Here is a 523,846-nt window from a genome sequence, read left to right on the forward strand (position 1 = left end):
TGCTCTCGTTATTAGATCTGCTTTGATATTAAGAAGAGTATAAGCTATTTAAAGCATGGGGTCAGACACTACAGCAATAAATGATGATCTCTAGCTTCAAATGTATCATAAACCTTGTCATATGTGCACTACACTGATGCATTCATATTGATACACACAGGAATTGTACAGACAATTACTATGTTTTTGAACCTTTTATTTTTGATCTGACTACAAAGGTACCGTGCTGTCAATGAGACAACTGAAGAATGAAGAAACCACATGTTCTATCACTCGGTCCAAACCTGAGAAATTTAACTTCCTTAATGTTTTTCATTGATCATTTTAATTTATACTTTGGTTCTAATTTTTGCCTTAATCCAAGCAAAATTTCATTTAAAACCAGTTGGTACTCCAGAGAAGTATAACTGAATTCTTAGCTTATACCTAAAAGAAAACGTAAGGTCTGCTGTTCAATACCTACTACAATGACTTTCCAGATTTTCAGGATGTTTAATTCAAGTCGTTCCTTCATTGAAAAAGTCCCTTTTAAAAACATGAATCACAATGAATAGTTTTCCTCTTTTGCAATAAACTCATTTTTATCAATATTTTGACTAAAGATGCGTGACCAATCTATATAAAATCTATCTAAAATCACAGATTAATTTTAAGCAGTTTAACTGTGTCAACCAAGCTATTACTTGTATACTTACAGAATTAGCACTTAGAGCTAAACAATGCTGTTGAAAGTCTGTAAAGTTATGAGTATTTTCTGCAGGAAGTGGGGAACACACAGATTTCCACTGGGACATATGGTCTCTGCTAGAGAAGTTTTTGCTGTGCATAGCCTTTGGCCAAAGCCCACCATCTGTAGCTTCAACTTTTCTTCCAGCTGCTGATAAAGGTGAAGTATAGAACATATGCCGCAGAAAGAGCAACCTTTACATTAGGGTTTGTTTTTTTTCTTTGGGGGTTTTTAGTTTGGTTGTTTTCTTTTTTAATATTTAAAGACGCTTTTTAACAAAATGTTTGTTGATATAAAACTTGGAAAAATAAAACTCAAATTCAGAACTCGAAAAATTAGGGATACAACTAACAGCTCCAGTGGCGCATAGATTAGTTATTTGTGTAAAGAATTTGCTTCCTTGATTCTGGAAAAAATGGGATGAAAAACAGTAACACTACAGGCATTCCCTTCTTATATTTCAGAGATTTGCATGGAAGAAATGAAATCCGCAGTCTCTCGCTGTGAACTGAGAATCAGTATCATTGACATATCATTTAAACAAAAATGCTTGACATACTGTCAGTTTTATCCTTGAATGATCCCAATGAGCTTGAAAATGGTTATATGTAAGTAATAGAGGATTCTAATATTACTTGGCACAACATAATTACTGAACACACTACTTTATTCACCTAAATATCATTGTTTTCATCTAGCTTAAGTCGTAGGGGAAACCAACTGCATAGCAGTTGTGCGCAGCATAAAGTTTCCACATCATTTCCAAAAACTTGGCAGTGTTCACAGCATCTGCTCCCAGGAAGCCCAGGAAAGAAGCAGCAGGTAGTGCTGCAGGACAGGAATGAAGTGAATTAGCTACAGGTATGCCAACAAACTTACATAATAGCTTCTGCCTAGTCTAGGCATGGTTACATGTAGAGAAAGCAGTCTACGAGTACCAAAATTCATTACTGCCAGATAAAAATGATTATAGCAATATAATCTAATACACTCTAATGGTTGAATCAACATGGCTGCACACCTCAAGCATTTCTATTTGTTTTTGACCCTGAAGAAAGGGAAAGTTGTGGCACTAAAACATTTCTATATTTTTAAACACTAAATAGCTGACAAATACCATAATAACAAATGGAGGAACAGCATTCCAAACATATGCCTGAAATGCTGATGGAAGACAGAGCAGAACAGGAGAACATAACACATGTAAAAAATAGGTATGTTCTTTCATACACGGAGAAATATTCAGAATTACACATCTGATGTGTTGTTGAACCAAAGTCCTGTTTAAAAAAGCCTATTCCTTAAATGACTTACAGACAGCAAAGAATAGCAATTACTTTTAAAGAACTCCTTTATATGGTAAATAGAAGATGATTATGAAGAAACCAGATAAATACATTTTTACTACCAAGATGCACATCATAGGTAAATTTGAAAACAACAAAAAAACCCCTCCAAAACCATTTTAATCTCCAATTTCAACAATTACTTTTAATTTCCTTTCATAATATTTTTTCTTGTTGCAAGACTATAAACACCTTCATTTCCTTAAAACATGAAGAGGGAATACGCTAAATATCCTCCCTCTCTCATTACTCTCTTCAGAGCACTTATATTTATATATTTCTTCCAGGAAATGTATTTGACAAAACATCAGTAACACTTTTATTTTCATAGCACTTCCAAAAATGATACTCCAAGCCATAAACAGCATTTTAAGAACTAAGTCCTCATCTTAGAACTCAGTCGAAAAAAATATATAACACCCTTCCCTCTCAAAAAAATGAACTAACCCCCCCAAATAAATAACAGATAGTGATCAGGCCAAAAGAAGAAGAACACCCAGCTGAGCTTATTTCCAACACAAGTCAACTGAGTTTGCCCTCATCATTACTCAATACTTTTTAATCTCTTAAATGGATTTTTGAAGGTTAAAAGGATATCTTTTTGTCTCTTAATGATAAAAGTTAGCCTGAAAGCATATTTTCTGGTTTATAGGAGCATTTTGGGCACATACCATGCAGTTTACTATTCCTTACAAAGTTGTTCATTTCGACAACAGCTCCAGTGAATTCTGAAGTAGTAAACTGGTCACATGTGCAGTGTCACATCACTGTCTACACTTTTTTGTCATGGTTGCTTTGTATCATGTCATTGCAGGCAGTTATTTAAAGGGTTTAAAAAGTGTATTTAGGTACCTTCTGTTTGAGAAGTATTTTATGAGAATGGTTTTGTACGATGATCTAGAACAGATCATATAATGTAAGTTACCACAAGAAGTGCTTTCAGATAATGCAAGAGGTGCCTTAAAATGAGGTGGGATCATTTCCAAAGTGAACACCTCCCTAATGAAGCATTCACTCACACAATTCCAGGTTTTATCTGACAGGCATTCTGGGAAATACTAATATTCTAATTGTGCCCTCAACAGCAAAGTGTTGGGATTCATTGTGAAAACTAGACTGCACTAAATATCATCTTGAACTGGGAATACTCACTGATGTTCCCTATACAGCCTCATTTATAACTTGAATTGAAGCTATAGAAGGGGCAACATAGGAAGTTTTTTTGCCGTGAAAGACAATGTTGGAGCATATCGACATGCACAGGTATTTGTTTCTGAAGTCCTAATGAGATGTTCAACTGTACACCAGCCTGGTTTAATCAATGGCCTTTTTATTGTGATGCAACAACAAATTCCAAACCAAAATTCCTACATTAAACATCGGCGCTACACTTAACGTCAGCTTGACTGAGTAGCTCCTTGTATCCATCCACTGTGCCATTATTTTGGACACAACACTCACCCAAACAAGTCTTACCTGACTGACCAGGCGGGGGAACTCCTGATGGTCCTCTGGGAAGACACAAAAACACTGTCAGGACTGCGGCTCTGTTTCCTGAACATGGCTCAATGGCAATCGGTTTAGGAGCACCCTGAAAAAGGAACGTACTTCTGTAACATCTGAGATTTCCATTCCATTTTTACTTGTACATCTTTAATTTATTTTAAGTTTCACTGTAACAGTAGAAAGATATTTTTCCCAATTAGTTTGTTGCATTTAAACAGATTGTCCTAACCCTGTTAATTGACTTAAAAATGGGCTTTAACAGCCCACGCTACAGACCTAAGCAAACAGAAAAAAATTAAAAGATCATAAAGACAACAAAATTATACTGATTTTTATAGTTCACTAAATGTAGTAATATCAACTTAAAGCTTAGAAAACAGCAAAACCTTTTGATATCTGAGAGGAGCACAGTTTCCCCTGTTCTGTTAAGAAGTATCCATGTGAAAGAATTGTGCTTCAACAGCATCCATTACTGCCTTATACCAAAACTATAAAATGAGAGCAAATCTATGTTATATACTGATAGCTAGACATAGCCAATACCTCTTGAGATTTCCAGACCAGTAATTCTGCCTTCTCTCTGCCCGTCCCAGTAAACAAATGATTTCTTGAAGGCGGGACCTTCCTGATTTTTTTTTTTTTTTTTGCATATGCAGAAAATAGGTGCAGTGTTACTATATTTACATATAAACTCTCTGAAAATGTTGCCTGTGTGATTATCACCTTATTTTATCTCATACAAAGCTATGATAGTAGTCTCTTGCTGGCAGGGGGTTTGTGCTGTTTCCCAACTCTCATTAACTATATAGATCGTTTAATTTGCAGATAGCTTTCAACTGAATGGGTTCTGCCATATTGTTCTCAATTTACCAAGACTGAGGATAGTAGGAACTGAAAAAGAAACAAAGCAGTCTACAAAGCTATAGAATAATAAATTTCTAATATGACCATTTACAATGTTTCCATATTTACATGCTTCCATCTTTTGTGCTCATTAAGAGATAGGCATTTCACTTTTGAGAGCTTAAACGCTTAGTCAAGCACTGAAGATATTTCTAAAAACATTGCGTCAAAATCAGTATAAGCATTTCTTTCTTTTTTTGTTTGTAAATGTTTTAAATGTCTGTCATGCACCAAGGCAAAATAGGAGTTTGACGTTTTGATTCAAAATTCAAAGCCATAAAACTTTCTATTTACATACAAAATGCAATGTATACATAAATGTCAACAGATTCAAGTATTCTAAGAAAAAAATGATAGCTTAGCCAAGCTAAATACACTGCAAAGTACTAGATATAAGGAAAACAAAGACACTTCCATCATGTAAAGCGATTATCATTTTCTGTTTTTCTACCTCCAAGTAACCAACATTTATTACTGCTCAGTGAAGATAAGGAAACAGAGAATAAATGGAAAAATAGACAAATATACAAATTTTTTTTACTTCATGGTCATATTTAAAAGGCATTTCTATAGATTGATTTGAGGCCATAGCATTAAAATAACTTGGGTGAGGAATGTCATCTAATTTAGAATTGCCATGACATAATGACTGACAACTTACATTCACTAAAACCTTTACCAAATGATGAAATGGAAAAGTAAAACCCCAAAAGCTTCAGCTGAAAAAACCCAACCCAGTTTTTAAAAAATCAACATAAGGAATATGTTGTAAACTGAGTGTACTGTATTTGTACCATTTAATGACAACTTTTTTTGTAACTTATTGGCTCAATGCGAGCCAAAGGAACAGACATGGAGAACAGATTCTGAACTTGTGTAAGCTGTTATGTATCTTTTGACTTCCACAGACTTATTATCAGCAAAACATCTAGACAGGCACTGCTGGATGATATGATTCTAAAAGCAATGCAGAAATGGGAGGAAACAGGTTAAGAACCTTACTAATATTAGCAGCATTGATTTCACATGCACGAAAGTAGTACCAGTGGATTATTGGAAAAGAAAAGCCCTCTTCCACTATACACATCTGAATCCTTATACAGCATTTACAATTAAAATAGTTGGTATTACTAATGCAAGCAATAGAGCATTTAAGTCATCTTTCCTGATTTGTCACAACAGAAAATCAAATAACATGATTCCTTTCTATTTGAAAGGGCAGAGAAAATGAAATCTTCATTTTAAAATGTAATTCAGAAGAGAATTTATGCAAACACACAACTGAAAGGAACAAATTTATCATTATGCCTTTTAATTTTGTGAATAATTACTTTATTATAAATCCAAATGATGATATTTTCTTTTGCTGTGTAATATAAAACCTTTGATTAACAAGCCCTGTCCTTTTCTGTTTGAAGTTTATTTTAATGCTTTTCAAAACACAATTGGAGGAAATGATTTCTGATAAATATTTTTCAGAGGACTTCATCCAACTATAAAATACAGTAACAACATTGTGCTTATTTGTTCTTTATAGAACATTATGATTGAAAAAGCAAATGTCTTATCTTACCTCACATCATTCAGGTTTGCTAGCAGAAAACCACAATAGCATAGAGCACATGATAATAATTTAGATACCCTAAGGTTTGTCAGTTGTTTAAAGATAAATACATAATCATGAATCAAAGTTATTTCACAGTGACATAACATGTTCTCTGAAATGTGCCATTTATCATGCATTTTCCACGGGTTTTCTGGAAGAGATAAGGCACAAGTTTGTTTGCCCAAAGCACTAAGCTACCATGATTTACTTGCTAGAATTATCTTTTTTTTCCCCTTGTACAGAAAGTGACTTATGTGTTTTGCCAAGAAGCTCAAATGACAATCACAAACTTTTATTCCTATATTCCCTTTCTTACAGAAAGAGGTATGTCGGTTGGGAAGGTGAAAAAGACTGGAAGAAAACTATGAAGAAATAAAAGGGTGAAAGAACATATATTAGTGTTGATAGTGAGAAAATAAGAGTAACTCAGTGGATATAGAAAGAAGAAATAAATAGAGAGGGTAGGGATTAAAACAGAGAATAATTAAAAAAGAAAGAGAATAGGTTTTATCCACAGTTTAAGTGTGTAGCCATGCATTACTTTGCAGAAAATAAGTGTCAGGAGTAATCTTCCTGGGGTCCTAGATTTTTATCAGCGAAAAGGTTCTACATTCTTCAAATCTTTTTCTGAAAATCCTGAAAAGACCCAGACAAAGTCCAGCTAGGTGATTTTATGAGGAAATACTGAGCTTTGGGAAGAATCCTTTGGATCTGTGTCTATAAGAAACAAATTTGGGCTATTTTTTCCCTACACAAAGGACAGATGACAACATTACCATTACTGGCATAAAAACACATTACAGTGTATGCCACATTCATACCTGTATCATAAACCCCCAGCAAATCTTGCATTATTGCATTTGGCTGTTTATAAATAACAGAATTGAGCAGCTTAAGAGTGTAGATCAAGAAGAAGCTGAAAATTCTGTTGCCCTTGGCAGGTAGGACAGGCAACAGAAAGCAGTGGCCTGAAGAGGTGAGAAGAGCAGCAGAACACAACAATGACTCAGGAGATATTCATGGAGCTGCTGTAAGTGTTCAGCATCTCCTTGGGCAAAATGCACTGAATCTTTAGCATCAATTTGTATCTATGAAAATATTTCATACTGTGAATACGGGAAGATGAAAAGCGTAAAGTGTTTTGGCTCTATCTGTATTCCAAGAAGTAGTGTCTCTCAGAAGTGCCATAAAACTTCTGATTTTCAGTACTAAGTAATATCCCTGTATATATTTTTTTCAACATTCAAGTTAGGTGCATCCAATTTTTAAAAGTGCATTATAATACTGTAAGACAAATAGTTCACATAAGACTCAATGGCTCCAAACTCATGCCAAAAAAGCAATTAGAAAATTGAATTGAGGAATTAAGGATTAATGTGAGCATGTTACACCTGTCAGAAGTAATAAGTATTTTGACAGGAACAGAACAAAGTTTGACAGTGTGCACAAATATAGATCTGATACATAAATCAAGTATTAAAATGCAAATAACTATGCATTAATCACTGTAGTGTTTCCTAACTAAAATGGTCTTAGTACTACTTACAAGAATTCATTATAAATAAAACTGCATCTCTTCTTCTTAAAAAAACAGCTCAACTTATACTTTTTTGTTTTAATAATAAATCATGTCTATTTAAACTTGGTTTTTAATCATGTTATTAAAACAGCATTAATCTCATGAATTCCACATAAACTAAGCTAGATGACTTGGCAAATAAACAATCAAATCTGTTGTTGTGCCAGGATTAGTACAAGACTCAGAATGTAAACAGCTGCTTTCTGGAGTTCAATGAGCAACACTTCAGAGGGAGGAAAAAGGAAAAGAAACAAGACTGTGGCCTCTGAAGACGTAAGAGATACAGAAAAGAAGGAAACATAAAATTTAGACTGTTATATTACAAGTATTCACACCTTGAGTGTCTAAGTTGGATTTTGGTCAAATGTAGATGCCTCTGTCTTGCATCTCCAGATGCAAACTCAAAAGCCTCAAAACCCTGTTAATCTTACTATCAGTACTAAAAACTTCCCAACAGGTGAAGGTCTCCTTTACCTGCCAGGCACATCCCGATCTCTCCTACATCCACTCAGGATTCACTGGCAGCTGCCCCGGAGGTGGAGCTCAGTCTAGGTAGTAAGGATGTTGTTTTCAAAACATCCTTATCAAATTAGGTTTTTACAATACAGTTGTGGCCACTTTCTTTTAAAACACAGTTGAAAGCAGAGATTAACTCTGTTCTCTGTGGTAAGAGGACAAATCCTTGTTGTCCTATTCTGCTTTTACTAAATGTGTGTCTGTGGTGCAACATTCTGACCTCTAATTAAAGATGAAGGATCAAATGTTGTGATTGCTCTGACCATTTTCAGATTTTTCCCACGGTCATTTGCCGACAGAGTCAAACACAGCAGTAACATCAGGGGAAAGAAGAAATGCTGTCTGCCTCTCCCAGCACCTGCTGCTGCCCTAAGGAGAACCTGGAACTTCCAGTGTGCTGAAACTGAGGCAAAGCCTCAGACAGAAACAAAGACTGCCATCAGTACTGCTGTTTTCATAGACTATCGGTGCTCTACTATTCTAAGGGTTGGGTGAACTAATGAATTAATGCTCATTAACATACTTTTGAGTATGAGCTTCCCACCCACCCAGAAGTTTTGACAATTTTCTCCATAGATTTATTCAATGAGTAATGAGTCTTAATGACTGCAACATGAAAAAAAAACTTTCTCAAAACATCTTTTGTGTGCCAGGAGAAATACAATACAGGAAACACTGCAACAGAATAAATAAGCAAGGCTGGACTACTGAACATTGCTTTGTGGCTGGCATAGGAAACACAAGTTCTTCATATGACCCTAGGGTTTTACTGAAATTCTAAGCATCTACTGAAGATTTTCATTTAATACATCCCATAAAGTTCCTCTCTTGCAATTAGTGAGAGGAAAGCTTCACCTCATTTAAACCTGCAAAAAATGGTGCTCAGCAGTTTCTACAGGGTTTCTACACTGCACCTTCTTTTGCCTGAGGATTTCTCAGTGATTTCTAACTTTGGTTAATGAGGTCCCATTAACCTGTGTGAGGTACACAACCACATCACCTACAGCAGTAAAAGCTGGTGAACATTTAGGCATATCTCTTAATTTTTCAGCTATACTGAAAGAGACTTGATGTAACTGCCTTGCTTCTGTGACCAGGACATCCAGCTGCGCCGATTTACCTGGAGGACTCTACCAACTCTATTTAACAAGGAATAAGTTTTCCTGGAAGTTTTCTATCATGTCTAATTGAGCTGAGATCAACAGGGTTATTGATAATAAAATGCAACTTGACCAAAATTATACTAACAGTTCTTATTAGATAGTTTTTTAACAGTGAATTATCTTTCCATTGTTCTTCTGCCCCATTGTTTTTGCATAATATAAATCATTAATTTCCTTGTTTCAAAATGGAAATGGAAATCTTACAATATATTAGAACAGTATTTTTCATAAGAGAAACAGTGGAAATGAACAATAAATAGAATACATTATGATTACTAAGCTGTGATTATGGCCCCAGTGCACAAACCACATTGTTATCCTTCCACTTATTGTCTTGCTTCTCTATAGCAGCTATAACAATGATAGGACGCATTCTCTTTAGCAGTCTTTTCTGAGTAGAATGTGGTTGCTAGTTTTGTACTTATGTTAAATTTATGTATTACTCTTAAAGTGTTTATGCTCAGAAGAGTGATATTTTTACTATAAGAACTATATTTGCAACAGAGTTACTCTCAGTTAATCTAGTAAGCGACTTCATTTCAAAACCTAATACTATGTCATAGAGCATTTCATTAGCAAGAAGTTATGAATTGACATTTTGATTAAAACTGATTTATTAAGACAAAGTTATCTGCAACTGCAGATGCATTTATTTTCAGTGGAGTTTCCAGAAGGAACTCCTATTCAGGTTTCCTATTCAGCTTTTATCCTCCTCCCTAGAGGTTGCTTTTTCTGAACTGTGACATCAGTGTGAACCATCGTGGAATTTTCCTGATTTTTCACGTTGGCTGAACAGACCACAAGACATTGAAGTTAAGTCAAAACATTAGGTGGCTGCAAGGCACATTACATTTCTTTATCTGTGTGTCCATGTATGCAGTTTCCTATCTCTTCATACTGTTAAATAAACTTGGTTTTACTTTACTATTACCTCTTGCTTACTAATGGGGGTAATTTCAGGTTAATAGCAAAAATATTGAACGCAACTTACAGTGGACAGTGTGTGTAGCAGTTGTACTGGATTACTGCCAGAGATATCCCCTAGAGCCTTCAGAGAATTCCCCTATTAAGCTGCAGGAGTCTGATTAAAGGCTGGCAATGCCAGTGTCCAGTTTGTGAAAGAAAATTTATTTTGGCAGCAGCTAGGTAGGTCCTGTTGGGAAAAGCACCTGAGACTCTGTGTCTGTGGCATTTACCAAGCATCATGTATCCCCAGGTACTTTCCTGTAAATTCTTCCGACTACCATTCTATTAGTCAAAGTGGGGCTGTGCAGTGAAGTGATGCTAATGGGCATTTGTTTCCCAGATGGGTATATCTGTTGGATCTCCAAGCTTTAGAAACAAGAAGTAGAAAATTCTGTTATTCCTTCAGAACTTAACTGTAATGGCTCATCTATGAAAACTCATATTTCACTGGGGTCAAATGACTGACAGTCCATCACAGTTTGAGCTTGGGCTGATCACTTAAGACCAGATGATCACTCCCATATATCACAGTAAGTTAACTTTTCCCCCACCTGCCTGACAGAAGAGGACACGGTCCCTCCAGAGCCACTACTAATTTTCCAGGGTTAGGAAAGTTGAAGCACAAGGCACAGTTTAAATCCTGCCTCACTTACCGGCTAACAATGTGGCCACGGTGGCAGGCAGAGTAATGCTGAGGTAAGGGTGAGCACAGTGCAGTTTGTTTTCACTGCAAGTTTGTTTTCACTGCAGTTTGTTTTCACAAGCAAACTGAGTCAGCTGCAGACTTGAAATTTCCATGAGGAGCCCAAAAGGGCTGTCCTTCACTTGGGGTGGATCACACAGTTTCAATCTGTCATTGCGACAATGAAACTCAGAAGTTCTCACTAACAGTTACCTTTTGTGACCCCGAGATCTTATTCCTGTAGCTCTGCAGCACCCTAGGGTCATAAAAGGTAAAGTTTGTTCATCATTTAGTAGATCTATGCCAGACTTGAGGGTTATGAGAGGCAAGTGTCCTGAAATTATTATGCTGCATTTTGCATTTCTTGCAAAATTGGAAAGAAAATATAGTACACCATATGTCATCCAAAATACACTTTTAGTGAACTTTTCTTCAGCAATGCCTTTTCAAGTTCTTTTTTAACCTCTTGGCCACATGCAAGATGCTAGTGAATGATATATTAAAACATTTATATTTGGAATTGTAATAATAAAAAGAGAACTAAATCAAGACACATTGTGAAAACTAGCTGTCAGCAGAAGGGTTTAAAGTGCAAACTTGGCAATATTCTTAATGCAGGAAAAAACGTTAATGGCACCAGAATAACAAATTACTTTCTATCATGACACCTTAGACAGATCACAGCCTGCTGAATGTAGGGAGGACACTAAATGCATCTGAAAGCATGACATAACTTTTATTTTCATTGTCCTTGCCATGGTCCAAGGAGAGCTGTAAAGTGTGTACACCAGAGCCAAAAACATTCTGAAACAAATGATCCCTCATTTAAGATTTGCAAATATACAGAAGTTTTTATCTTAGTGTGTGAGTATTGTGGATAAGATCATAGCTGCTCCAGTAGCAGGAGGAAATAATAAAGGACTTCTCTTACCTAAGGAAAAGGTATGAGATGGCAGCAAAAGGGGACCTAGTTTTGCTGTGTTATATAGTGGTAGCAGCAACATGTGTTAAACTGTTTTGGCAGCAGTTGCTGCCAATGAGGTAGAAAGGGAGAGGGCAGGTTGGCAGGCCTGTGAAAGCACAAACCAGACCTTTTTTGGGTGGGTGTTGCAAGACATGCCTCACACTCTCCTCTCTTGAGGACCTCCATCACCTACTCTGCCCATTCACCAATTTGAAAGCGTAATTGAGTACAGTTTTTCACTTGAATCTTAAGAATTAATTCAAATCTTTAATATCATCTGCTTAAATCAGCACCTGAGTAGCACCAGAACTATGTTGATTTATACCAGCTGCAAATCTGACACTATATTATTAATTTCTTAATGGTGTCCTTGAAAAATTCCGCAAATAAACTCAAGCTCGAGTATTATCACTTAATGTTGCTTTCTAAGATGCTCCCCATTAAGACTGTTAGCACTTACAGTGCTTATATTAGGAACATCACTGAAAATCCACAAAAATGGAAGTTACAGGATCTAATCTGACAAATAATTAGACACATGAGAATTAGTGCTTGGAGAAACTTCGCATTAAAGCAAACAGGATTACTTGCATGAATGAAACTATTTATTCTTGTTACTCACGTTAGCTAAACATATCATGATGGAATATTTTGTTTTAGAGACAGGTTTTTTAATTAAAAAAAAATGGAAAACCCCTGTTCTTTTAAAATATTACAAAACCTGCATCATTTTTATTAAATCAGCATAGATCTACAGAATAAAGTATTTGTTGAGCCCCACTTACATGGAAAGTAAGTGTTATTTATTTTTTTTAGAACTATATATATGAGCTTGCTTAGCCTCTTGAGCATTGCTCACTGAAAAATGAGTGGTACAGAAACCTAGTCCAGGTCAGCCTACACTTCAGTTCCACATGTATTTTCTGTGGCATAGTAGAACTTCTAATTATGTCATATTTTTATTATTCTCTTCAGTAAGATAGTACTCAGTCACCACCACCAAAAATCATTATTCACATTGAATTCTACAGTTCCCATCCTTATTGCATGAAAGTACTTGTGATTTTGCTTCAGGAAATGTTCTCACTTTAAATTTTACATTATAAAATTTAGCAGCAGTGATGACACTTATAACATCTTTTCTTTGAGAGACATACCATTTTCACAGTTGACTGACCACATTTTTTAAAGTTTCCTTGAAAATTCACAGATTTGTGAACTTTTCATTGGAGTTTGATTCAAATCCCTGCATTCCATAAAGATTTCTACTCCATCTCATATATTTTTTGATATCTAACCAAATGATTTCTCTTCCTCTAATTTTATGCATAAAGATTAAAGCAGAGTCATGTTCGTCCTGTGCTTCAGTCAACAGAATGGTATAACACATTTACTTTTGCACTATTTGTAAACTCCAATTTATTTTCGTGACTAAAGATTAAAGCGTCAAATAACACATTTTACCATTATTTTCTGATTCCTCTTCCCTTTTCCATCCCTTCCCAACATCTTTCCCAGTCTTGGGGTGCTCTTTCTATGGAAATAAATGCCCTGTATCAAGCACCACTGACTGACACAATAAGCAGAAGGAGCAGGATCTTATTTACTTCAACAAGGGTTGAGATTTGAGATCAGTCACCAAGCAGATGTTATTTCTGAAGCTGAAAGTATTCGTGATGATTGTTACTATAGAAACCAAGCTTTGTAAAATATTCCAAACAAACACTCTTTATTACCCTGGGCTGTAACTACAGCGCTCCGCATTAACACCGCCTCCCACGGTAAGTTATCAACTGCGCACATTTTCTTTCTGGTTATTTGCTTTCAATAGTAACTACAAGGCAGGATTTCTATAGGTCTTGGAAGAGACTGTATCACAGTACCAGCCATCCATAAAATGACACACACTGTACTCATTCAGCGCTAAACTCCTGGCTCTTTCATTTCCCCCCTCCTGTGGGCAGCCACTCAAATCAGTGTTTCCCTGTTCAGCGACAGTGAAAAACAGGAACCCACTGCTAATTCCTGTGGTTAGATCATCAGCACAAAACCAGCAGTGGTTACTAAATGCCAACCCCAGCCTCTTTAGCAATTAAACCATTCTTCATTCTTAGTAGACTTTGTGAAGCCCATGCGTCACTCAGAAAGCATCTTTCAGTGGCCTGTCATATCCTAACCAGAAGTTTCAGACTTGCTGCTTTCTTTGTTAATCATACTAGAAGAGTAAAAATTTGAATCCCAGTTCCAGTGAAGATGGTGGGACTTCAGCAGTGTAGGATCCCTGAGCCTGAGTGCACCCCCAGGGCAGAGGGTTGGAGCAGGTCACAGCCATCACTGCTGGGTGACTGGGTAGCACCACAGCCTGTGCCAGTGGGAAGGAGCAGGTAAAGTCCTGTTAGCTCAACCTGTGCCTGGGATTTTAACCAACCCTCCCTCTTGCTACAATTAAACTACCCATAGACAGGTAACAGGGAAAACTTCAAACAGAAGTTAAGCAAGTGATAGCTGGCTTGTTTTAACATATGGAAAAGAAAATTTTATTTAAGACTATTTAAGGAAATTAGAAGGAATTTTATTACAGAATGAATGCACTGTGTGAATACTGGAAATATTCTTTGTCTGAGGCTTTCTGTCTCAGTTTATAGAGAAGTCCTCCTAAAGGATAAAATGATACTAATATTTTAAAATATAGTTATGTTCAAGACACCTATGCTCACAACTTCTGATTATTACAATTAAAATTCCAAAGCTCTTTTCATTCTTAACTTACTGTCATGTTCTCATAATCTTTAATTTTTTATACTGTCTTTCTGTTAAAATAGGGCAATTTTTCTCAAATCTTTTAGAAACTTCTCAGCTATCTTTGGGATGTGGGAAAATTACAATTTTTTCCTAATACCAGTTCCATCCAGGGCTTACAATTTTATTTAAAACTTGGCCTTGACTCAGGTAACATTAAGGATTCCTGCCTTTCATTATTGTAAAACAAATCTGTTTCAAAATACGGCGATGTAATCAGAGCACAATCAGATTTCCATAAGAATAACAGAAGTATGGAACTGCATGTGCTACTGCCATCTATTATAACACACAATACCACCACAGTGAGCAAAGCATTAAGCAAAAGAGCGCAACTAAAGAGTCAGTTAAAAGTTTTAGTTGTGGTGATTTGTGCTCTCTGCAATGGTATGCTGAATATAATAATAAATTTAAAGTATCTATAAAAGATTTTAAGTGTGAGAAATGTGTGGCATAAGATATTCTAGAAAAAGGTAACAGACAAAGCAGGTATGTTTTATGAAGATAGAGCTACAATTTGGAAGTGATTGTGTGGGACTGAACACAGAGAATGCAATTAAATCATGGCACATGTCCTGGTGGACCAATGTCCAGAGGAAAGTGCTGTGGTTAAACACAGTAGTTACAGGAGAGTTAAGGGTCCAGACAACACACAACCTGTGTTTTAAATGGCAGTTATCTATGGATACTCAAAACATCTTAACAGATTTGGTGTGTCTGTGAAGTAGGTCATGCTTTCTCCATGGAGGAGTAGTTACAGATAGCTGGGCCTAACCTGGCCAAAGCATGGCAAATCCGCTGGATAGGGGCACTCCAGGGATTACACCAGCTAGCAAGAAATCCAACTGTCTCCTACTTCCCAGCTTAATTGAACAAGTTCCATTTAAAGCCACGTTGACTTAAGGTGACTTTCAGCAGCTGCAACTTAGCTTTTCTAACGTTTTTTGTTTAGTTTGTTTTTTAAAAATTTTTCTTAGCTTTTTCTTGCTATATTCCATGTAGAGAGGACACATAGAATCACAGAATCAGTCGGGTTGGAAAAGACCTCTGAGATCATCAAGTCCAACCCTTGATCCGCTACCACCGTGGTTACTAGACCATGGCACTGATGCCACATCCAGTCTCATCTTAAAAACCTCCAGGAATGGAGAATCCACCATTTCCCTGGGTAGCCCATTCCAATGCCTTATTACCCTCTCTGTAAAGAATTTCTTCCTAATATCTAACCTAAACCTCCCCTGGTAGAGCTTAAAATCATAAGACATAATGTAAAGAAAAATAATTATGCAATTATACGTATATGCAGATAGACTACAAACACAAAAACCATGTCATTGTTTCCAATTGCGCTATGAGCAATCTCTGGAATATTATGTTGGAGCAAAAATTAAAGCATAATAAAAGCTACATCAAAGATCTTGAAAGAGAAATCTTCTTGAAACTTCCTCATCCCCAGACACAGCAATTTTTCATAATTCCCCAAATGTCTATTGAAATGAATTGCACTAAAAGGTTCTAGAGCCATCAATATATTTAAGAATTTAATAGATGTCTTTTAGTTCTCTTTGATCATAAATTGCCAAAATGGTTTCTACTCTCTCCAGTTCCCTTGTCTCTGATTCTTCTGCTGTGACACTTCTGGATGACTTCCAGTTCTGATTGCCGTAAAGTCCTTGTTTTTGCAGAATCACCTAGTGTAGAAATTTGCAATTCCAAACACTGTCTTTTTTGGTCTGTTTATCAGCTAACGCTCTTTACTCAAGCAATCTTTGCCCTTCACATTCCAATTGGTTTTGTCCTTATTCAAACTTCTATGAATTTAACATAAGTAATGTAACTTAAAACACGGATGAATATTTCTCTTAATTAAAGAAAAAATTTATCTTTCTGTAATCTTCAGTTACAGGAAGGATCTGAACACATACATAAAGACAAACTTATTTTGGATCATTAATATTTCACCCATTTAATCTTTATGTCATTGAGGTTTATTTTTACATTTTCTTTACATATTTAAATTTTTTTTATTTACAATTTTTTTATGTCCACATTAAAGGCCTCTTTGTATAGTTGTCATTTGCCTGTAGTTTGCCTGGTTTTGATCCCTAGAGTTTCCTAATTTTCAGTGAACTGCTGAGCAAGCCGAAGATTTTAATTAGATATATCACTTTATTTTTTCTTGTAAGAGCTTCTTATTAGAGGTTACTCATGTAGATGATACAGATATTAATCAATTTGCATCTGTCCTTCTAAAAGATTCAGTTAGGTCCCTAATTAACCATCTGTAAACAAACCCTTGTTCAGTAACAGGTCACAGGCATTTGTTGTGAAGTAACAAAGGCTGGTAAGGGTCTCATGCTACCACTCTGCTCTGCTGTAAATATTTGACTTCTCTCAATATACAGAAAGTAATCAGACAAAGTGACTCACAGTCTAGATTGTGGATCACTGGATTCTCTCTAATCAAGTCATTGTTATGAGAAAGCTTTAAAAATTGCAGGTGCTTCCATGAGGTGCCAGGTGCTTCAGCAACACTAAGAGTTGTGTATTCCATGGCTATATGAAGCAAGGATAGTGAAGACATACATTCCTATGATGAAAGTAATAGAGAGCCAGTCTTTAAAAATAAACTTCCATAGATAAAAAAGATAAGTTCCCCCTCCCACCCCCCAAAAAAAAGTCAGATTATTTTGTGAATTTGCATATATTCTGGTCTTCCAGAACACCAATGGTCTCCCACTAGAAAATTCTTTCACGTTTTTGATTTTTAATCAATAAGTTTATTAGTTAGTTTCCTTTAACATTGTTTACAACCTGATTCTATACTGTAGCACTTTGTACACTCTACAGTGACCACAGGAGTTTCTCAACAGCTTCAAGAAGGGTAACTAACCTCCCTAATAAACCTGATCTCTCACCCACTCTTGGGGAGAATGCTCATTTCAGCATGCCAATGCAACAAGGTATCTTTTTTTTTTTACAGCATACGTGGCATTATATACTAAGGCACTCTATATTTATATATGTTTCCCATTCCCAGCATGCTGTTATGGACCACGTAGGCTCAGTAAAACTTGATGTACACCCTCTAGCTCTTTTGTTATGGGCTGCTCACAGCCATGACAGAGACAGACACTGCTATTGTCCATGCTTAAGAGCAATTTCTAGCACAGAAGGAAACCATCTTCTCTGTTCTTACAAACAGATAATTTACTGACATGTGTCAGTAGGCATTATTCATTTTTACCACAGAGAAGCAGATCAAGGGTGCCACTCAATCACATGGAAGGGATTACAGCTACTGTGAGGCACTTCCAGTTCTGCCATCATATCTATTTCTCATTCTTCCCTCTTCTGTTCAGTACTGTACCACAACTATTGAAAATTACAGGTATTACTTACATTCCTGTTAATCCACACCTAAAAAGATTTTCTGTGATGACCGTACTGGACCACCTGCACAAAATACGTATGTGGAAGTGATTGCTTTTCAATAGCATGTCATGTGAGCAAAAAGCATGACAGAATCCACATAACCTGATTTTAAAGGCAGATACTCATTTTGATTTAGTACTAATATTTTGGTGGTACTATTCTATGCTCTCCACCAGTATATCAGCAATGGATCATTGTCACTCATGTTCAAAACACTTTATTTTGTCTTTAGTTCTCCAATTGTTAGAACTGTTTTCTGGGCAGCACTTGTATGTAATTAGATCCTACTATATAGTCTTTAGGAGCTGAGCAGGATCATTAGGAGTTGAAAATAAAATAAAATAAAGATGCAAAATGAACTTGCTAATCACCAAAGTTTGAAAAAGAAATCTATGAAGGGAGAAAGCAGAGCCACAAATCAGAGATCTAAGTTTCTTCTGCAGTTCTACTTTTCTCTGACTCAGTGATTTCCTTCAAGATCCAGTTTTGTTAGAGCACATCCATTTCATACTGATTGCAACAGATTGTATAACATGAGACATCTTGTCTTTGCATTTTCCAGATTCTTCTGAAAGTAAACTCATCAAATCATCTAAAAACTTGTTACCAGAGCTTCAATATGGCATCTATCACTGTCTTTCCTTCCCATTACCATGTACATGCAAATTATCAAATTAATGTTCTCCTGTATCCCACACAGACCATTATCACAGCTGTTGTGTCAGATATAATACATTGCACACCTCTGTTCACCTGTTCCATACTTAAGAGACAAAAAAGAAGCCTCTTTGGGAGACAGTCTTATTTTAAAAATACCTAATACATTTTGTAACAGCTTTTCCGAGATCTAAATGCCAAGGAAATTTTCTGTTCTCGAGATCTGGAATTTATCTAAAAGCTCATGATATACACGCTTGATATTTCACTGAGCGCCAGTGAGCACTTTTGGGCCTGCTAACTAAAGATCCGAGGAGCTGGGAATTAAAGGGTTGGATAGCCTGAATTGGGAGATTCACAGCATTCCACTGGGATACACAGCCCCTGCTTTGAGTCTTCATATTTAGACTGATACAAATGAAGGAATTACCTCTATAATCTAAGGATATGAGAACTAAACCCATACTACAGTTTTTAATTTCTGTTTTTTCTGCTGTGAAACATGTGGCATATGCATAATGTATGGGAATGTGATCTACAGAGCTTTTATTGATGGTTGTTTGGTGTGATCTATAACTCATATATTGCTCATTTATGAGTAATGCAGTCCTCCCAAACTCTCGCTCACACACATATAAAAGATGAAAACATTCAATAAATATCACTTTAGGAAGGCCACATTATTCCTGAATGTCACAGCTTATGCAAGTCATGCTGAAGAAAACATAACACTAACTGACAGCACAAAATTACGCACTCTAAGTACATTATGCATTTTAGAAAAAGAAGTAATTTAGAAATGTGAAATGTTTCCTCTCAGACAAGTTTTTTTTAATCTCTGGATCTAAAGACAGTGGCTTAGTTTCTGTTAATTCAAGTGCATAATCACAGAATGGGTAAGATTGGAAGGGACCACAGTGGGTCATCTGGTCCAACCTCCCTGCGCAATCAGGGTCATCCCAGAGCACATTCCACAGGATTGTGCTGAAATATAGAAAATGGTAAAATTCTTATAGTTTATAATTTCATCTAGCAGGAATCATTTTACTGTCTGGGTTGCATTTGATAAATAAGAGGGATTTCTAATAGCATGTCCTTTTTCCTGATGGTACCAAGGTTCTACAATTTTCAGTATGCACAGGCATCCAATGCCTTCACCATCAACACCTCCACAGCACATAATGATTAGGGGAAGATCTTTACATGATCAGGTTTTCTAAATTTTGAAGAATTAAGGCTAAAAGGTTGTATGACTTTCTTTGTCTATAGATGGTCACTACAATTACTCTAAAAATTTCAAATATCCAAAATTTTAAGAAGTTGTATTACATGGCCCAAAACTTTGGGAGGAAAGGTTGTTCTTCCACTAGTCCAGATTAAATGCAGAACACAAAATCAAAGAATATATGTAAAAAAATAGAGTTAGGCCTTTAGAACCAAGCAAAATTAAATTTAAACCAACACTATTATACTGCATCCTTGACAAAGACCAAAATGATAGAATGTTGCTTTTCTTTCAACGCCCATGTTCCACATGAAGTAGAGATAGCACTTTAATATCATTTAAAAATATATGTTAGCTATTATAACATCATTTGTTTCAGTCACTCATTGCTAATACCTAAATATGAAGTAAAAGTTCAAGTTGACAGCATCATAAATTACAAGAAACCAAATGAGTACAACATACTACACTTGCCATCACACAAGCAGGGAGATTGCAAAAATAACAGAAATCTTTAATTAACTCAGGAAATTAAAAGGTGACTTTATTAAAGAAGCTTAATAACAAGACACACTCAGATGAACTCACGAGCACATGTTAATCAAGAACAAGGAATAATTTCAGGTACCTGACTAGGTGCTTATACACAGCTTAAATTAAACAAAAATTAAATGTTTTAAACTGGTACCCACATGAATGATGAATCTATGATATTAAAGACTATAAACACAGGCAGTGACCATAGGTGTCTAATAACCCAAAACGTGAAGCAGAGATGATTCCTTAATGAGCACAAATTAAATGACAAACTACATTGAGACTCATTGTGTGGTTTACCCCAGAGAAGATACTATGGATTCGGAGCTTATTGCCCTATGTTTACATGTAGGTAATAAAAACTCTTACGTGGGTGGGGTTTTTCAGATGAGAAATGCACTAACATTCAGTTAACTACTGCAGCGAAGGTGAGATCAGTATGTTCCTCAGTTTTATTTCTGATAGCTGCCTAACTGTAAATCCTTTGGTTTCAATAATCATATTTACTGAATGTGCACTATAAACATAGACAATAAGTAGTATTTGTGGAAAACTCACTCCATACATTCAATGGGCATTTATGTAGGGTTCTTTCCTATTCAAATATACCTACAAATATCAATATCAGGAATAAATATATGTCCTACAATATTTAATTTGAGAAAACAGAAAATTTTACAGTGTGTCTACCAACACACAACATTGCTGCTTCAGTGATATTCTTAATGGATAACAATCGAAAACAAGATATTTCAATTAAGAGTTCTACAATTAATTTAATGACTTCACTACAAAACCTCCCTATAAATAAGTGATAGCCTCCTGAAACTAGAGCATTTAAAACACAGGTTGAAAATATAAGTATCCTGAATTTAACGGGTACAACTATGACTGAGTTATTCATTAAATAGCACCAAATATAAGGATTGCTCTTCTTTACTCATGTGTCAAATATTTGGAAAGATTCAGTCTTCCTAGTTCTAATACAGCTTTCAGCAAATAGCCACAGGCTTCAGCGTTTACACTTCCATGGTAGATTTTCAGTCTCAAACAAAGGTAACTCTTGTCTAGTCCAAGCCTCACAAAATTGTTATCAGCTGGAGCATTCCAAATGCTGCTTTCAGCGGCAAAACACAAACTCAATGCAAACAACAGTTTACATTGAAAAAACTGAATTGTATTTGAAATATGTCTCAACATTGTATGTACACGTGGCTTTGATAGTGATAAACTAGCAAGTGAATTTTTATACTAGAATAGCCTTTTAATGAACATTTGGAAATAATCTCTTGGTTTTTCTAATCTCGGTCCTTATTCATCTTAAAAATTCTGATTTCATTCTTCCTACAAAAATGTGTTGCATGAGTTACAGATTTAAAGTTACTTAATTTATAAACCATATTTTTTTAACTCATTCAAATGAATTTGGCCATATACAGTGCTACCACATTTATTCTCAGCAGCCATGCCTCCCTACCCCCTCCTCAGTTTATTAATTTCCTAAAGGAAATTGCAAGTTAATAGAAAAAGCAGCACTGGAACTGCCTCACATCCTATAGTTATTAATTAAGTAAAGTCTGGTTCAGTAACTCTGGATACTAAAAATACAGAGTTAAACAAAGCCCAGTGCTTTTTGAAATGAAGTTTCAACTTTGTCAGTCATTCTACAAAATTTATGCATTAAGGTCTATATCTTTCCTTTAAGAAATTTTTCACAAAACCTCAGAGTTAAAAAAAAAAAGCTCCTGAGCATTTCTTTTGAAGGAGTTGTGTATGAATAGTGAACCATCAAAGTAAGTTATGTTACTGTCATGTAAGAACCACTGGCTATATAATTCTCCTTTACTCCTATATGCAGATTATTACCCCGCAATTAATAAAACAAGAAGGTGCACTTCTGATTTCATTGACAATATATAGTAGTTACTAAAGCTTAAAATTCACTAATTTGAGAAACTTTTAAGTTCCTGACACCTGAAGTTCTTACAGGATAATTTACAGTTGCATTTGGTATTGAATGTTAAGTCAGTAGGTAGCATGCTGAGAAAAATACACTTAAACTCAGGTTATAACAAGTCTATTCCTTAATGGTGAACCTTTTTTTAAAATTGAACAGACTATTATTGAAGTGATTTTTTAGAATTGAGGACAATAATGGGTTCAACAACTATGTCAAATATCTTTTAAATTCTGAATGGAGCTAAACATATAGAAAAATAATTGCAAGTTTTAAGGTTGGAAACAACTGATGCTATAAAGGCTAGTGGAAGTAAGAAATACTGATAAATTTGATCCGTGAATATGGACCTTACAAAGAATACTTGAAAACAAAACAAATCAGTATTCATCCCATGGAAGAATTGAGTCCCCTCTTCCCTCAGGCAAACTAATGGATGGGAGCCTCTAACTGGAAAGCAATGCCAAGGAAAGAGAAATGCCACAAAAGCCATGATTTTATGGCAGATTAAATGAAATTGCTTATTATAGATGGACTGGCATTCACCTTTGATTAAGTAGTAAATTAGATTATTTTACTCTCATATCTAATACTTGTGTCATGAGAGGAGTTTGCTGTGTTTGTTCGAAGTTAAACAGTAAGTGATGTTTGCTGCAACCTGTCTTCAGAGGCTGAACTGTGCCCTCATTATCACAGCTTACACCTTGGGAAGAGGACAGGGGAGATGCTTATAATATATTCCTCCTGGGAACAAAGAGGAACAGAATTACTGGCAAGGGACTGCAAGGCAGATGCGAGGCAAACCCTCTGCACTTGCCACAGAAGGCACAGGAGCATCCTGGGCAGCGCTGGCACTTCTGCTCAAAAAGAGCTGCCAGCTTGTGCTCCCCATCTTCAGCTAGAGGGCTTTGAGGGCTTTTTGTACGAAGGAAGCAGAACCCCGTCTCCAGCCCTGTCTCCGGCAATTAGCACCTCCATCTGCCAGTGTCTGTAACAACAAAGTGTTTGGTTGCCAGCCCGGGCTGCTGCCAGCCTTACAGGCCTTACAGACCAGTGTTTATAGCAAGAAGAAAAAAACAAAAAAGAGGGGAATTAAAGATCACTCATATCAATAAAGCACAGAAGTTACACAATAGCCAGCATCAAAGTTTTGTTAACTATTAAACGGAAAAAAAAAAAAAAAACCCCAACAGAAAAAACAACCAAAAAACCCCCAACCACAAACCTCAACAATTTCTAAATCATTGAATATAAAACTAAAGGAACAGAAAGTATTGCAGGTTTTTTGTAGAGGTTTAAAATTTATTCCATCAACTTGGTTTCATGTAACACAAGTGAGTTTATGAAAACTGATGAGTACTGGAGGACTGCTTTTCAGATTTGCTGTTGCTTTTCTTGTATTAGGAGATTTAGGCCCCCTTTTTTTCTTTCGCTCAAATGGATGTAAACTTGTTGTGCATCAGTAAATCTTACAATAATTTATATTGCCACCTATGGTAAAGAGTACACAGCAATTATGACGCCTTTTAACTTGTTTACTTCCATGGAAAGGCTCCTATACTGAGCTCCAGATACACTGATTACCTCAAATAGTATGGACTATGGCCATTAACCCAAATTAATTTCAATTTTTTTCATACCTTACAAATGCTTTTGGTCTACTGCACCTGAGCTCCAGTTACCTTCTTTCCTGCTAAACATATTCAGGCCTTAAGGGACTTCAGATACTTTTGAAAATCTTTTAAATGACAGTGTTGAAATCCTAGTTTGAAATCTGAAGGATATATTCCTGTCTGCTGTGTCATCCCATGTCTGCTGGTGGTACTTCAGTGTAAAAATTACCGTAAATTATTTCATATGAAAGAAAACAGACTTAGGACACCAGTTTTAAAGCACAGTAACTCCTTTAAAATTTCATGTGCACTAACTGCTCAGTTCTTGAGTTGGGAATTGGTGTTACCTTTCTCATCTCTGCATCACAGCACACTGTGCTGGATTTCCCAGCACAACTATTCATGTAGTCGTACCCTGAAAGTTGGACAGCTGCAATAATCTACCTTAAAAATAACCCAGAAAAATAAAGGCAAAATGAGGTATTTTTTAAGAGTACAATAATTCCTTCATTCATTTCATAGAATCATTGTTCAAGCATATTGGGGGGCACAAGTGAAAGTGTACATGTGAAAGGTACAAATGATAGAGGCTTGATGCAGAGGACTGAAAATATTGTGAGTCAGTAGTGCCGCTAACTAGCCGAGAACATCAAACTACACATTCTTTAGCTAGCCTGTCTCTTTGCTTACAGGAGCTAGTTTCTCTCAAACCAGCTATTTATGTTATTATACTAATCAAACTTAGTCTAATTTTTTACAACCTGTATTTGACTGGAAGTCTGTAATTTCTTTTTTCAGACTTTTGCCTGAAAGCAGGCCTGTTTTTCATTTCAGAAATACATTAGTTAGTTTAATAAAATATATGGCTTTTCTGGGAAATCTTTCTTTCCCTACTGAGTATGTGATTTACAGGCTGGTGAGTTAAATTTTATGTAAGCAGGATATATATCTTCAACCTCTTAACCATCTTGTCTCAGTTTTCTCTATAAGACTAGGTCTGTTGCAGGAAAAATGGCCACTACTTCCCTCCCAGGGAGACGCTTTTTAATGTATCAGCTCCTTATCTTCCTTGATCTAAAAACCCCCTTAACTTTACCAGTGAAGAAAACCAGAATGTAAAAGTAACTGTTCTCACTCCTTGCTCACAGCAAGGTGAAAGCACTATGTGCTTCCAGAGCTCTGTGGCAATTCTCACTTTTCTGCATTTAGAACTCAGTTCCCAGGTACTGCTGTTTTGGCAATCATTGCATAATGCTGACACATTTGAAAATAAATTAGGCACATCCTGCCATAATAACCTTCACTTATGAGTGACACAATAACTGAAAGTTTTTATTGGCCTGGGACATGCCAGAACAGAAAATGCAGAAATGAAAAGATATCACTTTCCGCGAGGCTTCTGAAATCATAAAATCTTCCTGTCAGGGTGCTAAAGGAAAAGAAAGATGTTACAATAAATTCATTCATATAGATATGATACAAAATTACTAAAACAGCTGCTTACGTACTTGAGTTACTGACTGTTGCTGTGCTAAAATACTAATTAAAAGTAGATAGAGAGAAGATAGTACTGACATTTAGCATTTCCTGCAAAGTCACTTCTAAAAATTATTACTATAATACAGGTAAGATGCACTGCTTAATGCTTTTCTGGCCAGTTTGTTCACATTTTTTTTTTTATTTAGTGACAATACTCAGCCCAGTATTATTTAACTCTTTCCATCAGACATTATATTATATGCCATTTAAAAAATTCTACCATAAATTTCACTTGTAAGAGGATTAAACCCAAAGTAGCTCTATCCAAATTAATTTAGGTAAGTACACTAGATAAATAAATCAACACCCTTCAGCTCTCAGAAAGCACTTCAAGCTATTTCAAGTCATTAAAAATACTTTCAGTTCCAACATTTTGGCTCTTAGAACAGTCTTAATGGTTATATGACAGTATGTTCTACTACTGGCAGTAGGGCTTTTATTACATGCCCTGATCTATTTGATGATCATGGCAGCTTTTGAGAGAACTACAAAAGAAAGCTAAAATAATGAATTATTTTTCAGACAAGACTAATAAAACTGTTAATCAAAAATACCATAAATGTCAGAAGCTCTCATAAATTCTACATTTAATATATTCCTCCTTCTAAACATTCAGCCAATAGAGAAAAATTCCAAAAGGGGATAAAAAAAAAAAAGATCATGTAAGCCAAGAAAGAGAACAAAAGCACCCCATGTGCACTTACAAAACCTCACCATTTTATTTATCTGATCTCATTTACTGATTTATGAACTAGTATTATTGTCCTATGACTTCATTTCTGCCACCTTATAAACATCTCATATAGATTAATAGGATTATGTTTGATTTCTGGTTAGATTATAAGGTATTCCCATATGACAAGATACAGTCAATTATTTCCCCTTGTGCCACTGTTATGAAATATTAGTAGATTTCAATAAACTTTTATCAGAGTAAGAATCACTCCCCAACCCATTTTCCAGTGACTTGCATATCACTGATCCCGAAAAATAGACTTTCAAAGCACAACTTGAAATGTATCTATCCAATTTATGACGACAATTTTCCTATTTTTTTGTGACATTTATCAAGACTAAATGTTATTTGACCCTCTTTTCATCCACTTTTAAATCCTCCTTGAAAAAAAATTCTCATTGGTAACTGAGGAGAATATAACTGCATATATAACATTGTGGATTTGCTAGCAAGAATTCATTTTGCATTTTTATGAGATTCCAAGAATACTATGTTGGAAAGTAAAATTATAGAGCTGTCAGTTATGTCTGTTGGATCATGTACTTATGTTAGTACGATGCTATGAAGTTTCAGTAATTTTTTGTGGGTTTCCATAGAGCTGTGCAGATGCTTTATTCTACCTACAGTGCAAATACCTGCTAATTTGCTTCACTTTCTAACCAAAAGCACTGAATTAAATTAAAAAAAAAAAAAAAACAAAACCAAAAACAACAACAACAAAAAAAAACCACAACAAAAAACCCCCACAAACCCCAACACATAATGCACAGGCAAAAAGATGGAGCTTTGTAACAGAAATCAGAGAGGCTTCCAGATCCCTTGATAACAGTGGTGCAGGAGATGGCCGTTTTCAGCCACAATATATATTTCGCTTTACCATCCACATACATACCTAACTACCTCAAGCAACACCTATAAAAATAAGTAGCCATTAACTTGAGCATTAGCTACTGTTTCTTTCACAGTATAGTCTCATGTGAACAGAGTGTATATAGATAAATAGTTTACACCTTACAGAGATTGCACAAAATTGTTCCATAACCTTCACACCCACAGGAGAGTCCAGTTGCTTAAAATCCATGGTTCTTGGTGTGAAAAGTGAAATCTATCAAAAAATTTCCATGGAGTACTTTTAGGAGTACCAATGAGACCCTTCTGAGAGTGCTGTTCCAACACAAGAGCATCAGAAGATATACACAGTCCCTCTGTTTGCAAACTGTGCTAATGGATCCTTCTCTACAGTTCCCTCTACAGTTCTCCACGTTGATTATTTATAGAATAATCAATGGCAGAAATTGTCACCATATGCTTGATGTTTCATCAAACATCCAATCCAGCTCATTTTATTTATTTGTACTTTTTTAAAAATGTGAAAATTTCTTAATTTTATTCCTTTCCCTATATATTTCCCACAATTAATATAATAAACCAGATAAATGTTACTGGTAAATTTTGCAAGAATATAGAAAAAATAAAACTGAATTATTTTTCCCTTTTTTTTCATCGGTATAGGCTTAATCTTTTAACAGGTGACTCTGATAAGGACAATTTTTAGCTAGTCTTAGGAAAGAAACATAACATTTATTGAACCTCATTTTTTTCCACATTTTGTTGAAACATCATTATGGAAGAATAGGGTATGAGAATTCAGGGAATACTGTCATTTAAATATTGCATTACTTTCTTAATTAGGAGAAATCTGTAGTCATCACCTGAATAGTTACATTCGTACTTTATTAAGGTTTGATGGATTTAGAGTGACCCGATCAATATGTTAGGAGAAATTCGTACAGGAAGGGGCAATTCCAAAAACTGTATGCATTGATTCACTTCAAGCATAAGCGTTATGTTTTTCCCAATGTATGAAATGCTATGACTAACCAGAAAAGCAGTTTGGTTTTGTAGATTGAAGCCTGGGCTCCTGTTAGCTGAGAGATGAAATGCTTTTGGGCAGCACAATCATGTTTACAGGGACTTTTCAACTCAAGCTTCACCTGCTGTATCTGCTACAGCAGCAGTTCCAATGGGATATGATCCTTTCAAGCTGAGATTTATTTCACTTCATTCTAATTAACCTGATCACTATCTAGCCATACACATCTGCTAACATGAGACACCAAAAACCCCACGTTTCTATCGTCATCTGCAGAAAGTGCCATGACACTGTCTAAACATAGCATGCTGTCAGAGATTTGAAATGTCAGAGGAAGATGGTGAATCAGACTGATTAAAAGAGTGACATGAGTTAAGAAAAGGAGATTAATGAATATTGCAGAGTTACTGAATTCTGTTTAGATTATCTGATAGAACCCAGCATTTAAGTTTGAATAATACAGTACAAACAGACAATGGACAAGTTCACACATATTGATTGCAGCATTAGCCCGAAGAGCAAAACACACACTTAAACCCATAAATCATTAGCAAGTTACAATATTGACCACATTACTAGCTGTCAAAATTCAGTTTCAGCTTTCAGTGAAATAAACAAATGAATTGTGTTTATTTTTGGGGTTTTTTTTGTCAGTGTCATTCTTGGAGGAGGAGCACACAAAGAAGTGTGTTATAATATTTCTTGTAGTTTGGGATGAGCTTTTCCAAAAGTACTGGAGAAAAGAACAAGGTAGACTTTTATACTTTCTTATATACTTTTATATTGCACTCATCTTAAAAGAAAAATAAGGTGGCAGTGCTATCATAAGGCTATAACTAATTACTTAAAATTTCAGGAGGTGACAGTCAAGAATTAGAAGCGACCTACCATAATCACTTTGTAACTTTAAATATGAATGGAGCAATTTTATATATGGAAGCAATATGTGAATCTTACAAAGAAAAAGAAAAATGAGGGAACAGAGAAACCAGAGAGGGAATTCACTATTATTTACTTCATATGAATCAGGGTTTTGTTCTGTGCAAACTTATTTTATTTTTTTAGATCTCTACCTAAAGCAGAGGGAGAAATTCCACATTGCTGAGTTCAATTCACCTGATTGGATCAGTCTCAGGAAATCTTGCTGGAAAAAAAATCTCTGCTCTGCCACTTAATTGTTCTGTGACCCTCCTTAAGTAACTTCACCTCTCTCTGTTTCCATTTCCTTGCCCATTCTTTTCAACTATAAAATAAATATGTCTTACCACACACTTGCACTATATGTAATTCATTGGGAATTCTAATTTCACTTGGAATCACAATTGTATAATAACCCAAATAAAGCATAACAGTTCACCAAATTATGCAACAAAAAAGATATGAAAGAGCAGCAAGAGAAAAAATAATAAATTTATCTGATTTTTAAAACCAAAGGAGATTATTTGAATAGTGCCCTGAGAAGTGCTGAATAAATGCATTTTGCTGAAAATCTTATTTATTATGTGATTATTATAAGCAGACACATCAGTTCTTAATGAATGCCTTCTTCTAAAATGACACAGGAAAAACTAGATTTTTCTTTTTTTTTTTTTCAATCCTAGTGACATTAGCCTCACCAGTATCTGTCCCAGATGGAGGTCTGGTAGCAGATGTCTGTCTGTATGCAGAGATCATTGACCTCTGAAATCTGAGCTCCATATTAAAGACTTTGAGGATGACTCTTTCTTTTTTTTTTTTTTTAAGAGAGAAAATCACCCCTCTTTTTTTTCTGAAAGAAAAAAAACACAAAACCAAAAGCAAACAACACTTTATTTTATTGTGACCCTAAATCCTCACTAGAATTTACTTCCACTGACTTCATTTTGATAATAAAAAGTTTCAGTGTCATTCTATAGAGGGTCCAGGCTAATGAGTAAAAATTTGTATCTGAAAATTCAGATTTTTATTTTCATAAACCCATACCCCCAGCTGGATCAGAATTACAGTATTCTGTCTCAGACCCCCTGTGATTTAGAAAATCTAAATGGTCTACTGCTTTAACCAGCAACATTTCTAATTCATCACCTCTTGTTTTGCTCATCCTGCCTTTAAATTTGACAGTGATCAGGCTGCCATGAGATCATGCAAAATGCACCAGTGAAGCTTAATGTGTGCAATGACAGAGGTACAGGAAACAACTAATTTCTCATTTTCTGCCTCTTCCTCTCTTTCCTGTTAAAATTCTAATTGTATTAAAAAAAAGCATTTTTCTGACATTGTGTCAAGTAGTCATAACTATTACCCAGTACAAGTGTTTGATTCTGGCTCCCAAATAATAATGTTAATGAGATAACAGAGAGCAGAGGGAGTGTGGGCTGCCAAGGCTGTGCAGCAAGCTACAGCAACATTTCTAATGCAAATTGTTTCCTCCTGGACACAACTGCATTTGATTTGAAGATTTCTTAGCGTATTCATTTTCAGGCTGTATCATCCAACATGCTGCTTATATCACCATCAGTTTGCACAATCTTGTTTTATGTCAAAAAGAAGTTTTAAAAATAACATGAAGTCACGGTAGAAACTGTATAAACAGGCCACTTTAATGTTCTTTCAACACTGTCTTGCTCCACACTACATATTTTTAACCATAATTTTCAACCTACATCATTCACCTTTTTCCAGCAGCAGTACTTACATTAATTGTGTTGGGAAGTTATTCTACGGTATTGCACCATCATATCCAATATGCATCTTTCCTCCTAAAAAAAGTGTGATTTGCACTTTCAGTGACTTTGGATTTAATTGTAGCACCATCCTCCGTTCTTTCACAGAGAAAAGAACTAAAGTAGATCTTACTGGGCAAAAGTAATCTCTCCTCAGACCTCACTTTTTAAAACAAACAAACAAACAATTTGTATTGCCTCCCATTCTACTTTAATTATATCCACACCAAATGTCTTCCAGTTAACTAGTTTAAGAAGAAAGGCTTTGTAGTAATTGCACACTCAGCTGGGCTCTTTGTAATTCAGTCTCTAATGGCCCTTGGAGGTCCCTTGACTCCTAGAATTCTGTATAGGCACCAGGGATCAGATAAAAGGGATGCAGTCCTGTTGGTGAAAATGCAAAACTGAACAGAATCAGCTACTTGCCATCCTTTTCAGATGCTTTATATGTGCAGGGTCAAAAGAACAGACTACAAGTTGCATACTATTTGCATTCCTTAATGAACTGCTGGAGGCAATTGGGACATCGTAATAATGAAGACAACCTAAACAGAACATAATTAAAAAAACTTTTTTGTTGTATTTTCTAATATTGCAGTTAACCCCAGAGACACACAAAACATGCCTTTCTATTCTGAAAATGCTTTTACAATGACCTTTTCATCCTCAAAGAATGCACACCGTATGCCAGGCAATCTATGTAAGTATCAGTGTTCTCTCTTCTGATTTACAATTAATTTGTTTTCTTTCCAGGTAAGTTAATCTATTTATAACAGACCTTATGATGTTCTATATCCTCTTCTCCTGCTTGCTATCTGCTCCATTTCAACATTCAGTAACCACAGGGATTTTGCAACCACCCTTCCCAGAGATTTTTCCATCTAACTTTTCATTACAGAGGCAGAAATTGTACACCTGCAGTTAGGGTAAAAGTCAGCATTCAAAGCAGAAATTAGATTTTTTTCTTATACATTAATAATAAATAAAAAAATACATGATTAATATCACAGTACCTTTCCTACTACTATGTTTGAATTTCCCCAGAGTGAATTGTCATTATTTCCTCTAAAAAAACCCCCAACTACCCACCCCCCAAGAAAACCCACCAAAAGCCTGCTAAGAAAACCGAAAAACTCACCACAAACACCAAGGTCCACATAAAAAATCCCATGGAACACTCACCAAAGTGAGGATTTATTTTTTTAATGAGTTAAATAAAACAAATCTCCTCCCCCCACCCCTGTATAGTTTAAAATCTTCCAGTATTGTGCCTGTTTCTCTTTAGAATACTGTTCTCTGAAAGTGACAGTGATTTCCCCACACAAGTCTTTACAATTAAATTTTTTTTCCTTCAGTATTGCCAAATAATACTGTTCTGTTCCAGAATATACATGAGGAACCACTCTGGATACTTAGCATCTCTCAGTGCTCTCCCTGGAACTGAAACAAGAGGCTAACTTAGAGAAAGACTTTCACCTCCTACAGTTCTCTGAAGCTGTTCCTCCCTCTCCTCAAAGCTCAGGAGACCCACCAGCTAGAGGCAATGGAAGAAAAATAGAAGGTGATGGCCTTCCTAAATGAGGACAATTCCTCATAAGCTTTTCAGACAGGCAAGATTTTTATATTTTATCCTTTCTTGACATATTTCTGACTCCTCTGTTTAGGACCGACATGGATGCTTAGCACAGGAAGCATTCCTGATGTGCCTATCAGGAACCTGACAACAGAAGGAATTAAAATACAGGATTGAGTAGGGCATAACTGAACTGGTAAAAAAGGGTATGCCACATTGGAAATATTCTGCAAGGCACTAAGAAAATAAATCAAAATTTTACATAGAGATGCAATTTTTTTTTTAATAAGAATGTAATTAAAAATATGAAACTCCCTTTGAAGTTATTAAGAATTCTTTATCAGCTTTCATTTTTAGCAAAGATGACCTCAGAATCTTAATAATTTTTTTTTCTGCAGCTCTATAGTGTAAGCCAAGACAATGGAACCATTTTAGCATCAATGGTAGGTGCTCAGAGAGGAACTCAAGTACTATTATCCCTGATACCATCAAACACTATAGTTTGTGCTGTATATAGCAGTTCAGAAATGTGTCATGGAGATGGAATGATTCATACTTTGTATTTTTGTTGACAATAGATGTTAATATTTTCTGGTATTTAGAGTGTCAGCTTTTTGACAACTTATATTGCATTTTGGGTTTTTTGGGTTTTTTGTGTTATCTGAAAACTAAATTGTGTACGACTTGGTACAAAATGAAGCCTATCACTTCACTACCACTTCTAGCCTCTCTCCTTGTGGATATTTTTTCGCACAGTAAATATTCTTGTGAGAAGGCAATGATATCTTGAGAGGTGAGGTGGGGGTGAGTGGATAAAAAATAAAAATAGGAAAAAATAAGGTTTACAAAAGTGCTTGTATCTCAGTCTGAACAATGACTTTTGAAGATGTTTTTCTTGAGAGGGGAAAAAATCTACTAATTCATGGTCATTAAAACACTTCACATCTTATTGTGATCTTCACATCTATAAAAATCTATAACTAGATATAAGCTAAGTCATAAACCAGCACAAGGTCCTCCTCTGCCATCCCACCTCAGAATATTCAAAAATAATGCTGAAATTGGCAGAGCAATACCTAAAAATTTGGTAGAAACTTCCATGGAAAAGATGGGATAGAATTTATGTGGACACATTCTTTCCCCAAATCTGTACACTAACTTCAGAGTGCCCTCCAAGACCCCATACAAAGCTTCCAGATAATAGTAACTGTACTTACAAAAAAAAAAAAATCACAATATTCAAGTCTGAGATCTACTGTTTTAAAAGCTCTATTTTACCCTTCTTACTTGGAAGCAGCAACATGATATAATTCAGGTGTCGGGCTCTGAAGTACACACCTTTTTTTATCATAGCTAAGAACTTATCATAGAATGTTAAGGGGTTGGAATGGACCTTGGAGGTTTTTGAAGCATTGTTGAAGAGCAACAGAACACAGAAGTTTGTACAAAGGAGGAAATGTTAAAACGTGACATCTCTAATAAAAAGGAGGTAGCTAGGCTTGTTACAAAGCTCAACACACAAAGAAGAAGAATTACAGACTTATTTCAGAACTGCAGCCTAGTCTCATACACCCTAGAAGACTTTGTCTTGAAAGCTGCCTGTGACACGATGTGCATATGTGGGACAACAGAAGAAAGGGACAACGAGACCAGCAGAGTTTCTCCATTTCATACCGGTGTCAAGATCGTTTTACGGTTCATACTTTGCCTGCAGAAAGTATCTAGGAGCAAATTGTCTCTTTCAGTACTGCAATGAAGGAAAATCATTCCCTGACTCCCAAAGGAAAATTATTCCCTGCACATTATTTTTGCTCTCTCCCTCTCTCTCCTTCCTCCCACATCACATAGCAATAGCATCTCATGAAAGCAGAGTGGCTCCTATCAGAAGGAGGAATATTGGACATTTATCAATAAAAGTTAATAATGTGACCACATTTACAGTAAGAGACTTCCACAATAAAATGATACACAAGATAAATAAAAGGTTCCAACTTTTCCAGGAAGAGAGGTGTAGTAGGAGAAAAGATTACCATAAACAAAGTCATCACCTGGTCATTTCTCTGATATCTCCTAGCTAAAAACTAAGGCTGCAAAAGTGAAGCCGAAGAGATGAAAGGCAAGTAACAGCACTGCTTAAAAGACCAATCCACAGATATTCATTAAAAGAGGTCAAAACCATGCTAAGGAAAGGCCTATAACATACTAACTTCATCTCTGAAGCCTCGAAAGGCTTTCTGTCCCAGAAAGACAAAACTGCATTGAGCACTGCAGAATCTTTCCAGTTCCAGTTGTCTCTGCACAAATCAGACACACATACTAAAAAAAAAAAAAAAAAGCAAGATCAGTAAGATCTGGGAGATGAGTGACCATCACAGAGGTCCAGGAATGAAAAAGAAAACCACCCCTAGAACATCTCTGAAATTGGGAAAACAACCAGAAATTATATGAGGATGCCTGTGAAAAACATAAAAATTTGAAAATAGCCTAATTTCTGACAAAGGCAAGTTTTGTATTACTTATATTAAGATTATTTATTAAAGATTTTAATTAACCACATCAATAACAAGAACTATGAAGAATAAGATACTATAATGGGAAGACTATGATAGTACATAAACACTCACAAGACGTCTCAGTTTGCAAAATTAATTGTCTAATTTGGCTAATTTAAAACAAAATCTCCATAATTTCCAAAGGGAGTTTTTCTGTCAGGCATTAAGCTTATGCAGGGCCAAGGCTATAGTGTGTTTGTAATCTAGCAGAGGTAAAGATGAGTCTATGACTTAATACCGTAACATGCATCATGTGATAGCAGAGTTCTACTTAGTGGGAATCCTGTAGACACATCCAATTGAAATCCAGGCAATTTAGCCTTTTTTGGAGCAGGGGTGCCACTGCTTTAGGCCTCAGCTGTCACTTCAGAAAAAGCACGGCACAGGCACTAGCCTGAGGAGCACCATCCACTCCACCAAATAATAAAACCCATACAACATACTTATTTCCATGATAGCTGTGTCCCTCTTCCGACAGTTAGGGTTAAACATTTCAGACTGAAAAGGACCTAAAACCCAAGTCTTTCTTGGTAAGCCACCAAAGAAGAAATTCCACAGTAACATCATCCCTGTACACATTTAGTTCTGACCTGTGAAGCTAAAAGCAGTTACAATTTTTTTTTTTCAAGTCTTCTGCCTACACAAAGGCATCTGTCTGCCTCATCAGACATTACTGAGATTGCATGGACACAAGGTTACTCTTAACAAAGTTAACTATAACATTTCTCACACACATTCTCTGATGCCAGCAGCATGAAATGTAGTTGCTTTAGGCTCTATTTTAATAATTTTCTTCAAGTGCCACTTCTGTAGCAAAAGTCAAATCTCACTGTTCTACAATACTACTGTTTGTGGTATTATGGTACTCATATCTGACTCATCCTGCATAAAGAAAAGGGCAAACTTCCCTCATTCAGTAATTTTTGTATCAGACTTAGCTGCTTGCTCTTGAGACGGTTCCTCTTTTAGAAAGATATGCAGTTTTGATCAAAGACTTCCACTAATGGAAAATCTATCATATTCCCAGAATGATGCATTCCAATAATAAAATACTTTGGCTTCTGAAAATGTGCATCATCTTTCCTGATCAAATTCTCTGACTTTCAGGCTCGGCCTCAGGATCTTGTTATGTTATGTCTTCATGATAAATGAATCCCCAATACCAAGCATCTACTCTGTGTGGAGTAGATATGTCACCTCTTATGCTTTTCTTTGACAAACAAAAGCAAACAGGAGCAAAAAGAAAGCCACCATATAAATTTGCTTAAGGTTGGCTCAGTGTTTCTAAACAAAAGCTGAGTCTCATCTTGTATACAAAGTAGGATTTTTCTACCTCCTAATCAAGAGTCAAACACAGAAGTTCAGATACAATGGAAGTCACAAGGGATTATTATGTACCCCTCCTGAAACAAAAAGATAAAAAAAGAAAAGAAAAAAAAGAAAAAGAAAAGGAAAAAGAAAGAAGACAAGAAGAACACCAAATAAAAGTTTTTTTCCCATATCCTTTCTGTGTGAAGATAGACCTATCAGAGCTGATTGAAGTAAGGAACTTCTCAGCATGTGCTCAAACAGGAAATATATGAGAAATCCTCACACACAGGATTATTTAGAAATTCTCCCTGTAATGTTCCTTTTAAATTATATCATGGATTTATAGTGCTTTGAATTAGGTAGACTATTGGTAAATAAGCATGGGAACTTCTATCAAAGGGAGAGGAAGCTACACAAGTGACTTAGGAGACGAATGCACACCAGATTTTGCCACACAACCACACTACTGATGCTTAAAACAACGTGAAAAAAAAGTGAATAAGGGGAACATCTAGAAAACACATGAAAAAGGAAACATCTTGTGGTCTAATCTGACTATTATTCACCTCTTGGGACCAGCAACAGATCTGTAAAGAACATGGTAGCTCTAGCATCAGAAATAAAAAGCAGTAACCCGGACTGAAAGTCACATATCTAACCAGCAAAGTTTTCTGGTTTGTTGTCTTCAGCAAATTCTTTAGAACAATCACATGGAAAATAACTCCGTAAAAGAAGTAAATATTCCCCTGCTGGCACAGAAATAGGAGTAGACTCAATCTTAGGAGAAGCTCACAGCCACACAAAAACATTGTCTGAAATGAAGAAATTTGTAAAATCAGAAATGTTGCTCAATTATAATGGTGGCCAATAGAGAAGAAAAGTTAAGTTATATAGATATTTAAGTTAACCTATGACTGACTTTACCTGGTTTTGAGCCATGATTACTGTAAAAACATGTTGCTTTGGTCAAGCCAGACATATCTTCTGGTATTTTGTGTCCTATTTGAGAAACACTCTGGACCTCTTTGCCATACACACTACTCAATAGTAAAAAAAAATTGGTAAAGGTTTTTTTTATTAGTTCAGTAACAAAACAGCATCAGTACATTAAGAATCAGTGATAAACAAAGGAGTTTAACTGTCCAGCATCTAGAAATCTTACGTTGTAGCTTGCTTTACGTATACACACATTCCAATGATCTCAATGCATTTTTACAAGTTGGTAGCAGCTTATATTAACAACTTGCACACATGAACACACACATATATACCTCAATAGGAATTATTTCATATTAATCAGGCTGGAAAAGAGACCCTGCAACAGCTGACATTTCCAATAGTCATGCACAATTTTTATGAATAGTTAAGGCCAGAAAACAGGGGGAGAGGAAGAGATACAGAGAGATGCAAAAGACAAGCAAGTAAAACCAATAATGATGATAGGCTCATGTCTCCCAGTCCTTCAGGTCAAAAGCTAAGGCTTGTTAAGAGGCAGTGTCCCTATTATCAAGTCTACTTCTTGGCTCAAAACAGCTTCTAGAACTGTATTTGTAAAGCTAGACCAGGTGGGAGGGCAAGAAAAAACAGAGCTGGTGAAGAAAGACTTTAATTTACAGAGGGCATTTTAGAGAATTAAATTAATATGTCCTCATCTTGGCTCACCTAAGCTACCCTGGAGGAGGATGCATTTTTTGATTAAATAGTTTCTGTTCAGGTCTGTCCTTTGAGACATGTGGTGACTACATAGGCTAGGGGTCACATTTTAGATCAGAGATACTGTAAATTCTTGCAGACCTACTAAGCAAGCCCAGTTGGCACAAAAGGTACTGTGGCATGGGAGTTGGTATGGAAACAGGAGAATTAATAATTCTACCCAAGACAGTGAAAATCACTAAACCTCTCTCCATGTGGATTGATTCAAGGACAGACAAAGGCAAAGCAAGCCCTTTAACTTTGGTACAGTATTTCTCTGTATGTAGTAATTGTTTTTCAACACATTAGCAGAATTACTCAGGTAACTAACATGGTTAGGTGATATGTCTGTATACAGACACATTTTGAAGGTCAACCTTAGCACTCTGTGGTTCAAGTCATTCTAAGATATTAAACATAATTGGTCTAGCAGAGCTATGACTTGTTAAAAGTGAAAATAAGGACACTTCAAGAAGTGAAATAATTAAATGTATAATCAAGTTTCAAGTATCTTGAATATTTAGTAAGGAAATGTACAAAGTCACTAGATATCCTCCTACTGACTTAGTTAAACACATTTGAGTAAGAAATCTGTTCGAATGCCCAGGCAGCCACGGCTGACCATACTGTGAATGTCAGTTCCTTGACTCAGTTAGGGAACTCTTGCCATTTTAAACTTAGGCAAGTCATTAACCATGAAGAAAAGCTAAGATTATTACTTAGCTGCCTATTCAGCTGCAGGTACCAGCATGGTATTGTAATCTGATGAACCAAGCATAATAAGTATTTTCTGCATTTACCTTTTGAACTGAACACGACACACATAAATCCCAGAGGTGCTAACATCACTGCAGAAACTATGCAATTAAAATTTGCTAATCTAATTTGCAAATAGAAAGCAGAAAAACATAAAAATGTGTGTGAGGCTTCTGGGGAGCCATAGGAGACTGGTGAGGCATACAAGCATGTGACATTCCATAATACTGAGGCAGGCTGGCTGCGTGTCAGCCACTGTCACTGCACCCTGCAAGAATTCAGCTGCAAATCTTTGTTTCCTTTATGTCTTTCATATCTTTGCATTTCTCAAGGCAAAAGGCAAAGACAAAGTCTTTCAGCTGGAGTTCTTTCATCCAAGAACATTCTTCATCCAAGGCCAAAGGTTCACCATATCCTAAAAGGCCTTTGGATCTGCATGTTCAGTCATCTTCATCCAAACGTATTTCTTTGGGAGCATTATTCAGTCCTTGTGGTCGATCCTAAAAGAACACCAATAAAAACTATCTTCATTCCTTCAAATACAATCTTCAATGGTTTTATCCCTAGGACCACTGTATGACAGCATTGTGTCAAAGGTGCAAAATGGATTCAGAGATAATTCAATTAAAACCACAGCACATTGAAACAGCTTTCCTATAGTTTTTGACGTTCTAGTTTTGGTCAACTCTATAGATAAAGGTTTCCAAGGTGAAATAGGCTTTCTGGAAAACCACATATAGAAATACAATATTTTTCTCCTGTGCTGACAGCTGTCTAGAAGACTGCCTGTTAGCTTTCCTGGGAAAACATTTCTAAAGTGATAAAAATTGTGATATAAGATCCTATCTGTGTATTGCACTACTACATAGTACTTTCAATACAAGGCTCTAGAATATGAGGAGTTCTTTATCCACTTAAATTGCTTTACTGGAGTAGGGAGAAGCAAAGTTTCCTCTGTATGGAAACAAGACAGTTACTTAATGGTGCACGATAATGTTATAGAACACAAAACAAAAAAACCCTGCAATTGTAACTTGTGATTGCCTTAAAAACCCCCAATGTGTCAGCTAATCTGGATTTCAAAGAAATCCCGTTCTTTAACCTGTCCATCGTTATTCCACATCATCTAGATCACTTAAATTTCTCCATCTCCTTTTTTTTAATATATGTGAAGTTTTCCAATCCTTTCTTTCCTTTTTACTTTTTTTATATTTTCCCTGAGCCATTTATTAATCTCTTCCTTTCTTCCTTCTGTCCAAATATCTTCTTTAGCTTTTCTCTACAGGTAGCCTCTCCCTGCTACCCTTCTTTTTATTCCACGAGCACCTTTATGATTTTCATCTTGGTCTTTCTCCCTCTGCATCATTCACAACTGTTTTAGTCTCCAGAATCTCTCTACCCATTCTGGATCTCCTGCCCCTTTTCAGCCTACTGCCCCACAGTCACCTTGAGTTCTTTGCTTTTATTATTTTTTTATTCTTTTCTTCTCTTCATATCCTTCTTTCACCCAAAGCAAATGTAATTTCAATTTTTTTTTTTATGTTACCAAGCTTCTGCTATTGCAAGACCCTACCAAACAACTGGGTCCCAAACTGTTTCTAGAACACAAACTGTTTTTGTCTTGTCTTAATAGTATAAAAGACTAAATTGGAGTTAAAAAAACCAAATGAAACTAAAACACAAAAACCAAAAAAACCTTCTCCTTAAAAGCAGTGCTGTCAATTTTCATTATTTTATTACAATAATTGAAATAATTAATTTTACTACTACTATATCTGCAGCTTTTGAAGGACATTCTTTAAAAAAACTCACTCTAAAGCAAATTTTAAGTTTTGATGGTTACAAGAAAAGCATGAAACATGTTCCTCTCTTAGCTAAGTGAATCACAAGTGAGAAAGGGTATAATTCAACCCTAATATTTTAAAGTCTTTGATTTTTAAGATAGGTATATTCTGACTCACAGGGCAGACATAAACCTGATGTGAATAGAAGAGCAGACTGTGTAACAACTTAAATCCATACCTGAGTTTGAACTATTTTCAGTTAACAGTACATAATGTATGGTCAGAATATTAAAGGAAAGGAAGAAAAAAAACGAAAGCTGATCTCAAGCAGTGACCACATGAATGCCATTAAAATGTCAGTCATTACACTAAAGTTGTAAAAGCAGGCAAGAAGATTATCTCATAACTTTTATTCAATTTTGAATGGAAATGACCAACAGTGACAAGTGTTTGGTACTTTGCAGATTTCAAACCAGTAGCAAATGGAGAAAAAGCTCAAATTTCTGCATCAGTTTGTGATATTTGTCCCTATCAAAAGTCATTTCTTGATCTCAAATTAGAAACCATTTCCCCTGCAATGGGAAATGAACAGGTCAGATATAGGATATTAATGAGGATTACTTTTTCCTTGAATGGAATGTAATTGATACCCCTCATTAATTACCTCAAAGAAAGATGAGGGGGAAGAAAAAGAAGTTGCTTTTTCTTTTTTTTTTTCCCCCTCAGCCTCCACAAAACCTTTAATTATTGTGTTTTATATCGTTCCGGAACTAATACAGTTAAGTTGCCCTCAGGATTCTTCTTTTATGGTTCTATCTACTTTTTCAGTGTAAGAGTAGAAAGGATTAAAATTTTGATTATAAATTCTTTGAAATCCATCTTCTAACATAAACGATACCCATTATGCTATGTTTACATAACTGGGCTAATTAGTTACAGAAAATACTTCTCTATCGATTCTGTGCTGAGGTGAATTTAAAGACACTGAAAGGTTCAGAAATCAAGTACTTTATAACATTAACTTTTTGAAAGATGATAACAAGTTGTATTAGCTCAAACAGAAGCTTCCTATTCCCTCTCTATTCTGCCTTCAAGGCCTGAACAAAGCAGATATCAGATTTTAAATCTGGTAAAACTCTGATGGGATTTGGTTTGTAGAAAACAACAACCCTAGTTGTCTCAAGTTCATTAATTCTTTAGTGTCCTTTGTTCTTTAGGTTTTCATGTGTAATCTAGTTTTCTGTGCATCAGAGTCAATAAATAACTTTTATCTGAAAGGGGATAGGATATAAGGTACAGTGTATCTTCTTGTAAAAGCAAAAATCATAAGCTTGTTTTAACATCAAGACAAGTGTAAAAGAGAAATTAAAGATAATTGTGTGAGCAGCAGGCTAGAAGAAGACCGAAGACAAAATGAGGGTGCATGCTTTTATGTCATTTTCCCCCCAACAAATTTCAGGCCTATCGGATATTAGACCTAGTATATTACGCAATTAAGGATCATTTTCTGGATGTTGAGGCCTTCCTAAATTTATTTATAAACAGATCTAAGCTATTGCTTTCTGTCCTGGCACTGACAGTAAGTAGTTCTCAGTTTTCCCCAGCTGACTCCTGGAAAATGCAGTACCAAAAAAAAAAAAAAAAAATCCAAAGGTGCCAACAGCAAGCTTGGGGCTGGGTCAATGTTCTCCTTGCAGTGTGAAAACAAACTGTGAAATGCCATGAAGTGCTTGGAAGCACTCACAAACAATTTTCTCAGTGTTCCCCTCTCAGCACTAAAGCCAGCTGTAGGTCAAGCCAGTGCTAAGACAAATCTGAGCTTTCCAGCTGTTGAAACACTTAAGCCACACCAGATTTTAAAGTGATGTCATAGCAGTGCAGTTAGTACTCGCCTGCCACAGGATCTGCTGATGGCAGTTGAAGTTCTTATTCATCAAGGATCCCAAATAATTGAAGCAATCCATCTGCTCTATGTACTGCTTTCTGCCTATACTGTCGTTACTTACTACCTTGTGATATTTGCCAGTGATGTCATACTTAATCAAGCAATTGGCAGCCTGTTAGATCTCTTGAGAACTGGGCTGTCATGGAGCATAGGTAACTAAAATATTCCACCTGTTTCAAGCTTTCCCCTTGCAAAACCTGATGGGACATGTTATTTGGCAGTGAGTGTCATAGCTGATCAAGCAGTTGCCAGACTCGTGCATATTTCCTGAAAGCTGTTGCTGTTTTTCATCATGAATTCCAGATAATTGAAATAATTGACCTGTTATAAGGCCCTGCTTTGACTCGAGCATTTTCAGCATTGGGACATTTGGCTATTGTCATATTTAAGAGCAGCAGGAGGAAGAGGCTTTGATTACTCTTTCACAAGATGTCACAGCACCACAAAGTGACATTATTTGCACAGTTTGTGTTACTGAACTGCCAGACACTACTCTGGTCTCTGCACTCATAACATGACTCACAAGTGCACGTGCTATGCAATATCAATCCAAGTGTTAGAAAGGTATAGGAAGAGGAAATGAAGGAAAGCATGCAAGCTAGCTTTTCAGCCAGGCTGATAATGGGAGTCCTCTTACTGCTCCCATGTGATGAGTAATTTAAACATTCTAGTGCTCTGCTGGTTAAATGAACTTCTATTAAGATTTTTTCACTAGTTGAGGAGCCTACAAATGTTTTACAGAGAATTAGATACCTGAACTTATGCTTTTCACTGCTTATTACATAGTTAAAGGAGACTCTTGCCTGTTGATTGATATACAGATCTTTAGAATAGTCCAATTAACTGTAGTAGCCATAAAAAGCTTTGATGTGTTCTTCTGCTAGGGGGTATAGATCTTACTCATAGTCAGATTATATTGCTCAGTTTTATTTGAGAAGAGCAAAGTACCACATTTCCTCACTAGATCACATCTCCCTCCTGAATTTACTGTATTCATCTCAAGGATGAATGCTCACTTGTGATCATTGCTCTGCTTAGAATCTGAGCAGGTCACAGGCTGACTGACAGTGACTGTAGAAGTCTTTCCAACACTTTCATCAAGATCTAGCGTTTCTGAAGCTGTACTTTAAGGCATTCTACATTTTGGCCTGCACAAACTACACATACAGAATTATTTTTAAAATACCTCTTACAACATAGCATCCACCTCCAGTAATGCCCAACTTTTCTAAAGTCCAAGTTTTTCTTTATCTGTAGCTTTTTCTTTTCAACTCTTTATCTTCAACCAGACAACACTGAAATGACTAAAGAGAAATGTTGTTTTTAAAGGGAAAAAACCTGCCAAATCTTATATAGATGTACAGCTAGGAAGGATGTCAACAACATTAGAGTTACAATTATCTACCAACACATATAAAATTTTGATTTTTTTTTTAAATTGGGTGTAAATGAAACCAACTCAGAAAGACAAGATGATCTGCTAAGAATAACTGCTTACAAGAGACTCTGGTATAAAAAGAAATACTTTTTCCTCATATTACATCAAGCTTTTTAGAATAGAAAGTGTTAGGTGTGTCTGGATTAGACAAGTTTGATGTATATTATTGTAAAGATAAAGTGAAATCTTGACATTCAGAAGAAATTTACATTTCCATCAAAAATTAGAATCAGTACATGCATACAGGGACAGGCAGTCACCATAGGTTTGTGGCCCAGAGAGCAGCCAGGGATTGCTTAGCTTTCCCCATGTTCCTGACCTTCAGAGGATCCCTTCTAACCTTCAGGTAGCAGCACAGCATATGCAACCCATGCACTAAAGCACTACTTGCACGCTTTTCCCCATTGAGAAATATCTTAATTATATGAAGGAACTAACCTAATGATAAATTTCAAATTTCAAATTTGTAAAGTTTATCCAGGAAGCTTGATATCCAGCTCCAGCGAGTCTTTGTCAGTCATTGCTTACTTAAGGGAAAAAATAATGACAGAAAGGACACTGCTGTATTTATGCACACAACTGTGGGGAGAAGGAAAGCCACATGTTGATGAAATAGCTTTTTTTTTTTTAATGTACATTGGTGATGATTGATTGTAGAAAATCAAAAAAGGTGACTTTACAGATAATTGGCCCTGAATAACAAAAGAAAACAACACTGCATCTCTGCAGCTTTTTATCAGTAGTGGGATGCAATTATGCAACATTAATTAAACTGGCATGGCAATGAAAGGTCATGCAATATAAAGGAAGAAGAAGGTAGTCCTATACTCTAGATAATATTACTGCTTGAAAATGTTTGTGCTTATAGAGCACTCTTGGAGTGGGAGGGAAACCATCCTTCATTCAAATCACGTGAAAATTTGCGGTCAGATTCTGATCGGACTTAAGAACATGAAATAAAACAAGGTGATGGAAAGAAAGTGTTGCAAACTTTATTGTGACTGCCTATCCTTTCATCCTGAACAGGCAGGTCTGCTCAGGAAGGGGTATATAACACCAGGGAGCAACATTTTCACTCAGTAGGGGGTCAGTAACAGCTTGCCAGCAGTAGTATAATTTAAAGTAGAAGGCCTAAATTTTCTTATCACTGCATATGTTTTCATTAAGATAATCTACTGCTCTCAATGTTATTTTTATTCATTTCCTCCTCCCAGTCACTAGTCTGACTGCTCCCAGTGCCAACACTCAAAGTAGACTGTGTGCCTCACAAATCTTGACCCAAAGTTAAGAAAAAAAAAAAATTCAGCTTTGTTACCAGTAAATAGTATTGTTTTCCAAAAGAAGTCACTTTTAGTTAGATTCTTCCCTGCCCACCAAGTTGCTTTCCCCCAACTGCTTTATTTGCACAGACTAATTTGCTAGTGAATGAAAAACGGCAGTAAGTTTTGTGGTTTTGAAATAGAATTTCAAATACCCTAATAAATAAAAGACACAATAGCTTATGATGTCATCTTTGCATGCAATATATATGGCTTTTCCTGATTCTTTCAATTTTTCTAAATTGATTAGAAATACATATGTAACCTTGAAGGCCAAGAGCTTCTGAAGTAAAAAGCACGCTGTGTTCTAATGTTTATCACTAATGGAGTCAACTGTGTCTCTTTGCCAGAATGAGAGAGACTTGCAAAGATATTCCAATACTGCTGCTTCCTCTCTCATAGCAGAATTTAGACTTGGCAATGGGTAAAGATGGGCAAAATTGTGCCAGAGAACATCTCAGGGATGTACCTTCTCATTGGCAGGCTGGAATTGGGTTAGGTAACCTACTGGAGGAGGAATATAATGGTCTAAGTTGACAGCATTTGCCTTCTCAAGTTCAGGCTAGAAAGCTTGGGGTTTTGTTCTTCTAAAACAACAATAAAAACAAAACGAAGCAAAAAAAAAACCCAACAAAACCCCAACCAGTTTGTCTCATATGCAGACACATTTCTCTTCCCTTCCAAAAAGAATACAAGATTGAGTTAAATATCGAAGTGATTACTGTGTTAGCAAAGAACAGAAATGGACTGGGGGAAAAATATTTTAATTTTCCTTTTCAGTTCCATAGAGAAATCTTGTTTTCAGCAGTTCCCTTTCACACACAAACCTCTCTTGAAATACTAAATAGCCTCCTTTCTCATATTGTTTTAACTTTTCACAATTACAGAGAAATTGCTAATGGTCACACTGAGCACTTAAATATAACTTATCAACAGGGTAAGCCAAACTTTCTCAGCAAGTAAAGTTACGCAGGATACATATTTCAATACAGCACTATACCACCACAGTAACTGAAAGGCAAGCATTTAAATTGCATGAAAAGTTTTGACAGAGATTGAGGGAAGAGATGTAATGAGATTGTCTTTGAACAAACTTAGTGGAATAAACATTGATAAAAATATCAAAGAATTAATGTTGAAAGTGAAATTAAGCAGAATAAGGAAACTCCCAATTCCTGGATTTTAACTTGATAACAAAATCTAAGCAGAAGTGAACTTGAAAACTAGGTTAACCTCTCTTTCACTTTGCATTTCTTTTTTCATTGAAGTAGTGGATTTTTTAAACCTGTGGTTTTGTCTAACTGCACAGCATTTCAAATAGCAAATACATCTTTCTTTTCAAGTCTCTCCAAGTTGCTAGAGAACACCTTTGATACTGTTCAGTGTACCCAGCCTTTTGCTTAGGCAGCAAACGCTACTCTTAGGCAATGGTTATCTTGAGTAGCTATAGCGTCATTAACTTGTCTCAAATGCCCCATTTTTAGAGATTGTTCTTGTTGGGAACAATTTCAAAAGAGTATAGAAGAGCTGAAAAGGACTGAGTGTTTTAGATTAGGCTATTATAGTAAAATTGAGCATCCCAATCAAGTTCTTTGGTATCTAAACTGATTTATCACATCCTAGCTTTCCTCTGTTAAAAGAAGTCTGAAAAAAGTATGCACCAGAAATTTTGTAGTAGCATTTCACGTTAGCCCTCCTCTATCCCCAGAGGTCAGATTCCATCCTAAATTATATTATCTACTAGAAAAGTAAAAAACCTCCACCTTAATATTATATTAACATATCAGTGAGACATGTCCAACATCTCTCATGTTTTATCTAGTAGACAGTAATTAGTAGATAGTAATTAGTAGACAGTGGAAGTGATTTTGAGAGAATCCTTGATTGTTTTTAAGGTAAGGAAGCAACAAAGAAAAAGATATTTGGGGTGTTCCTTCTGAGATAGCTCAACTACCACACCACCTCTTGCTCAGACACATAGCCAGAGTCCCAGTCTTCCTTCCAGCTTCTCCTCCAGCCAGTTCTACGAGAAAAAAGCAGGCATTTGGATGACTTCTGTGTACCTTATACTTCCTTGAAACTGTGACTCATAAGACCAAAATTATCTTATTTAACTTAACATTCTTGTATTGTACTCAGGTATTTAGTGACCAAATAAAGAGGTACCCTCCACACATCATATATCGTAATATTTGAAAAAGCTTTCAAATACAGACACTCAGTACAAACTGATGAAGAAAACCAGAGGTAACCAGGATTGTACTCAAATGTTACTCGTGGACCTAATTATAACATATAACCCTCCTGACTGCCACCTAGACAACCCCAGTATTATCTTTTAATCCTAGAGCTCTCTCAGAAACAGTAAGTTCCACAAACAAAGTCATCTGTCATCTGACAGGGAACACCCCATGCCTACCCATGCAAATGTATGTTGAGGTGCAAAATTAGTTCCACAGCATTCATTCTACCAAAGAATTAAGGAGATGCTTTCAGTGTCAATCACTGTTACGCTTTCAGACTCGGGCTCTTTCAGAGAGACACACAAATCTTTCCCTTCCAAAAAACATGTGAGATGGAGGTGGGATCAGAACATCCTTATATACAGCCTATTTGCCACAAGATTCACAGAAACTGGACACGCAGATTCAGCTGCTTCTGACAGAGAGTTAATAACCTTTATCTTCCCAAAAGTTGTCAATATCAACTAGATCATGGCCCACTTTGAGAGGACACATTGCCATGAATTTCATTATCCCTCCGCCCCTCAACAATGAGAACAATTTCAACTGAACACACGGACTTCAGGCAAGTCATTGCTTACTGCACTGCAACACCCAGGGTAACCTGCCTGACGCCCAGCTTTGTCCATGAATCTCTGCCAGCCATGGACTGACCAAACACCAGCAGCTACAAAATCCATCAGTGCAGCACACTCCTCTAGGCTCCTTGATGCTCTGCTCCATTGAGTCATTAGAACAGGGGGTAACATGAGGGGATTGAACTCCACCACTCCATTAGTTCTGTTTCCCTTCTCTCCTGTTAATTTCTGCATGAGTTTTCCAACTGTAGGATTAGTTTGTTTTCACTGTAAAAATATTTATAGTGACCTTTTAAAAAAGAAAATGTCCATTACTTTAAATTCTTTCTTTGGATTATTTATTATTGTGTTGATACAATTAATTAATATCTCCAATTATTTTCCTGGGCATGTTAAGAGGTTATTTTTAATAAAGCTGTTCAGATTACCAGGAGGTGATGCTTAGATATGCCTTGTGTCTTGGAAATTTACAGTTAGTAAAGAGGGGTTTTTGACAGTAGTGGTCAAGCACATAGCCTTAATATTGTTAAGATACATGACAAAAGGAAAAAGCTATCTGAACTTAGGTCAGATGGCACACAGAGAAGGGAAGACAAAACGCATTCAATTCAGATTAATTTGCTTCTGATGCTTTTTGTCATTATTGGTTTTGGGTTCCTGAGAACCCAGAAAAAAACACTTCCACATTTTAGTGACTTTGATCCATAGAAGACTCAGAAATTAATTTCTTATTTCTTATTTTCAGCTTCAGGCCAATCCTCAAGGAAAAAAAGTAATCCAAAATATATACAATGACAATCCTGAAGAAAAAGATGCACATAGAGGAAAACAGAGAATTCATTCTTTTAGAAGATGGCCATTGCTACTGATTCAATCCATGCCAAAGGTCTCCTGTCACATCTGTCTCTGGGAGTAGACTCATGAAGGGATTGTCTTTGCTCATAATATTCAATATTTTCTCAACTACTTGAAGAAAAAAAGAAAAATACCTCAATCAAAAAACTTTTAATATCTTTACAAAGCAATAATTATACTTCCTTGATATACTAATGTATCAATGGAAGGTTAATTTATCCTTATTCTATGAAAACTATCACTTGGCAAACAAAATCCAAGACGCACAATGACTGGCTGGTTTTATTCTACCAAGCTACGCTAGAAAATGAAAGACAAGTTTTTCAATGTACAAGTAAAATATAATCTAAATATGCACTTCAAAATATTTTCCTGAGTATATGAGTTGGCAAACAAGTTTGCCAGTATATAACAGATTACTTGGTATTTTGTATATTCTACATCCAGGATTCCCACAATTTATTCAAATAAAGATGATCAAGGTCATTCTCCTAATTTGCCAGAGAAATGCTGCGTTTACATGGGTAAAGTAGGGCTCTGGGCCAGGACTCGTGTTTACTGAGACAAGAGTTCATTTAATGGAATTTTAAGTTTTAATATTATGTAACTAAATTTTTTGTCAGCACAAATCAAAGTACTTAATGTAGGCTCTGTTACTGCAGTCAGAGGCAGACAAGCAGACCCTTGCTCTCCAAGGAAGCCTTTTTGACCCAAACTGATGAATCTTGGCATTCTCTGCACAGCCACTTCAGTCTCGTACTTAGAGCATCTGTCCACAATGACCTGCCAGGAGGATAGAGTCACTCCTTTGCAATTCTGAATTTTAAGAAAGCCTTATTTAAATGCCAGGGAAGATGCAAATATTTATTAGATAGCCTTAGAAAACATGGTTTATGGCGCTTTTCATCATAATACTGCTGATGATCACTCCCTCAAGTCTCTTCAGAAGCAGCTAGGACTTTCCACATGCACCCAAGCAGTTTTTAAGAGGAAATGCAAGACTAAACATTCTGTTTTGAAATACTGCAAAATGATATGTATTATAGAATCAGGTTTTGTTGTGTGTTTTTCAATTTAGCATACATAATTTTCAGTTTTGCTAGTCATTCAGAAAGCTTTAATGCTTAATTAGTCTAAGTTTGGTAATTCAGCCAATGAAAACTGAAATGTTTAAGTTATACTAATTGTAAGCAATGTTAACAGTTAATTTTCTGAATGATGGAGCAACATAAAAACAAACTTGAGTAACACTATGATTAATTAATTGATTAGCTAGTTTCTGTTGAGAATTATATTCAATAAGAGTCTGTCAATACAAATTGCTATCAATTGCCACTTTATGAAGTGCCAAAAATAATGGGTTCAGGTACATACTAGAACTAGTTGTCATGAATGCCAAGGTACCACAGAGAAATGAATTGTTTATCACCTAATTTAATTTCAGACAGTTAACTCACTTGTAATAACTCATTTTAGCATTGAATTTTCAAGAACTCGAGTGTTGTTAAAAGCAGCAGCTTGTTGTACTAAGTTTGCAAATTTAAATTCTTCTGTAAATAATTTAAAGCCGACTGTAACTCAGTTTTGTCATTGATTACTTAGAAAATATTTAGCAACTGTATTCAACATCCTGACACCACCATTCCTCCCACTGGCAGCATGTTTCATCACAAGTGCTTGCCTACTGCTGCAGTTTTAGACTTGAGTCTGTGCTTTCAATAACACTAGGATGGATGCAGTGTCCAAAGTTGCTTCTGGCTGACTCAGCCAAAACACTTTATGGGTTCACTTAGGTCATGCATGTTAGCAGATATATCACATGTGGGGGCATTTAATACAGTTAATTTCAGCATATCTGGACAATTTGATGTCCAGATGCTGAAGAAGAAAATGCAGAGAAGGTTCACAGCAGATTGAATGGACAAAAAGTTCCTCTTGTTTGGGGCAAGTGAGGGGTTCCATTCATCCTATGCTTTCTCCATCCTCTTTCTGAAGTCTTTTAGGTTACTTGATGGCAATTGAGAGCAAGGAAAGTTAAGAAAAAAAACAGTCTACTTGGAGCCTTTGAAAAATTATGCAAAACATCAGTTTCTTAAAGGCTCTGAGGAAGTGGTCAGCTAGAAACAATTTAATACTCTTATGGAAAGACTTCCCCCTTCCAGATTTCCAACAGTCATTGAACTTCAGTTAGCAATGCCCAAGTCAAAATATGCAGTTCCGTTATGAAAACAAATTAAGATGGCATAATTATTTGAGTTTATTAATTTGCATAAAGCTTTACATCTAGGAACCATGTCAGTCCATGCCTACAATTGTACATATATGTTCTTGATGCAGTTTACATTTTCTGGAAATCAATATACTATCAGCCTTTTTTCTTTACTTTGCAAACAAGGCATTGAAACCAATCAATGTTCCAGCACACTTGCAACAGGTATCTGACAGAGTACTCCAAATTGTGTTCATACTTGTCAAATACTAGTGAGCATAAAGGTTACTGCCAGTTCCATTGATTTACTGCAGCTACCTCACACTAGTATGCAGTATACTCGTTAGTTGATGCAGATCGCTTTATATTTCAAAATAACTATAGCATTAATACTCTCCTGTAATCTGTGACTTCAAGTAAGATCAACCATAGTTGAAAACAAGCAGCAATAAACTAAAAGGTTTTGAAAGCCTTTTCAACTTTAGTAACATGAATTGTTATAATAACAATTAAAAAAAAGAAAATCCAACAGCAAAGGCTTTGAAATGTCACCTCAAAAAAATAGATCATACTCTTACTTCCTATCTTCTTTTTTACACCATGAAAGGGTGTCTGGGTTTTGCCTCATGACTCTTCTCCTTATAGGAGCTTCCATAAATCATATCTGTTAACAAAAAGGAATTCATTGACTAAGCCTATCCTAGAGCTAACAGACTGAGCTTCCACTGGGAAGATGCTGCAGGCTGAACATAGATGTTGACCAACCTAGTTAAAAATTTAACAGCAGATAACCAGCACTACACTAGCATCACTATTTATTACATGCCACTCAAAATTTCTTCCTAAGTGAGGAAGTATTTTAGCCTTAGCTTCAAGTCAGACTAATACCAGAACATTTTATCTCAACTCAAAATTCTTTGTTTCTCTAAGACTGATATTTCCTTCCCCAAGAACATTAAATAGATTTTCTGAGATAGTCTTACTCTTAGTGTTCCAGGAACAGCTTAGGATAACCAGCTTCAGGGAGCCACTCTGTTCTTTCCATGACTGATTTGGAACACCCTACACTGCTGTCAGTGTACAGCAGAGCAAGGACAGATTACAGCAGCCCATTTCAGAAGCAGACCATTGCAGGACAGGTGTGCCTTATCACTTTAACTTTGGAGACATACAACTGAAAGCTCTAAAACTTCAATTCAAAAAGCCTGTCAGAGTTATTTTGACCATGTTCAAGGAGCCTTTGGTAAGAAAAGAAATAATCCTTTTCCTGGAGGGTTACTTCTGAAAAAAATTGTTTCAGTGTTTTGCTGTACGGATCCACAGCTACACTAACACAAATGAGGAGGTAATCAGAGATGGGAACTTCTAATTTAATATCATTACCTGAGCTAACACCTCACATATTATAGGTATGCTGTCAGGAATCAAATCCCACCTGTCAGCAAGTGTTTGAGTGCTGAAAGGCAAGGGGAAATAGGGCACTTGACATTTTCCTTTTAGGAGGGAGGATAAATTAGGAGTTTATATATTTATTATAACCACACTTAAAACATTAAAGGAAGATTATCTATATTCACTAAATCAAGATAATAGTTTAGTAGACTTAAAATGCACTCCCCATCCCTCAGTATGTTGTGAACTTAGAAAAAACCACTTAATGCTTCAGTTTTGAAATTTTTTGGAAGAAATCTTCTGTAAAGAAACATGGTCATGCTTCATTAGTTAAATTCCCACAAAATTAGAATGACAAGAATTTGCAATTACATCAGAACAAAAAAAGGTCGTATTCCAAGGTTGCAAGACATCAGCACATGACCGAAAACCCATGAGCAGACCTTACTTTCAGTTCAGCACCAGAATTGACTGATCCAACTAACAGTATACAATAAAATACAGGCAGGTTATAATAAATTGTATTTATGATGAAGTATCAACTAGTAATTCTATTGGTATCCTATAATAACTGATACTTGAGTCCATACAATCCATTACTTTAATCATTACACGGGAATAAAGTCTTTCTAATAGAGCTTTCAGATTATAAATAACATTGATCTGTACGAAATTGTTATTTACCATTGATGGGTACTATGTAGCAAGACAACTTTAAGGAAGATATATGCATCACAATTCACAGTTGAATCCAAGGTCCTACCTAAAGAGAGGATGTCATTCATTCTTAAGGGGTAACTGGGAAAGGGAGTGCAGGGATGTTTTTATACAGCATTTTTAAGATTATGTTCATTTTTGACCAGAACCCTACCAAGCATTAACAAAACCACACCAGTTTCTGATTAGCTCTCAGATTTCATCCTTTGGCACCAGTCCTAGTCCACACAAGGGAGACAAAAAATGGAGAACTACATTGCATTCAGAGAAGAGCTCCAGAACAAACTGTGGTCTGTGAAACATGCTTTGCAGTGATGACAGCTCTGTTTGCTTTAATGAACAACTTCTAAAAGACTATAAATCAAAATCTACAAGTACCGATAAAAGTACAAGACTCTGAGACCACTTTAATAGACAAAGACAAAACAACCTTAAGTGGCTCTTAAATTTATCACAGCTCAAGTTGATGCATTATTTTTAACAGATTCATAAAACTAGGTGAAAAGGATTAACCATTGGAAGACTCCAGATCCATATCCAAAAGTTCAGTTGTTACTGAAGTAGTCTAGAAATGAGAATTGTCTAGAAATGAGAAAACTATTGATCCTTGTTCCTCCCAGCCACCCACCCCCTCAAAAAAATAAAAACAAACCAGGAAATAACTGCTTTTTACTGACACCTAAGTCCAAAACCAAATAAATTCCTGTTGATACACCAAGAAACTTTTACACATGCAAAATTTACTGCAGTCTAAACAGAGTTAATGGCTTCGGTGTTTATGTCTTACATAAATACATGCATGCATACAGAAGTAAACATTCTTCTGCTAAAGTTTCCTATAGAACAGTGAAAATTTCAGGACTAATTACACCGAAACAAAGTAAAATTTTGTAACCTATTTTTATTATATTTCTAGGGAGAGCGACAAAATTTTTTATTCTAACTTGAAGGGCAATTTGTGAACTACACATTACAACGGTACAACTGGATTAAAGGTTTGGACATCACTCAGTGCAGAGATTAGAAAAGCCATCCCCATTTTTTGTCTCCCAGGACAGCAGCTGAGGTCACAGGTCAGTTTTGCACCAAATTTGTTGAGATCAAGAAACCTTTTCTCTACAATAGCAGAGCCACAGCTATGACAGCAAATGACGAGAGCAGCCCACAGTCTTACATTCAGGTCATAGAAATGATTCTCTGACTGCTGGCTGATGATGGCCTGGAACACCCATCTCCTCTATTTTCAGTGACTGAGGCAATGAACTACTGTACAAAGCATAAACACAGCAAGCCTCTATCTGTTCTTTGAGAGCAGAAGCACAAGCACCTAACTTCAGGAGACTATTTTTAGATGTAAATCCTGACTTGACAGAAGTAGATTTCTGCAGCCTGTTTTAGGTACTTTTGAAGAGGCATCCCTTTTCAGTATTCCCTGTTGGCTTTGCTCCACACATGGCTCTGGATTCAGTTCTGAGTCAGGCATCTAAAAATGGATTACTACAGCAATAGGCACTACAATAGCAAAATCTTCTGGGAGAAATTTATCCCAACATTTCATTCTGTGTTTTTAAATTGACAACATATTTCTGAATGAGTTCTAGTTAAGCCTTGTATTTTTAGGAAAACCTGTAGTAATTACTGGGTTATATTTTATGACCTCTGTTATGCTGAAAGCCATATCTAGACTGAAGATGGAAAGGACCAATATAAATCCATTTATGAGTAGGTCACTAGACAGGGAACAAAAAAACCTGGGCTTGCTTCCAATTTTTCCTCTGTCAGTTTTTCTGTGTGTAGAGTGGGATGGATATCTACTAATATATAAGAAGTATTTCTAAATTTAAACATGAAAATAAGCATCATTTACTAAGACTGTTTCAAATAGCTACAAGGTTATTGAAATACTATAATATTTGTTTTCCTTCAAGGGTTCTCATCTGCATTGCTCAGATTTTGCTACTTAAATAATGCAAAACTATAAATCAGCAAAAGGACATTCACATTTCAGGAAGCCTGGCTCTGTACCCCAAACACTAACTCAACTTATTAAAATGACTCTTAGATAATACTGGAGTAAATTCACCTTGTTAGTTGTGACACTTAAGATAATCTGGAGCATTGCCAGTATTTCAGAAACTTTGGAGCCACACCATTAGCACAGTAGTAACTCAGCTTCACATTATAAGGAATGAAACATGAAATACAACAGTGTTAATTTTCTCTGAACATGCAAACACAGCAATGGGAGAGTTCAGGTCATGTTCATACAACAGGAATATTTGTTCTGCTACAAAGAATACCTTTTATTCCTTTGAAATCACTACTCTTAATCTGAATCCATCACATGTAGAAATACCTATGACTCCATTGCAAGTACTGCTGAAGAAAAGTTACGTCTTCTCAAATACATCTCTTTAAACAGTATGGCAATTTATGAGGAAACTACTAAATTTCATGCATTCATTTTCATACAAAATCTTTAATCCTAAAAAGGACTATACAGTTTATCTTTATGCAAAGAGATTGAAAAATACTTTACTAAAAAAAAAAAAAAAAGAAGTTACTTGGGTTTTCTCCTCAAAGTTAGTAACAAAGTCTTATGAATTTTAAGAGATTTCAGAATGCTAGAAGTATTGATATTATTCTCCCTTTACTCTATTCAAGTGTGAGATTCCTAGAAAACAATTGTTAGAGAGTCACATTCAAAAATCATAGGCACAACTGACTGTTTTCACTAAGATGCTATTGAACATAGCCAGGTATGCAGTAATTCTGCATTTTAATCTAGAGTTTCTAGAAATTGAACACAAGAGTCATAAACTGAGAGTTACCTTTTCACACGAGAAATTAAACAGGATTGCACCATGGTTTTCTTATAATAAGCCTACATTCTGTCTTTTAACATCAGAGAGGATGCCTCACTCCTGCACAAAGCAGCATAAACTGGTTTCTGTTCACATATTTCAAGCTGATGGCCCTTTGTAGCAATGAACTGCATCCATACCGTACCTACCTGCGTGCAGGTTCCCAGGACTGTAACAATAGCTCCTCCACAGCCTTCCTATGACCCATCCCCCTCCAAAATGCAACATCTTTCTCACTCACCTGCGTTACATACATTTTGTGATCACACTTATTGCAGGTCACAGCTCTTAATTGCAACTCTCCACCCTTTTATTTATAGCGGGTAAATTGAATCAATTTTATTCACAAGATACACCACATATCCACTGGTTTTAGAGACAATTTTTTGAGATAATTTACCTTCTGGTATTAATCAGCTATTTGATAATGAACCTCAGACCACTGTAACTTTGGAAGGGAAAGATCTGGATCTCCACCCAGTGTGGGAAGCCTCATTCCCATTTCATAGATCATTTCCAAGGTCCACATATCACAAGGTCAGTGATACATACAAGGCTTTATAAGCAGCAAAGAACTTTTAGATACTTGAGAACAATGGTTTCATTTGCAGCCCTTTTAAAAAGACAAAGCTGGTACTGTCTGAATCACTGAGAAAACAACCAGAGGTGAACCAAACTGCCATTATTAGCAGTAGGAAAGACGAGTCAACAAGGATGCATAGGCTTTCTTTAATTCCATGGATATTCCATTAGTCCTTATAAATACTACTGCTGAAGGTTCACTAAAGCAATCAATTTTCAGAAGTTTCCTCCATCTTAAAACTTACTTTACAAGCATCATTTTCATACTATATTCTGTGACAGAAGAGCTTATATAGGAGTGTAACATAAGAGTTCATTTGGCCCTACATCTCTGATAATGGGCACTTTATGAAATATGAACTTCCTTATCTGTGATATATTATCTTTTCCTTGAAATATGGCTAATTACTGTCATTCATTAGAGATGAGACATTTGAGTATCATTTCTCGTGTCACATTGACTTCAAGTTGCTTATGATTGCTTTAAATTAGTGACAGTGAATTTCTGAATACAAATTTTAGAAGATTCACTATGTACCTCATAATTATTAATACACTGCCTTAACTGACATTTCCAACTAAGGAAAAGGGTATCAATACTAAAACTAAATAAATTCATTTTCACATTCATTGTAGATTAAAATATCTATAGAAGCAGATCGGTGTTTGCATTAGTAACTTCAGGTCATAGACAAAGGACAGTTTCTCAATTGGTACCTTAAATAATTAATTACTTTTCCTTAATATTTTTGTATACAACTCTGTAGATTCACTTTCCAAGATAACCACTTTTCCATTTCAAAAGCTATTTTATATCATATACTCAAGAGTTTGCTCCCAAGACAGAAATACAATAATCACACAAGTAGTTCTGTTTGTAAATTCTATCACAGTGCAACCGACTATAAAATTGTTCCTTCTGAATTTAATGCATATCCATAACTGCAGCTGCCTACTTTCTTTTAAGTCAGATGGACTATTTTCCAAAGGACAGGACTTCACGTGAATATGTTTGGAAGATTAGGACATGCATTACATTATCTACACCTACAAGTTAACACACAGCAAATATTGTCACTAAATATGGCTTATCTGTTGAAAGAAATGAAAAAGAAGAGATGGTAGTTAAAAGACAGATTTGAAGGATACTACTAAAAAAGAGCTCAGGCTCTATAACCAGCTCTGTTGTGAAAGCCATTAGAGCTTATTTTTAACACACTGACTCTTTTGTTCATATGGTTTAGTGATCTATCATGCTTAGGAGAAAGGTATTTCAAATGACTTTACAATACCTAAGAGTACACAATTCCATCATGCCTGGTTGATAACCAGAGCCATTACTAAGATACAGTTTATGTTATTCAGATGTTTGTATGTATCAATTATATTTGTTAACTACACCTGTTGACTTAAAATATACAGTCTAGATTCTTAAGGACTGAAATATGTCAATAAATCACGGAAAGAAGATGATGCCTTTGTGATGGGGCTGAGACTCTTTAATTAGTCCAATGAATGCACTATTCCAAAAAGGAGGTACCGTCTATTTAAGTAAAACTTTATTAAAATAAAGAAGAATGGGTAGCCTATTCCAGAGAGGCTTCAGCAAAAAATAGTCACATGCCCTAAAAAGAGATGATTCTTAACAGTAGGCTCTCTTACAGTGCAGCTGGCAAACACAAATAAGAAAACTATGATTCACTTGTTACCAAAAAAAAAAAAAAAAAGAAAAATCAAGCAAACAAAATCAGACATAGAGAGACAAAAAAAAAAAAATCTTTCTCATTTACTAAAAGCACTACTTTCTCTTTTGTTTCTTCTTTAAAATAGCATTACCAATTTGCACAGTATAGAAAGCAGCTTTGATATAGTTCCCCTTAACTTTAAATTGAACTCCAGCCAAGGCATCCTGCATTAAAAAGAGAAAGAAAAGAAACTTTTCCTCCCACAGCTCACCTCATTTCCAGGATGCTTTCCATGGTAAACTATTGCTGTTCACACAAAGTTCTTCCTGGAGCATCTACCAGCAAAACTGGTACCAGCCTTTCTCAGGAGAGCCTGCAAATATGGTGTTTATAGGGCTCTAAGCTTTTACAGCTCTATAATTGGCCACAGCTGAGGACAGGTTAAGGGCCTGTGAGTGGGATCTTCAGCAGTCCTTTCTGGGTTGGTACCCTGTGAACTATGTCTAGTTTATCACAAAGCCTCTAGACCAAAAAAACATTAAAAACCCAGCCCAAACTCATCTGACCATACAGGAGCCACAAACTCATAATGGTGTTTTGTAACTGCACATGCACTGCCAAAATCTAAAGATATCCTTTAAAAAACACTGGGCATAGTGTACAGAGGTACACATTGCAACTACTAAAATATAAGGTCAGGAAAAGAAGAAAGGAATGTAGGGGTGGCATAAGAAGAAAAGCTCAGAAAATATGTCTTACCAAGAAATACCAGCAGAAAAACACTGACCACTCTTACATGAACCTACTGAAGGAAGTGACTTTACAGCAGTTCTTTGATTACACTAACATCAAAGCTTTTCTAGTTGATGCAAGAACTTTATACCCAAGTTTTTTCCAAACATAAAAAAAAAGCCTGAAATCCCGAGAAATATAGATTTTGGGTTTTGCTAATGTTTTACATCTGGTTGAGTCAGTAGAGAGAACATATAGTACTCACAGGAGAGAGATAATGAGCTGGGGAGCCACTTAAGCCAATTGGATTTAGACAGCTCCACAGGACCAGATGGGATACTGGGAAATGATTGATTTAATTGAGAAAATGCTACCATCTTTGACTAGTTGTGGTGATCACCTGATATTCCTGATCTCTATATAAAGGCAAAGGTTACATATATCTTTAAGAAGGAAGATCTGGGAAAATTCAGACTGTTCAACTTAACCTGCTTCCCACCATTGTCAGAAAGACTATGAAGGAAATTCCCCTAAAAGCCCTGTCTGAGCAGGCAAAGGACAAGAATTTTATTAGGAATAGTCATCATGGATCTATGACAAAGTTTGCCTCACTAACCTAGTTAATTTTGGTAATGGTATGACAGGCTCAGTGCAAGACAGCAGTGCATGGTGTTAACCTTGACTTCAGCAAGACTCTCAAAGAAGTCTTCTATTGCGAGTTATAGGTAGCCTAGGCATTAGAAGAAAAGTCTGGCAGCACAGGATTTGTTCAGTGTTAAAAGGAGAAGCCTAAGTTGGGATCTTATTGCTGATTCTGATAATGTCATCCTTTTCTGGCAGGGATAAGACAATGGGCAGTAGAAAGAAGTTTCAAGAAAAGAGATTCTGATGAAATATTAGGAAAAGGCTTTTCACAGTGACAGAAGTCAAACATTTGAACAGGAATAGTGAGTTTGCAGAATTATATTCCTTAATAATATTCAAAACACCATCAAGCAGGGCCCTAAACAATCTCACCAAAGGGGGCTTGACTTTGCTCTGGGATTTGGCTCATCCCCAGTCTCCTTGACTGATGCATGACTACAGCAGCTTCCTTCCAACCTAAATTATCTATGATTCCATTGTGCATGATGAATGCTATTTTTGAAAGATTAGATTTACCGCCTAATTCAAATTCAGTAAGTGAAAATATTGAATTTCAGCTTAACACAGACTCTCCAAACAAGGATCAGTTTCTTGGTCCTATTAATGTAAAGACTCTAAAACAGCTGATGAGAAGATGAGATCTCTAGTTCTGTAAATACTCAGCTAAGAAATAGCTCCATTTGTTTGTCAGAAGTGCTCACCATGTAACAAACCTAGTGATCATAATCTTAGAACAGAACGGCGTTTGGAGAAGATCTGCATACAAGAGAAAAGCTGGCTAGTTAAAAATGGACGAGACAGGTGAGGAGGGGGAAGCATACGGAAGACCCTATAATTACACAGAAAATGTACCAAACAATGATCAATTATAACCCATTGTACAGAAAAGCTTTTGAATTTCTCTTTCAGTCCCAGCTCTCATTAAGCAGCATTTCTGAAAAATGCTTTCTGCCTTTTCCAGTTGATTTAAAATTGTTGCCCCACATTCTGGAAGATAATGAGTTCATTGCACTATTTTCACCTCTTAGGGTGACTTCAGTTTTATGATATATTTGGACTTTTTAAGCCCTTTTGAAAAAGTATCTGAAATAGAGTAACACAGTATACCTTGGCAGCAAAGGCTATTACAGCAATTGCTGTAAAAACATTGGCTATACCCTTTGCTTCCTGTGCTGGCTTTCTAAAGAATATAAATTCAGGGTTTCAGACCTTATCCTCAAGATACTCAGTGGCTGAGATGGCACATCTAAAACACTGCCTGAAGTCTGTAATCAAACCTTTCTCTTTTTCTTTTTCTTTTTTTTTCTCATCTTGCACAATGGAACTTTTCGGAACAAAACCAATTCCAAGTATTACAAGAGATGTAAGGTCCTTTGGATTAGGTCACTTATGTTACTGAAATATTACCTGGTCTTCATACTTTCACAAACTTCCCTATCCTTTACCCCAAATCCTAGGCAAGTTTCTCTGACTTTGCCCTCTCTCATATAAATGCAAACATAAATGAATACATCAAAAAACCCTAAAGCATGACATCACACACTTAATGCACTGGTTTTATGCCATTTCCAGCTGTGAATATTAATGGCTATATGAAGTGCATATGCACATTTTAGCACTATATCAAGGCTTCAGCAAATATGGTTTGGGTTGCATATATATTTTATCAACACGTTACCTAGCGAAGAGGTCATGTTGGGAGACATATAGAAGCAGTCTTGTGTCATTTCATGGGTGTATGTTTTGTGCATTTTAATGTACAGATAATTGTTGCTCACAAAGCATTAAAGTATCCTCTTGTATTACCCCACCTTAATTATGGCTTTCTTTCTGGATCCTGTACTGTTTGAGTACCCCTTTCAGTTCTTTTCTTACTTCCTTTTCACCTTGAGCCATTACATCTTCATAGAATAAAAATCACCAATAAGACAGACATCTGGGTTAGATTATTTAAATACTTCTTTAGCTATTCATTTTGCAAAATAGTGGCAAACTGGTTATAAACAGTTGCTAGATGAAGACACACTGTACTTTGCTCTCATTTCATTGAATATTGTCCAATAAAGTGTCCTAATAGAATAGAAACAAAGGCTGTAACTATTCTGGAGAAAAAGAAAATTTAATATTCAGATTTCCGTACTTCTATCACTTAATTATATTGGGAAAAGTGAAAACGAAAATATTTTCTCATTTTAAAAAAATATATTTCTGCAATTACTCTGCATTTAACCATACACACAAATCCACTGTTCCTCAACATATCCATCAGAGTAAGTATGGTATTTCACTACTCTCATTTTAATGGTATATTGGCAAATATATGTTGTGCTGCATTTGGGCCTGGTGTAACTCTACCTTTCTTGAGTTCAACAAGTGAGTGATGGTAGAATGTAATTCAAATAACAATCATGACTGATCCCTGAAGGTACATAGAAGTACATGGCAGTAAGTTCTGGAGACTATTTTTTATGTTTTTTTGACTTTATTTATAACAAAATGCTAATATTTTCTCTTTTTTTAATATATTTTTTATGAAAAATAAATAGAAAAGAAAGACACATTTTACAGCATCCATATGCCCAGAGGGAGATGATCTCACTGGAGTTCATTGCCAAAGTCATGTCAGTGACTCTTGGTATATTTAGTGCTGATCTTAAAGTGTGTCCTACACTTGTGTGTTTGGTGTTGCAAAACATAAATTATGTTTGTGAGTCATTGGATAATGCTCTTTTCTGCTCATAAAATGATATTTAAATGTGCTCAGAAGGGTATTTGATTCCTTCTGACTCCTATAACTTGAAAATATTCTCAATATAAAATAGATTGCTTGCCTACTTTTCTAATAGCCCAGTGACTTTTCCTTTAATAGCCATTAAGTTGTTTGTAGAAAAGAATAATTTTATTTATTAACTCTGTCTCGCTTATACATCTTTTTTAAAGGCCTAAACAGTTGAGACAAGGAGCTGACAGCAAGTGCCTCTTTAAACTTCCCAGTTTCTTACTGAAAGCTGGATAATAAAGATAAGAAAAAGGTCATCTCGCCAAGGATATAGTACAAAGAACAGCATTTGGAAAGGCAAAACTCTACTTTCAATAAAATTCCAATAAGATGAATATATATATATACCAAAGACAAAAAAAAGAAAGTTTTATTTCTTAGGTATCTCTTAAAAACTTTACTGCTCCACACTAATGAACAATAATGTTTTACAGGCTTTGTTATAGTAAGCTCTAATAGATTTGTAAAGTACATTTATAGCTGGAAGAGATCACATATCACAAATACTGCCCAATTTTTAAAGGAGATAGCTCTGATACAAACCTACTGATCTTTCCAATTTCACTGCAGTCTAACTGGCTTTTTAACTTCTACTTTACTTCAGTGTCTAGTTTACTGCAGTATGCCATTCATAATCTTTTGATTTCCAAAAGAAATTGTACAAGGAGAAGGTTCCTTTCAGGATCATTAAAGAACCATACAATTGGGCCTAAAATCCTGATTAAACCTACTTACTTTTCAAAATCTAATATTTTGCTATTTTCTGTTAGGAAAATTCATGAGATAATTACTGAAAATAACACCTTATACAATGTTTCTACCTCTGCTTTGCTAAAGTCAGTGAATGGAATCCATGCCCTATAACTTACATAACCAGCCTCCTCCTAGCATCTTTTAAATTTGAGTTACTCACACCAAAGTGATCTAGTCTGCCTGTAAGTACTCCCACACCTTCCTGAACAATCGGCGTAAATCTGGAAACTCTCTTTCACAATGTGCAGGGGAAGAAATAGGACTTCTCCTCTTCCTCAGCACGGGAAGTACATGGACCTGTTAGAGTGGGACCTCTGAAGGGCCACAAAAAGTATAGGAGAGACAGCACACCTATCCTATGAGGAAAGGCTGAGAGTTGTGGTTGTTCAGACCAGAGAAGTGATGGCTCTCAAGAGACCTTTAAGAGAGCTTATAAGAACCATGTGGACAAATTTTTAATAGGGCCCATAAGCGAGAGACAGCAGAACAGTGGGGGCTCATGCTCTACCTAAACAGAAACAAGCTCTATCCTTCTTCTTAACATTGAACCACCACACAAACAGAAATTCAAGAGTCACGATGTCTAATGCACAGCAGGCAGAACCAAACAGAATACTCTGCAGCTCTGGATCCTGCCCACAGGGAACATTTTACATCTGCCCCCTTCTAGAGGACTGGCCAGGTAATCCAGGCAGTCAGACTCCCCCTAATCTGTTCTGCTTTCACCATCTGATTAATCCTTCGAGGTGTAAAATTAAGAGCATGCTCCCTGTATAGCTCCCTGGGGCTATACAGGTATAGTACCCCTCAGGCTCAGTGCTTTCCCACCTCATAGACAAATGCTATTCTCACTATATTATTGTGCAAAATCAGTTTCGTTGTAGTCCTGACCAGAGATAATATTTCAGTCTTTTCCATGGACTTAGGCAAAGCTTAGCTAATAATTCTGAAAGCTTAGTCTGTTGAACAAGTAGGAAAGTGCCTGCTCGGTTGAATAGTCATGCAAAGAAAGGAAATTGGACGGCTGCCCGAAGTTTAGGCGAAGGTTTAGTCATCTGCTGTCCTGGGCAGGGGTATTGCCTTCTACACGGTGAATTGATATTCACTTCAGACACAAATTCAGTTTGATAGATGCTATAGAATGATAAAACTTCAGTGAAAAGCGGCATAACCTATATGATTACCTAACAGTACATGCAGATTGTCAACTTTTGTGAAGAAAAGCAAAAGCAGTGCACTTCTGTCTACTGCAGTTTCAATATGTATTGTTAGCAGGTAGATCTTGACTATAGAGCTAGAAAGCAGCATGAATGTAAAGTCTCTGAAGTAAGGCTAAGGATTACAAGTTGCTAAATACAAACAGCACTCTACAGTACCCATTTCCACCTGGAAACATGGGAGATAGCTGATGAAAGATTATACTTCCTGTATCTACTTCTTCTCCTTTCCTTTTTAAGAGAGAAATGTCCTACTTTAAAGGTGAGAAAAACCTTCTGATCTAAAACCAAGAAAAATGCTAAGAAAATATATGTAACTAGAAAGAGCAGCATGTCAGAGAATGGCATGCACAAATCAGGTTAACAGAAAGGTCCAGTGAATTAAACAAAGAAAAAATTCCATCTGTGTGCTTTTTTAGTTATGCAGATAGCACAACTATTTCCATGCTTTGTTATGTTCAGTTTAAATAGTTCTGGAAATATCTCCTTGTCATGGATTTGCTATCCAAAGGCAAGATTCCCATAAGCAAGCCTTGTTCAAAGACAATCCTACAGGTACTTTTATACATATACATACATTTTGCTTTTGTATTCAGTGAACGTTGTACCCATCTACTTTATGAAATAACACTTTCAAAAATTGAATTTATTAAAAGTACAGTGTCATTATTTATAACAGACATATATAAACACTTCTGCTTGAAAACAATCAGAATAATTATTTTGATACTTTGAATTTGCAATTCTGCATCATACAACAATTTAATACTTGTATTCACAGCATGCCAATATGACTGAAACACCTACACTTAGCTGGCAAGCAAAAATTCCTACTAATTGTTCCAATTGAGCACGAAATTTCTTGGCAATTTTATTCAACACAATTTCTGTAGTCATCTGATTATGCAATACATGTGCCAAATAAATTTTGTGAATTGGAAAGATACATTTTATCAAAAAACTTGAACAAAATCAGGTTTTCCAAACTAATTGTGAATAGACAGATCCTACTGCTCATACGCTAATAAGCAAAGGCTTTACTCTCCTGTTAGGATGAAATATTAGGACATCAAACTCCATCTAGACAAATATCCTATACATCACGTTTAAAGTATTCTTACAATGTCTGTTTGCCCATGAAGGTAGATTGACTCAACAGAAATAAACAAGCAAACCAGAGAATACAGGGATTGAAAATATTTTTCCTGTAAATTTAGAGAGTGAATATATTCCAGAACTGATCTAGAATTTTAAAATACTTTCTTTAATTTAAAGACTCATGCAAAACATCAACAGGTTTTAAAGTGTTAGTGTATATCTTAGCAATAACACACACACAAAATTGGTCTATATGAAAAAAACATGCAGCTTATTCCAGGCAACATTTCTCAGACTATTTTTAGATTACCCATATGCCAGAGAAGAAAAATATTACTTAGGAATCTTAAAATACTGTTAATGTGATTCTGTGCAAGGAATTGAACATCGATACACTTTATATTGAGTTAGTATACACAACACATAAAAAATCATAGCTGTGACCCATATGGATGACCAGCCATGTTATTTGTTCCGTGTTTTTTCTGAATTTGTTCTGAATCACAGGCTCAGAACATTCACACATTGCTAGACATAAATTTAAAGAGAAGCAACAAAAATCTCATGCAAATGTAAAGATGCTTAACTGGGCAGAGCTACACTGTTGTATGTAACCACTGAATGAGGAATGAAATAGTATAAAATCTAAAATTCTTATTTCGTGAAAAACAGTTCATATAAGGAAGGAGGTAATGCAAACCAAACAATGCTTCTTTGGGGTAAATGTTTTTCTCTAGTGGAATAACCACTAAATGTGAATTCTGCATACGGTATAACATCCCTTGCACATGGTATCACAAAAAAATACCCAAGATGAATCAATCAATTGGAAAGACTATTTGAAAGTAGGATTTAAAATACAGTGACTCAATAGTTTAGGAGAAAGTTTTCAAGATGAACAGGACTGAAGGAGTGGGCAGAGAAGGCAGTGAGCCATCAAGGTCGAAGTGAAGCACAAGATAATGGAGTTCTTGAGGCAGTGGACAGCAAATTTAACATGATCTTTGAGTAATACAGAAAAGCAGAAAATGTGATCCAATATAGATTCTTCTCCTCATGTCAGGTGTATCATCTACCTACAGTTTTCTGAGATCTAGTAGTCTAGGATGCACGGATTTTGAAAGGCTATAAAAATGGTAATGCACTGGTTAAGACAAAAATAATTACATCATTAATACAGACTTCAAGAAGAATATTGAAGATATTCCAGAATGGATGGAGATCATGTTTGGCAGGCCTACAGTCAGGGAGAGACTGGGGTCAGAGATGACTTAACAGTTTCTGATCTTGCAAAAAAATCGAGGACATAAGTCAATGAATATAACAGCAAAAGTGAAAAGAAGGGTCATAAATATTCAGTAACAGAAAACTAACACTGCAATGAAGGTAATTAAAGTGTTCAAACAACAGAAATGGAATGTTTTCAGAGAATATGAAGAAGGAAGAACTAGGTAGCAATCAGAATAGTAATAAAGACAGAGCTGAAAGGAGGTAGCTAATGCAGCTATGGTACATGGTACCTGAGAAATGTTTGTCCATACTGTTCTAAAAAGCTTCCAATAAAAGAAATTCCATCACCTCCCCAGGCAATTGCTTTCAGTGATTCACTTTAGTATGAGAAGCTTTCCCTGATACCTTCCTAAACCTTCCCTACTACAATTTAAGTCCATTACACCTTTGATGCCTGCAGTGCACGCCAAAGAGATTGTTGCCCTCCTGATTGCCACTAACCTTTTGCATATTTGGGAGTTATTATTCTGACTCCTTTCAATAGTCTACTCCAATTTTCTTGACTTTTCGTTGTAGTTCTATTTTCTAAGTCTGATTGCTCACATTGTTCTCATCTAGATTCTCTCTCCTCTGGTCCTTCTTGAGCTACAGCATATAGCTCAAGGCTCTAGCATGACTTTTAAGTAAGCAAGACATGCAAGTATAATGGTCTTTGATTGTTCCTATTGATAAATACATATTGCTTTTATGGTCACTGGAAACAAGCTGACCATTCTAGGGACAATTGCATCATTATATTAAATAAATTATTACTTTTGTACAAGAGGAGAGAAGTTATCCTCTGATACTGAGACTAAAATTAGGAACTGAGAATATCATGGGGCAATCTGATGACCTGTACCAAAGAGTTGGAAAGAGTCTGTTCCTTGACATGAGACATTATGTCATCAATATAATGCAGGTGCAATCCTGATGAAATATATAAATAGTTTCTTTTTGCACAAAATAATGAAGTATGCTTAGATCGCATTTTCAAAAATTATTCACTTTGGTTTATTCAAATTATTCAAGAAAACAAACCCACCTTAACTGGTTTTATTTGTGAACCAAGCTAAAAAGTCTCTTTATTGGCAGAAGAAGCCAGCAACACAGCTTAATAAATACTTCAATTACTTAAACTCCACAAACTTCTAGTACAGGATTTTAATGTGTTTTGGTAGTCACTCACATTTCCAACAGCCATTCTTTGTATAATGATAGCTGCTGGTGTCAATGCACAGTTTCCAATTTTTTTACTCAAATAAATGAAAAATAATGGCTGATCTTTGCTTCATACATATCAAAAGTGCCTGAAATTCAAAACTTATTTAATGTATCATAAATATTACTTACTAGAGAATATTACTTGCTAGAGAAACAAACCTAGATTGTTTTGAAATTCAAAAATCTTGACATCATCTTACCTTGTCAGAAGCAGAGAAAAGTCTAATAACTGTAACAATTCTAGGGGAAACGCAGTAACTTGATGTGAAAATTATTGAAAGATTTACTGTGTGCTTTTCTGCAGAACTAATTATGAAAGAACATTGATTTGTAAAAAAAAAAAAAAGACATTCAAGTAATACTGTAAAGATATCAAATGGATGATCATCATAAAGTAAATCTGCATTTGGTTCTTCGTTCTTATGCAGGCAATGACACATCCATCTTCACTCAACAGATGTAGAACAGTAGATGCTGCTGTCCAGAGACTCAGCATGACATACATTAGAGTTTACAGCAGTGCCTACCTTATCTTGCAGGCCTAAAGAAATAATCTGTCCCTGTTTTTTAAAAAAAAAAAAAAGCCCATGGGCTCTGAATGAACAGAAAAATACCCAGAAAATTATGCAAAGAGGACAGAAAAAACATTTGTATTACTTTTCACTTAACATATAGATTAACTAGAATGACTGTCAGCAGCACAGTAGAAGGAACTCTTCAAAAGTGATTTACATTTTGAAGAGAAAAAAATTTTGCCTAAAGGAGGCTTAAAATATGAAGATAGCCTAAATGATTTAGCTTTTGGTATATACCGAAAAGTAAAAAGCAACCAGGTCTGAAAAATGGCTTAGATGTCTGGAAAAAAGAAATGAAAGGAATAAAAAACATTTTAACACTGAGGGCACTGAGGGTCAAGAAGCTCAGCAATGAGTATCTATTGATCTATGATGCTATTTTGATTTTTTATGATTCTGGTACTGAAAAAAATTATGGTGGTATTACAAAACAGCAAATATTCTCAGACCCTCTGGACAGGGTGTTTCTGCTGTTTTCTTGTTCTGCCCTTAACAGTCTATATGCTCTGTGCAACTGCTAACAAGGGAATCTCGGGAATTCTTTCTCTTTTATCTTCCCCTGGGACACCGGCAACTTCACTATAGCTGTGCTTGACTGTTCCCCTCTTGGGATCTAGAGGGTCACTGCCTTCCAGAATTCCCTTACCCTCCTCCAGCAGAGGATCCTTTAGACTGTTCTTATTCTTGCCAAGAGGGAGGAGGAAGACTGAGGGGTGGCCTGACTCCAGCCTCACCTTGCATTGTAAGAGCTCACACGGAATTCATCACTTCTAACAAGGGAAATGGCAATCATATTGGAAGCAGATGAAGATGCAAATCAGGGCTAGCATGGGTTAAATATGATAATTTGCACAAGATTAACCTCATGAATATCATGACACAGCGGGAGTGGGTATTGCTTGGTAGATTTAGAATTAAGATACCAACATGGTATCAATATCATTAGCAAGGTAGTGGTTGATGTGATACCAGGAGAGAAGGTGGGCAAAGGAAGAACCAAGTTTGATTTCTTCTCTGTTAAGTTTAAACTGACAATAAGACATTTAATAGTTGTTGTAAAGACAGCACGACAGAATGGATGACAAGATGAGACTTGCTAGTGTCAGAAAGGTGGCCTGAGGAGGTAAAGACTGATGAATGTTATTGTTTAAATAAGTAAAACAAAGGCTATTGAGAATGCCTAAAATCCTACTCAGACAGCAGGAAACAGGAGCAATATTATGCTGATTAAAGTTTTTTTAAAGGTGTTAATATCAAGATACTGTCATTTTGTTGGCAAAACATTAAGAAAGATAGACTGGCTGATAGAGACTCCAAAATTCAATTCTCTTCTGTAGTGTTTTCAGGATTTTATTTTAATCAGTTGCAAATTGCTGCTAACTGGAAATAGACCCAAATATTATCAGTTGTATTCTAAGTATCTAAATTAGGCAACCATTCTAAGTACAGTATGCATACTCTTGGGGTTTTTTTATGTTTTCTGAACAACAGGTAAAAAGTACCTTATAACTGCAAACTAAATCTCTCCAGTGAAAGAGCTGCTATGACTATTTACAAATAAATGCAAAATATAAAATAAAAGTTAACCAAACAGCATACTGGAATTACCAGTCACAGGAATACTGCCATGTACCAGACCACATCAGTATTAACGCAGAACACCAGCTGTACAAAACCACCATCATGCAAGTCAGATGACATTAATGAACAGCAGCCTTATTGTGCAGCTGAATGGGAGACTTGCAGTAATGTCTGGAAGAGTTCAATGACAGTACACTGTGCCTAAAGGACCCACGAATCAATACAATGTCACTGGAAGTGTTGGAGTTATTACAATGTCAATAAAAGTATAACAACAGTGTCCAAAGTATCAGTGAGTAACACACGATGTCAATAAAAGTGTGAGGTGAGGGAATGCAATGCACCATGGCTAAAATTGGAGACCCTGGTGTATATCAGTGCAAGATCTGTGCAATGCCAGCAGACCATTTTGAAGAGATTTACTGTATATTCTCATTTTTACCAAAATATCTCTAACTTTAAACCTCCCAAAAGGTATCAGATATGATAGCATTAAAATTATTTTAACTTAATACAACAAAATGAGGTTTACAGCTATTTGATACTATTCTATTCCTTAAGCACTGCATCCTGGAAATACATGTGTGACCTAAATTCCCCTCAGTCCAAAAGAGCAGAATATGAAGAACAGAATGGCAACTACAACTTTTAGTGTCCTTTCACAAATTGACAATAGACTGGGACCAGAAGCTTTATATAGTTCCTTTTTTTCACAGAATATATACTAAAGGACAATCAATACTCTGAATCCTCAGCACAATGCTTTGTTTGGATATAGATCAGTATATTAGAATTCTGAGAAAACTTTGAATGGACTTCATTCTGTGTCTAACTACATATTAATTAGGAAAAAACCACTATGGATGCTGAATTCTAAACAATTACTGGAAAATGCTAGGCTAGGAAGAAAAAGCTAATAAAAACTGTAAAATATAATTAAAATATTTTAGCATCTACCTCTTTTAGTGCTAAGTAAAAGACATGAGAAAGAAAATATGGCAATTAAATTGTGATGTTTACTTCTAAAGTTTAATTAAATAATCAGTATGTACAGAATTAGAGTTTGGATGCCTCAGCTTCCACTCACTGCCTCCCTTTGAAAAGACAACAGAGAAAATGTTCCCAGATACTAGTTTGTAGAAACAATGAAATCACATTTTAATAAAGTTAACTTTTAACTGCTGTGTAATGTGCCCTCAGCCTGGGGAGCTGGAGAGGTCTTCTCTTTCAAGATAAGAGGAGACAGAAGTATGGTCATATTGGTGAAGAATGTGAGAGTTCTAGTATTTGGTTAGAAAATAAGAAACCTTCTTCAAAGAAATATGTAATTTTTATTCACTAGCTATTCCAAATATTTAAATTATGACAGTAAGAACAACTGTGATTGTTTCCTGCACAGTAGCAGGACAGAGCATATCAGTTTGACAAGTAGTCAAGATCTGATTCTTTCTTTCTGGTATGAATCTGTTTTTCATGTTGCTTTCTTCTCCATGAACCTTAGAGATTTGATAAACTGTATTTAATCTTCCACTGAGATAGGCTATTGAGAAAAGCAAGAGAAACTTTGAATTTAAGAAGAATTGGCAGCAATGAAGAGTACAATCTTAAAAGATTTCAGAGCTATCACACCTCATTCCCAGGTCCGACCATAAATGGGATAAAGTAATAACTGTAAACACAATCTGGTAAAAAAAGTAAAGGAATAGAGGATTATGATCTACCAAAAGCCCAGCCTAGATTAGATATCCATTATTATCCAAAAATTGTAATTTTCCCTCTATTTTCAGGTAAACTTCCAGAATCCATTTCATGCATTATTACACCATTCCAATATCATATTGCTTTGCATATTATTATTTCTTTTCCAATGTACTGCAATTGCAATAAAAGATTGCAGTAATGTAGCCATTACCTACAAACAAAACTATGTGGTATATTCTGTATGCTTTAAACCTGTGCATATAAAACACAGCACTGAAACTCAACTCACAGCTGCTTTATTTATTTATTTGTTTGTTTGCTGTAATGTCTGTTAATTAAGATAGATGCTAACTAGGTGGCACTGTGTGCTTGAAGGGCTGAGCGTGACATTTTTTCCCTCCTTAATGCCTGCATCTTGCATTCCTTCAGCTCACATCCATCAGGAAAGGACTGCCAGGTGAGCTGACTGTCACTCCAGACCAGGCTAATAGATTCTCCAGTGGCTTTTGTTACAGTTCATGTCATGCTATTAAAACTCTGTGCCTTGAAAATGACATAACATACGTAGCTGAGACTTGTCAGCTCCAGGTAATCAGATGCTGCTTGGTTTCAGAAGCAGATGCAGATGAGACTGGCAATATAAATATGCAAATCACAATGGTCCCTTGTCAGCACCACTGTTCCTACCTCTAATGGCCCTCGTAGAAAGTCTGTTTGCTCAGCTCCTACTTCCAGTGCTACATCGACAGAAGCAAAGGGGCGGCTGGCCATCTGCTGTCGCTCCCGCATAAGTTGCTGATGAGGAAAAAATGATGTTTTAACAAAACATTAAAAAACGCACCAGATATTAGTCTGCCCTACTATACCTCCCATTAAAACATAAGAATGCAAATAGCATGCAAATAATCATATTTGTAACATCAAAGTGAGAAAGTTATACTAAATCATCATCATCATCATCATCTATATTTACTTGAGAACGGAGCACAGAAGGCTATGATGGCTACAAATGGTATTTCAGCTTGAACTCTGACAAAATCTCCAAACGAAAGCTTCCCTAACTGACTGTTCTCTCTAAACAACTTTGCTATTCGTGCAAGTGGCAAGCAAATATGGGAAATGGTTGGTAAAAATAGTTGAAATCTAATTCCAATGATAATGCAAGCATTAGAACACCTGCCAAAAACAAGTCCACTTGGCCTTCAAATTTTCATATTTCACAACTAAGCCAGATGGAGTTAATAGTGTCAGGACTCAATTTTACACAGTATCTTTTCTGCAGCTACTTTTATATAAGGAATAACATGTCAGGATTGGGAAGGCTGCATCGGTGTATTAAGAATAAGCTCAGCTATGCTCAGAGAGCTTGTATAATCCCTTCCAATCATACCAGTGTGCACAGAATTCCCTAGCAAAACCACAAAGTTAACTCATATTTCTTCCTCAATCTGTAATTATAATGCTTATTAAAGCATGATGTATAAAAATGATGACCAGCACTAGATATTACAGATCTTACTTCACTGGTTCAGTGCAACTAATAAAAGCATTATTAAATATTTAAGATGAATGATTCGTGCAATTCAAGTTATGTGTTCCTTCAGCTGAACAGGATGTCACAGCATCTTGAAAAGACAAAATGATTGCAAAAATGTTTTATTAGGAAAGATCTAAGTTTCATTTTCTTAGGGTTCTTCTCCCTTTTATATCTCTGGGAAGCTTAAAACATTAGAAGGTGGTATTTGAATGTAAATTACACTATCACTGTGACATACTGTTCATAAAAGCCTTTGAAAGAATAAAAGATATGCAAGCAAATATTTGCTGGCGGCTTACTAATAAACACCCTTGATTTAAGGCCTGTTACAAAGCAAGAAACTGGTTTTGTAATACTTCTCATGCATTTTGCCCTGACTTGCTTTTTAAGATTGTCTATAGTCATCTAAAGACGCACTCATAACGTTAAAATCAAACCAGTACAGTGGTCTCTCAGTGCATACCCAGTACATTCCTAAGGCCTGGTTTTTATAACCAGGCAGTGTGTTTGTCAGCAAGCACCTGCACAAATGCAGTATATCATACCAAGAGGATAATCAATATGTCTGTGGGTGAAACTGCATGTTTTATATTGGGAATAAATAAAAGCCCCGTATGAATACCTAGATGGTTAAGAATTATGTTTCTATCCCTTCACTTTAAAATGAAAACGGTGGTCTCTGTCTAGGATTTACATCAGCACTGATTTTTATCAATACAATATACTAATAGATTTTACAGCCCAAAAAATACTGAGTCACTACATGCTAAAATTACTACATCTAGCTCCTTTTCTTCCTAAAATAACAAAAATTAAAGAAAACAGTGTTATTAGAGCAGTCGTGCCACATGGAACTCATTAGAGTATTGTAAGTGTGCAGAGCTATTGGCAAGTGCTTACTCTTTAATGGGAAACCAAACACTGTTTTAAACAAATAGAACTGCTTGGGGAAAGTACTTAAATGAACAGAATAACCTACAACCCAAATGTGCAAACCATTATTTAAAAGGTTTACTTAATGTGAATCATAAAGATACGTACATTTGATATGTTTTCTGTTTTTTAAGTCTAGTAGGTTTCTTCAACTCTGCTCCTGGTCAGGCATCCAGTAAAACCTTTTCATTCATAAGACAGTCACTGTAATTTTGATGCTTTGTCATTTGAGAAGAGTACCACAAAGATTCTTAATTAGCTCAGTAAACAAGAATGAAAACTTTAAAATGTTCAGCTGCCCATAAAGTGCTGCTGAGTTTGGCAGCTGAGCACTTTCGCATCAAAGATAAGTGCTCTGTTCAAAATAAAGCTGCTTTCTGTTCAGCATTTTAAAACTCCCTGTAAGGTGCAGAACAGGAAAATTGAGACACAATGAAGAGAAATACAGGAAGCTATTATGATGCTTAAAATCAGTTTTGTGTCTGGAAAAGGTCACTACCTCCCACCATCTGCAACAGTCTGTATATCAAGACTGGGAAAAGACAAATTCCAGTTATAGAACATGTTGTGAGACAGATTATTGCGTGGTGAGTGTCATTCAGGTGTGACATCTTATGTGCTGTTTTCATGTAGTCCATATGGTCATGGGGAATTCCCATAATTCACCCATAGGCCAAGAAACATGACAATTCTCTGAACATGGGTACTATGAAAAGAGTGAAAAAGCTCCTCCTTGCCTTTTCAGCAGTCAAAGAGATAAAAAAAACCCAAAATGGAAAGTGGAACTATAATGCTGTTACTTCTACACTCATGTCCAAAAAAATTACTGCATTTAAAAATCATACAAACAAAAAATAAATACATACTTTTTCAGGAATTAGGGATATTTGCTTGGAGACATAATATAGATAGATATTATTAATATGTAATATTTGAATATTTTGTCCCAAATTTAATTTGTAACATTCAGAATATAGGCACACGTCTAAATATTCACTTAAAGGTATGGGAAATTATAAACATTATTTTTTCAGTGCAGGGAGTTTCACAGCGTCAGGACCGGGAAATTAAATAAGCATTTATTTGACTGAGCAGACAACTGATTTCAAGTTCTACCATAATTTTAAATCTCATTAAGTAGAAGATTATTGACAAGATTAATTTTTTAAGCATCTCTATTATTTTGCAGCAATTTCAAGGTATTAATTTCTATCCTATTAAAGAGTTTTTCTTTCAAAGTGTAGAATTCTAGCTGTCATCAGTGAAGAACAGTAAGATGTTAGGATACTACAAATTAGGTCAATTTCTCACTCAACACCCATATAATTTGAAAAAATTCTTAAAACCCAACAATTTCGGCATAACTAGTTCCATATCATGGAAATATATATTTCACCTGTTTCTCTATGCACATGTAGACATCTTAGATTATGGCAATTTTGAGTTTTGGTGAGCTAGTCAAATAAGTACCTTTGAAATAGGACCTACTTTCCCACCTAGAAGTAGATCACAAGAAAGTTTTTGCCTAGGTATGCAATTCAATTTTAGTATTGATCAAAAAAATTCTCATGAGGGATAATACTCCTCAATTCAATTTGGAGTAAATGAAAATGTTCCATAGTATTTTGTATAAGCTTCTATAAGGAAATGTTCTTATTTAAGTAGAAATGTTTTGATTTTTTTTCTTTTGGTTGATAACATTCAGACTTGCTTTCAAAATATTTTAATGCCTGCATTGTATTAATATACAATAAAACACTCAATGTAAAATATATATTACAGTGATTTAACAGTAACAGAATACAATATTCCAGCTGATGTGTTTCAAATGTTTTGTATTTTGCGAATTTCTCTTCTCCTTCCCTTCTCCTTCCCCTTCTCCTTCCCTTTCCTTTCCTTCTCTTCCCTTTTCTTTCCTTCTCTTCCCTTTTCTTTCCTTCTCTTCCCTTTTCTTTTCTTTCTTTCTTTTTTTTTTTTTTTAAGACTTGGTCTCTCAAATTGAATTCAATACTGTTCTTCTGACTAGCACTGCTTTTTCTATGCTATTCTCTTCACCTTCCAGTGGAACTGCCCTGGAAAAGCCCTAATTGGAAAAATCTAATAAAGTGCAAGAGACATTAGGAACTAGACAGGTATACTTTCTCTTTGTTATACAGTAACAGACATTCTTGAGAGACTGATAGATTGGGATAGCTGAAAAGGATGAGGCCATTTTAGTGCCATAATAGGACGAACAGAAAAATCCTTTCAAAGATCTTTCTGTTGCTGTTTGGCACCTCTAATGGGCTACTTTAGCCCACTGGCAAGCAAGGTACATGCTGAAGTGTGCCATGAAGGATGCACAGACAAGAGTGTATGTCCAAGTTCATAGGGAGCTCGATGACTAGGGTGGGGATAAGAAGTGGTAAACACCAGTAAAAATGTTCAGGAGACTTCTGACTGCCAAAAAGAAGAGTTTTCCTTTTGGCTTTTCAGAGCCAGGCAGTCTCAATACATTATCCCAGAAATAAGAAATGATACGGCAGTCGAGAGGTGCCTGTTATTTTAATAAGAGCAACAACTGCCTAGGTTTCCTAGCTTTTCTTCCTTCACATCTTAGATATGCTTGGTTTTTCCCTAGATCAGATCACCATTAATAATGTACCAGGACACATCCATGCATTTGTCAAGGTGAGTATTCAAAACCACGAAGGATAGCAATTCTGCATCTCTCTGGAAACTGCCGTCTAGTCCAGTGTTGCATGACCCTCCTTGTGACAAAGATTTTCCAAATGTCTCATTTGAAATTCCTATTCTGCTTAATCATCCCTGAGTTCTGAATTTTCTGCAGTTGCAAGTTGGTCTCCTCCTTTCCTGTTTCTGTGCTGTCAACTGCTGATGTGAGTAACATCAAAAGGCTACAAGAGAAGCATTAACAACACCATGCACTAAATCTGAGTTTTAGAGGAAAAGTATTGCAACGAGAAAAAATGCCAAAACCTCATGGCATTGACTAATTTCTGATCACACTGTATTTGACAAGCTCCAAAACTTAAAAAAATCAAAAATGTATGTAAGTAGGCAGCCCTGCAAAACCAGAGCCTCCGTAGGAAATGCAATTCAGCCACTCATTGCATATTCTTGAGGGTTCTTACTGCCATATCAAATCAACAGAAGTAACTTATATGGGCTTATATGACTACACAGATCTGAGTGGATCACAGGTATTTTAATTAGAAACACAATTTAATTCCCTTCAAAAATATTAAATTCTCATTTTCAAACTGAATATTGATATTTCAATGAAGCTCTGATTATTCACTTTAATTTGCAGAAGACAAAGCTTGCCTTCTCTGTAACTTTTCTTACTGTAACTCTTGGTGTTACAAATATCTTCAGATTAAATTGTCTATTTACATAGCTGGAAAGGAGAGCAATTTCTCATTTACATGTTGAATAACCTATTTGACTTGGTTAATTCCCAAATCAGCTGCTTTCACTGGAAAGGCATATCATAGTCATTAAACTATTTTATTGGATTTTAGGTGATATAACCTCACCATTCCATGATTGCAGGAGATACAGTGGTTTTAAGAGATGAATAAAAGTTGGCATAGGAAACCAAGCAGCAGGAATAGCCATAGTTATGACAGTAGTCTGACAATCTGGATTCATTCATCCTCTCCGTCATGAACTTCCTAAATAATCATTTCCCTCTGCCTCATTTCCCACTCTGTTAAGTGGAAAGTGCCCCGACACAAGCGTGCATTCAGGTAGGCAATGAGATATTACAATGATAGACATAGTATAACGTGCTATTTGCACTGCAAAACAATCTGTGGAAACTTCCTAAGATATCAGGGCCTATTCCATGTCACTTTCTTTGAAAATTGCCTGAAGAAAAAGTGTGCTCAGGCATGTGCAAAGGTCTGTCAGGGGAAAAAATGAGAGGAGTTATACTTCTTGTCCTAGCTTTATACTGAATAAAATGAAGGGTTATTTAAACTAGACATAGCCCAGCAAACAACAGCTAAGGCATACTTAAAATATAGTGTACACATCCCCCCAAAAATAACAGTTCCAAAAGGTCAAGTTTTTATGTATCCTTTTTGGAAACCAAATACCAGTCGTCTGCAATTTCCCTTGAACAAATCAAAAATGAGAAAAAAAGGTGAGCCCTGAAAAGGTCATTTCGCTGCTAGATCCACGGAACAGATATTTAATGTATTGCACATTAGCAAGAAAAGAACAAAATATGAATCTACGGTGACTTCAGGTTTTGGAACTTTTTGATTCTGGAGTAGAATTCCCATCTCTAATACTCCAAGTATGAAAAGCTGCTTATTACAAGCTGCTATTATTACAAGGGAAATGGCACCCTGGGGGTGATGCTTATTTACAAGTAATTTACGGGGGATCATGTTACAATAAAGTTGTGATTGATCCTTCATATTTTTCCCTAGAGATTAATTTAGCATAGGAAGATTTTTTGGGTGCTAAGAATCAATAATAAGCTCAAAATTCAATTCACTGCTTTAAAATTTAAGAAGCGCTATACAAGACCAAATCCTATTATCTCTTTCACTTAGATCACTGCAAATCCATGTTGCACACCTACACAGTTCTGTAAAGAGGTACTTAAGTCTCTCTGTAGGCCTTGCTAACCCAAGAATTGTACTCTTATTCCTAATCAAGCGGGTTATCCTTTCGGCTGAAACTGTTGAACGTTTTGCTGTTAGCTAGCAGACACATTTTCAGTTGACAGAAAATTTCTAAAAACGCTTGTTCTGCAAAGTCATTCTGTGTACACAGAAAAAGAGAGCCAGATCCACTAATTATAGATGTTGAAATGTTTCCACACAAGACATTCTATCATATTTGCCCAAGGACAGTTATTTATAAGTGAATATAATAAAATATATCTTAAAAATTAATTATTTTAAAATATGAAAGAGTGATTCAAATATCATATTATGCAAACTACTCCTTGGAACTCGGTCATTTACAATGGTGCCACATAAATAATCCTTTCAAAATGTCTTCTAAAGAATTATGAACACTGACAGTGTAGTCTTAAAAAGATAAGTGCCACCTTTAAAAGGGAAACAGAATAGACACAGTGTGAAAGTTCCTTATATTGACAAAATCTCAGTCCATCCTATCAACATTATTAAGCTGCTGCTTTTGATATGAGGCACCATGAATATTATCCATTATTATCACAACTGTTTAAAACCAGTTTTAGTTACTTAGATCTTAGACAACAGATGTCAAGGTGATAATTCCCAGCTCTTCCTAAAGTGATTCAAATTGCTTTAAAGATAGCAAATATGGTCTAATAAAAGAAACTGGATATAAGTGGTACCCCATGAGATCACCTTGCCTACCTCTGTTTGTTGTTCCTACACAAAGGCAGGTTGCAGTGTGATTATGATTCTTCCAGCAGATGTATGTTTCTTAAAAAGGCTGCAGTGGTGGAGGTTCCACAGTCACCGCAGAAGTCCAGAGCACCTGGTGATCCCCATGATGGAAAGATATTTTAAAAATCTAAATTAAATTTTCATACTGACGTTTAAGCCAATTGCTTCCTGTACTGTCTGCAGTGGAGACCATTCTCTGTCTACAAGTGAGAAGAAATCTCCACCAAAACTCTCTTGTCCTTTACAGGAGCTCTTTATAAATCTGAAGTTTTCCTTTAACCTTCTCAACTATAAACAAATGTGGGTATATAAATGTTTCCTCAACACTCCTGCTCCCATTTTCAGTGCTTCCCTCTATCTCTTAAATCAACATCAGAATCAGATCCCAGCAGAAGCCCACTTAATGCACCTTTCCCTTTTCACAATCAGCAACTTATAACTAAACACTCCAAAAATACACTTTTACATTCACTTCCTATTTATCTAAAGGGTCTGCTAGTCTGTTGTATCAAGAAATTAGTTTGGCTTGACACAATTTGTGCTAGAAAAAAACCCCAACATTAAATGTCTCTCATATCTTCACTTTTTTCTACATTCCTATACAGTATGTAAAAATTGTTTATCCCAGTACTTCGCTAAGAATTAAGGATAAATTGGCTGATTTCTAATCGCCCAGTCCTTCCTTTTATCTCTTCTTTTCTAAGATAGGAATTAAAATCCTCCCTGGCTTGAACCTCATTTGTCCTACCTGAAGTCTCAGAACTCTGTCAGCTCTGGGATCACATTGTGCTTAGACAATTCTTCAAACATTCTAAAATATATTTAATCAGGTTTTTCAATTTGAAAATACTTAGCAAGTACTCTCCCACCCATCTTTCTACTTTACTGCTTGATATTGTATCAGTTTTTCATTGTAGGTGTTTACAAACTTTTAAAGAGGCTTTAACTAAAGCACTTTCTAAAACAGACTCTTTCCTAGCACAGAGATAGTCAGAAAGAATGGGTGTATGTACTATTACTTTAAAGAGAAGTTCAAGTTCAGGATGAGTACATTTTAGTTTGCAAACAATGTCAATGCATTTTTTAACCTACAAGACAACAAAAAGGGTAGGCAATGGATTTGTCTTTTAAGTGAACTGATGTGGAAATTTGTAGTACGAATTATAATGACTGAATTGAAGCAATGCCAATTTACAAAAAGCTGAAGTTTCTGAAATATACCTAGACCCTAGACCACATAGTGACTTCAGGCAATCAAAGTCTTCACATCTTTTTTCAGATGATTTGGAATCCAAGGCTTATATTTATTTATTCTCTATTTTTTAAAATTAAATTTTTACATGTACAAAAATTACGAAAGAAGATAAATAATAATTAGCAGAAAAACTGGGCTGTACTTCAACAAAGGTGGAGTTTGCTTTTTTTTATTACCTCTAGTTCTTTAAAACTATCTATTACTGGTACACTGATGAAGTGACAATGTAAATGAAACGTTTTAAGTGCAGCATCATTGCCAATTATACAACTATTCTAAAGTGGTCCTTCAGAAGCTACTTAAAACACAAACGATGTTACCATTAAGGAAGGTAAACTGGTGATGTACCATGACTGACTGATGTCTTTAAATGCTTTCAAGCTTTAATTCTTAGAGTATTAAGCAAAATAATCTTCCTTTTCACTGCCTTCCAAAGGGGACCAAAAAGAGGTGCACTTACTGGTATTCCTGCCTGTCTCAGGATGAAAATGTCCTAATCCCCATGAATCCTCACTGTAAGGAGCTGAATAGCCTTGCTATTACAAGCTGAATGAGCATGCCACAGTACCATGTTGGATGAGTAAAGGTCTTCCTCACAATCCTTACAAAATTTGACTCTGTGTTACTAGGTTATCAACACCCTTTTCATTAAAAAATGAGACTCATCCTGCCACTGATAGCTTTTTTAGCTCAACTGCCACATCCAGGAGCAGAGTTAATACCCAGTAATTTTCACATCAACCATGCAATTACGAATCATTAGTAAAGACATAGTTTTAAGATATAGCCAGGATCAGAAAACGTGAAAAAAAAAAACAAAAAAAAAACTCTGATCATTCAGAATGTACAGAAAATCTTTGTAACGAATCCCGGCATTTTCAGCAAGAAGGGGTTTAGTTAAGCAACATAAAACTAGGATACTGAAATCTTGTCCAAAAAAATATTCCAAACTTCACAGATTTGCTCACCATACGTAGCACATTCAGGTCAGCAAGAATTTGGCACACACTGCTAGTGAGAATGGCATGTGGCCACAGCTCATTTTGTGCAGGGGAGTGAATGGCTCTGAAACAGATGCAGTTCTGCTGTCTGATCAGAGTAATAATGTGCACTAAAGCAGTTCTCCTTTGTTCATGTTGTGTCTAAGTTTGAAACAACAGATTTAGCAGATGTGAGATGTTACACTTTTAGTGGTGGTTGCTCAAGAATTCTTGAACAATAAGTTGATGGTAAAGCTTTCCACTCCTGCTATAGAACTGAGAAAGCAAGGCCATTGTCCATCCCTTACCTTTGAAAGGAACCAAGGAACCAAAACAGTTAGTTCTGAGTTAAAATTTCTTGAACAGGAAAGTATGAAAACCAAGGAACTGCTGATATAAGAAAGTCTGAAGCTTGTAACATTTTAATGGAGAATTATTTTAAAAGTTGAATTCCTACCTAGTAAGCTACAGATACTGAGGGGACTAGAACCATTCTAATCTCCTAAAATATTTAAGCTACATCAGAATTTCAGAAATAGAGGGTTTTCAAGCATTAAATACCCTAATCCTACAGTTTAAAATTCAGTTCTGAAGTAAGAAGCACAACACTAATTCCAAGAGACTACCTTGGCAATATCTGTAGCAGCAGCAGTCAGGTTGCTATTCTATTCATCTTCATAATAATTTTTTGCACAAACCTACTGCAAACAAGGAAACCTGACTTTCCCAGTAGTGTTCCTACAAGGGGTTGCACCAATCTGTGTGTGTGAATACTCCACAGATTAGAAAGAAATACTGTGAAGAAGTTAATCCCTCACTGCTGCCACACTGAGACTTTCAACAGAAAAGTGACAGAGTGTAAATCAAAGTACTCTGGCATTTTGAGCTCCAGTCAGACTGTTTCAAGAGGGAGAAGTGGGACGATTTAGAGTTCATCAATTATATCACATCAAATTAGCCTCCATCACTGGCTTGGCTCGACAGCTTTCATCTATTCTAATTTACAACAGAAAGGACAGCCAAGTACAGGATTGTGGCAAAGACACAGTCAGAGGGAAGCACAGCACTTTTGTGTGGTAGGAATGGAAGGCTTTTCTGGACAGCCGCTTTGGCTGGGTCAAATACTCCAGCCACTTGTAGTTTCTTTCATTTGCTTTGATCCAACAACCCTCATCCTCATCTAAGGAAGCAATGTGCTAAACATATTTTTAGCAGTTCTGCAGTTACTGCCTTTCTACACTGTTCTCTATATATCTGCCTTACTCAGTGATTTACCCTTTCAGTTAAATCCTTAAAATAGATGAGTACACTAGTAGAATGCTATTGTAACTGTATGTGGTTAGGACATAGGTTAGCTATCTTAAAGTAAAATTACTATCAGTAAATTTTTGGAATTTTCCTTCCAACTGACAGAATTTAAATTTGAATTTGCTATGGTTATTTGAAGACATTGACAGTGCAATAACTTAAATCACAGTGAAACACAGGAAAGCATTGAAAAACCTTACACAGATATAACTTCACAAAACATTTTATATTAAGAATTCATCCCTTTGCTATGGATGTGATCGCACTGTGTATCATTTAAATTGCAGTTTAGAGGCTTAGATGGATTGAAATGGAAACTGGGCCTTCTGCATAGTGGGGAATTTGCACAAGGATGAAAAGTCAGCTTTACTGTTTCTATCCACAGTAAATACTAAGAAAGAAACAAAAAGAATAAAAAGTTTTCCACAGAGCATCTGGTTTCCCTCTTCTCATAAAACCCTTTGATTTGTTTTAATACAGGCAAGTGAAAATAGTAATTTTAAAATGCACATATTGCAATGATTACTTCACCAGAATGAGAAGGGACTTCCAAAAGTATATTTCCATACTCTTCCATCAAAGTTTCTGTTCCTACTTGCATTACATGCATATCATTTTTACCTGCTTTCATCTAATATGGCCTGTTTCCAAATCAAATACTGCAAGCTTTAGGCAAGTCAAGGTCATCTTTCCCATTTTTTTACTTTCTCCACAAGCTTGACTTTACTGGTAGGATTTAAAGTAGTGAACTACTAATAGGATTTTTATGGCAGTCTTAAAGGTTTTTTCTTAAAATAATTGTATCAGATTAAAATGCTTAGGGACAAGTAAATTATCAGAATTCCTGACTGTGAGTTTTTAGAGGCCCTCACGTGATATTAGGAGCGATTAGTTCAAGCGAAAACTTAGAGACAGTATTATCTTTTACCTGGAATCTTAATTGGCTCCTTTTTATATGCAGTCTTATACCGTTTGTATAAAGAGCAATTGAATACAACACAAAGTACTCATGACTTTCCTCTTGCAAAACTGAAAACATTAGACATTTTAATATTCTTCTACAATATGCCCCTTTCTGCATAGGAATCTTTTACCTGCATTAGACAGAGCCCTACATTTTTCAAGAATGTGGACTTGTTTTCTTTTATTTGTTCCAGCTGGAGACATATTGGTTTAAAATGTCAGGGAACCTGCCATGTGTTAATGGTTTTTTGTATGGGCATCTCCTAAATGCTTTCAAATCTATGCCACTATAATGTGTGAGACAGCTGGAATTTCATGAATTGAAATTTATTTACCAAGAAAAAATGCAATAACATCCTTAATTGGGAGACAAAAGAAAACAAAGATATTATCTATGAGTCAAAGGTGCCACACATCTCAATGATTTTCTTCAACAGACCTATATTTATCACAGTGCATGCAAAGCAAGGACTTGCCCTCGGGGCTTCTTAAAAAGACCATGACAACTATGATCTGGCTAATTAATTTTCCCTACTTATTTGGAGTTGAGGGAAATATTCTAAAATGTAATGCTCAAACCCTTCAATATAAGTTTTGATTTTCTTACTTGGGGCTGTGGTGGTTGCTTGATTATTAACATGGAAAAAGATATTTCTTGATTACACGAACTTTGTCATTTAAATAGATGCATTTTAAAAACACATATGAATTAAAGATGATATTCACCTCTGCAAGGATACATTTACATCCTCTTTCCCATCTAACTGGGGACCAGCAAACTTCCCATATTTTCATCTGGATAAGAATCACTCTCAGCATTAGCTCTAGAACAGGTTCAATGACAGCTGGTAAGCCCCGCACACTGCAGAGGAGGCAGTTCCTTTGTGTGAAGCAAAGATCAGACTCCTATTTGTAAAGGTGAGCTGAATAACCACAAGGTGTGAAGTACAAGAGCAGTGGTGGGGTGTGATGACCTGAAAGGATTCTCTGATCCTTTTCTGCCACACCTAAATAGAGGTGGACTATAGAAGTCATTAAAGGTACTACAGGAAAAACTTCAGGATAATATCTCCATTGCAGTTTCCCTGCACTGGTGGAGAACTTTCTCCATCAGTGTCCAATGCTTTTGACAGTGCTTAAGACAAACTGGAAATTGAGTACATTGCTAATAGGTCCCAATGGACTCGGCTAATGCCATCAGAAGAGCAAGATATTTTTCCTCATCACGTTAAGAGGGGTTTGCAACTTCTCATCCAGTAGGAAGTCCTGCTTTGGTTGCTCAATATAACTATTCCTTGTGCCCAAAGTACACACTAATGTGGACGACCCAGTTTGCTGTCAGAGACAGGCAGCTTGGCATTGCTGGGCTATGGGTCTGAAAGATGAGCATTAGCTGTGATTTTTCTTATATGCAACCTTAACGTTTGTGTTAGGAGAAGGCAACATGAAAATCTAACAGCAAAGAAAGACACCTTGCTGACAGGCAAAGGGAGACTGAACAGTCACACAAAATGGATTATTTCAAGAACATACACAATCACAGGTTACTCTAATCATATTATGTTCTTTATGTCCTATATGGCCATTTTTGAGGGTCATTTCATAGGAGCTGCTTTTACCTGGTAAGAAGCTCTAAAGAGGTCCCTACAAATAATTCGGTTATTTTTAGCAATTGATAACAATAATTTTTCAAACTGCTACATGGCTCAAAATGCAAAGAATCATATTATTCCCACAGGTTATTTCTTTAACATTTTATGAATGCTCAGGTACAGTAGGAAAAGTTTTAATATTTGTTTTCTGACTATATATATATATATTTAGTATGAAGTTATAATTAGAAATATCCATGATTCAAATACAAAAGTCCACTCTATATAAGTACTCCAAAATGGCTGTTTGACATTTACTGCTTTGTCCATGTTCCAACACGAAAGGTGGGCAAAAAACACTAGTAAATTTGGTTCCATACAGGGATACCCTTGCCCCTACAAACCATGGATTGTAAGACTACAGCCTTATTAGAAAAGAAAAACCAATAATTTGGGAAAAGGATTTGAATATTTGCCTTGCTTTCTAATTTATCAGCATTTTGATTCCCTTCCGTTTGAATTCTGATGAATGAATCTTATGATTTCAACAGTAAAGATTTGCTTGCAGTTATATTTCACTGGCCTTTAAAATAACATGCTTTCATTCCTGTCCTAGAGGCAAAAGTCATTTCTGAGTTTCTCAGTCTTTGATGGAGGGAAATTTTGACCTAATTTTCTGACTCTTTAAAGGCAAAAGATGTCAACAATTTTTAAACATGGCTTTTTAAATGCAAGTGCAATAAACCGGGATCCAATAAAAATAAATAAATTAAAATTCAGGTATATAAAATTATTTTCTTCACAAGTGAAACCAGACACATCCCATAATCTTTCATTTGACTGTACCAATATAGACACACTGTGACTATACTGATTAAAACAATTTCAGAGTATATATGTTTTTCTATATTACATCAGTTGGTATCAGAGTGCTCACGTTTTTTTTTCCTGAGAAATGTAAAAATTTCTAAAATATATACCTTAAATTGTCTTATTATCTGTAGCATCTCTTCCTGCCCTGAAAATAAAATAGGTCCCTTGTTGAGCACCCCATATTTCTGACAATCAGCTTACATATGCTCCAGCATGGATTTAAAAATATGGTTTTATTTTAAAAATTCTGTCTTCTTTGATTACAAAAGTACAGTTTATATGATTTAGTAGTCAACTCAGAAATTAATGGTTTGTATCTGAATTAGTCCAGAGGAAAAAAAGTCATTGGAATTCACAGATGCTGGAGCACAAATTCATGTACACTAAATACTTCAGCTGCTTACTCCTCTTTTCTTCATTTATATTCAATGAGTCAGGGCTTACTGCAGCTGAGTATCTCAATTATTATTATTTTTTTCAAGTCCCTGAATTCTGAATGCACACAGGAGAGATCAGGTCCTTCCCTAATCAGGTTCTGCCCAATTTTCAGAAAACACAAAACCCACACTGGGAACCAGACTGACAGTGAGAGTTAGTGTCACTCAGACTGACATGGTCCAAGATATGCTAAACCAGAATCAAGTACACCAGAAATAGAGTTAATGAGGAAAAGCAGAATAAAGGAAAACAGCCAGCACAAAATATCCCATTTCTTTTTCTCAGATGTTTAGAAGTACATAAAACACAGTTAAATCCCATGGAATAAAAATGTTGCCATTGTGTTTTCATCCACTACATATATTGTGCATCTAGATAGTTTTTATTTGGAATAATTAGAACATTTTAAAAAAATGTATTCAATCTAATGTAAAACATACATTGAATACAGTTGTTTTAGTGGCCACACCACATTATAGCAGCACTTACTGCAACTACAAGTAGGAAAGGATGGCAGAATATTGGCATTATTCTTTCCCACAGTATACAGTTGTTTCAAACACTGAGTTATGCCTAAAGTATACCACATGACTCGTTTTCAGTAAGTCAAAGTGTGGCTTACACAGAATGAATGCAAACAATTTACATAGATATAGGTGTCCAAAATTTCATGTATTCTATTTAATTCCAATGCATATTACGCTTTCACTGTTGAGTGAACAGGACTTTGTAATACAGCTAGAAAGTCAACTGAAGAATCATGTTGGATACAGTCCGCTAGACAACCCAAGACACCTGTAAGCCAGTTTCCTCTTCTGCAAAAAGAAGAGTCAAAATACACAATGGAGAGCAAAAATGGGGGAAAGCTCGGGCTAAACCACAGAACACATTCTCATGTTGTGCATGACAGCGGGCAGTAATGCCAAGCTCTCCAGTCAGCCAGTGTGTGACAGAGAGAAATGCACTCTTTTGGATGCAAGGAATCAATCACATTTGCTATACACAGTACAGAACTGTGGCATCTGATCCAAAGCAAGATACTGTACCAACATGCAACCCAGCTCTGGAGCTGGACACAGATGATAAAGAACAATACTTCATGCTGCCTGGAATTACAAGTTCCAGAAGGTATAGCAGCCTCCTGAACATTTCAGAGATCAATGTTTACCTGGCCCAAAACAAAATAATTCAATTTTTCATCCACTCATTGGAAATTTTCCCTGATATATGTCATTTCTCATTCAAAGCTGACATTTAGATAAAGTAATATTTTTGAAAATAAAAATATTCTATTTAGCTTTAGTAACAAATAATGAGAAACATTAAGTGTAGGGATCACTGCCATTATTTCAAGGATTTTACTCATTCTGTACACAGTTTGGAGTCATTGAGAAATGTTTCTGATCCTAATTTGCATCAAAGAATTACATGAATTGTTATGCAAAAAATAAACAAAACTGACCAGCAAGACATAGCCAAGATGAGAGATTACACCCAGTTTACTGAATTTACTCCGGGATTTTTTTGCTAGTCTTGTATTTCCAGGCAATGTTTTGGCCCTTTAACATACAAACTGCAGACTGGTAGCTGTGACTCAGCTGTACAAAACAGATCTCATATTTTCCTCTCCTGGGGCACCTCTTCTCCAGAAGCAAACTCATTTAATGTCACCTCAGCTGCCACTGGCAAATTCACCAGCAGTGCAGAAGAATCAAGCTGTGATGTGCCATGAAAGAAAAACAGAGGCTGGACCTACAGTTTACTATATGCAAAAAGGACTTCTAACACCACCTGGACATAAATTACATTTACTTTTCAAAGAGTAAATCTCTATCCTTAACCTTAATATGGGCCAGCTGTGGTGTCAGCTGCATTTGTCAAAGTAAATTTACTTGTTTAAAAGAAATGCCATCAGTGATGGAACTATATATATATATGTGGCTCAATATATATATTGAGCTTTGAATGCTTTTTCAACAGTTTCATACAATTTCTAATAAAATGTCCAATTATTTAGCCACGTTAAGAAAGCAACCTTCATACCAAGTTGTCACAAGTTCTTCAAATAACTGGGCAGTATTTGTGGGCATATTGCTATCTCTGCTAAAAACCCCACAAGGCTCTGGTGCAAGGGTTTGCAGACATCAATCAGACTTAGGATATGTGAAAGTCTTCTTCAGTATCTGGATTTCCACAGAGGTGGTTTTGGAGGGCTGTGTTTTAGTTTGATACTGCAAACACTTGTGTGCTGTTAGCCTAAAACTACTAGTGCACAATTCAGAGCCTTGCTGCCGTGTTTCTTAATGCAAAATGACATGGTACATTATTTGCCACATCAGGAAAGGCTGAAACTATGCCCTAAGGCAAAACATCCTGAGTCATAATTATTCAATTATGATGTTTAAGATCATCCACTGTTGTGTGAGTACTGTGAAAATGAGGCATAATGAAATGGGTTACACCAGATCTGGTATTTCACCCTTCTGTCTGATCATGCTGACTTTGGAGATTTAACTCAGTTCTCTTGTATGGTTCTGTGAGGCTTATTATTATTTCCATTTTAATATTAAACTAGAAAATGTCTGAATATGGTATGGAAGTATTTCATGCTATATTAAAAAATATTTACAATCTATACAAAAGAAAAACACACACTTAAAATACTTAGAATTATTTTTAATCTAGGGAGCTAGAGTAATAGAAGAATTATTCATTCATTGTTATTGTCAATAAAACCAGCACATACTGATCTGTACAAGACCGTTCATTTTTTTATCACAACACACTACTGTAAATACAATCATTGTGGAATGCTGTGAAGAAGAAAAATTATAGAAAAACTAAAAAAACCCAGCCACCAAGACAGAGATTATAACCACAAGAATGTCTCAGCAAAACAAAAGCAATAACAAATAAGAAATGAACAAAAAAATTTTTCAAGATTCTTTCTCAGCTGCCCAGCTCTCCTACACCCAATTTAAAATGTATTTAATATTGTATGTAACTGAATTCTTAGGTAGCAACATGGCTCTCAACTAATCACCCTTACAGAGCAGATTGTAGGAAGGAGCCATTTCCAGCCTGGTGCAGCCCAAGTTCAGTGCTGCAGCCACAGAATCATTGAATCATTGAATCAGCTGGGTTGGAAAGGACCTCTATCATCAAGTCCAACCCTTGATCCACTCATCCCCTCAGGAACTCGAGCTGCCCCTCCTGTCCACTGTCATAGGCAGATAAAACAGTACCTTGCTTTTCTGCCATGATGCCCCCTCTCTTTCTCTTCTTGCCCTCAGAAAGGGCAGATTTGGGATGGTTTTGCTCTTCCCTTCAGAAACAGCAGACCCTGCTCAGGGCAGGCTTTCTTTGTCCTCTGACCTCCCAGTTTTTGACAGACAAGAACAGGTGTAGGAACACCACTTTCTGCTCTCCTTCACACCTCCACCTCCTTGATGGCACCCTCACAAGGCAGAACCACAGAATATCCTTTGAGTTGGAAGAGACCCACAAGGATCATCAAGTCCAGTTCCTGGCCCTGCACAGGACAGCCCCAAGAGTCACACCATGTGCCTGAGAGCATTGTCCAAACTTTCGAGCTCTGGCAGGTTTGGGGCTGTGACCACTGCCCTGGGGAGCCTGTTCAGTGCCCAACTACCCTCTGGGTGAAGAATGTTTTCCTAATATCCAACCCAAACATTCTCTGAAACAACTTCATGCCATTAAGGATGGTACAAGGAAATCAATCTGTGCACCTGGTGGTGGTACACTCTTTGGGTTGGTTCAGCAACTATTCCCTCAGCTTAGGAAAAGAGACAACAAGAAGAGCATCCTTTGTTGGATCCCCCTTGGACCTGTTGGACCATGCTGGTAGTTTACTCAGAACAAAACAAAAAATAGGAGATTTAGTCACCCTCATAAGAATGATCTGACTAGCAAAAAGAGAAAAGCTAAAACTTCCCATTATTCTACTACAAATATTGTGAGAAAATAATTATAAAAACCATAATAAATTCATAATAATATTTTCCTTGTCATGGATAGTGCTCAAATAGAAAATAAATACACTGCAAATATACAGAGATTTCTGGAATGACAAGCTTTTCCCAGGATCCATATACAGCAGTAAATATTGCTCAGTGCATACAGATACACACACAGAGCAGTAATTCTCCAAAGAAAATAATGCTTTAGAAAATTTAATCTGGTTTCTTCTTAGCTGTGGGACAGAAACTATGTGGATTTTAATAGAATGCTGAGATAAATTAAGACTACAATAAATATATGTACAGGTAGATGTCTCTATATTAAAGTAGCACATAAAATGTAAAGCCAAAAAAGGGGATAAAAAGCAATTTAGCCAAAGAACAAGGATTTCAAGTATTAATTTACTGCCACTGATACAAGCCTACAAGTAGCACAGGCACAGAAGAATTCCTATGCAAATAAGGAAGACAAGCTAGTCTTATTTTCCCTACATATGTTCAATAAAAGGCAAACATAATATCATGGGATGAGTAAAAATCTACTCACCAATTTTTATGGTGTAATGCTTTAAAAAACTACAAGCATTTAAAATCCAGCACTTCTGGTACAGAGAAACGAACTGGGACATGTTCTTAAACGTGACATGATAGTTGCCTCTGACATTATCCTGTGAAACATTTATTCAGGGTCTGTGGCTTTTGATAACAGCTCAGAATACTGCTGCTGTTCTCCAGTTCATTCTTCAGGTTTTTGATCTGCCTGCTGATTATCTCTGAGCCAGTGATTCAGAATCTGAGTTTTTCCATCCTGTACATTATCACCAGCAAATTCCTAATGGAGAAAGGTCTCAGTATATGATCCCACCTTCTAACAGCATCCTGCGTGTTTTTAGTAAGACCGAGGCTGCTACAACAACACAACAAATGAAAGCTTTTATGTCAGAATTCACTGCTTGCAGGGATGGAAAAATGACTTTGGTTTTATATGCAACAAAGAAATAAGAATCTTCTAATATCCAACAGTGCTTTCAGACGCAGAATTAAACTCAGTGCATGTGTGCTTATCAAGGGACTCTGCTACATCAAATATTACTAGGCAAAAGAGATGCAATCAAATTGCATGCCTCCTTGTTTTGGCATGTGTTACACAAAAGCAGGGGACTGGCTAAACCCCTGACTGAGAAAAAGATTAATTTGTATCTGCCTTCACTTTGGGAATGTGCATGAACTCGGGCACAAAGAAGGTGTGGGTGCCCCCATGTTAATGAGGAATAAGTTGAAAAGGGGGAAATAGTGGAATTAAATTCACATTATGGTGTTGTTTGAAGAACTTTAACAAAAGTAACATGGATGGTGTGCCCTTGTACCATCCATTTTGTGGGACAATCAGTATTTATTTAGGCAGACTCTAGAGTAATTTGTGTTAAATACAGTAATTCGAAAGAAATCAGAACCAGCAAAGGACAATTAAAAATCCACAGAGGCATTCCTCACTCACATATTTGCAAATAAAAAAAAAAAGTGAATATTTATGAAACTAGCACGAAAATCAGCATCAAGACCTCCTGCTTTTGAAAAGCTAGAGTACTAACACAGTGGCAGGCAGCAGAAAAAGGAGTAGACTAAGACTCCAATAATAGTCCAATACTTTTTATTTTGGCAAAGCCAAATGATTACAATTTCTGTTGATCTCCACTGTATATTATCATTTGTTCTTTTTCATTAGCTTTGCCTCAACAGCAGTAGCAGAATGGGAAGCAACATGTGAAGGCAAGAGAAATGTAATTCTTCTAATAAAATGAAAGTAACTACCAATTCACCCAACAAGTCTGCTAACAGAGGCAAAGCCCCTCGTCACGGATGTTGACTGCACATAATCTATTCACTTTAAAGTTGAATTTAATTATATTATTATTTTTATATACAGTATACTGCTTAAAAGCCATGAGCCAGGACTTCTCTGCATTAGCTGCTGTGCAAACAAAGAAAAGAGGGGGTTTATGGTCCAGAGAGTTTATATTACAATTTTTAATTTTTGATGAAGAGTAAAAGATAATCTGAATGAGTTATTCAGGCATTCAAAATAAAGCATTTAGCTACATAATGCAGCTCCTATTAAAATTCTCAGTCTGTGTTCGGAAAACACTATTACCAGATACACTGAACATTGCTACAAACTGACAGAAAAGAGGATAAAATTCTCTTCAGGTGTAAATGCCTAAACTGCTACTAACCTCAATGGAATAATGCCTATTCATAAGAGAATTTTGACCCACTATCAGAAAAAAGTGGCAGAAGGAAAAAAAAATAGAGCCAAACAAAACTCGCACACAGAGACGACAGACTGTAAATTACTAACACCCATTAAAAGAATGTTTTTTCCTATAACTGCAAAACTAATTTTATTTCAAACTAAAACAGAAGTAGTAATTACCATTACTGCTCAACTGCTATTTTCTGGACCCAAAGTCTCCCTGAAGGGTCTAGGTTGGTAAAAGAGAAATCTGGTGGTGTTTACTGTGCTTTTCTAAGAGTAGAAATACTGAATCATGTCCCTTTGTGCTCCCAAGATTCTTGCTTGCTGCCTTTAAAGGACATCTCTAAATTCAAAACACAATAAATTATCCATGTATCAGTAATTCCCTAAGTTACTAAACACATAATCAGGTAAAATACATCATCTCAAGTTCTATATCCTGACACACTACATTTATATAATTTCTTGAAAACACTGAAAACATGAGGTAGACATCTTACATTAAAATGTAGAACACGATAGATATTTATTGTGATAATATAGCTAAACAAGTAGTCATCAATATTTAATTTTAAATATAATACTAGAATTGAACTCTCTTACAAGTCAATAATCAGATTCCCAAGTGAATAACTACTGCAGGAAGGGGAATTGCAACCACTACAGAAACCTTGTGACTGGTGAGATTGTAAAAATTTCAAATATTGATGAAATATTTCTGAAACTGAATCTGAATTTTAAAAGTAACTCCACTATTAAATGAAAATGTTACTGGTCTGATTCTGCTCCCTCATGACAAATAGCAACATTTCTTTAAACTCATTAAAATATATTCTCAAGATGCATTGTAGGATGAGTAAAGGGCTTAGGTCATCACTATTCCCATTAAATAAAGCCTTTGAGCAAAAGAGGAAGACATATCTTCAGAAATTAAAAAAGTAACAGCAACTTTTAAAACTATGGACGATAGAATTGGATGTAATACAAAAAATATTATTTTAATAATAAACCAATCATTTTTTCATCATTTGCATGCAATAGCTTTGAGATTCATCTTTAAAATTACTTTAAGATTTAATAATTATATGTAAGCGAAAATGAACTTGCAGAGTGCTGTGATAACACCACCACTGGGTGATATCATCTCAGTCTATTATTCAGCAGAGAAGAGAAATATCAAGAAATAATTGTCCTGAAGACTCTCATTTTAATTGCTCTGCACAGCTCTGGAAAGCAAGTTTGATGCCTTTAATATTAAGGAACATATCCGATTCTGAAAATGAAGCAAAATGGATCAGGCTGATCATAAAGAAATTCTAAGCACTGTCAGGGTATGCTAAACCAACTTCAAAACAAATGGGAACAATTGTATTATATCAAATAACAACAAAAGAAATATCTCGCATAGGCTTGTTTAGCAGTAAAAGAATATTTAGGTTCAGGAGCAAGATATGGGGAAGTTGTTTGAGGTTGGAATTCAAGGTTGGAGTACATCAGGACAGCTGTGAGATTTAGGGGACACAGCAAGGAATGTGAGAAGACGCTGAAGGCTTTTGGTTTATATAGAAAAGGATCAGTATTCTGTCACTTTCTAAAACACAGGTGTGATTAAAGGTAACAATGTGTTGCTATACACAGATAAATCTTTTCTAGTATCCCCTTCTTCAGCACGTTTTTCTCTACCACCAAACTTTCCACCTTATAAAATCAGCTAGTCAAAAGATGCAAAGTCAATTTACATATACACAGGTTTTATTTTACGTTCTCGAAAACATCCTATGACCTTTCCAAGAAAAAGTTTCAAGTGTCTCCTTAGTCCAAGCTATGGTAAAAAAAAAATTTGTATTTCTCAGCACTAATTTTGTAGATACCATTACTCCTCACCTCTCCCAGGGTCAGACTGATTTAAAAATACACTACCACCTCCCCTCTGAGTGCTCAAGTTTTAAACTTCTTTGTATTGGTTCGATCAAACTTCTCATGAAACATCTAGTCTGTGATAAAAAAGAAGTACTTCACCAATTTTCAGAAGCTCAGTGTCTCTGGGGTAATAAAGAGTTGTTTAAGTCAATCAGTGCTATAATAGAGAACTAGCATCAATGAGAACTTCAGGAGTGACTCTTGTCTCTTCATTATAAATACCAGAACTGTCTAGAGACATAATTTTATTTCATTATATATTGTTTGGCATGTCAGAATAAAAGTACTAGCTGCAGAACAGTAAATCTGGGATGGCGTGGTTAATAAATGTGCTTTAAATTTCACCGTTTGAAAAGTATTGTTGCAATTGCTTTTTCATCTGAGTGTCTGTTGTGTGAAAGCTTGTTTTGTGTGTCTAGAACCACTTGTACAAGACATATTTTTAACAACCACAGTTTCATAAAGGGAAAAAGAGAGAAATAAAGAGATACATTATGCAAAACCCCTTGCGATTTCTTTTTTTTACTACAGAAGACACCACTGTTTCTTCCCTCATTCACTGGATTCTACAGCATGATATAAAGTTGATTTAAGAATTCAATTTTAGACTGGCAATCATTTTACATTCTAAAGGAGGGACAGGTATTTTTTAAGCCCACTGGGTAAAACATATTGGGTTTAGTTCCTTGAAAAAATGATGGGAAAAATGGATCCTGCCAAGATGAACACGTTACACTGGCATGAAAAAAAGGCAGAACAATGCAGTTAATGCTGGATTAACATCTGGGGTTAACTGCCAAAAACAATGCAATGCATATTAGCTGAAAAGCTCATCCTCTGTCCTGGGCCACATTATTCATTTGCTTAAGCCAAACAGGCTCTTCATCAGTTTCTGTCTTGCCTTATGTTCTGATTTCCCTGGAAATGTATGGTAATGAAGGTCCTTCTAACAGATGTTTCTTTAGACTCATTAACTTCTGAATCTTGTTCATTTTATACACCAAAAGTTAGTTTATTAGAACAAACAATTAGGGGAAAATAGAAAATCACAAAGAGCTTTCATCATGATACTTAACTCCGGATACTGATATAGAGTGAATACATGAAGATGCTAATAAAGTGTGATACTTAGAAATTGTCTTAAGTGATGAGGGAGTTCCCCACGTCTCAAGAGACAAAGATATCCTGTGTGACTTCCAGCAAAACATCATAAATCATAGCTTACCAAAGACTCAAATAACAACTGTCCTGGTTACTGATGATAACTAAAGGCACAAAGAACTTTGATCATACTTGCCTGAGGGAAAGTTATTTAGTGAGCTAAAATAACACTACAGGACTATATAAATAGTGCTATAGCAACCAGTTTTTAGGAAAACATTAAGGCCTTGATGATTTAATGAAAAATGCATGAAATAAAACTACAAGAAGAATGAAACACAACTATGCACAGGATTTACTTTATGAGACATAGAACATCATAAATGGCAGACATTATTAAATACATACATGTATGTATCTATATAATTATTTTAATATTTCACTTCTGTGGTAGAAAAATTAATTTTGACTTATATGTTGAATTACTATATGAAATTCTGATACTGAGGGATGCTACAATTTATTTAACAAAAAACAAATCAAAACATCCCTGAAAAGGTATGTCATGACTCTTCATTACCATGTACAGATTTGGAAAAGTTCCATATTGATAAAAACCCTGCAGGTTTTCTAATATTTCAATTAAGGAAATGTAAAATGTCTTCCCTAGCATAAAGACTTTTGAAATCACATTCGTACTCCTATAAGCCCTCAGATTACAAAACTTTTACATGATCTTATCTGAAGACTCACAGCAACGTGAAGCCAAAATCTGCATAGAAAAAAGGTAGCTTTTCCAACAAAGGCATGTGGTAGATTTAAAAAACTAATTATTTTTAAAAATCCCAGCTTTAAAATATAACATGACAACAGGTGAAATGCAGCTACAAAAGCAGTATTTGTAACTTGCTTCACTTCTTCTACTTAAAACAACACTAGTCACAATTTAAGGGTTCTAGTTCTAAAAGAATGTATAGTCAACCAGTAATTCTTTGGATTCTGCTCAATAAGAGATATTTATGGGATGAGAAGAACAGTGCAAGGATATATAATCAGAGGTAACCTAGGACCTCTGGTGAAAATATTCCATGGACTTCTGAATTGATTGTCTGTCAGGCTTCACCTGGAAATAAAAAAATGAAAGAAAAAAGTCTTTTTGACAATTAATAACTTCCTTTTCTACCACGTGTCTTGGTTTTGTTTGCCATCTGCAATTGTATGTACCCGACAATAATTTTCTAATATTTTATTATAATAAATCAATTTTAAGAAAATCCATCCTTAAGTTCAGAAGAAGCTACAGTAGGGACTTCCATGCCCCAGTGGGACAGCAGACTATTATATTTCTTTCTGAAGCAAATGAAAGTCTGTTGAAAGCAAGAAACAGTTTTATATATATTCGACAATCATGAGTAAAGGTGAAAAATGTCATGTAGATGAATGTCTGTGATGTATTTTGGAGTCATATAATACTTTCTGTATGATTAAGTCTTGTTAAACAATTAGCTTTTGTGGTTTGGTTTATGCATTTACATGAGCTTACTTGTTCTTACCCTGAACAAGGCAGTATTATGTTATCCTCAGTTACTAAGAATCACATGCAGTAGCTTTTCTCACTTGAATGAGGTAGAAGACCATTGTGGGCCAGATGCTTTCCTTTGAAATACACAGAGTGATCATACAAAAATGCAAAATATTTTACTGTCTCGGTTGATCATCAGCTAGCTGGTCAGATCACTGGGTAGAGTTAAGACAAGGAAAACAAATGAGTACTGTGTGCTAGGGCTAACTCATTCTCTCTGAAGAGATCAAGTTCATGGAATTACAAAAATGTTATGGCTGCCAATGACACTGCTGTATGTGAATAGTGTTAAGAAGAAAGACTGAAATAGCCCATTCTTTCAGAACTCCTGCAAAATATCTGACAGTTGCATTCACTACCCAAATGAGTATCTGGTTATATACAGCAGTCAAACATTTTTGCAGGAAAAGTATCAGGATGACTTATTTCAAGTATTTTGTCCCACCTTCTGTTCAATTAAAATATAAAAAGGTATTCACATTTCATAGTCAAGAATAAAATTTCAATCATTAAAAAAAAATCAAGTAGACCTCATTTTAAGGACATTCCTATACTAGATAGTTAATTTTCTTTGATTAAATATAGAAATTACTTGTAGTTGTTTTATCCTAGAATTATTTCAAACAATGCTTTGCCTTTCAGAGTCAAAGGTGTATGAACAAAGAGTTAGGAAATCAAATTCTCTATAGCATGTGGGAATTAGAGAACCAATTTAGCTTTTACTTCACAAAAGTATTCAACAGTTCTATGTTCTCTTGCTACAACTAATTCCTGATTTTTAAATATGTAGTGCTCTCCTGTTCCAAAACCGTCATTCACTTCAAGGTGCATTACAGACATTCTGCATTTTGCAGTATTGAACCTTAAGGTTCAGCATCCTACTCATGTCTCATATCATGGTTGTAAATTTTTTCGTTTGATTTTTCTTTTCTCGAGGAACATAGCTGATCATATTTACAAATGAACACTCCTACCCAAAGCACACTCACATCCATACAGAATGCTTTAGAATACATGAGGAAAATGTAAAAACAAAGTTGTATCAAGGATCAAGAAAAGGTGTTCAAACACGAGCACATAAAATTACTACCAGTTTAATCAAAAGAATGAGGGCTTGTGATCCAATGAATATACAGATGATGTTTTTCTTGGCAGTGTTTCAGGACAATTGTTACAAAATTATGACTGTCTGACTAGCAAGCCAAAATTGTAGGAATTATTTTATGAGTGAAAAAATGGAAACAGACCAGTTGGAATGCAATTCTGAATATCAAATGTTCACAAACTAAAATATCCCTAGTGAGGCACAGTATTGTAATGACAGCACCTAGGTAATGGTAGCACCTTTAAGTACCATTTACAAGCCCCAATTTCTTTTCCTCAACACTAAAGTAAAAAGCGAGTCATGCCTCAAAGAGCTCCCAATATAGGCATAAATCAAAGAAAACAGGTGAATATCACAGGATCAAACATTACAATTGGTAAATGGACAGTAGATTGGCAGAGTTACCAGAACTGAGTCACGAAAGCATCAAAATGTAGCAAAAAAGTATATGTAAAGTATAATCTGGAGTTGTTCAGAAGAAATTCCTTCTCCTTTTTCTTACAGTACGATAATTGTAGAGACTATGAAAACACAATAAATGTACGTATATAGGGAATTCTTACTCTACTCAAAATTTCCTGCTTTTTGCTTGAATGTAAGTGCCACTGATCAGTCCCCAGACTTACACATACACAGAATAACAATTTAAACCAGCAAGCCTAACTACCACTTAGCATGTTTATGGGTATACACAACAGTGAAGAAAAATATCTGTCTACATCTTTGCACTTTAAAATCATCTTTTGATGCTATGTTATGTATAGGGAGAATGTGTATGTTAAATTTCTTTTTCACAGATGAATGTGTAATATCAGCCATTAGGCTGTTAGCTTCACTGCCTTACAAAAACAAAACACACCTCACTGATGGGCAAAAAATAATGTAGGGTTTTGTTAAAAATCAGGCTGTGAAAACTGACAGAAACTTCCCTTTCAGTGCACTGTCTTTGTATCAGTAGGTACCGTGCTGGTAATATTCCAGAAATTTGGCCCGTCTGCATAATTTCTTGTCCTAGTTGCAGAGTGATTAAATAAAAATGCACATTCTACCTTCAAAAATAAACATCCAGATATTTTCTCAACTAGTTCATTAAGCTAGAAACCTTGTAGAGGCATTTCTCAAAGGCATGATTTAAATGACAAAAGAAACTTTAAGGTCAGATCAGTTATTTTAAGGACTAATTTTAAACTATATTACGATATTTGTATAAAATCACAAAGACTTCTGTAATTAATGATTGCTAGGGAGAAATTATTTCAGATTAAAATAATTCTGTTTGTTAAAGAAATTATTTCTATAGTATTTTAAAAATACTTTTACTGCAGCTTGTATTTTAGAACTCTTATAAAATTGGCTGGTAAACAGGTGTGGCAGTAATAGGATTAAACTCTGCATAGCACTCCCTTTTGGCTACCTCTAATCACAGTTAAATCTTACTTCCTATTCACCTACTCACGGCACACATATTAATCTCTCAGATTAGTTGCATGAGAAGGTTTGGTGCCTAACTTCAGAAAATTGGCATCATGCTGTTAGAGGTTGGCACATTATCTGTGATGCCATGTTGTCTCATTTAGGCAGAAGTCAAGGTACTACAGGGCTGGCCCTGAGATAATTGCAAACAACATTAAAGATTTTAAAACTAAAACAGAAAAAAAATGTAGTTAACATGAACACAAGTTAAAACTTATTTCTAAAAGTATGTTATCTCACAGTATGCCAAACCAGCAAGTAGCAGAACAAATATTGATGTGTTGTAGTGATATCAAGGTACTATTGTGTCTTTTTATCAAATAATATTGTTACGTGTCTACAAAATAATTTACAAAACTAAGCATTAAAATAAATATTAAAATCATACATATTTATTTGAAAATAAAATTTATTGATTTTTATAAAGTAAATAATTTGTATATATTTACTTTGACAAAACTAATTATTGACTAATTCTAAAGAAAATGTTAATGATATCTTGCAAACCAGGTGGCTGAACAGCAAGACCAGTACAGAAATGTAGGTTACTTAAAATTAAAGACTTTACTACAAAAGTATACATGAAGAAAATTCCATTAGCTTCAAAGAAGTAATTTTTGATGCACTTTGCTGTCTGACCTGCTAAATCTGTGCTGTGTCAGTTTTCATTCAACAGTTAATATTTGACTACACTAAATTACATTACAGGATGATAGTTCACTCATAGATCTTCTTCACATTATGTTTGTCTATCTTAAAGCTGCCTCTTTCACCGTAGTGAAAGAAGACAATTATTTGTCTACAGATCAATCTATATTTTGTATACATTCTTTATACTGCCTAATACAGTGTGGATTGGAGCCAAACAGATCTTCCCCTTTCTGACAAATTCCATGAGTTGAAGATTCCATAACCTTAAAATAAAACAACATATACTGGTACTTCAAATATTTCTTCCAATATCTGTATATTATACAAAGAAGGTAGGAACTGGGTGGTAGCTGCTAAAATAAATAGCTCATCTACTGTCTTCTTGCTTTCTATTTGCCCCATATGTGCATGATGTAACCACAGGTTTGCAGGAATTGGGAATGCAAACGATTATCCTCATAGTAACTTGCTTCCATGCTGTAGAGCACATCCTCAATGCAGGAAAGAACTTGAAGTCTTTAGGTCCATGCAAATTTAAGTTATATGCACTGTAAGCCTGAAACTTTATTTTCTGTGTTTGATGATATCATCATCCTGAACTGAGACCTGTACTTTAAAAGTAAAATAAAATTTAAAAAAAATATATTCTTAATAGTGGCAACCAGCCACCTACAGCTCAGGTGGATCATGGAAAGGAAGAGTCCAAGACACTAACTGGAGAAAAAATAACATCATATGACCCAGTTACGTGCTCTCATGGTTGACTTTGTAAAATGAGTCATTTGGCCTCTACTATGTGAGCAGCATAAACAAAGATGAAATATATATATATACACACACCCACACACACAAATGACCACGTGAAAATTAGTTAAGCCTCAAGAAAATGGATGGCAAGGTTAGCTCATAGCACAATAGTATATACTTCATTGCTTTAAGAAGAGAATGTTTGGGGTATCCAGTACCTAAGGTTACAACTTTTAAAGATAATGTAAAAGGTTCAGATAAGGATCACATGATTCAATTATCAATTTCCTTATTCATGAATGCCTCTATCTATGTGATATAGAGGAGATGAGTCAAAAGTGTGCATCTTTAAATGCTTAATTACAATACTTTCATATATATATTTATATAAAGTGATTATTCATTATTATAGTTATCATCATAAATTTCCTCATAAGGTTTAACACAAATATAACTAACATTAAAATCTACATAATTCATTTTCAAATTGAGAAACAAAACTCTTTTTGTATTCATTGGAAATGTAATTGTATCATCCCTCATTCTTGTTTAAATGGAAAACTTATATTATTCTCTTTTAAAGGAAATTATTTTTACAAGTGTTCTTAATGCATGCTGCCAAGACTTAGAAATAATAGTGCAGAAGTATTTTATATATGATATGAAGATATTTTAATCAAGGGACAGCACTTCCATTGGCATTTAAGATCAATCAGAAAACCCTGATGCTAAAGACCAGGAAAGGTTTGGAAACTGAATTTACATTTGCTTTAATACTTCTTTATTTACTCAATCAGATCTCGGGTTAAATGGAACAGTTTGCCTAAATATTACATCAGGATAATCTTCAAAGTTCATTTCAGTATTACAGATATTAACACAAACCAGATTGATTTTCCTTATACGCTATTTAGAAAAAAAACCCCACAGGTGAACTTCCCAAAGAAAACCTGAAGACCTTATTCCATTTTGATTAATCATTAGTCTTGTAAATCTCCCAGTGAAGCCCACTGCAATCTCAGGGTTTTGATTTCTACTTGAAGACAAACAGCTACTATAAAAGAATTCATGCTTTTTATAAACCACATGATCTGTCACTGAGGTAGACTGACTGTTGGGAAAGGCAGGGACTAACCAAAAACTGAGAGTCTGGGTTTTTAAATATCATGCTTCATTATTTGAATTGAATATGACTTCATTTTTCCTAAATCATCACCATTCAGTTCTGATAGCATTTACATCATCAAATTTCCTGTAGATATTTGGAAAGACACTAAGTTCTAGTTTAGGTGAGACAGAAAAACGTGCAGACTCTGCAGCATGAGGACAGGGGAAAGGCTGTGCTGTTCCATACATTGCTTACTTAAAGTAAATACAGTCAAAGCACCACACTCACGTGACAGAAATGATACAGGCCAGAGGGAACAAGGCCTGTCTGCACATAATCATCTTTATGTGACAACTGGAAACTAGATATTGAGCCAAAATGTCACATGACATACTGTCATGTTCAAAAGTAACTCAAGTTCTTCAATTTCTGTTTAATTGAATTTTCCTCACATATGGCAGCTAACTACATCAGGGTCATTCATTTCATGAACTTAAAATAGAACGTTCTTTAAAAATGTGTGTATTTCAAATATACAAAAATTTCCATTTCTTTGTAATTATATTAACATATATCCTGAAACACTGTTTTTAGGTGCCCAGTGACCATCCTGGTTAAGAGAATATCTGCAGTCATGGAAAATGTCAGTCCTATATTACTGTCAGAGAAATAAAGAAGACCCATCTGAGTTAACATGGGATTTTCTGTAAGAAATTCTGGGCTCATTTCTCTCATATGGTTTCAGTGTAGAAGAGGCAGGTTGAGAAAATTTGTATTGATTATGTGCTTGAGGTAGTCAGGAACAAAACAGGGAGAAAGAACTGGAGAGCCACTTACAGCTGATTCAGTGTAAGAATGGGAAATGTAGGCACTGGTACCACGTAGCTTTGAACATCTAATGCTGTTTCCTTTGTATTCTGCAGAAAAAGGCAAATTTCTCTACAGGGCAAGCCAAAACACCTGAACCCAGCTCCTTCCGAATGAACTTCTAGAGGAGCCTCTTGGTCATCACCAAATGTAAAATTTAAAAGCAAAACCAAACACAAAGAAACCTGCTAATACAATCACCCCTTCTTTTCCCAGTTACTATTTTAAATTTTTTCTTGTTTATATATGGGCTAGCCTGAGATTTCCCTGTCTCTCCTCTTTAAGCCATTCAAATTCATATCTATAATTAAATTATTCTTCAGCATAAAAAAAAGGAACCTTGCATCTCTGCCTGCTGATGAGGGCACTAGTCATCATTTCCTGTTACTTGATCCAATTATATTTACCGCCAGTTAGAACTGATAATAAGACAAGTTCAGAGGGTGTGATGCTCCAGAATGTACTAATTTAGCAGTCAGGGCATGCTGCTCCAGATAAGACAAAGGAATAATTTTAATTGTGGTTTTCTATCTTACACACGCATATGAGTCTTAGAAATTAAACAAGGCATGCAACTTAGATGAAAACTACTCCTCTTCTAGATTGTGAATGGCATTGAAGTGTGAGATTCTTTTTTCATTTCCAAGTTTTCTTTGCTTTTATTAAAAATACATGTCATCTTAAACGTGGCATTTAATTTCCCCTGATATTTTATAAAAGTGAGAATCCAAGAAAAAACCAAAACACATGGGCTGATCCAAATAAATTTCTTCTCCATTTCTAGGAATGTCAATGAACAACGACAAAATTGACAATTTCAGTATTTCACAAAATGGTAATTAAAAAGGACTGGAAGGATTAGTTTGTTTGAGTTCTGGCTTTGCAAATACCAACAAAACAGATTAAATGCATACACAGAATTGTGTGAGCATATTTCACAATTCTGTTTCTCAGTAATGTGGTCATCAGCTTTTAACTCAACCACTGCAGCCCTCTCACTCGCCTTGACAAATGCAATCCTGGCCCACTTACATCTATTCACGGCATTTCTAGAGAGATCATTATCTTGTCATCACTTTGATCATATCACCCTTTGCTTAACTTCCTTTCACTGGCTCCTTGCTTTCCCTACCATATCAAATACCTTTCACTTGTCTTCAATTTCAAAACCCCTTGCAATTTATTCTCTCCTCTCTGGCACTTCTCATGTGCTCTCATAATGGGTACTGAATCAGTAATGCTGCTTTCTGAAATTAGAAGACCATTTGTACCTCCCCCTACACTACCCCTTAGGCTACCCAAAAAAATACTGTAAACCTTCCCATCAATCCTTAAAATATCTCTCTGACACTACAGTTGCAGAAAACTGGGCTAAATCAAGTCACTGGTGTGCTGAGCTGAATGTGAGTATGGATTTCCACACCATTACAATCTCATCACAGAATCATCAAGGTTGGAAGAGACCTCCAAGATCATCTGGTCAATCCGTCAACCCAGCACTGCCATGACCACCCCTAAACCACATCCCCAAGTGCCAATCCATGTGCCATGATTCAAGAATTGACACAAAATGTATGAAGGTTGGTACACTGCAGCAAATTAAAACATTCAAAACTAGAACATGTTGTTCACACAGAGATTATTTTGAACTTTGTGTGATGTCTGTACCTTAGTCCAATGAATTTATTGCATGACACCATGAAGAATAAATTATTTTATGCAACAATAGTAGAGGAGAATATAGACAAGCTGAAACACTTAGAAAATGAAACAATTTATTTTCTAGTACCTGCAGTACCAGAGGGCAGGACTTCTAGTCCACTAAGAGACATTCATTTAAACGTCTTGCAGCTGCAAGTTCCTATGACAGATCCTGCCCTTTAATAAAATCAAGTTATTCCTTTTAAACGTTATTGGCATTTTATAGGCTGTTAAAAGGAACAGAGCTCAGAATGTTTATATTGCTTTGAGTCTCCCTGATTGTGTCCCATTCTGATAACCACCTGCCTGATAAAGCTTTGATTGGGGATGCATCTTCTGCAAATAATTCAATAGGAAACAAACATGTTACTGTTGTATTAAAAACAGAATGTGTACTGGGACCTAAGATTATTGGTCAGTGCAGGAATTTCCAGGCATCTGGTCTGTAGCTCACATTGCATGCAGTGAATTATATCCCAGTAATTGAGAATGATGAATGATTTGACCCTCTTAAATATATAACGAGGGAAAAAACCCAGCACAGTGAGAGCCAAGATTTAGGCAATTTTAGCCTCCAGGAAAAAACAGTTGTAACCCAACACCACCTACAAATCTCAGTGGGTACTTTGGTGAGGTAGTATGTCATGTACCTTGAGTAATACTTCTTGCATTGTGGGCAAGAAAAAACACTAATATTGATCTTCTACATTGTGAAAAACCACATGTAATGCCAAAGAATTTAGAGGTTTACACAGTAAGGTCAAAAAAACCCCTTAATCAATTGCTCGGGGACTCTTTTTTTCTGCACAGCATTTTTTAAAATCCCTATAAAAGGCAGGGGCATTAAAATAAGTGTTACAAAACACTTAAATTAGTCTGATACAATTTAATGTCACAATGCAAGATAATACCTCTTTGTGCACCTATCTCTGTAGTACGATGGTGACTTTACGAATATATACAGTTAGCAGCATATCCTGAAGTTAAAAAGCATGATAATTAGTAATTTCATGCAGGCATTTCACACTGGAATATTCTGCTGCGGTAAGAGACTTTCTGGGACCAATCTCCCATTCACACAGATATGGAAGTCAGAGGTCAGCTCAGTTCTGTTATGGTTTGTCTGTCTTCCCAGCTGGCCACCCTCCTTCCTGCTGTGCCAAGGGGAAACAGCAAAATCAGAACCTCTTGTGAGACTTTGGAAAAGACACTGTCTATAAAGCTGCAGAATTCAGTACATGAATGACAAGGCAGTGATGGAAGTTGGGCACATTGGCCTTGATTTATTATTTTGCAACACTAGATAAAAAGAGGGAAGAGGAGTGAAAGAAGTTCCAATATAGTCCTAAAACTTTTATTTAAAATTACCACACAGTATTGTTGGGGAAATTTGGGTTGTATAGTAAGGGGGGGAAGGCAGGGAAGTGATGAAATGATAAAAAGAAAAAAAAAAGCTAAAACTGAAAAGAATTTTAAAATTACTAAGGTGAAATCCCCTTGGTACTCTTGTTTCTTTTCCCTATTTTGCTTATTTGGGCGACCAGCAGCTAAAAGCAGTTTCTGGGCAGTTTAAGTGGTCGTTAAAGAAATTCACTTGTTTCTTTAGATGGTGGTTCAGAGACCTGCATGCTTAACACCGTAGATGAGCATGTGAGCAGTCTGCACTTCTGTTTTGGCACAAGGACTGGATTTAAATATGAATGGGCAGATCTCCTGCAGCTGACAGAAGTGCCCACTCATTCCACACTGCTGTAGAGATGTTACCACCAACTCCAGGGTCCCATTTTTCAGAGCAGCAATTCAGAAAATGCATATTTATAACATTTTTACAGCCGAACGAGTTAACAAAGCACAAAACGCTTGAATTACAGAGGAAGTAGCAAAAACCAATCGGGTAGAGCCTTAATTTGATGCATCTGTACTGTGTGATGGGCTCCATTGTTTGGGCTTCATCCTGCTCCACGGCAGACAGAGCCTGCACTGAAAGCCCTACATTTGTGCTCTGAAAGACAGCAGCTGCTTCCCATCTTCCATAACATCTGAAGAGAGTTTTACGTTCAGAGCACTCACAAGCCAAGAACCCACATCTCTGATACTGGCTGAGGATGAGGGTATTTCTCTGAGTACCCAGACTATCTGCTGCTAAGGAAAACTACATGTGGCAAATTAAGGAGGATTTGCCAAGGAAATATATTGGCCTGCTAAACACGTACTCTAATAGAAAAAGACAGCACAAAAATTTACCAATATTTCTAAAGGCTGTGATAGATTGGTGAAACTTTATATAGCACACTCATATTTTCAAAACTGGGAGCTAATTTCCCCAACTGGAGTGATAGTTTTCTTCCATAACATTTTCTATTGTTCTAATAAAAACAAAACACAAGGAAAACAGAGAAAAGTAATCTTTTCTAACCCTGTTCTTATTCAACAACCTCTTATTATTCATTGTTATGGTAAGCTTTTTCTTATAATTTCTGATTTGTAGTTGATTCACCTCTTTTTAATGGAACATTTTACCTAAGTCTCTTGCAGTACACAGCTATGAATGAGCCAAAGATACATCTCACTTTTCACTTTCCAGATGGGGTAATGTTTTTTTTTCTGATCTTGAACATTTGTGTCAATAATGCATCCATTAACCACTTTTCTACACAAACATCAGAGTTCTTTCTTCCCAGCTACCCCTGACACACATATCTGTAAAACACATTCAATATCTTTTCCTTGTTGGTTTCAGGGCTGTAAACTCATCTCCATTTCCCAAAACTGCTCCTTGCAATGATTATAGAAAAAGGCTGAAAATTATTGGAAGGGAGAGAGAAGAGATAAATATTTTATTTACACTGTTGGAACAAACTTATGCATTTGTGTACTACCATACACCATTTTCCCACTTATTTATCCTTCTTTTCTAGAACATGCATGTTTACTTGTTGCTATATAGAACCTGACACCATGGAACTTTCAAAGAATAAGTGTGATACTTATATACTAGCTCAATACAAACAATGTTGATGATTGATTAAAACAAAACAGTTTTTTGTAAATGCTGCCTTTATATTCTTGGTTCCAAATTTGGTATCTCCCAGTGTTGAACTTAACCTTTTCAGAAACAAGCACTTTTGAGATGTTATTTACCAAAGTTAGCTACCTAATTTCCAAGTATTATGAGTATTACTATGCTTTCATCACATTTTTTCTATTGGAAAGATACCTTCTTATAAACCCAAAAGCAATATTGTCTAGATATGAGAAAAGTGAGTCAGATGCTAACAAACAACACCAAACAAAAGCCTAAACAAAACCAACCACCTGGTAATTTACCCATTTGTGCATTTTACCCAGAAGATTTCGTAATTCATAAATGAATGAGAAGCTACCAGAGTTCTATTTCTAAAGGCTTTTATGCTAATTGAGTTTGCTCTAAACATTTTCATATATCACATCAAGTATTCAATGAGGTGCCAAAGCACTTTGTTAACAAACTTATTTCCCAGATGTGGCTAAAGCAGGGACAGAAGGCTTGAATGTTCTAACATACCTAACAATTCAATTACAGTTATCTTATGGTGCCATCACATATTTTTCTTCAACAATCAAACAACCTCAGCTGGAAACTCCAAGCAATAACATAAATAAAGGACCATCTGGCAAGAATAATTAAGGAAGGCTGGAAATAAAACATTAATTACTGCAGTAGTCCAAATGACCTTCAAAGGCCTTATTATGAAATTATACCCAAAACAGATAATCATTTATTTCATGTTACAGTTATATTTAACTAAGCATGAATAAATAATAATATCATTTTAGGATGCTATTACTCTGTTATTGACTCAAACTGCTTTTGAAATTGTCTTATTTTTCTATAACAATAAAATTAAAATGGAAAATAACCTACATCAGTTTAGTATGGCAGCCTTGGTTTTCCCCTGTTTCACATCAGTGAGAGAGATGAATGATGCTTGCCTCAAAATTTACATAGGAAAGGAATAGAATGGTTTGCCAGGACAATATGCATGCAACTAATTGCTTTTAAATCATTTACACTAGTTTTCTCAATTTTGGAAGAAAAAGAATGGAAGTCTAAAATTACTTGCTTTCTGATCTATGAAATCAAATGAAATGCCAAATAATAAGGCTTCTTAAAATTTCTTCTGTACAGAAATATGCATAACAAACTCAGGGAAGATATCTTCTTGTATCTTTCAAAATCTTTGCTATTTTTAATGATGATCTTCAGTTAGTTGTAATTAAAAGAAATTAACATATTTCAACGTAATCTGCAGATATGTAGTGATGATCCTCAAACCAATACAATGAGGAAAAGAGTTCTTGAAAATATAACCAGGTTGTTCAAAGGAAAAAAAAAGCACTCAGTACTTCCTGTGTTTCTGTACCTTTTCCAGCTGCATTTAAAATACATGTATGAATTATTAACAAAGTTACATCCGTATATTTTCTGAGTTTGTTCTCTTAGTTGCACATTATTGGAAAAATATGATAAGGCAAAGGATTTTAGAGAGGACTATAATTAAGTTACATTATTTTATTTTTATTATTGTACAGAATTGCCATCCAGCCAATAAGACCAGAGTCTTTATTATTTGGTGGAGTCACCTTCTCTTTGTCGCCAGGCTACAGGACGTCAAGCAACTGAATGAATTATCTTGGACCACAGCCAGTAGCACGTTCTTTACTTAAAAGCTAGACAATGACAAAACTCCTGAAAGTCTCAGGCATCATCTGGATAAGCAGGCACAGGGGATAAAATAATCCTTAGGGAATCTGAAGATCAGATCCACTTATGAAGATCCAGTACTAACAAAAGAACTACAGGAGTCCCCATTAGCATCCAAGGCCAAGGAAAGCTGGATGAATTTTTGCTGATATATTGGTGCTTCCACTATTGATTTGTGCCTAACACAGCGTGTTGTTCACACCACAGGGTGCAAAGAGTTAAAGTGCCATTCTAATGGTGATACTGAAGTACTGAATTTCAGATTTGCTCTTTTATCTTTCTTAAAGTCTGTAGCTTAACCCCAAAAACTTTATTAGGGTCACAGTTATGTGGCTAACATGAGATGATGTTGGTTTTTAGATTGAGAAATTATGATGGGATATAATATCATGTGAGTTCACCACTGCACCTTTTAGGAGGTCAGTTACTAGTAAAACCTGTGTTATGCTGTCCAAAATTAATTAAATTACTGCAAAACTTGGACCCACATTGTAAGAATGGAAAAAAGTACAAAAAACCAAAACACATAGAGAAATGGCTGTCCTTATTTTACTGGCCATACTATGGCAGTGAGAGAGAGACAAATTAACAACAGCTGATAATTAACTTTGCTGAGAGAAAACACAACTGGACAATATCCATCTATATGGAAAAGTACTGAAAGGAAGGAAGAAAGCTCTCTCTTTGGGCAAACGGGAGAGAGAAGGGTCTAAGAATGCAAAGGGGATAGGCAGGCAGTGCTTGCCATTACCTAAGGGACAGATGGTAGAAGTTACTTTTGAACAAAAGAAAGGTGAAAGGCCGTGGGGCAGATGGTAATAACTTTAAGATAAAAGGAGGAGGTTTAGACTCAATACCAGCATAAGCCATAAACCAGTTGCAGGTTAGTGAGTTGGGAACAAGCTTCTAATGAGACAGGGAACACAGATCCAGAAAGTGGAGCTATTTTTCTGTGAGGGAGACTACCTAGTTACCATAGAGATCTCCAGAGTTCTCTGATGCCCTCCCCGTGATAGCTGTAGAAGTGCATCTCTAGTTAGGATGCTTCAGACACTGTGATTCTGCAGTGTATGGAGGAAGGCAGATGGTTTGAGAGTCTGTGTAATGACCTGAAAGAGTCCAAGTTTCAAGATCAAGCAAAGGACAGAGAGAGACTGGTGCTCCATTCCTAGTTCCTGGCCCTGCATTTTTAGGTAGGTGGCTGCGGTGTTGTTTTTTCTATGGGTGAGAAGATGAAGAGTTATGAGTATGATAATAGGCTTATGAAAGAAAAGTACTTATTTTCCAACAAAAAGCTGAAGTTTCATTAGGAAAAACTGAAAATAACAAAAGAAAAACCATGCAGGATGGCACAATGTAACAATAAATATTTTTTCATTATTCTCATTGTCTTTAGTCCTTGCATCTCCTGGGTAGCCTCCACAGCACTTAATTTCTTCAGAACCACATGAAAATTGAGTCAGCCATATTCTCCAATGCCATTAGCTGAGACTGCAATAACAATCAAGGCTAATGTCCCCTCAGCAGTTCCCAAGAGCTCTGCAAACAAATGCTCTAACTCAAGCACACCAAACACATGTATGCCTCAAAAAAATGGTACACACGTGGCTGCACTGCATCCTGAATAGCAGTTGCTTCAGAGACATCTAACCATTCCTTCTCTTTTCCATATTCCACATACATTACTGAAGCTGTCTTTGTGGATGGTGGAATTTCAGTCTGCAGAAACACTAAACAGGACTGACCTGACAAAGTCTGCTCTGCATCAAAAAGTAATAAAATATGATGCTGCAGCCTCCTGGGAGCAGGGGACTCGCAAAGAACTTGCAAAAGAATGTCACATTCAAAAAACCTTCTCCTCCCAGAAGATAGCCTTAGAGGACAGGAATGCAAGAAGTGCCTCAATGATGTCACTCTTACCTATCTGAGGGGAGTATGGAATGTGACAGAGAATGGAATTCCATCAGATAGTCTGCATGGCCCTAACTGTTATGTACCCCTTACCAAGAAAAACAAAAACCTCTCTAAGTAAGGTACTATTGCAGAGGCACAAGGCATGCTTCTGGTGAATTTGTGATAGCATTATTTCAACTGTAAATCTTACTAGGTTTTATGAAACATACAGTAATGTTTGTACAAAATATATTTGTAAAAGGATGAAAAGAGCCTTTTCTGATTTCGGCGAATCTTTTTGCAATGTGATTTGGTATTTTTGTGGCTCTCCTAATAAAAGAGGTAGAAAGATCCCTTTCTAGGAAGAAATGTGTAAAGGGCAATGCTGACTCCTCTTGAAGCTTCTGACTCTTTCAGAGAGATTTGCCAAAGGCACAAAAAGAGCATATATTATTTCCTTAGAAGTGATAGTTTAACAAGACTGTACTTTTTTTAATGTGAAATAAAGATTTTTACAGTTGCTTTTCAAAACTCTCTGGCCTAAACAAGATAAACAGCTTGAGTATCCACCATTAGCAGGCTTAATAGTTCTGTAGGAGATTCAGCTTGAAACTTGGAGAGCTCTGCTCTCCAATTAAAGCTAAGAAAAGGCAGAAAAATAGAACAGAATAAAAGTTCCCTTAGGAAACTTTTCTAAGAAAACCTATTAAAAAAATTTCACTATTAATAATCTATATTTTCAGACTCACAAAAGAAAGGGTAGTGTCAGAACACCTTTGGCCACACATATCAAGACAACACTGGAAGTAAACAAAGTAAACCGTAAGATTTCACTGAAAGAAAACTTCTAAGATTTCTTTTTCTATCTTCTAGTCTCCAGAGCCACTATTTTACATGTTCAGTTTCTCCTTCTCTTTCTCTTCCTTCCTACTCAAAGTCAACAACTTGTGGCTTTCATGATGACGAATGTGAGTTACAGGGAAAATGACATCAAACTACTTTTTTCTTCTTCACAAAACAGAAGTTATTGACACTTCTAAGTTGTATGTTGCACATTTATCTTTCTTCCTTTAAAACACACAATTATGAAAACGGAAACTTTAAAAAGAATCTTACCAGTATAAAAACCCACTCATATTAACTTTATAATTGTATTGGGGAAGGGAGGTGTGTTTATTTTTATAGCACAACTAAAACTTATCAAATTTTGAGCTGTGTAAAATATTCAAAACAAATATTTTTTGTAAACACATCATTTGGTTATGTCTGAAAAAGACAAAGAAAACACAGACAAATGAAGCCATAATTCTCTACAAGCAAAATTGAACAAAATTGCTATAAGAGACGATAACCAGTGTGTAGAACCATGTCCTCACCTCACACCAAATATCAGCACAACTAAGGTTCTAGAGAAAAACTTCCAATCACTGTAGAGTCACTTCCTTGTGACTCTACAACATTTCTAAGAGCAGCAGAACACTCCTTAGAATCACAGAATCATTAAGGTTGGAAAAGAACTCTATGATCATCAAGTCCAAGCATCAACCCAGCACCACCACCATGTTCATCACTAAACCACGTCCTCAGGTACCACATCCACATGTTTTTTGAACTCTTCCAGGGTTGATGACTCCACACTACCCTGGGCAGTCTGTTCCAACACTTGACAACCCTTTCTGTGAAGAAATTTTTCCTGATCTAAACATCCCCTGGCACAACTGGAGGCCATTTCCTCTCATCCGTCACTATGGGAAGATTGTAGAGTTGTCTTTTCAATGAATGAGAAAGTAAATCCTCTGCATCAACAACAGACAATTTGGCACCTATTGAAATTAAATAAGCCCAATAGGAAACCATGGACTTCTAAAACAATAGCACAGCAGGGAAACACTACACAAAACTAAACAATTTACAATGTATTGTCAATATAATTGCAGTGAATATGTAATGTAAATCAAAGGTACCACAAAAATTTCTTACTACAGTCCCAACTAAATATCAAGCATAATTTATGAAGCCAGTTTTCATCTTCAGTTTGATCAGGAAGATGAACTATAACATTTTTAAGTAGCCTGGAAGTGTACTAATTTACTCTAAAATTTCTTTCTCTGCTGTCATCACTATATAAGGAAGGCAAAGGGAATGGAGTGGTCAAACATGACACCAATAAAAGTAAAACATACTTAAATTAATTTTCCTCATGCAAAAGATGACGGTTTGTCAAAATGTTAACATAAGCATTTCACAATAGTCACTCAGCTCTGTTAAAAGAATATGAACTGGAAAACCAAAGCTGGATGACTGGAACTAAAACATGATATGGTTAAGGATTCCTAAGTATGGGAACAGTAACTCTGTTGGGTTCAAGGATACTCAATTATACAGATTTTCTACATACTTTTTTCTTACTAACCAGTGGCAAACTAAAGTCACTGTTCCAAGATGATTTCTAGGAGCTATAAATGACTGAGTTTAAACTTCTAGGACAGAGGAAGTCAATCTAAATCCTAACACACGTATTGCTAAGCCTTTGAACCATCCTGTTAATAGGTCATTGCTTAATATGGTGGACTGAACATAAGCACTGCTATAGCAGCTAACAAACTGCTTTTTGTGTTGCATGAAATGGAAAATTCTGTCTAGGTGAAGTCATTCAGAGTACAGCAATAGTCATTTGCCAAAGATAATAAAAATTGATGGTAATTATGGCATACCACGCATCAAAAAATTGGAATTGTTAAATATGCTTTAACAGCTGAATTGTTTCAATAAAAAGTACAAAGTGGTTTTATGTATAACTTTTTCCTGACAAAACAACTATTAAGCATTTTTCACACTTTCACTTAACATCTACATTTCAAATGTCATTAACAATGATCTGGTATCAAGAATACATTAAATGGCATTTGCCAGAGCTGACAGTAACTTGGAAGTAAGAGAAGCAGTGTTCTCCCATCTCTGCCCAGATTCAACCTGTGAACTGTAGTGTGGTATTTAGCACCCCAAACCTAATTTTCTCCAGCTGTAACTGGAATGATAGTTCTCATTTTTGTGTAGTAGTTTGAGATACTTGATTGAAAAGTGAGGAGTACAAAATTCTTATTTTCCTTCATCTCTATATGATCTTATAACTTTCTTTGGAAAAAAGAATTGTATGACAAGACAATTGTATGATAAGAATTTTGTATGACAAATATATACACATAGATGCAGATATAGACACGCACACTATAGTGTCATTACAATTATATATGGTACAAGATGAAGAGTCTTATGTCAATTTTTGACCCAGTTTTTGCCTCTACTGCTTCTGTCAGAGTTCCTCAACCTACATCAACAAGTCTCTATTTTTAAGCATATTTTCCCTTTCCTTCTTATCCATGAAGAATGAAAGGAAATCCAAAATGAAATCAAAAGGTACTGGAATTTTTCCCTCTATTTACTAATTAATATTTAAAATTTTGGTTTTTTAACTTTCCAGAATTAAAATTCTGTAAATATTATATTAATATTCCATATTAATTTGATTTTGAGAGACTGATGTCCAGAAAAATCTCTCAAATGACAACTATTTCAATGTTCTTAAATATTTTAATATTATTAAACAAGATTTATGAATCTCTTCTTCAGTAACAAGTCAAATGGAACTATCAGTAAAGTAACTCGCAGAATAACATTAGGCACATATATCCAACTAGTCCCAAAATTTACTTTTAAAATACTGTAACAGAACTGAAATGGTTGTACTTCAAGATAACAAAAGTCATATAGTTACATACTACTCTAGCATAATATTTATTGCTCATAGTGTCACATAATTTCCCTTTTTTAATGAATTTTTTTAAACCTAGAAAGTCACCAGCGTGAAAATGGGATTCTTTCACTTACATCCCAAACGTCTTAAAACTTTTTTAGAAATACAAATTTTGTGGAAAAAAAATAAACGAAAAAAACTTGCTCGTAATGGAAAATAATATAGTTCTATGTTCTATCCACACACAAAATATCAAGATTGTTTTAGTTTGAAATGAACATGCATCCACTAATGGTATAAAAATATCCAAGAGGAATTAAATATGCAGACCACAGCTAGAACATACTGAGAAATTTTAAAAAGTTAACTCAAGGGCAGATGCTTAAACAGAATACGCTCCAAAAACAAATAGCTTGGGCCAGGTCCCTGTTAACTGTAAGTATTCTAATTACTGAGACAGATGATGTTTCAAATGAATGTAAGCCACTTTGGCTGGGGTACAATTCCTAAATGTTGTATAATTATATTATGCCTTTTTACATTTACAACAAACAGTCAACACTAAGGAAAATTCTACTAGAAGTAGTACCACAAGAGCTACATTGCTTTCAACAGGTAGATAGTGTGGCCTAATTTAGAGGGTCAGCTGGGATTCCAGGTAGTCCCTCATACAGCCTTACGGTCCATCACAACTGGTTTTGATCACAGAGGGAAGAATCTGCTCCTTCTTACTGCCTTGTGTTTTCACAAAAGGTGCAGGATTCTTCTGGCCAAAAACATTATGGTTCTCTATTTCAGTGACAGTCAGTAAAATGTTCCTTGCCCACAGACACTGTATTAACTTAACTGCTTTGACAATTAACAAGAACATACCTTGTGGACACCAGGGAAATATATTCTTCTGCCACAGGCAGGCATTCATTACAGACTTCACTCCAAAATGAATATGTAATTTGGTAAATATTGGTCACAGCAGTACAGCTGGGATAACACCTACACATACACAATCTTACAAATGGTCACTAGTTTTGTATTTTCCCAGGGAGACCAAAACTGTAGATATCCAGAGATTTTGACAGCAGCAAGAGAAACAAAGAAACCACTTTCATGGTTTTCATGTGAAGATGCCATGATCCCTCTCTGGTATGTTCTCTGTCAGTGCACTAACTTGAATGGAATCCATTCAAGATGAAGTTCCAGTTTCCTGAGATCTTTGAATATCTTAAGTTTAGCCTTTTTTACTTCTGAGTCCTAACAGAATGCTTGTGTTCAAACTAAACTTCTTAAAAGTGCTCTGTAAGTTATTCTATATGGTGTTGAAAAAAAAAAAAAGGAAATAAAATTACTATTCAGCAAGAAAAATTAATAGTTGGCACATTACCAGAAAGCCTACTGCAGGATCTTTGCAAGGTAATTTGGCAAGAATATTCCTTCTGTCTGGAAGAGCTGATGAGCTTTCTCACATTAATGAAGGTACATCCACGGTGTGGCAGTTTACAAAGAATTCTGTACTGAGAGAAATCTGCAAGTCAATAAACCACCCTAAAATTTCAGTCTTCACATTATCCCCTTTGTGAGACTTTTGAGAGAAGAGTAGGAGCCAAATTCATGTCCACATCACCTCATTTCCTCTTGGGAAATTATTCTAATTCTTTATGTTGATTTTCAAGTGTCAGCCCGAAAAGGGTTCAGCCCTTAAAATTGTATGAGTTTATATGTATTAAAATGGAGTAATTGTATCACAACCTCCACAAATGCAATTCAGCTTTCTAACAGTATTTGTCTGCATCAGAATTTGATATTGCCTAATCTCATAACACATAAACAAAAATTGTTTTATAAACTGGAAGTACAAGATATTTTGTTAGAAATTGTTATTTTTTGTAGAAAAATTACCAAGAAGACTAATAGGTGTAGGTGTAGTTGATTAAAGTAATGGGGAGAGTCACTGTTAGTAAAGGTAAGTAAATCTGTAAACCAAATAGTGACTACTTTGCTTGCCTGTTACAAATACTACATTCTTTTCTCTTTCACACAACTTTCTTTCCAGACAGGTGTGCCAAAAGACTCAAATCTCTATACTCGGTATAATATATAGTCTTACAGAAATCTTAATGCATATCCCAGTTGACTTTACTATATTGCTGTAATATTCTATTAGCAAGAGATTTTGATTTTCTCTGCTTGTATTAAAACTACATGTCACTAGGCAGAGTGAAATTTGCAATTTTGGAGTGCACAATATTTGAGGAAGATCAAGACCAGAGTAGCGGACGTTTCCCTCAGATAAGATTGGTACACAAGGATCCTCTGGAGCCCTGGCAGTATTTTAAAGTGTGTCTATTAATGGTTGCCAAGAAAAATACAAAGGGAGGATTCTCTTGCAGAGTAAATTCAGTGCAGTTTATAACTCACTCTCCTGGAGTATGCAGACTACTTTGCCCTCCGCAGCCAGAGCCAGACTCAACACAGAGCAGGTAGTGTAACACCTGCTTAGAGCACTTGTGACAGTGTCTAAGGCTGGAAAGCAGGGAAAAAAATCTGTCCCATCTGAGGCTTTCCCAAATACCACATTTTATTATGAATCTAATTATTTATACTCTATAATACCTTTCTGTCAGAAAAAATTATATTAATGTTTATGAATTCACAATTTTATCTGATTTATGCAAAACATATATGCTTGAGTTTGACAAGTTAATGAACTTATTCTAATAGCTGCAGAGCTGCTGTCATTTAATTTGACTTTACTGAATCCTAGTGACACTGCTTGAGTCCTGTTATGATGAAGAACTAGTTCTGATTTTTGGCTTGCTTGTGTTTGCCTGCTATAAAGGTATATAAAAAGTAACACTAAAAGTTGGTCCTCGAAGTTCTACATTTCTTTTTCTGAAATGTACTTTAAATAATTATTTTTAATGTAATGAATTTGATTTTATAGCTTTGCAATGTAATGCAATTCAAAGATATCCTGAGGTTTCAGAGTGAGTTACAGTACAGGCCATCATATCCAACAGTCTCAAAAAGGGCAAACAGAACTAACTCCTTATAGTAAAATGTTCCCCCATCATCTCACATTTTTTCAAAGTAAACTCATGTGATTAGTTCAACTAGTGCACCACAGATATTTAAATCCATCTCATTCTGACTCTTGATTCCCACAAACATCAGTGCCAACACATTAAATCATCTTGCGTTCTCCGTTAGCACTATGAAGAATCAATTTCTCTTTTATAGTGCATCAGTAAAATGCTAATGAGAGTGAATCAGATCCTACTTGGTGTAAACCATAGATGTCTTTCTGTTAATTTAGAATCCTGCAGAGTTTCTACTTGGAAAACATTTTCATTGCATTATGCTTGTTAATGTTGGCAGACTTAAAATATGATGATTTGATGAAACAGCTGTTTTCATGATTAACAGAAATCAAATTACTTATCATGTATGTTAGTCTACAAAGGACCACTTGTGAAGAAACCCGTGAGTGTTAACTCACATGAAATAAGTCACTCTTACAGCAGACATCCCATGTTTCTAACTCCAGCTGCTCCTCATTGCTGTCTCCTGGAGGTTACCATGCTCTCAGTTGTGCTGAATGGATTGCCACGGCTCTCTTGGCCCATTTCAAGCAGAATTACCTGGGCTTGCAAAGAGGACATCTAATTGTCAGTCAGCCACTCATTCTGTATATTTGTGAACTAAGATTAAAAACGCAACCTAAATTTTCCTCTATTACACCTTCCAGGCACACCTACAGTGTCAACCAGCATTTCAAGTAATCTCAGAATTCCTCCATGTCATAAAATTCAAGCACGTTTTGTATGTACCTGAGAGAAATTTCAGTACTGGTAAATAACATTTATTTTGATTCCTTCAACAGAGACATGAACTGTAAGCTTTCAAGCATGCAGCACTGAGTGCAGAACACTATAATTAAGAACTATATATTAAAAAAAATTAATTTTGTGATTTCTTATTAGTTCTCTTTCTTGTGTTACTCAGTTTGTATTAGTCTGCTTATTTAACAACCCAATCTCATGGACAATTAAACAATACTCACAGAGGTATACAAATGTCCAACCCAATCAGTTCCACCTTATTAAACTCTTCTTTCATTGTTTTGTTGCATCCTGAATTAAACAGTCAGTATGGTCTCCTCAATAGGGCTGCACTTTTTAGTAGTAAAAACTCAAACTTCATAGATTTCACTATCAGAATAAACTGCATCTGCTCTTAAATATAAAACAAAAGCTGTAGGGTTTGGGTTTTTTTTCCAAGAACTTCCACAGTCTTTCCTTATTTCATTTCTGCAGTGATTCAGAAATTGCAGCAACAGAGATCTTAAAATCATTGCTGTCACTTCAGAGCTATCAGGGTTTATGGTAAGATATAAACTCACAATCTTCCAAGCATCGGCTGCAATGACAAAGTTATTTACTGCAATTTGTGAGGCACTAATCTTGTTTTCCATATTTGTATTGAAAACTGGCGACATTCAGTGTCTTCCCAATCATCATGGCATGACATGCAAGTCAGTTTGAAAACCATATCATAATGTCTTGACAGCAACATAAACATTGATTCTTTCCAAAGGTAACAGCAGACAGAGACTAGAGAAGACAACTTTTACTTTCCTTCAGAAAAACAATAATTTCTTTTAGTTTTTGTCAGTTCTATGGCAGATACAGATGCTTTCTTATTATATATTTATTCTGGCATATAACATTTCTTTTCAGAATTATGAATCTGAGAAGGAACTACATATATATCTGAGAATGTTATTTCATATGAAATACCTTTGGCCATCACAAAAAAATAATTTAAAACCCAAGAAGCTTTAAAGCTACTTTCTCTTTTCATTATAGGTAAATGGTTCCTTTTTCAAATTAAAATAAAAACTATACCTAATCTTCTGATGTTCCTTATTTTGAGGAAAATCACCTGAATTTCTAGAATGAGAGACACACAGAAAAGTGCCAAATTAAATTCTTTTCAACTTATCCTACATTCCTCTCCTTTTGTACAGTAGATGAGTGATCTGAAAATTTTTCAAAGGAAAGAGAAAACTCATATTTTGTTATAGTAGCATACATCAGTGACAGGTCATGCCTTTTTTGCAGTAGAGACCTTTAAGTGATACTAAATGAAACTATTATATACATACCATATTTCAAGTGACTGCCAACATTAATGCATTGTTTCAGTAATAACCATGAATCTACTGTGACATATTTGGGCTATTTCTCTGTGCAGTTATAATAAACTTTTGTCCAAGAGCATTTAAGTCTGTAGCACTCATTATCCTTGTTGTGTGACCTAGAAGGGTCCTTGGCAATCAAAATTCTGACATAGAAGTTCACAGTTCAAATCTGCCTTTCAAGTTGTCCCTTGAGACTACTTGTACTGATCCCAAGTCTTTTCTGACAGCTGTGTTGAGGTTCCCTGATTATAAATTCCTATCTTCCTAACTTTTCAGTGGAAAGGGCAGCTGCAAGTAATGGCAAGTTAATTGCAGCATATGACATAAATTCAAATAAATGCTTTAAAAGATTTGCAATCTATGCTTAAAAAAACAATTTGGTGGCAATATTTTCAGTGTAAATCTCCAAGTGCACAAGAGGTCTAAGTTGTTGCTAAACACTGCAGAGGGAGAAAAAATTAAAGTACATTTTATGGGATATAGGTCTCAGTAATTGTCATTGCATGACAGGGTTTATGCTACACCAGTGAAAATGAAATTGTTCCACACATAACCTGGCAGCCAATACATAGTTCACTCATGAAAGGAGACCAACTAAAACTAATGACAATCTACTGTTAACATATTCCAATATTTTCCTTAGCTATGTGACTGCAAAAGGTTTAGATGTTTAAAGAAAAATAGGTGTTAATCCAGTACAATAAGGCAGAAACCCAGCAAAAACACTTGCCGGTATTGATTATAAACATAATAGAAGTCATACAAACTGATTGTAGTTATTTGCCACTCGCAATTATCTTCACGTAAGCTATGACAACTATAATAGAGACCTGTCAGCTGCTGTCCTACCTCATGATCAGACACACCAGATCTCATAAGCTAAGAAAATGCAAGAATAGATCAGTATGTGCATAAAAGAAGAATGATGCATACTTTTGAAGAAGGTGACATTCTAATGCCTACATTAGGACCAAACCAATGGCCCACCAAGGAGCTATAACGACGATCTAGTCTGACTTGATCCGTAACATACTTTAAAGAATTGTCCCCGGTAGTTTATGCATCAACCATACAACATTTATTTAGTGATAGAATCCCTGAAACCTTTGTGAAATTCCATTTCAATTTATAGGATCTTGCTAAATCATTTCCTGCTAAATTAAAGAACTCACCTTAAAGCTAGCAATTTTCTCCCTAAAGAGGAGATAAACTTTAATCAAATCACCTCTTAACCTTCATTCTGCCAACTACATTGAGACCTTCAGCCTCTGTATAAGCGTTTTTCCAAACCTCAGACAAATTCTTCTCTCTCTTCTGTTGATCCCTTTACAATTATCCAGGCAGAGATATTTCAGATAAATATTTAAGGAAAGGAGCAAAAATGGTGAACTGATTAATGGATTATAATAAAAATAATTTTTAAGAACATATGCTATGGATAGAATATATCCATATCCATAGAGAATATCTAAATTATTGTAAGCTTTAGGGTTAGGACTTTAAGTTTCAGGCCTAATTTTACACACCTTCAGTTCATACCTTTATATGAACTGGCTCTTTAGGGTTTTCTGTTTTTAATGTCAAATAGCAAAATACATAATAGACATTGGGTTGCTTTTCAGTAAGCAAGACAAATGCTGAGGATAAGTGTAAAGTTTTAAGGGCTTAAAGCAGTTTAGTTCTTCAGCAAAATTTCACCTTAAACTAATTTTTATAATCTCTGTAGCATATTTTTAAGTTACTCAGAAACTTACGACGTCAACATTAATTGATGTGTAGGTCAACTAACCTCAAAGTAAAAGAACACCAAAATCACTGTCTCACTATCTCTTCAGCTCTTAATGGGCCTCCATGCTTCCTTCTGTTACGTAAACAAGAAATAGGTTCTATTTTTTTCACTCAAATCTGCAAAGGAAGCCTTTATTGGAAGTTGAAGTTCTGATCTCCTACACATCATTGCCCTGGTAGTTAAGAGGAGTCAAAACCTGCAGCAAGTAGGGGCACATTTCCCTGTTCCTGTCCCATGTGAGTGCCCAGGAAACCAATTGACCCAGCTGGCTGCTGGCTTTAAGAGTCTCTGGTAAGTCCTTTGTCAACTAGCAGATGTACTAGACTATACATTGTGTCAGTGTGGCCTCACTTCTCTTCCTCTTCTATACTCAGTACAGTTAAAAAGAACAACAAGCAACAACAACCAACCATAAAAACCCACAAACCAACAAAAAACCCCCCACCCCAAAACACAGCAAGAAAAAATTATGTCTTCCTCTCAAATCCTGCAATACAAGACAGAAGTCAGATGATGAATAAAGACATCAGGAGAGTCAAACCCCCTGACTGCCCCAAGAAATTCTATGAATTAACACTTGGAAGTAAGACTTGGAAGTGAGAAGGATGCGCAATAGTAGACTGTCTACGCAGAGGATCTAATCCATCTCAGCCCCAGCTGCACCACGGTGTCTTCATTTGCAGGTTTGGAGAGGTGTTACAGAGGAACTTGGTGAATGCTGCTACTGCTGCTCTATTAGGAGGCACAACCCCTTGAGATGATTTCATCAGAGCTTGTCGAAGATGTATACTCTACAGAAAATACACAAAGCTTTTTCATAGTTATTGTCATTTAAAGATATTTTTTAATAACAACTTTCTCCTAAAAACCATGTTTTAAAAAATAAAATGTTGCTCAAGTTTGCTGAGTGTAGATCTTTAATAGAAAATTGAAATATTTTTTTATGTATTTGTTTAGAAGAAAAAAAAATAACTAAAAAGAAGCCTTTCAAAGGATCTAAACACCTCAAAATGCCATTAATAATGCAATTAGTCATTCCTCCTTTATGGCCCTATGATTTCAAGGGAACAGTGTAGGAGAAAAAAAGCTTTCAGGACAATAGTGCAATAACAGAACATCTGTAAATTAGCAAGTATTTTTATTGGATAATTAGCAACTGGAAAAGTAGCACATGCAAATATTCTAATGGAATAACTCCCACTAGCAGGCATTTAAATGGCATTCACAAAATAAGCCAAGAGCACCTGAGGTGTTAAAGCTTTAAAACTGCATATTTTAGCAAAACAGAAGAATAAGGCTAATGAGTTGAGTGTATATTATTCTTATATGCTTATAATAATCCCTTAGCTAGCAAGTTTTAATTTTTTTTTCAAGGTGTTATAAAAATTACCAGAATAAGTATTAGTCAGAGGTATCATTTCAGTTATATCTTCACATACCAGCAGGACTAATCCCCAGGTAAAATAGCAAAAGCTTAATGCTATCGTATTTCATTTCAAAGGATTTGAACAAGGAAATAATTTCAGATGATTAAATCAGTTAATTTTGAAAGAATCTGTATGGAAAAATTGCACTTGTTACAGAAGTTTGTTGCATTTCTCATAAATACGCAGGAATCTTTCCATAAAATTACAGACATATTAAAGAAACTGGCCTTGCATTCTAGAACACAATTAGTGAGTTGCTGAGCACTACAGATGAGTTTCTTTGTACTGACCTTGAACAAGGAGTCATTGTGAAGTATCATCACTGCACTTATACTGTTAGTAGAGTAGGAAGACTATGTCCCTCACACTTCATCATGCATCACTGAACTGTAACAAACTCTGACAGGTATAGAGTGTATCTCTAAATATTATGACACTCTGCTAGTGACAGCTGGAAAAGAAAAGCTGGACACAATCACAGTTCTCACATTTACTGGAAAAGATGAGCTGCCATCCATAGCAAACATATTTCAGGAAGCACTAGCAAATTTTAAAAATTTTTAAATGTTTCATTTCCTGACATTTTAAAATGCAGAAAAGCATGAGTTACAATTGCAGATGCTTTTACTGTCAGCAAATAGTCTTCATGTCTTATGTATAACATTGTCACAGAAGCCACTGCTAAAAAAAAAAAAAATAAAAAAAGCCTAAAAATCGACATACTTCAATAACCTTGATCAGTTATAAAACAACTCATAGTAAAGGTCACTTGCCAAAGCCATAATGTTTGCATAATACTTACATATGAAGATCCAAGCTTGGAATGTCACAAAAGTATTCCAAGGGTACACTTTCTGTAAATTGCATTTTCCCACTAACTATAAGTATTTCTAAAGTAATTTAATTAAATATTCATTTCAAAATCAGAAAATTACATTCAAGTGCTGCATCTCATATAGATGACAAGTACACAACGAAGAACTGCATCTTCTCACCACTGCTAACTTCAGCTTACAATTCCTCTTTAATTATTTTGATGAGTGTGCATTTAATTCAAAGCATACTGTGTTGTAAATTCAATCACTCTGTTCAAATATAAATGCTTTGAGATGTACAGATACCTACTCTTCTATAGTCTAGAAGAAGGACAGTTCAGCCATGGTAACCAAAGAAATATTTTAATCTTTTGCCAAAACATGAAAATCTCAGTCATAATAACTTTCCTTACAGTTAACCAGGTATGTGCTACCTACATGTGTTGAATTCAATGTTCTCTTAAAAGCTGCTGCTTTACTCGCATGATGAAATATAGAGATTTTCCCTCATAAATAAGAATATTCTTTCTAAAAAGGATTATAAAACCACAATTTAATTCAGGAAACAAAAGGTTTTAATGCAGCTGTACAATAAACTAGCATGCTGGAACAAACCAAATTTTTATTCATTACAAAGTGATAAATGAGCACTCAAAAGGCTTCTATTTATGCTTTTTAGAGGTTTTTTTTTTCAGTAAAATAATTTCTGTTTGTATGGAGATAGAGTTATAAACAAATTATTCAGAAGTTACAGTAATTATGGGTATGTCTCTGTTTTAGCTAATTTTTGCAGCATCAGAAACAGCTTGGTTTAATAGTATCAGTTAATTCTATTATATTATTTCTTTTCCTTCTTACCTAAAATGTTTTTCTGTAATTTATATTGTACTAAACATTTTGCCAATGACGTTTAATTCAGTTAATAAACTGAACTTTCAGTTCAGAAACTTTCTCAAAAAAAATTCTTTTGGGATAGCTTTCCTTATATTTTATGAAATGTGGGGGTGGAAGAGGGGGAGCAGGGAGGGAAAGGAACAAGGCTATAACTGCTTCAGTCATTCCTTATGTATTTAAAAGGAGATACATTTCCTGAATGTTCTAATTCTGCTTTTTGGCTCTCTCTTTACTCAAAGAACTTGAAGCTAAAAATTTCAAACTCAAATCTGACTTACTGACCTTGCCAAGAATGGCAAAACATCTCACATTTGAAGAAAATCAGTTCAATTTTATTAACTTATGAACATTTCCAGCCAGCACACCAGAATATGTTGACAGCACATTTCATACTACTTGGGGCATGTGCTACTTTTACTTATAAATATTTAAAATTCTGATCTGGATGCAGGAAAAGAAATGGGATAGTCCATTTTATGTCCTTGGCAAAAGGGATGTCTAAAGAGATATTTATTAGGAATGCTTCATTTCAAGTTTCCTGAACATCCATTTAATTTCATGCATTTTTCCTTCCTTTTCCTTTTTTCCAGTAAGCCTTTCTTATTCCTTAGCAAATTTAGTAGGGAGGGAGGTAATAATAAAGTAACAGAGAGACAAACAAATCAAGTGTACAGTAGAGGCAGCTGACAAAGTCAATCTTGAAACTTTTACAAGATCTTTCCTTTTCTTTAAGTTGTTAATGCTAAACTTAAAATTCCTAACAAAGGCTTTTCAAAAGTGTTCAGGATCCATCAACTTGAACAAACAGAGGTAAAGTGAAAGAGAAGTGAAGGACAGAACAGTAAAAGTGTGGAGAAGGATAGGAAGTAAAAATGTGTGTACAGAGACAAGGAAACAACAAGTAGATAACACTCAGGCCTTTACTCAAACTCATGTATTTCATGTTATTTCATCTATGATTTATTACTGTCACACCTCTGTCTTCATCTGTAAAAAAATATGACACATACCTACTGCTTAAAAAAATATGATACCTCCCTACCTTAAGCTCAAAGTGCTTTGAGTCCTATGGTTTAAAAGTTCCTGAAGAAAAGTTAATCACTGAGTCAACAAGAGACAATGAACTATATACCAAATAGTTAAACGCTCTGATTTTCAATTGCTTATTTATCTTCTCTATATGGATTAAACAGTAAATGAGGAACTTACAAACTTGTTAATTCATACAAATTCAACAAACAGCAGTAGAACATCATGAGAGTTGATTGTTTTCAGACTCTATACTATATGATAAATCTACATGCTTGGCTGCTTGGCGTGTAACAACATTCTTCGCAATTAGATGGCTACATTCTCTTTAAGCAGATGGAACAGAGGTTAATGATACTTGAAACTGCCATATTAAAGGCATTTTTATGGTGACCACTTCTTTTATTCACTTTAGTGCAGTGGAAAATGGAGTTTGACAGAGATGACAAGTGATCTGAGGTTCACTGGAAATCTGCAGTTAGTATTGTGTGTTCTTAGTTTTTACTTCTGAGCGCTTCTTCCACATAAGAGGTCTTCAGAGAGGATTATGGATCCTAAATGAATTTAGCATTCTTTTATGGAGGTCTCTCAAAACTTTGACATCTTAATTTAAATACTTAACAGTAGCTTCCTGATAATTTCTTTATTTCAGTTTTTAGCTTTTACATAATGCTAATTTTCAAGGTCTATTTCTTGTATTTAAAATTGTATTTCACTCAAAATAAGTGGAAAAAACCAAAAAGATTTTTCTTTTGTTTAAGTCTGACCATAAATGTGTTAAAAATACTTGACTACTACACTTAGAATTCACATCACTGTGTACTGAAACTTTCTAAAAGGTGAGATCTCTATGACATTATAGCTACGCTTGATACTACCCCTACTTAATGGTCTGTTAGACATTCTTTTATTTCCCTGTTTCAGAGGGTTTATAACTTCAGAATGCTTTGAAATTGGAAGCTAAGCACATAAGAGAGCAGTCCAGAAAGACTTTTATTAGGCACATGCTCAAACCTCCTATAAAACAGATTTTAAATAAAGACTTCCTTTTGTGCTCTTATCTAAAAGCAAAGATTAAAAAGAATTTTGTTGACACCTATCTGTAGCAATTTTTTTCACAGTGAAATGATTTTTAATATGAAAAATGACACTGCAGAATAAAAAAAAGAAACATTTTCACTACAAAGAACTTGGTATGTATTGATCTTTCTTATTACTGTTTAATTAAATGTTACAGTGGTGGTGAAAACCACAAAAGAAACAGAGTTTATCTCATAAATAATTTCTAAATCAAAAGGAACACAGAGATCAAGTTGAAGGCTTTTTAATGTAGGTCCAATTCTGAATAAACATCTTGTATGGAAGTGTTGCACAACTCTACAGGACAGAAAGGCAAGGCAGAAAGAGGGGTCCACAGGATGTTCCATTAGCATTTTGGTCAACACAGCAGTGTGGTTTTGGAGTTAATCCCCTATAATCCCCTCATTCTGCCTTTGGCTGTGTTCACAGAGAAGTCTTCATGCACTAAATTATCTTTGGAGGAAACCACCCTTTCATATGTGCACCATAAATGCTACAATCCCAATGGGTCTGCAAGTGTCCTGAGCTACCTGCAACTACTCTTTTGGAAAAACTAAACTGTACATGGTAGGAATGGACAGTATGGGAAAGCAGAATAAATCAATACTACTGGTTCTTGTCAGAAGAAAAATATCTTAACCTTCCCAAATAAATATTTAAAAATCCCTTAATTTTATCACCACCATTAAATCATTCATAAATCATTTCTCAGAATGCCAATCTTACCACATGGATGCAAATGTCTCAAAAGCACTCTAACTTCCCGGGAAATGAAACCAGGCATTGTTGCATAACAGGTAATTTGACTCAAATTACTGTAAACCTCTATATTGTAATGGAAAGTATAATATTTTTAAAGTGTCTCAATAAGATATACTTATGAAATGTCCTGATCTTTTGAGTCACATAGTGCAAATGTGCACATTAATGGCATGTGCAGAGTTCAACCAATGTAATCAGCTAATTAATGTATTGTATTGTATTAATGTATTGTATTGTTATTGCAAAGAGTGTTTATTTGAATCAGATAGAATTTGGTGCTCCCTAAGGTGGTAGAGTTAGTGGTCCTCTGAACATACATTTCAGTGGGACACAGGGATTCCTTTTTTATGCTTTGTTGCAGAATGATAAGTCTAAAATATATTTGTCAATGTTTCATTGAATTGAAGCCTGAGAATGCTCCAAGCCTCTGCTAAATAGGTTTTTCATCGGAGACCCAGAACAACATCTCTGGAAACAGTAACAGTAGCTATTACTGTCATCTCTGTGGCTTGGAGGATGGGAGTCCTCCAGTGGGAGGACAAGAATTCTCCTCTCAGCATTGCCACTGACTGGTATTGATTGCTCTGTCCACACAGAGCCCTTCATGTTGAAGAGATCTCATTTCTCTTACCCTACAAAGCAGAAAGTTCGGGTTGCACATTGTTCACTTCTGGCAATGCTAGGATTACAAACTCAATTTTCAGTACAGCAGTTCCAAGTTTTATTCATTTAGCCACTCAGAACAAACATTCCTCATTTATAAAATTGAACTGAAGGCACTTAGATCACAGCACAGAAAGTTCTCTTTTGTACTAGTCAGAGCCTACGTGATGCAAGGAAAAGCATATTAATATATAGGGGAAAAAATAAAATTCAGGTTGTTCACTTAGATGTGAATTTAGGAAGTCCCAGGGATGCTGAGTTAGCAAGTGCTTTTGTGCATGTTGCTAATTTTCAGCTGACAAGCAGCATTGAAAATTGGAGTGGCAAACATTTGCAAAGCAATATCTCTTTATGTAGGTTTAATGGGTATCAAAGCTCTGCTTTGACAACTTTCGAAGACCTGAGTCCCACTTCAGGAAGATGAAATTAATAACCTATCCACTTAGAACTCAGCAAAATCTGTTAATGGTTAATTATGTTACTGCATAAAACTTTGCTTCTTTCCCTTTCACTTCATTGCATCCCTCTAACTTGTCCTTTTTCACACAAAGAAATACCCCAACTAACCTACAGTTCTTTTTAAATACTTCTTTCTTAATAAACATATTGTTGTGGTCAAATAACAAATATATAACAAATTTAAATCTAAGTGCTTTTAGGTACATCACAAAGGTTTTGGGTTCAAATGCCTCTATTCCTGTATCATAAAGTCCCACCATTCTTAGGCTCAGATACAAAAACATCTCTTGCTTGCAGTTCACAGAGAAAGAGAAGCAGAAGCAAGAGAGAGGAAAGATACACTAATATTTTTTTTTCTCAATTATTCCATAAGCCCTACAGCTTCATCACTCATAAGCCTTCCTCAAATTCACAGGCCTTGTAAAATCCTTACCCACCTCCCCCCCACAAAAGGCCCCACATAACTCTCACCTTCATTCTATACTTCTAATAACTCCTCAGATAACCCCTTCTCCTCCCTCCTGTGTTCCTCACCATTGCAGCAGCGTGTGGTTGTGGTATGTGATGCTGATGGTTTGGGTAATATGTGTCCCCAGTCGGAGGGCTGGTTAGGGTGCAGAACAGTTAATGCTCAGCTCTCTTGGCTTTGCCCTCACAAATATGAGCTCCCTTCCTCTATGGGGTAGAATAAGTTCTTACCTCTTGGCAGAAATGGTGAACTTTTAGGCACCGTATCTAAGTAATGTAGTTGCAGGAGGCAACTGGGTCCCGAAACAATTACTGACAGTCAGCAGACAGAGTATTTGCACAAGTGTATTTTTCAGTCCACTAAGCTAAAATGTAATATTGGAAGCTATGGAACTGTTTTAAAGGAAGAAAAATGAGCACGGTTATGAATTGTGGTGATTTTCAATATTGTGACAATGAAACTAAATGCCAGCTTTCTCTCTTTGTATTGCTTTCAAAACTGCTCAGCTGAGAAGTGAACTTCGCAGTGGATGGCAAGCTGCTGTAATAGAAGCCTCACACTGTGCAAAAACTGTTGTTACTTTTTTGATGTTTCAGTTGTCTATCCAAATAAAATCATCTGGTGCAAATGTGCATGAGGAAGCATATGGTATGTAAATAAATAGCGGGAGGCTTATGCTAAACAAACTTCTACTTTCTCTCTTCCAACCTTTCTTCCTTTCCAAGTTGACCTTAAACACACTTGGAATGAAAAAGTGTTTCTCAGCTATGTATTTATACATGATAAGAGACTATCAGGCCTAGTCCAGTGAGGTCAAGATATCTGTTGCTTTTATGAGTGATCGTTAACATAAATAATACTTCCAGCCTCCTCAGCTCTATATATCTTTTCCTAGGATGTACATGACAGGAATGTGTCTAAATAAATGAGGAGAGACAAAAGAAGACATACAGCACTGCAAGATTAGGAGATCTCTCAGAATATCTTCCTCTGTGTCCTCCAGATTTCCAGCAGTCAGAGAGAAAGTGAATTCTTTCTCACTTACCCACCTGAGTGACAGCCAGGACTGCAAGGCTTTCTTAACTCATTTCAATCAGCTGAAGGAGAACACAGAATGAGCTAAAACAGAGTTTCTCCTCCTCTTCTGTGTTCCCAGTCCACCAAAGCATATCCATATTTTTACTTGCATGCTGAAGTTCTAATAAAGCCTTTCTTGTGCACTAGAGTTACTGAGAAAGATTATTCCTGTCCTTCACATGCCACAAAGTATTAGTGCTGAAGCCAACAGTGATACTGCTGAGAGTTCAGTGATTCTGAGAGCCAAGATCTGTTTGACTGCCTAATGTACTGCACCTTGGAGGGAATTTGTTCTATCACCATTTGCATTAGGCAGTATGGTTGTAATACATGTCAGCTGGAGGTACCTTAAAAATGATGCCTCGCATTTCATATACAATATTGCTGCATGTTCAAAAGCTTTACAGGTTTAAGTAAAACATCATCTGCATGATCTCGTTGCCAAATCTGAGCATGGTAAGAAGAAATACATTTTGTCACTCTAAGGATGAGGTCAATGTCAAATTAGTCTCTCACTATCCTGTCCTTTAAAAGACGGAGACAGACACTGTGCTGGGATGGAGAGCTGAAAGTGTCCTCAGAGACTCAAAATTACTGCCACTGGAGCAGGATCTGGTGGTATTGATGGTTGCCTCACACACCCTCACTCCTGGCTCTGAACAGGTACAATAAGCAGCAGGAATTCTGTCAAGCAGCTGATTGCTAGCTCAGATACAGATCTCTACGTTAGAGATGTTTAGAGTAAATTTCTAAAAAAATTCTTTAGCTTTCTAAATCTTCCAAATATTTCATTTTATAGATCACAATTTAAAAATAAGACTCTTATCAAAAACATACCATGCCTGTGACAAACAGTCCTATTAATACATGTTCGCTAGCCCATTAGGTAATTTTTTAAAAGGAAAATATTTTGCTCTTCTCAGCATTCATCTTTTCCTATAAGCCTAAAGGGATGCATATAGAAAAAAACCCCATAAATAAAAACTGGTATTACACCTCGTCACACATGACTTCATTAGACATACATTAGAAATGAAGATGTGTAAATCAACTATGAAACCGCTAAAGAATAGCTTGAAATAACTGAGGGTACAGCTCATCCAAGTACTACAGACATACCTCAGTTAGCTTTGAAGTTAATCAAGATTTTCATAACACTATAGGTCAGCACTATGGAAACTAAGTGAGCTGAAGTAGCTAGCTGATATTTAGGTAAATATTTTGGAGCTATCCTTAATGAACATCATGAGGTAGCAACTCTGCAGCTTGAAGACTTGGATTAACTCATCTAACTTAGCATACCAAAACTACTTTGCACAGGATTTAAAGAGGAAAAAGAAAAAGACAAGGCTATAACAATACTCTGCACAAAGGAAGACTTCGCTCCCATTTTCTAACTTATTAATAACTTTTAGTGTCAGAACCAGAAAAATGGTAGCTCATGTCTAATGATATAACCTCGGGACAGAAGAATAATTATATAAAGTCCAACAGTTTAATGAACTATTGACTAACTCATGCTAAAACTTTTCTACATGTAACAGTAAGAAAACATGGTCTTAGCCGGCCACAGAGGACAGTCCTTAATCACTTCATTGAACTTCCTCATCTGAGCCATCTGAGAATGCACATACATGTATTCAAAGCTTCCAAAACAGAGACAGTTCAACATCCTCTCAAGCATTTGTCAAGACAAGCAATATACTTCAAGATAACTGTGTACTACATTAATTATAAGAATTAGAAATCCATCACTAAATTGTTGATATAATTCAACATATGAGAAACAAGATGAATCAGCTCTCAGAAGACGTGAATCATAAATGTCACCTCTGGAAAAAACCACTGGCTAATCTGAGGTTTCTACTCACCCAGAAAAGATCCTGCTTAGGTTTACATCCTGGTGATTCATTTTGTGAAAGGAAAAATAATTGATTCTGCTCTTTCACAAAAATGCAGTTTGTGCAGTGTCATCAGTACATCAACCATTTATATTTGTTTTACTGCACAAAGGAGTTTCAAATCAATCTCAAAGGCTGTACATTTGAAAAGCAGCCAACTGGCTATTCAGAACTTTGAATGTGGTTGCCTTTATGTTACTAAGCAAATAAATAGAATGTAAAGGGAATTTCCAGCAGTTAATTAGCAAATGCTATTGTTCTTCTAAACAAAAATTATATCCATACAGTTGGATACCACTCTCCTTAACAGACCTTCTTCATGATACCTCTTTCATAAAATGTCTAAATATTTCTGTACCCTTTTAACATATTCGTTTGTTGAAAATGTGGCTTTCAGATGGCCATCTAAATGTGTCACAACAGGCAACATAAGGGAACAAAATGTTTAATTTCTTTCAAATGTTGTAATAAGGCATTTGCTAAAGCCTGGAAAAAGATTCAGAAACATATTTTATTCTGCAAGACATGGTTATAGTACAGTGCAACTTCATGAAAAGAAAACAGTTCAGTCTCAAATCAGTAGACTCCTGTCAGCAGAGGGCTATAAAAAATTAGTAAAATGTGTCTCCTATTATTGCCCCATCTCTGGAAGTGTTCAAGACCAGGTTGGGTGGAGCTCTAAGCAACTTGGTCTAGTGAAAGGCATCCCTGGCCAGGGCAGGGGGGTTGGAACTAAATTAAGGTCCCTTCCAACCCAAGCCATCCTAAGATTATTGCAGCTGTGTGATATCCAGCTGTCATGATAACTCATTTACTGCCAGCTCTGAATAATAAAGAACTTTTTTTTTTTCCTTCCCTCTTGGAAAATCCCAAGTGGATGAGGAAGTTTCCAGGGAGCAAGCAGACATACAATAGGAAGGAAAAAAAGACAATCCTAAGAGCTGCTAGGATAGTATTTCTGTTCTTGCAGCTCTTGAATAATTGTAACTGACCCAAGCTCTGACACCAGGTGCATCAAACTGCAGCGATATGGCCAAGGGCTATTCCAGGCTGGCTTTGATTGAACCTTGGAGGTTCTATCTTCAGTCACTTATACTTTTACACAGGACAAATAGTATATAGGCTGTCAATCAATATAATATAGAGGAACTTGAGGCAAGTAGAGTTCTAAACCTGCCCTTACATTTATTTTTCTTCATATGCTTAACATTTGGCTTGCACTGTCACCTATTCTTCCACATGTTCCAATCCTCCTCCCATAGTACAAGGACAAAGAGCATCTTCATTCTAGTCAAGGCAGGAACAGATTCCTGCAATCACTTTGTCCCTGAAACCCTATTTGAAGCCCCATTCAACTATGCAGAAAATTACTCCCCTTTCTAAAGGCAAGAGTATTATAAGGGGCCTGGATTCTTACCTAGTCCGAAATTTGAATAGCTGAGTTCAAACATCCGTAGGCCTGGCATGTGGCTTTGTGATACTGAGACTCAAGTGCTGCTATGGCTAAAGGGGATTTGGAGCTACTCCTGAGTCTGTTTTACTAGCTATCTATCTCTTCACAAGAGACAAGTTTTATTGCTTGGATATGCTGATACTTGCATATGAAAACCTCAGTGATAAAGTCAGTAAAAAAAATATGCTTTGTCAATCATGGATTAAAAAAAAAACCAAACAACAAACATAAAGCAAGGCACAAAAGTGTGAACTTAATCTCACCTGTTACCTATTATGGAGACAGCACCTCATCTCAAAATCAAGCAATTTTTTTCTGTTGACTGTTAGGTGCTGTGGTTTAGTGGTGGACTTGGAAGTGCCAGGTTAAGAGTTGGTCTTAGAGGTGCTTTCCAACCTAAACAGTTTATGATTCAATGTTGTGTGTTCTTTTCTATTACTATTTTTAATACTGTTTTCAATACTCATGCATGATTTTTTACCTAACTTATTTATCTCTATATGTTTTCTTGCACTATCTTGTCAGCTTGCTTCTTCCTTTAAGTTTCTTTTAAGGCACAAGATCTAGATTTAAACTTTCAAAGTCTGGCCAAATGACAGAGGAACTGTATCAAGAATAATAATAAAAACAGGGCAAAAAACCAGGAGGTTTCCAAGGTATTCAAGAATTCAACTTGTATTCAAAGGAATATAATTAAATGCAATCAGAAGAAACTCATGCAAAATTAATATTATATTAGAAACATTATTAATAACTGTTATCTACATGTAACATAAAAAGCTTGTCACCTATGAACTTCTTTATAAATATGCGGGTTAGTAAGTTTTATTATTCTTCCCTTTGTATCTAAACTCCATAAAATTTCAAATAATATAAGCAAATTATTTGTAATTTTTCTAGAAAAATGTGGAAAGGAAATGAGAAATCATTTAGCAGCCAGACAATATTATAACAGTAAGAAAATGCACATGTGGCCACACATAAATCCATACACACAGGTTCACACAAGTGGTTTACATTCCCTGTGTAAAGCAACTATTACACAGAAACCTTGCTTAGGTTCTAGATATTAAAGTTCACATTCATGACAGGTATTGCTACTACTAAAACTAAGTATATGCAAGTTAATAAGGATACAAAGTGACAAAGAAAATGTCGAAAATGCTAGTTACCCATGTACTTTCTGGTCTAGGTTTTTTTTAAAAAATTGACTTATTAAATGGATGGGTGTTTTCAAGATACATTAAAAAAATATGAACTTTCTAATGCAAATGAGGTGATGCATGCCATGTATTAATCTTGAAGTGAAAGGTGAGGTATAAACTGCAAAAGTAAAAACTGAGGGAAAAAGAAAACCAAATTTGTCCAAAACAACAGCCAGACTGCTTCATAAAACATAAAGAAGCACATTGTTTGATCCTAGAAGCTGAAGAAATTTCAGAAGAATTGATTTTTTATATTTGCAATAATCTAGTAATTTTTAATGTTTCACCATCAGCCAACGCATAAAATCAATCTATAATTCCATGACAAGAAAAGAATTCTTACTTGCTCGCATAGTTGCTACAGAAACAGCAGCTATCTTAATAGCACCACAGAGGTTGTAGCAATATACCATGCACTGCAATAAAGAAAATGCTGTTAAAGATCAATCATTTCCATTCTTTCATTAGCACAGTGTTTCTGAACTATGACATCATTTTGCATCATACACAGAATTGTTAGGAGAACAATATGTTAAAAATAAAGAAATATAAGGATACAGAATGAAAAATTGAAAATGAGGACAAATAGCATGAAAATGGGCATAACCTCAGAGATCTGGTCGTAGAATAGTGAAATGAAGAGAAAACATGGAGTGAAAGGACAGGCCTGATTGAGACCATGATAAGCTCCGAGTGGCTCTGATGATACAAGCTTGTTTAACACAAAGAACAGAAGTGCAATTCATACGCCTGAATAAGCCAGCTAATCTTGTTAGGATATGCATTCATGTAAAATTAGTCTCTGCAACTCTGTCTGAAAGAAACACTTAGACCTTTTTAATTTTTATAGCCTATGGCAGCAAATTGCAATCTTTTAACAATTAGACTCTTTGCAAGTCAGATCTGTTCTTAAGGCTGCTGCAGTCCACACTTCCAACTCAACAATGGTCAAACTGAACTCATTTGTTTTGACTCCTCCCTAGGTGCTATATTTTGTATTATTGGATTGTGTTTCTCTGTTAAAGCTTCCTGACAGAGATCTAACACACAGGCTGTTAGCTCCAATCCTGCTCATTGCATAAAAAAGCCTGATAAACTGTGGCAACACAGAAAGCCTGCTGCCTGAAGTCCCAACATGATCACATAATTATTGACCACGTTCTCTTGACCTTTCTATTGCTAGTTCAGGGTCTTGTCTTCTGGTTATTCAGTGATTCATTTATAAAAGACTTCAGTATAAATTACACAGTTTAAATAAAAACATTTATTCAAGAGCAGAGCGTGTCACAGTAACTTAAAATAAAATCTGACTAGGGAATCTAAGTGTTTATTATCACAGTAGCTATGCTGCTGGGCTCTTACAGACTGAGATTTCAGCAACAGGATGCGAAAGAAAGTACGTAGCTGAGTTAGCAAAATCTACCTCAAACTTTCAAAGAAACTTAAAAGTAATCACAGTGAAACAAACTAAAACCTTGCAAATTTTTATTTAAGGAGACTACTTTGCATGCTTGCAAGATACAAGGTAAATTATACTTGCTGTTAGAACAGAGAATATTTCCTAACAGGAATAAAAGAAACTATAAATAAAAATCTGTATTATTCCAAGTGTTTAAACACTCTTTTGTATACTCATTGTGGATACTACGATACAGATAATTAGGATATGCAGGTAAATATTGCTACTAATTTAAAGGAGCATGTAAATAGAATGTAAATTTTCATTAATGTTTCAAAGGGATAGAATTTTCTAAACTGATACACAATCTCTTTAACAAAAAATAAACAGTGACAGATGTGTGTCTCTCATAACACTGACCTCAAAGGAAACCCAAGACAATCTATAACCATAGAAGTCGATCAAAGGATTCCTCAGTGAAAGAGGTCAATATTCCAACACAACAGAAAGATAGGAATGGTTCATTTAATATCTACTCTTCCTTTGTCTACCTCTACTGGACTGAACTTCTTTACCTTCTACCCCACTTGTATAGGCAGACATGAAGCATATTTGTTAACCTGTGCCAATATTGCTCAATTGTTATCTTAAAGATCTGGTCAGAGAGAAGTAACACAAACTAATTAATTAGCTTAATCCAAAAGAACCTCCATGGATACATTTTCCATGTGCAACAGTTCCATTTGGTAGTTGTCTTTGGCCTGTTCTTGAACTTTTGACCCTTTTCCACTATTTGTTGTGGAAAATTTCAACAAATGTAAAATAGCTGCAGTGAGAGAGGAAGAGAGAATAAAACTGAGGCTCCAAACATTTAGGAAAATCTGACTGCATGGCAAATGGATGCATGATCAATAATAGAGAGAGAAACACATTATACAAACACATTGAGAAATATTCCAGATGTCAGCAACACTAAGCCGCAGACGTCAGATAACAACTGCAAGAGTACGCTCATGCTTTGATGTTCAGCTCTACTTCGGGCTGAAGGTTGTTACCATTCTCTTTTTAGCAAATAATATTTGCTAATACAAATTTGAATACCGTGGGGTTTTTCCTATGGTATTTTGATAGTGACACGGAAAGTTAGGTAAGTTAAGATTGGATGTTTTCCCAGAAGTATTTATTCCTGAAGGGAACATTGAGTTGAATGTGGCATAATTTTATGTTTACATACTTCATATTACAAAAATACGTATTATTTTCAAAGCTTATATATAATTTTAGATCTCTCTTTCAAATATTTTCTTGTGCAGGTTAAAATGTGTTTCAGCTAGAAAAGAAAATGGATCTAAAGAATCATTGCTAACATGTTTAAGGAAGCAAAATTCGACAGAACATATAGTCAAAAAAGTTTAATAGAAAATACAAAGCTGTTAAATCATATTACTAGTAAGAAAAAACAGGTGAAATTAATGACAAGTTCTGTACAATATTTTGATAATGGATCCTGATGAATTTACATAGCAACTTAAAGGTTTCCAAAATATATTATGCCAGTTTACTCAGCAGTTTGATTTAATTCCAGATTCCTTCTGATCTTTCAGAGAAAGAAGGGATATCCCAAATGAATAAGCAAGAGGATGTCCTAGAACCTTGATATATGCAAAGAAATCACAGTAGAAAGATAAACTATCTGCAATGGCTTTGATGCTGACAATGCCTTTCAGCAAAGGACTATCCAGATCACCAAGGAAATGCAGGCTAGGACCAATTCACAGCATGGGTAGCCCCAAAGTAAACCAGATTATAATGTCTCTATTATGACAAAATTAAATTATTAGCATGCATTTCCATTAAAAAAAGATTAAAAATTTTTGCTCATACAAATGGAAAGTACTTCTGTTAAAAACCATAAGATTCTATCCCATTCCAAGTCCTACTTACTGGAAGAGAAAAACCTACAAACACTTGTAAAGTGGACCTTAAAAATCTGTAAACAAGGTCTGTTTTTACACTTCCAGGAATATCTATTCTATCAAAAGCCACAATATCCATATGATTAAGATCCTGCTACTTGGACAAAATAAGAGCTGTAATACATAAATTCCATTAAAGCAGATTGAATGAAGTTTTGATTCCTTTTGATTTGTGGGGTTTGTCTCCTGACACTTCATCTTCTTTTACTCATAAGGGTATCAGATTCCCTTGGGTTCTCTTCGTGAGTCCTGATGCACTTACTGTATCTATGCACAGAGTGGTTTGTTGGTTACTGACAAACAAACATGCATAGGTGTTCTGGTCCCTCCCTCAGTGAGAGAAATGGGATGGGTCTCTGTCCTCTAAACATCCACTTATTTTCTGACATCTGTTGACGTTAGTTATCTTTGCTGTTTCAGCCTTTTTTTGTGCAGTAATTGTGACACTGATCAGTGGATTAAAAGTGTCGGGAGGATGTAGAGGACAGAGAAAAATCACTCTATTTCCCTAGTCAAAAATTTGTGAGAAATGTTCTCTGAAGTCATACATTAGACAACATTCATTGAAGTACTCATAGCTCCTCTCTCAGCTCAGCAGTGGTATTCCAGAGCTGGTCACTCAGAGTGACAGGAAACCCCACGAAGTTTGAGAGTGGTACCGACAGCCTGTGTAATGATACCAGCTCACGTCTGCAGAACAGCAAAGGTCTGAACTGGCAGACCCTGACCCCTGCCACCGCTGTGCTGCAGGAAGCTACCGCACAGCTGGAGCAGTCTGCTGACATAATAAAAGTCTTTCAATGCAAATCAGATGTTTTATGGTAAACCCTCCACTATTTGGCCCTAATTATCGGTGAAAATCTGTCTGCTTCTATCTCTGCTACATGTGTGTACTACAGAAGATCTATAGAAGTCATAGAATGGAAAACTTTAATTTATTGACAAGTATATTTTCTATTAACATTTGATATTTAACACATTCATCCAAAAATTTGTGATCTAATCTCACTGACATTTGTTCTTCAAAAGGACTAGGATTTCCAGATTTTATTTTAACCATAAGAAACACCATTATTCTACACTTTTCTGCCACCAGCGTTCTTCTGCCTGTCTGGATTTATCAAAGAATGCAAGCTGGTAGCACTATTCCACATATGTTCACTTTGTATAATCCTCAAAAAACAAAGGAGCTCAGATCTGCAAACAAAGTGAATGTAATTCTTGCATAGACCATTTGCAGTATCTCCTCTTTGTGGGTTGTAGAAAGAAACACTGGCTTAATCATAATCTTGTACTTTTTGTATGTTTAAAGCATGTTTTTGATCACCACAACTACAGAAAATAGCAAAAGCAATATACCCAGCAGAATATATACAGATGTGCAGTGATATGTTCATCGTCGGGTTTTCTTGACCTGAAACAATGGAATTATATTAAGGGATAAACTGACATAATATTTACCTAAAATCTCTATGCTGCGTATCTGTCTCTAAAAACATGAGGTACTGCAAGCTGTTCTGTCTCAAAACATGTGAAATGTGCTATACATAACTGAACAGCAATTATTTATGTTTATGGCAATATTAATTAAAAATAAATTGCAGAGTCATTCTGGTGCAAGTAAGGTCACCTGAGTTATGCTGCTGCCACTAAAAGAACAGTGCAGGCACAGCCACATGAGCATATGCCAGTTGGAGAGGGACTGAGGAAAGGTGAGAGTGCACCTGAAAGAATTGGCAAGGCATCTTGGCTGCAAGCACACATAATCTGATTCAGGGAAAAAATAACTCTGTGGGTTTGCTTTACATAACTCTGAGCAAAAAAAAATGGCAGCTGTTTCTATAAGAATTCGAATAGCGTATAAAATATATCCATCACCATTCATCAGCAAACAGTTAAAGTGGCTATCTAGCTACAAGCATAAAAAACTCAACAACACCTTTTCAACTAAAGCACGTTGGAAAAAAATGCCCTTTTGTATAATATTTGCAGTGTGAATCACAAGTTGGGGGAGAAAAAAATATCGACATAACATCATTGAAAATAACAACCATTTTATCCCAACAGATGGCCAGGTGGCAATATAATGCTTTGTTAACTTTGTAGCAAGGGCACAAAGCACTTTTGTCTTTCTAATCACCTGAAAAAAAACCACCACCACATCCCAAACCCAAAATCCATGAGCTATTTTTATATCAGTGCTCATTTGTTGGGTGGAATTGCTGTTATTCATATACTTCTTACTAAGGTAGGTTTTATGAAATTCATGATGGCATTTCATTCCACTTCAATAAAGGTATGTAGAGTACTGTAACAGGTATCATCTTGCCTAACAATGAATAACACAATCTTTGCAATTATGTTGATGTGTTGTTTTTACAGTGTTGCCACCTAAAGTATGTGTGGTATGGATGTCGAAGGTGATGACATCAGTCCAGATAATCAGGCAGAATTTAACTCTCCCTGAAATCACCAGAATTGAATCATTTTGAGTCAAAAGTACTGTACATCATTCTCTGTGCTACAGAAAAAACCTCAAATAAACTTGGTACAATTATGGGCAATTGATAAGAGAAACTGAACTAGGGGACATGAACACAGTGCAAAGCAAATTCACTGGAGACTGGGGCTGCTGCCCTTGATACATCACATTTTAAGGGTAAACAACTGTTTAGTTTTCAGTAATGTCAATTTTTGAATGTTTAAAGATTGTGTATCCAAATCTATTAATTTTTAAGAGATACAACCCAAAATATTATGTGACACTGGTTAAGTCTATTTCTCTGTACTAAAAGAAAAATACCAATTAGTACTAAGCATAGAATATTAAGTACCTCAAATTATCTGCAAGTTTCAAAATATCTGACAAATATGCATAATTTCTGTTCTAAAGTTTTAAAATCAGAGCAAACACATGCCAAAAGCAATTCAGAAAAGCACAAAATATTGCTTCAGGTATTAAAATGCCTGCTACACTCTTTAAAAATAGTCATGCTACGAAAAAACAAAAATAGATCTCCAAGGTTCATTGTAGAAACATTCTGAACTTCTGCATCACCAGATAAAAGTTCTCAAAGATACAAAAATGTTCTCTACTTAAAGCAAGATCAGTGTTCATTTCTTTGTGTAATCTACAATGAAATTGAACATATAAAGACTGAATCATGCCAATTAAATAAAATATACAGAGAATATATTGTTACAGTTGTAAAATGAAACTATTAACCTATGAAGAGTATTCAGATATTTTAGTTATACTGTTGAACAAAATTATTCTAACAGTGGAAGAACTTGCCACAGATCTTACTCCCCTGACACAAAGTTGTGTTTCAGACTTGTGTTCCCAAAATTCATTTTAAAAAGGATGAGAAAACACACAAAATATTAAAAAAAATATTAATAAAGTTAAAGTAGCAAATAACAACTTGAAAATCTAATTTCAAGGGGGATCTGACTCTCTCCCAAGCTATTGAACATTTATTGGATACACTATGCAGTGAAATGGAATCAAATTTGATATTAAATTCAGAATACAACCTAGGTTGAGATATTAATAATCTTTTCCAAGGAGAGCAGATGAGCCTATGGAACAGGAGAAGTTCTAAGGGTGAGGGTGTAAAAGAGTGAACATTGCAGTTCCCCATTTACCATGTTTTCTAACAGAGCCAAGTAATTTCTCCAAGAACCAAAGCTTCAGTAGGTTCTCCCACAGCAACCCAAGCTGAAGGTCATACAAGTGTTTACTGGTATTTTTTCAGCCCTTCAGTCCACTACTATGGTGTCTTTTTGCGAGGTGAGGAGTTTATTTGGAGGAGGGGGGTTGTCTGGGTGTTCTTTTAAAGTATGGAATATGCATAAATTAAAAATATATAAATATACAAGTGTATATATAGACAGAGATTCAAGGGTAAGCAGTTATGATGAGAAACTTGCATCACATATTGCTCTCAGTTTATGTAAACTTTCTACAATACAGGGTAATTTTTAGGTATCTAAATCAAGTTTCAGGCCTCAGTGCAAAGTCATGCTACTCCAGAGGGCAATGCAAGTCTCCTGCCAGTCACAGCTGGCCCTTTACTTTTGCAAATGCACACCTTCTACGTGTAGGACAGTCACTGAGACAGCAATAGCAGATACATGTATACATTCAAGTGGCTTAAGCTGCAGAAGCAAATAATTGTGGGAAAAATATGTTGGTAACAACCTATAAACTCATCCCTAACATCAAACAAAATGATGGGATGAGAGCTTTCTCTATTTTCCTCTTTACTTGTGCTCCTCCACAAAATGCATTGAATTGAAAGCAACAATCTTTCTAGCTGCGACCGAAATTCATTTTAATAAATTGCAACTTGTTTTTTCCTATGTAAGCCATGTATTAGAGTTTTCTTTTTCAGTTCCTCCATTGCTTCACATTACTCTGTATATGTACCACTAATGAGAAGACAATTTTTTGAATTAAAAGCATTAATAAAATGCAGCTTGTAGATATCTTTAAATTTAAAAAATGTCAAATGTAAATAAGCATCTGGGGATTCGAATAGTTATTTCTTTTATTTTGAAAACTTCCAGCAAATGAACTATTTCTGGAGAATTAAAGGCATCTACCAACATACTGACAGATATTTTATGGTTGCACTACATTGGTATCTGATGCCTTTTGATAGTATAGACTTTTAAGCCATACCCAGTGTAAATCTCTTCCTATTGGAACTTCCTTGTACTTCCTTCTATGGCCTCCCTTTGAGTGGGTAATAAACCATGGCTTGTACAACTGTGTAGCATAAATGGAACTTGGAAATACCTTTCCTTGTGGTCATACTCAACCTTAGGTTGACTCCTGTCAAGAATGAGAGCCCTAAATGCTCATGTCCAAATTTAGGAAGGTCAAGAGTCCTTAGTTTCCCATTTCCTTTCCTGCACTGGTCCTGAGTAATGAGACAAGTGCTCTCCTAGCACAGGATGAAAATATTACACTTCTGCATCCTCTCTTTTTCATTACACCAAGTTGCACTGTCCCTTTTGTCCTCTTAAACCTTTTTGTATGGTGATTTTGACAGTCAAGAAGTAGTTTAATCTTTAATGATTATTATGTACCAGCAACGCACTCAGGCAAAAGCACTGCTTTCTCTAAAGAGTCATCAATCTAGAGAAATCATTTTGACAATTGAGTTCAAGTATAACAGCCAAAAGGCAGAGACCTAACCTTTTAGAAGTGCCAATTTTAACAAAAACACAACACAGCTGAGATGTGTTTCATAAGAGCATATTCAAGTACCAGCAAAATAGAAAAGACAACTAACGATGAATAACAGAAAGGAGAAATAGATGTATGTGATGGGAGAGGGAATGAGAACAGGGGGAAAATCAAAGATAACAGCTATATAATCAAAACCAGGAGGACAAGGAAAGAAAGATACAAGATGAATTAAATATGCTTATTAGAACCTCTTCCCATATTTTCTGGCAGAGACTGACATTATAAGAAAATGGATATAGCTGTACAAGTTTGTCATTTACTTAGAGAGACGCCTTGTCAAAAAGCTTTGCCATAGCTAATCTTTTCTTCTGAAAGCTCTCTGAATAATATATTCAGGATATATAGCAGATATTCAGGTATAACTGAATTACAGCTAAACACAAAAGTAGTATTCTAACAGCATCATGATACAAATAAAGCAATATTTCTAGAGAAAAAAAGAAAACCAAAACAAAACCACAAAACTATCTAGTTGAAAATGTATACTATTCTCCTTGTCTAAATCATACTAACAAGGTTAGGGTAAATGTCAGGACTCTGAGGGTACTAAGAGGTCTTAATTGCCATGACCCTTGTAACTGGATGGATTTGGAGACCTTATCTTAGCTTTGTCTCCAGCCCTGTATCTGGCCCTGCACCATTTTTCACCTGTCTGGACTCCCTGAATGGTGCTTGGATTTGGCTCCTTGCTGGGGCTGTTGGTGTACCCAATTTCCACCATCCTTCTCTGCCCCTGAGAGAAGGTATCACATGGGTGAGGGCACTGCTCATACTGGGGTCACCCCCAGCTCCCCTGCTCCTGAGGGGGACAGTGAACAGAAAGTGTCACATTAACATACAGGTGTAAACATCACCAACACTATAATAAATGTCCCCAGATACCTCTAACCTTTTCCCTTTTCCCTTTAACATCTGACTGATTGTCCATGCAAAACTCTGAGCGACCTCTCAGCTTTTTTTTACCTTCTATGCTGCCACTTATGTTTCAGGAGAGATTGTCTATGCCAAAGACTGTCCATGCTTTCTAGCAGCTGAGCAGTACAGCACATCCTTTCATTCACACAAAGTGGTGTAGATTTAAAAACAAACTTTAAGCCAGCAACACAGCTTTTTCCTTCTGGGACAATGACATTTCATACCAATATCATGGAAAGACTTGGCATTTTTTAAAAACTGGGGTTTTTTAGTATTATATTCTTTCCATTAAAAGAGGAAAAAACAAAGAGAACACCACTCTGTCAAGGATGAGTTTCCATTTTGAATACAATTATGATTATAAATTCCATAAGACATCTGGAAAATGTATTTTTTCTTATTTTTCCAGTGGGTCACAATGTCTGTAGCTACATTATCTCTTTAGAGACTCATACTAAGTATGCTGGCCTCACACATGCAAAACAATGACCTGCCACAAGACATGATCGTACTTGAATTTGCACAAGTTACTCCCTTGTTATCACACACAGCAGCCATTCAACATCAAAGGCACCTTCAGTCAGGATTCAGCAAACATTTATCTTGAAGAAGAAACTGTACAAGTACATTAATGAGACATAATAAATATGCTCAACAGCTAAAATGAGAATGAAACTCTCCAGAACTTCAGAACTTTGTTCATTATAATCAAAAGCACATAAGCACCACTTGACAAACTTTTATCTGAGTATGGTGGGGAGGTGTCACAGTGTAATTTTTTTAATCCAAAAAATTACTCTAATTTAATCAGACAAAAAAGACCTACTTATCATTTGATTCACTATCTTTCATAAACAATTTTACTTTCTTACCTTTTGTCTTTGTTCACTTAATTACTAGATTGTTTTAAGAATGTATGAAGATCAAAAGCTGATTTTATGGCACTTTGAGGTGTGAAAATCAAAGACAATCATAAAAAAAATGATGATTAAAAAAATAGCTTTTTGCCCTCCAAAAAGAAAAAAATTATTTTTAGAATATGTTTTTTTTCCCTACTTAAAATAAAATTAATATTTGTGAATGGTGTGAACTACAAATTGTGTTGGATTCTTCAAAGCAATTGAATCCACCTGATGTGGAGGTAACAGCAGAGGTGGGTTCAATATGAAGTCACCATGAATTTAACTGCACTGCGTCACCTGTGTTTCTCAACTTTTTTCAGCTGCTAGAAGGCTTATATGCAATTTACTGTTGGAGCATAAAACTATCTAGATCAGAGCAAATCAAATAATTTTAAAGGGCAAAGCTTTAACCCTACTAAATCAATAGGAAATCCAATAATAGCTTCCATAGGATTTCCCTTCTAGCAATTTTATCTGTTTAAAATTTTAGTCTGCCTCTTAGGACATGTAGAAAAAGCATCAAATGTAGGTGGAGTTATGCTTGTATATCCCTCATTTACTTGTTACCCACTAGTGCCATGGTGTACAGTAAACTAGAGAAAAGCATGTGCTCTGTGGTTTGTGATATTACAGGCTACTTCATCCCACAAGGCGGAACTAACTGGCAGTAACTAATACTTTATTCAGAAGACTGTTTACCTGTATTTTGAAAATCTTTATTGTATCTGATTTTTTTTCTGACAGTCATGTGAGCACCAATGAGTAGGTAAAGCTCGCTCTTAACACCAGCTCTGGGGAAAACACTGCCCTGAGTAAATTAGGCAAGATTTTTCATACAGATACAAATTTGTGAACCAAATCAATGCTTTTCATATGAAATATAAAAAAGCAATTGATTTCCTACAAATACCACTAACATGTCTTTGACAGACTTCAGTGAAGAAGTAGCTTCTTCAACTGGTGCATAGCAGTCCAGTAAATACTGCTTTTGGAATTCACTGCATCCAAAACTGATAACAGAGGGCCAAGTCCCATTGAGGGACTAAGTCTAGAAGAAGCTGAATTTGATCAGAGGAATAGTGTAGTGTAAACACTTACACTATTTTCCCACCTGGAGGACACTGAGTCAAATAGCATGAAAGTGCTGCATGACAGCTGGTTGCCTGAGGCCTCCCTCCATTATGGGGAGAAAAACAAAGCCAGTATTTTTAGACAGATATATCCTGCAGCTCATGTTGTTAAGAATCAAAGAGGAGAGGAAACAAATGGAAAAAAACCCCAAACTCACAAACAGAAAATACTTCCTTTGTCTTGGAGTGAGAAGTCTCATAAACTATGAATATCTGTACTGGAATGCTGTAGGATTGAGCAGTAAATGGGTGCTTACAGAGCTTAAGAATTGGGATGCAATGAAAAAGTGAATACAATGCTCAAACTGGTAACAGAAATAGCATCCTGCAAAATACATGGATTAGAGAATGATCTTCCAAAGATAGCAGAAACTTTTCAAAACTATGATGTCAGTCTGACCTGAACAGAATGTGAGCAAAATAGAGGGATATAAACTCTCCTCTTAGCTATGAATGAGAATTTTATATGGGTTGAAAGGGAAATTTTGACTGTATCAACTACTAGAAAAACCTATTAACTGCTGAGATGATAGACTATACTTCTTCATGTCCTATTTTGCTTGCAATCCAGCTAAATCACCTTATTTCTTTATGTTAGAAATATATACTTGCTTGCTTCTCCCATCAAAAAAAAATTTAATCTAAATGAAGATGCTTACCTTCCACTAAAAGTGAGATTTTCGGCCTGTAGAAAAATATTTTTGCCAAAAAAATGTTTGGTAATAGCTTTTATACGATAGCATTATTTCCAATTACCAACAGTCTTGTAAGTAGATATAAAAAAAATAGAAAGCAAATTTTATGTATTTTATTTTTTATTTGCATACATTTCAATTGATAAAACAATTTAAAGCAATTAAGTAAAGCTTTTGTGTCACACTGTGCTCAAGCTTAATTTTTTACCCCAAACCAACAAACAACATGGAAAAACTAAAGGCATATTCAAATACTGGTGATATCCCAGACACTATATTTCAAGAACACAAATGTTCTAAATTAACACAATATTAATTTTAATTAGAATTTGCATTTGAGAGAATTTTTGCTCAAATTGCACGATTCTATGCAATTTCCAACAATGACAAAAGCCAAAGGTTATATGTAAATTAGTAATTATATAAAGGAAAAAAGCATACTTAAATTATGTTAGCTTCAGGTCAGAAAACAATAGTCATTCTGAAAGTAGCAAAAAAATAATGTATTGTCCATCTGTAGGATAGGTAAATCATCTGCCATAAGATAGAGGAAAGCAAGAAGAATGACTCACAAAGATAAAGCATTCTACCTCTTATAAGAATTCTATTTATGTGCTAAACAGTGTTGTTGCAAAAATGTGTGTTTTAAAATACTGGTGAGGCTGGTTCAGTTAAAGGAGAATCAGAATAATATGTATTACAGGAAAAAAAAAACAAAAACGCCAAGCAAAACCACACAAAACTTGCTCCATTTCTGATTTGCGTGTGGTTTTCAATTTTAAACTCAAATAAGCTGTCTTGCCTTGCTTGCCACTCACTCTTACACAGAAATCACCAGAATTACACAATGTCAGGTACGGAACAAATAATCCAGCTCAAATCACGAAATCGAAAAATAGAAATAGTAGTTAAAGCAAAAATATCACGGAGAGGCTCAATCCGCCCATTGGATGGGCATCATGGAAATGGCATAAAAGGTAAGGGGCTAGTTTTGACCCTAATTTTCAAGTATCTGAGAATTTGTAAGTTTTAAACACGGTACATGACATCAGTAACATCAAAGGTTGCATTTATGCATATGAGAAAGAAGAAAGCTGCTACTTAAAAGCCTTTTTAATGCAAAAAAACCAACTGAACTTCTGAATAATTACTTGCCTTTCTCATCATTTGGGACATAGTTTTGCAACGAAAGAATAAATATCAAATTAATGTAGATTTTAAAATAGTCTTTAATGAGGAAGTGCAGGTACTATAACAGCACTGTTACAGATATATGCTGCTGTAATGTCATATCATCTAGCAGCAGTCAGTCTAAGAGAAGTTGTGGATGCCCCATCCCTGAAAACACTCAAGGCCAGGTTGGACAGAGCTTTAAGCAACCTGGTCTAGTGGAAGGTGTCCCTGCCCATGTTGGAGTCCCAGCAGGAGTTGAACTAGATGACCTTTAAACATCCATTCCAACCCAAACCCTTTTGTGGTTCTGTGACAAATAAAAATGCTACTGGTTTGTACAAAATACTCTCTCTGACCATTGTTTTTTTTAGACATAAGATCATACAGTTAAAAGAGACCTACAAAGACTATTAACCACCCTGCAGAGATATATCCATGTCTTTTAATTTCTGTCCTATATTGGCCCATCCCACTCTCAAAGGCTTTCAATGACAACATACCTGGAATTTCTAAGATAATCTACAGAACTACATCACTACTAATCATCGTAATTTATTATTTTTCATTGTGTCACCTGAATGTTCTTTGCCATAACATGGGCACTTCACTTCTTGTTCTTTCTATGACAGATACAGATAAATGCATTACCCATTCCCTATCTTCAAGGTTGTTACCACATCTCTCCATGATCTTTTATAGTATGCAACTATAAACAGACATACTTGCCAATTTCTTTCCTCTGAACATTTCCAAATTTCCCTTTTTGAACTCTAATGTCTAAACTGGCCACAGTACTCCAGTTCAGGCCATACTCAGTAGAACACAAGAATTAGATGTCTTAGAGTTACTGCTTCCACCTATGCAAGTCAATAATATATTCTCTTTTGTAACTAGATTGCTATTGACTTACATGCAGCTTGCAAACCTTTCTAAGCCATCGATAAGTTCTGAAGAATTGCAGCCCAGTCAGCTTTTTTCTCACGCTGTTTCTGCAAAGATGATGATTTCTACCATGTAAAAACTTGCATTCACCAATGCAGATATTGCCTTCAATTTCTGAGTTGTTTTGACATCTAAACCTGCTTGCAACACACTTGTTACCCAGCTCCTAATATGCAGATTTAATAGATGTAATCTCCAACTGCATAACTTAGCTCATTAATAGAAACAGTGTTGTGTTCTAAGCTTGGCCAAAACTTTAGAGTTCACCTGTGGCTAACGCAGGCTAATGCAGATAACTACAGTGCACACATAGTTAATACCTCATTTCACTGATAATGAAATGGGGGTTTGACCAGTTCTGCACCTACTCCACAGCTATGTAATAACGACAATGCTTCCTTGCCTTGCCTAATAAAGTATCATGTCATAGACTTTTTACAGCCTTTATAATGTCCAACTGAAGAAGCGTCAGATATTTTTCCCTCCATTCAAGAGGATTTTTGTCCTACCCTGGAAGAAAAGCGTGTTCTTTTCTTGTGATTAGGTTCATGAAAGAAACATCTGGGTTTTTAATCTTTTTTTTTTATAGGTGCTTACAAACAGCTTAGTTTTTGTTGACTGATGTTTTCGGGAACTTTCTGACTATAATTCGCTGGCTCCTCTTTTCCTCCCTTTCTACTAAAATGATTTATGTTCATTGTTTCCTGTGAGCTTACAGCACACTTGATGTTCTAATCAGAGGTGAAGCTTGGACATTTCATGCATGGTTGATTTAGTCATTAGCAACATTAACAATGTGGACCTGCTTTCCATGTGAAGGGGGAAGTAGACAAGTTTAGGAATATTACTAATGAACAATATTAAGGTATGAAGTCAAAATGTGGTGTGTCTGATACTTGCATGTGGGTCACATACACATGGGTATGGTATTTTTGTAATATGCATGCTTCTATTATTCTGGAAATAACTTTGTGAAGGCATAAATTATTATGGTAGGCAAAAGTAGCGCAGAATCAGTATTGTACATCATTAACATATTCAGAAAGCATAAAACCCAAAGAAATGGGTGATTGGTTTTAATTAACCCAAAAATGAAATGCATATGAGATAATTCATACCTTCCTAATGTGTTTTAGCAAATATTAAAACATATACAAAATACAACACATTAAAATAATAAACCATATTTCACAGTATGTTTATATCTCTACACATAGAAAAAATTAAGAGAGCAATTCAGTGTCCATTTCACTCATCTTTCCTGCCTAAATAAATTGGCTAGAGACAACGAGGACTATTGGGGAATAGAACAGAGCAGTCATCGGAACAGGCTCCCCCAAATAACAGCAACAGCATTTCTAATGAAAAGCATACAAAGATGACCTGTACAACTGATTCCATCCTACAGATGGGGAACTGATGGCCCAGGCAGTGAAGCAATTTGCAGAAGGCCACCCATAACACCAGTAACCAAATTACTGTCTTCCAAACCCAAACTTCTCCTAACTGGGATATTCTATTCTCTGCCTGCCTTAGTACTTCTTGCCATGGCTGCACAAATATAAAAAACTAAGAAAACACAGCTATTTAGATATAAGTCTAATTAACTGTGATTTTCAAAATGTATGTGAAGCACAAAACCCCAAAAACCTCAGTCCACAGGATTCATGGTAGTTTTAGTTTAGTTAATTACATATGGGTCAACTGACCATCAAAGCAGTCTAGGCTAATTTACTGATGTCACAATTTAACTACCATGGTACACTCAATGCAATAAATCCCAATGATCAAATGATATTGTTTTCCAGAAATAATTTGTTTAAGTTTTGAGCAGCATGGATAAAAATAATAGTCTGTTCAAATATTCATATTCCCTATGGTACTTTTGCTACTATAGAACTGTACTGAAATAACATTACATTAATTTTAATTAAATTTTGCATTTCAAAGCATTTTTTCCACACATAGTATGTTTTTATGCAACTTCTGTCAATCCTTGAAGATTAAAGGAAAGCCAAAGGTTATATGTTAATTATTAATTATCTGTTGAAAATTAATGTAATGAGCTTAGTTTATATCAGGTCACACTAACTCTCAACTATTGTTTGTGAACTGCTGGAGCAATAGAAAAATATAGCTCCAGGAAGGATAAACAATGCATCATTATATCCTTGAGAAAGAATAACTGCTCTACCTTTTTGTAGACTGTCATACAACCATGTTTTCTTTTAAAGTTATTTTTGGTTGTTTTTATTTTTGTTTGCTTTATTTTCCAACCTAAGGTTCCACTGCTATTTTGTGTTGGCAGGTTCCCCAAGAAATAAGCATACCTATGCAAATTTTGTCACCATCAACCTACTATTATTTCCTTCTATCCAGAGAACGAGAAGAAGCCTGGAAGGTGCCCAGAGGAACTTCAACAGTGAATGTTTGCTCAGAGGGATGACCCCAAGGAATGTCTGGACATACTAATATCTACAGAAAGTGAAGAATTTCCCCCCAGAGCTCATTGATAGCAATAATACTGATATTCATGGCACTGAACACATTCTGCTGAGAGAATAAACCAACTAATAGTGCATGAACTGAAAAAACAAGCTGGTGAAGTTATGTAATTTCCAGTTGCATTGATCATTGCATTTGCTTTGCATTGATTATTAAAGCTCTGACTTTAGCAGGCAGTCATCCACATGTAAGAAATGTCAGTATCTTCAATTTTTTTTAAAAGAAAGAATAATTCTGTATATTATCAACACTAATTTTAAGAGATAAAAGGGTCAATGTGCTTATTTTACAAGGCACATACTATCCATACTGGGTAAAGTGAAATGCAAACACTTTGAAATAGATTCAGGCATGATATTAATCCCTCCTTACTGCGAATCAGTTACACACTTACAGAAATGTACCTAAAAATTAGCTCTGGGAAAAAAATAAATTCATATAATTGCAAGAAAATGCTGGATGTTTGTTGAAGCAATAGCAAATGTTCCATATTCCAATCAAAATGATTGTTTGCATGATTTAATATAATTTTTATAATACATTATTAGCATTCAAATGTAAATAAACAGAATGTTAAGTAGAAAGGAGGAGCAGAATAATAGAGAGGAGCTATGTATGCCTTTTAGGCTTGGACTTTGAGTTACCTCCCTGCTCTTTGGAGGAAGGACAATTCATACTGAGTTTCCTTTATGCTTCCCCTGTTTCAGGTGACACATTTGGACTGAAGTTGTCTACCTAGTGCAACTAAAATCCCTCCAAACTCTGAGAAAAGTTACGGACGGTCTCCAGAGGAGTACGTGCATTTTTCTCTCAAAGAGCTCTTTCTGTAAACCGTCAAACATTTTCACATTCTCTTCATAGCAGAGTTCTTGTAACATTTTTGTTGTTTGCATCTAAATCCACTCCTTTCTTCCAGAGCTTTGAGGAAAGGGTGGTTTGTTTGTGTTTTAATAGCAGACAAAAACTGACACTACACTGCAAACACAGAGGAAATAGAAATGTAAAGAGTATTACCACTTTGGGCCAATATTCAACACCTGGTCTTTTGTTTTTGTTAAGAGACAAACATAAATCATCTATTTTGGTGCAATCCTCTTTATTATAAAGAACACATCCACCATTCTCATTTCTTTAACACCGTTAAAAAAATCCAAATGACTTTTTTATCTCAGAAATTCAAAAGAAGTTATCTGGCTCCTTCCCAGGGCCCCACTAAGGATTGCCTTCCTCATTGTCTGCAGCTTTTTGCTGACAGGTAGTTAGCTAAAAATGCTCCTAATGTTTTTATTTTTACAACTAGTCTCATGGAAAACTCTCCAACCATGTAGCTCAAAGCATCCTCAGGCTCTGCCAAGTGGCCAGTTGCCTCAGGCAGTCTTTTTCATTTGGGTCAGTTCCCTCTTTCTTTTAAATAACCTTGTTTTTACCTTCCTTTTAGCTTTAAAATTTAACCCAGTACACTTGCCAGAGTTAAGCAGACAGCAGGAAATAATACAGTCCATTATAACATTATCTCCAGAAGTATTTTATATTAATATTTAGAAAGCTTAACTTTGATAATAAATTCTACTGAACAGAATACCACTATTAATTTTAAAATACTGTTATCAGCAGTAATAACTACACCCAAGCTTCCTTCTACACATATCCCAGGAATCACATATAATGAAACTAATTTGTTTTGATTATTGCCTTTTGGGAATCTTCAGGCTAACTGCACTATGCAAATGTAAGAAGGAATTTTGGTTATTATATTAAGAAAAGTGAACAATTTTTTTCTTCTGGTCATAAGTAGATATAATTAAAGCACCTACTTAGTTTCCTTTCCCTAATTTATTTTTTTAATAAAGAGTAGTAGATCATAATTTTTGTTTTAAAATCTATTGTTTTCTTCTTTACCTTCCGAATTTTCACGGAATGAAGAAAGAGATCTGTTAGCAAACTTTCATACCTTAGCTAACACATACCTTGTGTTGCCCAAAGCTGGGTGTTTTATATGCACACACACTGATTTCCAGTGTGCTTTACATGTACTTGTTTCAAAAAACATGTTCACATCTACTTAATTTAAGAAAAAAAAGGATTAGAAGTGCTAGAGGTAGGAACAAATTTTCATAGTTCAGGTGTACATCCTTGAATGTCTGATTTGACTTTATTTGTTTCTCTTCCAAAACTGATCACCAGAAAAGCTAAAGTCAAAAGTCAACTCTCTACTTCCAACCAACAGATTAATTTTCAGCATTAAAAAAAAAAAATATTCTGCTGATTATCCTGGTAAAGAATATTGTAGTACAATATATAAGAAAATTATATACCTATATGAGTTCTAAAGAAGATCACCTTCAAGAGGCAAGATTAAATACAGTATAATATAATCTTCTTCAATTCTCCCTTGGACAGGATGATTTTAAGGTGACTATTAAACTTGTGGAAGGGAAGGCCTGCAAAGGAAACCAGATTACAAATACATCCCATGCTTCAAGATTTCCATTGTCTACCTGTAGGGTTTTCAAAGGAATCGTTTCACTTATTGTACAATTTGGCTTCTACTTTTTCTCCATCTCCCTGTGATTTTCTTAGAATAGTTAATTTCCTTCAGTCTACATACTACCTTAACACTATTCCAGCAGTTCTCTGCCCCCATAGGCCATGCAATCCCCCAAAAGATGCAGGGCTTTAGAACAGGTTAAACTTGGTTTAACTACTCAGTCAGGTGAATTCATGTCAAATTCCTACTCAAGCTGCCAATTCATAAACAGAGTTGAAACAAGACAGCTAGGATTACTTCCTAGGACAAATGCCTCTCACAGGAGATACACAGGCATAAATAATGGTGATGGGTTCCTCAGTCTCATGCCCCTACTCTTATGATAATTGTTCATGTAAACCTCTATACACCATATGATGTTTTAAGATATTTGCTTTAGATCAGCTTTAACTCATCTCCCAAAATAAATTTTTCCAATATAATATTGAGTCTGTCACTGTCAGCATTTAATACTTCTCTTTACAATGAACAAGGATGATGCGAGCAGTACTAAAATAAGAATTAATCAGATCCTTTTTCTTTGTAAGGTGACAGTATTATAAGTACAACTTTTATTTTACAAAATTAAAGCAAGGATTAACTCTCAGTATAGGTGATTTGACTCATTGGGTTATTTATATCGTTAACACAAGTATCAAAGTGAACACTGTGAAAACTGGGTGGGATAAGCTGTCATTTGGAAGTGTGTTTTATACTGACTGCAGAGGGAGTCCTGAGACAATATCTAGTGTCAACTATCTAGGCATGTTGCTTGAAAGGTTCATTCAGAGAGGAACCTAAATTTTAGGTTGGAGAAAATGCAGAAAATGTCAGCCTAAAATAAATGCCCTGGTTACCCTCAGTAAAACTAGATCTACAGTTGAAATACGCAGTCATAGCTCTATTGATTTCAGAAGAGCTTGAGCAATATAACAAGTTGAGATTCTGGTCCTATGAATAGCTCCTTTGACTTCAGTAGGATTACTCACACAGCCTATGAGTAAGTACATACAGATGTTTAAGATATTTGCTAAGCAACAGACAAGAAGAAGATACCAAAACAGAAAAATTATCTCTGAGGTTAACAACTTTTAAACATAAAATGTATAATCCTACACACATGAATAAAATTACACATTGGGGTACTTTAATTACACATATTAATATTTCTTGGTTTCCTTGCATCTGTTGTTGTTGGTTCCTTCCTCACACTAAAACATACAGATGAAACAAAGTATTCCTTTTGCTCCTTTGGTTGTTGTTCAAGAATACACTATATTCTGTGTGCATTAATATTGCTGAAGTAAATATGTTGCATTCCCTAAACAATATTGTATACACCAAAAGCCATTATTGTCTTCTCTAAAAGGAATACTTTAAAATATTACCATTCAAATAGAAAGCAAAAAAGCTCTAGTTGAAATTCACATATTGTCTACATTCATTAGTACTATCAACATAAGCGAACTTTCTTGTTCTATTAGGGTTACCATAGAAATGAGCTTAAAGCTATTACATGAACTGTTACTGCTATTAAGAAGTAGTCTACTTCAGTTTCATTTCTGTAATTTTAAGAATCTTTGAATATTTAAAAGAATAAAACTACCTTGATATTAAAATTAAGGCTAGAAAAGTGTTTTTTTTTTAAACAAACATAAGCCTAATTAATAAAATGAAGCAATAAGTCGTGTGGCACCCACACACTATATAAAGCAAGCATTTGCTATAATTCCATGTTTTTATGTTTGCATATGCTATTCTTTCAGACAGGCAAATGGTGCACAGCTGACTGTACAATGAAATGCTTTATATAAATATGAAAATTCCAATAAAGGAATGATATTAACCTTTAAAGTTAGGCAAGCACTTTACACACACAACACCATGCTTTCAAACATTTTTACCTAAATGTGCAATCATGCATTACCTCCTCATCACTGAAGACACTTCTAAGGTATTATATGAGGAAATACAAATTTAAGTAACCTTTTTGATATGTAATCTTTTTGTAGCGTGTAACTATAATAACGTGTAAAAAAGCTATTTTCAATGAAAAAAAAAAAGTAAAACTGTGTTTTAACTAATTGACTGATCCAATATACACAAATATATATTTCAGACCAGATATAAGGAAAATATTTTTTACAATGTGGGTGGTGAATCACAGCAATAGGTTGTCCAGAGAGGTAGTGGGAATGGGAACATTCATGATCAGGTGAGATGGGGCTCTGAGCAACCTGATCTAGTTGATCACTGCAGGAGGATTGTACTAGATGGTCTTTAAAGATCCTTTCAACTGAAACAATTCCGTGGTTCTAAGATTCTATATAAGGACACCCAACACATTGGCACATGTATGTATTTTGAAAACATCTGTTCGAACGAATAGCACAAAGGGTATCTGAGCAGCAACTGTTTGAAGGACAAATGCTTTGCAAAAATACCTGAACTAGAGGCAGTGTGGTTTATAATCCATGAGTTTGTTAGTGGCCTCAGTGTAATCCAGCAAAAAAAAACAAAACTCAACAAACTATCAAAAAAGAAATCATTTGGATGCAAATTTTATCTGCAGTGTGGTATCTTTAAATCAGAAGTTCATGAGACAAAACCTTTGAGCCACTACAAATCTGGCAAGCAACCTATCAAGCTTTTCAGGAAAATGATCTAAGAACAGATTGTCTTGTACCCATTCTCAACAGAATATTGAATGAATACTTTAGGTATGAAACGTGCAGGGAAAACAAATAATATTCTCTTCAATTTTCTGATTTGGTAAATCTGGGTGATATATCTTTTCTTGTATAAAGGAGGAAACCAGAGTCAGATTGAAGCTTCATGGATGGGCTCTTGGGTGAAATCAGGGTATAAAATGCAAGAGGCTTAACAAATCATTTGGGAGAAGATGACAGCTCTTGCTTTTTCATCCAGTGAACTAATAACTCAAATTTTACTGAGAAACGTACTACTAGAAAGATTTGTGAGTCTCTGGAGGAAAAAGAAGAGTGGGAGATTATAACCTAGAGAACATATCTGATCTTCTAACATAGTGTAGGACTCTACTGCAAAATGTTTTGCTATTCTTAAACTTTGCAATACTTAGGAACTCCTTTAACTTTTTTGACAAACAGATATATCTTGCCCTTTTTCTACTCCTGCATGAATTTCCATGCTTATCTGTAAATTTTATCCTGCTCTGTTATGAATGTTCCAAGTTTCTTGTGTTTTGTTTTTCGTTTGTTTGTTTGTTTTTCTCAAGAAAGATAGTGCCATAAGAATTATGCTTTGAAAATCATCATATTCCGTATTATCCCTTTCAAGGATCAAGCTCTCTCAATGAGCAATATTCCACTATCTTACTTCAGCCCTTCTTAAAAACCTTTTTTAAAATGACACAGACCCATGGGAGGGATGAGTGGGGGAAGGTGTCAAGGGGTGGCAGGCAGGAGGCTGCTCATGTTCTCCTGCTCAAAGTTTCATTGATCTTTTTGGAGCTATAAAATAAAAGAATGATACTTTCCATTTTCCCTCAATGCAAAAGGTGAATAACTTTGATGGTATAAGGTAAGACAGAGTCTATCTGCTGTCTCTTGCCCTCTCAGAAGGCAGGAGAGAAGAAGAGAAGCTCATCCAGGAGTCAAAGTATAAATATAGAGGTTCAAAAAGCCTTAGGTAAAGTATGTCTTAAGAGACAGCAATGTAGGCAAGAAAAAAATTAGAACCAAAATTTTTTATGAGTAAAAAAAAAAAAAAATTACCAAAACTCAAGGACTTGTCTTAGGGGAAAATTATTATAATTAAATAAATTAAAAGACCAATAGCTATGGAGAAAGGGTAGTTAAATCCAGTATTGATAAACATCAGTTAAAGTATTTTGGAAGACTCTACCTATATATTTATTTTCAGATATAGATATATATATATATGCATATACATATATGTATATACACATAACAGTTTCTTACATATATATAATAGAGCCTAAATTAGAATTGCTCAGTAAGATTTGGGCAGTGCTCTGCAGATATTTGTTGAATGAACAATGAATGAGGAAAGAAACTGGAGAGAAAATTTCTAAATTACTGGGAAAATTGAGACATTCCCACTGCACAATGCAAACAACTTGCTCTTGCTTTGTATTGGATTGGGGTCATGCTACATTCAATTTGGAATCAGTAATGTAGCCAAGCATTAGTCAGAGGGCAAAACAGCACAAGGTTCTGAATTTTCAGCTGCACATATGATTCTACAAATCTTCAAAAAATAACTGGCTTACCTCAACAGCCTGATAAAATTAATTACCAAAAGATCACAAGAACTGGATAGTAATGTTCCTCCTCCTTTAGGGGAAAACAGACTGAGAGGAAGAATAAATGGATGCATAGCTATTAACAGCACGCTTTTTTATATTGGTTTGTGTTCTTGTTATATTTCACTTCTTACTGTAGTTTGTGTCCTTATTGAGGATAACATCTAAAGAGTCAAACAGTCTTGTGTTTCATGAATGATGAAAAAGACGAAAAGCTCATCTGCCAGGTCATGGGCTTTAAAAGTAGATACTTCAGAAATCTTTTCAACAACAGGTTGCCTCTACTGTTATGTTATTCATACAATTTATCTGTATCACTTAATTGAAAACCTTATAAATATGGTTCCATATAAAAATAAGTTTTCTGAGCTACATTAAAGGAAACTATTATCAAAAACTTGTACTTGACATGTACTGCAGTTGATGTGCAACATCAGAATGAAAATAGAGAATTTCTTGAACATTTACAATTCATTCATGATGCTACCACACTCTAGTTATGTGAGAAAACAAAGTTTCTCTAGTTATACTCAAGGAAAGCATGAACTTTTGAGACTTTTAATCCCCTTGCCAAGTATGTCTTTCTGTTTTGCTCTTCCGACTAAGCTGATTTATGGTAATGTTGCATTTATCAAACAGCTTATATGAACTTTCACATAATCTTAGAAATGCTTTTGGGTGACATTAAGAGAATAAATCTTGGAAAACTTCAAGAAATTTTTATACAAGAATGTGTTCTTTATCAGATGATGCCTCGAGACAACATTAAAAAAATATTTCAGATATATAGGTAAGCAACCATAGAAAACAGACTAGACCCCCTAGATCTGTAAATGGGTATGTTTGTATTTTTTCTTAAATGCATCAATAAAATAACCTTATTAACATGAGAGATTAAATCAATGAATTACTACATTCCATCACAATACAATTTTGCACAGAACTATTAAGTATTGAGACAAATATGAATGAAATATTAATAAGTTGAACAGAATACTGTAGCTTAAAGTAACTTTTATCTGTATTTTGTAAGTAATAACAAATAGATGAGCATTTGCCCTTAGAGGTTGAAAATGCTTAACAATATTCATATGAATTTAAAAAATACCTGAAGGAAATAAGTACTGATAATATACATTTTTTTTGTAGCACCAGTTTAAGCTAACTCTTGGTGTTAGTACACTATAATTTCAGTGAAGGAAAATTATAAGTGCTAGTTACCTGGCACTTTTAAAGCATATACAAATTCACTGTAGATATACAGTAAAAAAATGTTATTCAAACATTCATAGTGCCTGTAAATTAAGAAGAAATAATTAAGTAGACAAAAGATTGCCCTTTAAAAAAAAAAAAAAAAAATCAAGATTACAGTTCATTAAGCAAGTGCTTTTTCCAAAAATCAAGATTAGAAACTTCGAGGGCGTGAAAAATCCCTGTCTAAAAATTATAGATCTTATTTATGAGAACAAAATGAAATACAACTACTATCAGTATAAAATCATGCTATATACATGCAGCAGCATACATAACCAAAGTTTGATCATATCTAAGTGTAATGATTTGTTAAAAAGATAAGAACAAATATTTGATCCAAATTTTTGAACACAGCTGTAAGAATTTAGACAACAGAATAAGGTGATTTAATGCATGAGTGTTTATTGAAGGGCTTCAATTGTATCACAGTTTTAGTGACGGAAATACTGATACTCATAGAGAGAGAATTTTTCTCAGAATTTAAAAAAATATTGCAAGAAAAAAGAGATAATAAAAAAGAAGACAGTATAAACTCTTTGCAAGAGAGTTTTCTCCTACTTGGTGTTCCAATGACTGTTGATAAAAACACAGCGTCACAACATTAAATAAATTACTGGAAGCCTGAAATGCTACACTATGATCCTCTGTTCATTCAGCTTGCCAATGTTTCTGCACTACTATTTTGAGATTATTGAGAGAGTTGTGATGCAATAAACAGCAAAACCAACCAGTCAAAAAATGTGTTTCAGCATTGGTACAGCCTCACCTTGAGTGCTGTATGCAGCCCAACAATTTAAGAGGGATGTAAAGGTACTCGAGTGCGTCCAGAGGAGGGCAACAAAGCTGGAGACAGGGCTGGAAAGAATGTCTATGAGGAGCTGCTAAGAAACCTGGAGTTGTCTAGTTTGGAAAAAAGAAGCCTGAGAAGCAATCTCATTGCTCTCTACAGCTTCCTGATGAGGGGACAGGGAGAGGGAGCTGCTGATCTCTTCTCCCTGGGATCCAGAGATAGGATGCATGAGAATGCTTCAAAGCTGCATTTGACTGGACATTAAGAAACATCTATTTACAGAGCAATGGTCAAACACTGGAACAGGCTTCTTAGAAAGGTGGTCAGTGTCCCAAGCCTGTCAGTGTTAAAGATATTGTTATTTGGACAATGCTCATGCTTTAATCTTTGGTCAGCTCTGAAGTGGTCAGGCTGGATAATCCTTGTAGTTCCCTTTCAACTGAAATATTCTATTCCATTCTAAATATGCCACCATAAAGAAAATTTAGCTTTCTGCAGTCTAGTGCTGCAATTTATCTAATTCTTGACAGATGAAAGAAATAGTTTTCTTCTTCAGTATAAAAAGTCAAGGGTATAAAAAGGATATTTAAATTGCATATACAGGAGAAAGTGGAGGTGTGATAGTTCATCAAAGTTCTCAATTTATTCTGAAAGATAAAGCTACTGCAATAAAGTTTTTGATACCTCTCTCCGTCGAGAAGCCCAACAGGTTTGTTTGATTTTCCAAACGACAGCAGCTACCAGCAGTAAGGATAAGAAACAACTGCAATTACAAAAGAAAAAAAATAATTGTAACAAATTGTAACAAAACAAATAAATAGAGGAACACTAAACTCTACCAGGATGACAAACAAGTCAACCACCCATGTTCAAAGTCAAAAGCAAATGCACAACTCTAATGCTGTAATTGTCTCCTGGAAATGTTATTAGTGTCTCCATCAGCACAGTATAAGCTCCATTACAACTGAACACATACCCACAACACTCTCAACAAACATGTAATGCAAGTTCCACATTTAGTAGATGGGAAAAAAGGAGGAAGTATACTAAAAAATTATACTGATTTATATTTCTCTCACTTTGTAAATTCTGAATAATTTCCTGAGATGCAGGAACAATAGCTACGCAGGGAATACAATTAGTTTGAGGAACTGGGTTTGCACATGAAAATAGGCCTGTTTTATCATATTGAGAATTTCTATGGCTAATTCCCCAGGGAAAACATCTCCAAGGACATCACCATATTACAGCCCCAAAGACACAACAGAAGAAGTTAAAAAAAAATAAAATTATTAAAAACCTGCAATTCACAATCAGAGCATATGCCTTCCCTCTGGCTTCAATGTTTTTGTATTGTAATATTTAACCCATGAAGTATTTTGGTAGAAAGATCACTGAATTCAAGCTCTTTTAGTGAATTTCTGGATACTGACAAAAGGCTTCTAAAGTTGATACCAAAAGTAAGCACTCAGATGATCTTTTAACATTTTAGACAGCTTCTTTTATAAAATTATCTGGATTTAATAGTTGCATGAAGAACTTTCAGTCATATTGGCACCTCTGCTGTACATGCTGGTTTCAATTAATACAACCCTTTAACTATTGAATTATGCTAGGTATCCACAACTTTTTTGTTCTGCAAAAAGCTTCAAAATTTACTCTTTAATATGGGAAACACCAAGATTTCCTGAAGTAGCACAGTTCAGAGGAGTACTGTGCATAAATGCAAAATAACACCAACGTCTCCCTCTCTACAGTCCCCTTTGAAAACAAGTACGAGTTGACTGTGAATTTATATTTGGTGTCCAGAACAAAAAAACTCCACTGACCACTAGCATAAATCCAGTTCCGTAGCAACATCTTTTAAGCTTTTTAAATCAAGTACTACTTACAAATACTATTTCCCAGAAATGTTTTTAAAGAAAAGTTGTAGATAGTTGTACTATATACTGTACTGTCTAGGTAGTAACTGCAACAGATGCTTAGGGGCAACATCAGCATAGTGACATGATGCTACAAACTAGGATTCTGAGCATGAAGTAAGGGTAGGCCACTTTACCTTATCTTCTCCTCCTCCACGACCCTTCCAAAACCCACTAACTAGGGAAACAACAGCGACTCTGAAATTATGAACTCGGTGCTCCTGCATTTTGGAAAAGGTTAATACATTCAAGACAGCTGGACAGGAGAAACAAAATGTTCCTTGCACTGTGTGACTGCTTTATTATGACTAGGAACTGGATCTCTACCCTTAGAAAATTCTGCCCTACACATTTATTAATTTCTTGCAGTTCTCTTAAGTTAGTAGAATAAAAAATATTCATGGTTGTGGCTGAAAGTGTTCAGACACATTGATTCTGGGCTTTATACATCAATGGATCTGGGCCACACACTGAATTTTCTTGTAATCAGTCAAAACGTCAATTAGTTTATATGCAACATCAAAGTCAGAGATGAGTGTCTCAAAGACACAACCATAAAATACTATGAATCATTGGAAATTACAGCACTGATAATGTGACTTTCGTATAATCTCTTCCCTGCAAGTAAATATTTTACTTTCTTCTAAGGGTTTTTTTTTTGTTTGTTTGTTTTTAAATATAAATAGTCAGAAGGAAAAAAAAAACAAAATTCATGTTAATGAAGAGAAAAAAGACATGGAAAACAGATTTTGTCAAACTAACCTGATTCCAGGCTGTGGTGAGATAATAGCATTGGTTTATTTAGGGCAATAAAAATTAAAGCTGACTGCAAAGGATCTCACAATATCAAGTGACTTGGCAATAAAATAAGAGAATGAAATTCAGTGCCAATGAACTGAAGGCAATGTGCACAAGAAAAAAAAAAATCAACAACTAGCTACAAATACACAATGATAGGTTCTAAATTAGCAATTACCACTCAAGAAAATGGTCTTGAAGTCATTGCAGATAGTTCTTTGAACATATCAACTGAATGTTTAGTGGCAGTCAAAACAGAAAATAGGATGTTAAATGAGATTAGAAAAGGAATAAAGAACAAATCAGAAAGCCTTGTGATGCCAGTGCATAAATCTATAGTATGTCTGTATCTTGAAGCAACCATTGCCTCATCTCAAAAAAAACTAAGCTAACTTAAAAGGTATAAAGGAATACAGTCAACATGGCTGGGGAATGAAATGGTAGTAGAAATAAGTTCTTTTCAGCTTTAAAACAACAGGGAGTTGAAGTGAGCCATGATGAAGACATTAACAACCCAAAAAATGTAATGGCAGGAGTGGTATAGATGGATGCTCTCCAATCCCCCAGTATATTTCTTAGCTCCTTCTTGTGACACAGATAAAAATAAAATAAAGTGCAGTGCAAAATAAATGAATTAAAAATTGGCTAAAATAGGAATTTTTAGAAGGGGACCAACACCAGAAAAGGAAATTTCCAGATGCGTTTGCAAGGTTCCCAGAGTATCAGATGCACTAAGTTTGATAGAACAAATATATTAGAGCTGAGAGGTCTATGCAAGACCCAAAGACTGAAAAGAAAATGGTTAATAATGGTTAATGGCACAGAGGATAAAGAAATTGTACAATGGTCAATTTTTTACTTATTTTTTTTTTTATATACAATCACTGCTAAGTTATACTTAGGAGAACAAGGAATCCAGGCCTCATTTACATTGCAAATGATTTACTTTCCTCTTGGAATGAAACAATTTCCAAAACAATTTAGAGACCAGTGTGAATGACCAACTCAGTATGAATTACTACTGGGATCTGAAACAAAAAGGGTTAAAACAACCTTTCTCAGGTGCACAGTAGTAAGCAGCACTTGGGAGATGAGTTTATCACTCTACAAGGTATTGTCACAACAGATACTATCAGGTTTGTTCTTGAAGTTCTGGTATTTGCATTTTTTAAAGGAGATTGGAAAACATGGTGAGAATCAAGAGAAGAATCACAATAAATATTCAAATGCTGGAGAAAATCTTTTACTAACAGGGACTTAAACCTAATCATTTCACTTTTCAAAAAGATCAAGTGGCAAATTGCCTACAGTGTGTATGAGTTTCCATAGGGAGAAAATACCAAGACTCTCCTTTATGCAGCACATAAATGTTTCTCTATCCTAAAATAATGTAAACATATACTGAAAAAAAAGAAGACTTTACTATGCTGCAATGACTAGATAATTTAAGATATAGAAAATGGATCAATGGTAAATAGAGAATACAAAATTTAAATGGTCATAGATTTTGTCCACCATTTCTGACTCTCTAGTGGAGACTCTCAGTGATATCCAGAGATGTATAAATGCCTTTGCAATGCAGATGGTTTATGAAATGCTGACCCAGAGTACAGAGTGAATGACTTTCTGCATTTATCAATGTAAATCTTTCCAGTAAGAGAGTTGTCATGCTAAGAAACACAGTAGCCCAAGCATTATCAGGATTTTGTAGTCCCTAGAACAAAGAAATGAAACCCCCAGAAGATAATGATATAGCCTTGCACAGTTCCCCCTTCAGACCATGTGGAAGAAAATAGAAGGAAACACTAAAAAAACATGTTTGAAAATGAGAAACTTATCACTGGTGGCCTGTATTACCGGTTGAATGAAAGTTATCTTAGTTTGGAGACAATAAGCAATTAGAGAACAGATGAACTGAAGAGGAAGATGCCTTGAACATGTTTTATGCCCAATACAGCAGAGGAAAGTGGCCAAGAAAGGGCTGCAAGAGTCCAACAGGGTCTAGCAGAGAGGTCTAGACTAGGCAGATGCTCTTTCCAGAATGGCTCTGGGTAGTACAAAAAGAGAAATGCTGATTTAATAGAACACAGAAAAGAAAACTGCAAGGAATAAATACTGTCTGCATAACTATTTTTGCAAGGTAGAGAGTATACTTAATGCTGTTCACAGAACTGGCTGAGGAGAGAACAGTGTTTTCCATAGCCGAGAAATGAGTTTCTGTGTGTGTGTTTAGGAGGCAAACTGAAAACTGTAAAGGAAATTAGACGATATGTTGCTGCTTGGTATGTGCAAATCTAAATAAAATCTGTGGGTCTTTAAAGAAACTCAAATTACAAGAATAAATAGAGGGGAAAAGCTGTGAAATGTAACGGTCAGCATGTTTAGACTAGATGAATTAATGACGCATTTGTGCCTTAAGCTCTATGAATGCATTATAAATACACTATAGAATTCCATATTTTCATTATATATTAATGCCTATAAGTTACTTACTGTATGAAAACAGCAATTGTGTTCAAGTGAAATAATTTACGTATTTTTGCAGTGATGTAAAAGGAGCTATTTTCTGAACTAAATATAAATATTTTAGGGACTAATATTGTAAATGGGAGGTAAACAGAACAAAACAAAATCTGCCATTCTTTGCTATTTCTTGTCTCATTCTCTTATTATTTAACACGCAAAGAGAAATTAAAATCTAAGGGAAAAAAGTATGTAAACATTCATGTAAGAATGATTGTTGTTCCTATGATTTTACTTAAGTCACTCATTCGCATAATAGTTCAATATAAATTTCCACATTGAATGAAAGCAAACTCTTTTTCGAACTTTACCTTCAGTCTAGTATACTTTAAACAAAAATAAAAAATTATGAAAGACTCTAAGCACCCATCACGTTTACTCATCTCATGACAGAGGACAAGACACAGCATCAGCACACAGTTGAGTGTGAGGCAGCATCCCTAAGCTACCCCTGGTTAAGCCCACCCTGGGAGCAGCACATTTGGGCCAGCACAGTTTGTCAAGATTATGCTACCAGCTGTTCAACTGTCACAGTGCTCAAACGTGTGACAGACACGTCCTTTTGTAGGGGAGTGCCTGCATTGCTGGTTTAGCATGGATCTGGAGTGGACTTTTAAACAAACCCCTGATTGCCCCATCAGACTATCTTGGTGATGCAGACATGATGCAGAAGCTCAACTGGAAGATGTGCAATGTGCACTCCAGACCCGTGGCCTTTCAGTCCATGAAGCTAAACTAGAGGTAGTTCAATGCAAAAAAACCCCCAAAAAACCCAAAAAAACCCCCAAAGCAAAAAACCCCCACACGATGCACTGTGTGGGTGTCAGGTCCTCAGCACCATTTTACTCAACAGGTTATCTATTTATCCACACTGCTCACTAACAGAAACATAAGCAACCAAAAGTACTTTCACAAAAGTTATTTAGGTGCATAGCAGACTCATTTACTGCCCACATGTGTATATTTAGACATATTTTAAAAGCTCCGAGTCTTTTTATGAAGACAGGAGTTTGGCCATCAAGGCAACTATTGCTTCATTACTTGAATCTTGCTGTGCAGACACAGTAGTTAAATATGTCTCTAGATCCACAAACCTCTTGCCCACTGACATCACTTTATTTTACAAGAGCACAGAAATGTACAGTTCCTTAATCAGCAATCTAAACAGTGGCCCTACACTGTATTAATTTTTCCCCTTTAAAATATGGTATTTTTAAACATGAGCAACAATTAATTATATTCGACAAAACAAACTTATGATACATCTTTTTAATGTAGACACATGCAAAGAAAAAAGTCTCATACCTACGTTAATGTTTTTAAACTAATACTGCAAAAGTTTTCTAACAGATCACATTAACTGTTTTTCTAAGAACTGCTTTCCTGACACATTATTTACTATCTTTTTATTGGCAAATAGAGAACATTTTAATTGATATGTTATAAAGCAAGCACAATGCTAAAATAAAAATAACTGAACAATTATTTTTCTAACACCATGACTTTAAATAGCAATTATTGTCACAGCAATTGATTTCTCTCATTGTATTTGACAAGAACATTGTGTTTATGATTATGATGTGCTGGGTTCAGCCATCCTTGTGTTAACTACTATACACATGGCAAGCAGCTCCAAAGATTTCAACAGGATTATCTGAAGCACAAAGCACTGTAAACATAATATTAGGAGTCTGATACGTATGACAGCAGTACAAATTTTTTAAAAAATTTTTTAATTATTAATTAAATTGCTCTAAATCATAAAGTTTTATAAACATCATTATAAGTAGGACTGTTTCAGTGATTAGCAATTCCGAATGATTCTGGGAATCAAGTGTTATAATTATAAATTGTGTAAAGACTTAGACGAAAGTAGTCTTGGCTAGCAAAGAAGTAGGATGTGCATCTTCCAGTTCATGGTAATGCACTGTGTGGGGTCAGGGAAACCAATCTTGGCTGCAGAGCCAAGACATATCAGCCAGTAGTGCTGAATTCCCGGTCTAAGAGAGCTCTGGCTGGCTGGCACAGCCAGGGAAAGGCACAGCCGACTAAGCCAGCATTGCCATTGAGGTGATTCAGGAATGTCCTTCTCTTATTCTTGCTAATCAGGAGAAATACTACTGGCATCAGCAGCTCCATGCACTGGCTCCCACACTCCATTTTCTGGAATGATCAGCTCACAGCCCCAATCTTTCCCTCTTCAGCTACAAATATTTAATTGCTGCACATCCTTAAATATGGCAGGGCTTTTTCCATCAGCCTGGATCTATGTTCTATTCTGAGATTTTTCCTGCCTCTGTTGTTTTAACAAAGCAACAGTTCTCGAGTTTCAACTTTTCCCCTGCAGTTTCTTTATGAGGTAAAAGAATCCAAGGGAAATTTAATTCAAATGTGAACCTTATAATCCAAAAGCCATACAAAGGGTTCAAGCACCCAGCTCTTGCTTTCCAAATTGCAAATTGAAATAAATGTCTGAATATGAAGTAAATTACCTACAATGGTATTTAAATCTTCAAGTATTACCAAAAATAATTTAAATGCAAATTTGTATTTATTTATTTGTGTCTCAAATGGAATTCACACCAGTTAAGCAACACCTTTCAAGTTCATTTGAAACTAATTACATGGATAATTCTTCTTATCCAGATGACTGATTAAAATGTTATTTTTGGATGCAGTCCTGAAAATCCATATATTCCTGTAAATAATTCTTGCATGAAGTGTCTCATGAAAGTCACACAACTGCCTTTAAAATCCCCTTCTCACATGTCCACAACTACCAACCTTATAAAAAAACAGTTTAATAGTTAAAAAGAAAAATATATGGCCTTCTACTAATCTAGTCTTTCAAGCAGAACACTATGTTTGGTAAGAATGCAAGGAAAAGGATATCCATGTTAGATTTGTTTTACTGTGTCATGGTTGATTAACCAGGAACAGCATCTGCACGAAGATACAGCTCATAAAATTACTGACCAAGGTTTTAAGTTAAAGATTTACAAACATTACAAGAGTGTAATGGAAATATCTTAGCTCATGGATTAAAACTCTCTATTAGTATATGGAGAGTCAACTGAAAACATTTTTCTTTAATATATGCAAAACTGATCTGTTTGCCCTTTTCTGCAGTTCACACAGCAAAGGAATTGCCATGAACATCTCTGCAGCTATAGAAAACACTAACATATAGTTACTCTAAGGTGAGAAAAGGCTGTATTAGTTAAAAAAAAAAAAAATGCAAAAGAATAGGTTTTAATGATTTTAGATACCTGTTTTTCAAAACAGTGCTCTTCAAGGCCAGCCTAACACCTGTCAAATCTCATCACTACAGACAATTTGCTAAACCCCGAGGAAACATTAAACATTTCTGAAGATTTCCACCCAGAATCAGAACAGTTCCTTTAACTGAGGAGAGCAGGAGGACACGTCTAAAGAATTTCCTATTCCTGGTTTAGGAAAATACTGCATCTGTCTCTTAGAATCACACACAAACTGAATACTTCTGTCTGGAAACAGATGTAACTGGTACCTGTTCTCAGAATAAAATAAAAACAAGAAAGGCTGAGTTGGAGCCACAGACAGACTGCTTGGGCTGCTGAGTAAAAATTCAGTTCAGAAAGTAAGACAACACATTCTCTTTCCCCAGCAGATGAGATATTGATCATTGATGATCCCAAGCTTTATAAATAAAATATTTTCTGAGACAATGGGTTAGGGGGAACCTTACTCTTGTGTAATAAATCCTTGATCTTCTGTGCATTAGAACCAAATGTTTTTGTGAAAGAAAGCAGTTTGGCAGACCAGCATAACAGATCTTTCTACAGAATTTCATCTTCCACACAGTAGATGGATATGAAGATGAAAATTTACTTCTATCTTGGAGGACTATTATTGACTATGTCAGGAAGATTGTACAGGAATTCCTCAGAAAGTAGCTCATTTCCTGGTCTTATGAAGAAAATTACCTGGAAAACATAGGGCTGTTTTAACTTAGGTAAAGTAAAGAAACCTACTAAAATCTCAGACCATTGATCTTTACAGATCACACAGCTGCATCATGACGCTGGCCACCGAATGGCACACTCAAACATGAGCAAAAATTCTTAAGGGATGTCTTTTAAAAGTGATAGATAGTGCCTAAATCTCAGAACTTGCAATAACATTTTTTGAATCAGTAGTACTCCGGAGGGTGTGGAATTTTATATCCTCTAGCAGTATCTGACCCAAACATCATTTCTCATAGCGTATGACCTGTGTTACAGCTATATCTTATAAAATATTAAAAGTAAGGCCCCTTTAAGAAATCATCTCATATATCTTCTCAAATACCAAATCGAACAATTTATTCCAACTTCACAAAGGCAGCACTAGCTTTTAGGTACTTCCTGAACAACTCTAACCTGGTTGTGATCATGAGATGATACCATCAACCTGTTGCAGCTGAATTCTGTTGCACAGTTTGTACTATTTTCTTTTTTGAGCAATTCTCATTAACCAATCATTAGGTCATCAAAAACTGCCCAGCCAAACAACAACCAAAAAGTAAGGAAGGACATGTGTGATCCAAGCTCAGTATTACTTCCACAAGGTAAGCCTGAATTATCCCAATTATACTATTTTCTAAAATATCCAAGAAGTTTGCATCACTGAAGCCTGGACCATTTATCTATGTGCACTTTGACTCCACTCAAAAAAATTTCCAGTATACCTGTGTGAAATACATGTGAGTATACATTTGATACATATAAAAATAAAACATAATAAAATAATGTATTATTGTGGGAGAAGAACAGGACTTTTAGAATATGAACATTTCAGTACTTAAAAAAGTAGTAAAATAAATAACAACAAAAATCAAAGACAAGTCTATGAGCTGCTTCTACTCCAGTACTTGTACCGAAAACACCTGTACGCTGTGGGGTAGCAAGGTATTCATGGTAGGCAATCATGGATTCACCCAAGCACCCACACTTAGCAGCACAATGCATTGCCTGTGTATACAATAAAGTGTAAACAAAGGTTTAGATCCCCAGGCTGAGGTTCTCCAGTTCTTTTGCATGTGAAGTGTAACTTGTTTGGGAAGTAACAAAGATGTATTGTACTAAAAGATGCTTGTTGCCTTTCAGTGCCCCAGGGGCTGTGGTAAATGTTTGTGATGGGAGCAGCCTTTCTGTTTTGAGACTGGTTTTGGCAGTGGAGATCTGTAACACTGCACAGGAAACGGAATGATGGTCATGGGCAGAGGAAAGTAGTACCCCTGTGCCACGGAGCTTTCTGACTGGTTTCCAGAGGACCACTGCTGCTGATATAGCCCAGGACTTATGGACTGCTATACATCAGTTAAAAGAAATATATGAAAGGGAAATGAGCCTTAAAAACCAAGACGCTTCCAAAAGCATGCTCTAAGTCTCTAGAGTAGCACTTTATAATGGCTATTAGAAACATAAGAAAAATAATTTTGTTGAGGTATACGAGCAAATTAAATAAAATGATAAACTAAAACATCAATAATGGTATTAATAAAGCTTCCCAATTTAAGCTCTGAATGCATAACAGAAAACAGAGAGATTGAAGCATCAATGATGTCAACTGCATTTTATATAAATTATGTTTTAAAGTATGTAGTGGCAATGAAATATCAATATAATACATATTGGTTTATTACTAAGAACAGCTACTATGTTCATGTAAAATAATTTACTAATATATATTGAATCCAGAAAAGCAACTTAATCCTTCCACTCCTGAGTCATAAACTCCTATAATAGCTTCAAATCATCTCTGACAACTGTCTGGGTAAAACCTGAGTTTATTGGTCTTTCCTGTGCAATGAAACATCCTCTGGAAAGTAAGGAAGAAAGAGATGTTTGAATGGGGAACTTGTAATTTACAGGAAAAATTACTATAAAAAAAGTATTGATCTTTTTCCATTAAGTACATGTACCAAAATCTTATAGAGAATGGAGGGGGATATTAAATAACCTTATTAAAGAAAATAATTATTAAAAAGTAACTATAGAAATGCACATATACATATTTTATATTTCTATTTTCCTACATACATAAGGGCCAGTCTTCGCGAGCGAAGATTTTTGGGAAAGGTCATTAACCATTCCAGCCTGCGCAGTGGATTTTTAGGTGAGACACAGCGTGCGCTGAACTGAGCCCACCCTTTAGTCCTGAGGTTCATCTGCCGGGGCCGAGCAAAGCTTGGACAGTGTAGGTTTGTTTTTAGAGTGACCTTCTCTTAGGTGGATTGCCTACCAAGGCTGACGAGCTCCACCTGCCCAGGGGGCCGGGAATCGAACCCGGGTCGCAGAGGTGAGAGTCAGGCACTCTAACCACTAGACCACCAGAGGCCCCCCTACATACATAATTCATGTAATATATACATAAAGTTGTGTTTTCATCTTAAATATACCACAAGCCATACCAAAAGCTACTAAAGTATGAATGAATGTTCAGTTATACAAACAGCCTGTATACAACTAAAAAGGGAAAATGGATACAGTATACATCAAGATGCTATCCAGAAGACCAATACTCCCATTTAATTCTGCCAATACAATATCAGACTAAAGTGAACCGTGTAAAAGGACTCTGAAATATATTAGGCAATAAAGCTCTAGATGTGAACTTTAACTCTCAGTAGTTCTTCCTTTCACCTCTTTGAAGAAGCAAATAAAAAAGATTTACAATCAAAGGGGTTTAATCTCACGTAAACTGAAATTAATCTCCAAAGAATAAATAGAACATCACATCCATAAAGTGTGATTATGTTTCTTTTACTCATGGAAAAGACTTTCATATTTCATATAATTTTATGGGTTTGCCCTTCATGGGTGAAATACTCTATATTTTTCTCAACAAGTGATGTTGTATGTAAAAAAAACCAACCCAGATCTAAAAAGAAAATAAAAATAATTTATGACCATTGAATCTGTGGGCAAATCATGAAATATAGAATTCAATATTTTCTGCAGTAGGTTTCCAGGACCATTAGAAATTGAACATATTGTTTCTATTTCAAAATGGTTGTGCTTTCACTTCTGCTTTTTTGCAATGGTTTTGTTGATTTCTATTAATTCAGAATTAATACTTAATGGGGGAAAAATTACTCTTTTATTCTAATTACTGTCAATTAGTGAATTTGAGGAAGAAGAACTGTCACCAATACCAAACTTCAGCAGCCTTCCAAATCAAAAGATTCACATTATCTCAGGGGTTTTTTGATGTTTTCCCTGATTCTTATCTTTTACTTCACTCTCTAGTAAAGCTGTTATTCTCTGATAATAAATCACAGAAACATAAAATGCATTTAGAAAGTCACACACCATGTCAGCATTGTTTAGCATAATAGACTCAAATATAATCAATAGATTTACACATTGCTAAAGAACTTTTCCCTTCATTATGTAACATTTTCAATACTTTTTCCAAAGAGGCTAATATAGTTGAAGGGGTAGGGGTAAAAAAATCATAACATTCCTTATTAAAGCCCTATTAACATGGAATTTTTCTGAAGAACAGATGGAGATTTTTAGGTGTCCAGGCCAAAGAAGCATCATTCGAGAACACTAAAAATTCTGTAATCGTACTGGATAAAGAGTACAAAACCCAATTCTCCTCAACCTGATATTTAGAATTTCAATTGAAAAAACTCAAAATATATTAAAAAAGAAATATAATTTAGAAACTTTCATGCGTTTTCCTAAAATATCACAAAAAATTACAGAAAACTTCGAAAACCAACTATGACATAGAATACAATTGGGCCACATATGCAGATTAAATTCAGATTAAAAACTTAAATAGATTACCTAATTGTTTTTTACTGTGTTATTCTTAGTGCAGCTTTTGGAGTCCACGGCAGAATTTCCATAATTTTGCTTCTTATTGACAAGACATAGCATCCCCACCTTGAATCCCAAGAGATAAATCAAAAAAATCCACAAAGCCTTCCACACAAAGTGCTTCATTTGGTACCAGGAAAATTCACTGGAGTGTTTTTTATTAGTATCTCAGTAAATAAATTTTATTAGATTAATTCCTTTGAATTCAGACGTCTCTTCTCAAAATTAATAATTAGATGTAATACTTTAGCACCTATAAAAATCACAGCATAACACAGAGTCTAGCACTCTCTTTTCTCTCTTTCTGTGATATATTACAAGTGAACACAGGGACCCTGAATACTTCTCTACTGCCATAAACAGATTGCTCATTTTTTCGATGTCACTCACTCCACAACATGCCACACCGACCACGTCTGCAGAGACAGGCTGGCACGGTGTTTGACAAAGCTGCTTGTCACTTGCTGTAATGGTCACTGACATTATTGCCTGAAGGAAAACACTAATATTTTGTACTTCCTTTATTTTTGGTTATTATTTTCCTTCATCAGCTTTCACCTCACTTCACTGTATACTTATATCTGGAAACAAACTTCCGAAGTTAACTGGTAAATGTCATAAGAAAACTGAATTCCTTCTCTTTCGAATTAAAATGACAAAAGCAAAATTTCAAGCCCATTTATCACAGATGAAAACCTGTTCTAGTTCTTTTGTTTAAAGCATGGTGGACTGGAGTTTCATAAAAAAATTTGACCAGGATTAAGGAGTCTAGAAGAAAAATAGCTGCAAGCGCCAATGTTCTTTTAGTGTAAGAAAACAATTGACTAATCGGATTTAAGAAAATACAGCACAAAATGTAGGAAACCAAAACAAACACAGCATGAATTATCTACGATGCTTCTTAGGATAAAAAATATAATGCAGCTGTAAAAAGACATATCCTTGTAAGGAGAATATGCCAGAGCTGCCTCAGAGTAAGAAAGCCCACAAAGCACTGAGTCTTAAAAAAAAATACATGTTTTCTTCAGGGTCTTGAGAAGTGTGTTTCAGGTGCCACCTTCAGAGACCTCTGTGGTGAATACCACCACAGAAGTGGCAGCTTTGGTTCCAATGAGATTTTATAAAAGAAGAAGTGGTGACAAGATGGTTTTTGGAGTGCTAGACTACAGCATCACACATGATGAAGAGTGCAATTTAAGATTTTCTCTTTTTTGTCTCTCTAAAAAAGACTAGGGGGAAAAAATTCTTTCAAATCCTTTTACTGTTATACAAGTCTTCACCCTACAACTACCCTCTGCACTTAAGTAATTCCAGAACTTATTTCTAGTTATTATGAACTCAGGAGAAATTGGGATTGAGCACTCCAGGAGGCACAACAAACAGCTCTCACTTACTGTATTTGATACATAAAGGAAGAGAGTATTAAAAAATTTCAATAGACCTACTTGAAAGAAGGAAAAAGCCACACCTGTTTTACATCAAGCAAGTACATAGGCCACCTTCAGATATCTGAGCAACTGTTTCCTGTTTCGAGGAACAGTGTCTGTTGAAATCAAAATATGGCAAGCTCTCAAATGCCCTCCAAATGACTCAAAGGAAAAACATAGAAAGAAGAAAAAGAACAAAATAATGGAATACATTTCTGTTCACTGGTGGATTAAATTACTCATCCGTTGTTTTGAAGAGCAACAGATCCAATTGTACGGGGGAATCTCCTTTGCCTGCAGGCCAATAACAGTGGCTGCCTTCCCAGGAAATATGAATTTATCAAATAAGTCTACAGTAATGACAAAGATTCTGTGTGATTCAGAGAGTGGAAGGCATAAAGCTACAGTCAAAATTTCAAAACAAACATTTTAAAAAAGGAAACCCAACTCAAGATTGTCCACCACAGTATAGACGTGCTTGTCCCAGTGGAAGTCAAACAACTATTTGCTTCTAAGTGAGGTGAAAACTGTTTAACGCATCACTGAGTAAAAATCAATTTTATTCTAGCCCCAAATGTAAAATCCATTTTGCTAAGATGACTTGATTTTCATGTTACCATAAAATATTCTAATTTAGATTTATAAGGCTTCTACATTTTCCGAGGACACAGCCATGGTGGATGAGATCTGATCCTGACATACTGTTTTGTCTTTCTTATGGAGATCAATATGTGATCTCATGAAGATAAGCATGCCAAAATCTAGCACTAATTTATCATCCTTCATTTTAACAAAAACAAAACATGAAGCCAGGCATACAGAGCAAAGAATGCTGGTAGGGAGAAGGAAATCTCCCATTGCAAATTTACACCCAGGACAGCAGATTCAAGCTCTGCAGCTCTCAGGAGCTCTGACACAACCCCCTGAAATGCAGCCACCAGTCCCACTGCAGGAAGCACAACTGAAGGGACTGTTCAGAGATTTTGGCACACAGTCATACATACGGGGTTAATAAACCTGGTTCTTCAGTATCTGCTGAAATTCCTATTGTAGTTCATGCTTGTCCTTACCTTAACGCCCATCTTCTCCTCCTTCAATAAACACTAGGTATATTTTGAATATTGTTTTCTCTCACTTACACTGCTTACAGAAAGATTTATCAGAAAGAATGTACTCCTGATCCTAAATGACCATAATTTTTTATGGAATTTCTAAAAGCACACAGAAAACAAACTATCAAACTATCCATATTATTTAACAGTGCTCTACTTATTAAAAATTTAAAATTCTTTAATTCATAATAGTAAGGAGATGTGTTATAAAAGTGTCTAAAGTATAGTACTCCATTCAGATATAAAATCCACTGTTGCCAGCTCCACCCAAAGTGCCAGAGACAACGGAAGGAATAGTTCTGGGAGCATAAGGATGTGTGCTTAGAGAAAGTGCTGATTGGTTAGTAGTTGGTACCATGTATTTGAAGCAGGCTTTAAAAAAGTAGTTATGACAGTAGCAGATGCGTATCATTTCCTATCACAAGTATATTAACAGTTAACCTTTGTTATCTGCACTGATTTCATGCTTGCCTGGTTTCTGATTATGAACTAAAACCACATTTCTTACCAAAACTCCTGCCTAAAATTATTAATACAAATAATTTTCCAAGAAATGCATGAGGATTATTATAAATTCTGTTATACTGTTAAAATTTTATTTAAAAGCATATTAAGAAATCAAGTGTTTATTAGCTCTCAATTCTGGATTTACTCAAATCATATATAATAAAAAATAACAATTATTGAACAGTCAATTTTTATGCATGATAAAACATGATCTAAAAAAAAAATAAATAATGTTCTCAGAAAATAAAGCTACTTCCTATACAATTATGCAATGCCAAAAAGTGTTATGGCACCTACCATATAAAAACCATATATTCATATAAGACTTGAAAACACTAAAAATGTTTTTATCACTTATAGTTTAAGGAAAAAAGCTCCAAACTTTAGCGTATTAAGTGTTTTACTGGTCAGGGTAATACAGGAACAGACTTTCTTTAACTGTGGGTACTGTATTTCTTCAGTGTAAGAAGAATAATCATTCACATTTGCTGCCTGTGAAATTTCCTAATGAGATCTGTGCTTCTTCAAAGCAAGTGGAAAAAAAAGTCAGACACTTCTCCATTTGTGTGACAGCTAAAAGTCTTCAAGGCACTGAGTAAAGCAACACAGATGCCAAACTTTCTATAAGACAGTTAGTAACCTGTTCCTACTCTTACATAACTGATTGCATTTTTACTCTAGAGAAAAGGTCATTGAACCAGTAGATACAATGAAACCTTCCAGGAGAAAGATAATGAAATTAAATAAGGTAGGGTTTTTAACTATTCATATCATGGTCTGGAGAACTACAGCTTCAAAAATATTCTGCTTATTTTTTTCAAAATAACTTTTATTTCTATAACTTTTTTGTTCTAGGGTATAGAATATCAGTATCTTGGTAGACCAAGCATTAATTGCAGAGCTAATCATAGAGTTTTTGATGTTACGTACAGTTTTAAATAAAGTTCTTACAGAACAATAGTTTTAAAAGAGTTCATCTTGATACATCAGGACAGTTCTAAAAATGCTTGTTATTTTGATGTCTCTGATTCAAGCAGTAAAATGTTCATTTCTTCTTCTAGTTTGGAACACACAATTTTAAACTATACTTTTGAATGGTTATTGAAAAGCTGTTCCTGTCAAATTAACCTATTTGCTGCTTTGGTTAAGCAGCCAGGGTGAATAGTGTTATGTCACATCCTCAGAAACATGAGAAATACGATATTAGAGGGGAGAAATGCAAATGTACGTTTATCAAAGCGTGTTGAAATACGTTTTGTTGTCAACCACATTCAAATTATCTTTAAACACAATTATTTTCTCAATCAATAATCCTAGTAAATATGACCTGGGTTATTACTGTTACCAACATAATTTGCCACAGTCATAATACACCACATTCCTACTCAGTAAACAAAGGAAAACAAATTCCCACAAACAAACAAAACTAAAAACACACAAAAAAAGAAAGAAAGAAAGAAACTCTTATTAAAATAATTCTTTTAGACTACAAATCTTTGAAACAAAATTTTCAGATAAGGGCTCAAACACTATCAACCAATATGGAAATGTAGTGGGTTGACCCTGGCCAGATACCAGGTACCCACTAAAGCCGCTCTCTCACTCTCCCTCTGCAACTGGACAGAAGAGAGAGAAAAAAAACAGCCAAGGATTCATGAGTAGAGATAAGAGCTGGGAGAGGTCAGTGACTGATTACTTTCATAGGCAAAACAAGACTCAAAGTGGGGATAGTATTTATATTTATTACTAACAGGATAAGAGCCAAAGAGTGAGAAATAAAACAGTCTTAAAAACACCTTCCCCCCCCCTTCCTCCCATGTTCTCCCTCCTCCCCCCCAGTGGTGCAGGGGGATGGGGAATGGGGGTTATGGTCAGTTGTTGTTTCTGCAGCTGCTCAGGGAGAGGAGTTGGAGTCCTTCCCCTGCTCCCATGGGGTCTTTGCAAAATTCACTCTTCATTGTCCTGCAACTTTACTTCCTGCAACATACAACTCAAAACACAGATCACCTTTCCCCCAAGGTAAAATCTCCTTGAGGCACACACTGGGTCTCCCCATCTTCCCTCATTACCCACCAGGTACACCCTGGTCCCTGAGCAAAGACAATCCCACGGGTTTGTCCTTTGGGTACAACTTTGTCCACTAGTGTGAAAAAAATATAAATCAGTTATTGCTATGATTTGCAGTTATAAATATTCTTCAGGTTGTTCAGAATGGTGATCCTGTAGAAATAACATCCAATTTAATGGCTACTGAAAGTTTTAATGGTGTCTAGACTGGAAACTTTTCATTCTGGTTTTCTGTAAAGGGCACATTAAGTACTTTCCCTACATTTACTTACAACACATTGCAACTAATAGTCCAGTGACAATAGTTGCTTCTTTGGATCATCTACATGGACTGACTGACTGCTAGCTCTGCTGTCAGTGAGGGTCCCATGCTCACAGCTGTTATGCATTGGGAGTGTCACTGGGATATTACCCATGATTGGTTTGATTCTGTGATAAGAGAATCAATGCACTTTAACACCTGTCAAAACCCCATATCCACGGGCATAACACTGAAAGAAAGATACACAGAAGGTACTGGCTCATGTCTTGGAAAGAGCCAGTTAGCCAAACAATAGGCCTGAGTTAATCTTGGGAATGCAACACAATTAATAACTTTTTCATGCGGTCATTTAATTCAGAACCAACTCAAATTCTCCTCTCCCTTCTCTTCCCCTCTCAGGTCCTGCTTTGCAAATTGTGCTATTCTTTTTGCCTCTATGTTTTTCTTAGAAACACAGTATGAGAGCTCCAGTTTCTAGACATCCTACCTATCGCTACAGATACCTTCATACCAATTCAAACATAGAAGGGTACAATACAAACTTACATCAATATTTTAAAATATTTTTTTTTTTTGTCAAACACTCTATTTCTCATTATAACCATGAAACCTTAGCCTGATTTGTATGGTTTTGGAGGGTTCCCTGTCATTAAGGTTTATACCTTGCTTGGATCATTGCAATGCTCTACTCACACCATTTCCTGATTCCTTTACATATTTCTGCAACTAGGTTCCAAAGGTGGACTATTAATGTTACACTGCAAGGCCCTATTGAACTGAGTGCCAGCTGCAAGCCTTGGTTAGGTAATTAGACTGAGGCTGAGTCAAAGGCAGTGGTAGGGTAGCTGACAGCTATCCTACAGTCTTTCTCTCTCTAAGGGGGATTACGTTTGCCTTGGTTTCCAATTAGCTTACTGTTCAGGCAGACAGATTTCTTCTTTCATCAGGATCATGATAAGTTTGCATTTACACAGAACAAGCTGCATGAGACAGACAATCACACCAGGAGAGGTAATGCACTGTATCCATAGAGATGGCTTCACCATCAAAGAGCCTATAGTTTACCTTTTCTAAGGCTGCATTAGGGCATAGAGCACAAACTGCTTTTAGTCTACCTCTGCTATTTGTGATTGGGTCCCTCTGTTCTGTCATACTTGGACAGACTTTGCTTTCTTCTACATGAGTTTGTAATCTTAAGGTTTGCATAATTTTTTAGATCTTGATGGCCTCCCAGAACAAAAAGAGGAAAAACCCCCAAACACAAAAAACCCCAACAACCAAACACTTAAAATCCCAAACACTACTAGACTGATCTTTAGGCAATGAGCATTTTATTGCTCTGTTTTCGGTGATTGAGGAAAAATGGGGTATTTCACATCAGCTACTAAACCCCTCTCCATTAGCCAATATATTTGGCACAGAAAACTTCAGGCTCTGCTTATTTCTGTTTGCATTTTGGTGACAGCAATAAACAGACTGCTCTGTTCACAGTATTTAAGAGTCTGATTCATCAGGTACAGTTCCTCAGAGCACAGTGATTGAAGTAAACAGAAAAGGTGTACTGCGAACTTGTGAAATAAAGGCATGGCAGTTCTAGAAATACAGAAAGTCTGATGAATGTATTTGTCACTGTTCATACTTCGTGTACGCTTCACGGTTATTGGGGAATATCTTCACAGCAAGATTTCAAAGCACTGTAACTAATCCATGTATATTCAAGTTTGTGACATTTTATAAGACAGTGGAACTTTCAAGAAGTCTTTTAGTGGAGTTTTGTTCAGATCCCAGAATAGTTGTTCATTTGCAGTTGAAGCCCATTCCTACACTGCTGCCACAACCAAATCTCAGGCATCACCTACTGCCTTTCACAATTAATCTCTAACACATGAAATTAGTAGTGATTTGGTGTGCTTTATTAAAAATAACAGAGCCATTATTTTCAATAATTCTTTTAAAGTGTTTATAAAAGAATCACACACATAAATGACATGTTTGAGTTTAGCTGGCTTCTCTTAATCACTGTGATATATAGCACAAATCTTTATGAAGTGTGAAGACTGAACCACTGAATATGAAATGCATGAAAGATTCCAGCAGCTGCCTGGTTAAGACACAGGTTTGATGGTCAAGAATCATCACGATTTCAGTAAGAAGATAGAAAAAGCAATTTACCTGAAGAAGGTGACAAAGAACTGCACCAGATCCATGATAGTATTGTGCTGTGAGAAGGCAATCTGCAAATAAAATAGAAGTAAATTACAACATTTTCAGACTCAACAGCTCTTTTTAGGCCAGGGTTTTATGGCTCTGTGGGTGATTAGTTTCAAGTGTAATTTCAGTCTAGCATGCACACACCTGCATTTATCATAAAGTGAGATGAGCAACTAATCCCCATATCTCTGCTGGTGTCAAAATGCAAACAGTGGAATATAGTTTTTTTACTGAAGTAAAGTTAATAGAAATATCTGCTTAATGAACAATAAAAACAATATAAAAACATATAAACCCAAGATGCAAAATATTAAGAAATCATATTTTTATAAATTGAGTTCTTTTTAGTCAACTGTTTTGACTATCACCATTTTCCACTTTAATAACAACACTGAAACAAGGTTTTAGAGAAGACAAACAACATATAATGCTTAAAATTAATAATTGTATAATATTAAAATTAATGCATGTGTTAACTTAATAAAAAAAGATAAATTTGGTGCATAAAAAACCAGTTTCAAAGCAAATTACTTTAAAGACAAAGTAATAAATATTCTTTTGGGCTACATTCTTAGAGCCTCACCAGAGCATGCATTAGTTCAGCTTCTTGCTGTAATTTTTCATGAAGATTTAAGAATTATCTCTAAGAGAGCATATACAAGCAGACATTCACACTTGCATGCAATACAGCCTATAATTACTATTATAACTAAGAACAGCACTTAATATTTAAGTAATATCTACAAATATCCGTAAGTCCCTGCCTTGCTCAGTTTTTCAGTCTATAATTATCAAAATGAAGACATACAGAACCTTCTGCTTTGAATTGTACAGTCTGTTCAAGTAATGGTTGTTTTTAGAGATCTTTGTGCATTTAAGATCTGATCTTGACTAGTAATTACAGCAAATTACTCTGATTCCCTTTCACAACTGACGTGAACTTCTGAAATGATACCTCATGATACTCAAAAAGCTACTTTTTTTTCTCTCTTTTTATTTTAGAGCAAAGCTGAAATGTGAACTTCAGTATTATAATGGTGTTACTGTGCCTTGTGCCAGCCAAACACAGCTAAACATAAATCAGATTACTTAAAAGCTTAAGGAAGGAACAGTATGTAAACAGCATCATTTCAGAAATAAGCATAGGGAGCACCATCACAAAAATACATCTCTGAAATGTAATTTCCCCTTTCTCTTCAGTAATTCCAGAATTCCAAGCAATGAAAAAAATTTTAGGAGCTCTGGAATTCAGTACAGAAAGTGGATATTTCAAATTTCTCAGCCCAAAATATCATGAAAGACACTTCATAAAGGAATCAGAATATTATTTAGTGTATTAAACTTCTAGAGTGCTATCATCTGCCTCCTCTCTAGAGAGGATATGTTCCTAGATGTGCATAGGTTAAGTAGATTGCTATGCTTGAATAAGAGTAAAATCTGCATTCTGGTCTGGGATCCTGTGGGAAGACAAGAAGCTGAGTACCATTTAGGAATTAAGCAGGAGAGAGAAAAAAATCTGACTCAGTACTTGAGTTAAATCAACAAATGTTTTCATATTTGTCCAATATAAGCAGAAATTTTTAATTCTTGGAAACTTTAACTTAGGCTACTCTCATGATGCATACTGTACCAAAATGAAGAGAAATTAGGGAGTAAAAATCTGAAAAAGTTGAAGAGAAATTACAGAGTGAGTAAAATTGTCAAAATATTTGTTAATGGCAACATAACTTTTATTTTATGCAGAAAAGATAGCATCTGAGAAAAGACCAGAAGATTTTTTTGGCCCAATATAAAACATAATTGCAATGTTCTTTCGCTGGAGTTCATGTTTGCAAAACCTATGGAAGAACACCTGTCTGTAAAACTTGCTTGTTTGGTTGTATGGGATTTTCTTGAGAGTACTCCTATTTTAAAGCAAAAACATGGTTAAATATAAAGTTCCATCCCAGAAGTAATTTCCAGTTTTAATCAGACACATTCTAATAATTGCATTACAGTTTATGTTCAAAAGATGAACTACAGCATTTTCTAAAGAAACGGTACATGCACCTTAGACTAATTTCAACACAGAATATTAACAAAAAGAATCTATATTTTAATTATAAGTAGATCACAAAGAAGCAAGCAAATATCAGGAACCTAAGACTGATACAAAGAAACAGAATACAATTAAAAAGATTTATTTCCATGAGGTTTTCATATAGATATGAATGTTATTGTCTTTTTGCTTGTGCCTACATAGATAAGGGACAAGACAAGGAAAATTCTTTCAGCCCCAGGTTTTCACTTTGGACTTAAGAGATACTGAAGACAAATATCTCCTTTGTTAATTTTTATCATGCCTAAATAGCCTTCACTTTCCTCAAAATATCTAAAAAGCTTGTGGATCCCACAAATAGTGTCTCTATCTTCTCTTATAAATGAAGATGAAGATAAATATCCTTTCCATCATTTCCTATAGAATAGAATCAAGTGCCATGTGGAATATAATTTTTTATGGCAAAGGATAACCCCTATGAGTTAACACAGAATTTCCAGCATAAACCTATTTCCCTTGAAGAAAGAGGAACAACATTTCTGCTTTAACACTGAAAAATGGAAGTAGGATTACTTATAATACTGTAAAACATTATTTGAAATACAGCTTCAGGTGCAGATTCTAATTCTTTCATTCATTAGCATCAGATTTCTAAAAGAAAAGTTAGGACAGACATTAATGTGGCAGCTACAGATATGGGTAGGGGTGCAGAGATATTTCAGTAACCTCCCTCTCTTTTTTTGTTCAAAGCCAAGATAATAGACAGCCATTTATCATAAATATTTTCAAACAATTTTCTCACCTTTACAGGAACCACTAGAAAACTTCTCATCCACTACAACAGTTGAAGTTCTTTTCCCTGTTTGTCTATAGGTCAAAGCTTTCATTGACTTTATGATCCAATACTGAGACAGAAAAATTGTTGTTTTAAAGCACAAATAATGACAGGTTTTGCAGAAATCTACAAAATGGATATTTATTTTTCTTAAATACTCTGCTATTGACAGCAAAGAAAAATAAATTAACTATAAATATTAAGGTGAATCAGAAGTTATCATTTTCACAATAATTTCATCCAAAACTGTATCTCCCAAAAAAAGGAATAATATTCTGAGCGCTACAAGATATGCAAAAAAACCTTTAGTATGATTTCATAATATGGCTTAATTTTCTTTTCCTTATAAATTGGTTACAATATTTGGGTGTCTCTTGAATAAAACCAATGCCAGTTGATTTATAGCTGGCCTCAAGTTATGTCACTTGCTGCTAAAAAAACAAGAGCATGATTATTAGAGTATCAGGCTATAGTGAATTTGCTGAAACAAAAACATCAAAGGACTTAGAAATTCCAGCTTTGTACTCCAGCAGGGCAAAGTCTAATCTCAACACCTGGTTCACAGAAAAAATCCTAGAAGTTGTTTGAGCTTTTCCTTCATTTGTGAGTCACCTTCATCAAGAATGAAAGCTGTCCTATGATTCGAGGATCTCTACCTTGAGCAACTGACAAGAGGAATTTTTGTGGGGTAGTTTGGAATATTCTAACAGTGGTGAAACTCCAGCTATGAGGATCTACGATAATAAGAATGAGTTGCATGCATCAATATTTCTTCCACAAGATCAAAATCAGCCCATCTCTTGAGCATGCAAGCTCTTTCTATGCTCGGAACAGAGGAATTCAGACCAAAACAGAAGTTGGGAAGATTGCTTATTTTAGTATATTAGATCATATATCATATCTTTCTTGTGTGATTTTCTCATGTGAAGTAGAGTGGAAGGGTGAGGGAGGAAGATGAGTTGATAAGGTAAGCACGTTGTAACAAGAAAGAGTGATAGGTAGTTTATAACCTGTAAAACATGAAGGGATAAGCATGTGCATGGAAACTATAATGTGACATAGAGCTAATATTTCTGCTAAAGCCAAGACTTTTGTATCTTAGACGCAAAGTTCATCTTGTACAGGAGTTGTGAAGAGCCTAGTTCTTACCTAGAGGTAAGAACTGAAGTGTTTTATGAAAAATGCCCTATAATTAAATTCTGAGCAATTGCTTTCAACTTGGATTTAGCTTTAAAGTCTGATGCTTCTGTATCAGACATGAAGAAGAGCTTGTGTGTCTGAAAGCTTAACTTTTCCAGGTATCCACCTGCCTTAATAAAAGATACAAACTTCAGTCTACAAAAACTGTTTCACTATTTTAACTTTTAGGAAGTGTTGTCAGTGGTGTTTTTTCTATCAAAATTTCTGCTTGGATTTTTATCTGGGTGATCTGAAAATTATTATGAACTATTATTATTGTTGTTTTGTTGTTGTTGTTATAAAATATTAAAATTTAATTTTCATGTACAGTCTTATAGTGAACTATGCTTGTATTCCTTTAGATCAAAGTTACACCGATATACAGATTAAATATAGACTCTAAAAGCCAGAGTCATAGAAACTCAGAGACAGAATGAAAAGATTCCAAAGCCAAATGTGTTATGTATAGGTTCCAGCTCACAGTCTTAAGAGATAAAAAGGTATATGAAGAAAAAGCTGATGAGTGATAAATGAACAGTGTGGATTTTTCCAACAAGCAAAAGATATTCCCATCTTTTTTTCTCTGTCATGTTTAAGTCTTCAAAAAGTATGTTTTTGAAAAAACAAACAAACATTCTTCACATGACGTGATCTAATAGGAAGACAAGGCACTGTGACTGCTGGCAAATCTTTTACACCAGTTAAGGATTCAAAAGTCAGACAGCCAGCAGGATATGCCAGAGAGCACTGCACACAAGGATTCATTGCAACCAATATTTCAATGCATGCTACTCCTTAATTTTTCATGTTTTGGTTACGTGCATGACGTGGGAAATACACTTTATACTGAATAATGGTGGATGGAATAGATCAGTTGAAACAGGAACAACTTTTGAACACTGAGATTTTTCCAACTTCAAAAGTTAATGTCTGCAGGGATAGATTCATCTTTTTGCCATTGCTCCAGTTCATGTTCACCTTGACTATCACATGCGGCAATAATAGAGTCCTACAGAACAATAGGTCAAGATCTGTTCCACCACAAAAATGAGATAATCTTGGAAGTCTAACTCAGGGACATCTTTCATATGGAAATAGTAAGTCTGCCCTCAGAATTTTGTGTTTTAGTTTAAAAGTATAGCTGTCAAGAAGCCGTGTTTGCAATTCTAACGAAACCAATCATGCAAAAGGAAAAAGAAAGGGAAAACTAAGCACAAGTGGAGTTCACTAAATCAAAATTCCACATTTGCAGGAAACAGGAACCTAATCCATGAAAAGTTTCATATATTCAAACAATGTACACAAAAAGCAATTTTAATCTATGCTCCATTTCACGACATTACCCACTAAAGTTCTATCTGCTCAGGCTCACAAACAATGAATGAATACTTCCGTATAAAATTCTTTCATCTTCCACTGTTAATAAATTAAGAATGAACAAATAAGAGAAACTAAAATAAATACATGGTAAAACTCTAGTAGAAGGCCTAATTATTAAACCTGGAAACATAATGCAATAAGGTCAGACATAACCCAAACTAAACTGCCTGGACTGTGTTGATTATGCAGACTTAAACCCTGCAGAATTATTACTTCCTTCAGTATCGTCAAAACCATAATTTAATTTCTTCTTGGATAAAACTATTATACACTCCCACACTGGTACTATGTATGTACTGAATCAGGAGAAATGGATATTGACTGAACATAAAGGCTAACATATTTTATTGTCTATCATTTATATTTTCTTGAGGAACACTTTTTGACTGAGGCAACATTAGACAACAAATACAGAAGTCAGCTGAGGAAAATATTTGTGGAAAAATATTTGTGCAGATGGGAACATTTTTTTGTATATCTGTTCTACAAGGAAAACATATAAGAACAAATGCTGTACTAATTTGGAAATGGGATGTTAGAAAATTTAAATATATAATAAATTTTCACACTTACCTTCTGTTGTACGAAGTGAAGTTTAGAAATATGACTGCAGAGATCTAAGCATAGGCTATTTTAAAGACATTATTATGTACTACATAATAAATTTGTTAGCACATGGTGGGACCTAAGGATATCTCTAAATTCATGATTACTGAATAATCAATACTTACAAAGGAAAAGGTAAGTTACTCTGATTTTTTGTTTAAATATAAGTACAATCATAAATACTGTTATATATTAGGGTATTTTTAGAGAGAGTAAAAAATAGTACTGACTCTTCTTTCAAATAAGGCTTTAACTATGAAGAGTGACCTGCACGAGTGAAAGATAGATAGTAGGGAACTCTGTCAGTTTCCCCAAAGAAATATTTAACAGGCAAAGCACAAAATGCATTTCTTTACCTTTGGGAAAAAGGAATTCCAAGAAAACATGATAAGAAAAGGACAAATTACCAACAAATGACCTCTGCCTAACTAAGGGAAACATTAAACACATGGAGGCTAAAAATGACACACATTTATTTTATATATTAGCTTTCCTAGAACTTGAAAAAGAAATTTTGAAGAAAATTCATCTAAATTTTTCATGTGGAATATGTCAAATCTAGTCAAATGCGTGACCCTAGTCAAAATTAGTCAGCTAGCTTATAGAAATCATCAGAGATGGGAAGGCACTTCATAGGTAAGTGATTCTAAAATAGATGTGGGACTCTCATAACTTGTAAGGAATTACCCTATGGAGCTGCCATTTCTCTCTGCTAACAACACAGGGAGTCTGTGATTAGGTTAGATTATAGACCTAATGTCAAACTTAGAATATAAATAATGTTAGGTGAAATAAATTTCTCCCATGGTTTGTAAGTACTGATTGGGTATTTCTGTAAAACAACATAATGATAAAATAGGCAAAAGAAACATTTCATCTTATTGGAATTAAATGATCTGAGAAGCAATATGGAGTTAAGTGCTTGCTAGCAGAATCCTACTGCTTTCTACTGTGTTGATGCCTGCAAAGAATTTAGTTTGATGTTGACAAACAGTCCTCCCAGATGATAAGATTTAGTGATAACAAAACATTCATACTGATAACATAAATAGAAAATGAAAGATAACAAATAAAATCAGACTCAGAATCACAGCCTTCACATCCAGATTTGATAAACAACTTTCACAAATTATCTCTGCATGCTGAAGTCCTGTCTCTCATGGTGGCATCCACTAGATTATCCAAATATCCACCCCTTCATTTCTCAAACAATGTAATAATTACAGGATATTATTTCCACTATTCGGAGTCATGAGAGGCTGAAAGACAATCTAGTTTTGTATTCAAGTGAGATGAAAGACATTCCTAAGGAAGGTTATAACAGCAGATGGTTTTTTCCTACCTAATAGGCACTCTGCCTATGAAATTCAATATGCACACACCACTATTTCACTTTATTTAATTTTGTGTTTGCGCACACATACGAACAAATACATACCACACAGAGAAATCCTCAGCTAATAACCTCCAAGAAGGGAAGGAGAAAATCTGGGGGAGGGGAACCATTATCTAACTTACAGTTTTATTCAATATGCAAAAAATTTTACATTTTTATAATGATTAATGTGGACATTATTAAGAAATCAAAATATTGAATATTAAAGTCAATGAAAGAATGAAATAAAATTAAAATACGTAGATGAGAGAGAAATGACATGTTTCAAAATTAAATAAATAAATAAAAAGATTAAAAGTAATTGACACAAAGACCTATAGTACTGGGAAGTTATTTTAGGCATAAATCTTTCCAGGACTGAGATCTCCTAAAACTGCATGCAATAGCAGATTTCTAGACAACATCTTCCAAAACTCTAGTTTTTAAAAGCCTGGCTAGATTAAATGGACAGGCAGGAAAATAAGAAACAGAAGTGAAGGGAATGAAGTGAGAGAATTTGTCAGGCAGAGTTGAATGATTAAATTCTACTACAAAGAGAAGCATTGCATGACGATATGGTTTTGTTCGTCAAACTACATTAAGGAAAAGCCATTTCTGTCACTTGCTAGAATTGAATTTTCCTTTCAACACCAGGTTTCAGCTTTCTTGTTATGACTTCCTCTGACATCTTATTACGACTTGATGAATTAAGGAGTTTTGCATTAGGAAAGCTGCACCTGTTACGGAATGTCCTCTTACATGTTATCATCACAGAGTCACAGAACTCCGGACTGGAAGAAGCATCACAAGTTCATGTTGTTCAACCTCCCACTCACAGCCAGGCTACTGTCAACATCAGATCAGGTCAACAGTGTCTTTTTCCAGGTAAGTTTTGAAAACCTCCCAGAGCAAATACTCCACAGCCACTCCAGGAAACTTGCTTCAATGCAGCATTGCTAATACAATGAATTTTTTCTAATGTTCAGTCTGAATCCCCCAAGGTGCAGATTACACCCTCCCTTGTTCTACTACCTGCAACTACACTGAGAAGAACTTGGCTTCACCACCTCTGTAACTACTCCACAAGGAATTGTAGCCTACCACTGGAGTCTCTTTGCCAGACTAAACAAGACCAAACTCCACAGCTTCAATCCAGCTTGTATGCTTCAGGCCCCTAAAAATCTCTGTGGCATTTCTACTGGACCCTCTCAGCTTCTCTATACCTTCTCTAATACCCTTTCTAAACTGGGACACAAAAAACTGGAGTCTCATCCCTCATCCCGCCCCACCAGAGCTGAGTAAAAGAGGGTAATTTTCTCTTAATAAGACCCCACACTTGGGTGTTGCCTGAACCGGAATCAGAGTAAATTATAATATTCAAATTGATGTTTGCTAATTACACCATGTTTAGGACTTTGCACTCCTTGTCAGACTGTATGGGGTTTCTCTGCATCAATCTTCAAATTCCTAAGGTCGCCCTAAATCAAAGCTGTACCATTTGACACATCAAACCTCTCCCTCTCAACATCAAGCATCTTGGTCTTCTGACAAACAAAACACATTTAATGTTGCCATTTTTTAAAGTAAAATGGACTCTTGATCCCTTTCTGTTTCTCTGTTTCTTGATGCTGACAACTGCAGGCTCATTTTCAACTCTCTTAAAAAAATTCCATGGTCCTCTGACTTACAGTGCTACCCTTAGAAGTCATGTTCAAATATGCCTTTGTTCAAGACCCTTTGTGATTCACTCCTGTTCAGAAAAAAAGTTTCCATTCAGACAATGTAATTTAGCTTTTTTCCCTATCAAACCCAAATTAGCTCAAGCACAGGATGGTGATACAACATCTAAAGAGTCTGAGAAACTAACTGGGTGCTGTGCAGTAATACCTTCATTCTCACTTAGTGTAGTGTAGTGCATGATCAATAAGCTTAAAAAACATCAGGAATCCCTGCCCTTAACAGAAAATCGTATTCAAACAACTGGCAAACTACCAAGGCTCTAGGATACCATAATAAGTCAAAATTGTAAATTATATTATTCAAAAAATAAACACAGAAAATCTGTAACTTTATACATTGTTTGTGATTCTACACCAACCAGTCGCTCACACAGATTAATTTCACTCCACAAAGTGCCGTACATTTCTGAGGAAAAATGGTTTAATAAAAAATATCACATTAAAAAAGCTAAACTAAAGTGCTATCTCTTCTCCTCTCACAAGAGAGTCTAAAGGATACATCCTCAAATTCAAAAGACCCATATGATGTTTTCATAAATGTCAAAATTGAATTAGCAGGGTAAGTTTAAATCTGCTGGTGCTGGCACAGTACTATCATATTGCTCTGTCAAACTGTGGCTGCAGTTGATGAAGCAAATTGGATTTGTTCCAGAGTTCTTACATCCAGGAAAATGCCTAGCCATTACCATTAAACGGCCAATTTTTAAGTTACATTTCTAAAATTATTGTTAGGATGGGATATGTATTTGAATTATATATTTTAAAGAATCCACACAGATTATTAAACAAAAAATTTCCTGGAGGATGAAATTGGACTCAAAGAGTTAATGTTACTTTGACAGGGCATATTTAACTTCATAGAGTTGTCTGATGAATCTGAGAACATCTCATTGAGGCAAAAGGGTCACTTCACAGCAGTCATTGTAAAGTACAGAGAGTGGCTCAGAACTCTTCCTACGGGAAGAGTTAAAAACAAAATCTCTGAAATTCCAGAAATACAAATTTCCAGTACACAGCACTCAGCACTGCAAGACCTCAGCTCTCTCTAGTGAACCTTGGGCAGAGCACTGCGGGCACAGATAAAAAAGCCACCAAGTTGTATTGACTCAAGTTGAACAGAAGCTCCTGTTAGGGCAGCTAAAAAAAAAAATCCCTGCAACGCCTGATTTTCACTGAGCCACCTCACCTACACTCGACACACCAACATGGAACCACCTTTCACTCACCCCTGCCTCAGGGAATCCTTCTGCAGCATCATGTGCACCCACCACCGTCCTGCCAGGCACCACATAAGGACCCAAAATTTTACAAAGATAGGCTGCTGTGTTCCTTAGTTTGTACAGTCCATGAAAGTTGGCATCAAAGCAATTCATCTACATTTTTTGAATGGAAATGTTTATGGATCGGGTAGGAGCAACCTGTGGAAAGTGCATGCACAGAAATCTAATTGGTGGTACTGAACCAAACCAAATGTACTTAAAAGAATATCTGAGATTCATGTTAAAACAACCGAGGGATTTTAAAGTGAATATGTATTGAACTACTCCCTGTTTTCAAAGAGGCTAACAGCAGCCTTGTTTTTACAAAATGTCACATTTAAACCTAAAACCAAAATATAATCTCATTTTGTGAAGAGTGAATTAGTTGTTTGTGTCAGGTCACCAAAAAAATGAACCCTGAATTTATATTAATAAAAAAATCAGACATATATGCAAGGATATACATCTGCATTACACAGTTATCTGGCAAGCACAAACCTAACACTCTGGAAAACACTATATTGCTCAGATTAGCAGTGTTTACATTTCAATCTTTCAGGCACCTAATAAAATCATAATTACTAATCACAGAAACTAGAAAGTAATCAGTTTTGACAAGTATTTCATAAGAACTAAATAAATAAATTATTGCAGAACTGACTGGTTATTTCTCCCTCCATTTTAAAAGCAACTCAATTTTTCTTAGACAAGGATTAGAAATAGGATTAGCTAAAATCTATCAAGTAAATATTATTATTGCAAAACTGAAATATCAACTGAAGAAAACTTCTGTTTATATCTTGAAAAGATTGATTTTTAACCAAAACTGTTTTTTCATGTATAGCATTCAGGGAGGATTTTTTAGTACACAGAAATTGCACCCCCAAAGAAAAGTAGAAGTCTTGTATTCTGAAGTTTATAAACAGGAAAAATGTCCTATTTTCTTTCCTACATGTAAGATACTTTTCATGTTTCTTAAATAAATAAACAAATTTACACTGTATTTGTATTACAGTTGTTTGAATAACTGTAGAATTTCATATGATGGCCATGGCATTACACAACATTCATGCCTATTTGCATGTGTAGAAATACATATAATAGACATGGGAAATATGCTACTAAAAAGGATAAGATTTTTTTTTCAAAATTCTCCCAGTCTTTATCTTTTTACATATACAGTAGAGCTGGTGTTCCTCGACAATCACCAGTTAACCTACCGCTTGGCCTCCAGCCTAATAAAACTGATAATAAAATTTTTATAAGGTTATAAAAGCTGAATTTTTAAAATTTATGCAATGTTGTGTTCATTTTAGAAATCAAATACTTGGTTAGAAAAGTTAAACATGTCCTGAATTTTGCATAAAGATCATGCCATTCAAAATAATGTGTGTAAACCCATTGTGAGATGACAAGAAAAAGGGCAAAGCATTTTCTTAAACATGAAGAGAGTAATTTCCCAAAGTTTATTGTTATAAATGTAGAGCATGCTATAAAGCTGTTGGAGCTGCAGAATAAAAATTTTGTATTTGCAATAGCACTTTTCTTGATTACTGTGGATTAGCATATTTATGAGGTTACTCCGCCTCAGGTTTAAACCCACAAATCAAAGGTTTATATCAGCATGGGTAATGGATTACACAGAAGTCTATAGCCTGTGATATCCCAAAGGTATCTGTCTTTCAGAAGATTTATGTATATAATACCACTTTGTAGAAATTACAATTTCTGATCTTTTGCACAGTGCTTGGTGATTCCCCTCTCTAATGTGTAAAACAACCAAAAAGCAGCATTCTCAGTCAGCAGAGAAATTCATTGATGTATTTTTCTTGTTCTCCTCCTCACCTTTTGATAAGACCATGAAAGACAGAGGCTCTAATTCCTTGATGTACATAGCACTGCTACAGTGAGAGAAGAAGTCATTGTGAGCGTATTTGATGCAATTAAACTTCTGAAAAGAGGAAGGAATCTGCATTGCAGCAGCCATTCACAATACAAACACTTGAATTTTGTTCGTCCTATGAACATAACTATCATAGAATACACATGAAATTAAAAGGATAGTCTTCCTTCTTCTAAGGGAGAAGAACAGGTTCTTCTAACCTGTTCATCACAGGTTAGTGATGACTACCTTTACTATTAGTGGTAAATACCTACCAGTTTCTTTTTGGTTTCAGAAATACCAGGATTTCAGAGCAAAATGGTAAAGAAAGAAATTGAAATGCTTAGTCCTTCCTGCCTCTCATGAAAGATTTTAACTAGCCAAAAGATAAGTCAGGCGGGCTTTCTCAAGACTGTCTGTACCCAAGTGAAACTTTTTTATCATCCTTGTGAAATGATGACAAAGGGAGATATAGAAATCTCATTAAACTGTACAGAGAAAATGTTCATCAGTTTTATTATTATTTCAATCTTTTACCGAAGATCCACATCTTGTACTAAAAGAAACTGAGGTACACAAAGAAGGGTATGGGAGTCGTTTACATGAGTATGTGAGAGTGAAGACAAGGGGAGACATAGTAACCTATAAAATTTAGAAGATCCAACATAAAAATATATGAGGAAAAATCCAAACTGATTAAGTTATCTGTATTGCATATTTATTCCACCAAAGGAACAGTATAGGGGTTTGTATGTAAGGAATGATGTCTTGTTATCTATACAGGGGACAGCACTATTCTAACAGAATTTCTGCTGAAAGAACATCAAATCCCACAAACGTGAAAATATTAATTGCTTCAAATAAAGTGGAAGTGGTTGGTTAACCTAAAAAAACACCCAGCATACCAAGAAAGAAAATATGTAACATGTAAAGAAGAAAATGAATTTAATGTTCTTCCTTGAAGAGGTAATCAAAATCCAGAAAGTGACAACTGAGACTTTTACAAAATAAAATTAAAATTAAATTATAAGGATTAACAGAACACATTGTGATTCAATTTTGTTATGTTAATTTTACTCTCTTTAATTTAACTTTTATCCCTCATTTGAAACTCCCATTATATTGCAAGCTGTAATAAATTTGAAGAAAAGTAGAGACAACTGTCAGCTCTAGACTGTACTCAGCCTTGTAATGCATTCTGTAGAGTCTGGGTGATATATCACTGATATATCATATCATTGACTGCTATGCTGTCAGATTCAGAGAAGTGTAAAAAATGCAGAGAAATGTGTAATGGTAGCAAGCAGGAACCCTTGACATGGTATTTTTTAAAAAAATTGAAGAAATTAGGTGGAGAAAGGTGGATGAGTAACTGGGTTTCAGGAAGACTCAGAACAACGCAAAACCAAAGAGCAGGGCCTGCTCAGCTGAAGCTGATCTCCAATAAACAAGATTAGCCATGTCATTTTGGCAATGACACATGAACTACATGGATAGGAACTGGCAACAGTCATTCTCATGGAACTACAGTGTTTGTAACAAAAGTTTTATCACTGAAATATCAAAATGGCTCTGTAATATAGGAAACATATCACCTAGAACTGTGATCTGGGGGGCGGCTCGCAAAGCTCAGAATGGGCTCATGGACAAACAGCAAGGAACTTAAGTCAGATTTATTTTAGTTCCTTAAGGCCTTAGTTGTTCAGAAGAAAACAAGTATTCAAACTTGTCAGCACAGAGAGTACTTTTTATTTTCACTTTTTAAAAACCGTATTTCCCAATATATTTCCAGAAGTTGTAATTGTTTAATTAGGCATGTGCAAATGAACAGTAATCATTTGTCTGTTGAACAGCCTTAACAAAATCAAAATCTGAAGAAAATAAACACATTTTTGCAGCTAGAGCACTTCGTGCTTTCAGAAAGCAAATGAAAATACTTTTCAAGAGCCCTACATAATTATAATGCTGAATGCCTGAACTCTGTCGAGACATAGGCTGTGCCTTTTTCTTTCTCATGTTGAATACTTCATACCAGCTAAAGGCAGAAATACTAAGATCTGCTTTTGGGGATACTTGTTCAGCTATCTAGATTCTTTTCATTTGAGTAGGAATAGAGAGGGTGTCTGCAGAGCAAAATTTGATCTCAAAATAGTGAATAACATCTTCCAACAAAACAAGTACATGAGTCAGGGCAAAGATCCTGCATGAAAAAAAATTCAGAAAGATAAAAAATTCAGTTTCTGTTACACATTTACTTTAGAGTTCTAAACCACCTCATGTGCTGTACTGAAACTATGTGGTAGAAAAGTTGAGCAATAAGTAAGAAATCTATTTGGAAGATTAGGTATCTTCTAGCCTTCCTCTATGCCTCAGCAAAATGATTTCTACTTTTAATTAGGAAAATGCTTCTAAAGTGGAATAGGGTAAATTCTAGGAAATCCTCCAATGAAGCTTTGTTTCTTAAAAATCAAAGCTACAGAATGTAGCTCTGTGTGTCCTCCATGAACAGCTGTGGGCTTAAAGATTGATTTTAAAAAATAAGTGCCTACAAGATTTCTAATGAGGGAACAAGAGAGATGACCTTAAATGTACCGGCTGAAGGAAAGATACTTACACAAGTGCAGGGTATCAGACATCACAGAAGTAAATGGAAGAAAATACTTATAAAAGCATAAATTATTTACATTAATTTTAGACAAAATATCAGCACAAAGTATGGGGTTTTCTGCAGAAACCCAGGAAATTCAAGGTTGCTGTTTGCTCCCATAGCTACTAGTTTCTGGTCAGTCCCATAGCAACTAGTTTTCAAAAAGTGGCTGAGCTGTCCCAAAAAAACCATAAAACACTTTTAAAGAGCCTTTATAACAAAAAACTACTTTTATAAAGTGTGCAAATGGAAAAAGGTTTGGCTTTAAAAAAAAAAAAAAAAAAAAAAGTGAAAACTTGGTTTAACCCTGAAATATTTTTCTGGAAAGTTATAGAAATTTAAAAAAAACAATTTTCTCAAAAAATCTTTCCACAAAATCATCATATTTGACAAACTCCAATTATTTCACCCTATACCCCTGAGAAGGCTTTTTTAAGAGAGCTATGGAGCAGGACACAAATATTAACAATACCATCCCCAAAGAGACTAATACCTTAAGAGACAATTCAGACTATCTGTCTTCAAGCACAGATAAGTGTCGAAGAAATGAAGTTAAGAAATTAAAATCATACTGTTTACTCCCTGCAGGGTGAACTTTCTCATGTATAGATTTTAAAGGTATTTATTTTGCCAAGAGTCATATGTAAGAAATATCCTGAGAGTATTTCAGAAAAGATATTTAATACATTTTCTGGGACAAAAATCCAGCAGAAAGATATTTTCCACTAACTGCATTGACTATGGTCAAAAAGAAGGTTTGTTTTTTTCCCTCATTGATTATAGAAATTACAGATCATTCCAATTTACTCTTCACCCTTTTGTCCAAATGAGAACTCCAAATACTCACAGTTTTCACTGAGACAAGAACATACTTATAAGAAAACAGAGGTTTTGTATATTTACTGTTTCTGAGAACAAACGCTTAATTGGTTTCTAGCTGCAAGTGAGGGGTTTTTGCAATTATTTTATGCATCTGTAGAAGGCTTAATGCTGATTTATGTTGTTTACTAAAATCTTGACTTATCCTGTTGGGAAACAGTATAACGAAACCACGTGATCATATTTAAAGCTTACAAGGGATTTTCACAAATGAGATGTTCTATATTGCAAAATTCATTCAGTACAAATACATTCTCAATAATATTTTTTTTTCTTTAAAATGGTAAGTTAAAAGTGTTTTACATACCAATTGCCTTTTTAAACTTGAACCTAAATCCAATGAAATTGAAATACAGGAAATTTCATTTAAAACTAAGAAATTTGTTTGACTGCAAGAATGATCGAAGACTGGAACTGGCTGCTCAGACAGGTGAATATCCTGGGAGATATTCAAAATCTGACTCAACAAAGCCCCGGACAACTTGGTTTAGCTGACCCTGCCTTGAGGGGTCAGACAATCTCCAGGTGATCCTTTCCAACTCCAATCATTCTGTGATTCTATGAATAAGCATGATTATTTCCCTTCTCACAGGTTGTTAGTGTAGGTTATTACTAACTAATATGTTACTGTGTCAGTAACAAGAGACAAGACAGAAAAAAGATTTCTGAGAATTTTAATTTTCTCTCTATTCCTCCAAAACTGACAAGTGCAGAGATGTACATATTAAAAGTGCTTACACGAAACAATAAATACTATCTAGTTCAAATGAAACTTAACTTTTCCCATAGATTTACCAAAGAAAGCTATGCTTTTTGTTAATTTCAAAGCATAAAATATGGGAACATCTTGCAAATGTCTAGTTATATCACAAGAAAAAAAAAAGAAAAAGTATCAAGCGATATTTTGACAGAAACTGACATTCAAAGTTTGCTAGATCAAAAGTTCCTGAAAGAAATGCCCTTATTCTGGTAATGATGACAAATACTTAACACAATGATGTAATTTAATACATATATTTGCTGCAACACACTATTGCAGAAGCACCAATCTAATGCTTATACTTTGTGAAGAGTACTTCTCTGCCTTTTTATAGGTGGTCTAAAGAATTTCACTGTGAAGTGATATCTACTCAATGACTCAATCTCTGTACAATACAATTAATTTAATTTTAAATTACCTAGAGAGTTAAAATTGTTTTTCCTAACAAACTGGAAAGCTGATCACATTTTATGACAATTAATTAAGCCTACAAATCTGATGGCATCCATTTGAACCCTTTTTTACACTGATTAGGTGAAAGTTATGGCAGGTTGAATTTTCCATAGAGAAAATTGAAATTTATGTGATTTAGAAAAATAGGAATGTGGAGAACAAGAAAGGGTGATCAAATCTTGTGCCCTGCAGTGAAAGGCATTCCATCATGATGGATAGATTACCAAGACCTACAGAACACTGAAGACTCATGCTGCAGCTAGATACAAGATGCATTTGCTAGTATTCAAAATGAAATCTTATATGGGAATAAAAACACCCAGCAATTAAGGAGAGAAGGCAAAAAGGAGAGAAAGGGACATATGGAGGGAGGGGAGACACCTGATTAATAACGTTGGAGAAATTAAAAATCCATCTGGACATGGCCCTGGGCAATCTGTACTAGCTGACCCTGACTGGGCACAGGAGTTGGACAAGGTGAGTTCCAGAGGCCCCTTCCAACCTCAAACACTGAGTGATTCTTAGATAATACAATAATAGCCACAGTCATTAAAGCTTTAAAATGATCTTTAAAAAAAAGAAGTTTATTCATTCTTAATTGATACATTTCCAATCTTAGTCTTAAAAAAATTCCCATAATTATTCAAATCTGCTTAATATCCTTCCAAAATTAACAAACTCAAATGAGAGATTTTAAGTGTTCTGAAATTGAAGATTAATGGATGTATTACCAAAAATCCTTTGTATATCTTTTCAGTCAGAACTATATAAAATACAAACTGCTCCTCTGTTGAAGTATTTATGTTCTTATCTTGTTTATTTTTGCATATTTATTAACTTTTTCGTTATCATGAAAAAAAATCTTAGTGCCGGGGATGAATATCTCAATATTCAATCAAATCTCTACCATAAATATTTCTGATGCCTTTTTCCTATTAAATGAAGAATTCCATCTTATTTCCCTTTGCAACTTATCTACTAAAATTCTATCTATAGATTTTAGTGACTCTTCAAGGTCTCCAAATATTTGTTGTGCTACAACTTAGAATCCTGACAGAAATCAAAGATATCAGAACTCAAGTGCAATTTCAGGTCAACTCCTTCTTTACTGAAGATTGATAGGTTTTGATCTTCTTCCTAGGTGAAGTCATTATACCAATATTCCTTCTGACACACCTGTTAAAGATGTTGGGTTTGGAATGTAAGAATTCTGATTAAAGTGAAAAGAAAGTTAGAGGTCTCAAATCAAAGGAAAATCTTAATAATTTTCCATAATTCTTTCAACACAATTTAGTATAAATATGTTCTTTATTTTAAACTCAAGCTGCCTAATAATTCAAGCGAGAATTCATCTATTCTTTGGGCTAGGTAACTTTGAACAGATAAGAAGATGATCTTAAATTTTATTCAAAGCAATGGTAATAAAATTGCACAATACACCTGTTAAAAAACCCAAAACCTAATGTGTTATCTAATGGGCTAAGTGACATTCCCAGTTTCATATTTCTACCTTGCTAAAATAGGGTACTGAGTTTATGTTATATTATTTTATGTTATATTTTGAATTTGTAAATCCTGATACTCAAGTGCAGATTGAGACCAATTGCTGTTAACCCGTGTCTTTATACGAACCTCCAAATTCCAATTAGTTGTCTGAGTCTGGAGTGAACTACTACATTCTCACTGCACTTTCAACAGGAGAGAGAATAAGCCTTGAATCAGCAGGTAGGAGGCAGAAAAAACCCAAACAAACAGTTTAGGGAGTTGGTGGCAACTTGATGAGAGTGAAATGTTATGGGAGCTTCAGCGGATGAGAACCAGAAGACATGATTCCATACTTAGAAAGGACAAGCTATGGTGCTAAAATGACTTATCAAAAAATCTCTAGAGTGCTAAAGGGAGCCAAGGGTTTAGGTTCTATGGTACAAGCACATGTTTGTCTGTAGACATCAAAGTATTTGTAGTGCATTCACAGACAAAACTGATGTACTAAAGAACCGAAAATCTCTCAGAAACCTTTGCTACTGTGGATTGGACAGTCATAAAAAAGCTGTTTGTCTGAGAGAGTAGGTCTTCCACATTTTAATTGCAACTGGAGATGCGCTACAAGAAGCAAAGTCTGAGTTCAAAGGTCAGGCTCAAGTCTGTAAGCAGATCAGCAAGTACAAACTGAGGCTAGAATTAAAAATTTGAGTTCCAGAATACTCAAAAATTAACTTTTTGAACCTGTCCTTTGTGTAATCTCCAAAGTACCAGCAGCTCTATCAGACTGGAAGAATGAGAAGCAGATCAATTTGGCCAAGAGCAGAGCTTTCATCCATCTGTTTGGGAGTAAAAGTCACACTTGATGGGTCAAGAAGCACCTTATACCTGAGTACCTATTTCAGATGCAAAATTGCTGGGTTTATATACATTTTTCTATCAAGCATCTGAAGGAGAAGCTCACTGTTTTATAAAGAATAAAGATAATAGCTACATAAATGTTACAATATTTAACTTGCTGAAAGAAAAATTACACCTTTATTTTTTGAAGTCTGTTCCAATGCTGCACTTATGTCATATAGCAGAGCTTGGTTTAAAATATAAGTATCATAAAAAGGTGATATGATAATATCTTGTGCTAATGGTGCCATTATCAAGCTATAAAATGATGCCATTATTTTGCCCAACTGTGTGGCTTCATGCCCAAGGCCGTTGTTCTAGCTGGGAAGAACAACTCACAGTAATATGGCATATTATGAAATTTCCCTAAATATGTAAGAGGTTTCATAAATGGAGTGCATTTATGCAAGCCACACTATTATCTAATAAAACACCCTCCTGATTTATATCTGAGAGTAGGAAATCATGTCAAACCAGCCCTTTCTAAGGTTCAAAAATGAAATATACAGTTTGAAAGCTAACTAAAATGGAAAAAAAGGTTGATATGGACCTTATCCTCAAATAGCTGTTATGAAAATTATTTCCCACACTTTCTGGGAGTAAGGTAACTGTCAGAATTTAGGGCGATAAACCATAAACAGGTCAGTGGTCAAAAACTAAAAACTCCTTAAAGCTCTCAAGACAGCATTCAATGCACATAAAATCAGGGATTATAAATACAGCTAAATAAGACATCTGCAACATTTCTCCTACATCTTGAATCTTGTCTGTTTTATATACACGAACCATAACACCCCTCTTACTTTGAGAATTCTTGAGAGTCATTGAGTCTCAGCTTTCTCTCTCAAGTTCAAAAAAAGACAAAGTGAAAGACCTGTAATGGCACCTTTACATATTCATTATTAACATCTGGCCAGTTTCTAGTTTTGTACTCCAAGCATGACCATTCCTCTTCATGCTCACAAATTGAAACTGCTAAGGGAAGAATAATTCTTGGCATCATTCTCACATAAGAAGAAAATCTAAATTATGACATCAGTTGCAGATTGACTCAATAGTAAATTACCAAATCCAATTTACTCAGGACCTTCTAATTTAATTTCAATCTAATTTAAATCAATTTTAGCTGCGATATATAAATGCTGATTAGTAGACTATTGCATAAGAATATAAGTGTTTCAGTTACTTAAGTTACTACTATTTAAGCTACAGTAGATTTCTCTTTTTTTGGTTTTATTTTTTTTCCAAAGATATAATTATAACAGTATTAGGAATGATACAAACAAATGTTAATAAAATTAGATCTGGAATCTGTGCCAATTAACTCTACATCATAATTTTCTAGAATGCAGAAAAAAATTCCCCTTTTGCAACCAAACCAAGCTACAAATTCACTCTATAATTTATACAACAGGCCACACTGACAGTGTCTTATGTGAAAGACACAGCTACAACCACTGCTCCTCAAAAATGCTATATACTTATGGTTGAAATTTAGATTTCTTCATCATTCTTCATGTGATTATCACTCAGTGACCTTACAGAATTCTGTGATCTTTCTGTATTCCAGTACTACTGACTGAAAGTACAACAAAAGAACACTGTAAGAATAGTGCAGACACATGCCAAAATGCTAGCTGTTTTTTCCCAAACTGTGTTGTACTTACTTGTCTTCAAGACAGGTGAAGTTCACTAAAAAGCTAAGCTATGACAATCTGTATGTAACACATTTTCACAAATAAAAGAATGCTAAAAATCAAGAAAAAGCTATCAGACTGTCATTTTCTAATTACATGGCTGTGTTTATGCTAAAGCTATAAAGGACAATTAAAATAATTAATCTGGCAGTTTAGTTAAAATTTTATTTTGCAATATTCACTAAAAATTTGAAAACTGCCATGATAACACTCAAGATACATTGAAAGCAGTTTGCTCCTGGGATCATCTCCCATGACCTGCTGGCAACACTCTGCCTAATTCAGCTCAGGATACCATTCACCTTCTCTGTCACAAGAGCAAGCTCCTGGTTTGTGGTCAGCTTGTGTCCGACAGAACCCCCAGAGCCTTTTCTGCAAAGCTGCTTTCCAGCCTGGCAGCCTCCTCTCCTGTACTGGTGCGTGGGGCTTTTTTCTCCCCAGCTGCAGGACACTGCACTTCCCTTTGTTGAACCTGATGAGGTTCCTGTCAGCCCATTTCTCCAGCCTCTCCATATCCTACTGGATGACAGCACAACCCCCTGGCATTTCAGCCACTCCTCCCAGTTTTGTGTCAACAAAAAGCTTGCTGCTCCATGGTCCAGATGAATATATTGAGCTCCATGACATTATTCCACAAATGATGAGTTCACTAACAAAGTGTTCCATAAGAACAACCCAAATGGACAGATTTAATTTAAACTCAGGACAAATAGAACTGTAACAATATACTGCTCTGACACTGAAGTAATTCTGACTTGTATATGGAACTGAATATGGAAATGTACAGAAAATAATTATATTGAGGAACATATATATATACACACTCCTTTTATATATGTGTGTACATACACACATATATAAGTGAAAAGTAAATGGCATCAGTAAAATGTACCCACCAGGTCACATTCAGATTTAGATATCTCCCATTCAGTTTATCTCTTCTCCATTTATTATATTCTTATGTCTATCACCAATTTCCTGACATATTTTATTTCTAGTACAATAGAATAGGCAAGGGGAAGGTATTAAATAAAACAGAGTTAATATTGTTGAACAAGTTTATTTGAATACTGATGCAGTCCTTATGAAAAATTTCAGGCTTATACTTAAATCTGTTCTGTAACTAAATGAAATCTGTTTCTGGTGAAAGAAGGCTTAGAATATTTCTATTGCACAAAACTGATGCTGCTTTGCAGCAAACTGTTATGGTTGTGTGGTGAGGAAAAATAGCTTTAAATCTGAAACTAACTTTTAATATCATATGAATCTAACTTTTCTGGCAGACACGTCTCATACAAGGTCAGTAAAAAAGTATCTTTTGAAAATGTCTCAGAATATCCTATGAGCTTCATAAGTCCACACAGCTTAGCTTTCCCTAATTAAACAAACACTAAAAAACACTACCATTTTCCTGCAAGAATAAAAGGAAAAGTAATTCCTTATACCCTGTTTTCTATTAACTACACTCAATCCTTTATAAAAGACAATATATCTTCTTTAGCATACAAAGCAAAAATAAGGAGTTCATATATAAAGCGATTCGTGAGCAATCAACATTCAATATTCAGGCTATTCATCACAGCCCCCAACCACAGGAAGAATTTGTTTTCATTGAGACATGAATACTGAGTTAATGATAGGGGTCTGAAAATAAGGTACCTCAGACATGAAAAAATTACCCTAATCTGACTAATTCTAGAACTAAATTTTCTACAAAAACTGAGCTTACAGCAACACTTTAAAAAACTCATTTAGAAGGTTTCCATTACACATTTCTCAAATGAAGGCATTTCTACACAACTTAAAAGAGTATAAGTAAAATAGATCTTCCAAAGCTAAGGAGGAGAAATAGAAAACTCGGGGTTCCAATGACACTTCAGCAGAAGCCAGAACAGCGGATGCTGTTGCACAGCTACTGTCAGTGGTGCTTCCTACCACCAGGAAGAGTGATGGTGCCGATGTGATGGTGAAAGGCATTTTGGATTCCTAACATAGAAGATAGATGAGAATGAGGAAATCATTTCCGTTTCTTGTCTGTTTACAGTTTTGATCCAGGGCAGGCAGAAAATCACAATTATTCTTATCAATAGAATAATACTAATAAATGCCCATGTTTAAGTCCCTCTGCTTGTGTGAAAGGGGAATTTTTTAAAGAAAATGGGTAGAAAGTGAGACAATGGAATGGGAAGAGAAAAAGGCTTATTTGACAGCAGGAAAACAAAAAAGACAGATGCTATATGATAAAATAGATTCAGACCACAGACATGAGAAACAGAAAGAAGCCTACCCTTTAGCACACACATAAATACTACTTTTTTTTTCTTCAGAAGACCTTAGCATATAACTTCAGATTAGAAAAAGTAGCTATGTAACTACATGCTGCTCAATGATGCTTAAACCAGAGCAATTACCAGTATTCTGTTTGTGGAGACAAGGGATGATTCAAAAGAAAACAAAATAATCAAAAAGAATACTTTTTACACTAAACATCTATACCTCCTACCCAGAGGATTAAAGAGACCTTCGTTTTGGAAGGCAAGATGACTAATGAAGACAGAAAATTCTTTTGTTTTTTCTGTTTCTGAATAATGGAATGCTTCACTGAGGGAAATAAAGTGCACAGAAATATGGGAGTATACTATTACAGAAATCTGGAATTAGAACATAGAATTTTTAATTAAACTTTGCTTTGAAAACTTCCTTGATGACTGTGATGTACGAATAAATCATTCTGACTACTTTGCAAGATGGAACTCAGTGGTACAAATGTTTTACACTTGGAATATCTGAAACCGAAACAAAAACAAAATTACAGCCCTACTAGGACTTAAAATCCTAATATAAATTTTTAATGTATCACCCTCATTTATATAAAAAATAGTATTATCTATGTTCTTGATCTCAAAGAATCCTGGGTCAGTTCAAGGCTCTTCACAGCGTATTTTATACGCATTTCATATAAGCTATCTTCAGAGAAAGAGGGATGAAACAGAGCAATAGTTTACACTGTCAGGCAGCAAAACTGTCATCATACATGAAAAACAAAGTAAACAAGGACATAAGAAGAGAAACATTTTCTTTAAAAGTCACATTTGGTAGAAACACCATGCTCTTTTGCTTATCAAGCACTTTCTTCATAGCTGCACTTTCACTAACCTCAAAACTGAATTCCACCATTACCTCAGTTTAATAGTTAAAATGAAATTGATTTGTAACATATTTCAATTCATAAACTGCAATCAATAAAAACATAATACTTCCTATCAACCCTTATAATATCTTTTAATATATTTCCATGTCTTTCCTTTTCTTCCATTAGTTTCTTCAGCACAACAGCAATCTCAGCCTATGACCTGAAGGAGACTCTACTCCAATTCTCCTCTTGAAACCTCTTAGCTCTAACCTTGAAGAGCTTTTATTTCTCTTTTGAGCTCTAGTATGTAGTTCTGAAACACTTTCAACACCATTCTTATCTTCTCAGAGTACAGTAATAGCCCAGTGCAGCAAAGATTTTCAAGGCATGATGAAATAGTTTCACTCAGCTTCTGTATATCCTGATGGACAGAGTTATCTTTGGTCAGGGGTTAATCAAATATTATCTCTTGCAGCAATGGGAGATTCGGCAGGCAATTCCCAAAAATATCTGGTGCTTTATAAAAGCACAAGGGCAGGACAACTCTTTTCCTTAGACTAAATACCTATTTTAAAATTTACTGAAAACATGTTTATTTCATGCAAAGATTAATTAAAGTCTACTTACACAGTCATCATAATTGGGGGGAAAAAAACCCCCACACCACCAAAACTAAGAATACCAGAAGAAACTGAGAAAATGAATTAAAGCTATTTCTTAATTTTCATCACCATAACATAGCTTCTCTTCTTTGAAGAAAGACTTCTTTCCATCACTTATTAAATCATATTTCATGCTGATTTCATGCTTGTACAGGGTTTTGACTAATAACAAAAAAATTAATTTCATATCGAGATTGAAGTAAAGAAAAAAATCATATAGGTAGGTTTGTATGTAAATTTTGTAGTATAACACTAAATCCTCCAATATACCCAGTCATAGATTCAGCTGCAGAGGACACATAGACTCACAGAGCTCTCCAAAATTCATATGATGATTCTATGAAGCAAATGAAGGTGGTCCCTTTGCATTTCCCCAATGTATGAATTTTCTCCATTCCTAATACCTGTAAAGAACCTATCATAAAAGGATATGAAATAAAATCAAAGATAAATAATGGTTGATACCACAAAAGTCATCAACAGTACCCAGATGCCCAATCTCTTCTGAAAATGAGCATCCAAACATCCAGATGACCTAAAAATGCTACATAGTAATGATCTGCAACTTACAGAATTTGAGAAGTAAATATATTTGTAAAGAAGGGGGCAAGACACTAGTAATTATCAACAAAAATATCAATTTGGTTGGAAAAAAATATGATTCCTTTCATACTTTCTTGATTAAATAATAACTTTGAGAATTTCAATTAATCTGCTTGATAATAAAATGTCATTTATATTGTGTCTGCAGGTCAACTGCCATTTACAGAAACAATATTAATGTTTGCATTATGTAGTTAAGAGAAAGATTCTCCTTAACAATGTTTTCAGATCAGAGAAATAACTTTGCTATTGAAAGTTCAAAAAACTCAGTTATATTCTACCACTAGTTGCATATTGAATATGAAAGTTTATTTTATCTATATGATTAAATCAGAAACAGAAATGACTAATTAATTTCCAAAATATTTCACAGAACTAAGACTGCAATGATACAATTAGTCAAAACAAAGTCAGTGATGTCTTTAATCAGTTCTGAATGCTATTCTTTCATACTTTCTTTCTATTCCTAAAATAAAAGACAAAACCCCCACAAACTTTCAGAATAGAAGGTTGTAGCAATTTATCAACTCCCTGAGCAGAAGGGCAAAATAGTCCATTCAATTAAAGAGTATGTACTAGACCAATTGTATTATCGCTCCTTGTGGAGCAAAGGGCTCAAATTGTCAACATACTGGCAGTGACAGAAGAGTCAATTGGTAAAAGACCAATTTAATTTGTTTTTAAAATGTTCACGTGAAACTCAGGAAGCTGAAAATGGACCAGTTTAATCCACTTCTTCTAAAACCCATTAACTGCTTTCTAGTAATCACTCCTTAGTTCTATGAAACTTTTGATTTCAATTATGAATTATTGCTCCTTCATAACAACTTCAGAGACAATTGTAAATACTCCTGATCCTCACTGCTCTTTTCCCTCTACAGAATGCCTGTCTGTCATACCCTGAGAAGGATGATTTCATTCACTTAGTAAGATGAAACCAATGGATTCACCTCACTTTTGTTGTTACAAATTGTTCACATCAAAAAGGATTACTGAAAAAAATTATATCACTGAAAACATAATGAAAGCACAGCAATTATAGCAGACAGGACATACCTGCTTCCCTAAAGGAGAATTAAACCTGCCCAGTTTTTTTAAAACCTCTAATTTTAGAGATTTTAGAAACTGCCTGTGTCACCTTTCCTTTCAGCATGTCTAAACTAAATATCTCCTACTGATATTTAGTCCCATTTCTTCTTCTAGTTCTCTCTCTCCGTCTCCTTCCCCCATCATTAATCGGACAACTTTAGCTGTGGTATCACCCTTTAAATCTTTTCTTCCTGAGATTAACAAGTGAACCCATTTCAGTATTGTCTCAAGTTATTTTTTCTAAACCTCTTTGCAACTTTTACTATTCTTTGAACACTGATGTTGAAACCAAAAAACCTGAGTAGAGCAAAAGGACTGCTCTAAAAATCTCATTTAAAACACTGTTCTTCAAGGCAACTAATCTTGTTTGATGTCTTTGTATTACCTTTCATTTTGTTCTCTTTGTATCCTGAGTTACTGTTTGAACAATATTAACACAAGAAGCACCAGCTTAGCCATAGAATTTTAAAGTATAATATTAGTATGATCGTTTAAATAACAACTTGCTTTTGCGACATTGTACTTTAAAAAGCCTTTAAAAACCTTATTAGTATTATATATAATTAATAACAATTGAATCTTTCCCTCTAAAAACCCTAGAAATATTATTGTAATGATGCAGCATTTACCATTAAGTTCCTTCTCATAGAAAACACAATTAACCTTAGGACATCTACTATCATATTGTTAGCAAATTGTCGCTACTGAATCTTCCATATTTATCAGTCTAAATTAAAAATACTGAAACAAAAAAATTCCTTCCTCCACAATTTCCTTGATTTCACCACACTGACTGAGGCTAAACAAAGGTAACAGTTAAACATCATGAAAATCAGTTTAAAAAATATGAGCAAGCATTTAAACAGGAGGTTATTTCACAAATATAAAAACCCACACACGAAGTATTTTACACAAAGTGAATGTACCTCCAGTAAGTCAGTATTTGTGCTAATGGAGACAGCATGTAAGTGGACCTGGTGATGGTTTAACACCATGGTATCATTCGGTTTATCATTGTGAATGATAAACCATGAGAAAGCATCTCACAAATGAAACTCCATTTAATGATCGTACAGAGTATTTGTAAAATCAGGAGTATAAATTCACATTGGTCCTGTCATGATAAAGCAGCTATGCATTGCCATTATGCACACAGATTTCACTGGTTGCCTTAACAGATTTAATTCTATTATATAGAACAGAATTTGAGTTTGTCACCTCAAATGAAATCAGTTTATTTCCTGTTGAATTGTTCTGTGAATTTTTGTTATTGTTGTTTTGGGGGGGGGTAGGGTGTTTGTTTGTTTTTTAATCAGAAGTCCTTGCCCTCTTCCATCTGGCTGCTACAACAGGTGTAGAATAAGCAGCACTAAAGCAACTTCTCCAAACTACACCAGCCAAGCATAAAGAAAAATACAAATGGAATGTGAGGCGTCTTAATGGAGTAACCGAAATTGTAGCAATAACAATGGTACTGAGCAATTTAATCTTCTAACTGCAAAATGATGTTTTGACAGACTAATAACTGTACACTGCACTGTTATTCTATTCAAAGATTCAAACTGAAGGTGAAGAACCATTAGGGTGGCCAGGAAGGGAACAGGAAATGAATCTTAAATGCAAAGAATAGAGCTTGCTTAGGCATGTAAAAGGCTGACAGGGAATAGGATTGCCATGCATAAATACAAAAAATGGGATAAACACCAGGAAGGATGAAGAGCTACTGATGTCATAGAAAATGGCTGCACAATAGCAAATATGTCTAAAAAGAATGACTATATTTATGGAGATAAAGGAGATTGTGAAACTATTTTAAGTTCAAATCACGAGGGAATCTGCTTTTAAAAACAGAGCTTATGAAAACATTTGCCAGGTAACATATCCCGTTACATATCCAGAAATTACTTTAAACACACAGTTTTAGACATTGTTCAGGTCCAAATAATTAATACAGAAGAGGAACCAAAGAAGAGGTAAAATAATACCAAATAAGACAAAGGACTGTCAAAAGAATATGGTGACTGTATCCATATTCAAGACGTTTTCAAGTTGCTCTTATTTATATGAACTCTAAATAAAATTCAAAGGAAGTGGATGTAAGGAGATGAGTATCAGTCTTTACAATGAAACAAAGACAAGATTCAAACATATCAGATTAGTGTAATATTCCCAACTCCTCAGGATGCCTCTTCTAGTTAGAACGGAGAAGAGAATTGATTACACTGCAAATAACACAGCTGCAATTGATTTTTTTTTTCTACCACTACACCACAGATGAATATAGCTAAAAAAGGTTTTCAAAACAAATCAAGTTCTGTGGTTAATGCCCATAGAATATAAAAGAGGCGTTATTAGTTTAAAAAAAACCAAACAATCCAAGAGTGTTATCATTTTACAAAAAAAAAGCATTATAAACTTACAGTAGCTAATATAGGTATGATGTGAATTAAATAGCTTTTTACTTTTTCTAAAGCCTAAAGATAAGGTAACAGCTAAGGAAAAGTCTATTCTTGCTGGTGCATATGGGTCTTAACTACAAGAGTGTTACCTAGGGCAGAATACACATCTTTTGTTACATCCTCAGTGAAGAGCTGACATAAGCACTTCAGATTGTCATGAATGTCTTGTGTTTGGGATGAATGCAGTGATACAGTTACACCAAGGCTTATGCTGAGGAGTATTCCAGTAATACATCCCCAACGAGAAAGTAGAGCCAAAAAGTTACTGTTAAACTTTTGAATGTACATTTTAGGGATCCTTTCTCCACTGACATCTCACCTCCTACTCTGCAAAGTCTAACAGTAACAATAAAAAAAAATGTAAATCTTCCACCCTTATATTTCAGTTTAAAAGCAGTTTTACAGTCTTCCCCCCTTTCATCCTTGCTGCTACCAAAGGATCATAGAATCATTTAGGTTGGAAAACACCTCTAAAATCATCAAGGCAAACTGTTAAGAGATGTACTCCATCCTTGATCTTTCCAATCTCTTGCGTATACACACAAGCACTGTCAAACTTTCAATATAGGAATGTATATATAAAATAATAATGCCAAAAGGGGGAGGGGAGGAGAGAGACTATTCAGATATAACATTTAAGTAACATTTTATTAAGTAACATTTAAGTAACATTTCGTTCCTTATGAAGGCAGATATAAATATTTGGCTCAAAAGGCCTAACTGGATAAACATCAAAAGAAACTGTCTTGTACTTATATTATACAACTTATTATTTAAAATAATGACCTCGAATTTTAACTAGTTTCATTATTTTCAAAATCTTGGGGTTGGAGGGACTTTCAAGAAGAATGTAGTAAATTGCATTGAATTCTTCATATTGATCTTAATGTTCTCTGTAAACTCATTGAACTCACATTTTACCACATAGTAGTAAGTCACTAACTTAGAGTGTCTTAAAGAGATGGCAAAAAAGGGATCTCACTGCTGTCCCCTACTACTTAATCAGTAGGTTGCAGAGAAAATGGAGTCAGAGTTTTCTCAGAGGTGCACAGAAAGAGGATTAGATACAATGAACATAAACTGCAACAGATACAAGGAAAGAAAAACTGACTAGACAAGGATCTGATCAATCAGATCTTACTTTGAAGTTGGCCCTGATCTGAGCACGGAATTGGACTGGAGACCTTCAGAGGTTTGTCTCACACAAACTATTCTCTGTTTCCCAGACCCAGAACTTCTGACGCTTCCATTAGAGATAACTAATAGAAAAACTTCATTATCAGTGAAAATTAGTCATTTTGTAAATCTCTTATACGTACACAGCAGAGAATTTCTCAGACACTACCACTGAGAATAAAGCAAAACTAAAATTACCTTAAATGAAAACAATTCAAAGCCTGCACAAAGATGGTATTAGGAGACAAAGGAGTAATGATGATTCTATACACATACAAACAGCTTTTATTTCACTCATTTGAGAATATCTGACAGCTTGAATGGTTTTTCACTACCTGGCCTGATAGTTAATACGGCAATTTTAACAAGACTGCAATCTGTAACAATGTCAGTCTTGTGTATTTTTCTTGTCACTGTAAGGAATAATAATAAAAGGAAAAGACAAGGAAGTAAAATGAGGACATCATGAAACAAAAAGAAAAGAGGAAGGAAAGAAAGGCACAAGATTCATCTTCCCCCAGTTTATGTAAGGTATATTAATCAAGGGCTAACAATGAAAGACTGGAACAATGAATAAACTTCAAGTAAGATAAACAATAATGTTGGACTGGAATAGAAAAATCTGTAGAGCACATTGGTCTAAAAGTTCATCTTATAAGCTTTAAGAATATGTTAAAAACAAGTATTCTACAACCAGCAGTTCTTACACATTTTCACAGACCACTACGCTCCAATCCACGTCTATATCTCCTAACCTATTCCCAACAACATACATAGCAATATGAGTAACAGAACTTACATTGTTTCTGGATATTTTCCTGTTTCTACATTCAAAGAAATTGTATTAGTCCTTCTGGCAAAACGCTCACTTTGATAAACTAGAATAAAAATTCAACATGGCACATATTAAATTTTTAACTAATGCAAAATGTAATTGCAAATAGAGATTTGTATTTGTACAAATGTGTTTCTAATGCAAGGCAAAGCAAGATTCTTGGATCTTAGTTTTCTAGTGTTATTTAAAGCTTTTGTCAATAACTAGCAAGAAAATAATATCATTATTAATATTTTTTATTTGTCATGCTGAGGTAAGAAAGTGAAAATAATACTCACTCACCAAGTGTATAGGAGGATAATGGGAAGGTAAGAGAAGTAAAAACTGCATTTGATAGAATAAATGTGGAATCAAAGAACGAAGATCATTCTCAAGGACTTAGTGACACTGAAAAACATTTGGGTTATGGTAGATAGTCATTACATCCCCAATGCTGTGATGAAAGAGCTATTTTCCTCCTGGGTGTATAGAGGAAAATATTGAATGTTGCAAAAAGTATGGATTGGAGTCACAAGAATAAAGAGCAGAAAAGACGGAGCTACGGTTGCTCCAGTTCCTTAGGCAGCACAGCGTGCCCATGCTGCTGAAAAGCACCCTTTTTCTGCCCCCTCAAGTACATCATTATATCTGTATCCAAAACAGATGCAATCACACTCATAAAAGTATGTCAGTTCTGGCTTCCACAATTCCCAAGGGATACTGAAATATTGGAGGGTTCAGAGAAAAGCTAGAAGAATGACAGTAAGTCTGAAGAAAAGCTAAAGAAAAGGTGATAGAAAACATGCTATTTACAACAACATCACATCCTTTATAGGAGGAAGATCTTCTTTCTAGAATAAAATTATATTTAAAGACTAGCCCATGGAAAGCTACATGAATCAAATGTTTTTAAACAGTGGCAACAATTGACAGAACCATTTAGTAGCAGTCAGGTGCACATCCCATTTTTAGAAATATTTAAGCCAAGAGTGGATTTTTTTTTAATATAAGGTCTAGTTCAAACAGCAATTAATTTGTGAAAGCCTATGCTTTAGTTTATGTCTCATGTTAGATTATATGACCAAAGCAGCCCCTTCTGGATTTATCATCTATGAGATATAACACCTAGGTAGCAATGAAATCAAGTGCTTACATGAAAAAGTAATGACAAGTAACTAATGTACTTAAAGTCAGATTTTAAAAAAAGCAGATGACCTGCAAGCTTTCCACCCTCTTCCTTAATATGCTTATCTGGCTATCTATGTCTGATAATTGTTTGTATTGTCTCCCTGAAGGCACAGAATATGTTTGCCTAATATAGACTAAGCAGTTGATGGGTTTTCTTTTGGTTTCTTTAAAATACATTCAATTAGCTTTTTTGATAATAAAGAATTATTCAAGAGATTTTTAAAATGACATCATTATCACAATTTAAAGGTCCTTAAAGCATTTGAAAATAAAAACCAACAATCTGTATTTCATAATAAATACAAAGAGAATCATGACCCTAACATTGTTTTCCACAGCCTAAAGAAGTGAGCACTCACACTATAATCCAACAAAGAGCACAGCAGCTCCCCACTATCTGCCCAACTAACAGTGGAGTTTGCAGGTCTGAGTTTGTCTTCTTGCTAAACAAAAAGCTTGTGATTCTACTCCACTTTGTGCTATTCCTTCTGTGTTTCTCAGGAAAGGCATTCGTGGACTTTTGACTTCCCCACATCTTCACACTGGTTAGCTCAGCTCAAACCATATATGCATTAGTTAATCCACGAAGAACCACAGAACGGTTTTGGATTTTTAAATCCTGGAGTCTCTCGGTGAGTAATATAATACTTTCATTTTGTTATTTTGTCACAGAAATTAATATATTGATTGAATGGTTAAAAGATTAACCAACCTTTTCAAAAAAGAGGTCTACATGAAATATCTTTTCCCATCAAAAATACCTTAAAGAGATCCTAAAGACCAACATATGGCAACTATTTTTCATTCTCAAGGATTGTCTTCTAGTAGCAAACTCCTTGCATCTGTGAGTGCAGTAGCTCCTACAAATTAGAGTGCCATTAAAAATACTGGTTCACTGAAATAAAACAATCTTAAGCATGAATGTCTGCTTAATCTAAGGTAGAACTCCTTACTTTAAGGATGCTGATGGCATCTTAGCTCACTCCTGAGAACGTTCCTGCAGATAAAATAGTCTCAACTTTTGAAGCTTCAGTGCTTTTGGAATGCTGGGATTTAGAGACCCCTGCAAACTAAGCTGTAAGAACCCCTACCAGTTTTCAGCCAGTTTGCCATAGCCTGAGCAATTAAGCTCGGAAGCTCTAAGGAAAACTCCAGAGCTCTATTTCCAGTCTGTGCTGTCAAGGTTACCTTGTGCTAAAAACCACTTTTTCCAGTTTCACTGTCTCAGCATGACATACCTTGTTGGTTCAGTGCTCAGAGGTCAGATTTAGAGCCTTCTGTTCACGACACAAGTGACCACATGTTGAAGGGTAATCCCATGATGTACATGAGCTCTGGTTTGTGTTTTTAGACCAGGGATTCAGTTAGTCCAGGCACCTTGTAGCTCTGAGTGACAGTTCAGAGCAGCCTGATCAGCAAAACCACCTGTACCCAGAGGAGCTTAGGAAACCCAAAAGGTACTTTTCCTAACCCTGAAACTCTTGTCCATCTCAGGACCACAATCATGTTGATAAGGCCAACAAGACTGTCATCCCTGCTCAGCAGATGTGGGGTTCTTGAGATGTCTTCTTCACAAACACCCTGTAGAGAAATTTTTAACCTGATTTTGGGCTGCTGACATTTTGTTTACTAAGAAATGTTGAAAAACATTGATTTGGCAGAAATCCAAATTTAAACAAAAATATAAGAAACAGAAATCCTGCACGTTGTCCACATTCATCTACACATTCCTGATCAGAGGGGGCAACTAAGGTTTCTAGAACTGACAGTCATGATAAATGGGTTGAAAATATCTATTCTCTACCACTAGCAGCTTCCTATTTCCATTCTGATTCCCTATGAGCCAAACATTTACTTTCAAATAATTCTGAAGCCACTGAGTATGACCTTTAAAGGCTTCTGCAGTTTAACAAGGCACAGATATTTCCTTCAGGGAGAATCTTAATATTTGAAAGTTTTTTTTCTTGTTATTAAAAAATAGTTTCTATATCCCATCATAGGTTCCCTCCCAAATCCCAAGAGGAATAAGTGATTTATTTTTCTATGGCTAATCATAAGTCCTGAATAAATATAAGCTACCTTTAAGCAATATTTTTTTATTTAATTCCGAATGTTCTAACAACATTTTACTTAATTAAGTATATAAGCAAAATGGAAATTACAAGAAAAATCTCAATATCTACTTGTTAAACATCATAGAGATAATTTTTATTAGCAAATAACCATATCTATACATCTCTATTGTGTTATATAGCTACCAGTAGATGGTGCCTTGGTTTGCCTGGAAAAGAAAGCTCCATACAACTGGCACATCAGTTATAGGAGTTCTTATCTCAGACATTCAAATTATACACCAATTAAAACTATGCATCACTGAGGACTAATTATCTCTTAATTAGGTATTTTCGTTCCCTTAAATCATCAGCTGAACTATTAACAGGGCTTCTGCTTTCTGAGAAATATATCAACTATGTTAAATATTTACAGATATTCTGGTGGCTCATATTAAACCTTTTCTAAGGTGATTGGAAAAAGAAATGTACCCGGGAGAATAATGAAATTAACATTTACATTTATTGGAGTGGTGTAGAAGTTGGCACAATATGGCTGGCCACCTTTTTCTGGTATATTTTAAGACAAATTTTAATTGTTCTACTGTTATTTTTTGAAGTAAAAGAAGTATAATGTAATCATCAGAAAACACCTCCTCATTTTAGCAATACCTTAGGATTCATGAGAAGTATTTTGGAAAATGCTGTGTTGGATTTGGGCACATCAAGCTTTTTGGGAATATTATACAGTCTTGTGATTTATTCTCCATACAACTGACCTTGCAACTACAAGGAAATAAATTATAGATATTACAGATAGTCCATTTTCCAAGACAAGAACCAGTAGGTTTCTGGTGTTACATTTGATTACCCCAGAAAGAAAAAAGGTAACCATAATTACTGTAACAGTCCACATTTGAATAGTAATTTTCAACTACTTTATGAAATGCAATAATTATACATGTAACAGATATACCTGTAATAATGTAACTATGACAAGAATTTTTAACAATGGTATTTAACGTGTTGAAGAGCAGAATGGAATTTAGTTTTAGAAACTAGCAATACAAAAAATGACACTTTACTTTCAATGCTGCTGTCCTACTGATTTCAATTTTAAAATAATTTTTAATTTTTTCACTTAGAGCAGTTGTTTTTTTCCAGAAATAACTGTAGAGAAAAAAGTCTATTTAATATATTTTAATCATATATAAAAATAATCCTAGGCATGATATAAATCTGAATCTCCAGATCATTCTTTTTTTTGCTAAACAAAGTGCCAGAAAAGTGATCAGATGAGCCACTATGACAAAATATTGAAGCCCAAATGTATTATCAGCAGCTGTGTGGTCTGTTTTTGAAATTTGTTTCTCTAGATCTACATTCTTCCATTTTACTGCTGTCAGCTAATTCACTTTATAATTTAATGCCTATATTCAATGCATAAAACCTGAAAAACACTAAATACTAACGTAACTTTCCTTCCAAGGATAATTTTCATAGCAAGGTGAAGGATGAAAGACTATGGTCTGAAGTTGCATCAGGGGATGTTTAGATCTGATATTAGGAAAAATATCTTCTCAAAAAGGGTTGTCAAGCACTCGAACAGGCTGCCCAGGGAAGTGGTGGGGTCATCATCCTTGGAGGTATTCAAAAGCTGTGTAGATGTGGCACTTAGGGATGTGGTTTAGCATTGAACTTGGCAGTGTTAAGGGTTGGACTCAATAATCTTAGAGTCCTTTTCTACTCTAAATGATTCTATGATTCTATGTTTATTATTATTAATATTATCAATCCTGACTTTTCATTATGATCAGTATCATCATCCCTACTAAAAACTGAAACTGTATATATGTCCATTTTAGGCTATACCTCAGTCATCTATAAACGAACCCACCCTGTTGAATAGAGTTTGCCCTCTATTCCCGGTATTTTTCTGTTCCTAAAGAATTTCATGCTCCTCACTGAATTGTCACTAAATGGTAGTTCAATGGATTTCCCCAGTCTTTGTTCCTGGTATACTGCTTTCAAACCTTTTTTAAATAGGGATTTTATATTTACTGTAAGAAAACATCAAAGTTGTTTTGGAAGTTAATGTATCCACTTCATCATCAGTACCTGTTTAGTGTTTCAGGAATTATAGTGTCTTCACACATTGCTATATGCAGTTACTCAGCAGACTCTATGAAAGCCATTAAGGCACTTAGAAATTGAATTGTTCACCATAAATCATAGGGATTAAATTTAGGTATGCAATCACTCATGGGAAGAGGTTCTGTACAAACACAATATGTGGAGAAATACATATTTTCCAAGAAAAGGGTCCAGAATCATGACCTTAGCAAAATTCAGAAAGGTCTTAAAAGTCAAAAAAAAAATGCTCTGATCTTCATTTGTTGATTTAGTAATTAGGTCGTGCTACCGTTGTAAATTCTAATGGCAGTGACTGACATGTTTTACTTCTTGGAGCTTTTACAACCTATAAGTCATTCATGAATGTTAAAAACTCAAATGAACTCCAAAACAAAACAAAAGAAGCTGAAATAAATTATGCTACACAGTATATTCTATTACAAGGGTAGATATGCTTCTTGATTTACATTACACTCCTTCTTCAGTTGCTACAGGCAGGCTATTAAGGGTGGAAAGAAAATCAATTCTGAAACAGGAGCCAGTAAACTGAAAGAACACTAGTTTCAGCTTAAAAAAAAATCACTTGAAAATTTATATATGAAGTAGTTTTGATTATTTGTTGTGCTACATACAAATACAATGTAAATCTTCACCATAATTCATTATTCTGTTCTGGTATACAAACTAATACAGACTGCCAAAGACAGTTTTCATCAGAAACAACTGTGCAAAAAAGACAGGACTCAAAAATATGCTACTAAAACTTGCACTAGCCTTGTTTAAGAATATTACATTTCTTTTTCCAACACATTTGGGGATTCTCCATGTACAGTAACATCGTGTCTACCTTCACTGTTACAACAGTTGTTCTATGCCGTGGAAACATGTTAGATTAACTATGCTATGTTCAAAAACGTATAACAAGATTTATTTTTTTTCATTAAATGCAAACCTAATTTTGCCAGGGAGTGCTTTGCTGCTGAGGTTGAACTTATAATTTAAAATGACCCTCCCAATTAAAATTCAGACACTTGTGAATCTTCCATTTACACTTTAGGGAGGAAAGGAGATAACTAGTAGAAAAGTTGTTATTATTATCTCCAGATGCAGCTTTAAAACTGGTAGAAAATTTTGCTGCTCAGGCACAAGTTGAGATCAGCTTTACAAGTTTGACAGCTATAAAGAGATAGAGGTGCATGAAAGCAGCTGATCCAGAAGCAGGAATGCTATTGCTGTCTTTTGGGACAGTGATCAGCCAAATAGCCAGGACAGCTTTTTAAAGGTATTTACTTCTTCCACATTCAGTCAGTACTTCTCAGAATATGAGAGCAAATGAGGAAAAAAATAAAATACATCTGTTACCATCTTCAATGACAACAATCCCTTGCCATAAAATTAGTTTCCTGAGACTGAAGAACACATTGTGACTGCTGTTATTAATATTTGCATAGCTGTCAGAAGCCCAAGCTTTATGACTGCTTACTACTTCAGGGACTACTGACCATTATTGAGGTGCTGGCTACTACAGTCTGTTGCTGCTTTTCAAGAAATGTTACAGCCTTCAAATTCCATTAACAGTGGAATCTGAATTACATCTACTCTGAAAATAAAATAAAAATGAGCAGAAACAAGTTATGTGGCTTTGTCACATATTCTGTTTAGAAATCTGGTCTGTGTAAGGCAACAGCATTTTCTCATGGAGTCTTCTTTAACTGATATATAAGACATGGTACACTTAAAGGGTTGGGACTGTCAAAGGCAGTAGAGATGGTAAGTCTGGATGATAGATCATGTCATCTTACTTGGACATTTGAACTTTATACAGACTTCCTCTGAAAAGATGCATAAACTACTGGTGCTCATGAAAGCCTGGCCAGTTAAGCTTAAGGGTCTTTATCCATCCTTACTTTCCAGTCAACTCTTACTTACAGAAAATGGAGAAAAAGTGTGGTATAAACTGTTCCAGTAATTCAACAGAAAATATCCAACCTTTGTGTGCCAACATATAACTACAACATACTTCTGAGAAAAAACTGGTACCTGCCCATATTACACCCAGGTCTATTTGTGGAAACAGCTCTAAGCTGAAGATGTCCTATATCACCATCTTTCTAACGACCCCTCATGCAGCTATGTCACATTTCTGCTTCTCCTTTCTTGAAGGAAAAAGATAGTTTATAGCTAAATAAAATGCTTTTAGCATCAGGAAATTTAAATGCAGTGTTTTCCCTCCAGGGCTGCAGAGTTCTCTCCCTGCCTGAGCACCCTGCTGTGTGCCCGCAGCCATCACAGACACAAAGGTGTGGACTAATGGGAACCTAGAGTACATTTTTATAAAGAGAGAAGCAGTACATGTGAAACTGAGAATTTCCTACACAGTCTCTATGTTTGGCAAGTAATTCGCTGCTATCCAGTGCTGAAGAACTTGTATTCTGAGGTGATTAGGATCACCAGTGACAACAATAAAATGGGTCACTGGGTTGTTGCTAGTGGAGTTATCACAGATCAGCACACCTTAAGGAACTATTTTTATTGACACAATCACCACATACATTTTTTTCAAAACCAAGAAATTGTATTTCAAAAGAAGATATTTTGTGTTAGAATCACCAGGGATCAGCATTTTGGAAAAAAAAAAATCCAAGCTTGCTGAATCGGTAACACGAATAATAACACTACTTGAGGAAGCAACTGTGAGGCATTGACTCAAATAAACAATCACCTGCTGGGATTTATAGTTTTTCCTCATAGTCATGAAAATCTTGATGAGAAATGAATGCTAAAATAGAGATAATATAGGTGACTTTGACAGAAAATGAAACTGTCTTGTATAATGAGGAGGGCTGCTCCTTCTCCTTTAGAAAATGAAATGGTAAGAGCAGTAACTCCAAAACTCAAACCTTCCCAATGGAAGACCCAAGTAATCTTAGCTCCAGTGCCAGCATAACAGGAGGCACCAAAGGAGAGTGGTGAAATGCATATCAATAAGACAACTTCAAATACCAATTACAAAGGAAGTAAGGTCACTACTTCTGCTTCCTTAGGAACTCATTCTTTATAAAATGTGTTCTCGACAAGTTGTGATGAATAATGGAAATATGGAAGACTAGTACTCAGACTGTATTTGAAAAACGTTAGATGTGCTGGAGGACTTAGTTCTCTACAAAAGTTTTGAGAATAAGTATGTGCCAAATTTCATAGTGCTATCTTACTTATTCCAGTGAACAGAATACCTCTCATGGAAACTACAGGATTACATACAGCCTTCAGTACTGTGTTGATATAAAATATCACTACATTTATACCCAGTATGATATGACTCATGCTTCTGACCATTTTAGTGAAAAGGACTACAGTGCAAATAGTTCAGTGTCTAAGGCCTCTTACACATAGGCCAGCTCCTGTGGCATCCAAAACTCTGCAATAGAACACACAGCCAACTCTCTAATCACCATGAAAAGGCAAAGTTGGCTAATTGAGGAAACTGCTTTCAAAACAATTTGAAAATTAACTCAGAGATCATCTAAAATAGTTCTCCATTACAATCCAGAACTCAAATCCGTCAGCAGGATCTTGACTCTCAAAGAATCTTTTCATCAGTATAACAGTTAAGATCATTTTTTTAAGTATTATCATCCTTTAAATGGATACTAAGAAAGTAATAGACTAACATCAACCACTTGAATATTTTGCAGGTGAAATCTGGTATGCTAAAAGACGTAGATGTAGAAGAACATAAAAAAAATAACCATGAGCCCATTTAGTACTGGCCTTGGAAACTTCAACCTCTGGACTGTGATGGCTTCCCTCTCTTAACCCTAAGTCATAGGAAGATCCATATATTTTTTAAATTTCTGTTATGTGCAGAATCATAAAATTAACATAAAATGAAACTTGTTTTCTCTGAAAAGCTCCCTACTCCATTTATCACTGGAAGATGTTATCTACTGCTAGAGCACCAAACAAAAGAAATATATATATGGGTAATCTGAACTTCAGATATTTCCTTGGAAAAGAACAAATAACAGCATAAAAAAGGTTGAGAGTTAAATAATAATCTTATCCATTTAGGAAAACAGAGGACAATATTAACATTCTAAAACAGTTTCCCCATTTGGACCTTAGCATTCCTTTTCTGCTGAATAAATTTGAGTGACTTAATTTCTAGATGGAAGAATCTTTTTATGAAAAGTTAGCAGGAGAGGAAAGGAATACAATAGTCAAGCACCACCACCTCTGAGGCAGAATTGTCTAGACTGATGAATTTCAATGTACTTCAAAAAGAAATACAAAAAAATCTGTGCAACAATGGCAGAACAGGGAAGGGGGGAAAAAAAAAGAAAGGATGTAACCAATGATCAGGGATTCCCTTCATCACGCATTAAAACACATTACCATAAAGGTGTTATGCTGCAGTGGAAACAGCACTAGGAGCTGCAATCTGCCAACATCTGACAAAGAGCTGCACATCTTAGGAATACACCACCTTAACAATGTTTGTTAATGTGATGATACAGGTACGTTCCAATGGTAAAGGTGAAAGGAGTGTGTGATGCGTTTACAGCTTAAATTGCTTCACGGGTTTGTTTAAGAAGGCTATTTGACCACTGAACTTGTTCTATCCTTAGAAAGTGGGACAGAGTGTAAAAAATACCCCTAGCAGAAGGAGTAAAAGAGTTAGCCTTCAGGGGTTTTTTGTATAAACTAGTATATGCATAAATGTTAAAAAGCTGCACAAATTTGTCCTTTGACACTGTGTAACACAGTGAACATTCATTTTATGATTAATGACATTTCTCTGACAATTACACAGAAGATGACTGCTTTAATCCAAGACTTTATCTCATATATATATATATTAAAAAATATATATATACATATACACATCAATCAGGTTCCATATTTTAGAAAAAACATGGGGTGCTTTTTCCCACCAAAATGGAAATCTGTAGAATATTTGTATTTCTGGTTAACTGGCAAGTATTTTGAGCTTGTTTCGGTTTCCTGAGCAGATCACTAGGACTTATGAAATTTTATTATCATTTTAACTATTTAATTTTAAAGAATTAATTCTGTAAGGGAGTTATAGTCAAAAGCTCCTTATCCACATAACAAGCTCCTTCATTGATGCAGGGGATACAAATGCAGTTCTAGTAATGGCAAATATAAATATTGTTGTAATTTTAGAGGCCAGGGAGGAATCATGATTGCATTGATTTTTTTGAGTCTGCCACTACACAGTGTCTCAGTACTCCAGAAAATACTGAATGAAATTGCTTCCAGTGAAGCCAAAGAAGAACATAAATTCTAATCAAACATACTTAGTCTTAACTGAAGTTTGCAATATTGCAATCTGATACAGTCATTCCACATTTAAAAAAAATCAGAGGCTAAGAAAGCTAATCATTACCAAAAGATTACATTCAAATATCTAGGTACATACATATTTGAATACCCTATGCTGAAGTTATATTACAAATAAACACATATGTTCAATAATTTTAACTTCAGATTTTAAAAGCAACAGCCCGAAATCTGATTCACTACTAAAAACAAAAGCATAGAATTATTTAATGGTTTGAGTTGGAACAGACCTTAAAGACCTTCTAGTTTTCACCCCGTTGCCATGGGCCCAGCACCTTCCACTAGACCATGTTGCTCAAGGCCCCATCCAGCCTGGCTTTAAAATCATGTTAATAATTGTCATCACAATATAACTCTTATACACAGAAATAAAGCATGCAAATAATACTATTTGCATAATTTCTGTATGAGTAAAAGCATGAAATTCAATGTAAAGCTAAAATAACAACATCTCTATAAGCACAAAACAGCCACTAACCTGTATTTTGATTGGCCAGGAGAAATTGCTGACATAGACATAGAAGGTGATGTTTGGGTTGCTTCGAAAGTTAAATTTTTCACAGGAAAAGCTGTCTCTGTATTCCTTAATATTAGCCTTAGAAACAACGGGAATCTCTTCTCCAGATATTGTTCCAGCTTAAAAAAATATTTAAAAAACCCAGATGTAGATATATATACTTATGACAAATCATCATTAGAGGTGCCAAAGTAAATTTGTTCAAGAAACTTCAATTCTTAATTATTTTTGTTGTCTTCACTCTAAAACTTAATATCCCCTTATTATAGTTTACATGGCACATTAGGTATATTCCATATACATACAGCGAATTCACAGAAATTGTTATTTTGGTTTCAAAAGATTATATATGAATCACAAAAGTGGCAGAAGTTACGTGAATTTTAGAAGAAAGTTGTTATAGTCAGCCAAACAGATAATAAGTTTTCCTCTATAATTTACTTTTTCTTACAGTAAAAACTCATAGCTCATTAGAACCTGAAAGTGAATTTGTCTACATCTTACATGGCTGCTGTAGAGTTTTTAATTGTTCATGAAAGCGTTAATAACATAACTACTAATAAATATTTATCATGTTTTGCAAATACATGGATGACTCTGCTAAATTATAATAAAGGAATAAATAAAATTTACTAACTAGGGTATGCTAAAATACTTCAGAATTTCATTGATGAAGAATTTCATGAGTTTAAGACAAACTCCGAACCTTCTTTAACAAGATTTTTTTGGTATGATTTCATTTTAAGCATCATACTTCTCCTTGGATGTGTTTTCAGAAAGTCAATAGAACCAGTTCAGAAAAACCATCTAAATAAAGCTTCTCTTCCCTCTTCTTAAAACAAAACAGAGTAATGGGGTTCAAAGTTGGAAAAAAAATAGATAAGCAGCTGCTTTTATCAGCATACACAGAAGAACTTTATTGTTGGATATCAATGTTAAGGTTAATAATTAAATTTTTAGCTTGAACACTGAAACAAAGAAATAAAATCTCAGTCTCTGCAGTAGCTAAGGAAGCAATTTATCTTAATTAAAATCACAGCATTTCATAACACAGTCATTCCAAAAATTTAAATAGGCTACAAGCTTTTCCCACCAAAGCAATTTTAATTGAATAGGAGAGAAAGTCAACATATTAATGAAGCTTTATTCAGATTGCAAATTATCATCTGAGGTTTAAATAATATAATTAATAACGGCATAATGATAATGGCAAAAGAACACATTTGGTAAAGTTTTATTATCAAAATTAGCAACAAAGAGACAATCAGGTTAAAATAACTTAGAGGATCATGAAATCGTATGGGAAAAAAACATCATACCAAAACTCACTCTCACCTGTAGAACCAATAGACCATGTAATATTGAGGTTGAAGTTGTTTGATGCATTAATTGATATGTCCAAATTTTTATTTGACTAAATTAAAAAAAAAATGAGAAAAAGTTAAAAAACCTATCAGAATGTATTGCATGTAACTCTATGCACATGTAACTCTATTGCACATAACTGAATATACCTTTTAATTATCTTACGGTTTTAATTTTAAACATAAATAGAAATGGTAATTGCCAAAGGCAATTCTCTCTTTTTAGATTTTGCGAAGAATAACAATCATTTTCTTTATGAAATGAAAGAAAAAAAACAGATGGCAAACACCTACATTTTAATCACAAGCCAAAAATTATTTTTCTCATCTAAAAAAAGATTTCTTAACTGAAAGATATACCTTTCATCTCATGAAGATACTAAAACTTATTGATGGGAGCAACAATAAAATAAACCAACTGATAATTTTTCAGAGTATTGATAGAGCTGAAGTACATCTACCATTTAGGAAGCTTTCTCAGTGCATGCATGAATAATTTTTCAGTTCTCAAAAAGATTTGAACTATCTCTAAAGCTTTGTAGACACTTGGGAAACCTGTAATCAATGTCAAATACAATGGAAACCTTAATCATGACTCTTCAAAACTTGACTCAAGTTATTAACATTTTGTTACCTGTTCTGGATTTGCTATAAAGTTTATGGCAGTGTGATGGCGGTCATCCTCTTGTAATAAGCTGAAGGTAAACTGGTAGTCAATCAAAAGGCTGTCTGTGGGGAAAAAAAAAATTAAAAATAATAAAGTGTATACATATTATTATATATTATGCAAGCACATAAAATTTACCATTCACATTTATTTTAAAATTCATGGAGTAATCTACAAGTCAGAACTACTCACACACATTTCACTGCTTAAGTATTTTCACTATAATGTCTTGAAGCAATTAAAAAATAAAATTAAGTGAAGCAGTAACCAAAAAAATAAAATCAAGAAAAAACAACTAAATAACTAAATTACACATAACTTGAAATAGCCATTCATTGTGATTATTCCAAAATACAGTATCAAGTGTTGTTAGAGTGTTATTAGTTCCTTAATTTTATTCTGAAATAATTATTCAAATATTCTGTTCAAAATGCATTTAAATATTTATTTCTTTATTATAGTCATGTGCTTTACTGTGTTATATAAATAGTTTACACCGCTCCATCACTATAACACAAATTTAGAATTACTAGGTTTAAAAATTTGGGGGAAAAAGTTGCATCTACACTAAAATTATATAGCATGAAGGCATGATATTACAGTAAATAAGATTGCTAATAATTTAATGGCACAATGGAACTTTTAAGAGAAATTACGTGATCATCAAGTGTTTCCTTTCTAAATTTTAAAAGATTTTGTAACTGGTAAGTGATATAAATGTTTCATCCAAGAGAAACAAGTGGTTGTTCAGTATTCCTCAAAAAGATTATATTTCACTCCCAACTGGCATTTGTTCTACACATTTTTCTTTCAACCTGTGAATGGAACAAAGTCTGCCAGGCAGCTCCATGCATTCTGTTTCCATCACTGCACACTAACAACACCCTAGAGTTGCATAGGTGCAGATGAGAGAAACAGTCATCTTCAGATGGTCCAAATCATGTTCCTTCCTGAAAGGAGCAAAAAACATTGGGACAAGGCAGAAGACGTGAGTTTTGAGCTATCCTGTTTTGTTCCTGAAGCTGGAGGAACGAGATTAACCCTTACTTGGGTCATAGTTCAAGGAATGACTGAAAAGGGACTTTTCTGCAGGGGGAAGGGGTAGAAGCAGACTCATGAGGATGAATCGGGTTTCCGGCACCTTCATAATGTAAGTAAAAAAAACAGTCACAAGAAATGCTGCAATTCATAGAGGGAGCCAAGTAGAATCCCAGTAACAAATGTTCAGTACAGTCAGACAGTTGGGAATCAGTAGAACCCCCAGAGATGCAAATTGTGTTAACAGATAAATGGTTCTTGTTCAACAGTTGTGAATCATAGGTGGGTGTGGTGGATGGATCTTGAATGCTCTGTTACACGGGCAGATATCTTCAGCTCTAACAGAATAAATCTTCTAAATCTTTGACCATTACAGTTCTACAGGGATCAAAAGATTATTTTTAACCTCTGTCACAGGAAATAAGGAGATGAACTGTAACAGTACATGATTAGATTATTATTTTATACATGTTAAAATATGGTTAAAGTGTGGCAATTCATCTTTAATGCTACATCCTAGTGAATCATTTTGAAGTTCTGTTTTGATCCCTGTCTTGATGGCATTCTGCTAGTCACCACCACCACACAAGCAGTACGTTAGAAAGAAAAACTATGTGATCATAAAAACAAAATCAGTAAATACAAAGAGAGTGAAAGGTTACGTCAAAGCAGAAAAAAAAGCTGTGTCAGCCTTTTGTTGGACTCAATAGTTTCCTTACTGCTGACAATCACCTTTCCTGCAGCAACACATCATCTGAAAAAAAAACACTCTTGTATCTCATGGGAAGGCTGACATAGAAAGAGAAAAAACCTTTTGGTAATGAAGCACAAACACAGTCCATGCTATTGTCTTAATAGTTAAAGAAAATGGGTTTGGGTTGGGTTGGGTTTTTTTTGTTTTGTTTTGTGTGGAAGGAAAAGTAGAAAATAAAGGTTCATAGAATCATAAAATATCTTGAGTTGGAAGGGACCCACAAATGAGTTACATGAAAGGAATTACCATGACCTTCAAAGGTGAAAAGTTATGCAAATCTGGCTATGGAAATCGAATTAATAAGTCTCATTGACTCTATTGTGCCATATCTACATGTTTAACAGTAAGATTACTATTGCACCAGAACATATTTGAAGGTAACAGGACAGGAAAAGATGGCAAGTAGAAATTGACCCCTATTAAATGGATTAATAATCCTTTAATAATCACAAGCAGCAAGGTCAAAAGGCTGGGGATAATGTACAGATCCACTAAATCTCCTGATGCCGTCAACTTGGAGTCTCGCAAAATACAGATGACTGCTTTAGCATGATTCTTTGCAGATTTTTTGTAAAGGTATGGTTGACCAGCACCATAGAATGCACTCCTACAGAAATTCTGGCTACAGCAAGGGCTACAAGATGCAAGAAGTAGCACAGACAAGCCTACTGGACAAAGTATCAATGATTTTCTCACAAGACATGGCAAATTACCATTTAAATATGCTAAAGCCTTCTAAGCCCAGATTGTGTCCTCTCAGAGATGCAGAGTATCATTCAAAAAACAATCAGATATATATAGTTAAGGTCCCATCAGAACCCCAAATTCGGAATAGACACAGGACTCTTGCCTCCTCATAATATGAATGAACAGCTCTTTTGCATACAAGTTTAAAAAAAAATTGGTCATTTACTTTTAAAACATTAGGAATCTTTTTTTCCTGGGTTTTGTTATTGTTTGTTCTCATGATTTTAAATTTATGTTTTACTTGATAACAGCCAAGAAAATATGAACTTATTTTTCAAGGAATGCAGGAAAAGTCCTTACATTGATAAAAGATGTTAAACTACACGGTCTCTCATAAATTTACTATCTGTAACAAATAAGTAAAATACGTACACTTTTTTTTTTACTGCATTTTTACCTACAGTACACTTGAAAGAGTAAATTGTGAAAAAACAGTAAGGGTTAGTTATATAGAGAGCCTTTTATACCCACAATATCCCAATTTACACTAAGTCAGCCCTAAAAACCGAAAAGAGATCTTCACTAAACTATTCAGAAGCACTAACAAACACAAATTATGGCCTTTAATTGCACAGAGACCTGCCATAGGACAACCCATTAAATCTCTGACCACAGACTGGATGGTGCAAAGCAGAAACACATCTCTCCATAGACAATTCTAATTCAGGGAAGATACCTAAAGTGTGTATGACTTGAATGAAGCAGACAACACTGCCTCAATGCAGTTATGTGATTCAACAGTGCAAATTAAGTCAGGTGCAAATGAAAGAACTGACACTGAGTAAGCATTCCTTCCCATCTTTCTGAGGACTGCAAAAGTATGCTGAAGAACTTTCATAGCTTGGAGAAAATGTTCACTTTCATACATAGGATATGTTCTGGTTGGCCAAAACTTTAAGAAATATTTGTCTGAACCTATTCTTAACTTTAAGTTCCCAAATTTCTGGAAGTCTCTAAAGTTAGATTTTATTAGAACACAAATTAGTAGAACTAATTTAAGGGGAAATGCAAAGTGAGAGTACAAATGAAAAGGGATCGTAAAGAAGACCCATTGCATCCTGCTGCTGTCTGTCTGACTATCCTTTCTCACTCTGCCCATCTGTTTCATTCTATATCTTAGGAGACTCTTCCCCCACATGTATTCAGCAGCTCTCAGGGAAATATCACCTCCCTCTCCTCCAGAAGGCTTCACCTTCCACAGACTCCAGCAGGCAGAACAGCTTTCCTTCCCACTGCCAAACATCAGTCACCGTGTCCCTGCAGCAGAGTCTTCTTTTCAGAGTTCTCACCAGGAAAATGTATTGTAGGCTGCCTTCTTTTTGTTAATATTAAACTCAACTCCTCCTATTTTTGCCTGGCAGGGTGTGTGCCCCATCACCTTAGTGTAGGCAAGGGAGAAGCAGCAGGGAAAAGAGATTCAATTGACACAGAGAGAAAGAGACTCTTGGAAGTCAAATTACAGTGAGTGTGTGTGTGTGTGTCTTACAGTTTAATTTCTGTTTCCAGGTATTTTGTTTCATTTTGTCTAAGAAATCATTGGATAAAGTATAAAAAGAATGTCAGGAGATAAGAACACAATACCATCCTGACATCATCAATGGTCAAATATAACAAGGACTTAGGGTTATTGAGTTATTGACTTAGGGTTATTTTTTCACATCTCTATTTTGATTTCTTAAAAGCCCTTCACTGGTTTCACAGTCAAAAAGAGTCATTAAAATCAATTCAAAACACCAGTAATGAAGGCATGTGAGAACACAACAATAATTAGGTGAAGAAAGATGATTAATTAAAAGAAGAAAATAAATTTCAAAGCAGTCCTTTAACCCTAGTATTGCTGTTAATTTTCAAGAAACCACTCTGTTTCTTTAATGAAGGTCCATGACTTTTGATATGGTTAAGATGGTTTAATATGGAAATTTTATACTCACATCCAGCAAGGATCAGACCGATTCCCATACTCAAACTTTTGTATTGGAAGAAAACTGTGATTTTAAAAATGTCGGAATATTCCCAAAAGAACAAAGGTCAGACAGAAGCACTTCAGTATTTCTGAGTGCCACTAGAACTCTGTGAGAATATATAATTACACTGATAATTATTAAAAAAAAATAATTGAATATGCTTAGTATAAATTTGTAATAAAGTTATATATGAAAAGGTATGTTACAAAGGAGTATTAAGACTGTAAAATGAACCACTACAATCAAGGGTGCCTTGAATTATTTTTGGGTGAGTGCTCATCTAATGGGCAGCTATTCAACATTTTGTTCTATGTTCAGTACCCAGTGCTGGGTCCATGCCTCATTTACTACATGCTACACAAGCCCTTTTCCAAAGATGGAATTAATTTCTAATGTGGCTTTCTATAGTATTCATCACTATCATTTTCTAAGTTCTTCAGAAAAGTTAATGAATTTGTTACAACATTACTGCAGATGAGAAGGCATTATTAGTATCATTTTACAGGACAGAAAATGAAACAAAGAGACCAAGGACAAAACCATCCATTAAACATGAGCAGTCAATTTGAAATACTTGGAGTTTGACTTTTCTTACTACTTTGAATTATATAATGCTACAGATGAACATTGTTATTTTACAGTTCCTTCCATCATTCATTGTAATTCTTTCCACAACAAACAGGAAAGGAACATACATTCATCTTTCCATTACATTATCCCTGATTAATTTCCTAAAAAATTCATTCAGTGCATTGTAGAGGAAAAGTTCCTTGGGAACTAGTATTCACCCATGCTATTAAAAGCTGTACAATCATGGCCTAGTAAAGAAGCAAATAAAAAATTATTGTGACAGCAACCTTAATTCTTCCACTTTCCTGCATTCACTGACTATATAGCATATTTCAGCAAAGGGGGTCTATTAAGTAATTTAAGAATCAGGCTGAAATAAATTCTAGAGAACCATTTTACTTCTGATCTAGCTTTTGCCTTTGACCAAATCATTCCAAGAAATCATCCCCGTTCACATCATCTCTCAGAAAGAGGGAAGAATGATCCTGGGTTCCCAGAAAGAGAGTAAGCACATACATAATTGGGCACAGTCACGGCTTTTCTAGCTTTGGTCACTGGTCATTCTCCCATGGCTCCTGTCACGTAGTTTCTTAAAACACATTTCTAAAACTGAACAAAATGGGAAAAGATTTTCATATGTACATAGAATTTCTGAGAACTATATCTATTCATTTTAGTTCCAAATTTAAAGTTCAGCAAAAATTCTTAGTCAAAAGTAGTGCAATGTATGCCAGCCAGACATACAAACAGAGCATGAAACCAGAACAACCCATGACATAGTCTCAATCCCAGCTACAATCTAATATTCATATTTCATAAATGTTAGGTGAGGATCACATGATCTTTACCGAATCGGTGACTAAAGTGGGATTTTTTCACTTTTTTTTTTTCTGATAACTAATAAGATCTATTTTGTGAATAGAAACCTCAAAATCTAGTGCTGTTCTATTTTTACTTCTTGAAATCACTTAAAGTTGTAAGAACCTCCCTCATGATTGCAACTTCAGACTCATCACAGTCAATCTTCCCACAGTTTTCTATTAAAGGATCTGTCTATTCATGCTGATTCTAAAACTCATACTCTCACCTCTTCAACGCACAGGCAGTTTGTCTCTCTCCTACCCTTTCTAGTGATTGTTCTGTATATGCAGCAAGAGTCTGTTGAGAACAGAACTATTCATATTCCTCTCTATCAGAACAAATGCTGCTTTTGAAAACAAGCTCCATTATCAAATGCTATAAGTCATATTCATTTGTGACCAAAAGAAATTCTGCCTGTATTACACCAAAGTCAGGGGGTTACCATCAGACCTATTTTGAGTCAGCATAATTATTTTGAACTTTCAGAGCAGCTGTCTGATTCATTCCTGTCTTCTGTATCCACTGCCTCATTTCCATTGTTATATTGAATATGTTGGTGTCTGACATTACTTGTTCATTGTGATAAAACAAAAAGTCATTTACTATGAAGTCTTTACTAAAAACTTTCATTTTTCTAAATGTAATCAGAGCTCAATGAGCTTCAAAATACCCCAGTACTTACTATTTATATGCCTTTTTTCCATTTAAAGAAAGAGCATGTGAGAATGAATTTCGCTTAAGTTCAAAATCTTTAAAAACATAAGCAACAGGAATTCATTGCTTCTTTTGCTGCACTCTAGAAAAATGTACTAGGCTAAAAAGCCCACAGAAAGACAAAGGGATTAGTGTCATAATCAGCAAATTGGGTAACTAAATTTTATTTTAAACAGAAATCTTTTATCTTATGAAATTTTCAGCTGCTATTTAGAAAAGTCTAATAAGTTGTCAGTTTTGATCCCAAGGAAGGGCCAGATACAGAAAAATATGACCTGTATTAGAATTTTATTCAGCTAAATTTTGCTAACTGTCTATTTTTACTCTATATTGGCTAAAATTTTCAGAAGATGAGTGATATCTAAGAAAGGTATGCACTGTTTTCAGAAGAGTAACTCTTGATTCTCTTTAATGAATACAGAAGTTAATTAAGTTTGGACATATAAGTGTTGAAAAGCTAGTTAGGCAAGATGTATCTCACCATAACTGTCACAGAAGCAAATATGTAGGTATGAAAATGTTATGATAGTCAAGGGTAGACTAGTTGCTGAGATCTAAAAACTGAGGTACATATATAATAACCTGAGGTGTTTTAAGCATACGGTCTCAAGATGATATTCCTAAAGTTTTTAAACCACAGACTACGGCCAGATCTCTCTTTTTTTTTTCCCCCTAGATATTACATCAAACTCTTAACTGAAAACATTGGAACAACTGATGAGGTTTCTTTGAAAAGCTGCAGGTCCTTTTCAAGCTCTGCTCAAGACCCTGGTCTGTAAACAAAGTCTGGAAAATAGTGACTGGAATATTATGAGCGAAATACTTGTATAAGAAGCAACAACAAAGCAAAGTGAGTGCACCAACTTAAACATCAAGTTTAGGAAAAAGCCGAGATGTCTCCAATGATGGAGCATTTCAAAACTCATGGTACAGCCACTATTATTCATCAAAAGTATAAGTGTTATTACTTGATAGTAAGGAATGCTCAGTAAAGATACTTTTGTCACAAGGGACAATGTAATATTCTTGAAGTGTTAGAAAAGTGGGAGAAAAATGCAAACAAAACAAAACCAAGAAAACCAAATCTCATTAAAATTATTACGGAAGAAATTCAAATTTCTTCAGAGCGATCTAAATACATCACCACCTTTATAACACGCATTAATATTACAACTCTACCATGCAATATCATTTTTCAATAAACTAGCATCAATATTCACTAACCTGATTCTAATTTTTTTCTTTAGTTTATATAGTCTATACGCACTGAAGAGATCTCTGATCTCCTTGTTCTGACAACAGAAGTGGCACATCTAAGAAACAACAACATTAAATTACTGTTTGAGTTCATGTATTATTGCCAAAAAGAGATGTTTCTTGTCATACAGTAAATGAAAGCAGTCAGATCTTCATGTTATTTTAAATCTTGCTCTTATAATGCTCAGTTTATTGTATAATCCCTAAAAAAATGTACTTCATTCTCTTTTATAAATAAATTTATTAAAAAATTTCATTTATACATGGATCAATGCCCATAATATGGGCATGGCAAAAGTATAAATACCATGTATTTGCTATAAATTCAGAATAGCCAGAAGTAAGCCACACAATAACTTCTATGTGGATTATTAGCAGAGCTTTTATTCTGATGCTCAAATAACTGAACACAGATATCCACAATTAAATAAGTGACTTCTGGTTAATCAGGCCTTAAAAGGAGACAGAACATTCACTTTGTAAATTGACTATAAATATACACAGATAAGGTGCTCCTGTAATATTTCAACATTTTCAAAATTCTCTTCCTCCCTTTTTCTTATTATTTAGCTGAACTTTGCTTAAGAAATCTTAAATCTGCAGCCCAAATGCCAGAACATACCTCATGTTGCTTGACTCCATGTGGCCTGTATGAACTACACAATATAACTTGAAGTTGAGATTTTCAACTTTGCTGATATTTTTTGCTGTTTCTCAAACAACATTAACATGTTAGTTCTGAGAACTAAAATCTCTTATAGCAAATAAATCCAGAACCCTTTGACGAGAATTGCACTTCATAGTGGACAGAAATAATGTTGTATACTTCACTGAGCAGTATCCTCCACTTTAAAGTTGCAAATTGCAAGTGGTAACTGTACTGTAAAAAATATAACATGCTAAATCTCTGTACAGTAGAAACACCTTTGCATTACAACTTTGAAAAGAAGATATAATACAAGCACTTTGTCTTTTCAAACACCATCAGGGCTGTGTAAAGTAAAATCTCCTGATTTCAATAGCATTTGCACTCATTAATTACATTGCTCAGGCTAAGAACTGAGTGCCAATTCAGCAAAAAATACTGATAGAATATTAAAATTGCAAACTTTCACAAATGAGATTGCATATCTGTAATATTTCCCAATCCAGTTTACAGCCTTTAAAACAGATAGGAGGAAATACCTCAACCCTTAGTATGGAATAAAATATAGAGTGACAAACTTGAGAAAAAAGAAACCTTCCCCCACTTCCTACCAATTCGGCTCTTAGGACTGGCAGTCGGGTACATAAAGTAATAAGCAGATCGGTTAAAATAAGCAAATAAGTGGGGAAGGAAAAATGGAGCCTCAAAGGCTGTTCTCCTCAACTCCAATGCAGCCACCCATTCTTCAGAGGAGATTTATTATTTGGCTCAGAGAGGGAACACATCGGCCACTGCAGCAGGGCTCGCTGACACCTTTCTGAAAGTGACTTGGAAAACTCAATTTCCAACTCAAACAGCTGCCAGACAATAAAAGAAATATTATATTTTCCTAGCGCTATTTTCTCTAAACCAGGAACTAGATACAGCTGTGTTTTCATTAATTCATGACTTTTTTTTGGCCATGTAGAGAAAGTACTGCTAACTTAAAACTGCAAATAGAATAAATCTATTCCTCTTTTATTGTTTTGAGTTTGTTAGGTTTTTTTCCCAGATGATTAGCTTAATACAGACCAACTGAGATATGCCACTACTTTTTGATAGGTATCAGGTACGAACGTTTTGACACAGCTTTTCTAGAAACTGAATTAGCATGTAAAAAGGAACAGCAAGCAGTAGTGAATACTGACAGTCTGTTTGTTCTTAGTATTTCAAAAGCACTGATTGTTCATATCATCTACAACTGACCTTCACAGGCCATAGATGGTGGTATGCAATCCTTGCCTATAAACATGAAGTGACATGTTTGTGGGATGTAGTCATACATTGTCTTCCTTAGAATATTTTCATTTTTCTCTTTCCTCCATTTAGTCTGTTGTTCATTCTGATAATGACCTCTCCATCTTTTCTTTCATTACCCATTGAAATCACCATGAAAGCCTCTAAGACTTTAAAGTCGGTCTAGCCATATTTTCAAAAACACTTACAGAAGCAGTACCTATTTCTATTCAACAAGAGTGGAATTCTAAAATTCTCATTTCATTGATGAAAAAAAAAGTGATATTGTTGCCCTTTTAAGACTTTTCTTTCCACATTTTGCATAGCTTGTCATTTTTACAAAATTATTCTGATGGCCGTGGCATTTTCTTAAGGGCTAACACAGTAAAGTATATTTATTTCCCCATAACATAAAAAGACAAATCAAATACATATATATTACTTCTTTACCAGTGTATCTTCATACTCTTTGACAGATGCATTTTTCAACTTTCCCTTAATGTCTAGTTTGCTATTGTATCTATTTTGCTCTTGTACACCACTGCTTTTTGACCTTACACAGTTTGCTTTTCCATTTCATGTCGGCATTACCCTTTATATTAAGTGACTACCAAACTACACTTTGCTGTCAATGGGTTATATTTCTGGAACATATTTTAAAACAATATTCACAATTCAACCTAAGAAAAAGTGACAATAAATTAATATCAAGGACTCATAGGCTACTTTACAATATATTGAAATGAAGCTGAGTTATCCAGTCAGAGAGTTGAATTTGACAATGTCCACATATAACTGAGTATAAGTTTTCTTAAAGTTTATATAATCCAAGGTTTTGTCATCATCTTGAGATAGAAATGACCCTCAATTTATTTAAACGATCCTACAAGAGTCCCTCAAATACTCTGTAAGGGTTCCACAACACTAATTCTAAAGCTGAGAACATGACTGACTTATCTCTTGACTTTGACAAATATGGTGCCAGCGCGAGGTGGTTCAGGACACCAGACACCTGAACAGTGTGTCTGATACTAACTGGACCTCTGCATCAGGTGTTCTGCCTGTAATAATGCAAGTGGCTAAACTATCCTCAAGTGCTTCATATCTGCCAGTGGAGAAAAGCACCCCAGCTGAGATGGAACAGTTTGACCAAGAACTCCCAGTCCAAGGAACCAACACAAATTCCCCCACGTATCATAAACCACTTACTTATGGAAGTCAGAGTGTGTTTTTTCCCTGTTTCAGTTGGTTCAAGATTTCACTGTAGTTGTTTCCCACTGATCAAGAATTGTCTTTCCCTGGGAAGTCAGCATGGGAAGCAATGCAACTGTAAAACCACCACAAACATTTTCCCTTCACTGTCAGAAGGCAAAGGGACACTGATGGATCCTTTCCTATGCTGTTTGATTCTCACAATTCCAGTCTTGGAGACCTCTAAGGCCTCCCAGGTGTTTGAGGAGTGACAGGTCCTGTCTTTTTGGACATGTTTGGGAACCACACACACAGAGCACATTGAATAGACAGAATGAGGATTCAAAAAGTATTCATCCCTATGAACCCCAGCTCAAAAATAAGATGTTATATATATGCAAATACTTGCATCATTTCCTTCTCATTTAAAACACTGCTTCACACATGGCCTGGAGTCCCCTACAAAGCAAAGTATGTCTTCTGAAGGAGGTCTCCAAGCCATCGAGTCTCTCTCGCTCTTGCCTCATCAAGCTTTTTCAAAATTTGTAGTTCTATAAATAGTCATATTTTATACTAATAGGTATTAAACTGCAATAGTACATTTTACTTTGCAAGAAAAAGAATAATATAAAAATTATTATGAAACCTATGAAACGGGTCTCTCATTCAGACATTTATCTGCATACATTATAATATATGCATTTTTTTTCTTTAGCAGTTAGAAAGTTCATCTGCCCAGGGTAGTGCCCATTTTCTTTTGAGACAGGGTAGCATATTTAAATAAATAGTCACTGAATTGACTGTCGACTTTGGCAAAAGCTATTAAGTAGTATCTGTAAGGGGATGCCAATCAGTAAATTCACTCTGATGTATGAGCAAAAGCTATCAGAGAAAGCAAATAATCTTCATTCCAAATAAAAGTATGTTTTTTTAAGCAAAGAAAATCCCATATATATATATATATAAAAAAAAAGAAAGAGAAGTAAATACATACATGGAAAGATTCTCCAATTCCCAGTAAAATCTGATAATGACTGGCAGCAAATCTGTTTCTTTAGCCTGCCCAACAAAGCTTCAAGCCAACCTAGCATTTGGCAAATGAGTACACAGAGCCTGGGGTGAGAGCATAATACTTTATTAGGAGCTTCAGATTCTTGGTGTTGTTTTTGTTTTAATTCTCTGGAAGGCGACAGTTGGTTTGTGCAGTTATTTTAGCTCGGGGCAAAGACTCTGTTTGTCTGTTGCTCTTTATAAGTTCTGAGTTGGTAGGTTTGCTGAGGCTAATCTTTTCTCAAACCATCCTAGAATTTTCTGATTTAAACTATAATCTGTTCCACTAGACTCTTTAAACACTCAGAAGAATTCTTTTTTAAATAATTTCTTTTTGTATAAGCACATATATCAAAAGACAATGTGAGTCATTATTGCTACCGTATTTATAAATAATACAGACTGTTTCAGTCTGTATCAAAGTCAATCAGTGTTAGATATAATTGGTGGAACTCATTATTTTAAATCAAGCATGACAGTTTTACAATTACAATATGTATTTAGTTTAAATTACTACTGTCCCAAAAGGAAACATGAATTCTTCAAATCAGTAGTGAAGCATCTAACTGCTGGTACACATCTCACTACTCAGCTAAAACAAACACCCTTTCAATAGATAAGATTTATTGTTTATGCCCCTTAAGTTTCAACATAATTTTTAAATATCTGGAAAATCCCTCCTAACAGTTTTACTTATAGTGCTACTTGCTATTTATCTTCTGAAACACTCTCCTTGGAATGTTCTTGAGTTTCATTTTTCCCTAAGTATAACAAGTCTGCCACCTAGTGCTTTATGATACCTCTAGTACACATTTTACTGGATAATTTTTTACTATTTTTTGATGAAATATCTCATGTCCTTGAATGCATATACACAGATGCACGTTTGCCTACACATACTCAGCATGCTCAAAAATCACATTGTATCTTCTTGCTGACAGGTTGCATTACATGTTTCAACAGTTATTAGCCCATTTTTGTACTTCCTGACTAACACACAATCATCTTGTAACTCTGTTCCTCTGCTGTAAGATCTGAAAGTCTCACAGAGATTGTAAAAGGAAAAACCTGCAAATTATTTAAAGAGCAAAAAAACCCCAAACACGTATCATGTCAGTTTAGTATGAAAAATATTAGGGAAGCCATTGCAGCTTTGACCCTATGGAGCTCTAAACAGTCTCCTTGGTGGGGAGTCCTGTTACAGCACTGAGGACATTCCAACTTGGAATGGGCTCTGAGCTAAATGCTGCTGAGATCACCTGCCTGGGATCCAGGAGCAACAGCTCTTCAGCAGTGGTATCCTACATGGGACACAAAAGCTGGAGAATGATGGGGAAAAGGAAGCATAAAGATACCATTCACAAAAATAAATTTCCAAGCAGTAGGGCTGGAACAGCCCAAAAAGCGATTTATGGTAGATCCCAGTGTGCCACTCACAAACTGACTGCAACCAGTGCCAAGATTCATTCCAGTTTAAGTACCCATCTGCCCCAAGAACAGTTCCCTTCACAGAGGTTCCTCATGTTTGCTTATGTCCACTCTACTGTGAAAAGGATGACCAAGATTTCTGCTCCTTCATTTTGCCAGATTATTGCAAGGCAGCTAGACCACAAAATAAAACTTGGCATAGTATTTATAGAGATTTCTTTTAACAGTTTTGATTCTCCTTTTTAATTAAATTATAACATTTGTAACATAAGTAGTACTAAAAATTGGATTATATTAAAACTTTGACTATGAACAAGCCCAGGAAAGAAAAAAAAAGTTCCAATAATAAGGAAAACTGGTGAGATGAACTATCAGATCATGTCAGTAGGTCAGATTAAGCCTAAACTGTTTTTTGACAACATAAATAAGTCTGCATAACCTGATCCTTTTGCTCTGAGAAAGTATTGAGATGATATTTCGAAAAAGTCACTAGAAGTTTTCATAAATTATCATTTAATGATCTGTCCTCTATCAAATCATCTTTTAGTTACTTCTACTGAAAAAAAAATGGCCAGAAAGATAAAAAAATAATAACACCTCTAAAGGAGTAACACAGCTTTTAGTCCAAAGCCCAGATATCAAAAAGTAACTAGACTTCTTTTCTTAATTTTTAGCAAGGAAGATAAATTTTAAATAAAGTAGATAGAAAAGAAACCAGTGTTTGGTGGGGTTTTTTTTCAGGCACCACATACATTGCCTAACAATATAATTTAAAAGTTTTCAATTACAATACAAATTTACTTTAAGAAATGGTAAGGACCATAAATAAGGACTAGCAGTTTCCTTTGCTTTTCCCTTTTTGAAATCCTGGTGTGTCAGCAGTAGTAGGGCTAACACAGCTTCAGGACTGGACTAGAATCCTTATGAGGCTCTTCAGCCAGAAGCAAAATTTCCTTCTTTGTCCCCAGCTTCCTGCACAGATACCAGATATTATCTTGAGAGTTTTTACTGAATGTACGTTTCATACTTCTTCACCAGTTTTGCACATGAAAGTATCATTCTTCATCTTTGTGAGTTGCTGACATACTGAGGGAATTTCTTTGTAGCTCATAATGCCATTGCTTTTTTCTTTGGTATAAATACAGACAGGATAGCAATATGATTTTATGGCTCAGTGTTTAGAATGGCATGGTAAAGCCATAAACCAATTATTCGGGTCAATCCCAAAAAGTTGTTGCAAAATATTTAGTAGATCACATATTTTTCCTGTGGTTTCCTTTAAGTAGAAGAAGAGCAGCTACTAAAATTTATCCAATGAAAATTTGAAAAAAAACCCCTATGAATATTTTTTTCCTACTAGTAATTATGTTGGACAGTTTTATATATAAACTAAGCTTAGAAATGTGTTCTCTGGCTTTCTATTTCCTCCCTGTGTGTCCATGAGATCGACTAGAAAAGCTCAGTGGTGCCTGTGTGCTGTGGTACACCCGACCCTTAAAGCTTCTGCAGATAGACCTTCCATCTTCCTCCTTTGCTTGCTTCATCCCAGAAGAACATTTGAAAGAGTGGCTGATGAATCACTGTGTGAAGCCATCCACAAATGACATTTCATAAAACACTGAGTTAAGAGAAAAATTAGGAAGAGTTGTGGAAGGAAACATCTTGAACCTAAGAAAACAATTACAATAAAATTTGTACATTGTTCCAGCCTTTTTAGGTACAGATATTCAGACTCCTCTTTTTTTAAAGCCTGTAAATCCAGCAAATATCTGCATCAGAGGCATATGATCAATAAATAGGTTTTAACTCTATAAAAAGCTACAAATCATTCAGTCCCTGCCTGTTTTAAATCTCTTCTCAAATGACCCATCCCTCCTGACCTCTATTAATTTCTGGATTCTCAAATCCTTCTCAAAGGTCAGGTTCTAATCCCTAAGAGTGGGTTGGGCTTGCACTGCAGCATGGAAAACTTTATAGTGTTACCCTGGATATATAGTGCACTTCTGAATGCAAAAGACAAGCGGCACCTGATTTCTCCTTGAGTTCACAGATAGTCCCAGTCCCACAATGCTGTCCATCCAGCCCAAAGATGAGCACTAGATTAATTAAAATTCTTAATTTATTGCAATTTTATTGCATTCTGAAAACATTCTGTCTGTGCATTGCTGAGAAAATCTTCTCGAAGGCCTGAAAGCTCTAAATATGTGCTGCCCTGTAACTCACTACTGCTGCCTATTTTAAAAGAAAAACCAGTCTGCAGGACCAAATGGAGAAGCTCTTTGTTCCCTCTCTTCACTGTTAATGGTGGTACTCAGAAATAAGCAAAAAAATGCTTCTAAACATTTTTTTAAGGATAAAAGGGAATAAGAAACTAAGTTATGTAAATCCATGTGCATTTTTTAAACTTCATTGTGTTAGCTAGGAATTTTCTTAGTAGAATGGGCAAATCTTGAGTGCTCAGCTCATGTGGAAATTCTATCTATGCAGGCAAACAATAAAATTAACACTCATAGGACTGATTTGTTGTAAGCTTTTACGGTTCTGCATGCAGCAGTATTAGAATCAGTTGTACTTCTTGTTTGATATGTAGCGTTGGAATGGTGACACTCAAAACAATGTACACAAACCAGACATTTTGGAAAGCTTTTGACCCTAGAAATACAGCTATCTAAGAGAAGTTTGTTGTGGGAAGTATCATATCCTTTCAAAATAAGTGATTGTTAGCAAGCTTATAATTCAACCTCTGTATAGCAAGAAATCATGAATTGTAAATTTAAACTCTCATTTTCTCTAGAACATCGGTTTAACTATATCTCCATTTATGATTTAAAGCCTTGTGTCGGTATACAAACCAAGTCAAAATCACAGAAGTGGCATTTGTCCCAGTGATTCCTCCCAATCTGTCTAAAACCATCTGTTTTTGCTGCATGTTCCCTTGCACCCAGGAGCTCTGATTTCGACAGCAATGTATTTCCAATGCTGACGTGAGAGGAACTAATCCAGCCATTTGGATGCACACTTTGCTATCTCGGTGTCGCTGTCATACATCACAGCGTCTGAGATACCAAAGAACAATAACAACAGCAAATACAAATGCATCACAACAAAATGGTATATTTATGGTCTGTGTACATGCATAAGTCAGCTGCACAACCATCTCTGGCCTCCACTCAGAATTCATTTATACAGAATGAATCAGCTTCCGATCATTCACAGCAAGATTGGCTTCCAACAGAAAGGCCTATGGATACAGAGCCTCCCTACCAGAAATACAGAGAGACACACTCCAGAAGCAGACATACTCTATCTACAAGAATATTTATATGGACAAAAAAACCCATAGCTTCTTAAATCACAAAGCTTTCTTTTGCATTCATATTCTTTTTATTATGTATAAGAAAGCTTTCATAAGATTTCCTCTGATATTCCTAAACAATGGCACACTGAACACTTCTAGCTCAAGAAGTCTTCCTCTCACAAAGTTCCTGAGCTGCAAATTGTTGGATGTGAAGAGAGAATTTCTATGTTTGTCCATTTGCTATACTCTTTCCCTGGCATTCATGTTCAGCCACCTCTGACAACAGGGTACTAGAATCTATAGATCATCATGCAGCTGCTCACATATTCTTATACATGCAGTATTTTTCTTATTTTTGTATCTACGAGGTTCATTCTCATTCTCTTACTCTCAGAGAAGTTTGTTCTCTCTGTTGTGCATTTTCAGTAATACAGTGAAGTCATGAAGAATGAAATAAAACCAATTTTCCAGAAGCCATGAACGACAATTTTCACACAATCTGGATAATACACTACTGCAAGCCCTGCCTATGATGCATTTCCTACCCCATTTCTATTAGGTTTTGATAATTTAAAGTTGAAGAACGACTCATGTACAGTGCTGCCATGTTTTGAAATGCTATATGAGAATGAAATCTGATGTTTATCAAACTGTTTCTCTTATCTCTAGGATTTGATGGTGTTGCTGCTCTCTCTGTGGATCCTTTTGGCATGGTAGGTTAAGTCCCTGCAATGTTTCAGCGTGTTCCCTCCTACATAAATCTCATTCTTTCTGACCATGCTAGACCCATCTGTAATTTTCCTGTGTTTTTGTTTGTGTTCAGATCACTTCTTTGATCACAACACAGTCCATGTACAGCACAAATATTCTGCTTACTCTTCTACATCACTACGAAAGGAAACAAGTAAGGAAGAAACTAAAACAATCTGTGCTCCCCCACTGGTGAACTGTATTTTTATCTACTATGTTAAATAGTCCAGTGATGTCAATACCAGTACCTACACCAACACCTGTCTGTTCCCACTTCCTAGGCTTGAGGATGGCACTGACAGGCAAGAGGGAGGAGAGGACTAGGTAAGCTGGGCAGAGATGGAAGATACGAAAACAGCTGAACTTTTCTAGGGTAGTGGATATTCAAGTTGCATCAAGTTCCTCTAAGACAACAAGCATCACTCAATCCACATTCTGCTGTTAAAGAGAAATCAAGGTCCTCCAATATCACACAGAAATTATCCATACACTCAGGACTGTAAGGAATTCTAAGGTTTTGCTTAGAAGGCCATTCCAATTTGGGGCAGTATTTACACAAGTGAAAAAAAAAAAAAATTTAAATGCTTAAAAATGGTCATCTTGAAAATGGCTAAACTCAAGCATGGGACTAAAAACTTTCCTGCAGAAGATCCTAACCACAGAGCAAATCACTATCTGTATTCCTATTTTGGAATCAGTATCACTATCTGAATTCCTAATCAAATTCACTGATTTTGATTCTAAGTAGTAGAAACATAAGTGCCTAGAATTTTTATTTCTCATAATCTTATGTTGCTCATAAGTATATACAATTTATTTTTCCCCAGTATTTTCCTTCCTTTTGAGCAACAACTATTCCTGTGTTGTAAAAAAACAGAATATTCTTCACTTCAAGAAGTGAAGAAACAATGTGTCTAAAGAAAAAGTTTCTAATAAGTAGTGAAATAAGCACAGAAAAAATATCATCCAAACATGTCTTGTACAAAACTGAAACATTGTAATGTCATATTTTAAAATACTTATATAGATAAGAAATTGGAGCATCTCTTTATGATGTAAATATTTTTTTAATATATGATTTAGCAGGTAATGGACTGTGCTGATAAGCAATTGTCACTGAGATCTTAGGTCAGTCAGTTATCCATAAATTAACAGATTATTTCCTACTATGATGCACCATTCACTAAATATAAGAAATGTAGAATTCCATTATTTTTAATTAGCACATGCTCCCTATTACCTCCAGATAAAATAACTCTGAAAACTGTTTATATGTGGTACTTAAGTGGTTGAAAGTATTAAATGAAAATTTATCATTTTAAAACAACAAGATCTTTAAAATATTTTGAAATCTGACAGAAGACAAATACTAGTAGTGAGTTAAAGGTGAAAGGGCATCTTGAATATAGTACAATTTGTCTCCAACATGATTTATAGACCCAGTCTGAAACATGATAGCAAAAAAAATACAGTTTTTCATTGAGGTGCCTCAGGTCTACAAATCTCATTACTGTCATTTCTTTTCCATCTCTTAAATTTAATAACATTTATTTTTAAAGGACAAATAAACATTGACACACATATCCAAAACAGCAGTATCATCAGAGCACAAACTTCTCATGTACTCATTATATTGCTTTAAACATAGAAAAAATATTATATAAATACAAAAATACTAAATACTGAAATTTCTGTTTTGAAATAAGAAGCATTTCTTATTAAAAGAAAAAAAAAACAACAAACGGAACCGATTTTATTGATTAACAGTATCTTTAGGACACAGCTCCAGGGAGAATTTTCAACTTAGTCTACAACATTTAAAATTCATGTTCTAGTTTAAAGTATTACATTTGGATTTAACTTGTCTGAGAGAAAAAAAAAAAAACAAAACAACCCACACCAAATTTCTTTAATAGCTGGCAAGAGGAATAAATGTTTTAGGCCTAGAGATACGTCAGCATCCATAAGATAGTATGTGTCTATTTTATTCTGTAAAATGTACCTTGCAGATGCAAAGCATTTAGGGTGAGAAAGATAGATTAGTTAAGACAAGAAACATTACTTTATTAGGTAAATGATGCCTTAGAGATATTCTAAAGTAAAGCTTTTGTGCATGTTCTGAAAAGAAATGTTAAAAAGCAAGGCCAAAAATCAGAACAGATGTTATAAATATGTTCAGTGATATGTCTTTATGTATAAATTCAAGTTTGAAGTAGGAATGATGTCAGAAACAATAGACAAATGGATCCAATTTTCTGACATTAAGACGGGATGTGCAAAAGTCACAAAAGGTAAAATAGTGTTCTCCAACATCCCATCTGTTTTTATGATGATTAAAATTACTATTTAACATTGATATTGGCACAGCAAAATTGTCACAGCTCACTAAGGGATTTCTGCACATGGGTAATAACCACTCTTATCCCTTCAGGTCTTTCCCTATGACTATCAAAACTGTAATGCTTTAAAGTAAATGTGCCAGAGGCACCTTTTCCACAACATTAAGAACATGGAGACAACACACAGTATCATTTTATGATACTGTGGAGAGCAGCTGTATATCCTGTCCCTGGGAGGCAGACTGGCTAAACCATTCATAATGTCCCCAGGGAATAGTACTGTTTAGCCTATTTGCATTTCCCTACCACAGATTCTGTCTTTTAATCAAGGACACAATTTCTATTCCTTTCATTCACATATGTTGAGATACAGAGAATAACCCCATGCCTTGGTCAGTCCCTCTAAACCAGCTGTAAGTAATCAACTTTTAGAAGACTTCAGTTTGTATTCCTGTGGACAAAGTAAGAGAAGCCCAATTGGGCATTTTATTTTCCAGTCAAAATATCAATGTGCTCAACTTCAGAATATCTCAAGAAAAATATTTTGGTATTTCAACGAAATAAAATTATCACACAATTTGTAACCAACATTTTAGTATGTAACATTAAAAATACAAGTACTCACAGTAGCATGTTCCCCTAAGTGGATTTCCAAGATACCTGTTTTCAGAGTCACAGCTGCAGGGGGAAAAAAAAGACAAAACCAAACGTTCCCATTAAACATTGTATAACTTTAATAAAAATGTACCTAAAATATTTATTCAAATAGCATGGGTTTCATTACTAGTAGCACATAAATGCAAATAGAAATTATTTTATATAGTTGTTAATTAGGATGTGCTACTTCCTGGAGACACCAGAGTGACCAGGCTCTTGAATAAGGAACTCCAGGCATATGCCTTAAGTCAGTGCCTATGGTAGGACTAAGCACAGGCATGTATGAACAAAGGAGAGCCAGGCAGCTGGATCCAAGCACTGAATCTCTTTATCCCTGTAACCTCAGTGATAGTTTCCTCCCTCATCTGGTTTTGATCTGCCCCCCCCCAAGATAACAGCTGAGCATCCACCAGAAGGATCACTGACTTGCAGAAAGTGTTCCCAAATACGTCCCCCTCCAACATACACTACTAACTCTTCAAACAAAAACAAAAATAACACCATAATAGCAGAGAAAAAACAACAACAACAAACCAACCCAAAGTATCCCCATAGCATAAAATATTTAATATATTTCCACAGCATCACAGAGGACCTAGGGGGGATCCAGAGCTATGCTGTCTTTCCTAGAGAGGCTGCTCCTAAATTATGCAGCTGCAACTAGACCATGGAACCAGGCTCTGGGGTCAGGAATTGTAGCCAGGACTATGGCACACAAGTACAGCAGTGTCTCAGCTACTCATCTCAATGAACTTCGGAAACAGTTGCTCCCCTTCATCAACCACCCAGGGCACCAGGTGAAATTTAAATTGAATACAATACACTGATGCTGCTGACAAGATGTACACATAATAAAAGCTGAAGAAATAGCTTTCTTATTGATAAGATATATAGGTCTTTTCAGAGAGATGAAATATCCTACACAAATTCAGAGTGGTCAAATTCAGTTATATAATATTATTCTAAAAACACCAAGTATCTCAATAGAAGATGATTAACCTGCTTTTGGTTTTCTTGGTTATTTCACAGAAGTCTCCAGCAAGATTATAGTTTTCTATTAAATATACAGAATGATTCATTAAACAAAGAGAAAGCTAATCCCTGCCTATTAAATTTCATATAAATATTTTCCCAGAGGAAATCTGAATCATTTAATATCTTGGACTACCTTTTCATTACTTTATTCTAAGAAACTTAATTTGCAAGGGTTTTTTTACGTTATTTTATTTGTGAGTAATATTAAAAATACCTTCCAAATTGGATGTCATATAATTTAACAAGTTGCAGACTGTACTGTAATGTTTGCATTTCTGCTGGTCTCCTCAATAGTTTCCAACTGGTGATTCTTAACGTGCTGATTTTTATTAATAGGCACATAATCTCCCTGACCCTTTGTTACAATGCCATAAAGAAAATAATCAACAGTAGCACTAAAATGGAAAAGTGGAAAAACAGATGTTCTAGATTCTGACCTTGCCCACTCATGATCTCACACGAGCATGAGAATTCTTTGCAGGGTCAATTATAAAGAAATACAACACTTTTTGAATATAATTATTTTAATAATAAATCTCCAAGCAATAGAAACAACCCTGTGCTTCAAGTGTAACTGCAGCACACAACTTATGGTCTTGTTCATAAAGACACTCCAGCCCTACAATCCTTTCCACAGAATTTAGAAGAGGGTCTGATCCCAAAGGAAGTCTCTTGCATGTACTTGGAAAGGAGAAAATCATCTCAAGTAATAATATTGGTCTTCTTGACATAGTTTTTTTTCTAAACATCACAAAACACTAACAAAATTCTTCAGAGAACAGCTTGCTACTCAAATGGATTAGGTTTCTAAAAATAGTTTAATGTCTGAAAGTGTCTTTAAGGTTTGGAATTCTGAAAGACAGCTAAGGGAAAAGAACCATTTTCGAATGAAGAGCTTAAAAGAATTTCCTTTTCTTGTATGTAAGATTGTCACATAAATGAGACACTATATTACAGAGTAAATTACAACAACATGATAAAGAGGAATGTAAGAGGAATATTTTTTTTCTGAATTGTTTCAGAGGCAAAGTAGAACGTTAAATGCAGGCAGAATTCAGAATATGTTTGGGTTTTACACCTGAGGATGAAGGCAAGAAACTTACCCTACTGCTCAGTGCTAACGGCACTGATCTATGGAAGAGCAATATCCAACTCCCAGTAACAATAAGCTGCACAACTTTCCATAGGGAGAAACTAAATAAATTCCACCGAGAACTCTTGGCCAGCTACACCACTCACCTGTGGTGATTTGACCCAGGGACTAAATGACTTTTTTTTTTTTTTTTAAATCTTGAAAATCTTTATGAAAAAAAGACACCTGTTTCCATATAGCTTCCCTTCTCCATTCAGCTGCACTTCTAATCAGATTAAACCACCTGCTGTGGATCAATAATTACCAGAACCCAGGGATTTCCCAAATCACGTATACCTTTTTGGTATTTTTATTTCTATTTATATCACAGCAAAAAAACCCAAGCATGAATACATAAAATAAAAATATCTGTAAATTCCATCTAATGCATCACAGGTTTCACAATTTACAAGAACACACAAAAGAATGGTTAATACAAAAATTACTAGGTACAAAATATTTTGTAATGTACAAGTATTCATAAGTATTCATTCAAATCCAAATAATTACTAATTCCCCGACAATTATAGAAGTGACCTTCAAATATCTTGAAAATAAAATGGCAATGTAATTTTAGAGCCAGGCATTTCAGTTGTTTCAGCATAATGTATGATGAAATGATAAAATATGCATAATAAAAAAGAACAGTGAATTAAACCACAGCAAATTATTTTGATATATTATCATATATATTATATTCTCTGTGTTGGGAGCCTCATGGAAGTAACAGTACTCAAGGAGGTGATGATCTTGGGCAAGGCATGTCTGACCTACTGGTCCTGGAAGGCCCGATGCCAGCCTGTGCTGTGTGCTGGTGTTATCCAAGAGAACCTTCCAGCTTGTCAGGAAAAGATACATGGCTGTGTTTGCACCCAAGAGAAAAGGCATCATGATATGGGAGGGAGGAGGCCCCTCTCTCTGGACAGAATCTGTACAGCACACTGGTGGAAAATCCATGCTGGGTCCATCCAGTGCTGCATGCACACAGTACCTGAAGCAGCATAAAATTCACCTGCTATCAGTATTCTTTTTATGCCATCTTATTAAAACAGCTGGTTATTATGCCATTTGTTGCCAGACCTTTCATGCAGAACACTTTCATAATGTATATCAGGAATAACATGAGGTGAAGTTCTTACTAGTTAGAGAAGCCTGGTTTCAATTCAAATGGAAGATACTATTTAAACACTCAGTTTTCAGTGGAGGGAAAAGATGAAACTAATAGGATTAAGAATATATCTGAAATTATTCACATGAGCAGGTATGCTGGGTTCTGATTAAATTTAGTTTTGTCTTTTAATCCTATCCTATTTTATTAACATGCCTATTGCTCTGCATTAGTCACTGATTATGGTTCCAATTACAAAATTTCCTATTCACTGAATTGCTTCCTTAAGAGCTTTACTCATTGTAGTAATTTTTGTACCTTCTCCTAAAACCAGCACACATTTGACCATATGTGAAGCATAATATATGCATCATATCTGAGAAATGGGAGCTACACTCATTATTTTATGTGCCACAGGGCTATGACCATTTGCCTTAAGTGGTAATAATGAATGAGCAGTTCCACCCTGGCATGACTCCAAAGACACAGCTCCCATTTACAAGGACAAATGGAGGAAGGCTCCTACCAGGTTGCGTACAAGTCCTATGGTTTGTTCCAATATAAAAGTATTCAATTCATCAGGCTCACTGACCTTTGGATGGCCTGCTATTAACACTTATTCCCCAACCTCTCTCTCAATTATTCTTTCAAAACTGAACCATTTTCTTCCACTCTCTTTTTTTCTCCCCACATTTTCTGGAAGTTCAAAATAAAAGTTATTGACAAATGCATTAAAAAATATTTTTTCTCATGTCTACAACCAAGTGAGTGATAATTTCTTGCTTTCTCTTTCAATACAATAAATGTATGTAAATGAGTACATGTTTACAGTAAGATTTCCAGATTTGGATTTTTTTAGTGAATGAAACGCTCCTTTGTAAGATAAAGTTTACAAATAAACTTCTGTTAAAGCTAAGCAATGTGTATCGTCTTGTGCACTGTATCTGTATCTCGCAAACTTAAAAAAGCTAAGGAACTGGCAGCAGGGGAACATAGATGTGTTTAATTTTATTGTGCTTACTGGTATGTCCCTGAAGGAAGGGTATACCTTCAGGCTTCTCACCTAAAGAAAACAGTCAATATAACACCAGCCTGGATCCATGGCTTTCTAGATGAGTGATTTGAACATGTGAAAACCTTCTTATAACAATTCATCTAACCTTTGACAGTGAAGGCAGGACTTTCTGCATTTCTGCTGCCATCACTAATTGGTAAATCCTTTCAATTAAAAGTGAAGCAAAAATAGAGGAACAGGGGAAAAGTAACCTAAGTACAGATGGACTTTCCTCTAACTGAGTTTGTTTTTAATGCCAAACTCTCAGGGAAGGCAAAAACGTATGTTAGACCACTCTAACAGACAATATTATTTTATTCAACTGGTTCCCTGCTGAGACAGTTTTCTCTTGTTCTGGCTCATACTACGGTTTGTCAACTATACAAAGGTATAGTATATTAGATAATACAGATATTTATGACCCTTACCTCATATTTTGTCCTTGCAAATTAACAGACCACTTTCATAGTGTCTGGAGAAGAGCTGTCACCTTTCTGATCTATAGGTGGTCATAAACAGGCCTGGGATTTTTGCCCAGGTTCTCAGCGTTTTATCTACAAGAGGTTCCTGATAAATTCAGACCAATGGACTGTTTTAGCAGAGGATCCCTGGTCTCTGACTGGTGACTTGTCCCTGCTTTTAGATGAGTAAGAATATCTTCTAGGACTACTGCTAAACTCTGTCCCATCCTTAACTTCTCAGGCTGTTCCTAATCTAACCAGTGGTCTTGCTGCTGCTGTTCTCCATCACTGATTTCTGCCTCTGATCTCCTTGCCCCAATTACTGATCTTGCACAACAGGCTTCTGGTTTATTTATACTTTATTGAAAGTACTTATACTTTCCTAGAACTGCAGTGGTATGATGTTATAGGGGAGTGGGGTTGAATAGTGGAATGTTATCTAACATATAAAATTTGGTTATCTGAGGCACCTTGCAACTGAGGTTCAAACAGTGTTTGTAAGGCTAAACCTAAGACTTCTCTGTCACATGCCTGTGACATCATAAAAGGACTATGAAGAATTACTGCGTACTACTATATATTACTGCATCCTGAGCATTAAAGTATGCCCATGGTGATGTGACTGCAGCTTTTGCAGATACTTATGAGATAGCTAATGCACCTTTATTAATAATAATGTAGTAACACTGAGCTCAGTATGGGTATTTACGCTGCTTCTTGATTACCCCTTCTTGAAAATCATGCAAGACTTCCTATTCTCAAAGTACCTTTCCAGCAATGAGAAAATAAGCTGAGGTATATGCTTAACTACAGTCAATAAATGGCTGTAATTCATAACATTTTGGAAGTGATCCCACAGAAACTGCAGATTTTCAGCTCAAGAGTGGTTACTCATGGATGAAAGCAATAACCCAAGAACAGCTGAGGTTGGTAACTAGTCCAGAACAAGGAGTGACCGATACCTGATGCCCTGATTCACACTTACGTGTGGTCAAGACTCAGGTCTTGCCTTAGGCCTGCTTGGCTTCAATACCTTTTACACAGAACTACCAAAGAACAGCCACATCATCTAACCCTCAACAACAGACATGGTCAACAACAATGAAAGTTAGTGACCTCACAACCAGCAGTTAAGCTACATCAGCCTGTGCCATATACTGCGAGTTCAAGAATGTTTAAAAGATTCAGAAGCAGCATCATTCTTCCACAGAAGCGCTAAGATTCAGATGCAATAATTGAGCTCAGATGCCATATTTAACATCAGCAATGTTAATGACTGATTCGTGTTTTGCAGAGAATAGGTTTAATTGCTAATTATTATTGGATTTTTATCCTGTGATACAATATTTATTTTGCTGAAGTAAAATACATGAAATACACGAACTAATAATTAGTAAATGCAAATGTATCCCTCTGATAGTTAAGGGTCTACTTCTTAACTGCATTGACATTGTACTATGTACTATATTGTCCCAATGCTATCCACTGTCATGTCAGTCAGTCAGAGATCTCTCAGGTTTTTTGAGTTACAAAAATGTATCTTTGGTTCTAATGTAAAAATTGGACATTTCCACTTCTCACACTGCCAAGATCCTTCCAGTCATGAGTAACTTCAGATATAAAGAATTATCAGCCTACCTTTTAAGATAATGATAACCTAAATGGGTAAAAGGTACTAGGATTTATGTTTCCAGTTAGGACTTTTTAATAATGTGGGGAAATGATTTATTTGTTTTTTCTTGTAAGTGCATATAACTATGTCTTGAGACAATGTTTTTCCTGCAGATTAATTAGTCTCCTCCTCATATAATTCATGAAAAAGGCCTAGGCCAGCAATGTCTTTTTTTTTTTTTAGATCTAGGCTGATCTCATCAAAAGAAAAAGTAAAATATCCTTCATAAGCAAGCTTTCAATTTCCAGACCCCTCTATGCTTTGCAAATCCTTCTTCCCTGAAAGATCCAGAATAATTACTATTATGGAGTTCTTATATACTCTTCGAATGAATGATATTTCAAATAACAATATCCGTTGCAATGCAGGAGAAAATAAGCATTCAAACAGATGTCACTTATCACATAATTATATAACTAAGAGAAAAAAGTTAAGTTTTCTAATAAACTCTAGATTCTATTTGCATCTCTTCTATACAAGAATTAAGTAACCTATAGCCATCATTTGGAACTGGCTGGACAAAAAGTTATCTTTGTTAATCTTCATGAATCAGACACGTGAATCAATGGATTTCACATATGAATGATTTGATGCCACTTACTCTGAACAAGAAAAATCTCATATCCATGGCCTTACCCTTTACCTCTGGCACTCTCCTTTCTCTACAAATGACCATATTTTTGGCAATGATGTAAAAACTTTTATCTATGTAAAAAGGTGAACTTGGAAAAGCAGACTTCCCTCTTATCAGTCGCTGTTCTTTCAAAGTCAGGGAGGAGAAATACACACATTTCTTCTCTCACATTTTGACCTATATCAGACATTTCAGACGTTGCTCTAGCCCTTAGAAAGTAAATGTTAGAATATCCCATAGCTCAAAATAAGAGGCTATGTTTAAACTGAACAGAATCACATCTCCAAGAAATATTAGTATAGTTTTCTCAACTATTTCTTTCCCTTTAGAAAGAAGAATTAGATAGAAGAAATAGAAAATTAACCACCCACAGTTTATGAATACTTATCACTGCTTAAAGTGAAATGCAGCTCCTCCTAAGTTTTTCCTTGCAAAAGTCACTTCACAAAATTTATATATTTCATTCTTTTAAAAGGTATATATTGCTGAAACGCGTTAAATGTTAACTTAATATCAACAATAGAGTATTCAGAAAATCACAGAATGGTTTGGGTTGGAAGGGACCTTAAAGACCATCCAAAATAAATATATGCGAGTCACTGTGCACTGGAACAGACTGCCCAGAGAGGCTGTGGAGTCTTCCTCACTGGAGATATTCCAGAACAGCCTGGATGCAATCATGTGCCATGTGCTCTGTGATGACCCTGCCTTGAGGAGGTTGGACAGGTGACCCAATGTGGGCCCTTCCAACCTGACAGTTTCTGCGATTCTGTGATCAGCAATTCACTGCTCTTGATGTTCTGGCAGTTTCCAAGGATGTTTGAATATTGTTATTTAGAAACCATTTCTCAAAAAGAGCAGGAGAGGTAGCACTTTAGCAACATTAAATATTTTAACAGGCCCTGACAGTCAGAGTAAATGTATTGTAAATGGCTTCATCAAGTAGACCGGATTAAAAAAAAATATATATACACACTAAGTCCCAAGTGGTTTACTGCACTTTTGTTAGTCATTACTGAATTGTAAAATTTTACCACTACTAAGTCTATTTGTAGAAAGTATGTTTAACTATTAAACAGTTTATATCTTGTTTTTAAAAAATGTGCATTTTATTATGACTATTTTATTATTGTTGAATTTAATCTATGGTGAGTTTCTGAGGGCAATTATTGCAAAGAACTACTCAATTACAATCTTGATGGAGAAAGTTCAGTGCTATAGCATTATAGAGTGCTATAGAGTTCTCATCTGTTTACCTTTGATGTTCATTGCACTCATTTTACTTTGTTCTCAAGATTCTGGGGTGGGGTTTGTTTGTTTTTGATGCATTGGTGTTTTTTTAACAAAATTGCTATTTATATAAGGCTATAATTTTGAGGCAATTTAAGGAAAAGGCAATTTCAAAAATATGTATTTGAGGATGCCATACAGACACTATAATTTTCAGAAGATAGTACAAAGACAGGCAAGTTACTTCTCTTTCTATTTCAAATTATGTATGGTTACTTTGATCATTGTCTCGTAATTTAATGCTACAATTGATCAAAATATGGCAATTAATGTTTAAAAAAATATGAGAAATTCTGACTAAGCCAAGACAAAAATGACGATTCAGAAGCAAAGCACATTTTGGAGTGGAGATTGCAGCTTAGCAATGGCCAAATGCTGTTTATACGTGGACATTCAAGAATGCTAAATGCAAAATGAAGATAAAGGTATGAATAAATCAAAATGTCATGGTTTCCTCTAGGACATCAGCTATACAGTATTAAGGAATTTTAGAAAATAGTCATGTTATCTGAATTATTGCTCCACCTGCAACAACAACTTCTAAAGTGCTAATGACATATTATAATACAAACACAAAGCATAAATGTCACAGAGGTTTAAGTACAATATATACTGCAAGTCGCAAGCTATCATTCTTTTAGGAAGCAAAAATTCTAGCTCTTATGGATGTTTTCAAGTAACTTTCAATATTCCTAGATGACTTAAGAGTTTCTGACTAGATATTCAGATAGCACGTCGAGGATATTTACTAACCATACCTGTTTCCTATGGCATTGACAGAAATTGTCAGAGAACCATACTTCCTTCTTGAACAACAATTAATGGTGAGCCTCCAAAAAATTCCCACAGGGGAACTAGGAGAGCATCATTAGGAAACCAAACATGGAGGTATGGCACTTTCCAGATTCCTAGCTTCCTTCTTGTCCTGTTGGTCTTTAATACCACATTTTTGTCCATCAGATCATATCAATATCTATAAAATCCATCCAATATATTGTTCTGGTAGTTCTCCTTCTGGCTGAAAGAACTTTTTTTACCCCACCCCTGCATGGTGAACTCTATAAAATTCATGCCTTATTGCCTACCACTGTTCCGTTACAAGCATGTCTGGACTCTTTTTAAGTCCTTTGTAATATCTAGGATATCGACCTCATCTAACGTGCACCATCTTTTATTTGACTTTATTAAAAAAGATATCAATCCTAGAGATACAGAAATATCTATTAAGAATAGAACACAGAAAAGTGTTTGGGTGGCTGGAGAAAGTATCAAAGTAAATACAAACATCCACTTTTCCCTGCCCCCTTTCCTATGAAGAGCCCAAATCTCCATCAGTCAATTATAGCACATAATCTCATGAATTTCCTGGAGCAGAGATGATACTGATACTTCTTTATGAAGTGCCAGATAAGTGGAAATAAATATTACTATGTTGCAACAACAATACTATATCTGTCAACACTTCCAGTCTCGGCCGACCCTCTTTGAAAAGTTATCTGCCCTTTAAGAAGAAACTTAAAAGGAATGGCTGGAACAAAGGTAAAGAAAGTTGACTAAAATGACACTAGATCCTCACGGCAAGGTACTGTAAAATAATTCATAACAGAAGTTTTGCTCTGTCAGTTTTGATCAGTTCAAACTATGTTTATATTGGGTTTGATAGGCAGGCTGCAGAGTACTGCCATGGAAAGCAGTGCTTGCTCCTGTGTGAGTACAGCACAGAACAGAGCCTTTAAGTAATCCCAACGACTTCCCAAAGGGCAGTTCACAGAATAAAGTATTTTTCAAATGCACAAAATCTCATCCTAAACAATGTCAGAAGGAAAAAAGAAAATAAATTATTTAGGTAGTATAAGAGCTCTGGTGATAGAACTCGCAATGGATGAGAAAATTCTTGCATTCCAGCTGGGAACGACTGGGAAATCTAACTCCTAGACTCCTTTAAAAGCTATTTTATCATTCCAGCCCATATATCTCAAAGACAATCCCTCTACAAAGAGGCTATGAGACAGCCGCTTTAGCAGGACTTCTGAGCAGCAATTGATCTGTATTTCGTAAGCATCACACGAGATATTGCTAGAGTTTCCTGAGATGTATGTATTGCACTAGGTATGATCAGTTATTTTACAGGAAAGAATGTGCTTTCTCTGCTTCCTTGGCTATGCAAATGGCAACAAAGCTATTGAAACATTCCTGTAAAATTCAGCACCTTTCTATAGATATTCTGAGGAGACCAAGACATGTATTTTTGATTTCTAAAAGCTTGCAGTGCAAAATTTGATATATATTAAAAAAAACCCAGAAAATAAATGGAATAACAAGAAATAGGTAAACTCTCAGAATGCAGTCCTAAAAAAAGCCATCTGATCACCTGAAATATCCTATCCAAAGGATGTGGTTAAAAAAAACAGCCACTCTTACAGCTGAAAAACCTGAGAGCTGATTATTATTTACTACTTTTTAACTAACTATTCGACTAAAAATAATATCTTTTTGCTAGCAGTGAGCCCCAAAGAAGAGCTTAGGATCAAACACTTTAACTATTTATGTGGCCAACCACTTTGCCATCACTCTGTGTGATAACAAAGAAAAAGGTGTTTAGAAGGAAGAGAAAACAGAATGCTTTATGGCATCCCTAGGACTGATGAAAGGGGTAGATTAAGGGCAAAAAAAAAAAATCACTATTACAAAGTACTGAAATTTACTAAACTCGGACCTTTTTTTGACGTCAGAGAGAAATAAAGAGGACCCAGGAGGCATACAAAAATCCTTCTGAGTAATCCAGACATACGGTAGAGGTGGGATATTACCAATGCAGAGATTGTGTGGGAACAGTTACGGCATAATCCCCTCACAAGTCTCTATTTCACCGGCCTTGAGCGCTTCTATTTTCTATCCATCATTTTCTGGCTGTCTGTTGGTTTGCTTCTTAACTCAAGCCTGCATAGGATAATAGGCTACAATTACATTAACCGCCTTTCATCTCAGTTTGAATTAAATTTGTTCTGCTAGCCAGCTTGAAAATCTGTCCCAAGTCATTTTGCTTAAGTCAAAGAATAATAAACCCCCTCAGTCCGATAATTTAGTCAATGGTTTTAATATTGTGAAATGTTTTTTTAACTGAGAGATAATATCAAAGTTAGTATTTAAGAGGAAAAATTCAGTTACAATATTTGTCAGTAATATACATGATTTTAAGAATATTTAAAATACAACCCTATCCTCAGTTGTCTTTGCATTCCCAAGGTCTTTTTTCTCACTTGTTTTCTGATTGGGTTTCTAATTTATGTAGAATCAACACTATAATTTGTAACATTATCCATAATTTAGAAATGCAAAATATTTTAATGTCAATTGAAACACAATTCTGGTGACTGAAATGGTCCATCATGCCAGAAAAACAAAGTACTTCTTACATTTTATGTAAACAAGAGAGAGAAATCAACAGTGGAGAGATGAACTCTGAGGCGAATGCTCTTTTGGGAATATCAGAGTGGAAAAAAAATCCAAATAATTCACTCTATGAAGCTCTACTTCAAGAGTGACTTTGGAATGGCAGAATGTTTTACAAGCAATCTTGGATTTGCTTATTCCTAATATTCATATTAGGAATAAAAATGAGCACACATTCAAAAGACAAAATATCAAATTGACAGAAATATCTCACAACTATATTCTATTTTAAAAACAAAATGTGCACCATAAAACCCACTGCCATAACAGAAGAAAATTTCAGGTAAAATATACCATTTAGAAACACATAAATCTGGATATATCTGGAGTATAGCTTAATATATCCACTATGGAGGAAGAAGATGTATCAGAATAACATTTGGGTTGTACTACTCAGTGCTTCCTTTTTGCTTCTAGGCCTGCATTTAACCGAAATAATTCAATTTTAACTTCTACCATGTTTATAACAAAGTGACATTAGTCATAATTTCTTTCATTCTCTTTTTCCCAATGAAAGAACTACTGTTTGCTGAATATTCATCACTATTTATTTTAAGGTCAGTACTTAAATTACATCTGTTGCAGAAAAGTTTATCTGATGCAAACATAACAAATAAAAGAATCAGGAGATTCTTGGGTTGAAGAAATTAAGTGTCAAAGGCTGAGGACAGGCAGAGAGTATGCACAGGTTCAAATACTTCGATTAAGGCCATCGACATCCCGTGGCATAACGACTAAGTCTAAAAACAACCTGTAATGTTATCATAACTTTAACCATGTAGAAATACTTAAGAACATTGACTAGACAATGAAAAACAAAAAGTAATTCTAAAAAACTGAGGATAGGGAAAGCTCTAACCAAAGCTTCTGAAGGGCAAATGTGAAATGATTTATTAAATCACACAGTTAACTATGTTCCAAAAACGCAAGAGCAAAAGCAATAAAGTAATGGCACAGGAAAGGTTTCATGAAAGTCAATGACAAAAAGACAAGAGCATTAAGGAAACAAAAACGTCATGAAGTTTTAGCCTTTTTCTATACTAAAAGCAGGGTTGGAAAATGCATTTGATTTTATACACATCAGGGTGGCATAAATACACGAGAAAAAAAGGAGAAGAAAAACCCTGAAGTACAACTGAACAATAAAAGCATTTTCTTTTTTAAAAAAATTAAAATAACGCATATCTATCACAAATACTGCATTTACATAATTCCCACTTCTGAATCTTAGAGTTATTTAACTTATACGTGGTTGGCACTGAACTGCAGTGAAGTTGTTCATCTGTTCAAATGTGCTATTACCTCTTCTTTTATTCATAAATACAGAGGAGGCAATCTTTTTGTTCAACATGAAGGATTGATTTATATTTTTTTTTGTGATTTATGTGCTTTTCTTCTTACAATCATAATTTGTCACCTTCAACATGACCTTTTCTCAAAAAACCCCTTTATCTTTACCAAGTACAAAAAAACAACAAAAAATAATAAAGAGAAGGAAAATGAATGAATGAAGAGAAGCGAAGTATCAGGAGTGGAAAGGACTTTGTGAACTTGTTTTGTCAAACTCTTGCTGCTCTTCCATACACAGCAATTAACAACCAGCCTCCCAAGAGCAGGGGAAAGTAAAAGTAAACCATATGTTCCCCAGTTCTCACCAAATCAGGGACATATTTCCTCTTAAGGAACAAGGTGTTATCATGTATTAAAATATTTATCTGAATCAGGGCCCAAATCTGTGATTAAATCAACACTACACGTAAGAGAGGATAAAATGGCCTAAAGGAGAACAGGATTAGAAAGTCATTTTGCAGCATCTGTTAGAAAGTAATTGCTGCCCTTATCTCCCTACAGATCTTGTAAGAACTCATTTCCAGGGCAAATATTTTTTTTTTAAGTTAAACCTTCTTTATGAAATCTGATTTATTAAATCTCTTTCAGCACATCTGACTGTTCCTTTACCCTTTAATTCTTATCACTTCTCTGTGAGCAGCCCAAAGTCTTTTCTTCCAAGACAGTGAGCTCTTTTGGACAGATTTCTTATGTTGTTTTGCCATTCTCACTGCTCTCCCTTTGGCCTCCTGCTGTAATTCAGTATTCCTAAGTTTATCATTGCTCTGTGCAACACTGAAAGAAAAGTGTTGTGGCAGATCAAATTTTCAAATGTCATTATAAGTTTGCTTTGATTCTAAATGAGACTCCTGACACTGTTTAAAACAGTTTTCCTAGCTAAGTATTTACTGTCTCTTCTGGTACTTTGTTCTTTTCTTAAATTGCTGAAAAATTTCTTTTCTTGTAATATAAAAATAATAGATGGAGATGGAGAACTAAATCTGTCAATCCTTCTGAAGTGATAATCTAATAAAGCAGTCAGGTTTCACTGCTGAAGTTTAGGATATCATCAGGGTTCTTGGATTGATGTCCTTGTAATTAAGCTCCCCAGCCCCATTATCTAGTAAGCTAGATAAAGAATACCACTTACTTTTCAATACATCCACAAGAAAAAAAAAATAGAGAGCTCAAAGCATGCAAAGGTTACGCAGCTTAATTTATATTTTATACTTTCTGATGGTGATTATTCGGTACAAAAGAAGAAAAGAGTAAGGGACCATTTCTAATATTTAAAAATTTCTAATATTTAAATATTATCATCTTTCATCTGGTGAGTACAGATAGAATTGGTCTTATGCTACTTGTTGCCTTATCAGTTACCATTCCCTGAAAATACCTTGCATATGAGACAGAATTTACTTTTGGTTTCAAAGGTTTTGAGTTTAGATTATAAAAGGTAAAATACTACAGATACTACTATTTTTCAGTAATAATGTTTATTTTAACTTACTGTCTTTTCAAGTTTTGATTATTTTATGTCTTTCACATGATAATGCAGGCTAAGAATGAAGGCAAAGAAGAAAAAAAGGACGTTTATGTAAGCATATATGTTTACATATGTTCAGCCTGCAGAATCCATTATCCCAGATAGTCTATCTCCAGATTTTTAAACAAGAATGTAACAAATATCCCTCTTAAATACACAAAACTGCAGTAAGGAGGAAAAACACTATGGGTAATCACATTAGATTTCAGTGATCAACTGAACAACAGGACTTCAGCCACAACATAGTTGCTGAGGACTTCAAGCAATATAGTTTTTATAGCCTCCTATTTTTCCTTATGTTAATTGTTAAAGTACGATTCAAATATCTACGATTTTCTAGGCAACTTTTTTCTGGCACTGCCTGTACTTGAGACAGGGTAAGTGTGAGAACATGGGCTCTTCTGCAACAAGTGCAGACATAGAGTTGAGATGGAAAAAAGAAATGGAAAGAAGACTCAACACATAAGAAAACCTGCATGACTTCTAGATGTCTGCACATACAACTGCAGCAGAATGCAAGTCTGTTGTAACTTGCAGGCCCCTCAAATTGCGGGCTCTTTAAGCAGGATTTAACACTCTATAATTGATGTGCTCAGTCTATATAATTATCAGAAGCTTCATGGAAAAAGAAATGAGAAGTAATACATTTCTCACTGCCATGCCTTAATACCAAAACACATTTCTTAGTTCTGTCTATGCATAGTTTTAATCTTTTATGTGCATTCTTTTAACACTCTCAGCAACTACTGAAGCAATATAAAACAAATAGCTGGCAACAATGTGAAACAAAATGTTCTAACTTTAAAACCAGAAATATAACTATTGCAGCTAAATTTTCATCTATATGTAAAGGTATACAATCGACTGAAAGAGACAACAGAAGATGAAAGCATCAGTAGGGAGATGCATATTACTTCTATTAGAGACCATAAGGGGAGAAGAAAAGTTATCTTTCCATCACCAGGAGATTTCTAACAAGTAGTGTCTTCAGTATCCACCTGACCTAGCCTTTCCTTATTACTGTATAAAACCTGCTTTTCTTCCCTTTGCTAGCATACAAAATGAATAAATATCACAAGCTGAAGCTGATAGATATATCTATCACCATGGTTTTCATCACAGTGTAGCTTCATTTGTTTTACTTATTTGTAAGGTTTTGAAAATAGATTTTAAAATAAAAACAGGGCATGGTATTTTGTGAAAGTTGAGTACTGAGCAATCCATATCAAGCAAGATAAAGAGGCACTATTTCAATTTCAAACTTAGCTATGTGTTGATAGCTTGTAAGAGCTCTCACAATGGTATTTTCTTTTCCCATTGCTACCTCTATACTTGCACTAGCTTAATGACAAATTGATTAAACCAGATGTCTATTTGAACTCTAACAACTCTTGTCCCAATTACTAATTACCATACTAATGGCCTATCAGATGTAAACTATAAGCTCTGGTCTACACTGCACGATGGATACTATTTTATCAGCAGCTTAAGATCTGAGAATAATGAAGGAATATTCAACAGCTTTGAAAAATTACAAGCACTGTAGATCTACTGAGAACCTGACACTCACAAAACCTGTGTTGTCAAATTCATGATTTATTTCATTAAAAAGAATAAAATGTTTGGATCACTATACACATTGAACTTGTGCTCTGAAAATAAGGAAAATGTGGATGTTAAGGATGGATCTACCTTAGAAAACTGTTTTCCCTTGAAATAAAAAGTATATCCACTGAAATATATTGACTTGGGTAGCACAAGTCCTGACAACAGACATGCAAAGACAGTCCCTTCAGCCTTTGCTCAGTCCTTGTCAAAATTATGTGATCAATTGGCTGGATTAAGCAGCATCAGCAAGACAACCATTTTAAAGCTACCAAATACTTACTGTAGTATTACAAACCTGGTTTTCAACAGAAAACAACTCTACAACAGCTAATATTTTCAGTTAACTGTCAATTATAAAATCAGGATCATCTTCAAATCATTTGATCTGATTTTCTTTTAAATGACAACTTTAAAAGAGATACTACTGAAAAACATTACTTTCATTATAAATTCTCCTTGAACACTTGCTATGTCCAGCTTAAAAAGGAAAACTTGGAGTCTGTAAGAGGAGTGTATTGCATCAGTTACATTTAGTAAAGGAATATATGTTGTGATGGTTAAATTCCAACTCACCTCCCATTAAGCATATATTTTGAATTTTCCACATACTGAAGTAGTAAGGGAAATAGTTATTTTGACAGGAATATCCTAATGCTTTATTTTATTTGTATAATGCCCTGATAGTTCAAGAGACAAATTTACTTAAGTGATTCCTATAAATATTTCCTACTGGATTTAAATACAATTTTATAGTTTAAAAAAAAAACATTTTAACAAAGTTCAGAGTATATTTAATCAACTATCTCAGACAGAAAATGATGGCTATTAATAATATAAAAACATACTAAATATAGAACAGGTCAAATAATCCCTTAGTCATTTCAATTTAAATTGATTTTTCTTTAAATTAAAATGAAAAAAAATATTTTCAGTCATTTAAAAAGCAAAAATCCTAATAAATGCTGCTCATCATTTACTGAGAATCAATGCTTTGTGCCTCAGTGAATGCTGTCATTTCAGGAAGATACTGTCTTATTAAAAAAAAAAAAAAAAACAAAAAAGCAAAACCAACAAAAACAGAGAAGGTGGGTTTTGAGGGACATCCAATAATCATCCAATTTAATAAGCTCACCATGAAGTCCACTGCCACAAACCTCAAAAAAAGGTCAGAATTTACATGAACATGCAAAACTTACTCTGTGCAGAAACAGCTGGGGCTCCTTTGAAATGATCTCATTTTTACAGATCAGTTTCAAATGAGAAGAAACCACATTACTTGTATCAATATATCTGTGGCCCACAACAATTCTTATTTGTTTTGCTTACAACTGGAGTTTCCACTACAGAGTATTTAATTCTAACAGTACATAATGAAATACCACTTCAGTGTGTTGAAATCAATGTCTGTAACTAAATCATAATGCTCTTTACAATAGAACTCTACTCTCTTTAAAGTTCAGCCAACCAAACCTCATTTGTGCTGATAATCATTTAAGGAAAATGAACCAGTTCTCCTTTCTCTCTAATAAAATACTGTAAAAAAATCTTGCTAGGTCCTCAATATGGTAATACCATGAATGATTCAGGGAAAGAATTTCATTAAGGATTTTTACTAGAATATATTTAAGTGCTTCTACCAGAAAATATTATCTATTTCATCCCTGGTAAAAGCCACAGGAGAAAGGTAAAGCTGTACAAAGAAGTTAATAAACAAGTAATATATCTCCAGGTGTAGCAACCAGAATAGTCTATCAGCATCTGCTACTTAACATCTCAATTTGGTGCTCATTTCTAAGCAATGAGCAGCTGCACTGCACCAGGGGAAGAAGCAGTTGGTTAATCCAGAGGGCTTGTGGTGGGAGCAAGACAAGGCAACAACAGCAAGACGCCTTGGGATGGAGCTATACACCCAGAAGACACCTCAGAAGTGGGAGTCCAGGGAAGTCAAGGGATGTGTGGCTCCTGAAATCTGAAGGACATTCAGTCTTGTCTCCTGACTGACTTCTTATTTGCCTTCAGTCACAACTTTGAAAATTTTGATTGATTCATCATACCTAAACTGAAAACTAATAAAAAGAACCTGCTTGTTTGTGAAACAACTGAAAATTGATGGCTTTACATAGCCAAAACTAATTTAAGGAAAAAAAATTTGATTAAGGGGACAGTAATACTACTTCTTTTCACTTCTCTCCCTTTTTCCCTGTCCCTAGAACTGAAAAACTGCCTCTGTCTAAGATGCTGATATCAGACTATGATCAGCAAGGATGGGGCCATGTCAGGAAACTCTTTGGCTTTCTTTCCCTGACCTTTTCCAGCACAAAGGACCAATAATGATACCTAACATTTTGATAATCATTTTTAAGGTGGATCCATACCTCATACAGTAGCCAAGATCTCCTTAGGAAGACCAAAAAATTAAAATCACTCTGATACCACTGATTTCTCAAATGTGTACATATACATTGTATTTGTGTTTCATGAAGGCAAAAAGAATAATATATGTCAAATCCTTTGGTTTAATACAGAGTCCATGAAAAACTGTACTAGTAACATTTTTTCTCACCTTGAAAATGTTTTGTCATCCATAAAGTTTTGTAGCAGTGTTTATTCTTAATTTTTTTTTTAAATCCTCTTAAATATTCCCCTTCCACAAAGGAAATATCACTTTCCTCCTAAGGTTCCATAGTTAATTGTCCAAAGCTCAATACAATAGCAGTAGTCAGCAATAATAATAGTGAGGTAGAGGGTTGTTACTGTAACATAGCATAAACTGAATTTAATCAGTTACAATAGAGCAGTAAATAGTAGAATTTTTAAAAAGAAGTCCCTGAAACATCTGGGTTTTTTAGTCACAACTCAGCTGAAGGGTTTTTTTCTGATGACAGCAGGATGAGTAGCCAGAAAAGCCATTGATTACTTTCTTTTCGTTCTATAAAGAGAACCACTTATCTTTAACAAAAGCAGTAGGAAGGGCCAACTAACTTCATACTCCACTGGAAATACGTGTTATTTTTCCCCCCTGCCCGCAGCAAATATTCTAACTTTCAAAAATTGAAGTGGGGGTTTGGGTTAGGAGGTGATGGAGGATTAAGTATTGTCGCCTTTGAGATTTAGGAAAAAAATAAGCTTTCTAATTCTTAAAAAAACCCCAACCTTCAAGAGCTAGTTTTATGGTGTAAAGTCTGTAAACAAAGATTTAACAGACTTCAAAGAGGGACAACTGCCCAGGGAGAAGACTCTGACTTCACTGTCTCCTTAAGAGGAGGATGCAGTGGAACAAGAAAAGAATCAAAACTGAGTGGATCAGAGACCAAATCCACAAAGAGACACAGGAGTTGTGATGCTTATCTGCCACCAAATTGTTTGATGCCCAGTTGCTCAAAGCAGAATTCCCAAATCCAGAACAACTCCCAGAGTTGCCCATACAGCACACAGGTTGCAGTTAAGTGGCATGGGACGACACTGTTGGAGACCTTCTAAGACACTTGTACTGTCACCAAGGTGTGTTTTGTATGACTGGGGAGTTACAGACCGAAGCCATTTATTGGACTAACTGTGTAAACACTTTCTCTGGCCAGAAATGGCTGGATCAGAATATTCACTGGGCAGGTGTGAGACATACAAGACAACAATTGGACAAGCTGTTATTATCTGAAAAATACCTGGAATCCAACAGCAAGTAAGAGTGAATACTGAAGATGTAAAATGGTTAGATCAGGCACACAGGGCCTGGCTTTATCACAGCAGTTCATTAATAAGGAACTGTAAAAAGTACTCTGCTAGAGTGATTCACAAATGCTATCCTATACATGGCAATTTATGATTTGTGAGGTTAATAATGGCTCCCATGAATAATGACAGTTTATAATCCAACCCAGCAGCATGAAAAGAACAGAATAATTATATCTGTGGTTAACAGAGTTAACCAAGTTAGTGACAATGATAATCAAACTAAATGTATTCATGATTTTTGGAGACCCCAGCATTTTATATGGACACAAAGAATGGACTACGGGGGTATTATGTTTATGCAGATTAGGAGAGACAAATGGCTGGTAGAACCATATGCTGCAAAGAACTTGCTCTCCACTGTCAGCAACCTCCTAGAAGTTTTTTCTGGAATTTGAACAGCACTATCTTACAAGAAATTCTCCAGTCTCTTTACATTTTCTCAAGCAATACCAAGGGATGGTGCAACTGCAAGCACCTCTCCCATTGGGCTGGTGCTTTACAAGAAGAGTTGTTCATACTGATTTCTGGCTTATGTGATTGATATTACTCAGCCTCACTAACTCTTAACTGCAGTTCTAGTCCTGGACGCAGAGGAGCATTCCCAGCTGTCTTCACTGCACATCCTGAAGGATGCAATGCAGCACAGCCCCATCATTTTCAACAGCTTAAACTGGAAGTGAGGGGAAATCCCTTAAACTGTAAGTCTTTGCAACCTATTCTGACACTGTCTGAGACTAAGGCAAAACATTATGCTATGCAGATACGTGCAATTCTGCTTTAAAGGTAGCCCTGGGCAATATGTAAAGTCAGCCTAACCAACAAGGCCCTTTGTCCCCTCCTTCTTTCTAAAAACAAGCATAGAAACTCAGGTTATAACTTTGCTGGATAACAGAAAATCAGGCTCAACAATAAAGCAATTTTATGGTAGTCATGACCTCCCTTCTTCTCTTCTTCCCAGTAACTCTCCAGTGGGACACAGTCTATGCCTGTTTCTCTTTTTCCTGTATAGGTAAACACTAGCATCACTCCCACTCCTAAATTCATCTCAGTCCAGACTCAATATCTAACTGAGGACAGAATGATTGTCTGCAGCTTATATTTAGCTTCAAATCTTTATGGTTCTATTTCAGACCTTGCAAACTTATCTATTCTTTTCAGTTGTGCTACTTTACTATAATAAAAATAGCACATAGAAGCATTACCTTACCTGTACATCCCTACACAACTGCAACTATAGCAACACTCGGCACCAAAAATTACTAGCATTTTATAACAAATGCATCCTGAGCAGTGGAATTCAAAATGGGTCTCACTGGCATGTCATTTGTGAAAGACTTGGGCAGCCTGCCCTGTTCCACTGCTTCACTGATATAACGTGCACCAAAAAAACCAGATTATTCAAATGTCAATCACTGAATGGCATGGCCATGGCACTGGAGGAACAATTTTTATAAACAAGGTATTTTGATTCACTTATTTTGAAAGAAAATCCAGCACAGTATATTTTTCAAATAGGAAACCAAGCAGATATAACTTAATTAAATCTATATCCAGCATGCGTAATAACATAAACCAGTTGGGCAGAAGAGACAGGGACACTGCTTGCATTCCTATTTTACAGCCAAGAATGTCTGAAAAGTTGTAACAAAGATCAGTTTTGCTCTGCACTTTGCATTTTTGGAAGTAGCCTGAAGAGGAAGTAACGACTATGAAAAACCTTAGAAAAAAACTGAATCCCAGTGGTGAGAGAATTCTGGTTCTGTTGAGCTTGCCAAATCAAAAGACGTATTTATATGTGCATACAGTCAATTATGGAAGATCTTAAGTTAGAAACCAAGAGCAAAATTACTTAATTCTCATGAAAGACAAACCCTCATGCCCAAGCCACTTCCTGTTTTCCTGATAATTAGTACTGAACTCAAAAAGACAAAAGGCATATTTCATGGGAACGGAACACCTAAGAAAATCACAGGTATCATTTTTAATGCAGCTTCTGGCAAGAGATATCTTGCTAACATAGCCAGTTTTACATTGCAATACCAATATTGCAGTATCCTCCAGATCTCACACGTTCACAGCTGACCCACAATAAAGTACCAAAATGTCTCTGTAAGTTGCTTGCAGCTGCTCCCTTAGCCACTACCTCATTCTCCTTTCTTTCCTAAGAACACTACCTTCTAGGAATGATACTAGTTCTTCTCTATCTTCACAAAGTTGGGCAATTTCCTGAATAAAATGTAATGTTTGGAAGTAACAATCGTTACAAAAAATGTAGTTTCATTTACAGAGAGCCTGCAACTCTGAAAGATCCCAGAGAGCCTCATGAACTTTACATATCATATACTGAATATACCAAAGCAGAGAAAAAGAGCCTACTGCAGAAAAAAAGAAAGAAGAAAAAAAAAAAAGAAAAAAAATCAACAAAAAGGCTGAGATTGACATACAATACTGCCAAACCCCACATTTTATTTTTCTTCAAATTTTAGATCTCAAATGTTTCAAGTGCCTTCTGAGAGTTTAAGCCATTAGACCGCATTTGGGTCATGTCCTGAAGCTTTGATATTAGACATATTGTTTAAATGAAAGCTGCAATTTAAGCAAAAATGACTGATGCCAGAAACATGAATTACAGAAAAAAAAAGTATCTCAAATCCTTGATAGATCTGGCAATAACTACTACATGTAGAGCAGAAAATTAGTACATTTACAACATATATTTAATGTTGAAGTGGGAGTTTTATTTTATTGTTCTCCTTAAAAACCTAATGATCCAGCACTTTGAGAACTAGCTGAGGGCTGTAACCTGTCCTTATAGAAGCAAGCTAAAATTTTCAGGCAGTTACATAAGAGGCAGTGGCTAAACCCACCAAGACCTACAGATTTTGCTGGAATTCCCCTTGAAACATCCCAGGTAATGGAGTAAACGGCACACCAAAGTTTAACAAAAACTGAAAACTCAAAGACTGGGTTCATCATGAATAAGTAAAAAATACCTCATATCAACATTCCCAACATTTGGAATATCAAATGCTTTAACATCACAGGTTGCCTCAGATAAGACTTTTATCTACGTATGAATCTAGAAGGGGATTGTATCAGATGTGACAAAACCGGGGATTTTCAGTGTAAAAATAACAAGGGATTTTCAGTCTGCAATTGCAATTTTAAGTTCACCCTTGAAAAGTCAAAATTCAAATTTCCATTTCTTATGTCTTGTGGATTTGCTGTAATTGCTGACCAGGAAAACTCATAACTGGGAAAACATTTTCTAGTTCAGTAAATGAATCTTTGTACAAGAGACAAACTCAGGACAGCAGACTGATACAGCTGAGCAGCACAACTAAAGAGAAAGAGTCAAAATTGAGTCAAAATTCCACATGAGAGTGGAAAAACCAACGATGAAATGGACGCAAGAAAAAGGAAAACAACAACAACATAGGTACATGAAATACAGACTAGGGAAAAGGTCTATAAAAAATGCCTTAAGTGGAGGGTAGTTGATAGAGAAATGGAGTTATGAGCAAACAAACTGGGGTTTGTGGTTCAGGTTGAGGAGTAGTTGCTGGGTTTTTTCTTCCCATTCTTTGTAAAGAGGTAGAATGGCATTGATATAAGTTCACAGCATGCTGGTAATCAAACCACTCATTAGCATCTAGAACTGACTGTTTAGACACAAAAAGAGGGGAAAAAAACTTAGTGAAGACTTAATTCAGAGTTTAAAGATATTATCACTCCAGCTTTTGTCATTATAAAAATGCATCACTTAGTCCTAATCTTGATTTCCTGTCTCATCCCAAGACTCTTCAACTGCCTGGACAGAAAGTCCCAGAGGTGGCACAGAAACAGTACACCTGCCAACACAGCTTTCTCACGAATATACACACAGCCTCTGCACCAGAAATTCTTGTTTCTTGCCTATTTATCAAGGAAAGCGTTAAGGGTAGGATTGAAGCCAGTTCATTAAGTGTATCAAAGACAAATTCACAAATCTGGTCAAAGCAGATGCCTTGTGGCAGGCAGAACACAACCTTCTGGCACCTCTTCCTGCTGGAAAGGAATAAGCTGTATTTATATGCTTTTTCCCCAGTTCTAACCAACATTGCTAAGATAACTTTTTTGCCAGATACTATTAAAATAACTACAATTGTGAAAGGAATAAGGTTTCTATGGAATAACAGGATAGAATGGACTGAAAGAAACATCTTTAAAGCTGTTCATAATTAACTTCAATGTGTTATTTCTCCTACTTGACAAGTTGCTCCACTTCAGTACGTTATTGTTCTTAGTACTCTATGTTTTATGCTCTACTTATCTATTTTAACTCTTCCTTTAAGCACAATAAGCTATTCCAGTACAAAACAAGATACACTAACTGTACTTTCCATGACAGGTCTACACATTCCTCTGGTCTAGCTTTAAAGATGTGGGGAAATGTCTGAAACACTGTACACTTTTAGTGAGGTTCCAAAACTCTAAAAATCTTATAACTGTAGATTCTTATCAAGATAAGAATGTACTGACTATAATTACCTATTTCACATACATTTTTTACTTAATATAATTTTTTATAAACCTAAAAAAAAAAAAGACAACTACAGAGAGCTATCCAGTTTCTCTTGACTTATTTTTTTTAAGTCTGTAGTATCTGCAAAACATTACTAGTATTTGTGATGTAATTCTTAACAAAAGTCTAAGTAATACTGAAATTTCCTAAGAAATGTAAGGAACATTAGATTCACCACTGTTTGACCATTTGTCAGGTCAAACATAAAATAAAAACAAAACAAAACAAAAACCAAAACCAGGGGAAAAAGTGATTATACACCAGTCATGAATTGCAATATCTTTGGGCTAAATTTAATTGTACTCACAGTTGACACTGATCTCCTTTGATTCCCTTAGTTGTGCAGAAGCATTTTCCTGTTTGCATGTGACATATATTTGCATGTCCGCTGCATGTGCAAGCTGTAAAATCAAAATGGAAAAGTGAGATTTCTTCACCCATATCATACTTTAGAACTAAAGGAAGTTTCATACATTTTAATACTTCATCCTAAACATATTTCCTGCAAGTTGCCTTAAAATATATATCTATTACTATGTCAATTATAAGGTTTTTTTCAGGAAATTTCACTAGCACATCACTTAGTTTATTTTCTGCAGAGTTAACAACTATTCCTGTGTCATTAAGGGCTCTCCTCCACACCATAAATAACAGCAGTCTGAGAATAGCCATTAAAATCTACTGTTTCAATGCGCAAGAGAAAAAATTATCAATAATAGGTATTTTCTGGTCAGGGTGAAATCCTAACCAATGACAAAATTCATTTAGTTTTAAATGTCTAAAGTATTATTGCACATGTTTGGTAAAATATCTAATATAACTTGAATTCTTCCTTTTGACAAAAGCGAACAAAAAGAAAACTTTGAAACCATTTAAACAGGGTTAATACTACTAGTCTACAACAAGAATGTCATAGAAGCAAGAAACAGGCAACTTTACAAGCTTCAGAAATTTGAACAGAAGGAGAGTCACAGGAACATCATCATTACTGTACTCCATGTTAAGCTCAGTGGCTGAAGTAATTCTCTCCACAATGGTCTGCTCACGGCCACTCTTGTTGCCTCAGAGATTCTCACCTCAAAACAAATCTTCACACTCCCAAACCTTGAGCTTTCTTTTTGCTTTTTCTTCCCATGTTTATTTGATTTATTACCTTGTTTGGGGAGCCATCTTTTTTTCCCAACCAAGCATTCAAAACTTAATAATGTCTCTCTGGGAAATGTGTCAGTACATCTCCTCATCATACCAGAATGCAAACATTCACAGTACACTCAAAGTCTTTCTTTATTACAAAGTAACTCTGAACCTACCTTGATGATCATATTATGCTTTCATTGAAGTTTGCATTATGACTAAGATAAAAGATTTAATATATGGGGTCCTGCTTGGGAACAGATATGACAGTAAGTGGTGACCTTGTATAAGATAAAACTTTATTCTCGACTTTCTAATCTAATATTGAATTGCTAACAGAGAGATTGAGTTTTAATGTTCTTATTCTACTGGTAAGGAATAACACACAATGAATCCTTCTGTGAGTGTCCCATCACATACACACTTCCACCCGTCTGCCACAGCCTAAGACAACTAGAGAAAAAGGTAATAGACAGAATAGAACCACAATTAAATGTAAGATAGTATTGACAGAATATGTCAATGTCAGGACTTCAATGGTTTGTTCTGCCCTCAGAGCTTATTAAATAGCCAGCTGAAGCTGAAGGAGCAATTCTTACTAAGGAGGGGTTAGGCATTCAAAGTGTCTGCAAGAAACACATACTAGAAATTTCTATGCAGCACATAGTGATGTGTGATGTTTTTCTCTCTTCCATAACACAACACTCCTGAGAAATACCTACAGTTACCACACAGTCCTACATTTTGCAATTTTGCTGTCATCTTGACAATCTACAATAAGTGTTCACTGAAGTGTTCCTACTATATAATCAGTTATGTTTTCCTAAATCCATTCATGTTTTCCACTCTACATTTATGGAATGATTATTTAGGCACTTTAAGCTGGAAAAGCCTCTTCACGAAAGCTAATTTTAATTGTGTAAATCTTTGCTATACTTTCAGTGAAAAATAAAGAATATATTCTTAACAGCTTATTCTGATTATGGTTAATTGCTCTTAATGGCAATGAATCATTATAAGACAGCACAAAAGTTATAAAGGAACTAATAGGGTGAATTCCAAATCATATTCCAAAAAGTGTCAATATATTGACAAATATAGAAGCTATTGCCACCTAACCTTAATTGGTTACTCCCACAATTATTGCTCACTTAATAGGAAGTAGATCACAAATGTGAAAGTGAAACTTCCTTCACTTGAGTAGCTTTTTTAGTAAAATTATTTAAGCTCAAAGCTATAAAAGCCTTTGGACACCATGCATCTTTATCACCTTCTTGAGGAAAAAAAAAAAAAAAGAAGTAAAAACGGATTATACAGTAAAAGTAACAGATGTAGCTATATGAGACTGCGGAAAACCACTTCCTTTGTCAGTTCAGACACGACTTGTATACCCAGTCCATGAAATGATGGATAAATCAAACTTTTCAGCAGTACTTGTCGCCAGGGACATCTAAATCAAATCAGCACCTATACGGGGCCCTTTAGTGTTCTACGTGCTCACTCACACGGCAATTCACAACTAAACCAGTCAGGAGACTCCTTCCATTTAAACTGCATCATGTTTTACACTTTGTCTTTGGAATTTCCAGGATTCTGGAGTGTCATTACCTAACACAAATATCTGAAAAAATTAATTTTCCCATAGACCCCTGTCTACATTCTGACCTGTCTGTATTTACAGCCCACACAAATAACAGATACATGCATAATTTGGTCTCTCTCACTGAAAGGATAGATTCACATCACCAAAGACACCAACATGGCTGCTCTACCTCACCTGCATTTTCATGACACATATGAAGCTTCTCTAGTGCTAAGGTCAGTATGGATAGAAGAGGAGAAGAAAGGAGGAGTTCAGAGGTCTGATATTTGTTTTCTGGATTCTTTATCAATGAAACAGCTATCTCTGACAAGCCCAGCAGCTAATTTTCTTCTATTAGAGGATGAAGACAAATTAGTCTCATTGAGAAATTTCCTAGTGATTTAACTGTTCCCTGGATAACACCTTGAAAAAGGACAACACCTTTGTATTTACATTTTTAAAATCTCATCCGGACAATTTTTGTTTCACAGCAATGAACGCATATTTTAATTAATCTCAGGCTTACAAGTCTGTAATCAAAAATGGATTCCTACCTATCTGTGGTTCTCTATGTGGAGAGTAACCAAAGAAAACCCCAAACATATAAACTATCATTGCTGTTACTGAAGCAAATGTGAATACATGTGATCAAACAAATGCAGTAGCGGAAGTAGGACGATACTGTAGTACATTCAGTGGAAAAAATATTAATATTAATATTAATCTTTTTGTCTCACTGCAGGTTTTTTTTCCATTGGCCTAGTTGTGAATAACAAAAAAGAAATTAAAAGTTCTGAATACGAAGTATATTTATTCATTAATAAATATTAACTTAAAGCTGCATTTGATTTCACAATAAAAAAAGATTTACATTCTTTCTTTACTTTGATATTTCCATACTCCTCTTTAACTATTTTCTTCAATATTTTCTACTTGGTTTTCTCTGCTTAACTACTCTTAGTGAATGGTTTATCTTCTGATAGTACTGTAAGTCAACAGTTAAAACTGTAGCTAAGGTAGTATCTCTCACAGCCTAATGCCAGTAGAAATATGCCAAGTCTTGGAATTAGTTTTAAAAGCATATTTTGTACCAATCACTGTCAGTTGGCAGAACTCAGCATAAGAGATGCAATTCATATTTTCTACATTTTTTGAGGTCCCACACTTCAATTTCTTCACTGAAAGGGTTGTCAAGTATTGCAACAGGCTGCCCAGGGAAGCAGTGGAGTCACTGCCCCTGGAGGGATTTAAAAGATGGGTAGATGTGCCATCTGGGGACATGGTTTAGTGTAGGGCTTGGCAGTGCTGGGTTAATGGTGGACTCGATCATCTTAAGAGGTCTTTTCCAGCCTAAATGATTCCATGATTCCATATACTCTGTGCTGCACCTTTGGATAGAAACAGTGAGTTCAGCCCAACTTCAAGAGTCTTCCCATACTACTGCGTACATTCATCTCCAACATGGGTTTGTATTATGCATACATGCCTTTGTTTTAACAGTTATTTTAAACACTTAATTACCATGCAAACTTGTTATCAATAATTACATATTTTAAATAAATAAATACTCTTTTGCTTACAATAAAAAAATCACTAAAATATAGAATTTAAATGTATTTTGGGGTTTTTTTTACATATTAAATGAAATTATGTCATTAGAGCTTTGAAAACAACAAGAAAAAACCCACCCTGGCAATATCTACTCTAATTTTAGGGAAAGAGCAGCTCACGATACTCTTTTGTACAACATGCAGATTCTAAGTGGAACAGAAATATTATATGAAAAAATACAATCCAGTGGAGTAAATCCATACCAAAAATCACAACACTACAGAATTTATTTAATAATAAATCCACAGTATGATTGATTCTGAGATGCTAGCTCAGCATATGTATGTTCTTGCTGATGCTGACAACAAAAGAATACCCACCACTATTTCCATGAAGCATGCATTTTAAACAATTGAATTTAAAAATACTTATTGCTTAGCCCCCATCTCCAACACAAAGCTGCAAGCACAATTTTTCTCTCAAACAGATCTCACTACAAATCGTACTTTAATACGTTTGCTTACATGAAAGATTGCTAAACCAGTAGCTGCACATGGATAATTACTTTAAGACACCTTGCTAATGTTTTTAAAAGGAAGCTGTAGCAATGGCATTAAATACTGAGGTATACTACTTTGTTAATTTTGGTAACATGCAAGGCATAAGTTCCATCAAAAAAAAAAAGAGATATAGTCTTGCTCATGCAAATAGGTTAAGTAAGAAATACCAAGTATAAACTTATACTAAATCCAACACTTTAATGCTCTATTTCACTGTAAATGTTCACCTATATTATCCATTAGTCTACTCATATGAGAACTGCCCTACAGAGACTATTTTCTACATTAGTAATATTGCAAAACTGTCTAGTCACTTAATTTTCTAGAAATGTGTATTTAGCTAGAAGCCCCTGATACACTTTGAGCATTCAACAATTACTTTTATAGGAAATACACACATTCAACCCTTGAGACAGGCAATGTAAAAGCAGACAGATGTGCCCAATAACACTTTTGCAATATCACTAATTGAGTAGCATTAAAATTAAGCTAAAGAACTTCTGTGAAGCCATGAGCAATAAAAATAAAAGTACGAAAAAAAAAGGAAAAAAATGCTATTAGAAAGGACATGCAAAAATGGAACTGTCATTGTATAGTAACACAATTAACCTTCATAATAAATCAGTCTCATTGGACCAATTTGCACATATATGTATCACTGATTTTATTTTCATCCCTCTTAGTTTATCTTACAATTTATCTTTCTTTGGTCTCCAAACCAATTTATTTTTTATAGTACCATATTAGCACAGAAAAGAAAAAACCATGTGTATTAACACAGTACTAAGGACTGTGAGACATACAAAAAAGGTGAACAGAAAAGACATACTTTCAGGATTCCATATCACCAAGATATGGAATTTGCATAGGCAAAATATGCAGGAATCAACCACCAACCACCTAAATCGCTTATATAAGCCTGTATCACATATGTACCATTTAAAGCAAGATAGATAAGCATTTTACCAGACCAATACTGGATATAAATTTGTTCTGGAAAAGACAGGTATGCCAAATCACCCTGGCAGACATTTCTGTAAAATTAGACACAATTTTTTGAGCAGTTGTCCCAGACCACAGCCTGCCCTCAGCTCTTCCTTGGCATTTTAGAGGCTTAACCTGGCCTCTAAGGCATTAATCTGGCATTACAGAAATGCTCTTCTCAGCCACTTCCCATTCAAAAAAAGCAATTCACCCAAGCCTAAATGTGATTTTATCTTTTTTTCTGGAATTTATAGCCATAGCAAAACACAGAGAATTTCACTCAACCGTGAACTAAGTCTGAGATCAGGGGACTGCTAATCAGACAGTTACTTTTTCCTGAAAAGTAACACCATGTCACACAGTCAAACAACCTGGAAATCCCAAGTGTCATTTCCTTAGCCTTCTGGATTGACACATACATACCAGAAGTAGGACATTTATCCTAATAACCACCCCCCCCCAAAAAAAAAAAAATCTGGGAAACAGTAAACAGGCTGATTTTCTGATGCAGAAAACAAAATTTAGTTTGGCTACACCAACACAAATCCTATGGCAACCTCAACAATTTAAAGGCTTGTATCTGTTCTTTAGCCATTTTTACTGTGGTAGAATAGCTCTACAGTGCTTGTATTTCATTATTCCTTGAGTTTAAAGCATTCATCCAGAAAAGTGAACTGATTTTTTTTTTGTTTATTTGTAATAAATACCTCTCAAACAATCATACTAAAGCTGTCTTTAATCATCAGGAACTAACAGCATAGAGACAGCTTGGAAAACCATAATTCTGTTTTATACAAGCAGATAATGAAAATGCAACACAGAAGATCAACACTGAAAGACAGGATATTTTTTCTCATTAGGAACTGAGTAGAATCTTAAACAATTAACAAGAGTCTTGCTGTGCCTGAATCTTTCATGCCAATACTGAACCATAGTACAGAATTTTTATAGCCTGCTTTTGGAATCAGTTAGAAATAATGTGCACAGTGGAGAGTATTTTCTGTCAAAAAAACATGCTGAACCAAAGTATTTCCATGTAAACTCATGAAATACAGTAGCACCAATTTCATTTGCTCCATGTAATCTGTGTGAAAAACTGAAACTTCTATACTAACTAAATTAAAAAATTCCAGTGAAAACATTAATAGGAGCACTTCATTTGGAGAGAAGATAATGTGTCATACTTATCAGTTTCCTTTTCATTCATTTATTCTTTTAATTTCTAACTATAATACATTACCAAGAAATAAATAGCCTACAAATTTTACAGTGGGTAAAGCTGCAGATTTTGAGAGTCCAACTCAAAAACTGAACTCTTTATCAGATGTATAGGATAGTTCTTCAAGTATCTAAGCATTTAAAGAGATCTTTCTTTCACAAGCGTACAAGATGTAAAATATTATTCCTTAAATTACTCATAGTTTTCTCAGATGAAGAGATTTCTCACATGAAAACATAAGAGAAAATTAGAATTAATTAAAAAATAAGTAATTTCAGATCTGACAGACTAAATTTTTTATTAGGTTTAGTAAAAAAACTAAAAGAGTGGGTTTTGATGTTTAGTTATTTTTAAAGCAAAAATACAAAATTATGATATTGGATGCCTTCATCTTTGCATATCCAAACTAAGTGTTTAAGATTTTTTTAGACACTAAAAGGCTTAGTACTTTTTTTTTCAGTTAAACTGTGTCTTTTTAAATTTTTCTTGAGAAAGACAGCAGTTTCTCTACTGACTATCTTGGAAATTTGGCCCAAAACCTCCTTTCATCAAAAGGATGCTACTCCCCTCCCCCCCCCCCCGCCCCAAGGAGAATATATTACTTGCTAAATTATAACAAAAAATTATTATAAGGTAGTATGGAAAGCAAAACAATTTAAAACCGTTCAGAAGTTATTCATAGCAGCTTTAAATGTAAAAAAACCATTCCAATCTAAGGTGAAAAACATCTGAAGTCAACAACTGGTGATTGCAACTATTTGTGTCTATTTGGTCATTCAGAGTAAAAGCCCAAAGAAAAGAAATGATTTCCACAATTTATCAGACATAAAAAGCCATAAAATGTAAAGAAGTCATCAAATCATTTCCCTCTCTTAGCCATTAGGAGGTACAAAATGGGACTGATTTTTTAATGTATTCAACTGCAAGCCAAGCTTTTTTTCCCCTTAAATAACTAACGTGGTCTGGCATTGTAATGTATTGCATTTAGCACTCAGAAATGAAGACAGAATCAACTGCAATCAAAAAGAAATGCCATTACAAGTTTTTTTGAGAATCTTCAGTCAATTGAGAAATTAATTCCATGATGCCTCAAAATCTATTTTCTCAATAGGCAGAAGGGGTTTTTTCCAAGACCCCTTTAGGAAAAGGGATGACCATTTCAAAGGGAAGAAATTACAAACAAACAAAATGCCTACTTTTTCCGTTGCATTTGGGACAAGAAGACTGCCTGTAGTCAAATGCTTATCAGAGGATCAAGTAACACTGATTTAAGAAAATGTCATCTCCAACTTACACCTGCCTGCCCTCAGTTGCAGGTTAGTGTCTTCTGAGCTAGACACAGGAGCTACACGAACTCTTGGCACGTCTTTCAATACAAGGTGAAATAGGTTTGTTTATAAGGGTCTGACAAAATCAGTATATTTCTGGACAGCTGATAGTTCCTTAATCATGCTGTGCCTATCTTCTCTAGGAACATCTTTTGGAAACCAATGGTTTTACACATTTCATCATGAAGGTGAACATACTGATATAAAGTTCAGACAGCACATCAGAAATAAATTTTATAAATATTCCTTACCCCATAAAATAAATTTATAGCATGTGAACCTGAAAAAACCTCACAAAAAATAAGAATGCAGAGCAACTCCTTCATCATTGTCAAAAACTATGTTACACAGGAGCACGCAGGAGGACTTGATCACCAACATCAGTGAAAGCAACAGAATTGTCATTAATCCTTGCAAATAGATAAAATAAGCACAGAGATAAAGGAATATAGTATAAATCAAAGTGCTGTCTCTCTTCAATATCTGTAAAAGTAATAAGGTGATCAATTAAATGATGCCTGAATTCTAAGTTCTCAGGAAAAGATGCTGAATAAGCACAAAATGCCTGCTATTTAAACAGATTAAGATACCACAAGTTGTCCCTATTCTTTATACTAGTTCAGATATTTTTGTTGCATAGTAGATCTAAAGAAGAGTTTTGATTAAGTTTATTAAATATGCAGAATTCTTTGTACATTTGTAAAACCTCAGAGAAAGCCTTGTCTTTTTATTTTTCATTTTAAAAAAGCTACTTTGCTTTCACTCCACTTGAGCAAATTAGGATTAATTTTGCTGGATAGTGAAGTTACACTTAGGCAAAGCAACATAGTGTAACCATGAGGCTTAGGGAACAAAACTGCAGTTAATAAAACTGGTTACTACAGATTTGACTACACAGTGGTCGTGCAGGATGGAAAGAAAACTTTGTTAGGCAAGAAAAAAATATCTCTTATAAAAAAGACAATTTGACTAATTTATTTTAATCACTGCTAAGGATAATAAAAAGAGTTTTAATGGTCAGGAATTTTAAGATTGGGTAGAACTTAACTTACTATAAAAGTCTCCTCTATGCAGTCAAGGAAAAAACATCAGAAATGTTAAATATGCTGAACAGATATCCTGTCAATACCTTATGAAATCTCACACCCACCCAAATAATGTCTCTCTGGGGGTTAATCATGTTACATTAAACAGTTTCTTCTTTTTTTTTTTTTCTCTCATAAAATTATAGACATCTAAATGTCTACTGACACTTGACACTTTCCTTAAAGTGTAGCTCCAAGTCCTTCACCTAAGATTATTCTGAGTATAAGCAGGTTATGGAATACAAATATATCTATAAAAAGGTTCCTAATTTTAGTTCAAGGTTTTTGTTTTAATTTACAGTTACTTGTTCTAGAAATCATACTTAGTAATACACGTCTAATCTACAAAAAAGCAAAAAAAATTATATGTATGCACAACAATTAACAGCATATTGAGAAGCACATCTTGCTTGGCAGTCAAAAAATAACTGGAACAGTAATTTTTAAATATGTTTTCAAATATGTTTTTTGCCAAGTTCCTCAATTAAGTTTTTCCTGTGGCAATCCACTTCTGGTTTAGTAGCACAGGACTTATTTCAAATATATTCTATTTCGAGTGAACTTAATCTAAGTTCATACCTAAGCCCAAGTACAGGCAAATTTTATTTACTCAGTGGTCAGACTATTTTGAACACTGTTCAATAAACAGCATTCATTAAACAAAGGAAAATAAATTTGCAAATCACTTTTGGGGGAAAAAGTCTTCTTAAAAGTGTGTTTATTCTGAGTATTCTAACAATCTCTTGAAAAAGCAGTATGAAGCTTTTCTTGAATAGCTTACTGTGCTATGATCTTACCTACTACTAAAACAAAATTCCAGCATTTTAGTTAACAGTAAGTGTTTTGATTCTATAATAAGGTATTTTATTAAAAAAAAAAAAACACAAAAAATTGTGTCATCTGTATTCAATTCTTAAAAGAAAAAAAATTAAAGAAAACAAAACACCACTACCACTGCAAAATGGGATTTCTTGACAGTCTCCTCATTCAAAAAAGTAAACCTTTGCTCACTTTGTATAGCATAAACAGAATCACATTTTCTTTTGGAATTTAGCATGAGACCTTTTATTTGTCTGAATAATCTTAAATTACAGTTTCTTATCACAGTTTTGCTATGAACTTGTGACCCACTGTTTCTTAGAAACCAAAATACAAGCAAAGAGTAGAAGTGGATTTTTTTTTTCTTAATTCAGTTCCATATTATAGTATCTGAAGACAGTACAAAGAATACCATACTCATTTTTTTTCACCTATCATAAACGTTTAGTTATTTTTATATAAAATGTCTGTATTCACATAGACTCCTGTGGTTTGTGCCACAGGCCTCCAATCCACTAACCAACCTTTTCGTTCTGTGAATAATCACAAAGTGCTGGGACTAAGAGATGCTTTTGACTTTTTAACTACATAGGCTTAGTCACTGTGAAAAGAGGGCTTCCAGAACACAATATTTAACCTAATATAAAATTTCCTCTAAATTTTAGACATCTAATACTGGAATGGCAAATGCATGATCCTGCATTGGTGAATTCCATAAATGCCAGACCTTAAAACAGCTAAACAGAAAAACTATATAAAAACTCTATCCCAAGCTGCCATTTCATTCTCTAAGAGAGTCAAAACTCCCATCAATCCATCCTCATTCCTAATTCTACTTTAGGAAGATGCAGAAGAAAATGCTACTTATACTTGTAGTTGAGGATATTGTGTTCCCACATTTCTGTTAAGTTTTTCTGGCAGATGACATTAAAAGCTTTTTGTCCTCATTCTTAGTCTTACCTTACGTAGGACTCATTGCCCAACAATATAGGGTTTTGGACCAGAAACCTTTTTGAAACAGAAATGTATTGTAGAAGATAAAAGACCAAATTTGCTGCTGTTTACAACCTTAGCAGAATTTATCCACTTACCTCTATTCTGATATCAAGTTAAGCACTGAATACCACTCTAATATTTTCTGTTAAAAACTAATCAACAAACTCTACATAGTGATAGAGCTTGGGTTTTGTCCTTCTCATTAGTTTCACAGCAGTGAGGGTGCTGAACTCTATGGTCAACACAGGAGAAGAGCATTCTGGTACAGGTGGAATCTGGATTAAATGTACTGGAACAAACATCTTGAAGAGGAAAATATCATTGCAAACAGGGGTGGAAATTGTATTCTGAGTAATGGAGGTGATTCCCATGAGAACTTTCTATCTCATAGCATCCTGCTTGTGCTAAAGACTTCTAGTAGCAGCAGATTCATGCAGCTGAATACATCATTCCCCATTTTTGAAAATTTACAAGAGAGGAATCCTTTCAAAAAAGGCAGAAAATTGTGGGGGTTTAAGTTATCTTAGTGGTTTTTTATTCTCCATACACTACTTATTAAAAAAACTAAATGTGGTAATCCAGCTTGTTTTTAATTTACCTGACTTCAGTGAGTAATTTTATATGGCTGCCAGCCTCAGTAGGAGGAAAGATTAATTGCTTGAGAGTCAAAATTTAGATATTCTATTTTTTCTGTTTTCTTCATATAATCATTTTACATAGAAATGCATTATGTTATATTAATTTGGATTGTTATATTAATTTTTGTTTCTAAATAATATGTGATATGAACAAAGCATCAGGTCATTGCTCACTGAAGATTAATAGATGGGAACAGCTGCTTTTGTGCTATTAAAAACAACTATTAATACAGGCTAGACAAACACCACTTTCTGTAGAAGCAGAAAATGTTAATGAAAACAAAGAAATGAGTACACTAGTTAAATTAGCTATATTTTTTAAATCTTTCATAGAATAATACAATCATCAAGGTTGGAAAAGACCTTTAAGATCAAGTTCAATCATCAACCCAACACCACCACCACAATCATCATTAATCTGTATCCTCAAGTGCCATATCCACGTGGTTTCTGGACACCTACAGAGATGGTGACCGCACCACTTCCCTGGGCAACCTGTTCCAGTGCTTGACAAGTCTTTCAATGAAAAATAATTTTCCCAATATCCAATCTAAACCTTCCCTGGTGCAATTTGAGGCCATTTCCTCTTGTCCTCTTTGAACAGTATTTGTTTTGGAGAGACAGGAAAGGAAGAAAATCAGTATCAGCTCCTCCATGGAGTATCATGACAAAACAGAAATGCTATAAAGGTTGCTACAGTTGAATAGGAAGACAGAAATAGTGCCAGAGAAAACAAACTGTAAAGCTACCAATTAGGCATCTTTCAAAGCTAGACAGAACCTAAATCCAAGGAGACCATTTTCAATTTGCTGCCATGATGAGTTTAACATCTTTCTCACATCTCTCTTTTGTAGACAAAAGAAGTAATGACTTGTGCCATCCGTGGCCTCTTCTCTCAAACCCCCATGTCTCAGCTGTCAGTTACTCAGCAGAATAATCACATTTTCTAAGCAGCAAGATTTGAACACCATGGACTACCCTCCTGTTACTTCAAATACAACTTAGGTGTCAACAAGTCACTAGTAAGTGTTATTTTTTATTATTTTAAGCAACACAAAAATAACAAATATACCCATCTCATTTCTTTTTAATCTCTTGAGGCATATGTAAGTTGGATGGCTAATGCGTAGATGTCAAAGTTTATGTGGAAGACATAGATGTATGTACAAACATATATAAAAATATAGGTGAACACATGTATAAAAATATAGGTGAAAAGTACCAAGTTACACAAAGACACCACAAAAGAAATGCTTTTACAGAGACAGATACTTTAAAAGAAAAAAAGATCAAATTTATTCTGTTCTACTCTCTACGTACTGGAGGAAAAAAACTCACTTCTCACCTGGCTGCTGTGGGTGCTACTGGCTGATGCACACATAGTTTATACTCACTACTAACAGGTTCACTTTTAACAATAATTGGAAGTTCTGGTAAAAAAAAAATTAATGTTTCCAATGAAAAATTAACTTCACATTGTCAAACAAGATCATTACAAACCAAATTTTGGGGGGAAGCATTAGAAATGTCCAATGTGAGATAGCAGAGAAGGCGATAGATCTCTGGAGGCAATAGAAACGCTGCAGACTTGCTTAAAGAAACTCCACCCCAACAGGCTGTCTGGTCAGAGGCTTTTACAGGATGGTCATCGGTGTCTTAGACACTGAGCCTTTAAGGCTGCTCAGAGAACAATCAGTGCAAGTTAAAACACAATGTTCCTGCTGTGCTGGTACTCACAGTTTTCCTCCGACTGCAAAAAAGCAACAGCACTGGCAGTACAATTATGGGAAAACTGAACACTATTTGGGATGCTATCATTTTATGAAAAAAAAATGGCAATACAGCAAAATGCTTATGTTATATTATTATTAAATGTATTATACATTCCTTGTGTGTATCAAAAGTTACTGTAAAGAATTTTTTCCTGGTATCTCATAAATTTTAAGAATAATTTTTTTGAAAATACCATGCATAAAGAAAATGACAAGATGATAAGCAGCTAGAGCAATTTTTTTTTTAACACTGACAACAAGTAGATGATTAATAAGTTTGAAATCAATGCTAAAATATGTTACTAAAATGACACAAAATTGTTCCAAGCAATCTTCCCATAACTGTTTTATGCTGCAGTCTGTAGTACATATATAACTCTATTTTTTCTATCAGAATTTCTATAGAATTTCTATTAAAAAACTATATATTTCCCAGACATGCAGTACATAACAGAATATGACCTTGAAGAAAACAAAACACTAAGAGAAGCCACTAGGACAGCAAGCCAGGACCTGCTCCCTTCTACAGTCAAAGCTGGTTTGTTTCCAAAATAAATTAATATTTAATGATGCATTTTCTATTACTGAATTTTGATATTCATGCCTTCCAAACTGTATCTCAAATGGGACTCAACCAAAATTTAGAAAAAAATTAATCAAAGTGATTTGGAATATCTGTCTTCAAAGTCTTCAACACTTCAAGCTACAAGGCTTCCCAGGTGTCCCATATCTCAACAGCTTCTCCTGCTCAGAAACACACAAGGCTGAGCTGTGCATCTCTTGTCTAAGCTACACCACAACAGAGTGTGAATGTGCCTTATTCTGTTCACTGGAGGATTTGAGTCCTTAAATATTTCTGTCACAGACTGACAGCACTGCATCTAAAACCCCAAGGGCTGCTCATGGGTTTGTTTCATCTGGAACCCCAAACCTGCCTCTTGCTAGAGCACTCCCTCATGTTCAGAACTCACCTCTGCCTTCCCTCTTATTTTCTTGCACATTGAGATAACTCCTAAAAAGAATGCTTTAACTTTGTGTGGTACTATCGCTTCACATTTTTCTTTGCCATACAGGGGTCTTAGATTACAAGTCTTAAGCATGTGTACAGGGTCTGGAGTTCCACAAATGATTGTGCACTATCATTTATTTCCAAGAAGAAATGCAAGGTATTTTGAACAACTAAAATTATTTCATAATTTAAGGTAAGAAATTAAATTCATTATCTATTATGGCTACCTATTTGAAATCACAGACTACTTGAAACCATTTTTAATTAGTATAAGAACAGAAAACTGTAATAAATTATAGTCACAGAACTTCCTTTAAACTTCCTAAAACACTCCTGTAATTTATTACTGATTTTTGTATAGACTACAGCAATGAATCAAATATAAAATAATTCAAACTATATATTAGTACAATGAAATGTCAAAGAACTGAAGGAGCACATACATCTTTACTGCAAGGCACATCTTAGGCCTACTGAATATAAAGTTCATTTTTACACCCAGAATACAAACTCTAACTCTCATTCTCTGTATTGAAAAGAGACTTCAACTAACAGAATTTAAATGAGTAACTGGTATTAGGAATGATTATTTTAAAAAGAAAAAGAATAATAATTATTTATAAAAAATATGATCATTGTCAAATTATTGCCCATCAGCAACCAACATACACCCTTCTGACACAAAAATAAACCAGAGTAAACCTTCATTAGATGGAAAGCTTTTTAACTCCACAATAACAAAAATGCTACAGATTTAAAAATAAGTAGTATGAAACTTAGTAACATCTTGGTAACATTCAGGACTCATAGTATGGTAAATATCCATAGCCATTTGGCTACATATAGATCATTTTCTTATATAATTGGAATACTTTATCTTCACCCAGTAAATCCCTGCTTTCTAGATCTCAGACTCCCAAAACTCTGTTGAAAATTAGGACTGGAGAAAGACACATGGAATCAGCTACACCACTGCCCATTTCCAAAGCTAGAGATGTTTGAAAATTTGAAAAATATAGTGTGATAATGCAGATTTCTTAACATCTTTAGGCAATCTATTTTACAGTTTAGTCAGTAGAAAATTTTGCTTGTATTCCACCTTAATCTTTCTTGTTCCAGTCTAACACCATTACTTCCTCCTCAACCAAAATGGGAGGGGGGGAGAAGGCATTTTATCATCATTCTCCCTTTTCAGTTTCTCTTCATGCATTTGAAGCCTGTTATTATGCCTCCATCTTTTCTTTTTCCTTCTTTGAGGTTTGTCACATTTATTAAGCCTGCATCATATCAGGATGCAAAGCAAGTCCTTAAATCTGTTTCAAAGCGATTGAAATGTCAGCAATTATAATGAGTGAAAATACATAAAAGTCAATTTTTTTATCCATTCTTTAATCACAACTATTCAAAACCTTTTGAAACATGAATTATATCTTTCTCCTATAACAACTGTTACTCATTCCATAGTAATTCGATAGCATAACACGATGCAATACCACTACGAATGTATCAGTTATTTGATGACAGTTATAAAGCCATCATTATTACCAAAGTAGGAAAAAAAAATAAATTATATTAGTACAGAATTTTTCCATCCCTGGACAAAGGTCAGAACAGAATTGGTCACTTAGAGGTGAAGAGTCAGCTTCTTTCACAGCTTTTTGAATGACCTCCTACAATTATAACCAGAAAGGATTTAGGAAACTACTAACATAGTTAAGGGGGAAAAAATGTTTTCCAAGGACTACAAGGCTTGCTATACATCTCCTTCTCCTTCCTTTCAAGATCATCAGGGATATAAGGAACAACACAGGCTAATCCAGCCTATAAAAGAAAAGGTAGGTTTTCTTGCAAATCATTTAATCTGCATCACTGACAGTCACAATAAGTTGGAGGTCATATTTTACATATATCATGACAGCAGAAAACATAATATGTGCACTGAATACATAATTACTTTTGTCAGGACACTCTGAAAAGAATATTCTATGTCATAAGAATGTTAGGAAAGTAATTCTTAGTTTTTCTCCCAATGTACACCGCTTTACCTCTCCACTGCAGAGATCAAGTACAACCTCTTTTCCCAGCTTTGACTGCTCTCCAATTCATAACCAAGTTATGCTCTTGTAACTATAGCAACTTGATATATGAAGAATATTACAGTATTAGAGATATACTTTAAGAGTTATACTCATTATCTTGTCATTCCTTTAAAAAGTTTTCAATATGGATCCGCACAGAAATTACTCAGGAGCTCTAAGGAAAAAATGCACCACATGCTCAGGTAGACCTCATACAGAAGGCTTAGTCTTAGCATAAAAGAAAAGTTAGAAAGGTCCAGCCAGAAACTCAGTTGGCAGCAGCAAAGTGACACAAGGTGGAACAATAAGGATGACTGGCTTCGTGATTTTTTTTGTCCTTTGATTGGCTATTTCATATAATTTCCTGTCTTATTTTCTCTTTATTTCAGTCACACATAAGCTCAGTTTCTAGCTGGATTATCCTTTCTTCCATTTATATTTTTTTCCATAAGCTTCTATTTTAATTTGCAACCATGCAGAATTTTTTTTCTGTCTTACCAAAAGCATTACCAGATTGAAGGAGGAAAAAAAACCAAACCAGAAACATCACTTTCTTTATGTTTGTACAGTGCCCGATCCCAACTATATTCACAAACTCCACTTCTATCCCAGTAACATTGATGTGACTTATCTATGGATCACTGCTATTTTTTTCTGCAGAAATCTCTGGCCCACAATTTGGGCACCTCTATGACAGTAATCATGATACTGAAGAAAATCTAACAGTTCACAATGACTCGATTTTTCAAAATATCCTGAAGATATAAACATATTTATTATGGGTTTTATACTGCAGAATACAATATACCCATGCAGATAAAGCCTCAAAATAATTATCGTTTTTATTTTTTAAACCATTCCTTAGTCAAAATAGCTCCTGTTTAAAATCATGTCTACCAATAAAAATATGCACTCTTACAGACTAGGTTTGAAAAAATAAGTTGTAAAATTTATAATGTTACTGGTCTTATAAATTGATTTTAGTCATTATTGCACCATGCATATTTCACTAAAGGTGATGGAATGCTTATTCAGTTGATAGCTAATGTATCCCTGAAGAATAAAAGCTGTATGAATACATCATTTTGCCATAAAGGTGATACAGACAGCAAAAGAACATTTTGTCAACTTCAGGAAAAAAAGAGAACTATTAAGAATTATTTAAAGCATCATAAAGCACCAGCAAAACATTCGATTGTCAATAGGGGTAGACATTAATCTTTCCATCCCCTTGAACACAATTTTTACATATTGTGCCTGAGTTTACCAGATGGGAAGCTTTATGCATTGCCTACTGAGTGCTGAGGAACAAACAAACCCTTTAAATGAATAAATACACCTTAAGAAGTAAAGGTTCTGTTAAAGAAACATCAGTAATGGAGAACGGGACTAAACTTTCTAGTACCCTCCTAGATTCAAAGTCAACTACCTTAGTGAGTTTTCATATTGAATATATTCCTACTTCTGCCATTTATTTCTATGGGAAGGAGTTACTGTCAACTTTAAAACCATCCATGGAAGCAAAAAAGCAGCCCTACAGCAATATACAAAACTTATCTGGGTTACTGGACTTCGTTCTCTCTTTCACTTCAAGGAGAATCCTCCAGTTCAGCAATGGATAAAGTAAACATTGAACAGGAATGTCATTTTGGTATTTTTCTCTTTCCTCCCAGGAGAAGGACTTACCTGTGCACTGTCCTCCATTTGTGGGATCCCCATAATATCCTGGCATGCACGTCTCACACTGTTTTCCTGTTGTGAGGTTTTTACATTGATCACAGACATTGCTGTTGATGCAGGTGCTGTGGCCGTTACACTGGCAAGCTAGAATATAACATTTTAAAAGCTACATTACTAAATAGCTCTTTGGAACAAAATCATACCTATGTGATTACAAAATTGCAGTACAATGTAATTCTGAGTAGTTTAGTCCTGACTAATAACCAGTATATGTTTGTACTTTGACACAGAACCTCTTAAAAATAGCATTGCAACATCAATCCACACAAAAGACCACAAAAGTTGACTTTTTAGTCACATGTGAATTTGAAGTGTGTAAGAAATTGGGTTTTTGCTATTTTTTTCTGCCATCCAGTCCTTATAGTTTTAAAATGCTGTCCAGTCACTTAAGAAATCTTTTAAGAGGTAGTAAGTCACAAACTGAGACTACATGAAAACCCCAATACCTATAATCCATTGTTAAACATCTGAAAGGCTACTGTGATGGAGAACGTGAACAACTCGCAGCCAAATTTTTATCTACTGGGGAGACAGAACTTCCAAAATAAAGTAACAAAATATCATCTTGTTTTTAACAGTTCTGACCCTCTTTACCTTTAGCATACAAAACAATTTTAAGGACATCAGGACCACATCAAACAGCTCCAGTCCCTCCTCACTACAGTTGATTTCAGTGAAAGGAAAAAACCTGGACTCTATTGACATATGTTTTGGGTTTTTTTTTTACACCTGACCTTGAAAGCATAAAATTGCTTTTTGTAAAATAACAGCACTATAAACCACTGATCTTGCACCATAGCTCCACTCCAGAGATTCATGTTTTGGGAAAACTCAGAAAGCACTGATCACTACTGCAGCAAAATCACAACGTGAATCCTGCCAGAATCATTGATCCTGCTGCCAGGTTTTGAAGGATGACCTCCCTATAGAGTGGGACCTCAGAGCTCATCATGCTCAGCAGATTAGTAAACTGTCAATTACAGCAGCCTGTCAAATGTCAGACCATGGCAAACCTGGGTGTAAGACTCAGCAGAGGACTCTTATCTCAGTAAGATTGTATTTTTTTAAAATTTGGATTTTTAATCTAAATGTCACAATGATTCGTGTCTTGGCTAAGAGAAAAGAAAAAGATTATCACTGCATGATTTAAAAGTTTTTAGATCAGTTTTATAATTTAGTAACTTAATATATTTACAGCCATTGCCAGGCTTGGCTCATAAACCATTAAACCTCCCCAGTTGACAGTCTCTTCCTTCTTTTGTAACCGTGCTCAGAGAATCTTACAAACAAGTATCAAATGTTTCTGTACTATTAAGTTTTCTCGCTATTTTGACTTAATTCTCAAACACATTTGTGGTGTTCTCCTCCAGGAGGGTTCCCCTTCTGCAGTTTGTTGCCATTCTCAGGAAAAGCTACACAAAAGCACCATGACCTGCAGCTCCATTTTGGCTTTTGTGTAAATGTCTTACACATAAAATTACTTAAAGGAAATGTTAAAAAAAAAATACAGTCCAGAAGACCAAAAGTAAAACCAGAGTACATTAAATAGTTGTTCTATTAAAGTAAGATTGCCTAATTAAGACTGTATCGTAGTCTACAAAAAATGCTTTATTTAGTTTGAAACTCACTAGTTTTATGTGGCGAAGGGAAAAATATTACAGAAGCCATTGAATTAAAATTTCACTTGATGTAAAATTTCATTTTTATTGGTATTTTCATAGAATATTGTCTGTAATGAATTATACCAACATATTTTATTCTAAGCACAGCTATCATTTGCCATACTTGAAACAAGATTAAAAAAAGACTAAGTCTGTGTAAGCCTATTGAACAGTTTGTGGTTTGGATGAAAATAAATAGTTTATATCCTATAGTTTGAAGATTATTCTGCCACACTGATGAATAGTTGGCTAAACCATTCATGTTCATTCATACATGCATTTAGTTTTCCTTGTAGTCCATATCCATCCTCTTTATAGTGCCTCTGGGCAATTGTGTTGGTGATAAATATTTTAAATTCATTCTCCTTTTCTGTCTGTTCAAATCTTTAAAATTAGTATTCAGCAGGTAGTATAAAAAATATTTATTTTTGTGACTGGTCACTTTGAAATCAATAGTCCTCAAAGAAGCTGTCATAGTATTTTTTTTTTTATATGAATAGAATTTTATCACATTCTTATTTTAACTGAACTATTATTATAAATAAAATTGCAAATGCCATACATGAAAAGAAAAACATTGTTGACATCTCCTCCCATGAGAAGAGCAGTTTAGGTAGAATGCAAGCCCAAGATTTTCTTTAAAGTCTAAATTTCTCCTCTGAAAAGCAGTGTGAATGGATTCTAACTAGTTCATTTAAAACTAGATGAAGTATCTTTACATTAGATCAAGATTGTAACGCAGACATCCTTTTTCTATATTTTCCTAGTTTTAGTGTTTTCTTAAAATTATAATTACCAACAATTGTCAGCATCACCAACCATTGCAACACAGAGGTCAAAAGCAAATTAAACATAAAATTGCTTGTCTCCAGGGCAGCCTCACTGAAGATTCAGCTAAAGCAAATTTTGTGTGTGAGGAGAATTTATTGCTGCCAGTGATGTACATTAAAAGGATTTAAAGAAAAAATAACTTTTTAAAACTGATCTCCTAATTCTTATTTAAATGATCATCACAGGGTCTCATTATTTTAATAACTATTTTAAATATTTAATACTGATGTCTTAAGTTTGATTGCACTGAAACAACTTCAAGATTTATTGAACTGTGGAATTCTTCTGACTTTTCACTTTTCTCAATGAGATACATATTTTTAGGCAAATCAGCAATTATGAAATGTCATTTTTTCAGTGGTGTGTCATGTCAGTTGAGGACTGCATTGGTTCTTATTGTGCATATAATTTTTTGAAATTGATTTAAAAATCTCTTCCATTTTCTTTGACTTAACAAAATGTAAGAATTCAGAACTGTCATATATGACCAGATAATATTATCACTTGTAGCAAATTAAAATTTACAATTAAGGTTGTTTTCATCATCCTTCAAATAACACAAAAATTAAGACAAACAAAACTAAGCATTAGGAAGACTAGAAAAATTATAAATCAATTACCCACTAGTTAGAGACTATTGGAATGAAGCATTTGGAATTACAGTGAATTCTTGAGCAGGATATGCAATGAATACATAATTTTATCCATGAAGAATAAAACATTAAACACAGTAATGAAATCTTCTAACTCAGAGTTTAGACAAGCAACATATTTAACCCTTATAATTTCACTAGTGGTAGAAACTGTGCATTGCACTGAAAGGCTAACAGTGCACTTATCAATGTATGCTTATTTTAACATACAGACTAAGTATTGAAGTTTTCACACAATAGAATGGAAATTGTTTCCAAATAAGGCTTCTTTGTTCAGCAAATGGCATTAGATGATTTGAAGGATTTTTTTGTTTTAACTCAAAACATTCAACAGTGTTCACTTGGTTTTACATTTCATTATTCTAAAACTTAAAAAAAACAACTTACTCTCTCTCTATTTATAAATATGCACATACATATGCACACACACACAGAGAACATGCTGATAAAAAAAGCAGCCAGGAAAGCATAGTTTCATGAACCCATAAAAGTTTTGATGCTTGAGAAGCTCCGGTTTCCAAAATTATCAGCAATAGAACATTTGCTGGGGAAAAAACCCTTTAGCACAAGTACACTATTTATTCCGAAAAAAAGTTCCCAAGTTGTCTTTTAAGCTGTATTATTTATTGTAAATTACTACTGGACTGTCAAACTCCACAGTGTGCTTTACATTTGCCTACACTGCTGCTTTCAAGGTTGGAGTATTTCCACACAGGAGGCTGCACCAGCTCAGCTTCCACCATCCTAAAGCACCAAGTGTCTTCCTTACTTTTCCAATTAACATAAAAACTAAAATTCTGTAATCAGAGTGATATGGCTTAAATGTAGAGATTTTCTTTAAGATTACATAAGCATATGTTCTTTTACTCCAAGTGTCTCAAAGGGTGACTGGAGGCTCAGGTATTTGGCAGCCCCCCATTCTCACAGCCAGTTGTACTTGGGCATGAGGAGCAGGGAAGCTTCTGCCCATCGGCAGTCGCCTATGGATAACAACTTCTTTTATGGATATAGAAGCGAAAAGAAAGCAAGAGCTGAAGCAAATTCATATAGTTGGATTTTAAAAATTGGAAGGATAAGGTGGGTGAAAACTTATTTACAAATAAATGGCAGTTTTGATTAAACTACTTGTGTTACATTTCACATGTGAACTTACATGATAGGAAGCACATTTGTGTTCAATAGACAGAGACTAACAAACTATAAATTTAAAAAATATGTTGGAAAAAGAAATCTCTCATGCAAATGTTATTTGTGTTACTTCAAACAACTATGTTATTTTGGTGTGCTTAAACAGAGAAATGTCTCTTATTTCATATATAAGAAAGAATGGAAGCAGACCTTACCTGGACACTGGATAAAAGACCACTCATAATTTTTCTCTTTTGGGCAAAGACCAGCATCAAGCACCATTTCATTACCAACAGGCTTCATTGGACCTCGTGATGATCCTTCCAAACATTGTCCTTTACCAGTGTTACTGGGATCATTGCACCATCCACACCCAGGCTGTTCCAAACACTGTCCACAGGTCCTCAGTCCAGAGCAGTTTTGAGCTTTATTACATGGAATACAATATTAATGCAATGGGGTTTGTTTGTTTGGGGGTTTGGGTAGGGGTTTTTGTTTGTATTTTTTAGTAAGATGCTAGCATTTTACAACAGTTGAAGAAGACACAATTTAGCACCTCTATTTCCTTGTGCAAATTAAAAAAAAAAATCAGTAACAATCGTAAGAATATCTCAGTTTTCTTTAAAAGTCGTACTTCCACACAAAATACACAGTAGGTGTTTTTTACACAAATAAACAAAGATAATGAAGCAGAAAAATAATATTACACATCTTCATTAAATCCCACAAAAAATATATATCCTTTCCTTATTATTAATATATAATGCACATATTACTAATTTTACTGACATAAACAGCCCTTCTAACAGGAAAACTCTAGAATTCAATACAAGGTCAGTAATCCAAATAAGAGTGATAATATTATTCCAAAACAAACAAACAAAAAATGAAACCAGGATAATTCAAACTCAAACAAAAAATTTTTTTGGATATAAAGTACCTCTGGATCTCACCTGAGTATTCATCTACGAATATGACTCAGTCTCCTTATATAGAACTTTTGAAACAAGCTAGCATACTACACATCTTAAGCTACAAATCATAACTCAATCCCCTTTAATTGAATTATATCTTAAGATTCTCATCAGTTAATCAGGTTTCCTTTTTTAAATTGCATGCTTAAACTCAAATCTCCTTCTAGATCTTTTATACTCTATTCCTTTAGAATAATTAACTGGTCTTCCTCATATTTTAAATATGTTTAGAACCAAATAAAATTCCCATGCTGAAGCTACTGTCATTTCTTATTAATAAGAAATTAACATTTTAGTATCTTCAGGAACACCATTAAAATTACCAGGCTTCTTTGAGCTTTTTCTGCTACATCTTAATTTTTTTAATTAATGCTCTAACACTGAATTAAAATAATATCAGAATCATTTGAACATTGATCACTATGGGTCCCTGTCTCTTTTCACATTAACTTTATGGGCATTCAAAAATTAAATTTTAAAAGCATACATGAATGTAAGAAAGATCCTGCCAGGAAGCCAAAATTATCTAAGTTTCTTCTTAAAAAGAAGAAAGTAGTTTAAAGGTTCATGGAGGTTTTTTGAAGGACACTCAAATGGCTTCTACATGAGTGTAACATCTTAATTTGGCTCAGCTGCGCCAGTACATCCAACTAATATTCTCAGCTACATGGACCACTCTAGTCCACAAAGGGAATACTTTAATCCATGTTATAAAGGGTATACTAAGCAGAATGATTTATTACTAATTTAAAAATTGAGAGTAGAATAAAGCTAGCTTCTCTGACTTCAGCCCATTAAAATAGTTTAAAAGTAGTGGAAACTACAAGAGGAAAAAATACTCCGAAGTCTAAAGACACATGGAGATATCAAGAAAACAGCCAGTTAAGGTTCTGAGTGAATCTCAAAAGCACTTTAATAGAGCAGGAAGCTGGAGCATGAGCTCTTGCATCATTAGACTTGGAACAATCCAAATAGGAGGAAATGTTTCAATTTTCCCAAACATGGGAAAAGAGGCGGGACAGGAGAAGCTCAACTGTTGTTGAAAATTGTCAAGCACATGACAAATCAGTTTTAAACCATCAGAACTGAAGCTGAATGATACGAATTTGGGGGTTTGAATACATTAGAAGATCAGCAGAAAAATAAAGACCATCACTCTGTACTGGCTGACTTGCCCTTTCAGAGATGCACTGTAAATGATCCAAACAAATCTCGTGCTGCTATTTATACTCATGTTGCTATTTATAAAGCTCTGAAGTATCAGCTGCAGTATCTTCACGGAAGATAAAACAGAATCAAAAGTGAAAATCCTCATATATTGTCTGTGGTGGCATTTAGCTGAAGAGAGCTAACTGAGAAGCTATTGCTGATGGAAGAAGGGGATATTAAAGCAGAAATTTTATTTTCCTTGAAATTCTAAAGGTGGTCCAAGATTGTTCCACTGTCAGCTATTCAATCAAAAGTCATAATGGATGGAAGATGTAGAGAAGAGTGGAAATGAAAGTTTTTGGCAAGGAGGTATTAAAATGACAAGATGTCACCAATAAAACAGCATTCTGCATTTTAAACCCAAGCTGTGGAAATAAATGTGAAGTTCTCAGTTGTTATATTTTTTATTTTAAATCACACATACTTGTCTGAATTTCTTTCATTCAGAGAAAAACATCCAAAAGCTCAGAAATTAGTCATTTAAAATAATAATAGAATTTTAAAACCAAGAATGATTTTTTTGAAAACGTACAGTTACAGTCCACTCCAAGTTAAATAGAAACACTAGCCCTTGATAAGGGAATGAACTTAATACTTTAGCAGTAATAATGATATACCTACCTAACAAAATTTTTAAGTCATTTACACTAAAACAATGTCTGAAACATGCTTCATTTAGACATACATTTTCTTTTTTAAATGCAAAATGTCTGATGCTAGAAAACTCTGGGAAAACTGCTTACAGACACAATCTTGTTTTTCTCTAATTTGTTGAACAGAAAATACATTTTTATACAAAATTGCCTTTACATAATGATGAACTGGTATATAGTAAATCCTGTTTGTCTTATTTAATATAAACTTCTACAGATCTGACAAAAAGTACAATCAAATTAAGAATAATATTTTTGTTCCTCAAACAAATTGAATGATGTGCAAACACTACACAAACACACAAACTGAATTGAAAGTTCAGGCAGACATAATATCTGCTAGTTTAAAAACCTAAGTATCATTCATGTGGTGTTCTGTCAATTTTATCTTCAAATTTTCTATCTCTTTATGTTCTGCAACAACTCACTATCAATATTTTATAGGTTACAAATTGATTCCTTACAGGAGAGGAAAAAAAAGTTCAGTGAATGGTCACGAGAGAGAAACCTTTATATAATTACTGCATTATTATTCCACATATATGGACAAGAGATTAAGTGTTCCTATTATTTGTTTATTCCTATCCCAAACATAGACTGATTGATGGTCCCAAGGAACATGTAAACCCTACTACTAGTCCCCACTAGACCTGGGCACTAGAACCTGGATTAATATCTAAAATTTACAAACTAAGCCAATGGTTTACCAGAACAGCTCAACATGCTATTGTTTCATGACATTCTGTGATTATTAAGGATGAAGAAGGAATCTCAATTAAGAGGAATATGGGCTCTTGACCAGTTTAGCCTGAAAGAAAAGCTTTCCAATGCCTTATATTCCTAACCACCCTGTAGCAGCCTGGTACATATTGCCATTTTTCTCTCCTAAGATTAGAATATATCAATGGTTCCTATTACAGACACGTCAAGAACTTACTTAATATTTTTCCTCAGGCTTAGGTGCAAGCAAGTAATTGCCTTTTGTGTTTTGTTTTGGGGCCTTTTTTAATTTGTATCCATAATCAATCAGAATCATGATCTAATTATGATGCTGAAAGCAAGTTGCTTCTTGCTGTCAAGATCATCAATTCTGTCACAAGATACCCAGAAATAACATGTTCCAGAGGCTGTTATCGAAAGACCCTTATGGAGAGGGAAAGGAAGTAAGAAGTAACTGAAAAACTCTCTCAGAGCAGAGCAATATGGACAATTCAATGGTACACTTCAGAAATCCTATATATAAGGTTTGGGTGACACTAGATTGAAGTCCTTTACAGACAGAAAATATTTTAATCAAATCTTGAAGGACAGATTAATTACTAAGAAGCAGTCTTCTGGATGGTGACTGAGGAATTGTTCTAAACAAACCTCAGCTAAGACAAGAATCTAAGGCACCAGGCAGCTTGCTCCAGCACCTACAGGAATTATGGCATGGATATACATTGGAACTGCACGGTGTCAAACTTAATGAGGTCCAGTCACTACAGAATTGGGAAGAAGTAACTTCAGCTGAAATAAACACTGAAAGGTACATCAAGTAGGTTTTTAATTCTCCTAGAGAGGCATTGTGTCAACTTCTGATGAAATGTACTTCCAAAGGGGATATCCAGGGCATAACTTTGCTCCTTGACAAACAAACCACTTGCCTTTTATCCCCAAAGGATGAAATGAGCGACTCTGAATATTAATGCAGCCTGGCCCAGTCTGATCACACAAGACAAAAGTTTTCTGTACCTCCTTTACCTGTCTGATGGCCTAATAGAATTCCTTCTGCTTCCATAGAGAGGACAAACAATCTGCAAGGGTTAATAATCAGCATTTCCAAGGGAGAAGAATCTAAGGAACACTAAGATCATTTGGTTTGCATTTGTGTTACAATATTCTCAAGACTACCACTCTAATTATTATAGTTTTGCTTTTATCTTTGCATGTTAGGAAAATGGTATTCCTTGTGTCAAAGTAAATCAGAACCTGAAAATCAGAACCTTAAGACTCAACACACTTCCTTTTCTTAATAAATTGATGTTCTATAAATAAATTGTTTATCTAATTTTAACAGCGTGCTGTTAAAAAATGGCTCATGGCCATTATTTGGCACACTAACACTGGTCATGCAAACAGGCCTGATAATTTTTCTTTATATGAAAACAATATATACCTTTTACCGTTTCAAAAGCCTAAATGTATTTTATCATAAAAGAATTGCCAGTCTTTTACCTGGATCTAGAAAACACATACTCCGTATTGACTTCTCACATTAGTGGCTATATAAGGTCATTCATTTGAAATTCTTTTCATCTTTAGTGAATGTGCTGAATCCTATTCATACTTTGGAGTGAAAAAAAATATAACAAGTATAATTAATAAGATGGACGTTTCTTTAGATACTCACGGGAGCATGTGGCAGTTTGCCATTCCAGGCACTGTCCATAGGGGAAGGAGATGATATAGGCATTGGAGTCAACACATCTCTTGGTGCTGCTGCACCACATACATTCCATACCATTGCTCGTGCAGTTGGAACATGTTGTTCGCAGGGAGCATGGCTTTTTGCAGGGTCTGGCATTCTGGTTGGGACTGACTGGAAAAGGACCACAAACATTTATAACTATGAACACAAGTTCAATCCCCTTTTCTTTAATCGTATGTTCCATTAGAAAAATCTCTATTGAAGTGACTGCCTCCTTAATTAGCTATAGATAATTTCACCCAAATTTATGCTGCTGTATATAACCATATTTTATAAAAAATATCAAGTAATACTCAGCATAAGTCATACTATAGCTCTAAAAGGCCATTTAAAAAATTCACAGCAGTTTTATCTCTATATTAAAACAAAATATTTAATATTCATTGCCTGGAAATACCAGCTTAGCTACTTGTACGTACATTACATGACATAAAATACATCTCAGACATCTATAACCAGTTGAGTCCCATGGAGCCAATACCAGCTCCAGGATGGGCTTCCTGCCGCTGGCCAAGGCCGAGCCAATCAGGAGTGACAGTAACGCCTCTGAGATAACATTAAGAACAGCAGGTTGTTGTGCAGAATTCCAGCCAGGGAAGAGCGGAGTGAGAACATGCGTATAACAAGGTGGACACCAAGGTCAGTGCAGAAGGAGGGGCAGGAGGTGCTCCAGGTGCTGGAGCTGAGGCCCCTGTGGCCCGTGGTGCAGAGCAGGGTGGGGCAGCTGTGCCCCTGCAGCCCATGGGGGACCATCAGGGTGCAGAGATGTGCCCCTGCAGCCCATGGAGAGGGAAGCCCACACTGGAGTAGATTTTTTTCCCAGGTAGGACTTGTGGCCCCTGTACGGAACCCACATCAATACAGCTCATTCCTGAAGGACTGCACCCCATGGAGGAGTGACCCACGGGACAGCAGATTGGGAAGAGGTGTTGCCTGAGGGATGGACTCATGCTGGAGAGGTCCATCCAGGACTGTCGCCCATGGGAGGGACCCCACAGGAGCAGGGGAAGGACTCCTGTCTCTGAGCAGCTGCAGAAACAACAACTGACCACAACCCCCATTCCCATCCCCCTGCAGAGGAGGGAAAACATGGAAGGAAAGAGGGGTGCAGGAAAGGTGGTTTAAGATTATTTTACTTCTCACTCTTTTGCTCTGATCCTGTCAGTAATAAATTTAAGTAATATTCCCACTTTTAGTCTGTTTTGCCCGTGAGGGTGATCAGTACATGACCTTTTCCAGCTCTCAACCCATGAAGCCTTCAGGGTTTTTTTTTCTCTCCTCTGTCCAGTTGCAGGGGGGAATGAGAGAGCAGCTTTAGTGGGTCCCTGACATCCAGCCAGGGTCAACCCACTACAGCAACGCACAAAATAAATCTGAAGGTAAAATTTAAAGAACTTCTTATGCTCAACCTCACAGCTATGAAGAGAAACAGAGGTCAATTGGAGAATGAAAATGCTGATTTGAACAGTCAAGTGACTATTTGTGACAGTGAACTATAGGCACAAACAAACCTAAAAGATCAAACCAAGAATTTTGATTTTGTCAGTCTTTTAGACTATTAAGATATTCACTAATATTCAGTGAGATGTAGAAAAGAAAAATCAGAATTTTTTAACACCTTCACAGACACTTTCGTATTACAATTACTGTTATCACTGACTATTAATGATTTAGAGGCAAAATATAAGGTTTCTGGTGGAACACAAAATAAGCCATGCAAACCAATTCACAAATAAATATTTGCTGCTTTAGGAACTTTATTTTTTTTCTAGATTACAGCTCCATATTTTTCAAAAAATAAAAAAAGTAATTATTTAATCCAAATTGTCCAAAAATCCCTCTTAGACAAATGAAACCTCAAACTGCTTGCTATTGATGAGAGTATCAGTAACAGGGTGTAAGAGATTGCTTACCAACAGGTTTTTCACACACAAGGCCATCTGCCATTGCAGTGCAGGGATTTGCTTTCAGACCTGCCACCTCTGCTCTCTCCAGATAGGCACAGAAGCCAGAGTCATTTGGCTCTCCAGGAAGCCACTGCAGGGTTGTATTTGTAAAAGGAGACATGTCATCCCAGCCCCAGTAGGAGATGTTGATCTTGCGTAAACCTACCCAAGGTGAAATTTTCTATGAATGAGAATGAAACAAATGAAAGATAATTATTTAAAAAGCCTTTTGTTTTGTTGATTTAAAACATTGCAAAGAACAGCTCAACAGCAACAACTTCACATTTTCAGAATTCATCATGTTCTTATCATCACATCCATACAGTTTTTATCTTAATTGTTCTATGTTGCTGAACATCTCCCTCCTCCCCCTAACACAATCCCAACAAAAACTCCACCTACTATATGCTTTTCTTCTACTAAAAATCTGTGTTCTTTCAAATTCTGATTACTATTATTTGATACGGGTCAAATAGTCATAATGAAACTGTTTGGTTATTTTCCAGTGGCAACTATACTGATTACTAATTGCTAGGCCAATGTGGATAATAAAATACACATAAGTTAACAACAACTCTGAAAAATCAAAGTTCAGGAAAAGGATAGATAATATTCCATCTTCTAAAGTCTATATTGCTAATACTGATTAGGCAATTCAGAGACAGAGATGAAAGTGGCACATTTACAACTCCAGTGCCATTAAATACACGTTGAATACACTTTCATTATTAAATTACAAGTTAGAGAAAATAGTCTAGAAAACATTAAAAGCATTAATTCCAAAAAAAAAGATATTTGCGATGTATCAGTAAAATTACATCACAAATTCTACTAATTTTTATAATTTCATCTTTATACAATTACAAAGACAAAGAAGAGATTTTAAGGAATAAAGGTCTTTGCTTGTTCCAGGACAAATTTACATAAATTACTTGCCCCCATCATTGTAAAAATCTCAAGACACCAAAATCAAACACGTTTCCACCAGTAATCTTTGTGCTGGCAGTTTTTATTAACCCCAGTTTAAACACAGGGAAGTGAGATACAGAGAGACAATGGGGCTGTCACAGGGGGATGGCAGGTAAATACCAGAATGCCAAAACACAGCTGTCTGCACCAGACAGAGAACGGACGTTGTCAGCTCCAGAGCAGATATATTGATCTGATTGTGAATTAGGTTCTTCACTGATTTAATTTACAGGCCAAGGCAAGTAAAACACTATAATATACCAAAAGGGGACCTGCCAGGATTCAAGATCTATGTGCTATTTCACAAGTGAACCAAGAGTTACTGCCATTCTCTGTCAGACTGATCTTTCATCTTTGATCTCACATCTTTCTTTGGCCACTCAGGTTTAACCCATGTCCGGAAAAAAAAAAATAATCTTTCAGCACTCTTAATTCTACATCCAGTCAGAGGAATGCTCTGATTTTCTTTCCCCTCTGCCTTGTTAGACCAAATTGAAATGTGAAGGATTATTAATTTTGCTTCTAAAATACTAGTGTGTAAATATCTTTTTAGAAATTCAGTAGATACATAATCAGTATTCCTGACCTTCCTAAAATGTACTCCCTATGCTCTCTTCTTCTTCTGTACTATCGGTTGAGATCATGATCAAACAAAAACTGCCACAAAAACCCTAAGAGAAAAAAAAACTTAAATAAACCAGAAAATTACTAAGAAATGTTCCATTCCGTAAGCAGTGATGCACTCTTCTCTTGAACAGCAACAAGAACATCCAGCAAATATGCCACTGCCCATTCTTGTGTCTTCTGTATTTACTTCATAACTTGATTGCTACCCCAGGTGACCAACTTTCCAGGTGTCTGTAAGAGCTCCCATATTCTGGATACCAGAAAGAACATGATGCAAACAGTCAAAGTGCAACTTGGGCATCTGGAAAATGGTAGACAATACATCTGTTGTCTTATTTGTTGCCTAGATTGCTGTCCATGTACATAGTCCATGTGCCTCAGAAAACTTTAGATATCTGTGCATATCTCTAGACATCTCTCTGTAGAATGCTGAGTGTGCACACTAAGCATGTATAAAAAAATATCAGGGTCTTAGGGTGAATTGCTGACAAACACATGCCTACTTTGGGATCAAGGGATTCCAGCCAAGAGAACCTTCAATATATTACTGACTGCTTCAATTGCACTGCCAAATAATTTGGCCTCAGCATCAGTATATAAAAAACAAGAGATCCTATTCCAGCCATGGTGAAAAGCATGTTAGGCCAATAATGAAAACTGACACTGCAGCAGTGACATTGGAGATAAATTCTTCTGTTTGAGTAAGAGATTGTCCTGGAACCCCTTTAATGATGATGAAGTCCCAGAGAGAATCATGAAAGCCAAAGCAGCCACAGGAGATAAAAGCAGCATCCCTGAAACGAAAGATTGCTATCAAAGTAACACATACCATAGTCATAATCATTCTTAATAACTGTACTCCCTGGACAGTTTATAGTCATCATGTCAGGCATCTCAAATTCCATATGTACCATCTTTGGCTCTTTGCTAGTACAGGACATCAAAATACAGACCTGAATGCTGATGAGTGTGCTATCAAATACATGCCAAACTCTGACCTTGCAGGCTCGCTTATGCTGCTCTGGGAATGCCAAAGATAGATTATCCAAGTAAGGCCACCCAGATGCCCCAATGATGTACTAAATGTGCATATTCAATTATGTGGCATCAATTCCATGATGTGGTGGGCCACAGGTGATGATTGATGGCAACAGCAGAGATTGTCTGTTGGTATCAGCAAAGTGTAGCAGCAAAAATGACTGCTGCTCCACTGCACAAAAGCACACAGGAAAAATCCAACTGTGAAGAGAGAATTCAGGAAGTTGCACATATGACACCTGAAGCTGCCAGGGTTCTGTGACTATCAAACTAATTTCTTCCAAAAAGAAAAGCATCAATCTACTATAAATTATCTCTCAAACTGAGGAAAGGTTCAGTCATAATAGCTGGGAGTCTCAAAGTACCTGAAGCAACTGAGGGACTTCAAATGTGTTGAATGTGAATGCCAATCCAATTTCTTCTTCAGGAGTAAGAAATAATGAGAGTTGAACATCCTTTGCTTGAACTGTGTGGTTTTTTCATTTAATGCAAAATGAATGTAGGAAACTGATTCCTTTACTTTGATATATTGCCAAAGATGCTTCTGAAGGGGATCAGACAGGAAGGAAATGAGATTGCCAGTTCTCTGTACCCAGAAGTTGCTGATGCAGGATTCTAGGTCGCAGGCCTCTTGAAAAATATTTGCTATCAAACCAGGTGGGTGAAAAGTACACTACAAATCAATGTTTCAGAAAAACACTTGCAGACAGAAAATCAGCCCCAAATGTGCCTATTTTTTTCTTCTCAAGTATACCAGCTTTACTGGAAGTTCAGGTAATCTTTACTCAACAATCTTTACTCAACAAGAAAGCCACTCCTCAGAGAGATTGAAGACTTCTTCTTTCTTTCTATCTAGGTACATTTATAAAAACTCCCTTTATACATAATGTACAATTCATGTTAAAGCAACAACAACCACAACCAAACTTACTAAAAAAAAAAAAGTTATCATTAAAAAAACAAAAAGAAAGAAAAAGAGGACAAAGGAAAAACACAGAGAAGTTACTACAGTAAAATTTTACAGTGAAAGAAAGCAATGCAATACATAGGAGGTGATCAAATCCATCTTGGGAAAAGTTGTAATGCACCTTACTAATGATGCAATGGAGAATATAATCAAATATATCTTGAGACATATTTCATAGCTTTATCCCACTACACTATTTAAAATTCAGAATCATCACTAGAATATGTTTGTCCTCCCATCCATCTTTCTCGGCTATTTTTTAGAAGCCACAGCCCATCTTGGAAACTATATATCTGTGTTTGAAATACAGCTAGCCACAGTTTATCTGTTTTCATAAAACAATCTTTTATAACATTGATAACAAGTTGGTGAAAAACTTTTTTAAGTGAGAAATAAACCTTTACATTAAGAAAGATTTCAGAATTATTTAATTCTGAGAAAAATTTTTGGGCAAGGCTTTATTTTCATCTGACAGAGGAACAAAATTGCAATCATACAATGCATACCAATAGAACATCATCCTGTATTCTCCTCTACAGTCTTACTGAACTGAACATAAGGCCAGCTTTTAGCCATCACAGGAATTGGTTAAATACTGATGACCAATAACTTCAAAAATAGGCTCTTCTCTTATTCTAAATTACATAATCGTAATTTTCTTTTAAATAGTAATTATGGAACTATGTTAGAAAGGAAAAATGTGTAATCTTTACTAGAAAGCTGATATTTCATGTTAAATCTACTGTTTACTCAGAGAATTTAAACCAGATTAAGTTGCCTTGAGATCTACAGTGAAAGGAATCATTTGTAGTCATGACACATTTTTTCAGGTACTACTGCTGCTTCAGCACTAATCTAATGAGGGCTGAATAATTTGCAGATGAGTGAAGTGAACAAGTCTACCTTTACTGAATAGCCAATTACCACTGAGGCTCAAAAACCTCCTTTGTTTCTTAATTATGCAAATTACTTAGGAATTTCATATCTCTTTCAAAAATTATCTCCACCTTTACTTTAATTCCTTTTATTTTGGATCTTAAATTGTCCTGGAAGTGTACGACACAATTCTGTCTCATTTTCTATTATGTGCCTCACAACACATTATTAACACAACAAACTTGTCAAGAATTGTTCAAACTCCTTGATTTCTAGTTACATAGTTATTCTAGGATGAAACACAAAATTAAACTTTGTTAAAATACAGTGGCCTCTTGGTACTGATATTTCCACAAAATTCACAGACTGGAGAAGGGCTGGCAGATAATTTGCCTCTCTTGTGCATCATTATGAACAAAAAAACCTGCTTCCTGCAAATAGCAACTATACAAAGAGAAACCATGCATCCCATGTACAGTCACATTGCTTGGTTCCCATTCTTGAACTATGCACCAATTCTGACTATGCTACATACTGGCACTTTTCGTGTCTTGTAAATATTTACCCAGTGAATGACACATTTTAAGCAGTGGGAACAAATTTTCTGATTTTTAAGGGTTTCAGTATCTATTAGACACATATGATGAAATCTAGATGCAATTAGTAGTAGGTGGTCACACATTACGTCATGAGAACACTTAATTCTCCTACTCTTTTTAAAAAGTTCTGTAGTGTCATTGGTTAAAAAAAAAATGTACAATCTAGCAAACTGAAAAAAAAATAGAACTTCCCAATTTCCATCTACAAAGATTATAGCTGATATTCCAGTGGAACTTCGGTTTCTTCTTGGGTTTTCTTATTTATAGGGGACAATTTTTTTTTTTAAATTTTGGTTCTCTTCTCAGGCATCCAAAGTGAGTTGAGCTTCACTTACTGAACATAGGAAGACAGTGGTGAGCTAATGGACACTCAATGTAATGACTCTAATATGGAGATAAAGTGCTGAAATAATTTATTAGACTTCCAAAACCACAATAGGAAAGTGGGACTGCTAGAAATTGTAGTAAAGAGAGTAATTCAGAAAAAAAAAAGTAGATGGCAGCTTCACCACAACCACACATATGATAAAACCACAAAAACATACAGCCCTCTGAGAATACTTTGAACTAACAAGGAATAACATTGCTAGGCAAAGCTCACTAATTAACTGCAACCTGAACTCCAGTGTAATTTATAAAAAGATGCTTAGCCTTGTGAGCAGTGAGTCAAAGGAAAAGTTGCAAACAGTTTACATAATGAAAGGCATTGTGTAAAACTGTTTTCGTCTTTGTTTATGCTTACTACACCAAAACTACATCTTCTCAGAATTTATTGCATGCTAATAAGAAAATTATTATTTTTAGTTAAATCCCACAGTTGCAAGCAAACTCCCAAGAGTGCTAATTGCACTTTTAAATGAATATACAACATATGAATATTAGCAGGAACAGTTAATTAACCTCATATTGCTGTTTAATCTACTTTGCAGAAAACTTCAAATCTTCTCTTTCATAATGTTTTGCTTACTAGGTAAAAAAAAGCATATAAGAAAAAATATCAAGTGTCATTTTGCTTTAGTGTGGTAATCTGCAGTCTATCCACTATGTTTACTTTGGTGTTCTCTTAAAGAATTTAATTTATTTTTAATGAAAAATACAAACTAGACTTTAAAACTACCTGTGGTAGTTTCAGAATACATCTGCAAAATCAACAGTGTTTTGACTTCATACCACAAAGATCTTTGTCTTTTCCCTTTCTTTAGTACCAAAAGAACTTTCTCCTTACGCTTTAAAAGGAGGCAACCTATGGATTTCCAATTCAATATAGGGATTAGGAGAAATTATTTATACACAGTGAGGTCTGGACAGGGTGTGGAGACAATGGCAGCCTCCTCCTGCTGAATCTTTCCAAAGCATCAATGTATTATTCCAAACATGATAAAGAAATTGTCCTAAATTTGTGCCAGAACAAGGACTTTGTGTATTAGGAAACAAAGTCACACAGTGTTTCTATGAACAATAAAGAACTCTGAAGTCCTTCCAGACTGTAGTATTTACTATTTTAACAGTTTGTTAAATAAACAACAGTTGCTTTTATTTTCTCAATATAAGAATACCAAATAACATAGATATAAAATCAGAATCATATTATTATTTCCAAATGTTGCTCTGACAAATTCATTAATCCTGAAAACTTTTGAAACCTTTCTTTTTTCAGGCTAAAGGTTTTAAAGTGTTTGATATTAACTACACAGGTCAAACTCCACTACAGATAAAAGACATTTAAGACATGATGTTCACCTTACAGATGTTCTGACTACATTTGTGAACTTCCACACCACCACCTGTTACAGAAACAAGACATCTAAAATGAAATCTCACTCCTTAAATCATTATGATTGCAGTTTGAGAGGAAAAGACAGACAAAAGAAGATCAAGAAGTTCCAGAGAGCCTCTGTCACACCTGATAACACATTTAGGCTGTCACACACTGAACAAATGCAACTGGGTGGACAGATACGAATGAAAGAAATTGAGGTTTTTTTCCTGACTGCCACTGAAAACACCAGGATAAGTCATGGTAGCATTTCATTAGAGATTCTGATAGCTAAATGATTGTTTAACCCAAGATATACTTTTAAAGTGTATACATTTCTCTACAATTGCATAAACTGTATTTGAGGTATCTCAAATTTACATCACATTGGCTCATGACATACTTCATTTAAATAAAGATACACTCAGCAGGATGTCACCTTGTAGAAGTTCTAAGCTCTGAAATGTAAGAAAAATCTTGCTAAGAAAAACTGATTTGCTTGTAATGGAATCTTACTCTGCTAAGACATCCCATCTGAGAGTACACTGCTGGGTTTGACATTTTTGAGCATACTTATATTTTATATACTTGCACCAATTATGTTTAAAAACAGCAATAAGAATTTGAATATTAAACTGCTAAAACACTGAACCTGACCACCCAGGAACAGGTAATTAATCTTCTCTTCTCTTGTCCCACAGTTAACAAAATTAATATGGATCACTTTTCTAAGGAATATTCTGATGGTAGCTTGCTGTATTTGCCAGAGGCACGGAAGAGTTTTCAGCCCTCTCTCTCCCTCACCATCATCAGAGAAAGTTAATTAGCTCCTGCTAATTCCACTGCTGCTATGCAGAGAATTTCTATGTTTCACATACTAGCACAGCTTCTCTGTGACCCTTTGATCCCAAATGCCAGTTATGCAGGAAGTAGGCTTTTCTGGAGAAGTTTACATCTTTAGTGCCTCACTGTCCTCGACAGCTTGCAGCCTAGCTATTCACCACCCAAAACCAATCCTTTGAGCACTTTTATGGACACTGGTGTGAAAAGTCAGGTTTTCTCTGTTAGTGAAGAGTATTTTGATTCCTCTTGTCACAGTATATTTAGGGCTGGGATTTCCGACAATTCATGGTAAAACCACAGCAGGCAACTAAGTACCACTCAGCCACTTGCTGACCTCCCCCAACTCTGTCACAGAGGAGAACTGGAAAGAAAAAGTATGTCTCATGGGTTGAGATAAGAACCGTTTAATAACTAAATCAAAATACTATTATAATAATAGTAATGAAAATGAGAGAGGAATAAAACCTCAGCGAAACACTTCCTGAGTTTGCCCATGGGGATGTTGTGAGAGACAGTGTCAAAAGCCTTACTGGAGACCAGGAACACAATATCCACTGCTCTCCCCTCAGCCATCGAGGTAACTGTTCCATCGTGCAAGGCAATCAGGTTTGTCAACCATGATTTACCTTTACTGAATCCATGCTGGCTACTCCTGATCACCTACTTGTCATCCATGCGGATATTGATGGCCTCCAGAGCGAAGCACTGCCATCACCTTTCCAGGGATTAAGGTGAGACTGACTGACTGGTAGTTCCCTGGGTCCTCTTTCTTGCCCTTTCTGAAGACCAAGGTGATATTTGCTTTTTCTCAGTCCTCAAGCACCTCTCCTGAACAGCATTATTCTTGTACTAAATCCAACACACAGCACTGTACCAGCCACCAAAAAGAAAATTAACTCTATCACAGCTGAAACGAGGACACCAAAGTGATCCACTCATTCACTTGAGCAAATATTCTCTCACAGGTAAACTAACTTTTAACATTTAAATCAGATAAGGAGAAACACTTGAGAACTGCTGTGTCATTAGCATTAAACATGAAATTTGCTTAATACCTACACAGCACTGATACCAGTCTTTAACACCATGCTACATTTCTTTGAAGACATAAACTTTCCTGTCTTTGGACAAAAGCCTAAAACAGATTTCTCCAAGAAAATTTATTTCACATAAGCATCAATTACAGTTACTCAAGTTACCTGAAGTGTATACTTCTGTATTTCATCCAGAACAAATTCCACTTCTTTTGAGGTTGTTAATGAGGCAAGATTTCCACTTAAGTTGTAGCAATACAGCTTAGCATTGTCATAGCTTTCACGACTAGAATTTATGTGGAGGCAGGCATCTCCAATATGACTCCATCTTTCTCCACACAGATGAGCTAGTGCAAAAAGCATATGATTAAAGCTGATCTGAAAAAACTTCTAAAAAACCCAAGGGAGTCTGAATTTTAACTTCCCAAGATCATAAATCAAATACATCCCACACTCAATTTTCCTTTTCATGTCACATAAATTCTGAAATACCAAGTAGCATCATACGAATTAGTGTATTTTTATGGAAAGAAACTTATAATTATTTTTTACGTTTTTAAAAGATATATGCTAAGTTTCAGCATAACAATATTCTTTTGTCAATATTTCTTCCCTGCTCAGAATTGAGCACAACATTAAGATGAGATTATGTACATAAATAATAGTCCCTTTACTTCAGTTTTATGTAGAATTAAGAGATCACTACTTTACCCCACCTTTATCATCCTATCTACGCATTTATATTTGCCTAAATACAAATGCAATTAGAATGATAGGAAATTCTGATAATATCTTGAGAACATTTCCTCTTCAACATTTTACAGCTTTATTCACACTCAGGTAACTATTAAAAGATAAGTAAGTAATTCGGAGCAACTGTTATAGTCAACCTTTACAAAGAATGCACATATTCAGTTTTAAACTGCACAGAATAAACTGATTGAAATTATTTAATGAATAATCTCTGTAAAAAAAATGTGTTAATTAATTTTATCTGGACATAAAGATCAAACGGAAAAGGTTCTGACATCTAACTGCATATACGTAGTTATGAATATAAATTACAGAATAAATATTATTTCAGAATCTTAACAGTCACCTTCTGAGAATATTTCATATTAGCATTTTAATATTCACTGCTTTCATAGTAGTATCAACATTAGACAATCAAGAAACTAGATCTTGGGCCCTATCTGCACAGGAAAATTGAAGTATAATTGAATTACAATTTATAAAGTAAAACCAGCTAGCAGAAGTAACAATGTCAGTACATATGTAACAGTAAAACGCTCAGTATGGCAATTCAGCTCTGCACTCAGTGGTCCCCACAGGCTGGAGCTTGTCACTGGCTTTTACAGAGGCACATGCCATTATGCCTTGGCTAATGTTATTATCCCTCCTAACCAGATTAAAGGTAGCATTGATACCCCAAACAGTGGTGTAATTACATCTGTGTTCACCTGTACAGGCACAGACAGACAAGGCCAGTCAGAACAAATAAACAAATCCAGGTCTACTCATTGAATCAATATTCTTTGGCAACAGCAAACAAGGTTTATTCAGTTTTGAAATCAATTCTGAAAAGCAGCATGGCCACCCCACAGCCCTTACCAGGTAGTGCCTGGCACTCCTGCTGCCTCTGGTCCCACTGGCAGTTCAGGTGCAGGGAGCAGCTCTTGCAGCTGGTCAGTTTATTGCAGATCTGTTCATTTCTCACGTGACATTTGGTGTAGTTTTTAACTGACTATAAAGATAAAATGGACAAAACAGGATCTCAAGCATAAGTCAAACTATTAAAAAGACAGAAGTCAAAACTGAAATACAGAGCAGGTGGATCCCTCCCAGAAAATCATGGCCACCTAAAAGCCAGGTTGAATTTAAGCTCTTTGTCCAGATTCCTTTAGCAGTTGCTCAAAGTAAAAAATGCATCTCTAGAGCACAAATCACCCCATCTGTTCTACACAACTATGAGTGTCAAACTACTTTGAAGAGGTCAATTCCCCGTACCAGGAAGAGCTTAAACAACTAAACTAAATCTCTGTTTCTAAGATAATTACACTCTCACTAAATTATTTCATCCTATGCAGGTTAAAGAAAGCATAATAGTCAAACAGAACTTAAAAATGCACAAGGTACAAAATAATTACATATCATTCACCAAAGCTGCAAGAATATGCTCTACACATGACATAAAACCAGGGATAACATTATATCTCTGTTACCTCAGCATACAAGCAAAGCAGTAACATTGAAGGAATTATTACTTGTGGGGTTTGGTGGGTTTGGTGGTTTTTTTTCTTTTTTTCCTGAAAACTGAAGTCTCCCTTTCCAAGTTCAGCATTTTGGATACAAATCTTTCTTCCCTGTGCATACTACTTTTAATTAAGACATGATATTGATATTGTACTTAATGAACTGCTCTAAATCCTCAGCCAATGCATCAGCTCATCCATAAGGCTGTCTCTACCAACTTAATTTCACAGTAATAATTAGAAGTAAGTCCTAATGCAAGACAGCTTTATACTCACAGAACCACAGAGTGGTTGAGATTGGAAGGGACCTCTGCAAGTCCTTCTTGTCAAACCCTCACAACTCTTGTCTCTCTCTAATAACAAAAGATTAAATTAATGCATAGCAGCAAAAATGGATTGCACTTGGATTGCAAGTGCATGATTTACTGAAAATTTTGGTTGCTTTCCATTCTAATAGTCTCCTGGAGTATGATTAAACAACATATTAAGGGACAGTATGACAGTAAGCTACACAGTTGCTGGTACTGGAATATGGACACTGATAGGGAAGGGGGGGAGGCAAAAAGTCTCCTTTTATTTTTTTTTTTTCCAAAGTCCTGAAATAATGCAATTGTTATAATGAATTCTCAATCTCACACAGAACCAGCTTCATTCCTGGGGAAGAACACTGCTGTTTAGGGACCTTACTGTATTTTAATTTTTTGCTTTTATTGGATCAGATGCTCACCAGTAAGTTTATTATAAAAGGTACTCACTATTTTTTTGTCCTATAAAAATGGCTATTGTGAGGCAAAAAGAACCAGAGAAGCAGTTCTAGTAGAAAGCATCGACACCACAGTACGAAACAGAGCCAAAGAAGATGCCATCAAGTAACAGAATGTCTATTTAGGCCAATAAATGCATATAGACAGTAAAGCACAAAAACCTTTGGTACAAACCCACACTCAGTTCCACTCCATCGTGAGGCACACTCACAAAACTCCTGAGAGATGCTTTGAAGTGAATTTTAGAGCCTAAGTAACCATCATCTGCTCCCCTACAATATCTCAACTAATACTCACCTTTAACACTTCATGTTGACATACCCTTAACATTCAGATTTTTTTAAAAATTACATGCTCTTCAGTGGTATTACACACAGATTACAATTTTCCAACTAAACCAAGATATTTGTTCTTTTACTTTCTAATCATGAAGCTTGTTATGTGCTGGTTATTTAATGTTTAAAATAAAATTCAAAGCAGTAGTGGCTATTCTATAATAATGTTCCTTCTTGTATTCCCTTATTCCCAGCACTTATTTCCCTTAAATCCAATTTAAACATTGCTTGCCTGAAAATCTCATTAGTTCAATGTAGATGTGAATCCAATAGGTAACTCATATTAACACAATATTAAGGTTATAACTTAAGCTACCAAACTCAATGAAATTTAAAAAGATGACAGCCCATCTGTTACAGAAGTGTTATATTGCTCTAGGATATTTATAACGTTTACACACCAAAATATGAGTAAATCATGTTCTGTATAAAGCTTCCTTCTTATGTCTGATTTACTTAGATCTTTTAAGTACTGATCCTGATATGGTGATATATAGACAGACTTACGGACTAAAGTGATTTTTCTGAATATTTACTGTAGAATGAAAATACTACAGGAGTTTATCTTAGAATTTCAGAAATTGCTATTCAATTATGTACCTCTTTCCTCCCCCTGGACTTTTCAGTTTAACAGTACACCTTGTCTAGTTTGTCTAGTACAACTGTAAATTATTAACTTGTAGAGTTGTATTATTTCTCTGAAACTACTCCCAAAACTTGCCACTGGATACTCCTTAGTAATAGATTTGATTCTATTCATATTTCCTTCTACTACTTTATACATCTTCTCTTGACTATTCTTTGAATTCCTCAAATGTCGGCAGATTGCTGTAATTATTATTATTTGTATTAGTGTATCACCCAAGGACTCCCATCATGAAAGAGAGCAATAACTTTCTGGAAGCAATGCGAGCATTACAAAAAGAAAATTATTCTTGTCTTTAAGGCACTGTATAAAAATATTTAACAATGTAGGACTATAGTTCTCTTTGAAGCATCCTCTAGGATCCCATATCCCTAAAGAGGATGTTCTTTATCATACCCTTCATGGGTTCAAAGATGCTTAGTTTATGTTGCCACACTCAGATATACAATACTTATACATCACATACCAATTTGTGTTGTATTTAGATGACTGACATCAGCTGGGGCTTTATCACACTGCATGTGTGGAGACCAAGACAATGAAATTCAGAGACTGCTACTTGGGGTAAGAGTGTGGTTGGTCTCAGAGGAGAAACATGTCCCCTTTGGAGCTTCTGAAAGCAATAAGGCTTTCAAAAATGTAATACAGGGTGGATGCAGAAACACTTCAGCTGTGCCTCTTCCCATCACAGTCTCTCCAAACAGGAAAAATCACATGTTCTCCACTTGAAAAGACACATCACAGACCATACTCTGACCAAAAAAATATTATGTTCACATGCTATTGCCAAGTGTTCTTGATCACATTTGAGTAAGTGTTCTCCTTTTACTCTGCCCTCCCCTATGTTTGTTACAGTAAAAGAGTAGATTTTATAACAAGCTTAATCTGAAGAGTCAGAATAAGAGCTGAAATTTTATAAGTGGGGTTTTTCAATTTATTTGCAAGCAATTCTACGGTTTTGAAAGGAAAACACTACTTTCCAAGTAAAGTTTAGTATTATATTACTGCTGAAGTTCAAGCCTGCAGAATACTTTCCTTAAGTAATTAAGGGGACAAGTTACTTTATTTGCAATCTTTTAGTGTGGCAGTTAATATTCCTATAAACTGAAGGTTTATAGGCTAACAATGTAGACAACCAGTGGAGCACATTGTTATAGCTACCCCATCTCCACTGATTACTTCAGTTTTTACTGTAGAGGAGTAAGACAATGGGAGAAGGAAGACATTCTTTATTAGTTCCTGAAGTGCACCCCTCAGGATTGCTGTTTGCATCTGGAGTTTGGTGTAGAAATAGGAAGAGTTATTTTGAGGGTATAAAGAATCAAAATCAATTTCTTTTAGTAACTAGTGCAAGCATTTCCAGTTGTTTCCCAAAGAAAAGGGTGAGGAAGGAGACAAAGAAGTGGGTTAGGGAAATTAAAAAAAAAAAAAAAAAGGTAAAATAAAAGACAAAAAAGACAAAACCTTTAAAGTTCTTTCACATCATAAATATCAAAAAGAAGTCAAGATATCATCCAGTAACAACTTACATGTGCACAAGGTAAATATTTTTACATTTTTCAGCCTATAAGTCTATCAGCACTTGAGCCAATCGGAACTATAAGTGGCATGGTACATGGCCAAACCCAGCTCACCATCTCTTGCATAAGCACAGTTTAAGGAAGGCTGGCATGCAAAAAGCACTCCTGTACTTTCAGGATTTCAATGCAATCACAATTTTCAAAAGTGCCTACATATGCCTGAAAAAAACAAAACAGCTTTATGGCCAGAATGTGGACTTAAAATATTGCTATTCTTAAAAAAAGACTACTCAACATATTGGGGCTCTCTGCCACTTTGTCAACTCCTATTTGGTTCCATTTCTGAAGAGGGAAAAAAAAGGATAAAGCAAATTTTTTACTCTAATATTCAAGCTTTCTCAGGTCTTCCTTAGTAAAGGAAACTTTGCATTTTGTTGCAATTGGTCAGCCCTCTTCAGTCATTTACCATTTTATTTCTCACAAGGTACAAAAAGATTTTGCTACCATGGGGCAGCTCCTCCCTGAGGAGCAGATCAATTCTTTGTTTATTTTTCCATGCTACTATCTCAAGAAAAATGACACCTTGTAAAGGTGCAGCAATCTAAAATGAAATTGATCTCTCCCCAAAGCTTTTTCTTTTGTTCTTTTTTTTTTTTGGTAAGGACTTCTGAGAATATTTCCATTATAAATTATAAGTTTCTGCACAACATGATCAGTAAGGGAGTATCATTCTCACAAGATGTGAGACATATGCAGACATACAAAGTGAATACAGTTTCATAAACATATTAAGTAGATTCAGATCTGGAGATTTTCATCTATATAAAGAAATAAGCAAAATGCTTCAGAATTAGTGAGGACCAGGAAGACACTTAGGATATTATAGAGTACAAATGAAAGTGTCAAAATGCAAAATCAATGCAACAGACTTAAGGACAGTGAACTGCTTGTAAAAGTCAGCATAATCTACTCCACAAAAATCAGAAATATATCACAAGCAGGACACAGAACTTTGGAGGAAAAAAAAAAAGGAAGGAAGATGCAAGACAAAGAATCTGAGAAAAAAAAGAAGATATGAGCATGACAGAAAGCTGTTTCTCCCAATTTTAGAAGAAGACAGAGTGGTGTGTAGTGCTTAGAGGGACACCTATGCAGAAATATTAGGTTTTACAAGTCAATCAAAATATTCCTGTTTAAATTTCCATTCCTGATATAGACAGGCAATGAGTGGGAGAAAAAGAGTAAGTACATTGATCATCAGTTCCTTCTTTGTGACAAAGTGTTATACAATATTCTATGTTTTAAAGCTGAAAATGGTCCCGGGTTAGATGCAAGAGGCTCCCTGAAAGAACTTGAAAGAGGAAACGATAAAGATATCAGTATGTGATATTTCAGGAAGTCTGTACTTGGCAAGAGACACTATTAATGGCAGTATTATAGTTGCTTTTGCCCCTATGGCAAAAAAGTATCTGTATTTGCACATTTTTGAAAAAAGGGAAAATAGGTAATGTTCCCCTTTTTAGCTCCATCAATCTCAAAGACAAAAATTAAATAACTTTTTGTTCTCGGTTTAACTTCAGTGTATTATATAAAGCCACTGTAAGCAGTCTGGTGTAATTTCTCAAGGCCATCTTCAAAATCCTTTTTACAACAGAAAAAACCCTCTAATTAATGGTCAAAAACAGCCAACAAGGCACTACTGCTACGTTGCTCTCCAATCTACTCACTATTCAAATTTCAGTACCGTCTTAAACCACTCTGCTTCTTTAAACTATTTCCCAGTGGGGCAAGAGATCATTCACCCCTCAACATTTGCATCAGACATGACAGGGCCAACAGTATGCAGAAGTATCCCACTTCTGTGAGTTTTACTGAGAGAAAAACAAAGCAGCTTTCCAGTGCTGAAATGAGTCAGACCTCCAGAACAACCTGGCATTGCAAGCCTCTGCTTGCAATTACATCAGATATGAGTATGACATATACCTTGATGATCCATAAGTGTGCACAGTAGAGGACTACAGTGTCCTGTTAACATTCTGACTCACATCAGGTGGTGAATATAGGCAGGTATATGTGCATCATCAATGCATATTATCACTGCTTATGAAGTCCATCTGTCCAAATAGAATTATTTCAGGGAAATTTTCATATTTTACAGGCCTTCCAAACAGCAGAGCAATCACTGTTTTTCAAAAAATCTGTGACCATGATGCCAATGCCAAACTGGTTGACAGCACATCTTTAGTACACTGGCCAGTTTCCACAGGGTGAAAGCAGCAGATTCTAAAATGTTATTGTCTGTCTCATCTGGAGTTCTATGATCTAAGTCATAAATCAAGGCCCTCGTACAGCTGCAAAAATGGGGCTTTCTCCTTGTGATATTTCTGAGTCTAGAGCTTGTTATCCCATATTATCACAGTGCTGTCACAACATTTTCATTTTGTGGGCCTAGTGCAGAAGTAGCAGTCTATGAAAATGGATAATCAGCCTGATCCATTCTGTTTCTTCACATGGAACCATTCTGTTTATGCTATTTTGGTGGGTGTATATCGAAGATGCAAAATCCTTCCTCCATCATCTCATGGCCAATAGACTAATTTTGCAACAGCCACCTCCAATTTGTGAGGGTGCCTCTTTTAAGAAATCATTTTGATGAATCTTCACTATTCCATTCTTCAGTAACTGCACTAACAGCCTCTCCTATCCACTTCAAAGCCTGAATAAAAGACAGGAAATGATATAGAGAAAACCAGTGCATCAGTTGCTAATTAAGCTGACAATCTTAGTCATGAAAGGTTGTCAGAGAAGGACACTGAACTGAGAAACTTGTGCTAAAATACCGAGTGCTTCATATTTATTACGGGATGAAGATGGTCTGCTCCTTAGCAACTGTTCCTTGCTCAGGAGTTGAAAACCATGGTTAGAAAATTAGTACCTAATATAGTACAATGTGTCAGGAAAAGAAGAGCCCTTGAAGATCACAAAGGAAACTAACCATTAGTGCCTGGAATGTGAAATCCCTCTGACAGACTTATAACGTGGCCACTGATGAATTTGTGTCTGCATGGCTTTTATTAGTAGTGACTAGCTACAAATGCCAGTGATTAGAACTGGCTGTGCTCACTCTAAATGGGCAAGATTTGAGTCAGAGTCAATCCAATTCACACCCTAATTTGTCTGTCTGGAGAACAAGACTGATTTGCAACAGGTTCAAGCCAGAGAGCAAGCTACTTTTACTAATGGAAGTGTGTAAAGAAAGGATTTTGAACTCAAGTACAGCTATGTGTCTGCAGCTACCTGAAAAGTATAAGGATGCAAAATTTATAAAGCTAAAATACTATTACAAGCTTGTCAAAAATCAAATGAACACGCAAGAGATGCAGCAGCCGGTCAACAACAACATGAAGTATAAAACTAAGCAATATTAAAAAGAAAAAACTATAAACTTGCTTGAATCTACGGGATCTGATCACTTGTCCTTAAAAACATCAGAACAATCTCACCAAATCATCACAAGCCAGTTACTCTCATGGTTACAGAGGCTCATATTCCTTTAATGAGATGACAAGTAAGTCCATGACTTAAAGAAAAAAATTTCTATGATGACCAATGATCAGAATGCCAAGACTAATGAGGCTGACCCAGTTCTGTATGAAAGGAAAAAAACAAACAGCCACCCTTCACGGGTTTCCACAGTTTCTGCCTGCGTACTGTACCCCACATATGCAGAAAACACAAGTTAATAATGGATTCTGTGACCTTTCAAATGTCATTAATTAGGAGATAATGATATTTTCCTGAGAAATATACAGTGGGCTAAACAAAACCCTAAAGAATAATTTTGTTTACCCTGACCTAGATTTTTTTTTGCCTTCTGCAATATTTTTACTGCAAAAGCCTGACAAACATGTTGATGCTTGTGCTCAAAACAAGTAAGTATTATTCTACAATACCTAGAAAAGGAACAGTACTGATAACATGCTCAAAGATTTGCAAAGACTCACCATGCTACAGTTACTATTTGCCGAAATGCACTTCTTGTCATCACACCACTGGCACCCGTTTGTGTTGGCAGTGCAGCTCGCACAGTCCGCGTACCGGTAACATCTGTCGTCTGCAGCAGCTGGAACACAAGTAACAGTCAAAAAGAAAGGTCCCACAAAAGGAGAATAATACCACCTTTTAAACACTTGCCTAGAGCTTTTCCCATTACATCCTCCATTTGAATTCTAACCATTCTTAAAGGTTTAAGTTACTGCAGGAAATTAATTCTATTCAGTTAATAGGATTTACTCCTTTAAAAATTCCTTTAGTAACAACTGTATCTGAAGGCTCACAAGTTTCATATCAACTGAAGGAATATTCAGATATACAGCATACAAGCTCTCGTAGCACAATGCATAAATTAGGAGTAGGAAGAAGTTTTTCAATTATTCTTTCTTCACTTCTTTAACACAGAAGAAAGATTCTCTTAAGACGCAGGTTTCTGATAAAAATATTAGATGGCTATGCAAGAAGATAAGAAGACAAAAATAGTAAATAAAAAAAAATCTAAGACAGATATTAGCAACACATGGACATTTTATGGTAAGTTAGAGTTCTATCCTTCTCTACAAAACATGTTTGAGAAAGACTTCATGTTAAATTCCTAATACTTGGACTAAAATTCAGATTATTTAAAATAGTTTGAGACACAAATTGTTACTTCTGTTTAAAGGAGATAAAAATCTGAAACATCACCATGATCCAAAATAGGAGAATTTGTACCATTTCCTACCCTGATTACTGTGTTTAACTCCTGTTTGGTTTGGCTCCTTCAGTCTCAGGGTCATGCAGGTTTAAGAGATTCTCTTGCCAGGGAAGCCTTTCCATCCAAGAATCGATCTTTTGAAAACTCACTAAAATTTCTGCTTATCCTTTAATATTGACCATCAGCAGTTTCTCAGATGATATTCTCAACCAGGTAAAAATTGAGCCAAGTGATGTAAAATAATATAAGAAAAATTGGCTTTTGGCAAAAAATTACCGCCTGAAACCAGAAGAATTTGACAGCACTGAAGCAGTGCTGTTCGTGCAACTTCTTTGGAACTGGAATTCTACAGACCTCACGTCTTGCAAGCTGAGTTGTAGTTTATTGCCACTGCAGCAGCTGTACTTTAGAAACTGCTCTAACTTTTTTATTTTCCTTCAGCCTTTCTGTCTGTGCCTTGTTTTGTTTCAGGGTTTTTTAAGCACCTGTTGATATGATCAGCTTTTTATAAGATCCACTTTCATCTGTATTGAATTTAATGCCTCAAGACTTTTATTTTTTATATATATATATGAAACTCATTACGCTTTAGATCTTTAAATGTTATGAAAATGTACAGAAGTAGTTTTCCAGAGAACTTCACCTGGATAACATTTTTGTTATATCACGCACCTTTTATTTTATGAGTTTGCAACTTTATAGCTAGTCCAGAAACTAACTTAGCAAAAGCTAAGAGGAAAATAAACTGTCTTGAAGTGTTGATTAATAGCAGTGCTAATAACTCTTCAATAAGCATTAACATAGACTGCCAGTTTAATTGTATGGCAGTTTGTACATACAGCACACAGCCAAAAGCAATTTTACACTGTGTTGAAAGGAAAGATGCACAGAAAAAGTAGTAGGTTCATGTAGCAGCGATAAATATTCTGTTCGTGTGACGCATAAGAACAACACTTTCACAAGCAATTTATTTATGACAAGCCAAAATGCTTTAGGAATAAGCTGTACAGTTATTCACAACACTAAATTGCTCTTTCAAACAATACAGGATAGAAATTCATGACAAACTTGAACCCATTCTGACATACTGCAACAAAGGGATTGTTTGTCTCAAGTTTTTTTCCAGCTGAGACTGCGCTATATTCTTCTGTACGAATGCTACTGTTTGATAGACAATCTATTTGAAGCAGTCTTGCTTTCCTTTTCACTTATTGACACATACAGGTATGAGAGTTTCATGTGCCTGTAATGCCAGGGATCACCTGCAGTGACCATTTGTGCTCTGACTGCTGTTATGCTTTCCCTCAGCACCTTAAACTTGTGCTCTATTGCACCTACTTCCCTGTATTTAAAATACAAAAAGATTCCAGAACTGAATGATTTAAAAAAAAAAAATCTTCTATAAATCTCTTACACTGGGTATTTCCAGAGAGGAACAGTCTTAACATTCCAGTGGTTACATTTTTTGGGAGTCGTTTGGGGGTTGTCCACCACCACTTCCCACACCCCACCTCCTACATCACAGTGCAAATCTGACACTAAAAAGACTGGAATTCACTTACCTGTTTTCTTAGGACATTTTGCTCTAAGGATGTTATTAGCATGTCCAGATTCCCAAGATTCACAGTGTTTTTTATTCCACAGGCATCTTATTCCTGGACGAGCATTTTTACACAGCTCTTCATCTCTGAATGCCTCACAGTTTGGAGGCTTGTACACGAGGATGTCATTCAATAGAACACTTGAAAAACCCCCAAATATATACATGGACCTATTAGGAAAAATCAGTTAAATATAACTGTTACTGTAGACATATTGTATTGATTTATCTGTCTTGATATACTATTTAAAACCCCACATAATATCATAAAAAACTTTCTTCATCTTTCGCTTATAAACACTCTGTCAGTGGTTCCTTTAATTATTAGTTTTTCAATTTATTTCTCCATAGAAGTTTAGACTAACAAAAAATTGCTGGAAGCTCACTGTGATGTATGTATTAGGAAGTGGCATACACCAAATTTTTGGAAAGAACAACAACGAAGAGCTTTGGAGGAAACTCTTCAGTTTTGCAGCTCAGTAATGAGAACAGAGCATGAAATACAAGAACATTTTTCTTCACAAAGATTTCAAAGACAGGCAGCAAAAATTCACAAGATGGATATTTTTTTTGGTAATATTTCTGGTGCAGTAGCTGCTGACATCAAAACCAAGACCTTGAGTCCTTAATCTTCTCATTTAAAATTACAAACAATCTTGGGTAAAAGATAGCAATAGAAAACCTGTGTATCTCTTGTATCATATAATCTTATAACAGAATTAATCATAGAGTTACCAATAGCAGAAATCTGGAAAGTATCTTGCATTGCACTTTTTCGTACATAAAAAGAAAAAAAAGGAATTTTCACCTTGAGTATAATTCATTCAGAGTGACAGTTCTTGAAGTATCAGACATAGCTGAGACGTCATAAAAGGCACAAATCAGAATGAAAAACTAGCACTTGCTGAATTCATTAATTCCAAGCAATTTTCTCTTAATGAATAAATCTGTTCATTGATTAATGTCAAGTGCTCTGTGTACAGACTTACAACCTAGTGTTATTTTTGTTAAATGCAGTCACACTCTTATTTGTAGTGTGACTTATTACCTCTGTTATTTCTGACCTATACAATATCCCTAGGCAGAGGATCTGTTAAGTGGCCCACATATACTTAATACTGAGTTTATTAGTGGGATGAATAATGTAGAAGAGGTACAATGATCTAGAGCACTGCAACTATCAGATATCAGGCAAGTTGGCAACCAGCAAAAGTAAAACTGGCACAAGCAACCACTACAGATTCCTTTAAACCTGAACTCTGTTTTCCACAAATTTTCCAGTAAAAAGGAGACATTTGTCCTACAATTTTAACTTTAGGGATTGGGGTAAAAGAAGCAGAGCTCAGCCACCAAATCCAGAAAACTCCAGATCCACTCTACCTGCTTTTCTAGATGATGAAGCTTTACTGTTCTTCTCTACTCAACATGAAATGACATGAAAGAATGCTACATTTTCTAGAGGATAAGTAACATACTTATTATTGTCTAGATGCTGGCAGGCTTTTCCTCCTGCAAGTGGTTAAAGACGATAACTGTATCAGTATCATCCAAATATTGCCTTTTTCCAAACAAATTTTAGTTACATGGTTACTTTATGATTGTAGAAGAACAAGAAATTATAGTATGCTGCAAAGAAAAAAATATTTCTCCCACTACAACTAAGTGAAGGTTATAGTTGGTACCAAATATCAAATTCACTGTAGCTCACAATACTGAGGAAATGCCTCAGTACACTAGAAGGTTAACTTAAAATGCCATTGAACAGATTCCACAGCATGGTAGTTTATGATGATGATTAGCTGGACTGATTACCTAAGACAAGTAAAGACTCTGACAAGCACTACTTTTCCCTTTAATAACTTAGATCAGTTCTATGTCATTGAACCATACTTCAAAAAAGTCTAATTTCTGCTACGGGGTTTTTGTTTTTTTTCATTCAGAAAAGTGGTGAGGAAGATTTAAAAGACACTTCATTTACCCGTTACTGACAACAGCAGTGTGACCAAATCTGTTGACATCTCGATGCAGATTAGGTTTTGGCAAAACTTTCCATTCGTCACAAGCTGAAAGACACAACAAAAATATATGAAAACATATATCAAATAATCTGAAAAGTTTTCAGCAGAATATATGCAAACTATACTTTAATTGCTCAAGAATAAATCAACATGTACTCCTTTTGTTGACTAGGTGCTCCAAGAACCTGTGAGCAACACTGATCTATCCTGACATTTATCAAGGCCACAGGACACTCATGGAAGGGTTGCTTTATTACACAGAGTTCTCTGCCTTCACAGCCAGTTTCAACATCCAAAGCAACAAGCACTGCCATCATTGTTATCAAGTGATCAGTAATAGTGCCCTAATATTTACACACTCTCAAATCAGCCACAGGATTTCAATTCATACACTTTCAAGGAACATCTATGACAGTGAACTTAGTTCTTTTCATAAGCGTTTTAAGACAAACTACCACACCTTCAGCTGTGCAACCCAACACATTATTGTCTTACTTTGGATATCTTGGTTTAAGAATGCTAATATTTACTTTCCTTTCACCACATATTTGAGATGAATGCCATATTTCCATGTTAAATTAACCATTCAAGCATATTTCTTTTAGTACTGCTGTAGGAACATTTACAAATATGGTTCTGGTGTAGTTTCATTTTCCTTTCCTGACTGGAATATTAGTTCTTTAGAACAATTAGTTCCTTCTTCATTATTTCCTCCTTGAACTTTACAGACTTCAAAAATTCAAATCCCACAACAATAGAAATAAGGAGCACCTGCAGATTGAAACTTCAAAGAAATATCTTTAAAATGGAGCAAAGAAAGTACTTTTCTACAGAGCAAGCAAAACATTTCCAGAATTCGTCATAACAGATTTTGGAGGGTAAACTTTCAGGAAACCTTTCAGATCAGGCAGAGGGTTACAGTTTTTTTATTAAAAAAAAAAAAAAATCTGCTATACACACAAAGATAGGGATTAAATCCAAAGCTGAAAACAAGTTAAAGGGAGAGAGACCTCTCCAATTTAATCCAAATAAAAGCATGGCTTTATTTATATACAGAGAGACATACTTTATTCTAAACCAGTGGCAAAGCTATCAACTTGGACATGCAGAAAAAAGAATACCTATTTGGTCAGCATACTCTTCCTAATACAGAGAAGTGGATAAGTGGGTAAGTGGATAGAGCACACGCATATAGAAACTGCAGAGTCAGAATTAGTAACACAAAGCAGATTAATACAAAATATTGGTATTTAGCCAATGGATTCCTCGTAGGTTTTGGTAAAGAATCAAACAGAATTCATTCCTGTTCATCATCTTCAAACTTGTTTTAAACATCCCTAAGTACCCAAATTTCCAGACTTCACTGGACTGCTCCAAGAAGAAAGTGCCAAACAGTGAATGTAGCATGAATTACATTATTTATCAATATTACAGCATTCTATGTGTTTTGTATGTTGTATTAAGTCTAATAATGATGGTTAACTCTATGGAACAAAGAATAAAATACTTTCCTCGATAAAATGTTATGCACTCTTAAGGTATTATACAGATAGTAAGGAGAAGGAAGATATGGTATTCATTGTATTTACCATTGTCTCTGTATGTAACCAAGTACAATATAAAGCACATGAAAGCACATACTGCTTTTAATAGAACTAAGCAGATGAAGGAACAATACTATTCATTCCAAACTGATTTGCAGAATTTTTAGTCACTGAAAAGTACAAGGAGAAATACTGGGGTTTTTCTCTCTGTTACTAGGGCTTCTACTTCAAGAACAAGCAGTACCACGTTACATCATTAAAAGAAAAGGTTCATATTCCCCCCCAGTGTAGATTAAATGGTTACCAGATGACACAGAAGTGGCTCTCAGAGTGAGCTGCCAGTCACACAAATTTGTTATGTGATGAAGCACACTATAGAAAGGCACTAGATATAAAGCAATCCAGCTGATGCTGGCAGAGAAAAACCTCAACTGAACTTTGCACAGGGTAATGCACTCCAGGGTCCACACTCCAACAGGTCAGGCCTCAACACGTCTCATGTACAACCTACTGTCAATATTGCATTCCTGATATCAGAGAGGACCAAGACATTTCATAGAAAACCTCTCAGTGCTGCAACAATATACATTTGTTACTAGAAGCTTTCCCACTATCATTTTATGGGGGGGGAAACAGAAAACCTAACACATTTCTAATCAACGTTGTCATATCAGTAAAACATGGATTTGTTTTTAAAAATCTAACTAAGACCAAATTTACCAAGATGTGACTGGAGGAAAAATAGGACAAATATAGCATACTAGCTCATCCGGTTAGTCGTACAAGTCTTTTTATGAATGTTTTTTGCTCCTCAGACACATAGTTAAACATAATATTAAAAACCTGTCTAGCAGTGGAGGGCAGTCTAAAGTTTGAGCTTGCCAGTCATATCTGATTTTGAAAAATGTATTACTTAAACACTAGGGCAGAACTGGTGCAGAATCAAGTTAACAAAGCTCCATTCAATTCATGCCTGAGTTAAGTTAATAAAGCAGTTCTGAAAATCATAAAAGATGAGCACCCAACTATCTCAAATTTAAATTTTTATAGAGAAAAATCTAAGAGAGCTGCATATCTACAAGCTGTTTCAAAGGTGATTGCTCTCCCATTTCTTCATCTGATTTATTAAGTGCATTAAGGACACCTTAATTATTTTCAATAACTAAAGAAACTATGAGAATAACCCTGAAAATCTTGACAACTCACTTCCAAATCTACAATATTTTCTAAAGAATAAGAGAAAAATCAAGGAACTGAAAAAGTCCCCTTGCAGGAAAAACCATAGAAACTCAGCTGAAAAACTGTAGGCATTGAAAAGAAGTTTATTTACAACTCATCTTCATCCCCTACCCCACAATGCCCAATTCTGCACTCAAGCCTGAACAGAAGCACCATGGCCATCTCAAAGTGATACTCTCACAGCACACTTTAAATAATGGAAAGTGTTCATACTTCCAAAACACGATAAAAGGAAAAAGACTTGCTTTATATAGTATAGCAGTAGTTAGAGTAATGACCCAAGATGTAGGAGAAAAAGGTTCATTTCCTACCTGGTGGGATTTAAACCTAAAGTTTTCATCTCTGAGCAAAAGTACCCTCACTGTTCTAGTGAGGTAACTTTTCACTATGCCAAGTTAATGCTGTTCCACTGAACAGATAAAAAAAACACAGAAAAAATTAATATTGCTAGAAATAGGAAGTTGTTAAGCCTCTAAAAAAGTGGCAACCGATGTTCCATGCTTTACCTCTAGAATCAAATTGGTATTTCTGCACTGGCAGCCTGATTTAGTGACAAACTCTTACTACATTTGGAGATAAGTTTTAAGGGAAGGTATATGAAACTACCTACTTTATGTTTACATTATCAAATAATTTCTCAATTACAAACAATTTAAATAGATTGAAATCCCAATGTTTTTATTCTGCTTAATCACAGTCTGCAACACTGGCAGTGCAGCCTCATGTTCTACATAGAATCCAGTGGCAGCTTAAGCTTCTATTTTCTCTTTGTGTATTTCCAATAATTACTCAGTCAGTTTTTCTCTGGTAACAGAAGTAATATTGGCTCACAAAGTATGGACACCATTATACTTCTGTCTAGTTCTTTTTCGTGACTCTAGACAACTAAAGACTAAACACAAACAACTAAAAACATCATGAAAGTTAGTTAGTAACAAAAAAGTTACTTTCTGATTCTTTCCACACTGCATAAATATTTTTCTTTAATAAGATAATAAAAATCTTCTTGCTCTTAGGAAAACACGAAGACAAGTATGTTCAGAACAGCATGAATTGAATTTAAACTATAGAACTAACATCTACAACAGCATCCACACACAGAACAGTGACTCCCTAAGCAATATAAAGAAACCAACAACCTTAAGCTTTACTATTAAATGGAGCAATTAGTGCATTACATTATTATGGCTTTGCTCTTCTAATAGCACAGCGATATGGAGGTAATTGCTATTACAGACTGCACCAGAACTACATTTATGACTTAAGTGCTCAGGAACACATAAAACTTAATCTTTCACAGCGGCTGCTTTACATTTTCTTTTTGATGGCACATTGATAATCCATTTGTACCTCCAGAAGGAGGGAGAATTGCAAATATAAATGGGTTTACATTGGAAAAAAATAAATTTACAGACGTTTAAACTTGCTCATTTTGTCGATGACAAAGACTAGAAGTGAAACAACTTCTTTTACAAGCAAACAATTTATGAATAAACAATTCATTTTATTACAAAATACAAGCAATAGGTTTGATTACAAGTGGAACTAAAGTCAATCTCCTGAGATAATTTTGATTTTTTTTTTTTCCAAAAAAGGAAAATGCTTTTAAGCTTTGTTTGAATACCCTGGAATAAACTTAATATTTCACATGTAATATTGTCTTTCATAAGCAATTGAATTTGCATATTACAAAAGAAACATTGTGGAGTGTATTATTGGTGTAAATATATGTGTTATTGCACTTCTGCCATAGATACAAACAATGCTGAAATACAACAACCGTTAGGAGAGAACATAGAAACAGCTGCCATGTTCCAATGACTTCAGTTTTTGGCTTTTATAGAGATTCCCTGTCAGTATTTCTCTACACATTTCTAGGGTATCCAGATACCTTAGCATTGGCATATGTGGAACAAAAGGACAGACTAAATACTTCATAAACTGAAACTTAAGGAACTTAGGCATAGAGATATATGCCTACTAACAGTATCATTTGGCCAGGAACTAAAATAAATATCCTTAATCTTTCAAAAAAGCATCTAATTATACATACAGATTTTAATACTAGTTTCAATAGTTAGAATCCATTTTAAACTCTGATTCTGTGTGTCTAATAATCTATTTTTATTTGCAAATTTTGCATCTGAATACTCATAAAATATAATCTAAATTACTTTTCTAAGCCCTGATTGAAATAGAAATGCAAGTTTTAAGCACATGGTGGCTCCTGTATCACAGTTCTACAGTTAAAAAAAAAAACAACCAAAGCAACTAATACTTCACATATCTATCCCTAAAGGTTTAGAGTACAGCTCCAAAATTTTTATCTGAAGATGGCATAAAACAAGTTCTTCAACATGCACATAAGCAACATTTGTGTATACATACATATTTATATGTATGTAACACATATTTATATAAATATATAGTGTGGTGGTGGTGGATTTCAGGGTAAGTTTAATTATTTTCAAGTATTACTTCAACAGGATCCCCGGGGCGAAAATTGAGCTGTTGTTCAGAAAATTAAAACCCACAGAGGACAGAGCCTTCCAACTACCCATCTACACATTTAGAGGGAGAAAAGCTTTCCAATAATGCTAATGTCCTACAAGTTATAAATCAGATTTATACAATACATTTATCAGCACTGCAGTATTAATTATAGGGCAGGATAAGGAAGAAAGACACATGATATGGTTTCTCAACCTTTCCACCAGATACAAAGTCCCGTGCAGGGCTAAGAGTTGGACTTGATGATCCTTCTACGGCCCTCCCAACTCAGCATATTCTGTGATTCTGTGAAAGACTGAGGACAAAAGTGAAGAAATAAAGCTGCAATGCTGAACCCCTCCCTTCTTCCAAAGACTAGAGGAGAGAACAGATGATGATAGGATTCTTTCTCCAAATCTGGTTACAAGACATAATCTGGTTCCAAAAAGTTGGTTGTTAGCATAGTCCAGAAAATGGAGTGTGACTGAATGATCATAGCGTAACTTCTGCTATTTTTCAGGACATTATCAGAGACTTTTGCCTGAGAGGGCTTACCATGACTGCTGCAATACTAAAAGGCCAATAGCAGCAAGAAGAATCCATAATAGTCTTTAATTCATTCCAGTTACACTGGAAGCCATATGAGAGATGATCCAGGTTCTATTTTTGCCCAAATTCATGTAAATGTATGTATAAAGCATTCTCAAATTTTCCTAACTTGCATCAAATAATCCCTTCTTGTGATTAAAGAATGAGATGTCTTCATGAAGTGATTTCACCTTTTTTACATGTGTTTTAAAAAAACTAAGAACTACTTTGTTTATTTCACTACCCTAAACCTTTCACAGAATTCAGCCCAGTTATTCATTAGACCAATTTCTGCAAAACAATAGCACTTTGTAGTAGGAGTTGGACTAGAACTTTGTATTGAAGACAGATAAGCATGGTATCTCTCCAAAGTGTTTCCTATTCCTTATACAATGAATAGAATTAAATTAACCAAGTATTCAGAAAAAACTCCCCAGCACACAGGCCTAGTTGAACCACTCTGCCACTACATAGGCAGAAAACACAGTGGTGAACTTGAGGCCAACAGTAACGGAAAAAAAACCAAAAAAACCAAACAAACAAACAAACAAACAAACAAAAAACAAAAACAAAAAACACAAAAACAAAAACAAAAAAAACAAACAAACAAACAAAAAAAAAAAACCACGAAAAACAGACTTAACTTTGTACCAAATAGAAAAGATAAGCAAAACATCAATTCTGACACTTCACACTTCCTGTCTAGTCCTATGTAGTCCTGCATGTTTATTTAAACTAACCTCTGTGGGACCTAAGCACTTAACAGAATTTGAAGTCAGTGCTGAGTGTCTACTTTTCTACTTTACCAAATCTCAGTCTCCCAAATGTACGCATTTTTTATATATTACCAAGCAGTGCTGAGGAGTTGGGAGGATGCAGGGTACCAGTCATAATATATAGTTTCTCAATTACACAGCAAAGACTAAAGAAAAAGATATCATAGTATTTTGAAAGAATAAATCCCTATTATTAATTACAAGTATGCAGCCAGATTTCCAGACATGCACATCCCAGTGGGTATTAACTGTCATTACTACGTATGATGACTATACACAAACTGTCCCTTGCATGTGTAACTTCCTGAGTCCCAAAGAGCTATCACAGAGCACAGACTTTCACAAACAGTGCAGATATAATTTTTCTATACACACCTACGGTAATTCCTTTTCTAAATGAGAAAACTGCTGTCAAAATGCTATCATGGAAGAAGTGAATAAACATCCTGGATTGAGCACTGATGCCACCTCTGTAACAGGCAGGATCTCAGCAGCTGAGGCCCTTCAGCTGCTTTTTTAATGCACCAAATGTGTAACTATGGCTCTCCAGAGAACGATAGTTCGCTGGATAAAGAAAAGCCAAAACTTACATCAGTTAGAAACCAAAGGTCAACCACAGCATTCGAGACTGGTCCCAGTGGCAGCCCTGTCCTCATTACCAAGGTTGCTCTGATTTCAGAATAATGTAAGCAATAACAGCACAGCTGGAAAATACCTCACACCTCTACAAGAATCACCATTTGTGAATCTTTCAGGAGTTGCCAGAGCAACTGGGGAGAAATTGTGGTGGTTAAATATCATAGGAGGACAAAAGCATACCAAAGCCAGATTTCTAAAGCTCAGTTACACAGCAGTCTTCTCATCATATTTTAACTGATATTTAAGTAACTATATCAAACAATATTAAATGATGAAAATTATGGCATTGTAATAGTTTTTATAACATCTCCACATCTCTGAGTCTTCAGCTTTAACAAATACGCTGTAAGGATTTCTAATGACTGAATTGAGCTCTTGGCTCATGACACACTTAAATGTCAAAAACTTACATGTATAGACTAAGATCAGAACTTAGAGAGCAATGACTGATCCAGAAAAGGGGGGGGGGAAAGGCAAATCTTTTCTAAGCTTGGTAAAATTAATTGCTCTCTGGGAGATACTTATCTCCCTCCCTTGACTAGAGGAGGAGTGTGGATTACCAAATTGCATTAGCAACAAACAATTTAGAAAGCTTAACTTAACTGAGATGAAGCTACTCAAAGTTATTTCACATTAATATGAAAAACAATGTTTTCATGGATAATAAAAAGCTGAAGCAATCTATCCATAACACTATGTCATATAGTAAGAGAGATAATCAAATGTACTCTATAGCCCAATTTGAACATAAATAGTACAGACTCCATCTCCAGGATTCAGCTGGTTTCTAGACAGCACCCATTTTTTTACTAGACAGGGCATAACACGCCATCACTTGCAAGGTATCTAGGAAACATGATGCTGATAGCATCATACATTTTTTCTTCCAAGTATTGTTCAAAAACTCAAGATACACAATAAATAAAATTCTGAAATCTACCCATTACATAATTATTTAATTCTTAGTAAAATATTTAACGTTTTTTGAAAAAGTATGTCTGTGAAATTGTGTTTTTAATTTGATGAAATGAATAATACAGAAGATTAAGTTGGAATCAAATCAATCTTCATAGATTTCATTTTTTCAAGAGTAATTACTACATCCAAAGAGTAATTACTACAGTCATTTCTTTTGTACTTCATCAGTTTGATAACACAGAGAATGTGACTTGCAAGAAAGTACAAATACCATATTAAACAGCATAATGGACTGGACAAATCAAAACACTGTTCCACTTAAAAAAAAAAAAGAGCCAAACACCAGCATAAAACACTTTCATAAAGGAGGATAAAAAAGTAGTGATATGTGAAAGTCAGGAAATTACACTTAGATTCTGGGACTCACACTCTTGATTTGCAAGTGCACATTCTACAAATAAATGTAGACAAATAAGTAATATTATCCTCCAAAATGAGGAGGGAGCTCTGTTTCATTAAAAATTAAAACCAAATGTAAACTGAAGTGAGAACAAAATCAATAGCTCACATCATCAGATGCCTACCAGAAGCTATGGAATACATAATACAGGGATAGAGTAAAAAAATTCAACTGTTCTGCAAAGGTTTTATTCACACACTCGATGAAACCCATATATGTTCCATGTACTTAATTTACTCATTATTTTTGTATTAAAGCAAACACATTGCATTGATATCTATACGAATGCAATAAAGAGCCATTAACTAGCCCTATAAAAAGGATCATGTCTCAGCCTCTTCTACCACTGTAGGCAGCTGATAAATGCCTGCCAAAAATAGATACAGGCAATATCCACAGGCTATTCTCACCAGGATCATGCACGAGTCCATTTCCCAGACTGCTCCATGTCCCATTTTTTAGCTCCCAGGACAAGTGACTGTGCTTTTTGGCCCAAACATGAGCTGTATGTTTGTATTTAAAGCCTATGCATAAATATGGATGTGAAAATCAGGGAAAGGGAAAAACTACTTGTGGTAAAAACAGCAGTGGTAACAAAGAAGATAAGAAACAGACTATGGATTCATTAAATTCCCTTAGATTTATAGCCTTCACAATCCTATAGGGAGGCTTTTCCATAAGTGCACAACTCAAATGGTTGGAACCATTCTACAGACTGAAAGTTGACACCCATCTTGTCTTATCTTAAACAGTTTTCCTCCAAACTGTATTCTTATCATATATTTATAAACAACAATCTTTTCTGCTCTCAGCCACTCTCTTGAGATATTAAATATACCACATCCTTTTATTATCTCCACAAGTCTCCTCAGGCTTCAGTCAGCCTTAATACCACTTGCCATGCAGAGTCTTCTTTGAGTTTGTCTTCCTGAAATGTGTGTTGCCAAAATACTACAAAAATATCCAGGGCCTCGAGAATGACACCAATGCTTCTTCCTTCTTTTCATTAGGACCGTATAAGCCATTTCTACATCCACACGTCACTCCTGACTCACACACAAACCACTGTCATTTCCTTCAATTTGAAGGAGAAAATTCCTATCATTTCCTAAGTGTAGAACTTGCACCTTGTTCCGTTAAACATTATCGCATGACAACTGTCATTCCCAATCATCTCATCCCCCCTGAATGACAGTCCAGCCTCTTCCCCACCTGTTATTGGCAAAGTTTTGTGGTGTTCTTTTGTTACTCCTCACTTCTACTTTTGAATTTGGGTAACTGGGAAATATTTTTGTATTTTGACACTTGTACTGCATACTAGCAGGCTCTGGTGCTTCAGAAGTAAACCTTTTTTAGCACCATCGCACTAAGACTGCCTTCTATTCCACAAAACCAAGCACAAAGAGCTGGGACATTTTCACTGCACTGTTGTCTATCAAAACACAGTTTATCCATAACACGATGCAGAAGTATTCCATATCCTTTTATTGCCAGGATTCATTTAATGTAGTTATTCAATTAATCTAAATGAGAGATCTATATCCCCCAGGATTTTCCTCCCACTCAGCAAGACTGCTCATGCTAGACTGTGGGTAGGGTATTTCTCCATGTGAAACAGGCAAATACTGATGCAGTTATTCTGATCAAACCATTAATGTAGTCTCAAAGACAGGAAACTTTTAATATATACTCTGATGGGAAATGCTTCGGAAGAGGCAGGAAGGGGGGGGGGGACAACTTGTCAGAAGAATATATCCAGCAAAAATCCACACGACTCAGCTATCACAGCCCCAACCTGTGTGTATTAATCTGCCACAATCCATCTCCCAAGAGGCTGTTTCTCGACACTCTGCTTCCGTGGTGTGAACTTTCTGTGTTTCCAAATTGCTTTTCAGCTTGTGGTAACTCTCCCTTTCACAGTTGCCTGAGCATCACCATTTGACTACCCCAATCTTTCAGAGCTCCAACTACCTTGGCTTCTCCACTCCCTGATTTTTGATTCAGACTCATTGTGGAGGCAGTGTATTTTCCAAAGCATCATCAACTCCAGACCTTTTTAGGAACCTCAAGTGTTACTCTTGTGGGGAAATGTTTTGGTTTTCGGGGAGGGGTTGGTCGTTTTTTGTTTGTTTGAGGGTTGTTTTTACTTATGTTTAATTCCAGCAACACATTTTATTAGTCCTATGTAGATATTATCTATGAAAAATATGTAAACACTCAGAGGTAATAACGCTAGGGCCTGTGTTCAACTCACTTTTGTAATACCAAAATGCACCAACCCTTGTAATTCATTTAGCAATATATTTGCTATTCGTAATATAAAATAGTATTAGGCACATATTTTAAAATTGATCATTTTAGCTACTATGCTTTGCCCCACAAACCAAAAACTTTAGACAATTATGGAACAAAAGCCTGTATAATTTATAAGTAACTTGAAGGTGTTTGAGATCAAAAATTCATATTATCTGGACTTGAAAGAAACATTGTGGTATTTAGAACTCAAATGAGAAAAATACAATACAATACATACCTATATCATATGCAAGAAAGTCAGCAGAAAAACACTTTGCACCATTGCTCAGTGAAGTATCATTATGAGTGTTTCCACCGAAAATGAGCATAGCTCCATTGATTAAGACAGCTGAATGAAGGTATCTTGCAAAACCACTCTCTTTCAAAATAGTCCTACAAAATATAAGAACAAATTAATACATATTAACATGTGAAAAATTGTACATGAACATCAAGAAAATTTATAGATAAAAAATACAAAACACAAGGAAAATACCGAACTAAAGCTATTGTTCAGTAAACATGATGAAATTTATTCATAGTGTTTCTAGGATTGTGAATTTTCTCATGGTACAACAAATATATTTATCATTCATTTAAAATGTCCTGCTTTTTTAATTAAAAAACAGGTTTTTGAATAATGTGTCTGAAATAAATTTTATCATGTTTACATTCTTCAGACATGATTAATGATATGGTAAACTTTAGTAAAAAGTGAATGAAAGCTCATTCATATTATTAATTCCTACTCGTATATACCCTTGGTCATGTTGTTCTTTTGCCCAAGAACTGCAATAAAGAATTCTTTAAAAGGCTAAAAGAATCTTTAGACTATCCTAAGCATAGTAAAAGGATAAACTTTTTTTTATTTATTTGAACACTCAGACCTGGAAAAGAAATGGTAGAAGTCATTCTAGGTATGATAAAAAACACTTGCACTGCTTCACAAACTTATTCAGGGTGGTAAACTCAAACATACAAAATTTCTGCACTGAAAAAAAAGTAGTCCACACACATTGAGCCTTTGATGTCTCTTCATTCACTTTAGCCTGCGTCTGTGTGGTCTGCTTTGTGCCACAGCAATAACATGGACCCAACAGTAGCCAAGAGCTATCAATGCTACAGTTTAAAAGTGGCAGATGTGGGGTTAGTAGAAAGAACAGAACATAAACTTGATTCAATCACAGCAAATAAATCTTACCAAGGAAGAAAGTAACCATTTGTGGGTTTTGCCAGTTAAGAAAACCAGCTGCAGACATGTTTGTGAAGAACTGATTAGATCACCAGTACAAAATATTTTTTACATTCTCCTAATAACGTTTCACTTGTCTCAATAATCTAAGATTTCAAGTTTAGACTCTCACTTTCATTTATGCTACTGCACACTGTTCACATCTACAATTAAACTGTTTTGTCATTTGTTTCCTGTAACAAACTGACTCAACACTCTTTCCTTCTGATTAAATAATGCTGTCCTCTTGAATCACATCCATAATATTTTTTCAATATTTTTACATCATCGTCATGTTTAGGAGAGAGTGTTTAAAGTACATCTCATTGTTTTGATATAATACATAAATCGATTAATAAGCTTGAAATATTTCTAAGTGATAAAAGATTGTATGTTTGAACAAGTTGAAAAGAAGGCATTAAACCTAAATTCTCATAATGTTATTTAAATAAATTCCCCCCCCCTAGCTCTGGAAAGTATCATCAAAAGAAATGTCAAAGACTAAATGAAAATAAATGAGCTTTCTTATTGCTTAAAATGTGTCAATTCCTTCAAGCCACTAGCATATCCACCCATGTGCTTCTGGTTTCAGTCCTTCTTATTTTTGTTCTACTGAACAACTTGCATCTTTCTTGTGTATCTCTGATTAACATACTTTGAAAACAGAGCACCCCATAAGTGTGTTTTTCTAACCAGGAAGTAGCTTGATAGAGAATACTTATGGTACCTACCCAAATATGTGATATTTGGGTTCTACTCATCAGTTAGCAACATAGAATATTTGGAATTACAAGGAAATAGAACAAGATATTATTTTTAAGTTACTTTCTACTGGTAATGGAGGAATACTGCTGCTACGACTTGAAAGAATTATAATATACTAAGAAAATGTTACCTTATCCATTCAGATTAAGAATTCCTTTCTGTCTTGTGCTTTACCAGTTTTTTACAAGCCCTACTGACTAATTTACACTAATTGCTATACACTAGGCTCTGCCTTGATTATCCTGCCTTGCAGCTGTCTACAAATAGTTGTTTTGATCACTAAAGGTCTAAAGAGACATAGACTGTTCTGGGGAAAACTGAAGACTCTCCTCCCTGCACTGCATATATCACCAATCTCCATAGGATTTTTTGAGGGCTACTTGCTTTTCTATGTGTGACCCAACTACATTGCCCCAGTCCTGATCCCTACATTGCATAAGGTGTGTGTGGGGCAGGATGTCTCCTAATTTTTGCATATTGTATGCTAAGTTTCATCCCTCTTGGTAACAGCAACTTTTCCTCCAGAATCAGCAGAACTAGAAGTTTGTTAATTTGGCCATGATTTTCACTATTCATTAGCATCACTAATGAAGGCAATCTTGAGAACTCTCCAACACCTATCAGCCTCATGCAAATTCTGCGAGGTCTCAGCAGGCTGAGTTCATTATTTATGCACATCTACGTGTATCTGCAAACATCAGTCCACATTAACTGTGCCAGTGCCAAGCGTTGCACACACCAGCATGATTCCATAATGGTAATGGAAACACCCAGGAGCCAGCAGGTGCTTCCACTGTTTCAGGCCATTATCTAAGTCCACGTTGTCCCCCAATTGCCAGCTGCAGCAGCAGGCAAGTAATGCAAAGCAATGAAGGTATTAGAAACACTGTAATTCCCCATCATGTATTAGAAACACAATTCACACTCGGAATTAAAATATTGCCACCTTGCATTCCAAGAAACATAAAGCTTGTTTAACTGATATTAAGAAATGGAAACCTATGTGCCACTGAATAAAACAAGAAAACAGCTCTGTATAACAAAACTTAGTGAAGCAAATGAACCTCTGCCAGAGAACAGAATGAGTGCAAGAGAAAAACAGTGAGGACAAGCAAATGCAAGTTTGAGAAATTCCACGTACATGGACACGAGAATGCCTTAGTTCCAACTCTTCTCATACTGCACCTCCCCAGTGGCACATTCAGTCTCAGTTACCTCTCTGAGGGCTTTGAATACTGATTATAAGATGTCACAGATACAGTAAACAAAGGCTTAAAGATTTTATTACTATGTATTATTACCCCATCCTCGAGTCAGTTTTCCATCCCATAGTACAATTCACTTCCAGTGTAATGCTCAGGAAACTAATAAAAGACTGAAGTTCTCTACAAGCTGCAGAGAATGTCACATTAGGACAGAGTAGATCGAAACATTCGTTATTAGTTCTTATACAAATAATGTATAAAAATATTCCAATTATTATTATTATATTGTTGAACAGACCATCAAAGGCTACAACATCACTTTGTTCCAAAAATAGAGTTTAAGAAAGCATTAAAATTCCAGTGATTTAAAAATACATTAAAAGGCACAAAAAATTCTTGTAATAATGTTTCCATGTGCCATGAGTTAATGACATTCAAAATCAAGAGCCTCAGTGAAATCAAACCCACATGTTTCCAACATCTGAGAGCAAGCCTTGTGTGCTTAAAGTTAAGCCATTAGTGCTCAACACAAATATTAAATCGCAAGGCAAAAAATGTTCTGAGAAACCGCTCTTGATCCCAAATGTCCTCTAGGGTAAGAAAAAACATTTAAGGTCCCTTTCTATACAAAACATATAAGCAGCCTTCATAAGTTACAATAAACTTGAGGGACAAGGAACTGATAAAAATAGAAGCATCAAGAACATTAATAACTAAGGATTCCTACACAATACTGGAAGTTCTTTCTCTTATTTCTGGTAGTTTTGTGAAAAATAACCTTCCACACTTCTTAAGGTTTTCCACTGACTTATATAACAGCTGTACATTAGCAGTTTATTCATATCATAAGAAAACAGTACTCGTGTAGTGTTTCTGCTTAGTGGTTATGTTTGGATAGGAGAACCTTTTCTCACTTTGTAGAACATGCACAAAGCTTCCTCCCTGCCATTCTTTCAATGTATTGCTCCATTAATCCATTGACTAAAGTCTAGTCCCTTACCACAATTCTTCCACTTTGTTGCAGAGTATGTGTTGTTCAGCAACACGCAAAGGATATGGAGGCACCTACATGACTTTACTAGAACCTTACCCTACCCTACTCTATGACTGTGTTTTCCTTTCAGTAACCTATAACTTAAGTTTCCTATATTATAAATCCAACTTACCATGTCCGTGTATTAACTTCATATCTGTAAAGGTCATCCACCAATCCATATTTATTGCCAGGTAACGCTTTGTATCCACCATGGACATAAATAGATTTAGTCAGTTCATCATAGACACTTGTATGGCCGTATCCACCTTGCACAATTGCTCCTTTTGTTTCTGGTACAAGCCAAGAATTAGACCCTGAAACAGATAGACAAAAACCACAGGTTTAAGGTTTACTACTGCTAACACACAGTACTGGGAGTTTTAAGTACATAAAGTCATTTCCACTATAATTCTAAAATACAGTCATAACTAGGGACTTGTTTTAAGAAGTAATTTTATACCAGTGTATCAAAATATCTGCAACTGGATAATGCTGTTAATGACTATTATCTGCTATTCTTAATTAAACCACAAATACATTGTTGTTACAGCTGCCAGGCAGTATCTCATACTCTCTCACATGCGACTTCAGCATTCACACAAAACAAACAAAAAGCCTGAATTTTTCTGAAAATATGAAATTAGGAGTTATGATTAATTCTCACCAGAGATGGCTGATGAGAATTCAGTGCTCCAGCTACTTCAGATGCATTCGGAACACCTGTGCTCAGTCATGGGGAATCTGGAGAAGCCTGACAGGCACTGAACTGCTGTGAGCCATGAGAAGCACGTAACATAAGGTAGCTCCAAGTATGCATGGGGGTAGGCAAACAATTTGGTAGTAACTACAAAGTTATTGAGCTAAAATCCAGTTCCCAAATACTGTTTCTTAGTTATTTAACTGCAAATATACCTATTCAGTTGCTGATAACTCACAGAATAATCTGATAGCAGCTCATTAAACTGGCATTTAAATCCACATTTTACATTACATCTCTAATAACTGCAAAGAGACACCAAATAAACCCATACACGATAGTTATTATGACTGAAGAATAAAACACAATTGGAAAATATTTTACCCTAGCAAAAAAAAAGACAGAGATGTTAAGTAAGTTCTTGCTGCCTGTAGCCCAGAAATGTCCTTTTTTCCCCCCTTCATCTTCCCAGATGACAACATAAGTCACAAAAACAGCAAGCCAGGAAGTATTCCCTGTAGAAGGCAGCCTATACAAAAGAGTCTATGATCATTAGGAGCAAGTTCCATGGATGTGAAATGGAAGAAATAATTCACTTACAGCCTTTTAAGATTGTGTCAGAAGAACAGCAAGTATGGACAAGGACATCCAAAATTGAGCAGTCTCCTAACTCAGCCTATATTGGCCACCATTATAAAGTTATTTATCCAAGGCTAGCACACAACACCATACACCTTGCTGCATCTGAAAGTTAGTTTTCCATTTCAATTTCTATCTGATATTATGTAAGTAGCTTACATTAACTCTTTTTCCTCTGGATTCTTCTGTTCAGTGAAGAGACTCATGTTTTTCAGTTATTACTGATGCTACCGTCCTTTCATTAAACGATTTCCAGGCGCTGCCTCCATAAGTTACATTTTTTTCAGTAACAAGTGCTTATAGAAAGTTATAAATTATAGATTATATGGAAGAATTGTGCTGATTTTTGTGTGTATGAATGCTGATATTTGTGTAATACACTATTTATATCTGACACAGTATATTTATGTGTAGTGTAATGTAACTAGTATTTTATTCCAATCTCTGAACTGGGTATTATCATCCTATTAAGAAGCGCAACCCTGAACACAAATATTAAATTGGTACCAATAAGACTGTATTTTACATACATATTACTTTGATAACAAAGAAATTTATTTGATACAATTTATGTAAGAGGGTTGGTGAGGAGTCAACCTGCAGATACACCATCTATTACCAACACCATCTCAATGTATTTATTTAAATAATCATCAGTCCTAAAGATTGGCATATATGCTTTTCAGGAAAAAGAACTATTTCCCCACATAAATTTACACAATGGTGTTGATAATATGCATAATAAAATATTTTGCATTTATATCTGACTGTTTTGTACATTTATGTAGCATTATAGTTTATGTAGCAATGGTCAGGCTTGATGATATTAGAGGTCTTTTCCATCCTAAATGAGTCTATGATTCTATGTAGCATTTAGAACACTACGACAGTAATATTCACATTGCATGACTTTATATGACTTGCACAGAAATATGAAGAGCTGTTCCTTCTTGCAAAATAAAAACTACCTAAGTTTGAGAGAAGAGGTTCAGCATCATCTCTCTGAAATAAAAGTTAAAACCAGTATTACAGTTTCTCCCTCAATTTCCCATTCTAAAATTTAGTTGAGTTGCCTGAATTTCAAATGCTGAAATGTGTACCTACAGTTTTGATCTTTCACACTTCTTCAGCATCTTGAAAATTGCATCATTCAGACAAAAATACACTTCTGTCTCTATTTAAAGACATTACTATGCATATGATCTCTTTTTTTATGAAACTTATTGATATGAATCTTCACCTTATTTTCTAAACAAAAATTCAATTTTTATTGAAAGCATTTACATAACCCTTATCATACTCAAAGACATCCCACTCTTTCTATCATTACACCATAAGAAGTACTTGATTGATCAAATCAGTCATGTGAAACTGCGATTTCAACAGTTTAAAAAGTCAACCACAGAAAGACCTCCATGAATGAATAAGCCAGAAATAAGGAAAGAGGAGACCACATAGGACTCCATTATTTTTTTCTTTCCAGATTTAAATTTTAAGTCTAAGGGTGTAAAAATAAGGTCAAATTAATTTTGAAAATAATCATAAAAATAATATGGGTATGCAGAAGTACTACATAATAGAATGCAAGCCTCTCCTTTTCATTTGTAATTTGACATTTTTCATCAATATCTGAGCAATTTTCCAGAGAATTCTACCACATAAAGTTTCTATTTAAGTGCTTAGGAAAATCACTATGATAACTTCAGATAATTAGATCTCAGATACCAAACCACTAGACAAGAGTTACAGGCTACAATATTCTGGTCACTTTGTCCAACAGAATCCCAAACTTCAAGTCCAGTTTTAACATGACCCTTTCCAGAAGACTGACCAACTGACAGAAAAAGAGAAAACAGGCATCTACAAAAACATGTAAACAGAAAAAGGAAGTGCAGCTCTGAGAGAGAAGGTAAACTCATTGATTGAATGAACTGAAGCTGGGGGTAAGACACTGTTCCAAAATTCTGACAGACACAGTAAGTGAAACTCCTGACCCAGTAGCAAACATTCTTAACAAAGCTGGTTAGATATTGCCAAAGAATGGCAATCATAGTGCTGACAGTGAAGACTAGAGGGAGGAGAGGCAAGATCTAAACTATTACAGACCTTAATCTCACCTCGATAATACACAAAGGTTTAGAACAAAGAGTTTGATTTTGTTCTGCTTTTTAAAAGGATAAATAAAAAATGTTGAAATAGTGGGAAACTGTTTCACTGGACAGTGTAAAGGTGCCAAACCATTTACACCACCTTTAGCTAAAAAAATTACCAAGAGAAGGAAGGGTAGGTGTTCTCTGTGTCTGGGATTTGGTCACTGAAAAACAAACAGTAATGAACTACGTTGGGAGGTGCTGAGACTTAGCACCAGGCAGACTTCTTAAGGAACAGAATTGGTGCATTGTATGACACTGACAGAAATTTAAGGAGCACTAACTGCATAAATTTAGACTCTACTGATACACAGAAGTAGCAGAAAAACATGCAGAATGAACTGTAAGATCTTGGCTACCAGAAAAAGAAGGATCAAAATTCCACAATATCTTAAAAGTATTACACACTGGGATTAGCAACATGAACTTCTATAAATTGGAAGCTCATCAACTGATAATGACCGACAAGAATAAGTAGGAGCACTGCTTCATCAGAGAAAGTCTATGAGCCAGTAATGACTTTCTCAAGGATGCAGTACAAATGTCATTTTACTATATACCAACTAAGGTATTCCTAATAATGTAGAATTAGGCACTAGACAAATCTCACCTAGAATATCTCACAGGTTTTTCTAATCATCCATGTTGAAGAGAGATGAACTCCTTGTGGAAAAGGTACAGAGAACTATTAGAATGACAGTGGAATAGATGAGGTTGCCTTAATTAGACTTGCAGAAGGGAGGATTTGTATCTATAAATATAATTCAAAGACAATTCCAGGGAGATGAGCTGCTTACATTAAACAAGTGAATATAAAACAGGCCACTGATACAGGTGGGCTATGAATTAGAATATGCCTAGTCACTAAAATTATAACCAATTTTCCAATGACATTGTGCTTGCAAGAAGTTAATCACATCCAAAGGTGTAACACCATTCTATCATCAAAGAATGCAAAACAAATGAAATAAGAAATAAAAGCTTTTTTTTTCCCCAATTCATTTCTTTGTATGAAACAGTTTAGGATTGCCAAATCAAGGAAGCTCCAAATTTGAGCAATAGTAATTTTGTAATTTAAAACAGAAACACTGAAATCACATTTTGAGATAAAGTTGTTTCTAAAAAAAAAAGGTTGAAAAAATTATATGCAGTAATAAACCCTTTAAAAATCCAAGGAAAGGTAGATACACTGGCCTGATCTCTCCTTACCACAATACAATCTTCAAATAGATCAGGTAAAAAGCACAAAATATCCAAGAAGCACCGTAGTGTGCCATCTTCATTTCATTGCATTGACAAATTTTAAATTTTTTCAAGCAACCATGAAATTTAAGCTAACTTACAAAAAAAGGACACGTTACATCACAGGGCCAGTTTTTTTACATTATTTCAAATAAACACTTATAATCCAAAGCAGTCTATAATCTACTTCTGAAGTCATAAAAAAAATCAGTCTAAAAAACAAAATGATATTCTGCTAATCCAAAGAAATCTCTGTCTTGTAAAGAAACAAAATAAAATCACAGAAGACTTATTCAGAAGTTTCTTACTATATAAGGAGCTTTTATAAATCTCTGCTAAAGCAAAGCACTGTTGTTCTATTCACCTTGAGACTCACATTGAGACTCTTAGAAGGTTTATGAGGTATTGCAAACCTAAAGGGAAATAAATTCTCCTGGGGAGTAACCCGGAAAAGCTTTATGGTTCAAGTTAGTAAAATCATTCACATAATTGCCATACCAGGATTTATTGGTTTCTCGAAAATCATAAGTCCAGGTATAGCAAAAAAGGACAATAGGAAGCCCTTTTGTTCCTGCAGCATCCACCATACATTCAGAGCAGAAACAAATTCATGTCCTTTTGCATGGTGAAAATCTGACTACAAACCATGTCCAATTTACTCCAGAATTTACTTCACTTTGATAGGAATTACTTTCTTTCCTGATCAGACAATGTCAATTTTCAGACCATGTACACCTTCGATTGACACGTTTTGTTAACAAGAACAACGTACCTACATGAGAAGCCTGGGAATCTACAAACACTTTGCAACTTCTTTAGATGTTTCTTAACCCAGACTCCATGAAAGTCAGTCACAGTAACTAAAGTAGGCTTTAGCACTAGAATTCCACGTAAATTCCATGTATCAAGTTCACCAAAAGAACTGGATCACTAGAGGTTTTAGTTCCTACGAACCAAAAGCTAAGCCGCCTCTTTCTGTGCCACTTTTTCTTTCAGTAGGCATTTGGTAAATGCTTGACAATAGCCTTCATTAGGACTAAAAGCCACAACTGATAACATTTAGAAAGAACAGAGCACTACAATTTGAAATTTAAGGTATCATATGTTTTTAAAGCAAGCAGAGAGAGAGAACATTGGGTTCTTATTTTTCTTTCGATAACGTCACAAGCCCTTATTTATATCATTTTTTTTTCCTATTCAGGTGAGTTCACAGCAATACTTCTATCACTTCTTATGTCTTAAGTTTGGACTCAGAACTGCTGAAGTCTCCCCAGAAAATAGTCAGTCTTGGTTCAAAACCATCATCTGGAATTTTATGGTTAAAAATATTCCTACACCTGCAAAACTGTAGATAAATGCTACAGACAATACAGAATTCAGGAAAATTTACCAAAATATTCATTTAACTTAGACAGGAGGGAAAGGAGGAAGATGCAATGAGGTAAAATGAAACATGAGAATTATCCACAGCAGAAGTGGTTCAGTTACAGCACACAGACCATGATCTGCAAAGCCCTGCATGCCCCAATAATCAATCCTTCATCAGATGAGTAGATTCACTGAAATCAATGGGTTTCCACATTAATACCCTATATTGTTACAAGTTCCCTTTATATTTGATGTAAGTGAATCACATTAACTAACTAAATTTCTCACTAGTATATGGTGAAAACAATCTCAAAAAGGAGACACAAAAATTTGAGAATAACTGAGAATCATAATAACAGAGAGAAGTGCTTTCTCTTACTCAAAGCTTGTCATCACGGTAGGAAAGGTTTGGGGGGTTATTCTTTGTGTTATATATGCTTAGTTATTGTCTGTTTTATTAATCCTCCACAAACAGAGTTGTAACATTAAAAAAAATTAAAATAGGAACAAGTTGTCCATTTCAACCATAAGGCCATCAATAAAATCACCCAGGCAGAAAACTTTATACTACAAATCATGTTCCCTTCTTCATAGTTAAACTAACCACAGTAATAAATGAGAATAAAATTGGTACTTCTACTCCATACTAAATAAGCAGCAGTTGAAGAAGCAAATAATTTTAAGTTCCAACAGACATTACAGTGTATAAGCTTGCAGAAAACTAGAACAACACGTTGTTCTCTTCAAGAGGAAAAAAAAAATCATCTTTGGTAGGTTAAAAAACCAACTCTCTGAAATTAAGGTTTTCCAAAAAATGGTCTTTAATGGTCTTTTAATGGTTTTTAGTTTCAAAAAATTGTCTTTAAAATCTTAGAATACTGTTGAGAACATCATTCTAAGACCAGAGTTTTATAGTAGTTTTTATGCAGTTAAATCAAAATTTTTCAGTGTGGATAAAGCACATCATGGTGCTCTTCCTCTTATTACCATTCACTTTTATAATTTTTCAACATTGTTATAAAATTTCAACACTGCGATCAGAAATAATGCCAGGGAGAATAAGAACCTTATCAGTTCTGAAGGGACTTTGCCAACCTATAAATCTGCTTAAGCAGTGTCTATATACATATGCATACATGAAAAAAAGTTAAATGAAACAACTATATTTTAAAGCATTATAATTGTTTTTAAGTATTACTCTGAAATTCTGTATTATGCATTCTGTGATCGTATAAATAACTGAAGGACTCAGATTAATTCAATAGAAAAAAGGAATCAAAAAAAGTAGGAGAGGATTATAATTTGAATTAGTGGGTATATAAATATTCCTAAAAACTTTTCAGGTGTAGAATAACTTTTCAAGTTATTCCATTGAAATAATACATTAGATGTATCATATATATGATAAAAAGATTTCTCTTGGTTTATTTAATTCTAGCATTTAAAATCACCCCGAGGAACAGCTTGTGGTTTGCAGAAAACTAGTGTTCCTTTGCAATTATTTCCTCTAACAGCAATGTGTATAAACTTTGGAGAGTACCCTTTATACAATGATGAACTAAGTTGTGATATTTAAAAAAAAAATCAGAATGAAAATAGAGCAACCTTAAAGAGCCTCCAAAATAACTACATTATTGTTGGTTTTGCTCTTCTACTCTAGGGTAAAAACAGTAAGTCTGTGTTTAAAAAGATCACAAAAATAACCACTGCATGGAATTTCTGGTTTCAATTTTTATCCCCTTTGGAGTACCATGACCGTGTACACAATAATACATAGAAAAAGTCATGGTGCTCCAAACATGTATGAAATGCTACTGCTGAACAAGAAATCTCTTCTATATGATTTGAAGGAAAAAAAGATGAGGTTTTATTTATTTTGCAAAATACATACTTTTCTTTCTGAAAATAGGAGTGATATTGACTTGAAAAATAGTACTTTTTTATCAGTATATGATAAAAATTATTTGACTTACTGATGTAGTATTCTTGCACAATGCTTGTGTAACCATATATGGAAGAATATCCAAAAATTATAATCATAACCACATCTCTGCTGTCCAGCTCTACTATGTGTGCTGAATGACCTTCCACAGCATATTGCTGGCCATGTACAAGTACTGCAGGAGTTCTGGAGCTCCATGTTTGACTGTGTATGTTGAAAATCCACAGTTCATCAGTAACATTGCCATTATTTGTTTCAATTTTGCCTCCATACATGTAGATGTCTTCCTGTAAAAATTGGAAGGGAGAGAGGAGAAAGCACATAATGGATTACAGAAAGATAACATCTGAACTGCATACTCCTGTGCTGTGCAATATTTCATAACTGAGCTATCTGATTTAAATCTTCACATTTAATCTTACATTAACCAGCTCGATATCAGACACTAATCCCAAACAATGATATTTAAACTAAGCCAACAATGATAAGGAGTCCATTTCTCTGAAAAATAAACCCAGCCATGAAAATGACACCAAAATGAATCTCAAACAGATTACTTCAACCAGAAAACCTTTAATTACATGCCTCTTCTAATTCAAACTGCAGCACTCTATTTTGAAAAAAGTTAAACAGAAAGGTTATTATATTGTTTTCTTAAGGAACCATTCATAGAATTAAAATGTGATTTTCCACACACTCAGTCTGTAGGGATTTCCATCAGCACATTCTCTCTCAACAGCAAAGTAACTTAAGTTCTGAGAAAACTCACAGTCATCAGAACCCAAAGAAAAGGGACAATGTGTGTATGGAATCATAGAATGGTCTGGGTTGCAAGGGGCCTTAAAGATCACCTCATTATAACCTCCCTGCCATGGGCAGGGACATCTTCCGCAAGCCCCGTCCAACCTGGTCTTGAACACTTCCAGGGATGGGGCATCCACAGCTTCTCTGGGCAACCTGTGCCAGGGCCTCACCACCCTCACAGGGAAGAATTTCTTACTAATATCTAAACAAAACCTGCCCTCAGATCAGTTTGAAGCTATTCCCCTTTGTCCTGTTACTCCATGCCCTTGTCAAAGTTCCCTCTCCGGCTTTCTTGGAGCCCTTTTAGGTAGAGGAAGGTGCTATAAGGTCTCCCCAGAGCCTTCTCTTCTCCAAGTCGACAGCCCCAACTCTCTCAGCCTGTCCTCTTGGAGAGGTGCTCCAGACCTCTGATCCCCTCAGTGGCCCTCTGGATTCACTCCAACAGGATCATGTGCTTCTTATGTTGGGGGCCCCAGAGTTGGACACAGTGCTCCAAGTGGGTCTCACAAGAGAGGAGTAGAGGGGCCGAATCACATTCCTCAACCTGCTGGTCAGGCTGCTTTTGATGCAGCCCAGGATGCAGTTGGCACTCCTCTTGAACACATTTGCTAAAATCAAATCCCAGAGGGGAGTTACTTTGAGTTCTTTTTAAGGGATGCAAAACAGCTTTTCCAGCCATCGTGAACCATGTACCTCAAACAGCAATGCCATCTGTTCTGATAAGTAATGAATGATTTACTTAAATATTGACTTTTCAGTCAAATCCTACTAAATGTCACTTCATCTAGAGTTACAAACCAAGGTATCCAAAGTCACAGAGCAAATTCTAGCATATTGGCTTCACAGACTTGCTCAAGGAGAGTTTATAATGCGCAGAAAAAAAAACTGCCTCTGGTTCTAAGAATGATCCTTAGTCTTTGCTAGAACATAGCAGAACCAAATCCCATTTGCATGGTGTTTGTACAGTTGGCAGTTGTCTTCTGCATACTACCATATAGTTTACATTAAATTCAGTCTTACCAGGTTTAAATTAAAAAAATTAATCTTTTTTTTTTTTAAAAAAGGAAGCTGCAAGTTTAGCACATCTGGTTTGGCATGAAATATTGAGCCTCAGATAAAGAGGTCGAAAGATAAAGAAACTACCTAAGAAATTTGTATCAATCATGTAGAAATTTCAGATTTATGGTACAATGAACTGATGATAGGATCTAAAAAGAAATGTAAACTGCATATTATTATCATCACGCACATCACGAAAGATGAACTCTTGACTGTTGATGAACAGGCAGGCATGTCAAATATAGGTATCAGTAGAAGATAGTTTATTTAGTCCAGCAAAACAAAGGCTTGAGAGGGTTATAATGTTGTTCCATATGCCTGTGGTTGATGGCAAGTAACGGAGTCCAGAATAGTAAGAAAAGCTTCCTCGTAACTCAGAAAGAGTAGTCAGCAAATGACTGACCAAACTGTCTGATTGTCAAGAGTACACTTGAAATTTATGCAACATTTTGAACTTTTTTTTTTATTTGAGGCAGGTGAACATTTCTCTATTTAGAATTTAAATCGTTCCTATACAGGGGTACTCTGTGCTATCAATTAGTTTGGACTGGTGGTGTTTGAACAAAAGATGTTCACATCCTTCAGTAGGAATTTGTAGTAGAATTAGAAAGATATATATCTGAACCCATTCCTTTCCTGTGAGATAAAACATTTCAAAGAGCTTGGCAAAGACCCACAAAAGCTGAAGGAGGTTGTGCACTGATCCAAAGGAATGGCTTGAACAAATATTCTTCTGAAAGGATCCTCTATGGCTCATTCATTACACTTCCACATAGATCTCAAAAGTCAAATCAGCATTACTAAAATAATAGACTACTTATTTTTAAATGGAGATAACTAACTACAGCCAAAAGAGGGAGCTAATTAAGGAGTTCCTGGTACTGTATGATAGTATTTGAAAAAAAAAAGTATTTCTGACACTGAGGAAAGACACAAAAAAAAAAAAGAAAAGGTGATCTAAAGAGCTGCAAAAACTTTGAAACAATTACTCGGACTGCTGACAATAAGAAACTCCTCCTCATAGTTCTGCTTAAACAATTCAAAGTTCAGATAAAAGAACACTTCTGTGAGGAGAATCTTTGTAAGTCAGACAGCAGGTCCCATACACAGCATTCTTCACAGTGAAAGAGACAACTGCTTTATCAACCACAAAAACATTTAACTAAGCTTTGCTAAAGGCTATTTATGAAATTAAGAAGCTCTTAATGCTGCGGAAAAACACTTTAAAAGTTAGTGATGATCAGCTGAACATTAAAAAAATAGACTGAGGGATTGAAGTCAGTAGAAGAAATACTGAAGTAAAATTAAAAAATGCTACAAGCATAGGCAGGATAAGACCCAATATCACAGGCACATAAAGACAGGTGTTTATTTGGAAAGCATAATCAAGAAGGAACGGTAGAAAGAATACAAGTGTAAATGGTCCTAAGCGGCCTAAAGATTGTGGTAGAAAAGAAATTCCCTTATAAACTTACACTATCTTTATAAATTACATAAAAACTAGGTATAAATCAAGGTATACAATAAAGATGAGGCTTTCAGGAAGATACAATTCACAAGATACAGAGTTTAAAGAGTGCTAGTACACAAACACTCCTGACCTTTAAATTAATTAAGTGCAGTAGACATTTGTTTATATTAAAATACCACATCACAACAGGACTACAAAGTAAAATAAAAGCAACAACAAAAATAGAATTGAGAGTCTTTGCGAAATTAGTGCAGGAGAAGTGTGAGGAATCTGGCCCAGAGGAAAGGTCTTAAAAATTGTACTCCTCAGCCTGGAGGAGAGAGAAGATCAAAAGGCAGACTTGGCCAAGGAAGAGATAACAAAACACTAGGCAGATAAGCACCAAGAAGATACAAGGCCTCCAACACATTCATATTTTAAATTTTTGACACCACGTGTCAGAAGCAACACCTTCAATCACAGTGGCAGATAGTAAAGTTTAGCATTTACTCAATAAATTAACCTTGGTCACTTTAGACATATTACTTCACATAAATAAAATTACCTAAGAAATGACAAAAACCTTTAAAGACAATGTGGGTTTAAAATGAAAATCTCATATAAATTTTACCAAGTGTATAAAATTACACTTGAGAGTTCCTGCTCAGTAGGGAATTCCAGCAAAAATGACAAATATCTTCCTGTAAACTGAGCAGGCAGACAGCTCCCTCAATCATGACATTCCTGATTCCTACAGATCACTTCAGTTGGTTTCTTGGTAGCTGTTCAGGTGCAAGCCAACAAAACCAGCAGTGTAGCTCCTGTTAGCTTCAATGCAACCAAAACTTTCCAACAAATGTTTCCATTTTCTCAAATCATGTTTTTCCCCCAAGAAAACTACTTCAGTGGAAACTTTTGATGAACTATAGTGATAGAGAAAGATGACAAAAAGTATATGATCTGTAAATATTTGACTGTGCATTGTGGGCAGAGAGGATGGCAGCTGAAGGCAGGAATGATAAGATAAAAGGCAGGATTTCAACAAAATAGTTAAATCACATTTCCCAAGAGAAGAAAACATTCATTTGATCTAGTATTTTTCTTACAGGGTAATGATTGACATACACATTTTGACCAGCCAAAGTAAGACCAAGAGAATAACTCAAATACAGGAGAAAAAGTAAACTGTCACAATTTGAATCCTGCCGGAGGAATCAATACAATTTACAGCAGTGAAATTCCTCCTAACTTCTTCATCTTATTGATACCATTATCTTCTCTGTTAAATAATCAAATAATTAAAATAAAATTAAATGCCTGGTGGGAGAGGGTAAAAAAAAGGAAGCCAGCCTCTTCAGAGTGTTTTCCAGTAAACTGACAAGAGGTGATGGGCACAATTTGGATTACAAGAAGTTCAATTTACATGTAAGAATAAACATTTCTCTTTTTTTCAGTGAGGATGGTCAAGACTGGAACTGCTTGCTCTGAGATCCTGTGGAATTGAATGCCCTTGGAGATATTCAAAACCCAACTGGAGCATATCTGGAACAACCTGCTGTAGTTGACCCTGCTTTGAGCAGAGAGGTTGGTTAAGATGGTCTCCAGAGGTTCTTTCCAACCTCAACTAATCCTTGTGAGTCTGTGAAAAACAAATTTCTAATACAGGTCCACCTCTAAAAAGCCTCTTCCCTACTTAATTTTCTGTTACAACCAATAACAAAAATAAGCCATTTGATGATCGTGAACAATATCCAAATTATAAAAGTAAAAATAGTTTCCTTCTAAAAAAAAAAACCAAACAAAAAAAGCACACACACAAAAAAAACCACAAACAAAAACCCCCAAAACAAAAAAACCAAACCAAACCCACCAACCAAGCAAACAAAAAAAACCCCCAAAAACACAAAACCCCACCTTGAAAAGTTTCTTACTTAGTGCAACTAAACAGATGACACAGGAAAAATTATAGAGTTCTGGTAAATCTGGTAAAATGGCAATCAGCTTAGCAACCTGAACTCTATAATTTGAGGGCAAAACTCTTTTAGAAGTCCAGGAGAGAAAAAAAATCTTACAGTGTGCATTTCTCCTTAGTTACAGCAATGAAGAAATTGAGGCTCTACATGAAAGCACTGATTTCTGTAAATTAATAGATCTTTCAAATCCAAAAATAAATCTCCCTTTAAATGAGTAACCATTAATTAATATGGCAATTTTTGCATTTGAAATTTCACAAAAACTGAAAAAGTAACCCCCAGAATTTCCACAAAATAGGTAAATGGATATTTATTTTTAATAGTGGTAAAAATTTAAAAATTTGCAAAAATGACCTGTGATCCAGTATGTTTCATGTTCCTGACTTCTAAGGCCATGTACTTGCAACTGCTGAAACAATTGTGCCCAAACACTATCACACAGCTTTTGCATAATAGCTTTAACAAGTCTTCAAATCCCTTGACAGAGAGATTTTTTCTCATTTTACGTTGAGAAAACAAATGAAAACAGGGTAAGGAGGACAGTCAAAAAGATCACCAAAAGAGCAAGTAAGAGCACTCACTCATCTGTCCCAGACAACAGACTATCCAGCAGACCACAGTAACTCTTCTATATCCTTCATGCTGAAGCCTGAACAGACGACCAAAATCATTACTTCCTTTGACCTTGGACAGGTTGTCTTCCCTACACCATATTTCAGTGTTAATATTGATTTTATATTCCATATAAATGCAGTAATTCAAGACTTCTAAAACTTCTTATATTTTTATTCCTTAGACTTCACAATTTTTCACTTTTCCTAAAAGAACAATACTTATCAACTGCTCTGACTGTACCTGGGAATTACACACTGTTATGCAAATTCTGCCTGCATTCCAAAAGAACCTTATCTGGTAGTTACCACTGGAAGAAAAAAAGTATAAAGAAAATGCAACAAAAGGGTAATTTATAATCCATTTCTAATGAATTGGAAGCAAGTCAATCATGTTAAAATAACCACATCATTTTCATTTTGTATTTCTTAACTGTATCATGGCTACACAGAAATTAGTTTTCTGCCGTAATTCTTATATAAATCCAACCTGTTCTTGAGGAATTGACCAAAGAAATGCTACTCACAAACCACATGAACAGTCATTCTCTCTTTTCTTGAAACAAAATTATCAATCTTTTTTCTCCCGTAGACTGTATCCATGCATTACTATATAAACTAATTTTATACAAATTAACAGGACTCTAAAATTCATCAGAACTTGTTCTCTATACTTTCACCTGGAATTACTAAAAGTTTAGTCAAATCTTTACATCATTAAGAAATGTCTCAATTCTTTTTTCCAAGCAAAATATAAGTCACAAAAACTGTCATCTGGCAATAATTCATCCATCACAATCCTCTTTTCTTCATCCAACATGTGTCACCTCATTAGGACTGTCTAATAGCTCTGCCTTTCCCCAAACTGTTAGCTCCTTGAATATGGTAACAATATCAAGAACATTCTATCCATTATATCAAAAGAAAAAGATTAATTACATTTCTACTCAATCCAATAATCCTCCCATTAGATCAGGACTGACAGACTGGAGGACAGTCTTCACTTAACTCTTCCTCCTGCAGCCTGATTTATTATTCTTAGCTTATTGTCAAACTATACCTTCTCTGAATAAGAAACTGATTAAGTTACATGAGAAGTATATTATAACCTAAGTTCCCAGCAGGACCAAATTCAAGCTCAAGACAGTACATACTGCAGCAATTTGTATGTCAGGACATTAGCTTAATCGAGAATGCTGCCACATTATGCCTTCATTATTTGCAGTTTTCCACATGGTTGCTGGATATATTTAAAGGTATTAATTGAGCTGACGATACTTGGATTTCACTTTCAAACCAATTGGAATAAAATCTTGAAACAACAAATGAAAAATATTGCACTTCTACATAAAGAACCAATCACTTGATGAATTAGGTCTGGTTAATCGAAGGGAACACTGAATAGGCTTTTGTCCAGACTACATGCAAAAGTGTATGACAGCTCATCTTACCTATTTCTCATACTTTTGAGCTCTGCAAATCAGAACTAGAAAGCAAATTGTGTATAAGATGTAATTAAAAGTATTGAAACAATAAAACTAGGTGGTACAAATACCTACTAATAAAACAGGCAGAAAATACTTTGAAATTCCTAGTGCTGCTCAAATTATACTACAATAGCCAACAAAAATAGGTTTTAAAAGAATAACAATAAAACAATTGGTGAAAGATTTTATCTCATTCATATTAAAGGAGGAAAAGTTTTTGCTCTTTTTTGTTTTAATGCTAGTTTTTGATAAGACTAATAAAAAACATCACAAGATATGTAGACTCAACATCAATACCAATTATTTGAAAAAGGAATCAAAATAATACCCTTTTTAAAGAAAGTTTTAAAAGTGGAAGTAACATTCATAAAACTCCAATGAGTTTAATTTAATTCAACTACATATAAAATGGCTTGTATACTGTAAAATATCTTTATTATTGCTACTACATCAGCCTGTCTGCTTCATTTCTATTGCCAGTCTTGAAGGAAACAAATCTCAAAGCCCAGTCATCCTTCCATTGTCTTGGGGCTATTAGGAAAAGTTTAATTACGAGACCAACTTCTGTGATAAAACCACAAACTCACTACTGAGTAAATTCCCAGCAGTGACCATATACACACCTTGTAGGGAACTCCCTTTCTACTCGATTCCAGTGATTTTGCAATTTACTCTCTAACTCCCTACCTAGTCACTGTTTAGCAAAGCTGTATGTGCCTACTTTAAAAACCTCACATTTCCTTCAGTATCTTTACAATCCTATTTCTTACATAAATTATTTCGAAGTATGTTGATATTTTCAGTACCAAGATGCCTGGACCTATATACAATTTCTGAGATAGAGTAGAACCAATTGCTAACAAATAAATAGCACCTTTCCAATAACCAGACTAAAGAGGCACCGAAGGTAATACTAAGAGTTTAGTTGGTCTCAAAGCAAGAGCACTTTTATACTCTCTCCTCTACAAATGCATAAAAAGCCTTAGTCACTTATTAATAACTATACATCAGTGGAAGTCTTCTGATCTTTTTTCTTCAGAATAAAGAAGAACGGTACTTCAATTTTAACTAAAGAAGCTTTCTGAGAGAAATAGGCACAGTAACTTATTTCATTCTCCACAGAGTCAATCACATGGTTTCAGTTTTTACCTTGCACCACAATCAGGCAATGCTAGCTCTGCACTCTCACTCCAGCCTAGCACTAGGCTTTGAAATCTCAGGAGCTCAAGTCAAAAACTTAATCTAATTTCTTCTCCGTGGATATTTTTTTCTCTCAACCATAAAGGAAACGTTACACAATTACTAATATGCAGCTCAAAACACAGCTCAAAGCTGCCATCTTTAGGTATTATGTTCTACTACTCTTCATTGTAAACTATTTTTCTGTTTTTTCAAGAGACTGAAGATCTAAAAGGAAAAACATCAAAAGTTTATCCTAGTAAGTTAATTTAAGAACTTATTGCAGGAGGATACATTTCTTCTACTTGCATGGTCAGCTTCTTTTGGCCCATGTAATTTTTGACATTTGACATAATCACTAAAATCAGCATATTAGTTAATTATTCCACATAAGTTCTTTATTAGTGAATACTGATTGCTAATTAACATGTCTTCAACAACAAGCAACATCTTCTTCGGTACACACTTGCTTGTAGCTTTCATTATTGTTAACAAGAGTTGCATTTCCTCACTGAGACCCAAAGAGATTTCTGAATTAACACAGGTCTATTATATTTAATATTTTCTGGTAAAAGTATTTCTAGAATGGAATGTCTCAAGAAAATATTAGCACTGTCAAATAAAAAGGTGAAATGATATTTTAAGCCTTTCTTCTGATCTGCTAAATGATACATTACTCGCATGTTTCTGAACTAAAAGGTCCACATTCTACAAGAAGTGTAGATAACCAAAGACACCAGTCAGAAAGATCTGAGCTTTCAAAGAATAGATAATGCATTAGTAATGAATCAGGGAACAGATGAGAAGAAAAGCAATTTTTGAGTTGATGTTGGGGCATCCACAAAATTTAGTTCATATTGCTACTGAAAACACCTCTACAATATTAAACATGCCATGTACAGATTCAACATCTCTGGAAGAACAACAGATGCCAGGAAAACAAAACAAAATATCCACCCACGCCTTCTATTCTGCTTGACTTCACAGAAAGCACTATACAAAGGAAGACCCAAACATAAAAAGAAACTAAAACGTACAACTAAAAGGGTAAAATCTTTAATGACAATATGAAGACATTTCGAGGACATCTGCTCAGATCACATGAATGCTTCCTATTTAAAGAAAAACCCACAAATTTTCCCATTACAAATAACAAAATAAAGCTCAACTTAGCAGAAGGATAATGGAGACTTAGAAGAAATAAAGGCTTTTTGAAATACAGGTTCAAAACTCCAGCAGACTAAAACAGACACACATAAAGGTAAGGTATGAAACAGTTTAATGAGCTACCTGCAAAATTTATATCTAAAGTACTAATATATCATTTTTCAAATGCATTAGCAATACAGCCAACTAGATACTTTGTGGTGCCAACAGACAGTCTGAATGAGTATTCTGAGAAGATAAAGCCATAGCAACAAAGTGAGGTTAACTTTTCCACGTGAGTCCTTCATGGCAGACTTCACAGGTATTTCCATAACAAAAATCAAAAACACAAGGTTAAAGTAGTGGGGGAAAAAAACGGCAAAAAAGTCACCAGGATTAGTTCTGAAGGAATTTAAGAACGAAACAGCTGACCCCTGTCTGTAGTATGTAAATTCCTGCTTAAAAATGGGTCCATACCAGAAGACTGATAAGGAAGAGGCAGAAAGGCCAGAATTCAGTGAATAAAGCAAGCAAATTGAGGAAAATGCTATGAACTTCTGAAAAGGGAAGCTATATCTTGCAAATCATTGGCTTTTCCTGAAGGAATCAAAGGTCCACTTGACACATTTATCTAAAATTTCATGGATGCTTCAGAACATTCCTCATGCCCTAAAGAAACTAAGATGCCCTGGGACAAGCAAGGCAGATAACACCAGGCTAAATAAGTCAATAAAGTTTGCGAGGGAAAAAGTAGCTACTTCTTAAATGAATAAAGGTCATTAGTGGTGTCCCACAGAGATCTACAATTGGGATTTATTTGTTCAATATACTGAAAAACAAGTTGGCAGAGTTATGAGAGGAAAAATGGCAATGCTTTTTGACAATACTGTGTTACTCAAAATAGCTGAGGCAATGATCAAAAGCAAGGAATTGCAGAAGAATCTCCTAATACTGAATGTGCAATACAAGAACAAAAAAAAAGGGTAAATTAATGTTCATGTACGTAAGCATGAAAATATGCATATGTGAAAAAAACAATTTTAAGTCTTTACAGGGGATGGGTCAGGGATGGGTTTTGAATTGACTAGAATGAGATCTTGAGGTTATAACTGACAGTTCTCTGAAAATACCAGTTTAAAGCCAACAGCAGATTTTCAAAAAGCTAAAATACCCTAAAGAATTAATAGAACAAATTAACTAATTCATTGATGTCAATCTCTGAGGTAAGAATTCACTAAAGACTGTGATTTCCCCTATCTCAGAAGGGATATAACAGAATTAGAAGAGGTAGAGGCAATGACACAATGTTATCCAAGGTATGAAATATCTTCCCTATAGATGATTGTTAAAAATACAAGAAATTATCAGTTTGAAAAAGAAATGATAGAGAGAGCATGTGATGAACTTACAGAAAATCATGAGTAGTACAGAGAAAATAAAATGGAGATTAAAAAGTGGAGATTATCAAATTTAAACCATCTAGTGTCAGTACTCAAAAGGTGGTATTTCTTGAAAAAATACACTGGAATTCTTAGGCACTGGATGATATCAATACTAAAATAAATATACGGTCCAAACATTTGGAAAAAAATAAACTTATTCATATTTTTTTCACTAAAATACTACCTTATTTTAGGAAATCCCAGCTGCAAAATAGGACAGTATTCTGAGGAAGCTTGTATACGTTCCTGTCATTTTTCCTTATATTCTTCCCTAGGCATTTGCTGTTACCCATTGTTCAAGACATGTTACCAGGCGAGATGAACACACTGGTCTGACCTGATACAATCCTTTTTGTCCTTCCCTGCTGGAGGTGTCTTATGCAAACAAATTAAAGTTTGTGATACAAGTTCTGTAGTTCTCTGTCACAGTTAACAAGTTTGTCATCATCTGTAGCTTGTCTCCCCGATGGATACCTCAGGCATATGTTGTAGCCTTCTCTCCAGTCCCGTCTCCTTGTGCTCCTGACTGAAGAGTTCCCAGACCCGGGTCATCCCTTGCCACATCTTGGGGCTGCCAAAGGACCCTGTTACCAGCACTTGGCTCAGACCCTGGGGATGGTGCCTGGTCAGCAAGAGCATTGCCCACAATTCCAATTATATCACACACACACCTGCTTTTTATTGGCAGTTTAGCTCTGAGGATCGTGGTCAAACAAGTGACTTAGATCTAATGCACAACCTCTGTTCAAAAAAAGTGCAATACATCTAAGTACTGAAGAAGACACTAACACAAAATATTTATGCACTAGAAATAAAATTGTCCCCAAAAATTCACGGGGAGTCATTTTAAGATCACTGACAGCACACACAAAGCAATTCATTATATAGAATGCTGAAGAGTCCATACCTGATACAAAGCAAGAGTGTGCCCGTATCTCTGGAGTGGCCCTTTGGATACAGGTACTACATTCCATATACTGCTTTCCAAATTGTAGCTAGAAGAGAAATAGAAGAGTAAACATTTTGCACCTGCAGAGAAATAGAGGGGTTTGTATGTTCAGACTAACTTCTGTTTGGTAGACTTGATCAGTCACTGTGTCTCTCACATGGTAGTTTGTTTGCAGCAGTAACATGATCACTTTTAAGAGTGCACTAACTTGTGATACTGTACCACATGTTCATCAAGCAAAACAGGAGTAGCTCTTTAAGGGACCCATCAACAGTCTCAGAAAATGGGAGTGTAATAAAAATCACCAGATTTATAAGAAAGTTATGACACTGGGCTGCTAAGCCCACTGATATCAGATACATAAAAAACACACCCCACTAAACTGCTCATGCCATGTATTTTCACACTACTTTGAAAATTTACTGCTGAGCATCCTCTTAGCTATATGGTTAATTTCCATTACATTTTAATTAACAATTAAAATTAATCCCTTAATGCACTAACACACAACAAGATGGAAGAGAGGTAAAAAAAATAAATGACAGAAGTAGAAAAGAAAAATACCACAGAAGTTGGGATTTGTTTTGGATGATTGCAAATGTATGGAAGAAAATAAGAGGTAGACAAAACCAGAAGTAAACATACCAATGAGCATATCCTAACACTTGTATTTACCCCATTTACAGCCTCTACATGTATACAAGTTACCATGCAAATCAGCTACACAATATTTACAGTTGCTTCAACTTTATTTTCAAAAGGGGGTCAGATACACATACATACAAACTATCATACATATAAAGAAGTGAAATACAGTTGACCTGCCTAACCCGACTAGCATGTCATCAACTGACTAAGTGCATGCACTAAATACAAGTCTCCTATAATCATAAATTAACTTGAATAATGCAGATAACATTTGAGATGTACTGTTTGAAAACATCAGCACATGGATTTCTCTCACTGTTCTACCACCACAAACATTTATATGTTTGGCAGTTTTTCACAAAACTGAAGAAATTACACATTAGTATCACATACAGTTTGATGTTGCCCATATTTTCATTTTCTGTAATCATAAGAAAACTACAAGCAGAAAATAAGACCATTAAACAAGAATCTAAAAACATATAAATCTTTCCATTAAATTACAAGATAGAAGCTGTCTCCCTGGTAAGATCTGTTTTCCCTAAGCCACATCAGAAAGGATGTTACAAAGGAGAAATCACTTACTTCAACACCATTTGGAAGGAACTGTAGTTAAAAGTGTATCCACCAATCACCCACATAAACTTCCCGTGTAGGACGGCCTTGTGGGAAGCGCGGCCCACGGAAGGGCTGAATGGCTTCACGTTTGGGAGAATCCAGTAAGACTCCGTGGAAGGGACGTTCAGAGAACAATCTGGACCTGTTTTGTAAACAAATGTGCAATTTGTACAATCTGTTCGACAGGAACGTTAAAGGCAACAAAGCAGAAACAGGGGAGGCTTAATTACAGATGTCAGGATTGCTCATTCTGATAAAATATGGTATAGACTTTTATGTTTAACAGATGCTCAAGGAATAAATTGACAACATGGGATGTCAGTCAATTTGAAAGCATTAGATTAGCTCAAATAATAACAACCCATTTCTGTGCCCTTCTAAGAAAACAGATTGTATGAGTCAAAAATGGAAAGAAAGGCGCAATACATCACATTTTAGATGACTTATCACTGAGGTCTAAAACTTGTAGCACAATATGCACTGTATGTTACCTCTGGAGAAAAACTATAATGTATTTGAACCAGACTAAGCTTATATCAAAGCAAATAACATAATAAATTAAGTTACAATATACATTGTATTAAATCTCAGAAGTAAAAATTTGCCCTTTGCCAATGCCATTCTGCCTTGTTTCTCAAGTGGAAAACACACTATAAAGCACTTTATCAAAAGAAGTATTTGAATATTTAGATTTTATAACATTTTATAGATCATTCTACAAAGCCACCAAACACATAGCTATATGTTATTTTCAAATATATTTCAACCAATCATTTTTTGTTAAATAAGGAAAAGCCAGAAAAACGCATAGGTTTTTAGTTATAGAACAATTAAAATAATGAAGAGTAAAGTTTTTTTTTAATTTGTTCTGATCTTTTCATCATTAGTTTATGCTCTAGATCTTGTTATTTAAAACCTGAATATATACAGAATTTTGCTACCAAAAGAAAAAAAATATAAAGGTAACACATGTACTATTTGTCTCTTGTCTTGACTGGCTTTATTTCTAGATGGGGAACACTGAATTTTTAGGACACCAGTGTGCTCCACTTTATGCATTATCAATCATGGAATTGAGAGTTTTTCCATCAGTGATGGCATACTAGTGTTGTACAACATGATCCTGAAAGAGGATGAACAATGAAGAAAAATTGCTGCTAAAGGCAATTACTGGAGGGCACAGAGAATCAGATCAGCCTTTGAAGAACCACAGAACAATTCTACATAGTTAAATTGAAAACTAAGTAAGCTACATTTCAGGATCATCTTAGGATAGTTCATGAAAGCATTACATCACCACTCAGCAAGGGTCAAAATAATAAGTCGTGTCGGAATAGAGAATACTGTTACCTTACTGCATAAATCTGGGGTTTGTGTACCCTTAGAAAACTGTGTGTCCTACTGAAAGAGAGATTAGAGCTGGAGACTGTTTACAGCAGAGTAACAAGGATGTTCCAATTACAGAAGTCATCACATTCCTTCGAACTACTGACTTTTTCACATGGAGAAAAAAGAAAATAAGTGACAAAGGGAGAGTGGATATGAAGAGTCCATAGTCTCTCTGAATATAAAGAACCAAGATTCATCAAATGCAGCTTGAAGAAGCCACTTTCAAAACAAAGGAAGAGGAGACAGTTCTTCATGCAAAAAGTATAAGATTTCCTTGGCAAGGATGCTCCCCTGGCAAAGGATGCTCTGAATGCAAAGATTTACACTGTGTCAAGGAGAGACTAGACACACATTTAGAAGAGAGAGCTGCTGAAGTTTACTAAACAAGCTAAATAAGTCATGTACATCAAGTTCATATTTCTAAAACATATTTTCTTGGAGGGGGTGGGGGTGGAAGTAAAGCGAGTCTACATTTTCCAATGTTTATTATAATTTTGGGGGCAACTTGTTACAGTTACTTATACACAAAAACCAGGCATCCAATCTGTACCTAACCAGCTGTCAGCTTTTCCTAGTTCACTGAGAAGAATGATGTCCACTTGTATCCAAATTACCTTCCACTCACTAAATGATGGAGACACTCAATTCCCACAGTTCATTATACCTTCTACTCAGAAAAGATTAATGGCATTTGAATGAGGTCTAATGAGAGTATGAACAATTCAGTATATTATTTCTTAAGCATTAATAATTAATACTGTAATAGAGCTGTAACCTCAGTAAAATTGCAATTTGGTAAACCACTGGAGAAAACACTTAATTTGAATCTAAAAGAGCTTTAAAATAAACAATTGATTAAGTATTCTTTGATCGGGGAAGAGCTTAAAAATGACGAAAACGGTGCCCCCAGTCAGAAAGTGAAGCCGCGTTTGCGCCTGTTGTTATCGCGACCCCGCACAGAGATGTCGCGGCCAACAGTGACCCCTGGTGACCAACAACGAGCAAAGCAGCGCAACTCCTCGCACGCCAAGCGACCGGAATTTTCAGTTCTGGAGACAGGGAGCGGCAAAAATCCGTACGGCAAATCCAATTATAGCGAGGTGGCACTGACTGTAATAAATGAAGACAAACAAAACCTATCTATACTAAGTTAGCCACGGAAAAATCTCAACAACACTGCGAACCAGATCAGCGACGAAAGAATGTCACAGACAACTCTCTTCCAACCTCAGGGCTTCCTTGCTGGTCAACACTGAACAACAGGAAAGGTGAATAGAAAGGAGAAACTACGTATCATAGAATCATAGAAAGGCCTGGGTTGGAAGGGACCTTAAAGATCCTCTAGTTCCAAGTCCCTGACTTAGGCAAAGACGACCCTATCACATATCAATCAGTACAAAAACGGAATATGTAGTTGCAAAAATGCGAAACAATAGAATCCTACTGGCTTTAACAAAACATCATTTAAAAAGCAAATGCTTTTGTGTGGCCACTGCTTTATAAAAGCAAGGTAAATGTAGGACTCTTAAATATCACTTATAGATTTTCCTACTTGAATACATATACCATTATTTCAGCATAAATACATTTTCTCTTCAGAAACATCCCATTCACTAAATACGTGCTTTTTGAGCAACAGAGAGCACTACAGCTGCAGAACAAAGATAATGAAAAATATGTTTTGTTATGTTCCATGCAAATATGATTTCTCTCCATTTACTTAAAATTGAATTTCTTTCTTATCTTCCTAGTGTGTCAGTCAAACCACTGGGAGAAAAAAAAAGATTTAAAAACAGCAAACAACTTTATAAACCTGAATTGGAAGTCAATTATGTTATCCTCTAAGGTGGGAAAAAATTCTATAGGTTTAAAAAAGTGATTTATCCACACAACACATGAGAAAGAATCTAATTTCTATTTATTGAGAAGTTTCATGAAAAGTCAAAGTAACAATCTATTCCAGTAGCTTAAGTCATAAGATCAATTTCCACCTAATGACTAAACATCATCTACTGTCTTCAAACCTAATCTTTTCCTTTAGGATCATAGGAAGAAAATCCCAAAAGCATTGATGTGTCGAATATAAATTTCACAGTCCTCTTTTTTGTACAATCTAATCAAAGCAGTTAAATAAAGTATTTGTTGTTCATTCTGTATTTGTTTGATGTTTGATCACAAGTTGAGAATCATTGCTTCAACATAACTTTTCAAGCGCAAATACAAACCCAATGCCACTTTTCTCCAGTACCCAATAAAATCTTTGCATGATAATGAATTTGAGATTATGAAAAAAAAAACTTTTTTTTAGATAAGAGGATATATATTAATATACTTTCAATAAAAATATTATAAGAAGTTTTACCAAGCAGTATTTTAAGGGAACTTCCCAGTCTGACCATTTACAAGACTGTCAGTCACACTCCCAGCACCAGAGACTTTCACTGCTGTGACTGGAGCCAGATAAATTCCCCAACAGGTAAATCACCTTTCTTAAAGAAAAGTGGTATCAACTTTGTATTTTCATGTAGCTAGTATTTAAAATGAGAATAAAATGTTGTTCTGGAATGGCTCACAGGCATCCTGATAGGAGGTGTACCTATGTATCTCTATGCTGCCACTGCATAGCTCCGCAACATCCACACGGGATGTAATTATTTATCCCATCCTGCAAATAGTCTTGTTTCAAAGGAGACTCAATGGTAGGCAGAGAGATCCTGGCTAGGTCTCCAGCTAGCTGTGCCAGGACTCAGCCTCCTCCATGAATGAAACAGAAATCCAAATGCTCACAAGCTGATGCAGTTCTTAAAATGCCATCTGGTTTCTTAGTCAGTCCCATTTGTTTCCTCAGCCAGGAAGGTGGATCATCCAAGAGAGATCTGGCCACAGGGAATCCACAGAGTCAGTCTGAGCAGTCAAGCCAAAGAGGCTGCACTGCTGCCATCAGTGTGTACTGCTCAAGGGTGCCCTTCAGCTGTTTGACTCCAGATCTCCCACTCAAGATCAACAAGGCAGGTACAGAAGAATAAGGCCTGATGTCACGGCAGTGTTTACTAACACCACATTGCACGGAAAGCTTTCCTAGTCTTTCATGACTGAGAACAAGTATGTTCTTTGGTAGACTTTGCATGAGATTTGTCATCTTAAACAAAAATGTGCTTTGCTTCTTACTCTCTAAAAGAAGCAGAGCTTTTCAGATTAGCAGTAGCTGACAATACCCATTGGACTAGACATTTTGAGACTCCATGCTAATGGCAGCAGGATATCTAGCTCTAATATCTCTGCTAACTTCTAGAAAACTTCAGAGCTCTAAGTCAAAAGCCTCCTTCCAGTTTTCCAAGTATGTTCTGATGGCTAGTTTATCCCAATTTCTCTTCTACCAGTGCTGATATCACTGAACTCAAAGAGCTGGTCTTTCTATTCACCCCACAAATGTTTATAACAGCAACACTCCTCCCTCCTAGCCTTCATTTTACTAATTTAAGCAAAGCATGCTCTGTTAGTACCTTCCATAGCCTTGGCTATCCTAATGGTTCTCCAAGTCTATTTGTATTCATGAATTGTAGTAATAAAACGAAGTATACTAGTAATGCTTTCATATCTTTAACTCAAGTTTCCTACTAGTGCACTTGACACTTTACAGCCTATAGTTTGTAGAGTATATAAAATTAATAATATTCATTAGTTCATGTTCTAATTGAGATAGAAAGGTAAGTTTTCTCCCATGTCACCTTCCACACTTCAATCCAAGATTATAAAGCAATTTCTTAATGCTCTTAGTCCCTAAATGTATTAATTTACAATTAGACTGAAGTAATTACACATTACTCAAAGCCTTTTTTGCAAGATATTCTGATCCTCCTTCAAACTTAAAGTAACTTCCACCTTTGTATTACCAGATTTCTTTAGCAGTCTTATAAGTATGTAACAATATCAGTCCCAAGATCAGATCTTAAGCAGTACTGATATCTTTCCATCCTAAGTTACTTGTTCAGCACACTCACATTTTATGATTAAGAAGTTGAGTTCCTTTTACTGTTTCCTTATATATTGCATGCCTTCTTCAGTTTCAATGATTTCCTGTCATCAAATGCTGAGGTTCAGAAAATCTATTGCAATTACTTGTCCCTTTACTTACAGACTATTTTAGCATAAACTACATTGATAAATCCACAATTCAACTGTTTCACTATTCAATCACAGCATACCTTTAATTGCTTCCTTTCTCAAGTTATAATCTAGAACTTTAGACACTTCTGAAATCAAGCTTACAAGTTTTTAGCTGCATGAATCACTTTCTTCCTCGTCTTAAATGAAGGTGCTACAGATCATGAACAAAATTTAGTATTGCCCCTTATCAGGGAAATCAGCACTATCTGTCTCCTCCTTGTGTTCAGAACAAAGTACTGCATGCAATCATTAATTTAATCAAGTGTTTGCATGTTCTATCTTACTACATTTAAGTGTATGCATTTTAAATAAATATTTAGAAGGTCATTGATTTATTTTTAATGGATTATATTTTTCATTAAAACTCACAAATAGCAGGGGACTCCCTTCCTAAATCTCAGAATAATTAGACATACAGAGCATTATCAACCACTTTAATGCAGCCATTTATTGAAACAAAACAGATAAGTTCTGCTAAACTTGCTTTCACTAATTGTCAAATGACAACATAAAGGTATTTAAAACTGAAGTTAGCTTTTCGTTTACCTGTGACGTTCATTCTCTTGCAATAAGGATACTTGATTTTTCTTACACATAATTCTCAGACACTAAATTTCTAATTATGATAGCTATATTTTGTTTACAAATTGCACAGTCCTCAAGGATGCTTTACAAATTGTTAAATTCCATATGAAAATAAAACAGAAGAACATTTCTAGTACATATGAAATAATCATGCATTATAAGACTGTTCCTTCCTACCAGTTCTATATATGCGAAATCTCCTTAGACAACTCTCATTTCTGTGATAAACATAAAAAAAGTCTACAAATATGGAGTGCATAAATTGGATTTTAACTTAAAATTGTGGGAGGAAAGGACTCCTGGGGTTTGTGCTTTTATGCATATATAGTATAGATGCACATATATATGAGGACATCTCCCAGACTGTAAAACTGCAGTTTCTCTTGACTGAATTGGTAGTTGGCCAAGAGACATCCTGAAAAGTAAAACTGAGACAAAGAGGGCATTACCATGGGGCAGAACAGTTATCAGACACCTGCCTCTACTGTCTTTTTCCTTCCAAAAACAGGTCTATCTGAAGCAAACGTTACACCATAGGTCCTCTTTTCTGAAACTAGACACTTGTTTGCTTTCTGGCCAAGAACATCCAGGTACAACAGGCCAAAAACTCAGATTTCAGACCTCTAAGCATTTGGCACAAGCTCTTTCCAGTGCTACATTTCAACTGCAGCTGCCTGAGCTCCCATCTCAAACCTTCTCCATTGGTTTCAATAAATCAGATAAACCAGCACCACAGAAGCACAGCTTTGCTAAATCTCAGCACTGAGGAATAAGGCAGGCCAAACAAGGGAGTATGACTTCAAAGTTTTCCACTAATGCAAGGGGAACAAACTCAACTCTAGTTAGTCCTTTCAGGATAACCTAAGTTGTACATTGACACACATTGACATAGCAATTCTGGCTATACAAAAAAGTTGTTAGAATAAATGCTACAGTAATAAGCAAGGCAAAATACTGATTTTACACTGCAGTAGTCATAGCTCCTTTTATACTTTCATTGTTTACTCTTCTCCTTACATAAAGGCTCATTTTTCCCCAGAGAGATGTTATAAAACTCAAGCTGCCTGAATTGCTAATGGACTTATTTCAAAGTTAATTAGTTTAATTTCAGAATCTGGCCTGCTACATCTCTATCTGCTAGGAGCAGATCTGTAGGGAGAATCAACTAACTATACGTGTTCCAGAATTGTTATCGGTGTTTTAACTTTGTAGTAGGGCCGAATGACCATTTGTGGGTGGTGTGCATTCTGTGCAACCCTAGAGCTCATCTTCTGGGGCAGTTTCTTCTAAAAGGAAGGCAGTTCCTCTGTTTTCAAGTAATCTCACAATGCAATCCAACACACAATACACAAAAAGGATCAGATTTGCTTTGAAGGTACCCTACTCATGCTCTGTAAACACACCCTGTAACTCCTCCAAAGCAGACTCCCCTTTTTCTTGCAGTACTGATGTTCAGCGACCAAAGTATCAAGAAAGTTTCTCTTAAATTTAAGAGAGCTTTGAACTCTATTTTTTTCCTTTTTACACCCAGTAGTTGGTAACATTTTCAGCATGTTCAAAGATAGTCCATTTAACTCTCTAAAAAATGTGGAACTGTTCACAATCCTTTCAGTTATTCCGAATTTTTACACCTGTTACAGAAGTTTTAACTGTTTGGAAATCTCTGTGCTCCTTTACAGCCTAGACAACCTAAGACACAGTGTTCCCAGTATCAAAGAGAATTTGCTGGCTGTGAATACATTCAGCAGAAGCATCGTTCTATAAACTTTTTAAATAGGTCAACTAGTGCAAGAGCCACCACTTTTGTCTCGGTGGAGTCCTCATTTCTCTTTTACCTGCGCCTAGCAAAGAAAAATAGATCAAGTGAGCAGTTAAAAGGTATGTTTTTTTCCTCCCTGAATTACATCCAAGCCTGTAACTGCAGGCATCAACACATTCTGCTATATAATACAGATAAATTAGCCAGTAATGGGACAGTGTAATAAGATGTAATAATCATAAAGGAATCACTCTTTAGCAAAAACTTCAGCCTCCCTTACATTGCCTGAATAGTTTAAATTAAACAGATTTCACATAAATATTAAATTTTCTTCCTATATGAGACCAACCATCTCAGAAACATTTAACATTACTAGCATTATTTAAAAACTGCTTTCATTTAAAAAGACCCACTACATTTAACAAGTACATTTTTTGCTAAATGCAATGCCTGATAAAAATAAAAAAAAATTACATAAATTATTTGCTTTCCAAATCTAAAAGTTCTTATTGTCATGGCTTTATTCTATATTGCTATGACTAACAGCCAGCTGCAAGTATCTACAAGATCCTTGTATTACATTCCACAAAATTCATCTTATAATCAGAGGATTCTACTTTTCACTCAAATAATTTTTCTATCCCCCAAAATACAGTGTTTTCTTTTCTCAGAATACTTTAAACATGTTTTTTAACTTGAAATGTTCTTCAGAGCTGCTCCTTCCACAATATCCACAAGATGTCACCATTGTAAAAGAAAGAAACCCCACGTTGTAAAAGGAAATTCCAGAGTTTATGTTCTGAACCATAGCTTTTAATTATTATACTTCCCAATCAATTCAGTTCAATGATTTGTTGTTATATAATATAGGCACTAAACATATTCAACAAAAAAATGGGAATAAAAAACAAAACATAAAACCGTTTTCAAAATCAGAGAAAACAAGACCCTCTAGGCACTGAGTTTGAATTACGAAACAAGGAAAAACTTGTCAGACAGCAAGACCATTAAAATAAGTAGAGAAATTTATGATTCCAGCAGTGCAAATGACTTACACAGAAGATACTATCAGTGTAGAAACTATAGAAAATGTAAATGCAAATAAATAAAGAAATAGACTTGAGAAGCAAGTAGTCTCCCAGAGAGCTCAAGGAAAGTCTGGTATTATTTTTTATTTAGTAAGGAAATACAATTACGTAGCCAAGCCGGTTCATCTGTGACAGAATTAAAAAAGAAAAATAATTTAAATCTATATAGGTTCAGTGAAAATCCAAGGAACAATGAAGGAAATTGTATCATCCTGTGCACTGTAGGAAAGATTGAGAAGCCAGTAGGTACAGAAATGCTAAGTGAAAGGAAGGTACTAACAGAGGAAGTTAGACTTTTAATTTTATTTAGTGCTCAAAGCTTCTAAGGAAGTTTTTAGCACTGTAACTGAAGGCATAGACTAAAAATAATTTCCAAAGATTTGTGACATTTCCCCATTTTGAACACAGGGATCAGAAATTGCAAGGAATCCATGCACAGTTAAAAGGATGATATTCTTGCTACAAATTCTATTCAGAACTTCCTTACAGAGATCAAGCTTTCAGGATCTTTCTGTGCATTACAATCCTGGTGCGTTCTAAAGGACTCAGTAACAAGTCTACACTATTTCCATTCAGTGACCATATAGCTAAACCACTTCCCTTCTGTGGGTGCACTGACTGCCTTTTAATGAACAACTCATTAATCATTAAGAAGAGAAATGTATTAAATCTTATCGTGTCTTTGGAGTAATAGGTGTGACAGCTAATAGTAGTAAAAAAGTCATTTCCTTTGACAGGCAAAAAGAAACAGCAATAAAACAGAAGTAGAGGCAGGAAGTCATAGGAAGAGGACATATCAGATAAGTAATCTGGAGGTATTTTAGTGTTTCTGTTAAGAGAAGAATGGAAATTTCAATTCATAGCAAGCTAATCCAATTGAGACTTGTAAGAGAAGTGGTAAAGGATAAAAACAAAATTCACAAACATCTAGCATAATTATAGTCAGTGAATTAAACATTTAGGATCTTAAATAATTTATCTGTAATGAGAAACAATTATTTATGGAACTGGGAGTAAACTACAGCATATGCTTAAAGTACATCCATTAGTCCACAGTACATGTCCACACATAACTCTTGTACTGTCATAAAAAAGCAGTTTACCCTCCTTTTTCATTGAGAGGTTCATACAAATAATACCCAACCAAAAACCAGACAGTGGATACTCACTTCAGGAAGCACTAAAAATGTGATGAGATGATATGACATTAAAAGATGGAGGAATAAAATCAAACCTATCTAGACATTTAAAAACAGAATAGAAAATTAGGTTGTGGAGGAATTTAGTCTTCAGAAGTGTTCACAACTCTCCAGTAATTACTGTCATTATTTTTTTCAAATTAATGATCCAAAAAGAAAAATGCCCAACACAAGAAAGTCCAGGTCACATATTTCTGCTGTACCTTCAGACAGAAAATATCAAAGCTGTGAGCCTTTTATGGCATTAAATTACCCATACCTATATCCACACGAAAATTTATTCCAGAAACTAGTATTTCATCTGTGTTCATTCTTTAGAGAGGCCAATGTGTATGCTACGTAGGATGCATTAAAAGCAGATTTTTTAATAGATTGACTTGATTCCACATAACAAAACCTTACCTTGCCAGCTATCATTGCAAACACACAGCTTCTCTCCTGTCAAATCACAGTACCCATGATCTGGACTGCCACAGTTGGCTTTACAGTATGGAATATCACAGGCTTCTCCTTTCCAATACTTGTCACACTCACAGTATACCCGGCTTGGTACAGACACACTGGTTGTACACTTCCCATGTTCTGAGCAGTTATTAGGACAGGAATTAATTCTGGGGAGAAAAAAAGAAAAAGTAAAATAAAAGGAATGAGGAGTCCAGATGACAGTGGTTTTATCTGACAGTACTCCAACAACATTTGCTAGATAAAGTACTTTTTACCATGAAAAATTTCTATTTTCTGATAAAACACAAGTCTAATGGTGATTTTACAGGCAAATGAGTTCAAAAGTGTTTATCCAGGCTTACATACAGAGTCTGTGATGCAGCCAGGGTCACAAATATCTTGCACTGTAACAAGTACTGACATTAAGCAGGAGGACAGGCCCTGCCTGGGCAGATCACCACCTATTTTTTTTCCTCTGTTCCAGTATCAGCACTCTAATCAGTCCTTTCAAATGCTTATTATCTCTAGGAACAAGCCCACTGGAAGTGACTGAGCTTAAACTCTCCACCACAGGCTTACATTTAAAGGTGTTTTCTGTTGTTCCATGCTATAAAACAGATGTCTAACATCTGAGGGGAATAAAACAGGAAAAACAATGTAAGGAAAAATACAAGATGCAAGGCTAATATCCCAAAACTACCTACAGGTCGCACTTCATGCTTTGAAGCATTAATAATAGAGCCACCTTAACTCTGCCTCCTTAAGTCTGCAGTCAGAGTTGCAAAACCAAGAAAGCTTAGGCTGAAAGAAGTCTGTGACTGTTATGGGAATTAGTGTTTCTGTGATACACCCTACCAAACACTGAGATCACAGGCAATCGGACTGCAAAATTAAGCAAAGTGGTTCCAGAAATGCAAGCAACTCCTTGGAGATGACGGGAGATGGAGGATGTTGGAAGTATGTGAGTCCAAGAGATTCCATGAACAGAGTCCCAGGTGGTATGTGCCTGCTGAAGTCCAAAAAGGATTTGAAACCTTTTTTGATGACTCATAGCAAAGGGTTGGGTTGAAACTCAGAATAAATTGTTAAAAACTGCTGATGATAACACAAAGAACTCCCTGTAGATGTGAGATGGATACTGGTCATAGCCTTCCTTGCTCTTTCTGAATGAAGAAAGGACTGTGAAAAGTTAGCAAACAATTGTTTGAGGCTGGTCTTTGACAAAATGTAGTAGTGGTAGGACTGTCAGCAGATATGTTTTTGTTTTCTAGACACTCATATCTCAAAAGACTGATTCTGTTACACTACTAAAATAGAAAATCCCACATCTGAACTGCAAACATCCTGGGCTTTTGCCTGGTAACACACATGGCATTAAAGCCATTTATGGCATTAACTGCTGCATGTTACAGCTGTGAGGAACCTCTCCCCCACTTCACAGGGAAACTGTTCTGCAGGGAGATGAACAGTTCAGTTTTTCCAGCACTCTGAAAGTAGACAAATTTCCACTCCAAGAGGTTCATTAAGGATTCAAATGAAATGAGAAAAACTGGATCAGCAGAATTGGAAGCAAGACGCCTGACTCCAAGGAACACAAAATTTACTCAGGCTGTTCTGAAGTAACTACTGTTGTTTGCAGCTGGCACGGCACCTTAAATCACAGATTTTGTGCTTCTGTCTTTCCCAAAATAAAGGAATAAGAGTAGTCCATCAAGATGAAGTGGAAAATCAACGAAGGAAAAGGGTGACAGAAGCAGAGTGTAATAGATCAGTAACAGAAACAAAATTAATGCAGCCATAAAAAGTAATTGTAGGTACTTCTTTATCATAAAAATCATTACTGTTGGCTTATTAAAATATATATATTTTAAAAGTATCCATTGCAATAGAAGAAACACAAGATCAGAGTACATAAAATTTCATGAGTTATATATGTAATGGAATTAAACACTGGCAGGTTTTTCATTTATTTTAAATCTTCCCAAAAATTAGGCAATGATATGCAGCATGCACCACATTACCAAGTAATGAAAGAATGCAGAGCACATACTCTCATTCCTTAAGAATGCCATGTCATATTGCCATTTGCTCCCAAGACAAATAAAAAAAAGTGCAATAAAAGCTTCAGGGATAACTGAAAAATGTATCTAATTACAGTAGAGAAGCCTGCCAGGTGATTGCATTTTACTGATGTCAACAGACAAAAATTAAAAATACTCAGTCTTCTAGACTGCCGTTTCCAATGCAATATATTTAGTGAGGTTTCCTAAACTCTGAATAGCCATTTATTATCTGGTCAAAGGTAGGCAAGCTGCAAATTACAGGAACAATCTTTCCATAGACAATTTAACAAGTACCTCTGCCAAGAGCAAAGCTATGGTCAGAAGCACAAATAGGAATTTTAAATTAATAAAGAATATGAAAAAAATATTACATGTACTTCCACATAAGAAATGCAGTGCTGGCCACCACATCCCAGTAACTGGTATTTCAGAATCTGAAAGAATTGAGAGAAAGGAACAGGTATATCTTCAATCATGGAAAAACTACCACATAAAGAAACAGGTCCAAGAGGACCAAGCAATCCCCTCTTGACCTAAAGCATCCAGTATGAAGAGCGTTGCATTATGTGTCACAAGCATGTCCCAAAAGAGACAGCAATTGAGATCAACAGCAGCTACATAAAGAAGGAAGAGGCTCAGATCCATTGGATGCATCTTCAGAACTGCTGACACAGAAAAGGAGACTGGAATAAAGCATAGTTATATCAGATTAGACTCTGCCATCAGAGGAACTAAAAGACGGACAGAGCAGACAAGAACTGTGAAGGCAGAATGCAAACTGAGATGGAAAATAGGAAGGGAAAGTACCTGAGAAGTAGAGAAGAAATGGAATAAAATCTTTGTGGCTGGCACAAAAGCCAAAGTAGAATTTCAGTGGAGGTTTCATAAGCCACAGAAGTATATTCAGCAAGAAAAATCCCGATCCTAGTTCAAGAGAAGGGAATTGACATGACAGCAGATATAATCTCCCTTCTATTCCATATGACAACTACATGTGTTAGATAAACACTGGAAGAGATACATTTTAGTTCCATATGGCATAAGAAAAACATACTCTTGGAATGGCCATGTGGCTTCACTCAAAACAATATACTCTATCTCTGAGATTTTTTTCCTCCTAATTTGTACCTTAATAACTTACTACAACCCTGGCTCCTTGGTTTTAGGAACACACCACTAAGTATAACCATTATGCCATTGAAAAAAACAAAAGTCATTACATATTAAAAAAATACTTACGAATAAAAAATGTTAAATCCCGTTAGGTTATAAGCAGCATCACTAAAAAAGTGGAGCAATGCATAGCCAGATGTAGTAACTACTTCAGGAACAGTTTCATTTCCACGCACTTCAGGGACTATTAGACCACTGGAAAAGAAAATGGGAAAAATGCTTATAAGTAATCCTTGGGAGAGAAGGGGGGGGCGGGAAGGAAGGAGGGAATTAGCTATTCTGGTGGTTAACTATATAAGCAAGATGGTGCCTAAATATAATTTGAGAACTTCTTTTTAAAAAAACAAATCAAAAAATGTGTATAAAACTTGTCCATGGTAAGGTAGGAGTTTCCAGGAAAAATGTCAGTGTTTAAGCATTAACACTCCAGTGTTAGCAGTAAGTACAAGTCACAAAATAGATTTACGCTCTGATCACCTAACCAAAGATGTAAGGCTTTGGAATTCATCCTAATATAACTTTACATACATATTCCCATATTATTAATAAAAGAAAGCAAGCTAGTTAACATATTAGAGCCTCTAATGTTATTTTTTCCCCAGTAACTAAAAATGTTCATACTTGGACTAAAAGATTCATAAATACACTCACCTAAATACAGCTATTAAAGGTGCATATATCGAATCTCCATCATATACATACATATGGTCCCAACTACATTCTGTGGCAAAGTGATTAAATCTTAATCTTAGTATCGCATTTGGGCTGAAAAAAATTAGAACATCTATGTAAAACATTATTTACAGAATTATTGAGCTCATAAGAGAAAGAACTTACAGTAAAATTGATCATGCCAGCATAACTCTATTAAAACATTTTGAGTAATAATAATAACCAAAATATTCAAAAAAACCTTGAATAACATTTCAAGGTGTTAAATAACAAAAGTCAGAGCAAGCAAATATTTTACTTTATCTTAAAAAAACCCAAAAATAACATATTCAATCCAAGTCTAATAATCCCTAAAATTAATAAGAAACTTAAATTTATCAGATTTTATTAGTATTCAGAACCACAAATTTAGAGCAATCAAAATATCTTATTTTAATATACTAGCTTTAGTTTACAATGTCAGGACTATGAAGTTTAAAGAATCTTTCAAGAAAAAAAAAAAAAATCACCTACACATCCTCATTCCAGTATTCCACTAGTTATTGAAAATCTTAAAACACAAATCTAAAATAGCAAGCAATATTAGTGCAAGTGCCTGCCCCCACCCTCTCCCAACACCTGGGAGTCAAATTTCACTAATTTTTGGCTGAGATCCAGATAGATCTGTAAACTTTCTGAAAGGAGACTTCTCATGTATTGCAAAATTACTGATACATATTCCATGAAACATAATGATTATTTTCTTTTATGTCTCCCCGCGTCTGACAGGCTTGAGTGCAATTTGTCAGTTTGGAAAACGTGGGTTTTTTGTGACAGGTCCTTTGAGAGAACTCTCTGTTCATTTTTTAAGACAGAGTATTTTATATATGTGACCTCCTTGTATGTTGACATTTTGCACTGTGTTACTGGGTTGCTTTACTCTCTCACATACTGTGCAACACACTGTGTCCTCCAGCTGCCCACTCCATCTCTGGTGAAGAGGAGGAACGGAGTGAAAAACAGCTCCAAAGCAGAGTTTGCCTGTGCTCCTGAGGCATGTTTCCACTTTAGCACAGTGTAGTGCAGTGCAAACATTCCTGAGCCAGCTTGGGTAAAAAGAGGTCTAGCTAGGGCAGAAAGATATTCAGCTACAGCCTGGTCACCTAGATACTGAAGCTTCTATTTAAATAATTTTGCAAATTATCCATAACTTCACTGTGTTTAAATTATTATCTGCATATGAGCAGAACAAAATTAGACCAGATACTATACTTTTACCTTTTCTGATACCTTTACTGAACTTTTACCTTTGTTTTTTACTTTACTTTTACCTTAGATATCTGCTACAGAGCAGATATCTATGGTAATTGAGATTATGACAACACAGAAATACAGAACAGGTTAATTTTCTTCCAGAATGTTAGCAGAACTCAGAACTAGAGTCAGCAAAATCCTGACCCATATCCAGAGGGGGAAGAGTCCCACTGAGATGCAACCAATTTGTGCTTTTAACAGTTAGCCGTACTAATGCACGTGTCTCATTATTTCTTTGGGCATGTCTGTGTGTTTCTGTGCTGCACAAACTGAAAAATTAGAAACAGATGAGACATCTAAACTGTGGGCACAAAATTGTTTTGAAATTAAGTACATGAGGAATACTAGAATGCCAAAGAAAATACTTTATAGAAGCACTAACTTTTGAGCAACATGTAACTGAATAAGTGTTCTGTACTTGAGACCATTCCTGATTTATCACTGATATGAGTTAAATAAGATTAGTAAGATAATGAGTGAAATAATGGGATTCTGTAACTACATGTAGAACTTCTGTAAAGGTAATCAAACATGCAACAAATTTATCATTGGGTTTTGAGAGCTTGCAGCACTGGCCAAATTCCAACGTCAGCCTAACTTTTGCCAGCAATTTGAATGGGAATGGAATTTGGCCAACTCTGAGGAATCCTGAAAATCCTACTTCTTTTATTTTTTTTTTTTAATTCTTTATAACATTTAAACAAGAACAAAACAAACAAACTGAAGACCAAAACTGTTTATATTGTATCCACATGCAGTTTCTACTTCAGGAGTTCTTTCAACCTCTAGAATACACAGTACCAAATTGTCAGAAAAATCTAAATTATATAAATAAATACTTACTATCCTTCAATTAACCATGTACATTTAGTTTTATATTTATAATTTATGGGTCCATCTGTTAAATATCCAGAAGGTTCTGTTAACCTACAAGAGGAAAAAACAGTGCTGTAATAAACTGGAGACAACACATCAGAACATGCATCATAGACATGCCAACAGAATCTTTCTGGATGGAAAGAAAATTAGAAGTAGGGAAAACAGTAAAGTCTCTTTTCACATTTCTTGTCACATTCTTTGTATTCATAAAAACTTGAATTCTGACTATTCTATATCATTGATTTGCTTTCTTCCCCAAGGCAATCATAGGATTTCTATTTTTTCTAATTCAGTAGCAAATAATTTAAATTGTCCTTCAAACAAAATGTATCCAAGCCAATGTTAAGGGGTTTTGTTTAAAAGTATTATTTTGGTTTGACTTGCTTGTTTACTTTGCCATTGTCTTACAACATACTTCTGAAATTAGACATCAGAAAAGTGTTCTAGATCAAGAAAAATTAAGGCATAAATTTAAATAAGTTTATCTGTAAGCCTCTTCCTCTCTCATTCCTAGTCAGTACCCTGTCTCTTCACAGTGGCCTACAGTGGATATGCAGGAAAGAATTTAAATCCCTACAGATACTCCACACAGCTTTACACCACCTTCAGTGACTTGCATCTCAGGGACACTCTTAGTCAGAGGTTGTGCCTTTGGGTTCATGTTTGTCCCAGGAGTTACCGCACATAAACTCACATAAACTTGCAGCATCTAGAAGATGCTGAAGGAATGATTTCCACACATACACAAGACATCTCAACTGTTTTTGTCCTGAGCCTACCTCTTCGTTTCATCTATGTCCTTAGGTCTGGTATTGGATGAAGGGATGAACAATTGTACCCTATTCACATGCTTGACCCCACTCAAAATGTAATGGTCTATGTTGTTTCCTTCCTTTCTCCCACTGAGCCTTTTCCAACCTAAGAAATCCTTGCTCTCTGCCTTTAATGTGTCTTTTCTATTCTCCTAGAGCCATCTGAGCTACAACACAAAGAGTAGCATATTGTATTCAAGATGCAAGTGAACCATGAATCTGTACAGTAGCAATATTATTTCCATTTTATTCTCTGTTCCCATTTAAGATTTTATTTTCTCTTTCAACAACTACTATTCTGATATTTTAAACAGAATAGCTGCTATAACTTTTTTTCTGAGTGATAATAGATAGCTCAATATTCACATATAGAATTCATTTAATGTAGAAAGAGAACCTTTTTCATCTATTCATATATATTACTTTGCATTAATCTATGCAGTGATAAAATAGCAGATGAAATTCAATAATCTATTAACATAAAAGCTTTCTGAAAGAGTTTATTATCTTCAGCCCACTGTAACTTCACTAATCCACCCCATTTTCTGCATCCTTTAAGATTATGTTCTATAGTTCAGGTCTTGACATCTCTAGTGGCCTTACTCCTCTGGGAAAACTGTCCATCCTACTTTATAAAATGTTACAACAATAATAATGAATATAAATACATACTCAAAAAAGCTCATTTTTTTCACTATAGTGTTGAAAGATCATCATTAAGAATAAGTATCACTGAATAAAAAAAAAAAAGAGGTTTTTTTCTGTTTTATTTCACTACTTTAAATAAATCAATAGACTACATCTAAATCCAGAGGCATTGCTGAACAAGATGACCAAGTCACAGCTAAATTTTCTCATCAGGAGTCTAGCTGAACAGGAATTCAATATCTGCTATCCTACTATATATGCACCAGTTTTAAAAATATTCATTACCACATCTACTGCAAATTATTTACACTGGAACTCATATCAAACACTAATTGCATACTTATTAACAGAGAACCAAACATAAAAGTATAAACGTGGAAATGAAATTAAAACAAGGGAGCAAGAAAGAATAATTTATGAGACATGGTCTGTGCAAACTCACATTTTTAAACAAGTTCCTTCACCTTTCCTGCAAGAACCAGCATCAGTTTGTTGGGCACATTGTTCCCATCACTGGTGGTTTGAATTACAAGTACTTTCCTTTTGGGACAAAGCTGTCTAATGTGGGAACTGGCCAAATAATTGTACTCAAAAGATTTTCAAGGCATAAAAGTATGTTTCTGAATCAAAAAAATTTATGTTTCTGAATCAAAACAAGAAAAGCAAGTAAACAGCTGGTAACATGAGCAACAGACTGGGAGGGGAAAAAAATAAAAACAAAAAACCACCATATACTCTAGTCAGCTGACAGCTGAGAGAAAATTTCCCCCGTAAAACCCAATACATGGAGCTGGTCTGAAAGCTGCAGCACACCACTTCCCAAAAGTACTGTATCCTGGTAAGTGCTACACAAATGCTGGTGTAGCCCATAAGCAAAGCGTGAATTAGTGAGGCGTGGCTGGTAACTGCCACTCCTCCCTCCCAGCAGCCTGGAGGAGCTGCAGAGATGGCCAGGGAAAGGTTAACCACGCTCCTGCCAGGTGCTCTCCTTAGAATCAGTGTCTGGCCACAGAACATTTTTGCTTGAAGAAAGCAAAAGACACACACAGTTTAAGTTTATAACATTTCTTCTTGTTGAGAAATATCAACTTTATCTAAAAGTATACATCGGTGCTTCTACACATGACAAACAGGTTTTTCAGAGTTATTTCTGGCTTCTTTACATAGTAATGACACTGTTTGGACAATGCTGAAATTAACACCAACCTATACTTTGGACATCTAAGCTTCAGGTCACTGATTTTGAAATCAAGCTATATTGATGCTTGGCCTCTGGCAGAACCTTAGTGAAGCTGATCACAGGAGCAGATCCTATGTTTAAGTGTGTGCTAGACTGAAGTATTTTTTCTTTCTTTTTTTTTTTAATAAGAGGTATAAGATTCCAATAAAAGTAATTGTAGTGCTGGCATATCATTTATATACAGAAGCAAAGTCCTAATCAGCAATCCACAGAACATTTATTTTCCTGGAAGAAGAGTGAAATATCACTAGTATTCATTTGCAGTCACGACCATTGCCTTCTTAGTAGCTGTATAATGCAATGGAGGTGACTTACAAGAGTTGTTTTTATTAGATCAGCCCTTTGGCACCAGTAAAGTACAAACAATTTCCCTTGTCTCCTAAGCTGATAATTTTTTGATAAATAGTTTCTTTTGGAAGAGCAGATAGCCTTTGAAGCAGCTATTGCACTTTGCTGGAAAAAGTAAATAACTAAGAGCACAAGTTTGCAATAATGGTTGTGGAAAATGCTAAGATAAGGGGCTGTTCTATTTAAAACAAATACATAGCAAGACAGATGGGAATTCTTTTCAGTTTCTCGAGTCATATCAAGAACTTTTCTGTGTTACTTTTTGTTCCAAATGTTATCAAATACCAAATCCCACAAATAACAAAGCTAAGCATAACTACTTTCCTGTAACCTCTTACCAAATCAAGGTCAATATTCTCTTTCATATAAAGCCAGGTATTTGTGGGCAGAGTTTTCCTCTGTGACTAGCAGTGATTCTGTCAAAAACCCAGAGGAGTCAACATGACTATACACTTTTTAGTCACAGAAGCAGAATAGCCAGAACGATGCCTGGATGCTGCACCCCCATCCTTGCTGACTGCTGAGAAAGCCTTAGTGATGAGAGGAAGCCAGAACAATTTGTGTGGCCTGCTTAGGCATCACAAGTTTATAACTCCAAGACTCCAGCTTTCTAAACAGAATGCACAGGGAGTAGCTGATGTTGTATATTGTCATTTTAAATTGCACACCAGCTTTCATAAACACAACAATATTGTTTTTAGTTGGCAAGGTTATAATCAAAACCTATAAAGAATTAGAGGGAGCATGCCAAGAGAACATTTCCCATCTCTGTGTACTGTAAAACAGATCTACCAAATAACAGGAAAAAGTCAGGATGCTGCATAGCAGAGTTAAAGGCATCCAGAAGCACCAATGACAGTTCAGTCACTCACCAAGCTAATCAGTCAGTAATAGCTTATGTGACAAACACATGGCACTACAGGGTGTTTCATATAGCAGACAGATATACCAGAAATGAAAGGGCTAAAGCCAACACAGGGCAAACAAAAAGTGCAATATTCCCCTGGAATATTACCACTGTTATAAAATAACGTCAAATATAATTGAGTTAAAATGTACAATGGTAACCTTTGTATTTACCACTGCAAAGACTTTCAATCAAGACTGATGCATTTCAGGAAAAGAGAAAAGCATGTTCTAGTTCAGTCAGAAATTATTGGTCCAAAATGAAGGAGTAGTCAGATGAAATCTATGCTCCAAAACACATAAGATGTCAGAGTAGATTATTAAAATGTCCCTTCCTTCCTGTAATATTTATAGATCTGTGAAAAACACAGTCTTGTCATCTCCTACATATTCCTGTAAAAAATAGTATCATCAAATCTTCCTGAGAGGGGCACTAATTTAAACCAAAGAAGTCATTGGATATTTTCTGTCATCAGCAGAACATGAAGATCCACAAAATTGCTGATAGATGGACAGAGGTGTGATTTATAACAGAGGTACATTAAAAGTAACAAACCATAAAGCACATTCATAATATTATAAATATTCACTATTAAATAAAATAAAGGGTTATGAAGACATTCACTTATCTCTATATTACTTAGTGTCACATTTCTACTGAGAATCTTATGAAATGCTGGATTACTTTGCAATTCCTACTTCAGATATATCTGAATATAAGATATAGAGCATATTTTGCTATATGGATTCATCTCAATGTCAGTATTTGTGTGCCAGTCAAGAGCTATTCTCTCTATTGCTGAAAAATTTTGCTCCATCTGCTTTTCATCTTTTTTGAAAATATGTTTTATTAAAAAAAATTAAAATCAATAGCTGTGCTTCAAAGTTATAAGATCGAATTCTTAAATAGAAGTACTGGCAACCTTTCTAGCTCAAGCTCTTGTACCTAACATTTACAGCAGGGAAAGAGACTGCACATATCTGAGATGTGAGCAGCTGAACATATTAAGCAAGAAGGAAAAAAAATTTAGACCACCTGACAGCACAAACCTGACTCGGTGAGCACTGTGACATCAGAAAGAAAGGCAGAATTGATCAAGAGGCCATTTCTTATACCATACCATTATGTGATAGACTAAGAAGGTTTTCTAGTATTATTTTCAAAGGAAGATCTGAAAAACATGTTCTGAAAAACCCACAAAGCAGACTTTTATTTTCCAGACATAAAATATTGACAAATACCTGACAAAAATTCAAAGAATTTGAATTTGATTTTCCTGTATTTTTTTATTTACTGCAGAACTTGCTGTTGGTTAATTTTTTTTTCATAACACATACAAAAACAGAATATACTGAACATACTGTAGTTATAATTTTTCTTCAATGACTAATGAAGAGGAGAAAATATTTAATACATTAAGAAAATATTTGCATATGCTAATCACACTCCTATACTTGTTACATACTGCTTTGCATTAATAGATTAACGTATATTTAGAAACACATTAAGGACATTCATGACAACTTCTCACATGTCAACTAATCACAGATATGCTCTGAAATAGGTCTGACTTTATTCATTGACAAAGCAGCAGTTTCCTTTCTAAAGTGTCTCTACTGATTCAAGTATTGAGTTCATCCTTCTAATTTATTTTAAACAAAACTGTGCTCCAAAACAATCCAAAGATCCCAGAAAAGTAAAATGAAGACTAGAATACAAAAACATTTTTTCCCCATAAGAATAAATCCTGTATTTCAAGAAGCTTAACACTTGTGTGGCACAAATGTATCTTTTATTTTAAAAACGAAACTAAGTTATCTGAGATATAAAATTTGATTGGTGCAAAACATTAATTTAAAGTTTGCTCCAACAGCTGTAAATGTTCCACATTTACTGTTTCTGACAAAGGTTGTTATTCTATAGCAAATTTTTTAAAAGTCCCCAAAACAACTGAAAGGATGTTGTGTAGAAATAGATGTCAAAAAACTGTATGAGAGTACTTAAAGATTTTCTTCTACCTCCTCACAAAGTGGAGCTTGACTTTTTTTTATCCAAAACCCCCTAAATTGCATTCAGTTACAACGTGCTGTAACACCTACCCCAGCCATACTGAAATCTTTCTTCACAGTTATTTGTCTAATCTGATTTTAATAATTCCAATGAAAGAAGTCTACAATCTTCTTAGGCAATCTATTTTAGTACTGACTTATCCTTACTATTAGAATGTTTTTCTAGATGTCAAACTCCCCTTTTTTCTTACTTAACCATGTTATTTCCTGAACACAGACCGGTACATTGGGTAATATTCTTCCTCTTTCTGCTTATCTTTTACAAACATCCACCTTCAGGTTTTTCTTCTCTGACAAAAAAGCAATTTAATCCAGCATTCCTCAAGTGTCATTTTCTAGACTTTCCTTCTCTAGAACTTTTCCAATTCATCTGCATCTCAGAATGGTACCTACTACTCCAGCTGTAGTCTGACCAGCATAGCAACCAAATAATTATTTAATATCCATAATATCCTGAATGTAAGTAGCAGAAGAGATGCCTTTATGCTGCTTTGTATATAACCTGCAATTCCCTGAGACTGCTGACTTCCTCAACAGAAGGACAAAATGGTATTACTCTGGTTCATCTTACTGAGGTTAATTATATCTACTCAAGTGTAGAAATTCGAATACAATTCTGTCAGCATGACTTTTTTCAGGCAGTATTATATGGGATCAATGCAGCTTGCATGAGCTGGAGCTTGCTGCATGGAAAGTTTCATTTATTATCATTTTTTCAGTAGGAAAATCTATTTTTGTTTTGTGATATAAGCATTCACTTAAAAAGATAGTAGCTTCTGGCCACACTGCCTAGTGAGAAACTACTTAAAAATCAATGAACTTCACAAGAAGAGTAGAAATTCCATTTGTGTGTATTTGTGATAAAGTCCTTCAAAAAAACTCCCATATTTTCCATAACAGCCACTTTTCTATTACTCAACTATGACAACAGTTTCTGAATATTATTCGTATTCATTATTCATTCACCTTAAAAAGCACTAACATGAAGTCAGTGTTAGCAAAAATTAAAAGTCGAGTGCACATATGATCCTATCATGACAGTTGCATTAATTTCGTGTATTATAATTCAAGTCATTCAAGCAATTCACAACAAGGTGTCATTTTTTTGAAGGACCTACAGGTATGCAAGTATACATATTTTACTGGAAAATGGTTGACCTCTTTTCCTGAGGTTTAACCTGAACCCAGAAAGTACTTCCTAAGTAAAAACCTTCTTTTTTGGGAAGAAGGAGGAGAGCTGTTTTGTTACATTTTAAGAAACCCAAACTACTAAGTACTGTATCACCCCCAAACATTTAGAAGTTATCAACAACTAAAAAATTATGCTACCTAGTTTTACACAGATGGATTTACATGTAATATTTATGAGAAGTTTCTATAAAATTGAGTGGAGTTGAGTCAATCTACAGAGTTCAACAGTGAACTCTACATTTTCTAGAGAATTGCTACACCAATTAACAGTTCAAATCTTGCCAATATTTTCCAGGTGGCCATGGTTCTCCATGGAAATCAACTTGGAAATCAGTGCCTTTTAAAAGATACTGCAAGTAGATGATATCCTCCACTGACCTAGAAAAAACTTAGTGAAAAGAAATGAAGTGAAAGAAATGTAGCTTCACCTCTCTTATCTGGAATACTACAGACATTTGATATTTACTATTTTAATATCATGGTTGGACAAAATCATATGAGACAGGCATGTACTCTAATAGAAATACCCAGGCTAGTTCATAGATGGCATCTAAAATTCTGTCTATAAATAGGCCTGCCACAATACTTAAAATTGAGAATTGATAGAAAATCAAGTTGGCATTTGATACAAGCACAAGACATCATATTTCCCTGTATCTCATTTAAGTATGCTACTTTAGATATAAAATCCAAAAGGTCAAAAAGTTGTATAAAACCCTACAAACTTATACAAACATCTACCTGATTCACTGACTGAACTTCCTGCACTCAAGGTTTCACGTCATGGTTACTCATTTTCTCAGAAAAAAGAGTAAGGTTTGAAATATTCAAAATTCTGACAATTTAGTCTTGATTCACACAAATATTAACAATAGTCCCAAAGCTTTCTCAAGTATCCATCCAGACAGCTACTATTAGAAGCAAATAGGAATTAGCAAAAAATCTGCCAGGAAGCAAGGAGACACCCCATTGCTCTAACATTTTACAATGCTTGCTTCAGCCAAGAGTTATTTTTATGGCCAAACATTGCAAAGATAATTAAGAAATTAAAAAAAAAAAAATACTCCATACTCCATAAACCATACTGCACCAGACTGAAGTGGTTCTATTACTTTCTTTTTTTTCCCTACCACATTAATACTGTCATTATTTCATTTAGAAAAGTTCTGTACCTTCATAGATTATGTTACTTTACGATCACCCAGAGTAACACATTGTCCTGATGTTATTCCTTGTGTTCAAAACAAACAAACAGAAATTATAGTTTAGGCTTCTTTAATAGCTCCAGTTCTTTTTTCTAGGCTTTGTTTTCTATAAGGCAGCCCTCCATTTCCAAAAGTAACATAGTTAAGTGTATGTTCTACCATTATTTTGTTCATCTCTGAAGTCCATCAGGGTACACTTGATCCCATCTTCCAATTCACTCGTGACAAAAATGTTGGCCCCAGTATTGATCCCTGGGGGACACCACTTGTGGTTATCACTTTGAAAAGGAGCTGTTCACGTGCAGCCACTCAGCCAGTCCCACACCCACTGCACAGATCACTTGTCTAGACCACAACAGACCCATTCCGTACCAGCAGGCATGGGAAACCATACTGAAAGCCTTGGAGAAATTCAGGGGGACATTGTCCACCATTCACCCCACATCAACCAAGCAGGTTACTTCACCATAGGAGGCAATCAAGTTTGTCAAGCACAATTTGCCCTTGGTGAATCTGTGCTGCCTTTTCCCACTTTTGTCCTTCATCTTACTTGTGATAGCCCCCAGGAGAATTCATTCCATGACTTTCCCAGAGACAGAAGCAATACTGATGTGTCTATAATTTTACTTCCTGGATCCTCCTTTAAGCCCTTCCTGCAGATTTACTTAACACTAGCTTTTTTCCAGTCTTCTGGAAGGTCCCCCATCTCTACAACTTCTCAAATATTATGGAGAGTGGCCCCACAACAACATCAACCAGCTCTCCTAACACCCTCAGGTGGATATTGCCAGGGCCCATTGATTTGTAGGGGCCAAGCTCTGTAATAGTTCAGGTACCAATTCTTCCTTTGCTGACAGTGGGTCTGTGTTAACACAAACCAGAGTTTTTTGTTCCCAGGGACTGGGGCCCAACAGTGCCAGTAAAGACAGAATTGAACAGTGTTGAGATCCTTTGCCGTTCCACATTGTTGGTGACTAATCCACCTCTCCTGTTTAACAGCAGGCAATTGTTTCTGTTCTGCTTGTTTATGTACCTTAAGAAACTCTTTCTTGTGCTTTTGATACCTCTGGCCAATTTCAATTCAAGCTGAGCTTTTGCTTTTCTAACTGCATCTCTGCACACCCTGGAAATGCCCTTGTAGTTCTCAACAGGTATTTGTCTGCTTTTCCATCTCTGGGATGCTTCTCTTTTGGTTTGCAGCAGATTCAGACACTCGCAGTTAAGCTAAAGGGGTCTCTTGTGCTACCTAATTCCCTTTCCTTTAAATAGATTTCAATCCAAGTAGTTTCTACATTAAAGTAAGATTGTCTACAGGTTTCAATCTAGTCACAAGGTTAACATGAGTGAAGAATAAAGTTATTATAGTTTTTTACATATTTGTATATACTTAAAATATATGCACATATATATTTACATTCCAAGCCATATATAAGTATTTATAAGACTTCTGTAATTGATCAAACATGCTACAGGATCTTAAAATCTGGAACATAAAGTATACAGACAATGCAGACTGAGGTGCTTGGCAACAAGGAGCACTGTGCCAATTTTTCACTGTACATCACCATAAATCTCATTTTCACTTGTGACCTAGTTCAGGGCTTTAACTTAAGCTTCCTGAGGTAACAGCCAAATGCTCTAAATCCAGTGTGCCACCTACTCCTAAATTTCTCCTTGAGTATTTAAATCAAGTTTCTGATAAAAACCTATGTTCACCAAGAAGCACCTATTCCTGCCTTTCAGTCATTTAGATTGATTACTACCTAACCATCAGATTTTACATTTGTTAAGGACAGAATTCCCATGGCAGGAAACTACCTCATACCAGAATGCTGCAAGCACCAGCTCCCACTAACAATATTAGTTCTGGAATTATCCAAACACAGTAAACTTTGACACACACACACACACTTTCCAAAGAAAAACAAAAATATCAGTATCTCTTAGCATCCCTCTCTAAGGATACAATAACAGAATTTTATTTTATTTTATATTATTTATGATTTGTTTTGTTTTCAACACTTTTTAAAATTCAGTATTTTCATTTCACACACACACACATATACATATACAAAAACACCAATTCCTTCTTCCTCTCTCACACTTCCCATCAGCACACATGCTGCTTCATAAGAGGCTCCCATCTCTCAACACAACCTCAATACAAATGTTGAGATAAGAAGAGATAATAGTGCTTTTAAAAACGTAATTGATTAATAAATTCAAAGGGCTGGTTACTGACTAGGTTTCAAGTACTGTCTTTCAGATGATTACATAGATAATCACTTACTTTGGACTCCTCTGGCTATGGCAATTATCAGGACATTACACATTCACCTTAAATACAAAGCACATCCCTTTGTTTGCTGTAAAGAAATGAAATAATGGTATTCATGTCTCTAGTGTATTACAAACCATTCTTGTTTGGGAATATGAAAGATTCCTATTAGTAATAAGAAAGCATAATTTTAGAACACATTTCACTCTATGCCAGGTGTCGTGCCACTCATTTTCTGCTTGACTTTATAATTCATGGGTAAGTCATAATGCTGTTAGCAACTTCCAATGCTGCCTCTAGAAGTGGATGAAGAGGTATAAGAACAAAAGAATATAATATTTTGAGTACTAATTATTCCAGCTGCCAGTTTCACAGAATCAAACATTTCATATATTGATAGAGGGGTTTGGGGTTTATTTGTTTGTGTGGGTAGGTTTTTTTGTTTGGAGGTTTGTTTGGAGGCAAGGGGAGGGCATCTCTAGCCTGTAATTTGTATTTAAATGCACAACAAGAATTAAGGAAATACTCAAGTCCAGTTTAAAATGAAAAACAGAATTTCTTAGCAATATTAGCTTTGAGCTCATATGCTCTTAACTGGAATAAAACACCAAGAACAATTTGCAGATAGTGATGAGAAACATTAGAAGACAGAGCACACACAGAACTGCTGTATGTTATGTCCTTCAGTTACTGAGCTAAACAAAACTTCCCATTTACTGAATTATTAACAGAAGACCTGCTAATGCAATGATTTTGCATCTCTAAAGCTGGTGTTGTGAAATATTCTAACAGCCTCAAAACCGTATGATCTTAGACCCTTCTGAAGTAAGTCTTAGTCCGCACCACAGGGCAGAGCAATTTTGGGGGGTCGTAGGAGAATGTAGTGTTGTTTTTACTGTCTGCAGAAACACAAAAGATTACAAGACAAAAATTAATCATGCTATTTAAGTGGTGATAACTTCATTTTTCCAGTATTTTCTCTTACCTCACTTTTTTTTATTTGCAATGAAGCACAAACCAGTGAGAGACTATAAATATACAACACAACACTAATGGGAATCTTTGGAAAGTGGCATACACATTTTTAAAGCTTTACACCAAAAAAAAGACACATTCAGGAAAATTAAGAGGCTTCATCCTGCAAGCCGACATATGTATTTGCGTTCCTGTACTTCAAATGAGAAAACTCATCTGATACTGCACGTTATTCCATTTACAGAGGCTTATATGGGCTTAGAATTAAAATGAGGCATCATATTAGTATAATTAGGAAAGAAATGACTCTGAAGTAAGAGTCAATGTAACACTGCATGGGTTTATTCACCACATAGGCATTGAACAAAAAAATTACTTTTTAGAATTTCTTTCTGCTAGGCATAAAAATTACAACAGAAAACTTGTTTCCTTCACATCCTGACTTGATAAGAACACTGCCAATTCACTGAACAAAGACAAACAAAAGCTTCTGTTGAGATTTCCAAAACCCTTCTGTGTTCTATCTTGCCAAGGCACTCATCAGTATCAGCCAGTTGTTCAAAAGACATAGATGGAGCTAAGAACAGGGAAAGAGAATATACAAAAATTTATCCTGGGACTGTTGTACCTCATCTCCCATGAAAGGAGAACAGAGGTCAGGTAAATGTTGCTTGGAATGCCCACTTCACCTTTCACAGATTACAATAAAACACACACCTACAAGAGCAGAACTCTTACAGGTCTGTTCATGTAATCCTTACAGTGATACAGCAAGGCATGTGGGACACACAGCCAACAAGTCTTATCAGTGAGAGGCTATAGAAAGTGTAGGACCATCATTCATGAGCAGAAATTCTTATGATTGCTCCTAAGGTAACAGGTTGTCAGAGGCTGACCATCTAACTCCTGCTATAAAAAGCTCTCAGAGCTGCTACTGATCTATTCCCGCTCAGTTCAAACACAAAGCAGAATGGATTAGAAACAAGGATTCACTCTTCATCAAGACAGCATAAACAAATTATACCTGTACACAGAGAGGAGCTACTGATACACAGCTTAGTGTTCAACAGCCAGCAGGAATCAACAAAGCCATACACTGAAATATAAAGTCAGTAAATTAGGTTGCTGAAAACAAGAAGAGGAACAGAAACGAGAAGGCAAGCAACCACTTTGAAATAGGGTCAGGAAAAAGCAGTGACCCTAAGGCTTAGAGAAGAAGTGATGATTCAGGTAGCTAAATCCACTAGAGCAGAGAATTGTTTCAACGCAGCTGAATGGTCAGGGAGAATGAGAAGGATGGGTTGATGCTGCCCCTTCTCCCAAATTTCATGAATCCTATGCCAAAGAAATCCACGGGTCCTACTGTGTGACAAGCTTCCCCTCCTCTCAGCAACTGTAGACTAAAACAGAATTGTTCAAAAGAGATACTTTTCTTGTTTAATATGCCAGCTTATAAACATGCCATCAAGTATCACCTCATTCAACAAGCCATTTAACAGTCAATGCACAATAAATTTCCTGGCAATGGATTCCTACGAAAAGGCCCTTGGAAGATACAACAAATATAGAGTAACTATTGTTTTGTATGATTGGCCTAAACAAAACAGGAATACATAGTAAATTCAGAAAAAGTACACTGGTTTGCACATCTGAAAGACAACTTGAAAGGAATTTAGACATCTGAAGGAATTTATTCAGCTGAAAGAAGATTATTATTGCAGCAAGGATGATAATTAAAACAAATTTAATTTAAATAAAATTTACTTTCCTTGCCTACATGACCTTAACTGCTCTACTACACGGTTTCTTTAGTACCATAGTCCACTATTCCAAACAACAGGCATGCACTGACTTAAGCAGTACCGTCTATATTAGCAAGATTCTGTGTTACTGACATGGTCTAAAAGCAGTATTCATCAAGAATTCCAAAACTGGTTCAGATTCAGATCAAAGAAACCCCTCACAACAACAAAAGTCTTAATATCACCTTTATTCAGTTCACGGTTTGTGGACTAGAACTTGGCATTTGTGCCATTATCTCAGATAACTTTTGACTAAAGTGTCCATTGCATCAATATTAGATGATTGAAACTGATTTGCTTATCAATGCAAAAAAATTCCTCTGGTAAAGAAAATAATTCCAAAGCTTAAAAGCTTAATACCAGCAGCAAGTCACAGGGAAGGAAACAACTTTCCTTAAACTTTCAGTTGACCTTAAATGCTTTCAACACTGTTGCAATATATAACACGGTCTTCTTTCAACATGTGACTATTTCCAAACCAAGGTCTTGCCAGAATCAAAGATGTTACAAATCAAAACAAGTTCAAGTAGAGTTATGGACAAAAGAACATTCAATGCTGTTTCAGGAAAAAAAGTCTACATTAACTAAACCACAGCTGAACCTCAGTTTCTGACAGAGTTTCTGATTATTGGTACTCTTTTGTTAGATCTTATCTAGCATAAGCATCTGTTCAGCAATGCTTGAAAACACAGAAGAGATTAAGAGCTGGGGGGAGGGGAAGGTTCAAGAGCAGAAAGGCTAATATTTCAGTATATTAAGCTGTAAAACATATCAAATCTCATTACATACTTCTGGATACATTTCTAAACATTCACCCCAAAGCCAAAACAAGCTTCTTTTTTTTTTTTTTTTTTTTTTTTTTTTTTTTTTTCTTTTTTCTTTTTTTTTTTTTGGGCCTTTGATTAGTCCTCAGAAGGTGCTCCTTATTCACTCATCTGAGCTTCAATCATTTCTGACCTCAGCTCTCTGAGGACAGCATTGTGCACAAGGCTGTTAGTAGGTCATTAAACTGCAACATATTATCATTAAAGCAAAATTCAAACTAATTCTAGCATGGTTTGCTTTTCAGTAAGGAAGTTATTTATCATCAGCCTAAAAAGAGCCAAAGGACTTGTTGGATCATCCCAAAAATAAACTTTTATTCAAAACTACAAAAAGCCAAAACACACCTCTATGGTTGTATGCTCTTTATCAAAAAGAAAAAATAGCCACAGAAATTCCAAAGAGACAAAAATTACTCCAAGACATATTTTAAGCACCTCAAATTATACAATTAGGAAATGTAACCCCTAAATAACTAGTTTAATAAAATAGCTGCTTTTTAAAAATCAAGTCTGAAAGTCATCTGAATATACAAGACTGAGGTGTCTTCCTCAGCCTGGAGTTTGGGAATTGCCAGCCCAATGTCAGCTTTTGCATTTAGTTAGAAAATAAGCTAAATCTTTGCTTGCAAAATCACTAGGAATACAATTTTTTAATCCCTTTACATTTTAAAATGCTTTTTCTTGAATAAGCCTGAGGATCCAAGTGTTCCAATTCATAGAAGTTCTTAGGCTGCAAATCCATTTACTAACGATAGGATTATACAGCACATGTGTATCATTTTACATACGATACTTTTAGGGAATTTAAACTGACAGGGCTGCTTTAAAAAGCTTTCAGTTGATAAGTGAGCTTTAAGGAAGTATTTACTCACATTTTTTGAATTTCAATACATACCCTGTGCTATCATAAAAACTTGAAGGGATCTAAAAAATTTACTAAGCTTAAAAATGGACTTAGACCTTGTCTCAGTTGCTTTGGTATAAATCTGCAAGAGTTACCTGTTATTACAAAGAAGGTGCAAATACTGTACTGTTGTTTCAATCATATACTAATGATTAAAAAAAAAAATCATCATGGCAGAATGTTTTATTATGTGGCTTCACATAATAAAATCTCACTTTAGAATCATATTCAGGCTAAGATCGCTGTGTGGAAGAGGACCAAGTCTGGCAGGTGCTTGGAAAAGTGAGCTTTTCCTGTCCAGACCATCTACAGAACACGAGCCTCGATATATACTCTGTGTAATTTACCATGCATATGCATAGCCACCCTTCCTTCCCTTCATCCCAAAGAAAGCCCAGAGCATGTTACCTCTGGCATGGGTTTGCAGGGACACAGGATCAGGTCTTACAGGCAAGACAGGGCAAAAGCCCAGCTTCAGAAACCTGTTGGAAGGCTTTCAACACCTGTAGTTCTTAACATTCTTCTCATTAGTGTTTTTACCACTCAATAGAGAAGAGTGGTATAAACACAAAACTAACTTTGCACATGCCAAAAGAGTGAAGAGGGATCCTTTATGTAACAACAGAGAAAAATGAAGAAAGTTAGGCTGAATGGCTTGTCTCTTAAGTGGTTGGCTAAATTGCAAATAAAGATAATTATAACAGAAAGCATCAATCTCAGAAGTGAATTTAAATTACTAACAGACAATATATGCCTGGGGAGGGAAGAAAACATGTCCTTAGTAAGCTTTCCAAGTAATTTGTAAGGATTAGTAGTTTCCCATATTTTTCCCTTTTTTTTCAGTTGAGAGTCTCAACTGATGATACCTCTATCATCAGACAAGTTGAAAAAAAAAAGCAAGGAAATCACAAAACAGTACAGGCAGAATAAATGTTAAAAAAACTAAACAACCAAACCACCCTCTAGAAGACTTCTTTTCAAAGAGTGACAATGTCAAAGACAGATTAAATAAAAAGTCCAATTAATGGAAGATGAATGGTATAATTTGGGTCAACATTGAAAGTCTCTTGCATAGAGGCCAAAAAGTTCCAGTCTCCAAGATCTACAGGGATCAACATGGAAAGAAGTGTCAAATACAACATCTAGTACCTGTTGACTCATCCAGCCATACATCTGCATAATCTTTGCTTTTCTCATTTCAAAACCAGAGCCCTCCTAAAAAATTGTAAGACTAAAATAATTATAAAATGAACTTAATTATATAATAAGGTATTGAAATTTCCAAGTATTATCTATTTGGGGTTGTTTTTACATGAAGATTATGTCACAGGTCACTTCCAGGCTTTGCAAGTACTGTTGATTCCAGCTTAATATGGGAATATTTAACAAGGACAGTCTCTACTATTCTCTACACAACAGAGGTGCTGCAAACAGAGATTTCTGTGTGGGAATTCTGTCGCAAACAGAAAAAAAAAATCCATCTTATAATCAGACAAATGGGCCCCAAAAGGATCCAGAGAGGGAAGTAATTCTGCTTAATTAAAGCAGAGAGGTACAGTCAGCCTAGCCCTTTCATCTCAAGAAAAATATGGACATTTCTGCTAATATTTCAATAAACTGATCATGAAGTGTTACTTAATCAAATCAGAGAGTTGATGAAAATAAATCCAGCTGTTTTCAGACAGCCCTCTATTCAAAAATTGTCGAGGCTCAAAATTTTATGTTCCCAGAGGATGCCCAGCTGCTGTACTTATTTCACACTTATCAGGAATAGCTTATTCCCTGTCCTATGCATCCAGTAAAAGTAGTCAACTTTCACAAAGAGACAAACACCACAATATCTTGGTCTTCTTTATATTGCTTGGGTATTCCCCCCCCTTTTAAAAGCGAGATAAACATATCAGGATCACAGACATCTTAGGACTCAGAACGACATTGCTGGTGAACCAAACACACACAAGTCATCATCATCCAGAAAGCTTCCTATTACTCACTGCCCTAAACAACACACAATTTACTCAATCTCACAAAAGAAAAAGAAAAAAAGCCATGAAATTCCATTAATCCACTGATCTTAGCATTACAGTTAATAAGCATGTAAAATATCTCAACAGCAAATTTTAAAAACCCTCCAACACTGATTTATTTCCTTCTTAGAAGTGTAGATGGAGAGATTCTTCTGTAGTAAATTGCATATTTCTGCTTTTGCCGAGAAATAAAGATTGAAACCAACAGAAATGCACAAAAGAAGTGATAAGCTAGTTTATATTTCAGATGTACAGTGTCAAACTTCCATTTTCTTTGGATTACAGGGCATACTGCTTAGTTGGAGTTTTTTAAATGATTTGTAAGTAAAAACAAAACAACCTCTCTTTAAAAACTTTGTTATAATTTACCATAAGAAAATTAGATATGGGTGGATTATGCAGGTTTGGTTTTGTTTTATTCATATATTTTCAAGAGAGTGATGTTCATGAAAATCAGGCACATGTGAACAGTACTGTTGGATACATACACAATATAATACCTTCTCCTGTATAAACAGTATTGGTGCTCAGGGAGGTAAAAGTCATATAATTCATTATAAATCTCTTCCCCACCACACAGTTCCAGTAAAGATACTTATTTTGACACTGTATCAACCAGAGATACTAAATTAGATGTACCAGGTGCATTAAGTATTTAACAATAAGGCCATTACTGAAGCATATAAAAGCACCAAGGCTTTTTATATTGGGCAAATTGCATAATTACTTTAAATAGCAAGAGCAGCTAATTAGCACATTTTAACCCTGGATGTATGATCCTTAAGTCTTAGACACTTCCATTTAAATTTTTCATCAGTGACTACTACATTTCTACTACAGGGAACAAAGAACAGAGAAGACGGAAGACTATTATGTCCACGCGTTATGTACTAGTATCAATTTGAGGATCCATATGGACATAATAGAAAAGCCAAAGCAGCTGTACATACTCATTAGCAATCCAGCTGTAATCTGAAGTGATTAGCCATTGATTAAATTGTTACCTTTAATAACTAGACAAGCACAGAAATAATTTATCTTTGCAAACTACTTTGCAGAATACATTCCATGGGATCATAAAGTTTTTATGAGATATTATTTCTTTGTTATTGCCAGTTAGAATGTGCTCTCTCAGTGACAGCCAGTAATCATAGAAACTACAAAATACTTAATGGTTTCGTTTACACAATTAATAATTAAGATAATTGATAGAAAGTAAATAGGGAAGCAATATAGAACATGTGCATTTCTAGTACTATTCGGCAGAATTAATTTTCTAAATAGTTGAACTTTAAGAAGCAATGAAGATGAATCTAGTGCTATTTACCTTAGAGCCAACATGAAACTTGCTTTATGAGGAAATACAAGTCAAAATTAAAATACTGCCCAAACTCCCAGTGAGTCTAAAATAACCAAGAACTCTACATAATCCTAAGATTACTTAATATCTAATTATGACTCAAAATAAAAATTGAGATAATGTGATTATAATCTGTAACTTGGTCAGTACTACCTCTTGTTCTAATTTTAAGGAATGTATACATGACAAGCCAATCAGCCACGAAACCAAAACATCTGAGCTGTAATGTATAAACCCTAATAATTCTAGAGCAACCAGTTCATGTGCAAATTTTTAGAAAATAATAATGTTCTCAGCTAAAGAAATTTGTTAGATCGTGCGTTTGCATGAGTGCATATATATATATATATATATATAGGACTACAAACTTGTCAAATAAATGACAAAAACATCAGGAATCATGAGGCAATAGAAATTAAAGATAACACAAAATAAAGAAAATGTTTGATGGTTTTCACTCAGGATGATGATGTAAAGTATCACTTAGCGAAAGCAAGATAGCTCATGGAATGAAGTGTGTAGAATTGGATATCACATTTTTAGTAGTAACAAAATTCAAAGAACATTGTTCTACCAGAACAGAGAAAAGAATCTCTACACAAGAGCCCTGGGAAACAAAAGAACCAATACATTAACTTGTAAGTTAAGCAATAGGCACTTTATTAAATATATTAAATTATAGCATTTGTCATATTCCAGCAAATATTATACTGAAATTTAATGCAAAAAAAGGAAAGAATTACTCAGAATTAATAGAACCTATTAGTTTAGCTTCTCATTATTCCATATTCATAATTTAATCTAAAAATATGGATGTGAGGGGAAAGCAGAATAAAATGCATCATAAATTTCTTAACATCACACACTATCTTTAATAAAGCAACTATAAAGAAAATTACCATTATAAGAAGGCTCAATAATAACCTGTGCAATTAGTAATATCTGGAGACCAAGTTAATATGAGAACCATAATGGAAGTCAGATAGAAAAAAAAGTCAGATAGAAACGGGACCAAGAGGTTGTCTAACAGAAAAAAAATCTAACCCAATATGGGAAATACAACTGGACGGTAGATATAGTCAAAAATTGCCCTTAAAAATATACTTAATGATAACACAAATGTGCTAGTGCAATTTATATATGGCATGAAGTTGTTCATGCTATTAGAGATTAACATATCCCACACAAAGAACCAGGTGACGTGAATGCTGAACTAACAAAACAGAGAATAAATTTAGTAATTTAGTCTGTAAAGTCATGCACTTAGAAGTCAGGGGAATAATTTTAACTAGTCCACTGGAGAAGGATAATAATAATTAAAACAGCACCAGAATGACTGTAGAATGACTACATGCCACCAATGGAACACTTGCAGAAAGAGAGAGAAATGATCCTACAGTGTGGGATTTCCAGAGATCAGGCAGTGATCCAGATGTGGGATTTCCAGAAGCAGGGAGGCAGAAACAGTATCACAGCACAGGAGACAAGGCAAAGCCATATCCAGGAAACAGAATAGGAAAGATTAAACTGGAACATGAACATGGAACACTACTTGAATGACCAGAAGGAATAAGAGCCTAGTAAGAAGACACTTGCTTATCCTTGCATAATGAAGTCAAAGGCAAAAATATTACACTTTCTGTATGTAAAAAAAGGACAAAAGGAAAAGGAAATGGAGGGAAAACAGCTTCTCTCACTAAGTGACTATGCACACAAAAATAGACATGGATCAGAGAGATTGCATGAACAAATTTAGAGTAACTGTCTAAATTCAGACAGTCAGAAATATAAGATTCAAGAAGCTCTGAACATGTTTATGGCATATTTAATTACAAAATACTGCCATTTCACTCCACAGAGTTTGGGAGTATGGCATAAAGAGTTTGATAAATATTCTTTTATTTATATCTTGTATACAAAGGTATGCTTTTAAGAAATACCTGCTCAAGTTTCAGACAGAGGTGACTGCAAGGGTTTGGGGTGGAGTTTTGTCCATTTCTTTTTTTTTAAACACATAATACTCCCTCCCCATAAGAATGTCCCCCAGTATAATAATGGGGAACCGTGCGTTTGCCACATATAGGTAGCCAAGAACTTAATTTAACTCAATAATTAAAAAACCCAAGGCATTATACTATGTTTTCACACAGTTTTTAGGTCCCTGCAAACAATTTATGTCTTTGTCCCAAAAATATCATGCATGGACTACGAGTCCTTCAAGGGTTGGGGAACAGAGAAGAAAAAAATAAGAAAGATAAACCCCTTGCAGAGATGTCACCAGCCAACAATTTTAATCACTCTGGCTGGTAACATCAGACAAAAAACTGGAGGGAAATGAAGATGAGAACAGTTTGTAAACTGAAGTAGGACAGAAGTATTCAAGCCTAAATTGCAACTCAAAATGCTTAGCCTTGCTGTCCAATCCTGCAGACAGCTATTCTTCACAGCTATCTTATTTTTTCCCACATTGCAGCTGTGAACTCTTCAGCAGCTGTGCTTCCAGGCATCCATAAAAGGGTGCAATTGGTTGGATGAAGTCAGATGTCATGTCTGCGCAGACATATGAATCTCCCTACCTAACTCCTCAGAGATCTTGATAGGCAACCTGGGAACACAGCTCACAGAAATGCTGGGGCAGGGATTGGGTATGACAACACAAGCACATAAGGAGATGATGAAACTCTTCCTCCTCCTCATTCCCACTGTCATTCAGCAGCAATGATTAGGGGTACTAAACCCAGATAAGAGAGAAGGTTTCCAGTACTCGTGTAGCTGCTTCAAGTCAAAGGACCAACAGCATGGAATCTGTATGTCCTTGTACACTCTAGAAAATTCTATTTTCAAGTATATTTTTATATGCATACACAGATATACAAGTAGATACATACACTCACACATATATACAGATCTATCTGGTTCAGAAATATTTTGCTTTTATATGCAAGGCTTCACCTTTCAACTCATACAAATCCCTGCTGCTTTACAGGCATGCCTTTTTAATTAATCCCAACTTGCCTGCCTTCTTAATTAATCCCAGTTTGCCAGAATGGTGAGCAGGCAGGCAAGTCAGTAGAAAAAAAAAAATCAAAGCACTTGAAAAGGAAAAAAAAGAAAAAGAAATACAAAAATGTACAATACTTCAGGAACATCATCAAGAAGTTTCATGTTAAAAAATTCAAAAGTTGAGGCAAAAGAACATAGCAATTTTAAAAGCTCACATTTAAATAACCGAAAATTACAAAAATCTACAACTGACAACTATAAATTAACATAGCACAAGACCCAATAATTTTCATTTATCCAACAACAAATAGACAATAATTGCTATTTGCAGTTCCGAATACAATGCCAAATAATGTCCTAGGAAGGCTGAACCATAATAGAAATAATAAAAGAAATTTCAACATTTACGTTCATTCAAAGTTCACAGTCCAGTATCTAATTTTCACTCTCTATGTTGGTTTTTTGGTTTGTTTTTTTTTTCTTTTTTTGGTAAATTAGAACTCCCTGCTCCCTCCCCCATAAGACTCAGAGTTACTTCTTTGCCCCATTATTCAAGATTATAACTTCATAGCAGTTTCAGACAACTACAGTGTTCATCTAGAGAAGAAAAGAAATTTTGAAAACAAATTTTGACAAAAAATTAACAGAACTTTGTTAAAAACTGGAGCATTATGAATTGGAAACATACTTTAGAAACCCTACATATTTTCTCCTATTAATAATTTAAGTAATTAGTTTTATCTTAAACCCACAGTAATAGTTCAGTCATTGCTTAAACATATCATTTTGCTCAGATGACTGTGCACTGGTGGTGAAAGCCCGTTGTCAGTGCACTGGTGTTTCATACTTGTAAACTTGTATCCAGAGTGAGCACATTCCAGTATCACAGAACTTCATTCATTCATTCAATAAATAAATAAATAAACACCCCCACCAACACACACAAGACCTGTAGGTCCAGGATTAGTAATCTAAAGATCATTGTCAGTCTCCTAAATTGTGAGGAACTGAAATTAAAACAGAATGCATGTGAGGCTGCATAGTTTCTTTTCCTCCCATTTAGGAGAGAAGTGAGGTCAGCAGGAGTCCCCATATGAGATTCACAAGTGGCTGATAGAAATATAAGTCATAAACAAAGTAAAGCATTTTACTTCTGCACTTACACACACTGGAGACATCTCAAAACACAAAGCTGCAGTAGCTGGACCAAGAAATGCTCTCGAAGATCAGTAAAGTTTTAGCTATGCTATGAAGGGTGCTACCAAGTCTTCTATAACTTATACTTTTTTTCCTTACATATAAATTGTCATTTACCGTTATTATTTAAGTCAGAGGAAAAATAAAAAAAAACTTTCTTTCTGCATTTCCTAAGAACTGAATTGCTTCTATGGTTTAGCAACAAAACTTTGCCTCCTTTTATCTTTTAATTTCTGGTGTTATTGATGTTTCTTCCCCTTCTTCAGTCCACCTCCCCTCTCCCATTAGATTATGCAATTAAATCTATTTATGATATAATAAGCTGTTTTATCAACAAATCTGCAACACAGCAATACAAAACAAATTCATAACTTCTCTGTTGATTTATACAGCAGTAAAAGATATAGGAAAAGAGAGCATATAATTTATTGTAAAGGCAGTAAGAAAACCTCTAAGATATTTTTCATAGAAATGAAGTTCTCAAACTCACTGTCACATGGCAGTTTTTAAATAGGGACAATCACTAAATACTCACTTCAGAGCTTTAAAAAACCCCAACAATTTGATTACTATTTTGAAAGGGAATTTTTTTGATCAGTTGTTTTAAAAACTTCTTTCCCCTCAAAATTCCATGACGATCTTATATTTATTGATTGTTGGGCACTTACTTGCTTTAAAATTGCTTTTCCCTAAGATTTGATATCTCAGGAAGAAACAAAAACAGACTGTAGCATCAAATACTGAGATTTAATTCATCCAGATCACCCCACTCTCTCTGGCTCCACTTAGAACAATTTGATTATAATACAATCCAACTATTAACAGTTCACAGTAGTTTGATATTCCTTTGTGCATCCAGTCAAACAAACAGGAAAAGCTATATGAAAAGCTACTTGAAAACAGGCAAGCTTCTCAGGTTTTGTGAGAAATTCAGCATTTATCCCCAGGAGCATTAGACAAGCAAATAAAGCTCTATGTGTAAATCACCTGAAGGTTACACAGACTAAAAGCTATTCTTCTAAGAATAATAACTGAGACCAGGGATTTAATGCAGGTTCACAACTGAGTGTTATCCACTGCAAGCTGGTCTGTACGATGTCTAAAGTATAATACAGCTGTATATGGGAAAAATACAAAACTACCATATGTAAAGCCCTGCCTGAGGCTTTTTGTTCATAATAAAATAAACTCCAGCTGCTTCTGAGGGCATAGATGGGAAAAGTCTATCACTCTGAAAGGCTGACTGAAGCACTAGAAAGTCACAGGACTCTTGCAAGACCTTCCCTCAGTCTTTGAACCGGATAGAGAAACACCCCCTCAATGGAATTCTTCCAACAGAATGAGACCACTTACCATGGAGACTCCTGCTAAAAATGGCAGTTCCAGAGTACAGATAGCAGAACCCAGAGTATAAATTTATACATAAAAAAAGAAAGATGATCAAATCTGTTGGTATTCATAAACATCACTTTTCTACCTCTTTGTTTTTGTTGTTTTTCCCCGCAATGCAGAAAAACTTGAAATCCTTGGAAGACATTTAGTGACCACACATTTCAACCAGAAATGGCCCTCTATGTATAATTAAAAACTTCCTGGTTTGATGCTTTAACTGCTGGTACTTGTTGGTCAGATGCATTTGCCAAATTATCAAATACAAAAGGTCTTTCTACTCATACAATCCTGCCAATTCAGTCCAGATGACACAAACAGCAGAATTCTGCTTCAGATATGGTCCTGGTATCTCTAAATCAAATGACAAATGCACTTTGATAACATTTTTGAACACCTACAAAAGACTGTTGCTCAATTCCTAGAACATCGAGTTATATCTAGTACCAATAACAGAAAATACAAGTTGAGAAATAAGTGTCTCCCATGAGAGCAATAACTTCAGACATTCCTGACAAATACAGATACAACCACTGAGTAATGCAGACGCTGGGTTTTTACTGAAAACAAAGACAATTGATAAAATGTTGCATTAGTTCAATGAAGCAACAGAAACAGGCTTAAACAGATACAGAATCAAATATTCACATTTTATATTAATTGTACAAAAAAAACCCCACACTTACTCAATTTCTTTTCTCTTACCCTTCAGCATATGACTGTACATCAAAAACTAACATTCATCCTGAACATTTTTCCTTCTGTGATCTTTAGCACAAATTCAAAACCCAACTACTCCAAAATAAGTCACACACTCTAGTCCATTTATTGTTTTATTTTTCAAGTTCCCATTTTGTTCCATAGTAAAATTCTAATTTCTGTTCTGCATCCAAAGACCCACAGATTTTATAATAACAACTCTTCTTTTTCTCAAGAAGCCTCTGACAAGGATAAGTTAAAAATATTTTAAGAGAGGATAGGGAATTCTACTTGAACAAAAGCATTTCCCTTTCTTCCCATGCATAAAACATGCTTAAAGAGAACATTGCCTTGGACATCTTTAATTCAAGGAAAATATTTCAAACCACAACCCTAACTAAAAGCAGAAAGTTAATAATTATTTTCCCTTCCAAGCGCCACACTAATGTAATTAAATTCATAGCTTGAAGGACTATTTGTATAATGAAGACATTCTTAGCATGAGACAACACCTCAACAGCTTGATTCTAAAAGTACTGGGAAGATAAATACTGTCCCCAACAGTTCATTAGGTGAAAGAGATTAATTACAACATCTTAAGACTGTAGCAACTGAGAGTCTGCAATAGGCCTGCAGTCTACTTGCAAGTGCAAAATTACAAACAGCCTTATTATTCCTTGTTATACCATAAATACTAATTTAGCAGAAAACATATAAATTTAATTTTATTTTATTTCTTTATAAATTAATGTTAAATGTTTTATTAATAATTAAGTTATTAATAAAATATTTACATTAATTTTTTATCCTACAGCTATCGCTACATCTACAATGGTGTATGCCTTCATAAAAGTTAACCCATCTCCAAAACCAAGAGGTGTTTTCCATCCTTAGTCAATTACAAGCCCCGAATCTTATTTTGTGGATGTCCTCAAATTTCATCTATTTCTACAACACTCCTTACCTTGCACAGAGTGACCTCCTTAGAGAGTTTCTTTCAAACCCTGCCTCAGGCAAATACTTCTGCAAGTACGTGGAACCTCTGAACTGAGTTCATTATCCACACAGCTCCTGAAAATTACTTTCTAAAGAAGTCTACTTCCCCCTCCCAAAAACTCAACATGATTAATTAGATGAGCAAATACATATAGTATTTCTGATCTGCAGACATCATGCATACACACACAGGCAATGCAATTTTCTCTTTGCTGCTCGAGTGAATAATTTAAGAGTCAAAAAGACACGTACACAAACCCCTGAAGAACTGCACAAGGAAATCCGGACTAAACACAATTCAACATTGGGGAGAAAAAAAAACAAAACTAAAAATCCTTCTGATAGTCTTAAGCACAGACAATTTTTGCCCAGAGAGGTTGTGAGCTCCCATCTCTGTGTTCAAGACTAGGCTAGATAGGGCTCTGAGTAACCTGGTCTAGTGGAAGGTGTCCCTGCCATGCCAGGGAGTTGTAGCTGGATGACCCTTAAGGTCCCTTCCAACCCAAACCGTTCTATGACCCTATGAATATCCTTCAAAATTCTCATCCCTATTATGAAAAAATCCATCCTTAATATTCACAGCAGCAAGAAGCTCAGATTTATGTAGCCTAGAACCCAAGTTACCACTGAAATCTAGTACAGAGATGTCTTGAGCACCACCAGTATATGCTGTTGAGCACATGAACAAAAAAGAAACATATAATGTCTGGTGTTGACCAGAATACGCAGCTTTTTTTGCACAGTAACAGCCTTATACACAAACCTGCTGACCTCAGTTCCATAATTCCCTTCAGAGCCATAGTTTGCAGGCTCACAGACATTTCCATCCAGATTTTTCACAGCATTTTCCATTTTCCACTTTTCTATGGAAGCGATGACAAAATCTTTTAGACTACAATAATCTTAACCATTAGGCAAGTACATCTTACCAAGAAGAATGTAACATGCAAAGAATGGAGAATTCAACAAGGGTGATCAAGTGTCCTTAAAAACAGAAACACACAAAATGAGGACATTTAAACTATATCAGAAGACATATATTTGCTAAAAACATGATATACTGAGGATAAGTTTGCATAACTTGTTATCTTATAGTTTGACATCAACTCAGCCAGCCTCCTAAATACATCTGGTGTGTTAACAACAAAACCAATAAAACAAACAGAAAAGGAAAAAAGTTCTCAATAGGGATGAAAAACCCAAAAGGCGCTGCTTCCTAAAAAAATTGTAGATTTCTAAACATAGGATGCCTGAGAATCTCCTTCACCAAATAATGTTGTTTTATTCAAAAGGATGCCTTCAAGTATAAGAGAATAAGAGATATGATACACTAAACTCTAAGCCTGCAACGGCATAACTATGAGAACAAAAAAGAATATTTCTTCCATATTCACCAAAATTAGCATATTTTAGTTTTGTTTCTCCCAGCCTTGAAGCACAATAATTTACCACCGTACCCTGTGAATCACATTAAGACAATAAGGAAACCTGTAGATTGCAAAGTTACAATATCAACTAGATTACACATTGCACAATGCCCTCCTTGATCATTACAGAAAAAAAACAGACTAAATCTCAATTCCTGTATTTACAAGTAAGGACTAAGATCAAGTGTCTTGATGTTGTCCTTCATCTGCTTTGGTTTTCATGAGAAGATGGAAATAAAAACACACATTTATCAGGATGATATAAAAAACAGCAACTCTGAAGAGCTACAGGTGAAGTGTTAAAAAGAACTGATAAGACTCTTTAAAAAGAATGCTCCTTAGAAGGCAAGAACTTCCACCACCGGGTTTTTTTATTAACAATAGATAGGTCTTTATAGGATCTTTATTGAGTGTGACCTCAAAACTACCAAGACAACTCAAAGGAAAAATTCAGAGTAAGATGTTCTCAAATTCCATTTCAGGGTAACATTGCAAGCATTCATCATTCCAAGAGAAGCTAAGAGACACTGTCTCTGCTTTCCAGTCCAACTGCTACTTAGAAACACAGTCAATCTAAATTAGAAAACCCAAGTCTAACTTTAAAGGAATATTCAGTTGTCTGTCACTTCAGAGTTCTATGTTAGAGAACAGATTTCTGAATGCATACAAACCCCAAATGCTATAGGTACACTTCAAGGATGAATATAAAATTGAAAATAAAATAATCCAGCAATATTCCTGTTAATGAACACCTTTTGTGAACTCAATATCCTGTGCTGTGGTTTCCTTGTTCCTTGCCTCCACTACCACTCCCACCCTCCTTAAAAAAAAAAAAAAAAAAAAAAAAAAAAAACAAAACGAACACAGACAATAGATTAACTACAAACTCAGTCCAGCTTTCATGTGCTGGGTCCACCTTTCAAGATCAATTCTCTAAGTATTCATCAACCTCTAACCTATATTCTATTTATACCTGCATTAACAGAGGTCTCCCACGTACTCATTGAATGACATGCAGTATGTGTTTCAAACCGTCAGTATAAAATATTGCAAAACTCCCCAGCTATATATCCATACCTGAATAATAGACATATTAACTTCATATCTTCTCCTGCATCCAATTATGTGACACAGTAAAGGTACCTGAGAAAACAAAGAACTTCAAACTATACTGTCTATTTGCAGAAAAAGAACATACAAATTGAAGACAGCTCAGTCTTTCCAAAATGAGGACTGAGACAGAATTACAGAACATTGTATTTACTCCCAAGCTTCCATTTCAATTCAGTCACTTATTTGTTATGTTACCTTAGACAACCACACGATTTCAGGTTTCCTACGTGTAAAACAGTTCAAAAAATAAATGTGTGTTTCTCAAGGCCATTGAGACACCTGGCTACCTAGTGCTTAAATAAGATATTGAGATACAGAGTGCTATACAGATGAGTAGAGGTAAGTACTTCCTTGAATACAGATTGAGTGTATTTTGCCCTGTGAAAGTTAATATAGAACAAGCTGTTTGAAAATTAAAACCTCTCAAAAAACTGTGCCACTTTTAGTTTAAAATAGATGCCCCTACCAAGTGCTACGCTACTACAAATACTGGGGGATGGCGGGAATGGATTTTAATACACACATTCTGAATTTAATACTTATATCAGCATTAGATTTTAGAAAACATCTGCAAAAATATTTTCTAACAAAACTGTCTTAACGTGATATTACAGCTGTGTACACAAGTGCAAATCTGTATGTTTTCAAAAGCAGCCATTTGTTTGTCCAGTACTTTTCATTTTTCAAGACCACCTTCCAGCTCCTGTTCAAGGTTTAGTTTTAAGTTACCTATTGGAAAAGCCTCAGCTGACTTAGGAAGCAAACAAAACAGATCTGCTGATACTGAGGGAATTACAAAAGCAGCTTCATTAAAGCAGCTCTGTGACACTTCCTATGCACACAGTTCATTTTCCTCTACCCCATAACTGCTTTGGTACTTGCATATACCACACACAAGTTTGATTACCAAGCATCCTCCAAAGCGTCTTCATCAACTGGGCTTGCACACACAAACACGATTGAGAGCTATTTTGTGTTTGGTTTGGATTTTCCTTATGAGAAATACATACTTTAACATATGCACACTCTTATTCTATAGATTAAAAAAAAAAAAACAAACACTAAGGGTGCAAATTATCCTACAGTTGGATTAATCAGCATTTCAGTTTTACTAATAAAGCTGAAACTACCAAAGTATTTGACTATATTTGCATAAGTCAGAATTTATTAAAGTTTTCTTGAGTTTTGAAAGCTGAGATGCCTTAACAAGTAAGCTTGCCATATTTTAGTCGCTTCTATCCATTACAAAAAGGAAAGTATTTCAAACCGCAGCATGACTAGCAAGATGTTTTTCTGACTAATTTATCTCTGTCCTCGGATTGTGGGTGGCAATCAATGAAGCCCATTTGTCTTCTTGTTCCAAGTGAGACACTCATGGTTTACTTGAACAAAGTTTCTGTAAAGCTCACCAGAATATTTAAAGATATTACTAACCCCAGCTCTCTACCCAGGCTTATGACCAAAATCACTGCTGCTCACATTTTACTGCCACAACTGGTAACATACATAGCTAAAAACTTGTCCTTTTGGGACACTTCTGATTGTTCTTCATCTCATAACATACTCAACATGATCCATTTTTTCATTGAAGGCAAGTTATTAGCCTTCAAGATAACAGAGAACTAGATAAAAACTCATACACATGGTAACAAACATAAACCTGTGCATAAAAGTGCACATTTATAATTAAAAAATCTACATTTAAAGACTATGAATCCAGATTCATAATTCTGTAATAATATTAATGCAATCAACCTATAAATTAGGAATTCATGATTCTTTGATACTGGCATAGGAATTTAATGACTAACATAGAACACTCTATTCCCACAAGCAGAGCAGTAACTCTTCAAAATATCCATTAAGTACTACAACATATCACAATATTTTGTTTGTAAGATTTAATCCAAGTCTGAGGGTTAGGTCTTTAGGGGTCTTTCTTCTGAAAAAAAATGTTAATCAGTGACAGCCAATGCACAATTTTTTCTAAGGAGTCTCTTGAATAAGAGAATATTATTCTGCAGTGATACAGACTGCAAACTTTTGGTTCATCTGGCCTAATGAGGAAGTGATTTTACTTATCTGTTTGAGATACACAGTATAGTTTGGACAACAGTACTTCATGTCGTAGTATTTATCATCTTCTAGGAAGAAATGCAATCTCTAGAATTTGATCTACCTTATTAGTTGTGCCTCATGATTACAGTCATAGGTCACCTCAAGTCTTTAAACAGGAAGCATTATGTCCTTTTTACAGATGAGACACTGAAGCACATAAATTATGGAAGAAATCCATAAGGAAATGTAGATATTGAGTGTCATTTTATGTGTGTGCATCCAATCTTTAAGTAATTCAGCACTTGTTCCATTGCCAGGTAATCCTAGAATATCCTGGATTCAAAACTCCCTACCCCAATCATGGTTATCAGATATGTGCTGCTTAAAACTTGGAAATAATCTACATCTAGCTTGTTTCTAAACTTTATTAGCATGAACAGACTAGATATTTTGCCACCAGATTATGGTAGTAGCACATTTCCATCCTTAGCTAAGAAATGTAAAAATACTGATTCAAACAGATCCTAGAAACCATTTCTTAAAGATGAATAACATAAGCTCTAAATTTTGGGAGAGGTTTTTATAGCAGAATTAATTTTTTGAAAAATGCTGTTGCATTAACAGATAATTTAGGATGTTTACCCTGGAATAGTTGGTGACTAAATTACTTTTTAGCGGTCTAAAAGCTTTAGGGTTTTCTGTCTGGAGGAAACTTCAAAGCCAAACGCAGTTCTTGCACCTTGTGAATGAACACTAAGTAACCAACCATACTGAGCTTAGTTCCATCATTTCTCAATAGGGTTTTCATCCACATGTAGCTCTAAAATCAATGCAACTCTTAGTCCACTCATTAGGTTTTTAAGAATATAAATGGCACCCTCTAATATTACTTTGAAAATTCCCACTGCTCATCCACCTCACATGAAAACATCTACTTTACCCGTAGTTCACTGTTTTTCCTTTATTACTGTTAACAGCTGCCATTCACTGAAGTGCCCATGTTTTCAGGTATCATCATTATTTATTCCTCCTTACATGAACTTTGCAGCATGTTTTCTAAGTCTAGACCATAGAGCTAATAAATTTTGTAGACACTGACAGATAATTATTCTTCAATATTGCATGAGTTTTCCAAGGTATTCATATTGTCTATGTAACAGTGTTTTAAAGTAAGGTCTTTTTTCATCAGTATTTGTAAGTATGTGCAAGAATATCCCAAGGATATTCCTGTAGTATCTCATATTACCTCCTACCTTTTATGCCCACATTTTGATAAAATTAAATCAATTTCCAGTGCAGTGTGATAGACTGATATCTCAAAAACTACTCATACTCATTTTAAAAAGATGACATGAACTATGGTAATGCCTCCCAAAATATGATCATCAGGCCTTCTTTTTGATTAAAGGAAGTAAGAGAAACACAGCACGAGACTATTTATTTGCCAAATAAATTTAAAACATGATAAATATTAAATGCTAAACCTGTACAGGCATTTATGTATCATTTACGGGTAGACAAGCATACATGGATACAACTGAGCTTTTTACACACCCAAAGCAATGGCAACCACCTTTGCTGCTGTCTGAAGGGCTGGCAGGGCCATCAGCCATCTGTTCCCACACTTATTTGTCCAAGTATCAAACCACTTAGCCTGCAAACAAACCAGACTCCAGAATCCACAGCCCTTTGCCTAACTTGCATTCAGATTCACTCCTACAGATTGTCTCAGATACACACAGGAAGGGACACAGTATGTTGTTAATTATCTACTGCTTGATGGGGAAAGAGGAGTGTTTTTAGAAGGACATCCCATACATGTTGGGAGCTCCACCATTAAATATCACTCTGAAGAGGAGAGGCTGTGTTCAGTTCTCAGACTACTTTGAGAAAAGCAGGGCCTTGGTACTGAGGAGACAGCAACTCCAAGAAGACTTGTGAAGCAGAAAATAATGGTGTGAGCTGCCAGCACGGTGCTAAGCTGAGCAGCACTCTCTGCAGCTGCACACAGCAGGACTCCAAGCAGCAGGGGAGCAGTCACTCTGTGTCTATGTTTCGCCAGTACATCCACTACCAAAAGACAAGCGTCTAGTTCTGGCACTCACAGCTCAAGAACACTGATAAAATAGGGGAGGCAATAAACCAAGAGAGCAATCAAGGATGGAAAAGCCTGTTTTATGTTGAGATGACTCAAGGAACATTGCTCTCCATTCTCAGCGAGGAAAAGGGGACCATATCTACACCTACACAGGGAACAGAGACTTCATTTACTAAAGTTTCTGCAATAAAGGCCTGACTCAGAGCATGAGAAAACTGAGAAAACTAAAAGAGAAAAAATTAGGTAGGGAAGATTTTGTGGATTAGGGGGATTCTGCATTTGTTGTTGCTGGTTACATAAAACACTGATGATAACTAACCAACAGAAGAATTTTGAAAGCCTATAATTGGCTTTGAGTCAATGGAAGTGTTTTCAGACTTGGTGAAATGCTTTCTAAAGCACATGCTCAACTCAAACGGGAATTAAGAGTTATCCTATAGCCTGCATAAGGCAAGTGGTAAGAACAGGTAATCAGAGGTAACAAGTAAACAGGTAATTTCTGGTCTTGTTTACAAAAATCCATAAAAAAAAAAAACATTAAAATGGTTTAGTGGTGGGCTCAGTAGCATTAGGACAGTGGTTGGACTGTTTGCTTTTAAAGGTCTTTTCCATGAAGGAAGTATTAAGCGTTAACAAAAATACATTATAATAAAATTAATTTAAGATTTGCAAAAAGACTGCTTTCCTTTCAAAAAACACTTTTCAGTGCAGATTGTTTAGCTTGTAGGGGGAGTTTAGTGTGGCCATATGGCTTATGCTTCTACAATTCAAAACAAGATTCTAATAAAAAAATATTCTTTAAAAATTCAAAGTCTCTTGATTATACAAACTGTAGTTGTGGTTTAAAATTTTAATACAGAGAGAATAACTCACACTGAAAGAAAGATTTTTCAGAGCATCACCACTAAAGTCAACTCAAAATAAAGATCACGTTTTATAAGGATAAAATCATAATCACTGATGGTTTTCCACTGGTTTAATTTTATTAGCATTCACACGTTGAGTTATAAAAAGGCAATTTGCAGGTGCAAAATCTTACATGCAATTCCACTGATGTCAATAAGAATAATTATGTCTTGGATCAGATACAGGTCATGCCGATGACAAAGGCAGTTTTGAAATTATACAGGGTGAAATCCTGAGTCATCCTATAATGAAAGTTGCACCAGTTTAATGGTGATGTTGTTTTACATTAAAGTTATGGAAAACTAAGTCTGTACCAGTTCTAAAAGTAACAATTTTCTTTTCCTCTCTACACCTGCTCATGCTGCCAACTCCTTTGGATCAGCAGGAGGCTTATGCAAGTGAAGTAACTTGAGCAAACTGAGCTAGCTTAAAAAAAAAAGTTGGCTGAGAGGTGGGGAGATATGTTCCTGTTGATACTTTTCAAATCTCAGCAGGAATATTAATGCTTACACAAGAAGCAGAAAGATGTAATCAAAGAGAAGTGTAAAGCATAAAGTCACCCCTTTTCACAGCAGCATGAACTTCAACTGGCTGCAGCTAAAGCTAAGTTTTTTCTAAAGATCTCTTCTTACACAACATTATCATTCATTTAAAATCTGCAATTTAAGGACACTTTCCTTGCATGAGTCATTCTGCAGACAACAGAATTCAGAGTTTTAGATAAAAATAAGGATTTTGCCTGGAATAACAAAATTTTATACCCTTCTAACATTTCAGTTGTGAGTGTGATTGTACTTGGAAATTGTTTTGTCCTTGAAGAACACAAAATCTTTTATAGGAGCTCTAGAAATTAAGAGTATGCAGAAGGTAATTTAAAATTGCAAGAAGAACATCTGGAGACAAGGTTTAATAATCACATAGATCCATTTGTTCTTACTCTCTCCATAACAAGTAGATATCTAGGACTAGGTAAAGCAGATTAACTGAGGCGTAGGTCCTTAAAGGTGCTCACCTATCCTGTACAATCTGCTTCATCACATCTGCCAATTGGGACTCACAGTTATCAAATAAACAACAATAAGCCTCTGAAGACACAACCTAATTTTCCAAAGGCAGAATTTTAGAAGAATGGATGGTTTTAGTCATTCAGGTACTCAAAACCTTAGGAGGAAGAACAATTTCATGAGCAAATTTTTATCTAATGCTCTTCTACATGCCAGTGTCCAAAGCAGAGCTAGAGAAAGGGAAACTTTTTGCTCTGACCTGGGGGATTTTTTTTTCTTCTCAGAAGTCATTCTGTGAGTAGCAAAACTAAGGAAACCTGTTTTCCTGTACTGCTGCATCTCAAGACTCTTGACTTTGACATCTAAATACACAGAAGTGTATTTAGAAGTGTCACAGAAGCTGTGACAGCACTTTTTCCTGTAGTTTGGCCATTCATAATGTTTGTGTCCCTTAATTTCCTGGAGTCTCATAACACAACTAGGCAGCCCTTCCCCTTCCCTTCTGCCAAAACTCATATCATCGTGAAAACTGCAAATGACCAACAAATTCAAAGATATAGATAGGATAGGGGAAGAATGAGTGGCAGATGTAGCATCAGAAGCTTCGCTTCCTTGATAAACCAACCTAGCAAAACAAAGTTGTGTGCTGTCCTTTCATGCTTGTGGTTGTTTACATCTTGGGAACTGCGCTTCTTGAAACTCCCTGCTATAAAAACAGAACTTGATCACCCACTGGTTTTCTTATCTTTCACCTGGCAGAATTCCTTTTCTCTTTCTTTCCATAAATAATTTTCCCTTTTTTATTTTGGTTAAAAAAAAAAGAAAAAAAAAAAGGTTTTGTATTCTTTTAGAGCAGAGAGGAAGGAATGGAAGAAAAAAAAGGTTTTAAGAAATCACAAAGTCAGAATTCCATTCAGATATCCAGTCTGGACAGAGAGTGAAATACTTTACCACCAGCCAGAGATGAGGCCTAGATCATTCTGAAAAGTGAGTAACATAGATGTGAATGCACTGCAGTAAGAATAGCAACATCTCAATTTCTGTAATGAGTTACCACATGTTTCACAATACAAAGGGTAAATAAAGTTGGCAAATAAGAGTAAGAAAATGGTAAAATGGTGCTGGACAATCTTTCTGCTCATTTTATCACCCATCCATCCTTCTTTCATCCAGCTCAGAGCAACATTTGCTAAGCAGTCCACTTACTCGGTAGTTCTCCTACAGGGAAAAGGCAAGGTTACCATAATACTGTCAACTGACACCTGCTTACGAAGACTGATCAATTATTTCTGATATATCTCTGCTATGTTATTATTTCTCAGTCGAGAAAAGAAATAAAACAAAGTAAAAAATACTCCACATCTCTCAACAAAGAATTAATGGTCCCAAGTTACCCTTAGGCAGAGTATTTCTCCTCTTAAAATAACGTTTCAGGTGCTTGCTAATGCAAGTCACTCATTTACAGAGAGCAAAAATAACCATACTTCACTTAGATGAAGAAAAAGTAAGACCATTTTATTTTCAACTGTTTTAAGCCTGTCCTTGAAAATCTGTTTCTTCAAATAACGTAGAGACAGGTTTTACACATGTCCAATTTGGGCTATTAAAAGTTCAATTAAAATCTTGGGTAACAGAGACACACGCAGGCACTTCAAACAGCTGCAACTTCGAAACAATGTAAATGTTTAGAGTAATAAAAAAAGGTTCTATTAACATTTGTATATCGTATCTACAACCCGCCAACAGTAACACAAACACACGTTGCAATTTTTGTCATTCTGAAACAATCTGCATAATAATTCTTATTAACAGAGGTAACTGCTGCAGCAGTGATGTACATTAAACAGAAGTTGTCAAACTGCTGCAAAAGTTCAACCATGGCTATTTAAGGATAAAGCTCAGTTTCACAGAAAAACAGAAACAATAAGCAGATGTTCCACCACAATAAGTCAAACCATCAACTCCCAGAGAGGTCAGAAAGGTCTTCAATCACCTACACATCAGGCAGACTAACATTCTCTTTCCAGCTCTTCAGATGGAAATACATGGAGTTTGACTCATCACCCATTCAACACCCATCTGAATTTTCAGGATTCAAAATACAACCACTCCAAGCTGCTGCTTGCATTGTAAGAAACGTTTAACATATTTCACTCCATCCCCAACTCACAGGGCTTGAAAAGCTTTAAATCTTAGGCTGCTTATTTTCATTGCAAAGTATACTTTGCTTCCAAGAATAAAGATTAAAGATGAGCTATTAGAGATACTGCTATGAAAGTGTCATCAGTAAAAAATAGGTCTCCAACAGCTTACTTCCGTGATCAAAATCACAATGCAAGTATCACTATCACTTCTAAAGCTAAGCATGAAAGAATATAGAGGAGTTAATGAGAAATCAAAACTTCTAACAGCACATCGATTAACCACTCTGTTAGCTCAGCTCAGAAGAGGTGCCCTTCCAACATTCAGGCAGAACTTCCTCTAGGTGGGGATGGATTATTAACTTTCTACCAGAAGGAAAATATAACCACTGTGCTTCCTCACTTGACAAGCACAACCAATGTCAAGAAATATAAATGTTTCAACAGATAAGCAAGATAATACCTGTAAGGACAGGATAGAGGCTCCAGTAACAATTCAGAGAATATACTAAGTCATAACAAGCTTTGAAACTGAAATTACAGTTTGCTCTGGTCCTTGCATTATCAGGGTCTGCTGCGAGTGGCACCAAGACAAAGGATACAAGTAATCTCTTTAAAGCAAGGAAATTATAGCTCTGCAGATCCACACACACAAAGAAGATTCACCTGGGCCGCCTCTCCTCACTCTCAATCCCTCAGCAATTAGCCCATTGTTCCACTGCACAGAGCAGGACAACCCCCAAACCCCCAGTACATACAGGCAACAAATGACCAGCTTTGAAACTGAAAAATGACACCTTATTATCAAGTTCATATGCAGAAAAGATGTATTATATTTGTTCTTGCATTACCTTTATATAGTACTGATGGGATATTATCCAAATATTATCAGTGAATTGTTACTTTCTCAGCAGTGTGTACATTACTTCAGCCAACACGTCTGACTTCAGCTACTCCTTCCCAAGCTAACAAGTTAGTGGATTTACCTTTTTATTTATTTAAGAATGAGTGACTATGTGTTAAATGTTTAAAAGAGATGTAAATTATATAGCTTAATTTCAGTACTCCAGAGAGAAAACTGAAAACTGAACTTAAAAACAATTTTTAAATTAAAATTTTTAAAAACAATTATTGATAGTTAACCTATAAAAAGTAATTTTTCAAAGCCAGGATTTGAATTCTCTAAGACTTAAGTTCACCGATGCCTCATTATTAATCAGATATTAGAACACTTTCTAGCTATATATGTCATCATACTTAATAGAGTTCCTGCTTTTAAGGGGTGTTTTACAAGGGAATGAAATGAGATGTCCTGCCCAAGATTATATCGCAAAATAACAGCGAGTGGTATTCTTCACATCCAGTCTTCGCGCTGATAGCAAAGGGGGCGGGAGGAAAGTGACAGCCCTATAAATTAAGTCTTCTTTCCCACTACATATAGAAAAGCAAATGTCTGGGTGTGCTTCTTTCATACTGATCAATGACTTGGTATCACATTCACTTTTAAGAATGAGAAGGTAGTTCGAGCTCTACTGAGCAAAAACATGTTAGGGGTTTACGTTTTCCACTCTCTCCTGCAAACCTTGTCCTTAGGGACGTACATTTCACTCAGTTGCACTCACGTTGTGCTGAATGTAACTGAGCAATACCCACTTAACTAGAACACCTGAAAGAAAGGAGGACTGGAATGAGCTAAACACTTTCACTCTTCAGATGGAAAAAGTCATTAAAATCCACTACTAGTTTTTGCTTCCTGGGCAGCCCTATGAGTGCACATTTCATTTCCATGACCCTTCCAGAAGGGACAGCAGCGACACAGCTTCAGGTCGATTTCTGTCTCTCGGTTCCCATGAAGTGGAGCAGCCTATTTTCAGCGGTAAGTCAGCAGGTACTATTTTCCTTCGCAAGACTGTGTCCTGTGCTCTTAAGAGGTGGAGGAGCCTATTTCAGCCTTAACTTCTGCCGTATACTTCCACCACACATGAACAGAATCACAGCAGACACGGTCAAAACGAAAAACAGGCAAGTGAAATGAGAGGGAAAGGGTGTAGAGATGAAAAGAAGGAAATGGTAATAAGCAGAGACTTACTTGAACCTGCCCTGGCAGTGTTGGCACTGGTCTCCCACCCAGCCCTGGTCGCAGACACAGGTGGAGTTGACACAATGACCCGAAAAGCAGGAGATTTTGTCGCAGGACTTGGACTGGGACACCTGGGCGTAGAGAGCCAGGTAGAGGAAGCCGTAGAAGAGCAGCCAGCTGTTCACATCCAGGAGCGAGGCGAAGCAGCAGCAGCAGGCGGAGGGGAAAGGTCTCCAGGCGGCCGGGGTTGCGGGGGCAGCTCCCGCTCTCCGGGCGGCGCTGCCCAGGTCCATCTTGGCCGCAGGGGCCGCGGGCCGAGGCCGGGCGGCGATGGCAGCTTCCCCTGAAGGGAGATAATCCAGCCAGGGAGATTCAAACCCCCCGCTTCCTCCTCGCCTTCCTCTCCTCCCTCCCTCCCTCCCGACCCCAGCGCTGCCTCCTCCGGCCCCTTCAGCTCTCCGCGCCCGCGTCAATCCCGAGGGGAAGCCCGGCAGCGCTCAGCCATCCGCCCCTTCTCTTCGCCGTCCTCCTCAGGGCTCATCGCTCCCGTCTTCTTCCATGGAGGAGGAGGAGGAGGAGGAGAAGAGCCGCCTCTTGACCTTGTGTTTCCTCCTCGGCAGAGATGCCCCCCGCCGGCGCGCACACACCACCCTGGACCATGTATCCCGCGGCTCCCCCTCCTCCTTTGTGGTCCCGGTGCCCGCGGCTCACACGCAGCGGCAGCGCGGGGAGGGAGGCGGGGAACGGCGTCCCTTCGCCAGGCAGCCAGCTGGGAAGTGAGGGCGGCCGGGCCCCGGAGCCGCTACGGCATCGAGCTCCGGCGGGGCGGGGAAAGGGCTGGAGAGCTCTTATCCCCCGCTCCGCTATTAGCCCTGCAGAGAAGGGAGGCGTGCGGCGGGGAGAGGAGGGTTAACAGCCCCTCCGCGTCCCAGCTGACAGCTTCCAAGCAGCCATTTTTAAAGGCTAATTGTCATCTCCGCTCGGAGCTGCCTCCCGCCCCTCGGTCCGCTTGGGTCCGTCCCTGGGTGGGAAGGGGGGTCCGGCCCGGGGAGGGGGAACCGCGCACCGGCAGCTCCCGCACGCCGCGCCCGCTCCTTCCCCCGCGCTCCCAGCACACTCTGCCGCCCACGCTATGGAAAACAAGGGGATGGGGAGATGGAGCCCCACGGGGCGCAAAGCGCCCGTGGCTTTGTGCGGACACCGCCCGCACCTCGGAGGCCCCGCGGGGGCGGCCCCGCCCGGCGCTCGGGAGCGGGGGAGCGGCCCCGGTAGTCCCCGGAGACCCACGACCCGCTCCAGCGAAGGTTCTGGTGTCCCCCGGTCCGCTACCTTGGCTTCTCTTCGCCGGGCCGGGCTGCTCCGGTGTGTTCCTCGGGTCCTGCAAAGTTCAGAGGCGGTTTGCTTTGAACTCGCCCCGGTCAGTACTGGAAGAGATGTTACAGCTTGTTTTGGAAACCTCACCTTCCTAAGGTTTACTCCATCTTCCCGTTTTACGGTTCAGATCAAGACCTTGCCTCCTGCTTATAACATGAGCAGTCACAAAAGTTCTTGTGCAAAAGTAGTTCTTGTAATAAAGTTGTCTAAAATGTCCTTTTCTTTTTTTCGTGAAACGTGTTCCATACACAGTCCATCTCTTCCAACTTTACTATAACCTGTTTCATTTTACAGTCTGTCAAACCCTCTGAAACTTTCTCCTAACACTGAAATTGGGAATTTATGACATGATGTCTCTGTTCCAAGCAGATGAAGAAAGAGTATTAAATTTCATCTCCTGGTACCATCTCAAAACAAGTAAGTCCAAAGTGACCACTTTTAGTGTCTGGAATCAGATCCAAATTGACCACTCTCCAGATTCTGAAGTTCTTACCCTTGGGGCACATAGAAATTGTTTGGGGTTTGGTTTAATCTGTTTTCCTAGGCACACCATTAAATCTTAACCTGAATTCCCAAAAAATCAAAGTCAATCAATACTACTGTAAGGGGTATCTATTTGTGCTTTGTGTGAAAAAAAGAGGCCAACCCAGATCAGGATGTCAAAGCCAAACACAGTAAACATCACAGAAAAAGTGTCTGTGCCTTAAGGAGCTTACAGTCTTGATGGAGGGAACACCTGCTAGTGTGTGGGGAAAACAGAGGTGAAAAGTAATTTTTCCAGAAGATGTCAGGAGGTCCAAAAGCCGCTCTCAGTCCAGGAGTACATTGTACATTGTCTTCCTAACAGCTGAGATAGATCATTTCATCGTCCTGCATCAGACACATTTAATAGCTATAAGGCATCTCTTTGTATGTGTTTGGTAATGACTTGGTGAGTTCATGCAAGGAGGGGAAATGGAAATTGTGTTGCTGCTTTATATTTTATGATAAAAAGCTGAGGCTGAAGCCTTTGTTGAACAGTCTGCTAATTATACAATATCACATGTGATTAAAGCTGCTGAACAACTGTCCTCTGTTAAACACCATTATGGGACCAGAAATGCAGTTAAAAGGAGATCCCAGTCCAAGATACAATGTCAGTTCAAAAATATTCTTTAAGCATAGTTTTGCTTACCATGACAGGGTAACGTTATACATTCCTCCTCCACTTTCTCAATTCCTTTAAACCAACAAAAAAAGTTCTAAAGCTGGAACCATCTTTTTCTGAGATTGAAGGAAGATTTTGTTTCAGATCTAAAGAAGTCAGCCAAATTTTTGAAAATGTTTGAAATTAACATTCGAATACCACTCACAGCAAAGCTAGGATTTCAACAACCCTTTACCAGACAAGAGATCTATTCAAAAGCACAAAACCAAACCCAAAACAACAACAGAAAAAGTACAAAGTTATGTTGAGCAAACTTAAACAGCTTTTTAGTAATTGTGTGAGGCTTGAGAAAAAAACAAACAACACAAATAGGCCAACAGATAAGTACTAGAGTGGTTATAAGAGGTGCAGATAGTAAAAGCATGATAGTGCTTTTACTGCATAAACAATCATAAAAAAAATTAAACACAACTAGAAAGGTTTCTAGATTTAGAACATCAAGGAAGAAACATCACACCGCTGTCTCCTGAATAAAAAGTAACACACTGTGAAAATAAAGGAATGCAAAGCTTTGTCTGCTGTATGTCACAGAAATGCAGTAGATATTTCATAATTCCAGGAAATGAATGATGTACGAATGCCAGTACTGGTTCTCTTCTGTGCTGATTTGATGGGATTTTTTTGGTGTCAGATGAAGTTAACAAATCTGGCTGTGAGGAGTCAGTCAGATCTGTCAATCCTTTCATTTTTACATGCATATCTGTAAGTTCCACTTTTCTTGCAAGTGTAACATTTTACACCTTTCATCCTTTCGGTTCTTGACACAGAAATCACTTACACTTTTAAAGAACTAATGTACTGAACCATCTTGGGTAGATTTAGAACTTAAAAGCATTTGAACAACTTCTCAAAAGTTTTAAATGAGTGGATAAAAATAGATAACGAGATTACAAACTAGAGCAGCGATGTAGAAGGTGATGTGAACAAAGCCTTCCAAGAATATATCCATTGTAGCAGGGAAGCAAAAAAAACTCAACCAAATATAAAGGCTTCCAGGCTGTTACTATCAAAACCTAAGCACTAATATACAAGGGAAAATGCCGATACATTCATGTTCATTGACTAAAACAGCTTAAAGTATATTTAAATTCTCAATGATTGCTGTTATGAGACAGGGCGGAACGGATAAAGCAAAACAGCCCTCAAACACAGACTTCTTCAGCTGTTCAGAATTTCTGCAAGATTCTGAGGACAAGAATATAGCAGGAACCATCCTCTCCTCCCTGGCCCCCATGCACACACACATGCACCCCTCCCTGCTCTGCTGGCCCTCCCCTACAGGCTGATACCGATGAAGCCTTGCTTCAGACATCCTCTTCCCTTAAGGATGCTTAATCCTATTTACAGTATCCAGTGCAGATGTGTTTTTGCAGTGATGTTGAGAAGAACAATATAAGCAGCTGGAGAGAAGAGGGAGAAAAATGATTACCATTTGGGTTGACCTCTTCACAAGGATACTAAGAGAAGCAAATGTTTTCTATGCCCTTTCCTTTCTCCTTGGGACAGATATTATTGGACTCATTAAGTAAAAGGGGCCGAGCTCTGCACTGCTTCTGGACAGGGAAATATAGATCTGAGTTGGCCTTATGACACATTGGTAAAACTAGTGTGTAGATGGCTGTAATGGAGGGAACAGCTACAGAGTGATTGAAGAGCTTAGCACACCAGAACAGTGTACAGGCTTCTTACTGAGCCTTACAAGGATAACTTGAGTGTAAGCTTTCCCTTTTCTTTCCAAATATGCACCCAACACTTTGTATGAAGGACAACAAAAGGCTTTTTTTTTTTTTTTTTTTGTAAATTTCATGCTCAATTTTCATTGAGCAACATTGAGTCACCTGAGCCATTCCATAAAACCCTTTCTGATATTATGAAAACTATCAGTCTCTTCCATGAGGTAAAAAAAATATGTCCCTATTTATCAGATTCTAATGCTAACAGAATAATGTGTGTTACAATTTTCTGTTCATATTGTCCTATCCAGTAAGTCAACTCTTGGGAGCTATGAATTTTATAAGATTAAAAATATAAGCCTTCCCTTGTCTACTCATTTTTTTCTAAATTTAGAAAGACATAAACTTTTCAGAAAATTCACTGATATACTTTTAAAGTGAAATCTTGAAACCTTGATAGAAAGTCTTACCTCTCTTAACACCTCTGCATGTATTTTGCTATGGCAGTAAGTCGACATGAATTATCATCTCCAAGAAGCAAACTGCCATAAAATAAAGACTGTAGGTGCTGTAGGAAGCTTACCAAACTCAGAAAGGTCTACAAAACAAAGGAGGGGAAAATTAATGTTTATTTAATTTTCTCAAAAATCCGTATCTGAAGAAAATACAGTCAGTTCTGTATTTTTTATGCATGTGCATAAGCTGAGGTGTAAAATCTACTCTACAAAGAAAGAGGTTGGAGTTTTACTGAAATATTTGTCCATTTGCAGAATTTTTTCATGAAGAAAAAAATAATGACATTTTTACATTCTTATTTTTAAGTTGTGGACTGTGGGTGAAGAATAATGTGGTAAATTACAAGTTGTTTTCAGGTCCATTTAAAGGTGAAAGAGATTTCAGAAAAACAGAGACCAGACAATACCAGCATTGATAATGACGTTGTCATTATTTGAAACACCTGTTTGCTTTCAAATAAAAGTCTACTAAACCAGGAAATAAAATCATACTATGTTTTTCTATATACTTTCTGTACACATGCTAAAAATTAAGTAGCCTATCTGAGCACTTCCATTTATGATTGAACAAATCAGCCAACATTGATCTTGACTCTTAGTATGAATCTTTTATTTTTTAGAATACTAAGTTTTTAGAAGTCTTTCTAATGAATAGATATGTAATTTTATGCCATTGCTGAAACCTTGATGCATCCTGCACTGACATTTCCCAAGGCAAATGTCCCTTCTGCTGCATATTTTTCTGCATCCATTCGCCTGCCTTTCATTTTTCCTGCTATTCCTTCTGGAGTTTTTCACAATCCTGCTTAATCTTGCCTAAGCTAGGGCATTTTTGCCTTGTCAGCAAAGCTCAGTCTCACAATTCAACCTTCCTTACACATCATTAGTAGGTATACTGAATTTATCCAATACCCTTTTAATGAACCCAAAGGGACACCATTATTAGACTTTTTTCTTGCTTAGAAAGCATTTACTTTATTTTCTCTCATTCTTTTTTAAATCAGGAAATGATCTTTGAGATTCTTCTTTTGCCTTTGTTTCTGTATTTATTCTTTTTATTCATAAGTTTCAACAAAATGCTGAAAAAATTATTAGAGGATAATGAAATTCCATTGACCTTACTGGGATTTAAACCTCTTCTTGAGAATTTAGCAGAGGTTTCCACATTTTTTCTGGCTCGTTTGCTGAATGGTATTGAAAAAAAGCCTTACTAAAAGATTTTGAAAATAAAAATAAACCATATGCTCCAATTTTCTCCTATCCACTATTTTTTCTTTGCAAGGCTTAGGAAGAATGAATTTGTTATTGATGGCTTACTGGTTCTTCCTCAACACATTTTACTTTACCCAAGAGCTTTGTAAGTCCTACACCAATTTCTTCAAAGAGTATCAAATAAAATGTTTGGTAAATGTTAAATCAGCACTATAATCAGTATTTTGATTAATACAGTTTTTATCTTTATATTGTGGTTCGGCTCCTTAGGGGTGATATTGCCTAGTCTTAGTGACTCTACTTCAATATAATCTCATGCAGATTTTTTACTTTTCTTTTAAAAGAACTTTTAATAATGGCTACCTTGCTAACCTTTTAATACTTATTTTTTCAATATTTTTTAACTGTAATGAAATAATTTGCTTTTCCTAAAGTCATATTTTCCTATCCAGTTTCAACTGAATTTTCCTGGGTTTTCCTTATATGTATTTTTTAAAAAATTACTTCCTCCTTTTTTCAGTTAATACTCGAGTAATTGTACTATTAAACTGTGGAAAGTGATACTTGCAAAAAAATGGAAAAACAAGTACATCAAATAGACTGCAACAAGGATAGCAAAACAATAATTGTACTAGGCTAGGCATAATGGAATAATGCAATAAAATTATGCTCTTTTTTGCCATTTGATTTGCATAAAATTGGCAAAAATGAGAGGCTATGCATGCATTGATCTCTGTCTTCTCTACTAGATGTCAAAAAAGAATTGAGTAGATTAAATTTTCCCTCAGTATTCATGTCGAAACAGACATTATATGCCAGGAACATAATTGGTATATTGTATTCATTCAATGCAACTATTTTCAGTAATTTGAAGAAATAACTCTCTTGTATAAATATAATACTTTTTCAAGCACAGAAGCAGTTATTTAATTAGCTTAACACATTAATTTCCACATTTTCAGAAAATGGTAGAAATAATAATTATTAAGGATTACTTCATTTCTCTGAAGTGACAAGGTTTATTGCCACAAAAAAGCAAATGGATGCATGTGGAATCTCTTGTTTGTACACTTGTGCACTGCTGTTACTGCAAGGATGAGGCTAGAGAAGCTACAAGTAGAGATAAGCTGACCTTATGCACGCCCTCAGCCATGGATAAAGGCTCAGGCCGTGCCATGGGGAGGTCTGGCTGCACAGGTGGTGCACAGGAGGGCATGGAGGAGAGCTGTCTGTAAGGCTCACTGCTGAGGAAAACCTTCTCACCAGCCTGGCAAATTGCTCTGCATGAGCAGGGCTTCGAACTAGTTTTTAAAAGGTGAAAAAAAATCTGCAGGCTTTACTACCCTCTCTTTTCAGGTTACGGGTTCAGAATGTGCATAACCAAAGCCAAGGAGGGGAGGAGAGAGAGGAGAGAATGGAAAAGTTTGCAAGAAAGGGAGAATGCAAAGTGAGCCATCAAACACCTGAAGTACAGATCCACAAACAGAATCATGGAACCAATTAGGTTGGAAAAGACCTCTGAGATTGTTGAGTCCAACCTATAACTGAACACCACCTTGTCTACCAGACCATGGCACTGAGTGCCACATCCAGTCTTTCCTGGAACACTTCCAGAGACAATGACTCCACCACCTCCCTAGGGAGCCAATTCCAATGTCTAATCACCCCTTTTGCCTAGAATTTCTTTCTTTAGGAGGAAGTGGTTGAGAATCTTAAATTGGAAGTTAATTCAAGTGAAGAAGATCATAAAAATGATAAGTTTTCCATTCTTCCTTTAAATTGTGACTAACAAAATAAGGGTAATGGACTTCAAGTAGCTCTGGGGAATGCAAGTATCTGAGAAGTGATAAGGAAAAAAGGAATGCAAGAGATAAAGACAGAACAGCAAATTATCCTAATATGGAGGAAAGATTAGAATTACATCAAAAATTAACATGATTGCATCAGGAATTTTTTAACAATCTGAAAATCTAAAAAAAAATCATAAAATATGGGAAGAAATGACACATATGATAAATATAAAGAAATAGACCAAGCAAGCCAGATTAAAATGAGAAAATGGTGAAGCACAGAACAGGTCAAAAGTGGCATGATGATATTCATATTCAGTTCAAATGGGAGAGTTCTGTGCTTGAAATATTAGTAGCTTCTATATTTCTTTGTATCAAAGACTGCTGTTTTCCACAAGGATTATACCACATTACGATGGCTTGTCAGTTGTTTTCGAACCATTTTCCTCTCCAAATTCTCCATCTCATACTGATGCTGTACCTCTTGAACTCCTTTAAAAGCAATTTCAAATGCTTGAAGCAAAGACAGATGGTGGAGTTTCATTTTTTTCAGGTGCCTTCCCCAGTCACATTGACTTTGACTGTCCACCATCATTACAAGATGAGATGTGCATCTGGCCTCCTGAAATTAATTCCATGTATCACAGTGTACTTCTGCCAGAGCTGCACGTGGTCATATTAAATATTAAAGTGATGTTCAAAACAAGATTATGAAATATGATTTTCACCTGTGTCTCATGGAGCTTATCTGTGGCTTCATCATTGCTAAAAAAAATATTATTGCCTGTGCATCAGTATCAGGAGAACCACATACTGAAAGGTAACACTCTGGATGGGTTATGCCTCTAACTACAAATAGTGTTGTTATGCCATGAAGAAAAATAGCTTCAGGCTATAGGAAAGCCTGAGAAAAGGAAGGTGTAATAAAATCTCATGGAAAAAATTTTTTTTGCAAAATATCCTTATTTCAGAGCAGTATTTTATACAGCAGTATAAGTAAGTTTACTGTATTTTGTGCTTCTGTATTTTTATCCTTTCCTCCATTTTTCTACCTAGAGGAAGATTGTTTTGTTGTTTACCAAAAAAAAACAAAATGAGAAAAATCATAATTTGGTCTGAGTTTCTTTCCATCCATTTAAATAATTCAAAAGTCTAATTACACCAGCAGGAATATTTCATAATAAACTTTGTCTATATAATTTACTGGCTGAAAAGCTACCATCATGTAAGGCAAGTTATAAAGTTTTAACCTAATGTTCAAGTGTTACCATAGATGTGCACACACATGAACATGAATGTTCGTGCGCACACACACACATGGTAACACACTTCTAAAATTTTGTAATTGTTCTAGGCTTTTTTGGGTTTTTTTTAGTTCACATACCCTCACCTATATACACACCTTATTCCAGAATCTGCCTTTATGAAGTAGAAAGTTCCAGGTGTTACTTCCCCTGCTGAAAGGGATTACCGTTAGCAAGGCACCAATAATGCCTCGAATAAAAAGGCTGTTAGATGTCCGGGTTTGTGTATGAACACCTGCCAAATATAAAATGAATGCCAATTTTTTAAACAGCAGACAGTATGGATGTTTCCTGTGAGTATTTTGGGCAAAAATGAATGCCCATTTCTCTCTGAAGAATATCAGAAAATTATAGCTGCAGAACAACAGCACATCACTTGAAGGGTAGGTTTAGACACTGAGCTTTCACAAGTTTGCATGGTCTACAATTAAAGAGAATAAACTCAGGAATTACAGTCTAGGCCTCAAGGGAAAAGTATTTAATGTGCCTGTTTGCCTCTTAACTAGAAGAAAACGCTGTTAGTACAGTCAGCTGCCTATGGGAAAGAATGCAGAAACACCTCTGAGGAATGATGGTGACAGTTCACACCTGAGGAGTTCTAAATCCAGCAAAGCCCCATGTGGCACTGGTTAACAGCTGAGCAGCTGAGGCTGTCTTGACCTTCAGAGGTAGCATAAAAAACAGAGGTGACAAAAGCAATGTTGGAGATAAAAAAAAAATCTTCATATTTAATGACCTCAAAAAGAAGATGAACTTAAAAAGACAGACCTTACCTGAGCATGGAAATGTTGTGACATTGGCTTTAGCATGCATTCACTCAAATCTGTGAAATGCTTGAGCTTGTTTGGGGTACCTTCAAGAGAAGACATTTCACATACTAAATTAATTTGTAAAGTCTAAGAGTAAAAACATTAATTTAAGAAATTACTACCTTGTCTTTGTGTCTTGATCACCCATTTGGGATCAAGAATCAGAGCAGAGAACCCTCTTCCATGTTCAAGTGTTTGCATCAGAAGTTAAGATCTGATTATATGCTGGATAGCAAGGATAGCCCTGGAAAAAAATTAGGAGGAGTCTTTTTGAAAAACAATTATGGAAGGGAAGAAGTATGTAAACAGATGAGTACAGTGTTTGAACTCTGGGCAAAAATAGAGCACACATTCCCCAAATTACCTCCAGAATATGCTTGTTTTGCATATTTTATGCTTTTCTTGCCTAATGACTGCTCTCTGGCCTTTCTGCCAAAACTTTTGACATTGTGTCTATGCAAAAATACCACACTACATTTTATACAAGGGCTATCTTTCATGTGCCTGTATCTGCATTATGAAGCAAGACCAGAACAGTACCTAAATTAAGGGAGAAAAGGGAGGGAAGGCAAAAGTGTCTGTCACACTCTTTATTATGGCAGCTGATTTTCACATCTGCAGAGAAATATAAGCATAATTCAGATGACTTGTCAAGGGAAATATGATTGAATTATCTCTATAGCCCAGCTGAAAGGTGAAATGATGAGCAACCTGGAATTAAATTAAAAACCTAAACCCATTAAAGTATTCAGATTTCCCAGTCTAAGATAAAAGTGAAAACCTTTGAAATTAAGCAGTCTTCCTACCCTTATCTCTGAAGCTGAAGACGCTGCTGCTTTGGATAACACAAAGGAAGCCAGACTGGATTATTGCTCATTTGAACACTGGTTTTCAAATGCACCATATTTTCCTCAAGAAATGAACATTATTCATTTCAGCTTATACTGGATATCAAAGTAGCTGTAGAAAAGGACACAAAATAAATTACCAACCGTCCTTTGATCCCAATACACTCCCACTGCTCCACTTCCCCACTCCAGAGAACAATGTGAAGGAATCAAATCTATTGCTTATTCTCAGCACAGTGCTGCGCATTCTGAGTCTTTTAAAGCTCATTCCTTTTCTGAAGGATGTCTTTATTCTTAAATTTGAAACTATGCAGAAGATTTCCTCAAATGCCAGTTTTCTCACGTGATCTCTCCCTTGTCTTCAAAGTGATTCCTCTTAAAATGCAATTCATGAGTCCCACCTTGTCTGGCTTGAAGGCACAAAGAAATAGGTCCTAGAATCTATTCATCCATGCCATAACAGGGAAGCACATTTCCTACAGAAGTGTTCCATTCCCATGTGTAGTATAAACAAGAAATAAAAAGTGTTTTTCTGTTTAAACTTGTTTTCATGTTGGTGCAGTTATACTTTTGCAGCACATGAAATTAATCCTTACCTGCTCTCATAGAGGTATTTAGAAAATAGTAATGATAAAACAACACCATCTCACCTTTATTCTCACAAGTGGATTTAAAGGCTGATAACTTAAAGCCTGATAACTTAAATTACTGTAAAAACTTATAAAACCCCCATATAATCTCATAAAACTGTAATTCAAATAGAGCCACAAGGGGTCAAAATCAAATTACTTCATATATAACAAAGTGAGAAACATTCTGCTGTGTATTTATTTATTCAGGTAATGCACCCACATCCCTTTCCTTATGTCTGTTTACAAAGACTTCAGGTCAGGCATTTTTTCTTTGAAACTTTCGTGGCATCAACGTAATGAAGCCCCAATCCCAACAAGTGTCAATGAATAGAAAATTAATAGAAATATTTACTTATGTTTCTACTGTTATTGTTATTGGAAAAAAGCTATAGCTTTTCATCTTCATTTTGAATACAAGCAAAATCAAAGGCAGGACTGTTTCATAGCTCCTTATCCCTTCTACATCCAGGAGTGGAACCAGCTCCATCCTTCAGCAACTGAGGAGCAATAGCAAACTTACCCTGATATGAGCTGTATGAAAGGGCACAAAATTATGAAGACTAAGCTAAGGGAAGAATTAATTATTATGATCATGCCTCTACAATCAAAATTTTCCAGTAATATTTTTACAGCCCTTAGAAACTCTTTGGTGGGGAAAGTCATGACTGTACTTTATTATTTCTCCTCAAGCATTTGCCTATGTGCCAGATAACAATGCGGATATCAATGGAGGTTCCCTCAATAGACATGTTTTAAATTCAAACATCAAACATAAAACCTCTAAAATGGTATTACTTCTTCCGTCATCAAAATATTGTGCTTATGTAGTTAAATTTCCCTTTAGCCTTGGGTTTGGATTCTATAGAATTAAATATTCCATTTCAAACCACATATGGTAGTTCAGTGATTTACACCTCATCTAATTTTGCTAGACGGCAGAAGCCCTTTTAATGAGTGCTTGGAGGGTTTCATTCCATTATAGTGCCAGAGAAGCTGATGCTGCATTTTCTTTCAAATCCAAAAATTTAGTTGGCTGACATCCAACTTGCAATCAAATAATAATGAATTTTTAAAACAACTCCTTCCCAGGCAGAATCTCAAGAATAAAATGGAAAAAAAAAAACTAATACAAGAACAAATATGCCAGATTTATACAAGTCTCTGCAGCAACTGTCTGAAAGATGAAGCACATTGCTAGAATTTCTCAGAAATAGAACCTGTAACATTTGGGATGTTTCTTCATCTAAACAACTGAAAATATTAACAATTTCACATATTCAGTGTTCTTGCTGTATCAAAAAGAATAAGCTAAAAGCAAACATAATGTGAAAAAGCATCTATTTAAAACCTTCTCTACTGCTAACTCTTCATTGCATTGGACAGATTGAAAGCACAGAGGGAGAGTAGCAACCTACATATACAAGCACAGTCAAGGATGATAAACAGGATTAGTTTTGAACAACCATGGCAGAAATACTAAACAACAGATTTGATTCCTCAGCTTGATTTTACCACTGATTTTCTATATGGTCAGGTCACAGAATTCCATTTATCTGCCTTTAATTTCAAAATTTAAAACAGCCTTTGCAATGCACCCTTTCTTCTACTCATCTTCTCCCACCTCTGCCTACCTGTTCTCACATATAATATGCAAAATGCCCTGCCCCCCCCCCGCCCCCCCAAAAGGCATCTCTGTACACTCCTATAAGCAAAGCAAACAAAGGACCTGTGAATGTTATCACAGACTATTTGGAGAACAGTGAATAGAGAATTTCCCAATTAGTTTATACCAGTTTTAAATGGGCTCACTTTCGTCCACCTTTTATATGATGGTTTGCAAGAGTCATTTCCATGAAGATGATTTTCATAAACCAAAACGCCATCCATTATCCCAGTGAAAAGCATATGGCCATATGGTGTATACTTCATGTATATAATTGATGAGCAGTCTTGCTAGAAAGTTAGGTTGTCAGGACCTGCTGAGGTGGCCAGGTGCTCTTTGTGACGGTATTTGTAAACATATTTACCACCAACAGTTAAAAAACAGTTTGTTATTTATTGTGTTAATACAACAAAGTTCCAAGTATCATCTGATCTATTAGCTAAATATTTATATAGTAAATATTAACAAAACAAGGAAACAATAGACAAAGAGCACTCTAGCAAGCATTTATTCAACACCCCACTCTTCTGTATATAAATGAAATCTCGTTGTACCATGCAAGTTGCTTTCCTGCTTATACTGGAAATAAAAAGACACTAATGTCCCCTTATGTCTTTATATAAGTCTTGTAGGATAGGTGACTGAAAGGGTTAGGTGACAGTTCAACTTTTATACAGAGCTCATTTTTATCTCCTGAAAGGTAGGATTATGTCTTTGGATGCAGTGACCCTCCTTCAGTTCCTTTTATTTCCATAGAAATATAAAGCTGGAAGGGAGGTCACGTAGCCCTGGCTTTCTCCTTTTTAATCTAAAAGAGTCCCAGTTCACAGTCTTTCTTCAGAGATCATATTTTCTAGACCTCTGACTGGTCTATAAAATCTCTCACAGCTCTGTTCCAAAAGCCCCTTTGACAGTTATTCCTTTATTCTGAAAGGGAACTGATTCTAAAGCAAAATTAAGTTTATTATTTAACTTTACTTTTCCTTTTTTTTTTTTTTATTTCTTTGATGGTAATTGCAACCATGGTAAAGATTCTTCTCCAGTTATAACATGTCCTTAGTGTCATAACTTCTTCCTCAGTGTTGAGCATGCTCTCTTTTTATACATCAGCATAATTTACTAGCACATAACTGAATAACAGACTTAAACATTCATAAACACACTAAGTGTTTCTTTTGTGAATAGCCCCAAATGATGTTTTTCATTACTTCAAAGTGCACTCCTTTACTGTGGACTGGAATTCCCTTGATAGAAAGCACTTTGTAAAGTGTTTTTTTCTGTGTTATCACATGCACTAAAGATGAAGAAATTGAGCAATATAATTTTTACCCTGGATAACTGAGATAAATCCTTTCTTATGACTGGTTGAAGAGAGTAATGCACTGAATCAGTACATTTCTACTATTTTCATGAAATGAATATAGTAATCAGTCCTGGAATTTTCATAAACAGTCTAAAAATAAAACATAGGCACAAATTAGGCCACCATGAATGACTGTGATCATTTCTATGCAAATGCTTTTTACTTCTTTCTGATGTTGCATTTTTTAGAATGTCATCTTGAAATGTTCTCGAAAATACACCCTTTATGAAGATATTCAGGACACAGTTACTCTATAGACTTTTTTTTTTTAGTGAATATCAAAATCTTCAGTCCTGCAAAGTAAGGATTGGTCTTATTTTTAACTGCATGGCTAAGTAGGTATGAAAGAAATAAATGTTACTGAAGGTCTCAGTAGGAGTTAGAGATTCATAGAATGGTTTGGGTTGGAAAGAACCTTAAAAATCATCTCCTTCCAACCCCCCTGCCATGGGCAGGGACACGTCCCACTAGGCCAGGTCACTCAAAGTCCCATCCAACCTGGCCTTGACACTGCCTGGGTTGGGGCATCCACGGCTTCCCTGGGCAATTGTTCCAGTGCCTCTCTACCCTCACAGTGAACAATTTCTTTCTAATATCTTATCTAAACCTGTCCCTTTTCAGTTTAAAGCTATGATTAATTATTGTCTTGCCATTCTCACCCTCACTCATTATCTCAGTTGTGCTGTTCCTTTATTGTCTTATAGGCAAGTTCTGAAATACAAACTGTGCAACTCCACATTCTAGCGCTCATTTGGAATGAAAACAGGTGGCAAGGTGATAACATTAATTACTCCACCAAGCTTATTGCAAGTCTAGGTTGAGATCAGTAACATTCTTGTCTTTTCTAGCTCTGTTGCGTTACCACAGACTCAGTTCTTTACAAGTACAAACGTTCTCAAGAGAAAGATATATTAGAGTGCAACAAAGTACAGGCAGAGGCATTGAGAGTCCCTCACACTGCATCACAGCAGTAACAGAAGGACTTTACTAGTATATTTTCAAAAACCAATGACATTCTGGGGGCAGAAGTAAAGGAAACGGGGGTTCTGCCTTCTAAAAAGACAGCACAACATTTCATTCTGCTTTTTATCATCGTCTCATCAGCCTGGTAACTGCACATAGAGTTAACCTCTGTTCCATGCTACAGTTTCAAGACAGATTTTTAGCAGTTATTAGTTAATTGGCCACTGAATTTAGAATTCGGTGTAATTTGTGCTGGACATCAGATTGTAGGAAAAGAACACAAAGATAACAGGTCGGTTAAGTAGCTGGGCAGGGCATCAGGAATGTTTGCAGGCAAATGCTGGAAACTGTTCTTCCAGAGCAGCACATTTTTGAGACTGTGTGGAAATTCACACTGCTACCTGACTCTCTTTTCATTCCCTGGCTCACTGAAGGAATTTTACCCCTAAGGCTCTCAAACTAGAGTCAGATTTTTCACTCTTAGTTTTAATCAAAAGGCATTGGTGCACTCTGCAAATAGGAGAACAATTTTTTTCCAATATCAGTGCAGAAAGTCCATCTTTTCCCTCTTCTTCAAAGTAATTTTTTAGCCTGAAAAAAACCCCCAACCCATATTTATTGAAATATTTCACCCACAAAAATTAGTCATGATGAAAAGTGGGTAGCAAATCCAATGGTAGTGACAATTTTATTACACATTACAAAAATGCCAAAGGTTTCATCAGGTGGTAACCACCATTATTTTAAATGGAAAAAGTATCTCAGAAGAACCCCTGTAATGAAATTAATCTGAACAGTTCAGCTGTTTGCATGGCAGGTTTTCCAAATGTAGGGGCTGTCAATTTTTCTTAGATTAAGAGATATGAACTTACTATATACATACTTGTTTCTGATGTCAAAAAAAAATACCAAGGTGGCATATTAAATGCAACCTACTGGTTTAAAAATAAATACTGGATCTTCTGAAGGTTTCTTTTTCCTTTAAAAACTGCTTTTCTTCTGTTTCCAAGTACACTGAAGTTAGTGACCTTCCATCCTCTGGAATCAGGGCTGCATTATCTGACATGGCAGCATATTATGTGTAAGATTTGGAAATGGGTACCTGCTTTCTTTGGATTTGAAACCAAAGTTATGATGTTCAGACTTTTAAGTGATAGTATAAAATACCCATTTTCAGTGTAGTTTACAAGAAACCCTTTTTAAAAAATTACCTGTACAGTTGTGCTTCTTTCTATGTACCAGAGAATAACTGCTTAGCCCAAGAAACTCTGCAACCAGCAGCATTGAGCAAATTTGCCCACTTATCCCTTTGTGATTCTCTCAACCCGTATTCCTGCATCTGCTGCATTGACAGTTTGGAACCAGTAGTGTGGAACAAAACCTGGCTCAATCCCTTGGCTCAGAACCATGTTGTCAGAAAAAAGAAAAAAAAAAATCCAACTCAAAAAACTTAAACCAAACCCCATATGTAAATCACAAGATGGTTGAAGTATCTTCAGTAATGGAATTGCTAGAACCATTTAGTTACTCAGTCCTAAAGACTGCCAGTCATGCTAGATAGCCTTGTTTTGTAAGTATCCCATATTCTCACTTTGGCACCGGACACACTCATTTCAGATACAAAAACAGCATTTTCCAAGTTGTTGGGAAATAACCTAAGTGAGATTGTAAACAATGGAATCTGAGAAACTGGCTTGATGCCTTCGCAAAGGCTTTGATACGGACTGTTGGCTCGCTCCAGCATTTGGAAAACAGTTAAACATATTTTACTGGTAGCAATGTTTTTCCATTGTTGTGCTATCCCAGCACGGAACCATAACAGAGACTGTCTCTTCCTAGGCATTTCTAGAGACTGACCAACCAGGAACTGGGTGTGAGTACAGAGCAGGGGAAGAGGGCGAGTGTCAGCAGCTGGACACCTTTGGAGGTAGAGACCTGCACAGAGAAGGTTTAGTATCTTCTCCAGCACTGGAATTTTTTTAAGTGGTAGAGTGAGCAATCACTATTGTGAGAAGTTGTAAAATTGCCTGCTTAAGTTACTACATGCCTTGAGAATGAGAAATGAACTGTAAATTAAAGAGAGCAGAGGACTGGACCTTTGGAAAGGAATACCATGGATATCTTTAAGGAGGTTGCTTTGTGTCTGTGAGAAAAGTGGAATTTTCTGGATTCTAGATCCAAAAAATATCATAAAAATTCAGGGGATTAAGGCTCCAATTCAGAGGAATGAAAACTTCAATGAAAACTGAACCTGGGCTACAAGCAGACATTTAAATTTCTCCTTATTAAGCAAAGGGCTTAGCTGTTTGTTTAATTTATATTCAGTTAAAACAAAAGAAAGTTCATCATATGCTTAAATGCTTTTCTCAATTAGAACTTCACAATCTTTTTCTGGAAACTGATAAGGAATATTTACAACAGTGTTGACTTGCTGCAGCATTTTCCCATATTTCAGTATAGCCACAGTTATACAGCTACTAAATGCAGTCTTTGTCTACTTTTAAAAATTAATGCACCCTGTGGGAGCTTTGTTAATGGTCAGAACTTAATTGCTTTACAATACCTTTTCATTCCAACCAAGACCATTTCTAGCAACTTCCTGGACTGAAGCAGTAACGAATCATTCATCCCAGCACTGAGGGATTATCCAAAACTGTCATGTACAATTGAAGAAGGCTTCCCTCCAGTAGAGTTTATATTGTGGGTTTTGTTACTGTTTGTTTCTACCTCACATCACCTTTATGTATGAGAAAAACTGAAGTAAATCAATATTTTTGCTGGTTTGGATCTCTGAATTTAACTACCACTTGACCTTTCTTGTCCTTGTCAGTTCCATTCTGTGCACTAAGAAGGGAATTCACTTAATTCTTTCTTGCCCATGTGAAGGCACAATTTTTCTAGCTGAATAAACAAAATACACCAGGCACTTTTTCCCCCTTAGATAACTAGTTCTTTTTAAAACTGTCTACCCTGTGTTTTACATAATGAAATACTTGAAAAATCTGTCCTAACACTTACTGCAGTAACTAAAGATCTTTTCTTGACCTTAGTGGCCTTTGTATCATGATCTACATTAAATGGTGGCATTCTGTTTTAAGACAAATAAGAAAACAGAATTTAAAGGGACACATTGTTTCAAAGAGACTCATTCAATTCCTTAGCAACAATTTAAGAAGTCACAAGGGAAATGAGTTTTTATGGTCTCATCATTTCTTTGATGTAAAAGTGCACACTCCATCTTTTTGGCATTTCATTCAACAGCGAAGCACATGAAAAAAGAGCCCTACTGTGCATAAAGAGAATAAAATATGTTCAAGAAGAAACAGGAAAAGAAATTCAGGTTAATATGAAGGTCAATCTCTTTTCTGTGTTTCAAATCTGCAGTTTGCTGAGATCTTAAGGAGAAGTAAAAAAATCTTTAATCTTCATTGCTGTCATCCCTTAGCTGGAGAAGAATTAAAATCCAAACAGAGACAGTTTGGCTGATGCTAGACTGGTAAATTACTGTTAGATTTTAAATTATCTATCCCTGAAATACAAGGCCTTATATGACACACGTTGCACTTTATATAAAATAAAGCTAATGCCTCATTAAGGGTATTTACGAACTCCTAGACCATTTCTACATTTCACTCACCTCTTTCTGCACAGAAGAGAAGTGAGCTCACCTACCTCAGGGAGCCTCAACCTACAACACAGCCACAGATCTGGACCATTTTGCACAAACCATCTCCCAGGCCCACTCCCTTGCTGCTTCCATACCATATCTGGTGTTTGGGTACCTGAGACTGTAAATGGACACTAAAGAGCAAAGCAGCTCAACAGGACCTCTGTGAGACCCTGGCAGGTCTGGAGAAGTCTCCATCTCAGGTAACTTGAAAAAGTCTCTGGGGACAGACTAGCAGGGCCTGTAAGGACAGGACAAGGGGTAACGGTTTTAAAATAAAAGAAGGTAGATTCAAGAATAGATACAAGGAAATTAGGGGTTTTTTCGATGTGGGTGATGAAACACTGGCACAGGTTGCCCAGAGAGATGGTGGATGCCCCATCCCTGGAAACATTAAAGGTCAGGTCGCATGCAGCTCTGAGCAACCTGATCTAGTTAAAGATGTCCCTGCTCATTGCAGGGGGGGTGGACTAGATGGCCTTTAAAGGTCCTTTCTAACCCAAACCATTCTATGATCTATAACTCTGAGCATGGAACATTCTCACACTCTCCCCAGGCTCAGGTATTTTGATTTTGGGGTAGGTTTTTTTTTGCTTAAAAAAACCAAACCAACCAGTCAAACAAACAAACAAAAACCCCCAAAAAATAATAAACAAAAGCAACAACAACAACAACCACCTCAAAAAAACCCCACAAAAAAATAATAAAAAAATAAAAGCAGGAGGGGTTCCTACTTTGAGCATGAGCTGACAGAACTGCAATAGAAATATTTCATCAGCTACTTTAAGATTTAACTGAAAATGGTTTTTTAATGCCAATTTTTTTTTTAATCTACTCAGTTAGCTCTCCTTTGCAGGAGAACTGCTAGACAATGACAATGCCTTCTATTTATAACCTCTCAGAGCTGAAAGTCAATTCTCTCAATCATATAACGTATGTTTTACCAGCAGTGGTGGAAAGAGTGAAAATTTTCTCTTCTGCCAAGCTACATTCTTTTCCTCCTTAAAAGTGAAATCAATATAAAAAATGGTAGTGACCAATTAAAAAAAACACACACACACACAAATCCGTCTCCCAATGATTGTACTATCTGGGCTGCATTATATGAGACAAAATACAAGCAGACGAGAACCTGTATTTGAGGTAACACAAAGATTAAGCTTTTCACATAGATAAGAAATTCCTTATTATTTGAAACTATGAACATATAACTAGGATATGATAATTAGAAGTATTGGGGGGGGGGAAATAACTTATTTGTGATACTCTTTAATGGTTAAACGTTAATAAATGTAATAAATCAGAAGAAGCTGACTTCTTAGCAGTTTCTTAGAGAGATGACAATAAAAACAGTAAATTTTGCTGATGTCTTAGCATATTTACTTTAAGCAGTGTTCCCTAGGAATAGTCTACTGAGCAGGGAATCTGGGTTTCCATGTTTTCTTTTGCTGTCTGTCCACAGCTGTTATTTTTCTTTTCCCTTTTCGTACAGTCACCTTGGAGAGGGTTCACCATTCAAAAATTAAGGCCTTCCAATTTTGGTCTTGTATCTTTCTTGTCTGCAATGCGATCTTCCATTACAGTTCATCAGAGAACAAAATGGTCTATTTTTCCATTTTTTAATGGGGGGATCCATAATTAACAAGATTTTTGAAATTTACCTACTACTGAAAGCATAGCTTAGGCCACCACCTGAAAGAAAAAAAGACAGAGTTCAAAGATACTTTCGTTTTTCAGCTCACAGAAATAGCTGTTTTATCCCCTAGTGATGGAATAGGAAGCACTTTTAATGGATCTGGAAAGGGGAACAACTTTGTCTTCTTCTGCCCCATGACTGGCTACTATTGTGCCCCAAACAGCCCACCAGTAGCTAACTGAAGAATATGATAGTGAATATCACTATCTGAATGCCAAATAGTGGTATAAGTGAATAGGAGTGAGAAAGCACAGCCATTCTATTTTATGAAATCCAAACTACAGCAATAGTGGCTGCTATATTCTTTGCCATTTGTTCAGGGAAAAAAACACAAGCAAGGATAGCAGTCTGAAGATTTTTGTAACTCTGATCCAGATGTAAAACACGTTTCATTTAGCCTGCCTGAGGCCAGCAGCTCTCTGCGTGAGTACAGAGCTCAGCACTGTGCTACGTTAGCCTGGAGTATCTTTGAAATTTAATTCTGTTCTCTTTGATTTTTTTATTGTGTTAATCTTCCCTGTTCAAGATGGTGGTATTTAACTAGGGGAATTCACCAGCTTAAGTGTTTGATGGGAATATGCTCCCTATTTGGCATCAGCTAGGAAAGAGGCTGATTAAATGCACGACTGGCTTCATGATTTTTAGAAGAGAAGAGGGAATAAGCAAAGTCACAGGTTGAGATAAACAGCAGCATGAGATTACAGCATGAGGAAGAAATTTATTTGGAATAGAAAATAAGGAATAAATATTTTTCTCTCCACTGTGAACAAACTTTACATTTCAATCCTCTGGCTTAATGCCTTTAGCTCTCATTTCAGGCTTCTAGTTCTACTGAATTTTTTTGCATCAGAATTCTGCAATCTAATGTCTTTCCAGTACCAATTTAAAGTTTTTCTTCACCCTTTCATCCTTTAGTAACAAGCATAGACACAAACATACCTGTTCTACTTTTTGTTCCTCAGTAGTTCAAGAGCAATTTATGCTTTTGCTTGTTCAATCTTCAGTCCCTCAAGCATATTTAAATTATGAACTGACTGGATTCTTTATGACTGGATTCTTTATGAAGAACTCTGAAACTATTTCTGAGCAGAATATTTACCTAGTGACTAGAGAAAATCCTTCCAATATTTGTGTACAAAATATTTGCATGTGAAAGTGGGACATTTAAACTATGAAAGATCATATCCCTCCAGCTAAAATATTCACGGGTGCTCTACAAAAATATAAACTAGTCTTTCTCTGTAGTTGTATTAAACACATCTTGTGTGGGTGTGTAGGGGGTATGAAGAATATGTCCTTTATAACCACGGACACCAAAACTGATGTGAATAATGGACTTATAAGTAGCTGCAGAATCTGCTGCCTCACCCTGGGAATTGCATCACTATTGATTTCCTGCCCATGAACCCTTCTCCCTTGCCCTTCCTCCACAGTGGCTCCTCTCATGAAGTATATCCAATTGAGAGCACCTAAAGATCAGACTGAAACTGCACAGCAGCAGAAATATGCAAATATGTATTTGTTGGTTTGGGTTGGTTTTTTTGTTTTGTTTTGTTTTCTAAATAAAAATGCATTTTAGGATATATGTTTTCCATACTCTCACTTTCCTCTGCCTTTGGACATTGCAGGGAAGGTACAGATGCATTAGGCATCCTGACAGGTTGTTATTCTACTGCATAGGGTATGTTTCATGGACCATTTTGACATTGATTCCTGGCCAAGTTTTGAAGAAGGTCACTGCAAACTACCCCTTTGCTATTATATCACCACAAACTGTGCCGGCTTTGGCTTTGAGACTCACTAGTGGAAGGCAGTAGTGTGCCAAGTGTCAGAGAAAGTGTATTTCTTTAGAGATGATACTTATCAACAACATAGTGAGTGTCAGAATTCCTTCTCTATAACAATAAAGAAAATACCCTGAAAGTGACGGACTACAGTTAACAATACACAAGCAGCAACCACTGAAAAGAATTCCCCAAATCTCCCAATTATAGTACATGTACACTGTTTTTGCAAAGCAGATAATAGCTTTTCTTGTACTTGTTAAGAAGAAAAATTGTCAAGAGCACATATAACAGTTACTAACATATAAACTGTAATTCTACAATGCTTTAGTAACACTGATGAAAAATAGAGACACAACTGGCAGAGGAGAAAAAAAGAAAACCATCATCTTAAAACTGAAGTTGGTACAAAGCCAAAGAACAATATTATTTTAAGAAGGATGCTGAGGAATACCACCCTTCTAGAATTCTGTACAAATTATCTGCCAAGCTATTTAGGAATAGATGTCTTGTCTTAGATAGAAATATGAATTCAAAGGAAAAAAAACCTAACCAGCTGCCAATCCCCTGAATTATTGTCAATCAATCTACACTATAAGTGAGGAAAAGATTATTGTCAGGCCAGTTACAACGAGCAGTTCAAATCACAATTCCCTGGCTTATTGTCAGTCAAATTGTGCTATAAACAAGAAAGATATGACTGTCAAAACAGCTACAATAGGATGGCCTTTAATCCATACTACAAGACAAAGGAAATAATTACATCTAACATGAGAGAAACAGAAGTTCATGTGAAGTGACTAAAATATTGACTCTCATAAAGAGCTTGATTTTTCCAGCCTTTTGGCTTCAAATGTCTCCCCTGTATCTGCCATCTAATAGGTGAAGGAAAAGGGGAACTACCTTTCTTACCACTCCCCCCTGGAGCAGTATCTTGCTCACGTCGAGCACTGTGGAGAACAGAGTTGCATCTATTGCAACCGTAAATAGCATCACTAATCTGTTTGCACCCTGGGAATCCTTGACAGGTGGTTCTTAGCCATCTGCATTGCTTTTCTCCCTTTTAAACTCTTCTCCTTTTGGCAGCATTGCTGGCCAAATCCTTGCTTGTGTGTGTGCTTAGGCTGTCTGGAGAGGAACAGAGCACCAACGGGAGGTCAAGGGAGGAAAACAGATGAGAATGTCTTGCTTCAGTAATTAGTTCTGATCCTTGCAATGAGAAGCAGAAATTTGGCAAGCAGGGGAGGGGAATGTGTGTGCTCCCAGATGGACAAAGTCTAAGAAGAAGCAAAAGCAGGACCACAACCAATAAATCCATTCACAGTTTAGTCCATTCACTCTTTCTACTGTTGTCTTTTTTCCTATATTTATATGGAGTCTAGATTCCTCCCCCTCCCTCCATCCTTCTCTTTCCTAAGATGTTATTTGGCTTGAACTATACGACAGTAATACTGTCTTTAAAACATTAGTGTAATTGAACAAAAATGTTACATCCTTTCCTTCATACTTAACCTTTAAAGGACACATTTATTCAAAAATACTCAGCAAGACCCTCTTTTTGACTTTCTGCCTGAATGCACCCATAAGATTCCCCAGATTTATCGTGAACATAATAATGCAGGAATGAAAAATATAATAATGCTTAATTTGTTTTTTTCACTTCAGCTGAAAATGCAATGTTCATTTGTGGAAAAGGTCAGGCTACTGTTTAGGCTTTCTATGTTCAAGGCCACAGATTTCACAGTTTCCTATATACTAGTCACACAAACAAAGATGCAGTTTAATCTGGTTTTCACCTAGGGAAAAAGTGTTGAGGGCCCAAGACTGGCCTATGAAACAAGAGGAGTCTTTGACTTGTTAGGCAAGGACACTGAGACTTGTTTCTACGCAGGGAAAGTAGAGGCCATGTGGCTCTGGAAAGGGATACTTTTGATTTAAAAAACCCATGAGTTATGGAAAGAAATTAATTTTGAGGCTCACCAGGCAGAAGGACTAGAATTTTAAACTTATGTTTGTGGTGATGCCAAGGCTGCAGAGGTTTCAGAGCCATAGTAACAGCAGTAAAGTAATTCATGAGGTTCTGAAGCAAAAGGAGATTGCTGGGATTAAGGGAAAACCTCTCTTAAGTAGTTGTGTCAGTCCTGAGTATTCTGTCTCCCAATCAGCATCAGTCACTATCCTGCACATAAGTCTGAATGACCACCCAGCCAGAGGCATTGGGTGGGTTTTTTTCTTCCTAAAGGCAAAGTGATTAATGTTTGCAAACTCTTTGCAATCTGCTGGTGTCATTACTACATATCAGCAGTTTAAATACTCAATATTTTAAGTAAATAGAGGACTGTGATGCTGCCAGCCTGATAAATATGAGAGGATTAAATTTGCTTAGAAAACTGAAGTGGTTGCAAATTAATTTAGTATATTTAACCTACATTTTTTTATGTATTTACCTGAAGGATAACCCCTTCATTTTAATATTGTAGCTCCATGGGATTTTTATGTGCATATCACTCAAGTCTGTTCCTAAGTTCATAAGAGGCAAGGAATGCTGTTTCTTTGGGCAGATGGATACATTACTAAAAATCACAAACCCACTAGATCAACAAGGACTATATAATTATCATGGAGAAATAAAGCCAGTAAATCTATCTGGTATAAATTATAGGGCTATGAAGTCATACATAATGAAATAAATATTTAATTTTTCTGAAATCCAAAATCTCACTTTAGAAACGGGAATATTAAAATTTAATTTCCATTTCTTATGATGAGTACAGTGTGGTTGAGTGGTTTCAGCATGTGCATGTACTCCCAAGCAGTTCTGAAACCTATTCCTGGTTCTGACATTGATTCACACCCTGGACCGAGACAAATCATTCAACCTCTCTGTACTCCTCGCCCATCTGTAAAGCTGAGATAATGCTGACCTGCTTCACAGAACCATTAGGAGAATTAAGAAACATCTGTTCTGCAACTTGAAGACATGAAATGCTCTAAAAATGCAAAATACTGTTATTCAAGAGATGCATAAAACCTTCCAGGGTTTGGAGATTTTTGCATTGTCACCAAATTTCTTAGCACCTGGCAGGAATGATTTCTCCTTCAATAATTTGGTCAGCTCCCTCTTTCTGTAAGATTTATTATTTCACTCTCCCAACTAAGTCTGTCACAATTAAAAGAAAGATGTTTACTCTAAGGTGGCTCTTCTCTAGAAATAATTGGCAGCGTGTTCCTTGCGGAGGCACAGCAGAGATCTCATCCTCTGCAAAAGACTCAACCCCTGACAAGGCAGGTCCTGCTCTGCCAACAAATTCAAACAGTGTCTGCTTTCTAATTATGGAGAAGAGGTAAAGGGCTATTGAGGGACAGAAAATTATGCAACGGGAGCACAAACTAAGAGGAGAAAGGTTTAATAATTAGATCTTTTGCTGTGTATTTGAATAGAAAGAGCTTCTCTATAAGGGATGAAGAAAATATTTCTTTTCATCAAGAATTTTCATCTGCATTGAACAGAGGGCAGCAAATCTGTGAATCAGATTGCAAGATTTGTATTTCAAAACAGAAGTATAATTGGCTTCCTTTTTTAAACAATCATATTTTATGCTATATTTCATGTTTTATCTATTCATTCTATGCAACATACTTCCAAAATTATTCTCTTTCTTTCTCTGTCTTCCTGCCTACTCAGACTGTATTTATTTATCTCACTTCAGTATTTATTTACTTTTCTGAAGTAAAAGTTAAATGAACTTGTTATACCATATTTTTTTAATTGATACAATTTCAAGTAAATTCTGTTTGTACACCTGAAATTTCAGTAAAATATTTTAGATCTCTGGGAATGGGTCTTATTTTCTAAAGCAGCCATTCTTTGGAAAAAAAAAAAACCCCTGTGTAGCTTACAAACCCAGATATATAGAACACCTTTATAATTGACTAGGGAGAAAGATAAGACTTGCAACCCATTTTTGTCAGAGGTGGGTTAGAGGTGGTTTTTCAGCTTCTGCTGTGCTTGAGTGGCATTAATAATGACCTTTGCATGATTAACTGAAAAGCCTAACCTGGAAAGATAGCCAGCTCTACCTTAATTGCTATTATTATGGTATTCACTTTGGCCTTGAAGTCTTCAGTAGGGTGTAAAATAGTGTCTATTCCAAATAAGCTCAGTTCTCTACTACCTATCTATCTCCCTTATACACAGTCACAGATTACAAGGGCAGAGAGAGTTGTTGTCATCAAACCTCCTCCTGCAGACTGATCTTTTGGATATCCTTGGTGGTGGATGTTCTTTAGCCCTGATCAAACTGTGGTTGAGCTGAATTCCTCCTTCTAGGAAATCAGTGGTCTTGAATTAAAGATTTCAAGTATCCATTCTGCTTATGGCCAGTTATCCATCTACTTATCTAATTAGAAACATTGTTTCTTATTTTTAAGCATTGAGTAGTTTGGCTGGATATTGTTATGCTTTTGTGTAAGAGAGAAAGGAGCTGTCACTAGGAATGACAAAATAAGTATTTGTAGGCTGATCATATCACTTGGTAATTTTCTCTTAAAGAAGAGTAAGCTAATCAAGCCTCTAAATACGTGGTAAGTTTTCCAAACCTTGAATCATTTCTGTAGCCCTGTAGTCAACCCTTTCCATTCTGTCAGCTTACTCTCTGACAAAACCCTATTTTAAGATGAATTTAATCATTTCACTGCGGTTTCAGCTCGAAGGTGAACATTTCTAGAAATAATAATTCTCTACTGCTCTTTCTGTAGATACGTAAATCCATGCTCACAGGAGAAAGATAAAAGAAGTAATCATTTTACCGTACAGGGACTAAACTAATTCCCTTCCATGTACATCATATGCAGCACTATTTCTGAGGCAAATAATTGAAAATACACAGGTTTGGCCACCCATAACCACAACTGACCTGAAGCTACATGGGCCAGAAAAATGCTCCAAAAGCAATTGTCTCTGTTGCAATGATAAACTTTCTTTTGAGGCAATTCCCAGTGCTTCACCAACATCACCTCAGTATTCACCCCCAGTACCTGGGGCATTTTAAATTGGTGCATAGAGGTTGTGCTCCAAGTTTCGATGAACGATTGTGCTGACGTGGCCCAGGGAGCTCAGCACTGAGCACTGGGCAGCATTTGAAGAACAAGGTCACAGGGCAGCTGGAATCCATCAGCATCTGTAAAGGATGGGAGCAGCCCAGTGGAGCACAAGTGTGGGCTGTCAAGCTTAAAGGAGGGAGATGTGGTATTACAACAGTGTTTTGCTTCTATGCATCATACAAGTTGTATGCTAGTGTAAAAATCCATTGCTATTTATCTTTATATTTTGCTCATTCTCAATGCCAGTACAGTGCCCCAAATAAGACATAATTTTATAATATGTAAGTGCTCCAGCTGACCTTATGAATAGATATAAAATTGTAATGTAAGGGTTTTGAAATCACACACAAAATAACAATTTCTGCTAAGTCCTTCTTTTGTTGTTTGCTTCTAATTAAACAAAACAAAAGAAGGTAAAAGCTAATTTCTGTCCACAGAAGAAAAAAAAAATTTAAAAATGTTAATTCCTCAGAACGAATTTCCCAGCCTGGAGAAACCGGAGTTCATATGGAAGTCATTCCCAAATGCACCATGAATGCTACTACAAATGTGCTTTAGATAAATTTTGCAATTTCCTTTTGCTACATTTGCTGGTAGTATTTTACATTCTGCCTTGGGCACAAATCTCAACACAAGGGGCTGGATAATGCAGCTGTAGCTCATGTCTGAGTGTACCTATGCCATGAAAACTCTCATTGCCTTCAATGATATCTCGGTGTATCTAAGGCATATTAATATGTGCAAGAGTTGATGACTAACATGAGCATCTGCTTCAAAAATACCACAGCTAGAGCTAAGATATTATTATAGACGGTCTATTGTACTTGCAAAAGACAAGTAAAGAGTTCTTGGTTGAGAATATATGTCAGAAAAATGACATGTTTTCATCACTTTCAGCCATAGTTAAAAGACTCTGAATACATTAACCAGCTGAAGGAAAAATACTTTCAGCTTTTGTGTCACAGTGGGAATCTGTAAATGCAAGTTATGATGTAACAGACAATTAGTGTGAATTCAACCATTCATCATTTCTGAAAAGTAGGTTTTGTTGGTTTTTTTTAACATACATGGAGAGATGTGGTATTTTTTGCCAAGTTTACAATGCTCCAGTTGTGGGGACCCAAGCTAAGGAAAGGGGTTTAGGGTGGGCAGGAGTGACTCAGTAACTGCAGCTGAGTAGTTTTTTAATACAAAGATTTAGACCATTAGTTAACTCAACTCAAGTAGATGTTCCTGCATTGCTTTCCAAAATGATCCAAATCCTTTTGATGAAAATCTGGTCAATAATTCAGCATGCCAACTGGCATGGGATCCTGGCTTTTGCTTTCAATAACTACTTATCAGTAGCTATTTCTTCTGATTTCTTTCCTAAATCAGACTTGCTATTTCCTTTATGCAGAAGGCTTCAGCAGTACTCCAGGGACTGAATTCCAAGAATGTACACAGATGGTTGTGCTACCTCTAGGAATGCATAGCATTGTTTCTGAAAGGGATTCCTAGTGCTGGCACTAGCAAGAACCTGAGGATTACTGTTTTGAGTAAAGTTTTCCTCTTGTAATCATGTACTGACTCAGAATCATCCCTTTGTGCCCAGGTGGATGGACAGCCACGTTCCTTCTCACTGCCCAGCTCTGTGTTTCTTAGGCTGACCTGGGCATTTTCCCTGAATCCAGTCTGACAGCATGAGCCTCTTACACCCTTTGATAGGAGTAGGCTGCCATTTCATTGCATGGGGGCATGAAAGTATGGAGTCCATCCCTTAGGTAAATTACACTTTCAAATAAAATTGTGGTAGATTTAAGAACTGAGTGTAAAAAATAATGGGTTAATTGTGAGCAACAAAGTTAAAAAAAAAAAAATAAAAAAAGGAAATTACTTTTTACTTATTTGTAGGAAGTAAAGCAGGGAAAAAAAGATAAAAGTTGCTAGGAAAGATGTGGCCATGTAAGGAAAAGTTGTCAGGCTTCTGTCAAAGGCATATCCACAACCGTGAGCATTGCTGAAATGGCTCAAAGGAAGCACAAGGGGATTTGTACCAGAAAAATCTGAAAACATGAATATGTATAGCATCGTTACTCAGGACGAAAACCATCAATTTTCAAGTATATATATGAAGAGAGAGAAAGTAAATTGAAACATTTACACAGTCAGGTTTGTCTGTTCCATTTAAAATCTAATGCTAAAAATGGGGAACCTGATCCCTGAAAATGTTCCTGTACCTGTGCAGATTCTTTCCATGTTGGTACAATCCTCTGCTTAGCTTTACCTCCCTGTCACAAATCTCATTTTTTCTCATGCATTTAGAGCAGCACTGGTGTCACTATGGCACACAAGAAGAAGAAGAAGGAGATTGTTAATGCAAATATGGGACTATGAAGCAAGAGACTTGGTTATTATCCTCTGCTCCTCTGGTGCCTCTCTGCCTCGCAGGCTGCAAGGAGGCTGTACTCCTTGGTACCTGTGAAATCTTCAGACAATGTCATACTGAAAGAACCTAAAACGTAAGCACAGACTTAATATTAGCTGCCACCAATCATCTTCAGCATATTTTATCACTATATTTTGTTGGATTCTTTTTCCATGTTTGAATTATTATGAGCAGACTCTTATCAGGTCCTCTACCAGCCAGCCTTTTCCTCTCTTTCAGTTTATCCCTGAAACTCCACTAAAAAGGAGACAAAATTTAGTATAAAATTTGTAATGGCCAAATAAACTGGTATTTCCAGGCTGCCTCAGCTGTCAGTGCCTGTGGTGGCAGGAGATGCTTTGCCAGCACCACTTTCATGAAAAGATACATATATATATATATATATATATATATACAGACAAGAACAGTGTGGGAGCTGTTTCCCAAAAAAATGTTGAAAGTCACTAGTGACATAAGAGTTATTAGTACATATAATTTCTACAGTGTCAAATAAAAGAACTAATGAAAAATAAAAGAAAATGTGCTTTCCCAGAAAGTAAATGTTATAAAGCTGTTTAATTAATATGACGGCTTAGTGGGTGCCATTAAGCACCTCTTTAGGTTAATTTTAGTCTCAGTAGGGGTGTGGATAAATAGGAACTAATTTTACACCTTCTTCCAGATATAGCATTATTTTATTAAATCAAAAGGGACTAGGCTCTCCCAGTCATTGCATTATTTGACTGCACTAGGAGGTGACAAATTGTTTCTCTGATTTAAGCCTCGCAGTAGCATTTAGACCATTATTTATATTAAAAAAAAACCAAAAAAACCCAATAAACCGATAAATAATAGTTTAAGCCTGCACTGCCCATTTACTCACACACTAATAAATGTGACAATTTGAGGCCAAACTTGAAGCTGAAGGGCAATGTCCATTTCTGGAGTAGAATTACATTTCTGACCACTCTCCTGCTCTTAAACAAAGCCAGATCAGCACATTTTTATTTAAGTCCTTACAAGAAATGACACCAGAAAATACAGTGATTCATCCAAACATGGTGTTTCCAGTGAAGAGCTCTATCAGAACTTGTTTTCTCCCAAGACAACTGTCTATATATGAAACACAGAGATATATCTATGGTAATACTTCCACAGTTACACTCCCAGCATTTCTTCGATGTCAAGCTTGACATATTCCTGTTATTTCACAGTTAAAACCATATCTTTTAATAGTTCCTACAGACTTTTTTGATCGTTTCTTAAACATGCACAAACTAAGAGCACCCTTGCTTTTCTCCCAGATTGCCTTTCTAGTGAGGAGAGGAATTTTATATGAATTTTCATCAGTAACTGAGACAATTAAATAAACACTTCACAAAGGTTCAGCAATCGATTTTGACAGAAGTGAAATACTGCAGTGAAAGTGCAGAGGAAATGGGATGATGCAACTTACCTGACCTTACATTACACACAGGCTGACAAACAGATTTACAGGGCTTCAAAAGGATGCATTAATTTTTTGATACTTAAAAGTTTAAATATTTAAATCTGGATTTACTTGTTATCCTAAGCAGCCTCCTGCAGGTTTACAGGCCTAAATTCTTCAGATTTGTCTAATTCTAGGCTGTCTTTCCCTGACACACTGGAGCAGGTTTTAGGAAATGCACTTGTTTTCTGAGTTGTTGCAGCACTTTCAGCCTGTTCTGAAATCAAGTGCATGGCTTGAACGCTGCTCATTCTGGGCAATGCTAAGGAACCCATAGGGTCCAGACCTCAGTTCCTCTTTGATATGGAATTTGAAACATGAATTGAGAAATGTGTCCTGTTGCACCTACAGCTTGGCCTCTGGCTGCTCGCATCCCCAGAACCATAAGCAAGTGAAAGAGAAAAGTAAACAACAACCACCTAACAAGAAAAACCAAAACCAACAACAACAACAAAAATATGACAAAAAACCACCTCACCTCTTAGAAAGGAAGTAATTTTTTTATATCTCCAGCATCTCAAAGTTTGAATATAACAGTATGCCAAGCCATCTTAATATATCAGAAAGAATCAAGGGTGTATGAGAGCAGTTTAATAACAGATTTAGTGTAAGAGGCAATGAAGTGATAGGAATTTTAGGAATTTGTTTATAACAATCAAAATAAAAAGAGGATAGACATGAGCACACAACCTAATGCACATTATTAGCATTATCTACAGTCTGTGCCAGTCTTAGTTCTGCTAAATGGTTTCTCTGCTCACTTACTATCAGGCCCTTCTGTGGTATTCCTTGTGTTCCTTTCCCCACTGCAACGTGAGAGTTTAATATAGAAGACAATATTGGTGTTCAAAGCCCTGCTACACTCTCTCTCATCCTGTACCTGCTGTGACAGGATGCTGGATTCCAGGTCTGAAGGAAGACTCTTTGTCAGCCCATTCCCAGAACTTCTTTACTCATTACAATTATAAATAGTGCACATTGATAAAATAATGCATTCTTAGATTCCTAGACCTCATGACTGATCCTGATCAAGAAACTCCTGCTTTGCTCTATCTTTGGACTATGCACTGGTTTTCAATTTGATGCTGAACTTCTTTATTCATAAACTTCACTTTGTCTCATGACATGACAACATTTAGGGGGAAAGGAGAGAGGTTAATTCCTCACCTCACCCTAAAGAGCCTTATAAGTGTCTCTTTCTAAACACAATAAAATATAATTTTTCATCCTGAGAGAATGGCTGCCTGCAAGCCCATGCAAGCAATACAGCAGTCAAAGATGCTGTTGTAAAGGCATCCTTTCAGTGCAGTTTCTTTCTTCAAATGCTTGAGCACCATTAAAAGAAACACTGAACTTACACCTGAACAGGTACCAGTCAGGCGTCTCTCTTCTTACACTTAAATATATTTTGATCATGCATCGCCACAGAGCTGGTTACCAGCAGGGTTATTGGGGCAATTTATTTGTATTGGAGGGAAATGGCAGCTGAGGAAATGAAGATATGCTGAAGGAAGTTATAAATTATTTTAGTATAATTTTAAAATTCTTGTTGGCAGTTACAAACAAACCTTTTTTCCTTCTTTTCTCCTTCATTCTGTAAGACAGCAGACAGTCTGTGACAGAACCTTAACTCCGTAAATACCACACTACCAAAATTCGGAATCTGCCTCCTCCAGCACAAAGCTGATTTTTGACAGTTACATGAGATCCAAAGCTTCTGGAAACTGAGAACTAAGTAGAGCTCTTGGATCCTTGAGTCTAAGCTGCCTGCAACTGCAGGAGAAAAGCCCTAACATTCTCAATGTCAATTCACCGTCAACCAGTCTGACATCTGTCAGGATAGTTTGCTCTTGTTGCTGCCATTATAAATACATTTGCAAAGCAAAGTGTTTTAATCATTAAAAATGTCTGATTTCCATCCTTGAGGCAAGTGGCTATTTATCAGCACTCGAGCCACTGTTACGATTTATTCTACCTCGAATACCTTCTGACATTCCTGGCATTTACTCCTCTTCCCCACAGTTCCTTCATGGCTATCAATATTAACTTTTCTCTGACTTAACTGCACTAAGATGGACAAACCAAGCTCTCCAGTTTTTATTTTCTGGGTACAGGTTTTCTAAGCTGAAGACAGATATCTATGTCATGAATTTTTGAGGTGGAATCAATTCCAGCTTTTCAATGTAAAATCTTGCAGGCCAATTTACTGCAGTGTAACACTGTCTGCTGGATCTCCTTGAGCGTGCAATTTCAATAGAATTGGAGAAGAGCAACAATCTCCTTTGGACAAAAAAATTAATGTTAAGCAAATATTTCTAACAATTTATTGAAACAAGTCCTTGAAAATTAGTTTTAACACCAAGGGGGAACTCAAAACCTTAGGGAGTTACTTTAAAAATATTAATGGAGGAAAATAAGGAATTTTAATGATAATATGTTAAATATCTTATGACTTGAATCACTTCAGATGCAATTGATCTCACCACAGTGGTGACAAGTTAGGGAGCAGTGAGAACAGAGACTTATCATCAGATAAAAAGCTCAAAACAGAATTACATTCTTTGCTTGTCACCAAAGCACTAATACAGAGAGGGTGTGGGAAGGCAATTTACATACAAAATTGGAGCCACATAGCTAATGTAGTCTGATTTTTCACTCGAACTACATTTCACTGACAGAAGGGTCTTTTTCTATAGCCAAACACTTAGGCAAAATGGGTGATAGTGTTCCTCATGCATTATCCTATTTTCTATAGCGCTGGAGAATTTTGTGTTCTGCTAAAAATTGTAAGCTAATCAAATGAAAACTGGCCAGTCTCTGTCTTCTCGTCATTTCAAAACCCCTGAAAATACTATTTACAAAGTATGCAACTGGAAAGCTACACTGAATAATGTATAAAGAACACATTTCTTTGAATTTCATAGCCTTTTGATGGCAAAAACTTGACAGACTGAAGGATGTTATTCTGTCATGTATCAAGCTAGATGAAGAGATCTGTAAAGTTTTTTTCTTTCAAACGCATCCATCTTCTGGAAGTTGATATCTGGGAGTAAAATAATGTTACTTCTTTGATGGGTTTTTTATTAGTTTTATTTTTATTTTTAATATATACATTTGATGGTCAATTATTTTTTCCAAAATCTTCTCCTGAATGTTGACTGCCTAGAATCAGCTCTTTCTTCTCTATCACATGCAATGCTTTCCTTGATGACCCTTGACAATTCCTACCTGACAGGATAACTGGGTGATATCCTAAATTCAAAGGGACTCTGCTGACTTCCCCTTGGGAATGCTCCATTACAACAACTCACTTGGACCTCCTGGATCCTGGTCCCTTAGCAAAAGATCTCCCAGGGCCAAAGGCAAGGCCATGTCCAGGAAGACATGTAGGGTTGAGACACTGGATTCACCCTGTCTCTGAGATGAATGTGCTACCAACAGGCAAGCAAAGGGACCAGGAATGTTTGTCCCAGTGCAACTCCTGCACTGATAGAACACCTTTGCTTTCTCCTCGATCCAGCTACCTTCCTCTTCGTATGTTGCCTCCCAGCCACGAGGCAGGAAAATCTGGTTAGAATGAGCACGAATTACTGCACACTTCATTCCACAATTTCAGGAAATTCCTCAACAGTCCTCTGTTAATAGGCATACTATTACCTGTGCTTTATTCCCACTATAAAAATTAGTCATAATATACCATCTGTTTTCCCCCTTAGTCAGCAGCCAGTATTATAGCACTACACACAAGAGCATCAGTGGATTCCAGGGTGCAGATACATTTTTAGTGATCATTTTGACTTTTTCATTTGTGGAAAAGCAGATTTCTTCCTTTTCAAGGATGATTTTATGTTGTGCTTTTTCCGAGAAAGTGGAATTATTAATTTAACCCCTGCAGCAGTCTCAGTTACAAAATGCACACTGAATATGAGATATTTAATGTGCACAGCTGGTGTGACCATTTAAAAAAATTAGGAAGAAAATAGATTCTTGGTTTTCAATTTCTTCCCCAAAAGAATAAAAAAAGGCACATTTTGTTCTGCTCTAATTAGTATGTGTGCCAGTGCATGACTTCCAAAGCAGGCAGATGCTTTGAATGAAGTGTAATGTAGATTTTCATTAATCTTCTTTGGCATAAGACTTTTCTTCTGCTATGTGTATGCAGGAAGTAATGACTAGAAAAGATGAGCAATCACAGGCAGTTCTAACCATCTTAAGCTGGCTTTTGTAAAGGGCAAGACAGGGTCATAAAAGAATATGGTTACCTCAGCGTCTGACATCTCTCGGTTTCTGGTTTTTCATTATAATGAAGGGTTGGGGGTAATTCCTTTTTAATACAAAATATTAAATTCAGGTAAGGGGACTCTAAAGAAATTAAATATCAATGCGCTGACAAATGCATGCATTTCAATCAGTTCTGGGACCAGCACAAGAGAAAACCACAGATACGTTTTCCTTACAGCCAGCAGAGAATTCAAAATTGTATTTCCTGAAACAACTTTCCTGTTTAAAAAGGAGCAAGAAGAGCTTTCCCATCTTGCTGAAAATGAAAGTCTACCAATGAATAGTTCTAGAGCAAAGCTGGAATTACTTTCATCTTTTCCCACCTTAATTTACGGATATTCTGGATTGCTTTAGCTATGGCTAAAGTAGAAAAAGGCTTGAGGTAGAGACTGTGCTTGTTTCCTCTTATTAAACAGTGCAGCTAGGTTATTCTGCCAAAGATTCTATGTTTGGTGAAAGTCCATGCACCACAGTAAGAACTGAGGATGCTACAGTGTCAGCAGCAAAAAACACTCTCTTGCTAGGAGAAGACTGACATGAAGACTGAAAGACAAATATAAACAACCCTTCAGAGATATTCTCTTAATTTTGAGCATATCCTGAAGGTGTGAGTTTTCCATTGTTGTGTTCTTCCATTCAGCATAATCAATTTTTGTTTTTTTGAGATCAACTTCTTTTTGGGATCACTGCTATCATTACTGTTTGTTTCCTGCAGTGTCTTCCACATCTTCTCTTTCATGAGGCAGTCACTGATTCCCTCTGCACCCTTCCCTTCCTTTGTGAGCTTTGCGTCTCAACACTTTCCTACGCTTTTAAAAAGAGACTTAATAGATTGCTGGTCTATACGTTAGATTTGGGATTGACTCCTAAGTGGACGTAATGAGACTGGGAAGCTCATGCTTGTTCAGAGACATTGACTAGAGCAAACACTGTTGCTCAGCTGTCTTTCTCATAATTATGAGGTCAGAAATCTAGCTTCTTACCTAAAAGCCTCGACTTTGTCTTCAATAAGGAACAGGCCCCTAAACACACTATGCTGGATAGCTCTGAGCTAAAGATGGCATGTTTGACAGCTAAGCATAAGAGAAATTCAATTAAAGAGAAAAAAATGTTCCTGGAATAACAAAATCATTAATTACAGAAATGGATTTCTATTTACAGTACAAGTGAAATGATGACTTAAGAAGATTACAGAACAACGTGCAGTACAGAACATTGCTTACAGGATGAGCATAAGCCAAAAACAGAATGAAAATTATATGCCATAATTTGAGATAATACACAGGGGATACGAAAATAAGTTCTAAAAATAGAGCGGAAGGAAATACATTTCCTTCTGACCTCTGAAGAAACAGGCAAAACCATTAAGCATTAACATTTCCTGATGAAGCTTTAAAATAACAAAAGGAGGAAAAAGTGGATTTAATCTACTGTAAGTATTACCTTTTCTGAAAGCCAAGCACAATAAAACAACACTTTTTTCCCAAAATAACAAGCATCTTAAGTAGTAAATATTTCTAGGAAAAAGAAAGGAAAGCTATTCCATTTGGGAAAGGTTTAGGATGCTTTAGGATGCAGGTTATGATGGTAGAACTAGGCAAAATGCAGGGTTTTCTAGAAATAGCAGAATTCATAGATTTTATAATATACATTTCATTCTCTCTTTGCAGAGTAGAATCAGTACATCTTATCTCTCAGGCATTAGTTAACATGTACACCTAATTTCCTGAAGAGATAGGGTCCCATTCTGCACTCAGGTTTCCAGACTTCTGCATAGGAACCACCTACTTATGGCTGACAAAACTGTCAGAACTTCCTGTGAACTGTTGTCCAAATGCACATTGCTCAAATACAAGATGTGGTGGGGCTCTGCAGTTTTTGCTTTTTTTTCAGTGTGAAATTTTATAGATGAGTGATAGTCAAGCTGATAAAGGCAAGAAGACTGGCTGGTCTTAGATCTCCTCTATGTCTGTATCTGCTGGTCTAAACTCCCAATAAATGGTACCTCTCCCTACTGGCAATGCTGCTACAGGGCCTGAAATATCACTTACTGCCCAGATTTTATAAACACGCTACAACCCGCATTTTGTGTTAACTCCCCTCTCTTGTCAAACAGTTTCTGTAATGCATGCTGAAGTTGTGCATGATATCCGTTGGCTTTATCAAATAAAGGATTGAAAATCCAAAAAAAACCCAAACAAAAAAAAAGCATTCAGAAGTTAAAACAAAGCCCATTGAAACTAGTATTTCTCTGATTCGTTCAAACAGTAAAAACAATCACATTGCACCTTGTACTGGTTTGCAGTGGTGCTACTGTCTTCGCTACTGTAAAACTGGCCTTGTTGGCACCTGGACACCACGGCAGAGACAAGGACCACTTTGATCTCTGCCCTTCAGTGTTTTGTTTTGGGGCTTCCAGGGTTTTATGTATCATTTTTCAGTATGCAACATTGTGTTAATCCATTATTTGTTCATTTTATTGTACATATCTGTATCTATTAATCTATGGGTATAAAGCAATGGTAAATCTTTCTGTTCCATCAGTTAACATTAAATTTAAATAGAGAAATCAGCATAAAATCACCAGATTCCACCAAAATAAATCAACTACTCAAGCTCAGAGAATGTATTTAATATCTGAAGAGAAAAAAAGGAAATCTTTGCACAAACAGCTCACAACTTTTCTGTAGGCACCTGCATTGAGATCAGTCTCTACTCAAAAAAATCACTTTAAGTGACATGCATTTCATAATTTAGGCATTGAAACCCTCTGGCTAATGACAGCAGATCCATGAATGTGTACTTTAGCTTTAAAGCTATTTATAGAAACTATCGATTCAGTAGGTTATTCTGAAACAGAACACACTGAGACTGGATCTCCTTCATTTGGATCTTAACCTACTGAAAATGATCTAACGAACTAATCAAAGCACCAACATATTGTTTACTTTATTTAGAGGTTTGAGCCTCCTATATTGCAATATTTCATAAATGAATACAATAGTGGAAGAGCATACATTACAGTGTTTCTGTGTAGTTATGTAGTTATAAAGGAAAATCTTGCTCTCAAGGCTGACACTATAGCAGTGGAGTGCTTCATTGGCTCAGATAAATCATAATTTTTTAGCTGCAGCAAAAAAACCCCAGCCTACAAACAATGTTTGTTTCATAAAGAAAATTTTATATAAAACCTTACAGGCAGGAGAGAGATTCATATGAGATAGAGCTTCAAGGCAGATAAATCAAGAAAGAAGCAGGGGGATGGGCAGGTTAGGGAGAAGCAATACGCCAAAGCAGGCCACCAGTCTGACAGCTCACCTCTTGCAGGGATATTGTGAATTATTTCAGTAGTCATTACCTTAAGGAAGTTTTGACTTTGATAGCATAAATATTAAATATTTTTAAAGATGAAAGTGCCAAAGAAACTGTGTTGAATTTTTTTTCTTCCATACCAAAGCAGCAGTCATTAAATAGACTGCTCATGGCTACAGAGAGATAATAAACCTGCACAATGTGACCTTAGAAATGATCAACTGTGGATTTCATTAACATAACTCTAAACTGAGCTCTTAGAATTTCAGCTTTGACCCTTTGCAACATCAAATATTTTGGCTATGATGCCTCCTTAGGGTGCTTTGTGTATAAATATTGTTAATGTGACAGGAGAATAAGCCAGTCATAACTAAGCAAACAATTAAGATTAACCAAACCACAACAATAACAATCAGAAAAAGACTTTGTGTGTTATGTGTTCAGTTATCTATGTTTAAAATTCCATTAGGGAAAAATCTTTTGAAGACTCAACATTAGCTTCATTTTTAAAGTAGTATTTAGGCTAGGCAATAACATTCAGAGCAGCAAATGGTGCCAACTTAAGGGTGACGGAGTATAAATAAATATTCTTCTCTGAAGAGTGCATATTTCAGTATCTTGGGGCTTTTTGCAAACAAGTGGGAGATTTAGCACCCGTATACTACTTGAATATTATTTTCCAACCGAAAGCTGATGAAAGAGTTAAAGTATTTTTTAGACTCTTAAAATGTAGCTGAGGCAGAACATAAAATAAACAGTAGATAAGATGGGTCCCCTGAGAAGAGAAACGTGTGACTCATTAGCTGAGCCCAAATCCTCCTGGGCAGCAGGATCCTTCCCTGCACACCTCCTGCAAGCTCAGCTCCTTTCTGCTGGGCTACACTGATGGTGCAGCTCAGCTCTGACAAAGCAGAGAGTTCCTGAGGAGGGCTTTCCTGGCAAAAAATAAATGAGAGAATGTGGAAAGCAGGGGACAGCAAAACAAATAAAGCTTCCAGCATCACAACTGGGCCTAGGGCATACATAAGGAAGCAGCTTGGAAGGGAATCCTTGTCCTCTGAGGGGAAAAAACAAAGCCCAGACAGTACATGGGATGACCTAAAATACAGCTTCAGTAGGATCAGCTACTACAGCCTCAATCCATCTTCCCTAACAAATGCTGATCCTGCTGCCCTCAGTGGTGAAGGAGATGGTGTCTGGGGCACAATTCAACCCAGCACAGACAAGGACTCCCCAGAAATACATCAGGGATGGGTGAGACATAAAATGGGATTGGTGCCGGCATCAGATCCCTCCGGAACAAGAGGTAGAAAGGATTCATTCCCGTGGCTGCCAGTCCCCACCTGTGTGTTGTTCCCCTGAAGAAAAGCCAAGGCAACTTTGTGCCTGCCAGAGGAGTGGTCCTGATTTGAGTACAACAACCGGAGGTCTGAAAAAAGCCTCACAGCAGAAATCTGAGCACAGAAATTAAAGAAATAGAGGAGCAGCAAGTAATCACACACATCCCACGTGTGTATAGCCTTGTTTCTGCAGTCAGATCAACTAGTAGAAACCCACTGATTTCACCTAAATCAAGATTTTGCAAACACTGAAAATGAATAGAAATTTTTGCTGTAAAAATGTTAAAAAAAAATGCAAACTGACAATTTTTATTACTCAGAGGCAATAAAGTTACATCTCGAGCATACGAAATGACAATTTATCAAAGCCCCAACCTCAGCTGGAAAATTCATGACTTCTGGAATACAAACAGTAAAACCCTTAATGAGACAAGTACCACAGCTAGAATTGCTGCTTCAGAAACACCCTGAGCAGCCGCAGTTACCCAATTAGCGATCTGGCAGGAATGTGAGCACATTTCCCCATTCAGCTCTACAGAAGAAAAATAAATATTTAATGTATGTAAACTCAGTCACTGACTGATCATTAAGCATTACCCTAAAGAAACAGGAATATCTTATAACATTCTCACACACATTTTTTTTCAGCTTTTCTCCATATTTTTCTGGAGATTAAAGAACGAAAGTAGGATTTAAATTAAGAACTCCAAGGTTTCATAAAATATCTTTGTGTGTTTATTGTCTACACTAGAGTACTGCAAATAAGTATACCAGAAATGTAGGTCATGAGTACCTAAAATATAGTTTATGAGTGAGAAAAAAATGCCCATGATGCTGAACACCCCTATGCCTCCTTCGGGGTTTTTGGGGAGCTGGAAAAAACTCTTCACTTCTCTTTCTGAAGTGCAGTTTTGCTTCTCAGAGGAAAAGGACCATTCACTTTCACTGTCTTTGCTCCACACCTAAGCAAGGAGACTTCATGGTGGGCCAAGAAAGTATGGAGTGAAGTCACACAGTGATGGGCAGCTCTTCCTACTCCCACCTAGCAAACCACCAGCAACCCCAAGGGGCTTGATGGGCTGCCCCTTCCCCACAGGCTGTCAGCTCGGCAGGTTGCAGTCACTTCAGCTGCTGTACATCTCATTAAATGTTCCCACAGCTTCTCAGAATTGCTGATCTGTGTGTCAGCTCTGCTCCTCAGGAAGGGAGCTGCTGCATCATTAGTAGCTTTCTGCTACAAAAAGAAAAAAAAGGCTGTAACTCCCCTTCAGCGCAGCCATGACTCAAAATGCTGAAGTTTTCAGGACACCGTCTTCTCACATCAAGAATAAAAAATTTATTCCTGGTGAAACAATAGGAAGCATAAAGAAATGGTATCAGGAGGTCAACACATACTTCTGAAGTTACTCCTACAACAACTAGCTGCTTTCACTGTACCTCACCATTCACCTTCAAAGCCGCCCTCCTGCCAGCTCCACAGGAACAGACTTGCATGAACATTCTCTGCCTGCAAATCCTGGCATGTTAAAACCCCTAAAATGCAAAAATTTTGTGCAGGTGAAATTAAAATAGAGCTTGATCTTTTATTAATATTTTTAAATGGATATTATCTTCAAATATTGGTAAGTGTTAAAGGAAAAGTCACTCTTCTATACCAGGGCATCCACATTAAGAAAAATACCACCTTCTCCTACAGCAGCATTGTCAGGCAGGGCAGCCATCCACCTCTTCTCAGCAGCAGCACCACTGCTCTTCATGCTGTGGCAGCTAGAATAACTTCCTTACAACCCCAAGAGAATTTGCTACTTAAGGCAGTTTTTGTTTCATGCATAACATCCAGAGCACGATAAGCTTTTGATTAATCATACGGTGATTAATTACTTGCACTCATTATGGTTTGAATTCAGCATCGCAATCAGCTTCTCACATGTTCCCAAGTTCTGAAGCTGGGCTATTATCTGTCACTAGAGGTGTATGCACCATATTCCTTTGTACATTCCTCATGTGTTTAGATTCTGCTCTTAGAGCACTTGCATGGAAGTGGCAAAAGTCAGCCTGTTAATACATCAACACTGCATCCTGTTCCTCTGCCCCTGCCTATTGTCCAGCAGTTGGCATGGCCCTGCATCCTCCAGGGCAGAAACTGCACCTTTAGTCTGAGCTTATCCAGCATCAAATACTTTGGCATTTTCTTCTACAGTGGGCTCTTACCATTATATGATCATAGGCAAGGGTGAGACAAAGAGAAGAATGAATACAACCAGGGGAATTTTTAACATGTATTAAAATGTAACTGTACTTATCACAAATGTTACTGAATCAAGAGAGTGATCCAACAACATTTGTTATCAAATAATAAATGCGTGGCTTACCTGACCGGACAATGTGTTTTGAAAACAAAGTTTCCTTATATACACAAATATCTATGTTAGATAATAATATGAAATATTTTAAAGCAGAGACTCATATGCGTGAAGACAAAAATCAAGTGTGTACAACTTAGACACGTAGTATGTGGGAAATACTATTTGTACCTCAAGTCCAGCCATAGAAAAATTCCCCTTAGCCCAGTAGGTGCACAAGCACAGGATAACAAGGAGCAATGGACTGACAGCTCCAGGAAGGACAGATGTTCGGACATAAGCCCAGCCGTGTCAGGTCAGACCCAAGACCACTGAGCCCAGTAAATGACCATCCTTCAATGAGTAACCAAAACCGAAAACCAGGACAGGGAAAACAGGTAGTGATTAAAATATTGTCCCAATCTCCAGTAGCTTTAGGCTCAGACCTACTCAGCCAGAGAAGGTATTACAGTATTCGGGTAAAGAACTGTTGAAGTGCAATTGGAACTTTGCCTTTTATGGGTTTCTGACATTTACTTTAATCCCAAATGTTCTTTCTGATTTGCATGTATTTAAATATTCATGATACATGTCTATACTCTTATCTTGTTTGGGGGTTCAGGGGTGGCAGAGTGCAGGGTATCTTCTCCTGATAATTCCTAGTAACAAATTACAAACTTCATTAATTACCTGTCAGAAGCAACTCTTCTTTTCCTAACACTGAAAAACAAAACCCAAAATGGAGGTTAACAAATATAAACCCGTTAAAGCTATTGTCTCTATGAAATTTTAACAGAAACGCAGCTTTTACTTCATTTCTGCTATTTTCCTGGTTCAGGACTGAAGAATTAGAGACCCTGCATCATCATGAAGCTTAAAGGATTTTTTTTTGACTTGTAGGTAAAGCATCCCTGAGTCTTACACACTTCCCCAATCTATCTATCACTTGATACCATTTCCCAAAGATCTGATACCGTATTTGAGCAGAGACATTGCCAGCGTAATTTTAGAAGTTTCCCTGGTAACCACTGCTGACATCTCTAACTCAAAATCTAAGACTACAGCTCTCTGTAACACCCTTAAATGGCAAACTGCCTTGCATCAGTTGAGCTAAGGATCCTCACAAACGACAATTCAATTTCTTCTGCTTTTCAGAGAGTTAAGGTACATGCCCACAGACATTTCTCTCACTGAAAGAAAACTGCCCCCACCTACCCCAGTCTGCATGTGGGGAAAAGACACAGATAAAACTCTCAGGAAGTGATTCAAAGATGGAAAAGTGAGATTGGAAAGAGGTAGATGCTGGAGAGAGAACAGGTAAGAGACACAAGGAAAAACTCAGAAACAACAGCATTTACAAGGCAACAGGAACACCTGAAAAGTATCAAGTTTGCAAGAGAGAACTGAAAGAAAAAGAATTTACAGACATGAAAAAAACTGTGAGAAAAGGGGAAATCGTATTTCTTTAATTGCTCCTTCAGCACATTTTCTGGAGGATGCTCATCTTCCTCTCCAGGCCTGCAAGGGAGGCAAAGTGAAAAGAGAGTCACTGTGAGATGCTATTGATGCCCCCTATGTCCCCCAATGCTTTATCTCTGGGTAATCTTCAGCCATTTCTGTTAATGACTCAGGTCTAAACCAGAGAGGGGAATGTGTCTCCCTTATTCAAGCAACGTTGCAGCCCAACAGTGCATCACAGATATCGAGCAATTCCTTCTAACTAACCAGAGTTCAGCATTTCCCAATCACAGCCTCTTCCCACAAGTTCCTGTCCTCTTCCCAGTGCCCACCACTGCCTTCCTGGTAGCCATTCATGACCATGAGTCAGTTGCTCTCCTTTTGGTGGGTGTTACAGTCACCCAGGCCACATCCATATATTGCAAGTTATTTTACAAGTAATACTTTTAAGAAACAGTACTCCCATGCTCATCTAGATCCTTTCTGTGACCTTACTACTGTGAGCTTTTCCCACTCCTGCTCATCCCAAAGGCTCATCCTGTTCCTCTGCCCCTGCCTATTGTCCATCAGTTGGCATGGCCCTGTGAGTCCTCTGGGGCAGAAACTGCACCTTTGGTCTGAGCTTATCCTGTTGATTACCCTACATTGTACAGGAAAATCTAGGGAGTGTGGTGCTCATTAAGGTTTAAGGAAAAGTAGGCAATACAATGAGATAAAGGAAAGGAGAAAACCAGCTGTTTGGGCTCCTACTGCAGCAAAAACAACAACAAAAAACCCCAAAACTGAGGCAAGCCACAGAGCCAAGCAAGGACAGAAAAAAAAAAAAGAAAGAATGTGTATAGAAACAGCAGAGTGGGGTGAAGGAGAGACCAGAGAGCCATAAACCATTATAAACAGAAAATGCTGAGCTAGGGAACTAACACTGCAACTACAGAGGTCACTAGGAAATATGTTCAGGGCGATCCCTGGGACAGAATTCACCCAGAAAGGGTCAAAGATTGTTCCTGTCAAAGCATGTGAGCAATAATTAGTGCATGGGAACAGACAGTAAAGGGATTGTGATGCTAATGTCTGTGATTTTCAAAAGTATCCAGAAAGCTTTTTGTTCTCTACCACTTGAAGCCCTTCATTGTCTTTGTATCCCACATTATTGATGGTTTCAACTACACTTCCAAATACAGAAGGAGCACAGAAATTATTATCTTTTGCTGCTGTAGCTGAGCCCACCAGCCCTTCTGAGTGAGAAGCAGGCAACGTCTTCACAGATTAACATTCCCCCTCTAAAATTTCTGAGCCCTGTACTACAGTCGCATGCTTTCAGTGTTCTTTCAGAATCTTTTAACACATTTTTTTCTTAGACAATTAGAAGGGGAAAATGTGCTTTCCACAATTATTATTACAGTTCTGTGCCTTCCTTCCATTCACTCCTTTATTTTCTAACTGCTTTAACATGTTTGAGAACAAGCAGTGCATAGGAGTGCAACTCACACTTTAGCAGCAGACATTCATAAATTTAGACTTGAATTACACTGCTGGTGCCATGCTGTGCAGCTGCTGGGAGGAAACTAGGCCAGTATATAGTAGTTACTGACAGAAGAGATTTTCCTGTAATGGTACTGTTAGGTACAATTGATGGGTCAGCATCTCCACTTTCGGAATATCTATGAAGAGGCACAAAAACCATCAGCCCATCTGTATTCTGATATTGCATAAAATGAAAACCAAACAATTTATCTCCAGAAAATTGAGACTCATCACCTGAACATCATATGATACAACTCACATGTTTGCAAAATCAGAATCATGCTCATGAGCATGTGAAAAATCCAAGTGTTATTTTCTGCAATTCCTAGGCTATTGGACTCCCTCCTTCCTCCTGCACTGGTCTAAACCCAAGGGTAACCTTGCAACAGCAACCAGCCTCAGCATTCCACAGCGGGCCAAGGCAGCCGCAGGTTAGGACCTGAACTAAGAGAGATCCAAGCTAGACTGACCTTTAAACCCTGCTTGCAGATATCATCTGTAGAGTCTAAATTAAATCTTCCTAACAGAATATACAATCCTGCAACCTGGCAGTGAACCTAGAAGGAATTTTGGCTTTTCCCCCAGGATAATACATAGCACTTGTTCCAAGCGTTCCAGGTCTGTGGTAGGGAGAAGGCAGGAGAAGGTCATCATGGTGTCCAGGTCAAATCCCAGCAGAAACCATCCATGAGGATGATCAGGATCAAGGAACAAGTTTCCAGCTATGAAGTTTCTGCTTCATATTCTGATTGATAGCTGCAGCTGCTGATGGAACAGCTCTGAGGTTCACCCTTCATCACCGGCACACTTCCAGAATTTCTCAACCTTTTCTTACCAAGCCTAATGCTCCAGGGCATCACAACTCCTGTGGGTCTTCTTCCACATTTCACACAATGCAAGTGATGACAGGGCTGTGGGCAAGCCACTCTGTCAGGGTAGCAAACCAGCAAAAGCAAGGGCTGGGTCACAGAGCTCATCCCTGTTTCCTCTTCAGAGATGGGAACTGCTCAATGTCTTCCCATCCTGACATCCCAGGAACCTGCAGCTTTGGGTTTCCCCCACCTACAGCCTCTGCTAAGGCAGCCCATGCTGCAGAGCTGCTATGTGCAGGTACGAGAGACCTTTCTTTGAAATAACACAGTCCTTCACTATCCTTCCTCATTGCTCAGCAAAATTTACTACCGGCTAATTACGGGCTGATTATAAGCTTTTCCTTAGTCTGCTGAAAAACAGAGCAGTGTAAGTGGGCCATTTTTAAGTGCTAATTAGACACGATAACAACCAAGCACCTTGTCAGGACACAAACCAGAGGTGGGACTGCGGCTGAGGAGTTTGCAGCCAGCTGAAGGAAGACCCTCCTCAGATGCAGAGCTGAGGGCACCTCACCCCAGCTGCTCACAACAAAGGTGTCCTCACTGCTGGCCCGACACACAGCTCACCTTCAAAAGTGGAAAGAAGGCTGTGCAGGCTCCAAAGGAACCTAACAGGGCGAATCTCACAACAGCAGAGCAGAGAGGGAGGGAAGGCACAGCACCATCACACCCACAGTCTTTGCACAGTAAACGCGACATAAAGCTCAGCCTGAGCTTTGCCAGCCCAAGAGATGCTGCTTCTCACAGATCCACCAGCAGCTACACCACAGTGAATCCACAAGCATAAATCCATTTATGTTACAGTGTACCTAAACTCCAAAATGAAACAGGGGCTTTTTTGTCCACATTGGGAAGCTACTTTTGCCATAAATCACTTCAGACCAAAGAGGCAGGTAAAGGGAGGGCAAAGACACAGAGCAGTCAGGCGAGGTTAAGTCAGTAAAAAGGTAACCTGCCTTATTGCCAGGACCCTGTACTGCTCACCTGCCATCTAACTCACTTATTCACAGAGAAAATGTGTTTATGCCTTACCACTTGACTGGGGTGGAACCCTTAATTAATATTTGTGAATTATTTTTATATCCCCAAGAGGTGCTATACAAATATGTGACATCACAAAAGAACAGCCCTTATGTCTGAACCTCTTTAGAAGTGCAGAGAAAAAGGAATTGCTTAGAGAATAATTTGCTCCTTAGCAAATCCCTTTGAAGAAAACAATAAAAGACCGACTTTGAAATGTCATCTGCATTTTTGACCATAGAAACATAAAAGGATATTTAGCTGGAACATTTAAAGAATGCCAGAGCCTCTCCATGTTAGCTTTACCTTTACCGAAAACAGGATGAAGGTCAGTGTTCACCGCATCAGAAGACAACTTGTTAAAGTGCAAAACCCTTCTCAGAAAGCACTGTGCTTTGAAAATAACATCCTCAAATACATTTTAAAGTTGCCAGTTAAACAGGATTGCAGATAACAGGTTCTGGCAACCAGAAAAGCCAAAGGACAGGTTGATTTAAAGTAACTGTGAACAGCGACCTGCAGAGATCAGCCAACTGCTGGAAAGAAATTCCTGGAGGCACTGGGCCTTCTTTTTGAACTAGTTTTGAACCAGCAGCTAATGGGAGAGCTTTCTTGCATTCCTCTAGGTACAAGCAAATGGGAGACAGTGACAAATGACATTCAACACCTTTTTTATTATTATTATTAAAAAATGGCTTTAGTGAATGCCTTTGGGGTTCCACATTCTCCAGGGCATATTTCTGCTCTACATCACACCAATGTAAATTTGGAATAATGTCAGTAAAGTCAAAGGAAATATTTGGCCATTTCACAGACAATTTTGAGCAGACCTGGTTAAAACTGATCTAATTACAAGACAGGACAAGCAGATATTTTACAATTAGTTAAGGAGTTAAGGAGCGAGGGGAACATAGCCAGTTGCACACTCTGAAAAGCATGTTGTTTTGATCAAATTTGCCTTTATCCCATGCAAGCTGGAGGCTTTAAGGCACATAAAACTACTCCCCAAAATATTTTAATTTTTTTTTTATGTTTTAAACATTTTATGCATTTCCTGCACTAATATACCAGCTCATATTTCCATTAGCCATATATATATGAATTCTAAATTATATTGTGAGCAGAATTTCAGTTTGGTGAGAAGAGTAACTGTTAATCTCAGACTAAGAGATCTGTTGAGCTTAATTGCTGTTAAGAGTTCACATCCATAAACATGGATGTTTATTTCCTCCCCTCATGATTTGCCCGGCTTTCTATTTAAACTGGGAAACATATGGAGAGGTAAAACATTGTCTGCCGTGATACACACAATGTCTGGGAAGGAACACTAATGTTTCACATTAATGCTGCCTCACATTCACAAGCCAGATCCTATTCTAAGTGAACTAAAAGCCTCAATAATTGCCTTAAAGCCCTGCTTGACATCCTTGTGACCACGATTCAACAGTCCTGATTCTACTATTTGCTTCTAAAATTAAAGCATAATAATATCTTCATTTTCTTGGCTTGCCCTTTATGATGCATACCTTAGCAGATGAAGATTTTTCAGATGTGAAAGACAAGCATAAAAATATTAAGTAATACTCAAAAGTGCCTTTACATGATGCAACCTTGTGACACTGACAGTTCTGCAATTAGCAGTAACAGTTTTGACCTGGAGAATTTCTGTGAATTTGCAGTTTCTTCTCATTCTACCTTCAGCCTGCAATAGACTGCATAGACTAGTGTTAAAGTTGAACAACCAAAGCCAAATAAATTTTAATAAAATAGATTTTTAAAGCAAAAAAAAATGTTTCCTTCTCCTCACACTTTTTCCCCTGCATACCCTATGCCTAGTCCATCTTGTGCTCTTTGATAAGATGCATCTTTCCTACATAGTTAATTTTGATCACTTGGACTCAGCCAGCTATGTGGCAGCTTTCAAGATTTGATGTATCAGGCTGTAACTTTGACAGAGCAGCCAACACTCTGAGCAACCTGGCATGACAGAAACATGAACTTGAATTAAATACTGGTGACTTATCAGGACCCCGTTAGGAACAACCCCTGAGCTGGCAGTCAGGACCAAGGCCCAGAGCTCACTGAACCCACTGGCCAAAATATTCAACAGCTTGTCTAAGGATTCTCCTCTCTAAACAGACATTAATCCATGCTTTGGAAAAGTTCCCTCCTAACCCTGAGAGATTACTGGCAGCTTTGTTTTCCAAAGAAAATATTTCAAAATGCAAATATTTTTTCCTCTTTCAAATAATTCTTGATACTTTCTTTTACAGGATTTTAATATTTACCAAAATAACTAATATTTTCCAAAATAACAAGAGTAGCAGTGCTTGGTTGAAGTTCTGTATTTACCATTCAGTTCCTCAGGTTAGATGCTTATGCTGGAGTCAGTACAGACAGTACATTTGAGAGGCAAGAACCAAGCCATCCACTGGGATACAAATAGCAATGGGGTTAAGTTATAATTATTGCAACAAAGCAATCCCCCATAGTGAGAGAACATCCTGGGAAATGAAGTAAGTCAACATGTCAAAAAGTTTCTTATTCCTTTATGCAAATTAATTCAGGTAATTGTAGCCTAAAATTTCTTCCTCTGTGGGCACACATCTGGTATTTTATCAGTTTTAAGAAACAAAGTGTTTTCTTCCCTTGGCTACAGCTCCTCACTGGTCTCTCTGGCTCAAATAAATCTTCACAAAGGAAGATAAAGTCTGTGGCTTGGTTTCTATATAATAAAAGAGTCACTGGGTTGACCTTACCTCCAAACACTGAAAGCCATTTTTCTAACTGAAGGATTAAATATACTAACATGGAGGTTGAAGATTTCTTTTTCTTCACAGCCACCCTCTTCCCTTAAAATGCCCATGCCCTCCTGAAAAATTACTCAGCACCCCACAGAACAGAGCCACAGAACACCCACAGGGTCCTCAGTCCTCTCAGAGCTGAGGTCCTTGGGAAGTGCACTGGAAAACATGCATGTGTAAGTTTGAATTTCAGCTTTGCTGACTACCTATTACATTTTACTTAAGGATTTACATATACATAAAAACTTGAGAGAAAAGAAACAAATTCTGTGTCAATTGAGCTTCCCAAAACCTGCAACCATGTTTGACTGGATACCAATAAAACCACTTTTCTGAGATTGTTAGATTGTCTAGAAAGAACAAAGCTAAGTGCTATAAAAATACCTTAGAAAGCCGAAGCACATTTTTTTTCCAGCCTTGTACCACACTGTTGTTTTCAGACACCAGCCATTTTTCTTGATTTACCAAGAGCTCTCAGTTGTTTCTGCCACTCAACAATTACTTGCTCCTGGCCAATTTTTTTTCCTCTCTTCCATTCCACAGTCAGCAACATCCCTGGACTGTAACTTTGCTTTATAGCCTTGGGCCAGTTCTGAAACCAGTGGATTGTTGCAGTGAGAGATGATTCTTGGGTACCAAGGAGCAGAAGAGTTGGGAGAAGCTGTCCAACTCCAAAAAAACAAGTACGCACATGTTACAAAAGTGACAGGAGAAAGGTGTGTTTTTCTTACACAGGGAGAGATTAAACCATGGAATGCCCTCTCCTATTGCCAGATTCACCTCATACAACAGAAAGTCACATGCCAGTAACAGAGGAGATGCTGCCAGGCATTCCGTCTTAGTTTCTTCCCAAACTATACAAGCTAAGAAAATGAAAAGGGAGTGTCAGAGATACTCTCTGAACCACATCTGGTGTGTATGCAGTCATGGAAAACTGCGGGAATGTCAAGAGCTCACTGAAGGGCTTGAAAAACAGCCTTGGAATGTGAGAGCGAAACAGACTCAGAGACGTCCTTTAGCAAAGGAGAGGTGGAGAGTTCAACCAATTATTTTGATGCACAGAAAAATGGTGGGAGCTTTACTCCTGTGATCCAACAGCTGGATGCCCTTCCAAAAGATGCCCTTCTTGGAAAATCTCTCTGGTGTGGCCTGTTCAGGATTAGATTGCAGATTCACAGAAAAGGTTATCCTGCTGAGTTTTCTTTGTGTTTCTTTGCAACTACGAAACATGCTTTGCTTCCAGAAAAATTTCATCTCCTGACAACCTAATCATACCCCACCTTCTCTGTGGCACAATGGCTTATTTCTGGCTCAGTTCTATAAAATTCTGACAGACCAGCTTTGGATTTAATGCAGGGGAGCAGAGTGGGGATGTGTGCTCCCTATTTCCACTGATAGAAAGGAATGGATGAATACCAGCTTGGATTGTATGACTACGGTCTTTCCAGTAATAAACATCTGCTGTACAGCAAAGAAAGACAGAAAAAACTTGTGCAGGGATATGGTATACAATTCAATAAAAATTACAAGTTCCTAACTCTAGAAACAGATCACCAACACACTCAAGTAGGTTTACCCACTCTGCACAGCCTTTAACAGCACTCCCCAGAGAAATTAACTTCCTAGATAAACACATTTTTTAAAAATAACACTAATTATATTCTGACAATTTTGGTGTGTTTGAGTAGAAAATAGAACTGTTACATATTCATTAGACATGGAACAACTCTAAGTGTTGTGTCACACCATTAATATTTATTTTACTGTCTTTTTTTTTCTCCTGTAAAAAAATAATACAATTTTTCAAACCATCAGTTCACATTACTAAAATAGAAAGAAAAAAAGAACAAAAACATGATAGGCGAAAATGAAACACAAAAGGCCTTAATTCAGTGAGTAATAACTTACATAATTTAGTACAAGAGGGCAGGAGTCCTGTCACTGAGGTCAAAAGAAATAATCACACACTTTAAGTTAGCTCTGTACCCACACACCTTGCTGACATTTCCAACCAATTCTCACTTGGAGGGAGGATTACTGGAACCTCTGTTGCTCCCTCTGTCTTCTGCTGGGGGTTTTCAGAGCAACAGAATGAGACATGATATTCTCCTAAGAGTCCAGTTTATCTTCACCAGGAAATAAACACACCAGTCTCTGACTGGGGCAGATGAGGTGAACAACAATTCCTTCAGCCAGCGCCACAGAGTGCAGTCCTTGGAAATCATAACTAGTAAATACAGAGATTAAAACCAGTAATGTCTCTGTGTGCACAGCAGCTGGGTGAAATGAATCACCTGGACAAGAAATCAACAGAGTCTGCCAGTGCTCTTTGTCAAATTAGAGTATAAAGTAAGAAGAAACCGTGTACAAAGCAATGCAGCAAAGCAGCAGCCGCTTGGATAATATTTTACTGCAAGAGCAATCTGCATAGCAAAGATTACTGAGAATTAATCTTGTTTTCTAAATACATTTAGTGTTTGTACACAATGTTCCATTTACACTGGGAATGGGTACTGTGTACCTGCAGAACTTGAAATAGTTTTGTTGATCCCTAGGACAGCCAGCTGCAGGAAATGATTTACTATGACAATACCACTCACAAAATAAGTTACGCTAAGGATTTACGGCAATTCAATATAAGCAAAGCAAAACACTGCTTTTTGAAGGGCATCACGGAAGACTATCTTTTCAACTTTGAAATGAAAATAAATGCCTTTTTTCACATCAGTAACAACCTCTCATGCATTTCCACATAAAAGCTTCTTAAGCTTTGAAATGGTGTATTTAAGGTAATTGTTTTATCTGCTAAAAGAAACAGAAAAGGTAGGAAAAATTTTATTCTTTCTCTTTACCTTTCCTCCATTAGAACACTTGGTGCATTTTCCTACATAATTACCTAAAATAAGCTTATCTACTTTAAAAATGTAACAACCGAAATATGCATTTACCTCTTGCCATTCTTCTTCTATCCCCCTCCAATTTAAGCTGTAAAATCATGTTCTGAAGCCACTAAGAGTAATATGACATCTGTGAAATGATGCATTTTGTTTCTAATGCATGCACTCAGCTGCAGATTTGACTTTGGAGTACTTAATTCTGAAATATCTAAAATAATCCAAAGTCCCAGAGAAATGGCGCTAAAGCATCCAGAACTCTGTTTTCATTAGGAAAGGGTCACGGTAAGAAACGGACCAGACACTCCTCATCCTTTTCAGTTCTACTTTTTACCAGCTTCCCTGTCCTCACAGAAGCTACACAGCATCTTTGTTCCACACTATCCCAAGGCTCACATAAACCTGGAAAGAGGCTAAGAGAGTTTTAGGATGAACTGTCTCAAACAGTAGATACAGTAATGGCATGCAAAGTGGAAAGGTCAGGCACAGAGCTGTAACCTAAGATGAATATGCCTTGTAAGAAGGCGGCCACTTTGTGCTTATACTACAATTTCCATTGCCTCATTTCTTGCCCTCCTCACCCTGTTACTCCTAACTTCTGGGGAAAGACCCCCAATCCCTCTTACAGCCCAGAGTTTGAGCACAGGATTGTTTCAGCATCCACAACACACAGAGCAATGTGACATGGAAATGTCAGGGAGAGGCTGCAGGTTTGACTTAACCCACTTCTTTAACCTAGGAGTGAGGAGGGAAGAGGAAAAAAGTCCCAGACACTCACATCCATAACAAAAACGTTAGGTGTTTCTCAGGTAGCCACACTAAGACTTTCTCTGAGCCTTGGCAATGTCTCCAACACTTTCACAAAAACAGAACTGGGAAAAAATATAGTTTTCTTGCAATTTAGTCCATTTTTTACTTGAGCACTGCAACCATCCACCCCCATTTACCAGCTTCTTGCTTTGCCTGTTTTAATACCTGTATGATCTCAGCAATTGATTCGAGACAGCAAGAGAAGACACAACATCTCATCACCCAGAGCAGACAGCAGCATCCAGACGATAAACCTGTTTGCTTGACATGCTTTTAACTATTGGTGATTTACTTAATCAGGTCTCACAAAGAAGCAAATTAAACCCACAGCTATTAGAAACAATGACTGCTTTTTAATAGAGACAATAACTTTGCCCAGGCTGGCTGAATCCATTCACTGTCTCTGTGATTTCCCTCTGGTTGTACATTGTAGTCAAACTCTCACATACAGGCACTTTAGCTTTGTTTCTGTAAGGCCTTTTTAATAAAATTAATACTATTGCAAACTCACTCCTTGACTCTGCCAAGCAAACACCATGACCCTACTCATTAAATTGTAGAGCCATTCATGCCCAGAATAGTAAATTCACCATCTATTACAATAAAAAATAAAATCCTAAGGTATCCCAAAATTTGGGCAGTTATTCAAAGTTTTATCTTCTTCTAATAAACATATAAATCAAAAACAGAACCACAGGGTAAGATGCTAAATGCTTAGTTATTGATGAAGGCATTCCTAGAATATTTTACTAATGGCTCAGACTTGATGAATATTAAAAAAAATCCTAGTGATTTTGCTTAAAAAACATTTAAAAAGTGCTCAACACACTGGCAGGAGAAATATAAAGTGAAAACTACCCTTTAAATAACGAAGAAATAGAGCCAGCCAGGCAGAGGCTGGAGGGAGACAAATTATGAAACCCTTGTCAACCCCACTGAAGCAGCAGCAGCACTGGAGCTGTCAGAGCCAAGCTATGGGACCACACTGCTGTGGATTAAAGACAGCAAGTCCAAAGTCAAGAGAGACCATATTCAGCCCAAAAAGCTTATGCACCAGGACTTTCCCCATGAACAATGCTCATTAAAATGTTCAATCTGTGTCAAGGGTATATTTTAAATGGTAAATCACAGACAAGCATATTTTCTAGCCATATTACCATATAATTCCTATTAACTACCATTTGCTTCAGCTGGGAACTTGGTACTAACTCTTCTACTACTCTCAGAAATATGGTATACACACTCTCTCCCTAAATAGACTTACTGTTGCACTATCAATGACAATCAGTAATCGAGATCCAAGATCATGGGATATTTTCTTCTAAAAAAATATGTTTTTCTGTGGATACAGCACAATTCTGAAGCCTGGTATCCCTGGGATGTGCATGTTAATAAGAATATGAAAGTTAAAATGAGTATTTCCCTAGGTTCCCATGGGAACACCACCACTTACTTCCAGATCTGGACAGTTTCAAGCTACTGGGTTAAACACTTAATAAAACATATCTAAAAAAGTTATTCCTAGATTTTTCTGTGGCTTCCCAATTACTGTTCATTGGAACTAATGGCTCAAGGGGTAGAGAACCATTAAAGCACAGGGGAATTTAGGAAACAGCATGCTAGTGAGGCCAAGGACGTAGGAAAAACACTGGGAAGTAGGCAGAGGAGTTTGAATGTTTGAAAAGACAGCTCAACTGTTTAGGAAAGGAATGGAGTGACACTCATCAGTGGTTATTTATGCACTCTTTACACTGTTTTCTAAGAACACCCAGTGCTGCCTGCCATGGGTTTGCTGTCCAGCCACTTACAACTCCAACCACACATACCCAGCTTCTAAGTGAAAAACCTTCTGTAGTTCAACACAAGCCACGTGGGGAGAAGTTTGTCATCAATTTGAGATAAAGAAATTCTGACTTTATTTCTGAAGCACTGGGGAAGATGAGAGGAATTCCAGGAAAAAAGATCTAGCTAAAGCTGGTGAAGTGTTGGACTTGGCAGTGCTGGGTTAATGGTCAGATTTGATGGTCCAGCCTGAATGATTCCATGATTCTCTACTTGCTACAGAAGAATAAAAGCATAGAGGGAAGTTGCATTCATAAATTGACATGTCTCCAGTCTTTAGAAACACTATCCACACACTGCATGTAGATTCCTGACTGTGTACAACTGCATTCTCTCCCTATGCTTTCCATATGCATTAGGACTTGCAGCCTAAACCAGAACTTGATGTCCACAAGAGGCTTTCTTTTGATTGCTACTTCATTTCCCTTGAGTGACTAGACTATGGAACAGATCCTGTCTTCTCAGGATCACAGATTTGTTAGCAATAATTACAACAGACTAGTTGCAAGTTAACCAAAAAGTTGATGAAAACAGAATTCTCCTTTTGAAATTAAAAATATCAAGGGCTCTTACATGGAATAGCAAGAAAGTCTTGGTAAGCATTAAACAAACAGATGAGATAAAAAATGTGTTAGACACTTATAACACTTCATACAAATGTACCCTATTAATACAGAGATTTCTGAATTGCACTAATTTTTAAAGAAACAAATCCCTGAAGACAAAAGAAGTAGACTAATACAATTATATCTACTGTGCTATTTTTTAAAAATGAGAAAGATAAATAAAATTAGAACTTAATCTAGAAAACCACTGGGATAACATAAATTAGGTTCTTGGGAAAATACAGATTTGGACAATAAGAGAAGCTGTGTTTCAATTAAAGCCTTTGATCATTCAAGATAAGTATACCGGAAAATGAAATTTTCTGCTTTATTTGATTTCTTTAGGAAATAATCTATTTCTTCTCTGTTTCTACTCAAAGTACCAGAAAACCCACCCTAAAAAGACACAACTAAAGTCTCCCACTGTTCCCTTACTGAACACAAGCTTTTCTCCCAGCTCTGAAATCAAAATTTCTTATATCAGTTACTTCATCCATAGTGCGTATTATATATGCTGCTACAGTGCTCTAACATTTCAATTTGCTTCTGGTATTTTCAACATTTCTTTAATTTCTTTGTAAGAATACACAAATAAAAACTGTCTGTTTACTGAACAATAAAACAATAAAAAACCCTTTATCTTCCCTCTAAACAAAATCTTCATTATTCTTGCACAGACTTCCATTTCTTATTGCATAGAAAACAAAAAAAATACTACAGATGTCTGGAAAGGTATCCTGCAATGAGAAACTTCAGGATATTTATTTAATTTCTTAGATTGAAGGTAAGATTGGGACTCGACCCTTTCATATAATACCTTTTAGTAAGGTGCAGACACAGACATAAAATACAGCATGTGGAGACTGAAGTCAAGTCAGGAATAAAACACAGGTTCTTTTCAGCAATAGAGGTAATCAGATACCAAGATAACTTACCATGGGAAGTAGCAAGACTACTAACACAGAGTCATTAAATCAAATTTTCATGTCTCTAGCTAAAAGATACACCCTAATATCAGCACAAACTCTTGACTCTACAGCATTCAGTACCTCAGTCAACCCCCTGTACTCCAGAACCAAAGTCCAAAGGTGTAGGAGTTGCACAAAGCCACAGAGACCTGGTGACCAGCAGCACGAAACGGTGTCAGCTGTCAGTCCATTCCTCCTTGGTGACATTGCAGTGACAGTTTCAAGAGCAGTTGTTTCAACCACTCCTTATGTTAATAACTAGGACAAGAGGAAAAAAGACCCATTATACCATTCTCAAACTACTGCCTTTTAGTAATTTTGAAAATCCCAAGGGAAGCAGTGGTGATAAAACCCATGCAATTAAGTTCTGTTGACCACATGAACTGTGGAACAGGCTCCCACTGCCCCGAGTGAAATAAAATGGCTTCAACAAAGATCTTTGATGGAGGGGTCCCTCTGTTGCCCACACAACTAGTCAGGATCAAATCAGAGCCTGGAAGAACATCAGCCTTTTACTCAATCCATGGTAGAATCCATCAAGCAATATACAGATGGCAAAAATTAACTTTATAAGCACTATGATGGGCACAACAGTTGACTGTACTTTAAATTATGGATGGTCACCAACTGGGACATTGGACTAGAATAAGACATGTACACCTGTAATCATGACTGTCCACTTCAGAGCACTGTTAGCAAACGGTTATCTTCAGGGACTGTTTATACTTAAAACTATTCATTTATGCTGACATTTCAGATTGAACTTAAAATATTAGCACCTGCACTTACCGTATTCTGCAAGCATTTGACTGAAAGAACAAGCAAAGGAAAAACTAAGGTAAAATGTATATATCCTGAAATGGACTTCAAGAAAGCAAATTGCCACACCACATTATTGTATCCTTCAAGTGACGGTCTTGTCATTGTGGTATTTCAGGATTTGGTTACCAGCATTAAAGAAAAAAAAGATTATGTTTTTTTTTGAGCACACTTATCAGACAATGTTTTTAAATTTTTTTATTGAGGAATTAGCAATAACAGCTATCTTGCAGCTTGAAAGTTCTTTAAAAGTTTATGAAGATTTGGCATCAATGGCAGACCCATTTACACTGTGCAAGAAGGAAAATAAACAGTCAGGACACAGTAAGCACTGAATATTTTCAGTGCACGTTCCAGCCCCAGAAAACAAAAGAGCCATTTTTCTTGTGTTGCAGTTTGTCACCCTCCCTTGTAGATTTACACAGGAGGTGGGACAGCACCAATCCAATCTTAAAATATCTCAATCATTCAGTCTTTTTCCTTGACCCAACTTATCACTTATCTTCACAGATCACAGCAGTTTCACCAGGATGCTCTGTCTTCAATTTTTTACGAGATGGCTCTCTGGGGAGCAGAGCTGTGCAGTGCTCTAAGGACCGGGCAATTTCATCAATTGTCCATTTGTCTTCGTGAAGGGCGTGTTCCTCCAGCGTGAACGGCCCCTGCTTGGTGCGGGTCAGCTCCTGCATAGTGGCACAGGTAGAGAGTTCTGCAGGAAGAAAAAGAGGAATTTAAAAGCTTAACCATTTGCAGCTCACTTAAAATGTATTTTTATATGTAGCCTTCCACATTATTCTGCTTTGCCTGAGAAGGAAGTTGACGAAGATTTATCACTCATTTATATCTTCTTAAATGCAAGCCCAGGAAGTCCTTTGGTTTCAGTAGATCTCCGGAGTAGTAAAGAGTTCAGAATCTGACAGAAAGTTGTCAAAAATTTTCCCAGATTTAGATCAGAATGAAAAGAGAGGAAATAATGTCATAAGATGTAAACAGAACATTCTGCATTCGCAAGTGACCATGAACTATTTCTCCACAGATTTTGAGGTGTTAGCACTTCTTGCCTTCAAGAATAATTTTTGACATTTTTATCCTGTGCTGCCTATCAGGATAATATAAACTAAGATAAGGAAAAATAAAAAAATATATACAAATGCTCTGCTGTGTTAAATAAATACCAGCAGGACACAATTACATAACGAGGGGGACAAAACATACCAGCAACCAGAGCTGACTAGTAAGTGCACAGGTACACTAAAATAATTTCTCCCATCCTTTCTGATGCAGGAAGATTTTCACTGCATTTTCAGTTTTTTAAAAGAAACCAGTTTCAGACAGACTTTATCTTGGTTTATCATTAAAAGGCTAAACATAAGCCAGTATGATCAGAAGGCAGTAACAGAAACTTTGACTTGCCTAAGCACAAATAACAACATTGAAATTCATAGGGTTATCCAACATTACTTGCCTTCTTGAACTGCAAATGTATAATTTAAGAAAAAAATTGGAAATGGATTATCTATTCTCCATCATGCAGTTTGATATAGAGCACAAAACAAATAACCCTGTGGGAAAGCAAAACTATTCACAGTTAAGGCAAAGCAGAAAGAAAACACTAGAAAAATCATCACCAATGTAGAAGTCTTTCCAGCAGATAGGGTTTATTATGTGCATGGTAATGTTCTGTTCAATCTCTTTTCAAAATGTGATGAATAATGTTTAAATGTTTAAAAAGACAGTGTCTTTTTTCTTCTTATTATCTTTAATCTGAGTTAGCTTTAACACATGGAGGAGGAAATAAAAAAAATCCCCACCTTGCCCTGCATTATCTTGCTGAGTGCTATTGCCTGCTCCACTTTTATCCCCCAGCCCCCAAGGTCCCCTGGCAATTATTCAGCCTTCATTCCCCCCATGCTCCCAAGAAAATTACCTTAGTATATAAAAACAAGTGATAGCACTACAATTCTGCAAAATAACACATAGGTCTAGTTCCTGGAGATAGGCAAAATGACAGAATTTTTCCATAAACACACACTCACTCCTTAAATTGTCCTGCTTTTTTTTCATGCCTACCTTTGCCAATGTCACTGACCAGGCTCCTGACATAAAAGCCACCGCCACATTCAACATCTGGAATGTTAAAAGTGACATAGTAAATTGCCAGTGCAATGTGAAATCTACTTTACATAGAAACCATGCCCCCACACAAATGTAAAAATGAGCTAAGCAAACAACCCAGTGATAAAATATTTATAGGATGCACCATCAATTATTCATCCTGTAACATATGTGCGGGTGAGATTGCTAAGCCAGACAGGAGGGAAAGCAAATAAAATGGCAACTGAACTAACTCACTGGAATTTAAGTACTTGCTGTGGTATGTGAACAAATGCTTCAATCCTATTCATTTTAAGCATTTCAGAAGGTTGATTCATATTTCTAATGATGAAGGCAAGTTATTTCAAGTACTGCCTAAACTGACTACCAATGCTTTTAAGATACTGCAGGCAGGCAGCTGCATAAAATTTTAAAATTCACCTTTAACTTTCCCTGCTATCTCGGGTCTTCCCTTCCCCCTCTGCCAGTGATCAGCTACTAGTCATTCAACCAAAAAGTAAGAGCTGAAGTAACACAGCACTGAGCTCTGTCACTCATACCTGCTCATCATGTAACATCTGGTCCACCAGAGGACCACAGGTCAACTAGGCAGGCAGATCAATGCAAGACATTATCTTGACCTTACAGGAGCATCAAACATTTACAACAGTTCTTTTTGGTTTATTTATTAATGTGCTTCTTAATGTACTATCCAAGTTTCTTGATGTATGACAGAAGGAAGGATGAGATCCTGCCTCCTCAACGAAGAAAGGGTTCTGACAGTAACTGATACTGGTCCCTGCTGCGCCCTGGGAGAGATGCCAGCAGGGCTGGGCATCTGTGTAAAAGAATGGGCAAAGTGGAGTAAGCAGACCTGAGACAGGAATGAGCTGGAGGTTGCAAAATCATGGACAGATGCAAATAATCCCCTGACCAGTCTCTCAGAATTTTCCCTCACTGAAAGATTACATATAATCAGCTTAACTTAAACCCAAAACATGGTGCTTTTAATGCAAAGTGAAAGTCTCTGCACATGGGCTGACACCAAAATAAGCAGTTGAGTGAAATGAAACCCATTTCACTATCTTAGTCCCATTGTGAGTGTAAATAAACACTAACAAGCTGGGAGCATTGCTCTATGTAATAAACTTTGACCTTTACCCAGCGTGAACAGTGGTGGCTGGAACTGCTGGAGAGAAAGGCTGTACACTCTCACTGGTCGAGCAGGCTTTGCTTCAACTGCTTCTCCCCTCTTCATCAGAGTTGAAAGCCTTTCTCCATCCTTCTTCAAAGCAGAATAGCTGATCAGACAGAGCATGAAAATGTGTGTCATACGGTTGTAACAGAACAAGCTTCCCATTCTCTAGATCCTGTTAATATTGGACTGGAGTAGCATTTTACTCCTCTCCAAGTACTCACAAAAAACCCACAAAATCTCTTGGACACAGAATCATCTCATTTGACAGCAGCTCTATAAACTGGAAAAGAGGAGATGGTCCTATATTTATCTCTTGGTGTACAGATTTAAAAGTGTTTCATCACTCAATTTGCAGTTTATGAAATAAAAGGGTTTCTATCAGGGTTACAACACTTGCATCTGCCTCTAACATCCTGTCTCTCAGAAGTCTGCAGGGCATGCTCTCTTCTAGCGTTATGTTGAGCTGAGCACTGGGAGTCGCTCAGACAACTCCTGTAGTTCTGCATTGCACCTTTCCTTGTCTCACACCAGGGTCTGTCCTGAACAGCAACTTCCAAGTTATGTACCTATGTTCTAGGGTGTTTAGGGAACCATTACGGAACCAAAGAAACTGATTTCACTGATTATATGGAACTTTACCCAAAGCCCCAACTTTGGTCATGACAGCAAGATGACCACAGAAAAATCAAAAAAGGTCTTGCTCAAATTAATAGAGAGCAATTTGAAACAGGTCACATGAAGCAGAACACGTACAGAGTTCCAGACCTTACAGGGTTTACATTGGAACCACGGTGACATATGGTAAATGCAAAGGAAAGTATGTTAGCTGGAATCACCATAAAAGCCATCTGTCACAAGCCAAGTGCTTGCACACTGCCAGCTACTGTGGCTCACCTGACCAGAAGAAATTTGCTCAGTCATTCATCACTCATTCACACTCTAAGGTTGCAGAAAACTAATTCAAAGTCATTTAAGGCACTTCCACAGAGATGTCAGGAAGATTGGAAGGCAGGACAGAAGCCATCAAGCCCTGTTCAAGACTTTTGCTACTTGACATTTACCCAAAACATCCACAGACTCCAGGTCACCATTTGCGCTCAATCTTCAAACGAGCATGACCTGCACTTGCAAATGTTAAACTCCTGACTGCCTTGCCTCTATCCTCTTGCCAAAACGTGTCTCAATACTTCTGGGAGAACTGACTTCTGTTGGCAAGTCCTCACAGCTGAACACAACTGTCAAGATTGTCTGAATATTGTGGAACTTACAGTGGAGGGACTTGCATGATGTGCCCCGTGAACTTTTGCAGCACATTTTCAAGATCTCCTTTTGTTACCTGATCTGTAGAAAGAAAACAGTCAGTATGTTAGTACTGATTATTCACATGGCACTAATGGCATCAATCACGTTCCACAAACAGATACAAATCAGAGTTCCCTCTCATGTGAATTTAGCTTGAGTGAAAAACACCAAAGAAAAGAGAAAAAACAGAATGTAGGTAGGAGTGTGAATTATCACAAAAAGAGTGGAACAAACTGTCCAAGGTGATTAAGACAGTCTGGACACTTTCAGAAGGGCAGAAATTCTCATATACACAATTTTCTTCTGCAATTTCCCTCACCTGAGGCTGCAAATCTATCTTTCTTGGGAACTAGACCAAAACTACAACATTTGGCACATTCTAATTTTTGTTAAAGCACCAAAAAGAATAAAATGCTCATCTAACCTTGGGAACTTCTCTTTAAAAGTACCTAACTGCTGGTGAAAACACAACAGATAATTAGAGAACAAAACCATTGGGTTTTGTGGGTTGTTTGTGTGTTTTTTTTTTTAGTGAAGAAGATTGTGTCTGGAACAACACATCAAATTTCCCTGTCAAACTTGCAAATGCACACCAGGGTATAGTTACATACTAAGTAAGGTAATTTTACTAAAGAAACCCTGTAAAAGAAAGACAGCTGTTTCAGGCAATCTATTTGAAGAGTACACATACACATCTGTCCCACTTTTATTAAAAGGCTATAACCTAAGTAGCTGATTGCATTGGTCCTTTGAAGCTCTATTCAACAGATATGACATTCATCCCTAATTTGTTTAGAGAGTGCAAACACAAGATCTGTGATCACAATGCACTTCAGTGCATTTCTACTGTCTAGGGCTTCACTAGTCCTGTTTCTTATAAGTTATATTCAATTAGTGTCACCCAGCTAAGTCAACAGGGTTCTGGAACAGAAACCAAGCAAATTTATTTGTTGAGCCTTCATTATATTTTGGAACAGATCTTTAATTGCAAGCTTTACAAAACAGATGTACTTCATGCTGTAAGTAAGTAAGATGAGATTTCTTTTCACAGCAGCTTTAGGAGATGGTATTGTGGTACCTCAGTCTTGCAAAGCACACTTTGCAGCCTCAAGAGAAGGGATGTCCCTAGGCCCAAGCAGCTGTCCCAAGAAGTGTTATTAACAGCAGGGTTGGAAGACCTTGGCAAGAGGCACAAAATTCAGTCAGGGATGCTGAGAAAGACCAATTTACATCAGAATACAGACTTGGAACAACAAAATCAATTGTATAGTAAGTCCGAATCTTCTGAAGAGTTTCTTACATTGTTATTTCAATCTTTTGTTTCTATTTAGCAAATTTCTATATCACAACAAAACTACACAGTGGAAAGTTAGCATGACCCAGTTCTATGACAATGACCCTGTCAGCCTTCTTGTGAACCCCAAGTTGCTTCACGTTAGAATTCAGTATTTGAGACCTAAGCAGAAGTGTCCCTGGGGGTTCTCTTTCCAATTTTCATCCCATGAACTGCATTTGTGACAAATGAGAGGTCTGAGTTCAGTTCTGGCTCTGATCTCATATTCCCCGATTGAGAAGTTACATGCAGCCTCTGAGGAAGTCACTCGTAACATAGGCAACCTCTGTCTCAGGAGATAAACAAAAAATCCCCACGTGAGGAATGATGCATTAAGCCATTAACAAACAAACGTTGTGTGGTGCATAATCAAAGTAAATATTTACAGATGAGTTTGCTAAGATCTAGAATAAATCATATTTGTCTTCTGCAATACATCGTGGCACAAGCTGGCCAGTATTACGTTCTGAAAACCTAAACCCATGTGGTTTGTTGTTCGTGTAAACAGGCAACACTGCCTTTGTGTTAATGGATTGTACTGGATTCTTGTCCTCTCCTAGAACAACATACAATCTGGTGGAGCTTTTTCCAGCACTCCAGAATGTTTTATTAGTCTTCTCCCAAACAGTTTAACTATGTCTAAACTCTGTATTTGTTCCAAGCACCAGTTTGGACCCATGGTTCTGCAGGGCTCTCTGAACCATCTTTCAGCTCCCAGTCATTACATCCACAGCACAGGCAGAGGGGAATGTGGTCCTGCTGCCCAGAACTCTTTCCCCTCAGGACCCTGGCCACAGGTCTTCCTCGCGCAGCTGTGGGCTTGGGTTTATGTTAACAGCTTGTCTGGTCAGCAAGTTGAGGGCAGCATTTGGACTCAGCCCTCCATCAACTTGAATATGAACACATCCATAAAGGCAAATTAGCACAAAATGTCCCAAAACGTGCTGTTTGACCTTCTTCTCCACTCCCTGAGAGTAAAGGGTTGAGAGACATTTCTGCAGGACACCTCTGTCACTGCCCTTGCTAAAGAGAGTAACCTATTCCTCCCAAGGTCCTCATTCCAAATACCAAATATCCTCAATCTGCTGTATTGCAGACCATGAGTCTTAGCTGGAAGCTGGCCTCAAAACTGCACCTCTGTGTCCCTCCAGGGAGGGGTGTGGAGGCTGTCCCCCTGATTCACAATGATTTCAGTAAGGACTTTCAAGGTTTAGCTCACGGGATAATTTCATCCAGTCACCAGGAATAATGAAAACCTTAACTCAGAGCAAAAAGGCTGTACCTGCTCTGAGGACACTACTTGGAATACATTCCATTCAAGACTCTTTTCTAAATTTCCTCCTAAGCCCTTAGACTGGCAGTGTAGTTACATGGTTTCTGCACAGGCTCCGCATCTTCCAGTGGATCATTCCTTATGAATCTACCAGCATCCCAAAGTACCCAGAACTTCTGGCCTCCAATGCTTCTAAAAACATTTAATATAAGGCTATTAGCTTCTAACAACAAAAATTCCAAAGAACAGTTGTGTGCTTCTGAACACTGGTGACTGTTGATTTTTTTTCCTGCTATAAAAGAAGGAAAATAGTTACCAAACCATAAGGTGCCAACTGTGCCACAACCTCAAGAAGCCTCCACTGAAGGCTTGTTAACAAACAACACCTAAACAGAACTCAAGAATTATCCATGACAGTCTAACAAAAGTACAGCAGATGATCTCAATTCCACCTGGCCTGGCACAAATTATTTGAAAACAGACAAGCAGAATGCTGAAATTACTACATTTTCCAAATTATTCAGGTAGCTCTGTTAAACATATATTTCAGCATAATCAGCAGAGACCTGCAGAAAATCCTCATTAATTCTGTTCTCCATATCTGGATATGGCCTGTAGGCAGCTGGGAGGAAGTGGGTTTCAGAATGCACATCCCTATGCATAGTTACAAATATTAAAAATGGGCTACAAACATTAATGTGCTCAAAAAGGCATCAGAAGAACTCTAAATGCTAGGTGCTTCCAAAGCCAGCATCTGGTAGCCTGGCAGCAGTATGAAACCATTTCAGGCGGAAATGCAAACTCGTCTGATAAGAAACAATCAAAAAACTATGAGAAGTTCAGGAGGAGTTAAAACCAAGGAACTCTTTTCAGTACATCCTTTCATTGTGACTAACTGTACAGTTTGCTTCCTCAGCTGCTGTCTAGGGACACTTTGAGGACTAAAATGTAACATTTCTTATAGTTAAGATAGCTGGCACCTTTCTGCAGGCACTTTCCTCTTGTGGTCCAATGGAGTCATTCAAGAAGAGTTTTATATAACTTGAAACTGTTTTAGTGCCCTTTCTCTGCAATAAGGCCCAATCTTGGTACAGTAGGATTATATTCCCTAGCAGACGCTCTGCTTCTCCCAAGATCCTTGCAGGTATCAAAGGAAAACTGCAATTCAGCTCAAATATCTGGTTTTGGAGTACCTGTAAAGGGTTAGAGATTAGGGATGTTGGGCCACCCTGAGTACCCTGCAGAAAACCAAGCTGATTGGGAGAAGATGAGAAACATCTGTCTTATTAGAATGGGAGAAAGGAAGGAAATACAAAACATGTAGGTACCATGGAAAACAAAAAAGGAATATGCATGTTCCCTCCTTTTCTTTTCGAAGAAATCAAATCTGACTGATTTACGCCAACATGGAAAGCAACTGAGACCAATTTCATGAGCGTTTTCTTTCTGCTCTCAGTCTCAGTAGAAGAGAAATACTGCTCTTCATGAGACCACTTGAAGAACTGCAAATGCAACTGATCTCAGTTTAAAATGATTAGCAACCCAAAAAAGGGGGTATTTTTAACCCAAGTAAATTCTCCAAGCACACAGTCTAACAGAAAAGCTAAACCACCATAACAGAGGAGGTGGTGCAGAGGTGGGAACTACTGTAACAGTAGAGCCAGTGAGAGAAATGCACTTGAAAACAACACTAAATTCTATCTGCAGTAAACAATACAAAATAAGAAAAGTAAAACCAGAGTCACAAGAAACACTTTTTTTTTTAATTTAACTATGGGATTTGTATCTACTTAAAATGGTATTTCACAGCTTACATATGAGCAAGTATCTGCAACAAATACCAATTAGTGCAGCAGAACCACAACGTTCCACCTTGAATGAACCAAGAAAGTGTCCTTTCCAACCATCATGAAGCATTGGCAACTCCTAACACCATGTGCATGCTCAGCCCAACTCTTCAGAAGCTCAGAGAGATTTAAAACTTGATCCTGAAGAAAAAGCAAATGATCCAACATCTCCGAATAACACTACCTAGTAAATAATACTATTTAGAATGATCCATCATGTTAATGTGGACAAGAAACTCATGCTTGCCTGTCTCATACAAAAATTAAAACTGCAAAAGAAAGGAGACTGGGGGTGAGAAGTGAAATCCAGGCTACCTTTTTCATCAAGCTATTAGAAAAAAAGATAATTTACTTCATGTACCTATTACCAGGTACCACAAACAGTGTAGAGCCTGTAGAGTTGCTAAGCAACCAGTTACCTTTTTTTGTTTTTCTTTTTTACCCCCAGGCTGTGAAAGAAGTAATGGCAAATACATTTACTGTGTCCCTGGTTAGTTCTACATTGTTTCTAAAATGCCCTGGGTATTGTGGAATGTCCACTTCAGCAAAGCCACAGTCAGGATGAGTTCTGAAGCCTTAAACTCTTGCACTGTGCTCTATGGGGCAGAAAAATTCATTTATTAAAGATGTTACAACACAGGCTGCAAGCAAGAGCAAGATTTGGTAGGTGACCATATGAAGAATGTGGTTTATGCCATTCTCATTCTGTGCTGAGCAGTCTGTAGTTAAAGGGAAGATCCAGGTACTTTATTCCTCCACTGGTCTTGAAGGGTTTTACTAAAAGAGCACTCATGGGACTATACACGGAGAGAGGAAAATGTTACTGGACACAGCACGTCATTTGTCAGCCTGTCAAAGATTTAAAATGACACAGTCCTGCCCAATTCTATTTTCTCCCTCCTAATCTAACGCCTGGTTTGCTTTTTTTCCAACAGAAATGAACACTTGCGTTGGACATAATTGCATGAAGCTGGTTTGAATTACATGAGCACTTAAGTTGAAGATGAAATAATCTTAGTTTAATTTCACATTTAAACTTAATTCAGAGTCCCAAACATCTCTTCCGCTTTTCTATGACAGAGACCATTTATGCCTTCAAATTACATCAAGTGTATAGATAATTTATACTTACCATAAGGTTTTTCTTCAGTTACTTTTCCTGTAGCATCTAATGTATCAGTAGCTTTGCCCAGCATTCCAATGGCAGTGTATTTCTGGGAAGGAAGAAGAGAGATGGAGAGATTAGTGAGTCAGGTCATCAAGGTTGTTTCTTCTCTTCTTTTTCCTTTTTTTTTTTATATAAAGACTGCAACTACCAATTACTTCAAATCAGAACAAGAAGGATACTACCTGAGTAGTCAATCCAGCAACTTTGGGTAAGCAAAAGTCAAGAGGGAAAGACATGGAACTAAACAAAAGTAAATCCTGTTACACGTCCCTGTGATTTTGGTTTTAGAAACCCAAGCAAGAAGTAACATGGAATCCAATTTTTACTATAAATACATCAATACCATAAAGAAAATAATGGGATGGCAAAATCAAAGTCTCTGTGGGGTGTCATATGTCATTGTTGAAGCAAGGCACATAGAGTACCTTTCACAGACAATTTTTCTGTTCCTTTGCACATTAAAAAAAAAAACATACAAAGATCTTTACTTGTGAAAACAAAACACCCATTTCCAAGGCAAAGCATTGCAACAGTTCTGCCAGGAAATGCAGTGATATGCAATAGCCTGAAGCTGGAGCTTTGATCACCTGGAATCTGCTAAGGACCTTGTGACCAGCACAAGGAGTGCAAGGCCACTGAGCAACACCTCTGCTTGTCATGAGTTCTCTGATTATTTCTGTTTCAGGGTTTTTCAGGGTTCTTCTCTAAAAAACTGTTCAGCGTACATGTCTGTAGTTTGCAAGAAGGAACTGACCTGTTCCCAGGACAGTAGCTCTTGTTCTTATTGCATTTCACCTGCTGCCCCCCTTTTTCATGTTTTCACCCTAAGAAGTGCCATGCTGTGGGCATAGGGCACAATCTCCTGGAGCTGACAAGGCTCCCCAGGAACCAGTTGCTCCATGTCTTGTCACAAGGCTACCAACACCTGAAGACTCACTCTCTAACGTGAGTTTAGGTCAAGTTTGCAGATACCATCAGGGATTAAGATCTGTGGTTTGATCCTATGCCACTCTATTTCCCTCAGCTTCCTATGTTAAATCCAGAGGCCTTCAGAATAAAGCCTCAGAGAGAAAAATCAAAGTGTTCAACACGCCTACATCCCAGTAACGTTTTCAATTAACTTCACCCCCAGCTGAGTTAATACAAATTTGAACCAAGTCATAAAAGGATGTATCTTTTAGAAACTGGTTGACCAAATTCGACTGGAACACATCCAAACAAGCATAAGCACTAACATTCTACTCTTTGATGCAATGCATCCTTTTTCATGTACTTGCAAAGTACAAACAACCTCAAGTAATAACAGTGTACGCATATAAATCACACCCACAACATTGGACTACTAAGACATGCCTTGATTTTGTTCCATGTGACAACCTGCCACTTCTATGTATTTCTTCAAGCAACTGCCACAAAATGGCAGCAGCAGAAACAGTCAGACAAAAGGCAGCAGAGTGCAGACTTTAATATAAAAATAACTGTATTCTTTGCTTACTTCATGTGCTGGTTTTGGCTGGGATAGAGAAAATTTTCTTCATAGTATCTAGTATGAGACTATGCTTTGGATTTATGCTGAAAACAGTGTTGATAACACAGAGATGTTTTTGTTACTGCTGAGCAGCGCCTACACAGAGTCAAGGCCTTTTCTGCTCCTCATCCCACCAGTGAGCAGGCTGGGAGTGCACAAGGAGTTGTGAGGGGACACATCCAGGACAGCTGACCCCAAATGTCCATAGGGATATTCCAGACCATATGGTGTCATGCTAAACTATAAAGTGGGGGGAAGATGAAGGAAGGGGGGTATGCTGGGGGTGATTAGTGTTTGTCTGTCAAAGGCACCAATACACTTGACAGAGCCTGGCTTTCCTGGGGATGGCTGAACACCTTCTTGCCCAAGGAAGTGGGAAATTAACTCCTTGGTTTGCTTTGCTTGTGTGCATGGCTTTGCATTCCTTACTGAACTGCCTTAAACTCAACCCACGGGTTTTATCTTTTTTTGATTGTCTCTCCCATCCCACTCAGAGGGGAGTGAGCAAACAGCTGTATGGTGTTTAGCTGCCTGCCAGGTTAAACCACATTAAACACCACATCAGGGCTACTTTTTCCCCAAATATTGCAGATGTATGAATCCCCTGATACCTCTGCAAAGGCGGGTATTTTAAAATAAAATCTTTGAAGTTTACACACTTTTGGAATGCATGAAAAAGAAACAAAAGGAAGAATGGATGAAGGCTGCTCCACAACAAATATTTAAATTAACTTGCAAGCATATTATGTGCTTTCAGGACCATAAAATTGCCTGCTTTCCAAGACATTTAATGATCTGGTTCTGAACATTTAATAGCATAGCTAGAAAGAGACACTATTCAGCAATTATTCTAGAGGTTAATAAAAACATGTGAGCAGATCATCATTATAACAGCATGATGAATGATCTTAGCACTTCAGTAAAACTTTAAATCTGAAAAATTAAAACCTCATACTCCATCTTCAGATGTTTCCAAATCAAAATACTCATACTACTTCAGTTCAAATTACTTTCTTCCTCTTAATTCTGGTCTTGGCTATCTTGCTTCAGGCTGTCTGTTACAATAACATGTTATAGTTGACCTACCAGCAATAAAGAGATAATAACTGTATGAACAATACAATCCAAATCTCATCACTTAATCTCTGCAACAAAGGCAAAAAAGTATGCAATTTATAAAAAGAACATCCTTAAAAGTTCCCACTCCTTAGAGGAGCCTTTATAGAGTCACAAAATACTCAAGACATCAATGCAATAATCCACAAAAAAGGCTACAATAGGTCAGGAAATTAAGAATTACAGTTGTTTTATGATCAGTCTCTGGAATACCCTTGGGTATCTACAATTATATATCATAATTCTTACTAGCCTTAATAAAGTTTACTTTTCCTTTGCTAGGGTGCAGGACCTGGAGCTTGTAGAAGATAATATGAGAGTCCAGACTTAATCTATTGTTCCTCTTACTTTGTGCCAAAATTCAGCATTGACTCTCTCTAGACTCTCACTCACACTGTCCTCAGAAGCACCCAATGGATTCTGAGTCACTTAAGTCTTCGGTGACCTTTTCTCACCTCTGTTGGCAATCATTTATTTCTTCCAGTTTTCTAAAATACATCTAGGAGCATTCTTCCTGTACTCTCAAATTACAAATCACTGCAGGAACACAGACAGCAACTGCTCACAACCACGCTGCCTTTAACCCACTCAATCTGGAACAAAAAAAGAAGGTAGTAGGTGTTGCAGGAGTGGAAAAGCCTGGCAAGTGCAGAAAACATCCCTCTATTGGCAGCTCCCCACAGAACATTCTGCCAATCAACAGCCCCTACATCCTTGCCCTCTACTCATCTCAAGAGACCAGGACCCAAATCATTTAAAGATTAAAAGCAGCACCTCAACTTCACTATGGGATTCCAAAAGGGTAGCACATTAAAAGCCAAGATCAAGCATTCCTAGTCACAACTCTCAAGTGCTGCAGCATTGTGCATTAATTCCAGCTTTTAGTGGTGGTCTGCATGGTCCCAAAGCAGAGCCTCACAATTGTACAACAGCACCCTGAGCACGTACAGACCATCCCAAAACTCTCCTGCATCAGGGAATGGCTGTGTCTCTCAGCTCTTCAGAAAAACATTTTCTTGACATTATGGCAACCGAAACAAAGGGCAGCAAAGTGATCAGAAGCCCCTGAGCATAAGCAGCTCCTCTACTCACACTAGGGAGGAGATAGCCTTAAGAAGATACTTTACAGTGCCAAACCACTGCACTCTGTCAATGATAATGCACAAACTCTGTCACACGGCCTGGGGGATGTGCTGGATAAAACCTCAGCAAGACCAGACAGACAGTGAAATGCTTGGGCTGTGTGCATTTGCTACCATACCCATGACCAGGAAGAAACATGCCATAAAAAACAGCACTGGAGAAAAAACAGGATTACAGGAACCCATAAGAAACAAATTACAAAAACTCTAATAAATCTCACAGATCTTGGGAACAGGAATTCTGTTTTAGAGTCACAACCACAGGGCACAGTCAACATTTTCATAAATAATAAACCATATGGTTACAATAATTTTTTTAGTAAGAGAATAGCTATAATTTGGCTTTTTTATTTCATATCCAGAAAAATCTTTAGACTAACATAGAAAGGGAAAGAATAGCCATAAAAAGAGAGAGGAAAAAGGCAAGACTTTATCAGTATACATATTTAACACTGAAAGGAGGAAGAGAAGGAAGAAGAATCCCCTCCCGTTCCAGGGCAGTACAGCCAGCAGAGCTTTTAGCTGCACAGCCCACCCGGGGGGGGGGGCCTCGGGGAGGCTAAAGCCCCTGGGCTGACTGCCAGGCATGTCTGCCCCACTTATCAGTGCAAATGCCAGACAGACCATGGAACAGAGCTTCTCAGTTTTAACTGTTAATATATCAAGGTTTTATTTGGAAAGAAGCCAGAGAGTTGAAATCTTAAATTATAACATGTTTTAAAAGCTTTTTCAAACATGGAGAAGCAACACTTTAGAAGAGCTAGACAGAAACACAAGTAATTATGAAACAAGGTCACTAGTAGCTGTCAGGAAGATTTTAAGATGGCTCCCACTACAAGAATTTCCCAGGCAAGCAAGCTCTCTGGAAGAGGCAGTTCATGAGTTCATCCAAGGATGACCCATTTTCTAGTCACAGCAGCAACTGAACACAGAAGTGTAAAAGGAAAATAAATAAAAAAAGGCTACGGTCCCCTGTGCAAGAGACTCAAAGCTGGGAATGAAAAGCCACATTGGATAGAAAAAGAAAGTCAATTTATGTAAACTGATGTCTGCATGTGGCTAACAAGTTTGAGGGAACATAAAACAAACAAACAAAAAACAAGTGCTCTAGAGAACTTGACAGAAATCAGAGTGAGCACACAGCAGGCAAGCACTGATCAGAATTGGTGCTCCTCTGCCAAACCCATTCCATCTGCACTTACAGCTTTGCAGACTTAGGCCACTGAGATAATGAAGAGGCCTTAAACTCTCAGTTTTACAGTGACGTTCAGTTTGTGTTTAATGATTTCTAAAGCACAAATAACATGTTCTGGATTTAATATTTACAAAACTTATTTTGCTGTTTGTATAACATAAGCAGCTACCAGTGGTTTCCAGTGTGCTAATCATCCACCAAAACCGAGAAGTACATGAGGTAGACAAATAAGCTGGGAAAAAAACCCAAGGGTTGCCATAGTTTCAATTATTTTCCAAAACAAAGCACTCTCACTAAGCAGATTCCAATATATTAAAAGCACAGAGTCCTAATCTCTTAAAAGCAGGTTGCACAGAGGGCAAAATACAGACTGCGGGGTGAGGGAGGAGTCGCATGTTTCACGATAGAGCAAATCCAAAATTATCAAACACCAAACATGTCCTCTTGATATACATAAACATTACAACTTCTCTACCATTATTTTTTTTCTCCTAAAAGAAAAAGCTGACTTTGTGCTAAGCCTGCACGACATTTTATTTACTGCTAGATGCTGTAATTGTACAGTCATTGCTGAAGAACTACCTGATCTTTACTTGTGGACTAAACAGGATTTTCTGACCTCTTATGTCAGCTTACTTACAAAGTTCTGCACAATGTTCAAACATGTGACCAGATTTTTCATGTGAAGGATTAGAACCAGCTGTAATAGGGGAACCCACAGAAGATACTTTACTTGTAGATCAAAGAAACTTTAAGGTGTCAGCTAAAAACTGCAGCAAGTTTGAATTCTGGTGTCAGAGAAAGTACAGGAAAGGGGGCAGGTGGGAGAACAATCCCAACAGTAACAGGAACGCTAAATCACCTGAGGTAGCACCAGGCCACATGTCATTTGTAAACAAAATATAGGCTCACAACATCCAAGAGGGGATGCAGATCAATGTGCAAAAGTGGCTGCAAACCCTTCTGGCACTTGCGCTCTGTGGAAACCTCTCTCACTCACCAAAATGTCTCAGGTTGGCTCTTAAATTTCATCCTCAGCTTAAGTACCCGTTTCCTTATTCTGTCCTCTAGCACCCACATCACAGATAAAACAAAACAAACAAAGACAACCTCCAAATTCTACCTGGGAAACAGAGTTTTAAGGAAATACATAATTCTCTGCCCAGAAATATAAGTCCTTCCAGAGAGGTTAGACTTGACAGCTACATACAGATACAACTGAATGCATGAAAGTCTGAATTCAAAGGCATTGCTAAAGCCAAGATGCAGCAAATTCTAAAAGGCACCTTTTAGAGCACCTCCAAATTACTAGAAATGAACACTAGGGAAAACAATGGAGAATGGCCAGTTTAAAATCAGCTACCATTCTTTTTATTTTCTGTTATTTTTATTAAGAATGAGAAAAAAGTCTTGCCAAGTTGTAGCCTTAATTTTTTAATGAATCCAAGCAAGAACTGTGCATGCAGCACAGCCATATGCACAATTATAGAAAGGTCAAGAGGAAAGAAAGTGCCAGTGACCTCCTGAATGGAACAGCAGAAAAATCACACTAGAGTATGCTCGTAAAATATTTGGCATTTTTGGGGAAAGAGCAGCACAATAGGTGCAGTCTCTTCAAGATTTCCAACAGTTTAAAAAAAGAGTGTGAATATTAATAGAGCATGAAGCTGAGCTATTAATAGTTTAGGCCTCTGGGGTGAGCATAAAAGAGACTTGAGCAATACACAGTATGTTAAGCCAGCTTACTAACAGTAACACTGCAGTACAGTACATACCTATACTACTGAACAGCTGCTTCTTCTTCTACAACTTTGTTTTGGGGATATCAGGCAAGGCAGAAAAGACTACATATTCAAATCAGCCTCTTCTCTTCTTACAATTTGTTACCAAAAAAAAGGCAGGTTAAAAAATGTATCTTATGTTTTGCAGTAACAGGTAATTAAAGATGTTGACAGTGTGTAAGGCCATTTCATCCAGTTAACATTTCAGCCCTTCCCGATTCCCGCATCCTCCACTGTGAGAGTTTAACATCCCCTCAGTGCATCTTGCTTTGTACAGACACCACTTCAAGTTTTGATAACACCTTCTACACATTCTCAAAACACATCAAAACCAACCTCATTCATGCATTTTCCCAGCCCTCCTTTCATGTAGGCATTTTCCTTGTGACAAAATAAGGAGGACAATCACACTTTCATAAACTGACACTGATCTCTACTTAATATATTGAGGTATTCAGGGGACATGAAATTCATTGTAAAGTAACATGCAGAAGATAGAAACTAGTGCTAACTTTGCATACACAACAATGGGTGTCCGAACCAATCTCCCCTCCTCTAGAAAGAAGTCATGGAATTCCAATATAAAGTTCTGGTTCTGCAAAAACTTTCTCAGGTGCCAGTAGTGGTTAAAAAACCCCCACCAAACTGTTATAGCAGCACCTGGATGTAGCTATTGCAGGCTACAGACATTAAATAGGACAAGTTTTATTAAGAGACATCTTTGCACTGTATTATGCAAACACACGAAGAAGTACTCCTTGAATATTTGCACAATAACGTAGGAAATACCATGTAACAGAAATGTCAAGACTTCTCAGTCCTATACCTATATTTAAGGAACATAATATACTTCATCTAATGCCCAAAATGGTAATTAAATGGATGAAATTAAGCAACCAGTACATGTCAGGAAGAATTCACCCAGCCAGTCTACAAGGGCTAAAACACATCCATCCGCCCGTGGGTTAACATCTCCCATAAAACAATCACTCCACCTCCAATCTGCCAGTCCTGTTCCTCAAGGGAAACCTACAAAACACCTTTCAAAATAAGCCTGGGAACTAAAATTCATAACTCCACTGGGTTCTGAAAAAACCATGGGCTCAACAGAGATATTGGATTCCTGGCACGCTATAATGTTACCTCACACTAACCCCTTCACATGCCACAACATATAATCTACCAGGCTCTCTCTTTCCCCTAGGAGATAACCTTATCATCTCCTCCTTTCCCTTCTACCTCCCTTGTAAGGAAACAATAATTTCTTTGGGCTTGAACACAGGCAAAATAATGACATTTTGTGTAGCTACAACACCTTTTGTTTAAATGGGCAGGTCACATACTGCACTCTTTTTTTTTTCTCACCTCTGCCATCTCAATACAAAAAGAAATTCAGTCTGACCCTTGGTTATGCTGGATAGGATACCATAAACAAAGAGATGTGAGAATGTAAGAGGGCATAAACCACAGAGTGAAAAATGAGAAGGTGCTGCAGATGAAAAATATCCGAGGGAAAGGGCTAAAGAGCAAACAAACCACTTTTACTTGGATTTCTCCAAGACAAGTAGAGACAGTTGGATATGATAATACTGCAATTCGGAAGGAAAAGCCCAACTAAAATCACAGATGAACACAAGCAAGATGGGATCTGCAGAATCATCAAACAAGCAATAACAGTCCCCCTCACCTTGTGCCTGGGAGCTTGGCTGATCCCTTGTGCACAAATCCTTGCTACCCCATTCAGGAGATAAACTGCTTTCTGAACCTATTTTATTAAAGCAGGTAATAAAAAGTAGCCTATCTTTGTGGAACAGTCTTGGGGGTATTACCTAGACAACTGCTTGCCCTCACAGCATTGTTCATACCACACTCACAAGCATTAACAATATTTTTTTTTAGAAATGGTCTAAAAGATCCCTACTGCACTAAACTCTAAAGAAACCTAAAATTTAGTTTTAAAGTCCACAGCTTCTATTTTAGATCTGAGAGAGGGCTTGCATATCCAAACACCTGGTTTTCCATATTACACGTATCAGTCTAATAAAATTATTACAACTGCCCATAAATCTTGCCCTTTCAAGACAATGTTAAAAATAGTAGAATCTGAAAAAGAAAACAGAACACATCCCTGTGCACTGTATTTATAATTGCTTTTGTTTTACTAACTCCAAAAGAAAGCACTATGAAGCTCAGCCCTAGAGAAATTTTTAAGATTAAAAGTAAGAGCACACACCATCAAGAGGATCGTTCAAAAGGAAAGCCAACTCAATTTTCTTGCACTCATAACTCAAATATATGAACTGAAGCACAAACTGCTTTTAACACACACTGAGAAAAAAACCAAACAAACAACCCAACACGGTGAGGCTCTTCAAAAAGAAATTAGGATTTCTAAAGAAACAGCACTTACACCATCATGGTGTGCATGTCAATGTGCAAACACACAAACGCTGGCAGAAGAATAGAGGTCTCGGAGATGCCGAGTTCTTACAAGCCTCCTGAAAACAGACAGATAGAGGAAATAAATCTATTGCAGCTTCTGCTAAGAAGGGTCCAGAGGGAGCCCCACTGAACTACTGGATACCAGAAAGTCCACATGGGGCTTTGGTGCCTAACGAGCTGTAAACAAACACAGTCACAAGTAAAGGCTTCATTAGTTTTGCTCCTTATAGAACCACTAGATGTGCTTTTTAATGCGTTATTAATTCACTGAACTCATTGCCAAAAGATGGAACCTAAGGACTTAATTAAAAAAAATTAATTCATGGAGAAAGCTTGCAAGCTTTATGTTTGAGAAGTTAAGGGATACAAATTAACGCCTAATTTTTAGGACAGTAAGGTAATCATGGGAGTTAAAGAAACAACATTCTTTATGGACACTTTGTTGGCATCTGATGCCATCCTTCCAGAGAAACAATTTTGCAATACACAAACTCTAATCCCAGAATCCCACTGCAAAAAGTAACTCACATGTCTCAGAAATTCTGTTAAGGTGAGTTGAACCACTTGCTGCTCAGACAAGTCCTTTCTCTTACAATACAAGTGTGACTGGCAAGATTTTAGACCTAATCACTGTACTAGCACTCATTTTCTATCCAGGATTCATAAGAATTCAAATTTTAACAATTATAATAAATGAAAGTTTATTATAATAAACGAAAGTGGTCACTGATGCATCTTCATTCTGCCTATAATCTCTTTTTCTCCTTCTAGGCTTTATGAACACTTGGAATTTGGGATTTACTCTATCCAGTGGTTTGGGGTTTTTTGGATAGTTCCATTCTGAAAAAGCCACAAAATTTGAGATTGAATTTTCTATTTTAATTAGTCATTGCCCAAGCTTGTGCACCCAGTGCAAAGTACTCGGGCAATTTCCCTCACATCACTTGAGCACTTGGGCATTCAGATTGTATGTGGACCATAAGTAGAAGTTGCATGCTCAGATAAAACCAATAAAACCATGTTTTCTGCTCATTGAGAGGCAGTGATTTCAAGAACAGTTTGATGGATGGCCAAGTTCTGGCTTTGTTTATACTAGTATGACTAAAATTCTCTTAGGGTGAACCCAGGTCTTATCTAACTGAAAAAAAAATGCAAATTAAGCACAGAACTTGAGTCTGAAAGTTTCAATTCTCCAGTTTTATCTCATCTAAAAATAAAGGCTGTACATTTTGGGAGACATCTCCTCCCTATGGAAAGTACTAGAATAATGCAGAATTTCACGGCTCATTGCTCTTCCTTTTTTTTCTTCTCTGATGAGTACCTGATCATTTCTCTCATTGTTTCTATGTAACAGCAGCATATTCCGGTAGATGAGAGGTTTTAAAAGAGGACTACCACTTTGGAAACTGTGCCAAAGGTACCATTTTTGAACCCATTCTCCCCCCTAAAAAACACACTTCTACACTGTGTTTGAGACAGACTAGTCATTCATAAGACTGAGTTGTTCAGAAACATTTTATTATAGCAAAAATTGGTCCACTCCCATCATACTTATTTTACTGCTGAAGCAGGAAATATTTTCTCACTCTACTGTCTTTATTTTGCCAACACGATAAAAAAAAATTCTCTCAAAATATTGGAGTGCAAAAAGTCCAAGCAAGACCAAGTCCAAGTCTCAGCAAACCAGAAGAAAAAGTGATTCTCCTACGGAACATGTATGAAATGCTCAGTATTTAAATTCGAGACCAAAGAGCATTCAGCTTCTCCCTCTCACTTGGAACATTTGAAACAAATTAAAGCAAACAAACAAACAAAGCCAGATTGTACATATATTTATTTCTGGATAAATATTAAGAATTCAATGAGAGATATGGAACACTAAGAAGGTATTGCCCTTGGCTGCACATTTCTATTTGGGTTGAGTTAATGCATAAGGAGGTCAAACCAATTAAGAACTCAGCTTACACTGAAAAAGTAACACTCCTTGTAGAATGTGTATGAGTTGCACATGAAGTGATGATGCTCAGAGCTGCCACACAGAGTCAGGAAAGTTTCACACAACGTTTGGGAAAAAATCAGAAATAGTCCAATCTCTGGCAGAGTCACCATATGGAGTTTACTGCAGTAACATACGTTTTGGCCACTCAGCATAACTCTGCTGCCAACAATGATAGACTGAATTGTTTCTTTACAAGACACATTCCTATAAGCAAACAGTAAATCCTGTCCAGAGAGGGTCAGACAGTTCATCAGAACTTCATAGTAATAAAAGGAACAAAAGAAAAACATCACATTTCAACAAACACTTTAGCATGCATGGTAAAAAAAAAAAAAAGAAAGAAGATTAAACTCCAAGCACATGGCACAGGATGCAAAAAGATACTCAAACCTATTTAGACAGTCATGGAATTATCTCTTGATACATTATGAGATGTTGTTGTCAGTGTGGTCAGAAAAACAAATACGCAGACATCTGTAGGAGATCCTTCAACTTCCTTAAGCCTCCCCATTTATTGCGTGTCTAATTTATTGAAGCATAAATAGAAAACAGGAAGGCAGACACAGGTAAAGCTCCAAATAAATGCTTGCCACTCTGTGCCACCTGGCACAGACCTCAGGTACCCCACACTCTGTGCCACATCAGAACACACCAATGAGTGCAGTGGAAGAGCTGCTGATCTCTGTAAGGATGTACCTTTGCCTCACTGAATCAAGTACCCACAGCCCACACCAACCTAAGGCCAGGTGAGGGCTGATGGATCTGGCTGGTGTAGCTCACTGGACTGCCCCACCTGCCCATTTTCTCTTTCCTTGCCCCTCAGCAGCAGCTCTAAACCACTTTGAGCAATCTGAGGACAAGGTTTGGCTGGATAACATTGCTACTTGCTACAGGACTTTATAGTGAAGTCATCAAGGAACACTGTGCATAATTCTGCCATCACAGCTGCTTCCACTGTGAACATCAGCTTAAGAGAGACTTCAATTGCTTTATGTGTTTTTGAGTCATCATTTTTCACACAATTAGCTATGATGACTTAATTTAGCAGAAGTAACTCTATGACTTCTTTTACTTTAAAGTTCTTTGAAAGGAACTGTCAGGTGGTAACTGCTTACGTTTCCACTGTAAATCCAGCTGCTTCCTGCATGTTTCAAAACACAGATGCCTCTGAAAACTGGTCACATAAACAAAATCCAAAACCATTAGAGTCAGTGCAGAGACTGATACTGATGACAGTGAGTTTTGGATCAGACTCTACAGCCCTGTCCTTTTACCCTGTTGCATTCTCTTCTGTCAAATTCTTTGCCTTTGAGTTGAACTGAAGATTGTCAATAAAATTCTACCTTTAAGCTATCAGTTCAGCAGCTGTAAAGAGACTAAGTGTTCAGACCAGAAGAGAATGGGAAAAACGGAAGAATAAAATGTATTATAAAGGCTGTCAATTTACACAAGCCCACTATTGACTTGCCCTGAGAATAGGATGAAATTTGGAAGACTTAATTGATTTCTGTGCCTGTCATTCTTACCTAGACTTGTCATGTAAAAACAATGGCTAAAATCACAGAATCTAACTTGTGAATAAGGAATCAACACTGGTAGATTACTCTTGGGAGTAACTGCACTTTTTTGTGTATGTAACACCTACTATCTAAAGCGCACTCACCAAAGACACAGTACAACTAATGAAAACCAGCACTGAACAAGATTTCTGTCAAGGCTCTGGTCTGGATTATCTCATGCAGCCACAGGGTTTTGCTGCCTTTGTCTTCTCACACGTGCCTATTGATGTGTCTGTGGACCACCCATCTGCAGCAGCTGCAATGTGCAATGATAGCTACTATCACACATGCAAAGCACTCTTAATTCCAAAAGGTGCCTCTTAAGGCCTCATGGTATTTAAGAAGACAGAAAAGAAACAAAGACCATCTGTCACTGCAAGCTAAACAACAACTAAGTTATCTACATACAAGGAAAATTACAAAAAATCGAACTGTCGTATACAACTACATCCCAAAATCATCATTTTCAGTGCCTTCTTCATTACAGTTCTTCTCTCTTCTTTTTCTTTTTTTTTAAATACACTAAATAGTATAGAAATCTTCCTCCAAAATAGGAATTTGGTATTTACTAACAGTTTGTAGAAAACCAAGACAAGCAAAGTTTTTTAAATAACCAATCTGGACATAAAAGTCTTGGTATCAAATTTCTGACTAAATGCAAAAAGGAACTGAAGTACACATTTAAACCAAGTATGCAGGATGGCTGACATATTTGTATGTCGATTCAGCTCTTCACTGGAATTAAAAAAAACCTGACAAACAAAAAACCCCACTAATACAAGTCATTTAGCATTCCTTACCTTGGAACCTGCCAGCATAGTTCTCAGCAGTTTTGTTCCTTTTCCAATACCGACCACTGCAAAGACAGAAGAAGAAATGCTACTTGAAAACCAGCCCTGCAGTTCCCTTACTCAACACCATTCACTGCTAAACATTATGCTGGTCAGAAACATTCTCTGTTAGCATATGAAGAGAGTCAACACTTTTGACAACAGGGGACTAGTGAAAGGAAAAAAAGTCTAAAGCAGGAGATAAATAACCTTCATCTATTGTTAAAATACTTTAATTCAATCCCTAGATTTATTTATCTTCTAATCACCAAAGAAATGAATAGTGCAATTAACACTCTCTGGTTTGATGAAGGCTATGGCTCACTAATATGAACGTAGCCTTTGCTGTTACAAATAACCCTTTTAAAGGTTGATAGTGACCAAGAGTAATAAAGCCAGGACAGCATAATGAAATTGTTTATCAGGCTTACAGCAAGAAAATAATCAAAAGGTCCAACTGCCTCAGTCAAAAAATCTTTTATAATCAAACCTTCCTATTACTGTGCATGTACAGGCTACTGCCATTTCAATCTTACACCACTATTCTAAAAAACAGCAGTCAGCTTTTCATAAATGGAAGGGACAGAAAAAGTGCTCTAGTTTATATTTTACTTTAAAGCTTTTTACAAGGTGCTTTTGTTTAAAATGCTTTCCTATTGATTTTTTCCACATACAGCAATACAAAGAAAATTTTAGAAGGAAATTAATTTTGTGTACAACTCTTGGAATAGGTATCAGCTTATGTACTTGATTTTAATAAAATTACAGGAGTTAAGGGAGTTTTCTGGAAATTAGCTTTGTGTTAGCCAGGGGCCAGGACCACAAACATCAAATTGAAAATTAACTTTTTTTTTTTTTTTAAAGCCCAAATATTTTACTTGTGCTCTAATGCTTCTCCATCTTTTTACTCTGAAACTCATTAGATTCTTTCTATTCTCAATTATTTCTCCTCTTATTCCTGAGGGGTTTTAGTCACATGTGTCCTTGTGCTTGCGCTTCTGTGTACCTTCAGTTCAGCCCATTCCTGTTATTTACCAGATAGGAAAGAGCTGCAAGAAGGCTGACAAAAGGAGATAAGCACACAGATAAAACTTTATAACCAAGCACTTCTCTTGCAACACAATGACATCACTGACACTTCAACAGCTGAGCTGAAGTTCCCTGAAGAGTGTCAAGACATTCAACAGAATAATTTTAAAGAGACATTGAATGCTTTTGTGAACAAGACGCACTTTTTCTCATTAATCGCCAGCAGCACATGCATTATTAAATGGTGACATAAACTAAACTTGCCAGACTGCACTGAACGTAACAAGGTTTAACTGAATTTTTATTTTTATTTTTTATACTTTTTCATTTTTTCTTCTACTGTGGAAGCATAATTCACTACTGCCATACAAAAACAAGTCAAATGCAGTTCCCATTGTACAACAGCAAACATCAAACTGAAACCACAGCCCTAGAATGAGATATTCACTAAGACCTGACCTTGCCTTTCTCTCACGTCATAGATCACAGACCTCTATCTTCAAGGTCCTTCCTCATCTACATTTGCTGTCAGTAAGAAAAGAAATATAAAAGTATATTTTTGATGAAAAGCAGTGCTCAGTTATTGGAGTACACTTGGCACACTAAGCAAGTATCAACTAATTCCCATGAACACAGTTATAAACATGCAGTACATAAAATGTGGGAAACGGTACTACAGATTAAGAAAGATTTCAGAAAATAAATACTTCTATTATGCTATCATCCATGAGGAAAGCAAGCTTTCTGCTCCACCAGCCCATCCTGAAAAGCAGCACAGATATTCTCAATGACTTGTTTTCGTTGTGTCCTTTCCTCTCTCCTCATTACCTTACCACAAGAAATCTGGGCACATTCCCTTTCCCACTCCTCTCCAGTTTTGTCCTTTCCAATCTAGCTACCATTGATTTTTCCCTGTATGTTTTGTATGGCAGTGGAATGAAAGATCCTATGTCTTTTTTCAATCGATCCGTAGCATATTAAGGTGATGCCTTCTCTTGTCTTTACCAAGCACATCAAGCCCAAGCCCTTTTTGTCATGCCACAGAAGCAGGCTTTGGAGACTACTGGGTATCAGAGAACAGCAGGAGAAGCAATTAAGAAGCACAAGTGATTTTTCTTTTCCTATGGATCAATGCTGTTGACTTTGCACAATAAGAAGTAGTATGTTCAAAGGCAACATCTGTGTAAAAGGAAAATGTCTGCTTCAGCAATGCACACAGAATTCTCCTGTGAGTGGCCACACACTATAGGAAATTGGAACAAAACAAGCTAGTGCTGATTTCTAGCCCAACAAGGTTAGATTTTGCAGTATTCACAACTGACAGAGACAATTACCAGCCTACAGGCCTCTACCAGCAACAATCACAGCAAACCAACCTCTCCTTGAAGCTGAATTGTTCTGGGGAGAAATCATACATCACAACTCAGTGCATTTACTTTCAGTGTATGCTCAGAGCTGTACCTGTTGATTTTCGACAGCAAAAACGTACTGCTGTTATTTCTTCAAGCCAAGCAGAGCTAAAAGGCTATGATTTAAGCAAGCTGTAGTTTGCATGTTACTTATCAATAAAACCATTGGTGACAAAGAATGATGTGGGAATAACACACCCACAGCTGAGTTTTTAAACACCAGCAAATTGACACATCCTGTTCTTTAATAAAACAAAGGAACGCAATAAAGGGATTGCTATCAAAATTAAAAGAAAATATCTTTGGTGACTCTTCTTTATGAAGCAAGACAGGACAGGAAGCAAAAACTGTTTCTGTACTGAGCCTCAAGGAAAGCAGCAGCTGAATTGCTCTTATACATCTTTCATTTGGCAAGTCTTACAGCCCTAAAGGCTCCCTCAAAATCCCAGGAAAGCATTACTTTGAGACAAAATACTTCAACAAATTATGTTGACTATAAACCCCCAGCTTAAGTTTAAAAAGCCATCAATTTCTGAGGTAATTTACAATTCATTACACAAGAGCCTATATTTTCTTGTAATAACCCACAAGTTATTTCAGGATTTGGGAGGGGGAGGTAGGAAGGGAGAATATAGACTTCTTTTAAGAACCATGTTACATGCATGTAAAAGTACATACAGAGGAAATTTAACCCAGACCACTCTTCCACAGTAATTTGTCCTTTCCCCAAAACCTGCCACGTGTATCCCAAAATGTTCCTCCACCTCTGATTTTAATAGGCATGAAAATGTTTCCTGAAATCATCTTTTGATGACTGTAATTATGTTTTTTATTACCCAGAACTCCTGCTGCTGCACTGTCCAAAGTTCCTCCATGTCCAATTTTCAAAACCTGATTTCTTTTGTTCTCATTTGTTTGCACACCAGCTTCTGCAAATAGAAATTGAAAGGAAGCATTATAGGATAACCTCAGAACATAGAAAAAATAGCACATATTTTCAGACTGTTAAAGGAAATAAAAATCAAATATTAAACTATTAATTAGTAGTGCAGAAATTACTGTACTGCAGAAGACCAGTGATTCATTTATATCTACTCCCAACCTCAAACAACTTGCAAGTTATTTCCACTTAGGTTCTAATGAAGTCTCACATACTCTCACAAACAGATGTTCAGAAAATACTCATAGTAAACCTGTGAAGTTTCATTACAAGGAGTGCAAGAACCAGCAGCTGAGTTCCCAAATCATCTATTATACAAAATTTTTATGCTACATAATCTGAGCAATTCTTGATGTATTTACTGCCTTGTACTGGGACATGTTTATTTGCATGCTTGCAGCCCTATGGAAACTCTGCAGTGAACTGAACTTGCTCACTGCTGCTTTCAAGCTGTCAGTGTCTCAACCCACCAAACTTCCTATGCAGCTGATGACTCCAGGAATTCTGGGAATTCCAATGTCCCTTATTTACCAGTATTAAATATGACAAAATGGCCTAAGCTCCCTTATTTATATCTATTATCTTTCCATTATGCCTTTCACTTCAGGGAATCAGATTTTTCCATATAAAACTGGATTGAAGTCTGTGCCTACACTACAGTTCACTACAGAGTAAATCACTAAGCACTCACTGGTCTCAAAGTATGCTCTCACTTAATCAGTAAGTGCCCAAAAGCCCAGATTAGATGATCAAGTCCCCATAATAAATTAAGTCCCCTTATTATATAAAAGATCTAGGCCATAGTCTCTCACACCTTTGCAATGTTATTCCCTAATATCTGACATCCAGGTTTCCCCATACTCTGAAAAAGCAGTTTCTGCAGATTGCATCCAGGACTTTCAAACTCCTTGGCACACTGTGGTTTTTACACGTTTGGTGATATTTTTTCCGAGGCAATAGGCAGTGGGACTGCAGCAGAACACTCTGCCAGCACTGCACTGCAGAGATGCTGCTGACACCCATTCCGGCAGACAGGTACACGCTGTGCCTGGCACAGGACAGCTCTCCAAGCAAGCTGGGATCCCCTGCACTGTGCAGGACTGCAGCTTTCTGCTGGGGAAGATCTCATCCCCATCCAAAATGACGGTTCACATCCTGCTGTACCTGAGCCGATAGCAGGTGCCCGCCCCCAGGACAGAGCGGTGAATGCGGTCTCGGCTCCGCGTGCAGTGGGACCAACACACGGAGTCTCGCTGGGACAGCCTTTCCTAAAGCACCTCCAGGGACGGCGACTCCACCACCTCCCTGGGCAGCCCGTTCCAATGTCTAATCACCCTTTGTGTGACGAAACCCCTCCCTAATGTCCAACCTGAACCTCCCCTGGTGCAGCGAGCCAGGACGTATCCAGGAAGGGATGCATTCCCGAGTGGGCCATGCCATGGCTGTGAACTACCACCAAACAAAGAAAAAAAAAGCCCCCCAAGAAACAACAACAGCAACAAAAATCCAAACCAAACCCCAGTTCTCCTTCAGTTTGCAGACTGTAGAGAAAGAGGGTGCGGGGGCTTGTCAGGGATTGTGATTCCAGCACGCCCAAGGAACGCACGCACATGGCACCCATCCCGCAGCCACGCCGGGCTGGGCATCCCTGCGCCTGTGCCGCTGCCGGCCCGGCCGCCTCTCCTCACCCTCACCTGCCAGCAGCCTCTCCTTGAGCAGGTTGAGCACGCCGGCCGAGGTGGGTCCCTTGGGCTTGTAGACGGCGAAGAGCCCGCTGAGCGAGAAGAGCCTCTCGGCCGCCGTGCCCAGCACCGCGCCGCCCGCCTCCCTGGCGGCCATGCTGCCCTCGGCCCGCCCCGCTCCCGGCAGCGCGCCCGGAGCGCCCGCTGGGACATGGAGTCCGGGCGGCGAGAACCGGGGCTTTTAAGGTCGCTTTAAAGAATCTCCGGCAAAGGACTCGGCAAAAGCGGGTCAAACGCAAATGCGAAAGCACGAAGCAGCTCGTGGGCGAGGTTCGCGCTGCTGCTTACTAGGGGGTTAATGCACGCAGAGAAAAAGCGAACTGAAATCTGTAAAGTCAATCAATCTGAAACTGAAATCAACTCCAAAAAATATCTATGTGGAGGCTGGAGGGGTGGGGGGGAAGGGTAAGGATAAGAAAGGGTAAGGATTAAGAGGAATAAGGGAGACCCTCCCGCTGATGACAAGGTTCAGAGAGGACCCCCTTGACAAACTGAGCCCCCGAAATTCACCAACAGTTTAGCCCTAAAGGTTTAACTGCTCTTAAAGCACTTGTAATCAATAGCTTAAGTTAAACAATTTAGCAAAGGACTCATATAGAATTTATTATAAGCTCTACATTAACTCACAGGCATAACTTACAAATCTGAAGTTCTTAAGAATCTAAGAGAGCAGCATTCATGGTACACTGGCTATAGCATATTCACACTTGCACATACAGACTCCTAAAGGAGTCTGTACAAGGTATTGTACCTGTGAAAGTGCTTATGTCAGATGCCTTTGCATCTTCTCAACAGATGAAGGATTGAGCCTCGAGGAATGGGGGTATCAGCCCGGACTCCATCAGCATTTGGTGATGGTCCTCAAAGTACAGCAAACGTGAGAATTCACTGACTCACATGGGGGCTCTGAGAGGCCCCACTCAGAGGGAGGTGCTGGTCACAGCCCAGTATGGTCCAGGAGAGCTCAAAGGGTCTCTCTTAGTACTGCTGTTCATAGGATTACAAAAGACTTGGCTTTAGTCATAGTGATTTTCCATCCTGGCTGCAATTCAGCTCAGTAACTTTCTTTGAAAGTTTGATAACAAAAATATCATTCCACTTAGCTTGTTATTCAGGCAAGAAAAATAAGTTTCCAAGGCTGTTCATTAAAAACGGGAGCTCGTTAGACAGTACAAGTTCCTGGGAACAGACCACGTTTCTGATAAGCTCAAGAGAAGCTTAGCCCAGGTGCTGTTTGTCAAGGCCAAGACCTAATAAGCATTTCTGAGATCACAGTGTGGCCTTTGGGGGGAGATGTTGGGGTTGGAAAGAGGCGCCACCACAGAGATCTGCTGGGTGGCAAGGAGAGCTCCCCCAACACAGCCCAGCAACTGGAGAGAGTGGCTGGCTGGTGGGCTGTCTGCTATGGGATCCTTCCCACTGTGGCTCCACCTGACACAGAGAGTATTGCAGGTACTGCTGGGGAGAGTTCACTGACCAGTGTGTCATGGTACATTCATTGCTCAACTTGAAAGAATTATATTAGAGAGGATAAGAGGAGGTAGCCTCAGTCTGCACCAGGAGAGGTTCAGGTTAGACATTAGGAAGAATTTCTTCACAGAAAGAGTGTTTAGACATTGGAACGGGCTGCCCAGGGAGGTTGTGAAGTGACCATCCCTGGAGGTGTTTTAGGAAAGACTGGATGTGAAACTTAGTGCCATGGTCTGCTTGACATGGTGGTGCTGGGTCATAGGTTGGACTTGATGATCTCAGAGGTCTTTTCCAACACAGCTGATTCTGTGATAATCTGCTGACTAGTTGCTGTGTCCATTAATCTTCCTGCCTTCTTATGTGTCATGTAAGAGAATGCTGGGAAGGCTTCTTCTGGATCTCTCACTTCCATACATAAGTAGAGTGTGTGGGATTTCCTCTTCAGGACTGATTTGTACAGACTCATTTCTCTGACAACGTTCCCAATGCATTTGAGCAAGCTATGCTCCAGCAAGGCACTGAGAGTTTAGATGTTTCATTCATGGATTTCATTTATTCATTTGTAAGAGCCTGCAGATGAAATCATGAAGAGACACTGTTACAGCGAAAAAAATACATGGCTAGTTAAGGGCTCTGCGTGTTCCCAGACCTTCCCAAAGCTTGAGAGAAGCAAATCTTCCTGCTGAAGTCAATGGCTATCTCTGTGCAGAGCAGGATCAAGGTCCCTGTGTGGGTTTTCAGCCCATGCTGGAGTCAGTGGCTCACTCCATGCCTGCTCACACCTTCCCCAGCAGCTGCACAGGGCACAGAGCTTCCAGCTGGAGCTGCCACCACTGCATCCATGAGATGGGAAATGGCTTCCTGCCCCCAGCAAAGCTGAGCAGCCTCCCCTGCACACTTCTTGTGTGTATTATTAACTAGGCACCTTATTTGCTTAGATCTCATCTACAGGGCTGTAATCTGACTTTTACCATAAACTGCGAGGATGGTGATGAGTGGTACATGTGGCTGTCATTGCAGGACATGAAGTGAGGTGTCAGAGTCCTTCTCCAGAAGATAAAACGGCAAAGCCACACTCGGGTGAAAGGTCAGCAGGAAAATTACCACTGATTTACATGGAGTTAGAATTTAAGCAGAGTTGTGGAAGGCATGTTGTAAACTGTGATGGAATTTTTGTTGCAGACATGGTTTAATCAGGTTGTTTGAAAACTATTCTCACCAATTTCCTGCTAAAAAGAGCTTAAACACAGATTGCTCTGTATGTGGGAACAAGCAAAACTATTCAAATATGACTATTAAGAAATAGTGTTAGTGAGCTTCCAAGCAGGAAGATTGCAGCCTAAGGACTGAAATGCAAACCTGTCACTCTGTCATGACCAGCAATATCTTTGGGTTACTAGACTGTTCTGAACACATCACAAAGGATTGGAGGGAGATTATACAGAAATGAGAGCTTCACTCTTGGCATAAAATCATCCTTAATACAAAAAGCACCTTAACTTTCAAATAATGCAGTGGCAGACAGGTTCTGTGAAAAAACTCCCTGTACTGCCTTCTCAGGACTGACCTAAGCTAAGAATAGTCTAAAATTACGTCATTAACCTGACACAGGCACAGACCATGAGCTGAAAGGTAGTGTCTGACCCCCAGCACTGTTTCCACAAATGGCAAAAAGCTTTGCTTTTCTTTTTTTTGGGGGGGAGGGGAAAGGTGTCTAAAGAAACTGCCCCCAGTCTCATTTTTAGTATTGAGCAGGAAGTTCTTGTAGGTCCCCCAAACTTCTGCATCCGCAATTAAAACACAACACTTTGTTATTGCAGCAGATGGAGTCTTTGAAGGCTTAGAAAGAAGATGTTTGCTTTGACTTCGGTGGGCATTGGACAAGGGCCCAAAGTTAGAATTGTGAAAAACAATTAATGACTGTCAGTATTTTAGTTAGCTGGAAGTGTATGTGTACATAAATCACACATGGCTCTCTTTGTGGGACAAGGTTATTCAGCATTCAGAATGGTGGGAATGATGCACAAAAGTGTTCATCTCAAGGGCTTTATTTCAGATTTTCCTTGTGTTGCTTGTGATTAGAAGTCATTACCATCTGCTCAGCGGCTGATTTGAAATGAGATGTTTATCTCCAACGATTCCTAGCCAAGCCAGGATTCACAACAACCAGAAGTATGATTAGAGTTACTGACTTTATTTGCAACCTTAATAAAGGGGCTCAGTAAATGGCTGAAAGGACAATGTTGCTTTATGCATGGAACATGACAGGTCTACTAGAGGCAGGCCAAATCCTCCACTTATGTGTCTGGAATTACAGAGAGTAATGCCTCAAGGATCTGGTGCAATTACGCTTTATACAGAAGAGATAATGGATAGTAGCTGTTGTACATGCAAACAGCAGATGAGTGCTATTGCAGAGGAGGAGAAATCCCTGACTTGCTTGTGCAGAACAGATGCAACACTTTCTTCTACCTCCTCCAGCAAATGCTCACTGCTCTGTGTGCTTTCAGCCTGGCTTTGTATGAGGTAACGTTCACAGACCACAATGCAGAGGAAAATGGTGCTGCAGTACAGCTTTTGAAGTAGATTCAGCAGCAACAGGCCATTCCTGTATTTGTGCTCACTTCATATTCCAGCTTTATCATCTGTAGCAAAATCAGAGCAAACAATGGCAAGGAGGTCAATCACAGCTCATGGTCTTCCTGTAAAATGAAGAGTTGCAGCTGTTTGAAAGTTCAGGTCACAGTCATGTAAACAGCTCCCTTGTCAGCTAGAGGGATTTTGTCTGTAGTAGGAACTATCAAAGTCTGAAATACATAGATTTTTTTCCCCTCTAATTGTTCCATCTGTTTGGATAATAAGGTGTAGATAAATAACATCAACTTGTTAGTTCATTTGGTCCCGTTCAAACAGGTATGAAGCACATAACTCATCATGTGTGTGGTTCTTCTGAACAAAGGTAAATTCTTCAGTATCTTGTTGAACTGCAGCAGTTTTGAAAAAAAGGAATATCAGTTACTTCATGCAAGGGAAAGATAGAACTACCCACGGCATACACTCATCTAGGTTTGGCAAATATTGTTAGTCATTCTCCCCATGAAAAAAGATGCCTAAACTGCAAGTATTTCATGAGCAGATTTTTTGCATTTTGTTCAGAAGAGGATCAGTAGTTAACGTTTATAGCAATCTGGATTTTAAGTCTAGACTTATTTATTTGTAGGAATATTTTCTTTAGATTTTTGTTCTGGGTTCTTTGATATTAGAGGGATTCTTTTTAATTGTGAATAGCTGAGATAAGGGGAGGTTTTGGTGAGCTGATTTAATGTACATTTATAGTGTCAATTTGAGTTGGACAGACTACAGTAGAATCCAAATGTTTTTAGCTATTCCATCTTCCTGTGAAATGCAGTTTTGGCAGTTAGCTAAACAAGAACACAGCAATTTTTCCTCACCACTGGTAGATGCAGAGCTACAGAAAAATATGATACAGATGTAATTTCAATTGTTCCTTATGGACCCTTTATAAACATACTGCATTAGTGATGACAGATCTGGAAAAACTTTTAATCTCTGATACATGCCCAGGTCTGTCTATAATGACAGAGGACTAAGCATAGTATGCAATCAGAAGATTCAGTGATGCTGAGGGAAAAAAAAAAAGAAAATACATTTTGAAAATCTTTGATTTTGTTGCTAAGAAAATGTCAGTGGGATTCTCAGGTTTTGTTTAAATTTACACAGTTTCTTATTACAGTTTCTTTCAAAGAAATAATTTTCCATCTACCTTTATTGTAATTAGGAATGATGAAGAACTCACTAGATGTATATGTGGAAGAAAGCATCGCATAAAGGATTGTTTATATGGACAATTTAAGTCCAACCTGCCCCTCTCTAGATTCAGAACATAAGGTCAAAAAGACCTAAACACAATTAAATCTGAGAAGCTGCTAAATACCACAGCTAGAAAATAAATTCAGCAATGATTGACCTGGAGTGTGTTTTCTTGGAAAACATTCAGTCTTGATTTGGAGATAGTGGGAGACAAGGAAATACACAGAGCTGTATCTTCACTAGTAGTTCGAATTTATACCTGTTTTCTCAATTGGTTTTGTACAATTTCAGCACTCAGATAAATAAACAGGTTAATTATCTGTCCTTTGGCAACTCTTTCTCATCTTGTGAGCACACATATAGACTGATTAATGATTTATGATGAATGTGCAGAAAAGCGCATACCTGAGCTCCTCAGATGACCTCTTTTCCTCAGCTGTTCATTCAAGTGAAGGAAGAGACTGTACCTCTAGAAAAAAGCTGCCTTCAACATCTACCATTAAACTCATATCAAAGTTAAATAAATGTTGTGTAATTTTCTTGTGTGAGCTCCTCTTCTGAAACACTCTTGCACTTCCAGATTTAATGTGCTGTAACTGCACGAACAACCCAAAAGCCCAGGTCTCAAGGCCACTGCTGGGAGCCTGAGCAAATCCTTGGGGAAAGCATAAGATTAAAAACTCCAAGGAGTTTCCTTCTTCTTGGCTTCTCGTGGTCAGCAATTGGAGGTATTTTTAGCCAAAGCTGGAAAGTAGACTATTATATTTACCCCTCATCCATGGATCTTCTGGCTGTTGTCTAATTTGCCTAATTGTTTGAAACGATATGTACATTCAGTTTTTAATCTGTGGCAGTGATTTTCTCAAGTTAGTTGGAGGCTATATATGAAGGAGTCCTTTTTATTTTGTCCTTTACTCCCAGCTATCTTGACTTGCACTAAGTACCTCTCAATTCCCGTACAATGAAAAATGAAAAATGCACACATTTACTTCCTGCATTTCTCTCATGATTTGAAAGGCCTTAAATCATATCCTGCTCTTCTCTATTTGTCTCTTCTCAATGTGAAGAATCCTATTAATTCTTTCTGAAGCTCTCTATTTTGTCGCTCCTTGGACAGGGGCTATTTGTTGGCTTATAATCATCATTATGATTCTATTCTCTCCATCTATTTTTGGATTTTACAACATCCTTCTTGATATGGGATCACCAGTATTTTACTAAGCAGTTAAAATCTGGCCATGCTCTGGTTTTACAGCACAACATGACAAGACCTTCTGTTACGCTTTATGTTCCTTCCTAAACTTCTTAACACCCAATTTATTTTTTTGACCTCTTTATGAGGTGCAAAGCTTGACCTTCTGGGCGCAGCTGTAGAGCCTCTTTCTGCACCTGTGAGATTATGTAGCATCATTAACAGAGCAGGGGATAGATGGTAGCAGGTGTCCCAGGCCCTCACCACGCTCCCTGACTGACACTTCATGTGTTGCAAGGGAAGCTGCCTCGTGCCTGAGAGCTGTTCTCTTTCTCCCTGCATCCTCCATCTTCCATTGCATGGATGCTTTTAGAGGGACAAACACACCGGTTATTGGGGGAAAGAATAATTCCCTGCAGACGTAGGATAGCACATGTCATTATTTGCTTATGTCTTTCCTCCCAGTCTGACAGGCCTTCACACCCTTCCCAAGAATGGCCTGCCCTGGGTGACTCACAGGAAAGTGAAGAGCCAGCTGAAAAGCACTTCTGCAAAAGGCAGTTAGAAGAAGCTTAGAGATGAAGGTTCACTCCACATGAGGGTCATGGAGTTACAGCTCAAAATGTAAAAATTGCTTAAAAGCTCTGGTTTGCCATATGCTCATAAGAAGAAAGAAATATCTCTCCTCACACTGAAGGGGAAGAGCTGTCCAGAAACCCCACAAAGGGCGATGGTTAAGCATCTCAGATTCTCCCTACCAAGAGCGGGATCATTAAGTAAATGACTACTCCCCAGACCTGACCTCAATCAACAAATCTCTCCTCTAAGTGATCAACAAATCTCTCCTCTAAGTGGAGACATCCCCCACGCGTTGGCAGAAACTGGCCTTTCTCAACCTCATTTTAACCTGGCAGTTTTCTCCAAGCCACCTTGTTGGTGCTTTTATTCCCTAGAAATATTCAATCCTTTTGGCTCTTAACCGTTTCAAAGAAAGACAGTCCCCATATTCCTCTACCTGATCATTCACACTTTGTAGCTGCTCTCTAATATCTGCCCAGCTAAACACCTGTTTTGCTGTGAGAGGCTTGTAAACATCACCAGCTCCTACCTATGATAAGAAAGTCAAAGCTCTGAACTTGCTATCCATTGTCCCTAGAAGGAAATTGGAGCTGAGGCAGCGTCTGCTGTGTTCCCTGGCCGGAGGAGTCAGTGGCCATTCTGGCACGTTTTGACTGGAACAGAACCTGCTGGCATGAAGACAACCGTAGCACACTTCCTCCACCCTCTTTCATTGGCACATTCTCACTCTCAATGAGCTCAAGTAACCGTGAATTAGTTCCAATTAATTCAGAAGTGCAGATAAACAAAAGTAGCCATTGCCCACGGGCTGGGGCTCCAGTTGCATCACTAATGAGCACTCCAGAATCAATCATCAGGCAGCTCCAGGCAGCAAAGTATATTTCAAATGCATGTTATAATACTGTTGACAGGAATTGTTCCATTTGCCATAAATTATTCAACTTTTTATTGTTTAGTCTTTGGAGTCTGTAAAGATGCTGTTTGCCAACTGTAAGATTAAACTAATAATGCCTGCTTTTTATTTTCATGAAGTTGGACTTAAAATTGCAGAGACAAAAAAGACTGATTTTAGAGGTACCTTGTTAAAAACAAGGAGATCAAAAAGTTGATGAGTTCTGATTTTTTATTCTGAGTTGCAATCATTAAAATTACATTCTATATTTACCACGTCTGTGTGAACAAAGTAATAAATATTTTGGCCAACACATATATACCTAGATCAATATTCCACTCAGTCTGGGTTATCCCATCTCGTATCTTGATCATGGACAACAAGTGACCCTGAGACTGTATTTTTCCTGTCATGTCTGAAGACCTGTACTTTTCTTCGAAAAGAGAAAGTAAAATGGAGTTGAGTATTTGTCAGTTTTTTGACATCTCTTCCAGGTTTTCATGTATTTTTATCATTCCTTCATTGGCTATTTTATCTTGCAGGATTTGTAAGGATATTGTCTAGACAGCTGGACAAAGAGAACATTTGGGTTTAGTAGTATGGGGAAATGGTAATGAGAAGTTTATTTAAAATATTTTTGCTTAGAAAAAAACCCCTTTTAGCTAGAACTATAAATCTGATAACACCTAGAAAGTAAATTTAAACTGTTTTTGTTTAATTTGAATCTCTGTTTCAACTGTTTGATGAGGGAAAGAATTGCTGTTCATATTCAATATCCTGATTCACATTCCACTGCTGAAAGAAACATCAGTGCACCCAATCTTAAACATAAAAAATAAACTAAGGAATCTTTTTCTCTGTTAGATATTGAAAACTGCTTCCTGGAAAGCTGAAAAAAGGCCAAAGTATTTTTTTCTTTTAGCTCAAAATTTCCCTTTGAAGCAGTATTCACTTACACAGCTGAAGAGCTTGATCCCAGGAGTGCTATCTGTTGAAGTCAGTGAGAGGTAAAGGATGCTCAAAATCATGCCCTAATTGCTAACTTGGCTTGAAGGTACGTGCTGTGTCCTACTAAGAATCCAGTTTCCAGTAATCATTCCGTGCAGTGATGGAATCCTGGTGCTGTGGTGGCTGAGACTACCAGGCTATAAACGTAGCATGGAAAGAGGCATTAAACAGGCGTACCATGGCAAGGCTGATATTCAAGAGGTGACCAGAGATGTGCCACAGATGATCTAAGATGATCTACTTGAGTTAGTGCTTCAATAAGGATACTCTGCTTGAGTATCCTTTTGCTTTAAGCCCTGTCGTTCATAGAAAGGTCATTAAATTACTTTGTTTCTGCAGTACGTTTATTACCTTTAAATCCAGTGCAGTCTGTTTAGTCTTTCATGATGTCTCATTGTGAATCATTAATGAGAAGCTCACACACAGAGTCATAGAATTTGTCTGATTACTCCATTCATATTTAATAAGCTTGCTGCTTACACTTCAGAGTAACAACAGAAATTAGATAATGTAATACTTTAGTCCTGGAGTGCCCCTAAATTTGGCTCTAAATTATTCATTATACTGGCTGAGGGCAAGCGAGCTGTCATAACCCTAAATTTATCTAAATCCTACACTGTCTAATTTGTGCCTCTTTGTTGTTATTCTCACTTTAAAAAAATAACTAATTTTTATTGAAACTGAAAACATCCAGTTTTTGTCACTTGAAGATTTATCATCATTCTCTGCAGAAGCACTGCAGTCAGCTAAAAACAAAGATCATTTAGTTGGACCTCAGCTATATATATAAAATGTGAGCCCAGCAATCAAGTAAGATTGTGAAGATGTGTTTTGTTAAAAGCAGTGATTTTATTTTCTAGCTAAGACAGTATTTTTAAAAAACTGTCAATTAGACAAGAACACACATATTAACCAGCTGCACTCCCACATTTTTAGATTTTTATTGTTTCATTCTATAAATTAAATGTCTCTTTTGTATGGGTTAGATCCAGAAACATACTATCAATGTAATATTTTTAGTGTCTTTAAAATAAATAAACCTTGTAAGGTAAAAGGTCTAATCTAAGCCTAGCTGGTCCCTCAAGCAGTCTAAAATTATAATGTAAATGTTGATGGGCTCATAAGATATTTACCAAAACAGACAGAATCTGTCACACCTTCAGATTTATCACTGGGAATGTCCCATTCTTAGAAGTCATATATGAAAACCCGATTGCAAAATATGTATCCCAACTTTCACAAAAGCAGAACAGCTCTCTTAAGGAGACTTGTGTCCTCCAATCCCATCTTCTGCTAGAGACTTTCTGTTCTCATGGGAATCATTCATAAACCACTTCAAAGTTTAAACCTTCAATGCATTATGTACATAAGCCCAGCATCAAAATGGATCAGGTGCTCAGGGCACTGGCTCTGAGGTCTCTCAGTGCTATTATGGTCTAGTGGGCTGTCAGACATCATGGGCAAACCCAGGCTCAAGGGGAGGGGTACCAGAGCATCAGTGAAATACCACCTCCTTCAAAACGTCTCAGAGGAAAATAGATATGAAAAATAAGGTGGGGTGTAACTATGTTATGTGCAAGCAGGAGGATCCCTGGAGCAGTGCACTAGCCCCACTTTTTCCTCAATGCCTGCACTGCTGCATGAAATGGCCCCACTGTGACTGCCTCCAGACTGGATTAGTGGCAGCACAAAAACTAGTCACTCATCTCACACCTCAGCTTGACCAAACAACCTGCTCTAAACTGCCAAAATGAGGAAATAGCAGAGAAAGTGTTGTTACACTGTTCCTAAAATACAGGAAGTCCACATTAAAAGTTTGGAACCTCTTTGTTCTTTTTGCCTTTCAAGTGATGTGTGTGGTACTGTGTCTTTATCGTCACCTGTTCTTAAGAAATACAGTAACACATGTAAGAGTTGGAGGAATTTTATTGCATCTCGAGTGCTGTCTCACTGGAAGACTCACAGAGACAGATTGCATATCCTGACAGCAGGCCAAGGGGGAAAAAAAACGTTGGGAAGGCAGCGGAATCTAAATTTCTTAGAGTTGAGCCAACAGACAGATGGCAGGAACTAAATGTCCTTAAAAAAATCCCATGGCCGTGGCTGTCCTGGCTCAGTCTGATACTCTGCCAAAGTGAGAGCCCCCATGAATGAACTGCAAAGAGCTTACAGTTGTTCCAGTCCAAAAGAGCTTAAGGGGGAAACAGTTGGAATAGATGAATTGCTGCAAATGACAGCAACTCAAAAAGTTAATATGGGAACCTGCCCATTCAGTACTGGCAATGGAAGAGAGGACTCAAAGCAATCTGTGATTTGACAGTCAAATTAATAAGTTACTTTTCAGCAACAGTGGAACAGTTGTTGTAGCTGCTCCATGGCCAGCAGCTCCAGCTGCTGGGAGCTTACCTCTTGTGCAGGAAAGAAGGACAAGGCTTTTCCCCACTTAAATCCTCAAAAATAAAGCTTATATTAGATTTGTCTTGAACATTGCAGAGGCAGATCTGTGGAATAGCAGCCTCTCTGCTCTTCACTCACCAGGACTGTCTGCACAGCACACGCTCCTGGGCAGGTACCAGCCATACAGCTCCCCCAGCCACCTGTGTTTCTTGTGCCATAGCAGAGTTTAAAGATTTCTCTTTCAGAGAAATCCCATTAAATAATGCCTTAGCCTTCCCCTGTGTTTTGCAGAGCAGGAAATACCAGCTGGGGGAGGAATGAAGCCTAGAATAGCAGCTTGTATTAAACAAGACTTGTGAGACCTTTTCCTCATTCTTTTAAGTACAGCTTAATGGTTCAGACACTAAAAGGATCTGCTTTCCTCTTCAGAAGCATTCATCCGGATTTAGCTTCAAAGTCCAACTGTTTCAACACTGAAAACCAGGGGGTTTGTGAGATTCAGCAACACAGTACAGTTGCTTTTTCCCCAGGAAGCTCCATGTTGTCTGACCAGCATAAAAACGACAGAGAAGCCAGATGAGATGCTCCAGGAAGGTGTTTGTGTGTCAGAGAATCACTGTCATGTCTCCAAAATTAACTGTGCTTTGTGCTTGGGGTCAACAGCTGAAACAACAGCCTTGTATGATGCTGGTAGGCCAAGCTTCAGTTCATAGGCACACACTTCCAAACGTTTCTGAAAACCTTCTGAGCTTGTTTGAGAGGTTTCATGGGGCAGGGAACAGATAGAAAGGACGACCTTCCCTCAGAAGCTGTTCCCTCAATGGGTAGAGTTGGCAGTGTCTCCCACTCGTAATTCATATTTCCATCTGTCCTCCCATTGAAGGATGAGGGTGAAAACATGCCTGAGGGAAGGCTTGCCACAGAGCTATTACTGGTTTTCCCTGCATCATTGCTGTCCAAAGTGAAGGAGACATCCTGGCCACTTGCAGGCAGGCAGGCGGGGCTGCAAACACTTACAAACCACTGAGCTGATTAAACTTGCTTTGATCATCACAGTAATTCTGCATCAAAGATACTGTGTGGCAAATCACTGCTCCGCACAAATCACTGTGCTGGAGCCGTTCCTGGGTGGATGTTTTTCTCCCCTAAGCCTGAAAATAGGTTCTTTATTCCACAGTAAAAAGGGAAGGATTGAAGCAAACTCTCAGAAGAATGAGCGAGCTGCAGGGTCTTCTCATTTCCATTGGGGTCAGCCTTATACAGCCTGTCCAGGCTCAGGGAGCAAAGAGGACACTTAAAACCACTTTTCTACTTTCTGGTTTTGATTGCTGTGTGCTTCTTGCCTGAGGATCCAGGCCTTTGCTGTTGTATTTACCCTTCCCAGAAGTGCACTTAGCGATTAATGGAAGATTCGAAGTCAGGCATTCACTCGGGGAAAAAGTAGGTTACAATAAATAATGGTCACAGGTTAAGTCATCCAGGTATTGTGTATGCCCTTAATGGGTATCAGAGAAAAATATGCCATAATGCTTGCAAATAAATTTCCCCCCCTCACCATCCATTTTAAATTATATCTCTTGAGAGTTTTCAGCTATTTTCTTTGCTTTCAAACATAGCTTCCCTCTGTGTCTCCGACTCTGAAGTAGAGAGCTGAATTCAAACCGCAGAGAAATCTGTTAGAAGATGCCTGGAGGTATATGTGGCACAAAGACATGGGAACTTTATCTTCTATTCTGGCTGCTCTGAACTGATTGTGGGGATTAATGATTTATCTCTCTTTAAAGAATTCCTTGGAGCTACATAGTCTCAAATCAGATAAAGTATATACTATTCCTCAATCAGGCACCTGCCAATTTGGGTTTAGCCTTTAATCTGGGCAGTTCTAGTTTTACAAAGATTTGACTTAAAGAAAAGTTTCCTGAGATATATCATCAGTGTTCATCACTTTTCCAAAACCTGTATGATATTTCTTCTGAGAGCCCTGCTAGCCTGAAATGGTTATAAGAAGAAAGGAGAAATAGCAGAATTTTACCTTTCTGCTGAGAACAATTCAATACCACACCTCTGTCCTTGGTAAATCCCTTGAACAGTGTGTAGGGCTTGAGCTGACTTCTGACACAAGGACAAAGTTTACCTTGGAGAGTATCACAGGCATATTTCATCCTGCCCTTAGGATCAATGTTGGTTACCAGCAGCACAAGGAAAGCAGGCAGCTCCCGCACCAAACCAACATCTGTTCAGGTTTGCTGCAAATGTACATATCTGTGTAAAATGGGAACAAGGGATTGGTCAGAAGCAGAAACACACAATATTGGTCCACAGACAAGTGTTTAAGAGCTCAATTCGGATGTTTGTGGAAATGCACCAGAGACAGTGACATTAAATCTGACTCCCTTGTAACAAAGTCAGTGGGAGTCATCTTGTTTAAAGTGTGTTTGGACTAGATACTTGTCTGATTCATGTCCTTATTTATATAAATCCAAAATGGGATTTGTTATCTGGGTTAAAAAAGAAACCAAGCAATTTATTCACATATACAATAAAAAGGAATTCATCCACAGTCAGAACTCTGCCAAATGCAAGGCAGCTCCAGAGAAAAATGGCATTGTAAACCACTTCATAGCTTAAAAGAAAATAAGCTGGGTGTACAACAAGGTAGGAACCATCTGCTTGGCTTCACTGAGAATTTCCCTAGAGTAATCATTGCAGGGGTGGATAGATCATGAAATAAAGGAATTTTTTTTTACCTCTAGTAATTAAATTTACTGGGTTGCTGCAGAACAGTTCCTGGCACAGAGTAAGACATGTAGATGTAATACCTTATCATTGTAAGGCTATATAATTACAGTGATAAACAAGCCCATTTGGTTTAGCAGAGTCTCACATTTTGTCTGACTGACAGACCTTCATTTGCTACAGATCATAAGTCCATTTTTTGTAGTCATGTCAGATTTCCCATTCAGCCATTGCCCCATGCACCAAAATGCATGCACTCCCCATGCATCCAAGATAAATATCTGTTTGATTTACTACCAGATTTTCTCTAGGAAGCTAAAACTTGAAGGCATGACCATATTTGCTTCATTCTTCTTCAAGACATTCAGACTAAGCAGCTGACCTTTACACAGGTCTTCTGTAAAGCTGGGAGCAGAGAACATGAATCAAGGAGGTGGAGGTCTGTATGACCTTGTAACAAATTAATATTGTCCTTTGACTTGATGCTTTTGGACCTGCACTATAAATTCTTGATCAGGATGTAAATTCAGATCTACCCCTAGTTTGCTTCTGCTGCAGTATTTGGAATTAGTTAATCATCATCATCATCATCATCAGGTAGTGATTCTGTTCTAATGCAATTGGAATTAAATATTGCTGTCAATCTAAGCTCATTTAATTAAGCAGCATTTACAGAGCAGTTGGATGCTCTGAGGACCACAATAGAGTGACCTGGAATTATTTAAGTCTTCTTTTTCTTTCTTTTGTATTTCTATACTTTCTTTTGCATTTCAGCTTCTTTTGCCCTGGTAATTTAACAGTGTCACATCCTCACAGCTGACCTTTAGAGGACAAGAAGCTGGGACCACTGTGTTGGTTCTGTGCTTCTGCCCTTACACTTTCAAATAATACATATTAGATTTACTTTTATTTTCTACGTGAAATGACCTTGAGAGTTACACAGGGTCAGAACTAACATTTTGTTGAATCTTTTTGAATATGCTAAGCTTTATTTTTCTGGTTTCCATGATAAGTGGAAAAGGCCAAAAGAAGTAACAATAATTGTCCAGTGTTGTCTGTACTATTAATTAAAAATTAATAAATTACATGTTAAAACAAAGATGAATCATTTATCTCCAAGCAGTGGGTTTGACAAGGAAAATCCACATTCTGGCTGTATTTTCTCAAAATACATCTAGTTCATAAAGTAACTATCTCCCTCCCACAAAGAAGTTTAAAATTATGTTGGTTATCTATCTTGAACGTAAATATAGTCAGGTGAGTTTACAGAGATAGACAGAGGAAAAAATTAGAAATAAAGAAATATTTTTATAATAGGCGTTTATTGTATCTTTTGCAATATTTGATTGACTTTCTAATGTCCTGTTTAGCAGTATCATTCGCCATAATGAGAACCAGAGGAAAAATTATCAATGAGCAAGGCAATCTAACCAGCGCTTTCCAGTGGTTAAAAAAATGGTGTAACCTGAGACAGGGCTTAGTAGTGTTCAATATCAGACCTGTCTCGGAGACGCTGGTCAATCAATGAACCCAAGCTCTTTAAGAGAAGGGCAGTAGTTTGCTGAGTTGATTGTATATTGACTCAAATTTTGGTCACAGCACCCGCTGGACAACTGGATGTTTCCTGATCTCCAAAGTCTTACACCACTACCAATTAGTAGTAGTGGACTACCCTCTAGTTTTTCTAAAATGCCCCATACACCACCAGCAAGGCCTTTGAACCTCGAGTCTCTGGCAGCATTTTTCCTTCCGGGAGCACAGCGAGGATGTTTTGCCTTGTGGCTGCAGGGCTACAATGCACCGAGGCTGGCTGAGCTCTGAAGGGCACAAGAGGAACCTGTGAGCCCTCAGATGAACCCAGAACTCGAGAGGTTGCTGCATTTCCTTTCCTCTAGGCATTCTGATTGTTAGAAAACATAAATGTTAGATGAAGTTGGACAGTGAACAACCTTCTTATTTACAGAGCAGTCCCACTGCTTGAATCCATCCATAAGGAGTTCTCAAGCTGACATGTACTCTAATTCACACAACCTGAGTTTTTTAAAGACACTTCTGTGGACATAATATTTGGGCCCAGTGTGACTTTCAGGGTGTACATACTGCATGGTACAGCCCACAGCCTTTAGGAATTTCCCCAGTTCTTCATCAATCTTTAATACATGATATTTTGCACTAACAGGCTGCATAAGAGGACTTGGATTCCAGCTCCCACCAAAATGAAGCAGAGGAAAGATGTTCCCATCTTCTCAGCAAAGCTGAAAGCTGAGGTTGGCTGTCCTGCAGTGCAACACAGCTGTGCTACAGTTCTGCAGGATATACCAGATGTATTTAGGGCAGTAGCTGGCCTGGGAAGCAGGGGAGGTCAGGAGCAGATGCATCATGCCCTTCTGCTGCCCCTGCTCTGGGGACAGATAAGCCGTGGGCAGTGGGGGGAGAGCAGCCTTCTGAAGCAGCAGAAACCCCCAGGGTGCACTGAATCTGTGTGTCGGATCCTTCGGGGAGGGTGCTACAGATTTTCTTCTGTAATGCGCATTTTGAGATAAATACCAGTTGCAGCGAAGCGTTTCCTATTAAACAGTCTGCGAGAAAAGGGTCAAACCGCTGATGTGCCAATCCCCATTCTCACCCAGGGCTGGGTGCCGGCGCAGCCGAGCGCGACGCGTTGCACACAGAGCGGCTCAGTTACAGTGAAACACTCGGGTACACATCGGGATGGGTCTGACGGGGGCGGAACCGCCTGGTGATGATCAGGGCTCGCAGCCTTTGACTGGAGATGAACTGGCTGTGTGAGCTTTAATTAACCAGCCACAAGGCAGAATTATAATCACTGTTTTACCAGTGCAAAGTAAATACTTGCTTTCCTGCTTTGCCCATCCTGGAAATTTATTACGCACTTGGATGTGTCCACACCTCGGAGCCAGGGAGGCAGATGCTGGGGGAGTGAGGAACAGGCTTTTGCAACCTGACCCCCGAGGAGGAATAGCTGCAGCCATGCCTTTTACGATGACACATTTTTCTGAAATATTTATGCCCAATCACCCGTTGTTGTTTATCTCATGGCCTCCTCTCCTTGCTCAACCCAGGCTGCCTTATCAGACAGCCTTAGCTATTTAGGAAGCACAAATTAAAAGTTAGGAGGCTGAAATTAGAGAAAAACGTTTTTGACACACATTGAAGCTTCCACTAAGAGAGCTGTGGAGAATTAATTGTCAGGCAGAAAGGGCTGGGAGTGGGGACCAGAGGGTGCCTCAGCATGTGAAGGGCAGAGTTCCCCCCATCTCAGCAGGTCTGACTGCTGTGGATTTTAGGTAGGAACTGTTTTTCAGGCCCAGCTATTAACCACTAAGTGATCTGGTCAGTTGTTTCACCCAATCCATGCTGGATGCTTTCCCCTTCCCTGCTTGTAGAAAGGGCAGCCACAGCCTCAGTAGCAACTACAGCAGCCACCTGCAGCAGGGACAAAGGGAAAAGCCTCAAAGCAAGCAGCAGAAAGTAGGTTAACCTGAAAGATGTGGGTGGAAAGAGTGCTCTTACAGACATTTTTCTTATAGAATTCTGTATATTCACTTTTTAGTGGCTCAGAAGCAGAGGACGTTTCTTTGCATCATTTCCAGTGAAGAGGGAGCTGAACTCCCTCCCTTCATGCTCTCTCCTCTCTGACCTGTCTAATTGCTGTGGAAGAAGGGCAGCCCAAAGAAAGTCAATATGGATAACACCCTTTTGGATCCTGGTATTGGTCAAACTGCTGGTAGAAGGATACAGCTTTCCTTGGGTCACAGACTTAGCTGAGAATAGCAGATTTGTCCTTTTCAACAGTTTTGCAAGATGAGGTGCTTATGCTGTGGGATTTTTGGGTTGCTTTGATCAGTTGTGGGGTTTTTTACTATGTCTAGATCCAGGCTGCCTGAAGATAACCATGGGTTTGCCAGTGATTTTAGTGAAATAGGAATTTGACCTTGAAATATGCTGAGTTCACTGGCTATATAAACTACCATATTTTGCATATCTGCTCTAAATCCAGACAGCCAGAGGGCTGAAGGTACATTGCCCCACTGCAAACAGATCAGCTGAAAAGCATGAACCTTGATTTAAAGGAAAGATACCATTGCTGATTGCGTGTTGTATCTTAGATGGGAAATGGAAGAATTGTGATCAAACACTTTATTGACTTTATTCCTTCCTTAACTAACAAGTGAACTTCTGAAAATGTGCACACTAGCCATTTTATGAAATATGATAGCAAGCACTAAATTACAGTTCTCAAATCACCAATTCAGAGCCCACAGAAATATTTTTTTCCATTTCTTCATCTATAATTTCCGGGCTGGAGCTCTAGCCATTAATAGCAGCTACATCATTACACTGCCGTGACACTTCAGCAGCACCCTCATCCATTTCAGTCATTGATCCACTAATGTGCGCCGGATGGGAAAGGAAAAGGGCCAGCTCATTCATCCTCCCCCTCCTTCCTCCTCCGCTCACCAGGTGGCAACCACTCACCCACTGCTTTAAATCCCTATCAGATTTCAGATGCTCTGTTTTAATTGTCTCTGTACAAGGACTGACCCCAGACAGCAAAACTAAAATTAAAGTAACAGGGCCACAGAAGTGGGTGAAATGCTACAGGAGTGGATGGATCTGCATCTGCTTTCCTTGGTCCACAGACTGCAGACAGCACTGGAAATGACAAGGTAGAGCGGGAGCGGTAAAAAACACTTCTAGGCATTAGATTCTTCCTGGAAAATGAAGCCAAACAAGGAAAAGAGTAGGAGAAAGGCTAAAGAAATTAGGCAACGAGATCCAAGGTACATCAATGTACTGCTGGAGAAATGGTACTTTGAGTAGCACCAACTGCACAAGTAATTCTGTAATTTGCATATGGAGCAAAAAAATGTCTTTCCTATGGATATCCATGGGTAATCCATACTGCAGCTCCGTGTTTAGATGTTTTTCTGAGTTACAAAGATACTGAGCTGAAAGATATATTGCTTATGTCTGTAGCTTGTTGGGGTTTTCTAATCCAGAAACCTGATTTTTAAAAATTTTTCTTAAATTTATCCAACTAGCCTATACACACATTCTTGCTTTCCCTTTCCACTCTTTGCTTGGTACACCTGTTCTTTTGTTCTGATTTTCCTTATCTTTATATTGCTCACTTTGGGGATCAAAAGATAAAGGAAATAAAAATCCTGTTATTTTTCAAAGGTCCACAGAGCAGTAGATAATTGGTTTCCAATCAAGTTCCGACTTTCTTTGATCTCCAAAGCCCTTGCAAAGAACATTTTGCTAAGACACAAGTGTAAGTGTGTGGTAGCACTACCAGGAGATCAAATTTTGAAAGGCTGCAATTACCCGTGCAGTGACACTTATAAAGATGAGA

General features: G+C 36.2%; 2 protein-coding genes across 4 annotated transcripts; both read right to left on the minus strand.

The window, feature by feature from the left end:
* Positions 1–37,525: 37,525 nt before the first annotated feature.
* ATRNL1 (attractin like 1) lies at positions 37,526–417,401 on the minus strand. 3 transcript variants are annotated; one of them, XM_027740021.2, is made up of 28 exons: positions 417,054–417,401; positions 378,308–378,391; positions 376,151–376,264; positions 375,566–375,694; positions 372,222–372,430; positions 361,600–361,774; positions 360,325–360,412; positions 348,298–348,553; positions 340,359–340,542; positions 336,230–336,384; positions 325,003–325,087; positions 322,987–323,195; positions 320,679–320,797; positions 312,769–312,901; positions 311,323–311,504; positions 302,416–302,629; positions 300,425–300,613; positions 295,412–295,621; positions 290,870–291,007; positions 272,736–272,829; positions 247,779–247,831; positions 227,239–227,333; positions 226,576–226,654; positions 225,202–225,359; positions 182,902–182,963; positions 162,943–163,021; positions 72,788–72,895; positions 37,526–39,415 (listed from the first exon to the last, which is right to left on the minus strand). In XM_027740021.2, exons 1-28 carry the CDS (start codon positions 417,335–417,337, stop codon positions 39,356–39,358), a joined length of 3,945 nt encoding a protein of 1,314 aa, XP_027595822.1. In that variant the 5' UTR covers positions 417,338–417,401; the 3' UTR covers positions 37,526–39,355. The 3 variants fall into 3 exon arrangements, with proteins under 3 accessions (XP_027595822.1, XP_027595825.1, XP_039239674.1); XM_027740024.2 differs by lacking the exon at positions 72,788–72,895; XM_039383740.1 differs by lacking the exons at positions 37,526–39,415; positions 72,788–72,895 and adding an exon at positions 123,883–124,041.
* A 58,205-nt stretch (positions 417,402–475,606) lies between these two features.
* Positions 475,607–504,560, minus strand: TRUB1 (TruB pseudouridine synthase family member 1). The gene is given in 9 exon segments (XM_027740027.2): positions 475,607–475,933; positions 475,935–476,143; positions 477,505–477,561; positions 478,690–478,829; positions 479,995–480,067; positions 485,614–485,695; positions 499,212–499,267; positions 502,516–502,608; positions 504,314–504,560. Coding segments are annotated over 9 exon segments (894 nt in total). The 5' UTR covers positions 504,459–504,560; the 3' UTR covers positions 475,607–475,894.
* Between the last annotated feature and the right edge of the window lie 19,286 nt (positions 504,561–523,846).

This window comes from Pipra filicauda, unplaced genomic scaffold (genome assembly GCF_003945595.2).
Source record: "Pipra filicauda isolate LSUMZ 115617 unplaced genomic scaffold, ASM394559v2 scaffold322_size837228_pilon, whole genome shotgun sequence".
In the NCBI taxonomy this organism is placed as follows: Eukaryota; Metazoa; Chordata; class Aves; order Passeriformes; family Pipridae; genus Pipra; species Pipra filicauda.

Coding starts and splice junctions, on each gene's coding strand:
- ATRNL1 (XM_027740021.2), bottom strand. CDS start 417,337: ATGGACCTGGGCAGCGCCGCCCGGAGAGCGGGAGCTGCCCCCGCAACC. Junction 323,196..325,002: donor ACTGCTGTTGTCAGTAACGG/GTAAATGAAGTG, acceptor TTTTCCTAATAG/GTCCATGTATATATTTGGGG. Junction 227,334..247,778: donor ACTTAGGGGAACATGCTACT/GTGAGTACTTGT, acceptor TTTTCCCCACAG/ACAGCCTTTTGATTGACTAC.